This window comes from Neolamprologus multifasciatus, chromosome 20 (assembly GCF_963576455.1).
Source record: "Neolamprologus multifasciatus chromosome 20, fNeoMul1.2, whole genome shotgun sequence".
In the NCBI taxonomy this organism is placed as follows: Eukaryota; Metazoa; Chordata; class Actinopteri; order Cichliformes; family Cichlidae; genus Neolamprologus; species Neolamprologus multifasciatus.
The window spans coordinates 33,858,114-34,351,584 of record NC_140458.1 but is presented as its reverse complement, the minus strand read 5'-3'; the positions used below and the strand labels follow the sequence as shown (position 1 = coordinate 34,351,584).

Sequence of the window (493,471 nt, the reverse complement as noted above, 5' to 3'; positions counted from 1 at the left end):
AATGACACTGCCATCATAACCTACAAATTAATCTTTTGAGGTGGAGACAAATTAACATTTCCACCTAAAGCTAAGCCTACGTGAATTCTTTTTCATCTATCTATGAAATAGTATCTTAACAGTTTCATTATGATGCAAATTCTTGGATATATTTAAGAGTTTCCAATCAGCTGCAGGCTGAACCAATGTTATAATGAAGTTAAAATCACTGGTAATTCAACTGAAAACCACACGTACACGATGACAAACCAAAAACCCAAATAGATGTGCGCAATATAGTGAGGAGCGCATGGAGACTTTTAGCGCCTTTAAGTATACTGTTTATGGACGAACCAATTGGACCCAAACTGGATTGTGATACATAAACATGACAGGAAACTGAGGCTCATATTAACTTGAAAGCATCGTGTAAGTCGATCGTTACTTCTTGAGTCGCAACATGTACTTCCATGCTTGCATTAATCTTTGTTCGTGCAACATTTTCATCTGAAAAATACAGCACTCCTCCTCCTCCTAGGAATCACTTGTGTTGTGCGCATGTGTGTGTGAAGGTGGACTATCGTTCTGGAAGCAGGACAATGCTTTCCTGTCATGAAAGCATTCCTACAAAACTAAAACAGCATCTCAATCTGGTGTTTTCCTTCCCGAGCTGCATTTAATTTACGATCAGAAGAGTTCGTAAGCATAGGAGCCATCATCACTGACTTTCTATGCCAACTATCAGGGCATAGGGCAGCGTGTGATTTTTGTCAAGGTCTGAAATATATAACTAGGCGGTGCAGTGGTTAGAAATGTTAATTTAAACGCAATGCGTAAATAGATCAGGGTACAGCTTTTAGTTTGCTAGAACCTAGGTCAACAAATTAGCCTGGTTGTTGCATTTTCTGTATCTTGCCGCATAGGGATGAGCAGCTGATACTAGCAGCCGAACCTGGATAAGGCATTTGTGACCCCAATCTAATGTAAACTACGTGGCAGTCGCCTATACGTTTTCAGGAAATAGATCTACTGCAAAATCGTAGTTTAGGTTCAGTGGTAGGAAGACATGTTTGCCAGGCAAACTTAAATTACATTTAGTATTCGTGAAACACACACAGTGAACAGAAGACACAAGTGTATTGAGTTTACAGTGCAGGGAGTGTCCCAGCCCTTTAGATTCAAACCACTAATACTTTCTTAAATAGACTCTTAGCAACTTAAGGTTAAAGATGTAAACTACTGCAAAGCCAAGTAACAAAATATGGCGGACGTTTGAAAATTAGTATGTTTCGCTTGAAGTTGGTCATCTTTAGGATAATCACCGTCAGGTTTGGCCATTTTACGCGTCAGGGATAGCACAGTGTAGAGAGTGGCTGTATGTCATGACTCTTTCAAACACGCTGCATGAAAAGGACTGCATACACGTACATATAAATTAGGCGTGATTTACTTCAGATTTGACTCTTTTAATTTCACCCAAAGCAGGTAGGCTATGAGAGGATGGCCGTGGACTAACCGCAAAATAAAGGAGGCCAAGCAGAGCCGCGCCCACAGAACAGAGGGTATGGCTGGCAGACCACCGCTCCAGCTAGGCCAGATGGATTTACAAAATACAACGCAGGCTTTACAACCCTTTTTTTTAAAAGTGTACTTATCATATTCTTATTACATTGTCCATTGTTCATCATTCGTTCACTGCACTGAACTGATAGCAGGGTCTTTTACAAAATTCGAGAATAAGAAATTGTGCAGGTCATCAAGTTGCAATGCAAAGTGTATTTCGGAAACGCAATAAATTCGTCAGGAATACAGCACTGGTTTAATGGGGAGCATGTAAGCCGCAAACGTTTGTAGAATTTCGCACAATTCAGATGACAAGCTACACCAGCATCACCACAAAAACAGACGGATAAATAGATCTGATAAGGTGGTTGGTGTAGTTACACAACAATGTATGATTTTAGACACATATCTTGCTGTATATTAGGCTTCCTGACGTGGATAAAGGCAGTTTAGCGTAACCTTGCGCAATTATCTCTTAAACTCATCACAGAATGAGTATACTCACTCATTCTGCCACTATAGACTTCAGGTTTTTATTTTAACTTCTGCAATGCATTATTTGATTTGATATTTACTTTTATAACGACACATGACACCAACACGTTACTAAGTCTATTCTCGTCCAACACTGCAGGCCCAAAGTTTTGCCTTTATGTGCGCCGTTGTTAATAAAATATTCTTTTGTATGTGCCAAATCTTTGATTTACCACTGTTTAAGTGGTAAATCAAGTTTTGCAAGAGTCACTGCTTAGTGTTCCTGCTGCAGTCTAGAGGGTGGACCGGTGAGAAAGCTGACAAAATAAATCCACAGTTTGACGCGTCTCGTCGGAAGTCCAAGTTCAAGTTAAGAGAGGCCGTCGCTCCATCTGCCCAGACAGCAAAACAAAAGACACACACGTTCATCATTAATCACCTCACTCCTTCTCTCAAAGACTAAAGCCCTTAAAACTTTTTTCTGCACATTTCAGACTGTCACTACACAAGCTGCCCCTTAAATGAGTTCTACCCACGCCAGAAGTTTGTTTAATATGTTTGAAGCTTCCCAATTGTTGCCGAAAAAGATCTTTGAGAAGCTATTTTTCTGATGAAGAGCCATTCTCCTTAATAGCAGGTCTGAAAAAAGAACAACACAGTCATCGGAGGTTAAGCACATTTATTTCGAAAGTGATTATCGCGACGAAACTGATCCAAAATATGTTTGGCCATTTACGGTATGGAAATCTGTATTCAAATAATCTTCAAGGGTATCTTGCGGTTTTTCTTGTAGCCTAGTTTCTGCGCCACCAGCGTTCATTACAGTTTCTAACACTATGCAGTCTTCAAAGAGTTCTTATATAGAAAATGTGTCAGCATGCAAACAGAGTTCCGAGGACACGCGCTCGGAATATTTTTGAGCTTAAGACGCCACTATGTCAACTACTGAGAGGGCTGCGAGTTGAATTAAAATCTGTTTCTAAACAAAGTTTATACAGAAAAGCCGACTAAAAAAATCGCTTTCTGATCAGTAACTAGTGAGGAAACGTGCACGAAGAACAGAACACTGCAGATGCAACTCTGCGTGAAGTGTTTCTTTATAAGTATGTAGCTAAAATAACATATTTTACTTTTTGCTCCACTTAAAGTCCAAGTATCCAGACTAAGATGCAAATATTTAATTTGAAGTCCTAAATACACCCACACGTTCCTTATCATTTTCACTGTGAAATCCATGCAACGTGTCAAATGCACTATATACTGTAGTGCATGTTTCGCCTATTTTCAAAAGGCGAAACATGCAGATTGCATTTTGAGGTACAAAATGTAAGCAGTGGACTCGGTTGTAACATGCACACGGCTTGTTTGGATAACCCACCCTGTGAAGCTCACTTTACTCTAGCACACCAAATAAAAATGCGGGAAATTTACTGGAAGAGATTTTTAGAATAACTTCCTCACCTAGTCTGCAGCAGTTCAACGGTGACTGTATCAAAAGCTTAAAATCAAATAGGCTGCTGGTTTGGAGGAGCTGCGGACTGGAAAATGATGTCAGCACCTGCATGATGTTGTGATGAAGAAAATCTTGAAGTAAAACGGTGCACTTGAAACCAAACGGAATCATATGTGTAAACCAAAAAATATGTATGTAGGGAACTACTATATAGATTTAGTTTAATTATGAGTTCTTATGAAAGAAGTGAATCATAATCTAATGCACCAGAAGCGCGCGCCTGTGTGTTTTTGATGCCGAGGTAACATATTAGATATGCAGAGCTGGTTGTTTTTGCCCAAGTTTGTCATCTGAATTTGAGAAACTGACATTAAACTACTAAAATTACTGTAAAATCAGTCATTTATCTTTGATTATACAAAGTAAAGTTTTTCAGTTTCACTGAAGAGGGTAGCTTAGTAGAGTTTATATGGGGTAAAGTGCTTTTTATTTGCGGTTAAACCAATAGCTAATTTGTGAATTTTGAAAAATTGAACAGTCCTTTTTAACAAAAAAAAAAAACAATTGTACAATTGAACAACTGCCGCAGTTTCGATGGGCTATACCTGAAATATCAGTGCTTAAAATAACTCCAAAAAAGATTTTGTGTGGAGTGCGATCTCTTTCATCGCTTCTACCTGCAACCTACCCCCTGTCTTTACATCAACAGGATTACTTTGCTGACACATTGGCGAAAACAGCTCGGAAATCTAAATAGTGAACATGTAATGAGCACAGACATTTTTTTAATTATGACGGAAATCTTTTACACAGCTCCCTCTTTATGATAAACAGTTGAATATGTCACAAGTGTGACTATTTGAATTCTGCTCAAAGTCAAATGATCTTTTCTGCAGAACTACCGCTGACCCTCCTTCTATACATACTGGTCCATTTGACCGTTTAAGAGATAAACATAAGTGTCCTTGAGAATGGTTGTTCGTGCAAAACTAACATTAGGCCACACCTGGAGCATAACAGAGAAGAAATTATAAGGCAAACCATAGATAACCAAAGAGTGATTGATGGAGTTACACATTGACTATGTGGTTCACTGTCTAGGTGCGTTTTTCGGCTTCAAGTACATCGCCTGGATGGGCGGTGGAAAAGGATAAAGGAGAGAGGCAGATCAATTCATGGACCAAAATCAGTTCTGGCTCATTTGTTCCGGTGTATTGCGCACATAAAGATGAGCAAGGCGAAGTTCAAGTTCAAAGTCCCCTTGCTCAGACAGAGCTGTGTGTGCTCAGGAGAGGACACTCCACCTCTCTCATAAACCAAAACAGTAGCCGTGTGCATAAACAGGGTCCAAATTCGAGAAAGAAATGTCTCTCATATAACTCGTGAGTCAAAAAAAGAATGAAATAAAAATAAAATATAAAAAAGGAAACGAAACTGCAAACAATCTTATCAACCCTGTCATAAGGGGTTAATCTATTTTTGATCTGTCCTTGACTCGCTTTTATCTTATCTGTAGTGATATTTTAAAGCTGTTGGCTGTAGAGAGAATGTCTTCTTATCAGCTCGGTGCTCGGGCATCTTATCGACTCGGGTTTTCGTTTTAAGTCTCAATGATATTACGAATTCTGGCTGAATTGGGCCACCCCTTTCACCCAACTACTTAAAATTAATAATAATAATAATAATAACACGCCGGTTATCAAACTTAAATCTGCAAATTTGATCACCTGTCCAATCACAAGTCCTCATCTAATATTTCAAAAGTCAAAGCACATACTTTGTCAGGCATCATATCTCAGCAGATGAGGATGCCAAACCTTCTGAACCTTGTGGGGTCAATATTAATTCTGGAATTCATTCATTATCCCCGTTTGAACCCATTAAATAGTCGTGCATAAAAATAAAATGTATCAAATATGTCGATATCGAGATATTTGTGGAATGTAACCCACGTAAATAAACGAAAAGAAAATACAAATAAAGTAAAAGGAGCTCTATTTTCATAAAAACAAAAATTATTTTAAAAAAATATAATAATTACACTTTGCAACCAGATCTCTTTGGCGCTGATTTCTTGCCATTTTCTTTTATAATGTTTGTCTTAAAAACGCGTGCCTCCTTTAAGACACGAATTACTTCATACAAATCACGAAATATAAACCAAACTTAAGAGTTTATAACACTTTTATTAACATATTCGAGGACTAATATAAGGGATACATGACCACATTCTCACACTTTTCTTCGCGTGGGATTTTTATGAAGAAACCAGCAAATTCCAAAATTTCGGACCTTGAACTGCACCTCTGTATCACCAGAGGACTTCATCGGCTTAAGGGCTTTAATTAATTTTTAATTTAATTGCACAATTAATGACTGGAGAAGCTGTAAAATAATCCGCATCGCTAAGATATTAAATGCGTGAGAGCGTTTTACATGTTGTTATGGTGATTATTTTGAGAGTCGGATACAGCGTACAAATTAATATAAATATCAGGCCGGCTGACTGACTGCGAACAGTTGACTAATAATGTACAACGCAAACAACAAAAACACGTTTCGGCAACATTTAGTTCTGATATGATCTCTAACTAAGAGGAAAACATGGCATACGAAGAAAAATGTTAAAAGTCTGTTTCTAGTGGTATAAATGCAGTCAAAATAGTAAATACAAATAAACAATTGAAAATCAACGTATTCAAAACAATGGGACCGTGGGTGGGGGGTCATATTCATTTAAGAAATTGGAATTATGTATCTCTGTTGCACCTGCTATCGATGCTGTTTGTTTGTTGATGGAACTTTTTGACTTTTTGAAGGGTTTTTTTTCCAGCTTTTTTTCCCTTCATTGTTCTACAATTACAGCTTTCATATTAAGCAGCTCTTTATTATACAGCACCCCAGAAGAGAAACTGACTGTATCAGCACACCAACCTATAGTTTCATATAATAACATTTAATTGCAATATCTAAGCATCTATGGAACTTTTTAGTCAGGATTCCTAAAGACAACAAATGTAATTTCACAATAACTAGGAGTTTAACCCCAGTTTTGGAAAACATGTTTTCAAAAATCTTTTTTTTTTCTCAGTAAAACCAGGTGAAAACACCTCACTGAATCACCTCCCTTGCACATTCCCGTGTGTAAATGGTTCTCCCAAGCCTACGTTGACTGTTGTGGAATCCTGGAAATGACCCAAGATAGAAACATTTGGTCACAGCCTTGCTCAAGGTCAGAACAAACACAAAAAGACCATTTAGTTTGGCTGAATTTGGGCCAGTGTGCAGAGAAGTCTATCCCAAGAACCAGCAAAGATGTACAACACATCAGAGGCAATTCAGTGTTTATTTATCCAACCTTTCCATAGGAACTGCAATTAATTGGCATTCCTAAAACAGCTAACTGACTGCATGCGCTAGCCCTTAAAGCTAAGAAATTGGTCCAGGCTTCAGTTTTAAGCTGGAGCCAGATGTGCCCTGGAGGCAGCTAAACGAGCCTCACTGTTTTAATTCTGTGACTTGCCCTGTCCTCATATGATGCAGTTTTTTGTTCATATCATTCCTTTAGCTGTTCCTCCTGTTTAAATTACAACAGGAATAACTAGAAACTGTATACACAGGGCTAGTGCACCATTTTTCTTTTTTATGTTATTTAGTCTTTGAGTAACATACTGTTAGTATGATGATTATACAATAACAAACAATATAATAAGAGCCATAAGCAACAGCATTTCATCTTTATTACTATCTAAGATTTTGAGGTGAAATGTGATAAAATGAAGAAAATTATGGCATTTCTGAATAAACTAATAATTCTCCTATTTTGCCCTTGGAAAAACTGCCTCATTAATGCCACGCATCCAGTAATGAGGAAAGCAACATCATAAACTACTAGTAGTTTTTGTCCTCTGACATTACTTACATAGCAGAAGAATGTTTCAGATCTTCCATCAGTATTTTGTTTATGCATTAAAATGGACAATCAATAAATAACAGTGACACATTTTAGACAGCGCTGAAAACATTGTTTCAGACACATGTCTGAAAAACTGAAATGCCTATTTTCAGTGTGACAAACTAAATAAATAAAAAATAATGCATACAGTAAATTGTGGAATTTACAACAGTTACCAAATATTACAAAGAGTGAAAAGTCTGTTGGTGTAGTATTTGTCAAATTTGTACTGTTTTCAGTTTTGTCTGCTGTAAAAAGCTGTATTCGTTATATAAGTATGTTCTGTTGAAAAAGAAAAGATTTGCAAATACAGATAAACTTTTCAAATAAAGGTCTGGATTGTTTTTAGAAAAAAAGGTGGGGGGGTTGTGCTTTTTTAACTAACAAATTAAAATTCCACATTCCATCCTTACTCGTGTTGCTAAAATAAAAAACTATTACAAAAATAATGACAGATATTTCAGAGTAGGCTGGGGAAGCAACTTGGTGGGATAAAACAAAATGACATGACATTTGGCACGTACCCTTTTGATGAATGGATGTTTTGATTTGCAGCACAACACTAAAGAAAGCAAATTATATATTTTTAAAAACAGTAATTTTCGAGACCACAATGGAGATCCACACAGTTCTTACAGCCACGGTATTGCTGCGTGTGAACGCCCTGAGATGACAAAGGACCGTGATGGCTACTATGCATGTACGTTTCTGAAAATCAGCTCAGAAAAGGAAAATGCCGTGCTCTCATTCTACATGAGGGTGCATGTTTAATATTCAGGAGAAAAATAAGTCCCACAGTTTTTCAACATGTGGCAAGAAAAAGAAACAGCTGATGTAACACTTTTAATAAAAAGTTCAAAAGTCGCAGTTTTGTTTCGTGTAGCACAATTTTGCCATTGTCTGCCTCTATCCCCGTCAAGCATTCTGTATAGGATGTTCTTTCACATTAATACCAAAACACAAGTAACTAAAAGAATAAACAGAAGTCTTTGCCAGCTATAACTTCTGTTTTCTTTTTGTATGTGTTAAGAAGATTAAAACAAAGATGTATTTCACATCTTTTAACATCCTGTATTTCACTTCTCAAAATATTTAATATAGTGATACAGTTTTTATGTGTACAATTTTGTTATGCAAACCTATACAAGTATTTAATGCATGTACAGGAACCCTGCAAACCCAAATAAAATCCCTTCATATTAGCCGATTTACTGCACGCTACATTAAGTGCCATAACAAAAGAAAAACGTTTAAGCTTTAAAAAAATCTACATAATTTTAAAAATGTTATCATATTTTGATTCTAGTTCAACTAGAATCAACCTTTTTTTCCAGTGTGTCTTATATCTCTCTTACATTTCAGGATTTTTAACATGAATTGCTTTCCAAACAATAAACCTTATCTTTCCTATTAGATTTTTCTCATCATCATTTAGCATATTCTAAAGAAAATATTAATGATAATTTCTACTCTGTGAAACTGATACTTAACTAAACAATTTACATCAGAGCTTTAGTACTCAAAGTCCAGCTGAGTCAGTTTCGCTGACAACGCCTTCCAAGTGGCTACAGCAGGTTTTACATCCGTTTTATGGTCCAAAGACAAATAAATCCTGACTGGGTTTTTCTCCCCCTTCTTTACGTTACCTTGCAGTCTTCTATGCTTTTGTTTCTTCTCCCTGTTAGGTGCAGACGTCAAAACAAGTCTAGTGGTCTGCCTTCTTTGTCACTGATATCCTGGGCTGTGAGTTTGAGCGGGTTCACTTTATGAGTAGCGGATTTATAAAAAGTGCACGCCAAAGCCTCCAAAACTGCAGTTCTAGCAATAAAGCATTTGTGAAAAGAAAGCCTAGTATGCTAGTATGTATAAAAGATCTTTTCCAGTGCGCTGGTCAGTGTTTGAAGTCCGTCTCTTAGTACCTTTAACTTGAGGGAAGCAAATTGAGATTGTGATGGTGAGGTGTGGACACAAATGCTCAGACTGAAAAAAACAAAACAACAAAAGCTAAGCCCTTTTATTCTTATACTCTTATATCAGTTTCCAAAATAAGCAAACTATAAACTCTGAAACCAACAGAACAAAACACAGGAGCTCACTGATACTTGCAGGATATAGGGAAGCAACGACAGCAGACTCTTTGACTACAGATACAGGGAAGAAAGGGCTATATACAGACAGACCAATTACTAATAAAAAACCAGGAAGGAGAGGAACACACATGAACACAATTAACAACAGGTGAAACTAATCTGGGAATCCGGGGAACACAGACAGGAAATAAAACTGACACAGGCCACAAAATAAAATAAACCTTCAAAGTAAAACAGGAAAAGTCAAGGGAGACGTGAACACTAACACTAAACAGGTAAAGACAAGGAAACAAAAGAGACCAAGGTACAAACAGCATATGAAACAAATGGATGTGTAACAGAAACACCAAAGAGGCAACTTCTAATGAACACACACACACACACACTAACAAAAATGCAAGAAACCTCTCTGGAATTGATATAAAGTAAACATAATAAGCAAAGACTGAAATGGAAGAAGATCCAGACAATAGTAGGATAATAAGAAATCAGAAAAAAATCACCAAATGTAAAATCAGACTCTCAAACACTAAAACAAAAAACATCAAACATAAATGAAGATATATCCTAAGAATCAAAAACAAAGAATCAAGAATTTAAAAGGGAAGGAAAAATACATCCAGGGACCATGACAATAATAATAAATAAATAAAACAATAATGCTATTTTAGCTTTAGAAGATAAATAAAGTAAGATAAAAGATTGTGTAAATAACAACTCAGAACCATTAAAAAAATGTATTCTTTGAGCCGGTCTGGGGCAGTTCAAAGCTGAAATGTCTCAGCTGAACATTTTTGTCTCAGGCCTTCAGCAACAACAGGAGCAGCAGCTTAAAAACTTTATCAAACATTTAGACAGAATATACTGATTTACTGGACATTTTTTTTAAAGTGAAGCAAACCGTGAGGACATGGGACATATACATGCTACTGAAATGAACTGAGATCACAAACATCATTTTAACCATGGAAAAGGGCGAAAACAGAACGAGCAAAGAAGAATGGGAATGGAAAACACAACTGGAGCACGATGGTCATGTTGTATTTACAATTCTTTAAGCATATTATAGTACACTACAAATTACTAGCATACAAGTTCATACAATTAATTACAGAAGAGTCATCGCTTTATGTTTAAAAAAGTGCAGCATTATGCACTATTAACTTGCAAACTATAAGTTAAAACTATGGGCTTGTATCTGTGCTATTCCACAGTCATATGCATTTCAGCTGTTCCCTAGCAGTAGGAGGTAACAATGGTTTTCCAACATAATTACAAAGGGAGACAGCATAGAAAATGTCTCTGGATGCAACCAGGCTGTTCTGTCACCAGAAATGTACTGATTCAGTGTACACGTTTTAATGAGAAAAACTGTTAATTTGTTGAAATCTTGCTACATTTGGTTGTCAGAACATTTGTATTTTCTAATTCTGCAAATTAAGTGGAGTTTTGTTTTTCCCACTCTATTAGATGTTGTATTGCATTTAATATTTTTGTACAGAAAATAGTGACTTTAGTGATACTTTCCCTATAGCCACCAGCAAGTTAACATGATTGGATTTTAGAGAAATGTCACCACAGATATTGCATAGACTGGCATTATATTTAAAGCTATCCATTGCACCAAGTGGAAATACCATTGCAATTCTTATATGTGCATGCCAATTGCTCTCTGATTATCTTATGAGTTTGCCCTTAAATGTTTTCAGAACCTTCGACCTTCAGCATTTATTGCTGTTTTAAACTGAATAGTTTCAGACTGTTCACTATGGGCTGGCAAGGACACTCATCAAAGTTGATCCTGTTCATCTGGACATAACGTTTTTAGCAGAAGAAAAGTTTCGTGACTCATCCAAGTGACTTCTTCAGTCTCAGCTGACTGCAGGTTTCCCCACCCTTAAAAACTGTATAATGCATAATGAATTATATAATTTGCATAATGAATGAAACTAGCACCACTGTTGAGCAATGTGAGGCTGTGAGGTTGGTTTCTTGATCATTAATATGCAAACTGTCATCACCATTGATCAACAACCGCTGATCAAAGACTATTGATCAATGGCCATGAGTACCATTCACAGAGATTTGGGGAATGTCTGCAATGACAGCATTGTAAAATGCTGAAAGATGTACCTTTAGGCCCCCTCCTCTATTCAGAGATGGTCTTTCCTTTTTTACGTATATTGCCTACTTGACTCCACACTCAAACCAGAGTTCCTCATCATTGAATGGGTGGCCACTGGGCTGTAGGTGTAAATAGACTGCAAGTCTGGCCTGATAAGTTAGCTCTTCTGTGTTGTGCCATCCACTTAGCCTGAGGTTGTTTGGTTTCCCTGATATAAATCATGGCAATCCTCCTGGCTTCCAACAATGTACACTATATTACTCTGTGCCGGGGGACCGGATCCTTGGGGTGGACCACTTTTTGGTGCAATGAGTTTTAGGGTTTGAAAGCCACAGAGATGCAGTGTTTAGAGAAAACGTGTCTCAGTTGTTCTGATAGTCCTGAAACATACGGGATCTCTAAGTGTTTTTGCATAGGCACCAGTTGTCCTCCTCACCTGGATCACCTGGAGCATTCTTTAGTTGCTTTCCCAGCTTTGATATATGTTCAGCTGGGATAACCACATTTACTCAGGGCCTTCTTGACATGATGTTCTTCTGCTTCACTGGCCTTACCTGGCCAGGATGATAAAACACAAAGAGAACAACAAAACTGAAGAAGCTTCTCGGATGAGAGGTGAAACATCTTCAAGCAACTTAAAGAAGTCCAGACGCTTTTCTTTCCAAGCTCCTTAGACAAAGAGAACAACATCCTCACCGACCTTGCTTTCACCAATATAAATCTGTTTTTGACTAAAAAAGAAAATGTTGCAGATCACCATTGCAAGTGGAAGTCAAAATCTCAACAAGTCCTTAGATAGCTTCAACGAAAGCAAATTTTCACAACTAGAGTGTTTGAAATGATCAAAGCAAACAACCTTTTGTATCTGTTTCTACAGGAAAGCAGCGGGCTCTGCTGTTGAAGTAATACTTTGTAATGGTATTAGGAGAGCTATAAAAGTGTCAGAGACCTGTAAACAGGCAATCAGAGAATGAGCCATGGTCTGTTGCTTTCACGGGCATCAATCACTAAGTAATGAATGTGAAGTCTGAAAAACAGGCATTTGACGTAATGGAATAGGTCTACACTGTAAAAAAAAAAAATATATATATATATATATTGGTATTTTAACTGAATGTTTTCTATTAATTTTAGAGAATTTTGCTGTTTTCTTTCAATACATGAAAAATCAATAAAATTATAAAAATAGACAAGTAATCTACTGTTTTTAAATTATTTTAAAAACCTATCATTTTGAAAAATGTACTGTACTTTTACAAATATGCAGTTAAACAGAAAATTAAATAATTAATACTGTAAATATATATGCAAATTTTTTATTCACTGAGACAAAATTAAAAACAAAACAAGTTATTTAAAGTAAAAGCAGAAAAGAAGAAAAACAACAATAATAGAAATGGGTCTTCTACATAGATTTATATTTAAGGTTAAGAGTTTGAAGAATAAAATGTTAAATGTCCGTAAAATTAAGTTCCTATAAGTAAAAATACAATTAATAGCATCTTTTCAGATACTTCCATTCATTTTCTCTGCTTATCCAATTCCTTGTCGTGGGGGTCTTTTAGCTTATGTCGTAGCTTATGTGCTGATTAAATTCCCCCCCAAAAAATTACCTCAGTAAAATTTATTTATATAGAATTTTTCACAGACAATTCACAAAATACTTTACAGAGCAAACTAACAAGTAAGTCAAGTATGTAGTGGATTCTACATTTAATTACTGATGGCTGATTGTGTTCTTGCATTGAGTTTAACATATGAAAAGATGTACTCCAATCAAAAGAGAAGAACATTTCAAGAAAGAGGATTGTACCACACTCATGCAAGCCACTATTTTCCTAATTTTAAAAAAAAAAAGGCAGAGACCCACTGAGCTGTACATCGTATCGACCAATATCACTCCTCCCGTAGACGTTAAAATTCTCGCAAAAATTCTAGCCCGGCGATTAGAATCGATCATGCCCTCAAATATTTCAGAGGATCAGATTATAAAGGGAAGACGTTTACAACATAAGAAGACAATGGTGTCATTATTTCTCCATCATCTTCTAATGTTCCAGAAGCCATAATATCTCTTGACACCGAGAAGGCTTTCAATAGAGTGGAGTGGGCCTATCTCTTCTTCTCTCTAAGACAGTTTGGTTTTAATAATAATTATGTCTCATGGGTCAAACTTCTCTTCTCCTCTCCCTGTGCCTCTGTTTGTACAAATAATCAATGCTCCACCCCTTTCCCACTTTTTCAGGGAACAAGACAGGGGTGCCCATTATCCCCGTTACTATTTGCATTAGCGATTGAACCAGTATTTCAGTAGCTTTAAAAATGGTGGAAGGATTCGGAGGGATTGATAGATGGAGTATAAAACATCAGATGTCGCTTTATGCAGATGACTTGCTTCTTTATGTGAATGATCCTTTATTAAATATCCCACACATTTTGTCAGTATTAAACTCCTTCGGATACCCATCGGGATATAAGCTTAACATTTCCAAAAGCGAATACTTTCCAGTTAACCAAATGGCTGCAGACATACCTACATCAACTATATCCTTGGCTAAGTCAGGGTTCAAATATCTCGGCATTGCAATTACACGATCTCTGCGATTAATGCGAGAACAGAATTTTACCTTACTTACAATGAAAGCTAAGTCTGATCTATAAAGATGGAACTACCTACCGCTGTCTTTAGCTGGTAGGATTCAAATTATAAAAATGAACGTATTACCTTGATATCTATATGTTTGTCAAAGTTTGCCCATTTATCTTCCTAAATCATTTTTTAGGACTATAAATGACACTATTTCATTGTTCATTTGGGCCGGTAAACATCCAAGTGCTAGTCGTTCGCTTCTCTATAGGGATAGATCAGCTGGAGGATTAGGACTGCCTTATCTAATTGGGTATTATTGGGCATCCAGCATGTATAAAATATTATCGTGGTGTACGTCTCCCCATACTAATTGGTGTCAGAGTGAAGCGGCCTCCTGTTCCTCGTCATCACGTGCTTTAGCATGCGATACCTTACAATCATCCTTATTAAGCCTACCTTCCAACCCAGTTGTAGCTGGAACATTAAAAATTTGGTCACAAATAAGACGCCACTTTGGATGGCTCACCCTCCCTCCAGCAACCCCGATTTGCAAAATCATTTATTCGTTCCAGCAAAGATAAAGATAAAGGACTTTGTAGTCTAGGTCATTTATACGTAAATTATGTTTTTTGCAAGTTTCAATGAATTATTTACTTGGTTTAATTTCAATAAATCCGATTTTTTTTCCCAGTATTTCCAGTTGCAACATTTTGCAAAGAAATGTTCAACTTTATTCCCACAAATCCGAACTCCCAGAGGAATAGACTGGGTTCTTAGAGCTAATACTTTGTCAAAGGGCCATATTTCCTACCTTTACAAACTAGTTTCTCCACCTAGTGAATCTCTTTTACGTAGGACCAAGATGGGAGTCAGAACTCCACATGAGTTTTTCTGAGTCTTTCTGGGAGGGAGCTGTAAGGGCCGTTAATGCGTCTTCTAGTTGTGCCAGACTTTCATTAATACAATTTAAAGTTTTCCACAGACTACACTACAGTAAAGAAAAAAAGTCAAAATTATATCCAGATAAATTTGATGATAAATGTAATAGATGCTCACCTTGCAACCTTACTCATATGTTTGGGCGTGCCCCAGGCTGTCTGAATTTTGGCATCAATCCTTCAAAACAATTTCAGATATATTAGGTATAAATCTAACTCCGACTCAAAGGAGCTTGCAAAGAAAAGCGTCTGGACTTCTTTAAGTTAACTTAAAGAAGTCCAGACGCTTTTCTTTGCAAGCTCCTTTGACTACGATGACCTGGATGACTGAGAACCTTCACAGACTAACTCCGACTCCACATATTGCTATTTTTGGCAAACCACCAAATAACCTTAGTATCACAGCTATCCAAAATAACCTTATTGTCTTTGCTTCTCTTATTGCCCGAAAATGAATTTTGTTGTTGTGGAAATCATCTCAGCCACCATTAATCAAAGTCTGGTTACATGACATCCTAGGACTTCTAAATTTGGAGAAGATAAAATTCTCCCTCAGAGAATTGATTTATTGTTGTTGTTTGTTTTGTTTTTGTTTTTTCTCTCCTTGTTCTTTTTTTTTCTTCTAAAAAAAAGAGAGTTGGGGGTCTTTCGGTGCTAACAAAAACTGTGCAAACCTGCTCTCCACGGTGGTGGGCTATTGGCACAGGTCTCACTAAGAGAAGTTGGGCTCTCGTGGAGTCGGTTTCTGACAGTTTTGTCAGAAACATGCACGAGTAGCCTCCTCACACAAAGGAGGAGATACTGATCCTGCTGCTGGTATGATGCATTTCTACAGCCCTGTCCTCCTTTCTGCGTGTAGCAGTCTGTGTGCTGGTCTCTCTACCACACTCTTTACTGGGAGACACGGCAAGACCACATATGAATAGGCTATTCTAGAGGACCTGGATTAGGTCAGTAATCTGAATGGGCTGCAGCTACTGTTTCGTGATGCTAGTCATAACAAGGACACTAACAAAATGTAAAATAAATAGAAGGAAAAAAAATAGAAGGGATAAGAAGTGAGCAATGATGTTTGGCCACCTTTCCTCAAGGATGTCAAACTGTTTTATCTGTTTTAGAAAATCCTGATTTTCAATGCTCAGGATTTTCTATGAGTCTGTTGTGGTCAGTGCTGTCCTCTATGCTGTTGCATGCTGGGGCAGCAGGTTGAGGGTTGCTGATGACAATAGACTCAATAAACTGATCCGTAAGGCCAGTAATGTTGTGGGTATGGAGCTGGACTCTCTTAAAGTGGTGCCGGAGAGGCGAATGTTGTCCAAGATAAGGACAATGCTGGATGCCTCCCACACAGTCCATGACTAGCCACATGGCTAGCCACATGGCTAGCCACAGGAGCACGTTCAGTGAGAGACTGAGATTACCAAAAATCACCACTGAAGGACACAGGAAATCATTCTGCCTCTGGCCATCTCCACTTGGTAATGTTGCTGTCTATTTTCTTGATATTCATTTATAATCACATCTGTCAACCCTGAATATTTATTATTTGGTGATTTGTTTATAGTGTATATATTGTACTATTCCTTATATCTTGACATATTGTATTGCTAATAGTCTAGTCCAGTGGTTCTCAAACTTTTCACAATGAGTACCACCTCATAAAACATATGGCTCTTGAAGTACCATCCTTATGACCGACATTAAAGTACAGTAGTATCAGCCTATTTAACACAATTTTATTTCTTATATAAATGTTATTTATTTTTAATATCATAAACAGGATGTGACAAATGATAATAATAACAACTGTACTGCATTAAAACATTCACAACAGGTGGAATATCCAATCTTTAAGTGATGACCTGATGAAACCTGCTACTCTGCATTTATTAATGCTTTTATTTGGTTCTATTTAATCTGAACAAGCCCCCATAAAGGTCAGTGATCACTGTTGGCCTCTCTCGGTTTTTATCATCACTATTCATTTTAAAGCTCCGTTTTTAAAACCTTACGATGTAGCTACAGCCCAGCCCATGCAGCACTAAATTAATGACTAACCTTACATTGCAGTTGTTCTCCAGACTGAAGTTTGGTCCGTTAACAGCATCCTGCCATGCAGTTACATTTGTTCCTAACCATCGAGAACCCTCACTGAGTGGAAAAAAGTTAGCGTTCATCCTCCAGCTTCACTTCTCTTCTGCTCGGCGCTACTCCCTCTCTGACGCAGAGCGGCCAAGAAACTCCTCTCTCTCTCGGGCCTGGGCGATGGTACCGCACTCAAGCTCATGGACAGCACACTGTCCTTGCTAGGAACGGATGATGGCAGACTCCTCTTCGCTCACGTCTTCCTCCGACAGTTGCCGGTGCGAGCTGGCCTCGACAACTCCCCGCTGCTGGCCACAAAGGATTACCACTCACTTGCAGAAGAAGCGGATCGCATTCTCCTGGCTACTAGGGGCTTCGGCACCCAGGCGATAATTCCCGACTCACTGACGGCCCCATCGATTCTCCCGGGGGCCTCCAACTCATCAATGGTGGCTGTGATCGCAACATGGTGGCTGTGTTTTAACCATCAGCGTGACTGCGCTGTGGCACCTTTGCGGTTAAATGAACCCGCCAGTGCTCCGTAGTGGCCACGACCCCTTCTGATAAGGAAAGGCTACTCTTTATAGAGAACTCAAGCTCGGGGACACGTTTTGTGGTTGACTCCGGCTCCCAGAAGAGCCTCGGGAACTCTCGTGTCGTCTTTGCATACCTCCACAATGGTATATTATTTAATCTTAAAGAAATTTGGAGTTTTCCCGCATACCACTAGTGTTACGTGTACCACACTTTGAGACAGACTGGTCTAGTCTGTTTTTGTTGTTTTTGTTTCTGTTTTTCTTAATGTTAGTGTACTGGCGCAACCATAACCCACATAATTTCCCTAGATATTAATAAAGTATTCTGATTCTAATTTATTCACTTTACTTGTGAACCTTCGCTGTAAGCTGTACCTGGGGTGAAGCACTACTTTTTAGTCTATAAGTAGCCAGAATTCTTCAGAATAGGCAGCACAGGGAAACTTGTCATATTCAATGTGATTCAAAGTTTAGCGTTCCAGCTAAAGCAGGTTTCCCCAATCTGTTCCCCAACCTGTTTATAAGGTTGGGGAAACCTGCAGTCAGCTGAGACTGAAGAAGTCACTTGGATGAGTGACGAAACGTTTCTCCCAGAAAACGCTACGTCCAGATGAACAGAATCAACTTTTGGAGATTTATTTTCCTGGATGATTGAGAATGCATCAAGAAGTAAAAATAAAGATGAAGACAAAGTGATGAATCTACCAGATCCCATTTCTTCAAGACTGCTCAAGGAAGTCCTACCATTAATTACTGCTTCAGCCTTAAATGATCGATCTCTCTCTATTAATGGGATATGCACCACAGGTCTTTAAGATTTCAGTAAGTAAACCATTACTTAAAAAGCTATCATCTGACCCCGCTATCTTGGCCAATTATAATCCAATAGCCAATCTTTCTTTTACTTAAAAGATTTTTTGAAAGAGTACTTGTAAAGAGTGAGCAAATACTGTTGACCAAAGTATTTTATTACAGCGATTAGAGTATTCCATAGAAATAAAAGGTACTCCACTGCAGTGGTTTGAATAATAGCTACCAAATAGATTTCAACTTGTTAATGTAAATGTGGAGTCCTTTTCATACACAAAGGTTAATTCTGTGTACATTATACATGCTGACCTTTGGGACTATAACTCAAAGGCATAGCATACATTTTCGTTGCTATGCAGATGATACCCAGGTTTATCTGTCATCGAAGTCGGATGACGAACACCAATTAGCAAAACTGCAGGAATGTCTTAAAGACAAAGACCAGGATGACCTCTTAATTTCCTCAGATAAAACTGAGGTAATTGTACTCTGCTCTAAAAATCTTAAAAACATTGTGTTTATAACCAGGAGAAGTCCTTGACTGCTTTCTTGTGTAGTATTTTTAATTTAGAAACATCTAGTTTCAGAGTGATGCTGAAAAACTAGTTGATGCATTTTTTTTTACTTCTAGGCTGGACTATTGTAATTCATTATTATCGGAGCTGTAATAAAACCTCATTGAAAAGCCTTCAATTGATCCAAAATGTTGCAGCGAGACTGAGAGGGACTAGAAAGCAAGAGGCTATGTCTCCCATACTGGCTTCTCTTCATTGGCTCTCTGATAAATTCAGAATCTAATCTAGAATCCTTCTCCACAAATACAAAGTCTCAAATAATCAGGCCCCTTTTTATTTTAAATACCTTATAATACCATCTTGTCCAAATGGGGTACTTTGCTTTGAGACTGCTGCTTTACATACTTTTCCTAGTGTTTAAAAGTAGAATGCACAGCCTTCAGCTCTCAGGCCCTTCTTCAGTAGAACCAGCTCCCAGTTTGGACTCAGAAGACAGACACTCTCACTACTTTCCAGATTAGGATTAAAATGTTCCTTTTTGATAAAACATAAAACACATCAAGTGATCCCAAATCCTCCTTTAGTTATGATGCAATAAGCTTAGGCTGCTGGGGTCATCCCATCATACGATGAGTATTTCTTCTTTACTCATCTGTTTCTCTCACTATGTGTTTAGAAACCACTCTGAATTCAGTCATTATTATTAATCTCTATCTCTCCACAGTCTGTTCTGTCCTGTCTCCCTCCCCTCCAACTCATCACAACAGATCACTCCCCCACCCTAAACCTGCTACTTCCAGAGATTTCTTCATGTTAAAAGGCAGTTTTTCCTTCCCACTGTTGCCACTGTGCTTGCTCAAAGGGCGTTGTTTGTTGGAATTTTCTCTATTATTGTAGGGTTTTTCCTGACAGTATGAAGTGTCTTAAGGTGACTGTTGCTGTCATTTGGTGCTATATAAAAAATGTCATTGAACTGAAGCCGTCTTACAGTAGCAGTCTAAGGAGCTTGGAAAGAAAGGCATCTGGACTTCTTTAAGTTGCTTCAAGCAACTTAAAGAAGTCCAGGCGCCATTGTAAAATATCACTTTACCTGACATTAGCTTAATTACATTGCATACAATGCTACTACTGCACATTCACCTAATGTATATAATATATAATGTTCTTCCTCTCTCCCCCCTTTTGCACAAGTCGAGGAGCGTGTCAGGTTACATTTCACTGCGTGTTATACTTGTATAACTATGCATGTGATGAATAAAGAATCTTGAATTATCGATCAAGTACAAAATAAAGTTGCACTTTATATTATCTGTAATTAAGAGTACATTGTAATTGCAATAACATGTTCTCTTACATATATTCATGACTATATAGTAATATAAACTACATATTATAATTATTAAATCATTAATGGAATCTATAACATTAACAGCCATGAAATTAAATATGGATCAAATGTAAAAATATTCAAATAAAATTAAATACAAAACACAAATTATAACAGTGTTTTTTTCTGTGATATTAAGCCTGATTATTTGTATTACAAAAGTATTTGATTTTTTTTAATATAAAGATATTTAAACACCTTTTTTAAAATATATTATCTGCTAAACTCACAAGAACTTGCGTAATTTAAAACTCTTAAACTGTATTTTACAGTTTTGTGGGTAAATGTCTGTTACTGTACAGCATTTATATGGCATCCCGGCTGCAGAAATATTACATCTTTTAAGATTTTTTTCCTACTGTGTACACTTTTTGGTTATACTGAAGAGTAATGTTTATTTCTCTTTACTTTGCCACAAATGTCTGTGTAAGAGTAGTGATTCAGACAAAAAGACAAACATAAAAATGACATTATGAAATTTGAAAGGAAATTTTACAACTGCTGAGCATTGTTGTGTTTTGCCGTCCTTCCTTTAATGCAACGCCATAATTATGGAGAGTAACTGGCTGTTTCATATTTTACTTGTCAACACACTGTTTCTCCTTTTACTTCCAACAGTTTGGATATAAAAATCACAAATGTAATTATAGAGGAAAACACATGCTCCACTCCATCTTAGGAGTGGTGGTCAGAATTTTCACCAAGAAGACTGGAGTTCATGTATGACCATTGGTTTTAGACTGATGTTTTGTTTCCACTCACCCTTTGTTTTTGTGGTTTGTTCTTTATTGCACTTGGTACCATTTGGTGTGGTTTAGGAAAGGATTGTGATTTCTGCTTAATATATGCAAGCATAAAACACCCACGGGTTGCTAGTTTATCACAGAGCTAACACAAAGAGAGAAAAATAACATTAACACTCACATCCACATCTTTGGCCCCTTTAGAATCATCAGTTAACCTCACAGCGTGTCTCTGCACCCTGAAATCAAATCATAGCACAATTACAGTCTCAATAATGTCTTTTTATCAGTGAAACTTTGATCCTGACTAAAAATTCTCAATGAGTGTTACATGGTACATATTACACGTGTTAAGATCTTCACAGATCATAAGCCTCTGGTGTTCCTGTCTAGGATATATAATCAATCATAACCAATGACTTTTGCCCAAGTCCCTGGTTATTCAAAGCTATGTCCCCATATCCCAGACATCCATTACAAAAAAGGTTCACAGAATATTGTAGCAGACGCTCTCTCTTGTGTCTAAAAGATTGTACCCAACCCTGGGTTTGGTTTTTAATGTTACATGCAAGGATAGGTGGCACGGTTGTTTTTCTGTCTCTCTTTTCTCTTCCAGGTGCAAAGCTTCCACCTACTGGCCTATTCAAACTTTATTAGCACATGCCTATTGGCTGATCTGGGCACAGGAGACCAATCACTCACCAGGGATCATCACAAAGGGGGCAGCTCCTTGACCAGCTGGGCAGCTGTTAACGCTGCCTGAGTAGTGTTCTGTATTTTCTGTGCATGGGTAATGTGTTTGTGGTGGGAGGCTGGCTATACATACGCAACACATAGACACACGTTAGAGATACTAGGTTATGCGGTTGATGCCACTTCTGTATGGGCTTTGGCTAACCTTTTAGTAGACCAGCTAGATAGGCCTTTTTATTATGAGTTTGTTTGACTTAGACCTTAGAGAGGCTGTAGGCTGCTTGTATTTTATTAATTTCTTTTACTTGGTGCAACCACATGGTCCTCCCCCCTCACCCATTTTTATCCAGTTGAGTATTGTGCTAGCATGCTGTAAATAAACACTGCATGTCTTTTACACTTGCCCTCAACCTTCTCTTTCATTAATTTTAGGTCGTCACGTGCTACTGTGTCCTTCCTTAGCCCACAGGGAAGGGGCCATAAAACCAGTATTAAATAATTACCAGAAATGGTACCTAGCAAACAAACTGCAATCACCACATCATAAAAATGTGTTTCTATGAGCTTCAGTTGTACTTTGTATTTTCTGTCTAAACTAAAACAGTGTACATTTTACCCAGTAAACACAAGTGTGTTAAAATTGCCGTTGTGCTCAGTACAAATACAGAATAATTAGCACAGCTTTAAACACAATGCTAATCTTTTCAAAGAATATGTAAGAATGTGTGTGATAACACTTTTCTAGTCTTACTGACCACTCGAAGCAATTTAGACAACAGATGGCACGATACCACTTTTTTATGTCCGATACCGATATCATAAATTTGGATATCTGCCGATACCGATATGAATCCGATATAGTGTGTTTTTTAATCAATAAAACAGTTTTTTTAATATCTTGCTGCTTTTTGTTTAGGTTCATACTAAAACAAACACTAAAGCTATTCTGTTATACCTGTATGCAAAAAATACACTGCACTCAAAATATTTCATAGTTCAGCAACACTGATCAATCTAATAAACTTAAACCTGCTCCATCCTCCCTATTCTGGTATTTTAAAGAGTAAGCAACCTAACTAATAGGGTTCTAAAACTCCCAGCAAAAAAACCCAAATAAATAAGGAACCACCCTCCACCTCATGATGCTTAATTGAGGTAATCAACTTCATTTGATGCAGTGTGAAAAAAATGCACAGAAATAAATTATTTTCCAAGAATAATTAAATAGATTCAACATCTTTCTTCAACAGAACTGCACAGATGGTAACTTCCCAAAGGAAAAAGTACTATAGCTTACTAGGGTATATTAGACTTAACAATTACTATATACAGTAATGGACTTCTATACATTTTACATCAGATTAAAACTTTGGGTGTAAGATTCAGATAATTATTTATTAAAAGCTAGACATTTTAAATGAGAATAAGAAAGAAAAGTATGTCTTTGTGCCCCCTTTTCCCTGTTCATGCCCTATCGGCCCCCCTGGCTAAACTTTGCTAGATCCGCCCCTGCACAGTTACCAGCTGTCAGCTGCGTAGAAAAAGATCCTGGTGTAGAAAGTAATATTAAATAAATTCTAACAACAGATTATCAAGCTTAAACGTGCTGCTGTTGTTCAGCCGCTGGTTTCCTCTTTCTGGTGCAAAGTGAGCGATAAACAAACAAGAGAGACTCGCTACAGAAAAGCGGATCAGCTGATCATTGATCAGTTTAATGATTGAAGTAGCAGCAGGAGAGGGAGAGAGAGAGGCAGCCGCTCCATAGGTTGTGAAGCTTAACGCTGGAATGCTTTACAAACATTCAGAGATGAACTTACACATTTGCTTCACTTCTCTCTGGGAAAACTTCCTCGGAGATGAAATGCCGGATTGCTAGCGAGGCTACAAATACACACAGCCGCTCTATCACGTGATGCATACTGCTCTGACGTGCTACGGTTATGAGGCGAGTTACGTCATGTCGCAAGTTTTGTGAGGTGCTTTTTTGATATTTAATGGATCATTACGTTTTTTTTATTTTTCTCCGATATCCGATCCAGTAATTTACGTCAGTATCTGGCCTATACCGATATGTAATATCGGATCGGTCCATCTCTAATTTAGACTAGTTAAATTTTAACTCTACATTCACAGAGCACGTATTGTATGCACTTCGAGTACTTTATCTACCTCACATCCACGGAAAAATCTCCATTAAACCTACCATGCATATGGTGTGGAAGGAAGCAGGAGTACCCACACAGGCATATAGGGAGAACATGCAAACTCCACAGAGAAAGGCCCAACTGGCATTCGAATCAGGAAGCTTCTTGCTGTGAGGCCACAATGCTAACCACTCCACCATCATACTGTCTGTAAAATCAAATAGACAGCAAGAACTTTGCTTATGTATACACAAGAAAAATTACTTCAAAATCTTCTTTGGAAAATGGGTGTTACAGAGTGTTCATAGTGGACCCAAATATAGAAAAAAAGAATCATTGTCTCCAGGCGCCCCTGATAGCCACCATCAAAGTCTTTTGGTGCTCTTGAAAATATATGCCACATTAAATTGGAACCTTCAACTTACTTGTGATGTTAAATGGAGTTGCCAAAGTTGACCATGAATTTCTCTTCCAAAATGTAGCAACAATCTTTCAAATAGATGAGATTTTTTTAGTCTGGACTGAAAAGGTAAATAAAAGAAAAGTATACTGACTAATGGACAGAATGAAATTGTAATCTTTGTAAATAATTTACTCTGACTTAGCTGTGTACACAGTTCTAATGCAGAAATCCAGTTAAAATTCATCAGTTATGTACTTTTGATTAAATGTGCATACATAATATACATGATATTTATTATCTATCTATTTAAAATAAAAACCAAAGAGAATTTAGAGGAATATGTAGAGATTTGAGACATATTTCTTCCTTGTTTCTTAGAGAAAAAGGGTTAAAGACAGGGTATTTTTAATATATTTGGACAAACAAAGATGTAATCTTCTTTACAGCAGTCAGGATTAATAACACAATCCCCACTAGCTTTCAATTCCATACAAGATTTCAGATTACAAGCTTGTAATTACAACCTCTTTATGCAGTGGAACCCATCTTATTTAAACCTCAAATTTACCAACAAGTAATAAGAAATCACCTAATTGTTGAATAGATTTTGAACAATGACTGCTGACTGGTGTTGCCTGGCTTCTCCAATTCAGCCCCAGAACGTAGCTTTAGATGCACAGAGAAGTCAGGTTTTTCATTTCAAGATCTGCAGATAATTCTCACATTTGTTCATGTCCCCATGAATACTTGTACAATCAGTAAGAGCAAATACACAAAAGGGTACAGTGTGTTTTTTTAATTGAAATGATCATTTCAACCTTTAAACTTTGCCTTTATCAATACTTCGTTTATAGCAGCCTTTCAGTCCCCATGCCTCAACATCTGAAGATCCCCAAACATTTACTTAAAGCTCACCATGAGTCCCATTTTAAGATTTTAAGATGTCCTACTTTAGAGCAAAAAGAAAAAGCCCAACCCCCAAAAAACAGGTTTAGTTTTTATAGCACATTTTCCCCTTCATTACAGTTGTATGGGGTGCATTTTTATTTGTTTGGGTGTTAACACATGAGCCTATAGCCACCAGCTGATGGCTAGATGACACAGCAGCTAATTTCACTGACTTTGGGAATTTTGAATTTATATTTCCTGCAGTTTTCTAACATGATCCTTACCACCTGGTTAACCACTTAACCATAAAATATCTATCACATCACCATGAACTAGAATAGTAAATACTGAAACATAATTTTTTGAGGTTCAGATCAAATCTTTCAAAAGAGTCTATACGCTTGTAGAGTCAGTCGACCACAACAACATGTATCAGAACACTGCAGTTCAGCTCAGATCTTCCTAAGCTGTCTGTAGAGCAGCCAGGAACAGCCATTTGTAATCTGTGCTTCACATCCTGTCTTCCTACGGCATCCTTATAAACACAACTGTACCAAAGGACCATCACAGTAAGAGCCACATATGCCATTCTATCAAAAGGATCTATCCATCCAAGCACAGCTAAATTATATCGAAGCCAATGAAGATGTGACAGCTTTCACAACAAAGCCAGGATATAGAAACCACACATCCAGCCAACACACACACAAAGCAAGAAGCCTATAAATGCACATAAGAGAGCTAAAGCCAGCTGCAGAGAAGCATAAATCAACAAGACTGATTTCTATGGTTTTTATTGGTTTACAGTACAGATAAACAGACATACAGAGATAGAGAGGGAGATAAATAGATACAGATACTTGAACTGCTTTAACTGCGCAAGTCTAACAAGTTAGTTCGCATTGGCTTCTTTTGCTATTTCCACACAGAATGTATGAAAATTGAAGGGATCGCTTAGGGTTTTTGACGAGGCCATTAATATTATTTATAGTTATTATTTTTAATTTAGTTTATGTCTAAAATGTTTTTAGTTTATTCTCTATATTCAGTGTAAATTCCAATATATAAAAAAAAAGAATGCATAAAGAAACAAATTGGGTTGGAAGTTCATAACCGTATTTATTGGACATCAAATGTGAATACAGTGTTTAAGAAAGAGAGAAAATGGTTACTTAAAAACACATACTTGTGAGATACATACACAGTTCTTAATATTTTACACCTGGACACTTTGCACTTAAGTAAAGAAGCTAAGCATGCCTTTATCTGTATATCATTATTCCTACTGCAGAAATTAGTGATGGATCTGCTCCTGAAAAAGTCTTTGACCAGCATTAAATGTTTCACTGATAATATGGAATATGTGCTATAGTTTGTGTCTCCATTTAAAATTAAGTGCAACAAAATTTATTACATTTTTGTCAACATTCGGAGTATTTATAGATACTTCATGAGACATAGCTTTCAGTTTTTTCATCACATCGTAACTTAAAACTAAAGCTCTATTTTTTTTTTTACTAGACCTTTAACAGTCAGTAAAGTGTTTTGTTTTTTTTTAATCTTGTTTAACAGTCACTTACTGTCAGTTATTGTATAAAGAACTCGGGCTATAAATTTAGGAATGAAATTTACTTTCAATCCCTTGTTTTAACTTTTGGTGGGAGGTTGTCTGTTTATTTATGAGAGGATTTGGCACAGATCCTTGAAGTCATCAAAAACTGTAGAAGCTGTGAATCAAAATCACTTTTTGCCACTGCTTTACCTCTTAAGTGCAACCACTAACGGACATTTGACATGGTCTTTAATTCTCTTCATCTAAGCAGCTTTTTCTTGACTTCAGTGAGTTTTCCATGTGTGCATGAGCACACACCCCTGTCTGGTGCCTTAATGTGTCCCTGTGAATAATTACGCGAGTATATGCATATACCATTGTCATAAAATTCTTGCAGAAGGACAACAGTATTATTTTTAACCAGACCACAAAAGCCTTGGCTTTGTAGTAAAGAAAGGTGAAGTACAGCATGGCTTTTTGGACATCTTCGGTCATGTAGGTGGAGTCCAAACTCCACGACAGAAAAGGATGTAGTATTTCTTTGCCACTTCTGATCAAATGGAGGAAATAATACACAACATGTCTCCTCCAAAACCTTTCCTGCCACGATCTTCAATGATTTTTCCATCGATATCATTCACAAATGTTTCCCGTCTTTCACTGAGACATCTAAATCTCCAATTATATGACGGTAAATACAGATAGTATGTAATTAGACTTCATGTGTTTCCATTTACGTATGCTGATTTCACTCTCTTTTACTACTGCTTTCCAACACTTTCCAACCATGACGACTAACCACTGCAGAGCAACATGGAAGCGATTAGGTGGTCTCTAATTAAATAGCCAAAATGCTTCTGTCGCTATTCATTTTCTTGCTATAGACTGCATGGGTTACATGTCAATGTATAAATTTTGCCAACTGTCACTCCCAAGTTCCCACCTAATCTGTAAGTATTAATTAGTCCTTAATTTCCCACGAACATACTCATAATTTAGAGCTACTGTCTGAAAATGTATCGCCTGCTCCGTCTCTTCAGTTGGATTAAACTGATACAAAACTTCAAGCTAATATTTATCTCTCAGTAGCTTTTATAGTTGTGTGTGTGTGTTGGAGATTCTGCTTGTCTTAATCATTTTTCCTTATGTCAGGCTTTGCTTAGGTACTGACATCTGGGCATTTATAGTGCTGGCAAGAAATTACTGCTGGCTGCAGTTTAGCATACTTCAAGCCATACCTTAGAGGGCTAGGCAGGGGTTTGTTCAAATGAGCAGATATTCCAGCTCTAATTTAAGTGAAATCCTGAGACAAGGCAAAAGTTTCCCAGTTTGGATTGGCAGAGGTAGCAACAATATCCTCATACACAGACTTATTTAAGCCTATACTAGCACAAATGTCCAGAAATTGCTGATCATAAGATTGTTTTGTAACCTATTTGACATATAAGGAATTGTATATTGAAATATACAATGAAATGTATATAATATGTTAGTAAAATACAAAAAATAAAAATGCTTTTTTTGACATGGTGAAGATGATCGTACCAAAGGTGTAGTTCATGTTGTGAAAAGTCACACACAGACTTTTAACTCTTATTTTTCACTGTGGATTCAATCGCTGAACCATATCTACTAGAGTATTTTATAAAAATACATATAGGCATGGTAAGGCATAGCATTTGACAGCAAATATGTCTTGGTCAAAAAATGTAAACGGTAATGAAATGTAAGTGAATTATTTCTCTGTGTATTGATGAGATAAGCAGGAAGCAATTGACATAAAGAAGGAGGGAAGCATGAGATCATCTTTAGTTCTAGGTTACCTTGCAATGTCTCATCTATGCACTCTACACAAAAAAGATTAAGCAATGTAACAGAACAAACAATATGGACCTATAATTACACTATACTGTTCAGCACTTTATGCAGCAGCAATCAATAGATAACTAACATTAATTAAATATAGTGTTTGAAATAAACCCTAAAAGCTACCTCACGAAGAACATTTTCTCCTTGCATTTAATCACCAGCATTGACAGAGAGACTGCTGTGATTATGAAATCCACAGCAGCAACCAAACCTGCCAGAGAATGCAGCAGCAAAGGCGTAGCATACAGGTTTCATTTATATGGATACTCCTACAGCATTATGATTTCTATCAAATAAAGATAACATAATCAAATAAATTCATTATAGGAATTCAACTTTGAGACTTCGGTTGATTATTAAGTTGTCCTTGGCTCTAAGAAACAAAAGACCTAAGGGTCAGCAATAAATCAATGCAGACCTTGTTTCCCCAAGGCTATTGAGCCACTTGGGGTGTAAAACACTCAAAGGCAATGAGCACTTGAAAGTCTGGAGCTACGGACACATTCTGCTCACCAATTATCCTGTCTGCGTGCCTTCTAAACACTGCATACCAGATATGTTTGGGCCTCTTCGGCCAGTTATGGAGACACAGATGCTAATGACACCATATTTTCTGAACTGCATAGACAGAGGGCCTCTGGCCATCACTTCTAAAACACATGCCACACAGCCTGCACCACCCACACCACACAGACGTGTTATTGATGACCACTGACAGCTCTCCTCTTCACTCGACTCAGGGTGGCTGCCATAGGCAACAAAGCAGTAAATACAACTTGTCAAGGTAACATAACTTACTGATAACTGCTTATCACTTGCTTACACTTGTTAGTGAGGATGAAAACCATATTAAGATCTGTTCATTTAACTGATGCAATTTCTCTAGCACTGGCAACTTTGCAACGTTTAAAACTTTTTAGGGTGCTGACCAGTGAGGCGTTGACTGACAACCACCTGTCACATGGATTGATGTGCCCAGCTGGTGAGCAAGAGGCAGGATAAGAGACAGGGCAGAAGGAGCATTGCTTACAAAGTCTCATTGTCAAGATAAGAGGGATGTGGCTGAGACTTGAGCAGAAGGTTCGAAGGTGATAGAAAGATGAGGTAAGATAGACGGTGGAAGGGAGGGCGGATTGGAGGGATGAAGGAAAAGGTGACAGGAAGTGATAGTACCTTAGATATCTTCAAGGTGACTCAGCATGACAGATCATTCCTAAGGGTTTACTACTGCAAAGAGAAATAGACAGACAGAGACAGAGAGAAAGAAAGATTGAGAGAGGGAGAAAAGGAGAAAAGGAGAGAGAGAATTTCAAGGTGCAAGAGCTCTTTGCAGATGTCCAAATACACAGTAAATCACTCCGAGGACCTGAGGGTACTCAAATGCTTTTTGACTGAATCTGTCTCCCAGCCCAGCGGCACCAGAATGACTAAAACATTAACAGAAGTCTTCATGGTGGCGGCAGTAGCTCGCCCATCCCCCACTTGCAACTGCACAATCCCAGGACTGTGCAAACATAAAGCCAAACCAAAATGGCCTCCGTTCAGATGTCGTCCAAATGCATGTTTTGTTTGAAACCAGGAGAATATTCAACCTGGAAGACGAGCTTGTACACAAACTATCTATTTAGCTGTGTGTCCCCATTCCCATGAGTCACGGCCCTGGCATTTTAGTAGAGGGGTCTGTGTGTCGAGTTACAGGTGTTCTTTTTAACACGGCTACTCAAAAAAGAAAAAAGAAGAAGAAGAAAAAAAGGTTTATGGCTTTTTTTTTTCCTATAAAGGCCTAAGGAAACAGCAGCGACATTGGGCTTAAAAGCCAAGTTTAGACCTAGGATGTAATCACATTTATAGCACAATAACAAATAAGGTTAAACGGGCTACTATGAAGTCACAGCGAACACTTCCTGACATTTCATAACAGCAGAAATGCTGATGAGTAGACAAATTAATTCTGAATGAAAACATGAAAGCAATAGCAATGTTTTATTTTAATATGTGCTATAGTAAACATACAATGAGGAATTACAATAAATATAAATAATAAGAAAAAAGGAAAAGTACTTCCAAACTAAATTATAAGTGGTCTGGAATCATAACTTGATTTTACTTTTTTGGTTAAAAATAAAGGGACAACACTGAATGCTCAAGAAGAGGTTTAGTGCTAAACCATTATTCAGAAATGCAGTAACATTAATGTATCTATTCTTATTGCTCATAAATGGCTGAGTAGGAAAATGAGTGGTAGTGAAAGGAATAAAATTCTTTCAACAGTTTTATTGGTACAAAATTACAGCTCTCCAACTTAACTTCATTGAACTGTAGCTGGCAAACTTACTTATGAGCATGAATATGTTCCTGTTATGTATGCTGTTTAAACTTGTTGAACGTTTGAACATAAATTTGTTGTAATGCACATGTAATATCATCACTACACCACTGCATCACCATATTGTCTCCTCTGACCTTCAAATAGAGAAAATGACATATATAATTAATGCTAATAAAGCGAACATGAATAGGTAATATAAACCACAGTGTCTATAATTAAATAGGCTTTACACAATTATATCCATAATTCAAGTCAAATACATATAACAGCAATAATATGAAGAAGTTTGCATATTTATTTAAATACCTTCAGACTCAGAAACAGAAACAGCAATATTACCACAAAAGAGGGAGTGAAGCTCTGCAAAGGCAGGGCTGCATGTGGCTCTCTGCTGCCTTGATGTGTGTGCTTGTCTGCCCCCTGGCAGATACAGCTGTCACTGCAGTAACATGTCAGCAGGAAGAAAAACCACTCCCTAAAACTGGATTCCACAAAAAGGTACTGCGCTCACCCATACCCACCCGGCAATTCATGCCATCAACATTATTTGGGGGTCCATGTCAGGACTAATCATCGAATGATTCAGGAGTGATAGAAAGAAACATACCGTCTGAAACTTGGAGAAGTTTTTCTTTATGAGGAATGGGACTGTGAATAAAAAATATATGACGCATAATGGAATTCAGAGCACTGCAGAAATGGAAAAATCTTAAGTGGAGACCAGATCTTGTCAATTTACGTTTCACAAGTTTTACATTAGGACTCACTCTAGCCTAGATACGCGTAAATTAAACCAATACATTCCTAGTCTCTGACTTTGTGTATTAATACATGGAAGAAATCTACTGCCATCCAGCTGAGATTAGTCTTTTGTGTTCAAAGTAGCATGTCTGGAAATGTCTAAATGTCAAAACCTATAACTGCTAGTGCTGATGCAAAAACTACACATGAAGAGAAAAAGGTTCAAATCTGTCGTGGGGATCGGTGTTTTAACGACGCATGGAAAAAGGCAGGCTCACAGCTTCAGCAGCAGCACCGTGACATATCTGAATGCACACTCTTAAGTTTTTTTTAAAAAAACAATAAAATGCCTAGCTAACACAAGGCAATACTTGAGACACACATGATGCAAGACAACACTGCTCACAAAGTTAGTTGTTTTCAAATCACACTCACAGCATGGAACAACTTAAACATTCATTCTATGTGACAGCCTGCATGTTCACAGGTACACTCGCTGTAATGCAGTAGGGTTAGATGTGTTGTTAAACTACCCTCTGTCACAAAAAGATGCTGTGTGACTAAACTGCAGAATAGCCCACGTAGAGAGATGATGTGGAAATGGGTACTGCATTACAGTACCTCAGGCTAACTAAAGGTGGCAGCACAGCACCTGACACAAGAGTTGGATAACCGCTCACCATCAGTACATCTTTAATGTCTGAGCATAAACCCACCAGAACCACAAAGATCCACTGTGGATGATCAGCGACTTTGGTGAAGAAGTCTTCTCTGAAAACATAAGAAATTTTCTAAACGCATCCAGACAACAACAATAAGCTCTTTACACATAATATGTAGAGTCTGTACAGTAGTTCCTCCTCATAATTATTACAAAGTGAAAAATAAAATTACAACTTCCACTTCTTAGGTAGTGGTTCATGCACAGCAACACCTTCCTGTGATATATGGTTACCGGGCAGGACATACTGAAGGGGCCACTGCAGATGAACATGCTTCACTGCATTCATTTCACAATGCTTAAAGTCAGCTCAGTACAGAATGACATCACTCATCCAAGACCACTGGAGCAGAACCAAAGCCTGTAGGGCTATTCAAATTAATTAACAAATGACCTTAGATTACAGGGGGAGTCACAGATCACACAATGGAGGCATTTATCAATTCAATAGGCATGGATACTCTCACAGGATGCCTTTATGTTATTTCTACGCACTAAAGGCACATACTCCTTCATACTGGTGCAAATAAGACACATTCTTTATTATATATAGTTTAAATAAAGAAGCTATGGGATATTGCATAATTTGCTTTTGGATTTCGACCGTTTCAATAAAGACATGACTTGTAGTAGAATGCCTCAGCATATAAAAGCATCACTGGTTGTTTTTCTATTTGGAAAAAATCCCCAATAAAGAAGCAACCAGGAATCCCGTCACAGTGCTGTCTGATAAAATGTGAAATAAGCTGCAGACAAGATGGCATTTTCTTTTATTTCAAGAACAGACTATATCGGAACCATCTCAGAGAGACAGGTCAATTTCGGGGTTTACTAATACAGTCCCACGGACAGGAGATAAATCCCTGCTAGGCAACAAAAAGCAGATCAATAAAGAAAGCATGTAAACAAACCACAGTGTAAATGAAGCTGAGACAGATAGAGAATGGGGCAGTGAGAGTAACCAACAGTGCTTCGAATAAAGAACATCGCCAGGGACTGAAAGAAGAATAAAGGGCGGAAAGCCAGGGGGACCGTCAGGGTGGGAGTGCAAATGAGGAGAAGAAGATGCACAGCCTTGAAGTACAGAAAGAAACAGAGAACGAGGCAGAGCACAAGTGTGGGGATGGGGGAAGTGAGAAATTGAGGGAGAGGGAAAAAAACGGTAGTGTAGAAGTGATTTATGGTAGTTGTATAATTTTCTACAATGCTGCCCCCACACCAATGCACCCCCTCCCCCCCTTGCTACGGCTCTTCTTGCCTCCTCCATATCCCACCCTCCCACTAGGGTGTGCTCCTCCTCACTGTCACAGCGAGGAACAGTCCCTGACCACACCAGCCAGTGATTAAGATTCTGCAGTGATGCGACTGCAGCACTTCGCAAATGGAAGACTGGACATAATTTCCCTAAAATGCTGTTTTTTATCACCTATTTCCCCTTCATCAGCTTGCCGCACACGATTGATAGCTGATGGCACCTCTGACAACTTAACGTTTTTATGGCTAGATTTATGGGCTATCTGCTCCTCTCCTTTTACAGCTCAAACTCTGTAAAAATGCTTATTTCTCAGATAAGGAGAGGGAGGGTGTGTGTCTATGTGTATGGAATGGTATCACACCCAGCTAAATGTATGTATGAGAGAGAAGGGCCCCTCTCACTGCATTGCAGTCGAGATCTGTGCTAGGCTTCCAGCACTTTATGGCTACTCTGAGACTGAAATTACCTCTGCATAGCACCGTGGATTAAATAATGTCTCACTTCTTAGACACAACTAGAACTCTGATCACCTCATTAGCAGCAAACATTTGCTGTCATCCTCCTTCAAGGAAATAATAAACACTTGAGCACAAATAGAAACTCTTCTTGAGTCCAACGATATGCTTATTCATACACAGACAATTTGCCCACAGATACAGGCCTATAATCATGTCATTTATTGTTTTAACAGGAGGCAAAATTGACAGTATTGCAAAATATTAACAATAACAAACACAGACAGTAAGATGTTAATCCTCTCAAGCTTTATATAAAGAGACAGAATGTCTGCATCAAAATACCTGGTGCACAAAAAGAGTCTAAAATCCCATTCCTTGGTCAGGTTGCAACAGGATTGAGTTCGGTTAACTTTGAACAGTAGGAGAACAAACCCTTGTTGAGTACTTGTGTGCATGCATTTGCTCATGCAGACGGATTGTAAGTGTCTTAAGTGTACTGGGGGCTGGGGGGAGGAGAGGTTGCTGCTGGACTTACTGGGCTGCAGTGGACGTGTGGCCGCTGCAAGTTCTCCACCCTCTCTGGATTTACAGCCAGTAAGGGCTCCCAGTTAGCCTTCTCCTCTCCTCACTGATGAGCCTGGCAGATCCCAGACAGACGCCCCAGGGGACCGGACGGTGACAAGCAATGGGGGAGGGAAGCACACAGGGCGATCTGGAGGGAAGGATAGAGAAAGAAAGGAAGAGAGAGAGAAACCCAGTTTGATGAGATCGGTGATTCATAGACACCCAAGAGGACATACCGTGGAATGGGGTAATACCACACATGTTTTAACTGGGCTGGCCCATAATTCATTAGGGTTACCAAGGCTACAAGGAGCACCTTAGGAGATAGGCCTCAGAAATAATCTCTGCATGTTGCTGGATGCAGCCCATATAGAGTGAAGATTAACATTCACAGCTCACCATTACTGGAGAGGACCAATCGTGATGCTTTCTGCATATTTCCACATCAAGTCACAGGTTGCTCTGCAGCTCAGGGTGTCAGTGGAATTTTTATGACATGAAATATGTAACTGGAAAAAGCACAGTTTTAGGGAGCTTAAATTCTTCTTCCCCTGCTATAATTCCAGTATGCCCTAACCTCTTCCAGAAAAAAGAAATATGCAAGTTTGCAAATACCACTGTGCTTTGTGCTTCATTAAGCACAGTGCTCAAAACAAGGGTTAACCTTTGATTTTAGTGTGATTTTGAGTATGCATGTAAAGATTTTCACCATGAATATTTCATTCAGATGTCCAACTTAATTTGGACCTTAATTTTATGAGCAGTACAATAATAACTGAACACTAGGAGTAACAAGCTGGACCAGCAAAACGAAAACAATAACCTCACACACTATAGTCTCTGTTGATTAAGGTCTTCTAAGAAAGCTGCCACTTTTATATAGACCCTATGCAGCCTATGTCTTAATCATTTCATCTAAAATACAAAAGTATTGGCTTGGATCTCAGCACAGCACAGAATACTGCAAACAATATAAAACAATATGCTCTAAAAAAAATTAAATTGAACCTACAAAGAATTTACAGGATTTGCTTAACATATTACTATCATTTTTAAACTACTCAATATTTGGAAAAAAAAATGTAATTGTTGTCTTTTATTGTGCTTTTCTCTGCTGTATCCATTTTATTCTTGCTTAAAAAAAATCCTCAGTCTCAAACTATTTACACAAAGGTTATTTAGATATGTATAGATAAACGTTTGTAACACATTATAGTGAATCTGTATATGTACCAAAAGTAAACATTACAATTTCTCACCTGAGTATCAGTGCAAGACACTGATCTCTGCCAGCAGCCACTAAAACCATCGTTTTTAATGTAGCTCAAAACAGTCTTGAGTCCTCACTGAAAAGTTTAAATGCTTTAATTACTCCCAATAATTGCTATCACTGCCTCTATTTTGACTTTTATAAGGTTTCAGTGGACAGGTGAGGTTGGATTGTGACCAATTCTGTTTAAATTCAACCATTTCTGTATTTAAATGATTCTGGTTCCTCATTTCCAGGGGATGGTGGTCCTGAACAAGTCATTGTGCTTTTACTCAGCACCTGGGAGGTCCCGCGTGACTGTATTGCATTGTGGTTTATGATAACCCGATTTCTTAACATGGCCCGAGCCTATTGACATCATACTATAAATTCTGCACTAATATTAAGACAAATGCTGGACTACCAGGTAAAAGAACTATGACCTCAGCGCAGTAAGAACTGTTTATCATTTTTAAAAAATTTATTAGAGGCCTATTAATCAGATAATGCAAAACATTGGTCTCTTCTAAAAGGCCACAAACTGTGTTATTCATTGAAAAATGGTCTCTTTCTGATTAAGCAATCATAATGCAAGCCCTGGATGCCCAGATTTCATAAATCACTTCAAACATATGTGGCATTTAATTAGAGCCCATTAGCAATGAGCAACAGTATGTGTATGACGTGCATGTCGGGAGGCACATGCATATGTCTCTTCTCACATTTTCCATGGTCTGCTCTTTAGGATGTTCCTCATTAGTGTGAATATTAATGCAACCAGAAAGAGGGGAAGAGGCAAAGAAAAATGTAAAAGGAATTTGGAAGAGCTTTTTAAAGGGGCCATTTCATCAGAATCGTTATTTTTTTGCGGTTCTCTGAAGGCTCGTAACTGGCGATCTATGAAGAGAGACGTGCCGCAGTGGGGCTTAATTTAAAACCAGAAAGGTCACTGCACCAGGAAAGGTCCTCAGCTCAGCCAAAAATATAAAATGAAGAGGAGAAAAAGAAAGCAGTGGGGGAGGAAGAGTGGGCCAAGAAAAAGAGCAAAATGAAAGGAGATTAGAGAATGCCAACAGGGAAGGGGGGAACCCGAGCAGGAGGAAACACGTTCAAATAATTTGGAACGAGTGTTATGGAAGGAAGGACAAAAACTCCAAAGTACTGAGGACGGAGAAAACAGAGAGGATAATGAACCGAGCTGCAATTGAACTGGAACAAGTTTTTGTTTACTTTAATGGTGTTTTTGCAAGTGATTTGTTATAATTGTGCACAATTTGAGGGGAAAGTACTGCATCAACACACAGTGAAGGACTGCCAATCTGTCCAACAATCTGTGTTGGCAGAAACAACCCTCCCCAAGCCTTTGCTGAATTACGCTCTCCGTGCTTTGGACTTGACCAGAGTACTAATGGTCAGATGGGAAATTAGCTTTGCCATATGCAACTCAGCAAAAAAAAATAAAAAATAGGTGCAACTCTGAAAACCGTGTCTCCAGTTCAGTCTGTCTACGTGAGATGTTGTGTCTTGTTAACAATAATAAACCACTAAAGTGTCCCTCCCCCCAACACACGGGGCATTCCACAAACTAAGATTCTGGTCTTCAATCACTTCTTTATCTATCAGCTCACTTTAATTGTCCACTGGGTTTTTGACTGCACCACATTACATAAAAGCACAGTGGGGCCTCATGGCAGTAGCGCGACAGCCTATGATGTAAAGCCTCGCGGTTTGCACAGATAAGACGAGTTCAATTTTAATGTTGCTAGCACACCGAGACGCACCAGGCTCACTTGTAAAACAGAATGCCCCCTTCGCTTGTAAACGCAGCAGCCCAAGAGGAGGAAAGAGATGGGGGTTGGGAACGCTGAGGTGGGGCTGAATTAAAACGACGAGAGGTATTCCACTTGTCCAACTCCAGCAATCCATCCAATGGATCAATTTTTTTTCTCTCTCAAATTCCCAATCCACTCACCATCTCTTTTAAAAACTAATACCCAATTCCAATCACAGCTGCAGTAAAGCATATCTTGTAAAAGGTCATAGTGTGACCTCCGAGTTCTCTAAATTGGATGCTGGTTGTCCCACTTTTCTTTGAAATACCGCACAGCCTAATATAAAAGTGCCCTGTGCACATTCACATTACCAGTGGGACCTGCATCCAGCACATCAGTAGGTGTTCACATTGATGTGAAGTGTCACAGCACAGAGAATTTTACAAGATATTGGATGTTTTTGTTGAGGGGAACGCGAACCAGAACCTAAACATAAACTACAACATGGGGGCCCAGGAATTACTCTGGGATAGGTGTATCTGTGTGTGCATGTGTGCTTGCCATAGGCAACATACCGGCATATAGTGGAGCATCTCTCAGCAGCCAGCCAAGGGAACTGATCAGATGGACGATCAAACACTAATCATTCCCTCACGGCCCATACCGAGTAAAGCTGTCATTAATTTTGCGGAATTACATCAAATCTGAGACATTCTTTATGTGGCCCACGGCCTGCAGACAGTTATACGACAGGGACTGCTGCGCTAAGCAGATGGGGCAGCTTGGCCGTGCATACTAAATACCACCGTCCCCCATTTCTCTATCTCCACCCTCCCAACACTCTACCCTCCTTCTAGGCACTCTGCTTCTGCTCTTCTTTCTTTGTTTTCTACCTTGTAATGCCTTTCTTTGACTATATCTTAAAACAAGAAAACATTACTTCAAAACACAGTAACTACCATTATTAAAGTCAAAACTGCCCGTATAGTTTTAATTAATACCCAGCCAGAAACAAAAATACCGCCAATTTATATTCTCAGTTTTATTTCCACGCAAGACACGCTACCCATTAACTTAGTATGATGAGAAAATAAATTGTTTACTGACATAAATCTTTAATGTTTGTCTCTTGGATCTTGACAACTCTAACAATTTGCTTGGCTATACACAACAGAAGGTCATAATCCCATTTGAGGTTTCCTTGGCAACTGATTACTGCTGAAGGCTAGTTGCAATTTATGACTAGTGACACATACCTGCCATTCCCTTTGAATGAGACATGTGGTAAGCTATATTCAGACAAACCACCTCAGGTAATAAAACTGCAGTAGCACTCAGGGGCTATACCATTTTCTAGCATTGAGAGAAATTCCAAGCCAAGCTGCTAGAAATCAGCAGATGACAGGGATTAAATTTGTGTGGAGTACTTCCACGACAGATAAATAAACAACATGTTGAACGTTTTGTGCCAGAACACTATTTTTCCCCCCAACCTAACGCCTCAAAGTGTGAATGTTAGCCATCTCCTCCCAAAAAACAAAAAAGAGCTGTAAATTCACACGGTCAGCATAACTGCATGTGTGCGCAAGTTTGCAGGGTAGAGGTGGGATGTTATGATAGGCAGAGGAGCCATAACAGCAGGCAGCCAGGTCAAGATCAAGCAGTTTCATGGACAATCCACTTTAAGTCTAGCCTCTATTATGGTGAAGCCTTCACACTCGTACTGCACAGCCATCTTCTAACTTTACACAACAATGACACTTCAAAGTCAAGGCTATGTGAAATCAGACACAACACTATCATAAATTAAATTAAATTAAATTAAATTAAATTAAATTAAATTAAATTAAATTAAATTAAATTAAATTAAATTAAATTAAATTAAATTAAATTAATAGGGTGGCACAAAACCAGCAGAAATAAGCATATAGAATTAATTCATAAACAATACTTATGCTAGTATTTTTGGCATATCTGATTTTTCTGTGTTCCAGTGAACTCGTAAGACATCCACACTGAATTATGTTGAAGAATTCAACTGAAGAAATCTTTTTCTTTAATAATACCTAAGGCTAAACACGCATGTAAACAGTGGCTACTGAATAAGCCAGTCATCACAGTAGAACCTATTTAATTATCCCACTGTGAGAGCGAGCCACTATTTCCATCACCACTTTGCTCACACAGGCTCAGCACACTATTAATCCACTTAAACACAATTTATAGGGTCTCAGCATTGACTGTCCGTCGGCATAAAATTACATGAAGCATCCTTATAGTGTCGTCAACAGACTAAATTAGCCAAACTGGACTTACTAATTGAGGAGGAGTAAAGTATTGTGTGACTGGAGTGTCTCATCAATGAGCAGAGATAAATAGGCTGGCTATGGGCAATGAGGTAACATCAATAACTATAATAATACAGGCTGAGCATTATTTAACTTGTGCTTGTGGAGGACTAATAACCTTTAATAGAGAACGCTAACTTTTAATTTCCATTTCTGTTAAATAGGTTTTTGTTATTGATGGCTTTTTGCAGTTAAAGACTTATTTGCCATTTTAACTCTAATTTAAATTTAAACCATTTAATATAATCAGTTCAACTAAAACCAGTATTTTAATGTTGTTGTTTTTTAGTTAAAAATCTCAAAATAACACATTGTGAACCCAGATAGACAATACTACTACTGTAGCCTTGAGACCTATCTGCACAGCCATATTTGCATTTGTCTTCTGATATATCTGCAAAATCAAAACTATGAATTAAGGCAAAGCTAGAGATGGTGAACCCAGGCTTTGTTTTTAAAATTTGCAGCATAGAGAGACAGTGTACCCCCCCCCCCCTTTTTTTTTATCTTGTATCTAATAGTGAAAGGACAAAAAGGCTGTGATATATTTTCATTGTGGGCTTAAAAGACCGCACTGTGTGTTTAGACTTGCATGTGTAATTTTGGTTTTCAAGATGGTATACTGCCATCTGCTGCCCGGCACTGCAACCTCGTCACGCGCTCTATTTGTCCTCATGTTTGAAGACGTTGTGGGACATCAAGCTTATCCTAAAGAAACTGCCAAATTGGGGCGCTTCCAAAATGCACGATCACTGGATCATTTTGGAAAATGTTTTTGGCTAAAATCCGAATTCCCCTCCATCAAATCTGGAACGTGAGCTGACGTCAGAGGATCTGCTGTGGTTCCTGATTTTCCTCATCAAAGTACAGATAATACGTGAAGTGGAAAAGGCTCCCGTGGGACACTGATTTAAACTAAAATAAATAGGCAAAAACTATACAACCTGTAATACTTTACCATCAAATTAAATAACCGTCATAGTGCGAAGTCTGCATGGAAAATAATGCGCAGATTTGTTTACAGCGCAATGTAGCAAATATTTAGCATATAGTAGCAATCACTGCAAATAAAAACATCCGTTTTCATTATTACATCCGCTAAGAGTGTCTTCCTCTCATCGCAAATAACACACACTCTTTCCATTGGTGAACGAGCAGGACAGCCGCGGTTTGGCAGAAATCCGATGCGAAAAACAACGGCGGCCGATGAGACGCGTCAGATTACATTCAGCGGATCTGTTAGTCTACAGTGAGCCTGGGGGTTGTAGTTTAAAAAGGAGTATCTCGGCATAGTCTCAGCTACATCGTGAACAACAGCTCCCATAATTCCGCGGTGCAGAAGAAGCTGTGGTGCTTGTGTTTTGCTTTGGCTTTTTTGTTGTTATTTCGCGTTGTTGGTCCAGCTGAGCTCCGTGAGGAAAGCGAGTTTGCATCGGCCGTGTTTTTTCGTGGGTTTCTTGAGGACTGTCAGTCCGGTACCTCGCACGTAGAGGGCTCCTTTAGACCGTCTGCAGAGGGCTGAGGACCGTAAAGGTAACAAAGACATCAGAAACGGGTCGAGATAATGTGCGCAGATCTCTTTTGGTAGTTAACAAAGCCCCGCATTGTCTCTTATTATTTGCATTTCCATCAAATTAACAAATATAACTAACGCGCACGGATTCAGGTCTGTCCGTAGTGCCCGTGTTTGTTTGTCATCTTAAAGCTTTCATCGACGGGCATGACACTGTTTTCTTAACATGTGCTACTGTTGGGCCTTAAGCCTCGTGCCGTGTAAAACGAGTCCACGGAAAGCTATTTTGATCACTGCTGTATTGTTTTACGCACCGTCTGTATTTTATCTTGTCCGGACGGATGTTTGTTTGCAAACATCCGTTTGTTTGCAAACCAAAAATAGAAAACTTTTATCATCTGTGATTATTGACTCTACCACAGGGAATAAATGTAAAGTACAGAAGAGTCAAAGTTAATCCAAGTTTAAAGAACATGCTCGCTGTAAATCCTCATTGGGTTTATAGTGCGCTTGTTTTATTTTTGTTCCTTTTGGAAATCTCATCATGCTTGTCTCTGCTGCTCTATTAAAATGTATATTTAGCATGTGTATCACCCTGTTTGTGTAACAGTGTACCATCACATCAGAAATGTTGCCTATACCATAGTTATTACGCCACACACAAAAATAATGCTTTCTGTAGGCAAGAAGTGTGGTTAACTGCAGGGACACCACGAACTCGTGGGAAGTAACCTCTAGTGGAATCTGAGCCCATATCCTGCATGCTTACACGTGATGCTGTATAATAGCAAATGATTTTGAAGATGACTGAAATAGCCCCTGGTGACAACCTGTGTAAGGTGTCATGTTGCCTTAAGACCACGCTGCCACTGAGGATTAGTTGTGCATCGGTGCTGTTTCCTTAAGTGTGCACTCAGTCTAGATCTTACACTGAACAAAAATATTCACACACTTGGGGCCTCTTGTTTGTTCAGCAGGGACCACGTCTTACCTATATTCCAGAAATAGCTGTGTAATGTTACTGTGCGTGTTGGTTTCTAGGTTGATTTGGGGTTTGTTTGTTTTTTACCTTCTTTCTTTCTTGTAGGTGCAATAGAGCATTTGTTTTGCGTTGCCATGGACAAGGACTGGCAGGTGGAGTTTAGAAACGTGGGCTGCGGCTACTTTCCTGAGAGCAGAGTCGACTGCCACTACACGCTGAGCTCACGGCACATATGGGCCAGTAATGATTGGATAGGGCTCTTCAAGGTATTGCTATTCTGACGAATTTCTGGAAAAGCAACTAAATAAATCATATCCCACTGGAAGTTAACACTGTGCACACATTTTCTTCTTCAGGAGGGATGGACATCAGTGAAGGAATACCACACCTTTGTATGGGCGCTAGCCCCGGCTGACTACCAAGAGGGCACAGATGTCAACTGCTGTGTTCAGTTTCAGGGTATTCATACCTTTGTTTTCTAACTGTGTTTACTTCCCATAGTCACACAGGATCTGTACTAGATCAGCACATAAAACCTTCAGCAGGAGATTGATGCCTCTGTAAAATGAATTGCTCTGTTGTTTACACAATGCTAGCGAATCACATACTGAGTGGAAGCAAATGTTTATTTCTATCTTAAAATAATTCTTCAGCAGAAAAAAGGGGGAAAAATCCTGTGCACAAGAGAAACATCTAACTTGGTTTCTAACAGAGACACTCTCTGTCATGGTTTGAATTCATTTCTTTAGTAAGCAGGAGGTTGAGTAATGAGGATGACAAAGACAATGGCCCAAAGGCTGCACTGCTGACTGCTGCTGCTCACTGGAGAATACAGTGTTCACTTTGTCCTGTGTGTCAGGGGCAGCTGATAAGCCTGATTGAGGGTGAGGGGCACGTGTGCAGCAGGTGTGGCATTGACCCCTGGTAAAGTGATTTATCGCTAACTTAAACACACTGTCAATGTCATTCTTCAGTACAGAGAAAGGAAACTAAAGAAAGTACAGATGGTTCCTTATCAGCAGCAATGCTGTGATTTAAAAAGAAGGTCGCCTCTTCTGTGACCTTAGCCGGTGCTCGAAGTTGAAATACAGCTCATAAACTTTACCGTGTGTCATTCCCTCTGTCTGTTTTCTATCTTGGCCCTTTGCTGTAGCCGCATTGTGAAACGGTAATTCTAAGTAAATCACTCCAAACATGAAGCTATGGTCTGTGTGAGATAATGATATTAGATCAGCTTACTTTATAGGCTGGAAGGAGTCACAGAATAAGGCTGACTGCTTTGTGGTTAGTGTGGGAGGCAGGAGGTGTATCATCATCAGTATGCTTGGTTAAAGGTGCATGAAAAGGAAACAGATTCAGGTGATAGTGAAAGTCTTAACGTTATGCAAGTAGCACAGCTGGTCTGAAAAGCAGTTATTTTGCTCTTTGTAAGCCTTCAACTTTATGAGCGACAGTCTTATGCGAAACAGTGATTGCTGATGTGTTTTTATGACTGATAGCTTTGCTTATATTGGTAGATAGGCTGCAGTCAACAAGATTTATGAAGTGGTTACGTACAAAATAAAGAAATGACCTGTTCTGCAAGTGTCTTTTAACTCAGCATTATCATACCCACTTTGTGCTCTACATTTTAATCAATCCAGTCCTGTTGGGCCACTTAAAATATCTTTATAGAACTGTTATCTTATATTTGTTGCAATTTCTCCTGCCCTCTTGGCCAGCTCGCTTTTGAAGAAGACGTTTTTATTGTCAACGATAGTTTTTACATCGATTCATAAAGGATATATAAAAGTCACTTTGCCAAAAACTGATTGTAGCTTCTACTTTGTGACGGGAATTTTCTTTCTGGCACATAATGACTCGATATCTTTCACGAGAGATACGCAAGTCATTTACAGCGGGTTAAATAGCAGGAAAACAGTTTTTGGCAGGACAGCTGAAAGCGTGGAGCGCGTCATTAACAGGATGTTTGTTGAACTGATACTAGATTAATTTCTGTGGTTTCAACAGGACATAGCAGCAGAGCACAAACAGTCGAGGCGACTGAGAAGCTATTTTATAATGTGTTATACAAACACGTGTTGTTTAATGAGCGTTTAGCTTGCTGGAGCTAGCTGTTTTTGACACTACAGGACAAAAGCAGAAGATACAAAGTTGTTTAACTGCTTCTGTTACGCCGAAGATGTATAAAAAACATAAATAAATGGCGCAGAGAAGCTCAACTCGCAAAGCGCTTCAAGTTTTACATGGAAAAAAGCACCAAACTGCCCCGAGAGTCACTTAAAACACCTGTTTAAGACCAGCTTAGCTAACCAGAGCAGTGTTGCCAACTCCTCAGTAAGGAAAATCGCTATTGGTTGTCCTAAAAGTCGCTAGAAGTCGCTAAATGACGTCATCACCTAATTTGCATAATTGGTCACGCTAATGTAATTGTAACCTACGCTGCTGGAGAGAGAAATAACATCGTGGACGAGACATAAAGTGAGCAAAAAACGTCCTAAATGCATTTAGAATTTATTTAGAACTACAAATTAAATTTCTTTTAGCAATTATTGTTTTTTGTAATGTCACAATTCCAACCCTGCTCCTTTACCCGGGCTTGGACCGGCAAAAGTGACCCGAAATAGGCACTCTGGTAGAGTTACTGTGTGTGTTTATAAGTAGTTTTAAACCTGATCCACAAAACAGCATAAGAGTAAAAGAAGAACTGACTGCGTTACAGCACCCGCTGCTTGTTGAGAGTAAAAGCGATATGCGCTTTCACGTCTTTTTTTAGACGTGAAAGCGGGGGATAGGGGGTCTGAAAACTCGCTAAATATAGCGACAAAGTCGCTAAGTTGGCAACATTGAACCAGAGACGCTCTGCTATTTCAGGTTTTTCACAAATGATACAACAAGAACTCGCTCAAGAATGAATAGACGCTTACAGACCTCCGCCCATGGGACACAAGTTACATACAAGTCGTTTTGTTTTGTCGCTCACCTGCGGTGAATGGCCGCACTGCTGCCACTAGTGGCCAGAAGCTGTATTGCAACACGTGAACCTGGTGTTACTGAATTGCAGTATTATCAGACAGTTTCTAAGACTAAATAAGAAGATAGCTTTATTTAATAAATGTTTTAGTTTAGCAGTGGGCTTAATCCAAGTTTGCAAAGCTAGGCCATTTTAGACTGCAGTAAGACAGATGACGAATTAAAGGCCATTAAGTTTACAGCGAGTAGTTTTTACTTGAATTTGTCACCCGTGTATTTTTAGTTGTCACAGTAGGGGAGGTGCAGGTCAAAGTAATGTTTTCCTAGTTCCATTAAGTTTCCTATTTCATGGCAATAAAACAGAATGTGCAAAAGGGGGACCTCCCCTAAGAATTCAGCCATTATTCATACACTTTCCCTACTTTGACAAGTCAAAATGTTTGCTGTAAAAAGGGTCTGTGAAATGGATTTTTGATGGCAAACACATCATCTTAACCAGCAGTACAATACAAATAAATGTATTAGACTCATAGTTCATATTTACCAGAACATTAATTTAAATTGTGATTAGATGTTCCAAAATTATAGGTGTGTAATTTAGACTGACTAAAAGTATAATGGGAAGTAGGGTCTAAATTAAAGCATGGCTACTTTGAAAAACAATTATTCTTCTCTGCAGATTGTAATATAACCTTTTGCCTTTTTTTGCTTTTTTTTTAAATCACTATTTTAGCTTCCTACCTACCCAAGCCCAGCTCCCAGGAGTATGAGTTCGTATATATTGATGCTAAAGGGAAGGTGTGCTCTCGCAGCTCTAAATTCACTTTTTGTGCACCGAAGCCACTTGAGGATCTGGTGACTCTTGAGGAAGACTCCCATGGAGAGGAGGCAGGCACAGATATGCTGCTGGTAGTCCCCAGGGCTGAGCTGCTGCAGGTGAGTGGATAAGATACTGCAGGGGAGAGTGTGTTTTCAGTTTTGCAAAACTAACGAGTGCTTATAAAACACATCTGCTGGGGGTGGGGGGGGGAATCAATACTCTTGTTTACTGCAGTTACACAAAGACGAGCACACAATCATGCTGCTTGCTTCCTCTGTTCTCTGTCTTGTTAGAATCGACTGCAGGAATGTCTGCGAGAGCGCGCTGAGCTTTTGCAGGTGCAGGAGGCGGTTAAAGAGCAAAGAGAGAAAGAGAATGAGGAGTACAAGCGAGCGAGAGAGGCCTGGGACAGAAGACGCAAAGAGCTGGAGGGTGATATCGCCAGGCTTCAGAAAGTGCTGAACCAAACTCTAGAGAAGCTCGATGAGCTGGAGAAGAAGCAGAAGGTGATGTATGAAGCTTATGCAAATGGTGGGCACAGTCATTTGATTAGAACCGATGTGCCTGCTTCCATTTCCCTACAGCAGTGCCCTCATTCTCACATAAAGCATTTCTGCTTAAATTATGTCCCTGTGTGTTAAGGGTAAAAAATGTAAGCAGGAGACATTTAAGAAATTGCCTGAGTTATTATATTAACACAAAAATTAAACGCGCCTCTGGTCTGTTAGGAGGGAAAGGCTTTAGGAGAATCACTAGCCCAGGAGAAAACTGCTTTAATGGATGCCAGGGAGGCAAGCAAAGCGCGAATCCGAGAGCTAGAGGACGACATCAAAACCCTGGCACAGAGAGCGGTGGAAAAAGAGACCGAGTTAGAGAGGTTTGACATGGTTTTCTCATTTGTCCTTCTTTTACTTTTATGTGGGTCCTGTGAATAGTTTTGATTGTCTATAACAAAATGTGTATGTGCAGAATTAAGGAAAGAGCCAGGAGGGCAGGAGCTCTGAGAAAAGAAGAGGAGAGTGAGAGAAGGAGCCTGCAGGTGCACAGTTCAAAACATGCTGTGTAACATAGTAAAACATGGTGCTTTCCCCCCCCAACATCTCAGTTTTCACATCTCTTGCCTTTTTTTCCTTAGACTAAGCTGGAACAAACAGAAAGTGAGCTCAAAATCCTGTCAAAGGAGTTCCAGGGCCTGAGGAACTCCCTTGCCCAAAGAGACACCAGCGTCCTGCAGCTTCAAAACACCATCACCACCCTCACCCAGAAACTCACCACAGCCCACAGGAAAGAGGTCAGATCATTTTTGGAAACCAAAGGACTCATTAATGAATGATTTAGTGGTTGAAACTCGACCAGGATGCTCACTCAGAGGATGTAAAAATAGGATTTTTGTTTGTTTGTTTTCAACTCGACTCTTGTTAAATGTGTTACAAGTATTTGGACATAAAATCAGAATAGATTTTTTGGGGGAAAGTGATCACTGCTACTTTATTTGGAACATGTTTTTTTGTATTTTAACTAAGCAACAACTAAAAACAACAATGACCATTTCAAATTCACTCTTAGATATTTTTGGGTCTGGCAATATACAGAAAATCACCTAAAGTATGAGATGAGTAAGCAACATGGTTTCTTGGTCCTTTATGTGCAGGCGGAAAATGAGGCATCTCTGAAAGAAATGCGTAGCCTGCGCGAGCGGCTGCACATGAGCGAACGAGCCGCTGAGGGCTTGAAGAGTGACCTCAGCTCTATGGTTGCCCAGAGGGATCAGGGGCAAGCCGAGCTGCATCAGGCTCGCCTTCAGGCTGCTCAGCTCACCCTTCAGCTTGCAGATTCCAGTCTGGCCCTGAGAGAGGGACGAGCCCACTGGGCCCAGGAGAGGCAGAGCATGCAGCGCTCGGCTGAGGTACTGCATCGCTGTAGGGCACGAAATCTGGAAAATGTAGAATGTCACTAATAAATGCCACGAGGTTTCAACGTGAAATACTCCCATGGCATTAATAACAATCACATGCAACATAATAAAAGAAGAAAAAACTGTCAGTTTTTAAATGCTTAAAGAGAAGAAAAGGGAGATTTATAGCAATATTAGCAGGTGCGACATTATGTTGATATGAAGGTGCAAGGATATTTTTTAAATATTGCTATTATACATCTGAACAGTTTGTTTTATTTTTAAAAATGGGTTAAGTATGTCACACCCAGTAGACCTGATTTTATTTTTACAAATCTTCGTTTTGATTCAAAGTTGTTGCGTTGTTTTTCTCTCTCATCTCTTTTAGTATGTGTGTATTTGTAATATTTGGTATATGTAACATTCGATGTATGAGGTGGATATTAATAATAATGAGAAAAAGAACAAAATGTTCTATAGTTCTCAAAATGGGCCTTTATGGCTGGCTCTACTAAAAGTACTGATCACACCTCTGACTCTTTGAATTCAGGTGTGTTCAGTCCTATTGGCTGATGTGTATTACATGAAGTACCTATTCTGCAGAGCTTAAATTGAGCGTGGTACTGTAATATGATTGCAATGAGTCAGTTTGGGAAATTTCTTCCCTCCTAGATATTCCTCAATCAGCTGTAAGTGGTATTATTGGAAAGTGGAAGCATTTAGGAACTACAGCAACTCAGCCATGAAGTGGCAGAGCATGTAAAGCTACAGAGAGCAGCTGTTCTGACCCAATAACTCCAGAGTTTCAAACTCCCTTAATATCAGCATGGAAACTGCACCAGGAGCTTCATGATGTGGCTTTGCATGGCTGAGCAGGTGTAATGTGTAGGTGGTATGACATCGAGTCAATATTTTAGTCCATAACCTAAAGAGCGAATGGCAGAGGCAAATACATTAAAGTAAATACAGTAACAGTAGTGTCTGTGTGTCACCCTCGTAGAAAGACCATGAGCGTTTGGAGAAACTCAGCCAAGAGATGCAGGCGATGGAGGAGAGGCTGCAAGAGGAAAGGATGGAGAGAGTGAAGCTAGAGGTTGAGCTTGGAAGAGAAAAAGATTGCAACCGGGTGAGAGAAGCTGCTTCATATACATTATAGCCTCCTCTGTATCTGTGTGAACAAATAGTTTTGTTCGAACTGGCAAAAACAAGGTCAAACTCAGTATGAGCATCATTTAGATGTTGGCTGTTCACTTCTAGAACATCACACCAAAGTCTAAGTGTCTTTCAAGTGGTTCTAATATACCTCACCCTGCTCGTAGGTTCAGCTGAGCGAAACCCGTAGGGAGCTTCAGGAGCTGAAGGCCAGCCTGAGGGTTGCCCAAAAAGAGAAGGAGCAGCTGCTTGCAGAGAAACAGGTTAGAAACATTGTCTGCCACGGTGCACGATTTGAATCAGTACTGACAGAAACTGTTTTTAAAAAGCAGCGAACGATAAACTCTGGGTGGGTAGTGTACTTATTTAACACTGTGCATGTGGGTGTCACAGACTTTGTGCCATTATCAGTTGCTGAGGTCTCACGGTTTAGTTTTTACATGTAAATCTAGTTTAGTGTGTGACTATAAAGCCTGGGCACACCCCTGCAATGTTTTCTAAAATCTTTGTATTAATAATGAACGCATATCCTTACTGATATAACAACAGTAATACTCTTATTGTGAATGACCCTGCTGTTGGGAATCATCTCCCTGTGGTTGTGCTCTTGTTATTGTGCAATATAATTTGTTTACAGTGCAATATAAGTCGGTGGATTTCAGGGCAGTCGGTGCTGTTGTTGTTAAAGTGCCTGCAGAGTTTTGTTGGCTAAGGCAGAAGTAAATATTCAATTCTTTTTCTAAATTACTGTCCAGCCTAATTATAACTCCAGCCATATCTAAGCACAACAGCCAATGTGTGGCACATGAGAAACCAAGGTAGGACTTAAATGTTGATTGTACTGTGGTAACATTTATATAATGGCAAATGTTTCCGTTGTGTTTTAACAGTGCAATAATGTTATGTAGTGCTGGTTTGAAGAGGTCAGACAGTTTGAGGGTTATAAGGGTGACGACTGCGTTTTTCACCGCAGGAGTTGATGGAGTACATCTGTCAGCTGGAACAGAAGATGGGAACAGTGGCAAGCGCCAAGTGGAACTCAGCCCCAGTTGCCTCTACAGGTGAATTGAGCTACACATCAATCTACTGTATGCCCTGCAGATGTGAACAATAAAAGTGTTAACTATCATTCAAGAGCCACACTAAATATTGTTCAGATTGGCTCGTGTTGTGGGCGACGAGAGCAGCGCTCTGAGGAAAAGCGACCGCTATTTCTTAACTAATGTTTCTGCCTGGCAGGCCGTCCTGACAGTGTGTTATCTGACTCGGAGGATGAGAACCCGGAGGCTTTGCAGATCCTCCACCCACCGACCCCCCTGGCACACTACGGCCTATGTGAGCAGGGGCAGCCTGACTCGTTGCTCCTTGCCACCCCTCCTCTCTCCCCCAGGGAGGTAAGCAGGAGGGAAGTGGTCATCAACCAGCCGGCACCGCTCTCCCTTCCGCACCAGGCCACCGCCGACACTCTGGCACACAGCTCTGATTCGGTGAGACGTGCGCCATAATTATATGTGATATTGAAACTGAGCTATGCCTTCGTGCTGATAGCCATGCACACCAGTTAAACACGGGCAGTGGGTCGTTTGATATAGACATTATCTCCTAGTACCAATTAGGCTGCTAGTGTGCAAGTTATTGGATGGTAATAGCTGCTGGATAGATATGTGTTAAGTGTCATCCTGTGCGTGTGTGTGTGTGTTTTACTGTGTTAAGGAGGAGGAATGCGATCCACGTGAGTGTAGAAGGAACAGCTCCGGAGAGGAAACGGCTCTTTTGTTGCCTGACCCCATGGATACTTTTCTCAGGTACAGCTTTCCACTACAAACCCTTATATGTTTATCCATGTAACATTTACTCTTTATACCCATTACTGTAAAGTATTAATGGAGTAATAGCTGCTTTTTTTTAACCAATATTAAAGTATAAACTTTATGTATTTACAGAAAATTAAGTTAAAATGTTAAAAGCCAAAGTTATCCCTTTGATTTTGATCAGCGTTAGGATGGGGTACGATAGTATAGATCAGCGGTCCCCAACCCCCGGGCCTCGGACCGGTACCGGTCCGTGAATCGTTTGGTACCGGGCCGCGAGAGTTGAGGCTCAGATGTGAAATGTATAGTTTTCAGGGTTTTTATCGGTTTTCAGCGTTATTTTGTTATCGTTTTTATCCTTAACTCGGTTTTCCTGGGTCTTTTCACGTGTGTTATGAATAAATCTTCTTTTTTTCGGTACCAGTGGCGCAAAAAAGGTTGGAGACCGCTGGTTTAGATCATAGAATACATTGCATTGTTAAAAAGTCACCAATATTTTTTACCAGTGAAAGAGAGACAGAGTGTACAATATATAAAGAAGCAAAGATTTGTGATTATTTTTCTTCTTCACTTCTTCTTTTAAACACTTGGCTGAAAATACCTTAATTCACAAACAATACCTCCATATTAACATGCACCATGCTATTTTCAGATTATTGCATTAGTAGTAACAATCTATTAATATCATATCTAATAATATATCAGTGATGAGGGCCATGCTACTGCAGACATATTACTTATATTTTGCTAATATGTGCAGTACGGGACAGTTTCTACTCAAGCATATTTGTTCTTCAACCGCTTCCTTTTACTATTACAAGGAAGTATTTAATGTCGCAGATGATATAACAGTTTCATAAACTGCTAGTGTTATAGCCTCTAAAAGTCAGAAATAACTTCTTGTCGGCACTCAAAGTACACTGAAAGATATTCTCAATAAAAGGTGTAGGAATGCTAAACACGTGAGGGATCGCAACAAATTGTGCACAGGTGAAGATTTAAGGTTCAAAAAAGATTTGCATTGCTGACTGCATATGGAAATGAAAATTTCTCTGAGGCAAAACAAGCCACCAGATATCACCCCGTCATGCTGGCTGGTTTTAAACTCCAGCGTCGTCTTTATATTTTATGAGCTCGTGACTTGATTTGTGTGTACAGTCTTAGTCGGCAAAGTAATTAAAGAACAAAGCCGCTATAAAACTGCAGTGGGGTAAAAAGTATCGTATTTCTCTCTGGAACATAGAAAAGTATCTCAAAACTGGTGAATTAATGTGTGTATGCCTGAGTAAATGTACTCCGTTACTTTCCTTCACTGGCTTCTCGCTCAAATGGTTTGATGCGTGCACAATGAATTCAAAGGTATCTAATGCACACAGACATGTGCAACTAGTTATTTATGGTGGCACGGTGAATATGACTCGAAGATGGAAGTTTTGAATACGTGGTCGTAAAAGAAGTTGAGTCAGGGTGAAGCGAGGGAGGCTGTTTGAGACACATTCGGGGCATGGGAGGGGCGAGATGGGAGGACAAGGGGACAGACAAGTTGACAGCAAGCTGTAGCAATGATTTACCTGAGGGGTGTACCGCAGTCACGGGCCAATTTTCAGCATCATTAAGGCTCTCGCTCTCCCACTCACCCACTCCTTTCGTCTCGCCTGCTCTTTCAACCAGAATGTGTGTTTCTTTCCATTTTTAACACACACACACATCCTTTCTCTCTCCTTTGTTTCTTCCTCCAGTGGTTCAGCTGACACCTCGCTCTGGTAACCAGTGGACACCTACCCACAGCAAGTGATCAAAAAGGGAAAGAGGGACCTTGTTGTTTCCGCATTACTTCCTATAACAAGCACAAATACAGCTTATGGTCTATACACAGACAGAATTTTAATATGCAATTATGTTGTATCTGCCATAAACCTTGTTTTTTGTCCTTCTAGATTGCTGTGTTTTTACCCTGACTGTTTTTGCCAGCGGTGGCAGGTCAGCACGATATTTATGACTGACATAAGAGTGGTGCAGAGTTTGAAGCAGCAGGCTTTTAGACATGGGCTCTGGCATTTGAGAGTTTGCAGGCTGTAGCAGAATGATTTCTGTTGAATCATTGCTATGTCGAGAGCTTTACGATGGATGTTATGTCGTTTTTATGGCATTTGTGATCAGGAGTCATGACAGCCACTGTAATTATGATGTTTTGTGCAGGCCCAGCTCCGCTGGAAATCATAGCAAAACTCTCTTCCAGCATTAAATTCTCCACAGCAGCTTCGAACACTTTTCATGGCGGCATAAAGTAATGATACAGCATCATGCTAAATTATATTGCAGTAATGTAGGTCTATGACATCATATTTCTCCTCCATTTACTCCAAACTAAGATTTGATTTGAACTTTCTTGTATGCATTAGCAGGTGATTGTTGTCATGCAGACGCAGTTAAGGTGATTTAGGGATGCTGACGCTTAGGACGAGCTTTTGAAATAGAAAGCTTATTCAACAGATTGTGCTTCAGGTCTATTTAAATAGGGACGACATGCAACTTTCTACTTGAGTAACTTCACATAATCGTTATTATGAAATTAACGTTCATTAGCTTTACACTGCAAAGCTGCAATTTTTATTTATTAATGAACCTGGGTTTATTGAAATTCTCTCGCTGCTCATTTGGGATATTTAGCATCAGCCTTTATTACAGCTAGATTGCACAGAAATCATTGTGATGCAGTTCTAAATTTGTGCCTAAAATAATGAAGTAGAATCATCTTTATAGATCCCGACATCAGAATCGTGGTGTTGATACTTTCCCCCAGCCCTGTGGTAATATACTGCCTAATAAAAGAAATGCTGCCTACGTTTTAATCAATATTATATGCATTTTTCATGATTTTCTATTTATAATTAATTTGAGTTATGCTGCAATTAAACTATATTCAGGTTTCGTTTGGAACAGGTGTACAGTTTTCACAGTTTGTGCAATGTGTAACAAAATTTTCCATGCTTGGCTAAGAGAATTTACTAGATACCTTGATGCTTGATTTTATCTGCTGTATTTGCACCCTATTTTTACTAGAGAAGAGTTTTTAGATGAAAAGTTGATATTGATACTCACCAATATGCCATCTGTGTCCTTCATCGTTGTTATCATAACCATTACCCACGTGTGTTGTGTTTACTCACTTATCTCTTTTCTATTTTTACTTTATGTTTTCAAATACTTTAAAGGTTATGTTGTTGCAAGGTATTGGTGCTAATGGAAGGGAGTGATGCCAATATCGTATGGTAAAGGTAGATGTAAAAAAAAAATACATATGGAAGGGATTGATCCTTATGTTTAAGTTTATAAAATTAGGAGTGAAAGAAGTAGACGTCTTCCCGACGCCTCGTCTACCTTGTGTTACACTACATATGTGGATGGTCGAAAGGTTTTAAGGAGCCCTGTGTTCTTTCCCAGAAGATGGCACACTAAACGTATTCTCAGTAGTCCTTGTTTGTAGTTGTAATCTGACTTTATGTCTCAAGGAAGTTATCTTTTTGTTGTTCCACTGAGATCTCCAGTACGAGTGCTCCTCATCAGGACACCGTCTCACGCCGCAATAAAACTCCAGTGGTTACGGTTTGTTTTGAACTTCTGTATGTGAAGGTTATCCCACATGTACACTGTGTATTTTCTTACCAGTCATGTCAGGGGGTTTGGGTGGGGTTCTGCATAATAAAAACGTTTATGTATCCATTATTGGGTCTAATGTGTCTTTTTCTGGCCAATGATTATAGCAATATTTTGATCCTCACATGACATTTCACTGGTAATTAACTATGCCATTTCTTTTCACACGGCCGTATAGCCGATATTCCCTTTTGGCTCATTGCCTGTTTCATATACATTCCCATTCTCGGTTTTTTCTCTCTCCTCACCTTTGACTCTCCTGCAGTCCCCCCTCAGGGCTGACTTCCTCATCATCTTCATCCTCCTCACTCCACCAGCAGAGTCGCGCTCGTCGTGCCCCTCTACCACACTCCCTCCATCTTAAGTCTGGGGTGACGATAGCTAATTATAAAATCAATGATGCCGGGCTGCCTAGTTTACAGCCCCCTCTAAAACCTTAACTGGGAAATCACTGTGGGATTGATGACTCCCTCACTCTTTATCTCTTTTAATTAGAAATGTAAAAGATATGAAGACCCAGAGGCCAGAACACATCTCCTAGTTTTTATGACCCCGACGCCTGCCCGCCCGCCCGCCTTCCCAGTGCTCGCTCCTCATTCCCAAATCGCCCCCACCTCTACCTGGCCTTGTTTATTTCCTCTGGCTCCCTTCTGGCACGCCCTCCATTCTCACTCTTGTCACAGATACCTTTACCCGTTTCTTCATCACTTTCTCCATTACCCTTTCGGTAAGATGGCCCGTCTGCCTTCTCGCTCGTACAGGGGAAGGTGTTAAATTTATGGTCTTTGCACATGAAAATGTTTCTCACCTTCTCCTCACCTCTCTCTTTCTCTCCCTCCTTGCCTGTGATTCCCAACCCTCGGTGGATTCGCCGCATATGTAACAAATGGCAAACGTGTCCTTTTTGTCTGTTGTGACCCAACCAGGAGGCACACAGTAAATGATGTGGTATTTCACATTATGACCCTGCACCCAGCTCCATGCTTCCAGCACATGACATATGCACCTCTCTGTCTTGTATATAGCTTCAGGTGCACACAGAAAGGCCCTGCAGTTTTTTTATCACATCAAACCTGGGTCACATGCACCAACACTCTCTGCCTTTATCACACCCCGAGCCCGGCACCTTCCTCGCTAACTGCTGCCAGAAGCATTTGGGTTCACTGAGCTTTATCCTGCAGATCACTCTCTGAAGCCCTGCAGCTGCTGCTGGTCCATTATCTCTCCTGTGTGTTGACCGAGTTGTAGCTACAGCTCAGACGTGCAGCGGGATATCAGCGTGGGTTTAAATATTCAAATGATATTCGTTGGTATGCACACTCACGGCCCGCTTTTATGGATTCTTTACTATTTTTAATAATTGATGTCCTTTGGTTGTAAGAATATTACAAGGGTGATTTTTTTCTCACACTTTATTAAATCATTGTGAAGTTGTACCTCTAGGTGTCACATTTCCATTCTTTAATTTCAAATGAATAAGCCTGCCCATCTCGAGTCATTATTTAATCAAGCGTCACTAATGTGTGAGGATGAGCATATAGGAAACTAAACCGGCTCCTTTAAATTCCCCCAAGCATGCCCAAACCCTCGCATGGGTTCCCATGGCAACACCTTCCAGGGTTCAGTATATGAGGCAATTTGATTGTTCCTTGTAAAATAGTGTATAATGTATGGGCCTTATTTTAATTCCAGTCTGGTGTTATTGATCTGTCTTTAATGATAATTAAAGCAATCATATAATTGATAGAATCTCATCTGTGTTTATCACCCTGCTCTGATTCTCTCTTTCTATTAATGAAATAAAGGTGTGGCATTAGCATCAACTCGGCCGGCTTTTAAAAAGAAAAGGTTTACTGTCAGAAGCCCTTTATAAAGAGGATTCTTGTGAGAGTGAGTGATCATATCAGCAGCAGCGATACAGTAAAGATAGGCAGTATAACCTTGACGCAGGGCTGATTTTTGGTCCTCTTAAAAAAACTCTTCTTAACAAGGCCTTTCCTTGTTTTATTTATTTGCTTGGTTTAAAGTTTGCACGGCGTACTCTGACAAAGCTTTTGACTTGAGTTCAGTGACTGAGTGTCCTTTCACAGGCCATTAGCGAGAGCTGGGTCACTTCTGCAAGTTCAAATTTCACACAGTTTCAGTAGAATTTGAGCGCACTGGCTTGAGCAGCTTGACTGTAAAAGAATCGCTTTCATTTCCTCCAGCAGACATGAGCCACATTAACAGCTATGCAGGAGCTAAAAGATATTTTCATTATGAATGGATTTTATGATTAATACTTGGGCGTGTTTTTTAAAACATGCTTACCACAAATTTGCACGGCCAAATGTAATTTTATCTTATTTCGTTTGAGCCAAAGCTTAATGGCACCAAATAATAATTGATATATCACGTAATGCATCTAAAAACTGAGATAATTTATTGTGCTGTTGCAGCCTTCTCATACAGCTTTCATTAAAGAATTCATGGCCAGATATACTTGAACTTTCTGATCACAGTGAGATGAAAGCAGAGGAAAAGAGTCGTTCTCTGATGATTTTTATGCTGCCACCTGCACTCCTTTAACTGCAGAGTGAACAAATCTTAGGAACAGACCTTTATCTGATGTCCTTGTTCAGCAGGAGGCTGTGATTTATTAGCCTCTGCACCCACAGCTCTCCATGACCCAACAGACCCTGCCCTTATCCTCCAAGCAGTAAACGCAGCTGCATGCAGCACTCCCTACAGTCACAGTGCAAGAGCTCCCTCTACTGCTGCACCCCGGTAATGCATGATTATGTTCATTCAAAAGTGCAGTTTACAGTGTTTCATAAGTTTGACGCTGGTATAAGCGAACTTACACATCACATCATTTTTAGCACAAATAAAGAAAAAGTCCAGGAATCTCTCAAAAGTAGTTTATTGTGCCTCTCACTGTTTATATGGCTTTTCTTTGTATGACAAGAGTTGATATAAACAGAGGAAGAACAACACCTTGGCCATGTTGAAAAAACAAACAATAACATAACACATAACATAATCTCAAAGTTTGCCTGCGTTACCGTCACTATCACCGTGACGGCGTCGCAGAGAGAGAAAGGATGAGGTCACACAAGAGTTTGTGTGTGACAGCACCACGCCAAGGACATCCACCCATGACTGAAAACTTTCTAAAGCATTCACACTCACGTGCACACCCGCGCACACACACACACAATGAGGAGACCTGCCCATATTTAGAGGATGGGACCTCTCGCTGCTACAGAAACTATGTTCGTATTGCTTCAAAGAGGGAGAGAAAAAACCTCTGTACTGTATATCAGCCGTGCTTTCCAAGCTGATCGCCCGCTGTGACGTTTTGGCAATAAAGAAATGATACATGAGAACACATAATCCTCCACTGTTCTTCTTCTTCTTCAAAAAAAAGTGAGAATATACACAAGAAGACAAGATGATATAATGGCTTTTTGGGATGAGAGGGCAGTTTCCTGCATGGATACCAGTGTGAACGCAGGTGGGACGGTGATTGTGATGAGGATGACGACGATGGCGGTCCCTCCTCGCTCTGTGGAGAGTCAGACTGGTATCCATGCTGTTTTTCAGACTTGTCATCTTCTATTTACACAAAGTGGGGTTGAGAATCGCATAGTCAAGAATGCACGCATAAATATTGCCTGTTTCTAGCATGCTGGGAAGCAGCTAGGGTTTGGTCCTTACTGAAAAGCCCTGAGTCTGATTCCAAAATGTCTTCCATAAAGATTCCTGCTTTGCATATGCCTTTAATGGTTGTGTACTAGCACATGACGCTAGTATGTTTGGATGTTTTTATCTGTGTTGAATGAGTGTGCTAATCTACCGATATCATCAGGGAGTGCTCTAAGATCCGTCGTATTTAATATGTTGATGTTACCATGGGTTTTGACATGCTAACTGGGATATATGCTCACAGACAGCTGCTCTATGCTTAATGGAAGAGATGCGCCTTGCTTAAACAGATGATCACAAAAGTGCTACATATATACGGTCAAGTCTAAATCTCCGATCCCGGCACTTTGTGCCAGGTTGGCACATCTGCTACCACTCGGCATAGAGCGAAAGGAGTGTGTATGTTTGTGGATTCACTGTCCAAGATAATTCGAGTGTTTTTAGTGCATATGTGAGTGAGCATTCTGCCATGAGGACCGCTGGATTGTATCTGGAGTCCCTGCAGCAGTTAAACTCATGCTCCACAGATGACTGTTCCTAACTTTGGCACAAAGATACTTCCTGCACTGACAGCGCATGCTGGCCGCAACAACAGCATAAAAGAATAATGCCAATTACCTGATAGCAGAAACTGGTTAAGTCACTGCAACAAAAAAGAAAGTCCTGGGTTGATTATCATCCACAGTGAGCCAAAGTGCTCCAAGAAGCTAAGCATATGCAGCTGATAAGGAAGACCCAGCCAGTTCCGATCACCCTTCTTTCCCTCTGAATATCTTCTCAGGAAAGCTCTTCAAAGATAAAAACTTGTCTAAAGGATTCATATATAAAACCAGAATAACAAATAAAAAACAAAATATAATGGTATATAGATATGTAAGGACTTATTCATAAACTGAAAAAAGGAAAAAAAGAATGAAAACAATATTTCAAAATAACAACAAAAGAGTTGCATACTCAATTTGGCTTTGCCCTGTACTCTTGCTCTAAATGTGCTTGTTGTAATCAATCAAAGTCAACTGCTTAGTTCTGGTGTCTAGTTTGGAGGCTCCCCTGTTTAGATATAAACAACAATAGTAAGGGGGGGTAGGGGGGGGGGAGAAAACAACAAACATTTAGCTTTCTCAAAGAGGTTATGTTCTTTTTGTCACGTTAACTTCTCTCTTGGCCGTGCCAGGAGTTCATCTGGTTTACCGTCATCTCTCCCTTGACCTCTCATTATTTCTGCATTTCACTTGTCATGGACCGTGTGGCCTGAGTTAGAAATGTCTGTACGCTTAAGGCTCTGCTGTGCTCAGTGGAGGAGGACACAGTGATGTGCAGTCAGGGGAGAGAGAGGGAGAAGGGAAGGCCAGCATTTTCTCGAGGTGGAAGAGTGATTGAGGTGTATGTGTGTGTCTATATATGTGTATGTTTACTTATATGCTTGTATGCATGTGTGTGTGTGTGATGAATCTGTGTCTATGAATGAAATGCTCTTTTCACTGCGCCCTCCGAGCAAGGCCTTTCCTCAAAGTTAAAACACCCAGGGCTCCCCGTCACTGTCCGAGCCCCTGTCTCGATCTTCATCTCCCACGTCGTCGTCGTCGTCTTCGTCCTCCTCTTCCGGTGATGGCTCGCTGCCGTTTTCGGTGGCCCAGCTGTCGTCCTCATCCTCAGCCTCCTGCTTTAGAACCAGGGCTGGAGGCGCGGGCGGTGGTGGTGGGGGCGGTGGTGGAGGCGGCGGGCTCTCGTTGCTCTCCGTTTGGTCATCGAAGGCCTCCGGATTCTCGAGCATTTCCCTGATCAAAGGAGGCATCGGCCCTGGGATCTCCATCTTCAGAGTGATAGCTCTCTCTGCACCTGAAAGTAGAAAGCAAGGCGTTTGTGGATAATTTATATAATTACCTCTCAGAATACATGGACACATCATAAAGAATAAAGCTGAACTAGTAGAGCGTCCTGTAAAAGATGTATTCTTCTGGCAAGGACCTGAGGAAAGTGTACAGAGTTCAATCTTAGAAAGCGCTCTCTCCATTCTTACCCTTCGTACTGATGCCCCTGAGGTCAGTGATCTTCATCAGCATGCGTGGGAACATGTGGGGTTTGTTGGGGCGGCGACGACGGGCATAGATCTTCAAAGCCTCAAGCAGAGGCTCCTGTAGCTTATCCACTTTCTGGGGCTCTTCTAAATCCATGCGGTCTAGAAAAAAGCAGCAAACATATGTTCTCATTCTCTCTTTTTTAAGTTTTAAATAATCTCTTACATACAAAAATCAATTATGTTTAACTTTTATTTTGTTAAAGTCCTTTCCTCTTTGTAACAGACCAATCAAGAGTAGGTACATGCTGCAGTACCTCCACAGATGAGGCAGATGGCGCTGAGGAGACCGGTTTCTGTATCATCCATCTCCAGGGGTAGAAGTTGGCCTGCGAAGGCAAAAACCAGGTCTGTAAGCGGTCCAAAGCCCGCATTGTGCATCTGAGTCCGGTTCAGAGTCAGGCCATCTGAGAACGTCATAGTGTCCTGTTCTGGAGTGTAGCGTGTGCAGATTCTCAGCATCTGAAAAGCAAAACAAGGTGTGAAACTTTTTGAACATTAAAAAATGCAAATAAAATGTAAAGTAGTGTAATATGACTTCTTACAACACTAAAAATATCTGCAGTAGCTAAAAATGGTAGCCAAACTACTATTTATATGATAGATTTTGCATTATCTGGGCAAACTTGAATGCACTGCCACTTCTCACCACCGGGTGGAAGCATACCCATATTTCAGCATAAGCTTTGACAGAATCATTTATTTACTAAAAGTGAGTGAAGAGAGCAGAAAACAAAAGCTCCTCACCAGTATGTCCAGGCAGGCGGACTTAAGCAGAGTGATTTGGTCAGCGATGGTGAGGCTGGTGAAACCTGGCAGCCGCTTGGCAAATTCTACTATCTTGATGATGCATTTGGTGGAAAGCTCACTAAACTTGTCCCATAGCCCTAGATCGAGCTGGACTCGATGGTCCGAGCTGGAGTTCTGAACAAACAAAAACACCCACAGTTCAGCACGTCACACGAGAAGAGGTGTGCAACCACGTTTGTATCAAAGGCAAGATTCGCCGAGCCTCACATTTACATTTTACATCAGTCAAGTGTGGGGAAAGAATTCCATTTACATGTTGCATCAATCATTCCGAGGCCACACAGATGGCTTAATGGGGAACTGCATTAGTTAAGCCACCACTATGTTGGGAAAGTTACTGCGAATTTTCATAAGCATGCAATCTGGGAGCATTCGCTGCTGACGTAGCTGAGAGAAAGTTTCCAAATGCAGCAGTGAAAGACGGCGTTTATGTGCACGACTTACGGTGGTGTATTTGCCCAGTTGGCAAAGTGATGGGAAAGTTTCTTGGTGAGCTTTGCTGACTTTATTGACTAGTTCCTCTAGCTCTCCGCTTAGCTCATAGCTCTCCGGAAGAACAACCTCCTCCTTCACATCTTTCTTCTTCTTGTTTCTGTCATTGCGCACCGCTGCGTAAAGGGGAGAAAACAAAATTAGTTCCACATACAATGTTAAAGCTCATACAGAAAGTTAATTGAATTTATCTGTAATGACATTTGAAAACAAACTCAGCATTCATGTTCAGTGTCTTTCACTGCTGCCAAGGAGATGTTACACGCCAGTGGAAACCAGAACCTTTCTGCTCTTAACAGCATTAACATATTTCCTTGAGGCCCGGCACGGACGCTGGCTATCTCCTTCTTATCACCCGCTGGCTTCCTTGTCCATCTCTCTATCCACTTGACCGGTGCACATAAGCCAGTACGCTCTCTCTGCCTCTTCTCCCACCACCTCCTCCTCCTCCCATACTTTCCTTCCTCTCAGGATATCCAGTAATAGCAGAGGCACAATGTGATCCCGGTCTTAACACACATCCCACACAAACATTACACCCACATACATGTCCCCCGGGCTTCGTGAAGGGCAAGAAACTGCCACTTACACGCAGCTGGCTACACAAAAGGTTGAAATAATAACCCCTCCCCAAAAAGCTGGTGTTTCTGATTGCACAAATGGCGTGAATCCTGTTCTCAATCCGTTGGTCAAAACTCCCAAATCTTGTTTTCTCCCGTGTTGTCTTTATGAATGAAAGCAGTGTCTGTGTGCTGGCCAGAGGGGCGAGGTTTTGTGGTGAAACAGGAAGTCAGATTCATTTTGTAAAGGGATTAGTCATATGATTGGTACAGTGCCCAGCCTCACCCTGATCACCACCCCTGGTGGGCTCATCATCTGCTTCTGTCTTTGCTGCCTAGTTTCTCAGACTCTATGTGCGAGTGAGAGAGTGACCCTGTTTTCCAAACTATATCTTCAACGCTGGGGGACTCACCTTCCTTGGACATGCCGACCTCGAAGCACTTCTGCAGCCTGCAGTACTGACAGCGGTTGCGTGTGACCTTGTTGATCTGACAGTTTTTGTCTCGGTGGCAAGTGTACACCATGTTCTTCTGGATACTGCGACGGAAGAAACCCTGGAACACCAGGAAGCAAGACACAAAAGGGAAGAGGGCAAGGGAGAAAGTGCAGTACAGTTATCATTATAAAGGCTGTGACATGTCGCTGTATCTCCTCCAGCCTGCCCTTTGTCCATCCCTCTTTTATCATGTGAATGCAAAATAGAGAATCAAATTGTTTTATTTCAGAAAACCCAGTGTTCAAAAGATTGGTTCTTCTCACCTTGCAGCCTTCACATGAGCTGACCCCGTAGTGGTACCCGGAGGACTTGTCCTGGCACACAAAGCAGGGCTTGTAGACTCGAGGTGGGGGAGGTGGAGACGGAGAACTGGGTACCATCTCCTCTGAGCTGTTGCTCTGGGTCTCCACCGCTGTGAACATGGAAAGAAAAGACAGTGGAGCACATGATCAGTTACTAGTCATTATCGTACAGCTATTACTAACTCTGCAAATGCCACATGTGGAGCTGTGAATACAAGCAGCAGATGTGGATAGATAACCACACTAAGATGACAAACATTTTGTCTGGACGTGGAGTGAGACGCATTTAAGTCTCAAAAGATAAATAAGATATGAACTATTAAGGAAGTGTTCCTATTTCCTGGTACCAATTATCACTAAGGAGCCAAACTCAAGGGCCCTTTGGGGATATCGCATAGAACATATTGTCATATTGTCTTCGCATATAACTCTTGTCTATGTAAAGACAATAAATAAGAGGAGAAGGGCTGTTTGACAGCTGTGAGAAAACGGCTTTTTACATCACTAAGACGTAACTGACAGCGTCTGACAGCTTCTTTGATAAGGACAGGTAACAGAGCGAGCTAATGAGTTGAGAAAAGTCAAAGCTGGCTTTTCCTCATTCCACACATCGACAACATCTCATGTGAACATCTTGCACGCACAGCACAGGCACATGACAAATGCACGCACACGCAAAGCCGGTGCAGAGCCCTGACTCTACGTCTCAAAAACTGGTGCACAGCTGTGACATCAGCGCTTACTCGAGTCACATACTCGATATGGTCCATTACACTTCATTATATTCCAAAGTGGACCCCATATAGGCTCTTTTGGAAGGTTCAAGTGTGCAGGGTATGGATTCCATACTCCCCCTGAGAAATATAAGATGCTAACCACACATGCCACAAAACCACAAACGCACACTTGCACACACACAGTTTCACCCTTGGTCACCCTCTAACTTCAACCCCCTACTCTGCATCCCCTGACACACAAACCCTATTTTTCTCTTGTTTCCTGGCCCTAAATTCCTCAGTGCAGCCCTGCCAGGTTTTAACAGAGGACTAGGCTCGTAAGTTGGCTTATAAAGGCAGTCCCATGGCTGGACTGGAGGCCCCAGCCCGGCTGGCCTGCACTTTATTGGGACTCGGTCACCTTGGGCAGCTATTCACACCACCAGCTGTAGCTCACAGCCCGTAAAAAGAGAGCGAGAGAGAAAAAAAGCCAATCATAAAATAAAAAACAGGCAGGCTCTAAAATTCTAACTTTTACTGCCCCCACCTCTCCCCAGCACCTTCAATGGAAAGCACAGAGGACTTGCCTAAACTTAACCTACAACCCCCCCACCCGACTTACTCCCCCCTCTCACACCCGAAGCAGAATCAAAAACCACCAGCCTGGCTTCTTTTACTAGAGAGAGGAGACTTCAAAAAGGAGAGAAAAAAAGAGGGCGTAAAAAGAGGAATTTGATATAAAACAGAGAAAGGGGAAGAGGAGGGGGGGGGGGAGAGGGGGAGGACAAAGTTGCTGAGGGCAAGTCTTGTTCAAGACCAAGTTGACGATTACTACGACTTCTGCTGTAGCTGCTCTGACCGGCCTGCAACTACCTCATTAATGATAGTAACAGAAATACATCAGACATTTTTTATTTGTTGCCTGCTGCCTAAACATCTGTTTTTCATCTGCATTTTTATATGCGACTCTTCAGAAATCCACAGTCCTCCTTTGAAAACCTCATTTTGCTAAAGTCAAAGATGTTTCCCATTAGTTTTTAGACCAATCCCAAAGCCAAACGCACAAATCAATCTAAAATCCGAAGTTTACGCCCCCTGAATGTTTCTGCAGCGAGTCTCATATCTCCTCGGCCAGAATGTAACAAAACGGCAGGGTCAGTGGGAGAACAGAAACCCCCCGAACGCGCCATGAACCACTGTTTATGCAATAATAACAGCAGCAAATGAGGCTCCAGACCGAGCGCTGACAACCCCTCAGAAAAGGACAAACCATATGTGGCGTCAAGTAACGAACACTGACTGACACCGTCGAAACGGATAAAGAAAGCGGGCCGAACACAGAAAGTCCATCTTGGAGAAAACCCGGGCAGCGGTGACAGACAAAATACATCAGGCTCTGTCAACACGTCGAACCTGGTTCCTGCCAGAGAACATGACTCCTGAATCCACCTCCAAGACTTCGCCCCATTCAGCCTACTCCATTCAAATCCCCTGTACCACTTACCCCAGGGCGCCACAGTCAGAGGGCCCATTCAGACAGCTACCCCGAGCCCCTTTTCTCAGTCTCTTCAACTCAGCTCATCACTGTTTAGAAAACAAAGCCCAGTGAAATGAGAGGCCCTCCTTATCAGCGCTTTGAGGCTTGGGGCACCATTTGCATGACAATCCGCTGTCTAAGGCCTGTGAGCTGATGACAGACAGATGAGAAGAGGAGTGGGGTAGGTGGTGTGGGTGCTGCTGTTGGGGGAGGAGAAGAAGAAAAAGAAAGGCAAGAAGAAGAGTTAAGTTATCAACAGTCACTGTTAGCTTCCTGCTAAGTATCAGTTTATTCTCTGATCCCGTGTTGCATTGCTGTGCACGAGTGGCGCCCAGTTGGTCCCATATACACACTCAGTGGCTACAAACTACAAACACACAGCAACGTTACACTAAAATACTGTGCAGCATTCAGCACAGCCTCGTTAGATGTGAAATATAACTGCACGCGACAGAAATAGCTGTGTAGCTGAAGGTGAATTCAACTAGGTCAATTACAGTGAATTCTAGGTCAAGTTAACCGAGCCAATCAAACTCCCTTTAGTATCAGGAGATCCAACAGAAGAGGAAAGAAAGCCAAAAATCTGAAGACTTCCTGGCAACGCCGAGGCTGCCTGCTGTTCACTCAGCTGGAAAAAGGAGTGTTTCTAATGTATGTGAGCAAACGCATGACTACGCAGCTCCTGTTTTGTGTCGCAACACACTCCTCTTAACTGAGCAGCATATGACAATCTGGCACTGTAACAAGTATTCTTTCACAATAAGCTTGCAGATTTTGTGTACGTGACCTGTTGGAGTGATGGAGGGAGCCTTGTCATGCGAGAGCAAACGCTCAGACGTATTCTTTCTGCGCTCACGGTGCATCTGTAGGATATGTGTAGCCGTTTATTTCTGTGCTTGTCCAGCATTCACGTGCAACTCCAGCCAGCGGCTCTGCTCTGTCTCTGTAGTGTATATTTCACTTGCAAATGCCCGGACGGTTTGTAACAGTGCACCACTGAATTCCAGTGTTCCCCATTAAAAACACCCCCTCCTCTATGTGTGCGACTCACTCTGTTGATGTTTTGCCTGTTAGTGCTAAACTGCAAGCACGGGCATGCGTGGCCTTTGTCTCCGCCTCTATTTTCACTAAAGATCCTGTAAAGTTGCGCCTCATGTCGAGACTTTGAGGCAGAGGGGGAGAGAGGGGCACGCAGTAGGGGACTGGGCAGAGAGTAGTGGCAGAAGGACGGCAGATTGGGAGAGGATGGTGAACAGTGGGCTGGGAGAATTGCTGGCACACTAGGTGGGGCTTTCAAGGGTGCCTTTGGCCCTCTACACCACGGCAGAGGCTACAGCGCCATAGGGTACGACTGACTGACCATCAGCACACGAATGAATCTGTAAAGAAAGAGGAAAAGAAAGTAGACCACACCCTTGCCAGTGGTGCCAGCGCATAATACTCTCCTTCTCTGTTTTGTTTTGCCCACGTCTTCCTGCTATCACTCTTGAGGCTTCTGCTACAAGGTCCCACACAACAGACCTGCTTCCTTCCTCTTTTCAGTACCAGCGTTTCCGGAGGATCTTCGTCACCAGCTTTTGTAGCCACTTCTCAGTATCCCTGACTGCTACACCTCCATACATGCGCTCTCATTTCCCATTGCTATTCTGTTCCACCTATATATAACCCATATATATATACACAAGCACTCAAAATGGCACCGGGCCATAACCGAGAGAAAGAAAGAAAGAAGTGGAGGAAAAAAACCGCTGAGAAAAATGGGAGGAATTCCTGACTGTGTTGACAGGGGAGGGGGGCACTTTCATTAAATGTGATGAGCAGTAGCAACGCCTTTCAACAGCTGTCAGAAAGCTCATCACCTGGTCTCCCACAGACTGACACACTAACACGCCTGTAACGAGGCATCGCTATATAGGAAAAGACGACGGCCAATCAGGAGACGGCGAGATTTGAAAGTAGATATTAAGAAACGCATTCCTGAAGGGAATTAAACCCATTCTCTGGGAACCAGAAGAAAGCAACGAGACAAACGTCGATGAACGTTTGTGACGCATGCCTGCGATCTGACGCCAGACCAGTATGTTGAGCAAAAGCATTTTCCCGTTTCCTCATGGCTTCTGTCAGTGCTAATGACAAAACTGTGGACTTTTGAAGAATGACACAATGTGACATGACACACAAGCTGCTGCCAAGGCACATTTTAATCTTTTTTTTACCCCTTTTTCCTTTAAAAATGAAAAAAGGCAGCAGGTGGGACAAGAATGTATCCTCGGGGCATGTTTTAAAAAGTGGAATTACCCTTGGAGTCTGGTGGTGTTCTCAAAACACCTGGTCTTCTTTACAGCACCTCATAAAGGGCCTTTTGATATTTTCTTGATGGAGTCAGCAAGCAAACATTTGGCAGCGTGCACCCCCCCCTTTTCCTGCACCACACAGCCCCGTCAACAAACACACAAGCTGCTTTCAAACAGTCTGCTGCGCCGCCTGTCCCCAATGAACCCAGCAAATAAAGTTCCCTTCAAATGTCCCAAACCAGTGCAAGAAGGTGTTAAGGAAAGGAAAAAATGAAGAAAATATAACGTCAATAAAAATATTTCAGTGGCCTTTTATGACCAGCGCTGGAAAAACTAGACAGTCAAGTGCAGATCTGTGGAAAAAATGCACCTCCTCATCCCTGCTGTGAGCTCCAGCTGACTCTTCATCTGCCCACCACAGAGGAGCACAGCTCACCTCCAGTGACTGAGGAGTGAACCCAAACCTGGCAACCCGGCACAGCGCTGGGCCATTGATCATGTCAAGAAGACGGGACAGTTCACAGGCAGGCGAGGGAGCAGAAACAGGCGCGCAGGCGAGGTGAAGAGAGAGGAGAGGAGAAAACAGTCATCGAGGGAAACCCTGAGTCTTTGATCCTCGGGTTGTTTCTCGTCCTCCCAGACTTCCTCTCACCATCTGTAGCCCTGGCTCTCACCTGCCTGTCTTTGGCAAGGCCACTAGCGCTCGTTCAATTGCTATTGCTTCCTCCCCACAACAATAGAAACCTACAAAAGTAGAAGTAGCCCGGCCGTGGCTGCAGCCTCGCTCTGTCAGAGGAAGTGAGTGGAAAGGCGGATAATGTAAACAACAACAGTAGTATTCACTCCGGCACATTGGGGAAGCACCACACACCAAAGCATGCAAACGCAAACCTCCTATTGGAAGGAACAACACGCCCACAGTTCATTTCCACTCAACATGTAAATGTCCACGCCACGCTACACAAAGCGGTTTCTCTCCCTTTTTACTTGGCGTTACTTAGGATGCAGATCACTGTTAAAAAAAATGTTAAAAATCATGCACCCAGCTTTTTAACTGATTTCTGATCTCTGCCAAATATCTTTATTTCTATATCAGTTCTTTATCTGTTTTTAAGTCACTCTTGAAAACCCACCTCTTTACCCTGACCTTTGACACCATGTGAGATGTTGGTTTTTATTTTTATTTCTTATTTTAGTTGTTTTTTGGTGATTCGATACTGTTTCATCTTGTTTTTGTTTTAATATAGGGCTGTTTTAATTTTATGTTTTATGTGTTTTATTTATTTATTTTGCTGTTTTCTGTTATTCTATTGTTTTAACTTATTTTCTGTACAGCACTTTGTTCCTGTGCTGGGTATTTTAAAGTGCTTTATAAATAAAATTGGATTGGATTGGAAATACACATTTATCGCAGCATTTTCCTCCAGACAGTCACTTGGAAGAAGTTCAGAAGGAAGAACTCAGAGAGACTAAGATCAAAACTGGCAGAGCGGTGACACAATGACTGTGGCTTCCTGACTTCTGAGTGAACAATCCATGCATAAGTAGTAACTTCTGAAGAATCTGCAGTCCCCTTCAACTGGCATAAAACCACAGAGTCCTGTAAGCTATTAAAGCCACTCTGAGAAACTTCTGCTTTGAGTGTCTCAGTGAAGCAGTGATGCATATCAGAGTTTTTCACTTTTGCTTGGCAGCAAACCGCCAACGGGTTGCCCAACTCTGTTTGGGTGGAGGCGCTCAGATCACTGATGCGACAGCCAGATTTTGAGCCACACAGTGATTCATTTCCTTCCATTACGGTCACAACAAAGTTCCACATAAGACTAATACGTGAAGTATTAAAGGTACATTTTGACATTTTGGCAATTACCACTGAACGAACACATCACTGGGAACGTAAGCAACACCCAGCCAGTCAGTTCCCTTAACAGCAGCTAACCTGAGTCGAGCGAGCATTCCTAAACCGGCGATAAATCATCCCAAACAGCCACTAATTCATTTGCTGGATTGTTTCCTGTCAAACCGGCTGTCCGTCTGTCTGTTTGGTTTTGTCTCTAGTGTTTTATGGCAAATGGGAGATGTTCTTACCGTGAGGCACAAGTTTATAAATCCAGGCGTGATAACAGGCAACTGCAAGTACCCATTCACTCACAGGTCAAGCTACGGTGGAGACATGGACATATTATCTGCTCCTGTGCAGCCACTGAAGAGCATGTGCTGCTTTTTTTGTGCTTAAGAGTGTCTCTCACGTGTCTAGGTGAGAATGCACTTCTTGTGTCAGATTTAGAGCAAAACATTGACTCTAGGGGCTCAGAGAAACAGTAAGTGTGCTAACATTACTTTAGTAACCTGGTAGTAGGTCTTTTTCTGGAGTAACCTGATTTTGAAGGAAACCTTATTTTGCAGACACTAGTTTACACTTAAATGGATTAACAGGATTAACAGGGATATTACAAGTGTGCGTGCCAAAGAGGGAACGGGGAAGCAGGAAACGCAGCACTGGAAAGGCAATACGGTGGGATGAAAGAAAAGAGGAATGCTGAAACTGTTCTTTTATCCAAAGTATAAATATCCTAAATCTGCCTAAAAACAAAGCTACAATGAATAAGTCAGAGCAGCTAACAGGCAGATTATTCCTAATACTGAGAGACAAGAGGAGAGACTGTATAATGTGACGGTATTAGTTAAAAAACACAACAGAGCAGAGAAATCTGATTACTGACCAGCTGTATGTAAAGTTCTGATGATGTGAACACATTCTGCTGTTTCCTGGTTTAACCTGATTTCTTCCAGTAACCTGGTTTCACGTGCGCTCGTAAACGCACACACACAGACATCTGTTCATTTCTCCACTGGCATTCATCATCTTCTTTCTGTAAAAAGTCCCAAACTGTCAGCTAGGCTCACAATTACAGGCATGCCAGCTTCCACGCACACACACCTGTTCCTCCTTAGAGCAAAACACACCCACAAGGAACACAAACAATACAAGCTAATGCAAGTGTACACAAACGAACTCGTGCGTTTCCAGAAGGACGGTCATGTCAGTTGCACATATGCGCACTGGCAGAATTTGACTAATGTCAAAGGGAAAAACAACACCAATTTGCCTCCCTCCCCTCGGTCCTCCCCTCCTTCCACCCACTCCAGGCCAAGTCCTCATCCATCTCTCTCCACCCCTGAGCCCAGATAATAGCTGTACTACACCAGCCGCTCACCACTCCCTGCCAAACGCAGTCGGCTGCGTAAACACAACCCATTCACACATACACAGGAGGAGGACAGTTGGACTCGTCTGGGTTTCTAGACCCGACTTGGCTATACGAGGGCTCCGCTTCTTCTAACGCCGAGCCCGTAGCAACGCTCGAGCCAAGCCGTCAGTCAATAACACGCTGGTAACAGAACTGCTCGTTCCACAGCCAGCTCACACACAGCTCTGAGCTTACATGCGCACTCTTCTATGCTATAAACAAACATGCTTGTGCAGTGGTACGTCACATGCTCACCAGTGAAATAAACTCTTTCAGGTGCGTGCACTAATACAGCGCACGCACACGCACGTAAGCATGCACAGTTTGCCAAATGTCCACGCCTGGCAGGCGAAGAGCTGTTCTCAGTAAACAGCTACAATAGCAGCAGCCAGACACGGGTGTTAGGGTGGGCAGCCACAATGCCTCTGGGACCAGCAAACTATTGTGAAAGAACTCACAAAAGTCCAGATTTTAAAGTGATCCGGAGCTCAAGCAAACTGCTAGCCCAGTTGCCTCATAACAGTCACGTTTATCATGCTGCTCATCAGCTCATCACGAGTCTGCGTAACATTTCAGAGCACTCGCTCTTGTGAAATACTGTTTAAACACGACGGGCAGGAAAACAAAAACAGCCCTTTCAAGGACTCGCATTGGGTTGACGAGTTTTATTTACAGCGGTGCGACTGACGCTGCTGAGGGGCTATAAACTGCTGTTAGAGCGCCGCCAGATTCCAGCACAGGCCTGAGGAATCCAGCTTGGCACACTGTCCGTCTCTGCTTTTGACACAGCAGTCTGGGTGCCCAACAGCAGCCAAGTGGACGCGTAAACCTGAACTGTACATACATTGATGAGAGGCACCACACACACGCACAGGTCAACACTCTCTGATTTATGCATAAGTCAAACCACGCACAGGAGGGGCTCTGTGGAAAAAACTTGAAGCAACTGCTAGGATTGAATCTGTTTATTTATAGACAGCCTGCCTATTAATGGGCTCGGCTATTACTGCAGGGCTGACGGAGATCTGTGAACAAGGTGGTGTGATACTGCAGCACCAAAAATGGCTTCACCCTATTAAAATGATTTCCACAGCGTAACATAAACTATTGTAAGGTTCGAATGAACCAACAGGCCTGCGATTTTATTTAATAACTATCTCGGCTCTGATGCTATGCATTATTTATTACAAAACAAGGAATACTGCAGCTGCCTGAGCTACTGTATTATATCACACAGCACACTGTATTCGTCTACACATTAATAAATAATTTAGAGCCTATTACACTGTAGTGCAGGCCTGGATATAATGACAGTTTAGAGTGCACTTTAAATTAGATACTTTTTATAATTAAAAACCAAAAACAGACTTTTCTTTGACGCCAGTTTTTTCACATTTCTAGTTTAATGTTTTTTTTGTTTAAAAGTTAATTTCGTTGCAACCTGCTTAACGTTTTTTCCCTCCTTCATATCAATTACAACTCCTTGACCCTGGACTGGTTTATTCCTTTAAAGTTGAGCACATTGTTTTGACATCATCTTGAGAGAATCAGCGCTACAAACACATGACGTTAGTGACAGTGATTACAAGTGTAAGTATGGGTTCTTTTTACTCTCCCTCTTTCTCTCCAACACACAAACACACACGTCACCCACTAACCAACATACCACCATCTATTTCCAGCCCTGCCCCCTCAGGCATTCTAATCTTTTAATTGAATCTTTTGTAATTATAATGAAATAACTGCAGACTTCTATCAGGGAGAAAATGATCGGGCCAGAATGTGCCAGCGGTCACAGGAAGCTCTTATTTCTCTACCGCCGCTGCCGAGATCTATACCCCCCATTTCAATTAGCCCCTCAATTCACATTTGAACAGCACATTAAGGGAAAACAAAGAGGCGTGTGTGCCCGTGTGTGTGCGTGAAGGCACACATAGTGACAAATTGCTCAAGCAATCTGTTACTGTCGTGTCCAGCTCTTATATATACCGTTTGTTAGCCTTACAATCCAAAGTGTGCTCAAAAACATCGAGCTAAGAGTGTACTTTGGTGAGAGAAAAACACTTTCCCTTCTTTTGACCCTGGAGAACTGCTAAACGTAATTGCCTCATTCTTCTAAGCAAATGAACATTGACAGAGAGGGGATTTGTCGGCGTAGGCTGTCTCAAATGGCTTCCCTGGCAGTTGACTAATTCAGTTCTCATTGACGTACGACTAAATCAGTGTCCATTATCCTTATGTGTAGGCCAGCTCAGATGTAGTACCAGCTCTGTGGCATAAGGCACTTAAGAGCATTACACAAGCCAAGCTGGTTGAAAGAGTCTCCTTTTCAGCGAGCTGACAAGCTTACCACACATGCAGTAGATGTGACATTGGCCAGGCTGTAGCCTCTGCCTAACCTCTGACATTAAGGTCTCCCACTCCTGAACAAAACAAGAAAACTGACCACACACTTTTAAGGCTAATGGCCAACAGCAGTGACACTTATCACCGCTGAAGATTTACTGCAAAGAGAGGAGGTTGTGCTCATTTTGTGAAAGATTTAGAGCAGACAAACGTTTTCTCTTCACCTTCTCCACACAGAGAAAAACTGCTTTTGCATTTCTGGTAAACCTTGTTTGTTTTATCCTCAAATTGTAGAGAGCATTGCTAAAGAGTTGAATTCTTTTTACAAATGGTGACAACAGTGTATTATTGTATTAATCCAGGGCCAGGTGACTTGCTTTACAAACACAGTGGCTATTTTGGTGTGCGGCGTGCGTGCTTGTGCGACTGTGGCATTAAGAGCCAGACAGGTCCCTCTGTTGTGCAGCTGGGCCGGCTTAATGAGATATCAGACTCAAACATCAATTCATCAGCTTCATTGATGAGGACAATGAGAGGCAACTGCTTCAGTAAAGAGGGGCATTATGGCTCCTTGTGCAGGGATAGGACAGCTTTGTTTACAAAGGTTATTGGGCACGCTGGGTTTGAAACAGTACACCACACCAGCCACTTTGCTCTGCTCTGCTAACTTAGATCTCTCACCCTCAGGGCAGCGTCCCTTTTTTCTCCCCCTTTCCTTTTTTTTAACTTTGATTGTGTGGAACAAAGACCTGAAAGAAAAATATACTTCTGGAATCTGAGGCCGAACTTTTAAATGTGTGCATGTGTGTGAATGGGTTAAAAGGAAAGGACCATAGAGGCCTGATTGATTAAATAAACAAATCTCATCTTGTTATCATCAGGGCTCCCCCAGCTAAGCAGAGCAGGCTGGCGTGGCTGGAGTCCCCTCTGGCCTCAGCCTGCACTGACAGGGCATCTGTCTTCATTAAAGCTCAGCCAGTGTGCATGACGGCCACTGAAATGCTGGTGTCTTCACGATTAATGAAGACAGATGACCCCCCCACCCACCCCCCCGAGGAAGTAAAAAGGCACAAAAAAGAAGGGAGGACGAGCAAACGGAAAAGCATGACAAAAAAATCGAAAACACTTTCAAGCAGCTCTGAAAAATCGAGAGCAAAGTTAAGCTGCTTATCTGATCGCTGCGGCTCCTCTTATATTCTTGATTGTTTTTCCACTGTCACATCTGGCTTGGCTCCCTCCACACTTCTCCCACCATACCATGCATGCACACCCCACACCCCCCACTCCTTTCCACTCTCACACACTCTCTCACAGCAGTAGCAGCCCCCTGGAAGTAGATGAAAATGGACCCCAGTTGTTGTTAGAGTCGGAGCCTTTCTGAAGTCAACGGCAGAAGAAGGGAGAGGAGGGGGGAAATGAAGTGGATAGATGCAACGAGCAAAAGAGAGAAGAGAACGTTGGCCAGAATATATCTCTGCTTTCTTGAGATTTGTATGTATTATTATTTATTCATACATTTATCTGCTAAATAATTAATCCGCTTACTAATTCATGGCTGTTTGGCTCTGGAGGAATATCATAATCCATCTAGTATCCAGCAGCATAAACAAACCTCTGACCTATGAAGACTGCAGCAGGCCCAGCAAACTTATTATTAACTAACTGTATTATTAAAAACAGGAAACATTTGTCATTAACTTTTCATGTGAATTCATCAGACACCTCGCTTCTAGTGTTAAACTCACGCTGCGAATAGACAATAAAGCAGACAGAGTACATCTGACACGTCACTGTCGTCTCTTCCTGTCACTCACCAAAACCTTTTCCTTCTCTAGTATGCAGCACCTGGCAAGGTCAAACCCCAGGTGGCAAAGATTGTTACTGAAACTTGACTCTGTGGGCTCAAACTCACAAACGTCACCACACAGATGAATACACACAAGCATGTTTTTTAAAAGCCAACACACAGTGCATATAATATCATAGCAGAGAATTTTTTTCAGATGGCTGAGCAGCTCAAACTGGCTGTGGGCTAGGAGAGGAGAGGAGAGGAGAGGAGAGGAGAGGAGAGGAGAGGAGAGGAGAGGAGAGGAGAGGAGAGGATTGTCTCTGCCTTTTCCTGTGTTGCTCTGTAGCCCCTGACAGCAGCCCCCTTGGCCGAGCCCTGAGGGGTAAACAAGCCAGCAATGAGAAAATGAAGGAAGGAGTGACCGAAAGAAAAGGAGAGGGAGAAGAGAGGGGGAAGCGTGATTGTGTCGTAGAAGAATCCAAACAGGATGCCACTTACATTGAACACTGGCAGTGCTCGTCCAAGCAAAGGGGTCCAACCCGGCAAAAAAGGGGTTCGCTTTCCGCAGCATGCATGCACCACGGCTGGTGACATCATAGAGCTGACGGGGGCCCATTCCCAGAGCCTCCATACAGTCGAACATGGTACCCCCCCACCCTCTGCAAAAATCAGTGAGAGCCCTGAGTCCTGCCTGTGTCCTACCACTGCTCACGTCACTCACTGTAGCAGTGACAAGCGCACACAGCAGCAACAGCTATCTCGATCCACTACCTTCCTTTCCCTCCCTTCACTTATCTCGCGCTGTCACTCTCTCTCTGCTGTCTTTTCCTTCCGATGCCGGACTTTTCCTTTTTCCCTCTCAGCTGGAATGCAGATATGGTTCCTGACTGGCTGAGCTGAGCGTGACTCTCTCCTCTCCCCCCTGCCCCTGGGTGAGCTGCTCCCAGTCTGCTGTAACAGACCTAAATAACAGCCTCTCACAGCTCTCGCTGAGCCCCAGACACGGCGGAGTGAACCAACTGCTTTGGCGTGACGCTGCAAGAGGGGGTGGAGAGAAAGACGGAGAATGCCGGAGAGGGAGGGACAGAGAGAGAGAGGAACCCGGGAGGAGGAGGGGAGGTGTAAGGGGCCGTCCAGCAGAGTCTGCACTGGAGTAAGAACTGATCTGGCTGGAGGACAAAACTTTATTCCTCATTCTTCTTGTGCTTTTTTTTCTTTGTTTGTTTTTTTGAACACACGATTTTTTTGTTTTTCATATTTCAGCCCTAAATGCAAAGCGTGCCCCCACCTACCCCAACCCCACCGCCTTCCATTCAGATCTGGCTTTCTTTACATTGCACCTCCCCCAGTTCCCTGCAGTAAATAAGACCCCCTTTCCCCCTCCCTCCCTTCACTGAGCCCCCGTCTCTAATCATAACCATATTAAAGTCCAGCCACTGGCCCGGGTGTGTATGTGTGTGTCAAAAAGAGAGAGAAAGAACATTGTGCTGTGGCTGAAGCCAGAAACCAGATGCCAGGGTAAATCCCTCCCTCTTCTCTGTCTGTTTGAGGGAACAGAGGATGGGCAGTTCCCTCTGGAAGTGCTTTAACAGTGATGAATGAGGGCTGCCTTGCTCAATCCCCGCAGTGCATTTACACAGACAAATATCTCCAATATACAAACACACCATGCGCTGGACACACTTCTCACAGGTTTACTTGACCTTGTTTGTGATTTATATCGCGACGTAGAAACAGCAAAAGACGTCCAAGGAAGCAGCGTCGATCAAGTTGTTCAAGCAATGATTTTAATGCGGTAAAAAAGCCTCGTGGCAGCTGGATATTTTAGTGGTTTTAGTGTACCCTACACATTTAACCTTCATTATAACGATGGTTTTTCTGTGCACTGATTAAAAAAAACAATTCAGCTTAAAAAAAATCGCAGTGCCCTCAGAGTGGCAGTAAATCAAAGGAAATCAATGGGCAGCGTGAGGTCAATAAAAAAGCCTGACACTGGTCCTAACTGTTGCTCAGCAGAGGGATGGACTCTGGCTGGGCTAAAGCAAACAGCGTGATACAATGGGAGATATATGATAATAGAATAGCTTCAGTCTGTGAGCTCCTCACATTCATCTCCCCCTGTCAAAGCAGCACAAGTGGTACAGCCCAGCAGGCAAAAAAGACACCATTTCCTGTCAATCTGTGCTGCTGGCTACGCTCGCCATAAACACACAGCGTCCTCCCTCCGCCCTCCCTCCCTCCTCTGTCTAACACTTCACTCTTTTTCCTGTCTCATGAAAGAAACCATGCTTTCACATTTCTGGCTGTTTTGAATGATTTTCATTACTATGTTTATTGGTTTAAAAGTGATTCCTCCAATGGAGACTTCAGGTTTATTTTCTTAAGCTGGCACACACACACACACACAGACACACCTGTGAGTTGAGATTCACACACTCAATCTCGCAAACTGACGCACGTTTAGTAATAATAATAATTTAATAATAAACAACATCAGTAGTTTTATTCATACAGCTGTCAGGTCATACAGTGAAAGCTTTATGATGCAAGAATACAACAAAAGATAAACTAGTATCTATCAGAGATGCCAACGCTGAAGTTTGTTGTTAAAAAAGGGAGGGGGCACTTTTCATTTCTCTAGCTCTCCACCCGTTTTCACAATAATTCAAAAAATGTCTTGGTCTGGATACATTTCAGATTAAATCATCACAGCCTAGAGTCACATTTTTATGATCCACAAGCATTCTTCTCACACTCGTCTTTCGTCTCCTTCCTGTTTTCTTTTCCTCGCTGCTAGTTTCATGCAGCATCCTGGAAACTAAGAACGGGCTAATCCCCCAGTGCTCAAATGTTCTATGTAACATCAGCGCGCTTTGCCAGGCCTGCTCTCTGACAAGCTGCAAAAAAAAATCTATTTCAAATATCATGTGTTCACACTCTTTTGTTTTTAGAGATTTACGAAGCCTATCGGGTTCCACCGGTTCTGACGTTTCTTTTCACTGTGTTTGAGGCTATAATTCAGACCACTAACTCCAGGTTCTCCACTTATTGGCAGACTACACTGTGAGCTGTGAGCCTTCCAGGGCTTCAGAGGGTTTGCTGAGTGAGTTTAGACATCTAATCTACACATACTCCATACTGCTGCTGACCCAGGCTGGTCCCTGCCTCCCCTTCTCTCCCCTCCCTCCTTCCCTTCCTTCCCCAGCCAGAGAGGCTGAACTCTGGAAGAAACCCCCACTGGGCCACTAACTTTCCCCCAAACTTATCCTGCCCTCCCTTCTTCTCTCCCTCACTCACTGGCTCACAAGTCTCTCCATCTCTCTCCATAATACTCCTCCCCCCCTTCTCCAAATACTCTCCCCATTTCATCAAGTTCCCTATGGCCACTTTTTCCTGACTGCGTGATTTGTTTTAGTTGACAAAGTTTCTGCTTTTGTTTCTGCTTTTGGAAATGGTTCATTTTCAGTGGCTGCCAACTCACTGGCCACTCCGTGTTGACGTCTGCTTTCAATCACGTTTCATTTGAGCGATTAGAACAAATCTGAGCACACGTTTAAAATGTTGAAATAGGTTTTGTTTTTTAATCACGATTTTATGTGTGTCTCGCGATTTTATCCAGTCAGCTGGATCTGGTCTGCTTGCTGCTCCACATGTGCTGGAACCCAGTCAGGCTTTACTACTGTCTGACACTCTGATGCCAATTACAGATAAGACGTATACAACACATTGTTGCCACTTCCTCTGTATACAGTCATTCAGGTTCTAGCCCAGCAGTCAACAACGCAATTGTGTGTGAGGTAATAAAGATGGAGGCCTTTGCACTAAACGCAACAGAGTCATTTTGAAAGGAATGTAAAGCTTTTCCATTTCTGATGTGGGCATGTGTGCAGCGTGCGGACATGCTGAAACAGATTGCTGGTGATGATGGAGACACTGAACACCAGCCCAGGAAGCCGTCCCACCACAGCCAGATTCAGGTTACGCAGAACACGCACACTTAAAAGTGCACACATCCCATTAAAGCTTGTTCAGTAAGCAGAGCAGAGTTTCTTTTCTAAACTAAAAAAGTAACTTCTTATTTATGCGATGCTGTGTTTTTGTTCAGTCAAAGCTCTGACACATGCTAACGTCTTACACTCTTGGCCATCTTTCTGCAAAGTCTTTGTCACATTTTCTCCCTCCTTCTTTCTCTCGCTCCTTCTGCACTGTCATGATGTTTTCTTGTGAGAAAAAATGAGATTCGGCCAAAAATGCAAACCCCCGTCTTGTTTTCGTGGGCACGTCCTGGACCTGTGTGCCCTCCCACGTCTTCAGAGAAGCCAGCCTTCCTCTCTCGCCATTGCGCAATTTTCATCCTGCACGTGCTCACAAACACTGTTTGAAAACAGCACCCTCCCACTTTTGATAGTAGCATGTTTATCTTCATCTGTCATCATGTTAGAGCTGTAGTACTTTGTGGTCCCTCAGTTATTGGCAACCTTTGCTGACTTTTCAGATACACACACACACACACACACACACACATTTAAGTCATGCAAAGTTGCAGAAAGTTTCCAGCACTTAGGGCAATCTGGCTCCCACTTGCAGTGTGGGATAATGAGAGGAAATCCAAGGTAAAGGCAGAGGAGAAAAGAGGGAACCGAGCGAGAGAACTCTGAAGTGCATAAGCCAGCGGGGTTTAGGTGGAGATCATCATGGAGCAGCAGATATTCTACTTACTATCATTTTCTACAGTGTTGTTGCAGACCTATGCTCCACCAGCAGTCTACAGAATCAGGGCTAGCGTTAGTGAAAAAATAATAAGTGCAACTGATTGCCAAAAAGGAGTGGAGCACCTTAGAGAGCTGTCATTTGAGGCCTGTGATCGCCTAGAGAGATAAAAGCAGGGATGTCAGACAATGCAGAGTTGTTTATTACAGCCAAGTAGACTCCAGTCTCACTGACAGATGAAGGACAAAGCCAAACATGCTGTCATCGCACACAAGTATAGTCCAAAATGGTCCAGTGCTTGCATCGCTAATTTGCTATGAAGATCATGGTCACAGGAGCAGAGATGCCAGCGAGCAAACAGCTATATGAGAGCTTTGTTTGTTTAGGCGTTGACACTCACGGCATTGAGTAGCAGAGTCGGAAATAAGAAGAGCTAATAATGACTTAGTGTGATGATCAAGCACAAGAGAAATTATTTTTGTTATTATTAGTAGTAGAAGCAGAAATTTAGTATTATTAGTTTTTCCTTTCCACTGTTGCAAAGTACTTACTCGTACGGGGTCATCTGATTGTTCAGATTTTCACTCTATTACTAACAATATAAAGTTCATCTTTCACAATTCAGAAGCTGCAGCCAAACTAAGATTATTGTCTTTGGCAAATGAGTGTCTACATCCATCCACCTGCTCGCTTTCAATGACCTAAATGATCTGGTATGTATTTCTTGCATGGTTTTCATTTGGTCTTTTTGAAGAAACACAATTTATGGGAATTTGTCTGGATCCACTCAAAGGAAAGATCACGGCAAATGAATACAAACTTGAGTTTTTATCCTACGAAGAAACATGTCAATGCCGATGAGAATGGATTCTTCCAGAGCGACAATGGTCAAGCACAGGGGGTGGGCGTGGGGAGCCGCAGAATGGTTTCATGTGGATGAAAATGATGTGAATCATATGCTGTAGTCTTCAACCCAATATAACATCTAACTTGTGACCAAGCTGATAAAACACCACGATCTAATCATGTGTGTATGTTTAAGAGAGGTGCATCATCCTTCCTGTCGAATACAAGCAAAATCAATGCAAAGCTGCACTGAAGCCGTTATGGTGATATGTCGTGGCCTAAGCTGTTGAGCCTTACTAATGAGGAGATTTTGTGTTGTGTTTTTCCCTTTAAACCGACACCCAACATAGCAAAAAATGTAATTTATTTATAGCTGTTCAAACAATGAGAAACACAGATGAGTGTTTGGTTTTCCTGTGTGTGTAGGGAAATATGTACCTACAAGGAAGTATTGGGTTGCAGGGCTGCAATCATCATTTTCATATCCATACATAGATCACTTCATGTTTTTTCTCTGCCCGTTGCTTTTATCAGATATGTAGTATGCCCACATTAGCATGCGCATGTGCACAGAGGCAAATCCTACTAATCCTCCTCTACACCACCAAGGCTAGGCTTAAACCCAGCACTTCAACCTTGTGAAAATAAATAGAGATTCAATGTGCCGTTTGTGCTCTGCTTCACCTCCAGTGGAGAAAGCTTCCCTCCGCTAGCTGACATCGTTCCCTTGTCCCTCGCCTCCATTTAAAGCTTTGCTTTGACGTTCCCTGCCGCACCACATTTCCCACCAAAATGGCTCCTTTACGCAACTCCCTTAGCTCCCTAAGCCAACATGACCTCCTTATGTTGTTTCTGTGTGTGTGTGTGTGTGTAAGTATGCAAAGAGTGTTTTTAATTATGTCACTCTGCGTGTTTTTTTTTTCTTTTTTGTTTTGCTGGAATATTTTGGCCTTTTTCACAACCTGCCTAACTAGATGTTTTGTGTTGAACTGCATATGTGTGCGTGTGTGCAACCGCAGATCCATGCATATGTTCTACACTGCTTGTATGCTAATGCTGGTGCACGAGTCCATCATGTCTGACAGACACTTTAAACGAACTGCTATTGCCCTTCTCTCCACCAGAGGCACAAAAGAGCAAAGTGAGGCAGCTTTTACACAGGTTTCAACACGCTATTCATTCCATTCTATTATTACAGTGCTTTTGATTTCATCCCACTGTGATGCAGCTCACAGCTGGGCCTTTCGTGGCTTTTCTGTATTCATCACTCAGCATAACCCTACAAATTATGGTATGAATGGAAAGTTTGAGCCCAGCAAAGGACTTTAGATTTTTCGGCCAGGCCATGTGGGCTGAAGGAAATGACCTACTAGCTTTTCAAAACATCCCCACGGCTGAGTTTGAGGCCAGCGCTCTGGCCCTGATTGGAGAAAGCTTAGCGAGGTGTTTCAGGGCTCAGTGACGATGTTATCACATAATAAGTGGCCTTAATGGGCTTCCAACTGTTTGTTTGAAAGGCTCCCGTAATGACAGGGATCAACTGATAACAGCCTCAGCAACACGCTGCAGAGAGCCATCAGACCTTCTCACAGATGAACAAACGCCATCGCACGCTTATTCAGATATGAGCAGCTACAGTGGGAGTCTGCAGCACACCCAGGTTGAAGAGAGGCGCTGAGGTTTTCTGGATAAATCTGGATCTGGATTTATGCATTAAGCAAAAAGAAAAGCTTACCATGCGGACATGTGCAAACACAGTCGGCCCACCCCTTCCCATCCCTCTTCTGTCTCTTCCCACCTCCTTGCAAAACAGGTATTTCCAAGAACTCTGGTGCCAAGACAGAGCACCGCCACGGGAGGTGCTCTGGCAGGTCAGCACAGCGTGCACATCGAAACAAAAGGTAGGTGTCACCCAGGGTACCTTTCTTACAACAATTACGCAAAAAACTCTGAAGTTGTGCAAGCATGACACACACACACAAAGATAGACGGTGAAATTTCCACAGTGCTACTCCCTTTATGTGAAAGGTATTTTCTCAGTCTGGCCTACAGACAAGCCTGACAACAATGAGCAGGACTGTTAAGTCAACTCCTGAAGAAGGAGAAGGAGAAGAAAAACAGGGCCTGGGGAATGTCCAAACCGAGGCCCTTTGTCTTCCCCACTAACATTTAAGAGAGCGGGGAATGAGACTGCTGTCAGCAAAATGACTTGTAACATTCCTTGTCAAGGGATACACCAATAGGATGTTTTAAAAGCAGATAAAAAAAGAAACAACAGAGAGTTTTCCACTGAGCTGCCAGCATTTAAACTGAACTAAGATGTATTTTTGTACAGTGAGACGCAGAATTAGTCCAGCAGGCAATTATTTTATTATTCAACTGACAGGCATTTATTTGACATTCGAGCAAAAGCTGCAGCTCGTAATGTAAACATAATGAAATAGTCAATTGTGACAGTAAACACCATTCGACCAATATAGAGACACTTAAAAAAACACGTCAGTCTCGACAAATTGAAGCTAACTGTCTCTGTGATCCTGACTTGATCTTTGTCCCCAGCTTTTCTCGCACTCTGACCCGAAGCTTCAACCAAATAACTGCAGGCCTTAACCCCTGCGAACGATACTGCTGCCAGCGTGGATGTGTCAGCACAAGCAGTCGTGTATGAAGCCCCGGTGCATGTGGTTGCCTGCGTCTGTTTGTGCTTTGATACTTGTTTTTGTTTTAAGTCATGCCAGCATAAAAACCATGAAGAATCCATCTGTCAGCGTGGTGGGATTTCATTCTGCGTCAGGGGTATGTTTCTAGTTTTTAGATGAAAGAACTGCTGTGTGTGTGTGTGTGTGTGTGTGTGTGTGTGTGTGTGTGTGTGTGTGTGGCTTCATGAGACAGAACCAGACAGAGAGCAAGAGAAACTGAGAGGGAAGAGTGTTTGCCTGTGTGTATATATATGTGTGTGTTTTTTTGCTGGGTGTGTTCTTGGATTCCACCTCACCAGGACATTACCCCCAGGTGCTCTCTCTCTCTCTCTCTCTGGTTCTGTGAAAATACCTCGAGGATTAGGTGGGCAGCGGCAGCGAGAAGCAAGAGAGGGGGTGAGGTAGTGATTGACGGCTGAAAGGCTGGAGAGGTGCTCAGGCATGCTGCGGTGGTGCTGGGGGGGAGTAGGGGGCTGCACACACAGGCAGGCTCCGCGCTCAGCTGTTGCCACCCACACCCATTATTACTCCTCTACTACCACACCACCACCACCACCTGCCGCCCCTTTAACACTGCACCCAGATCAGATTTCAAATAACTCCTGCTTACCTTTACCTCATGGCTTAACCTCAACAAAAGTGCTCATTCTTTTCTCTCTCGCTCTCCTCTGGCATTATTATCATCAGTGAATTACACCGCAGTGGTTCCACACAAGGATCCTCCCTGACCTAGAATCCTGTTGCTGATTAGTGGTTTTGAGACGAGCAGGTGTTTTGAACAACGAGAAATGTACGTCAGCGCCGTGCGTTTCATCTTGTTAGTTTTTGCACAACAGAAAAAGACTCTTGCCAACAATCTCCTCTTTGTGCTCTGTTCTCTATACATCGTCCCCGTCTCAGCGCTTCAGAGTGTAACAGTGCCCCCTATGGTCAAGCGTAGAAGTGCACAGTTGACAGGGAAACGCTGCTGTGCATCAAGTCCAGTGTCTCGCTCACCTTTCATTTTAATTATACGATCAGTCACCCCTGTCCAAGTCAAATGTTTGAACTGTATTAGTTCTCATTTTTTAACCATTTTGATGCTCAGCACTCATCACTTAATACATAATTCAATGTGTTTTGTCTATAATTACAGACTTGTGCATTATCTGCCTCACAAAAGCTCTGTGAGAGGTCCAAGCACGCGCACGGATACACGCACGCATCGTGAAGCCAGAGCCAGAGCTTGCGGTCATAACCACACCAGCTACAAGCATAAAGCATATAAGGAAACCACAGGAGCAAAGTAATCATTGTACTGATGAAAGTAGACTTTTTCCTCATGGTCTCTTTGGGGGATTTTTTTCGACCGCTGCTCCTATATCGCAAACAGACGCTAAAGTTTTCCATTTCCACAAAATTACACATAATGTAGTGCAATTTAAATTAAGCCATATTTCCCCTTTTCCAGGAGATGGTGTTTAATGCGACCTGACTAAAACTAAAGCAATGGCCGTGTGCATACTTGGAACTGAGATGGCAAATGAGAGGAAAGGCAAGTCAAGCACAAACACACAGAGTAATGAAAATGACTTACAGAGAGCAGCCATCTCTTTGGGCAGGTCGGCCCCAAATCTCCCAAACAGGCTGCTGTTGGCCAGCAGGTCGAAGGGGGAGTGGCTTCTCATGGAGTTGAAGGGAAAGGGGTACACAGCAGGTGGGAAGCCGGTCATGTGACCCACCTGCTGTTCCCTGTTTGTAGCCATGGCGACGGATCACCCAGGGTCCACAGCAGGCGGCTGGCTGGAGGTAACGGCTCTTTCGACACCTGGCTGAGATGTGCGTCCGTCGAAGAGTCTTAAGACGTGGAGGACGTACGGGCGACAGGCGGCCTCGGAGGTACTGAAGGATAGGTGGACTCCACTTTAGAAGAGTCCTGCTGTCTCTTGTCTGCAGATGAGAGGATAACAGTAAATTATTTCCTATTAATTGAATCCCACATAAAATATAAGAATAAGTGCTTTTGATTGCCACGAACACGATGATACGATTAGTGTTTCGTTTGATGCTGAGATCTGCTCTAGATTCAACAAACAGGATTCACCTCACATCAACTCTGATTCCATCTGGGTCGGATAACGGTTCATCCACAGTTTTAATACGAGAAGGATGTGTAAACTTCATACCAACAGGTATGAGCGAATGGGAAGGAAAGAGGAAGTGAGGAAGGACGAGATGGCGAGAACCATAACAGATAGAGCCGGGAGAGAAAAAGAACGAGCAGGCTCGGAGAGGGAAAAGCCAGAAAGAGAAGGAAAAAACTGGGACTGGGTGAGGGGAAAAGAAAATAAGAAAGAAGTTTGGAAAAAGTTATAACAGTGAAGAGTGGGAAGGAAGGAGGGAGGAGGAAAGGAGAGGGGGAGAGAGAGAGGGAGCTCTTGTACAGTTTTGAAGAGCTTCCAGACTTCTGCAGTGATTCCAGGCTATACCATATGATTTAAATCACCAGAACTCTATTATAAAGAGCTCCTCTGTTCCTGCTGCCAGCCTAGCACAGCAGCCTGCCTCTTTGCCTCTTTCCCCCAGGACCAGGGGCCCAGACACGGGGTCCAGAGCATGAAGAAGGGAGGAGGGGGGGTCGATGAGTAGGGAAAATGAGATCCACTGATTGCTAACTGCTGCTGTCACTTCCAACTATCTTCTCTTGAGGTCAGGCTCCCATCCCACAGAGTCGTTTTGGCTGTAGCCTCCTGCAGCCTTCTCGTCACTTTGACACCCCACAGTGGGCATAGACAAGTCAGGCTCAAGTGCAGACAAGGCTGCAGTTATGCCCCTCTGTCGACTCTCAATACAAAAAAAAAGGGGGGGGGGGGAATATAAAAGAGGCCTCCCATTTTCTTTTTCATGTTTTCCTTTTGCTTGTGCTTCCTTAGTGTGATTTCATGAGTGGGTGGTGTGATCAGCTCGTTTTTTATATGTGGCTTTGAAAAAGAGCAGAGCCAAGGAATTTGGAACTGCTGTGGCTTGTGAATCTGGGAGAAAAGACAGGGAAAAAATCCTGGTAATGAATTCGGCATAAACAAAGAAATGGAGGGGTGGGGTGGTGGTGGGGGTGGAAAGATCTAAGGCTAAACCAGTGAACTGCTGAACTGAGCGAAAAAGCTCAGTGGAACAGTGACAGGGTCTGGGCACACGGGGGCACTAAGAGGTGGCGCCATGCCCGGGAAAGAAGAAGGGAGAGCTTTCCAAGAAGCACACATATGCGCCGCACACGCAATCAAGCACTCGAAAACTCCACACATCACATGTGTGAGAGCATCCCCTAACGCACGCACACATATGAACGCACACACACCTCTCACCCCGTGCCTTTTTCCAGCGCTCTGGCTCCCTCCCTGCCTCGCTTTCTGGCTCTTTCTCTTTCAACAGAGCCAGTTAATTACACCCTACTGCTGCAGGCAGCTTCAAACCACCACTAATTTAGAGTTCCATTACAGTAAACTGTTCCACATGTGCATCCAGGGCCCAGGCAGGCTCGGGTGGCCACGTTTCAGGAAGGAGCAGCCACGGATAGGCACCCACCCCCATCCTGCCAACACAGCCATACTGCCATCTTTCTTCTTCTTTCTCTCTGTTTTACGTCTTTACTTTTTCCAGTATATTTCTCCTCCAACCTACCTTGGACTCCACCCCACCCCTTCCACTTCTGACCCGCCCTACACCTCTTCTACATAATCATATCCTTATACCCAGTCTTATCCTCTGTGCCCCATCCCTCCATCCTTCCACTGCTTATACAACTTGTACCATGACCCTGCGTAGCGATTCCACTGTGCAGCCAAGGCGCAAAAACATTACTGGAGACATCACACGATTTCACACTGGGCCTAATGAGAGAAGAGGTACAGACTGCAAAAACAAGACTGCCAGCAACGCGTAGCCTCATAATGTGCATGTGTGTGCGGGTTATGAGTATGTACTTGGCTAGCGTTCGGGCCATTTGGAGATCTGCTTCAAGAACTCAAACCAGACCAGGCCCCATGGAGGCAGCACAATGTGTCTGCAAGAGCTGGAAGAGAGAGGAGGATAAAAGAAAAGGGTGACTGTGTGAGAAAAAGAAGACTGACAGCGGCGTTTACAAATCAGTGCGTGTGAATTATGCATTCTGACAGGAGGAAACCGTGGCATATTAATTCAGAAATTAAGTAAAAATGGGTCTGAGAGATGGTCCAGAGGCTGAATCCTACCAGAATAAACCACAGCTCCACATTCAAATATGTGTTGCAAAACAAAGGCATTAAAAAAAGAAAGAAAAAGAACTGAAGCACAGAGACGCAGCCTTTAAAATAGACCCGGTAACTTTACGCTCCCTAAACACAATAATGAATTAATAAAAGAGTTGGCGCCAGAGTTTTTTAATGAGTCACATCAGCCCAGCAGCTTTTTACAGAGCCATTTATGTTTTATGTCGGGTCCTGTGGTAGGCTCACTTCGCCAGCCCGTCTGGGGCTATAAGGGGATAAGGGGAATTTGGAGTGACCTCATCCCCTGTTAGCCAGGGCCAAATGGGCATGGAGGGCCTCCCCACTTCCCCTGAGCCTGGGGGGCACACAGGAGGCAGCAGGCAGCCAGGCAAGCAACCAGGGCCAGCTATGGGTGGGTTTACGGCTGCTGCTGGGACTTTCCGTCATTGCCTCAGAGAGGTGCACTGTAGCAGTTTAAATTTGCTTTGGTTTGTTTCTGTAAATAGTGAAGTGTCAGAGCTCGCTGCAGTCCATCACGTTAGACTAAAGTCAGCGGTTACACTTGAGATAATCCAATGATTTTCATGTAGCAAATGAAGTGGGATCAATCAACCTGGCAATATGGAGACAATGCAACAAGATCAGGCATGCTGGCAGAGAAGGAGATTTTCTTGTTTGCTGAGGAGTTTTGCGGAGGAGACGGAGCAAAATGAAAAATCAAGGAAGAGTTAAAAAGACAGAGAGAGAGAGAGAGAGAGAGAGAGACAACAGTTCCCACAGATTGAATGTCTGTCAGACAAAGGGTATCAAATCCTCTGTGAGCACAACAACAATTGTGCCTTAACTGTTGTGACAGAGCCCCTCAGGCAATAAGAACTGCAGTCAAACATAACAAATAAATCACGGCATCGCAGGAAGCGCTGCACCACACTACCGAGCGAGGCAGCTGTTTTTTTAAACCCTGCAAAAGAAACCACAGGTGATTACTCGGCATACGCGAGCAGAGCTCTGGATGCCGTGACTTTCCTGGTTTGTTTACCGGTTGAGGTTCTTATTCCAGTCAGTGAGAACACAGACGAATATTCATGTAAGAATTTTATATTCGTACGGCTATAAAGGCACTTTTTTCCCCCACTCTTACCACACTGACACAGAGACCTCTCTTTGTTTCATTTCTCCAGAAACTGAGCGAGTTCGCAGGTTTTTTGTCGAGCTTTTGAGCAGAGGGTCAACATATACATGTTTCTGTGAGGTAAAATCCTATCCTGTGCAGAGCAGAAACCCAGCGCCTTTACCAGAAGTTCTGAATTGTACATTTACAGCCTCAAGATAAATGAGCTGTGCCATCTATCCTGGCAGGGGAAAACATCCTCTCACTCTTTTTCCACTTCTGACTTGCCCACTCCTGTCAGTTTTTTGACAGAAAACTGTGCATGCCTTCCAGGCACTGTCTTTAAACTGCTGACATCACAAAGTGAGTTATGTTCATTAACTCTATAAAGGAAACGATGTGTTGCAGAGAGTTATATTTTAAGTCGTTTGTACACCAAGCGGTTAAAGAATAATTTCAAAGTCCAGATGTCCAAACTGCACCAACGGACAAGTGTTTAAACAGCTCGGAGCTAAAAACACGTTTACTGTAATTTACTGCTTGATATGCCCACATCCAGCCTTCAAAAGCTGGTAATGGATTCAGAGCTGCACAGGCAAATTTAAACGCTCGTACTGAAACAGGTTCACAGGTGATCTTGTTGCAAACGTCAGCAGTACTTTACCTGAGAAAACAATAGCCGTGACGCTTTTATCTGATGCAAAGCTGACAGCTTCCACTCTTTCAACAAGTAGCTGGTTAATGGCTCCAAAATGACAGACGCTCCAAACACAGTCGCATTCCATCACCTGGAACTTGTTTGACATCTGCCTGTTCTTGGCATCACACAAATACCATTTCCTTGAAGCAACAATGCAAAGAAGCAGCTCTGTGTAATCGTTTGTCACTTAAAAAATGGATTGTCTTTTCCTCTTTTTTTAAAAAAAAGCGCCATGACTGTCGCTGTCACCGAGTCACTAATTTAAAATATTTTTTCTGCTCTCACTCTGTCTCACTTAATCATAATGTCACATGACGATCTGAGTTGACATGTTGTGAGAAGAGCTATGGATAGAGTGAGAACACACAGTGAGACATAAAACACTTTGCGACATGATGAAGTCATCCTGACTGCTCGCCGTTTCCATGATGCGCCTCTCTCTGCGGTACACAACACAGAGACTTTTAGCAGTTGGTCAAGCAAAACAAGAAAACATGCAATGATGAGGAAAAGGGCAAGTGGCGGTGAGAAAAGTGACAAATATAGAGAGAGGAAAGAAAAAAAAGGTGAGGGAAGAAACTTTAAAATAGCAGCAGTGTGAAAGTCAAAGTCTGTGCTGCTAATATGTCTGTGTAGGAAGACGTGGTAAAGATCCACAGAGGCAACAATGGAGGTGTTTCCCTTCCTAAACACACACTGAAAACAATCCTCCCTGTATAGAGTAATGGATGGGTTTCACCACTGCTGCCTTTAGCCGCAGGACTCAAAGCAGCAGTCAGACACATGCAGGCCCAAACACACACACACACACACACACACAGCATTCAAAAGGCCGCACTTTCACACAACTTTTTTTGCCATTGGCACAAGGTCTTTTAACGAGAACTTGGGTGGAGGCTTAGATGTAAATCCTCACATCAGAATGGCACACCTGCAAAAACAGACATAGGAAATGGCGTGCAGATAGCTTCCTGGTTAATTATAGTGCGGCAGCAGAGAGCCCCTCGATTTTCCTAAACCACCTGTCTAACCCCTCCCCACCACTTCGCCTTAATTGCTAAAGAAATTCCAGAAGAAGACAGGTATCAACAACTCCCTGATTTACCACTCAAAGTCGCGTCACAAAGAAGGATTGTTAGCGGATTTTGCAACGCAGACGATTTCATGGCTCAACTGCTGCTTCAGTAATTCCACCAAAACCAAGGATTTATCAACACACAGAAACACACACAAAGACGCACACACACAGCTTCGGCATTACTAAACTTTGACGGATTTATAGGAGATAAAATATTCTTTTATTGCTGTAAACCATACTTAGAACTAAAGAAATCACCACAAGCTGTACAGGATAATAAAATGTATTATCTGCTGTGTATTAGCTTTAAAGTTATTGCTTTAATTGAAGCAGCATATTGCACCAGCATGTGCTGCTAATCAGTAATGACAGATGATACAGCAGGTGAGCAATATTGATATTGAGAGGATGTTTTCAAGGCCAGTGATGCAACGCTGCACACAGGTATACTGCGCTAAGGCACACACACTTATCTGGTGTGCAAAACAGCAAACACATTAATAATTGATTCCAAACTGTCATGGAAGACAAGCAATTTGCCGTGGCTGCGCACCATGAAGGTAAAGCTGCTTCTGTATGGCTACCCTGTCCTTGAATAAGGCCCAGGAGCGCTTTGCTGAAGGCGAAAAGTGCTGTGACATTTTTCTGCCACAGAAATGAGCTCGGCTTCTTCCACTCCAGATGACACGACTTGTCACGCTGATAGACCAAAGCGGAGGGGAAACATAGAAACCGCTGGCCTTCGAGCGGGCATCCCTCACTGGGCCAAGTGGCTGTTTATTTCCAATTCACTTTAATTAGCCTGTTCCTCACGCGAAATACATCCAGTTCACCGCCGAGTGTCAGCAGGTGGAAAGCCAAGGGATTCAAGGAAGGCAGTTTACCGCGGCTTTGTTGCTCGCCAGTGGAGCGACAAAGCCAAACACTGTGGAGGACACTCTGAACTCTATCTGATATCCAGATCACACAGCGTTAAACGCACTGTGTTACACATGGCTGTAACAAGCTGAACCTGTTAACCTAGCGCAGATGCCAGCATCAATAAATAATCTTCTCTGACATCATAGCTAAATGACTGTGGGAGCACAATTAATAAACATCCCGCAAAACTAAAAGCGGGGTTACGGGCACACCTCACTCCACAGGAATCAGTCTCCGTTGTTTAAAATATGGAAAACAACGCTCGTATTTTCCAAGTGTTCATATGGAGGTTATAAAAAAATGGAGAAAAAATCAGGTCAAGGACTGGTGACTCCTCTAGTGAATACACATCAAACACATGCAATTGTGTACACACTGACACACACATACACACGCTCACATATGCTAATAATAAAGAGCTCCACAGGCACTGGGTAACACTCGAAACACTCGCTAATAAGCACATGTGTGCACATGCAGGCGTACACACATGGGCGAGTATGTTTTCACATAAACTCTGTGTCGCTCTCGTGTTTACGAAGCACAAAGAAGCAAACGCACTGAAACAGGCGCATCCAAACAAACACGTGTGGGGACGTTTCAGTGTTTACACGTGAAAATCTGCTCGGACTTTGTAACACGATGATTAATCGTCTCAAAGTCTCTCGAGTGTCTTGCACATTCGGTCTCTGTCTTCAATTAAAAGCGCTGAGCCAGTCTCAGAAGAGAATGCACTCTCTCACTCTCACACACACACTCTCTGTTAGCAGTAAAAGAGAGAGAAAAATAAAAAGCAAGCATCCACGAAAGTTGGCGACTCTAAACTTTTAAAGTTCAAATTACTTACGTGATGTCGAGCTGATGATGCAGACGGGGAGATAAAGCGCTCGACAAAAGGGTCCGATGACCGGAGCGAGCCAATGAGAAGGAGAAAAGATGTGTGCACATTCAACAGAGTCCTTCTAACAGCAAAGACAGAGCAGCAGTGAGTCTCTCTCTCCCTCCCTGTCTCTGCCACCCTCCTCCTCCTCCTCCTTTTCCAGTCTCTACCTTTTAAAAAATCAGTCTTTCACTCTCCAAATACAGGCACACACTCTCTCACTCACTTCGAAATAATTATACTCTGATTCATAAAGCCTTCCTTTGTCACGTGACCCCGACGCTTCAAATATACAGCACATTTTTTCACAAGCCACAAAATGCCTGGAGGGAAGAAAAGGGCCCAGAGAGCTTAAGTTTCTGTTTTTAATTCTCTCTCTCTCCCTTCTTTGTCTCTCGGGTGAATTATTTTCTCCCCCCACCTCGTAACTTCTTGGCTGAAGAGTCAGTTTACCTACAAATTGTTTGTGCATGCTGAACCGCATGTCGTGATCTTAGATCATTTGTGTTTCATCAATAAGTTAAGTAGGTTTATTAGCAGAGGATGTTTTAGTATCCCGAAGAACGCAGATCATCCACTTTATATTGTTTTGATTTGACACAGACACTGTTTTAATAGCGAGCCAATCTGTTTATCCCTCTAAGAATTTCTGTGATGTTTCACTGTGTAATTTATCCCTGGTGTGATCAATTTATGGAACAATCTTAATGGACTGTCTGCTCGGCACAGGCCCACACTGAAGGTGCTCCTTTTGTGTGACTCATATTTGCATTGGCCTGCGTTTTACTGCTTACAATGTTTCTGTGCCAATCTTCCCACAGTTGAGACAGTAACTTACTACTATTATTGCTATTGCTAATGCTACTACAACAACAGCACTTAGCATTAAAACAGCAAGCGTGAGGAGCCCTTTGAAACCCATTAAGCCAGTACTGGACACCAAATAATTGATACAATAACATTTGGCACTGGGATTAAATAAAAAACAGAACTTTGGGAGGGGGGGGGGGGTACATGACATTTGCCTAATTACTGACAAACTTTATAAGGAATAGTTTTTTGTCTTTTAAGGCGGAAAATGTGTTTTTAAAAAAGCAGAGCCATCTCTCTAAATATATCGCTTTGGTTCCTGAATCGAAACTAGCATTGGCACACAAGCTGCAAGGAAGTCACGAGTGAGATGGCAGGGCTGTGCAGCGACAGCAGCAGAGCTGGGTGTGCCCCTGAACGTGCCCCTCTCTCCATATGAGATCATATGTTTCAGATCTGTGTTTATGTGTTTGTGGTTCTGGGCGTGTGCCCTGTTTTTTTCTGAATGTCATGTTTCTCAAGTTGTTTTGGTGATGAGGAGCACCTCAAACCTCAAAACTGGGAGGGGAAGGCACACCTCAACTGGCACCTAAACAGGCACCTCTTCATATCGACTATGGGTTCTCAGATTACCCCCCCCACACACACACACACACAGACACACCCAAAAAATAGAGGAAAAAAAGGAAGAAGAACAAACCACATACGGTCAGTGTAATACATGCCTACTCATTCAAACAACAGATAGGAACACCTAGTCTAAACAAATTAAGTACAACACTAAAACAAAATTAAATCAGAACCTATACGTGTAATATTTACTCTGGAACTTCATCTAAAGACTTCCAGGCCTGTTAGCCATGCATCACGGCACAATCTCCTAAATAAGATAAAAATATCCTTTATTGTTCTTCATTGGGGAATTTCATGAATCTCATAAAGCTCATAAATCTCATGGTCTGAACTGGAACTAGCAAACGTTGCAGCATGTGGATTTTTCTGTTTGTCTCCAAAGCTACCTGCACATCCACGGCCGTGCGCCTATTCTGTTTGTAAACCTCAGCAACTGGCCTGATGCAGAGATAGATCTTATCCTCCAACACGTTGACCCCAATATGTATCCGGGATAAAGTCAAGCCATCCTAATGAGAAAAAAAACCCTTTCGGCTTTACTCTCGTTATTCCTGTGAGCTTTCGATCTTTACGAACACATGTGGTCCACAGTAGCCCACCAAACTGCTCCTCCAGACATTTCTGATGCCAGTACAACATCAGGGTGAATGAATGGATAAGTGGCGAGAGGCACTGTTGCCTTTTTGCAGAAACCTTATGTTCAGGAAGCACAGCTCTAAGCCACGCTGCAAAAAAAAAAACTTTGGCTGATCTTTATCTTGTTTATATTTGATTTATGTGCTGCTTATGAGGCTGCTAAGGCTGATAGAAATCCCTTGACTGTTTATGAAGCACTACTACATCAGCAGTTGTGTAATATAAAACAAGAAAGTAAATATAGCCAAAGGATGCTTAAAAAAATCACCAATTCTAATATGAGCTTTCCAAGTATGTGTGCAGCCATCGGCCCGACTTAGACCGTGCATCTGTGTCAGAATGTGTAGTCAAGTGCATGAAGAGTATTGTGTGTGGCGGTGCACGGAGCATGCTGTGGCCCTCATTAAATTATGACAGTGAGCTTGAGGGGGGGGCATTTGAGCACCGTGCGTGCACAGCCTCGCAACGCACGCATGTCGTGCAGTTGCAGTAAGTGTGTGGGCACCCGTGTCTGCGTGCATGGATGAGTGTGTGTAGGCAGTAGCAGTGAGAAGGTCAGAGGTTACTAGTGTTTGTGTTTCAGTGTCAGTGAAGTGTGCTCCAGGCTGAGATTTATGATCATTGTGTCTGGGAGGCTGCAGAGTGGGGGGATAATGAAGACAGATCAGGGTGCTATCTCTCTCTCCGGGCACCACTGGAAACATGGCCTATGGCCCTTGCCATTCTCGTATCATTAACTTCAGCCCGTGACATCATAACACACTGCCCCTGACATCAATCCTAACACAGTGTGCTCTCACAAGAAGTCAAACACAGAGAGGCAATTCCTCACAGGAAGTCATCCGGCAAACACGGGCATTGTTGAGCGCATAGCTTTGCAGTTTCTCCGGGTGTGTTTATGAAGATATGAAATATTCATGGAAACATCATACTCGGGCGTGTGTTTCCACTTTAGATTCCACGTATTTGCATTTGCGGAGCAGAGGAGTAGAGGCCTGGGGCTCGCCGGCAGAGGGAAGGGAGTAAGGGCAGAAAGGAAAGAGGAAAGGGGGGATGATGCAGGGTGCAAGAGAGGGAGGAAGTGAGGTTAGAGGGGTTAAAGTGAGATATGGGGGGGTAGTAGTACAGGGAATGTGAGAGAGAGAGGTGTGGAATAAAAAGAAAAATGGAGGGCCGGTTTGAGACACAGATGGATGTGGTGGAGTGGGGTAGGTTGAGGGGAGCATTGGTGGTGGGGAGGTGAGAAGGGGGGCAGGGAGCCGGTGTCAGTGGCGGCGGGTTTCAATCAGTAACAAGATGCCTATAATGAGATCACTATTTCCCCACATTCAGATTGATGTCATGAGAAGTTTGGTGCCGCGCTGAGACGGGCGAGGGACGCAGGGGCAACGGCACACGGCGGCTCATTTGCACAAACACATTTATGCACACGCAGACGTACGCACGCCCGCTCGTTCTCGGTTAGAGTCTTATACACACATCCTGTGAAATGAAGGAGCTCATTCATCCCACCTGGCAAAGTGCGCTCATTTAGAGTCCAGCAGCCTTGAAGTAAAAACATACACGGAGGAATACTACTCACAGGAAAATGAGTTACTCATGAGCAAAGGAGAAATGTATGTGCGAGGGACCGGAGGGCATATACCAGTATGAACTCCTCTAACACAAACAAATGAACAAAAAGCTTTGAGACGAGAGGGAGCCAAAAAACTGTTTTACTACTACAGAAGAAATAAGAGGGGGGGGGGGGGGTAAAAGTGTGTGTGTGTCGGCACTTTTTGCGCAGAACTTCGGGTGCATCCAGAGTTTGTCGACACAGCTACCAGCGTGTGTGCCAGCACATGAGCGCTCTGCCTGATCCCCAACATGTGTGGCCAATGAAAGGTGAACGCTTCTCCTGTCTATACTTTCCTCGAAAAAATAAAAAATACAAAATCAGCCATGATGTCACCATGAACCCATCTTGAACCCACCTCTGTCAAAAAGCATTACTCCAGCCCTCCCTCTCCCTGCCTCATTTTCTGTTCCACCTCTCCCTCCTTCACACTCCTGCCTCTCAAATTCTTCACTGAGCTCCTTTTCTTTTTCATATTTCCGTATTTTTCAACATTTCCCCTCTCTGGTCCATGTCTCTTCTTTTTTTTTTCTCCCCCCCCCCCCCCCTCCCTTCTCTTCTCATACTAAAGAACACAAGCTCTTTTTATTCTGGCAAGCATCGTCTAATTGAATCACCAAAATGCACAACTGTTTGCCAAAAATGCCAGGATGTTCTGATTATCATAAACTTTGTTTAAGCTGTGGTTTTTCGGGGAGAAAAAAGAAAATGCTCCGAGTGTGCGAAGAAAAGCCAAAAATAAAATAAAAAAATAAAAGCAGGGGGAAAAAAGAGCGATTGGGGAGAATGCAAATGAAAGAGGGGAGAGGGAAAGAGAGAGCAGTGGGGAAGAGAAGGGTGGTGGGGGCAGCCAGAAGGCAGCCAGAGAGCCACATATGGAAGTGATTCTGTAATTACTGCAAATCTGTGAGCTCAAAAGGAAAGGTCTTCTTTTCCATGCCTCCTTCCCTGCATATAAAACTGCCCTTGTGAGAAACGTGGGCACTAAATACTGCACAGGGAGAGCGAACAAAAAAAGTACAAGTTCTCCTTTTCTTGAGCACTTAGGCATATGTTTAGTATGCTGAAGTCAGACAAAGGTTTAGTTTTGTGTGTTTCTGTACAGAAGGGGGAAACAGAACAAAACTAATCATGAGGCTAATTCCTCACATTCTGCTACTGGAACATTTCTGAGCTCAATCAACCATCCTGGACGTCAATCTAAGACTTTGGTGGTTCATTCTGGAATAAACTTCTCATCTACCGCACACCCGGCGTCATTCACATAACACGCAACAAGATGTGTGTGTGCGCGCCCGTGTGTGTGTGTGTGTGAGGCAGGGAGGGAGTGGGCGGTGGGGAGCCGGGTGACAGGCGAGGTACGCACAGGCAGAAAGACTGAAAAGTGATGAAGACTGTGTTTGAAGCCCCGGGCAGAGCAGAGCTCTCTGCAGGTGTGTATGTTGGCAGACTTCTCTCTCGCTCAGTCCCCGAACACTTTTAGCAGCCTGTAATTATCCCGTGCCCTGCCGTAACGTGTCCTAATGACGAGTGCGTGAGTCTCCGCATACATACAGTAAACACACGCCCGAGTTGGCGCAGTTTGAGCGCCGTTTACTCTTAGACACATGCAATTAATCACGGCGGTAGATGATTTATGTAAAGTACACAGTCTTACCTTCTTCTTCTTCTTGGCCTTGAGAAGTTTATGCTTCGGCTTCCAACGCGAGCTTATTTATTCCACAGAAACTAAGGAGACCGAGGTTTTCTATGAAGGAGACAAAGCAAAGTCAGTTACAGTCGTTAAACGTGTCCTCTTTGGGGTTTGCTCTGCTTCACGGATCTTTCAGTCATTTGTCAGATCACGATCCTTTGCCAGTCGGTCACTGTCGCGGCAGCAGCTTCAGGGGCGTCGATGGGAACCACTGTGCGGACAGATTTATGACACTACTACGCCACCTAGTGTGCGAGGGGAGGAGTGCAGCAACACTTCCGCTCAGTGCGATGGAAACCGCAACAAAGGTGAGCAACAAAAAAGTAGACGTGTCAAAATAAAATAAAGAACACTTCAATGTGAACTTACAGAAGCTAATACATACTCAACCTTTCCTCGATGCCTAAAATGATATCTCATTTGAAGGAATGCAAACTTGCTACTAGCCTACTACTATACTACTATTACATTCGTGCAATGTTATAATAAACATAAAAGGCTATTTAATACAGTTTTCCGACGTTAACATTCTTCTTATTGGGCTAATAGAGTCATTCAGTCTAATAGGGCCATTAAAACAATTAACTCAGTAGATTGGCTGCTGAGAAAGACTAAAGGTTTTTTTTTAGGTTAGCAAAATGGTCATTACATGTTAAAGCAAGACACTTCTTCCTATAATAAAATCCATGATAAATCCGTTTATTATTATTATTATTATTATTATTGTTGTTGTTGTTGTTGTTGTTGTTGTTGTTGTTGTTGTTATTGTTATTAAGAATAAATTAGAAATAAAGTAAATGTTTGTTTGACTTGATGGCTTGTTTGTTTTTATTAAAATTAGCCTATGTCTTGGGTTACTTTAGATATTTAAGCAAATAATAAAAACGTGTTTGCGGCATTTTCTAAAGTAGAACGGCTGGTTTTCCACACAGTGGAATCACCGGGAGTCACGTGCATTTGTGCTTGTGATCTGAAACACTTGTTAAACGTTGATGCTTTGAATTGCCACCGAGGGGCGCTTTCCACAAGTTACCTCCATATGCGCCTGTTTGTTCAAAGCTAATGTTCAAAGACTGCACTATCGACAATTTGTTGTCCCCAACCAATTTAGAAACTTATTTTAACTATTAATAATAACAATAATAAGGCATTGATGCAATAATTCACCCTCGCATGCAAGCCACGTGCAAAAAAACCGCGAATATAGCCTATCACAAGGATCCACATTTTGCTGAAATTCCAATTTTGACAAATGCTTTGTGTTTGCACGTGGTCTCCTCAATGAGCATGTTGTTCATAAGTCCACTCGCGCGTCTACATTTTCCCCTGGCACATGCGCTTTGGACTTGGCATTTGCATGATGTTTGGCATGTCTCGGTGTTTACCATCCGTTTGCGGCGCTGCTTGTCAGAGCAGTCACGGTGAGCCACGCCTCTTGTCCATGTGCTCCATCCTCCAATCTCTCCATCCCTCCTCACCGCACGCTCTGTATTTTGCATAAAATGTGTATCAGTAGGGCAGCGCTCTCTCCGGCACATGCACCGCGCACATGTAGCGTGGCTTTACTGAACACACACCACACTCGAATAAGCGCATCAAACTCCCCTCAGCCCCGGATCCCCGCCAATGAAAACGCACAAGAGCGTGAAGGAGAGAGAGGGAGAGACGGGACTCCGCTACATACAAAGAGTGAGCCAAATCCTACACAAACAGCCACAACACAAGTTGGGGAGAACGGAAAAGGCGGTCACATTTCCTACTCACCTGCAACGTGATTGATGTGGGTGTTTGTATCAGTGGGTGTGCAGCTTGTGTCAAGTCCGACAGTGTGTTCAAGGATATGCTGACTCCACTTTCCTGGAATTCGTGAGAATAGTTTAATCTTCGCTCGTGCAACATCACGCGCGCTAGAGCTAGAGGTGCAGTACTCAGAGAGCAGAAGGTATCCAGGTATCATTGGTGGAGACCAGTGTGACTAATTCAGATCTAACAGAAAAGAGGTGCCATCTACTGAATTACCTACAGATTACAGAAGAAGAAAAAGCAACAACTTCACCAGCACTGGACTCTTTCCAATCAGTGCTTCCTATTTTTGCGCTCTATGGAGCAGGTGTTTTGCGCAAAACTCTTTTTTGACTTTCTCGCCCGCCTTTAAAAGACTTTTGCTCCAGTCTAGTGACGTGACATTCACGGAGGTCTGCTATCAAGTTTATCCAGAGATTTAATCATCCACAAGAGAGACATGGATAACAGCCCCGGCGGTGGTAAGAATCTATTTTATGTTTGGCGTGCTGCAAATGTCTAGCGATGGTGATTATGACCAAAGTTAGAACTGAATGACTGATCGATGTTTCATTAATGCAGCGATCAATAAACGATAGCAATTCAGCTCGATCTGACCATAATGTGTTATTAAGAGTAAAACAGCTGATTTTGATTGAAATGAAGCAGAGCTTAAATGAATACATCACAGAAATGCGACATTTCACTGATTTAATAATTGTGCAAACCACTGATTTATTTATTCATTCATTCATTTTTACTTGTGGCGATTTTTTATGATTACATGCAGCAACAAGTGGGTGAACTATCATTTTGAGGGTTTTGTATTTTACTCATTTCTGAGCTGAGTAGTTTTAATTAAGACTGTGAATTTAAAGGTCAAGTAAAACTTCACGCAAAGCTACCAGGACGTTGCTGTGCTGCGTTCAAATGTCCGAGCGCAACAACGCCTGGGAAGGTGAGCCGCTCGGGACTGAAGGGAGGTTGGCCACTTCCTGTTTCTCCCCACGAAAACAAACTCACGTGGAGTTACAGTATGTTGGCCGGCACTAATCATAATCTGTCATGCCAGAATTTAAACTGCAGCCCTGTCATATCATGCAGAAAAACACTGTTTGGCGTAGGGGGCGTGCCTGTTTTCCTTTATCAAAGCCATTGCTGGAGTGCCTACAATATAAAGGCTGATAATGGAAGGACCTTTATCCGTTAAGTGGTATTAAGTAGCGTTTTCTCGAGATCAGTCAAGGGTGCACATGCTCTCTGCTCCCCTCTCCTAATTGACGGTGAATCATTTACAACAGCCACGGTCACGTTCTGGCACAGGTGATGGGCGCACCCTGTGCAATAGATCTGGAAACGAACCCACTAACTGTGTTATGACTTTGAGATTTCACTGATAAAGTGGGCCAGAGTAAATAGATGAATAATCATATATTAGCTGTAGTATTACTCAGCCTGGGGTGCTGGGTTTTGTTGTTTGTCTGTCCAAGAGGCAGAAGCAGTGAAGCAGAAGGTTTTTCCAAAAGTTTTTATATCTTTATTTAACTGTTTATTTATATTTTTCTTATTTATTTGTTCAATTAATAAAATTAATTGTCTTTAATGACATCCCACTTTTATCCTCATTTTGTAGCCCTTATGACTTCAAATGGTGACCACATTGGCTTAACCTTTAATATTTCAATAATATTATTGGGACCAAACATAATTCGATTTATGAGTTCAGTCATCTAAACAAAGCTATAAACATTATTATAACCACATGCCTCCAATTGCCAAGGCTGTTGAAGAATGAGTTACAGACTGAGTGAGTGAGTTGTTGCATGTGAAGGAGGCATTCACCCAAAGGTTAATGCAATCATTTATTCATACATAAAAGATCTTATAACTCAAATAATAGACCCAAATACAAGATATATAGCTTAGCAGGCTTGGTATGTAATACCAGTAAACATAATGTAGGGGAGTAGGCTACAGTCAGCTGGAACAGGTTACACAGGGCCAATATAAATCAGTAAAAATTAATATTTGAAGCATATAATAACATACAAATGGTTGGGAACGCATTGGAAAGTATTTATCAGCATTAGTATTCACATCAGCTTGTACTGCATATCATTTTTTCAAAAAGGCAGTTGGACCAGGGTGTGGAAGTCAGAAAACGTTTTATGACACCTGCAATGACAGTTCTGTAGCACTATAATAGTACATAGCTGTAATGTTTGCTCGCATTTAGCCGTCAAATGATAACCAGGTGGTGTTAGCAAAATTGGAGAAAAAGAAGAAGTTCTATGCCCTTCACTGCTTAACTTCACGGACTTCTCTAAATCGTCCTCTGGCACGCCCCTGCTGGAGATCTTCTGCAATATTTTCAGCATCATTAAAGTATTCAAACCATTTTTCGCCATTGGCTGTAAAAGAGTGCGTTGGTGCTAAGGCTGACTAACTGGCACAAACATTCAGACAAAAAGCCCCGTTTTTGTCAACATTGTGTCCTCAGTGCTTAAACATTTGCTAGATAGTAATCCAACCCCATTGTTTTTGAAGTATGGGGGGGAAATAGGCCATATAAATAGGCTAGAAGACGTTTCAAAAAATGTGTATCCCAAAGTAAGACACCTGTGTCCTCAAAAGTATGAGTAGCCCGATCACAATATAGGCCAATTTCTTGTCAGCAGCCTGTATGCTGCACCACTCAGAATGGAAGATGCTGAGTGGTGCAGCTGACCTGAGTTACAAGTGAATCAGTCCTCTGATTGGTTATAAATGAAGACTCAGCCAAATAAAAGCAAACAATTACATTTAACATGCCAGGGCCTGACTAATCACAAACAGATGGGTTTTGAATTAAACGTGTTTCTATCTTCACGCGAATTTTCTCCCCATACTTTGGTCTGGTCACACACTGACACACAGTTTTCGCCCTGCTGTTTTAAACTTAGTTGCACCGCCCGGCTGTGCTGCTGCCGCTGGTGCGCGGTCAGACCACCCTGCCGCATAACATGCTGCTCTATTTAATTTGGCTCTTTAATTATAAGCCTCTGGCGGACTGTAGAAGCTCTGGCTCCCGACTGGAGCGCACGCTTCACATCTTCCCGGTGAAAGCCCTGTCAAAAAGCCCTCCTCACGTGGCTTCCCTTGCAGAGCCGCGTGCGACGCGTGAGATATCCGGGCCCTCCTCCTGCCGCTACCCCGCTCTCACGGACGCTTCTGTGTTGACGATGCCGCCTGCGGTGGTGGTGAGGCAGAGCTTGGTCAGTGGGTCAGCAATTCCACACGTTAACTCTTTTCTCTCTGGTCACGTTTCCCCGCCTCATGCACCACTCGCTTCTACTGAACACCGCCCCCTCCCCCCTCCTTTCATTTAAATCAGTGCGAGCTTGCAGTGTGGTACAAAGCTGAGTCGATTTGGATTCTGCAACATCTGTCCCCGACGCATCGGTTCAGGGCACTCGTGCATTCAGCGCGCGTTTGGAGTGGAACGTGACTGTTAAAATGCTGAAAGCTTGCATAGCAATGAAACCGACGCTTTATCGAGACCACAGAACAGACAGAAACAAGACAGGATGTTACACGACGAATCATATTCTTGGGGTCTCTAAAATAGGCCATAGCCACCCACTGTGATACTCTAATACAGCTCGCCCTCTTAATTGCATGAGCCAGAGCTGCTGTGTGATGCGGCACCAGTTTCGAGAGAGATGCTAGAGGCACATAGACACAATTCTATCAAGTTCCTGCGATATTGACCTACTTTCACGAGCCCGAGGTAACAAAGTCTTCTGCAAACAACCCAAGTAGAAACTGTGTTCAGCTCATTTCAACTCATTTCATTGGCCGCAGAGACCTACATATTTTCTGTTATAGAATCATACTAATAAAAAAAATAATATTTTCCCAGAAAGTCAGGATCTATATTTATAAACTTTTCCCCCAGGGGAAAATAATGACTGTAGTCACTTTAACTGTGGCTTCAATCCACTTCAGCCAGTGAAAGTAAGAGATAAAGAGGGAAACAGAAGGGAGAGAGAGCGCGCCTGTGGAGGATCCAGTGCTCACGTTTCTCTGCCTGCTTTCTGGTCCCAGGCAGATTAGCGTTTGCACGGGTACACTAAACTTAAGATGGGCAGTGACCGCGTCCTCAATTAATGCTGTCTGCGTTGACCTGAATTGTGGGAGTCTTGTGCACGTTGTAGGAAGGTGCATGGAAATCCTCTGAGTACGTGGGAAATCCTGTGCAAGGCACGGGATCAGACAAAACTGGAGTTTGGTTCAGGTGTTTTAATGTGGCATGTAGCCTTGCAGGAGTTGCATTATCTGTGTTTGCAATCAGTAGATCAATACATTCCTGTATGTATTACAAATCTTTAATAACCCTCCTAATGGACTATTTTCATAAGATGAAAGATAGATTTTTATCTTTTAAACGAAACTATGTGTAGAACAGAAATGAATTACAGCAGCACTTGGATACTTCCTGCACCACTATTCAAAAGCAGAAACGGATTATTCATTAACAGCGTTCACAGTACAGTGGCTCAGGAGGGGGTCATTCATAAACACAAGGCTACTGTACATGTGAGTCTTCAGGTGGACGTGCAATGTGTTTGGGTGGAGTGAGTCGGCGTGGGCTGGGCATTCATTGTGTGCGTGTAGGCTCACACGGAGGTGAGGCTCGGGTCTGGTCTGCTGGATCTGTCTATGACTCTGGCATGAGTCAACAAATCCTCCAACACGTGCTGGTGGAAGGATTATCAAAACATTTGCGCTAAACAAATGCTGTTCGCAGCAAAGGGATCGGTCTCCGGGCGCATTCAGCGAAACCAGCGCGCCACTCTCAGCTGCATGTGCAAGTTTGAAAAAAAAAAAGAGTTTTAAGTTGGAAACATATTTTTTTAGACTGATTTTAATACTGAAATAAGTGCGTACAGAGCCTAATTTGTAATCTTGAATGTGTCTCTAGTCGACTCTGCTGCACACTGCCTTGTTATTACGGCAGTCCAAACCACAAAATCGAGGTTTTACCTTTGCACAAAAAAACAAAACAGAAAACAAAAACGTGACTCACATTCTTCTACTGTGACAGTAGCAGAGGCTCGCTGCTACCTCACGCTCAGTGAGTGAGGGTGGCGGCGGCTGAGGGCTGTCCCGTTCAGCGTGTGTTTATAAACACACATCTGACTTCAAATTGTGTTAGATTTCAACACGAGACTGCGGATTTGGTTCGGCCAGTAACCGTGTCAGGAGTCCACGCATGTGAGGCGGCGGTCAGGTGTCGTGCTGTTAGCTGGCGCTGGGCACGGTGCCAGGGGAGCGAGGCTATTATTGGAGCGGAGGAGGCAGCAGACCCCGCAGACACGTGAGGTCGTGTCTCCGCTCATCCACAACGCCTGACTAGAAGTGAGAGAGCGAGAGAGAGAGAGAAAGTTTGAAAACAGCCACAGTTGAATGACAAAAAAAGAATCCGCTAATATTTACAGGTGCTTTAAGACTGCATGACGCAAGAATTATTTTTTTAAGTGATTCTTCTAGTGCACGTCTCTCTGATTCGTTGCTGTGCCATCGGCAGCATTTTTAGCGCCCACTTTATCCATTGCGCCTATTACACTCAGCATGCAGCAACGTCGCTGCAGATACTCGCTGTCCACAGATTGTGCAACATTACATCACAACACATCCACAGCTATAAAGTAGCCCTGCAGGTTTTCTAAGCAATTATGGGCAGCCAGATTATTATTTTTTAATTTATAAATAATCTAATCCAGCCAAATTTAAACAAGGCTATATTTCTTTTTATGTGAACATCTCCATTCTTTCTCTTCAGGAGGAGTAATCCTGTATGCTGGCTCCTCTGGCAGTTCCAGTCCCAGCCCCGGCAGCCCTTCCAGTGGATACCAGACACAATCACCTTCTTCACACTCCCAGCCTTCATCTCCAGAGGAGGTTACCTTCACGGAGATCGGGGCATTGAAACAAAGGGCAGCTGGGTGCAACACTCCATCCTCCAAACTGGTGTTCCAATTCCCAGAGGTCTATAGTGGCCCCTCAACACCAGCAGCTACTCCACAGCATTCCTATGCACACCCCATTGCGGGGAAAAGGCCATGCGGATTCGCGGGAACTTTCACCAGTAAGTTTTCCTAACTGTCGATATGCATAAATATTTATTCCTTCATATACATGTGTGTGTGTGTGTTTTTGCAGCTTATCTCACAGTTCACTTTCCTTGCTCAGAGACAGGTGGAATGGTCTTGCTTTGCAAAGTCTGTGGCGACATTGCATCTGGTTTCCACTATGGAGTGCATGCATGCGAGGGATGCAAGGTAAGGCAATAATCAGAAAGAAATGTAAAAAAACTGGAATATTTCATATGTGTGTTGATTTTTTTTGTGCCCTGGTTTCACATGGTATATATGTAAACATGTCTGTTTGTGTCAGGGGTTTTTCCGACGCAGCATCCAGCAGAACATCAACTACAAGATGTGCGTGAAGAATGAGAACTGTCTGATCATGCGCATGAACCGGAACCGGTGCCAGCACTGCCGTTTCAAGAAATGCCTCTCTGTTGGCATGTCAAGAGATGGTGAGACATCCTGACATATTTTTATTTTATTTTACTGAAATCTCTCCTCTCGCTCTTCTGCCAGAATCCCACAGTGCTCTGATTAGCCAAAGCAGCAGGGAAATGGGCACACAGAAAGTGGTGCAGTACTGATATGTAGGTCTGAGTGAAAAATGTAATGCGGGAAGACTTTTGAGGTCATCATGCCAGTAGCTCAGTCACTCAGTTTGTAGGAAGACTTGCACCTTTCTTGCCCTCCTACTTTGTCACTGCACTGCCTCTAAGTACCATCTGGCTTTCACTCTTTTTAAGTTTCTAAGTGTCTTTCTGCTGCCCTTTGCAGCATCCACCAACACCTACCTCTATGCTCGTGTTCAGTGCAGCCCCTCCCCCTGATATGTACCCACTATGTTCCCTCAGCTCCCCTTACATCTCTCCCTCAGACAGTGATTTATGAGTAGAGGAACCTTGAAGTCCCTAAAGCTATCTATCATCGGGAAAACTGCAGCAAACACAGGAATTATTTTAGGAAATTGGAACAGGGTCAACGTGATTACCTTGTGTATGCCCATAGAACATCTTACTGCAATTAATAAGGGACAGGGCAACAATTAAGCAAGGGATGCAGAAACCATCGTTATGACAGGATTTTTCAGGCGTAACACTCCTTTCACCTCATTCTGGCTCTGATAGCTGAACAGTGATTGATCACCTATCACCACAAATTAAGAAAACAGTTGGGCTGACCTAGAAAAACAATACAGAATCAGCCCTATAGTGTACTCATACATCATGACCTACTTGGTGTAGTTTGCCTGTTTTCTTCCTCTCAGTATGGTTTCTGCTTATCTCCACCCTCCAGTACTCTGCATTGCCTAATCTAGTAAAGAGGTTAGTGTTATTTCTGCATGTGCTTGACACTTTTGGTGCACAGCAAAGAAAGAAAGAAAGAAAAAAAGACGGTGGCAAAATGAACATTCAGGTTGACCCTCTTACGGGAGATTTTTGAATGCGTTAAGGACCACAACCTAGAAACCCCTTTTTGCTCAGTTTCAAGCATTACGAAAACAGGAAAACCGCAGGCAACTGACTGCAGCCCACAATAAATAGTACACCCTGATTTCACACCAGGCAGCTGTGTGACTCTGGCGCTGCAATATCGGCAAATATTGCAGTCCGTTGGCATGGTGGCACACTTTTCTTCCCGTAATCAGACAGAATACAGGAAAGTTTCTATCTGGTTAGATTTTAAAATGCCTTTCAACATAATTTGCATACGCAGCTCAGGAGTGTGCATTTGCTTCTTTTTAAACCATGATGACAGGGATTAAGCTCGTGTTACGTTATTGGCCACATCCTCATCAAGTTACTCTGCAGATTACAAAAGCTTCTTTAGTATATCCTGCAAACTACTACTACAACTACTCTTCATCGCTCAGTTTTGCACAGTTATTGTCATTCTGCTTTTTATTCTAAATTGTGGTTGTATGCAGTATGCAACTGAAATAGATATAAATACATATACGTATACACCACTATACCACTTATATGCTTTATAAAAGAAATCGCGTGTGCTCTACTTTCAAGTCTTTGAAGATGTACCATTTTTATCGAACACACACCTCGTCACTTGCATTCGCTTCCTATTGACGTGCACTACCCAGAATAGAGAATACAAGAACCACAACTTGCTCGGTTCAGACCTTAATCCTCCCTTCACCTTAGTCAAATCTGGACCTTATAATTATATGATTTACACGATGAGTATTTTTGTCCCCAAAAGGGAGGCAAGTCCTCACAGTTTGACAGTATGACTGCACAACAGGAGCGCCACGCACACACGGTCGTTTTCCAGCATCGCCATCCCTCGTGTCAGTCTTCTTCATGCTCTCACTTCTGTCTCCTCAACTCTTCAAGCCCACCACTCTCATACTTCTCCTTCTCACGATCTCAGTGCCAGTGACATCATGCCGATGTTGCCCCACTGCCCTACTTACAAATGGAGGGAGGGAGCAGTAGAGGAAGACGATAGTGGTGGATAGAGGAGAGGATGAGGCAGATGGCAGCAGGGGGTCTATAAATAGCCTCTCCAGCTGATGGTTACTGTGAGAAGGGGGATGGGGGGGGGTATGGATGAAGAAAATGAAATTTTCCTCTCCCCACTTGTGTGATTCACCTTGAAATCACTATAAACAGTTTAAGCATGTTAAGCTGCGAGTTATACATCTCTTGATAAAAATGAATAAATCTATAAATTCATTTGTAACTTTTGTTGTTGTTGAGCTGGTGATTTGGATTATTGTATTTGATCTTTGTTTCAATTTTGCTATTTCACACAAAAAAATCTATCAAACAAAATAAGAAACAGGATGACCGTTTATTTAGAAAAAGACAAGAACGGAGAAATGAAAAGCAGGGCACCAAACAAACATTTACTGTGATTGCTTGTGTGTCGCTGACAGGAACCTAACCTTTTCTCTTCTGCTTGGATCTTCCTTAGCGGTGCGTTTTGGCCGTATCCCTAAGAGAGAGAAGCAGCGACTTCTGGATGAGATGCAGAGCTACATGAACAGCCTAAATGAGTCGGCTGCCATGGACATGGACTCCCCTTCAGTGAGGGAAAATCCCACCAGCACAGACGACGGTACCTCAAAAGAGGCCATTGGAGCCATTTCCAGAGCCTATCGTAACATCTTCACCAGCAACAGCAGCAACCAGGAGCGAGCATCCAAGTCAGGCAACATCATCTCCAACAACAACAACAACAACACATCTCCCTTTTCTCAGGATGGCAATTTTCCTCAAGTCTCATCTCACCCCTCCTCAGCTCAGAGTTATCAGTCTTGCCCAGTTACCCCCGCCAGTGTATGCCCAGTCTCCTCTAATCACAACCAACCTGCATTTAACAATATGGACAGCAATCGGTATACTTATGTAGTGTCATCAAATCAGAATCACAACAAGTCAAATGCTACAATACCTCAAAGGGGAAGCTCTGCCAATCATAACAGTTTCCGCACTGCAGGCAGTACCCACAATCAGCCCTCCTGCCCGTGGAAGTTAGCTTCAGGAGCTAAAGTGCTGGTAAGTACAAGACGCTCGCTGAATTAGGATAGCTGTGTGATTCATTATTCGACAAGCTATTTATGACTTGATGTTTTTCGTCTTTTCAAAGGCCTGTCCTCTCAACGCGTGCCCTGTGTCAGGGGCAGAACGCACAAGTCAGGAGATATGGGAGTCTTTCTCTCAGTGTTTCACCCCTGCTGTCAAGGAGGTTGTAGAATTTGCTAAAGGCATCCCAGGATTTCAAGAGCTTAGCCAACAAGACCAGGTCATGCTGCTAAAATCAGGCACCTTCCAGGTAATGACATACACTTTCAGTTATACATTTTGTTAATAATAAATGCATCATAATGGGTCCTTGGCTAAAGCATTTGTCTCACGTTTATCTTTTTCTTCTCGTCTTTTTTCACCATTTCTTGCGTGTTAAGGTTCTGATGGTGAGGTTCTGCACCTTGTTCAATGCTGGGGAGCATACAGTGACATTCCTGAATGGCCAAACTTACCCGCTGCCCACTTTGCGCGTCTTGGGCATGGGCTCTCTGCTGGACGCAATGTTTGAATTCAGTGAGAAGTTGAGTTCTCTGGGACTAGAACCCGATGAAATGGCTCTCTTCATGGCCGTGGTGCTGGTCTCTGCAGGTTAGAGAGCAACAGTTACAAACGCTGCACGGCAGCGACAGTTTGATGATGAATGCACAATGTGCTAACTGTTTCAAATCACTCACACCGGTATCCTCTGTGTTCCTCAGACCGTTCCGGCATTTCGGACACGAGGGCCGTGGAGCAGCTACAGGAGGGCCTTATCCGCGCCCTGCGCTCGCTGATCACTCGCCGTCGTCCAGATGACACCACCCTCTTCTCCAAGCTGCTCCTGCGCCTTCCAGACCTCCGCACCCTCAACAACCTGCACTCCGACAAACTGTTGGCCTTTCGCATTGATCCTTAAGAAGTCCCCTCTTTCACAGAGTGCACAGGAAAAAAACTGTTTCACACAGAAAAATACACAGTACATACACACATACAGATATTATCTTCTAAGGGCAGGACTTCCTTCAATATTGAGGAACAAGGAATTGTGCAATCTGATGAGTGTTGTTTTGAAAAGGATAAATGAGGGCTACATACATATTTTGAATTGCTGTTGATCGTCATGCAATGTTTTGAGAGGAAAAAATACAATACAATAAAAACAAACTCATGTACACGCATAAACCTCCACACCTCTTTAGAGACATTGTTCAGTTAAAAAGATTAAATCATTGTGTAGAGTTACTAGCACCGTTTTGGAAAAAGAAAAAATCATTTGTGCACTTGCTCATTATATCCTGTATACTTAAGAATAAAAGCCAGTTCACTTCTGTTTATTCCGCAGGTCATACAGTATTAACAGACCATCACTAAGCAGCCGCTAAATGATGGATGTTGTATATGAACATTTTTTACTTAGGGACCACTGGTGATGACTGACCATGTGTCAGTTTGTGTTTAAGAAAAAGGGAATCTGTATATAATACATAGTGATACCTGAAATGTTAAGGCACTTGTGTGTCACTGTTTTACAAACATCTGCATTAGTACTGGAATGGGATCCCTGCTTTAACCTGCACATGACAGGATGCAGTCTTGACTAACCTTCCAGAAAACATTTGGCTCACCTTGAATTTAAATGTGTCATCGTGATAAGACAGCACGATTATAATATTATTTCACAAAAACATAATGTCTGTCACTGTACCGTATCACATCTACACTGATGGAGTGCACATGGGGTTTTGTAGTTCCTGTGTTTATTTTTTGTTGCTGTAAATATTACGTTACCCAATGTTGATGTATCGATTATTGAACTGATTTGATGGATCAGACATATGAGTTTGGTGTAATGAAGAAGAATGTAATGACCTTCCTGTATTTGGTGGGGATCTGGCTATGCCAAGGGAGCTAATGTGTAGTAGGGATTCTCAAACAGCTTAGACACTCCTCCTGCTATATTAGATGATGTAACGAACCAGCATAATCCCTGAAATCACCAGCATTCACTCCACATGCACCCTTCCTCTGGCCCCAATGTTTGTCATACAAACACAAGAAATATTTTTTTTTGGGTGAGAGATCTAATTTGATTGGTCATCTCACTGTTTGCTTGTTTGATTATGGCTGATTGAGCACATCTTGTACATTTTGTACATTTTTTCTTCCTAAATAGAAATGATACAATGATATAAAGTTGGAATTATGTATTATTCTGCCTCTGTGTCCTTTTTGTAAACATTTGTAGGGGAAATATCAGTTTAGAAAATAAACATAGGCTATGTTGAGTAATTAGGCCCGTAGTTGTGCAACACTGTACACTGGCAGTATGCTGTCAGTGTGTTAACCTAGTTTATACATTGTGTTTATACAATTATGTGAACGTTAGATAATTTATTGCTAGCAGACTGCATTAATAAATTAGGCTATTATTACAATATGCTGTAAGCAGCTTTATAGTACCTATGTAGACTGTCAATTGCAATGGAAAAGATAGATTATAAATGTGCAATACAAGATGTCTAGAAGCACAAACAACCTTCTCCCCAACAAAGTGAAGTAAGGGCGCCACCTACTGGTAAAATAATGTACAGCGGATCCCGGAAGCGGATGGTGTGCTAGCGAGTGCTCACTTCCACGTATCATTTGCTGTCACTTAATCGCTTCACATGCCATCATCGTTTTACGCCTCAGTAATAATAATATGGGACCACAGTTAAACGTTACGGTAAGCTCTGTCACATAAAAATGATGGAATAGAGCAAACGGGGGGAAAGCCCGCACGAGCGGGAGCTGTTGATATTAGTAGCAGGTTAGCTCACAGGCTAGCCTTAGCTAAATAATAATAGCATGCAGGTACATCTGTTTGCTGATAATTATCTGCTTGTTTTGAGCGACTTAATTGTCGTAAGTTAGCGGTTTAATCATTGACGTTGAAGTTACGGTGCCATATCTACCTGGAGCTGTTGTTGTTGTTGAGTTGTCAAAATGTTTTGGGGGGTTTTCCAAGTTAAGCAAGAATGAAGATGCCGAGTTCCTGACTCATGAACACTCGTCTGTAATAATTTGGCCACTTTGTCTGTCCGCAGGCGCTGAGAAACAGGAAGAAAAGTGCTGCAAATCCCCCGAGACCTCAGCTTTGACCTCCAGTGGGAGCTTTTCATGACAGCATGTTGGTGACAGCGTATCTTGCCATAGTTTTCCTGCTTGCTCTGTGCGTTGGCCTCGAGCTTACGGCACGCCGCGTCACCCCACCTCAGTCCACCCCTACAGCTGTAGCCAACCCAGCTTTCCGTGGCTTCCAGACAATATTCCTCAGGGCATACCTTCTGGCTTTGTGGGCAGACTGGCTCCAGGGTCCTTATCTCTACAAACTTTACCTCCACTACAGCTTCCTGGAATCCCAAATAGCCATTTTGTATGTATGTGGTCTGGCCTCTTGTGTTCTCTTTGCTCCTTTTGCAGGCTGGCTCCCTCAGGCTTTGGGCCGCAGGCAGACCTGTCTTCTGTTCTGCTTGTCATACTCTGCTTGCTGTCTCACCAAGCTTTCCAGAGACTACTTTGTTTTGATTGTGGGCCGCATCTTGGGGGGACTGTCCACATCCCTGCTAGCAACCGCATTTGAAGCCTGGTACGTGCACCGACATGTTGATGTCCATGATTTTCCCAAGGAGTGGATCCCCAGCACCTTCACCAAAGCTGCTACCTGGAACCACGGACTCGCAGTGGGTGCAGGGCTGGTGGCTAACTTACTGGCTGAGTGGCTCCACCTTGGGCCAGTAGCCCCCTTTCTCCTGGCAGTCCCCTGTCTGGCTTGCTGTGGCTGGGTAGTCCTGACTGACTGGGGCAAAGAAGAGGCTCAAGGGGTTCCTGAAGTAGACAAACAGACTTTGCTCACTGGCACTCCAAATGGAGGCGTGACCCATTTGTCTGCAAAAGCACGGTTCTCACGCAGCTGCCACGAGGGGCTGCGCTGCCTACTGTCAGACAGGAGAGTCATGCTCCTGGGGGGAGTCCAGGCTCTGTTTGAAAGTGTCCTCTACATTTTTGTTTTTCTGTGGACCCCAGTACTGGACCCTCATGGGCCTCCTTTAGGAATAGTCTTCTCTTGCCTGATGGCTGCCAGCATGGTTGGGTCCTCGCTATACCGCCTAGCCACCTCAACCCAATACCGTCTACAGCCGGGGCACGTACTCTGCCTTGCTGTGCTGATGGCCTTCTTCTCTTTTTTTATGCTAACCTTTTCCACTGCCCCAGGACAACCTAGACCTCATGAATCCTTTCTGGCCTTCCTGCTTCTGGAGCTGGCCTGTGGTCTCTATTTCCCTGCTGTCAGCTTTCTTCAGGGCAGGGTGATCCCAGAGGAGAAGCGGGCCGGTGTGCTGGCCTGGTTCCGGTTGCCTCTGCACCTGCTGGCCTGCTTAGGGCTGCTGGCCCTCCACGGGGAGGTATCGGGAACAGGTGGAGGGGAGGGTGGTGGGGGCACCAGACACATGTTTGGAGGCTGTGCCGTCATGATGCTGGCAGCTCTGATGGCTGTGGTCAGTCTTTTCACCCTGGGTAGAAATGACACAGATCTGAGACTGGAGGGAAACAGAGCAGAATGGGAAATGTAAGTCGATGAGCCACATGTCCTCTCCTGCTTGTCTGGTTTAAAATGTATAATCTCAGTTTTGTCTAACTGAACCTAGAGACATCATATTCGACCAGACTACTTTTAGGTGCACATTTTGCCAAAAGCAGAGTTGAATGAAATTGTCGAGTGTTTTGGTAAAAATGTTTAACATTTTATGTCATGTTAATTCCTTATTCCAGACTTTTGTTAATGTCTTTGGGAACATTTGTCAATTAAACTGTTGAAAACTTGGCTGATACTTTTTGTATCAGTCCACTAATTATTCCAGATGAAGTGTTTCTGTCTGTAAGGATTTCACCTGACAGAATCCCAAGAAGATTTGGTGATGTTGAGCCTTCACCTAACGCTTAAAGAAAAATCTGAAAAGATTTTACTGAAGAGACCTGAATGGATATTTGAAATGAGGTGATGGCTAGTAGTAAATGAATGTTAGTGTCTACTATATTTCTTTTATTTCTTCCGCAGTGCATTGGCTCCTGTATGTTGAGCAGGATCTGTTTTGTTTTTGTTTGTTTGTTTGTTTGTTTGTTTGTTTTGGGGGGGGGGGGGGTCCTTTAAACCAGGCAAGCAGCAGCTTTACTTTGAATGTCTTTCCTGTGTCATCTGCAAAATGCTCTGTTTTGATGTTCTTTATATGGCTCTTTGTGTTACACTTTTAAATAAAAGTGTTTGTAATATGTTAAATTATTTTGGGAGGGAGTTCTATTTTGTGGCATATGGTTGTTTTTATAACATTTATTCAACAGGGGTTTACAAATCATTATTACAAATTATATAACATGTCTATTTTGATGTTTTTGAGAAAGCGCTTTGATTTGAGTTTTCTTCATTAAAAAAAATCTCAGAATCGTTTTAACTAACTGTTAATACTGATGGTGTGATTTGAATGTCATTGTCAGATGTTGACTAAAAGCATGTTTGACAGCATTCAGATGCAAGAAGAAGAAAGAAAATCTTAACTGAAAATCTCAAATGTCACTGTACCCTGCAAACCCCCCGCTGTCCTGGTTCTGCTGCAGACCATATTTCCAGATTCGTCTGGACTTCTGTCCTCATAACGCATCATGCAGAGATCCGTACTCCCTATTTTTCCCGGTGCTGTGGTACAGCCCCAGCGTTTCTCTATGGTGCAACTTCATCTGGATGCTGCTAGAACATCCCTGGGTGGGTGAGGGAGGGGGGTGTCTGCTCGAGTCTGAGCGTTGTTTTTGGATTACATCACTGTATCGTCAGAGGTTGGGTATTCAGTCTAAAGAGGCGAGAAGACCACATCAGTCAGTCCTTTCTCACAGCTGTCAGTCTTAGTCTTGCCAGACTCCGAGAAATATCACAGTAAAGAAGAGCCCGCCGCGCTATTGTGTGTTTGGAATACGCACCGGGACTACCTACTGCTGGACAACACACAGGCATCATGACGCAGGGCAAGGTATGAGCTTTAATGTCGCTATTCAGTTAGGACTTAATTAAGACGTCAAAATCAATATTTTTTAATGTATTTACTGTGAATATTTTCCTAACAGTTAATGTGAGTGCTACCCAATTTAGTCCCATTATTATCAGGTGCGTAATGGCAATGCGGACAGATGAAACTCGTCATTTTCAGTAATCATAGAATTACTTGAATAACTAAATTTGCACCGTCACATTTTCTGCAGGACTCGAGCGCGTGGGGTTTCTCATTAGTGAGAAGTTAATTTACTTAATTTATTATTTTCTTTTCATATTCAAAGTATTTTTCACATTTTGTGCGACGCGTAAGTGATGCTTTAGCAAATGCGTCACATCACCATGACAACCTTTATTTGTGTAGACCTGGCTGCATGGTTACATCAGTCATTGAGGATTCTGGATTATTATTGTTTTAAGCTTAACTGTGCATCTTTTTTTCTTTAACATCGCCTGTCTGTTATGTTTTCCAGACTAACGATATCGATACGAATGATCCCCGTGGGTGTTTCTTATCTTTAAAAAGATCTCGACAGCTGAAGGCTTCATGCGCGTAAATCTGTCGATCAAAACCTTTTGTAATTCGTTATAATTACAATTATTAAAACAAAAAATGGGTTAAAACTTGACGTACCCCACTGAAATTGTGACAAGGCAGCCTGACGTGCCCGGTGAAGTGTTAATTATTAAGAGCAGCTGCTATTTAAGCTGAGGGTTAGATCATCGGTACTATGAGCTGAGCTTTCATTTAAATTTAAAGCACCAAATTAAACTTTAATGGGAAAGTGAACAATTTTATACTTATATAAGCTGTTGATAATAGCTGTTTACTATTTTATAAACAATATTTATTTATGTTTTTGTTATTATTATATATTTCTTTAGTCATTACTCCAAATCTTTGGCACAGTTCATCCTGGTATAGTACAACAAAGTCCTCACTTTCATATCAATATATGTATTTTGTTGACATTAAAAACTGCAAATTAAAATCCCTTTACCGCAGTCATGTGATTCCAGATATGGAACCATTTGCACTCAAGATTTAATATTAAATAAAGAGGCCAAACATAGGGGATAGTCAGAAAAAAATGGTTTGCTATTCGTTGAAATCAAAGCGTTAAGTTGAAGATAACAAAGTGTTCATCTTGTATCCAACCAGCTGGCACTTGCAAACAAGACCGCCAACGGCTCTTCCAGTGGAGAGGCCTTGGTGGCGCCTGCACCTCCGAGCTATGAGGAAGCTACTGCAGGTATGGCTGCTTTTTATCCCTCAAATCATCTTAAAGAGTCTTCATCTTACATTTTAAAATATTTGCCAGGTGCTGAATTCATGTGGTAGTAATGGGATTACATAAGCAAATATTGTCTAAAACATGTGTTGTGATGATCCCTTTAGGTGTCAGTGCTCCTTGCTACAATGATGTTGAGATGCTCACAGAATTCAACTGGGATGATCGCAACATCAGGAGGGTCTTCATCCGAAAGGTATGAAAAAGCTTAATTACCCAAAATGCTTACTGATGATAACACTGTGACTGAATGCAGCGCATCACTGATAATGTGTTGATCAAGTGCTTTCTTTTTTAAGGTGTACAGCATCTTGATGATCCAGCTCTTGGTTACTCTCGCGATCGTGGCTCTGTTCACATTCTGGTGAGCGTCTGGTGAAACCAGTATCCTCTCATTGTATAAGCCTTGGATGGTAGCACACTTACCTGAGCCACTCTCTTACAGTGACCCTGTGAAGGACTACATTCAGACTAATCCTGGGTGGTACTGGGCCTCTTAGTAAGTAACACCATCCCCCAGCAGTGTACACTTATTTTGTGTCTTTTCTGTCTAAAGACATATCAAACAATATTCTTGTTGTTTTGCAGCGCTGTTTTTTTTGTCACTTATCTGACCTTGTCTTGCTGCTCTGCACCAAGGTGAGGCAGAAGTTATCAAAAAGGAAATGCACATCATATGGAAACAGTTAAATCCCATCAAATATTGAAACACTGGTCTTTGTTTATCCCTACAGGAGACAGTTTCCATGGAACCTGATTCTGCTTGTCATCTTCGTAAGTATATGGCTGATATGTGTTATCTTTTTAATAAATATGACCTTGCTTCCACATGGATGGGATTCTCTGAACTTTTTATAGCAGTAAGATATAACTCATTATTTTGTGCATTTAAAAGCTGACTTGCAAGTTAATTCTGGAAATCTAACAATAAATATATAGAGATTTTTTTAAGGTGATGTTATTTGTTATGCTGTTATTCGCATATAATGTCTATATTTTCCGACTGTCCTATGTTACAGACTCTCTCGCTCTCCTACATGACAGGGATGTTGTCCAGGTATATTTTGCATGCCTTCTTTAGATCGTCTTCTTGTCTTCTTAATGGATTTTATATTCAAATAATTATAGCCAGCAGTGTATTTTCTTTACATCATGTCAGTTTAAAGTTAGCATACTTTATTTATTTTAGCAGAATAATCCGATGTGTGCCTTTTTAGGTATCCTGAACCCCCTACCCTGTGGTAACGATTGCATAACATTTTACACGTTTGCTGTTTTAACAGCTTTTATAACACCAAGTCAGTGGTGATGTGTCTGGGCATTACAGCAGCAGTCTGTCTCCTGGTCACAGTCTTTAGCTTTCAAACCAAGGTGAGAAAACCAAAATGTTCTTCTTTCTGTGCACTTGTGAATATAACTTCCCTGAATCACCTTTTCCTACATGTTGACTTACATATGTCTGATTTGATGTGCTTTCTTCTTTGCAGTTTGATGTGACCTCATACCAAGGTGTGCTTTTTGTCTTCTGCATGGTGATGTTCATCTCTGGCCTGGTGCTGGCCCTTGTCCTCCCTTTCCAATATGTAAGTGTGATCAAATTAATCCAATAATCGCATCATTTTTCTGTCAGGTAAACACAAGTTAGCTGATTGTACCAGAACAGCCGGGATTTAAGACACCAGACACAAATTTGGACACAACTTCTCATTTAAGGTTTTTTCAGTTGTTATTATTTTCTGTCATGTAGAACAGTAATCTACTGAAGAGATTACAAACAAGTGGAATTTGGTGGTTAATAAAGAAAAAATAGTTTCACATTCTAGATTCTTTAAAGCAGTGGTCCCCAACCTTTTTTGCGCCACGGGCCGGTTTATGCCCGACAATATTTTCATGGACCGGCCTTTAAGGTGTCGCGGATAAATACAACAAAATAAAACTAGTACCGGTACCGAAAAAAAAGAAGATTTATTCATAACACACGTGAAAAGACCCAGGAAAACCGAGTAAACGATAAAAACGATAACAAAATAACGCTGAAAACTGATAAAAACCCTGAAAACTATACATTTCACACCTGAACCTCAACTCTCGTGGCCTGGTACCAAACGACTCACGGACCGGTACCAGTCCGAGACCCGGGGGTTGGGGACCGCTGCTTTAAAGCACCTTTTGCTTTGACAGGAGTTTTGCACACTGTTAAAAGTTTCCTCACCCTTCTGCATGAGGTAGATACCTGCTATTTTCAGCAGTATAGCTAACTCTCCGACATCCTTTGAGTCTGTAAAAAAAATCTTCTCGACATATTTTTAGACTGCCTAACCATTGTGTCTTAAAAAACAATAAATAACTAATAATTAGCAGTTTAATACAGTAGTCAAATGGGTCTGGTTGTTGTTTTGGTTTTGCTTAAATCTACAGTATTTAAAATAGTAAAAATGAATAAATGAGTACATGTTTTCAAACTAATACAGACTCAACTCCAAATTGAGAACATATAATAAAATATAATAGTATTTCAGCTGATTGCTTGTTGTAAATTAGTAAATGGAATCACAACTAATAAATGAGTATGTGTCATTCAGGTACCCTGGCTGGATGGTGTCTATGCTGTCTTGGGAGCTATACTGTTTACCATGGTGAGCATATAAATACAGAGGAGCTATTACTAATAGGCGCAGTCACATTTAATAGAACACATGCAGTAGGTGCCTACAAACAATATAAAAGTTATTTGTTTTTGCTTTTTTAAAATTATTATTAATATGTGTTGCAGTTTTTGGCATTCGATACCCAACTGCTTATGGGGAACAAGCGGTACACCATGAGTCCAGAAGAATACGTCTTCGCCACTCTCAACATCTACCTGGATATCATCTATATCTTCTCCTTTTTCCTCCAGATCTTTGGAACAAAGCGAGACTAAACCTGTGGACAAGAGCTGCACCAGTTACAGAAATGTAGTCAAACATAAAAAGAGTCTTTTAAGCTGTTGTTGATGGTGGTGATGAGGCTCCCAGTTAACAGCTTTATTTATTTATTTTGCCTTATACAGATGAGGTTGTCAATACTTTGTACAAGTAAACACCAATTTTGGGCTATGTGAGTATTCACACGTAAAATGTCGATAACCTTTCCATCGTCTCTAGCATGTTTGTGAACCCATGAGCCAAACGGTGGCCTATCACCCAGAAACACTCAATAATCAGTGATTATCTTCATTTCGTGTAGCGTTATCAGACTGTGAGTGTTCATATGAAACTATATGGGTCTCTTATTGTCATGCTTGCATAGGTATAATAAATTTCCTGCAAATAATAGATGTTGATAGTCATTAGGAGATACATTATGGATGACCCTAAAAAAGTCTAACTATGCCAAAATCAGTCATTATATCATGGGACTTTCATGTGGATGACTGGAAGCACAAATGAAACTTTAAAAAGGCTTAAAAGACTTGAATAATTTGCCTGTTTTCAGTCGTATCTATTCTTGTCTTACTACTGTGAATTACAAGAAACCCAAGTTTGAGGGTAGGAAACACGTTCTCTGGATTTTGAATGACAATATAAAAAAATGATTTATTCAACGTGGGATTTTGGTGTTGATTTCTGCCTTGACTTGTTGATTTATGTTAATGTTATACACTGTTTGGTCAGTAAGATATTACACTATATTCACCTTGTTGTGGTGTTTATGGTATGTCATTGCATTTGAATCTGAACTCTTTTAAATCATGGTTTTTCATGAATAGTACTTAGTTTGAGGAAGCCTTCATTTTCAGCATTATAGTTTTTTGGGGGGGTCTGTATGTACACGTCTGTAGTTGGTTTGAAGTGGTGAGAAATGGTAAAATATAAACATAACAGTGCCATATGTGCATGGATTGACTTTTATTTTTGATAAGGCCTGTACTTGGAGAGGGATTTGAACGCTATATTTCATAAGATTTGAAGTTTATTTTTTTAAGACAGAAAGATGTATTTTAGAAAGTGTATGAGATCAAATGTGTAACGAGCTAAATGCTTAAAATAAATATATAAGTCTTCTAAAGTGGCCTTGGATAACCTTTATTTGATTCCATTGATGCAGTTTCACGTTTTATCAGGGCCCTGCATTTCACGCTAGATGTTAATGTTATATCGGGAATGTGTATGACTGTCATCATGGTTCTCTCTGATTAAATAAATTGTGCTAAAAGTGTCTTGTTGTTTCATCTGTATCAGTAAAGTCTTTGGGATTCATGGGTTTGGTAGTTTGGGGCATCCCCTATACTGAGCCTAAAATTATGTGAGCCTGGCGGCTGGGAATGGGTTAAGTAGCAAATGCTAAAAGAAGTTTTACATTGATTTACCAATATATTAGGTACACCTGTTCAATTCCTTGTTAATGTATATATCCAATCAGTCAAGCACATGACAGCAACACTGTGCACTTAGGCATGTATAGATCGCCAAGATGACCTGCTGAAGTTGTAAATGACCATCATAATGAAGAAAGAAAGGTCATTTAGGCATTTCAGAAACTACTGATCTACTGGGATTTTCCTAGACAACCATCTCTAGGGTTTACCAAGGATGGTCCAGAAAAGTGAAAATATCCAGTGAGCAGTGTGTTGATAGGAGTTATGTGGGTTAGTTCAGCTTCACCACTAGGGGGCAGTCTAACCAAATTGTGATATATACTGTGTCGTAGAAGCAGCGGCAGGTTATGTTTTACATGCATGGATGTGAGCCACGTTAAAATAAAGAAGCTTGCTCACTACTACTGATGTTTTATTAAAAACACGACAAGCAGCAGTTCTGTGAGGAACTGCCTTGCTGATGTCATGAAATGACAGACTGCTTTAAGCTAATATGAAGTTAAAAGTAACTCACATAACCACTTTTACAACCAAGTAACGCAGAAGAGCATCTTTCAATGCCCAGCATGTTTAACCTTGAAGCAGACAAGCTACAGCAGCAGAAAACCAGGCTGCTCTTCACATTGGATCACATAAATTGGATAACAAAAGACTGGAAAAAGATGCCTGGTCTGATGTGTCTCAATTCTTAATGCAACATCTGGATGAATATTTGCTGACCATGTCCATCCCTTTATGAAGCAGCCATCAGAGACGGCTGCTTCTACTGGGTCACAAAGCTCAAATAATCTCAAACCAGTTTCTTGGTTTCAGTCACCAGATCTTGATTCAATCAAGTGACTTTGTGATATGGTAGTATGGGAGATTGAATCAACTGTGTCATCCTATCATGTCAAAATAGGCCAAATTGTCTGAGGAATTGTTCCAGCAATTTGTTGAAAAATGAAGTCAGTTCTGAAAGCCAAAGGGGGTCAACTGCATACTAGCAAAGTGTCCAGTGAGTGTATGGGTTGATAAAGACTCATATTTATCATTTGTATTGTACAACCCCAAAGTCATCCAGAAATAGACAATCCACTTTTACAGTTCACTTGTGATTTGCTGCAGAAACACATACATTTTAAGGAAATATCCTTACTGGTGTATCTCTCATGGAACAAATCGGTTTATTGTGTGTTGCAGAATTTTCAAAAATAGCATCTGGCAACACTTTAATTTAAGATAATAAAAAAAAAAAGAAAGAAACGTGTGAAATTATGGCATTTCATCCACTTGGGATAAGAACAGTTCCGTAAGTGCATTTTTCTTTCTATGAGAATAGAACAGAATAGCCCTTTATTATCTTTGTACATGTACAACGAAATTATGGATAACGAAATAACTCTCATTCACCATTGTCCTTGACCTCATTGCTTTTTCCATCGAGGTCAAAGGCTATTGATCAGTAAAATACATACACAGGATTTAGTGCGCTTTGATTGTATCCACAAGTCGAGTCCTACGGCTGTGACGTAGGACTAAACGTCAGAGACCCTCCGTTAAACCAGAGCCCTAAGGCGTCCCACCATTCTGCAATCGACCAGTTAGCCTTAGGTACACTGATATTTACAACCTCCAATCACCCAATCACAATGTACGATGGTCAGACGCTCGGTTCAGCCATGTTGTGGTTTTGAATGAGGAAGAAGCGGGAGATGTTATTCTTCAACGAGTTTATTTACAATTTACTGTCACGTTAAGGATATATAAATGAGTTAGGGTGTAACCCAACATGATTTTCGTTTTCCTGAACGCGTCGGTTGCGACTTATCGCATTCCCGTTGTAATTTAAACATACTTTCATAAATTAGCCGTGTAGCTAACAACGTTAGCTAGCAGGGTAGTTAGCCTAGTTTGCTAGTTAGGTAGCTAGCTGATTGTAAGCTAAATATCAGGCGGTTTTGCGAGTGTTCGTGTGGTGATAAAATGGCATTTGTTAGGAGTGTTGGTGTTTGAAGCAGTCTCGGCTAACTTTCCCCGGTCGAAAAAAGCACATTAGCTTAATTGGGTTTGACTACATTGACACTAAGGCTGACTCAAATCAGTGACAGCGATTTGTCTTGAAACTAGCGCCGTTATTTCCAAAACTTTTGAGCCATGTTGAATAAAATCTGCGAATGGATAGAAACGAGCGTTGCCAGTCTTCGCAATGGTGTACCAGCTGCCGAACACCCACATGCTCAACGCACACCAAGAGATGGTCAGATGAGGAGGAAAAGACCCTTTGAATGGTACGAGCAGATATATCCGAACTCCCTTGGTAATCAATGCCAAGAAGCTTAAACCCAGACAGAACTATGAGTACAGTGTTTGTGTGACCGCAGTGTTTTAGCTCGGTGTCCATTTAGCCGTTATCTTAAGTTTGACAAAAACGAGGTAGCGTGTTAACAGGATACCGTCTGTTTTTCTTTGAGTTTGGAAGATGGCCATAACATCGACCAAGATGGCTTGGTGATAAAGAAATCACGAATGGGTAAGTAGAAACTCACTCACTTTGTTACGTATGTTGTGCATGTAATTGTGGAGAGTATAGGCACAAATTATTTTCTGTGTGTTTGAAATTTCTACAGGGGATCTTATCGACACAGTCAAGAATGCAGCTGAAGGGGTTAAGAATCACAGCTCCAACGTGGCTGCATGGATGAAGAACAATGTAAGTCCTGCCTTGAGGAATATGCTGACTACCTCCCCTGGTTTGCCACCTGGAGAACCTCATCCACGCCCCTCAACATCATCAGCAATTTGGACAGGGAGGCCGGTATGGTGCAGATTTATGGGTAAAGACTGTTGGCACACATGAATTTTATTTAACTTGTATTGTATTGATTTAGATCCTTGACAGGAATTCTCAGAATGAGACATTTGCTGCTCCCTCAACAACTTTGGAGTGGAAAACGTCAAAATCTGGTAAGCTTAACATTTTAAACTTTTCAAAAGTTGTTGTATTAACAAAACTGAGCTGAACAGAGATGGGCATATGCAGCATTTCCAAAATTCCACCCTCTGGGAATGCCTGTCCACTCCCAGTAACTATGATTAAAACTAAAAGGTTTTAAAACATTCACTGGGTTTTGGATGTTGTGGCACCAGTTGAATTACAGTGTTTTCCAGGACAGTGCTGTTGTAAGAGCTTTCAGCTTCCAAGTATGTCTTTTAAATTGTCTGACAACCTTTATATTTTGTTGTTTGTAATTCTTCTTACTCTACAGTCTTTAATTGGAAATATTTTAGCAAATGTACTGTATCAGACTGTTTGGGCTTTGTGATTTTCATACCCCAGTTCTGCTCTTGTACTACTTAATTGCATAAACACTAATTTGTCATCAATCTCAGGTATGTTAGGTCCAGAGTAGTTGGACGGTGACACAGTGACATTAGTTTCAGCAGCATTGCGAATAATTTTTTGATAGCAACAATACAACAGGCCTTGTTACATAATAAAATATAGAAGTATTAGTATTAGAATGTAATGCAGTATTAAGGGCTGATTTAGGCTTCGATGGTGATGAATAGGCCAGTCACAATAATTGCGGGCTACATTGACCCGACATGTAGTTGGGTTTCTTGGAAGATGCACATCAGGTTACTTAATAGGTTATGGAGTAGATTTTGCACTGAAGCATATACCAGGTGTAAGTCATGATGATATATGATCTGCATTTAAGGTTTCAAAAACCTGTCTGGGCTGTAACTCTTACTGTACTTTCTCCCTGTATTCCAGAGTGGTTGCGTAATGAGAAGTCAAATATGGGATCAAAAGTTTGTAGGCGACAAGTGTGCATGAGTCCTGTGCATCGTGAGGTGCCAAAAACAAACGGGCATTCTGTTAATTTGCCTCCCTCCATCACCCCTAAATGGCAGCCTTCTCCAAGGCTAGGCAGGCCTTTAAGTCTCCGAACGCATGGAACTCAAAGGTATTCTTGTATTCCTTACATCTTTTGTGTGTCTGTCTGACAGAAAATTCTTTTTCAGCAGTTGCTGCTTGTTAAATTATTTATTATTGTGACATGTAAGCAATATTCAATCATTATTCTAATCTTTTTTTTTGTAAATCCAAAATTTTGTCTGCAGTTCGTTTAGTGGAGTCGGTGCAACAAGCAGCTCTTGCACCAGCATGTATGAGAAGACCTTTCCCATCAAAGTGGTGCAGAGCCCAACACACAGTACCTCATCAGGCTGCTTACCCAAGACCAGGCCCCGCTGCACAGCACAGGAGGTTATTTATGAAAGCAGTAATGAACTGTGGGATTCCTTCATATCTATTTGTTGCATGTCTGTGTGTTCATACTGGGGTTTTTCTTTGTTTAACAGTCTGTTCGAGAGGAGGAGAAGGAGGTCTACAGGCAGCTTCTTACTATGGTCTCTGGTGGTCAGTCGTCTTATCTTCACAATGGCAGCTCACACACTATTGTGAGGTCTCACAGAGATTTGTACGTATTGAATCAATGCCATGTTCCTGTTACAAAAAATGTGTAATGAGATATAATTTTCCCCTTTTTTTGGGAAAGAAGCATGAAAGGTCGTTTTCATATCTTCTTATTTTGCGTAGCATGGGATGACATGGCTTTCATGTGCATTGAGCCAGAGACTTCAAAGGGGATCTTCTTCTTTTTTTCCTGGTGTGCACATTATCATTACTATGTGGGGAACAGAACAGCCTACCCCACTTTATCATGTTGTTGTAATCATGTTGTTTCCAGACCAGTCACTTACTGTACCATTCTACTTGTCATTGTCCCATTAGCACCAGCTTCCTGACCACCAGCCGCAGACTGCTGCAGTTCTCTTCTCCAACTGGGTCAGCAGCAGGAGGAACTTCAGAGGGGCCCAGCAGTCCCGCCAGCCCCAGGGGAGTCTCTAGCCAGTGCTCCAGCAACCTTCCCAGTCCACTGGGGGGCCCCAGCAAGCCAGGGATCCAGACATGGTCCCTGGACAGGGACCTCAGTTCCAGCAGAGGAGCTACTCTCATATCAACTCCTTCTCCATCAGCTCTGCAGGATAACTCTTCTCAGGACACACAGTCATCAGGTAATCATGCTGAGTACTTGATGGAAATGGGGAGAGCGTGGAACATATTATTGTAAGTGAATTAAACGTTACTTGGTGGTTGTTCATGAGTCTTATTCTTGCCTTTTCTTACAGCTCATGATGGCGACTCTGTAATTATTGTAGATGAGCAAAAAAGTAAAAAACAAGACAGCTCGAGGTTAGTATTTCTTTTGGTCAGGCTTGCTATTTGAAGGGTAACTTGGTTAAACATAATACAAACAGATGCATATATATCCAAACATTTCAAGTTGTTTTCTTATGTTGTTTATAAATGTGTATTAAGTGTTTAGGTAGATTTCAGCACAACCAAGGTTTATACATATCTCATCACGATACATTTCTGTCTTAACAGTGTGCCATGTTTCCAAGCGGAGTTATGGATCAAAGAATTGTAAGTGTACTAAATTATTTATTTAATTTACACGACATTTGAATAGTGCAAAAAGACCTTTTTTCCTTTTTTAAATTCTTCCTGTAGGACAAGTATGTATGACTCCCGGGCGAGGGAAAGACGGAGACAGATAGAGGAGCAAGAAGCTCTGGCTGCTCAGTTGCTGCAGCAGGTGAGTGGTCAACTCACAAAACCTTAAGATTTGACTTGTTCATTATTTTTCCTTTTGCGTTAATTTGCTTTGTAATTTCTGGTTCTCAGCGCCTGTCTGACGAGGAGCAGCGTAGCCCAGATGTCGAAGTCTGTGTTCGAGTTCCTTTGGAGAAGGAGCTTCCTTTGAGTCCTGTCATAAAAGAAGAGACGTCTTTGGAAGAGAAACCAGAATTCCCTGAACTTACAGAGGTGTGGGAATTGTACCCTAATGTACTTGCATAGCTCATTATATATTTATTGAAATGAGTGACCACAACAGACTGTCGCAGGAAAGTTTGTTTTCTAACTAGTATTTATCTTTTAAAAAGTAAAACTGCAACTGCATTTTGATGATAGATGTGCAGAGATTTCTTCTACAATCTTTTGAAGATTAATTGCTCTCTGTTGGTTTTGTTAAGGTTCCTCATTTAATCTCATTTATCAGTAATATTCTGATTAAGAATATGAAGGGACTTTAACTTTTAATTACTGTCCTTGCAGATTGTCAGACTAATTTTTTATCATCTAAACTGCGTTCAGATCCGTATAAAATGTAAGTACTATTTCATGGTTTTATACTGTCTCATTCTTCCTCTTAAGGAAATGGAGGCTGAGGTGAACAGGGTGCTGAGAGGGGGCAATCCTCATGAAGTGTTAAGTGAAGGTTTTGGTCTCAGCCTTACACGTAAAGACCTGCAAACCCTGAGCAACCTCAACTGGCTCAACGATGAGGTGCGTAAATGTTGTATTAGAAATGAAGAGAAAAAATAGATCTTATTGACACAATTAAGAATCACAGCCCCAATGTGACTACATGGATGAAGAACAGTGTAAGTCCTGCCTTGATGAATATAGCGCCTACCTCCCCTGGTTTGCCAGGGGAGAACCTCAGAAGATGTACAGAAAAAGAAATTATCTGTTTCTCTACATCTTCTATTTAAAACAAGAAACAGTACATGATTAGATTCATGATCCACAACTAAACGAGTGCACATGATCTAAACTGTCTCTCTTTAATTTCCCAGGTGATCAACTTCTACATGAACCTGCTGGTTGAGCGCAGCAAGGATTCCAACATGCCAACGGTCAATACGTTCAATACTTTTTTCTATCCCAAGCTGCGCAGCAGTGGCTATTCTGCTGTCCGCCGCTGGACCAAAAAGATGGACATCTTTTCTAAAGACATCTTGTTGGTTCCCGTCCACTTGGGGGTGCACTGGTGCCTTTCTGTAAGTCCCAATGGCTGTTGTAGAAAGTAATCTAAAGGTTTAAGGACGAGCATAAACAGGCCTGCTTTGTCAGTGTTATACATGCGTTATGTCAGTGTTATATGATGATTATAAGCTTTGACAGCACAGGGAACCATGTTTAAACATGGCTGTAGTTCCTCAATGGTGTTTTGGTTTTTCTGAATTATCTAAAGCTGAAAGTCTTCACTTTGAGCCAACGTTTTACAAATAAATACACCTTGATTATTGGACCCAACTGTGTAATAATACACAGTATAAAAATGTACATAGGCTCAAACGTGAAGCCAATATGGAAGACGCACCTTTTCAGAAAAGACATTTGGTACAGATTTTTTGCCTGATTGTTTGAAAATTTTTGGGCATAATGGATGTGATGTGATGTCGTGAAGGGAAAAATCTTTATTACCTGAGTGGGTTGGTGAGTGAATTCTGGAAGCTGTGAGAGATGCTAAATGAGTGGTGGTCACAAGATGGCCAAGCCAACTAAAGCACTTTAAAATAGTAACCACTGACCAAACTGCTAGACATGGCAACAAAAATAGAAATTAAATAGATAAATATATTGAAAAAATGAATAAAATTAAAATGACAACAGAAGAGGTGGTCTTAAGAGCAGATCTAGAAATTGGGAGGAGGCTTGTCTAATGTGAAACGGCAACAAATTCCATAATTTGGGAGCCACTATGGCAAAAGCCCTATCCCATCTGAGCCCCCTTCTATTCAGCCAAATCCCCAGTAGAAGTCTAGGGGAGAACAACTCTTGGCCCTGCCCTCAATAAATCACTTTATGGGCTAAGTCAATCATTCTAGGTCACACCGAATACTTGTGATTATTATAGTATAGTATTATTTAATATAGTATAGTATTTTTGCATACAATTCCTTTGTAAACCAAAAACCAATAGTCGATTTATGCTATCTTTAGTCAGTAATTTAGGCACAGTAACAGAAATGCATCTGCGCATCTGTAACCGGAAGGTCGCCAGTTCGATCCCCGGGCTCTCTGTCCTGGTCGTTGTGTCCTTGGGCAAGACACTTTACCCTACTGCCTACTGTTGGCCAGAGGGGCCGATGGCGCGATATGGCAGCCTCGCTTTTGTCAGTCTGCCCCAGGGCAGCTGTGGCTACAACCGTAGCTGCCTCCACCAGTGTGTGAATGTGAGAGTGAATGAATAGTGGCATTGTAAAGCGCTATATAAATCCAATCCGTTATTATTATTATTATTATTATTAATAATAATAATAATAATAATAATAGTAATAATAATAATAATAATAGTAATAATATTTATTATTATTATTATTATTATTAATAATAATTAATAATAATAATATTATTATCTTCTGTTAGTATCTCAGCATGTACATTGAAATTACAAGTGCCTCTCAAATCATGTTTGAGTCACACATCGGGGAAAAAACCATTTTGGAAGCACTCATGGAGACTTTCAGCTTTATTTCCATTATTTTACAATAAAGCAAATAATGAAACTTCATAATGTTGGACTTAAACTGGAAACAGTAGGATCAGTGTGATTACACATGCATTCTTAATAATACTGTTCTGTCGTGTAATAAAATGATTGAATTTGTTGTTTTAAGGGTCAGTTAAAATTGTGGACATAAATATTTTGGGATTTATTCAGCATTTTGTTTTTTTCAGGTGGTGGATTTCCGCAAGAAGTCCATCATGTACTTTGATTCTATGGGAGGAAACAACGACAAAGCATGTGAAATATTGTTGTAAGTTTCTGTAGCAGATGTGCAATATCTGTTTAAATGGTGTGTTTTGAGAGGTAAATATAACTCACTGAGATCTCACTTTTGCACTTCAATTTTGTTTTCCAGTGAATACCTGCAACAGGAAAGTAAGGACAAAAAAGGCAAAGAACTGGATACCTCAGGCTGGATTCTGCACAGCAAAACACGCAATGTAAGTTCTACAGACAAGTGTTCAAATCACATGGTTTCAGGAATTTTAGATGGGATTTCATTATCTGCCTCACAGTTTTATTTATTTGGCATTTTACTTGTTTCTCTTCTATCAGACACTGTTCTACAGTTGAATCTGATAGCTGTAGATCTATAATGTTCTTTTGGTTTTTTTGCAAAGCCCTCACTAGGTTTCTGGTAACAAATGGTTTCAAAACAGTGACAAACATGTTAGTAGTCCAGTCTGAGACTTTAAGTATACAATGTTTTGCTGCTTTTGTAAGACTCCGCAAGATACGAAAGCCATGTTACTGGAGCGTGGATGATTTGAAATGTTTAAAGATCCAGTTTCTTATGTTTGTGACTTTTGTTTTCTGAATTTTCAAATTAGTTTCTCAGCAGCTTTTACTGTCAAGACATTTTATAGATAATTTGTCAAAGGCTACGTTCACACTGCAGGTCTTAAAGCTCAATTCTGATTTTTTGATCAAATCCGATTTTTTTTGTCTGCTCGTTCACACTACAAATAAAATGTGACAGCAAACGCGCTCTAGTGTGAACGCTCAAAGCAGCCGCATGCACAAAAGAAGACGTCACACACAACGCGCTCTGTTTAGACCCAGAGCAACAGTATTGTTTGACTGATGGCCTTAATATAAAGACTTCGGACTTTACGTTTCCCAATTTTTGCTTTAAGTTATTTTGTTATTTACATAATAATGTAAATAACCTAATAATGATCCTTATTGCTGTTTTAGAGGAGCGCTGCTTCAAAGGATAGTTGCAGATTTCTGTCAGAATCTGCAGATTATACAGTACAAATAAAATGTTCACGTTGTCTTCCCAACATCTACACTGGATGGCCAGGAAGTGTTCGCGATGTCTTCTCCGGCGCTGATAATCGGCGTCTGTCTTGTGTCGGTGATGTAAAAGACTGATTTAATGCGACATGACCATCAAACAGCAGCTTTCTAAAACATCAGATATGTATCGGATTCAGTACCACATACGAAAGTGACCCAGATCGGATTTGAAAATATCGGATGTGTGCCGTTCACACTGTCACACCATGATCGGATATGGGTCGCAGAGGGTCAAAAAATCGGATTTGATGCGCTTTCGCCTGCAGTGTGAACGTAGCCTAAGTGTCACATGTCATTTTGCCCTGTAGGTTAATCAAGGTTTGATTTGCACATTCAAACTTGTCGTCTTTCTTTTCCTGTTCTTAGGAGATCCCTCAGCAAATGAATGGTAGCGACTGTGGAATGTTCACATGCAAATATGCAGATTACATTACCAAAGACAAGCCAATCACTTTCACGCAGGTAACTTCAAACAGCATCAATGAGAGTATCTTTTCAGTAAGTAGTCATAATGAAGGCTTAAAAATGTCCTCTTTTGTTTTTGACAGAAACATATGCCATATTTCAGAAAAAGGATCGTTTGGGAGATTGTAAACCACAAGCTGTTGTGATGTGAGGATGACAATTGTGAAGTTGTACAGTTGCCTCACATCTTGATGATGGTTGAGTTTTACTCCCCAGGAAAGGACTCACAGATGGGAGACTTGAATTCTGGGAACAACTTTCACACCAGCTCATCTGATCAGGAACCAGCTCAGCGATTTCCATCCTCGGCTAAAAGTAGCTGAAAGGATGTTGCTGGAGCAACGAATCACTGCCTCCAACTTCTTCTACAGTTTTTTTGTGTATGTGTCAGACAGCAGCTCAAACGCTTCGATTTGTACGGTCCAGTCAGAACTGTTTTTGAAATTACACTTGTGCAAATCATACTCTGAGGTGGAATGTGCATTACATGTTTTTGTGCCACAATCAGTTGTCATTGATCACTCATTGATTATCAGTAAAAGTGAAAAAAAAGTGTTTTAAAAGCAGATTACATTCCCAAATGCCAAAGTCTCTTTTTCCCCCCTGATCTTCACACATGAGAACTCCACACAATGGTGGGACAATCTGGTGGCACACACGAGATTACACACATCGTGTTGCTATTAAAAGTGCTCAGTTTGTTTCAGGCAGGCCTGCCTGGGTTAAGCATGTAGGATATTTGACACCCATTGGTTTGCTACACATTCTCCAGTTACCTGCTGATACACTGGTTTTCTGTCAGGGATCTGGAGCTTAAAGACATTTGGAGGTCTGACTTGGACTTTTGTGTTACTGTATACAGCTTTGCTGTAATGTCTACAAAGTTCAGGGTTGCAGCTTATGTGTGACAACAGCTGTGTGGATTTTACTTTAATAGTCTGTGTTTGAGAGAGTTTTGATGTTATAAGGTGAAGTTAATATTAAAATAGGTAATTACCTCATTGTTGCAGGTAAATTGATAGACTGTCACTCAGTTCTTTGACATTTCAGTAAAGCTGAGAAATTAATGTGACATAACCTCAGAGTATGATTTAGAGTGAAAACATTGTTTCTCCTTGATGCTGGTTTGCAAGTGTAACCAAACAATTACACCGTAAGAGTACGGTAAAAGTTTTGTCATTTGTTTATCCAGTTTTCTTGATGGTGTAAAATAAGGTTAAAGGTCTATTTTATGTATTTCGGTGTTCTTTTGTTCAACAACCTTTTGGTATATTCAGTATATTTTGAACTTTGTATATACTTAAAACATATACAGCAAACAATGTAAAATACTTTTTTTAAGAACGTATTTCTTATCTATTTTATCTAGACTCAAGTCTGTTTTAGAAATAAATTCTCATGTATTGTGGCTTTTTTCTCCAAATACTTTCACATAAACTCAAACTAATTTGTGGTTTCAAAGACTCGAGTTAAAGCATGAACTCGTCTTTGGTGTTGAGCCACCAGATTTCTTTATATTTTACTTCTAAGGAGAGGGATGTTTTCAAAGTGCTCTTGAGCAGTAGTTCTATCATTCTGAAGGTCTTTCAAAGTTTTTTTGGTGGGGGGGCATTGGCTCCTCTGACCATTTCAAAGGAATGTTTGTTTAAGCCACTTACATTGACTATGAATAATTCAAGCATAAAAAAGCCTCTCAGCCCAAAGTATGAACCACTGGCACGTCTACGTATAACATCAAAGAACCCATTTTAAACTGCTACTAGCAGCCTGTTGCTAAAATACATTTGTTCACATTTCTTTAGCTGAATCTTGAAAACTTAAACATAAGTTTAAAAAAAAAAAAGCAAAATTATTTATACCTGCTAAAGCGCGATTAGATGAAAACATGGCATATCTCATAATATCATCTTGATGCACGCTCAGTCGTCCAGGTAAGTAAATCCCAAAGTTTCTGGATGTAGCATTTTCAGTGGGAGAAACATTTCATCACTCATCCAGGTGACTTCTTCAGTCTAAGCTGACTGCAGGCTTCCCCAGCCTTATAAACAGTACATTTGCACAATGACAAACTAGCCTACTGAATGAACAATAGGCTGTGAGGTCAGTTCCTTGATCATTAATATGCAAATTTCCATGACCACTGATCAACAAATACTAATAACAGGCCATTGACAACTGATCAAAGATCAGTGGTTGTTGGTTGGGTTTCAGCCACATGGCATTTAAGATGCCTGGATTATGTGTAGGTTTTTCCTCAGCATGCTGTAAAGTTTTTGTCATGGTCAGCACATCCCATGTTGTCTTCAGCCTGCTAAAGGGACTTTAGGTAACAAACAAACAAAAGCACTGTCACAGTGAAAAAAAATTTATTTAAAAAAAATGGCAAGTTCAAAAATCAAACCAGGATGAAAGTTTAAAAACTGAAGGGATTTCTTCTCTATGAAGGAAACAAACAAAAAGCCCTGCATCATGGCACAAACACTTACGGAGAGGTCGATGCACACAAACAGACAAATTCATGGACATGGTTACAAAACTGACCCCATTTTTGACGTGATATATTAAACGACCTTCAGATGAAATAATTTAAAAATTAGCAGCAATAAGCCACAATTCATTTTTTTTGTCTTCAATATATTTGGATTAAAATCGTGGAATGGTAAACACACAATAGTGAATCAGCATTTAAACATTTCTTTGCTTCATAGATCTAGTATCTCAAGGAGTTTAAAAAAAAAGAAAAACTTCAACAGTTTGCAGTGCATGAAAACAATTCCAGTCAGAGATAAAGCCCAACACAGCTGAGTAGCACTTCACACTCCCTTCCAGTGAAATCTAAGGCATTTCTGTGAGGTTTATTTGTCACCTGGAAATAAAAGGTTTTGTAGTTAAAGAGGAAAACAAGTAACAGCTAAGAAAGAACGAGATAGGACGATATTTATCCAAACCGTAAAAGTCGAAAATGAGCGGAATGATGAAAACAATGCTATGGCGCCTGTGTTTAAACTAAACTAAACAAAAAGTGGCAATGTGCCTTCAAAACGTATGGAGAGAAAAAAAAAAAACTGCCATATTTATTTATTAATTTTAGAAGTTCTTACTTTTCCTACAGTCATATTAAAACAACCGCGTTTTGGTATGAAAAAGTTCCCTTTTGATGTTGCAATCCTGCTTACAATTAATGAACCGTAGACAAATGTGTCACAAAAACCAAACAAAAACGATTTAAAATGAAAAGAGAAAAGCCACGTCAGCCAGAAAATAAAGTCACTGCGAGGTGATCCACTGTCGCAACACGAGGTGTCTCTTGGATATTCGTAGTATTGCATTTGTAAAGACAATAAATTAATTGCATAGATCAACAGACCTTGGGGCATGTTTTCCAAACATTGGACGGAAGAGTTAAAGGATGTGGACACAGTACCAGCTGTGATCAGCCATGAGACCTACTGTAGTTGGTTATTGCCTGTGAACATCGAACACAAACTGAATCTACATCGCTCCGGCAGGATGAGGTAAGTAAAGGTTTTCAACATAAATTGCTCTTTACACCGATCCCAACTGCATGCGGTGCAACTCTGTAACAATGCATCTGAACCTAGCATACACGTTTCATCCATCATGAGAAGTTATGTCGAAAAGTGCCAACACTGGTGACACTGACAGAACTGAAATATTAAAGCCTCTTTGACATCAACACTGAAACCACAACAAAGCAAGTACGCAAAACACAAAGCAAAAAAGTGAAAACCTCTATTTCTCACTATGAAGCACACAACACACTATCAAAAATAAAAATCAAAGCTTCTTTGAAAAATAAGATCAATCTTAAAAGTTTTGAAACTGAATTTTTTAAAAAAATGAAACCTTTAAATAATGTTTAAGAACAAAAACAAAACATGACGTTAAAAACCAGAAATGCAGAAGAAGATTGCAAACACACAGCAATGACCAGTTTCAAAGCATCCATAGCCTGGCCGTTATGAATCATCTAAGTAGTGTTTTCTGCAGATATAACAGGACAGATTCATGCGTCACCACTTAATCTCCATGTCTGTGTAATTACATCTTTATACTTTAATAACAACATTTCATTCCCGCTTCAGAAAATCTGATTTTTGGGGATTCAGGGAAGAATCTGCATCCTTGTTTACTTAAACACCAAAAAAAAGGGGGGGGGGGGGCACAGCAACACATGCATTGTTTTATATGCCATGTTCTAATGTTGTTATTAAAATAACTGACACATTACATCACATGTATCAAGGAAGTCAAGCGAAAGCGTGAATACATTTCAATCTATTTACAGGCAGCTCTGAGTGAGATGTGATCCCTGTTAAACTTTGGATTTCATCACGTGAAGCAGCTCAAAGTGAACCAATATTTAAAACTCTCGGATCACAACAACTGGAATGCTTTAAATCTCTTCATCTCTTTTAAAGTAGTCCGCTCTGAAATATTTCGGCAACGAACATCAGCTTAAAATGTTCTCTTCTGTGTAATCTTCTGATTGTCTGCAGCTTTGTTGAGATTGTTGGAACTAAACTTTTTTTCCTTTTAAATATATTTAAGTGCCAAAAAAAATTAGGTGAGACTGCTTCAGGTGAGGTTTCATACCTGACAAACTTGCTGCCTTTGTGAGAGAAAGAAGCTAATCGATGTCAGCACCATATCAGTCTTACAATATCAGCTTTTTCTACAAGGACTTCAGTTTTTCTGCTTCCGAATATTTGCACCAATCAATCAATTGGACGAGGCTAGAAACACACAAAAAAATAACCAAACTATTTACAAAAAGGCAGGTTCAAGTCTGAAAGCATCAGTCAAAAAGGAGAAAAATGTAAAAAAACAAAAACTGCATATCTTACAAAAGCAGAACATGACCTAAAACATGGTGCTGAAATGTTCTTTTCCTGGTTTCAGCCTTGCTCCCCGGAGTAGTGTTTTGAAGAGAGAGAAAAAAGAATATGATCAATGGTCATACACGACACATTTAACAGCTTTTTGAACTTTTCTTGACCGTTATCAAAATAGATGCTCATTGTTCCATTCTTCCATTTCCCCACCGTCTGCTGTCCTCCAGCTTTGCTTGTCTGAAGTAAAAGAGTTTGTTTTAAAATCAGAGTTCATAGAAAATATCTTTGTTTTTGTCCTTTGTGTGGAACAGTTTGTGTTCCTGGAGTGTCTAGTTCTTCACACAGGGAATCTCAGCTCGTGGGACCCCTCAAGAGTCAGTCGGGCCCCAGATGAAGATCTAACGCAGGGTGACAAGATCAGCCAATTAGGATGCATGCACACACAGTCACTTGGGGGAATCAGTCAAAACCCACCTCTTTACTTGTTATGCTGGTAAGAGTAGGTTGCATGTTCTGTTGGTGTCTCTATGGCAACAGGTTGTTGGACGGCACTTTCCTGAGAACGAAGCGCCAAATGTTTAATTAATCTGCAGTTATGTAAAAGTTTGAGTGGTAAATGTTTCCAAAGGGGAGGGGAGAGGTGGAGGGCAGTACCTCAACTGAGATGTTGGTGGCAGGCACTTGGGTGTACTGGGGTATGTAGGTCCCCTGCATAGATGTGTTTGCAGGCATATACTGGAAGAGAATGGAAATGATAAGTTCATCAGCTGTGTGAATCTGCACCCGGAGACGAATTCAATTACAAAAAAGAAGCTGAAACTCAAAAGGCACAAACCACACGATTCTTACCCTGGCCTTTCTCATAGCCAAATACTGTGCACTGTACTTACTGTACCACTGCTGCCCATAGAGAGGTGGCTGAGCTGCTGTGTTAGAGGCCCCATCATTGATGCTGGCTGGATGGACATGGTGTGGTCCATCCCAGGTGTCAGGACAGCTCCCTGTGGGGGGAAACAAAAAACACTCTTTATACAAACATCAAGAATCAAACCTAAATTAAAAGGGTCTTGAGAGAAACAAAAACAAATCAAGTGCCAGATACTCACTGTGGGTGGCATTATGTATGACTGGTGATGTAGCCAGGACGGGTTGTGTACCTGCGAGAAAATCAAAGACGTGTCAGTTAATATAAAAAACACACGTGCAAAAATTAGGGATGCACCGATACCCGATACTGGTATCGGGGTTGATACTGTAAAATGTGTGTGTACTCATACTCGTAAAAGTTCACCGATACCATGAACCGATACCAACTTATTTCATTAATCAGAGGGTGGCTTGTCATTTCTGTTGTAGTTTTTTAGATCGGCCACTAGGGGGACATCCCGCGCTAAACAGGCACAGGGTTAGACGAGTGAGACTGGCGGCTCCAGATAAAAAAGAGAAACTGGAGGCTGCTGTAGCTAGGCTAAACAAAATGTCAGCAGTGTGGAACAGCCAACTTTAACTCAGGTTTTGGAAAAGCGAAGAAAAATGTCAAGAGAAAATCCACGGGCAGTTTAAATAACAGAGGCTCTGACTCATTTTATCGCTCTGGATGACCAGCCAATGCCGGTCGTGGAAAACATAGGATTGTCTTCTCAGCATACTCGAGCTGCGATATGAAATATAATAAATGAACAGAAGTGTTTATTTATTATTCTGAAAGCTCGAGACAGTGCCAATAGTTCAGTGATATTTTGTTAAATTACAATGTGGAGACTCTGCAATAATTTAACAGAAGTGCTTATTTTTCACTTGAAATTTTTTTGTGGTCATTTTTATTAAGATTTAATTTTTTATCGGCAGAGAATAAAATAAAACCTGTCTTCCAATTCATTGCATTTGTGTGTGTGTGTGTGTGTGTGGTAGAAGTATCGGTTTTTGTACTCTGTATCGGCAAGTACTCAGATCCAAGTATCGGTATCGTATCGGTTTGAAAAAAATTGGTATCGTTGCATCCCTAGCAAAAACATTACAAAATAGTTGCAGAAAATAAAGAAGAAAATATGGCTGAAATATTAAAAACTAATTTTTAAACCAAAAGCGATAAAATTGAAAACACACAACAACCCCAGTACCTGATAGGTGGACACAGGTGGATGCATATATGGGGAAAGGGAGGTTGGTCCAATCATCCGATTGGGGGTAATGCTATAGGGGGAGGAGTAAAACCTGCAGAAAGAGGCACAGATTTCTTAGTGACCACAGCTTAGACCACCACTCCTTGGGGCTATACAAGAGATTAGCATGAGCCAGCATACTGACCCATTCTGTAAGGCTGTGGTTGGGTCATAGGTGAGGGTCATCCCTCCCTGGAGGAAGAAAACAAAAGAGCAATGTCATTATGAGGGAGAAACATGAGGTGTTTGGATTTTTCACCCCCTACAGGCATAAAAAAAATAAAATATAAAAAATAAAGCTCACAGTCTCGCCATCTCTTGTCCAGGGCCGACCGTTCTGCAGATATTTCCCCTGGCTCTGGCGCTTCTTCTGGCCTCCATCAGCAAATTTACACAGCAAGGGTTCTGACGGTGCTGAACCAGAGGTTTTCCAAACAGGAGATAACACTCAGTTTTCTAAAACCGTTTTAATAAGACTTGTCTTGATGCTGAAATATGCTGAATAAATAAAGACAGTCTACTCAGCCACAAATTTAAAAACAACAACAAAAACTCCAGAAAACTCACCTTGAACTCCAGGTGGAGTCTTGATATATTTCCCATTGAAATGCTGGATGATGGCCTCACATTTTTCTGTCGACTCCATCCTAAGGGACAGATTCTGTGCTTAATATCCATCACTTCTTTGAATGACAGTTTCTGCTTGAAAGGTTTCTACCTACAATGACCACCAGAGGGCGCACTCACCCAACACTATACTAAAAAAGTTGCTTTGAACTTTAGTACTCCCATTAGACTTGAGATTGTCTTAAATACACACAAGGTTACAGCACAACTAGTCAACTTCAGCCAGCTGTCCTAAAACAGCGTGTACCTGGCAAAGCCCACTCCTCGACTGGTTCCATTGGCGTCACGGAGGATGCGTGTGGAAATGGCCTGACTGAAGGGCTTCAGCATGTTCTCCAGCTCCTGCTCGTCCATTGACAGCGGCAAGTTAGAGATGTACAGGTTGGTGGGGTCTTGTTCCTGTTGCTAACCACAGAGAAGCCAGGGGGAGATGAATGATTTTGGGGCTCTTGGTTTCCTTGTGACAGAACAACAGCTGAGGCATGACCATAGGAGCGTTCCAAGAAAATACAGCAGCCAGCAAACATTTGGGAAATTTACATAACCTTTGAACAGGAAGTGTGTGAGATGACTGATATTTGGAAAGATGTAAGGCAGAGGACAGGGAAAAAAAGAAGAAGCAAGAAAAGGCAGAAGGTCTGAAGCTGAAGTCAGATTTCATTTTGGACCCGTGAGACGCCTGGAATGAGGTCTGGAGAGAAAAGAGACGGTGAAGAAAGTTCTGGCTGGATTTCAGCTCAACTCTTTTCAGTTCTATTTCTATAGCTCACTGTCACAAATTTAATCTGCACAGATCTTCATTACACTCTTCTCTTATTTACCATCACTTACATTTTATTTCCAAAGAGTTAAAAAGGGCGTCATTGTTCAGAGCCAGGACCTTAAGAGGATGAAAGCAGGCGATTCAGCCACTGTGATATCAAAGCATAATTACATTTCATATGGCTCGCCATCCCCGGATGATCTAAAGCGATTACGTGCTCTCCCTTTCTCTCGCTTGGTGGAGAGAGAGAGAGAGAGAGAGAGAGAGAGCAGTGACATTTTGGACAAAGACCTTCGGGAACAATCTGGAGAACATCTCAAGCATTGTGCTCGCAAAAACGTGGTCGTTCCGTGTCCTCGATCATGTTACTAATGCACTGCTTGCATTCAGGCGGCTATATTCATGTGGTAATCCTGACCTTGAATGCAGGCACAGATGCTGGCTCTGTCGGCTTTTATAAACCAGAGAAAATATGCAGCGCTTCCAAATCGGAATTTAAAATGATTAGAAAACACGCTGAAAGAAAGTTTTGCTCTAAGCAACTTGAACTGTTTTGTAGGCTCCTCTCCTTCCAATTTCCTTTGTGCCCTGCTTAAAACAAATTTAATGTGACCGACGGTATCTTGTGAGATGCTCAGTCTGTATCGCCCTCTAACCATTATGCATATTCATTATCTCAGAGTGCAGATGTGATTAAAAGCCTGTAAATGCAGCGCGAGTTCATTTCCATGCCATGAATAATGCATGTGTAATCGCCGCGACCTGCGATGAAGGTGATTTCTCCTTCACCTTCCTCCCTCCCCGCAGCGTACACCAGCAATGAGGCTTGAACCCATGAGAGCGAGCAGCAGAGGAGCCCCAGTTGTGGATTTCATCTGTGAGTGAGTCAGAGCGAGTCAGAGAGATTTCTGACGCAAACACACGAGTCTTGTTGTAAACCCGGGCTGAAAGGGTGACTGAAATCAAGTTATTTTGCGAGCAAGAAGCCGTATGAATGTCAGTGATCCAGCTTAACGAGAGATCAGCTTTCCCAGGGCGCCGGTGGTGTGCGAGTCCGCGAGAGCGTGTCATAATCCGGTCGAGGCAAGGCTGCTGAAGTGCGTGTGCGATTGTCAAGTGGGCTCTGTGTGTCTGTGGGCGTGCGTGTGACAGGGCGGCTGGCTGGGCACGGTGCCCTGCTGACTGGGGAACTGCTCAGACACTGAGTCAGATGCCACTAGGGAGAACAGACAGGTCCTTTGTGCAGGGAGCTCAAAGAGCAGCTCTGGGACGTGCTCCCCAAACACCATCACCACTATAAACACATACGTACATGTAAGCATCCGTGCACAGAAATAGTCTTATAGTGCACTATTATTGTGACAGCGCCGCAGTGTGCTGGCTGCACCTCTGAACAGCACGCTGCTTACTTTTCTGCAGAAGTTGTAACAACTGCTGATGTCATGAAAGCGTTTAGACATAAATCACCTACATGGTCACGTTTTCAAATGCCGCCTTTTAATCATATGAGCAATGTTGCATTGAAGCTGTGCAACATGTTGAACTGAAAAAGCCTGAGGTAAGAACATCTTCACTAAAACACATGATTTTGTTTTCTCTCCCTGTTTAGTAATTGGTGTTTGGATGATTCTCTGGTTTAAAAATCCCTGCAACCCTTTCATTCTCTCTGTTACAGAAACTAGTAACGAAAATCTGACACTAACTAAGTTACTTGATATACAGTCAAATGTCAAGCACATGACATATGTTCCAGCATTACCAGAGGGCCTGTCGGGATGAAGCTGCAAGGAAAATTAACATAAAAATGACCGTTTCTGAACAACACAATGCAGATTGATGAAGCCAGCAGTTTTATGTATGAGAAAAGCAGATTTAAGCATAAAGGAATATCTGATAGATTTTTTTAAAGAATGGAGCGCTAGAAACAGCGAGAGAGATCTGTTATTTCTTAAGAGGCAGAAAAATCGAGGAGCAACCTTTTCCCTCTATGATTAATGACTCAACATTTAATGTGAAATTAATGAATCAAATCATTATTCAACATTTTTGCTGACACACTGACAAAGTGCTCTTTCAGGCTAAATTAAACTTACACCAAGCCGTTATAAATTAACCCACCGAATTTTGATACCTCGAGCTGAGTTCTCACCTTGGCCATCTGAGCCTGCACTCCACCAGCCTTCAGTGCCGTCACTGCCTTCTGAGCAGAGGCCGGACTATCAAAGTCAACAAAGCCATAGCCTGCAGGGAACAAAAGATATGACAGTGAGATGTGCATACTGCAGGAGAGGTGCACGGTTTAAACTCGTGAGGTACTCGTGGTAACAGTGTATGAATCTGAAGAGACAGCTGGCTAGGACTGGAATGTGCGTCCCTCTGGGGGACAGATGGAGGACGCTGCCCATATTAAAAAAAAAGAAATCACACAACAAACACCTACTCAGTAGGTACAGTGTGAAGCTGACCGCTTCATGCACTTGTCAAACAGCTTTACTGACTTTATCAGCAGTATGCTGTAACCTTGCACATTACAGACACCAGCCATAGATTTCACATCGCACCAACATCTTTTTTTTTGGCTTCCCATGAAGTAAAGGAGTGATTTCTATAAACTATCAGACCCCACATGTTCTTGCTCTTTTATAGATTTCTGAACTTTGGCATCTCGGATCATCTGATCACGGCCTCTTATTTATACGCAAACCTATTCGCCCAGTCCAAGGTTGACGGTGCTTTCAAGATTAGGCTTCAAACTTTCCTTTTTGCTAAAGCATATAGTTAGGGCTGAACCAGGTGACCCTGAATCCTCCCTTAGTTATGCTGCAATAGACGTAGGCTGCCGGGGGATTCCCATGATGCATTGAGTTTTTCCTTTCCAGTCACCTTTCTCACTCACTATGTATTAACAGACCTCTCTGCATTGAATCATATCTGTTATTAACCTCTGTCTCTCTTCCACAGCATGTCTTTATCCTGTCTTCCTTCTTTCACCCCAACCAATCACAGCAGATGGCCCCGCCCCTCCCTGAGCCTGGTTCTGCCGGAGGTTTCTTCCTGTTAAAAGGGAGTTTTTCCTTCCCACTGTCACCAAAGTGCTGCTCATGGGGGGTCATATGATTGTTGGGTTTTTCTCTGTATCTATGAAGCGCCTTGAGGCGACTTTTGTTGTGATTTGGCGCTATATAAATAAAATTGAATTGAATTGAATTGAATTGTGCTGTGGGCTCAGAGTAGTCCTCTCCTTCTCTGCTGGATCTGCTGACGTTACAATCATTTCTCAAAAACTGTTTTTTTACAGAAACTCTATTCCCTCTAATATGTTCATATTGGTTATTTTTTTTAGCGATGTGTAACTATGAGCATTTTCACACATGCGTGCAAGCCTGGACCATGTTTTTAAAAAAACAACAGAAGCAAAACTGTGACGCAAGGCAGGATGCAAATGTGTGATGCAGTCAGATCTGACAGTGAGTCTACAGACACCAAAGAGGGACCAGTTGTGCTGCCTCCCCCACATTCTATCAAGAAAGTATCTTGCCAAAATAAAATGAGGTATTTCTCCTCCTCCCACACATTTCAGTAAAAACCACGATGAGAAACTAGTTTCATATTTGTGGTGTAATTTTACAATTTGATATGCTACACAATGATCAGCTGATGTGGGATTTTAATATTACCTTATGCCATGTTAGACCCCTAATTAAAGATTGTGAATTATTATGTAGTTTTAGTTTGCATTATTCTCCTGAATTAGAAGGTGATAACTATTACATTTGTTAAACTGATTTGCATTACATTAGACTGCTGATTTATTGTGAATGAATGATATTGTTTTATAATGCATTATACCCACGCGTGTACATTAAAATCATCGTTTGACTCAACCCGGCTGGACCAGTGTTGTTATTGTGGTTTTTCCTTTTGTATCCATCCCCAATATTTTGAATCCGTAACACTGACTAGAAGAGGTGTTAGTGAACTGAAAGGCCACATTTCAACAAATATTATGGATGAATATTATGGAACAGCTGTGTTTTTTTCATTTAATTAAAACAACAACAACAACAAAACCCTCACCTTTGCATTTGTTGGTAGTCTTGTCCAAGATGGCCTTCGTGGACACAATTTTCCCATACCTGAAAAACAGTGAGGTTTGCACTCAGAGGTCGTCCTTCCACTGTGTATACATGTAATACTCTTGATAACTAAATTGTAAATCATCTAAAGATTTCAATGAAGTTACACAGTCAGCTCATCTGATAATAAATTCAAGGCAGGACAAATACAGTCCCGTGGGCTTCTGCATCCTAGGAGGACTATAGATTTACCATATCTTATTCATTCTAGCTCACACACAAATGTCAATAGGGATCATGTCTCCAGGGAAATCCAACATGCTGTGGCAAACTGGTAGATATGAATCCCCCCATCAATTTTTTCAGCAATGTCATCATAATTCACCATAAATATGAAAATTCTACATTTACTACCCACACCCCTCGCCCCACCTAGCCGTAGATACTGCAAATACATAGGATAGTGTTCGACTTGGGCGAATGGTTCTGTGCAGCAGGGTCTATCAATTCCCATCTCTCCAGGCATGTGCATGCAGTGTAATCTGATATGCTTCTCCTTGGCTGTCCTGTCCAATACTGGCTCCCAGCCACACTCTCATTCGACTAACCAGCTTCTCTCTAGACAGCCTTTAACCCTCCACTGGGTCTTAGTGCCCCCTGAAATCTAATTCAGCTTTCATCTAGTGGCACAGCACCACTGCCTCCCTCTGAGAAATCAATTTCATAAATAATTTGACTTTTGTAAGTGAGGATTAGCTGTAATGTGACAGTCTAACATATTCTTTTTTATTATTATTAGAATTTTTTTTTACATTTAAAACAAAACAAAACAAAACAAAAACACAAGCCTGGAAGCATTTCCCCCACTTTTTTTAATGGCTTAAGGTCATCTGTGTAGGATGTAGGACAAGAAGATCAAACAGTCATATAAATTCACATTACAGGACTTCATCTGATTATTCTGTTTGATTGTGCCAAACTCTGAGGACTGTAAGGGGGGAAAAAACAAACACTTTTCCACCTTACAAGCAAATCCCAACCTGAATGCTGATGTGGGCTTGTTCTTTGGGTTGTCCTTATCCTTATAACATGCACGAGAGCATGTTGGGCTGTGTTGACAATCACACATTTTTGATATTTTATCTACTATAACAGAGATATTTAATGTTACAGTCATTCATTTGGTTCTGCAATCCCATCCAGTGTGTATAAGCTGGAGGACCATTTGCCCTCATATGCAAAACTGCAATTTCACAATGCATTTCTGACTCCAAGTGACAAAATGCCACTCACTTGACTGGGTGGATATGCCAGCATTGCGTTCCTACATTTGCATATATGGCAGTGCCATCAGCCTGCTTATTCTCACAACAACTAGCATTTAAGTTATGAGCTCTTCATGCTGCACACTTGCTGCATAACCAGAGCGGCAGCAAGGCACCCGGAGACACAAACGCAGGGCCCGGTGGCCAATGGAGAGCCAACCCCCAATCCCATCCCCGTCTCTCATCCCTCACTTGGTACACAGTACATCACAGAGCTCGCATGCAACAACTCTCAGTGTGGGGGAGGGGAGCTCTGGAAGCGCTGCGTCCTCGAACTATACGCAGATTTACGCTTCCAACTAGAGCAAAGTAAGTCAGAGTCCCTACACGAGTCGTCTTCCTGCTGCTTTACATCCTCATCTACAAGCCGTTACCTTTTAACTATTATTGGACACAATATCCTCTTTCATTCTAGTTTAACTGAAAATTACATCAGCCTTAATGTGCTCTGCTAAAAGGCACATTTCATGCGGTGATTTTTATCTGCTCCGTAAAAGCAGAAATATGAGAACTACCCCCACAGAACACCACCTGACACACAAACCCTGAACTCCACTCACTCCTCCCCCTCTGACCCCCCCACTGCCATTGCCCTTGTTTGTCTTTCCCTTTCCCCTGGGCTTGCCGTTTCCTGTAGGGTTGGGCTGCCTCATGTGAGCCATAGCTTCCAGACAGCTGTAAAATAGCAGGCCTCACCCTCCCTCGTTCAATCTCTCTAGCCCTCTTTTCCCTCCTTTTCTCCCACTACTCTGGTTCTCATCAGCAGGCTCCATAATTCAATTAACTAAGAGCAGATCATTCATCTCAGCCCTGCATGTTTTGATGTCTTCCACTGAAGGCCTAACAAACATATCAGAGGGATTGGATGATGCTGCTGTTTGATGTCTGACTACACGCTGTCCACAACAAAGTTCTCGAAGACTCACAGCCACACTGATGAGCAACATGGCGTGATATTTATAGTGCAGAAGTGACGCTGTGTTTGGATGACAGGGCTCACTGTCATACTGTATCATGACTAAAACATAAGAGCGAAAAAAAATAATCATAGATTAAAAGTGTATGAATGAGCACGAAGAGACAGAATGAATTAGCATGAGCGAGTGAGACTAAACATTCTGTACCTAGTTGTTGGAAAGTCTGTGCTCAGCTATGTCAGGCTGAAAGGTCTTAGTTTGCAGCTCCAGTGATGGTTAGTTTTTCCAAAAAGCCGCTACATGTGTTTAAAAAAAATGCCCTCTTGTACATTACATAAATACCAAATATGGTATGGTTTAGTGTTCCTGTGCACTTAAGTTGTGTGGAAACTCTACATCTTCTTTATTTGCCAAAAGTAGAGATGCAAGCCTTTCATCCTTGCAGCCGACCAGCCATCACCCATTATAATCTAGTCTGCTCTAGCCGGGTTCATGCTTCCTCAGACAGCCAGAGAAATTTATTGGGTGTAAGTGCACGCTGAAGTAAATGTGTTTTAGGTGACTTACGGCTGACAGAGTTTGACCAGATCCTGGTCTGTGGTTCCTGGGTGGAGGCCACGGATATAAAGGTTGGTTTTGCTCAGCTGCTCTCCCCCGCTGCTGCTGTTGCTGCTGCCATTGCTAATTGTGGTGGTGTTGCTGTTGGGGCTTGGGGGAGCCATCTGATGATTGGACGGGGACACATATGTCTGCTGTGGAGGAAACAGAGGGCTCTTTTTAGGTATATGATTGGACGTACGCATGGTTGCAGTCATTAACTGGAAATAAAAAACCAACCAGGTGAGGCTAGAGAGACACAGACAAGATATCAGCATCAATTTAATGCTTAATCTGGTTTGACAGGTCAGGCCAGTCAGATAAATATTATAACAGGTCATTGTGAGGGAAAAACAAATACAAGTAAGACATAACAAGTATTACGATTACGCAATTTATACTATTTATATGAAGCAAAATATGAGAAGAAATAGTTTGTACCATTGTAGTATTTGCAAAAAACAGAAATACTAAATAATAAAAGTCAGATTGCATTCATATACAAAGATTCATTCAATCAGCCACATTTACTAGGGTATGCAAAATTAATACGGAGACATCTTAAAATGCCTGTTTTTATTTGTACGTTGCATATTTTCATGTACGTTTTGGTGAACTGACTTTTTAACCTCATCTAAAGCTAGTTGACGAGTTCTAAAAGCTCGCCAGTGCCTCCTCTCAGCACACTGTGCTGTGGCTGCCATAGAACAACAGAATGGACAGGTTGGCATGAGTATGTCTTTGTGCAGATCCAACTCTACAGGCATCTCTTCAAACCATCAATGCAAGAGCGCAGGATTCACAGATGGCACACAACTCATGTTGGGAAGATTGCTAAAAACAGATGGAAAAGAGGACTTTCTCCAGCGAACGGTGGAAAAATCCACAGTTAGCCAATCAGACTGACTGGCTTAACTTTGTGTACATTAATTCTTTAATTGCTATTCCTGCGTACTTTTTACAGAAGCACCTTTCATTTAGCAGAAGACTGCTGCTAGACAGGTGCATTGGAGAACAATGACGGCTAAAAAAGTGAGTTTACATGCACAACATCCATCATCAAAATCCTTGAGGACCTACAGAGGCCTCTCCAAAACTACAGAACTTGGTTTAAAAATTAAACTATATACAGAAGCGAAGCTGAAAAGCTTAAAAATATTAATTTAGCCCAGTTTTTAATTAAATTAAAAACATTTTTTGCTGTTTTGATGAAGCAAACTTTGTTCACTCAGAATGATACCATTACAGACTCTTTTAGGAAGTTTTATAAATCATTCCTTTTAGGTGGATATTGACAAAAACCTGCTAAAACTAAAGCTTTCTATTAAGCAGAAATGGGTGATTGCAGCCATTTCTGAAAACATACTTAAGCTTCCCATCAGCAGCAAAGTGATTTAAAACAAACAAACAAACAAACATTACACAAGCAACTTCTAAGACCACAACGGCTCATTTAACTGACACGTGACTTTTTTGAATGCCCAGAGTGTTGTCGGTGGCCAGATAGCAAACAAACAATGACAGCTGTATACAGTGCTACTCCAGCTGATCCCATCTTGTGCCAACCAAATGAAATTAGCAGGGAAGTGAAGTAAAATGTATGCAAAACGCCAGCTACGCTTGGCCTTGGTGTTGCCTCCCCTCTTACTGCTGGAGGAGGAGGAACCGTTTGATTAACTGAGGTCAGAAGGTCAAGCCACAGAGAACAATGGGGTGGCTTGTAGCGGTGGGTGAGTCACAAAATATAGTTTTAATCCATTACCAAGCAACAACACACAAGCCATGTGTATTAACCCTTGCCTAACAGCAGGCATGTTTAAATATCAGAAGGTTCTGTCATCCGACAGCAGCAGAGATCCCAATCCTGCAATAAGAAGGAATGTGATGGATGTGTTGGATCGATTAAGCCTTGTATCCAACTCAACGTAAGACTTTAGCTATACGCGGCATCTTTACCATAAAGGGATTGATCTTCCTGCACTAATGGCTTGTTGGACCTCACAAGGTCATCCTCAGGCCAACGGCTGATTAACAGAAAGGAAGAAAGACAGCTGGAATCAGCCTAATTATGACCCATGTCTTCTTCCCTTCCTTCTTAAATATCAAGGGTAACGTTCAACAACCAACTAATATCTCTCCAAAGCTTTTAACAGTGGTTTAAAAAAATGAATGAATGCACATCTATTGAAGATGTAAGTGAAAAATATTTTAATGTACACCCATGATGCACTTCGAATTTAGCCATTACCTGAACGATCTTGAATCCGTACAGACAAACATGCTTAGCTAACCACCACGCTCAACATTACCATACAGGAAGACAACACTGCGGTATGCAGATCTCGGTTTCATAACTGTTAGATCCCTACATTTGTAGGAGCTCAAAATTTAGCTTTGAGTAAATTGTACCAGCCCAGAAATACTGAAACAGTCTCACACACATGATCAAGAAGAGCAGAAAAACAAACAATCAATGGCTGCTTCAACAAACCACAGTGACAGGACTAATAGGGGAGCACTACGTTTAGGACTGGTCACATGCCAGCCAGCACAGAAATATTGCTGTTTAAAGCAGGAAACAAGGAACAGGAAGCAAGATGGCGATATCAAAATTTAGTTTGCTGCCATTTCTGTATTTCAGCAATTTTCAGCAACCAAAGGGTTTCCAAGCTGTGAAAGAAAGGCTGGAGGGCCTCTGTTGTGTTGTGTTTACACTGTAATGACACACTATTAAGGATCAGAGACACATTATGTAAGTGGCTAATGGTACAGCATTGTACATGAACTTGATTATATAGAGTTTGAATTTTTACAGCATTAGAGACTTAAAGATGTTTCCTGTCTGTGGAGCCTTTATTTAAACTACATTTACAGCAACCTCTGAACAAACTAGATGAATATCAAAACCAAATCTTTAGTCAAGCTAACAACAGGCTACAGGCATATAAAATAAATGAAAGGATATGAAGTTTCTCCTAGTACAAACCTTGCTTTATATAGTGATTTATGTGCAAACTTTTATGCTTCCCCACTACTCAGCTGCCTTATGATTTCCAAACCGATATGGAGTCATCCTTCCGAACTTGAAAGCTATCTTTTTATTCGAGCTGAGAAAACCACAGACCTCATTCATCTTATCCTGCTTCTCTAATCCCCCTCTCTTCTTTTGCATCAGTACACTGTTTTTCCACAATCACAGTCTTTTCTGGTGCTTTCCCTCGCCTTCATGATAAGCAGCCTGCACAGGCTGTCAGGAGGGATGCACTTGCAAAGGCTTGGGGAGACAGGATCCGACGGGAGACCAAGTCCGGGCCCGATTCTGGCAAGCGAAGCCTTACTAATTGGGATCTGAGCTTGTTAGCGGAAAGTGCTAATCCCTCTCATGTGCTCGCCAGTCAGAAGGTAGTGTCTCATTAAGAGCGCTCTGCTAGGCTCCATCTGAAAAGAGGATGGCAGTGAGTCAGCTCCACACCTACTCCCCATCTGCCCCAGTCCCGCTCCAGGTGTTTTGCCACCCATGTAAGGTAATTTCCAATGTAATGGTGCGAACACGTGAAAATATGCATGCAAAGGGTAGCCTGTGACAAATACCTTTAATTCAAACAATTAGGAATTAAACATCTCATTTTACAGGCTACATTTCTTCTCAGTTAATCATTGCACAAAACCTGACTTCCTTGCATACCACTGATTTCCCAGCTGCAAGCATGTTATTTGTCAATCCACAACCGCTGACATACAGTATCTGTTTACTCTGCTCCTGATATCCATAACAGTGTCAGCATTCTTTACATTCCTCTGCAGCACATCAATACAAGGAGTAATGAGGACCATGGGTTCAAGATTAAAGTTCTTTAAACTGAACTACATTCCCAGAGACGCCACCGATCGGTGGAATTCAAGTATAATATATATATATATTCTGATTCATACACATTGAATGAAAAATACATGAGGATGTTATTTATTTATTTTCACTATATATTAACTAATTAATGCTATCTGCCTATGAACAACTGATGCTCCGTTGCTTCCCTATGCAGTCCCCACTTCCCAGTTACTATACGATTATCTCTTTACAGCCTCAGAAAGATAAATCAGCTCTGTGTGTTGTCACCACAGCTGTGCAAGCAGCATAACTACTAAAAAAAGGAGGGGGGGGGGCTACACCATGTTGCAGAGAGCAGCTAAAGACCGATGAGGTGATTACAGTTGGAGGGAGCACAGGTGATTCCTGCAGGGAGAGCAGGTGACTCAAGGACTTTTTCACCCAAGCAAGAACAATGAGTGCTAACTGAGGCAGAACGCATGCTTTTAACTGTATGAGTCTCACTGTAAGACGCTTTAATGCTAAATCTGTTGATACAGAGCATGTTGAAACAAAATGCAACATCGGTCGGACACCACATTTAGTTCTTTTGTTTGATTTAAGTTCATATTAATCACAAGATAAGAACACAGTAGCCTATAAAATCCCAGATGAATTAAACTGTACAAGCAAAAATTCATTTTGCTTATCATTAAACGCATATTTCTATTACCATACAGTAGCCTTCGAACTACAAACTACTAGCATCACAAAGTCGACCATGTTTGCACTAGGCAACAACAGCATCTTTTATAAATTTATGATATATTGTATCACAGAAAGACAGATCCATCCTACCTCCTAGGTTAAAGAAACCTTAGGTGAAGTGGAAACGATTTTAGTATTACAATCTTTTTATATTACATTTCTGTTGCTTCAAGCGAGAAAAAAAAAAAGACGGTGAGAAAAACAGCAAGGTGGAAAGAACCACATAAGAAAACCCCTGATGTCCTGCGGCTCGAAGGTGAGACCTATTTGCTCTTCTCTTCCTGACTAAAACCTGGGTTCATCTCAACACTTAGACAGCCTGTAAGGCTAAAAGAGAGAAAGTTAAAAAAAAAAAAAGATCAGGGAGTTAATCAAAAGCAGAGGAAGAGGGGGGTGGGTGGGGTGTCTCTTAATCCCTCTCTTTTCTCCGCCCTGTTTCTTGTAGTAAATGACACAGACCAGGGGCTGCCACTTGACACTGGATTTACAAGTCCCTTTCTTTGTGAAGGTGTGTGTGTAGGGGTGAAAAAAAACTGTGTGTGCATGTCTTCTTTCAGCAAAAAAAAAAAAAGGGGGGTTTCAGTTTGCAAAGCACCTCTAGAAGTGAGCACAATGTCTGAATCCAGGATTCCAGGAATTCCAGATCATTAATCTGAGCAATCTGAATTCTTTCCAGTCTTCTTGAGGCAGGAGAGAGAATGACGAGGAAAAAAAGGGAAAGACGGGAAGCGTTTCAGTTGTTTCACACGTTATTCTGAAAAAAATGCCGTTATATATATATATATATATATATATATATATAAAATACCTATAATACCAACATTATAAATCCAATAATCGGGGTTAAATATTAGTTTAAAAATAATTCTGCCACTATCACGAGCAAAAACAAACAACTAAAACTTCAAATCGTTGACTTAAGTAACATTTCCACGTGGCTGCAAACGTTATATATAATCTTTACACATGTGCGAGTTCCAGAATTTTAATTAAGAAAAATCCATACAGCCTGCACAGAAAAGTGGTTGGACGTCACCTCATCAATTACGTATCTCAGTATGCAAAATAATCAACATTTATCTTAAAAACTATTTGTCATTTTACTGAAAAAGAGACAAAAATCAATTACACTAGACTTCTTTCGTGGGCTCAGTAACTTTCCTTATAGTGCCATCAGTAATCATTTGTAAGACAGAAGGGGTGGGGCATGCTGGTGCGCGTGAAAGAGGGAAAAAAACTTTGCTAACTTGTGGTTAATTCAATGAGAAGAGAACTTAGCCGAATATATATGAAATTAAAACCCGGCGAATCCACATTAAAGTCAAATATGCTTCGTCTTTATTAGCTTATCCTGAGCCTAGCGTGCCTCCACGACACATTTATAAGCTGTACTGTGTGCAGGCTCGGTATAGGAAGCGAGCAGACGCCGTATCAGAACAAACGAAAGCAAACTGTAGCCTGCTACTATTTCACGAACAACAACGTAACGGCCCCGTTTTCATGTGTAACAGTTTAAAGAAGAACAAGCAAAAAGCCGGAAACGAACACCGCGATGGCAAGTATGCGAGTTTAAACGTCGCCTGTGATCCACTTTCAAGGACACTGCAGCTTAAAAAGCCGAGCAGCTTTTAACTGGAGAGCCAGAGCTCGAGCAACACCGCATCGAGAGGGGGAAATGACTTACTTTGAAAAAGACGCGATAGAAGTGGCCGGTGGTGTCGTTATTTACCTTCTTGGTGTTTTTGCCGTTGTAGCTGTTGTAAGGGTTGATTCCTGTCCTTGGCGGCACAGAGAGCAGCATTTTTACTCGGCGCTGTGTCCGGAGGAGCGGAGAGTGGAGAGAGCCAAGGCAGTCAGCTGACGTCAGCCAGGGAAATTGAGCCAGGAACAGCGGTAGTGATTGGAGCCGCGTTTCCCAGCACTCTCATGTACTCCGCTCAAAGCGCTGGGCTATATGCTTATTTACACTGACTTCATCTTCCAGTTGTGCCTTCTCGCCAACTAATAACACCTTTTAGGCAGGGAGATAAATAACCTACCTGGCAGACTTTTTTTTTGCTTTAACTTCCAGTATGGTGCTCATTTAAGTCATCCCTCTAACCCAGTATGATTAGGAAGAAGAAATGCAGAGCTGCCTGTGCTTAAAGTGCACTTTGAAGAATGGGAATGGTGATTTAGATAAGGTGATCTCCCTAACAGTAGACACTTTTTATTGGCTTTTTTCTTGCTCAAGCCATACACAAGCCCTGGGTCAAGAACCTCTAGTGCATATGAAATGAGGAGGACCAGATCACTGCTACTATTTCCTGAGTTGGAAGTAGACATTGAAATACAGCAGCTTACTGAGATTTTTTTTAAAAAGGGGGGAAAACTGGGACGTGTTGAGATAATGTTTTGCCTAAGGCCAACGTAGATGGAAAGAGAAGCATTAATTAGTATTCCCCTTAATTATATAATTAAAGTTAGATTGACTCTCTAATAACGTTTTCAGCCATCCCTTCTTTTCTCTATACTTTTGCCAAGTGCATTTCCAAACCTTTCAGAGCACCAGGACAAATTCACTAACAGAAGTTGACCCTTGTCATCTGAGGAAAATGAAGCCCACACATCAAATATGTTGTCTTACACAATCACTTGTCCCATCCTTGCCTTATTATCTGGCCCTTTTTCTATTAGATTTTAACTTCAACACCACACCAAGATGTACAGGTGCAGTAAACAAACAGCCAGCAGCTCTTTAAGGCTAACTATTACCGGATATCGGATTTACATTGTAAAATGTAAATCCGAACAGGTTGCAGGAATTTGCAAAACCTTTAAACACTTTGTTTAACTGACAATAGTAGAAAAACAAGATGGTACAGCTGATGGTGTTTACTTCTGTGTAATCTTTTTCCTTTTCTGCTTGAAATAAATTGCTAAACACTTCAGGGAAGTCCATCAGAAATGTCACTTCTTACTGTGTCAGATCTTTTCAGTGGGTCTGAACTGTAAGGTTACTATAAAACACCCAGGTTACTGCACGGTGGAGACATGCTGTTGGAACAGAAGCACGGTTAAGCATTGTCTTGCTGAAATAAGCCAGGCTTTCCCTGAGAAAAACAACATGCTCCAAAACCTCAGTTTAATGTTTGGTATTCATGCTACCTTCACTGATGTGTAAGGTACTCATACTATGTACATTATAATCCATACTCACTATTATATGCCAGTATAGGATCCTGGCTTTTGAACTGTGAACTGATAAAATGTGGGATTGGACTCTTTTTTTTTTTTGCCAATCTTAATTTTTTTTAAACATGAGGCTGACATCTAAAGTGTTGATGTTGTTCTTGAAATAATAAATATCAGCAGTATTGTAATATTTTGTCTTAATACTTTTTTTTATTATTAAATATGGTGGTTAAATGATTTTCACATCATTGCATCATTCTGTCTATATGTAGATTTTTACAGTCTTTCAACCATGTTCAAACTGGTTACTATTGGTTGCAATTGGTTAAAATTTTAAATAATTTTTTCATTAAATCAAATCTTATTTAAATTTAAAAAAAATAGGTGAAATAGGCAAGATGATGTCTAAATTATTTGCAAAATTTAGAGGAGAGGAGGGCTAATATTGATTATTGAGATTAGAAAATGTTGCTATGCCAACCTTTGTGTCAAAAGGGGAAATGTAGTCATTAAATAGTGTGTGTGTGTGTGTGTGTGTGTGTGTGTGTGTTTAACGGGAATGATCTAATGATAGGTTATTGTCATTAAAAACTTGTTGGACAGCTGGAAACTACTAATTGTTTCCATACTTCTGTATTAAAAAAAAATAGAAAATGACGTCAAGATTTTCTAAGTAAAATGAAAATGAGCTCCCACCCTTCTGTTAATGTATTTTCACAATGCACGATAACTGTTTTTATTAACACGAGCTGCTTGCCATATAAATCGTTTTACCCCCGAGCCTTTTCTTGTGTACTCTGATTCATCCTCATGTTTGCAGAAAACATAAACAACATCAGCTATGTTGTTTCTTACCTAACTGTCGTATGTGAATATTACATCTCTGACTGTAAAATTCAGACCGAGCCCGTAAACTTAGGTTGATCTACATGCACAAGGGATTTCATCCATCATGATGAAATCTGGATGAAATCCCTTGTGCATGTAGATCAACCTAAGTTTACGGTCAGACAGACGGGAGAGGCTCAGCTGAATTCATAATCTCTGTGTCTCTCTCCACCCTCTATCGCTGTCTCCTAAGTATGTGCATGCGTGCAATGTGAAAACTTGATGCATTGGTTGACAAAATAACATTATTCTATGTATGGCAACATTCTCTCCAGCCAGATATTGACTCTTTTTCGACTGGACCAGTTTCAGACCACAACTGGGTCACCCATAGTCATTTACTTCCCCTGCTTAAATCTATGCAATGTTTTGATGTGTGTGTGTATCTGTGCAAGTACTCAGCCAGATGGGCTGTGAGTTCCACAGAGCTCAAGGACAGTTTGGGGGGTGACTCAGTCAGCAGTGTGCCCGAGCTAGCCAACACACACTGCAAATTCACCAGTAACGGGAATAAAAGGGCCTGTTGGGAAAGAGGAGGGTTTTTTTGGATAGGATTTTCCTCCACACTAAGAGAAAAAAATCATAATTTCATTGATTTTTTTAATGAAGAAGTTTAATCTGCAGTAACCTCGTGTTGATTCATATTTCCTGGTAGAATCACGTCAGTGCTGCGTAGAACAATATGCATCTACGATCCCTGTGAAAGTAGTTGCTAGTTGGCTGCAATGGGGGAGGGTCACAGATGGGGGAGCAGCGAGGTGTGGTGAGTGGGGAGAGGTTGGTGGGTGGTTAGAAGAACACAGCCCAGTGCTGCATGCTTTGCATTCCTCAGGTGTTGTCAGCATTGCTTGCTCAGTAATTACCTTTTAGCAACAAAAAAAGAAGACAAAGAAGAAGAAAAGCACAGCGCCACATTCTACCAGTAAACCAAAGGGCAGAAAACAAGAAAAACCTTGAGGGGAGCTTAATAGGAAGTGGGATGCGTGTGTGTTTAAAAAAAATATGTACATCGGGGGAAAAATGTGTGGATAATCACATGCATCTGCAGCCATAAGGCATGCATACATTAAAAAAACGTAGACTGTGGCTAAGTAAGAGTCAGCAGCTTTGTCTATGCAGCAATCCATCTTCTCTCAAGGATACAAGTAATGACTGCAGTCAAGCAGACCTTGGCATGTAAACTAACGGTGTGATACACATGTGCAGATTTGCAATGATGGTGAAGAGTCCTCAGTCACAAAACTTTACTTCTTTTTCAAACTGAGTACATTTTTGTCTGTCTGTATTTTAAATTTCATCGTTTCTCTCTCGCTCTCTCTGTCTTTTTTGTTTTATTTTGTTTGTTTCATTAAGTCAGATGTCATCACTTTCATCACTGACACCATGGTACTTTTCACATAACAGATAGGTTCTCCCTGTCTGGGAACGCTTTTCTCTCTCCCTTCGCCTTTCCCTCCTTTGCCCCGCTCTGTCTCCTTGGCTCACTCGCTGAGAGCTGAGGGATTGTGTGCAGATGTGCCTGGAGAGAAGCCAGCCCTTCTGCCCTGGGAGAACATGTGGTCTGGGAGTGTTTATGCTGGCACTCTTTCAACCTGTCTCCCACACAACATGCTGGCGTCTGTCTTTTTTTAAATGACAATGCACAAGCCTCCTTTCACAATAGGTGGAGGTGACACAAGGGTTTGTGGTAATTGAGTGCACTGACACACAGGATGTACAGCAAGTTTTTAAAAGAAAAGCAGACAAATTTGCTGGCAGTAAATATGTTTTCCAGAAAAGCTTCAAGGGAGCATTACTGAAATGCATGCAATGCGTGGCTGCAAAACCGTTAAGTTACCACTACAGCATTTCCTTGCAAACTTTCTTTGTATTTATATTCAAGTTTCATGCTTGAATTGAAATTAAATATCCTTGCTTTAAACTTTAAACAGATATCCAGAATTTTCAAGCATGTTTTTCACAGATTCTCTGCATGCTTGACATTCTCTCTCAATTCGGGCTTCGGGTAAACATCTGTAAGGTGAACATCCCTGAAAAGAAATTCCTATTCTTAACACTGGTGGCAGCAATGACCATCAGTTTGGGCAGCGAAATGCACAGCTGTTGTTTTTAGTACCCATGACTGACTGAGTGGGAGACATCCACTGCTTTACCCACCATACACTTAGAGAAAGAGTCATTTATGAGCATTTCTTTGCATTCAGAGGCTTTTTATTCTCTTTTTAAACAAGCGGTTCTTTGATCGGACATTTCTCAGATGTTCTATCTTGTAAAATTTACCAACCATTGCAATAAACTGCTGGACTCTATTTTGCTTTGTTAGTGAACTGAGTTAGTCTCCGTGCCTCTCTCGAAATCTAAGTTTCCAGTGCCCCCTGTAGGTTTGGATGGTTAATGAACCCATCCGGCCTTTTCACAAACTGAAAGAATTAAAAAGAAAAAAAAAGCTCTGTTTAAAAACAGACAAACAACCCAAAGAACAAAAACAACAAAAAACAGTCTGTATGATTTTGGTTGCGACTAAATGCGTTTAGTCTCATTGCTCATTGAGTAAAATGGTGATTGAGATATATACATATATATAATTTTATTTTTTTTAAGTTTTAAAGTTTTTAAATGCAATTTAATTATTAACTTTGGTAAAACATATCACATACACACATAGATACTGCCCCCCCCCCCCCCCACCACGTATTTCATAACAATCGCATCGAGTTGTCATTTTTACAGCCACCAGGGGGCATGATTTAGTAACGAAACCAGAGGTTGACGTCTCCCCCACCCCCTCAGGCTACACGATTTATTGCACTCAGACTTCACGCCTTTGACGTGTAACCTAAATAAAAATGTGATACTGGGATAATGACGAGAAAACCGCGTTTACATTTAAAGGCAAGGGTTTATTTCACTTTTAATTATTTCTTCTACCTGTATAAAGTTAATTACCTTTAACTTATTTGGGGAGGGGGTATACTTTAACCCAGTTTTAAAACAGCTTGCTGTTTTTCTAAAAAACCAAAACAGAACTTAACTTTTTGGAGAAAGAAAATTGAGCCAACATGGCTTTATCAGGGGGACAGTTGCAGCTCCACCTCTCTATCCCACCTCCACGGTTGATGAAAAAGCCCATGAAACAGGAGGAGGAAAAAAAAGGGTCGTGTTGGGGCATGCGCAGATGGGTCGTTTCCCTCTTAGTTATCCTTTTTTTTTTTTTTTTTTAGAGGAGTCGGTCGTTACGTCACGGACTCATCCACAGTGCTGGGGCTTGAGAGGCTGACCATCCACTCATGCTGCCACAAGCACAGGGAGACGTTGGCGCTCAGTCGGGAAAAAAAGATTTTCACCATTTCATTTTTCTTTTTTTTTCTTTTCTTTTTTTTAACTTTAGCACGGAATGAGCTGAACGGAGTCGGCGGCTGCAGAGCTTATTCTATACCAGCGGACGGTTCTGGTGGCATGGTGTGGTGAAACAGAGACCCCAGCAAGCACAGGGAGACAGAGGGTACACTGTGCATCATGTTTGAATGCCGATAATCAATTAGAAATATACATGACTGTGCTGCAGCATTGCCTATAGCCTCATCGGGCTGTAGCAAGTCTCCCTTTATTGCAGAAGCCCGTCTCGAAGCGGCCAGCGTGCCGGACAATCTCACCCGGACCACTGAGAGGGTTCGGATGAGGTGGCTGCTTGGTTTTAGAAATCCGGCCAACTTTTTCATCTATTCCTTTCTAACCAGCAGTGCCATCGGGCAGTTCATCAGGAGATGGCGATGAGGTTGTTTTACTTGGGATTTATACTCTGCTTGGAGATCGCATCTCCTAACGGTGCGACCGTAGGTAAGAAAGCCTGTTGTGTTAATCTTGCATTGTGATACTCGAGAAAAGCATGAGCACTTTTTTTCCTCCCGTCTGCAAAGCATCTGCGCACAGGCCTGCGTTCACCAGAGTTGGAGCGAACACCATGAATAGGTTGCCGTGATAATAACACAGTGTGGCTCCTCGGAGGAGGAGGTCGTGTTTTGGGAAGCCTTTAAACGAGAGAAAGTAGCGCACGGATAAAGCGGTGCTGTGGTTGTTTTTGGCCTAAAATCTGGCTGCGTGTTTTTAAGCAGAGCCCCTGTCTGAGCAGACAGAACGGGCCTCCCTGTAAGGATAGGACAGTCAGGTTAGTCATGCTAGAATATGAAGCAGGTAAAAGGCTATCACAACACTGGCACGAGCGACCTATTTTCTCACTGAAGACGGGATTTCTCACTGGCTGTGTCAGAACACCTAAATCCACCTTACATTTAATAAAAAAGAGAAATAAAAGATATATTACATCTTACGGTTTTCCATTCAAACCAAATCGGCTGGTTTTTTCTTCTATTCACGAGATCGCTACAGCACGACTTCAATATCAAACCTGTGGGGAGGCGTCGTTTAGGTCAGTTTACATGTTTGTTTTCAGGTACTTGCCACAAATGCAAACAACAGTTGTGTCTGCTTGCTTAATGGCGCGGCTTGCCCCGACGTGTAGCGTTTGGAGATGCCTGGAAATCACAGTGTTTGTGACAGCCAGGTCCTGAGTGATAGTGAAACGAACAAAACGTGCATTTATCCTGTTAAGTCTCAGCTCCACTACTACTCCCCACATTTTCCCCTGATGGCAATAACGAGCTATCAAATGCGCCAATGCTCCTGTGAGAATGCATTGCAGACCTGTTGAGTTGACAGCTTTCCCTTTTTTTCTTAAGTATTTTCCGATTTCTTCTTTCTTTTCATATTATATATTGAAACTACACTCATATAATATAAAAGTCATTCACAGGTGGTGCCATCATCCGCCTCTGGCCTGTTTATTTCTCTAGCGTAAGCTTACTTGAGTGCCCGAGAGTGAAGTAAGGCATTAACATCTGTTAATGCTACAGAGGTCAGCTCATTGTTTGGAGATCTTATATAAGTTTCATCAGATTTTTTTTGATGGAGGCTGTCCAGAGGGAAAGGCATAGCTGAGGTTACAGGAGGGGGCAAGCTCCTCTTCCCCCTCCTCCATCACTATGTAACATCTGGACACAGGGAGGAGACCATTAATCCAACTTAAATGTGACTAAAAAGGAGGGGAGGAGGAGGGGTGTTGTTGCTGAAGGGCTGGGAGGGTGTAGCAAAAAAAAAGGGAAAAAGAAAAAACTTCACCAAGAGTCACATAACAATGAAAAATGTGATAGTCTGAAGTTAGCACAAAAGTTACATCACAGGGAATCAGGGATGGAAACCATGGAGCTATATGTGTCTTATGTCATTATTAGCAGTTGATTTAGCTGAGGAACTGTGTTGGGCCAAGGGGGGGAGGAGCCCTAAGGCAAAGTTTTCGATCCTTTTTCTTTTAGTGAGTGAGGAAAAATGAACAATTAATCATCTGGACAGATCCCTTTGTTACTGATCTTCTAATGAATCCATGAGTTTGTTGGAGAGTATGAGGAGATACAGGCTTGAATTGATGCGTGCTCCAACTGTGTGATCGCTATGCCTGTAACAAATGGATATTTTCATTAGTGATCTGGCATTAAAAAAAAGAAGAAGAAGAAGTCACTTACACAATTTATAGAGCCCAAACTGTCTCATTCAAATGGCTTGTTTAGTCCATGTCTCAGGCCTAAACCCCACTGCTGTTCCAGTCAGAGCAAAGAAACAAAAAAAGCAGCAAATTCTAACATTTGAGAAGATGGAACGTCGTACGCTTTGTGTTTCGTGTAAAAGAAAGTAATCAGCTGTGTGTGAGAAGAAGAAGAAAATTGAAGCTCTGGGTTTTTAATTGATGGTTTATCAGTGTGGTTTTTAAAAAATCTAAAATAAGCCAGCTAAAGTTGCCAAATCGTGTTAAGAATCTTTAACAATCTTCTGACCTTTTAATAGAAAAGTGATGAATCAGGAATATATGTGGCAAACCTAACTGATTAATTGGTAGAGAATTGGCTAATCATGTCAGCTGTAATTGACATTACAGTAATTGTAGTTTAGGATTAAACAGGTTATTACTTCATTATCTGATTTCTTTTTTTAAGGGTTTTTATGTTTCAAAATAACAGATTTCATCATGCTAAATGATACAATGTTAAACAAAACCTTAGATATTTTGAACCAATTATAGAGTATCCTTACAGCAAGACTCCTGTGAGGCCAAAGATATTGAGAAATGTTTAAATGTGGGTCAGAGGCGGAAGGGGTTGAATTCCTGAGGAGTCTAGAGTGAGTTTGCCTGACCCTCGTAACGAGACCTTTTCCTCTGAGCTGTCACTGGAAACATCTGCTGGAAAAATTTGGCATCCTTCGTACAAATTCAACAGATAATAGAACTTGGATTGCTCTCTTCAGCTCCTTCGAGTGGAGGTCACTGGGGAGTGGGTTTTTTAACTGTGTACACCTGAGAATGACTGTTGACTGCAAACCCATCTGCTATAGATATCCCTCAGAAAGATTTCCTGCCATTCAGAGTCTTGTCAAAGAGAATTAAAAAAAGAAAAGTAAAAAGTCGGAGTAAAATAAAGCCAGATGTCCAGACTGTATACATTCTTTGATTTCTATGTGAAATTTAATTGAAAGCTTATGTGCAGGAGGTTTTGCATTCTTGTTCTTCTGGTTTGAGCAACAAATATTTGCGAAACGATGATAGCTGGAAGCGGTGGCTGATTGTAGTCGGTGTGAAGATCCACTTTTATCCTCCCACTTCCTGCGCTGCATCGCAATCAACTGTGACTGGAAGGTAAAGCGAGATTAACACAACTGTCTTCACTGTTATTGGCCACATATCGAAGGAGTCAGACCACAGTGTTTGTTGACTATGAATAGCAGGGGTGTGCTGTAATTGGTGTTTTCTACAAGTTACATCACTGTTTATTCTGTTCGGCTTCTAAGACCACAAAAAGAACCGGATTGGCTTCTTTAGCCAAATAGGAAGTGTGGGTTTGTGGTAATTAAGATCTGTAAGATATACTGTTTTATTTTTTTTTTGCTTTGTTTTGGGTTTTTTGCAACAATTGACTCAGGCAACATGTTTTAATTTGCTTTCGCTTCCCGTCCGGTGTTACTATGATAACTCTTAGAAATGTCATATTTTTTAATCTGCAGAACATGAACAAAACTGCAAAAGATTAAAACTTTTGTTTTACATCTGGCACAGCTGTGAGACTACTGATCCTACAAGATGAACACCAAGCTTGTCAGCTTTTGTTTTTGTTTTTTTTAGAGACTTCCGATTTGTGTGTCAGTATTGTTGGCATGCACGCTCAGACGTTGGCAGCGTTACTGTCTTTGCGCTTGACTAGAGATCCGATCGATCGCAGAGACACTCGGCTGCTTTCACACCTGGGAAGAGGAGCGGATCTTCATACATGAAGATAGCGTCCCAATTTCATGGCTTGCTGCAATTTATTAAACTTGTTTACTTTAGTCTCAGTGGTTTTTTCCACTGGACGGTGACAGTACATGCAGAAAACTTTCATGGCATTCGTGTGTTGAGATGGCAAAGGCACATCTACTGCTAGTTCCATAGTATGGTGTTTTACACATTGATCTTACAAGAGTTCCCGGTTCAATGCCAAAAAGAGTCACAAATCCCTTTAGGATTGCATCAGGAAGGGCAAAAAACATATGGAGGTACCTGCTGTGGCAACGCCTTGAGAATAAGTGAGCAGCAGAAAGTCGATTTTATGCAGTTGTTGAAGTTAGTTCGATATTTGGGAAATCTCATTGTTTGCTGTCATATGCTTGAACAGCTGCAAAGCACAAGCACTTCTCATGATGTTGCAGGGAAAAATAATTAGCGTTGGTCTTGCTGAACTCTTGTGTAACTCTTTTAACCTGTTGCAGTTTATTCAGAGAATACTTCGACGACTGAACGCTAAGTGTAGTGTTTGACTTGAACTGTTTTTGCAGCGATCCGTAGCTTTTTATGACAAGTTAAAACGTTTAAAAAGCCGTGTCCTGTTATTCTGAAGGTCATTTATAATTGAAACTTTTATTTACAAGAGACAACTGTTCATTAGCTTTAACGAATCGATGTTGGTGCTGAGGTACCAGCTGTGTTTTAACATCTTGAGAACATTTTGTGAAAACACACAAAAAAAAGTTGGGATTTCACAGCCCGGATTGATGATTTCACGACTAACAAAGAGGTCATCTGTTGAGATGTGAAGTGGATGACAACTCATTTGTGTATTGTTTGTGACTCATTCCAGGCATTTATTGAGCCAGTAACATCCCCCCTCCTGCCTCCTTTAGTCTAATGAGGGATTCATAGCAATCCAGTCACATTAAATCAAAGAAACAATCATCTTCCAGCTCATGTCAGCCTTCTCGTTTGTGGTGAATTGGTTCCTTATTCCTACCTTTCAGGATTTGCAAGCATCTGACTTGCAGTGAATGCCTCGATTTATGTGGTCCAGCATTAATTTCTAGCTCGCAGATTCTGTTTTCATAACTGCTGAATCTGGGTTGACTTTTCCTCTGTGGCTTCACGGAGCCGTGTTCTGCAGAGACTACAGAGCTTTCGTTCGGCAGACTCTGAGCCTATTTACATTTTCTTTTATATCCATCAATCAAATTAAGTCAGTGCATGTCTTCTACTGCGTTGCATTTTACTGCGCAGGCTTTTGAAAACCTGCAGAGCCTCATCGGGTTACATGTGAGGTCAAAGCTGTAGACTTTTGTTGTGCAGTGGCACAACAACAAGCCTCTTAGGCGCTAGAGAGAGGCTAACTCTGACTCGGGCTTCTGCTGTTCGTGCGTGTTTAGCCTCAATGAAACGCCTGGTGTGGTTTAGATTTTGAATAGCCAGTGGATACAAATTCACTGTGAGCTCGTTTAAGTGCTTCAGCACAAAGCCAAGTCGTTGCTGCTTCAGTGGCCTGTGAAGGGCCTTAGGTTAGATTGTGTTTATCACCATTGTGTTGTTCTGTTCTTTACATGTGAGGCTGTACTTTATTTTCCACCCTCTTCTCACTGAAAGTGCACTGATTTTGGTTAGAAAATGCTCTCTTCCATCTGAATAATTAATGGAAAACAAAAACATTGGCTACTTGATTTTCATTTTTTACACATAAAGCAGAGATTCTTGCTTTGACTTTCTGCTAAACAGCACAGAAAACTCAAGGCTCTAATTACAGCCTGTAGTTGGGTTGTGTGTGTTTTGGAAGTTTTTGTTGTTGTGTGTTTTTTCTCTCTGAGCTGCTCTGAAAGGTTTGTGCGCCACATAGAAGGAGCAGGAAGAGCAGAAGTGATGGGTGATGAGAAACAGCCCACTTTCTCACGTCACTGTCATCACACCTAGTAGCCCAACTGAGACCCTGAGTCCCATTTATTTTTTCACAATAAAATCCATGCTCTATTGCTCAGCTTCAAAATATTCCACAAGGGCATTGATCGGGTTGAACTCTGGGATGTGCTCAGTTTTAGATGCATGCACAAAAATGCCTTTTAATATATCAAGCTGTTTGTTTTTTGTGCCTGTATAGGACAGTCTGTATAGCGGTGATATACTGTTTTAACTATGCCGAGCTTCTGGTACACAGCAGTCAAAATGAACTTTTTTAACCCTTTGCTAACAGGCTAGCAAAGAGAAACAACCAGTTTTTCTCTGGAATTCAGAATGAAAACTGTAAGGCTCCTTTAAAGAGTAGCTGTTCATCTGTAACTGATTGTCTTTTTGAGGCAAAGCTATACATATGAAACCAATTAGAAGGTGCTGGAATGTGCTACATGGATCTGGAGTTGATCTGTACAGCACGGATGGCCATATTGAGTCAGACAGATTGGGAGGGACGAAATTGGGTCAGTGTGGTGCCCCAGCTGGTGATAGTGTCTGGAGGCCTCCATCACTTGGCAGCTGAATTGGTGCCACAGCACCATTTACTCACCACCACATCCTGTTCCACCCAGCGAACTTTCTCTCAGCCTTAAAGTTTTTGGATTGCATAAAAACAAAGCAACACGCATATTTCATCTTTATAAAAAGCAAAACAAAAAAGGAGTGAAAACACTATATTCTTGTAAGGCACTCGGGAGGGATGTTTCTAGAAGAGCCAGGCTCTGTATGCATTCAGGTATTTGCTCATTCGCTCGTATTTAATGCTTTTTCCGATGTACGGTGCTTGGGGGCAAGTCGGTGTGTCATGTTTAGACAGTGCAGAGCTTTAGCTGCTCAGCATAAGGAAGTACAGTGTGGGCTCCATACAAGTGATGCTATGCTAAGTCAAAGCCAGTCAGCCAAATGGAGCCTGAGCATCCACATGGGAGGAAGTAGCTCAGAGATTTAGAGCATTTTGTGGGTGTCAACACAGCATTTGTTCAAAAACCTTTAGTGACAACAGTGTGGAGGATTTTGTGTCATGCTTAGTCCTTTGGTCTTTCCTCACAGCACCAAGAAGGAAGGTGCAGTTAAATTATATCAATGAAGTAAAATGAAATTTGTGGTATTTGCTCAGTCGTACAGTTAGTTTTCATTGACTATTAACCAGAAGAAAACCTTGAATGTTGTTGTTTGTTTGTTTTTTATTGGTAAGTAAAATTGCATAGCACACAACATCACATATATCAAGGTAGAATTGGTGTCTAATTTCTAATATTTCAACCAAGATCTTCATTTAGTGTCCGTACGGTTCTCCTTCACCCCCTAAGAGGTTTAAATTATTGATTTTTTTTTCACTTCTAGTCTTATGTTCACATGGAAAGCTTTTAATATCTTTCTCTCTACGAAGATTTCTTCAGTGAAATACGTCGTCAGTGCAACAGAACTGAACTATAATAAAATAATAGACTTTAGTTTATGTGGAAGCTTTTTTCTTCTTCTTTTTTTTAAAAAATGCTTTAAATAACAGCCGATAAATATTTTTGCACACTGTGTAATTTGTCTGCAGAAGCTTGTTTTCCTGTAGAGTTTCCAGAGTTGCAAAAACTGAGCAATGGTATGAAGTTCTAAACTCTTGAGGATTTCACGTTAGGCTCTGAAGGTTATTTCTCTCTAATTAGACGAGTTTTTGCTTTAGCAGATACCCACAGGATGTTTTTTTTTTTCCTCAAATTATCTTTAGCGTGGAAGGATGTGGTCGTCATACCTGATCTTTTTAAAAGTTGTGAAAAACAGAAGGAGTTGTTGTTGTTGTTTCTTTCTAAAATGTGATCTTCCTCTTGTTTTGTGGTTGCAATATATTCGATGCTGTTGAATTTTCTAGTATTTAGTCACAGAGGTTTTATGAAGTTGCTGTTAAGCTCTGCCAGGAAAAGCTTTAGTTGGAATGTCATTATCGGGAGGGAGCTCTGTTGAACACTAGCCTTGTACAAGCTCATGAAAGTAGAGTATATTCATTGATTCAGGAGGCTAAATAAAAGGTGTACACATGACTTTTTTTCATATGAGTAGTACTTTAACAGCCCAGTTTAATTTGGACCCCCACCTACCCACCCATCCCCAAAACTGGCATTAGCTGTGGAAAAAAACAATGACTTTGAAGCCTGAATTAACAATTCACATCTCTGTTTGAGATATTTCAGTGGGCTTTGAAAAAGCACTGCTGAAGGGGAGGGTGGCCAGTCTTCCTCTCCTTCTCCAACCCCTCCTCAGCCACAACCTCCAATTAGACTCGGAGGTTCTCCCCTCTGCGGTCATTTCATGCTGGTGTGTAAAGGGATGATAAAATTAGATCCCACAGAATTTTATTTCCATTTTCACGTCAACTCACAGGCAATAACTGGATCAGCTTAGCTGCTTCACACAGCGTCTAAAGTAATACCTCAACATAGAGGAGGTTTCAATACTTCAATTCAGCTCAGCTCAACCAGTGACGCTATTTTTGGTGTGTTGGCTCTCTAGATAGAGTAAATGAAGACATATGAGCACAGGCTAATGTGTGTTTTTCGCCATCCAGAATGCACCAGGGCATCAGTAGGCTGAAAGAAAGCAGAAGTAACAGGCTGGCCTCAGGCCATGGCTAGCTTCCATCTCTCATGGTCTCTGTCCATTCTCATACTGCTCCCTTTCTCACTCTTATCTCAGATTTAGCCTCCTATCGGAGCCTTGTGACATTTAATAGTATGATGTCTTAAAGCTACATTTAAGTCTTGTTCTTCTGCACCGCTTGAAACTGTTTTTAAGCTTTTTTTAAGAAGAGAGAGGAGAAAAAAACTCAAGGCTGTAGCTCTGCATTTTAAAATCTCGCACGCTCTCTTTATCTCCTTGAGTATCAAGGTGTTGCTGTATAATGGGAGCGCTGCAATTTGATCCCTGCAGCCCTTTAGATTCTTATTGTAGCACAAAAACACGACACTCAGAAGTCTTATTGCTTTACTTAAACACACATTGTCCGATGGAGAGAAAGAAAAGTCCAGCTCCAAAGCCTTTAGTCTGACAGTCAAAAGAGACGTGATTGCAATGATACATTAGCTCCGCGCTCTCTTGTGATTTCAGTCACATCCCGGCCCGCTCGCGGTACACCCCTCCACCACTCACCCCAAACACCTTCCTGCCTGCCAAGTACATAGGGAGGCAAGTCATCCAGGGTGAGCGAGGGCTCAGTCACTGCAGAGAATCACAATGAGACTGTTGGTGCTGTCCTTCCCAGAGCATTGCTGCACAACAGTACAGTAACAACAGCCTTCTCCCTGAGATGGCCATTGTCTCTCTCTTATTTTGACCACTCACATAAAAGAAAGCAATTCCTTTGTGCTTTTCTGGCTGCCCATTTTCACTCTTCTGTATGCTGAGAGGAAATGTTTGCACACTTTCAGCTTTCTCAAGGTTAAATAATATATTGAAGAATAATGATGAAAATATAAGCGTAAATGAGCTAAATTACAAAAACTAAACCCTGGTGGCGACTTGTGCTGTTACTAGTAGCAGGGGTGTCTGAAATTAGGAAGCCTTAGGTGCCCCCACCCCCTTCTGTCTGCCTTTGGTTAGGTTACCTATGCTGTACTGTTCAAAAGATCCTGGAAATATCACTACCAGGTGAAGAGAATCCCACTGATAGTGTGTGATATATTTAACCTAAATGTTTTCCTTTCCCGCACTCCGAGCAAAGTTATTATTTTTCTCTTTTAAGTTGGGGAAGAGCGAGGACCAAATATAATATCAAAATTGTTGAAAATTCCTGTTTTCAAGCAGCTTGCTGTAGGTAGAGCTCTGTTTGACATGGGTTTTTGTAAATTCAAACATGTCAGCACTGTCAGACTGCTGATGTGTCAGGAGCATTGCTGTGGTGTGGCTAGCCTGTGTGGCTAGCCTCAGCAATATCTGCTGACTTGCTGCCCAGGACTACCGTGTTCTGCAGTTTCCCGTGGGTCAGGCAGCGACCCATGGGACCCATGTGTCGTGGCCCAGTTGTGCTTGAGCCACGACACATGAAGGAGCCTGTAGAGTGAGAAAACAAAACAAAACACCGCTTCAATAGTAATTTAAAAATAGTAGCATGCTGTTTCCTCTGTTGCGGAAGAAGAGGGAGAAACAGCAAACAAACGTAGCAACACTGTTGGTCGTGGAGCTTTTTTTCTGAATGTCTTTTCTTTTCTTTTTTCTTTTAAACTTTGAACACAAAAAGCACAGTTGTAACTTTTTCCTGTTGCTTTGCTCGGCTGAGTTAGGATCTATGTGGTTTGAATTTGGAAATTAGAGTCTGTATGGAGGAGTGGTTTTTTTTCTTAGTTAGTCTGAGGTTACCAGTATTAGAATTTCATTCCTTTTTAAAATTTTATAATTCTATGACCATCATCTTTCTTTCCTGCTTTTCTTTTTCAGCTCCCAGCTCCAAAGCAGACGAGCAGCCCAAGACTTGCAGCTCTAAACAGTTTGTATGTAAGGACCAGGTGACCTGTATCTCCAAAGGCTGGCGCTGTGATGGGGAGAAGGACTGTCCAGATGGCTCCGATGAATCTCCAGATATCTGTAAATATTCTACACGAACCTGTGTGTCACCTGCAGTAAGGTTGGGCGATTGGACAAATATATTGACTATCGACGATGGGCTGAGGCTATCGATCGTTTTTACAAGGGCGATTTATTTATTTGCCCACGAGTAAGTTTGCTTATAATGTTGGTTGAAGCTAACAGAAGCAGCCAACAGAAATAAATAATAGCGCTGTTTTAACGGCGCTCTCCTTCAGCTGCGAGCAAATGCACCCTCCTGAGAGTGCAGCAGCGATTCATTTACTCAAACTCATAACAGAAAGAACGACAGTAGCCTGTTTTCAGAAAAAAAACAACAACATTTTATTTAAATTTTAAAAAAACACAACGATGGGGAAGAAAACAAATAGAAACTTGCTTATTGTTTCCAGTATAACCGTGTTTACAGGCTGTTCCAGTATTTGTCTGTCTGACACACTCAACCAAACAACAAATAAGTTAAAAATCAAAATGTCAAACATTTCCGTGCCATGTGTGACATCAATGGGAAACGTTTTTCATGCATTTTCCACCAAGCCAAGGTTGTCCATGTTTGGACTTCTTTTGTGTTCTAAGCACGCAAATCAGTCCGTGCATGATTACTTTGCTACGCCCATCAAAAAGCCTGTGCATGCGTAAATATATCGCCTATCATCAGTTTATTGGACTGACGATTGTTGGTTGGAAAATTCTTACGTATCACCCAACCTTACCCTGCAGCCATATTACTGGTACTTTCCTGCTTTGGCTCTGGAGCCGGTGTACTGTAATCAAAACGAGGAGCCTTTTGGAGAAAAAAGTGACCTTTTTTATAGCCCACGCCATCACGGTGTATTTTCTGCATATGATGTAAGACATCAAAATGACTACCCTTAAATGGCTTTGAAGACACAGCAGTGCAATGTTCAGACAGTTTAATTTAGGACTGAATAAGGAGGCAGGTTTGTCTCTTTCTGCAAAGAATGCTGCTCGGCTGAATTATGGCTCTTCTAATGTGGCCTTGTTTAGTCTGAATCTTCAGGGATGTGTCTGCTCTTGTCTGGACTCTTGCGGGATCTGTCCCAAAGACTTGTCCCAACCACTCACATCTAACAGCTTCTCCATCCATAAACTCTCTCTGGTCAAAGCCTTCCTGTTGTTTATATGGAGACGCTAATGATAATATTATTGTGCCACACCTTACATCTCTCATAGGATTCTCACCGGATACTGGCATGCAAAGGCAAGGCAGTGACTCACAGCGTTAACGGTCAAAGCTATTGTGGATGTAATATAGGGCTGCCACAAACGATTATTTTGATAGTCGACTAATCAGATCATGCATCCATCTGCTCTTATATAACTATCATTAGCTTACAGCTTTAAGTGTTTAAGGTATGTGCTAACTAAAAATAAAGACAAGATGATAATTTGTTAATTTTTAATGAAATTTGCAGATTGTTTCGGTGAAGTTTAATAAACTCCTTGCTATCTAAAATATAAGAGTATACCAGAGTATATTCTCCAGCATCTCACACTTCTGATAATCAGCTGTCTGCTTGATGTTTATTCAGCTGTGTAAAAACTATAACTTTAATCTCAGCCAAACCGATTTACTCAGGAACAAATAAAATACTAAAAAAGGCCAAACAATAACATTTTTAAGTTATCTAAGTGACTTATATATCATGTTTAACCTGAGTAGCGAAAGACGGCGGTGGGTTTGAAAACGATTTGCGGGAGTCCGGTGTTCTCACGGCTCTAGGGAGCCTAGCCCCCGGCTAGCTATCGAGCTAGTGGGTAGCAGACGTCTCCGAAAACGTCGGAGCGCTTTTGAAAATATGTGGCGTCTTGATAAACTGAGCAGATATTTGAGGTTTACACAGTTACATTCTCGCCTGAAAATATGTTAAACGTTTATTTTGTGACCCAGAAAGAATAATAAGAGTAATATTAAAACTAACTAGCTGCCGCCATTGTTGGAGACTGAGCTGGGCTGCGCAATGAATTATGGGACAGAGCTACTTCTTCTTCTTCGCGGTCTAACGGCAGCTGGCATCCTTGTACATGCAGTGCTGCCATCTTCTGTTTCAGTCCGTTATTACACTCTTAAATCCTACTACTTATTCCTGCGTCTTTTGTGATCTTGCAAAGCTTCAAACGACGCGTCGACTATTAAATCAGTCGTCGACGATTTTGATAGTCGACTAATCGTGACTAGTTGACTAATCGTGGCAGCCCTAATGTAATATAGCCGAGCAGTTACGCACCACTACTCTTAGGATGCTGTGATCTCCTATATGTAAAAGTGCTGAAATGGAGAAAGTCAAAATTAGCTGGTCGTCTCATTTTCCTTTCCTATAAAGTAGAAAGAAAGAAGAGATGATCTATGTCTCATTCAAACTAAAAAGAAAGGATTCTCTCATCTACTTCATCTGTCACGACCCCATATTTAAAGAGTCATGCACATTTTACTGTGATAATTTACTGCTAACAGCCAAACTCTTTCTTTATTCGTTTAGCTAAGGACTTTATTTTTTTCTTTTTAAAGGTGTTTTGCAAAAACAAAACTTGTGTGGTCCTCCTAATTCATTCTAGCAAGATGCAGTTATTCAATTTCTGCACTTTTCTACCATGCAATTGAACGGAGTGAGGTCTGCAAAGCTCTTATGTAATTTTGGTGACACAAACAATGGTGTGATTCATCTTCTGCAGGGAGAGATGGAGAGCAGGGTTTCACCAGAACATCAAGATATGTTCTGCTCAATTACCCGCTTCCCGTGGGCTCTACGCTGCCTCTCCTTTTACCTTTTAGTTAAGGCGCTTCTTTACTCGCATTTGTTTGTTTTTAAAGCATCCTTAATAAACATGTTACTGCAGTAAATGCACGTTCTCGCTGTGCCGCTCTATGTGTTTGCAGTCTAATAAGTAAATTAAAGGCCGGGCGCCGTTTAAGTATCGCAAAGAAAGGCAGCCAGACTCTGATTTTATCCAAACTCTTTTAGTTGAGCCATCCATTAAATTTGAGTAGTGTTTAGAATGGAGGGCTGCAGATAAAGCTACAGAGCGAATGGGCCTGAGCCAGCAGAGATGGAGTCAGAGACTCTGAAAGAGTATGGCTCTAAAGGTTATTTAAAATCCTCCTCTGACTCAGAGGAATGGAAAAGTCTTTTTCCCTTTATCCTGGCTTTTCCATTCACGGGGTGAAACAGTTTGCAGGTCATCGGTCTGGTTACTCCCCTACTGGAAAGCATCATAGGATGATCTGTGCAGCTGGCTGTAAACAAGGCTGCTCACAACTGAGCTGTTATGGAAATGGTAGATAAAAAGGAAGGCAACGATCCATGTGAAAAGGCTGAAATCGGGATTAACTGCAGAGGCTTTGTTTAGGTGCACTGTTTTTATGTCGAAAAGTTCACTGCATCCTGTGTTTATCCACCGCTTTATTTTATCAGCTTCAAAGTTTACAAAAGCAGTCCAACTTTTACTTTCAAACTTATGTTGATGACAGAGAATTAGGAGAAGTTCCCCTCTCTCTGGACTTGCGTTTCGACATGCCTCCAAACCACAGTCTAATTTTGTGTGTTAATGTTGACGCGAAATAGAGCGGTGCACGCTACTATAATTACGACATTATCTACCGTTTAAGTTAATTACCATCTGCACACTTGGTCTGCAGAGAACACTTACAGGGATATCGGCTTAGAAAAAAAATCATTTCCTCCCAATCTTCCCCTCTTCCTTTGCTTTCTAATCATCTGCTCCTTGGCTGTGCTTCTATCCCGCTGAGGGATTGCCCCACAGTCTGTCCATCCTGTAAATCAAACAGTGACACTGCAGGCAGTGCACGCAGCCACATATGAAGCTTTTCAAAAGTTCAAGTAAGAATCTGCTTGGCTTCTTCTGCTCATCTTCATTGTTTCTTTTAATGAAATTGACGCCGGTCCAGCTAATTGCACTGATGCATGTGTCGTTTCTGCTGAAAATGACACCGGCTTTGCTTACAGTGATCATGCATTCACTTGCTATCAGAGTGTGTGAGAGGGGAAGTCGTAAATGTGTGTATTTGTCTGGATCTTTCATCTACACCTCAAGTATCCTTTCTGGAAGTAAGGGTGCTCCTCGGTATCATACTGTCTGGAGGCCTAATTGCCCGTCATTTCCAAGCCACTCATCTAGGCTGTAATTATGTTGAGAAGCTAAAGACGAGCTTCACCCGCAGCAGCAGGGTAGTAACACTGCATGAGGCGCTAGCTGTGACTGGGGTGCTAGCTTGATCCAGGTGGGGGTGTCAGTACTATGTGTTAGCGTCATTAGTCTGAGGGCTTATTTATCGCAGTGGCATTGAAGCGGAGTGGTGACGCGGTCCGTGTATGAACATGTGGTTGTGGGAGGGGGTTGCACATGGAATTACGCAGGCTTTCGGTGTATGGGCCAGTGTACACCTCCCTCTCAAACATCCATCATGAGGTCGCCTGTACAGACTCCTGTCTGTCAGGGTGACCCTGTTAGCCACTCCCAAGGACTGCACTGGTTCCCCCTCACTGCGTGGCTTCAGTTCAGTCCAGACAGGCCATTTCACCTCAATTACATACAGGCTTAGGTCTCAGGAAGTCCCTGACATGTGGCTTCGGGCAGGAGTTTTACTCTGTGTGTCTCGGCGACGGTGTTCTGTTTAGGACTGCTGCCCTTTAAATGTTACTATAGGTAGTTGTAGTACGTTGCAGAATTGGCCCCATCTGGCAGATATAAAGTGGTCAGGGACGGGTGTTTGGGCTGTTATATCAATGCAGGCCCTTAAGTGCATAGAACTGATGCAGTGTGGGTTAAAGAGATGTGGATAAAAGCTTATGAACCATCCAATTTACCTTTATGCTTGTGCACACACTTCCACATGAGCGGTATTTCTTAGAATACAAAGGTTATATAACTAGTTAGTACCACAAAGAAAAGTAAATCCTTGGAGACATTGTTACTCGCGCTGTCACTGACATTCATTAGTATTCCTGCTAACGTTCAACAGCAACAGCAGCTTTTTTTGGCACTTTTCTTTTTTAGTTTTAGAGGGACGGGGAAAGCATTTCACCGAGGTCTTGAGATTTTACAGCAATAACTGACTGACTAATCTTTTTTTATACATGACAATTATAGCTTTCATTTCAAGCAGTCCTGGTTAGGGCTTATAGAGGATGCTGCTGGTGAAATCAAAAGTGCTGTGTAGCTGCTTCGCTTCCTTGTCACAAGCACTTGCTCTAAAAAGAAGGGAAAAAAAGACTCCTCCTCTCTGTATGTCAAGTCTGTATGCAATTATGATTCTTGCATGACCCACATTCAGTGTGGTTGAGCCAGAGAGTGGGAACAGATGTTTAAAGAAGTCTAGCATGTGAGCACTTTCTCAATCACGAGAAGCACTTTCCGTGCAGGAATCCCTTTAACATCGGATTCAACGATTGTCTGCCTCTAATTTGCTAGTTTGGTTTTTTTAAGTCTTCTGATTTAACATGAAAATGTTCACAGGATGACTATAAAGAAGCAGTTGAATAGCTTTTCTTTCCTCGTAGGGTGTCATCAAGTCCCATTCAGGGGGGAGAAAATGACCTTTTAATTGAAAGTAGTTAGCTCTTGTAAATATTAAGATACTCCCTGTACTCACACTATCAGTTTCCCCATTGGCTGATTGATGTGGCGAGCATGTTGTGTAGATGCAGCCAGACACACACGTTGATTTGTTTTCCTTGTTGATGCCGGAAAGTAATTTTGAGGGGATATGCACTGGAATGCACTTTCATAATGAAACTGAGGGGCCCTTGTGCAAAGAGGCTAAAGATATTTAATGAAACTACGACCAAATCTGGACCACAAAACACACATTTCATTTCTATGAAGTGTTTATTTCAGTTTATTATCATATTATTTCATCTTGGGTGTTTGCACCTTTACAGTTTGCTGTAACGAACATGTTGGAAACTCCTTCAGAGACTTTGATGCAATGGTGTAGTTGCACAGTGCTGTACAACGCAGAGTACCTCACAGCATATCGTTGCCTCCTAGCTCAAACACTGTGCTCCGTGTCAGTGCATGCTGTGGCCTGGGGCCGAGCTAATGAGGAGGTCTGATGGGGAGATTGAGCTATCATCTCCACGCAGCTGCCCGAGGCGGCTGCAGGCCACACAACAAGGTTATCTGTCCATCTCTTGCCCTTGCGCCCCCTCTGGACGCCGGCCAGCCTGCTCCCTTGCCTGTCATGCATCAGCAGCCTCTCCAGGACAACCATGTCTTGGCGGCCGCTGTCATGGTGGGACGGGATGCAGGCGTGGAGTCATGGGAAGAAGGAGCTATTCCTACAGAAAAAGCCTTTGTATAGGAGAAAATGAGCAGATTAGCATTTAGGCTGAGGAGGAAAATGGAAATGTCTTTTTAAGGCTCTGATCCTCTTTCTGTTGAAACAGCCTTTTACAGTAACGTTCGGGGGGTTGGGAGGGCGTCCTTTCATGGCCTATAATCAGTCATGTAGCTGTAGTCACAGGGGGCACTAGGCAGGGGCAAGAGGGTCTGTAGTGGCAGTGGCTGACACGCTGCTTCCACAGAGGAAGGAGAAAAGCCCTGTAAATCCCTCTGGTCTACAGCCCTGAGCCCTCCTCAGCTTCACCAGCCTATCAAAAGACCACGATCGCAGGGCTTTCACACACCGCGCAGACACCACTTCCCTTTCTCTGCTGTCTCCGACACACCCTGTCTCCTTCCCAACATCTTTCTCTTTGTCCCGTCTGTCCGTCTTCCTCCCTGTCCGGTGGCTTAAGTAGATTCATCTCCTGCTCTTTATGGTTCCTATGCAGACTCTTTTTGTCATTTTTATTGTAAATATTTTTTTGCAACAGCTTTTATACAGTAATGGTTTGAGTGAAACAACCTATCAGTTATGCCAGCACATTTGGGTAAACAAGGAGGTGAATAGATGCGATGTGCTGCTTCGCTCGAAGAATTCAGCCTGCAGAAATAATCCACACAAGCTTGGAGGGCTGCTAAATTTTTTTAAATCTGTGGATTAGTTGTTTGATTATTATTATTTTATTTAGGACATTCATAGGGCTAAAGTGTCCATAGCAGGAATAACAAAATCTAAACTTCAACCATTTTCCAAACTACTAGTTTGACCGTGATTTTCTTCTGTCTGCAGGTAAATCCTGTGCTTGGTCTGTGTTTAACTTGAAATGGATAAATTTACTTTTCCCAACAAAATAGTGAAACTGAAGCAAAGTGTGTTTTCATTTTAACGCTCATTAGAGCTTTTGGAAGAGAAGTGCTATTTTTTCCAAATATGTTTTGCTATTTAATGAGTTTACCGTTGCTGAACCCTTTTCCAGTCATGTCTGTGTGCATGATGCTCAAACATGAATTTTGGGTCATTTGCACACGATCCTTGTCAGTATCTTGATTGTACCATGCAGAGAAAGACAAAACCTACTTGTGGCATTGTATTTATTGTACTGTTTCATTACAATTGGGTAAAAACTAGCACACACGTCATGTCATGTGCTCATTTTGTGTGCCGCTGCAAAGTGTGTGACTCCAGAGTGGGGAGAGTCCATCAGTGGGCAGGCCTGGCTGTCACCCTGCGTGACATATTAATTCGAGCTGACAGCAGACTGTATGGGAGTCAGTCAGGGGCTGCTATGGAACCCAAAGAGCAGGAAGAAACGCGGGCTTTTATGAGCAGAACAAAAGATCGACAGGGGATCTAAATTTAAGGTAATTGCATAACTACTGAGGATGGGGGATGGTTGGATCTGAAGCCTGAGGTGTAGGAGGGAAGCGCACATTAGGAAAGACCGTCTTTCACTGGTGTCCATCAGTAAAACCTTAATGGAACCCACGACATACAATACAAGGGGTAGCTGTGCTTATTTTTGAAGGTGATGCATTATCTAAAGTGTGCACTGTGCTCTTGGTACAGACTGCACGCTGCAATAGAAATGCCGTGGAAGTTAAACGAGTTTGGCATTGAACTCATAGTTTGTTTTACGATGAATCTCAGATAATTTATTTTCACATGTGATACGTAGAGAATGAGAGAAGTAAGTCACAGAGGACAGTTAACAATAAAGATCCCGGAGGCCGCTGCGAGGTTATGATCCTGATGTTTAGTGCAGCGATGTGATGATCCTCATTCTGCTTGCTAATAGGTGTGGGAGTTTTCCCCTTGTTTTTCTGTCTCAGTAAAGAATCTCTGCAATCAGAGTGAGGTGGCTTCATAACGATAATGCTAAAGAGTAAAAATGTCAGTAAATTAAATGACAGCTGCAGTGCGATAGAACTGATAGAACTGAGGGAGGTATTTCTTTCTGTACGTTGACAGCTAAGATGGGTTTTTTTGGCGGGGGGGGGGGGGGGTTATGGGATAACAAAAGCATGAGGGACTTAATCCAGCCAAATAAATTGTCGGTTAATATTCTTTTTTTAAAAGAAAAAGTCGGGCTTGACCTCACCAACAAGCAAACAGAACAATCAACAGCCCCTTGCTGTGAGCTGTGTTGTGATTGAAACTGATGGAAAGTTGGCAGCCATCAGACACAGTGATGTGCACAACCGTGAAAATAGCTGCTGTGGAGAGCAGTAAATAAATTATGCTGTGAGAATGTGAATAAAGTGGAATATAAACTGCAGGATCAGATGCAAGGTAAGGCCGGAGATACGGTGAAGTTGTTTTGTTATGTGCGAACCTCCAGGCAGTCAATGAATAAATTAACTAAGACCTGAGGCTCAACGTAGACGTTTCTCTGTGTTCCTGTTTTGTTTTCACAATCGCTGCCGGGAAGCTTTTCATGAAACTCCTCGCCTTCTTATATGTGAACGCTTGAAATGACGAATCAGGTGAGGACATTGTTACGACAAGTTATGTTACTCCGTCTCAGTGCGTCAGCGGCATTCTCGCTGCTGGAAACGCTTCAGAGACGTGTTGCATGTGTAAAAATTGAGCAGGGCAAAGGAAATACCCGACCACTGCAGACTTTAACACCGGTTATTGTAAGAGTAATAAACCATAAAGAAGAAATGAGCCCAACTTTTTACATACTAACAACATGGATTTAGTGATCTTATAACACAGAAACGGCACTTCTGACTTGTTTACATCTTTAATTCAATTCAATTCAATTTTATTTATATAGCGCCAAATCACAACAAAAGTCGCCTCAAGGCGCTTCATAGATACAGAGAAAAACCCAACAATCATATGACCCCCTATGAGCAGCACTTTGGCGACAGTGGGAAGGAAAAACTCCCTTTTAACAGGAAGAAACCTCCGGCAGAACCAGGCTCAGGGAGGGGCGGGGCCATCTGCTGCGACCGGTTGGGGTGAGAGAAGGAAGACAGGATAAAGACATGCTGTGGAAGAGAGACAGAGGTTAATAACAGATATGATTCAATACAGAGAGGTCTGTTAATACATAGTGAGTGAGAAAGGTGACTGGAAAGGAAAAACTCAATGCATCATGGGAATCCCCGGCAGCCTACATCTATTGCAGCATAACTAAGGGAGGATTCAGGGTCACCTGGTCCAGCCCTAACTATATGCTTTAGCAAAAAGGAAAGTTTGAAGCCTAATCTTAAAAGTAGAGATAGTGTCTGTCTCCTGAATCCAAACTGGAAGCTGGTTCCACAGAAGAGGGGCCTGAAAACTGAAGGCTCTGCCTCCCATTCTACTTTTAAATACTCTAGGAACAACAAGTAGGCCTGCAGAGCGGGAGCGAAGTGCTCTAATAGGGTGATATGGTACTTTACATCAGTGACACCACATAAGTCTGTAAAAGCTGGGTGCAAATGAAAGGTCATCTTGTTTGACATCATTTCAGTTCTGGGCGCGAGCAGTGAAGACGTCTCCTGTGTTTGGTTTTCTCCTGTCATGGAGCTCTTATTTTTTAATCTGTTACAAATTGCATTTCATTTTCATCGTTATTATTGTCACAGGATTTTTAAAGACAATGCAGAGTCAAAACCATCTGTGAGAACCAGGCAGCGTAATCGGCTTCGAAAGGTCACTAACAATTAGTCATGCCTGGGAAACCAGATTTGAGATTAGAAACCATTCAAACTGAACAGTAGATAGAATTAGTCACTGAAAGCACCGTGTAGGCCGTGTAATACTTTGAAGCACTTCAAGCCAGAATGGGATCGATCCAAATACCCCTTTTGTTCATATAATTTATATTTTGTCATTGTACAGTTTAAGCACGATAGATTATTTGATACAAGAAAAAGAAGTTCAGCTGTTACAAACTGGGGAAAGCAAACAGCTAAGAAACGCCACCTGCTGTTCTTACTTCAAGGATTCAGCAGCTACAGAAAACCTATCCAGATAATGTTAAAGCAGCCACTGATGAGATGTTTTACCTGCTACCTGGTTTACCTGGTCTAAGCAGAAAATGCTCACATGCACACCAAAAGCTGCAGAGCTGCATTAAAACTTTGCAAAGTAATAGAAAACCGCTGCTTCCAGTAAAATACACTGGAAACAATTTCCCAAACTGGAGCAGCCGGTACAGGGTTCATATCTATTGTCCCCCATAAGTTATTTAATCCTCCACATTGTCTTTTCTATTTAGCTTTCTGCTGCCGGTCGTTATTCAGCTCCTTCCAGTGTATTACTCTGCTGTGAAACACAAACAATTGAGTCTTTTTGATTGTTGGCAGTTGTTTGTGTGTTTTCCAAAAAGTTCTGCTGCTTGCTGCCCTGTCAGCAGAAGTCGAGGTGTGTAGAAGAAGAGGCTGTTGTGGGTGTGATGGAAAGCAGAGATCAATCTTTTTAGTCTCTCGGTGGCCGTAGAGCACAGAAATCCGATTCCTGGTTTACTTTGATTAGCGAGTATGTGAGTTTACCTGTCTGCTCAGTCGTCTGCAGATCACATTTCAAGAAAAAAGCTCCCTCGACACGCAGTTGCAAAGACGCATGTTTCTGCTGTTGGTATAATTCAGATGTCTTGCACTCCGACTCTTTTTAAACTCCCCCGAGAACTGACGACAAATGCTAAATCCTTGGCAGGGTTTTCTTTTCCAGTGTACATGGCAGATTATTCCTGGTACTGTCGTTTATGTAAAAATCCCCACATTGGCAGTGTGTTGAATGTAAATCAGGCTGGCTTAGAGGCCAAGGCTGTAGGAGGGCTGCTAATATGCTAGCATCCCCCATACGGAGAGCTACTCTCCTCCCTAAGCCAGATGTTTGAGAAGCTAATTTTAATGTGAATGTGGCACATTTTCCACGCAGGCTGCTGATGTGGGATCGTTATGGAAGCTCGTGTCACTTTAAGGCACTTGTTTTAACAGAGTTAAATGGGATGTTCAGTGTGTGGTTACTAATCTCTCTTGGATGGATCAGGGAGCCTCGGAAGGAATGCTAGCGGTTTTCATTAGGGAATGCCGACATGCAGGCAAATATTCTTTCTCCCACATGTATGTTATGGCTCGTCTTGGGCATTAAGAGACGTGTAACTTTCTTTTAAGACTCAAACGATGTGCATTATACAAAGATATAACACAGCAAGCTTGTTTGCATTTGCTTTGCTGGGTTTACAATCAGGAAAGCTGCAACTAGTGTCAGATAAACTGCAGTTTGGCTGCATCAGCTGGTTAATATTCAGAAAACTGAGAATTTGTGTATGTGAACATCTGAAGCAGGTTTGCTGCTCGGGCTGTGTGCATATTCAGATACCGTCCTCTGAAAACGTATCCCAGCACGACATGTATTCTGCAGAACTCTGCAGATCGTTTCCTGTGAAGGAGGTGAACTTTATTTTTTCTGCTTCAAGTGTTTTTCTAAAATGGGTCAGCAGATGTTAGAAAGAAAGAAAGAGAGAGAGAGGGAGAGAGGTGGAGGAAGAAGAAAAACAGCCAAGGCAAACTGTTTGCTCTGCAGTGTGGGCCGAGAGGAAAGCTAGAGAGAGAAGAAGAGTGGGAGAGATCGAGGGAAGAGACGCTGCCTCCTCTGTATGTTTTGGTCTTTTTTTTTTTTAACTCAGCATTTTCTAGGCCAGAGGACGTTATGGCCTCTGGCCTCTGCACTCCTTAAGATTCAGTATTTATCAGTGTTTTCGTTTAAAAATTTCCTTCAGTGTCTGCCAAGTGATCTTATGCTGCAAACTCTCTTTTAACATGTGGGCGCATTAAAGGTAACCGCATGTTTGCATGTGCTGTGTATCACCTGTGCTGTAACACATGCAGGAAGCTTTAGTGTCAAATTTGCACCTAAGAAGAAAAAAAAACCACACACACTGTGCACCAATCGTGCAACTTGTTGCCTACAGCAGCAAATCTAAAAGCAAAACGAAGTCATTATGGGCTGTAAATACAGGCAGCAAATTAACTTTAGGCCCTTTTTATAAAGCTAAATGTTTAGTTCTCTGATAATAGAAGTGACCTAAACCAACTGGAACTCAGAGTCAACCATAGTAAGTAATGTGAGCCATTTAGAGTAACAGATAAAGCATTTTTATCTGCAAATGTTTATTGATGTGAGCTTTATCTCTTTAATTTTAGCCCTTCTATGTAGCCAGACTGCTACAAAACTCTATTATTAGTATATAAAGCCCAGAATAGTTTTAATACATGTTGTTGTTTTATGATGGCTCTATAGGGCAGCGGTTCACACATTTGCCTGACAAGCAAAAATATTGCTGGTTGTGTCCCAACAGGAGACACAAATAGGGATTGGAACTGAAAACCGGTGCCAAATTTTCAAAGTGTTGGAGCTTATCAATTCCTTTATCAGTGTCCGCAGGTGCTGGCAATGCACACTGATTGCAAATCAACAGTATTGCTACATGCACGTCTGGTGTTATCAGAAAAAGGGGGTCACGGCAGAGAGGATGAAGCGATCCAAAGCATTGCTTCATGCAGAAACGTGATAACGACTTTAACATCTTTATTGAGGTGGGAACGACAGAAACATGCTGAAACATCTCCTGCAACACAGGATTCACTTGCTCAAGTGTCGTGCATTTGATGCGATAAGGATGAGCACCGCAACCAACCGAGCAGCTCGTCTGTGCAGATGCTTAACGTGATTTTAGTTGACTTCAAATAAAGCTTTCAATAAATGACATTCTGTCATTTCTTCATCTAGCGTTGAGCGATAGTCTGTTTGGGATTAAATGATAAATAAATAAATGATAAAGTAGTCGTACTGCATTGGAAATCTGCAGGCATACCTCTCATATAAAACTGGGTCAAGAATCAATAAGGGAATTGGATCGATTAGCAAATTCAATAATGGAATTGGTATCAATGAAACCTCATCAATCCCAATCCCTAGACACAATTCCCTTTGGGGAATCTTTCACCTGTGAGGATCTTAGAGGTCGTGGATTTAACTATAAGGGTTTTGTCCAGATAATACTAGGAAACAATAAACCAGCACCTCACCAGAGTCGTATGCAAAGCTAATGGACAACAGAGGAAAATGCACAGTTTGATCTGATCTCTGTACAGTTTGTCTTTGCACATGACGGCCTCCTCAATAAATGTTATAAAATTAAGCAACATTAGAAAAGTTCTTTAATGAGTCACAAAGAAATGAAATTCTTTTGATGCCAGGAATTCACTTTTAAGTATGTAAAATGCGTTTAATAGTTTTATGAAGCCTCATTTAGCTCAGTTGTGAATTTATGATGTGTTTTTGTTTTTGTTGTTGTTGTTTTTGTTATTTTTTTTGGGGGGGGGGGTGTTAGATGCATGCATTATTCTGCTTAATCTTTGAGTTTTACTGCTTTAAAATATTGCCTTATACATCTGCTTTTACTTAAAAAATCTTTTGCATGTTTTCCAGGCACACACAACAAAGTGAACCAGTGTCCTGTCAACAAATATCCATGCCTGGATGTGGAAGTGTGTCTCCATGCAAGCAGATTCTGTAATGGAGTCCCCGATTGCACTGACGGCTGGGATGAGGGGCCTCACTGCAGAGGTAGGAAACAAACTGACACACACACACCTTCTCCTCTGTCATACTGACACTTTTGCCCTTTGTTGTGGGTCAAAATTAACCAGACAGCTTCTGTTATAAAGAAAACGTTCTTGTCTTTCCATCCCAAACCATCATTTTTATCGAGTCACCCCCTCTGTTGGGCGATTTAATGAGCTGGCCTGTTCTAGCTCGTGCAATTACTATGGAATTTCTCTTTCAAGGGAAAAAAAAGTCATTAATTTATCAATCAGCTTTGCTGTGAGGCTGTTTCCCCCAATCCTAGCAGGAATAATAAGCGTTCAGACCAGATGTAGCTGAGAAAAATCACATCCTCCCCTATTAATTAGAGACAACAGAAGAATGAGTGATGGAGCATATTGAGTCCATAGTGTATTTCTTTGTTGCAGCTGACAAAAGAGCGAACACTGGCTGCCTTTTGAGAGCTGACTCAGTATTCTGCAAGGTAGTGCTCAGATATCCTGTAACTGTCTGAAGTTTGGCTTTGTCACATCTGCCAAGAAGGATAGGGTTTGTTTGTTTGTTTGTTTTTTGGTTGGGGGGGGGGGGGGTTGTTTGTGTGTTAGCCAAATTATTTGGAGACTAAGAAACTTGGTAGTGAATCAGAGCGATAATAACGGATCTGGATCAAGGGTGTGGATCCCAGCCTGTCAACAGACATGCCAATTCAATTAAGCTTTATTGATATAGCGCCAAATCACAAGGTGCTTTATATTGTAAGGTAAAGACCCTGCAATAATACAGGCAGACAAACTTTAACCTCTCCTCTTTAAACTACCTATGCACCATTTGCAATGACATTGCAGTAGAAAAGCTCCCGAAGGGGCCCCACAGGGGGGTGTGCAAGGCACAGCAGCTGTTTGGAGAGAGTGGGGCAGACTTCTAATATGCATTACTATGAGCTGATATTTGATGTAAACTCTTAGTTCAAGTACTCTCTTTGCAGAAGTGCAGAAGAGTATTGGCCTTGACAGAGCTCTGACTCAACGCTGGGACATGTGCGTTCGTCATTTTGTGCCTCTCCTTTTCCATCATGCTGTTCTTTTCCCTAAATCTAAATCAGATATTTACCATCAACAGTAAAGTTTCAGAGTATCACAGACCTGGATCAAGGGCGAGTCTGCTGAGCTCTCAAACTTTGGCTAAGCTTTTGCCATTTAAAAAAACATATTAACCAAAGCGTCTGATGTCTGTTCCACTATCAGCAGCACAGAGATCTGATCTCTTTATCATTTATTGGCTTTATCCTTGTATCAGTTTACAGCTTTAGGCATTTGATGCAAGCTTCTATCTCTATTTTCAGTTTGCTTCCTTCCGTGTGCTCAAAGAGTAATCGTGAGCTCTGTATAAATATTAATCCGTACGTCCTCCACACTGAGTTGAGTCATTACAAAAAAAAAGTTTGTGTGATTAGTTGAGACCAGAAGAAAACGAGATGTGTTGGACCACAGTGTGGGTGAAAGTGTTAGTAACCCACACAGCGGTCATCACTGCTACACAAGCCTTTTATGCAATGCGGTGATGATGTCATCCCGTTACAACATGCACTGCCTGTCCCTGAGGACACAGCTCCAGCTGTTTTCAGTCAGGCAGCGCTCTACGCACATAAGTGCTTAAACACACCGGCGTGTTGTGTGCCTGTAATGCATACATGCATGCCCTCACATGTGCACACAAATATACACTCACAAAGTCACATTCTTACTCGTGCAACCAAACACACGAGCTGTGTGTCCAGAACGTTTGGCATTTGTGAGACCACCTCATGTCAGGGAAAAGGCTTTCACAAGCTTCGTAGTGTTTGCTCGTGCAAACTGCCAGGTTGTGCAAGTAAACCTGGCCACTGATATTTGAAAGCACACTTTGTGATTCAGCCTTTCTGAGTAATTCTGTCAAAGTTTTTGACAAGCGGTTAGAAAGGGGAATGCTGCACGGTATTTCAAGCTTTCTAAAATATGTTTTTTCACAGTATGCGGAAAGCCTTGGGGTTAAGCAGCTTGCTTTATGTACTGTATAAAAGGGAATCAACATTAGTGCTTTGATGGGATGTGAATCTGACAGTTAATTTGACACCTGACTGTATGCAAACATTTATAATTATCAGTGAAATTATAACACAAATGCATGAATATACTCTAATAGGGATGCAACGATACCAATTTTTTCAAACCGATACGATACAGATACTTGGATCTGAGTACTTGCCGATACAGAGTACAAAAAACGATACTTCTACCACACACACACACAAATACAATGAATTGGAAGACAGGTTTTATTATATTCTCTGCCGATAAAAAATAAAATCTTAATAAAAATGACCACAAAAAAATTTCGAGTGAAAAATAAGCACTTCTGTTAAATTATTGCAGAGTCTCCACATTGTAATTTTACAAAATATCACTGAACTGTTGGCACTGTCTCGAGCTTTCAGAATAATAAATAAACACTTCTGTTTGGAATCAAATAAATACAAATTAGGTTTGAGAATAAAATAAACTTTTAAATTATTGCAGAGTGTCCATATTGTAAACAAACAAACAAAATAATTATTATTTTATAAATAATAAAATGTAAAAAATTATAAAATAAATAATAAATAAAATAATAATTGGCCCCCTAGTGGCCAATCTTAAAAACTACAACAGAAATGACAAGCCACCCTCTGATTAATGAAATAAGTTGGTATCGGTTCATGGTATCGGTTAACTTTTACGCGTATGAGTAGACATACATTTTACAGTATCGGCCCCGATACCAGTATCGGTATCGGTGCATCCCTATACTCTAATGTTGGTCACCTTTAAATCTAATCTTGCGTGATTATACTAGATGGAGCAAATTAGAAAAAGATGATATCATCCACCTTTATATTCTGGTCATCCCATATTAAATCTAGGAACAAAAGTAGGTTGTCAAAGAGGAAGGTCGCTGTTAAATTGATATTATTAAACTGCATTAATGTCTAATAAGATAATAAAGTAATGGTGATCATATCGTCTGATAAAGTCTGTGGCCGGAGCCTTCACTACACGGGTACACAGGTCTATAGATTTGGACAAGGACACACAATTTGAAAACTGCTCTTTGAAGTAAAGCAGTCAAGCCATGTCAACTTTAATTCAGGATGTTTAACAGAATATTGTTCAGAAAATGTTGGACTTACTCATCCAAGCTCAAAAGGAACCAAAGCATTGAATAATAAGTATGTTCATGGCCAGTTGTATCCAGTGTCCTCGCTGTTTCATATATTAAAGACATAAAAGATCTGGAGTTGGTTCCAAGTGTTTCTAGCTGTTCATTGGACCTCTTAATGTGCAGGTATTTAATGCAAACGAGGCCATCCAAATATTTGAGTGGTCAGAAAATAACTGCAACTTCCAAAAGTTAATTATGACATAATTTTGTCAAACCTCTTGAAGACTACACTTCAGTCATTATACTGTTCACTTCATTTTGAATCTGCTGTGTTGGTCTACAGAAGCAAAAATATGAACACGGTGTCATTGTGACATGAATGTATACAATGAGTCTGCAAAGACATGGATGCAAACTGAAGCTTCACTAGCGAACTGAAGCATACAACCTCGAGATAGTAGTTGTAGTTTATTGTTAATATTGCAGATAAATGCGATGTATATTATTTTTTTGTGCCTTGCTCAGGACAAGAGCATTTGAAAAGTACATTTTACCATGTGGCTTTGCGAGAGTTCAAACCAAGTAAATGAAACCTGTTTAATCAAATAGACAGTTGGCAGTTATGAAGTCCTTCTGTCGTGTAGGTGGTTGATTTGCAGGCCTGCGTTTGTCTTTTCTTTGAGGGTGAGGAAGCCTCTCTTTCAAGACGCAGCTTTAGACCTGCCTCGTAGATGTCAATGATTGACAAGGAAAGAAAAAATGGGGTCATGGCAGTGTTATTGAGACTCCCCCCCCCCCCCCCTCTCTCTTTCAAGGCACCCCACTGGAACCCTGATTATTGTTGTGACCTATCGCTGTTGTTTATGCAGAGCTTTAATTGTCCTTCACGTTCCATTGTGTAACTGTGCAATGACAATCGGTCATCGGACTTCAATCGGACTTGAAGCTGCCTGTGGAAATACTACATTATGAGCTTCATTCATGAGTGGGTCTTGACCTAAATTGGTTTATGGGCTGCAGTTAAAAGTGAAGGCAGTACTGTAATCTAATCATAAATGATCATTGGCTGAAGATAAAAGAAAATGGATGCATTAAATTTATTTAGCAAGTTGTGCTGCTGCCATGCACGGGAATGTTTTGTGCTACAGCAGGTGTACTTTGTGAGTCGTTGTACGTTTGTGCAAGTTTAAATTTAGACATGTGGGCAGCGTACTGCCACTGTTTGGGAATAAGCTAGCTACTGTTTGCTCATTACTCAAGCTGCACTATGTGTGTTTGCAAACGGTTACTTTGCCCTATTTGATTATCGAGCCTGCAAATAACTGGCAGTAGATACATTGTATGCTCACTGACATATAGCTTTATAGTAATGTTAGCTTTTGCCATCAGCTGCTACAATATAAAGTGTGTGATGGAATCCACAATTGTAATGCTCACAGTCACAAAGTAGCTTAAGGGATTGAAGCGTCTCAACTCGAGATACAATAACATCATATTTAATGTGAACTGCTAAAACATGTAAGCTGCACATATGGACCATTTTTAAAAAGAAATCTTCAGATTGCCAGAACTTTTTTATTTATTTTTTTTTACAAAACATGGGGCCAAAAAACGTGAACGTGACATCATTTAATGACACGACGGAGGATAATGTGAGGCTTCCGTCTGTGGCATGTTGAAGGCAAAAGCCTGTGTAAACTTGTCTGCAGACAGTGAGAGCACAAAGAATGTGAAACGCCTTCCTTTAAAATGTCACACGCTGAAATCGCCTCTTTATACAGTTATGATATCATGTATAGAAATAAAGGCTTTTTATAAAATAAAGCTGATTCATTTTCAAGCCACTTGCTGGATAGATTATGATAAATTGTCTTTTGTTGACATTTATTAAGTCACTCATTTGTTTTTTAACTGCATGAACTCAACACTCTCATTCAGCCTGTGTCACTGCTGCAGCCAGTCTGTCAGCATCATGATCGGGTTTTAGAGGAAAATGCCAACTTTCATAAATGTCCTCATGGGCTGAGCAAATTAGTCCAAGGACAGTTCTTCCCTTCTTTCCATCTCTGCCCTCTCTCCTATTATTATTCATCATATTCATGCTATTGTGTTGTGCTAATCACACCATTTACTCGTGTGTGTGTGTGTGTTAATTGAAGGCCCTAATTTAGCACAAATAGTCAGAATACACACATATTGGTGGGATTTTGCTGAAACCTCAGAGTTCGAGTACCAACCTTTTCTGTCATTACTATACATGAATCATATTTTCTTGAGTGTTTACATGAATTTAAAGACTAAAATTGTTGTTTAAAAACTCTTCAGCCTACTCGTCCTCACATCAGATGTCTCCCTTCTTCCACATCGAGGTCTATAGTGAAATTGAGGGTTGCCATCCTTGCAGTAACAGGATCAATGACTCTGGCGTGCTGGTTTAAGACTGAAGGTCTCCAGTGTGTCACTGTGTGATTTGTTTGCTTCATTAGCTCTGGTCAATCGTCTGACACACAGCTGTTGTTTGTTTGCTTTGGGCTGGAACGTTCTAACCTCATCCTCGAGTCCCGTATGCGCTCTTTACACCTCCAGCCTTCTCTCCCTTCACTTCCTTGTTTTTCTTTTCTTTTTTTAATTGTTCCTTCATTTCTTTCTCCATAAATCTGTTCTCCTCTGAGGTTGGATCAAGTACGTTTTTCATATTCACATCCCACAATCTTTTTTTTTAACTGTGACTAAGGTAAAATATTACATTTGTTCAGCGATACATTAGCCTTAATTTTAACATGAATTCGCTCTCCATTTAAATCCAGAACCTACTTTGACCAAACTCTGTCAAACGTATGAAAACCAAATCATCCTTTTTAATTCATAGGACCGTTATTATAACGGATCATTACAGATTTCACTTAATAATTTTTCATTTGTTGGATTTTTATGAACAGTATTTATGGTATATAATAGAATAGTCCCTTAATATTAGAATATTCCTTAATATAATATATAATATTTAAGTTTAATGTCACTTTGTATCACCCAGCCTTTGCTAAATGGGATCCATGAACCTGGGCTGGGGTAAACATGCTGGGTATTTTAGCTCTCTGCTTGCCTGTGGTCTCTCACAGCGTGAGCCTTGCTGAATGGATTCGATATGGGCCACAATGTTTGCTGGGAGACTTTTCCTTTCAACGGGGCCACAACAAAAGAGTCATTATTGCCTAAAGTGCCACAGGCTTTATATAATAAGGGTCCTTCAATAGGTCCAGTCTCCACTCTTCACAGCTGTGCCACGACTAGCTGCAGTACACATAGTGTATGAACAATTACATTTTTTTTGTTGGAGGTTGGGCTAAATGTCTTTGTGCTGCTCGAAGCCTCCTTTTTTACTTATCTTTTCTATTTTTTGGGGGGAAATTTGCTTTAACCTTAAGGTTTTTTTTCTATGCTTTCTCTCCTCGGTCCTGTTGTTCATATTGATATGAGGTTAGAAGATTCTGAATTCTTATCTAGCTAATAATCAGTCCTAAAACCAATTTTAAAAAAGAATTGACTTGTTAATCTGGTAATTGAGCAGCCAGTCTTTAAATATAAGCAAAATAAGTAATGACTTAAAGTGGTTGGAAGTTCCTTTTACAAAAATGTTTGTTTTAATGCAAATAGTTGTATGGTGAACACTGATGCATCTGTGTACTTTACTTTGGAATATGAAACGATTTATATGCGTCTCTGCTGAGGGGGCTTTGGAAATCCTCACTGAATGAGGAAAAAGTCACCTTAAAGCACCATGACAAACAGTACATTAGGGCTGCCACGATTAGTCGACTAGTCACGATTACGTCGACTATCAAAATCGTCGACGACTGATAAAATAGTCGATGTGTCGTTTGAAGCTTTGTAAGATCCCAAAAGACGCAGGAATAAGTAGTAGGATTTAAGAGTGTAATAACGGACTGAAACAGAAGATGGCAGCACTGCATGTACAAGGATGCCAGCTGCCGTTAAATTCCGAAGAAGAAGAAGCTGTGTCCCATAATTCATAGCGCGGCCCTGCTCAGTTTCCAACAATGGCGGCAGCTAGTTAGTTTTAATATTACTCTTATTATTCTTTCTGGGTCACAAAATAAACGTTTAACATATTTTCATGCGAGAATGTAGCTGTGTAAACCTCAAATATCTGCTCAGTTTATCAAGACACCGCATATTTTCAAAAGTGCTCCGACGTTTTCGGAGACGTCTATTAGCCACTAGCTCGATGGCTAGCCGGGGGCTAGGCTCACTAGAGCCGTGAGAGCACATACCTTAAACACTTAAAGCTGTAAGCTAATGATAGTTATATAAGAGCAGGTGCTGCTGGTGCAATAAGCTGTACGTTTTACCTCCAATGGATGCATGATCTGATTAGTCGACTAATCGCAAAAATAATCGGTGACTAGTCGACTATCAAAATAATCGTTTGTGGCAGCCCTACAGTACATACTGTTTTAATGTATTTAGTACTGGACTCATGAACAGTGTCATGTGACAAGAATCTATCACAACCACACAACCCTATTCATGCTCTTGCCCCGACACACACCTCTGCATGCTCATGCACAACCTACAGAGGCCATGATGAGAGGATGTGCGGATTCCCCTCTTTCATTTCATGCCAAAAGGATGTGACCGTGAGTTCCCTCTGAGGCTGGAAAAGAAGAAGCTCTCAAATCACGGTGTCTGTCACATGCACAGATGAATACACACGCTTATCCACAGTCCTTTGGTCTCTCATACACACATTCACATGCACTCGCAGTCTTGCAGTCCTGTAAGACAGGATGGGATTGGACACGATAACATGCATTGCCCTGGGATCATCCGTGCTATCCTTAATAGTATTCATGTTTCAGCAGTATTTAACACGCTCTATGTTGCTCTGTTTTCCCTGGTTTAGCAAACGCACCAGACTGTGCCTCCCATGGGTGCGAGATTGGCTGTGCAGTGACTCATGATGGGCCTCGTTGCTACTGTGGAGATGGTTACGAGGTTGCTGCAGATGGAAAGAAATGTAAAGGTGGGTGGTGATTTGGCAAATTCGTTTTAGTTTGGCCTAAGACAAACAGAAAGTAACCATCTGTTTGCTGAGTGCAGGGGACAGCATGTAGAGGTGATTCAACCAGCCTTTGGAAGAGAAGAGAGTACTATCTTAAAGTTTCATCATTTACTGTGTGTGTTAATGCGCTTTTGTGTTTCTTTGTGTAGATTTCAATGAGTGTGGTGTGTATGGAACATGCAGTCAGACATGCACAAACACTGAAGGCAGCTACACCTGCAGCTGTGTGGAGGGCTATCTCCTGCAGCCAGACAACCGCTCCTGCAAAGCCAAAAATGGTGAGGGGGTGGACAGGACTCGACAGAGCCCAATGATTATAGTTCATGCTGAACCAGGAAATGGATGGCCAAAACATTATGCAGGAGATCATATTCCTTCCTAATATTTTCTCTCCTCTACTTAAAAAATTGTTAACCTCACCCAGAGCCTGTGGACCGTCTGCCTGTTCTGCTGATCGCCAACCTTAACAACATCCGATGCACCTCCCTGAGTGGCTCCGCGACCCGGGTTCCTTCCATCGCCACCAAACAGACCATGGCTATGGACTTCATCTATGCGGAGGAGACTGTTTGCTGGATAGATGTGGGCGATACGCCCACTGCCACCCAGCTTAAGTGTGCCAGCATCCAAGACCTGAAGTCTGTCAGTAACAACCGCACCATCAACATCTCTCTCAGCTTGCACCGTGAGTAGCAGTTTACAAACAGTTGTTGACATAGTTCATATTTTCCTGTTTTCTTTAAAAGTGGTCAGCTGTGGGTTTGCTAGCTCAAACTCTACTGTAAGCTCGTCTCCCAAAAGCAGCTCAAACCAACTTGAAAGTGCCAGGAAGAAATGCTGAGGCCAACTTTATTTTTCAAAAGATTTTTTCTCCTCTAAAGAACAGGGGCACTCTGACACACCACTAAACTATCCCATAGAAGCAACGTGTGTGTAGCAGACTTAGTTATATAATACATACAAGGCTGCCAGCAAGCCTTTAGCTATTCATTTGCATACTTCTTGACAGGTAAAAGCAAACTGCTGGGAAGTTTGATTCATGTACTGACTGTGCGGAGCTTTTCAGAAGCCTGGAAAAGTATTTTTCCGCTGCTTTTGTTTGACCCATGCTAGTATGATCAGACACTGGTCTCTTACGTGATGGTATTTGGCACTAGGGTTTGCCAGACAAGTCTTTCCCAGGACTGTACATTTTGTCCTCTGAGATGTGGTGGATAGGCAGCACATCTGTTTTGTGACGGTAGCATTGTCATTGTGCATTGTCTGAACTCACAGGCTCCGAGTAACAACCAGATGCACACAAATGGATGTGCACAGTATATGATTACTTCCTACTGAGAGAGTCATATAATGCTGAAATGAATTATCTGCGATTGCAAGCCTGCCAAGGTCTGTTTTTATTCGCCTGGCTGACAGAGTCGTTACTCTCTAAGAATGGGGGCAGAATTTGCAGACAAAACACAAAAAGCAAGGGCGTGGTTTGCATGCTCGTAAACACACACGTGCACGTGAGAAGCTTTCCCTTGAGAACCTGGCCCCAGGCGAAGAACAGCAGACAGGAAGAAAACAAGTGGAGAATCTGGGGTGTGTAGACCCTGAAGTGTGGGACACAAAACCTGTGTCATGATTGAAAGTGCCTTGGCTCATATCCACTTCAAATGAAGCTTGTGTAATAGTCGTCACTGTTGACAGCTGGGGCAGAGGCTAGGAGCTTTAGAAACTCTGGGGTTTTTCCAGTCTATTGATTCAGTCATGAGTCCGTCATATCCCGTCTCCCTTATTGTGTCGGCTTTTTGGTCCAGTGCTCTTTTGAACCCCGTCTTCTTGAAAGCACAGCACAGTTATATCGGGGAAAAACATTTCATCAACCTGAAGAAGCACTGCTGATTAATGTATTCGGCGAGTGTCAGATATCAGATGTCATACTGAAAATACCTTTGACATACTCACTGCAGCTCTCGCATAAATTTAGGAATCTGTGATCTGATTTGATATAGAAAATGTCCACAGTCACACAGAATGTTATTATCATTTTAATAAAAGAGTCAAAACTCACAACTGGTCGTGGCAGATGGCTCCTTATTCCTGATCCTGGTTGTCCGGGTTTCTTCCTGTTAAAGGGAGTTTTTCCTTCCCACTGTCGCCAACTGCTTGCTCATGTGGGATCATCTGGTTTGGGGTTTTCTCTCTGTTAGGGTCTTTACCTTACAATTAGGGATGCACCGATACCGATACTGGTATCGGGTATCGGGGCCGATACTGTAAAATGTGTGTGTACTCATACTCGTAAAAGTTAACCGATACCAACTTATTTCATTAATCAGGTGGCTTGTCATTTCTGTTGTAGTTTTTTAGATTGGCCACTAGGGGGCCAATTATTATTTTTTTTATTATTTATTTTATAATAATTATTTTGTTTGTTTGTTTACAGTATGGACACTCTGCAATAATTTAAAAGTTTAATTTATTCGCAAACCTAATTTGTATTTATTTTATTCCAAACAGAAGTGTTTATTTATTATTCTGAAAGCTTGAGACAGTGCCAATAGTTCAGTGATATTTTGTAAAATTACAATGTGGAGACTCTGCAATAATTTAACAGAAGTGCTTATTTTTCACTTGAAATTTTTTTGTGGTCATTTTTATTAAGATTTTATTTTTTATCGGCAGGGAATATAATAAAACCTGTCTTCCAATTAAATGCATTTGTGTGTGTGTGGTAGAAGTATCGTTTTTTGGACTCTGTATCGGCAAGTACTCAGATCCAAGTATCGGTATCGTATCGGTTTGGAAAAAATTGGTATCGTTGCATCCCTACTTACAATATAAAATGCATTGAGGTGACTGTGGTTATGATTTGGCAATATATAATTTAATTTAATCGAATCACAGATTTTTCTGTTTCTGGTATGCAAACCCGAGTCTGCGTTCCCTGATAGTGAGCTCTTTTAATTATTGTGAGGTGTGGAAGCGGGAGAAACACCAAATGAAATTTAAAGGGAAGGATGAAATTGAGAATGAGAAACCGAAGGTAGTTATATGATACACCTTGAAGCAATATGTATATGTGAGGGGTCATATCAATGGTATTCACATTCCTCTGTTGGTTTCTGCCTGAACACCCTTTACATTCCTCGAGCCGTCTCAAGTCATGTCCAGTCAGGTCACTTCAGCACGCGCACGAACCCAAATACCTTTGAGTCGTTCAGCCATTACTTAGTAACATTATGTTACATGAAGTGAGATTTGACACTTTCATCTGTTCTTTTGTTGGATTTTTTCATTATATATTGTTTTCCTCTGTATCCTTGTTACTGTGACACTTAAAAAATAAAGCATTTTGAGATAAGAGCGCACCCGTACAACCTCCTTCAACTCAAAATCGGCTCATAAAACTGGTCCAAACCTGTTCGCTATAGAGGTTTTAACATATTCGCTTCTGCCCTGAACTTTTCCAGATGCTACCCAGAGGAATTTCTTGTGACAATTAAAATAGGCGAATGTGTCGGACCAGGCTTTAAACTAATTTTGTCATTCCAGGTCCCTTAGTGCGGCGTCTGTGTAATGTACTTTAGGCTTAATAAAGGAGGTGATTGTCCAGAGAACAGACAGTAAGGACGTGAGCGTGCTGCTTTGTGTCACATCCTGTGAAACCTGGCAGCAACCGTCGCCTAAACCAAACATAGTATTTCAGGTAGTAAGTATCTCTCTGACATGGTAATCTCCTGCTGTCCGCTACATGTGTGAAAAGGAAGCTGCAGACAATGTCTGGACCTGATTCACTGGACATTCATGTGTATAAACTGCTTATGTCTGTTCTGTTTAATAGAAGCAGGGATCAGGTGCTCTAATAGCACGCTGGGCAGACTTGGGGATGGGTGTAGGGTTGATGCAGGGTTCACATGAACTGGTTGATTTATAGCTTTTGGGAGCCTGAAAGAGAAGCGCAGATAAGTGTACAAAGGTTCCAGATGTGGCCAGCTCTGTCTGCATGTTTAATTCTCCTACTGTGAAGATAAAAGGAGAGCAGAGCTGACCCGTCCCATCCTCTCCACCCTCTAAGCGGAACTCCACAGCAGGGACCAGCACATCTCACCACGTCTGTCTTTCTGATGTTTCCTGTCTCCTTCTAACTTCTCCTTTTTGGGCATCTTTTTCAGAAGGTTTCATGTAAGGCTTTTGTCTTTCATCAGATCTTCCTATCTAGGTAATTACATCTCCTTTTTACTTGTTCCAGGGGGAGATTTGCCATAGTATAACTGCCTCTTAAATAGAGGTCAAATGTCACGTCCCTGTAGACGAGCATAATCGCAGAACTCCTAAAACTCTGCTCTTTAGGGGTCAGTGACGTTTTTGTGCAGATTAATGGGATCTTCTTGGCACAAAGAGGATTATGGAAGCTGAAAAATCACCATCTTTCCTGCTTTGTACTGACATGTAAATATAAGAATACATTTGTCTAGTTTGAAGAACTGCTAAGGCTGCGTCCTTGTATGCTTTCCTCCAAGTGCTTTAAGCTGTAGGTGTAACAGGCAGGAAGAGAAAAAGGGGGTTGTGAGGGTAGAGTGGTTAGATGAGAAGAAAGAAGTGGGTTCATTCAGTTTCCCAGCAAACTTTCCACTTACCAGAAGCTGCATCAGTGGAGACGTCAACAGACTGCCTGGCTCTCTGGAGTAAGGGGCTCCGTAGGTTGTTACACAACGCAGCAGTCACTGGGTTGCACAACTGTGTCTGTACTCTGTATATGAGTCTAATCAATGCCTTGTGCAGGCGTGCTTCCAGCTGGATTTTTGTAGAGTTGGGTTTTAGAAGAGATACCAATGGGAATATCACTATCCCTTTTAACTTCATGAGAAACTTTTTCTTTTGTCAGAATTCTGGTGTTTTTGAAACACGCAGGACTGCTGAACATTTGCTACTTGCTTGTATATATATATATATATACGTTTGGCCATGTTGTTTTTTAGTTTAGTTAATGTATAGTCGGTTTTGATGTGAGATGGTCAGAGTTATCAATCTTCTTTGTTATTTATGGCCTTTCATCAAGCAAACTTCAAATCTCATGTAGTTCTTGCATTTTGAAGTTCTGTGTAGCTTTGATCGAAGCGTTGCTGCAGCGTTCCAGTGCAGTTATTTCTTTAAATGCTCAAAGCTTGGGGAGAGGTTACTGGCTCACTTTCAGATGTGTTAATGCATGCAGCCCAAATTAAAGTTGGCGCTTTCTGATTTTGGTCATGATGTGGTCTCCATCCAAAAACAGTTTTTGGTGTCTAAGATGATTAAATGGGGACACGTTGGCGATTACAAACAATTAACTGTGATAGATTGGCAAAAACTACAGATTGACTCAAACTGATTGCAACATTCTGGCAAACTGTCTGCATTTACAAACTGGACGACAGTTATTTACAAACCTGCCAATCTGTCTGAGAGCGATGGCAGTCAGTCTGAGACAAAATGTAATTGTTTGGAGACAGGTTGCCTCGACCACTGTATGATTGTGAGTGGTTGAATGTGTTGCTCAAGAGTGTTGCACGATGCACGCGGTGACCAGCAACGCTCCAACTGGACAACCAGTTGATCACCACAGTACCTGCAGTCTGATTGCAAGTAGCTGTGGTGATTGTGGAAAAGATTCAGTGCCATCAGCAGGTAGCCGCCTATTTATTTATTTATTTAACTCTACCTAACGAGGATATTGCCACCCTACTTTCAGTCTAGTGTAAGAGAGCCATTAGATTTGATCTGTTTACATCCTTTAAAAAAACTTCTTATCACAGTTTATATTATAATCTAAATGCATATAATGAAGAGTTGGGAATTTTAGCAGAGGTTTGGAAAGTTATCTCAGGTTAACACACTTGAAATGGTTAATGGGAGCATATGTAAACAAGAGCAAGTGTGGTCACTTTGATAGTGTGTGTGGTTGTGTGTGTGTGTGTGTAGTGATCTGGTTTGCTTTCAAAGAATATGAAGTGGAATCTGTTAAAACATGCATCCATCTGCAAAGTTCCTTCCTTAAACTGACTTAAAACAGATACAAAGTTTTGACATCCTTGGTGTCGCAAGAGTTTCGGGTCAGTTTGACTCATATTAGCAATCATGTAGACCCTTGTGCGCTGCACACATGCAATTAATGCGTCAGTGTCAGCTTAACACTTAATAATCTTACACAAGAGCATGTCTGCAGACTTGAGGTCTGCGAGGGAATTCTGTCTTACTCCCTGATAAGAGTTCACAAAGTTTAGAAAGTGCTGGACTTCACCTCTAACTCTTAACACACCTTTTTCTTTTCCTTTCCTTCCCCACACTCTACATGCCTTAATCAAACACAAGTGGAATGTTTGTAATGGACAACCTGCAAGATTACACAATAAATAACATTAATTCATTGCTGCTATTTTTTATTTTTTGTATCAAGATAGCAGGTGTTCTTGGAACGGTTCCTGATATCATAAAATTAAGAGTATTTGGATTTATTGTGGTTTATGACTAAGAGTTATATGACTGTACTCCCACAACCCTGTTTTTTCTTTCTTTTTTTATCCTGTTGTTTCATCCTCTCCCTTTCTCTCCTCTGCGTCCATCAGATGTGGAGCAGATGGCTATAGACTGGCTGACTGGCAACTTCTACTTTGTGGATGACGTGGACGACCGGGTGTTTGTCTGCAACAAGAACGGCAAAACTTGCGTGACCCTGCTGGACCAAGAGCTGTACAACCCTAAAGGCATCGCCCTGGACCCAGTGATGGGGTCTGTATTTGCCTCCAGGCTCCTTGACTTAAGGTTGCCCTCATCCTGTTTTAGCACTGCTCAACAGGAAAATGCTGTCTTATGATCCGGCGACATGCTGACCAAGCAGCCAGGCGAAAATCAGAGCGCTTTCTCAAGACGCAGACCTAGACGGGATCCTTCTTTCTGACATAAATACTTCCATGTTGGTTGTTTCAGGTTCCTGATACTGACAATCTGTTATCTGGTGTAGTTCCTTTTAAAAGGATCATTTCTCTTTTTTCGATTGTCTTTAAATCATTTCACTTAATTCCGATGTCTAATACAGTCCTAGTTGTGTCAACTAAATTTATCTAGTCCATTTCCTTTTCTGTGAAACCTTCTGTAATTTAAATCTATCCTCTTCCCCCTGCTGCAGAAAAGTGTTCTTCACAGACTATGGGTCTACGCCGAGGGTGGAGCGTTGTGACATGGACGGGCAAAACCGCACTAAGCTGGTCGACAGTAAGATCGTCTTCCCCCACGGTATCACTTTAGACCTGGTGAACAGGTTGGTGTACTGGGCGGACGCTTACCTGGATTACATCGAAGTGGTGGACTATGAGGGCAAGAATCGGCACACCATCATCCAGGGTCTGATGGTGAGGATTTGAGGATCGGTGTAACCATAAGAAATACACAAACGCACTCAAGAATAAAAGCTTCTACATGCATCTTATCAACCCAGCTTAGCACTCACAAAACATCTGTTTTCCATATCTCTGATTTAATCGTGTGTTTGGAGAAAAAGCTCTTTTCCCGTCGTCTCCTGTGCGTCCAGGCGAAGAGTGCATGCCTCTCCTGGGGATAAGTCCTTTTTATTGCCTTGATTGATATTACTTAAAGAGTGTGTGATTTTCCTGGCTAGTGCCTCGCTAAACATAGTCTGGCCCTTGTGGAGCTTGGCTCAAACTTATAGGGAAGTAATGATCTTAATGAAATCAGGACTGTGGTGTGTTTGTGTGAGAGGTGGAGGGAGGTAATATGATCTCAGCCCATACATCTTTCTGACAGTAGAGGAGAGCTGCACAGAATAGACCCTTATAAAAGTAAGACCCCTCTCTCCTTTACAGCAGATGGGGGGTGAAGCGTTTGTGCTGCTCTGTGCCAAGTTTACTCAGACGCTCGCTCTTTATCCGTCTGTCTGTCTGTCTCTAGTTTTCTCTGTCTTGCAGAGATGATTCACATTCTTAAATTTAAACTGATCAATTACTCAATAGACAAGTTGAATTAAGATGGATTTGCAGGACAGTGTTGAAGATAAAATGATGTACACAAACGATATTGCCCAAACTATTAGTCAGCCAGCTTGAGCAAACCCTTTTGCTAAGAATGCAGAGATATTGGTCGTGTCCAAATTCATGGGCTGCATCCTCCTGAGGACCCGGCCTTCGCGGTCTACGTGGGCCGGGTCCTCAGAAGGTTGGGTAGGCCAGAATTAAACTGCTATGGAATTGGACGGTCTAGCCTTCTCGATCTACTCCCGCCCTTAATTCAGAGTATTTCCGGTTGTCAGCGCCACGGCACGAAAATCGAAAATGCACCCCGAAATCTTTCTCCGTTTTTTGTGTTCATTTTTAATTATCAACGAGCTAACCCACATTCTCGCCTGGAAATATGTTTAAAGTTTATTTTGTGGCCCAGAAAGATTAATAAGAGTAATTTTAAAACTTAGTAGCGGCTGCCATTGTCGGAAACTGGAGCTTGGCTGGGCCGCGCTATGAATTCTGGGATATGGTAGGCCAAGAAGGACACACCCGACCCATCCTTCAAATTCGGGGAAAAGGAGGACGCATTTGTCGGCTGCATTTGGAGGAGTCTACGAATTTGGACAGCCTTCGGCGCGTCGCTGTGACGTAATCGGTCTACAAATGCGGCCTCAGGAGGAAGCAGCCCGTGAATTTGGACACGACCATTCTGTCTAACATGCAACATCCCTTTTTTCCCCTCAATGTTTTTCTCCTCTATCTTATTTCAGATCGAGCATCTGTATGGGCTGACTGTATTTGAGAACTATCTCTATGCAACAAACTCGAACGAAGGCAACCTCAACTCCAAAACGACCGTGATTCGAGTAAACCGCTTCAACAGCTCCGACTTCCAGGTGGTGACCCGGTTAGATCGGGGAGCCGCGCTGCACGTGTACCATCAGAGACGTCAACCTCAAGGTGCGCAGTGAGACTTTTAGAAACAGTTACTGCCAGGCAAATGTGGTTTTTCAAAGCGAATCGTTACATAACTGTTGCGCGCTTGTTTCCCCGCTCAGTGCGTAGTCACGCGTGTGCTTTGGATCAGTTCGGAAAAGCTGGAGGCTGCTCCGACATATGTCTGCTGAGCAACAGCCACAAGACCCGAACCTGCCGCTGCCGCTCGGGCTTCAGCCTCGGCAGCGACGGCAAATCCTGCAAGAGTGAGTGAAGAAATCGATTCGACAAAGATGAAAAGCTTTTGACTTGATGATGGGAGATGAGAATAAAGTAGCAGTGGTTTAAAAATCTCTGACAGATGCTTTATGATGCTTCTCTGCAGAACCGGACCACGAGCTGTTCTTGGTGTATGGCAAGGGTCGACCTGGAGTCATCAGGGGCATGGACATGAACGCTAAAGTGCCCGATGAGTACATGATCCCGATCGAGAACCTAATGAACCCCCGAGCATTGGATTTCCACGCCACCAATGAATTCATATACTTTGCTGATGCCACGAGCTACATCATCGGGCGGCAGAAGATAGACGGCACCGATAGAGACGTCATACTGAAGGATGGTAAAGACTGAAAATTCAGGCTACTAGAAAGAATTTGTGGATTAAAAAAAAATAATGAAGTCAGCTTATTTCAGATTCGTATTTATTCTTTTGGATTGGACAGCCAGTAGCTTTTTCACACTGACTACTTCTGCTTATCTCAGGTATCCACACGGTAGAGGGAATAGCAGTAGACTGGATGGGAAATAATCTTTACTGGACAGACGATGGACCAAAGAAGACTATCAGTGTTGCCAGGCTGGAGAAGGCTTCACGAACCCGCAAGATTCTCATTGAGGGCAAGATGAGCCACCCTAGAGCCATTGTTGTGGACCCCCAGCACGGGTGAGACTTGAGGGAGGGGGCTGTTAACTTAATGAATGTTCTTTCCATCAGCATTCAGTTGAGATGAAGTATGTTTTGAGTGCCTTGCAGTTGTGTGGGCTGCTTACACGGCAGGTTTTTGTTTGACTCGCTGCTCACATTTATGTGTAGGAGCTGGCAATACTCCCTCATTTGTTTTGTTGTGGGATGTTGCATCACAGCGTAAAGCTATATTTAAGAGGTTCTGCAGGTCAGATCCAGAAATGTCTCACCTTTCGAATGTGGTAATACCTCGCCTTGTCTCCCAGATGGATGTACTGGACTGACTGGGAGGAGGATCCCACAGAGAGCAACAGAGGCAAGATCAAGAAAGCTTGGATGGATGGTTCGCATCACCAAGTGTTCCTCACTAGCAAAACAGTCCTGTGGCCCAATGGGTTGAGTCTGGACATTCCCCAGGGAATCCTGTACTGGGTGGATGCTTACTACGACCGCATTGAGATGGTTTATCTAAACACCACCGAGCGAAAGGTTGGTGAAACTCTGGGACTGTCGTATTGTGTCTGATTACAATTTTATCCTACTAGAATTTGAGATGCATTCTCGATTTAACAGGTGGTGTATGAGGGGCAGGAGCTTAACCATGCCTTTGGTTTATGCCACTACAAACAATTTCTGTTTTGGAACGAGTACCGCGGTGGCAGCATCTACAAACTGGACCAAGTCACTAAAACAGTCACTCTACTCCGCAATGAGAGGCCGCCCATATTTGAGATCAGAGTGTACGATGCACACCAGCAGCAAGGTGCGTATCCTGCTACTTATTGTTTCCCTTTTCCCATTAAATATAAGATGATGTGACACTGTTTTGACTTCGTGTAGGAACCAACGCGTGTCGAGTTAACAATGGCGGCTGCAGCAGTCTGTGCCTCGCCATTCCTAATGGCAGATCCTGCGCCTGTGCTGATGATCAGATCCTTGATGGCAATAACGTTACTTGCAGAGGTACTTAGCTGTCTTACCAGTAGAAGATGATATTGCCTGGCAGTACAAGAGATGAGTTAAAAACAAAATCCACACTTTGCATTTAATTTGCAAGATATTGTAAATGTTAGTGTTTCCAAACGTGTGCAGAAATTCTGACTAAGCTCCGTCAATATTTTTACAACTTTAAGAGCTGACTAACAAAAGCCGACTTGGTCACTAAAAGCTTTTGTTCACATGCTCGCTCCTTGTCTCAATGGCTCATCTGTTCCTGCTCCTGCCCCTGATCTCCTCTCTAGCCAACCCCGCCTACGTTCCCCCGCCCCAGTGCCAGCCCGGGGAGTTTGCTTGCAAGAACAACCGCTGCATCCAAGAGCGCTGGAAGTGTGACGGGGACAACGATTGTCTGGACAACAGCGATGAAGCCCCTGAGCTCTGCTGTAAGTGTGCCGTGTCATTGTCATGGTTACACAGCAACACGAAGATAAACAAAAGGGTGTTTAAAGGTTTAGCTAACGCAACCCGACAGAGCGCAAACGAAAGTTTCCAACATCTGTCTCTTTCCATGCGGCGTTTACGTGGCTGCTAACTCTGACATCACGAGTCGATACCGAAAAGCAAAGGGTCACATTTGACTCGAACGTTCTTCATTTGCTTCTTTGACAAACTTTGAATCGTTTTCTAAGATTTTGTTCTTTCCTGTTTCTTCCCCCAGACCAGCACACCTGCTCAGCCGAGCGATTTAAGTGCCAAAACAATCGTTGCATCCCCCTGCGATGGCTGTGTGATGGTGACAATGACTGTGGGAACGATGAGGATGAATCCAACACCACCTGCTCTGGTATCTACAAGCTGAGTTGCATCTAGTTCGGAGAGCATACAGAGAGGGAGAAAGAGTAAATTCCAGACCGTACAGCTGTGCTCATATCGGAAAAGAGTAACGCAGTCATCAGAGGATGACTCCGCTTTAAAACAGTTTTAATCGGAGGAAGCATGTAAGAGTAAAGCGATCCAAAGTGATCTGTTCGTTTTCATTTAGTCATGCAGCAGATGCCAGCAACAATCTACAAAGAGTTCAGGAAGATGTATAAATCTTTAGCACCATTAGTTAAAGCTCTCTGAGTGTGTCAGATGGATTGAAAGCGACTGTAAGTACTTTTTGAGGCGATTTCACATGGTTCTGCTCTGTAACAGCGCACGCCCTAAAAAATAAGGAGAGAACAAATGTATAATTTCCCCTTTCAGCTCGCACATGTCCACCCAACCAATACCCCTGTGCCAGTGGGCGCTGCATCCCCATCTCCTGGACATGCGACCTTGATGATGACTGTGGAGATCGCTCAGATGAACCCGATTCCTGTGGTGAGTCTTTATTGCTCTTTCATGTTGAATATCACATTTTTCTCTATAAATATTTTTTAAACACACTCCTCTTTTGCTCCCGCAGCGTATCCAACCTGTTTCCCTCTCACCCAGTTCACCTGCGCCAATGGCCGCTGCATCAATATAAATTGGCGCTGTGACAATGGTGAGTATCATCCCCCACTTCCTCGTCTGTCTCGCTGTACTGTAGAGTCCAATCTAAGTAGTAAATGTAAAAATCTGATGTACAGACAATGACTGCGGAGACAGCAGCGACGAAGCCGGCTGCAGCCACTCTTGTTCCAGCGTCCAGTTCAAATGTAACAGCGGCCGCTGCATCCCAGAATACTGGACCTGCGACGGCGACAACGACTGCGGAGACTACAGTGACGAGACTCATGCCAACTGTACCAACCAAGGTAATTTAGCTCAAACTGAAATAGCCCTGCTCGAACATGTTTCTGTTATGGCAGCGTCTGCTCTCTTGTCTTGTAGCTGAGTCAGCTTCTCGTTGTCATTTAGCAAAGATGCTATCATTATATTTACAGGTTGCTATTTGCACTCATAAAGGGGTTGTCACGACGTCTTCTCCCTATCCCACTTCCTGTTCTCTACATGCCCCTACATGCTCTCCAGCTTCCTCTGATTCATTTCTGTTGCTATGTTTTGTGGTTAGACAACAAATCTCAAAACGCTTTCATGGTGTCGTGCAACTCGCACAGATGTTTTGACTGTGCTGTAGCGATATGAACATGTTTGGAGTGGGGTGTGCTGCTTTTTCATATGAACGACATCACGTCTCAGTGTTGCACGATTACCTTTAGCCTTGCTCTGCCGAGAAGCTCCTGTGAACTGTGAGTGTCCGATGTTGTGTGTACCGTTTGATCCACGCCGAAATGCTGTTAAGTCCCAGCATGCAAAATCCGGGCCCAGCGTGACCTGCTGGTCTAATGAGCAATCTGTGCTCTGTTGTGTGTGCCCGGCTGCGTGTGTTTGTGAGTTCTCTTGGCTGCCATCTGGAAGTTATTAAGTGAAATAAAATAAAACGGTTTCATCACTTTCCCCTGTTTTATATTGTGGTCCTGTGCCGCGAGGAGTCCGGTTTTCTTTAGCTGTGCCGAACGCTGTCATGAGGAGATGTCACTGTGCCGTTTCTGCAGCGATGCGTTTAATCTCTCTGCTACACCAGTCATGAGCCATGTGTGTTATTGTTATTTGGGTTGGCTCAGAGTCAGGTTGTCACCCAGCATCCCAGGATACCTACACAATAACTAATGACTGTAACGGCCTTTTCTTTCTCATCCCAGTTTTTTTGCTTTTGTTTTTTGGGCATCTGTTTGTGCGGTCTTTGTAGCTGTGAGCTGTGATTTCTGTTTTGTTCCTGTTTGATTGCTTCTCTGCACACACCATCACTTTTGCTGGCTAACTATGACATTTTGTCTCTCTAGCAACCCGACCTCCAGGTGGCTGCCACGGAGACGAGTTCCAGTGTCGCATGGACGGCCTGTGCATTCCCAAGCGTTGGCGTTGCGATGGCGACACAGACTGTATGGACCTGAGCGATGAGAGCAACTGCGAGGGCTTCACTCAGACTTGTGACCCTGCAGTCAAGTTCAGCTGCAGGGACTCTGGTGAGGAATTTGCCAGATGCTAGTTAAGGGTGAACTTTTTGAACAGTATGAATAAAAGATGTAATTGTTTGTTGTGCAAGAAAGCAAACAAATGCTTTATCACAGGAGGAAGAGAAAGTGGAAGATTTACTGACTGTCATGGATAATGTTTGACTGTTGCCACTGGTTTCCAGTTTGTCATCAGGATCACATAAAAACTGGAACTTGGAAATCACAGTTTTTTGTGCTTGTGTCAATATAAATGCTGATGTGACTGCAGTTAACTGTAAACTGTATTTAATAGAGATTGCATCCAGACATATGCATTTTATATTCTTAAAATTTATTATAAACTTAATTTATTAACTGTTTTAAATTTCAAAACTGCTACATAGAAGATTTGTCCTAAATATCTAAAAGACTTCTCTTTACTTTGTGGACAAGTTGCAAGTTAGACCACGATTCGCTGTCAAAGCAGCTGCGATGTCACAAATACAGCTTCCAGATGTTTAGTGTGCTCAAACAAAATGTTTAAAAGAAGATCATCATTCTGTCCACTCAGTGCTGAAGCAGCAGTGACCATAATGTATCTTTGAACGGTGCGCTAACTAAATGACACGAGCTTAAAAATGAGTATTTTGTGGTGTTTTCCAGCTCGCTGCATCAGCAAAGCCTGGGTGTGTGACGGTGACAGTGACTGTGAGGACAACTCGGATGAGGACAACTGCGAGGCATTGGTGTGCAAGTTGTCTCACCACGTGTGCGCTACCAATGACTCCATCTGTCTGCCTCCCGAGAAGCTGTGTGACGGCACAGACGACTGTCCGGATGGTTCCGATGAGAAACTTTGCGGTAAGAACATTCTGGAAAAACTTTGAAGTCAGAAAGCACAACATCTGCTCAATGTTATGTTGTGATTTAACTTTCAAAACACCTTTCTGGATAAACTCCAACCCTTTCATTTTATTTCTTGCCTGCAGACTTGTGTTCGCTGGGCAATGGGGGCTGTAGTCACAACTGCAGCATTATTCCCGGGGAAGGCTTCATGTGTTCTTGTCCGCTGGGCATGGAGCTGGGAGCTGACAACAAGACCTGCCACATCCAGAGCTTTTGCGCCAAACATCTCAAGTGTAGCCAGAAGTGTGAACAGGAGAAATCTAGTGTCAAGTGCTCCTGCTACGAGGGCTGGGAGCTGGAGGCTGACATGGAGAGCTGCAAAAGCACCGGTAAGGCCCCCCCCCAAAAAAACAGGGACTTTTGTCATGCAGAGATTTTTGTCTCACTTTGCTTTACACTATTAGAGGATTTACTCCACTAATAATGTTTCTTCAGAAGGCATTTTGACATATTTATAACTAGAAATGTTATATGGAGCAAACGTGTGAGACGTGACAGGATTTGATCCATGACCAACGTGGGGTTTGCGTGAATTTGGTTTTTCCGTACACTTTGCTGAGTGAGATTTCTTTTCTCCTTCAGATCCCTTCAAGCCTTTCATCATCTTCTCCAATCGCCATGAGATCAGAAGGATTGACCTTCATAAAGGAGAGTTCAGTGTGCTCGTACCGGGCCTTAGAAACACCATTGCTTTAGACTTCCATCTCAACCAGAGCACCCTGTACTGGACGGATGTTGTGGAGGACAAGATCTATCGTGGGAAACTGTCTGATAATGGAGGTGAGTTAGCTTGTTATGTCCTCTTTTTTTTTTTTTTTGCTCTGATTTTGTATCTTATAATCTTTTTGTTAAAGTAAAACAAAACTCTTGCGAGGTGACGATTACATAAGCAAATCGTGATTTTTAACCGAGCATTTCGTGGAAGTTAACTTCCGCTGAACAAATACGCTCTAATTTCTCAGAGCCAATTGTTTTTCAAAGAGGCCGTGGTCAGCAGTGGTGGTCCGTGACCCTGAATAAATCCCGCAGGTCGTGGTCAGCCTTTCGTGCTCCAAAAACCCAGGTCTGCTCGCCAATCAAGTTGTGTTCTCAGCACAGCACTAAGGGGGCACACGGAAGGCTTTGTCTCTTCCTATTTGTCTCAGTACTTGCTGTGCCTGACTGCAGCCAAAACACTGATGTAGCGTAGGAGGCACAACACGCTGCTGTTCCAGTTCCCAGCCCTCCAAGTTTAACATTAAAACAAGGCTCCTGAGCAGGAACATTGTGACCAGCTCATAGATCACCTCCTGCTGCTTGTTAAGTAGGTCATTTCAGCAGCTCCAAAGTAGTGGGCATAAACCGGGTAGTGCCAGCGCCTTAATAAAGGAACCCTGGCCCGCACAAAGACGCATGAAGGCAGATATCGCTCCACTGTTCTTTCAAGCAAACTGCAAAGACATACCCGTCTCGCTCTAATTACTACTGGAAGGCATTTGGGAGAAATGTGTGCTTTAACGCTGAGCCAAAGATTGATCACAAGTTGTGGTTTTGCACTTAGTTTGCACTAAAGCCAAATGTTTGAGGTCTTGTGTGTTTTCTTAGATGTTGGTTTGATTTGTCTTCAGGGGTTTTTGTGATAAATGAACCATCTTGAGATTTTCTCTCTTTTAGTTTAGTAACACAAACCATGCTTTTTTCCCCTCATTCTTAAAACTTTACTAGCATTAAAATTTCACATGCTATAAAATTGTCATGTTTGATGTGTAGCTTTAAAATAAAAAGAAGCATTTTTTTTTAATTTTCCGTGCGGATTTTCTCGTCTCCGGTCAGCCCTGACCAGTTTTGAGGTGGTGATCCAGTATGGGCTGGCTACTCCAGAAGGCCTAGCTGTGGACTGGATAGCAGGAAACATTTACTGGGTGGAGAGCAATCTGGACCAGATTGAGGTGGCCAAACTGGACGGGACCATGAGAACGACCCTGCTAGCCGGCGAAGTGGAGCATCCCCGGGCCATCGCCCTAGATCCTCGAGATGGGTAAGAACCATATATCCAAACATGGATATATATCTGATGGATATATTCATCCTGCTGTTTCTTTCATTAACCAGTTCTCATGCGATGATGCTGCACACATCTGTAAAATCCCTCCTCACATTGATCATTTTCTGTCGCCAGTATCCTGTTTTGGACCGACTGGGATGCAAGTCTGCCCAGAATTGAGGCAGCATCCATGAGCGGTGAAGGTAGACGCACCATCCACAGGGAGACCGGCAGTGGTGGGTGGCCCAACGGACTCACTGTGGACTACATGGAAAGACGCATCGTCTGGATTGATGCCAGGTAGCGTCTGCCACTAGATTCTAAATATACGGCTCAGGTTGCACCGCATCTACCCACTCGCTCAGTTTTCTTCATCTCTGGCTGCTACACCAGTGTTTTGTTCTTTGCTCACAACAAACTACATTTAAAGAGCAAATAAATAACCTGATATGTCTCTGCTCTTACATACTACACATCTCTCTGTTGTTTCTCAAGGTCGGATGCTATCTACTCAGCGATGTACGACGGCTCGGGGCTGATTGAAGTGTTGCGGGGTCATGAGTATTTGTCCCACCCCTTTGCTGTCACTATGTACGGAGGCGAGGTCTACTGGACTGACTGGAGGACTAACACTCTGGCCAAAGCCAATAAATGGACAGGACACAACGTTACTGTGGTGCAGCGCACCAACACGCAGCCCTTTGACTTGCAGGTCTATCACCCATCCAGGCAACCCCAGGGTACGTAGCATACCAGACAAAGACGCACAGACATTCGCAGAGAAACACATGCTTGCATAGGGAGAGCGACCGTGTCACACATGTACCCCTGCTTGTCAGCATGGCTGAATGTTTTTGGGCTGTAACTCTAAGGAGAAGGGTGGCGAGCTCACAGTTCATTGCTCACCATGTTATTCATGGCTCCTGTTCCCCCAAGACAGCTGACCTTTTAGACCTGCGAGACTTCTTGTCTCCTCACACTGTGAGCATTTTGGACACCTCCTGCTTTTGCCTTGTTGATCAAAAAGTCACCTCACTGTTTGACATTTCCCACGGCCCGGGTAGGAAATAAAATCCTCCCCCTGCAACTTAAATGTCATATGTTGATCTGATCTCACAGACACACGATTGACAAGATTACAAAAGGGTCGTCGGATTTATTTTTGAGCGTTTTGCCAGGTCGCACTGTCACCTTGTTTAGTAGCCAGTGGTTAGGGGATCCCAAGGGTATGTGGGCAGTGGAGAGGCACTGGGTGTGTAAATGGTGACGGGGAAAGAGGGATCTCACAAAACTGTTGATTGACAGTTGCAACCAATAACGATGACAGTGACGAAGCAGCAAGCTGGGTGACAGATCTGGGAGACAAAGTAAATGGAAATGGGGCCACCTTTACCCTTTCACACACATTTATTCTCCGCTCTCGGCCCTTGGAGGGTTGGGGGTATTTCTATTGTCTTAAACTATGTCTGTTTCGGCTGTCCTAAATAATAGCCAGTGTAAAATAACTGATGATATTGTGTCATACCACTGGTCACAGTTTGAAATTTGCAATAGTTTTATGACGAATGATAGCCTGAGCCCAGAATTGACCATCTCACACTATGACTGTTGCTGCTACCTATGTGAATGAAATGACTGCAGCCAATCTGACCATATCTATGGTGCTATTGTGGGGGGAAAAAAGCTCAACTAAAATAAACATGGAAAACAAAATATTTGGAATTCCAACGCAGAAGAATGTGTAGCTGAGTTGTAGCAGAAGAAGCCTTGTTTGTACAATGAGTTCTCCAGCTGTTATCATAATCCCGTCAAGAGGAAGTAAACAGTGGAGGAGCTGCAGCTGTGCAACCCACGATCTCACTCTTACACTGCACAGTCTCCGTGCATCTAACTTCAAGTCCTGCACAAGTCGAATGATGCACATTGTAATGAATTTGTTATAGTCACACAGTCTGTGGTCTCCTTAAGGCACAAATCGTTTTTTTCCCACTTAATTGCCTTAAAGGCCAATAAAAAAGGAGAAAAAGGTTAATTTAATTCCTCTGACACAAGCAGGCTCCAGCATGTCTCAGAGTAATACCACAGTGCAGAGTTATTAGTATTATATTCACTGAAATCTTCAAAGCTCACTGAGCCTCCTCTTCCTGTGTTTCTCACAAAACACGTCTCATCTGCATTTTTGTCTCTGTTGCTTTCTTGAAACATCCTAATTAATGTTTTTCCTTTCCTTCCTTTCAGCCCCCAACCCGTGTGCCCCCGCTGACGGTAAACCCCTTTGCTCCCACTTGTGTCTCATCAACTTTAACCAGACCTTCTCCTGCGCCTGTCCTCACCTCATGAAGCTGCAGCCCGACAAGTACACCTGCAAAGGTAAGGATAGACCCGTTGTTTCATCACACACATTCTTTTTTCCCCTTACCTCTTCAAATCCGCTGTGATGGAGGATATACCGACAGCGCTGTCACATATAATCCATTTCATCAAGGAGGAAGAGAGGGGCTTTGTGTTTGCTGGAATCTTTTCATGCAATTGTTTTGACTGCTACGGTGAGCCGTGTTGCTGAACAGGATATCTTTTCTGATGGAAGATCTGATTACGTCGCCTCCGTTTGCTCCATATTCCCTTCTTAGCTTTCAGTTCCGTGTAATTTCATATAAAATCCTGTCACTGAAGATGAAGGGAAGTCTTCATTCGCTGCAGTTTGATTGCACGAGTGGGTTTCATGAAGGGTAGCTGTGGGGAATTTTTGTACATGTGTGCAGACGCTTTCTTTTTCATCACCTCATATTTTAGCATTTCTGCAAAAATGATCCAAACATGAAACATTTAGATGAAAAATAATTGGATTCACATTAAAACGAGAACTTTAATTAAGCACTTATATTTCACTCTGAACCAAATAAAATAAGTTTGGACCAAACTTTCTAATTCAGCGCTTAAAATCATTTGTTGTTTATGCTGATTATGCAAATTTTCAGTTTAGCAGGTGATATTTTATCTCTCTTAAGTATAAGAAGTAAAAACCTAATTCCTTATTTAGAATGTATGTAGCTGAAAAAGGGGTGTTTTTGCCTATTATGAAATTTCACTGGAACGGTTCGCAGCTGAGTGTGAAGCAGCGGGAATGAGGATCAGCACCTCCAAATCTGAGGCCATGGTTCTCAGCAGGAAAAGGGTGGAGTTCCCACTCCGGGTCGGGGATGAGTTCCTGCCCCAAGTGGAGGAGTTCAAGTATCTCGGGGTCTTGTTCGCGAGTGATGGGAGAAGGGAGCCGGAGATCGACAGACGTATTGGGGCTGCAGCTGCAGTAATGCGGACGCTGCATCGGTCCGTCGTGGTGAAGAGGGAGCTGAGTGTAAAAGCGAAGCTCTTAATTTACCGGTCGATCTACGTCCCTACCCTCACCTATGGCCACGAGCTGTGGGGAGTGACCGAAAGAACGAGATCGCGGATACAAGCGGCGGAAATGAGCTTCCTCTGAAGGGTGGCTGGCCTCTCCCTTAGAGATAGGGTGAGAAGTTCGGCCATCCGGGAGGGGCTCAGAGTAGAGCCGCTGCTGCTCCACATCAAAAGGAGCCAGCTGAGGTGGTTCGGGCATCTGACAAGGATGCCTCCTGGGCGCCTCCTGGGTGAGGTGTTCCGGGCATGTCCCACCGGGAGGAGGCCCCGGGGCAGACCCAGGACACGCTGGAGAGATTATATCTCTTGGCTGGCCTGGGATTGCCTTGGTGTTTCCCCGAATAAGCTGGAGGAAGTGGCTGGGGAGAGGGAGGTCTGGGCCTCTCTGCTTAGGCTGCTGCCCCCGCGACCCGGCCTCGGATAAAGCGGATGAAGATGGATGGATGAAATTTCAACTTCAAGTCATTCTAAATCTTTCCTGATGTCTTTATTTCCAACATTGGAAAAACTAACATGTCTAATTTTACATGTTAAAAAAACAGCCTGAAATATGCATTTTATTCCTCTTTCTAGTTTTGTATTCCTGCTAGAATAACGTGCTTTAGTAGATCTCATCTCATCCAGTGTTTGCTTCTCTTTTCCAGAGTCTCGCAAGTTCCTTCTTTACGCTCGTCAGATCGAGATCCGAGGTGTTGACATTGACAACCCCTACTACAACTACATAATCTCCTTCACCGTGCCGGATGTAGACAACGCGACGGTGGTGGATTATGATGCTGTGGAGCATCGGATCTACTGGTCAGATGTGCGAACACAGACCATCAAGAGAGCTTTCATCAATGGCACAGGGGTGGAGACTGTGGTCTCTGCTGGTAAGAACAGTCTCAGGAATATAAGTCAATCTGTGATTTATTTACTTCTTTGTTTTTCTTCGTTTTTTTAAAATAAGGCTCATAATTTAATATTCGCTGTAAAGTATAATAAGAGGGTTTGGGAAGATAAATAAAAACAGTTTTTGTTAGCACGCTGCATGTTCTAAAAATCTGCAAAGCTTCATTTTGCTTCTGAAATTTGGCAGACCTTCCTAATGCCCATGGCCTGGCAGTAGACTGGGTGTCCAGGAACCTCTTCTGGACCAGCTACGACGCCAATAAGAAGCAGATCAACGTGGCCAGACTGGATGGATCTTTCAAGAATGCCGTCATCCAGGGACTGGACAAGCCCCACTGTCTAGTGGTCCACCCTCTGCTTGGGTGAGTGTTCTTAATATGTCTGCATTCAGTTTAATATGTCAGTTATTTCTCCTAATATTAATATTACTCACAAGGTTTTTCTTTTGTTGTTTACTTCTTAGTTATTTTTTTATTCCCTTCAAGTTTAGTCTTAATCTTTGATCTACTTTATCCTTCTTTAGTACTCTACTCTTCTTGCCTCTCTCCATATTTCATAATATTCACACTCCCATCACAGGAAGCTTTACTGGACTGACGGTGACAGTATAAGCATGGCTAACATGGATGGCAGCAACCGCACCACACTTTTCACCAACCAGAAAGGACCAGTAGGTGAGCAGATGTACCGCTATCAGTAAATAATACAGATTCTCTACAGAGTAAAAGCCCAGAACAAACATATTAGTGTAGCACATCTACTATACATAAATAACAGCATGATTTTTATTTGCTTTCAGGCCTCTCTATTGACTATGAAAAGGAGCAGCTGTACTGGATCAGCTCAGGAAACAGCACCATTAACCGCTGTCAGCTGGACGGCTCTAAACTCGAGATCCTTGAAGGTGTTAAAGGCAAATTGACCAAAGCGACTGCGCTGGCTATTATGGGTAAGAAGAAAAGTGTAATGCTTTAAGTTTATCCTCCTTGTCCTCTGTATATTTATCATTTTTCTGTTGGCTTATATTCTGGTTATATCGATTATGTAGGAGACAAGCTGTGGTGGGCCGATCAGGGAACTGACCAGATAGGAACATGTGACAAGAAGGATGGAGGAAACTGGAAAGTTTTGCGAAACAACACCTCCCCAATGATGCACATGAGGATCTATGATGAGGATGTGCAGAAAGGTAACAGAAAAAGAGTTGCATGTTCTGAATGGATGTAAAGTCTCCTGCATTTAATGCAAATACTAGTAAAGAAAATGTTTGTCTTTGTTCCTCTGATCTTTTCTTTAGCCGGTGTCAACCTGTGCAGTAACAACAATGGTGACTGCTCACAGCTGTGTTTGCCCACCTCTCCGACAACCAGGGCCTGCATGTGCACTGCCGGATACAGCCTCAAGACGGGCCAGCAGTCCTGTGAAGGTAAGACACGGCTACAGTAACCAGAGTAGGAAAACTGGGAGAAGTGCGTCGTGAGGCGAGAAATCAATAACCTAATCTCTCTGAGCAGGCATGGGCTCTTTCCTGCTTTATTCTGTTCATGAGGGAATCAGAGGAATTCCTCTCGACCCAGCGGACAAATCGGATGCCTTGGTGCCGGTTTCTGGAACCTCTCTGGCTGTTGGCATCGACTTCCACGCTGGTGAGTGACTCCGAGGGACGTCGAATAGATAACCCAGCTTGAGTGATATTTTTAAACCCGTTTTTGTGTGGTCTTCAGAGAATGACACAATCTACTGGGTGGACATGGGTCTGAGTACCATCAGCAGAGCCAAGAGGGATCAGACGTGGAGGGAAGATGTGGTAACCAACGGTATTGGCAGGGTGGAGGGCATCACTGTTGACTGGATAGCAGGTGTGGTCATGCAAAATGACAATCACAATGAAACTGCTTGATAAAAGATGCAGACTGACTGATGGACGTGTTCTTTTACAGGAAATATTTACTGGACCGACCAGGGATTTGATGTGATCGAGGTGGCCAGACTGAACGGCTCCTTCCGCTATGTTGTCATTTCCCAGGGCCTGGACAAACCCAGAGCCATAGCTGTCCACCCAGTGAAAGGGTAAGGCTCCTCGCCAGAAGATTCATTTTGCTTTCTGTAATAATGCTGCTTTAAGTTACTTGGCGTGTATTCCCAAGCGTACTTCTTAAATTTCAAATACTCCCCTGCTTGTTTGGCTGCAGGTATTTGTTCTGGACTGAGTGGGGTCAGTATCCTCGTATCGAACGCTCACGACTGGATGGCTCCCAGAGGCTGGTCTTGGTCAATGCGAGCATAAGCTGGCCAAATGGAATCTCCATTGATTATGAGGTGTGAACAACAACTGACCGCACCTAAAATCCTTCGAAACACACTTGGCTTTATTAATAGAGGCTGTTTCCAACATCTAGTGTGCTAATTTATACTGTGATAGATGCTTCCAGAGCCTGGACTGTTGATCAGCTGATCTTTAAATGGATGAACTGTCTTATGCCAAAAAGGTCTTTGTTTATTTTGAATATTAAAGTGGTAAAAATTGAAATACAGTGAGACAACATTCTCATTTGATCATTTCTAATCCAAATCCAAAACATTTTTTAGATTTTGAAAGGACTTGCTCTTGGATTCAATTTTTTAAATAAAGTTTAAAAAGGATCTTGTGGTGGGGCGTGGTCTGCGGCATCCTTAATCACACCCGCCTAGTTAAAAACACGGGGACTCAGAGTTTGTGTGTGTGGTGTGATGTGAAATCAATAAAATGGCTCTAGATTATGATCTTTGGTCCCGCCGTGCCTTATTCACACCACAGATCTTTAAACCTTTTTTATTCTTTGGAGCGTCTTATCCAGTCTGGGAGTTTTATTAAAAGCCTAAAAGCTGTTAGATATTTAAAATTATAATTTAAACATTTCTTAATGTAAATGTAATAATATTTTTAAAATAATGAGAATTTATTTTTAAATCGTACTCACCTAAATTCACTTGATATTCACTAAAAGATTACATTTATCAGCTAACTGGTCTCCCAAATACAGGTTCAATTTAACTCAAATCTTAGGATTTTGGTCTTTCCTGTATAATCCCAGTTCTTGTTTTTTTACTTCCTGTGCTCAGGAGGGTCTGCTTTACTGGTGCGACGCCAGGACAGACAAGATCGAGCGCATCAACCTGGAGACTGGAAAAAACAGAGAGCTGGTTCTGGGCAACAACAACATGGACATGTTTGCTGTATCTGTGTTTGAGGAATACATCTACTGGAGTGACAGGTCAGTCTTTATGTTGTTTTGAACAATACTTTATATTGTAAGAGTTCGTTTACTGACTGTTTTATTCTTGTTCTGGTTGTTTTTAGGACTCATGCTAATGGCTCCATTAAGAGAGGCAGCAAAGACAACGCTACAGATGCTGTGCAGCTCAGGACAGGCATCGGTGTACAGCTCAAAGATATTAAAGTTTTCAATAGAGCCAGACAAACAGGTAAAAACAAACACATATTATCATAAGCTTAAAAAAGTTGCTTTAGCATTTAACCATGTTCATGTTCGTGTAACAGCAATGCTAATAAACTGTGTGACTCTCCACAGGCTCGAACGTCTGCAAAAACAACGGCGGCTGTGAACAGCTGTGCCTTTTCCGTGGGAATGGCGAGCGCACCTGCGCCTGTGCTCACGGCATGCTGGCAGAGGACAACCAAAGTTGCCGTGACTACGACGGCTACCTGCTGTACTCCGAGCGCACCATCCTGAAAAGCATCCACCTGTCCGACGAGACGAACCTCAACGCGCCCATTAAGCCGTTCGAGGATCCCGACCACATGAAGAATGTCATCGCTCTCAGCTTCGACTACCATGGCGGGGGAGGGAGGGGAGCCAACCGCGTCTTCTTCAGCGACATTCACTTTGGTAACATCCAGCAGATCAACGACGACGGCACAGACCGCAAGATCGTGGTGGAAAGTAAGTGCGGGGTCATCAGATGCTTTTCGCTTTTCTGTCAAAGCGTCGGGAAAACCGTACATTTTGCTGCTCTTAAGACTTCCCCGCCTCTGTTGACAAATATTTCTGCTGCGTTGCTCTTTGCTGCCATATTTTTTTTTAAAATTCTCTCCATTAATAATTGAATGTTGTCCCCTCTACGGTGTCAGCAGACATAATTGACTATGTGCACGTTAGCATATGCTACTTCCGGTAAGGAAACTCCTGTGGGGAGCTTTGTTTCCGGTGTCCTATTCGCGCCTGGTTTAGGTCCAAAACAAATTAAGCAAATGAATGAATCAAGCGGCGATTTACATTTCTATAGATGTCTTGGGCATTTACCCAATATATCTGTAAATGATGTTCATCGACTTGTCGATATTTTTGTCGATATTTTTGATATTCTTGTCGAAGCATCCGGGAGGATCCGGTGTAATGAACACGCAGCTGTAACTTCTCAACCAGTAGAGATTGACATCACTTCAGAGCTGCTACTCAGAGAATACACGCTTGCGCCAGTGTTGCCAACTCCTCAGTAAGGAAAATCGCTATTGGCTGTCCTAAAAGTCGCTAGAAGTCGCTAAATGACATCATCACCTAATTTGCATAATTTGTCATGCTAATGTAATTGTAATCTATGTTGTTGGAGAGAGAAATAACATCGTGGAAGAGACATAAAGTGAGTAAAAAACGTCCTAAATGCATTTAGAATTTATTTAGAACTACAAATTAAATTTATTTTAGCAATTATTGTTTTTTTAATGTCACAATTCCAACCCTGCTCCTTAATCCGGGCTTGGACCGGCAAAAGTGACCCGAAATAGGAACTCTGGTGGAGTTACTTTGTGTGTGTGTGTGTGTGTTTATAAGTAGTTTTAAACCTTGTGATCCACAAAACAGCATAAGAGTAAAAGAGTAAAAGAAGATCTGACTGCGTTACAGCACCCGCTGCTTGTTGAGAGTAAAAGCGCTTTCACGTCTTTTTCTAGCGACTTTTTTTTTTAGCAAAAAAGTCGCTAGGGGGTCTGAAAACTCGCTAAATATAGCGACAAAGTCGCTAAGTTGGCAACACTGGCTTGCGCACACCAACACCCTCGCCCTGGTTTTTGCTTGTTTCACCACTGAAGAGCCTTTTAAATCCCGCTCTCTTTAAATAATTCAAGTATGATATTTAAAAGCCCTGGACCAGAGCTGTTCACATCTAACAAGATTCAAAAAATGAATTATTTTGTTAAGTGCAGCAGGAGAACAAAGAAGGTGCACAGGGTTTGTGTTTTTACTCATTTTGCATTGAGAACAAGGGTTTGAAGCAGTTTTAAGAATGACGTCTTACATCGTGTTCTGAATGTAGAACTTATTGAGCTCCAAATAAGCTGCAGCTGAGGTTAGAGGAGTGTATTTTATTAACTTTTGACATGATTACATAATCACATTCTGTCATGTTTTAGAGACGTCTGTTGTCCAAGTTATTGACTTTTAAAAACGCACTGTTAATGAACCCTCCAAGACTAGTCCTGTTTCCATGTGCTAATGGAATAAAGTCAGTCATTGCTGGATGAAAAACGAATGTGGAAAAACATCAAGAAACTGATCACTTTGGCAGTCTGCAGTAAATCTCTTACATCTGGAATTAATTTGATCATATTTAACGTCACTGAGAGTTTCTTATGTAATATTTCAGCCTGTTTGGAGGTATTAACTAGTCTTAACTCCAGATCTCCTTCTCTAAAGTCAGTTTTGGCCTCTCCCTGAGGTACTGTCCTCCTCAAAAGGCCGTACCATGTCTCTGCTCATTGCGTAAGGGCAGCCACTCACACAGTTCCTGCACCGTGCCCAATGCCTTCTTCCAAGCTCTAGTAAGTCTCGCCTAAACTTCTGAGACACAAAGCTGTAGAGCACAGGGTTTACCACACCCACTGAGGTTGCCAGCAGCCTGGCCACGATGGCAAATACTTTGTTGCCAGATAAGTCTTTTAAATGTCCTCCAATTAAGGAAAACATGAGGACATAGGAGGGCAGCCACAGGATGGTGAAGACAGCGACCAATAGGGCTGAAGTGTGCGTGACTTGTCTCTGGTAGCGTTCTAGCTGAGGGGCATTCCCCACCTGGCGTGCATATCGAAGAAAACAATAAATCTTTGCGTACATCAATATAATGATGCCTAGTGGCAGAGCGAAGCCAAACAGGAAAAGGGCGATGGTGTAGACCAGCTGGCTGAAGTCAGACAGGAAGGCGAAGCACTGCACAACACTGGACACGGTGACTGTGCGAAATGCAAACTGTGGTGCTGCCAGAGCTGAGGCGGGGACCCAGAGCAGAGCTACTGTCAGTTTAATGCGCCGGTGCATTCGCAAGCGGAAGGCCCAGGTGGGGTGTACCACCGTAAGGTAGCGAGTCACAGCCAAAGCCGCCATGGTAAATACGGAGGCAACCGAGCAGGTCACGCCCAGGAAACTGATCGCTTTGCACAGGAAGCCGCCGAACGGCCAGAAGCCCAGGGTGATAGCGGAGGTGTGGAAGGGCAGGCAGAGTAACAGCAGCAGGTCAGCAGCGCTCAGGACCAGAAGTAGGATGTCTGTGCTGTGTGGGGGCCGGTTCTGTTTCCTCCTCCTCCGAGTAAGGATGATGATGACCACAGTTTGCCCTATGAGCCCAGTCAACAGGATCAGCCCATCCAAGATGGGGACTAAACATTGAATCAAAACCTCATCTGTTCCATTCATTTTGCCCAGATCGCTTCTGTTCATCTGCCGCCCCAAACTCTCCATGCAGTCCCCGCCGTAAGTCTGCTAAGTAATTAATCTAATATCTTGTTAATGTTAAGCAGCAGAACAGCTTGTTCGTGTAGTCTCTGGGTGTTACAGCTGTTGGCTCCAGTTCACGTCTTTAAAAAAAACTCGACTCCGCCGAGGCAGTTAGTGGTTTCATGATGATAGTAATTAGTTAAGCACATAAGATCACACTGGTCAGCTGGCTTTCTCACCGACTCACAGGAAAAGGGAAACAAACTGTGACTCTTATAGTTTCCGAGCTGCTTGAAGAAATGTAAATCACTCAACGATGGTTGGGTATGGTATTCCTCATTTCTGGGAAAATGGATCAGAAAAATGCACGGTTGTTATCAAGCTTTTCTTTTCCAGAAAACGTGAAAGGATGACCTTAAAGGGCAGTCTTTGCAGAATTGCATTTCCTCAGCTGCATCAGCTCGTCCTTTATAATGTAGTTACTCTGTGGCTGTATTGATTCTTGAAACCAAGCAACAGTGGACGAATCCATCCCAGTAGCTGCTCGTTGGCATTCCTCTCTAAAGCCAGTCAATGCTACTTGACTTAAGTATTCCCCTCAACCGGAGACTCATTGTGAAAGCTCTTCAACCTGTAGACTCCGCCGGAAGAAGAGTTGCTCTGCATCTAATGCGGCGCTGAATCCGTTAAGAAAAAAAAAAGCGTGATGAAAATGAAGGGTAACTAACGCTTAATTCTCAGGCGTCACTCGCCCTGCTTTTGTTCTCCCTCGTGAGTGTTAGAAAGACTCTGTTCTGAGAGGTAATCATCTTCCTGTCAGGTTTTCTCTGTTGTTTGCACAGTCAGGGGGCTGAGCTGAATTACCCAGTGGGAGGGGGGGGGGGCCCTGGTGTTCCTTATTACGTAATCCTGGCTTGAATCAACTTCACTCTTACTTGTTTGTGTGACTGTATTTGGCCCCAAGCTGCTCTTTTGGATTTATTTAAGTCTGCTAACAATGTGTTCAGCCTCAGAATCGTCCTGCATTACTGCTGATTATGCCACTTCGACATTTGTCTATTAAAAGGCAATTAAAGGCTTTCAGCTGAGAGCAGTTATGTAGAGTATCCCTTTTTTTATTGTCGGCTGTAAGAGGTCATAAATGTGGTTGCTAATGTAACTAAGCAGAGATGAATGCACACCGTGGAGCCTGCGAGGCTGCAGCACGGTATTCTTTTCCATGATGATGTGTGTCGCGTGGGTGCAGAGAGGGGGGAAAAATCGATGCAGGGGGAAGCTGCTTTGTCTTTACCCTGGCCTTTATCCCTAAAGTGACTCAATCTGTCCCAGTTGCAATTTTCTTCCCAGAACAAGAGTTCAGAGCTTGAACGAGAGTATCCACATGAAGCTGTGTTTGTATGTGCAGGCGGCTCGCCATAAAATGACACGATGACACAGACTCTTTAAAGTCTGTCCAAGAACAACAGCTGTGACGCACACTCGGTTCTGTATGGCATCACTTCCATTTTACTGTTTCCTGTTTCGCTGGCCGCTGCTTCCCCTCTATCTCAATCTGCGTCCGTGTTTCACAGTTTATTAGATAATGCATGTGCACGGGGAAACCTTAAAAGCTCCACTTCCTCTTTAGTCTCATAGGTGCTCCGTGGTAACACCCTGACAGTGATTTATGATGTGTTGAATTCTCTGTAAAACTCCCACTGATGCCTCTAAGAGGTGATATTTTTTTAGTGTAATCTAAAGCCTTTTACTTAAAGTGTTGGCCCGAAAAAATCTGAAAAATCATATATTATGTTCCCCATCACAGATGTTGGGTCAGTTGAGGGCCTGGCGTACCATCGTGGCTGGGACACACTCTACTGGACCAGTTATACGACGTCCACCATCACTCGCCACACCGTGGACCAGAGCCGTTCTGTGGCCTACAACCGCAACACCGTAGTCACCATGTCTGGGGAAGACCACCCTCGAGCCTTTGTGTTGGACGAGTGTCAAGAGTGAGTCGTTAATATTGAAATGTGCTGCTCTGCACTAAATCAGGGCCCAGATCCAATACAATTATTCTTTTCCTCTTAAGCACTGGATTTATTTTTGGCTCAGTCAAGTGTAACTTTCTTTCGGGAGCTCTCACTGCTCTTAACTCTTGTTTCCTGTTTGTTCCCACTGTAGTCTCATGTTCTGGACGAACTGGAACGAGCTGTCTCCGAGCATTATGAGGGCCTCTTTGAACGGAGCCAACGTGATCGTGATCATCGGCAGCGACATTAAAACTCCCAACGGCCTGGCCATAGATCACCGCGCCGAGAAGCTCTACTTCTCTGACGCCACGCTGGACAAGATCGAACGCTGTGAATACGATGGAAGCAACCGTTACGTAAGGCGGCGCTTTCCTTTTTGTTTGTTTGTTGTTGCGCCTCGTGTTTGTGGAATTACACCTGCTGATTTTTATGCCTCAGGTGCTGCTGAAAAACGAGCCGGTCCATCCGTTCGGTCTCGCTGTGTACGGAGATTACATCTTCTGGACTGACTGGGTGAGGAGGGCTGTGCTCAGAGCCGACAAGTACACGGGAGGAGACATGAAAGTGCTGCGTGCTGACATCCCTCAGCAACCAATGGGCATCGTAGCTGTAGCTAATGACACCAACAGCTGTGAGTATCACCGGTGCTGCGATTTGGCCCCTAACCCGGCATTGCCATCAGGTCAACATTTTAATTTGCCCAGTAATTTGATTTATGTTTATATAACTGCAAAACGAATGAAATTCAGCTGTAGTTTGTTTAGTGTATGACTGTGGCAGGTGTCATGTTTACTGTCTGCATTACACCTGCATGTGCACACGTTGCCAGGCTGCTAACACTTAGCTGTAAGTGGAGGTATACAGAGCTATAATAAAAACCCAACTTCCACAGGCTTTTAAATATTGCCAAGCCAGAGAGTTCATGCAAATGTTCATAACTAGGGATGCAGCGATACCAATTTTTCCAAAACCGATACGATACGATACTTGGATCTGAGTACTTGCCGATACCGAGTACAAAAAAACGATACTTCTTCCACACACACACACACACACACACACACACACACACACACACACACACACACAAATACAATGAACTGGAAGACAGGTTTTATTATATTCCCTGTCGATAAAAAATAAAATCTTAATAAAAATGACCACAAAAAAATTTCAAGTGAAAAATCAGCACTTCTGTTAAATTATTGCAGAGTCTCCACATTGTAATTTTACAAAATATCACTGAACTATTGGCACTGTCTCGAGCTTTCAGAATAATAAATAAACACTTCTGTTTGGAATAAAATAAATACAAATTAGGTTTGCGAATAAAATAAACTTTTAAATTATTGCAGAGTGTCCATATTGTAAACAAACAAACAAAATAATTATTATTAAATAAATAATAAATAAAATAATAATTGGCCCCCTAGTGGCCAATCTAAAAAACTACAACAGAAATGACAAGCCACCCTCTGATTAATGAAATAAGTTGGTATCTGTTAACTTTTACGAGTATGAGTACACGCACATTTTACAGTATCGGCCCCGATACCCGATACCAGTATCGGTATCGGTGCATCCCTATTCATAACTGCAAGAAATTTAATGTCAGCCTGCTTGTCAGTCATTCGACGTGCAGTTTAAAGAGCTTCTCAAAAAATTCCTCAGGTGAATTTTCTCCTTGCCGAACAAACAACGGAGGTTGCCAGGACCTGTGTCTGCCTACGTCCGACGGCCGGGTCAACTGCAGCTGCCGCGGAGACCGGCAACTCCTCGAAGACAACACCTGTTCTCGTAAGAAAGAGGAAGAATTAAAGTTCATAACGTCGCCGTCTTCGTCAGAATGGATACATGTTTCTGAATGCAAACGTTTCTCCCTCACCAGCCCTGAACGTATCGTGCGGAAGTGTCGATGGCTTTGAGTGCGGGAATGGTGATTGCATCAACTACAGTCTGACCTGTGACGGCATGGCCCACTGCAAGGACAAGTCTGATGAGAAGCAGTCCTATTGTGGTGAGTTTTTACAGAGAAGTTAGGTGGTGAATTTCATTTAATGAATAATTCGCTGCAAGAGATGTTTTAAAAAAAAAACCTCTGTGCCTGAGCTAAATCAGCTGGTCCTCCTTCACAGCCAATCGACTCTGTAAGAAAGGCTACAGGCGCTGCATGAACGGCCGCTGCATTGGTCACCACTTCTGGTGCGATGGCACAGATGACTGTGGTGATCATTCAGATGAACTGCCCTGCAACAGTAAGTGGTTTGTTTCCAAAGTAGCAGCTGCACAAAGGATAACAGTCTGAACATTCTCATAGTTTGAATAGTGTCGACATTTTTCACGACACCTCTGTTCTGCCTGCATGTTTAAGGAAATTATAAAATGTGCTTAACGGAGAGTTTGCGTGTGGTTTTGAGGATGTGTTTTCTCTCCATTTGTCATTTGTGAAACTGCTGCATGTGCTCGCAGTGACACTTTGCAAAGCCGGAGAGTTCCAGTGCAAAGATGGAAGCTGCATCTCCAACTACAGCCGCTGCGACCAGGTGGTCAACTGCGAGGATGCAAGCGATGAAATGAACTGCCGTATGTAACTGCTGCGATTTTCAACAATATTTCTTCTTCTTTTTCACAAGTGCACTTCTTAATCAGTATATTAATATAGACTTGACACTTCAGTGCAATTCGTGTGAAACGGTCTAAGATTTATTTTGCAGAATTTAAAGGGCAGCTCCTGAAACTTGTTCTTGTTTTTTCTCAGAACCCACCGATTGCTCCCGTTTTTTCCGGCTCGGAGTTAAAGGAGCCTCTTTCCAAAGCTGTGAGAAAACCACTCTGTGTTATCTGCCCTCGTGGGTGTGCGACGGCAACAATGACTGCGGTGACTTTTCTGATGAAAGAAACTGTCCAGGTAAGCGTTATCTTTCACTACCAAAAGACATTCAGCTTTCCTGAACCTACCAGAGCTTCTTGATTATGTTTTGTTTTCTTTTTTTCTCTGTTGTGTTGCAGATAAGAGGAAGCTTAAATGTCCAGTCAACTTCTTTGCTTGCCCCAGCGGTCGCTGCATTCCTATGAGTTGGACCTGCGATAAAGAGAATGACTGTGAGAACGGGGCTGATGAGACACACTGTGGTCAGTCTTCTGCGAAGTTGTCCTCTAATACCCTTATCTTTATCTTAAAAACACACAAATCATACCAAAAAGAAAAGAAAGCCAGACTGTTTTTCTTTGGGCTTCCCACTGCAGATGGAAAAACACAGCTTAACTGTAATAATGACTGTAAAATGCTCCCCACCCTCTCTTGCAGACAAGTTTTGTACATCCACCCAGTTTGAATGCGGGAACCATCGCTGCATTTCCAGCCACTGGGTGTGCGACGGCTCCGACGACTGCGGCGATGGTTCTGATGAGGACCAGAAATGCAGTACGCGACATTTTGCTCGCTACTTCTCTTCTCACATTTAAAGGAGACCTTAAACTCCATGACGTCCTGTCCGCGTATGACTTTTACACGATGTCGTTACAGAATCCAAAACCTGCAGTCCCGAGGCTTTCCAGTGTCCGGGCTCCCATATGTGTGTGCCGCAGCGCTGGAAGTGCGATGGAGACAATGACTGTCCTGATGGAGCGGATGAGAGTGTGAAGGCCGGCTGCAGTGAGTGACACAAGAAAAAGTGCAGAGAAGCGATGCAGTTCCCCGTGCATTAAAAACAAATGTTTCCATCTGCTTCCAGTGTACACCAACAACACGTGTGATCCTGAAAACGAGTTCATGTGCCAGAACAGGCAGTGTATCCCCAAGCACTTTGTGTGCGATCACGACTTTGATTGTGTCGATAAGTCGGACGAATCCCTCGAATGTGGTGAGTTCAATCCTGGAAGCTTATTTAGCCTTTCGCTTGAAAATGAATGTTGTTTTTTGCTAAACCGCCAACTGAAATCGAGATTAATAACGAATGCGTTTTGATGTAGAATATCCGCCGTGCGGTCCCGACGAGTTCCGCTGCGCCAATGGCCGCTGCCTTAACCAGAAGAAGTGGGAGTGCGACGGAGAGTTCGACTGTCAGGATCGTTCCGACGAAGCTCCCAAGAACCCTCGCTGCACAGACTCTGGTATTCATTTCCTCTCTTTCGCTACATCTTTTATTTCTCTGCCAGCATAATAAGGTGTGAATCATATGTTACATTTCCTCCTCGTAAAGACGTAGCCACATCCCGCTTCACGCCCTGATATAAGCTGCTATTTGTCTATGATTTCAGAGAGGACGTGCAATGACTCAGCTTTCATGTGCCACAATAAAAAATGCTTGAATGAGACACTGCTGTGCGACCGCAACGACGACTGTGGCGATGGCTCCGATGAACTCAACTGCTTTATCAACGAGTGTCTCAACAGCAAGCTGAGCGGCTGCACGCAGCTCTGTGATGACCTCAAGATCGGCTTCAAGGTAACTAATTCATTGTTTTATGTCAAAAACAAATATCATGACTAATGAAATTATTGCACAGGCTTCATTGGGCCAAAAAGTTTTACTAAAATTCAAGGAGTCAACACAGGAAAAACAATGTATATGCCAGTAACGATGAGTCAACGAGGAGCTGATTTTAAAAGGTTGGGATCCACTCACTTCAGGCACGCAGTTATGCGAGACGAAAACATGTTTTGCCTCGTCCTTGAAAGTAGGAGGCCAGTCCTGGAACAGGTTGAACTCTGCGTGAACTCCTGTGTCTGAGGTGGCGAGGTTGTGGTCAGAGCTTCATTTGAAAATGATACGATTTTGTTCACGTCAAGAATCCATTTTGCTCTGGTCGGGATTTCAGAAGTATTGCAAACTGACTAATTATGATTGCACAAAACTTAATTGTATATATTGAAACTTTGCCATCAGAGACTTTCACAAATGTGGCTTCCTCTGTGTGTATTCTGGATGGCAGAGCAGAATATGTGTGTGTGTTCTTTCGAAACATAGATGTGTTTATTGGAAGTGACAGTTACAACGATTCCGACTAGTAATGAATACGTGTTCTAGGGCTGCCACGATTAGTCGACTAGTCATGATTACGTTGACTATCAAAATCGTCGACGACTGATTTAATAGTCGACGCGTCGTTTGAAGCTTTGTAAGATCCCAAAAGACGCAGGAATAAGTAGTAGGATTTAAGAGTGTAATAACGGACTGAAACAGAAGATGGCAGCACTGCATGTACAAGGATGCCAGCTGCCGTTAAATGCCGAAGAAGAAGAAGAAACTGTGTCCCAGAATTCATAGCGCAGCCCTGCTCCGTTTTCAACAATGGCGGCAGCTAGTTAGTTTTAAAGTTACTCTTATTATTCTTTCTGGGTCACAAAATAAACGTTTAACATATTTTCAGGCGGGAATGTAGCTGTGTAAACTTTAAACATCTGCTCAGTTTATCAAGACGCCACATATTTTCAAAAGCGCTCAGACGTTTTTGGAGATGTCTGTTACCCACTAGCTGGATAGCTAGCCGGGGGCTAGGCTCACTAGAGCCGTGAGAACACCGGACTCCGGAATCATTTTCGAACCCACCGCTGTCTTTCGCTACTCAGGTTAAACATGATATATAAGTCACTTAGATAACTTAAAAATGTTATTGTTTGGCTTTTTTCAGTATTTTATTTGTTCCTGAGTAAATCGGTTTGACTGAGATTAAAGTTATAGTTTTTACACAACTGAATAAACGTCAAGCAGACAACTGAAACAATCTGCAAACTTCATTAAAATTTAATAAACTATCATCTTGTCTTTATTTTTAGTTAGCACATACCTTAAACACTTAAAGCTGTAAGCTAATGATAGTTATATAAGAGCAGATGCTGCTGGTGCAATAAGCTGTACTTTATGTTCAATGGATGATTATCTGATTAGTCAACTAATCGCAAAAATAATCGGTGACTAGTCAACTATCAAAATAATCGTTTGTGGCAGCCCTAACGTGTTCTAACCGTTCCTTATGCTGCCATGATGTTCATGCCATATTTATTTTAAACGCATATTAGATGTCAGCTTATCCTTTTCCCCCGTACTCTGTTGGAAGACGACTTTGCAAATGAGATTTGCAGCTATCTACGCAGCACTTTTGACAGCAGCAGCTGGATTTCGTTTTCAGAAAGTGAGCAGAAATAAAGCTTTTGGTGAAAGGTAAAGCGCACGTGTCTGTGGCCGATTGAGAGCTGATTGAGACACACTGGCACGCCTTTGTAACCGGTCCAGGCTAAAGGTGAGAAGCGGCCAGATCCGTAGGCTGTGAGATTTTGACACATCTCCTGTGCTTTTGGCACCTCCAGTGCAGGTGTCATCCTGGTTTCCAGCTGAAGCGTGATGGGAAGACATGTGTGGATATAGATGAGTGCACAACCACCTACCCCTGTTCCCAACGCTGCATCAACACACACGGCAGCTTCCACTGTCTCTGCGTCGACGGCTTTGAGCTCAGCCCCAATGACCCCACTGTTTGCAAGTCCACATCGGGTAAGGCACACATACGTGAGTTTCAGTGCGTCTTCACAGCAAATGTACGCCTAAAGCAGTAAAGTATGTTTTCTATGTGATATATGCGTGTAGATGAGGAGCCCTACTTGATCTTTGCCAATCGGTACTACCTAAGAAAACTGAACCTGGATGGCACCAACTACACTCTAATAAAGCAGGTAAGACACACAGATGACAGTTTAAAGAAACATTCAGTGTTTTTCTTCTCTAGATTAATTTTTAATATCGCTCATTCCTTTTTCCCCCTCAGGGTCTTAATAATGCAGTAGCACTGGACTTCCACTATGCAGAGCAGATGATCTACTGGACAGATGTGACCACTCAGGGCAGCATGATTCGACGCATGCATATGAACGGCAGCAGCATGGAGGTGAGCGAGAACATCTGAAATCCTTTCAATTCGATTTAATAGTCGAGCAATGTTTATCGTGGAACGCTGGATTATTGATGCAGCGAACCCGTGAGTCTCTGATTGGGAACTACATCATCATCATCTTACTTATCGATTGATAAACCTGGCAGGTTTTGCACCGAACCTCTCTGAGTAATCCTGATGGCTTGGCGGTAGACTGGGTCGGTGGAAACTTGTACTGGTGCGACAAAGGCCGAGACACCATTGAGGTGTCAAAACTTAACGGGGCTTACCGAACGGTGCTGGTCAACAGTGGCCTGAGGGAACCTCGTGCAGTGGCTTTGGATGTACGCTATGGGTGAGAAGTTACACTGCAGATCATCACCAGCTACACTCACTGTTTATATAACTTAAATGTATAATTATTTTTCATCTTAAGTTGATTTAGATTTGAATGTACAACTGTAATTTCAAGATTGTCTTTCTCCAATCTTAGTTATCTTTACTGGTCTGACTGGGGTGACAGCCCTCACATTGGGAGAATTGGGATGGATGGCACTAACAGAAGTGTCATCATAGAGGATAAGATCACCTGGCCCAATGGATTAACCCTAGACTTCATCAATGACCGTATCTACTGGGCTGATGCCAGGGAGGACTACATTGAGTTTGCCAGCCTGGATGGCAGGAACAGACACACAGGTAAACAGACCAGTAAACACATTCACTTTTTTAAACTGTTTGACTGGTGGTGCCATATCTTCTAAAGTTATGAGATTTCAATTGTTTGTTTTTGATTGTTGTCTGAAGAAACACCGGCTCTGAACCCACTCGTCATTTCTTTGTACTTTGCTTCTTGTAATTTTTCAGAGTTGTCTTGAAAGTAAATATACAAACTCAATTTTTGACTCATGCACTATGTTTCCAGGCGTGTTTGCATGTTTCAATAAATCACAGCACTTATTTCCAGTTTTCCCTCAAAGAAATACGGGTTGTTTCAAGACTTTTGGAAAGTACAGCATGTGAGATTCAAAATACTCTCGTCTTCAGTGACTTTTTTTTGTCAAAGACTAATTATGTAAAACCTCTCAGTAAAAGGCAGCAGCGTGCTATTAAGTGTCAACGTTTCTGTCCATGAATTGATTTAATCTTTTAGATAAATGTGTCAGGGAGCCGAGGAGCTTTAAGTGGTTTATAGATCATAACTCATTTAACAGGATAACATGATAGTTAGGTTTTCCTGTGAGTAAATTTTGCAGGTTCACATGGTGTTGAAATCTGAGTGACTTTCTTCCGTACACACACACACATTTGAGAGACACCAGGCATGAGCAGGCAGGTTGCATGGCTGTCTGCTATTCTGGAGTCCTGCAACTCAAGTCCAGAAGACACAAACTGTGAATAGGACAGATTGTTCTGGTAGGCGAGGCCTCTGAGCGCGTGCGATATCTGCATAGTGCTCAGTTGTTTAGTACATGTACTACAATAGCTGGAATTGTTAAGCGGCTTAGCATGCAGGAATTCTGGAGTGATTGGTCATCTGCATTGATACTTCCCACATTTTATAAGTTGTGCTCAAAACTTATAGAAAGCATAGGGATAGAATCCTTTTTTCTTTGTTTAGGCATATACATTAAATTATGGGATAGTTTACAACTTAGAGAATAGACTTCAGCAGAGTGTCGTGCTTCATGAACATTTTTGATCTATCAAGATGAATTGAAGCTTTTTGGCATTGAGAAGTCATCATAAAATGTCACTGACTTCTTTCAGCTCAGTGCTCTCGATTTAATGCGTCCTATAAATTATTATTCACCCAACCCAGGATACACATATGCCATAAAACACCAGAGTGCCTCTGTGTGTCTTTGTGCAACAAGACTGTTTGAATTGAGATAAGAATGGATCAAAGGGCAATTAATGTTAATCTCACCAATACCTCAGCTCAACTCGATGCTATAAAAACCGCTGTTACATCACAACGTCAGTCGTTTAAGGTGCGTTATTCTTTAAAGTCAGCGCTGAAGCTATGGTCGCTCGCTGTCGAGGTATTTTGAACTTGTGCCACACACACAGCATTTGCAAATTTGTCAGTGTGTGATGCATTGCTATGGTGTGCTTCCATAACACACAAATACTGAGAGTGAGCATAAAACGTATTATACAAGAGCAGGAAAAGTGGTTAATAGTGTAAAACCTAATGAGGTGTAGAGCCTATTATATAACACAGAGATATGGTGCGTGTCCGCGCCCCACCCTGCCTCAGTTTGCCATTAACACTGCAGGATTTTATTAAAGGTTTCTCTTTGCAAAACAGCAACACGGGAGCAGCAAGAGCTTCAAATTCTGAATATGTTGACATATTCACATGTATTTTTATTTGGTGACTGTATTATATGTTGTTTTAAGGCATCTCCTCCAATCAGCCTCCTGAAGGCTGCAGTAGGAAACATCCAGAATGATTTGTCTTCAAATATAGAGTGTGATTTGTTTATTCTCGTGTATCCTCACAGTTCTCAGCCAAGACATCCCTCACATATTTGCCATGACACTGTTTGAAGAATACATCTACTGGACCGACTGGGAAACAAAGTCCATCAACAGAGCTCATAAGACTCTGGGTACCAACAAGACGACCCTGATCAGCACCCTGCACCGACCCATGGACATCCACATTTACCATCCTTACCGCCAACCTCCGGGTAGGAGGAGTAAATGTGGTCTTTTGAACAAGTTTACAGTCTTAGTGCGCAAACTGTTGGTATTTACTGCTGTTAAGCAACATTTCAGTATTGATGTAGTTTCTGTCTGTGGTGTAATAACTTATTTTCAGTATATTCAAATATATTCCCTACATTCAGATCTAAAGCCTAAGGGTTTGGGGTGAACCATGTGGTGAAAACATTTTCCCTCTTTTATCTTTTCCAGTGCTCAACCACCCGTGCCAGATAAACAACGGTGGCTGCAGTAATCTCTGCCTCCTTTCTCCTGGTGGAGGTTATAAGTGTGCCTGTCCCACCAACTTCTATCTGGCAAACGATCAGCGCACTTGCATGTCCAACTGCACAGCCAGCCAGGTGATGATGTAAACATCACTAATGGAAAAATGGCCCATTGATAACTATATCCGAGTTCCCCGCTGTGGCCTATTTGATAAACTCCTCATGCCTGGTCATTGCTTATTGACAGTTGGCTGGCTGCCCGGTGACACAATACCTAGCTTACGCTTTTGTCAACGACAAATGAGCCAGTGAAGCCCTGATATAATGCCCTATCATCACTTTGATTCACTTCTCTTCCTGTTGCAGTTTGTGTGCAAGAATGACAAATGCATTCCTTTCTGGTGGAAATGTGACACAGAAGATGACTGTGGAGATCGTTCAGACGAGCCAGACAACTGCCGTAAGTGTTTGAAGAAGATAATTAGGACGTGATGGAGTAAGACAGGCATCTAGCACGCTTTGTGCATGCTATACCTTTTGATCTTACCTCAGCCCACAATTCAACAGTGAAATGTTTGTCGGTGATCTTGAAACACCGTGTGACTTCTTCTTCTTCTTCCACGACAGCCGAATTCAATTGCAGACCAGGGCAGTTTCAGTGTGGCACAGGCATCTGCACCAACCCTGCATACATCTGTGATGGAGACAACGACTGCCAGGACAATTCAGACGAGGCCAACTGTGGTATGTGCCTGGTTTTTTGTAATACATGTTCATTTATGTACAAAAATTGCTTTATTTGAAGATTTCACAAGAGCCTTCAGAATTTAACAGCAAATAAACTGGAAAAAACTACTTTAATGTTATCTGCTCATCCATTTTTAATCTCTTTCTTATCTCACCGCAGACATTCATGTTTGCCTGCCCAGCCAGTTCAAATGTTCCCACCCCAGCCGCTGCATTCCAGGCATCTTCCGCTGTAACGGCCAGGTCAACTGTGGAGAAGGCGAGGATGAGAAGGACTGCCGTGAGTAAACCTACGTTTTCAGGGTTTTTCCCCTTCTTCTCTCTCTTTTACTCCACACTTACTGCAAACCTGTTATCCCCCCCATCTCCACCCCACAGCTGAAGTCACATGTGCACCCACCCAGTTCCAGTGTGCCATCACCAAACGCTGCATACCTCGTGTCTGGGTGTGCGACCGTGACAACGATTGTGTGGACGGATCAGACGAGCCTGCCAACTGCAGTAGGACTCGCACTTTACTCTGCACGCTGTTTATTCTGAGTCATCCTAATTAGCTTTAAGTGTAACTGCCCCCCATATGTTTCCCTTTGCAGCCCAGATGACCTGTGGTGTGGACGAGTTCCGATGCAAAGACTCTGGCCGCTGCATTCCCGCTCGCTGGAAGTGTGACGGCGAGGATGACTGCGGCGATGCGTCAGATGAACCGAAAGAGGAGTGTGGTAAATATTGTTTTCTTTTTTAAGTAAAAATCTGTTTTTGATTTCATTGGCAATAATAATTTTGCGTGTTGGACAGCTGAGAGGACGTGTGAGCCATACCAGTTCAGATGTAAGAACAACCGCTGTGTGCCGGGCCGCTGGCAGTGCGACTATGACAATGACTGCGGGGACAACTCTGATGAAGACAACTGCAGTAAGTATCGCTCTGAGCTCGGAAACAGTCCCTCCATATGTCATTCGACCTTGTCCACTGTCATTTACACTCATGCCCGTGTCTGTTTCACTAGTAACAGTCACTTTGCACCTTTTAACTCTTAACTGCTACAGCGTTTGTTTGGTGCTAATTCATTGCCCATTTCTCATCTGATTATTTGTTTCATTTCATACTGTCCTGTTGGCATGAGCCAGAGGTAAGTTGCTTCATCTCCATAAGAGAACCACTCCCATTTTGAGCACCTCTCTGTATCTGTTATTAAATAGTGTCTTCATCCACCGTCCCTCTGACCTGTGAGAGTCTGCAAGCTGAGCTCTGCACAGACTTCATCGTCAGTGCTAATTGGCTATCGCAGCAAATATAACCACAGAAAAACAACAGTTATAAAAACCAGTTACATTGTAATAAAACAGCTCCTTTCACTCTCTCACATTAGTGTCTATAGTCATCCTCATGTAATTGTTACGCTCTTTGTCTTGTGCTGAAGGGTAAAACGGCCGTAGCTCGCCACAACTGTGCTCATGTTGTCAGTGACACAAGCCTTGTGTTCCTCTGTAGTGCCTCGACAGTGTTCAGAAAGCGAGTTTGCCTGCACCAACGGCCGTTGCATTGCTGGGAGGTGGAAGTGCGATGGAGACCACGACTGTGCGGACGGATCTGACGAGGTTGGATCTGTTGAAATTGTTTGGAAAAGAAAAAAAATCCTTTTTGCACTTCCTGTTATGTCTGTGTTTACGATGGACTGTGATGTTTCTTTAGCACGGCTGTGATCTGAAGTGTGACCAGGACCAGTTCTCATGTAAGAATGGACACTGTATTCCGATCCGCTGGCGGTGCGATGCTGATCCCGACTGCATGGACGGCAGCGATGAGGAAAACTGTGGCAGTGCTGGTAAGCATATTTCTGTGGGCGTGTCATTTTTAAGAGAAAAGTAGCTCCCAGATGCCTTAAAGCTGACTCCCAACAAACGAGCTTGTATCAGGTTTTACACGAGCACACGCCGGTAGTAAAAATCAGTTACTTCCTGCAGCTGGCCGTCACTGCCCTCTGGATGAGTTCCAGTGTAACAACACGCTGTGCAAGCCCCTCGCCTGGAAGTGTGACGGAGAGGACGACTGTGGGGACAACTCTGATGAGAAACCCGAAGAATGCAGTGAGTTTTGCCGTCTTGCTGATCAAAATCATGTTGAATTCCTATTGCATTCTTTTCCTTCTCACCTATTTGTCTTTCCTCTTCCCTTCTCTTTCCGTTCAACTCTTAGGGAAGTTCCAGTGTCCGCCGACAAGAGCGTTCCGCTGCCAAAACGACCGCGTGTGTCTGCAAGTGTCAAGGAGGTGTGACGGCGTTAATAATTGTGGAGACAACAGCGATGAACTGAACTGCCGTGAGTTAGGAAGTTGTTCTGGTTATAAAATCTCCTCTTTGACTGAGGAGATGCTGACTTATGTCTGCGTTTTTGTCAACAGAGGCTCCATCTGTTCCCACGTGTGAGAAAGACGAGTTCTTGTGCTCCAATGGCAGATGCATCAGCTCCAATATGCGCTGCAACTTCTTTAATGATTGCGAAGACTATGGCTCTGATGAGATCAACTGCAAAACGGGTAGATCTTCACTCACCTGCATAACTGACCATGGACCTAAGGTCTGAAAGTTTTACCCTTTAAATCCACAGGCTTATCTTTCACTTGTGTTTTTGTCCTATAGACACAAAGCTAAACGACTGTCGGAGTAACACAACTCAGTGTGGTGATGGAGATGAGGCGCACTGTGTCACCAATGGCACAGACTCCTTCTGCTCCTGCAAACCAGGCTTCCAAAAGATAGGACACCACACCTGTGGAGGTACGCACGCACAAAGTGCATCATGACAGCTCTTAACCCTCAATGTGGAGGCTAAGAGCGGCGCAATATTTTTACATTTCATGTGACTTTCTTTTTCTTTTGGGTCTCATATTTTTAAGATAAGAACGAGTGTCTGCAGTTTGGAGTCTGTTCCCACATCTGCAATAACACCAAAGGCTCCTACAAATGCAGCTGCCACAAGTACTTCACCAGGATAAACGACACCTGCAAGGCTGACAGTAAATGAGCTGCTTATTTTATAAATTTTTTCCCCTCAAGTCTTGTAATAATTGTTCACTTCAAGGTGAGCGTCACTGCAACGGTTTCTCTCTCTTTCCTTCCAGACATGAACAGCAGTCGGCAGATTCTATACATCGCTGACGACAATGAAATCCGAAGCCTCGACCCCGGCATGCCCAACTGGCGCTATGAGCAGACCTTCCAGGGCGATGCCAGTGTGCGCATTGATGCGATGGACCTGCACGTCAAGACCAACCGCATCTTCTGGACCAACTGGCACACGGGGCGCATCTCCTCCTACGAGCTTCCAGGATCATCCTCATCGTCATCTTCTAGCATCAACAACCTGCAGGTAATGCCGCTCAAATAATGCAAAATCTCTAGAGCACCAATGTGCTATGCACGCCATCATTCAAACACCTCAACTTTGTGCTTTTATCCAGATCAAAGACCTGAAGATGCCCCGTGGTATTGCTGTGGACTGGGTGGCTGGTAACCTGTACTGGACTGACTCCGGCCGAGATGTAATTGAAGTGGCTCAGTTGTCAGGCCAGCATTCCAAGACCCTCGTCTACGGCATGATAGACGAGCCTTACGCCATTGTAGTGAATCCACAGAGAGGGTAACTGGATCATTCTGTTTTTTTCTGTTGTCTTATCTTTTGCACATATGTGTTCTGACCAGTGTTGGTCAAGTTACTTGAAAAAAGTAATCAGTAACTAATTACTGATTACTTTCCAAAAAAAGTAATCCCGTTACTTTACTGATTACTTATTTTCAAAAGTAATTAGTTACTTAGTTACTTAGTTACTTTTTAAAAACACGATTTACAACCTGAATAGGTGATAAAGTGATAGATCTTTTAGCCCAATTCTACTTTTTCTCCATAATCATCATACAAAATGTAATCAAATGGAAAAGTTTCTTTTTAAAACTTGTTTTATTAGTTTTAATCTTTTAACTTTATGCATCAAGCAAAAATTTAATTATCTGCAACATTCTCTGACTGGAAGAAATTAGTTTAATATTTAAACCTATTTTCTGCACATTCCAGCACATAAAATAAAATAGTTTTTGTGTTTACACTCAGTCTTTCAAATAGATGCAAGTAAAACACAGCAGAAAATAAATAAAGTCAAAGACTAGCGGTCCTGTTGCTCTATTTTCACCTGTAAAGCAGGAGTGTGGGGTAGGCGGAGGTTTACCCTGGTGCAGGTGTGCAGCGGTCAGTGGAAGAATCCGCGAGTTTCTCTGTGAGTTTCCCATTACGTCGTAGCTACTCGGTGCTTGCTCGGAAGTTTAGGGTTTTTTTCGCTGTAAAAAGAAGTTTTCTTCCCACGCACAACGGACACTAATGTTTTTGTCACTTTTTATGGAATCAAACTCAAAGTAAGGTCAGTACTTCCACGCTTTAAACGCTGCACGCTCATACTCTCTCTGCACTCGCTATATGATCCATTGTTGATCTGCACACAGCTGTTGTCACGAACGTGGCACTCGCTTACGTCACTGTCATGAGACATTCTTGCAAAAAATCACGGTTTTAGTAACGCAGTAACGCAGCGTTCCTACGGGAAAGTAACGGTAATCTAATTACTGTTTTTGCAATAGTAATCCCTTACTGTAATCCGATTACTTTTTTCAAGTAACGAGTAAAGTAACGCGTTGCTGCCCATCTCTGGTTCTGACTCTGGATTTTTTATTAGTACCATGTACTGGGCAGACTGGGGCAACCACCCTAAAATTGAGACGGCCGCCATGGACGGCACTCTAAGACAAACACTCGTCCAGGAGAACATCCAGTGGCCGACAGGTGCGTACTGCTCCGAGACTGAATTTATTTGAATCCAGATACGCATAATTATTCATCCACATAGTGTAACATCCACATTAAGGCTCTCTAATTGTGCCTCTGCAGGCTTAGCTGTGGACTACTTCAATGAGCGCCTTTACTGGGCAGATGCTAAACTATCAGTCATCGGCAGTGTCCGTCTGGATGGCTCTGACCCTGTCGTTGCTGTCTCCGGGATCAAAAACAGTTGAGTTTATTCTGCAACTTTCCAGACTACATGCAAGTTTGCTAATGTGACATTAACACTTGCCCGCCCGTATGTATTTTGCACTTCTTTCCCCCTCTAGATTTGCTCCATCCATTCAGCATAGATATCTTTGAGGACTACATTTATGGGGTCACATATATTAACAACTTTGTCTTCCGGGTCAACAAGTTTGGTAAAGGCCCTATGGAGAATCTCACTACAGGCATCAACCATGCTACAGACATAGTCCTGTATCACCGTTACAAGCAGCCAGAGAGTGAGTATCAAACATATTGCTTAGGATTTTTCTTCACACATAGTCTGCTGCAGTCTTAATGTAAAACGGACACCACACACCTTGTTCATGGTCATGTTTCTCTCTGCACCAGTGACTAACCCGTGTGACAGAAAGAAGTGTGAGTGGCTGTGTCTCCTCAGCCCCAGTGGGCCGGTGTGCACCTGCCCTAACAACTACGTTGCAGACAACGGCACCTGTACGGAGAGACCAAGCCCCACCCAGTCACCGTTCTGTATGTACACAACATAAACAAGCGGCTTCCCTTCTAGCAAGCTTAACATGTACACACTAAATGTGTCGTGTCCTTTCACAGCCCCGCCCTCAGTTCCGTGCGATATCCAGTGTCAGAACGGTGGGAGCTGCTTCTTCAACGACCGTCAGGTGGCAAAGTGTCGCTGCCAGCCCAGCTACATAGGCGAGAGATGTGAAATCAACCAATGCAGGGACTACTGTAAGAACGGAGGCACCTGCACTGCTTCTCATGCCGGTGAGAGATTCAATTCAAGGTTTATCACACGGCACCAAAGCACAACAATGGTCGCCTCAAGGCATTTTTATACTGTGTGGTAAAGACGCCACAGTCTAAGGCAATGATGGCGCCGGAGATGGTAATGTTGGTCTGTCTGATTTGTGTTATTCAGGACAAAGTATGTCAACAGCTTTTGTTGAGATACTCATACCCAGAGGAGAAACTCTCCTTTGGAAATCCAGAGCTGTTTTTTCTTGGCCAGACTATTGAAGTGTTTGCCATAAAGTTTCTTCTAGACCTTAATAACACAATCCTTTGACATTATCCTTCTTCAGGCTAAAAAAAAAATTTGGCTGACGATCATCAGCCTGAGCTGCACCCTGAGTTTACTGCTGATTAGGAAATGTTACTGCGCTAATCGGGTTGAATTTGACGTGCCAAGGCTTTTGATCACAGGAAAGAAGCTTTTTTTTCGCCCCTATTCCAAGAATTGTTTAAATCATTAAAAAAAATCCACTCTTTTGATGTCTGTGAGAGGATTCTTGAGTACTCATTAGTGATAGCAATTACAGGCTGCAGCAGAAGGCATGAAGCAGGGGAATTCCACATATTTCCAAACCTTTGTCTCACGGGCTCTTCATTGGTTCTATCATGTGTGCAAACCAGTGGAATTTCTAGTTTAAGAAACCTGAGAAGGAACTGAGTCAGCAGTTTTGGTTGTGTGTTTGTCAAATGTTAAATTCAATTCAATTCAATTTTATTTATATAGCGCCAAATCACAACAAAAGTCGCCTCAAGGCGCTTCATAGATACAGAGAAAAACCCAACAATCATATGACCCCCTATGAGCAGCACTTTGGCGACAGTGGGAAGGAAAAACTCCCTTTTAACAGGAAGAAACCTCCGGCAGAACCAGGCTCAGGGAGGGGCGGGGCCATCTGCTGTGATTGGTTGGGGTGAGAGAAGGAAGACAGGATAAAAGACATGCTGTGGAAGAGAGACAGAGATTAATAACAGATATGATTCAATGCAGAGAGGTCTGTTAATACATAGTGAGTGAGAAAGGTGACTGGAAAGGAAAAACTCAATGCATCATGGGAATCCCCCGGCAGCCTACATCTATTGCAGCATAACTAAGGGAGGATTCAGGGTCACCTGGTCCAGCTCTAACTATATGCTTTAGCAAAAAGGAAAGTTTTAAATGAAATGTAATACTTAAAATCTCAGTTTTATTCCACATTTATATCTTTATATATTTTAATTGTGTATTCTAGGGTTGCCAACTTGCAGATGTCCTAAAGGCTTCACAGGGCCGAACTGCAATCGCCACACTTGTCAGGACAACTGCCTGAATGGAGGCACGTGCTTGGTCAGTAGAGGCAACCAGCCAACCTGCAGTTGCCCGCCAGAGTACCTGGGAGACCAGTGTCAGTACAGTAAGTAAAAGCACCTGAGGATGTTTCTGTTTCTTTAATAGATTGCTAAGCAGGGTATTTTGCATCAACAGTATGTGACCCTCTTCTCCGTGTTAAGGTAAATGTGAAGGCTTCTGCGAGAACAGTGGAACCTGCTTACAGACCTCCAACGGCACCAAACTTTGTCTGTGCCCCACCAAGTACGTCGGGCACCAGTGTGAGCTGGACAAATGTCAATTCTGCGGAACGGGCAAATGTTTGACGTCAGCCTCAGGGGAGGTTTCCTGCAGGTGAGTATCGTGTGGGACGTGGTTACTGTGCTACATCGATTCGACTTGGATTTGTAAATATTTGCTGCCAGAATATTCTTCACCCAAGGTCACCCAGCAATCTGTGGATGTTGTGCTTCCTAACAGTGCACAGCATGGAATATATCTGAAATCGTGGGAATCATTATTATTATTATTCTGCTGCATTAGGATCTGCTTTAATATTTTTTTCCTGCATGTTTGAAGCTGTCCAAATGGTCAGATCCAACCCAGCTGCTACACCTGTTCAAACTACTGCGCACATGGACAGTGTTCAGTAGACAATCGCACACTGCTGCCACAGTGCACGTAAGATCCCAGTAGACATTAACAGGCATATATATACTTAATAATATTTTATTGTTTTAATGTCCGCTTAGCACACTTACCCACATATCCACCTCTATACCCAGGTGTGCTGTTGGATGGAGGGGATACAGATGTGATATCACAGCTCCTATAGAGTCTCATACTAGTGGTAGTAAGTCAGCCACTCCCTGACAAAATCAAAGTTTGTTCATAGAACATGCACTTTGGTCCTATTTGCTTATCGTTATTTGTTCACTCACAGGTACTGCGTCAATCATCGTCCCAGTGCTGCTGCTGCTGTTGCTGGCACTGCTGGTGGTTGGTGCCATCTTGTGGTACAAGCAGAGAATGCGTGGGTGAGTACTCGTTCGGGACGCTTTTTCATCTTTAAAAAATTCAAACTCCATTTGTCATCTGGTCCTCACCGTTCTGGTCTTTCTTCCTCTCTTACCTTTTGATAACCATCTATTTCCCTGTCTCCCAGGTCTCTATGCCCGGGCAAATCTCGTTCTCAGTGCTCGCGGTAACTTGATAGGGTTACATAATTCACCTGTTGACCCCCAATTCCTCTCCTTTCCCTAAAATACAGTCAGACTGCCTTTGCTATGCTTTTGTTCGTCCTTTTGTCCATTCTGTGGTTCAGTGCCGAAATCTTTCCATTGTCTTCGCTTGCCATCTTCTGTTTGGCTTCCATGGGGTTTCCCACCCAACAACACAGGGGGCCTACTCGCTCTGGAATAGCTCTGGTGATGCACGAGTAGTTGAACTTTTGACGTCCTCCCATTGTCCTCCATGCCTTTCCCTGTTTACATTTGTAAATATTAGGCTCAGGCAATGTGCTTGCAGAGTAAAATGTATAACTGTGCATCTCTGAAAAATGTTTATATGCTTGCAAACAGCCGAATATTTGCAATCTAATCCAGCATTCTCCGCGATGGACATGCTGCAGTATATTCGATAGGTTTGATCAAATGGCCTTTTGACACAAAAGCTCATTTGAAAACCTTTGATCTATGTTGTCTTGTTCTTGTCAATTGTACATAGAATGAATTTATGATATGGGTTTATGATAAGACACCTTTTAGTCACTCTAGCTTTCTTCTGAGGTTAGCACAACAAGGGTCTGAATCTGCTTCTAAGATCATTGTTGATCTGTTTCTCTGCAGTGCCAAGGGCTTCCAGCACCACCGAATGACCAACGGGGCCATGAATGTTGAGATTGGCAACCCTGCCTATAAGATCTATGAAGGAGATCCTGATGATGATGCTGGGGAACTTCTGGACTCCGACTTTGCTTTAGACCCAGACAAGGTAACAAAACTTAAAAAAGCAGTTTCATTAGAAAATATCTGAAAATGCCTGGTAGTGGCTAACCGTGCAGATATTTCCACATTTATGAGTTTTTTTTAATGAATTGGTTTTGGTTGTGGAGTCATTATAGACAGTAAATAGACCCTTCTTTGTGATCTAAAGAACACTGGATGAAAGTAGCTGGATTTCTCAATATATTCCTGTCCTTTGGACGTCTAGTGAAAAACAGTTTTCTGTCTTGACTGATCTGGAATCAAATTTCTACATTTATATCCAGTTGTTTGCCATCGAGATCGCCACAGTCCAAATGCAAAAGCTTTAAAGCAAGACTAAGGCTACGTTCACTCTGCAGGTCTTAAAGCTCAATTCCGATTTTTTGATCAAATCCGATTTTTTTTGTCTGCTCGTTCACACTACAAATAAAATGCGACAGCAAACGCGCTCCAGTGTGAACGCTCAAAGCGGCCGCATGCGCAAAAGAAGACGTCACACACAACGCGCTCTGTTTAGACCCAGAGCAACAGTATTGTTTGATTGATGGCCCTTAATATAAAGACTTCAGACTTCACGTTTCCCAATTTTTGCTTTAAGTTATTTTGTTATTTACATAATAATGTAAATAACCTAATAATGATCCTTATTGCTGTTTTAGAGGAGCGCTGCTTCAAAGGATAGTTGCAGATTTCTGTCAGAATCTGCAGATTATACAGTACAAACAAAATGTTCACGTTTCTCCAACGTTGTCTTCCCAACAGTTTCACTAACATTTACACTGGATGTCCAGGAAGTGTTCACAATGTCTTCTCCGGCGCTGATAATCGGCGTCTGTCTTGTGTCAGTGACGTAAAAGACGGATTTAATGCGACATGACCATCAAACAGCAGCTTTCTAAAACATCAGACATGTATCGGATTCAGAACCACATACGAAAGTGACCCAGATCGGATTTGAAAATATCAGATTTGTGCCGTTCACACTGTCACACCATGATCAGATAGATGGGTCGCATAGGGTCAAAAAAGTCGGATTTGATGCGCTTTCGCCTGCAGTGTGAACGTAGCCAAAGGAAACCAGTGGGTGTCGTTATGATATTTACTTCTGGCATCTGTAATGAATTTAGGAATGAATATTGTTAGAATTATGTGAATCGTATACTTTAGTTGTGATGAGTGGCTCCAGAGTCTCATGGTTTACACGTTGTGGCTCGAGCGGCTCGATGCTCGGGCAACATACTGAACCCTGAGTTACCTCTGTGTGTGTGTGAATGTACTCAGCAGATAAAAGCACAGTATGAAGGCACTATATAAATACTATTTCTTTTACATTCACCTAAGAAGTGAAAAAATCTCCAGTTTAATCCCAGCTGGAGACAAAAATCCCTTGGGGAGTGTCAGGAACGGCACTGTGAATAAGGGGAGCAGCTGAATAAAGCTTTCGTGTTGGAGCCCTCATGGTCACTATATTCAAACACTTTTCACCACAATCATAAAACATCAAATGAGGAATTGTCCATAAAGTCCTGAGTGCTTAAAAAGAAGTTCTTCACTGGAAATACACCTACTGGTTTGTCAGAAACAAATAACCAAACATAACAAACCACAACTGTCTGCCAGCGTTTCAGCACCGAGCTGGGAAACCTCGTTATTTATGCGAGCTGAGCCTATTTGAATAAGCAAAAATACTGCTTCTTTCACAATATACCAAATCGTTTCATTTCTTTTGCCTGAGTCACCGAGTCATTTTCTTCACTCCGCAGCCCACCAACTTCACGAACCCAGTGTATGCCACCCTGTACATGGGTGCCCACAACAGCCGCAATTCTCTGGCAAGCACTGATGAAAAGAAGGAGCTCCTCTCCCAGGTCGACGAGGACATGAGCGACCCCCTGGCATAGACCTCGGCACGGACTGAACTCAACATTGCCCTGCCTCGCCCGACCCAGAGCCAGCGAGCTCTCTCATTTTATGCCTTTACCAACTGAAAAGAAAAGCAACAAAAAACAAACATAAAAACGAGAACACTGTATAAAATGTATAAAATGAAGAACTACTTTTTTTAAGTGATTGCAGTATTATATTTTGTTCTTTGACAAAAAGGAAAACAAATCCTCTGGTGACGGAAAAGAAACCATTTTATAGACATTTTATTCAGTTCTTTTTCATTTTGCTCACTTCCTCACAACTTTCTCACACACACACACACACACACCTTTCTCACGCATATAGCCACTACCTCTGTGCAAATGTAAAAGATACAAATGGCAGTGGAACAATTTTAATTTTTTTATTTTTGTATAAATTGTGTAGGGGAAAAGAGAAAAAAAACACTTTTGTTCCATCCTAGAAAATGTTGCCAAGTCTTCGTTGTTCATGAAAGAGAGGAGATGCGTCAGTGCTCACCGCGAATGCTTCCTGGATGCTGGTTCACATTTTGTGTATATGTATGTTCGCTACTGGAGGTCTTAGAGGGAAAGGCGAGGTGACGTTAAACTGCACGTGTATGCACAAGAGACTCGGCATCTGATCTGTTGTTGCAAAGAGCTACATTCAAGTGATTGTCTTTTACCTCCTTGCACAGACTAAAGTTATATATATATATATATTATAAATATATATATTTCCATATATATGAACCTATTAACAAAGTGTCTTGAAAATATACCCAGGAATACAAACATCAGTAACAAATAGCAGTCTGTACTTTTTAATGTTTTTCTTTTGTTTTTTTAAGTCATTGTATAATTGACATGCTTTGTGTCACCGATGAATGAGTCATGGCGGTGTGTTAGTGTGCGCTGGATGAAGATGATTGTAATTAAGTCCACATTCTGGGATGAAAAAGCCTGGGATGATATCCGTGGCCTTGGCTTAGCCTACTGCAGGACACCCTGGACAGGAGCTGGGGCTTTGTTCTGAAACTCTTCCGGAGTAGAGACGAGCTTCTGTGAATTTCCGGTCATCCTCTAAAGAAAGAAGCTGCGACCCGTAATTAGCCGAGAACGGTTGCGTTCGACTTTTGTTCCTCGTCTTTTGATTGTAAACATACTTTCAGGAAAGGCCAGGGAGACCGTCTGATGGTACGTACTTCTGTGGGAGGTTTTTTTTCTTTCCTTCACTGTATGTAATTACATGGACATGTAATTTAGGTTAATGCTCATTGTTAAGTGCATTCTCAGGAAGGAGACTGATCGGCTTCCTGATAAGCATTCCTTTCTCCATTCCTTTGCTTTGCTGCTAACCATCCGTTCGTCAGCCTGGATTTTTAGTCTGGGAAGTGCGGCTCTACGTCTCACTGCTCACCGTATTGCTTTTAATCACCTCAGCTTGTCAGCCGTACCTACCATATCACTGCATGGTGCTCACACACACACAGACACACTTAACCAAGAGGAAACTCTGGCTTTAGTCCTCAAATGTTAACAGTATTCATCACATGTTTTGTTTATTTGCTTTTAACATCCTGCTCTGTTAAATCGCCGTGTAAGTTGGAACAATCATATTTCATTTGGAGAATTTCTTTAACTGGCAAAAACCCACGTTTGTGGTTCTGATTGTTTTGTTATAATTCGATTTCTTTTTGATATAAGGAATTAAATGGATTTTTATAGTAGAAATGTACGATGGCCGTGTCTGTCATTTGGAAAGATGGAGAGGAAAAGCAGTCTACTTCATACTTCAGCACATTAGAAAATAGCCTCACTTCTCATTAAAGAATGAAGAAATAAAACACAAACGTGTAGAAAGCGCTTGTTTGGATGTCGCTTAATCTGGAAAGGCTTCTGAATTGTAATGAAAGTCTTTGGTCTTGTTACATAAATCATCATATTTATTAAACAGGAAGTGTTGTCTTTCAGTCAACAGACAATCCCAAGAATAGCTTTTTCTTAAAAAAAAAAAGTATGTTTCTTTTGATTTCAATACACACAAGAATAGTGTTTTATACAATCTTGAGCCAAATTTACGTAGTGTTACGATGTATTGCTCCCTTTGTGCCAATGTCATGCAAGTCTCTAAAGCTGTTAGGAGGAATAATCTGTATTAAAACGGATAAGAAAAAGAAGCTTTAAATGCACTTCATCCTTCATCTGTTAATACATGTAGAGCAGGCTAACCAAACAGCAAGTGTGCCTTTTAAACAGTAGTCCACCTGGAGTCTCCTTCATGCGTCTGTCACCTCCTAACTGTCACGCACGCTGTGACAGGAAGTGTTGTCAAGGCACGTAATATTCTGTTTTTAACCACTTGGTCGAGGCCCAAAACTCTTGTGTCAGCTGTTCTGATGTACTAGAGGTAAAAAGGAACTAACCTACCTTTAAGCTTTTCTTGTGCCTTCAACTTGCATATTGTTGTCAGGATTATAAGGCTAATGTTATATTACAAGGCGGTAAAAAATACAATCTTTACCAAATGAAAGACGTAAAATAAACAAATTATGGCTGACTGATGAGAAATAACACTGTTTACACAAAAAGGCACTTCTTAAGCAGAACGTCAAACTTTGGTAATTTGGTTTGTCTAGCTTGACAAGAAGAACCAGTACAGTGATGGTCTTTGCTCCCAGATACAATCAAAATAAACAATATGAAGTCTGATTGAAAGCGTTTCGAAGGCTGCGAAACAGTCCACGAATGTCTGTTATGACATCGCACCTCCTCTGTTATTTGGAGGCTTTTGCAGGCGTCTTAAAGGCAGACGTCCCAGCAGCAGCAGAAGAGTTGGCGATTTATCCTGGCTGCCTCCCAGTTTAAATCCTGCTATGACTGCGTAATCTTCAGATATTAATGGGTTTTAGGAATGTCCACATTAAGATCCACATGCTAGCAGGCACTTGTTAGTGACAGCACAATTCCTCCTCCAGTCCTCAGATGGCCTCACCTGTCCTCATCCTCCCAAAGGAGCAGGGAAAGCCTTCTGCTCGCGGTGACAAAGGAGCAGCAGCGCGTTGTGCTTCTGTAATCATGCCTGCTCATTTAAAGTGGTTGTAAAAGGGCATCCATAAATAAATAAATTACCGGGCTAAAACAAGGGCTTTGTCCTGTCCTCGCTTTTCAGTCTTTGTGATCTGCAGCCTCAGGGTTGAGATGCGCCACTGGGACAAAGGGAAGGGTTACAATAGGGAGGGGACTATAAGTGACGAATAAGTGGTTTAGGGTCTCTTCCAACCGCTCCGGATCAACGCGTCCGCTCGCAGGAAAGGCTGGTTTCGGAGATCTGTGAGTAGGCATGGAGAGGGGGGTGAGAGACAGGGGGACACACATGTTAGACGACCGAGAGGTCAATCTGGACATTTGCTTCTGTTTACATCTCAATTTCTTAAAAGAGTTTTTAAGCAAGAAGAGCAGAGGATGTACACTCAGTTCTCACTTTATTAGGTACACCTAATTTATATCATTGTTCCACTCATTTCTGTAAATGAGGTTAAGCTAAAAAAAAATAAAATAAAATAGGAACACCTTACTGTATAATGCAGCACATGAAAACAGCACCACAAACCACATTTCCTCTTTTTTACAATGAAGATGAAACTATGAAAAGTTGCCTTTATTGCAGGACTGTTGTTAGTCTGCATTAGTTTGAGCTCCCTAATAAACTGACAACTGAGTGTTTATTGTTATAATTTTCAAATCCAGACAATCTGGAAACACTTGTGCAGTTAAAACTTTGGGTTAAAGCTGAAATTGTCCATTAGAGCTACAAAATTAGCAAATGTGCTACATTCCCATAGCCTTGTATTTCAACTGCTAGAAGTTGTGCTTCAAAACGGAGAAATTCAAGGCTTTGAGACGTGATTTTGGCGAATCAGTAACACTGAACAATGAGGACGTTACAAAGTAACCACTGGGGTTACGATACAGTGGTCAACAAGCTCTTGAGTTTGCAGATTACCAAACAGGATGGCTGTCACAGAGGAAACAGAGTGAATACAGACTGTGTTCGTGTAAGTTTGATTCTGTTTTCTTCTAGAGCCTGTTGACCAAATAGCTGTTGAGCACACTGCAGATGACGTTTAGCACAGACAAACATGGCGGACGCTGCCGACAGGTGAGAGGTAAATAAACAATGGACGACATGCAACACGTAACAGGAAGGGGTGAGGATGGTACTCGTTTCTAAGGAAAACATTTGACATTAATACTAAAAGAAAAATGCCGCTGGTGTTGCTTCTGAGGTGGACTTTGTAGACACTTAAACACCTGAGTTCATATTTTAATGGCTGTTTTAAAAGCAGGTAAGTTGTTTCTTTTTAATACTATGCTGACTTCTTCTTTTTACAAGTTCAACTTCGTGTTGTTTGCTAGCAAATTTTATTGTGTTTTAAAAGGATGATCTGATATCGTGTTGGTGTTGTTCCCAGATCATCATGAAAATGTTGTTCCAGGTTCAACATTGCAAGTGACCAATCACATTATTGTGACGTTATTCTTTTGCGCACCAACCCATTCGTGCATTTATGAAATTCCAATGTTGCAAGGACAATATCAATTCTGCTTAGCGTTTATTAAAGGGTTAGGGTCCGTTGATCGGCGGACAAAGGCGGTTTCTCGCAGCTTAAGTACAGTTTTTTGTTTTACGCCGGTTTTTCCCGAAGTCGCAAAAGTATGACATCACAACATTCTGATTGGTCACTTGCAATGTTGATCCTGGAACAACCTTTAGTATGATGATCTGTGAACAACACCAACACGAGGATATCAGATGGTGCGTTTTAAAACGTGTGTGTGTGTGTGTGTGTGTTTCTTTGCTTGCAACTGAAGCACTAGCTGAAGCAGCTGACATCACTGTAGCAGCACACAGGAGCTGGAGGGCCAAGCAGGCCGGCTTTCAGCCAGGCTACCTTTCTTACCCTCTCCTAGGAGTGGGAAATACTGTCATTAATCTTCTTTTCAGCTGGAGGGGGGCAGAATAAACAGTGGTGGTTGAGGAAAGAAGAAGTCACATGTTAGCCGGAAAAACCAACACCAAACAAGTTAGTCTCATGGACCAAGGCAGTGCTGATAAAATAAAACAGTGCTAGCCAAACCTCTTTAGATTCAGTTCGCTGGTATCGGATAATTTGAAAGAAATATGGCAAAATAACGCAAAAGCCTACTGTGTCATGCATGATGTCCTACACATGATCAGTCAGGACTGTACTGCAAGCGTGTCAACATATTTTACACACAAAAACATATTGACACTCAATGCAACTTTCTCAGCTCCAGGCAAAGAGGTTTGGCTGACTCCTATCACCAGACACCTGATAGGAGTCTTCTCGACACAAACAACCAGTGACGGCCCGAGTTAGTCATCAGTAGTCATAGTTGAGGGTGGGATGACAGAAATCATGCTGCATGCACATGGAGGTAGTGGTAGTGGGTTGCAGGGGAGGGTGGGGGGTTCAAAATGCGTATGAGAGAAACCTGGTCAACCTTGGCATTAAAGGGGAAGGGCTAGCAGTTGGCGTCGTCACAGAGGTTGGCTTCACAGAAGAAACGTGAGCCGCGTTTAGCAGTGCGGGCCGTGAAGGGCACGCTCTTCAGTACTGGGGGGAGGAGGCGGAGGAAGAGAAAACATGTCACACCTGAAACACTGCCCTAAGGGGGAGGGGCAAACCTCGTGAAAGCCTAACGCTCTTAATAAGGTTAAGGACGTGTCCTGAAAGCCGTCCGCTGGATAAAACACAGAGCTCTGATAGTAGTGACACAATTATTCCTGTTATTAACACTAAAGTATAATGAAGCAACATTCATATTATTTACACTTTAGACAGTTATTAATGATCATCACAAAAACATCCGTTAGTTTATGTGCTACGCTGAGGCTGTAGATGCAGGTTTTTCTCCCAATAAAGGCTTAAAATACGTCGGTGTGTTGCAAGATGATTTAACTTTGGCATCTCCAAAAATTAAATGTAGGAAATTCCACACTGCCCAATCACTTTCCGCTCTTTGCAAACAGATTATTCTGCTGTTCTGCTCGTGTGCAGTTTATATCCATGTCTGTCCAGACTGGTATAGTACGAGCAGTGAAGGCAGGCACCTACCTACCTCCCAATCTCCACTTCTGTCTTACGACATTCAAACAGTGGGCAGAAAAGTATGTTTGCCCAACATTATAATGTTGCTCTATCACAGCTAAGTTAACCTTTGATCTTTTGGATACAACGTGTCATCATTTTATCATTTTTCCCCAATTTTGTCATAGTTAGACTTTAGTTTTGAGCAAAAATTCCGTTATGTCTTTGAAATCATAGTACAAGTGACTTTTTTGTGCCAGATTAGAAGAAATTAAAGAGGTATGGAGGTATAGAAAGCCAAAAACATGATCCCTCCAGGAACAGCTGCTTGAGGCTGTCGTGGATCCTAATTATTAGGACCTCAATTTTCTTCTTGAGACCCGGCCTTTCTGAAAACACACACTTTGATACGCAGCAGCATTTCCCCTAACAGACTCGACAGCATGGGACAACGCTTGCTATTTGCTGTGCTCCAGATGTGCTGGTGTCTGAAGCACGTAGCACAAGGTGCACTTCAAAGGAGCCGAGCAGTCGATGACCACAGTCATCCTCAGCCTGGGAACACCGGGGCTGCTGGCACGCACGTGGGTTCGTTTAACAATCCTGTCTGGCCCACCTGTGATAATGTCTTCAATAGTGCCGTCCTTGCCCTCGTACACAGGCCGGTGGTCTTTGGCTTGCCGCCTGCGCAGCTCTGCGATCAGCTCCTGCTGCTGGTGCCTCTTCTTCTGGGCCTGAACCTGAAGCAGTGGAAAGGATATTTGTTCGTTTTCACTGTGATTCTTGGCCTACGAAAAAGCTTTATTTAGCACCGAGTAAATACGTGATCGAGTTCATCCAGAGGGGCTGCACCTTAGGGTCATGCTGCTTCGCCTCCTGAGCCAGTAACTTTTCTCTCATTGCTTCCTCTTGCTTTTTCCTCTGTTCATTTTCTTCCACTGCATCCTGTTGAGAAGAGAAATACACGACACGTGTGTGACAAGAAACTTCAGTGGAAATAAATCCAACAACGTGCTTTTGTGTGGCCGTGTGAAGCAAAGAAAAAACAGTTGAAAAACTGGGCGTAAACAGGAAAGCCACGCTTTACTAAACATGACCAGGACCACGCACACGCATGAACAGTTTGACATACAGAGAAAGATAAACAAAGGGATCAATAAGCAGTGTTGGGGAGTAACGGAATACATGTACCGCCGTTACGTATTTAAAATACAAAATATGAGTAACTGTATTCCGTTACAGTTACCGTTTAAAAAGGTGGTATTTAGAATACAGTTACTTTGTTGAAATAAATGGATTACACGGCGGTACTTCCCTGTTTCATATTGTGGCGGGTCAGGACTGTTTGGGTTTTGTTTGACAGCTACGTTCTGTTGTTCCAGGCGGCAGCGTTACGGTTGCCATGGTTACAGGGTGCCGCTCTCTCTCTGCGTGTTTCCTGGTGAGAGAGCGCTTTTTTGTTGTTGTTGTTGTTGTGCTAAGCTAACAGGCAGAATGCTACAGGTATAGCTCTAAAGAATGTAGCATCATGGGCAGTGTAGTCCGTGCTGCAGGGAGAATGGACTGCTGTACCCGTTATGTGTCTGTGAGCGCGAGGAGGGAGAAAAAGGAAAAGTACGAGCTGTCATCGAGCAAAAACGGGAGCTGGAAGCATGTAAATATAATAATAACCACTGCAGCCAAGAAGAGAGCCTGACGAGCCCAGTTGTAAGTAAGCTATTAAGACTCGACTGTACACCGTGTTCGTGTTTTCCTCCAAAAACAATAAGTTCCGTTGGAGCAGCCTTTCAACGCCTCTCTGGCAAGCAGAGTTGACCCAGGCAACAAAGTAAAGCTAGTTTTCGGCTACGAGCCCGACACAGAACCGTACTAGTCAGAGGTCCTTTACTACGGTTCGGAGCCGCGGACCTTCAGTAACAGTAATAAATCACAACAATAGTACATTCATGTAGTTGTAAACAGCATGATAATATATTAAGTAATCCAAAGTATTCAGAATACGTTACTCTCATTGAGTAACGTAACGGAATACATTACAGAATACATTTTAGGGCATGTATTCTGTATTCTGTAATGGAATACATGTTAAAAGTAACCTTCCCAACACTGTCAATAAGTATGGTGAATATGACACTTTAGATAATTATAAATCAGCCAAGCTGGGCAGAAATATTAAAAACAAGGCAACAGCTTCCCTGACTTGAATCAAAATGAACAAAATCTGACAACGTGTTTCGTTTTGTTTTTTTAAACCAGATAATCTGAGCTGATCTGCTGTGGATGACAGAAACAATAGTGGCTTCAACTCTCTCCAAGAACACAAAGAATCTCAGTGATAAGTTGTTCCAAGGCCACTAAGAAAAAGCAGTTTCACAGTTAGCAACAAATTATTTAAAGATACTCTTTCTTCTTTAACAGCTTTAACTGACTGACAGTCAGCTCCACGGGACACAGAACATTTTCAGCTCGTTTTCTTCCAGTTTTTCTCGTGTTAATTTGAAGTTTGGGCTTGAAATTGTAACCTTCTCTTTCTCGTTAGCTTGTTTAGTATTGTGGCTTTACGGCAACTCCTGGCTGTTCTGTTTATTTTGGCTCTCACTTAAGTTAAATTAAAGCTTCTACGTCTGACAATAAGAGGCCGTAAAAACTGTAGAAAACGATACTCTATTACTCGAGGCAACAAGTGTTTGTCAAACAGTTCCTTTAGAGCACATGCGCACACTCAAACAGACGCATGAAATCCTTGTGTTGCACATTTCCTTGAGCAGATCCCATAAATCTAGATGGAGAACAATCTCAGGAAGCGTGCTGTGTTGGGGCAGGGCGAGGCAGTCCGGAGGTAAAGGGGGGGACGAGTCTAAACACCACAGCTGCAGCTTCTAAAGTCAGACCCAGCTGGCCTTTCCTGTTATTTGGCCTGGGAGTATACGCCACGTCCTGTGCCACAAAAGCAGCCAAAGCTCTGGCCCGCTCTGCTCTCAGCAAACCAGGGAACTTCCCAAATGAGCAGCTGAGGAAGTGAGGAAAGCTACAGAGATGTAGCTTCTGCTCGGCGTCCTCACCTTGTACGCCTTGATGAAGCGCACGAACACAGGGAAGAACACGGAGGGTGGAGCCGTCTTGGCACTTTCTCCAAAGTAGCTCACCACACTGTTGAAGGCTTCCTGGAATTGGGAAAGAGAATGTTTGTAAACACTGTCGAGTTAGCGGCTGCGCATCAGACGTCAGAAAGGTTTCATTTTCATTTGTTCCAGTGGATAATTTGAGGTTTCGGAGGCGAAGACGTTGTCGGATACCTCTGCCATCTTGGCGTCCTTCTGTAGCTTGTCCAGCTGTGAGTCGCTGGCCTGGACGAAACCTTTCAGGACCGAGTGGTCGTGGAGACTGCACTCTCTCCGGATGAGGTCCATGCCTTTCCCCAGCTCTCGAACATCCAGCAGGACGTTTTCCAGAGACACTTTGCACGCAGACATCAGAGCACATTTTAAGTATATTACGTAGCGTTTTATCCAGATGTTAACACCTGACCTTTCTGTGAACGTTCTGCGTCTCCACACGGTTGCTGACAGAGTTTAATATTCGGTGCACGCTCACCTGCTGCAGCTTTGTCCACAAAGTGCAATTCATTGTAGAAGTTGGCCAGTTCAGGGTACTTCTCTTTCACAATAAGAGCGATGTAGTGGAGCAATGTCATCTTTCTGTCTGTAGACTTAGTGTCCAGAAGCTGTGTAAAAAAACATTGTTAGGAAAAGCAATTTAATAACTCTGCAGCACACTTTTGTGCTGACTGGAGTTCACTACTGATTACTCACCAGATCAAGGCTTTGTAATTTGAACCCATAAACGCAGCCTCGTTTGCTGCTGTTCATGTAGTTTCCCAGGGCTAAGATGATCTACGAGCGAACCAAAAGCACCGAGTGAATATATGCATTAAAAAAATACAAACGCTGCTGCTGTGAAAGTCAACAAACACGTCTCACTTCAAGCATCCTCTTGAGCTTTGGTGCCGACTTGATCGAGCCCGAAGCAGCGATGATGGCGTTGAGCTGCGGCGTGAGCATGCTCACGTTGTCGGCAAAGTTTCCGACGAAGGTGATAATGTTCATTCTCTGCGTCAGCCTCTCGATCTTGCTGAACAATAACATGAAGCGATCCTCCTCTGCTAACTGATCCAGCGGACGCCGCTCGCGCTCGTACTGACGCAGCACCTTCACTTCTGCGTCGGTGGGCAGGAAACGCATCAGGCACTCCACGAAGTCGACAGGTAAGGCTTTGAGGTCAAACCTGAGTGAAGATAACGCGTTACCTGTAACTTGTTCCACAGAAAATTCTGTAAGTGTGTAAAAAAGACAGGTGCATACTTCTCTATCGCTCTGCAGATCTCTTCTGTTGACTTATTAGCCTTTCGCAGTGTGATGGCTAAGTTCTTGGAGCGATTGGCGTCCAGAAGTGTGACTTTGTTTGCCACCTTATTGGCTACTTTGCTCTTTGGGCAGGAAAGATCCACAACTGGACCCTGGGCTCTCGTCTTGAATAGCTCCTCAAACCTCTCCAGATCCAGCTCCTGCATGTGAATAACAACTCAACTTTTACTTGCTCTAAATTTCTGTTAAAAGTCCTGAACACAGGAGTGTTATGGTGTTGGTATGAAGCTGGTTATTTCGCGACACAATCCTCTTATGATTTAAGTTTAGTTTTGCTTTACTTTTTCCCCTTATTAAGGTTTGAACTCAACTGGAAGAGACTAGAGCAGTGGTTCTTAACCTTGTTGGAGGTACCGAACCCCACCAGTTTCATATGCGAATTCATTGAACCCCTCTTTAGTGAAAAATAAAATAGGATTTTTTTCAAATTCAAGATGTAGATATGTTTTTTTACTGGTGCACAATATGAGCCGTGCATGTCACGGCGGAGGCTCTGCCCAAACCCCTGAGACCGACTCACCGAACCCCTAGGGTTCGATCGAACCCAGGTTAAGAACCACTGGACTAGAGAAACCTGAGCTTTTGACTATGGAAACGTTTTCCTGAGATTAATACAAATTTACCATAAATTCAAATTTGACACATATTAACCAAGACCTAAATCGTAACACGAAAGAGGTTTTATCTTCTTGATTTACCTCTAGCACACGTTCATCATCGATCTCGTTGAAGACTGTGCCGTTGATCTGATTGGGCTTCAAGGCCGTCCAGTTAAACACAGGCAAGCGGAACTTGGTCTTTATAGGCTTCTTGATCCTGATAGCTGTGGTGAAGGAAGTGTTCGTTGAATACAGAATGAACGGTACTTATATATCACTTTTCAACTCAAAGCTTTATTCAGCCGCTCGCACACATTCATACAACCATCTTTTTCTATGGCTAAGTGATTTTCGCCCATCGTTCACACACTTGTACTCCGACGGATGCATCTTAGAGTTCTGGACACTTCAGCACAACCTACCGACAATCCACTCTACCTCCTGCCACCCACAATCCTCTGATCGAGTCAACCTTGAACATCAAAATCGAAGGCAAGTTGAATTTTGTGTGCATGCTCACCTGACAGACCTACGCTCAAGATGACAGAGGGGGAAGCTTCTGGCAGAGGAGGAGCAAGGGGAGGAGGAGGTGGTGGTGGTGGGACTGGCACAGTGTGTCCTGTAATTAATGCAGAAGAGTATTTTTATTGCATGTTTAGCAACAGCTTTGTGTCCTACGTGAGGCTGCCACCTCGGCCTGACAATCGCTGAAAACAGATTTTTAAAGTTAGCGAAACCTGATAAAGTCTAGTTTGGATAAAAGGCTGGAAAGTGCTCCGACAGTCAGCGCGGCCTTTCCGGAGACAAAGGAAACCAGCCTTGTGTTTCCCTTTCCTGTCTGGCTTAGAAGAACGCTCCTGTGACCCATCACTCGGTTTGGCATGAATGAACAAATATAAGGAACTGAAAATAGATCTGCTCTGAGGGTCCACAGATGAGAAACTTTCACATACATATACATGAATCACCAGACTGCGAGTCACAGTGTTGTCATCACCTGAAGCAGATGGCAGGGGAGGGGGAGGGGGAGGAGGCGGTGGAGGCGGAGGTGCTTCGCTGGCTGGTGGTAAACTTGTGTCGGGTCCTCCCAGTTCTGTCAACCCTGCCGTCGAACCCAAAGACAGCTTTCCGATGTTTCCCAAGGGTATCCCGGCACTGCCGACGCCCAGCGGCTCGATGGCGATGTCTCCATCGGGTTTCTTGTGCAAGCGGATGGTGCCCTGCTGTTCGAGCTCCAGCAGACGCTTCTCGATGTTGAAGTGCCTCTGAAACGCAGCATCCTTCTCCTTGATCATCCTCCTCAGGGTGTTAACCTGAGTGCTGGTTGACTCGTATGTCTCCTGAGCAGTCACCAGGGGGCGATAAAGAGCATAATGCACAGTGACTCCACAAGCTAAACAAACATCCTGTCTCTTTGTGACCTAATTTGCTAATACAGCAATTTAGCCACAAGCATATGAAGCTGATCTCTGCTAACACGCGTGGAATCTGAAGCCTTTACGATGCGAGGAGAGCAAGAAAAATCACGTCAGTAGGACTGTGGCTTACCCGTATTACGTGCAGCTCCTTATCTTTCTGAATGAGCAGCTTCTCCAGATCGGCTACTTTCATCATTGTTTCATTCTCAACCTCCAGAAGCTTCTCGGTCACCTAGAAGAGAAGATGGAGCAACACTGAGATGAGCGAAGGAAAGAATTGATCCACACAGTGGGCATCTTTCCCAGCTCCCCATCTCTCCTCCCCAAACACTGCATCATCACTAAGAAATAAGATACAGCGATGATGCAGCAATAACATGACCCAGCTCTCAGTTTTGATTTTACATTACATATCTTTGCTAAGGAATTCAGAGAGAATCTTCACCCTCTTCCTCCCCCATCATTTCTGACCTCTGAGAGCAGAGTTTGTTTTCAAATTCCAAGAATGATGTCAGGGGCTGCCCACGACCTTTCCATGTGAAGAAGGTCTTTGCAAAGCAGCGTGGGATACAAAGGCAATAGCCCAGCAAGACCGAGCCAACAGGAGAACAATAATAAGATTGTTTCATGCACTCCGTTTTCCAGCATTCCCCACCCAATTATTATCCTGAACCACTTGTGAAGTGCAAACACCGAGTAGATTTCTAATTGCCATGTAGAAACAGCCGACTTAAGTACATAGCTGGGGAACCACAACAATCTCATAAATGTGTGTAGAGAGCAGTGTTGGTGGTCCAGACTGGGTGGTGCACTTACGTGGGACAGGTGCTCCTCCAGTTCCTCCACCTTCTCCAGCGCTGCATTCTTGGTTTCGGCATCTTCTAGCAGGCCACCCACATCAAATACGTTGTCAAGGTAAGCCTGGATCTGAACCGACAGCTTGTCACTCTCCGTGTGTTTAGATTTCTAGAGAGAATAAATTCAACATTAGCGACGCTCCGCAAGTAGTCTCCACGTAGACGGTGAGAACGATCGGCCCAGTTTAAGCACGACATTATTTCTTTACCTCCAGGAAGTCATCTAGTCCCAGTTTGGTGAATTCATACTGCAGATGCACTCGGAAGTTCATGTCTTCAACTGAGTGGACCACAATGTTGATGAACTGCATGCAAGCAACCTGGAGAACAAATGCAAACAGACACCAGCTCATTAATATTCTTTATATACGTGATACGTATGATCTGTATCAGGATATTTTATCTTAAAACTGATATATAGTCCACTGGATTTTGCATTTGCACCTTTTATAAAAGTGTGTTTTCCTTCATGCAGACAATAATAAAAAATACCTTTGGCATTTGAGCCAGACATTTTTATTTGTATTGATGGATGTACTCTCACACAAAAAAGACACATCTGTATGTAACTAAACGCTTGTCTTACCATGAAGTCAATGTTTCCCTCTTCACTGCGGAAGTAATCCATCAGTCTCTCGAAGCGATGCTTCTCTTTGCAAACCTGAAACACAGCAGGTGAAGCAAAACAACGATTTTTTTCCTCTGGTTTAAAAAGTAGAACAAAAACTTTGTCCGATGTAGACAAACAAGAGACCCGAGAAAGGATGTTTTAATTGGATGTCAAAGTGGTACCTTAGGGAAATATTACCTATATTTATCAACTAAAATCAACCACACTACATGTTTTTTTGTCCGTGGCACTTTACAAATTATTTATTTATTAATTACGAAAAAAAATCATGCCTTTGCAGCAAACCACAATGCTGAGGTGTTCATGAAGTATGCAGCAAAAATCAATGAAGCCTTTGGCTTCATAATGTTGTGCTGTGGACATAACAAATATCTGATAAACTGCTGGTTTCACTGATGTGTTACAACTCTATCAACAAAAGCATAATCAGGATAAATCAACAAGTTCTTTTATTCTGTTTTTCTACTTGCAACATAATCTCAGTGTTTGACTTACGTTGTTTCTTAAGTTGATGAAATAAAAATCTTTTTCAGTGGATCTAAAATTTGACGACCAGTACAGCTGCTATGATTTGCGGTCCTCCAGTTGGTTACTCGGGATTTTCTCTGAGCTTTATAGAACAACATTCTCTTATTTAGCGCCTCGGTCATAGAATAACAGTCAGAGCACATTACAGCTGAATGCTTTTGTTTCCTTGGGAGAGTTCAGAGCTCTCGATATGGTGGGCCTTGTATTATTTTGACTCTAACTTTAAGTGTTATGATCTTATATATGATTTTTAACTTGTAACATTGTAACGGTGTGCCTTCTTGGCCAGGTCCACCTTGACAAAGAGATGTTAATCTCAAGAGAATTCCTGGTTAAATAAAGGTTGAATAAATGAAATGAATAAAAACATCGAATGAATAGCAAACGTGACCTTCTCCCTGTGAGATCTCAGACACCTGTCACTTTGTGTTAATGCATCATTTTGGAAAAACAGCAGTACTATGTTGTTTTCCACTAGAGAGTTGATTAGCTCTTGCGTCTCGCTGAGGCTTTCGACTGTGAGGCGTTTTGTCTGGTTCCGGAGTTTAGGTGACTGTATGAGCTGGTTGACTGGCTCCCACTGGGGAAGTGATCCTCTGATTATTGTTCGAGGTTACTTAACATCTGATGTCTTAATGAGTCCAATAATCTCAGACACGCCACCATAGAGCTTTGCTTGCAACCTCAGATAAAATCTCTCAGAGCTTCTCGGTTTTCGGCCCGCTACACTTGACCTTTATGCCTTTATGCACCCCAGTGATGTGGGAAATTAGGGCAATTATATTGATGTTGCTTAAATTTGGATTAGTATATTCAGACAGCGATATGTTACAACTTAATCCTGAACATAACAACTTGAGAGCTTGTTAAAAATTCATTAAAAAGTTGCAGTAGGCACCTCTTTGAAGTTGTCAAATGCTGAAAGGATGATCTCATGACCTCCTCGGACGAGACAAACAGCAGCCAGCAGCTCAAGGACCAAAGCTTTTGTCCTGAAAATGCACCAAACTTTCATCAATACGACTCTCTCACTTATTATTGGAAAAAATACATTTTTAAAAAAAGTACAGTTTTATATGTTCTATCACAAAATTCAAGCATCCTCAAAATTGGTGTAGATATCAACATACGGGGCTCAAAAGTCATAATCTGCATTAATGTCTGAAGCTTTGGTGGGTGTTTCCATGGTTTTTACTGTTTACCCTCATAGACTTTATTATGAAGTAATCAGTCTCAGTGGTTTACCACAAATCTCCCTTTAGAAAACATTCCCTTAACGACCCGTGTGTACACCTCTGATCCTCGCCTTCAGAGAGAAGCAGAGGCCCACGGAGAAGCATATCATATGAATTGGCTGCAGGGTTTCCCCTTTTGTTTGGCCCGGCCCTGCTTTTATGGAGGTGGGGTCTTGAGATCTTACCGTGGGTTCTTATTGTTCAAGCTGAGAGCAATTTCATTGACTGCATGTGCATGAGACATGACCATATTGAAACCGTACTGCATGGAGAGAGACAGAGAGACAGAGAGGATGTGGTCAGAAAACCTGCATAAAGGTTCAGCGCTTGACTGCACAGGAAACAAATCATGCTCCAAGTTTATGAGACATATCTGATCGTGGGTCGTAGGTGGTTCCTGGTACCTGGTAGTTCATGATTGCTCTCAGGCACATGATGCACACATGCACATCATCCTTTTGACTCACGAGGCGGGAGTTCTTGATGGTTTTGCTATTCGCGACTGAGCCGTAACTGCAACAGATTCAGCACATTAAAGCAAATTCAGCAATGAAAGTCACGTTCTGGCTTCTAGTCTGTTAGTCAAACGGAGCTCTGAAGTGTATCTACTATTTTCTATGATTTTTGTTTTAAGTGTGTCGCAGCGAGAGACAGAAAGAGAAAATTACAGAGAATGAGGTCTGACAGAAAAAAACTTAGATGGCTTTTGAGGTTACAGATGCATTATGGGAAATGCCTGGTTTCCTTGTTGCTGTTAACAGACCGAATTCTGTTCACAGACTGCTGTTATGTAACTATATTGCACAGTCATTTCATGGTAACTGTTCTGGTAAGGTTTATAATCGGGATAACCTTACATCAAGAACACGTTTTTTTTGTGCACCCTTACATAATATCTGTTTTTCCGATCAGACTTTACACCCTATCTGTCTTTAAGTCATGTCTCTACAGTGGTGAAGACGAGAATCACAACTGTCCAACATATGTTGCTGCTCACAGCTGGATTTCATCTGTGGACCGTGCAGATGCACATCTGGGCAGATGAAGGAGAACCGTTAGCAAAGAGAGACAGATAGCACTAAAGGTCAGAGACTTTTTAACACAGCAGTACTGAGACAATGGGCTTGCATGCAAATATAGCATTCAAGGTTAGCGGAGCAAGGCAGTAACAGAGGAAGCTAATAGCGGGGAAGCTTGCTTAGCAATACGTACCGAAGAACAGACTGGCGGGCAGAGCGCACCAGAGTGTTGCAGAAGGGTTGGGCGTTCGTATGGTGCAGATCCTCTATGGACCTGCTCCAAGATTTAGACTTGTCCAAGAAGCTATCCTCCCCATTTTCCAGCCCCTCAAAATCCAACCTGGGCCATAGACAAACAGAGAGGCCAACACAGAGGCACAGGGGTGTAGATGAGAGGCATGGGGGAGGTTAGGTTTGCAAGGCAGCTTAGTAGAGAGCCAGGCATTATCACAAGAACTGTCATCAAGCTGCACGATAAAGCTCAGCACACAGATTCTGTCCCAAAGTATAGCTCAGCACTCAACCAGGGAGCATCCGTCCAGAAATGCATTCACGTTACAAAGTATGCAACAAGACACAGGAAATACATCCAATGAATGCAACGTACTAATATCACAGGCTCTAAAAGACACAATGTGTTAACTCAGCAGCTGGATTCACAGCCCAACCCAGTTCCTAAGGAAAGGTTTGGTCAAGAGGTGTGTGTGATTTGTGTGTGTGTGTGTGTACTTACATGACTGCACACTGAGCAAAGGAGAGGTATTCAACAAGGACATCAAGACCTCTGTTTTCATCATTGAGGAACTCCCTGACCCACCTGTGACGCATGAAAGCAGAGAGAGGTTAGCGGGGCGCCAGATCCAGAACACACCCTTATCCTTTAGGACAGCCCGTTAGCGACTAACAGAGAGAGAAACATAAAGAAAACTGGGATTCTTCTTATTCTGAAGCCTTCTCATAAATCCTTTTGTACTTAAAGAACTGCTTTATAACAACTCAGGTCTAGTTTTGGCTTTTCTGCTGATCAATTGTGATACCAGTTATTTGTCCTTTTGGGTTTGCTTTGTTTTGCTTTGCTTTTTTAATTTATAAAAAGAACAAATAATAAGTGAAATAAGCACAGCTAGCAGAGCACATGACAGAAGAATGAACATTTATCACTGTACTATGTGACGTGGAATCATAATAACAACTGATAAACAAATGTACAGATGTATATAAGGAAAGGCTGTGTGATAATAGATGTAGAGCCCCAGTATTTCTCTCAACCGCAACGAATATCAATGAGTTTTTAAGCAATTGTTCTAATAAATTAGTAAATTACATAAGTGAAAGGAAGATTCTTTATATTGTCTTTCTTTTTCCTATTTATTCTTTAGTGGATCTCTTTATTGTAGCTTTAAAGCCTTCTCTCTTCGAAGGCTGCGGCTCGCCTTCTTACTGGAACTAGAACATTTGACCCTATTACTCCGGCTGTGGTTGATCTACACTGGTTACCAATCGAATATCGCATTGAGTTTAAAATCTTGCTACTCACTTTTAAAATCCTGAATAACATTGCGCCCAGCTACCTCACTGACCTCCTCAATTTGTACACTCCTTGTCGTGCATTAAGATCATCAGGTCAGTTACTCCTGGCCCGACCTAAGTTCAGACTGAAGACCAGAGGCGACCCTTTGCTCCAGCTGCACCCGACCTTTGGAAGCCTCCCAGCTTCTATTCGAGCCTCGGACTCTATCCAGTCCTTTAAATCAAGATTAAAAGCATATCTATTTGACCAGTTAATACCCTTTTAAATCTTTTAATTTTTAAACTTTTAAATCTCTTATTAGATTTTATTAAATTTATTATTTGTTTTATAAATTTTACTGCTGTTTTTGTCGTCTTAGCATATTTTGTATTTATCTAACTCTCCTGGTCTGTTAGTGCCTCTATCCTGTCTGTGCTTGTGCCCGATTTGTTATTGACTTATGTTGACTCTCCATATTACTGTGAAGCACTTTTCGGGTTTTTAAATGTGCTATATAAATAAAATTGTATTGTATTGTATTTAAATGTAATTGTAAATCATGGATGGACTAGCAGGCAGGTTTAAACAAACTATTCATACACTGGTCCAACTTTGGCTGAACTTTTCATAGTTGTTATTTAAGTAATGCTGGAAGTTTTTAGAGGCGTTTAAGCTTTCATATCCCGCTTCATTCACATCCAGCTGAATTTTCTGACTTTTGTTTCCGACACATCGTGCTTTGTAGTTATACAGATCTACCATATATCCAGGTAATGATACTTTGGTAACTACTATAGGCAACATAATTACAAAAAATGAGACGAAAGTTGTAATAAATGAGAATTATTTGGGACGACGGCTCTTCAATAGCTCTAAAAGAAAGTGGAAAAAATTCCATGGAAAGTAAAGCAGAGCAAGGCTTCAGTTTTCCTCACTCCAGTTTTCTCCAAACAAAGGAATTCCCATTGCAACTAGAGAAAGAATGTGGAGGGCATCTGGCTAAAAGAGCCGGGCTCAGGAAGAACCCCTGACACTCAACAGTATTTAGTCTGCCTCCCCCACAGACCCCTTTACCTCCTCCCCATTTTTTGAGGGAACTCCAGGGGGAGATGGATTGGGGTAAAAGGTTCTTAAAATAGTCTTGAAATGATGGCTGTGATGACAGATTGCTGGTCAGCCAATGGCAAGTTAGGCAGGAAACCAATCAGGACCCTGAAAGCGGAGGGAAGGAGGAAGAGGGAAAAGGAAGAGAGGTGAGCAGAGGAGCAGAGGAAAGCGAACAAAGCAACTAGACCGGGTCCAGGAGGGAGGAGGGGGGACGAGGAGGTGGGCTCGATCATCAGCTTCCTGCCCCCCCTCCCTCGTTGCTGTGACCCCTCACTCTTTCCTCCCTGTACTTCTCTCCAACCAGTTGCTATTTCAGATTTTCTTGGCAATCTCAGGAATAACACACCAGACAGGGCCGAGGATTCAGACACACAATAAACCGGCATCTGTTACACTTAATCCCACCCACAAAAGTCTTCTGAAAATAGAGCTGCTTTTCCTCTGCCCGTGAGCCTTTCTGGAAACTGCATTGAAAAAGAAAAAGTCCTTTATTGATGAAGGCAAACTGTAGAAGAGTTATTCACGTGGCTCAATGAAGTCCATAAAAATGAAGGCGTGTTTGACTTGTTCCACTTTGGTTCACGGATTAAGTGGCAAGTCACTGCAGCACCTCCATGACTACAGATTAGAAGATCATGTCTGTGACACTGAAGGCTACGAATCGATAAAATAGCATCCACGTGTGTGATGGATGAGGAGGAAAATGCACTGCTTTTGATTCTGCAATGCAAAAATGTGGTCTGCGAGACTTCTGTAAACATACATGTATCCTTGTGTTTGTTCTTGTGCTTTTCACTGGGTTCAGCAATGGTCAGCCGGGCTTCCTGTCCCTCTGGCATACAACAAAGCTTCCTGCTGCCTTCTATGGGGGAGTGGACAAGGCCACACAATGGCTACCATCTGGGCATTATGAGCACCAGCTCTATGAAGTGGAGCTGCAGAGCTTGGCAGTTGGAACAATAGGAGGGGGGAATCTGGGCACCGGAAAAAGCTCTGGGTCCCTGCAGCAGCAGCGGCAGCGGCAGGGACACACAATAGAATATTCTTTACCGGGCAAAACAATAATGTGGTTTCCTTGAGCTTTAGATGAATAGACCTGCGTAATGCACCAGAAAAATAGAAGATGAGACATGATTACCCAATGTGATTTGTCCTCAGTGAAATCTCCAGTTCCCTCAGGACTTTTGTAGATTCCTGCACACGCCTGCGAAACTTCTGTAAGACACGACGAATGCTGGTTATTGAAGCTGCACATTCTAGGCAGTTTTCATGAGAACTTTTCAGTTCCTTAAAAACAACAATAATCCTACTCAGCAGATTTAGTGTTACCCTCATCTTCAGGCTGAACTGTAAAATAGAGGATGAATAAAGGAGAACCGGAGAAGTCAAACATCCTGCAACCTGACCAATGAACTTCTGATACTTTCAGCTGGTAACAGCTGATAATGCCTCAAGCAGAGATAAGGAGAAGGTGCATCAGAGCTGTCACAGAAGTTAATATAATTTTTGTACGGTCCCACCTTTCGTGTTACTCCAGGATCTAAGTACCCGCGAAGCTTCTGGATGTAGGTGTGAGGAGGATTCTTCACCTGAAACCTCTCCTGAAGATACACAAAAGAGCGGCGTGATGTAAGTTGCTGCAGTCAGCCACACCAAAATGTGGACAGGTGTGTGTAGTCTTACAGCAGGTTTACTAATTAATGATACAAAGTTCACAAATTCACCTGGTCGCAGATCAGGTCCCACTTCTTCTCATTGTCATACTGTCTGAGGAGCCGGGCTTTGTCTGGAGGCAGGTTCATAGAGTTCTGGAAAACAGAACAAAACAAATAATGTAAGCATTCGTTTCATTCATACCACACTGTTTCCCCTTTTTTTCAGGTTGACTATTAATAGTGGCTTTGACTAAGTCTGTGTCTTTATGAGTCTCTGGCGCCATCAGCAAACTGATGACAAAGTTTTCAAGACTTATACCGTGACCTCACTTCCTGTGTTGACATTTGGCATCCTGTTGAAGGAGACGACGTGCATCTCCTTCTCACTCTTTGGTCTCAGTATTGTTCAGGCAGCACATCTCTTCATAACACAACATGCTGCTATCAGGGTACTGGCCTATTACCGGACCTGTCATCAGACTTGTTATTTAAACCAGCAACACTTGAATGCCACACGAGACGACCAGATGCAGCCGTTTTTCTGGGCTCAATTTAAACCCCATATTATGTAATCTGTATTTAGAAACTAAGCACAAATTTAGGATCTCATGTCCTCGTGACCAGTGTTGGTCAAGTTACTTGAAAAAAGTAATCTGTAACTAATTACTGATTACTTCCCCCAAAAAGTAATCCTGTTACTTTACTGATTACTTATTTTCAAAAGTAATTAATTACTTAGTTACTTAGTTACTTTTTAAAAACACGATTTACACCCTGAATAGGTGATAAAGTGATAGATCTTTCAGCCCAATTCTACTTTTTCTGCATAATCATCATACAAAATGTAATCAAATGGAAAAGTCTCTTTTTAAAACTTGTTTTATTAGTTTTAATCTTTTAACTTTATGCATCAAGCAAAAATTTAATTATATGCAACATTCTCTGACTGGAAGAAATTAGTTTAACATTTAAACCTATTTTCTGCACATTCGAGCACATAAAATATTTTTTTGTGTGTTTACACTCAGTCTTTCAAATAGATGCAAGTAAAACACAGCAGAAAATAAATAAAGTCAAAGACTAGCGGTCCTGTTGCTCTATTTTCACCTGTAAAGCAGGAGTGGGGTAGGCGGAGGGTTACCCTGGTGCAGGTGTGCAGCGGTCAGTGGAAGAATCCGCGAGTTTCTCTGTGAGTTTCCCATTACGTCGTAGCTACTCGGTGCTTGCTCGGAAGTTTAGGGGATTTTTTCGCTGTAAAAAGAAGTTTTCTTCCCACGCACATCGGACACTAATGTTTTTGTCACTTTTTATGGAATCAAACTCAAAGTAAGGTCAGTACTTCCACGCTTTAAACGCTGCACGCTCATACTCTCTCTGCACTCGATATATGATCCATTGTTGATCTGCACACAGCTGTTGTCACGAACGTCGCACTCGCTTACGTCACTGTCATGAGACATTCTCGCAAAAAAATCACGGTTTTAGTAACGCAGTAACGCAGCAACGCAGTAATCTAATTACCGTTTTTCCGATAGTAATCCCTTACTTTACTCGTTACTTGACAAAAGTAATCGGATTACGCGTTACTGCCCATCTCTGCTCATGACCGCTATAAAAAAATAACGCAAGCTGAATGACACTAGTGTTTGACTAATTACTTCCTCCAATGACACAAATGCTTCTAAACAGAGGTTGACATGGAAATCTTAGATAGGAGGAAGTGCAACTGCCTCACTGATTCTCTTTGAAGAAATGTGGGATTGTTTTTGCACTCAGACCCTCATTTCCAACAGTGTCAACAGTATCCCAAAGCTCAGCCACAAATGGCCCGTCAGCTTGACTTTTAACCTGCAGCTATGACTCAGACTGCTGTCTAAAATGCAACAGCTTTTAACCCATCCCACCATGCCAGATGTGATGTTCACGCTGGCATGTTCCAGCGTGGAAAACAACACATACTTGTTTCTATGGTAGCAACTCAGTCACCAGACGTGGTGGAAATATCACACGAGAATATATTAAAATGACTTTTCCGAATCATTGCTCACTCCATCACAGCATCATGAATCATTTTGTCCTTGCAAGCGCCAAATATGGAGGCAAACAAATCGTCCTGCCAGGACCATAAAGAGCTAATAATTTCTATACGTGTTCACAGCTTCGCAGCACACATTCAAAAATAAGCGAAACAACTTTGAGCTGGCAGTGGATGCCCGAGAATAACTATAAACAAGGTGAACTAAGAAAATGCAGGGCAGAGCTATAACAGGCTATCACCAGAGTGGAAAGCAGTGTGAAGATTTCACATATGGCTTATTTTGACGAACCCAAAATACCCACGCTGGAGAGAAAAAAGAAGTAACATGGGTACCAGATGTTCAGAATTACAGGAGGAATGTGTCCTGTTTATAGTAGTAAATTTCTCTCATGTCTGACCCCCGAGCTGCTCTCTCCTCCTTTGGCTCTCCTGGGACAAGATTTACCTACAAGACCATCTTTAGGAAGGTCGTAGATCTTCCACATGTCTTTAATAAATGGTTTGTCTGAACTTTCTGGGTTTTTCCAGTGATTTGACATGAACTCTAAAAACAGATCAATAATTTGTAATTTTTAATAAGACGGTTGTTCCAAACTGCCTCCTATCACTGCTCACTGATTTAAAACTGTTGTATATTTTTGAATAATAATCTACAGCTGGTCATCATAGAGCAAGAGAAATATATATATGTATATATTTATATTTGCTGGTCAGAGGATGAATTGAAATTTATTTTGATAATCGTAGAGATGACAAACATTAGCTTCTTATTTTGGAACGTTTTTGTGATTTTCTTAGACAAATAAAAACATATGATTGACAGGATAGCTATCAAATTAATAACTGACGAACACGATCATAAGCAGCAGCCCTTATTTCCTTTGTCGTACACTCTTCTATGAAGGTAAGGTAAAGAGTTACACGCTTCGGGTTGTATCCCGGCCCCAAAGCCACCTTTGGTTTGTCAGTCAGTGCACATGAAAGTAGAGGCAGGCTAAGAGCAGGGTCTCCTTTTTGTACTAATTTAATTCTGATTTACTGGAAAACACGCAGACCAGATGTATGCACAGATACTCCTTTTAGTAATGAAAAAATAAAAATAGGAACATAATTGATTATAGTTAAGAAAATGACCAGAATCCCTCAACTCACCGAAAAGCTATTCTGAGCAATGAGGACACATCACATACTGCTGTTTAATGATGTTCAACTGTCAGCTGAAGCCTATAAATAAATAGCGGTGAAACTCTGCAGATGTCTGTTGAGCTGCAAGTGTCAAAATTGACTATAAAATGTTAGTGTGAGCGACAGAGGGGCAAAAGGCGGAGGGAAAGTTTCCTTTCTGACCAGATTTGGGTAATTTGAGCCAAGTAACCCAATTTAGCTAATTTCATTTCACTTTCTCCCACAGTGATGTTATCGCTCGCTTCCTGTGTTTAGAAGAAGCTAAAAGAAGCTAAAGGAAAGGGGGGCAGGAGCCTTTTATAATTTCGAAATCACTGGAATGCTTTAAAGGGAAAATACTACAGCTATGCCAAAAATGTTTTGGCGCTCGTTGCCCACATATTCTCTCCTCCAGCGTGGCCTTTCTTGTTTGACCTGAGACTGGCATGACAAAGGATTCAGTGTGGAGCTTTGTTTTGATTCGGTGCTGTGCCATTCCCATCCTTTGACATTTGAGCCAACTTTTTTCCTCTCACAGAAAACCGCTAACAATGGCTGGTGGGCAGGGTCAGTGTATGCCCTCTGGTGCTGTGTAAAGCAAAATCCAGCTGAACACAACACCGATACACTTCACAACCAGATGAACTAGTTCTATTGTCACTATCTGACAACTCGTTAGGTCACAAATGTGAGCAAAGGGTGGAGATTGCAAACGCAGCCATTTTGATCTCAGTGCATTAAAATGTTAATTTACTGAGGTTAAATCAGTTAAATGGTAAAAAAAATGCAGACACCATAACATAGATGTGCAAAAGTTCTGTCTTTAAAACATTTCTTTTGGTTTTCTTTAGTGTACGTGACTGTAAAGTGAACAAATAAAGACGGAAAACTCGATGGTGCATAGCAGAGGTCAGCCGTGAGGGGATAAATTCAGGAACAGGCAATTCCGTCATTAACAAAGGATGACAGAGGTTTTAAAGCGTCAACAGTTAAAGTAGTTCATGGGGTCATGTTTCTGGTTAAGGAGAGTCCAGGAAGTCCTAAGCAGAGCGCTCAGGTCACACACAGACCCCCATAAGTGAGGGGATGTTGTGAAGAGCCTTTGAGAAATTAGAGTCACCAGGGCAACTCCATCCTGCCCTACGCTGGACAGCTTCCTAATCCAAATGATTTACAATCGGCTCGATGTTACGTTATTGACCTGCAAGTCCCACCAGAAGTCCCCAGAGATACCAGTCTGAAAGCACGACAAGATGTTTCCTCCACGGCTTCTCTCACACTTCCAGTTGGGATAGCGCGTCACACCAGTGTGCACAAAACCAAATGATTTTTAATTGGAGAGCTCTGCTTGTGGAATTTCCTCAGCTTGTTTGTTCTTGCAGAGGACAACATGCTGCCTCATAAGTCCCAGGTACGCCACAGACACTTACTCTGTAAGTCACTGGTGCTAAAAACATGATGCAGGATAAACTGCTCTTTTTTTATATTTGTTTTTGAGTTGTCTGATAATATGGATTTAAATTAGCAACCCTGCAGTTTGAGAGCAAGACTGCCAGCTCTCAGGCTTACTTGTGGTTCCTAGAGTTTCTAAAAGTAGAATGGGAGGCCAAGCCTTCAGCTATCAGGCCTCGGTCCCGTGGAACCAGCTCTTCAGGATTCAGGAGACAGACACCCTCTCTAGTTTTGAGATTAGTCCCAAAAATGTCCTCATTTTTAATAAAGGTTATAGTTAAGGCTGGACCAGGTGGCCCTGAACCATCCTTTAGTTACACTGCTATAGGTTCAGACTGCTGCAAGACTTGATGTGATGGACTGAACACTTCTTCTCCACTCCCCACATGTTTATATATCATGGCAGCATGTCATTAAATTTTTGTCATCTGTTTCCCTTAGTCTGTGTTTTGTCCTTTTTCGCTTCTCTTCTGTCTCTTCTCTTTCCCTTCACCCCCCAGCCAGTCGTGGCAGATGGTTGCACCTCCCTGACTGTGGTTCTGCTGGAGGTTTCTCCCTGTTAAAAGACAGTTTTACCTTTCTGTCTGTACTGTAGGGTCTTTATCTTATGGTGTAAAACACCCTGAGATGACTGTTGTTGTGATTTGGCGCTTTATACTTTTTTAACTGAAATAAGTGACTTACTAAGAAGATGCATTCAGTGTGATTCTTTCTTTTGTGGTCTATCGGTGGGATGGAAATGCAGAGTCTGTGTCTTTTATCTGCTTTGATAGGTTTACACAGAGCAGACAGTTATCATCATCGCACAGGAAAATGAGTGGGTGGCTAAAGAGCTTACTGTCGTAGTTCAAACATGGAGGCCCAGACGGCCCTCGTTCCCCCCAACCTGTCTGTCTGGTCATCAGGGTGGGGTTCAGGAAAACGGGATCTGTGGCTTAACTCAGTTGCTACCATAATCCGGGCCGACGACACACTGACCCTATTGCAGGACAAAGCAAAATATGTCTATGCATAACAGTTGTTTCACAGTCAGTGACCTTCAACAGATTCTACTAAAACTAATCAGCTACTTACTCTCACTGTTCATGAAGCCATCGATCATTAAATCATGCACTTTACTTCATATGTGCACTCTTTTTGTCTTATTCTCCTGTGCAAACTCTTGCTCCCAAACAACACAGCTGCATATGAACAAGAGACATCCTTCAATAATCCAGTAACACAAGGAAGATAATGAAACAGCCAATAAGGGTAAGATAAGACCTGGTCCTCATTATTAAAAGGTGCTGTGTGAGGAGGGGGGTAACAGGCGAACTACTGACTGTTACATCCAGCAAGGGGGCAAAGAAAGCACAATGAATAAAGAACCTGGCACAAGTGTGTTTCCCTTAAGCTTATTAAATGCATAGCTTAGATTTAAAGTGATACTAGAATATGTTGAACACAGTTCAAAATAAATGTCTCCTTCAGGAAAAAGAGAGGTTTAAAAAAACCTGACTACATCCGAAGTGAACGCGAACGTACAGAACCAAATGGATAATTGCCTAACATATTATACTTGTCATATACATGAAATAGAGTTCTACAAGCCAGAATTGTTTATAAGACGTGGTAAAAACAAGCATGAATCAGACTGGCTGTTTGTGACACAGCCTGTAGCTTTTTATTAATGAATGTCGCTGTCTGGGCTATTGTTGAAGTCCTCCCTTTTTCTTGGTAGGGAAGCACAATAAGAGGAGACAGGATGAGTGGCTCAGCTGCTGTCGTCACTGGGCTGCGGACACTTCCTCAACTCTTCAGGAAATCAAAAACTGCCCTGAGTATTTTTAAATTTGTTGTGTAGCTGTGTAATTGGAGCCTGACCAGTATGTAATGTTTGGAGCAAGTAGCAATATTTGGGGAAGTAAAACCAATTCCACGATCAATATAATGTTTGTTTGTTTTTTAAAAGTATATGTTCTATTGAAAAGAGATCATGAAGGGAAATCGTTTAATTACTTTCCAGCAATCTGTTTAAAAAACTACTTTGTGACTTAGGCTATGTCCACACGTACACGGGTATTTTTGAAAACGGAGATTTTCCGTTTTCGTTTTAAAAAATAATCCCGTCCACACGTAAAGGCAGAAATGAAGGAAAACGCTGCTAGGAACACACCAAAGCAGCAGGTGGCGCTATATTCCTATCCGTGCAGAAATGTTGGCCAATCAGAAGTCTAGAAGCCTCGGTGGGAAAAAGTAAACAAAGCTGAGGCATAGAAGCGGAACCGAGTGGTATGTGTGGAGGGACAGTAACTGTGTGTGTATATGTAAGCATTTAAACACTGCAGAGAGAACAATTAACAGTAACAGTATTGTAGAAATTCATTTCACCGAAACAATAACGTGGCGCACAGTGTGACGTCAAAAAGGCGCACATCTTTGACGCTGCGTTTTCTTCGTTTTTCTCGTCCACACGTAAATGCAAAAACGGAGTTTTCAAAAATATCCACCCTGGCCAGAGTTTTTAAAAATCTCCATTTTCAGTGACCAAAAACGCCATTTACGTGTGGACGAAAGGTGCAAACGCATAGAAAAATCTGCATTTTCAAAAATACCCGAGTACGTGTGGACGTAGGCTTAATGTGAAGATGCCGCTTGACTGCACCACTGTCAGCTTACTCTTCTACATAAGCTGGAGTCAGATTAGCGCTGCTGAAACACTCTTAAATTTACATTAAGTATTTTTTCTGCATTGTATTCTGCAAAAAAAAAAGTTTTTTAAAAAAGTAACCTTTTGGTTTCAGCATCTTTCAGCAGAACATATCACAAATACCGATATTTCTGATTGGTACTAGCCTTCATCCGATATATCGGTCAGTCTTGGTCTACATGTTAAATAAACATTTGTCTTCTATTGCATATTCACTCAAACAATGTATTTACGTATGCAGGTAAAGCTTAACTGATTTGACAGGAAGAGGAGCAGAGTGTGAGAAAACACTGCCCCCCTTTGTCTACGAGATATCTGATCACCTGTCGCTCCTTTTGCAAGGTAACCCAAACCGGGCAAGTGCAACAATGCGTAGGTCCTGCACAAAGATCCTGAAAGACAGAGGGGCCAACAAACCAGCTGCTACCAGTTCTACCAAACACACACTGAAAAGAGGAGGGACAAAGAGTGGAGAAGGGGAGATGCATTTTCTTGAAGGCAGGGCAGCAAAAGTTTTCTTGGGGTCAGTGCCCCTCCCTGCTCGCCACTCATGATGGTGGTTTGTGTTTACAAAGCAAATATGAGCAGGCACAGTCACATGCTTCTTATTAAAACATTAATGTAACAGGTAGGCCAAAGCACCTCATTTATGTGGAAACACGGTCTCGACAGGCAAACCACATTCTCACTATGCAAAACCTAGAGCGTGTATTTTAAGTCAAGACACAAATACGGAAATCACCTGCAACTGCTTTCGATTTTCCAACACTTAATCAATACAGTTAGAAACTTCTCTTCTTAATTCCCCTTTATATATAACTAGTTCGACAAGATTAAAGCCTAATCTCAAAACCCATTCATCTATAACGCCACAAAACCGAGAAAAGCAGCTGATTCTCATTTATGTGTTAGGCTGGAAATAGACGTAGACGCCATTTCAATTTGATAAATGACAAAAAACAATTAAATTATTATCAGATTGATTCTTGATTTCTCTATTTCTACACACATAAGGCGCGTAAGAGCAGACAGATTCACTGGCTGAAAAGCATTGTGTTAAATCCCCATTAGATCAAGACTTAAAGGCAACAGTTTGCAGCTGTGGTGTAATATTTTCAGCCTCTTTCGCACTTATCTGTCCTCATTCTAGTCACCGGCCTTCCCATCTTTAGCCCGAACGCTCTCCAAACCCTCCCTTCTTCGTCATTGACCTCTGGCTCAGTCTGCTGAGAGATATAACTTTCCCTCCAATCTGCTTTTCACAACACTCAACAAAATAACAGGAAATTGGAGAAATGCCATTTCCAGTTCACAAACCCGGAGCTACCTCCCAGAACCCCTTTGTTAACCTGATTATTTAAGCAGTGGTGCAGCAGTGATCGACAGCAGTGATAGCTGGGTTGAAATGAGAGGCCTTTATCATCACAGACTTCTTTGAAGGCTGATTCACAGTCAGAGCCTGAGATAACAGCAAAAATGTCCTGAGCTCAAGGTCTTCTCATGTGTAACGCAAACTTGTTTACAGGTCTCCAGGAAGTTGTTGTGTTCCAAAACAACAGTGATGTAAAATGACTGCAGCAGCACCGATATTGTACAGTTTATTTACCGTATCTAGGAAATGCGACCACAAAGATATGAGTGATGTATGAAGACACGAAAAAATACAGCAATTAGCCATTAATCGGAAGCAGGAGATTATTGCTGTGGAGAAAATATCCTGTTAGTTCATCCCTGTGAGTTCATGCAAGAGCCGTGAGCACACCAGCCAACAGGGGATATACACAGTGAATGCCAGGAATGCAGGTGCATGAAGGCTTCAATAACTCATGCCAGTGTGGCCTTTAAACACAATGCCCAGCCCAAATCTGAGCCTGAGCTATGGAGAAACATTTCAAAGTTTTCTGAATCAGACTTGGAGGAATTGCTTCCTCAGAAGGTTATGTTTTAAGAAGAAGTGGTGCAAATAAAATAAAGCAGAAGCAAAACCAATACAAAATCAAGACTCCCATCAATAACCGTAACTATTAAGAAAGTTTCCCATTGTTTCTCAATATGACTTCATTAAGTTCAGACGTAACATAAAAACAGAACTGTTATCGTAAGAAATGAGCACATTAAGGAAGATTACTAAATGACACTGAGGATGAGCATGAGACATTATTCTTCATGTTACTAAGGTAGCATGATGAATAATACTATACCAGAGACAGCATCAAGCTGTACTTCTTAGCATCAGTTTAAAAGAAAGTATAGCTGCAAGGTCAAGGTTCACTGTACTGAAAAGGAAACCACTTCTTCAACCTACAGCCCTGGTGCAGCTGCGTTAGCGGCACATGCAACCCCCCCCCCCCCCTCCCCCCAAAAAACCCCATTTAAATAAAAAAAATTAATAAGAAAACTACTTGTACAGAATAGTATAGTATTTTGGGGCAATATACTTATTTGAACTATCAGTAAGTTAGCTAAATGTGAAGCTAAAGCGAGCAGAGGGTTAGCTTGACGTAACCAAATAGCTAACGTGGTTCTGTCACACAACACTTCATTTTTATTGGTGTAACACATTAATAAGAAAACTACTTGTACAGAATAGTATAGTATTTTGGGGCAATATACTTATTTGAACTACCAGTAAGTTAGCTAAATGTGAAGCTAAAGCGAGCAGAGGGTTAGCTTGACGTGACCAAATAGCTAACGTGGTTCTGTCACACACCACAACACAACACTTCCTTTTTATTGGTGTAACACATTAATAAGAAAACTACTTGTACAGAATAGTATAGTATTTTGGGGGCAATATACTTATTTGAACTATCAGTAAGTTAGCTAAATGTGAAGCTAAAGCAAGCAGAGGGTTAGCTTGACGTAACCAAATAGCTAACGTGGTTCTGTCACACACCACACCACAACACTTCATTTTTATTGGTGTAACACATTAATAAGAAAACTTCAAGGCCTTTTAACTTTATAGAGACTTACAGTACTGTGCAAAAGTCTTGAGCCACCCCTCATGTCTGTATATTTTGTTTCTAGGGAGCCAGACCTTTTTTTCTAATTACGTAAGCTAGTTAGCAGCCTTTTTCACAGTACTGTACATGCTTTAAAACAAAGTAGCCTCTTAGACTTGATCCTTTTTATGATATTTATGCTAACAACCCTTATCTGTGGGGTCAGTATTCACATATAGCTCTAAGCAAGCATTGAGCCAAGTGACCAAAATGCCAATTTTTTCTTAAAAAATCTGATCTGATCTATATGTACATATTATATCACCCAGCTGTAACTTAACCCTTGCTTTCCAAGATAACTACAAGGAGAGAATAAGTGAAGCAGTAAAGAACCAGACTGGATAATTGTAGCCTCAGGGTCCAGAGAGCCAGGTGGATAGCCTTGTGCTGATCCCCCCCACCCCACCTGCTTGGCTGCACTAGGACTAAGTTATTAGTGTGCACTCAATTCCCATAATCCCTTTCTTTCTGAGACAGAGCGGTGGGTGGCTGAGCCAGATGTATATAATTAATGCAGCTTTTCCCTCTGAGAAAAGAAGCAATGTGGATTTGGGATATCAGGCAAATAAAAAAACTCAAATTATCATCAAACACATTAAAATGATTTAGGTTTTATGTCAAACACATCAATCAGCTTGAATCTATTAGTTCCTCTTAAGTGGAATCCAGCAGACACTACGGCTTCCCTTAGATCTTCCCCATCAAGAAACAGTGATGTAAGACATGGCGCTGGAGTTACATTGTCAGCATTTCACTACATCTGACAAATGACACAGATCTAACCTTCTCTTTAGTTTTCCCAACATTTGCCGCTGCTTAATCTCAAAACCTCTTTCATGAGCAATCAAAAGACGAAAGAAAAACTGCAACAGCACATCGACGCATGACGCAACTTGATGTCAGCGTTTAATAGACACGGCGAGCTGAGTGGAGCAAGATGAATGGTTTAGGGCGGTTTCCAGCGCAATCAAGAAGTGAAAATAATCCTACACTGCTCCTGTAACAGCTCTTAAAGATGTGTGCGGCGTTTAAAGATGTTGGTAAAGCCATTATAACCAAGAACAGTGGCAGGCCGCCAGTTCAAAGGGAATTTTCCTCCTTTTGAGGTCTCCTGTGGCCTCAGCCTAGACCAGGCCACAGGAATCCAGCAGTGGATTGGTGCACAAACCTGGAACCTTAAAAGATCCCAGGCTTTGAAATGCCACTCACTCATCTCACATTATTTTTATAAAGACAGAGTCATATGGAGAAAGTTACTGTGCAGGGCAAAGCCACACTGAGAGTGAGTTCGGGGAACGGGAAGGTAGGAAACACTGACTGGGTGAGTGAATGAGAGGCTCCATATCCATCTGGAATTGCACAAAACCAAGGATAAGTGAGAGTTACCAAGGACAAAGAGGGGGTAAAAGAAGCCAAAACTATTAAAAGAATTCTACCAATGACCAAGATATAATTTTACAAATATGGCTTTGATGCATTTACACTTGTCTGTCTGTGGGGTCGACAAAGATCTGTATCGCAAGCTTAACTTAATGGCAACGTTATGCACCAGTAGCAGCGTGGAGGGAACACAGTTCTCATTGTAAGGCAAACCAACCACAACTACCACTGGCTACAATGCAATTTCCCCTGTAAAATACAGGAAGAAAATACCAGGCAGCTGTTTCCAGCCGCACAAAACTGGGCTGAAACTGTTTCTGAAGATGCTCGACAAAAGAGAGGAGATGGAATGAGAAGATGCTTTTAGCACATGCAGCCGGTTAAACCTGACCCCGGCATTTTATTAGCAGACGGCATGAACTAGTCGAAGCCAACTCAGGGGTCTCGCCCCTCCTCCACCGCCTTCAACAATCTACAGTAGAGAAATTCTGTTAAAGTCATTAGCCCACGCATATTACTACGCTTGCAAAGGCTGCTGAGCCCATGACATCATTATGGGCTGCTGTCATTCCAGTGGGATGTCTGTGTGCTCTGTCTGAGAGAGAGTTGGGCAGTCCCAACCATTTGCACCAGCATGCCACCGTGAAGCATAGAAAACACAGTGGTCCAGAGGAGGGGAAATTACCCATTTCAAAATATCCATTTATGGAGCGCTGAAGCTGAAGCGAAGCCAGTTATGTCTCTGCAAACAAATACTGAAGAAAGAAATCAGCTCAGTTTAGAAAGAGTGATGTGAAGTGTCTCAGATGCTTGGCACATGCGGTATGATACTATGGGAAGTGCACCTCGGGATCCAGCCACAGACAGCCAAGCCATGAGGTTGCCTTCCAGAAGAACTGCAAAATCAGGAGCCTTTGATGTAGCGCTATCTCCCAACAAACAGCTAGCAGGGCCGAGAGAAAAGCAGTGTCTGATAAGGACTTGAATATATAGAAGAACGTTGCACTTTCCCACAAAGTAAAGGAAATGTGGAGCTATTATGGGCCAGAGTGAGGTGGAGGTTGAAAACTTTTCCCACTCGAAAACACAACTGAAATGTTGAGTCTACTGCTCCATGCATAGAAATCATCTGCTCTGCACGGCTGAACATAATAACAGGGACCGATTTGTGCTGCAGTACTTTCAAACAGCTACACTTTTCCTAGGCAGGATGTGTTGATAAAAAAAAATATCCAAAAAGTGTTTTTATGTGTGAAATACGAGTGAAGTTCTTTTTATTCTGACTTTTTTTTTTTTTTTTTTTTTACAGCCACTCACTTCATAAAGAAGTTATCTGCATCAAAGGGACATGCCGTGGGCTGTTGTAGTAGAGCTTGTAGCATAGCACAGTGTGTAATTGTCGTAATAGCTGAGATATAGCACAGCATTCAAAATCAGAGGCTAAATGGCTTCTTGCTGCGTTAGCCTCCTCATACGAGAGCTTCGCTCCGTGGCTGCTGATTGCTCTGGCAAGCAAATAATGGCTTCATTCCAGAAACGTGGAAGGTCCAAGAAAGAGAGCGTCTGAGTGATGCTGCGAGGATCCGCTCACATCTTCGGTGCTTGATGCTGTAATTAGGGCCTTAGACAGCTGAAAGTCAGAGCTGGGTGTGGTAATGTTGAAAATGTGGAGTGAGGAGCATAAAATAAGCACCCATGGGAAATTAGGATGCTACTGTTTGACAAGGAAAATAAATAGAAACAGAAAAAAAGTCTAAATTTTAGATCTTGGATTACTCAGATTTCAGCTGAATGCTGTTATGTGTCAGTGTGATAGGCAAAGAGCCAGGCGGAGGTGGAAAAGTATTCAAACAAGCAGTTTAAAGAAGTCCTGTGAGTAATACACTGTGACTAAAACAGTTAGGAAGGAAACATGTCCTGGTGATCGTTCCAGATCTCAGATACAGGGCTGTGCAGAAGTCTTGAGCCACCCCTTACTTCTTTAGAAATGACGAGGAACATAGGAAACGGACATAAATGAGAATGCAGTATATAAAAAAAAGATTTTGTGCAATTCTAAAGAGTTTGAAAGTCAATATTGGTAAGTTGTCGTCATGAATATTTATCCAGGCGTCTTCCTGGTTGTTTCAAAGCTCTTCTTTGCTTGTTGGCTGCTTTTTGTTTTTATTCCATGACAGAAGTCTCCAGTGTGTTAACAGACACCCGCTGTATAGACCTGTTGCAGCTGATTTTCAGTCCACTTCTTGTGTAATTCAGCTCAGCTGAAAGCCCAGGTGCATCTCTCAGGTCACGACTCAAACACATGACTTCCACATGTTTCAGAGAGTTTTTAGGCCTGTAACTTTTTCCTCTACTTGTTTCCACCAGTTTTCTCAATTTTTCTAAGATCACGTTGCACATTATGGTGAATGTTTTCAGCTACTAGCTCTTTTGGGATCACCTTAATGATGTAAAAATACTGTTTTATGCCTGTGAAACTGTTATGTTTGGCATTTTTTATAGATTCAACCAATGAGCCAACCTGGAGAAATATTGTCCAAGACCACTTTAAAAAAATGGCAACAACGTCAGGTTACTTGGAAGCAAAATATACAAAAATTAGAGATGGTTCGAGACTTTTACTGTATTACTATGACAAAAGTGGACTCCATGTTGACATGAATTGCGACCAGCACACCCGGGCTGTCCCATCTAAACTCAAAGTTTCCTGGCACACGCTTACTGGCTTCCTTGTTAAGATGAGAGGGCTGTCACCACTCATGCACGACAATGTTTGAGTCTGACATGGTTGAACAGCAATCTCACAAGATGTGTGCAGGAAATGAAAGTTTCAGACCAAGTTTTGCACATTAACCCTGATAAAAACTTGTTGCCACTACTCTTTGAGTTTGTTCAACTGAATTAAAACGTTAAGTAAATGCCGTGAAAGAGATTAAAGGGGATTCTCTGACAATTTGGAAAACTTTTAAGAGTAAGAGGCTTTACATAAAGAGAAAAGTGAATAAAAAAAAAGATGGACGGATGGAAACACATGTTTTCTTATTTTTTCATCAGAACAATACGAAACTTTTTGTGGAATCCCCAAATTAAAACTGTATAGTCAAAGTCGAGCTGCTGATTACATTCCGCCCACCTAAGTGGAAAAAAGCCCCAAACAAAACCCAAATTTTCATTACAGCATCTCCTCTTCGCTTCAGCGCATGAATAATGAAGAATCTAGACACGCGATCGTGCTTGAAAGAGAAAGTAGCCGTAAAGTCCCGCTTTGTGACGTGCTGAACGCTGAAATGCCCCCTCTGACGCATAAACGACACCCTGTCATCCTTGTTCGACTCCGCTGATCGACAGGGAGGTGGGTGTCGACGGTGTGCTCGCTATTACAAAGCGTCTAAACGCCTAAACTCAGGCCTGATGTGGAGGGTGTAGGGAGGTAGGAAAGGGGAGGGGAGGATACTTCGGGTGTGGGAGTTTTGGGGGAATTCAGAAAATGTTGTTTTTTAGATGAGTCGCCTGCAGCGAGAGGGGCTAAACTAAATAAACGCAGACGCAGAATGCTGTGATGTTCTCCGTCAAGGATATGCAGGAAAATGTCCTCCATCCTGTAGAGGAGAGGGGGAAAATCCCGTTTACCTCTCCCCCTACCAAACACCACCACCTCCACCACTCTCGCCATGCCGCGCTCAGTTTGTGCCACTTCAGCCAAACGCTGAGTTGTCTGACTTTTGGAGAGACAAAAGAACCGCAGGAGCGGGGAGAGAATGAGGGGCGGGACGGAACGGCACAGGTCGGTTCATTTAATACATCAGCAGCTCATAATGGTCCATAATAGTCCAAATAAATAAACAAATAAATAAACAAATAAACAAAAAAGAGCAAGAAACAAACTTTTTTTCATATATAGAAAGAACAAGTCCACTATATGGGTTGTTTATAACTGTGATCCAGTGTTTTAAGTGAAAATAAACCCACCACCGACAAGTTTAAAAGCTCAACAAGTTTAAAAGCTCAACAAGTTTAAAAGCAAAACACAAACAGCTACTACTCGATTATTCGACCGCACCGTGGCAAAAGTGCGCTCATTAGCCCGTTTACTTACCAAAACAATGGCAAATTTCTCCTCCAGCTCGGTGGGGTCAGGCATGGGCACCTTCAGAGGCATGATGTGCTGCTTCATCTCCGACTGGCCGTCCACACTCTCTATATTACCCATTTTTAATGCCTTATCCTGCCGTCGACTTGAAACTTGCCTCAGCTTCAAGAATAATCCAAGTAAAAGAAGCAAAAAGAAAGAAATCTCCAAAGTATTCCGAGAGTCTCATCCGCGATTTAATCCGAATAATCCACTTCTCTCCAAAAACAGATTATTGAAGAAGAAAGGAAGAAAAAAGCTGACACTGCAGTAGTCCCTAAATGCCATTTACCCCTAATCACGCGTTGAAGTTGACAGTGTTTGACTCGAGTCTCTTTTTTAAAAGTAAGAGCGCAGCTGCTTCATCTTCCAGAAAGTAGCCTCTGTCTTGCCTGGCCGATCCATTACTTACTGCGAATTTTCCCCAATGACAGATAACTTTCAAAACCCGACCGACAGTTACTTTTAGGTGCTGCTCAACTTTCTTGGCTCCGACGTGTTTCCATTCATTACTGTTGTGTGATCCTGATTAAGGTCTTTGCTGTTGCCTCCACTCAGAGCTCAGGGTTTTCTTCTAGAGTCCTGCCCGCATTGGGGGTGGCATGCCTCCCGTTGGTCTGACTGCACGTCAGTCATCGCAATCTGTCTCCGTCCCTCCCGCCCCTCACATCTGTAAGCAGTGAGCCTGCATGCAGCTGGACGGAAAAGCCAATTGTCAGCACTTTATCGCGACCTGCTGGCAAGAAATTGCCATGACAAGAAAGATCATAGAAATAAATAGATGACAAAGCTGGCTGGATTCACAGGAGTGCAAAGTTTAATCAGCAGCTTTAGCAGATGCATGATGATATGTTGAAAGTATCAAAGCGCAGCAGTTTTCCTTTTTACTTCTGACACTCTGTTTTTTCCACCCTTTACCACAAATCAGTGTCTAAGTGTCTGCAGTGAGGTGAGACATGATGGGACATGGAAGCTGTCCCGGAACATGTATACAATAATCTGCTTCTCATGAGGTCAAAAAGGGTTTTGCGTGTAAAAATAAAGCATAAACATGACTGTAAGCCATCAGCCTTTTGCATTTAGGACTACAAACACGTAAAAACACAAAGGAGCTCTGGACAAAACATCTACAAAGTTTTCTCTTGGTAAAAGCACAGTGATTAAGACTGCGTACGGTATCGTACCGCTGTTCTCAGTGGAAAGTTGACAGTGAAGGCTTGTAACACTTTGATTTAAAAAATGAACATTCAGAAAGTTCTGGTTAAAACATATAAAACTTCATCTGGAACATATTTCTTAAACACTGACGAACTGTGCACAGTTTTGAAATACTTATGGCAGTAATATAAACTCACATAAGCAAAACCATAACAGGAACTGTTTGGAGACAGTAAAAAATAAAATTCAAATAAATGTTTTTCCGTTTTGTTGGATCCATAAAATGTTGTCGTACCTTTGGAAACTGGACAAATATATAAGCCCTTTTAAAGCTAAAATGCAAGAGGACTTTTTTGCATGCTTTAAACACACATAACCTTGGTTTGTCGAGCAACATAGTTGCGTTATTATCAAATATTTATTCAGCTTAAATATCTGCCTGAGACAGAATGGATTCAGCACAGTTATCACGTCACGAATATTTAGCGACAAGTAAAGTTTTGCTCATAAATACTGATGGACTGTGTTTTTCTGGAGCAGATATGTCATCATTTTTTTTCTCCATTGATGGTGGAAATTTCCATTTAAGCTGAATATACACACACGCACAAATCACAGATCACAGAAGCAATGCTTATGTTTGAAAGTAGAAGCCTGAGGATCAGGCATCGATTCTTTTAGTTGGTCTCTGCTGCCAAGTCGTACCTGAAAATAAAAAGAAAGAAAAGACAATGGATTGTTTTTGTGATGCTTAAAGAAGAATAAAAACACTTCACTGTGATTCTTATAATTGATGCATGAAAGGGTTAAATAGTTACCACTGTGTGACACCCGTCTTGAGGTCAATTTGGTCCAAGTCCAGCTGCAACTGAAAGCAGCGAGAGAGAGAAGAAGAGTCTTGAGATTAAAGCCAAGAATTTTACACGACCTTGGGCAAAGACGAGCTGAATTTCAGACGTGACCGATTACCTTGCCGATAAGCTCCCTCTCTCGGCTGATGAAAGAGACACTGTTCTTCACAGACAGGTCCAGTCTTCTCTGAGAGGATTCCTCCACTGATAAGTCAAAGTCAAACCTACAGAAACAAGCAAGATTAATGTGGGAGAGGTCAGCCTCTCATCCTCAGACTTCTTCTATAATCACAACCTATTTGTTTGTCTTGCCTCTCATTAAATTCTGGGCTGAGGTCTTTCTTCTTGGTCGCAGTTTTCCTCTTGGTGGTAGCCTTCTTGTCAGGCAACAGGATGAAGGAAACATACGGGTCTGCGCCATCCTTGGAACGCGCTACCAATGCTCTGTCAGTATAAAGAGATCACATCCACAACGTATGATGTTTTTTTTGCTTAAAGTGTGATGATGATGATGGGATGGGTAACGTATGGCTTATAGAAACCTGCAGGAGTGAACAGTGATGAAAAGCCGGTTTTCCTCCATGGAGTAACCGATGGTAAGCTTCACCTGTCCTGCTGAGTTTGGGTTGTCATTCACCCTAAAGACACAGATGAGAAATTATATTTATTTACATTTGGGTGTCGTTTGGACAGTCACTTAAGTATATTACTGTGCTTACAGTGCAGGTATGCACCACACAGCAGGACTACTATACCCCTATGTGCAGTGTTGGGGAGTAACGGAATACATGTACCGCCGTTACGTATTTAAAATACAAAATATGAGTAACTGTATTCCGTTACAGTTACCGTTTAAAAAGGTGGTATTTAGAATACAGTTACTTTGTCGAAATAAATGGATTACACGGCGGTACTTCCCTGTTTCATATTGTGGCGGGTCAGGACTGTTTGGGTTTTGTTTGACAGCTACGTTCTGTTGTTCCAGGCGGCAGCGTTACGGTTGCCATGGTTACAGGGTGACGCTCTCTCTCTGCGTGTTTCCTGGGTGAGAGAGCGCCTTGTTGTTGTTGTTGTGCTAAGCTAACAGGCAGAATGCTACAGGTATAGCTCTAAAGAATGTAGCATCATGGGCAGTGTAGTCCGTGCTGCAGGGAGAATGGACTGCCATACACGTTATGTGTCTGTGAGCGAGGGAGGGAGAAAAAGGAAAAGTACGAGCTGTCATCGAGCAGAAACGGGAGCTGGAAGCATGTAAATATAATAATAACCACTGCAGCCAAGAAGAGAGCCTGACGAACCCAGTTGTAAGTAAGCTGTTAAGACTCGACTGTACACCGTGTTCGTGTTTTCCTCCGAAAACAATAAGTTCTGTTGGAGCAGCCTTTCAACGCCTCTCTTTGTCTCTCGCTAGCAAACTTGACCCAGACAACAAAGTAAAGCTAGTTTTTGGCTACGAGCCCGACACAGAACCCACCATATTAGCCAGAGGTCCCTTTACTACGGTTCGGAGCCGCGGACCTTCAGTAACAGTAATAAATCACAGCAATAGTACATTCATGTAGTTGTAAACAGCATGATAATATATTAAGTAATCCAAAGTATTCAGAATACGTTACTCTCATTGAGTAACGTAACGGAATACGTTACAGAATACATTTTGGGACATGTATTCTGTAATCTGTAATGGAATACATTTTAAAAGTAACCTTCCCAACACTGCCTATGTGTGACTCACATGGGGAATCCAGGTCTGTGTCTGAGGTCCAGATGAGAAGGATCCCATTTAGGGATGACGTCATCGACACCTCCCTCCCCTACAGCCCCACGACACACTGCCAGCTGAGTGTCCAGGATCTGCAAGGTATATTAAAAATAATCACTGAATAAACATCATGACTCAATAATTATGACTTAATAAACATCATGGAGTAGTTTAGATAGTGGCAGACAGTCAGTAAGCACTTAGTATAGCATTGCTCCAAAAGCTACTACAGCACAGTGGAAATAAGCAGCCGGTCTGCAGAACCTTCAGTATGACCATCAACAGTATCTGGCTCTCTGGCAGCGCTCCATCCAGATTGAGCCAGCGGTCCAGAACCAAGTCTGTCTCAGCCAGCACCTCCCTCAGAGGAAGTGTCAAAGAGCCGAGAGCCTGGCCCCAGCTGTGGGAAAGCTACAAGGAAACAAAGACATAAATAAACGCACACATCTTCTACTTTTATTGGTGTAAAATGTTTTAGTTTTGACACGACCTAACAAACGGTGTGAATCAAATGCATCTACTTTGCATCCTCATGATTCAGATAAATATAGATAACGACTCGCACCTTGACTGTGAGTATTTCACTTCTGGGGTCACTAATCAAAAAGTGAAAGCCTTCATCCCATCGAGGGGACGTGGAGCGCTCAGAGACCTTAAAAACAAACAAGAAATGTGACTTTTGTGAAACACCATTTTTTCCCTTTATTTTCAGTGAACATCTTTAGTGAGTTAAGAGCCTACCTTGGTTTTGTATGAAACATTTTTAAGGATAATCTCAGCTCCAACTTTTGGCTCCTTTCCATTCTTCTTCAGCTGAAATAACAAATGATTACACTGCACTACAGGAACTGGAAGCAACAGCATCGGCGTGGAAATATGAGACAGAAACAGTTTGTAGTCTGTCTAACCAGCTTGAAAGTCAATATTTGATGTGACACAGCTTGAACACTCTTAGGCTTTCTTGTCATGTCTTTAAGTAGACTGCAGGAAAGGTTCTCCAGGCTTCTTAAAGGACGTTCAAAGCTCTTCTTTGGATGTTGGCTGCCTTTTGTTCTGTTCTCTGTTGGTACATTTCTGCATTTATAAATCCACCACTGTGTTTTAAAGACAACTGTAGACACTCACTGTTGCACCGCTCTGCTGAGCAACACTGTGCATGATTTTGGCATGCCACTTCCTCTTTTGTCCTCCACTTGTCCAGTTTCCTCAGATATTTTTAAGGCGATGTCGTGCCACCATGTGAAGCTAATAGCTCTTTGGGAATGACTTATAACCGTCTTTCTTAGAGTAAAATAAATGGGCTGCGAGTCAAATAGTTCCCACAGATACAATTTAAAATCGGTTCTGTTAAAGCAAATTGTTATCTGTTATAGTACGTGTAGACACAACTGCAGGGCTGTAGCTCAGGAGTTCGAGCAGGTCACCTACCAGTTGGTACGTTGGTGCCAACTGCTTGCCAAATATTCTTGGCCAAGATACTAACCCCAGTTTCCTCTATGAATGTGTGTGACAGAGAGAAAGCACTTGGTTTTGAAAAAGCTTGTGAATGGGTGTCACTGAGACTAGTTGTATATGAGTGCACAGGCAGAGTAGAAAAGAGCTATAAAAGCAGCAGTCAGTTTACCATTTAAACTACTGGTTCATCCTTGAAATAGGTACTTTTTTATGCTTAATATAGACAAGTGTTTGTGGCTAAACAAACACAAAAAGGCATTCTTCTGAAATGACCAGGCACAGCAAACAAAAAACAGCCAATGTCCAAAGAACTTTTTAAGACCTTCAGAAAGTCTCTAGAACGATTGCTCATTGGAAAGTTTGGCTCATTGGAAGCAAAATGTTAAAAAAAATGACCATAAACACTCATCGATGTGGTCTCACCGAAAGGCCGTGGGCACGCTCCACGTACACAAACACCAGAGCAGTTGAGGGCACCACCTTGTTTTGGAAAGACTGCAGGGACTGGTACTGCAGGATCTGTAGGAAAGAGGGGCAAAGACAGGAGAGAGCGTTTCAGGAAGACACTTGAAATAAGAAACTAGCGGTTCATGTTTCATGCAGCACCAGCTTTAAGTTTAGGACACAAATCTTTTGTGTATTTTATTTAACCGTAAGTGTATTTAGCTAGGCGCGTCCAAGTCATTAGACAATGGGAAATAGAAATACTGAACCTGCTCCAGTCTGGAGAGGTCGGAGACCCTCGGCAGCCACTCCAGCATTAGGTGAACTCGACCAGACTTCACATCATTTAGAGTGTACCACTAAAACAAAAGTATTACAAAAAAATTTAAGTTATGATAAGAATGCAAATGTAAATATTTGCTGTATTATATGGTCACGTCTTTTGAATAATGGCACACACCGTATCGGTGTATCGTGCGCTGATGATGTCTCGTAGGCTAAGTTTGAACCTGTAAAAAAAGGCACAAAATTTTATCCTTCATTTTTCAGCAGGTTTAAAAACAAACTAGTCAGAAATGTTCACGTCAGGACTCACCTTCCCAGGAAGTCATCCTGATCAATGTCCTTATCAAACAACTCAAACTGGATTTCCTGACCTGGAAGTTGGGTCAAAATAACCTAAACAGGGAAAAAGAAATCAAGTATTTGTAATCGAATGATCGGATCAGATGGATAGAATATCTAAGTGAAACTTTTAAAAGTGACAGCACCTCGTAGAGTTCGTTCCAGACAGGGTTGAGGTTCTCTTTGATGGTGTGGCTGCGGAAGGTTATACCCCCGACACGAATCTTCACGTAGGGGTCGCTCTTCCCCTTCACCATGCCACCCATAAAGTTGTCCTTGGCAATCAGGTTTTGGGCCTCCACCAGATGGATTCGCAACACTCCCTGCAGGCAGACAGTGGGTGTGGGTGTTTTTGGAGGATGTGTATTAAAGTGCTGTCTGCAGCTTTTTCACTTTATTACCTCAGTTCCAAACTCTGGATCGGGGGTGGTGTGCTGTGGTCGTGTTGGCTGAGGTTTAGTCGACCCACCGGGTCCTGAAGGGTTCTGGTTCGATGTAGTTCCCCCCTGAGCTGATGTAGACCCAAGGTCTGTGGGGCGAGGAGAAGGAGTTGTAGGACTGGCATCATCACTTAGCCACAAAACCTAGCAGGAAACAAGAGATATGAGCAACAGTGAGAACCAAACAGTGATGTTTTATTCCCTGTGATAATCAAAAAAGAGGTTCACAGCTTTATATAGAATTTCTGCAACTGAAAAAACATTTTTCTGCTTCCATAAGTCAAAGATTTGGCTTATTATATCAACATTTCATGTTGTTTTCTCAATTTCAAGTTATTTTCTCATAAAAAACAGATAAGAATTTCAACATTTTTCGATAATAACCCAAAATTCTGACTTATTAGAGGTGGGAATCACCATACATCCCACGATACGATATTATCACAATACTTACCGCACGATACGATATTATTGCAATTTTTTTAAATATTTTGCGATATTCAGATTCTGTACATAAAGGTAAACTTTATCAATATTCATTTTCTCTAATATCAAAGTCTCACACTCAGTCTTTCTCTCATTTCAGTTTTATTGTTGACAAACTGAACGGTTTGTATCACAGTCTAGTCCAACTTAACTGAATCAACCATCTGGTACAATTATAGCTATTCTGAACTATGCAGTTTATGAAAACTATGCAGCCCCTTCAGCAACTGAAGAATTTGAAAGTAAATTAAAACAAAATATAATTTTACATTAAATAAAAAAGTTTTAAACTTAATTAAAATAAAACATGTCTTAAATTAAAATAAGTAAACTGTCATGTTTATTAAACACATTTGGACAGTGAAGGAATGTCAGGATTCTTGCTCAGAAAAAGGATCAACATGCTCTGAAGTCAGAGCACAAAAACCTTTTTTGTAACAAAATATCGATTTCTGCTGTCCCTGTATCGATACTTTATTAGCAAACAAAATATCACGATGCTACACAGTATCCATTTTTTACCCCACCCCTATGACTTATGGTGGGAATTTGCTTTGGACATTTGATATGAACACTGGAGTTCATATCTCACTGCTTAAGGCATCTTCAGGTATTAATTTATTAAAGCAAGCTGCCCATTAAAGTCTGTGCACAAAATAAGTGCTTAAGTATTTGTTTATGTGAAATACCAACCCTCAGCACGATTTTGATGAAGATGCGGCTGGCTGAACCCGAATTCTCCAACTGGAACCACTGATCCATGGTGAGCTCGGGCACCCCGACAAGACGGGCCAGAGGGATTTTTAGACTGCCCAAGGACAGAGCTCGGTCGTCATCTTTTACCTGATTGAAACACAACAAAAAAGGTCGAGTTAGGGTTATAAGAAAGGCAAAGTAAGGAGGAGAGTGCAGTTTATAGAAAATACATCAAGTCTGAATTTAAACAGATGGAAAGGTAAGCTATAGGGAGGTTTTTAGGTATTAGGTATACAGCTATACCTCAACTCTCAGCAGCTAGCTTAATGAGTGAGTTCGGTTGCTACTGACGATGACTCACCTGAATGTCGATGTTTTGTTTGTGAGGATCCTTAATGAAGAAGGTAAAAGCATCTTCCCACACTGGGCTGGTTGTACCGTAGCAAGTCTGCAAATGCAAGAAGAAATCATTAATAATGTCCAGAGGCCGGAGGGAGGTATTCATCACTCTTCATCTCATCACTCTTACCTTGCTCTCTTTAGTTTTATCCTGAACAGAAATCTGTACCATCGGGCTTGGGTCCTTATTACCTTTTCTCATCTATGACATTTGAAACAGATCAGTTTGGGTAACAGAACAAAACTGAATCCCACATAAATCAAACTGTGATGCTCTTACAGGCAGCTGATAAGCCTGATCGAGATAGACAGCTAGGATGGCAGCAGACGGAGGTTCAGCCACCTTACTGGTCAAATTCTGGTTCTTCGCAATCACCTGGTAGAAGAATAAAAGAAAAACATGTGAGCAGAATTATGTACAAGTCCAGTGTCCTACCAGTAGTTATTTTTTAAAACATATTTCCTGTTATTATATGGGTGAAAAATAGCAGTTTGATGTGTACAAGTTAAACTTTTCATTTTGTGATCTGTGATGGTTAATCAATAAATAACTGGATGGATTCTTGTAGTTGTAGTAAACGTGCAGTTTAAGACAGCAGACGACTCATCTGCGCTCGTCTCTAGTGGCTCCTTTGACAAATTTAAAAAATAATAATAAAGGGAAATCATTTTATCTATGATTGTGGTTCTTTCCATTCTCCATTTGTTTTTTCAAACATGATTCTATTATTCAATTTTTAGTATTTTGAATTTGACAGTAGAAACAACAAGAAGGTGCATTCAGCATCGCTAGGTGACACGTATAGAGTGAATAATAAAAAAAAATCTTAAAAAAAAATGATATTAAGAAAAGAATTCAGGTCTTCCTGCCACTGACCTACTTCAGTCTTCTTCTTCAGAAAATTACAGATGAAATGTTTTCTAGCTTGTTTTTTTGTGCGGTTTTGTGCAATCACTTCAGTTATTTCCTTAAGCAAGTGTGAAATTACACAAGTTGTTTGTTTGTTTCATGGGAAAACTATACACAATGTGGCAAGTAAAGTCCTGGCATCACAAACTCTCTGCACAAATATTCAATAAGTTCAAATTAGGTTTAAGAGCCGTCTCTTCACATATATGTATGTGACGTCTCTTTCCACATACAACAGAACAGAGAACCCTGCTAGCAGTTACATTTAATATAAGCATTGGGATATAAGTCAGAGCAATGTGATGACCAGTTATTCATTTATACTGCAGTCATTCACAATGTGTGTTCACAGTTTGGGATTGAACTAAAGAACAAGCTCTTCCATTGGTCAGTTATCGTTCACATCTGTTCTCCATGCATGCAGTAGATCCTGCCATGACTCTTTGCACTCACTAACAGCTTATCCCAGATGTCATTGGTTGAGAGGCAGCGTACACACACACACAATGGACAACCGTACCCTCAAACACACAATAATAACATGGACTGAACCACCACTCACAACCACTAGCACTTTATACAGCCTCTTAACTGCACTACTGTATAGCTCTGTGTAAATAATCATTCTGTACATACAATAATTTTTAATCCTACAACTGTTTATAACTTGCATAGTTCACATTTCTGTATAACTGTATATCTCAGATTCTGTATAGTTTTTTATTTCATATTTATATCCTGTACATAGCCTGTACATACTTATAGTTATAGAATATTCACAACATACTTCATACCGTGTACATTATAACATACCATAATAGACCCATTTCTGTAATATACTTACATATCTATATTATTGCTAATATATATCTACATCATGGCTAAAGCACTTCTGGATGGATGCAAACTGCATTTCGTTGCCCTGTACCTGTGCATGTGCAATGACAATAAAGTTGAATTCTATTCTATTCTATTCTATTCTATTCTATTCTACATCCTAGACATGTCACCAGTCTGTTGCATGGCTCACACATAGAAACAGACACACACATGCATGCCTATGGCTAACGTTTGTGTTTTGTGGCTACAGTCAAACTGCTCAAAAATTGATCTTTTGATAGTAGAGGCCGCTGGTCCTGTTTAACCTGAGAGTTCTCAGGCTGATCGTCCTTTCCGGTCTGTATTTCCAGTTTATTATCATATTATGAAATAAAACCAAAGATTACATGGCAAGAATATAAGAAGATGGAAAAAACAATGATCACTGTCACTGCACTGAGGAAACGAGCGTTTGACTCTGCTGTAGCCTCACCTCACTCAGTCTGTCAGCAGAGGACAGCAGAGAGAGCCACTCAAGCCGGAGGTGAACACTGCCAGATGCGACGTCCCTCAGATCGAACCACTGTGTAAAAACACAGAGGGCTCATTACACAAACATTTTTTTTAATCTGGCTGAATTCTTGAGCCTGAGCAGGATGGCAGAACTGAAGGTGGCGTAACAAGAGCAGATCACGAGGAGCCACGTGGGTGTCTCCTGGGTCACATGCTAACCGTTATGCTGCACTGTTTCATCCCATTTTTCAGGTCAAAACAATTTCACAATTTGTTTACTGAGACAGAGAAAAAAATGCAACTTTTAAGTCAAAAACCTCCCAAGCGTCGCTACTCACATCATCCACAACTCTGGCCTTCTTTACAATATCAAGATCAATTTTGACCCTGCAAGAGAAACAGATAGAAACAGAAGAAAATTGATCAATCCCAGAATAAATGAGACCAAGCTGTTCAAATTTCAGCAGAATCGTGGCCCGATATTGCAAAAGCAGTTATGGAAATGGCACGAGGAGCACATAGAGACAGAGTAAATGAATGAAAACGAATAAGCTACCTCCCCAGGAAGTCATCCTGGTCTGGGTCTTTGTCAAATACTTCCACTTCCAACTCCTGACCAGGTACTTCATGGACAATCACCTGACACACACACACACATAAATGGACAAATACACAACACACACAACAGATACACAAATATATACACCAATCAGCCACAACATTAAAACCACAAGCAAGCGAAGTGCGTAACAGCGACAAGGTTCTACTGGGAAACCTTGTGTTACTTTAATATGTGCTACCCTCTTAAATGGGCCCCACCCTCCAGCCAGTGCCAATGGTAGTCTCCAGCAGTGGTGGTATTCCTGAGCAGGATAATGATTACTGCCACACCACAAAAGGGTTGCCGGGGGATTCCCATGATGCATTGAGTTTTTCCTTTCCAGTCACCTTTCTCACTCACTATGTATTAACAGACCTCTCTGCATTGAATCATATCTGTTATTAACCTCTGTCTCTCTTCCACAGCATGTCTTTATCCTGTCTTCCTTCTCTCACCCCAACCAATCACAGCAGATGGCCCCGCCCCTCCCTGAGCCTTGTTCTGCCGGAGGTTTCTTCCTGTTAAAAGGGAGTTTTTCCTTCCCACTGTCGCCAAAGTGCTGCTCATAGGGGGTCATATGATTGTTGGGTTTTTCTCTGTATCTATGAAGCGCCTTGAGGCGACATTTGTTGTGATTTGGCGCTATATAAATAAAATTGAATTGAATTGAATTGAATTGAAAAGCTGCTCAAAAATGGTCAAAAATCAAGAAAAATTAGGGCCTAAACTCCCCGTATCCCACTCCGATCAAATCCAGCCCCCACCTTTAAACCCATATTCCAAAGGATCTGCAGCCAATGTCCCAGTGCCACCTACAAAGGTCTAGTGCCCAATGTCCTAGTTAGAGCTCTTTATGCAGCACATGGGGAAAGTGCACAATATTAAGCTGGTAGTTCTGATCTTGTACAAGAATGGCGTGGATAAAACCACACATGGCATACAAAAGAGCATGCAAACAACACAATGGCAAGAACTCTTCACTACTGTGGTAGGCAAATATATGTATATAATTTCATATCTATTTAGTTCATGGCTTGAATTGAAAAGATAAACATGTTCTGAGCAAGCAGTTTTCACAATTCTTGCTTATCTGTGACACAGCAGCTTCCTGCAGAACTCGATAAAATCTCCACAAAGCTGTTTATCTTAGAAGCACCAGTGACATACTTACTATCAAGGACTTACTGCAATCCCTACGAAGCAAGGACACCAACATGAACCTATAGCTTTTGGCACATAAATTGGTTGGAGGAGCTGTACTGCAATGTCAAGGCAAAGCCATAAATCTCCTGTTTCTTTACACAGGGTATATATTCCACACGCGCAGCCCTCTCACCTCATACATCTCCCTCCACTGCGGGTTCAGGTTGCTGTCGACGTGATGAGAGGTGAAAATCTGGGTTCCAACACGCAGCACAGCGTACGGGTCTGACTTCCCATCGATTAAGCCCTTGATGACCGTGTCCTTGGCGGTCAGGTCCTCAGCCTCCAGCAGGTGAATACGCACGACTCCCTAGCGTGTGCGTAAACATGCAAAAAAACAAAACAAAACAGGGATACAAAAATAAAATCAAAAGGTTTGTCGACTGGCATCGCCACAAAATTCGATTGCATGCGTTATATTTACTGTACGGCCTTAAGTCTATGTGTTTGCAGCTAATATGACGATCACACACATCTGCATCGGTCTAGTTTGAAAAGGTCATTCATCACTGAGACAGTTACCCTTGGGAGAGGGGAGCGGAGCTGCGCAACGTGCAGGTCGGCCACCAAGGGGATAGTGAGACGATTGGGGAGCACCAGGTGGGAGGCAATTGCATCCATTATCATAGTGTCCGACATGGCACTGCAAATGAATGCAAGGATGATGTTGGGCACACACAGGGAGGCACATACAGACACACACACAGGTTATGTGCATCTGTCCATGCATAAAAAGAAAGCATGAAAACCAGCGACAGAACAAAACAGAAACACCCGCTGCTTAAAGACGAGGAGATTTCTTAGAGTTATGCAGACTGAAGGATTAAAAGCATTGCCAAAGGGAATACTGATGCTGTATCAGAAATACATTTACGCCTCTGACAATGCTTTAATTCTATGTTTACTTTTATTGTTTGGTTTTTCTGCAAAAGTACACTTTACTGTTTATTCCACACAGAGCAGAATAAACCAGCAAACACATAAGCACACTGAATATGAACTGACAATCTATCCCACTGGTGAGACGATGCCTTCTATATAAAACTACACACAGTACATTGTGATTAAAGTCTAGAAACATAAATAATGAGGTTGTTATTGTCCACATTTTTGTCCGATTGTTGCTGAAGAATTCCCAGAACAAGACTTGAAATCCCCCAAATATAAATGAAGGCACTAGTAGTTGAAAATCTTTATTGATGTATTGTGTAGTTTGTTAATGAAGAAGTACTTTTTAATGCTGCACCAGGAACGTCTTAGAAGGAATTACTTATAATAAGATGCACTGTTTGTTTTAGAGGAGTAACATGTCAACCCAAGAACTACACACACTGTTTTTTTAAGAGTTTTTTGTAGCAATGGATATGCATAGAAACAGATGAATAAGCTACAGTGGATAATTTACTCTTTTTTTCTTGTAATTTCACAGAGTTTGCTGACAAGAGTAAAAACGGAAGCTGTTACCAACATTATCCTTTAAGGACGCGACCACACAGAGCTGCCAGGGAACAGATAGGCTCTTCAGCTCTGATCTGTTTGTTTTGGAGTTCAGTTTAATTCCAAGAAAAGCTTCTGTACTACCAGCGGCTAAATAAACAATAACCTCTCTGAAACGTGTAAATAAGATCCATAACGTGCAACTCGAGTGAGCATAAAGATCAACTCCATCATATAGACTCACTTCAATCCAGGGATATCTAAGAGGTTGGTAAGTCCAGTCCAGTTGATGTCCAGTTTCTACACAGACAAATAGACATGCATAAGTAAAGGGCCTTGCATTACGGCAAAGTGCAAAGTCATTAAACAAAAAAAACCACTCACAGGCCTGCGAATGAAGAACATTGTGACAGCTCCAACCAGCGGTATGTTTCCAATCAGAGGCTCGAGGATCACACGCAGCATCCCGTGAAGCTGCAAAGAGAAAATTAGATTCTGAAAATGTGTTTTCGGGCCACGTAATTACAGCAGCAATGTGAGAGTATCCCAGTGATTCTTCTCGTACCTGGACTCCTTTTACTCCAGCTTTGCAAAAGTACTTTTTGATTTCAACATTGATCTCAACATCACCGGCATAGCTGTAACAGAAGGGAAGTGACAGATCTGAAGACAAGTGTTTAAACAAAGGAAGCAGCTTGTGCGAGTTGTGACGGAGCTGTTTTCTTATTCTGTATTAAGTAAACACTGTTCTGTTGTTCAAGCCAAGCAAGAAGCTTTAGAACACTTCAAGAACATTTTAGCATTTGACTTGACCGACCTATTTAGGCAGGCAGACAGAGGGATAACACATGAAACTAATCGCAGATGTGTTGGATTACCTTAAGTACAAATCCAACATAACTTGTCTCTTATCGTTTTCCGTATGAGCCTTTACGCCAGCCACCTTCAGCGCCTGTGAACACAGCAGCTGCTATTAAACAAAGCAAACAAGACTGACAGAGACTTGATGACACAGCATTAGCAGAAAAAGTCAACTGTAACAAACTGAAATTGCTGTGTGTGGGTGTGTGTGACAGGCCGCTCAGATACCTTGTCGCCTATGTTAACCTTGGTGAAGCTCAGAGTCTGCAGATGAATGCTGGAAGTACGGATGGCAGGAGCAATGCTTTCCACAAGTAACTTCTCCAGATACTGGCCGATAAAGGGCCAAGCCTGCTGCAGGATCTGCAGAACACAACACATGGCCACTGGGAAGGTTTGTATGTATTAATAAGGAAAAGAAAACCTACCTCGAAAAAAGCAGCATGAGATTGCATACCTACACTGAGGAAAACAAAGCTCCCTTCACACCACGAAACCAAGGATTGCATACATTGAAGGATTAAGATTATTTTATATTTTCCCAACAAGACATCAAACAATGTTTCCTATTTTTCATTTCTTCACATTTCTGTCTGATATGCATTTATGTAGATATTAGGCAAAATGTCCAATAGTGCCCATCCTTGCAATTATGAAAACACAATTCTAGATCGAGCCCCACCTCTGCTAACAAATAGACAAACCACACCAATTGCACAACTTCCTTGTTAATCAGATTAGAATGCAATCCATATCAATGTAACAAGTTCAAGTGAGGATGTGGGTTGCATTCTAATTTTATTAACTCTGTCAGGGAGGTGATGTAATAGGTTTGGTTTGTCTGTTCATAAAATAATTTCAAAGAAAATTGATGGGAGTAAAATGAGTATTTCAGCTGTGATGGGACAAGAGGTTGACTAGAGAGCGAACTCGTGCAGACACGGGGAGAACATGCAAACTCCAGGTATTTACATCCAGGACTTTCTTATTGAGAGCCACCCAAGTCTAAGAAAAGAATTCATAAATTGTTGGTCTGTAGAGTAAAACATTAGTGCAGTAAATTTAATTTAATATATTCACAGGGAGTCCGTGTGATGCCTTACTTTCCCCAGTCTTATCAGTCCACAGAGCATCACACTGGTGTTATCTTCAGCATGACAGTGAGAGAAGTGCAGCAGTGGTGCCAAATCCTTTTAGTTTACCAATCTGACCTCTACACTGTGACTACACTGTCACTAGTCATTACTAACATTTTGCAGCTCACCTGTGCATTATTTATGTTACACTCATGGAGATGCTTATAACAGTGCAACTCTGTACATTGTTTTTCATATGCACATGCACGCGCTACTTTTTAAAATTCACACATGCAACAAAAGGTGAGAACATTTTGAGGCTGCCTCGGCTTCTTTACAGCTGGAAGTGAGGTGCTGGGTCATGTGTCAGGAAAGCTGCAGGCGAGAGACGTGGGCCGGGTGACAGATGAGTCCAGCAAATTGCTGTCCCACAGTCTGGGCTTCTGTCATCGACTTCATTGTATTTTTCCTCCTCCAAATGGGTGTTTTGTATTATTAGTATTCACATCCACGCTTTCTCTGTGCCTACGTGACGCTGCTGCACTGACAGAGACAAAGAAGCTGTGATATGATCCCGGCCACTCTCACTGCCTCTTAATCACACCAGCGGATTATCTGCACTGATGGAGAGCATGCAACTGGAGCCGGGTCCCTCAAAGTCCACACAAGCGCTCTTTATCTTCATATTAAATTGGAGACACTGAAGCTAATGTACGAGTCAATCAAGCGAATCGTGAATGCCTTATCTTCAGTTTGGTTTTGCAGCTTCCTTTGCTTTGCTGAGACATCAAATGAAGAAATCATGCAAAGAGTTGCTGAACCAGATATTTAAAAAAATATGAATTTCTCATAGAAATCAACACATGCAAAGTTATGCAGGAGATTAAAAAAAACATACCTTATTAACCCACTCAACTTTTTCCACATCTGGAAAGTTGACCTGTGAACAATAGTGTAAATAAAATATTATTGTTTTTGTTTACTTTTTTATTTGAACAGAAATTGATACAAAGACTTTAATTTCAATGCACTTTTTCTTTGTTACATCATCTTATTTCTACTAAGAGTGTGTCCATATATGTTAAAGCTAAAAAAAGAGGAAAAACAACAAGTAACACTAATATTGTCACTAAAAATATTTCAGGAAACCATAAACCGCATGATGCACATTTAACATCACAAGGACACACACACGCACACCCTCCAGCTCTCTTTCCAGATATGGTGGTCTTTGCTTCTGCTGTGAATGTTGTTTATGACTCATCAGGTTTTTTAGGAGCCAGATAAGGTCAACAGTAGCGAAACGGGAAGAGGAAAGCCCACGGAGAATTTCTCATACCACTGGATGAAATGATTTTTTCACTAGAATCACAGATTGCTGTTGCTGTTTCACAAGTTCCTCTAAAGTCATCATCGTGACATATTAGTTCACACTCTGTGAGAAGGCAGCAGTTCAGACTACTTCCCCAGGCAGTTCAGGAATATCTAAATATAGGGAAATTAATCAGAAGGATTCTCCTGCGCATATCAACATCATTAACTATCGCTTCTATTCGTGAGAGTGCCATGAAGTAGAAGTCGACCTGACCTCGTGTTTTCACTTGAAGAACTATAAAAATGAATAATATTGCCAGAAGTATCAGCCTGACATTTGTGGCAGATGTGGCGCGTGATGCACTCTGCAGAGAATGACCCTAACAGAGGGGGTGTCAGTACTCACCCAGGGAGGCAAATCTCTTTTGGCTCTGAAAACCGTTTGAGTGGTGAATTCCCTCTCGTTGTCCAGGAGGTACATAGCAGACTTGAGCCTCATCACTTTCTCTTGTCGCCCGTGTTTCCATCCCATGTAGATCACCAGACCGAAGAGAACAATGCTGACGCTGAGGCCGTAATATCCGGCCAGGTACACTGGTAGCAGAGCACCCAGGCATTTCCCAAACGACCACAGCACACTCACTGCGCGTTCACCCTGGGGTTGGTTCTCTGAGACCGGGGCTAGAGGCTCCGTGCCGATGCCCGGCTCTGCATCCGCGGTTGGCATGGCAAGATCCGACTTCACTGGCTCGTTCTGGTCTTCAGCTTTTCGGCTTCTGCGTCTTCTTCTTGAGTGGCAAGGGATGGGGAACACTCACTACCGTTTCACCGCGATAACCATGGACAGGTTGGCGATAATCGGCGAGCGTCGGGCTGTCACTTCATGGTCACTTTTCTTCGACGTGCACCGCGCAGTTCCGCAGGGCACTGAGGGTTATTCCGTCTTGCATTTACGTGTAAAGCTCTTGAGAAGGCAGTGCAAGCACGAACTACGTCTCGAGAGGGCGGGCTTGGCTTCAAGCCCTCCTTCACATCCAGTAGAAACCCAGACCCTAGAATTTACTTGTAGCGTCATGCACTGCTCAGGCGGAGCGTATTACCGATACGCAAAGCGAACGAATGATTATCGTGTAGGAAGACACCACGGGACACTTTTGATTCAGAGTAGCAGTTAATCCAAACGACACACCACTACCAGAGCACAGTAGTCTAATGCACAGGCTGCTCACCCCGTTATCTTTCTTTGCATGACCGGAATAAATCCTCCTGCTCGCGCAAGCGCTCATCCCCACTGCAGTATGCAGCAGCAGCTTTAACAGATGATCATGAAGGCACCAACAACTGATAAACATGTGCTCAGTTTCTTTATCGACAGGTCTGTATCAGCTGCAGGAAGTGCTGTTGTTGTTGTTTTTTTATTTTTTGTTTGTTTTTTCCAGACTGGGTCCAGGAGGCACAGTCGTGACACCTCAGGGATCTGCGCCATCTGACTCTGGCGTAATAATTACGCACCTGTTTAAAAAAACAAAACAATAAGAATAAGAAGAATTAATAATAAAATGTTCATGTCATGTGTTTTTCAACTCCCACTCCCTTTTCTCTTAATAGCTTCATTTATGGTTAGAAAAACAGGGCAGGTTTTAAATAGCCCCCTTGTTGCCTTGGATACAGCCAGCTATCAGTATTTGCTTGGAGGGATTTTACGGGTTTGACGATCCTTTGTGTACATAGACAGGAAGAACACGCTGTCAATAAACAACCAAGTCCTATAAAGCAACAAAATTTCACTGTGAGAGTCCACGAAATGTGGAGCTCATGTTTTATGAAGCTTGTTATTCTCAGAGTTTGCAGAGTTTTATTAGAGCCACAATTTCTGTTCTTATAACCACAAACCCATCATCGCTTCCATTTCGATTTTGACATGTTATAGCTTGATATTTAGACCCTGTTTGCTTCTCCCCTCCAAAGATTTTTATTTTCCTAAATACAAAGCACAAATTCAGACTGTCAAAGTTCAAAATAGCTTCAGACTTTTTTTATTGCTCAACTCCAGTGTTGAAAGCAGCTTGCATTGCATACTCTGGAATCATAGAGCAATGTTCAGCGCACACATACAACATTCTTTTCTGCATGTGTATTTAGGAGTGTTTATTTCATGTTTGTAGGCCTGTGTATTTACTTATTATATACGGCGTAATGTACCGCTAAGTGAAATGTATACGTGAATTTGAAAAGTAATCAATCGCAAAGTGAAACAGCCAATAACAGTATATTTGAGCCATCCGTGAACTATGTTATTTGTTTCAAACAGTGTTTCTTATGTTCACAGCTGAATGTAAAAATCATCAAAATGTCCTCAAGTCGTCCAAACACATTAAAGAAAACAAATTATGTTTGCATCTCGGTAACGTAAGAGAAAAACCAAAAAGTGCTCTCTCTACAGCAGAAGCAGAAATAGTGGTCACAGGGTGCTGAGTGATCTGTGAGGAAATAATGTGGGCAGAGAAATGCAAGAAGTGTCAAAGTTAAAGCCAGCACACATGTGATCTGATCGTCTATTTGGCTTTGCCAAGAACAGGCATGTTGCATGTTGTTGTTCAAGTAATATTCGAGCTTGTGTAATCAATATTTTCCCCTATACAGGAAATTTCCTAATTACAGAAGATGCCATTTATTTTTAAGGTCATTATCTTTAATAATAATTTGTAGATTTGTAAAGAAGGGTTTTAGGAATCTTTAATGAGGATACTGCACATACATGTCTTATCTTCTTAATTTAGTTGTTAAAAGAAGGAAAACTGCCTGTTCGCTTCCCACAACCTCACTAAACATGTTCATTTCCTTCCTCCTCCTGGGGGCAGACCTTGTTTCTCTACTGTGAGCTGAGTGGTTTCTGTCATATTTCAGATCTGTTACAAACAAAATGACAGAGTGTGCATCAAGAGTGGGAGTGCTTATACAGCTACCAGGGCTACCCTTGGAAAAACTCAGAACAAAGCTCATCAATATGGTTGTCAAATCTCATCTTTATTGGGGGAAAGAGCTTTACCTCCCTACAATTTTGTGATCAGGACTGTAAGCAGTGAGTGCTTCTCCAATTACATTTACTCCATACTGTTGTTATTTGCGTTCTCCAGCAATGGCCTCATTATACTTCACCTTGTAGCCAAGGAAAGACTGAATTAATGGACCGGCTTCAAGGGTAAAGACATTACAGACATATTTTACAAGTTTGTCCTTTGAGTCAGCTTTGTCCAAAGGTTAAAACATTCACACACCCACTTAAATCATGGTTTATGGACAGCATCTAAAATGATTTACTTTCTATTTTAATTATCTGTAGCTTTGCATTACAGGCCTGTCTGTAAGCACGTCAGGTCCCTAGATATGCACCTGCAACATGATCTGAACTGCAAAACTGAGAAGAAAGTCATTCTAGAAGCACGGCCTGCTCATCTTGAAACATCCCCAGGCACTTATTTCAGTGGCCACTGGGTAAAACGTGCATGTACAGAGTCACGTGTCACATCTTTTAAAAAGCCTTTCAGAGTCGTTTAAAATCTATTTTGCTTCAATAAGGTTTTAAAAAAATTCCTGAGTTGTACTTCTATCCCTGTCTTTGCTGTTGCAAAATCGTCCATACATTTCCATTCAGCATTCTGAGCGCCACCTCTCTTATGTCATAGCTTTAGAACCACTAAGTGAGGATATTAATATCTAACTGCAAGTAACTTATTTCTCTTTGTCAGTCTTACTTATGAAAATATTAGAATTAGAGGAGATAAAATTCAAATATCTTTGTCAGTTGTCTTCTTATTCATAAAGTACATATATACAAGATCCTCAGGTTTTAAAGAGTGATGACAGACATATTTACACAACTTCACAAACAAATTTAAATTTTTAATAAATTTGCCCAAGCACTAGAAAAATCCCACCACTTTCTATATATAACCTCTTTTTACCTACATCATCTTAACCCCTACCATTCGCATATGGTTAAGTTCAGGCTGGATTTTAGCTGCAGGCTTTTTTTTTTTTTTTTAAAGAAACTGTTCTCACAGTTTGAAGGTTTCTATTTGGCAAAATCTAATAAGGAAAATGTCTATATAAAAAGGGGGGTAGATGTGAACCTAGCACACTTCGTTCCCACCCTTAAGCCGGTCCCAAACCTTAAAATGCACAAGCAATGCTCCAAAGTATGAAACATTAGTAAGGAGGTCATCTTGTATAGAAAGAACATTATTCAAGTCTTCTTTTTTAACCAAAACCTTTAATCACAGTATAAACAAAAACATATGACAAAAGCTGAGGAGTTGAGAACAAAGAGTTCAGAATGTCCCAGAGGAAAAGCTGTCGTCCAGCAGATGTTCAGTCACAGCTCTGAGCGTGAGCCAGCAGCTGCTGCCTCTGGTAGAAGTGGATGCTCCAGGTCTCAGACTTGACTTGGGAGGGTCCTGGGTCTCCAGCTGTGCTCACCGGTCCCGTTGTTGTTGTCGGCATGTGACGTCACAGCCATGGCGGAGAGCACGGTTCACTTGGACCTCTGCCTCATCTTTCTCCTTTTGCGCTTCAGCCTGTACAGAAGTCGTCACAAAGTTCAGTCACACTTCCGGTGCTATAAAAAAGTAAATATATAAGCGGGTGTGAATGCAAAAGCGATAACTCTTACCTGCGCATGCGCTTCTTTCGCCACTACGGAAAAAAAACACAATGTTCAATTAACTATAACATAGAAATTGGCCAAAATATTTCATAATGGGCTGCAGCTGCCAACATCTGTTTAAGCATGACTTTAAATTCTGACGGCTATGCTAACCCGTCAACCTGCACAAGCTTGCTGACTAGCTAGCAAATGTAGCCCCGCTGGGAAGTGTATTTATCCCATCACAGAGACACAAAACACCAACCTTAGCTCTCATGTCGACGAGGAAAAGCTGCAAACAGAAAGAAAATGTTACGGATACTTTCGATTGATTTAATATTAAGACGATTAACTTGGATTCTTACACCAACTATTCCCACTCACCGATCGCTACGGAATCGTCTCCACGAAGGACGTCATAACGTTGAGACGTTCGATTTATATGGCCTGCTACGTCATTCTCAATGGACGCCAGCGAAACGTGGGAAATTGAGTTTTCAAGACGGCAACGCTCTTCAAATGATTATATTATTGGACCATTTATTTTTTAATAATAATTACACACCGCGCATGTGCGAGAGATCGCATCAAATCTTACTTATAATAGACTCACTTCCACCACCACCACGATATTCCTACATTTAAACTCTCTGCCACTGAACGTACGTCCCCTTTTTCTCCTCCGTCTTTCAGTAGCATATTTTCCTCCTACAACCTGCTGCTTTATTGCGCTGGTGGGCATCATTGGAAAACCTTGCCTTGGTTGATCCAGTATGGAGATTTCATTCTTGAGGATTTACAGATTTTTATGTGCTGTCACAGGAAGGTTTGTTCTTTCTCCTGTAGATCGATCAAATGGATCGTATCTGCTCCTTTGTACATGGAGGAACAGGTGTACTGCCAGATCTCTTCAAAATGACCTCCAGTGGGCTACTTACACCGGTCAAAAGTTTTAGAACACCCCAATCTTTCCATTTTTTAATTGAAAATTATGGAGTTTAATGTCTCATTGCACTCTGAAATGAAAGTATAGCACAAATAAGCAACTGGACTGAAAAACGATATCATGGAATAAATTTAACCAAAGTGTAATCTAAACTTTTGACTCATCAAAGTAGCCACCTTTGGCAGATATAACAGCTGAAGCTCCCATAAACGTGTTCAGTTCATCCCAAATCAGCTCATCCCAAATCAGCTCGATAACATGCCTGTCACGGAAGCTGTTAACTCTCAGAAACTTGTCCTCTGATTCATTTGTGGTTTTGGGTTTGCCAGACCTCTTCCTCTGTCAGTTTGCCCCAGTTTCTGAGTGACTTTTGATGGTAAAGGAAACTGTACTCATTGACACGTTGACTTTCTTTGCAATTTCTCTGCAGGAAAGACCTACATTTACAAGTGTTATGATGGTCTGTCTCTCTTCCATTGTTAATTGCCTTTTTCTCGCCAGTTCTGTAGCAACACACTCATTTCTGCAGTACAATACTGTTCAACTGATGCTCACGAGGTACTGCAGTGTGTTTCACACAGTTTTATGCAGACAGAGGGGGTGTGTAAGTAATCCAGAAAATGTGGAACCCCTGCAGGAATTTGTAGCACCAGCCTTCAAGCCTTTATCAAACTCCATTGCTGCAGAACAGCTTTACATTGTTATCCCATTTTGTGTTACCTGAAAAAGTTTTTTTGTATAATTCTGAAATGTACATTTTCAATTTTGGGTAACATTACCTTTTTTTAACCTCTGGCAGTTCACCACTTACCTTTGTACCATTTTAAGCTATCAGTGGACTTGAACGACTTGAATTGCAATAAATAATTGGAGGGTGGGGTGTTCTAGAAGATTGTGTAGACTCCATGAAGAGGCATAGGGCTTCTGTGCCCGGACCCCAGCACTATGGAGTCACCAGAACTGCCCGTTCACTTCACATATGAAACACTGAGCATGTGTGACAGGTAGGGCTGCCACAAACTATTATTTTCATAGTTGACTAGTCACCGATTATTTTTGCGATTATTCTACTAATCAGATCATCAGCCATTGAACATAAAACGTACAGCTTATTGCACCAGCAGCATCTGCTCTTATATAACTATCATTAGCTTACAGCTTTAAGTGTTTAAGGTATGTGCTAACTAAAAATAAAGACAAGATGATAGTTTATTAAATTTAAATGAAATTTGCAGATTGTTTTGGTGAAGTTTAATAAACTCCTTGCTATGTAAAATATAACAGGACACCGGAGTATATTCTAGAGCATCCCACACTTCTGATAATCAGCTGTCTCCTTGAGGTTTATTCATCTGTGTAAAAACTATAACTTTAATCTCAGCCAAACCGATTTACTCAGGAACAAATAAAATACTAGAAAAAAGCCAAACAATAACATTTTTAAGTTATCTAAGTGACTTATATTTGTTTAACCTGAGTAGCGAAAGACAGCGGTGGGTTTGAAAACGATTTGAGTCGGGTGTTCTCACGGCTCTAGTGAGCCTTGCCCCCGGCTAGCTTTCGAGCTAGTGGGTAACAGACGTCTCCGAAAACGTCGGAGCGCTTTTGAAAATATGTGGTATCTTGATAAACTGAGCAGATATTTGAGGTTTACACAGCTACATTCTCGCCTGAAAATATGTTAAATGTTTATTTTGTGACCCAGAAAGAATAATAAGAGCAATATTAAAACTAACTAGCTGCCGCCATTGTTGGAAACTGAGCTGGGCTGCGCTATGAATTCTGGGACACAGCTTCTTCTTCTTCGGGGTTTAACGGCAGCTGGCATCCTTGTACATGCAGTGCTGCCATCTTGTGTTTCAGTCCGTTATTACACTCTTAAATCCTACTACTTATTCCTGCGTCTTTTGTGATCTTACAAAGCTTCAAACGATGCGTCGACTATTAAATCAGTCGTCGACGATTTTGATAGTCGACGTAATCGTGACTAGTCGACTAATCGTGGCAGCCCTAGTGACAGGCATGAAAGAGTCTGCCTGCAACATCATCAAGCATGACCAGTTTGGTAGAGGGTCAGAGGGTGATAGTGTGAAAAGGCATCCTTGGAAGGCTGCACAAACGTCCACATGCTAATCTGTACCAAACTCAGTCGCAGTAATCCTCCTGGCATAGTGTAAGACCCAGCCTCACAGTTCTTGGATGACGAAGTCACAGGAAGTTCACATATTCAGATCCAAGTCTAGAACATAAGGCCCAGGACACCATCTGCTGTCTCAAGAGGAGCATATCTAGGTGTTAACATAGCGCGCACAGGCACATGGGGCCACACAGTACTGAGCATCATTATGATACAGCAGTGACTTTGAATCCAGCCCTCAAAGACTTGGAGATTCTCTCGACAAATTACACAATATATACCAGTAAAGATATTCAGCTTGTATATTTGATCCATCAAAATTAAATGTGATTAAATTGTTCCCTCAACTTTTTTATGCAACACAAGATCTCTCAAACACGTGGGCGTAATTTAATCCCGATCCTCCAGCACGGCCAGCGGCTCGTGTCCTCGATAAATAAGATGGAATAATGAGCAGAACTACTCCGGTTGTCCATTAACCTTCTTAAAATGCAAAAACAATCTTTTATTCATGAATACACCAAAACAGAACGCACACAAATGATGTCAGGTGGTTTTTTAATGTTTCCAAAAATAGTCTCTAAAAGTGGGATTTGTTTTACAAAAGCATCCATATATTTAACAACTATGGACTTCTTATGTAAACACAGACTGTCAGACTCAGTGGTGAACCCTTGGCAGGAGTTAAGACCATCCACAACCGAGGAAAAGAAATCAATTTGTTTTTACTGGTTAGATGTGGGAGGTCCTAAATGTTGACTTTAGAAACTGTTGGGAGTAACTTATAGCAGAGGCTTACGAGCGTACACAGTGGAGCACAAACCAAGCAAGAGCGGTATAAATGCTGCAATTAAACTGAACGATGGGGGATGATGTGATGAATCGGGACAGACGCCCACATTTATGCCCACGACAAGTTAAACTCGTGACAGAGGCGTGGCTTCACTTCAAAGACCTCGAGAAATGTATCTTAATGTCACACAATTACACTGACGCAGTGCTGTGCAGTCGCCATCCTTGGCTGCTCGGTCGAACTCTTTTTATTTTCCACATCTTTCACTACAGTTGGAGAATGAATGGAAGGCTCAAGGTCAGTCAAATGGTGGCGTTTTCCAGTGAGAATATGCCCTTGACCAAAATATCCTCTCTGGTAGCAGACCCCTGTTAGGAGAATAAGGATGTCTCAAAGGCAGTAAAATTTACTAGAGATATAAGTGTGTGTTTCGTAAGAGAGAGTGTGTTCTAGTGGGAGTGACAGATTTAAGGAGCAGCATCATCCCAAACTGACATCAGTTAGACTCAGAGGTATTTGCAGCAGTTTGCCCACAAGTGCCTCACACAGCTGGGACAGAAGGATTCGTGACGTCTGTTCTTTGGATCATCAGATGTCTGTCACAATTTATTGGAGCATCGATTTATTCTGCGGCCTCGGTCTCCATCGGCTGTCCTGTTGCATTCTCCACCGTCTTTGAAGCCTTTTTTTAAAGAAAGGATCGACGTTAGAGCAGACACTCGTCAACAGCATTAAAGTGAGATACAGAATCACAGCGTCCTGGATCTCACCTTCTTTTTCTTCTTCTTCTGAGTCTTACGGCTGGCTGAGCTTTGAAGTAAAGCCTTTAGTGGGAGAGGGAGGAGTAGACAAATATGACTTTCACAACCCGATGAGCTACAGCATTAAATACATCAACACGTAATGGTTTTGCAAGTGCGAAGTCAGCTAACGGGCGAGACGCAGCAGTCCCATTAGTCTAATGTATAAAAACCACGTATTACCTTCAGCTCTGGGTCCTCCACCTCATGCTCAGACTTGTAGAGTTCTGGCTCAAAGAGGCTGTTGGTGATCCGCAGAGGTCCGTTGGCCATGAGCAGCACGGTGAACTTAAACTGGGCAACGAACTCGCCTGAACACAGAGGGCTCACAGTTATGTGACAACAGAAGAGTGAAAGGGAAGGCTTAGAGGATGATAGTGAGACCGATATGGTTTGGAGACAAAAAGACAGGAGGCTGAACTGGAGGTGGATGCTGAGATTTTCACTGGACGTGATCGAGACGGGCAGGATTAGATGTGATTAGATCAGCTGAGGTCGAGCAATTTGGAGGCAAAGTGAGAGAAGCAAGGCTGACATGGTTGGGACGTGCAGAGGAGCGAAGATCACAAATATTCATAGATGTAGTGAGGGAGGAGGGCTGGCGTGACAGGATGAGGTGGAGGTGGGAGAACTATTACGGAGACGGGCAAAATTGGTCAACAAGATCTATGCAGAGAAACTGAAAAGTCATAACAAGGCTTCCTTTACCTAACACACTAAAAGACTGTTAAACTATGGCCTGTCGTCCCTATACTGCAGAGAGTCTGTCACTCGGAGCTGACCAGCCAGTTTGCAGCCACCTGGACCTCAGTTTCTCCCGCTGCACTCAGACATGTAACGGTGAAGGCCGTGAAGTGGCGGGCCCGACTGCTGCAAGAAGGGCTGCAGTCAGCACTCATGCTCGTCTATGCCTGACTCCAAAGCAGGTCCTTCCACTTTTTGTCTCTTTTTAAAAATGTTATCATTTACTTTAACTGCAACAGCAAGTTTTTATTACTTGTTGGATTAGAGACGTATTGCTAGTGCTAAGTTTGCAAGAAAAACGTCGCACACCCCTTTGGAATACCAGAAATTCTGACTGGATTATTATAATACTGGGTCAGACCACTTATAGTGCACGCTCACGCCTAAATACACAGTGGTGCTCACCCTCTTTCTCTTGCAGTACAGTGAAGGGCTGCACCAGCTCATGTTTGGCACACTCCACCACCCCCAACCTGGCCTTTGCTTCATCCTCGAACGCTCTGAAGACAATGGAAAGAAAAATAAGTGGATGAAGGTGCAAACCAATTTCGGTAATAATAAAATCTCTAAACTGGGTAAAAGATGCTACCTCAGAGTGAAAGGCATGGTATCGAAGCGTCTCTCCATCTCGCTGAAGAATGTCCGAGACGTCTTCATCTTCAAGCCGTACACCTTGTTGGGGTCTCGTTTGTAAACTGTGGTCCTTTGACCTCCATCCTTTGCCTTATTTAAATTAATTAATTAACAAATTCTTCATACTGAGCAGAAAAACAAAAACTAAACAGTTGACCACACACTTCAATCCTTCTCACCTTTCCCTCTCCGGTGCTGACGAGCACATCCACTGCGTATACTTCATGCACCTCAAACTCGGCCTTCTCGTGGTCCTTTCTGCAAATACCACACGACGAGGTGAGCTACTGGTCAAAGACGACACATCGACCGCTATACGCACCAGCTGACAGAACTCACTTTTGCTGGTCCGATGGATTCTGGATGATCGTTTTCTCCCCGTCGATTACGTGCTGTTTGAGCTGATGAGAGAGCATTCCTGCGGACGTTCAAAAACTAAATGAGTCAAGTGGCCCAAAATCACATCTAGAAACCGAAACCAAAGTGTTCACACACACTCACCCTCAATGGGGGAGCACTTGAATGACTTTGCAATCTTGTTCCAGGCTTCCGTGACCTGCGTGTTCTGATGAAAAACAAACAGCGGCGATTATGAGAAGACGTCTAAACGGCTATCCGGTCACACAGATCTGGTCAGTGGGAGAGCTTTACCTGGTTTCCTGGCTTGACGAGGCGGAGAGCGGCTTCAGCACAGAGGTGAGCTGCCTTAATGACGTCCGCCTTACGTCCTGTCAGTGGGTTGTCCTGCAGAGACACGAGAGGTAAGTTAAAGACCTATTGGAGGAAATCAAGCATTTGATTGCTACAGGGCGGGTGTATTCCTCATACCTTGGTCACGCCGACAATGAAGCTGTGAGCCACGTTTGAGATGAAGCCGTCGACATGCACACCGAGATCACTGCACGCAAACAGGAGGTGGTTAAATTTCGGCTTAGTTTATGTTTTCAGTGCTTTTTTTCCCACCTTGCCGTAGGACGGGGAGCAGAAAATCAGAAGCTTACATTTTGACAAGATCGCCATCCTTCAGTATGACTTCAGGATCACTCTTCAGAGGGGAGAAATGGCACACGCAGTTGTTAACAGAAATGCATGTAGGAAAAGCGATACCTGGGAAGGAGAGAGAGTGAATGAGTGACTAATGAAAAGCCCAAAAGAAAGAAAGAGCAAGAGAAAGAAAAAATACCTTTCTTCATTTCCTTTTCCCTCTTGAAGATCTTTCCAGTTTCTGCCACAATGAAGGCATCTCCCTTTTCGCACAGGCTGAGCACGGAGACGCCAGTTTTAGCTGCCTCTACTACAGCCTTCAGGGCTTCTGCAGGGCAAGAGATAAGATGGTTAATATGGTGTTTAAATAACAGACGGCAGACAAGTGCCTGAAATACTGTTTTCATCACAACTTTACTTGCTGATTAATCCCGGGTCAATCAGCTGTTTAGTCCCAGGAAAGATTTAGAATTAGCAGGAAGGACAGTGTTCCTGTTGTCATCAGAGGGCACAGATAAACCCATTTCACATTTGCTATGAGATTAACGTTTGACAGACTGCCTGACAGCTGCGGGTCTGCCCAAATCTGCGCATTGACGAGAGTGAATTAGGTGTCTTAAATCAAGATCAGCTTATCATACATAATTCATAATAAGGACATGCTGCCACTGATGTAAAGGACCAGCATACCATGTGATCTCGTGCATCATACAGAGAAGGGCTGGGGATGAAAAACAACCAGTCTCTATATTAAAAAAAGGATCGTGAACAGATGCTTTTTTCTTCTTCTTTTTTTCCAACATCAGGTATGTTTATAAATGTTAATGTCTGATAGGCAGCCTAGGATTAAAGCACAATTAATAGTGCCACAGAGAAAGTCGGTTTAAACGGTCTCAGCTTACGCCAATTATTACCTTTAATTACATTGTATAAGTCAATCAGGTCACCAGCAAAGTTAAATTAAACTTAATTTGTACGGGCCTGAATTCACTGCACACATGCGTTTAAATGTGAGCTGCCTTATTTTGAACCGTTGCATGTCATTTGTACTTGCCATTGTTATCTGTTAACGTTAGCAGTTACAGCTAGCTAACGCCTGATAGCCAGCTAGCCCAGCCACATAGCTTCCTAGCTTACCGGTGTGCTGCTGTGACAGCTACATGGCGCTAAACGTGTGCGGATAGCTTTGAAAAGAAATCTAGGCGTAAATGATCATAAAATCCGTATTTTATTTGTTTATTTAAAAAAAGCCCCCGCTTCCTAATGTGATCTTCCTGTTATCGATGCACTGCTGCGGCACATGGCTGCTGCCTGCATATGACTAGCTGACACTGCTAGCTAACATCAGGCACGGCTCTGGTACTTGTAAGAGATCAAAACGCCTCGTTAGCGATGTATTTACTTACGGTTTGCAATCTCTGCGCCCATCTTGTACTTGGTAACCACCAAGTCATCGGCGATGGTTTGCTCCTGCGTCTCATCATCTCCAGACATGTTGGCAGTGTGTCCGCGAACTCGAGAGTAACTTTTTCCCCCGCGGGTCTCAGTCAGGCTCAGGACGGACCACGCTGCTCTGCACACCGGCCCGCCCGACTCCGGCCGACAGCGCACGATCAGCAGATCCCGCCTGCTGCCAAAGACACACTGCAGTCAAGATAGTTCACTTCCAGCTCGGTGCATTGGCCGATGGTTGACGGTTTTGCCAAATTTACTAGCTTGTTCGTTAGCTTTATGTTTAGGTTTTTGGGGGGCTTTTTTTGTTCATATTTTATTCGTTTTTTTTAACATAATATTTGTTCAATTTTACTTTATTGCACCCTAATAACATTATAATAACATGATAATTAGCTCATAAGAGGGATTTAAATTGGGAGATATAACTACTGTGATATATACAGGTTTAATTGGTACATGCACAATACTTTATATTTTTTTCACATTTTGCTAAGAAAATGGGAAGTAGGTGAAGCAATTTATTGAAACGTGCGCACATACATTTAAGGCAAAACTTTGAAACTTGAAAGTAAACATTTGGTATGACCACTGTTATTCTTCAACACAGCTTGAACTCTCTTCATATAATTTATTTAAATAGTCTTCAGAAATAATTTTTCAGGGTTCTTGAAGGATATTCAAAGCTCTTCTTTGGATGTTGGCTGTCTTTAAGCTATCTATCTATCTATCTATCTATCTATCTATCTATCTATCTACACACACACAAATACACATTAAGAAAAAAGTTTATTTGGGGAATAAAGTTAAGATTTACATTTTTTGTTTCAAGAAAAGCACGCTCTGAAAAATACGGTGGAAATGAAATATGCCCATTAGTTTCACGGTTTCTCTCGCTACTTGAACAAAAGCGGAAAAATGTGACCGTTGACTCTCACTTCCGTCATCTCTGTTCTGCATCTGAAAAAAAAGTAGCGCGAGCGCGTCACCAGTGCCGTCTCTTGCCTTTTACGTTTTCTTACGTGTCCCCGGCAAATCTATAGAGTACAGTCTCTTTAACTCTGTCATTTTATTGAATGACTGAGCAATAAAATAAAAAAAAGAAAAAAAGAAAAAACCCACAAAAACAACGTTTTATTGTTTTATTATAAAAATGTCAACATAATGTAAAAAAGGCTTCTGTTCACATATAGATGACAAATGGTAGGATAGCTGCAAACTAGTCACTTGAATTTATATAATAATTCATGTTACTATAAGAAGTACTGTAGGGAATCATCTCATGTTACTGCATTCACTGTGATACGAAGGTCACTTAATACATGCTTGAGGACAACCTCCAGTTTGTTGGCTTTGTACCATCTCACAGTTGGTTTTCATGAATTATTATTCACCGAATAAAGAAGTAAGAATCAAAAATATTTTAAATATTCTTCTTCCTCCTGAAACTTTGTGGCTGAAAAGAACCCATAAAAAATTGAACATGAATATGAAACAGTCCACATTTATGACAGCAACTGCAGCAGTTTCTGTGACTCTGTCCCTGGCCGCATTATTAGGTGCGCACAGCATCTGGTTTGAGGAACAGCCTGCTGTGCCAGTAGTCTGGGTTGTCGAATGATGTGTTGCTTGCAGGTTCCCCCACACCAGCGCACACCTTGATGTATTCCCCAATCTCTGCACACCTACCACTGCCCATCTCCTCACAAATAACCCTCCCCTTTACTGGGAGGTTCTGGTATTCTGTTTCCTTACATCTGCTGGGCACCACCCCAAATCTGTTCATCTCCTCATACTCCTCCACCTTTTCTCCTCCACCTTTCAGCACATCTGGCCTGGGCATGGCCGTACTGCTTAGAGTGGCTTTGTTGTTTGTGTTCTGGGTTTCCTCCTCTTCCTCTTTGTGCTCCTTTTTCAACACCTCCACTGTTTGGTGTATTTCCTGTTCTTCTGCTGCACTCTTTGCAGATGTTTGACTCCCACGTCTCTCTTGTGATGATTCATCTCGTTCTGTAGAGTCAGAGTGCCTGATGTCCATGTATTCATACCTGCCATTCCCTTGGGCTGGCTCTCCTGGGTCATCCACAGCTCTGATGTCACTAGTGAAGTCACTAGTGAGCGGCTGTTTCTCTGCAGAGTTTATTCGCTCTTCTGCAGTTCCTTCACAAGCCTCATGAAGTGGATTCCTCCTTACAGCTGAGTCTGGTGGCAGAGTTTCTTCATGTGCTATGTCCTCTATGGGTAACACAGCCATGAATGTTGGGGAGGGTAAGGGTGGGGTTTTGCAGCAAATCCCCACAGTGGGGTCGTCTTCCTGTCTTGAAACGCTGCTGGCCAAGCGAGGAGGAGCGCTCTCCTCTGTGTTCATGATTTCATATTCCTGGGTGGGATTTATCACCATGAAAAGAGGCCTTGAGTTTCTTTGGCCAGAATGAGAAATTCTGGAGATTTGAACTGTGATAGGGTGTAAAGAAGGAAGAAGATTAGGAAAGACGCTTTGGTTAAATACATGATTTAACTATTTGAACCAAAATGTAACAAAACAACAAGGCACTGTTCCTATTTTACTGCTCATAATTTACCTCTTTCTGGTGTACTAGGTGAGCCAGGTAGGACATAGCCATAGCTGTCCACCTCCTCCTCTTCCTCTGCCGTCCACACCTTGTACGAGGGTGGACTGGAGGCTGTTGAAAGTTTTCTCTGTTGGCTGATCGGTACGCGACGATTACTCCTCTCTGAGCCAATCCTGGCCCTGTGAAGACTCGCCGTCCGTAAGCCTTCCTCATGCACCTCTGCCTCTCTGCCACTCCCCCTGACCTCTAACCTCTCAGGCAGAGTCCGGACTGAGCTCAGACGAGACCTGTGAAACCACAGCTGGGACATTAAAGCAAAGAGTGATGGATAGTTTGTTACTTCCTGTGGAGGGAGAGAGGTATGAAGGTATGTGGGAGCGCAGGTAGGTATATGTTGTTGACCTGCTGGCCGTGACACCAGTAACACTTATTCAAAGTGAAATTCTTTGGAAATGAAGCTAATCATATCAACTTTGAGCAAATCAGAAATCAGGAATGTGTCTTTGCATTTATTTGTGTGAAAGTTTGTTTTTGTAAAAACCTGGCGGAAGCTGTCTGCTGGGCTCGTGGTCATTGGCAGGTATCCTATATTTCCAGGCTGATATGAGCCACTCTGCAAAAAATAAAATAAATAAATTGGTGTGCTGATTCTGCAATTATCCTGTAACAACAGTGCAAAAAATCCACGATGTCCTTCTTTACCCTGCATGAATTAATCCGAGAACGAGAAACACTCCACGACGGTGAATTCTGAAGAGGAGGTGTAGCCAAACCTTCCTCCAGCCCCTCCTCATCTTGGTCTTCTAAACCTGGATCCAGAAGTCCTCGCTCTGACTCCCTTCGATGGGTTGCATCTGGGACAGGTTCGTCTCCTTCCAGCTGCAGGGTAATCAGGAATAACAGGCATTAAGATTCAGAGGTGTGGACTCGAGTCACATGACTTGGACTCGAGTCAGGCTCGAGTCATTAATTTTATGACTTTAAACTTGACTTGAAAAAATGTTCTAAGACTTGTGACTTGACTTGGACTTTTACACCAATGACCTGGGACTTGAATTGGACTTGAACCGGTTTACTTGAAAAGACTTGATATTTCACCCCAAATATAAAATTTAACACGCATATTATATAGAAAGTGTGCATCATTTATTCCAACCACACTCAGTACGTATGTGTGCGTGAGCTGTAGCACAGCCAATCAAATTAACCAGATTTTTTTTAAAAAGAAAAAAAAAAAAACGCTCAAAAATTCTGCAAAGAGTTATTTTTTTGAGGTACATAAACTATGAAGTAGTCAACAAAAAACCGAAATGCAATATGCAAAACATGCAAGAAGAGAATTACAGACAGATGGAACAACTTCCAACTTTCTACGACAGTTGAAGTTGCATAAAGAACGGTAGGTGGTGCTTCTCTTTTGCTACGATGAGATAGCTGACTTTATCTAACTAGCAAATCTTGTCCAGGCTACGTTGGTGATAGTTTTTTTTTATGTGTATGATATTTTTGTCATGTGATTTTAAAGCCGGTCCTACAAGCACATCCAAGAATAACATGCAGCTTATCTCAGAACTGTCGGTGAAAATTATTCTTGGAGCTAAGTTTAATTGAGCTGCATTTTATAAAGGTGCAATTTCACAATTTGTGTATATTTTCTAAGTTCACTATTTTGTCATGTGTTGAGAAAAACACAGATTTAAAAATTACATGGTCTAATATTTACATTTAGCATAACTGCAACATGCTTTTTTCATTATTTTTAAAGACTCGAAAGGACTTGAAATTCAAAGTTTTAGACTTGTGACTTTACTCAGACTTTTACACCAGTGACTTGAGACTCGACTCTGACTTGCCTGACATTACTTGAGACTTGACTTGTGACTTAAGGATAGACTTGAGACTTGCAAAACAATGACTTAGTCCCATCTCTGTTAAGATTAAAAACTATATTTCAGAACTAAAAGTTGTAAAAGGAGTAGCCATCATAGTCTCACCTTGATGACAAGGTATCTTGGTGGGTCCCTCGCCATGCGAGTGAAGTCACTGGCCAGTTCTTTGAAGGTGGGCCTTATATTTTCATCAATCATCCAGCCTAAACATCACAAGAAAAACACCAATTTTTATCATGTATCAGTATTTGTGAATAATACCTGAATAAATGGTAAATATAGTGCTCGTCTACTTTAATCACTTAACTTGATTATTCAAAACACTTTTTACTACAAGCCAATCACACACATTCATACAAGCACTCTTTTTATTTTATTTATATCTAAGCACCCTGTTTAACATCACTGCACACTCTTACACTTCAGTTGCATCACGGGCAATTCAGGGTTCATTATCCTGCGCTGGGATACTTCGACATGGAGACTGAAATAGTCTGCTCTACTTCCTGAGATATATGTGTGTGTGAGAGAGAGACTAATGTGTTGACTAACATTTCACCATGACCATGTACACGTCTATAGTGCAGATGTGGGGCTGTGACAGACGTTCACCCTTCTCCAGCAGACCCGGCACTTCCTGAGGCGACACGGATGCATATGGCTCCGCCCCAAATGACATCATCTCCCACACTGTCACCCCTGTCCAGGAAAAGAGGACAATATAAATGCTCCACGCCAAAATTCACAGACAGTGACGTTTCAAGAGGAAGGTTAATTTATTAGTGCATACACCACACACACACACACACACACACACACACACGCACACACACACTGACATCTGTCTTACCATAACTCCAGACATCACTCTGATGAGTATATCTTCGAAACAAGATGCTTTCGAGTGCCATCCATTTTATTGGCGTCTGAACAAACACAAAAAAATGCAGACACTCAAACTGGTTTGTGTTTGATTGCATTACTGGAAGAGACAATAAAAGCTGTTTAACAATTCAGTGTGTATCGCAAGCTCAATGACTCACAACAACCTTTGTGTCTGTGTAGACGTATTTCTTGTCATCGGGGTAAAGGAGGTCTGCTACGCCGTAGTCGGAGATCTGGACCTGATAGTCATTTTTCAGTAAGATGTTGCGTGCAGCCAGATTCCTGTGGACCATGCAGTGCTCTTCCAGATAGTACATGCCCTGAGAAACAGATGTGTAGTCCTTGTAGTCACAGATTATTAATATGTTTGCATGGAAAAGCAAATTAAAAAACTGTCCTCACCTTTGCAATCTGCACACACCAGTTGAGCAGGAGCTGGGGATCCAGGCTGTTCTTCTTTTGCCTGATGTGCTCCAGCAGCGAACCCTGTGAACTGAGCTGGGTCACCAGCTGCAGACTGGCACCTGGGCAGATGCCCAGCAGCCTAACGATGTAAGGGTGGTCCAAGCCGCCCATGGAGAGCATATGCTACACAACAAACAATGCAATGATAATGTGATTATTGGGCATCTTTTGGCACATGATAAAAGACAGGCATTCAATCTTTACATTAACTTCTGTGTGTGATGTTAAACCTTATTTCAGAGGAGACTCACATCAGTAATCTCAGTGAAAGTCTGTCGGCCTGAGCTATCCTGGATTGTCTTAATGGCCACGGGTATTTTTACCGTCTCTCCTTCTGGAGTCCAAAAGCCCTTAAAAACAAATTAAATATAGAGCTGCACACAAATCTGTGGATAATCAGTGAAAGTCTAACAAATCCAGGCCAATTAGTACCTTGTGCACAGTGCCAAAAACACCCACGCCAAGGGCTTTGACTTTTTTCAGCTCTGAGGGCCTCAGAAGGCGGGCATGAACCTTGGTGCCTTTCTCTCCAGGATCCAGCGGCTCAAAGCTCTGCTACAAACAGACCAGTTATTCCACGGGGATTTTCATCATCACAACAAATGCAGTTAAATCAGTCCAGAAGATATAGTTGGGTCTCACCTCTCCGCTCTCCAGGTACCTCCTCATAGCCCTCTTGCGACGGATGGCAAGTCCTCTGTGGTAAAGCATGCCCAGGAAAAACAACACCAGGCAGAAAATTAAGCCAGCTGGGACACCCAAGGCGATGCCTGTGATCTGACCACTGCAGACAGAGAAATAACAGATCGAGCACATCAGCTAAAAAGAAAAGATTTTATGTCATGATAACCCAGCTTACTTTTGGGGAAACTGAAAATTACCCTTTTAGAAATAAAGTTTTCGAGTTCAAATATTTTTTTTGTTATAACAGTGGAATGATTTGTGATTTAGATTTGCAGTACACAGTGTACTGTTTTATGTTCACCAGCAGGAGGAAACACTAACCTACTAACTGCCAGTCTGGCTGTCTCTAAACAGTCCATTAATCCCGGGCCAATGCATCTGAAAAATGAAAGACAAAGTTTTCTTTATTATGCAGCGATTCAATAACCTAATTGGGACACTTCACTTTGGGGAAACATGTGGGCATATATACTTTTTTAAGTCCAGTCTCACCCCTGTGTGCAGTTGTGGTGACACGGTTGACAATGACCCTTCCTGTCGGGGTATTTGAAAATGAGTCCCTTCTGTCCATCATTTATCCCAGTGGGACAAGAGGACATGCAGAAAGGACCATCTTGAAAACTGGCACAAGCCGCGCAATCATCTGAACCCTACCAATGAGAGAGAGAAAGGAGGATCATAAATGGAGACTATGTGAGATAAACTCTGCTACAGTGACAATGAACCAGAAATGAACCACAACAGTGATGACACCAATATACGAGGTATCACAAAGCCCTACAAGGATACAATGTATACAAAAAAGAAGGAAAAAAATACAATAATCACATGTTTGTTTAGAAGTATGCAGAAGAGCATTCCTGAATGAGCTACAGCAGCAGAAGACCGCACCAGGTGCCACTCCTGTCAGCTGAGAACAGGAAACTGAGGCTGCAATTGTCATCAAAATTGGACAATAGAAGATTCAAAAGAAGATTGCTTGGTCTAATGAGTGCTGATCTCTGCTACGACATTCAGATGGTGGGATTAGTTTGGTATAAACCAACCAACCTGACACTGGTAATGTGAACCTAATGAAGTAAAGTGGAAGTAGAGAGTTTCTAAGTACCTTTCTTGTTTCATCTTGATTTTAACAAATTTACTGCTTATCTATTTTATGTAAATAATCATAAATATAAACTACAGTGTCACTGGATTATCAAAGCTAGTGATTACCGGTCCAGTGCAGGTGACTTTCCCACTCTGAGTCTTGCATTCTGGATGACAGGCGGTACACTCGCCATCAGGACCTGCAAATTCCCTTGGTGCCCTGCAGGAATATTATCCAAGAAGCAAAACAAAATATTACCTATACGTTCAACATGCACACATGAATCACGAGAATGTAAACTCACAACCACTGACCCGTTGTAAAAGTTACAGCTGTGCACACATGTGCCGTCTCGACTGTAGTTCCTACAGGAAAGACACTGTTCAGGCCCGGGGCCCCAGCATCCTGCATCTGAACATAGCGGGTCACACACGTGGCCTTCTGCAACTACATCACAAAACTGTGTAAGAACAGCACTGATTACTTGCTTACAACATACAACACAATAGTGAATTCTGAGTTTAATATGCTCGAAATATAACATTTAGAATATAGTGGAGGTTATCTGTTAGTCCATCAGCTCACCACACTCTGCCAATGGCTTGTTGTTGCTGAGGTTGTTGCCTCGAACTCGGCGGCCTCTGAACAGCTTCGTCCAGTTTACAGTGTGGTGGTAGCAGAGATTGCTGTTCAGACTGATGTACATGCTGCCGTCACTGATTTCTTTCAGAGAGCGCAGACCCAGTGAGGTAAGAGTGGGGACGCGCATGACCGTCAGAGAAAAATGGCTTTCGTTGGAGGGTTGGAGGATGAAGAGGGGAGAAAAGGATGGAAAAACATCAGATTGTCTGTAACAGATTATGTTGTAGTTCCAAGCCTGTTAGGTAATGCATTCAGTCTCACAATAAACTGTTGGAGGTTTCTTCCCCTTAAAAAGGAGTTTTTCCTTCCCACTGTTGCCAAGTGCTTACTCACAGGGGCCATCTGATAGCTGAGGCTTTCTTTGTATTATTGTAGTCTTAACCTTACAATATAAAGTGCCTTGAGGCAACTGTTGCTGTGGTCTGAAGCCTTAAATAAAATAAATGGGTAATTCAACAGACAGTCCTATAGTCTGAGTTAGACGAATGCCTCCATGGTTTAAGAGTAATATATTTCCCTTACACACAAACATAGTTAGTCCCTCATTTTGGGTCATATTTAATAAAAAGTCAATTTTATAATTCTTAGTCAAACTCTGTTTTAGAAAGCTAAGACTATCCGGGGCACAACATAACAGGCAACCTGACAAAGAATGAATGACAGCAGAACACAGGTGAAGCAAAACTAAACACACTGAACATGGTAACAAGACTTTCAAAATAAAACAGGAAACATGGAGACGTTAACTGGAACACCCAAGATTGACACCAGACAGCGAGAGAGAGGAAACTAGACGTCACTGGCTGCAGAAACATACACGGATACACATGACAGACAGGGGAGACATGAAGCAGAACATGGGGAGGAGACGTAAACAGGAAAGGGACACATGCACATTAACACAGACACACAGAGAGGGACACAAGGAGGGTATACATGACAAAGACATCAATGAAACATATAAAGGGTGAGGGAGACTTAAACACTGAAGACAGAACCTAGACAGAGGAGAACTAGATAGGGAATTAGAACTCAGTATCAACAGAACTGACTAAAGCTTAAATTTTACAAACAGGAACATCATAATACAAAAGGGCATAAAATGACCCAGCCCATAACACCAAATCACACATTTGAATCCATCAGCTGTTAAAAGCATCCTGCTCTGGCCTCTCACTGACACGTGCACGGTATAATCTGCAGTCTTACTTGTAGAGCGTCCTCCCTTGAATGGTAGTGAGGCTCGAAAAAACAGACAGATCATTCAGCTCTTTGGGCCAGGACTGGATGTTTAAAAAATCTGAGAATAAAACAGTGAATATATTAAGGACAATAGAAAATGACACTGTGCATAACACATTGCAGATCATTTGGATATTTGTTTTCCCCCAAAGGAGAGCAGATATCATTTGATGGATACAACCTTTGTGTGCATTATCAAGGGATAGAAGCAGAGATGGGCAGTAACGCGTTACTTGTAAAAAAGTAATCAGATTACAGTAACGCGTTACTTGTAATTAGATTACCGTTACTTTCCCGTAGGAACGCTGCGTTACTGCGTTACTAAAACCGTGATTTTTTGCAAGAATGTCTCATGACAGTGACGTAAGCGAGTGCCACGTTCGTGACAACAGCTGTGTGCAGATCAACAATGGATCATATATCGAGTGCAGAGAGAGTATGAGCGTGCAGCGTTTAAAGCGTGGAAGTACTGACCTTACTTTGAGTTTGATTCCATAAAAAGTGACAAAAACATTAGTGTCCGTTGTGCGTGGGAAGAAAACTTCTTTTTACAGCGAAAAAACCCCTAAACTTCCGAGCAAGCACCGAGTAGCTACGACGTAATGGGAAACTCACAGAGAAACTCGCGGATTCTTTCACTGACCGCTGCGGCACACCTGCACCAGGGTAAACCTCCGCCTACCCCACTCCTGCTTTACAGGTGAAAATAGAGCAACAGGACCGCTAGTCTTTGACTTTATTTATTTTCTGCTGTGTTTTACTTGCATCTATTTGAAAGACTGAGTGTAAACACAAAAAATATTTTATTTTATGTGCTGGAATGTGCAGAAATGTGTTGCATATAATTAAATTTTTGCTTGATGCATAAAGTTAAAAGATTAAAACGAATAAAACAAGTTTTAAAAAGAGACTTTTCCATTTGATTACATTTTGTATGATGGATTATGTAGAAAAAGTAGAATTGGGCTGAAAGATCTATCACTTTATCACCTATTCAGGTTGTAAATCGTGTTTTTAAAAAGTAACTAAGTAATTAATTAAGTAATTAAGTAATTAATTACTTTTGAAAATAAGTAATCAGTAAAGTAACAGGATTACTTTTTGGGGAAAGTAATCAGTAATTAGTTACTGATTACTTTTTTCAAGTAACTTGACCAACACTGGATAGAAGACGGCCTCATATGTGACAAGAAAACCAAGCAGTTTAATGTTAATTGTGACTGTCACCTCACAGAAGTTTAAATGGATCGTTTACCCCAAATCAAACATGATTATGCTTTGATAATCGAGAGAAAGGAGACATCTTTGCAACCAGTATTTCCAAAGGCAGCTCACACCAAACATGGATGAATAGCACTACAGGTCCAGGCAGGAAACATGCATGCTTGATTGGGAAATTTAATATAAGAAGCGACTGTTACACACATAAGCACACCTGTTATTTCCCTGACTGTGCGGAACACTTCCAACTTTTTGGCATCCAGTGGTGGGATGTTTTTAAAATCATCTCTGTGAAGAAAAAAGACAAAAAAAATTACTATAAACATACCAAGTGTACGGCACTATACCCTGAGATGCTTTAACTCATACATACTGACCCCATAATCCCCGTGACCAGGAAGTGAAGGCTGCCCTGAATCTTGGTGCAGTTGATGAAGCTGTTGATGTTGCTCGAGTCCACAGTCTGCCTGTCCTCAGCACCAGTGCCTTCACACACTAAAGGGATGACCGGAAACAATCACGTCTGACTGCTGAGATATAATCTTGGTGGAAGAAGTGAAAAATCGCATTTGTATTCATTTCAACCTTTTGGGCAAAGTCCGCTGCAGAGCTCACACTTCCTCTGGCCTTCTTTCTCCACCTCCATCTTGTCTGACGGACAGGCGCTCACGCAGGAGCTGCCATCCACCACGAAATGAGCTGTGAGGAGGAGGAAGAAAAGAACAACACAGGGAATATGTTTTATTATACACATGCAGAGGAGCAAATAAAACGATTCACGATACGACTCTAACATTACCAAATTTCCCCTTGTGGGACAATTAAAGGATTATTCTATTCTATGCTATTCATTCTTAAAGCCTACCACCAGCTTTTACCAGCTAGGCTCTATTCCCCATGTCTCCTATCCACCCTAGACTCCTTCCTGACTATATGGGACACACACGAACACACCAGATCCAACACAACACCTGAAAACTTCTGTTTCCTGCTTAGAGTTGCTGTGCCTGTCCCATGTTGTGTTTAGTTTTTGGCTTTGCTACATTTTCTGTCTTACAGTTTAACATGGGGACTAGCATTATGTTAGACCTGATACTATATATCAGTGCTGACTGCAGCTTCGTGAACAGGCTCAGTGTGTAGTATATGAAAAGGTCGCCAAACTCCCAGGGAGATTGGCGACTGAGCTGAAAGTTTTCCACTTGTGAATAATCTTTCTCGTCGTAGAATGATTGACTTGTTTGGAAGTGGCCTTGTTTTCATAAATGTGGTCATGCTTGCTAATGACTAATTAATGGCAGCTAATTAATTAATCCTTCATTAATCTTTTTCTCTTTATCCTTCTGGAAACAGAAAGAGTGTACTTTATTGTTCACATGCTGCTTGTGCATTTTGGCACACTGTAATATGTCATGTGTTGTTGCTAATGTGAGGTTGTTGTTAGCTTGCCATGGACCAGATGATTTTTATCATTACAACCTGATGCTTCAAACCTTAGAACTGAAAGAGTAGAAATGGGAGGCAGAGCCTTCAGTTTTCAGGCCCCTCTTCTGTGGAACCAGCTTCCAGTTTAGATTCGGGAGACAGACACTATCTCTACTTTTAAGATTAGGCTTAAAACTTTCCTGTTTGCTAAAGCATATAGTTAGAGCTGGACCAGGTGACCCTGAATCCTCCCTTAGTTATGCTGCAATAGACGTAGGCTGCCGGGGATTCCCATGATGCATTGAGTTTTTCCTTTCCAGTCACCTTTCTCACTCACTATGTGTTAACAGACCTCTCTGCATTGAATCATATCTGTTATTAACCTCTGTCTCTCTTCCACAGCATGTCTTTATCCTGTCTTCCTTCTCTCACCCCAACCAATCACAGCAGATGGCCCCGCCCCTCTCTGAGCCTGGTTCTGCCGGAGGTTTCTTCCTGTTAAAAGGGAGTTTTTCCTTCCCACTGTCGCCAAAGTGCTGCTCATAGGGCGTCATATGATTGTTGGGCTTTTCTCTGTATCTATGAAGCGCCTTGAGGCGACTTTTGTTGTGATTTGGCGCTATATAAATAAAATTGAATTGAATTGAATACTGTTGTTTTTTTTCACATGGCTGAAAAAGTAACAACAAAACTTTTCGACTTGTAAACACATGCCAGCCACTCACTGGGGCACTGAGAGACACAGATGGATCCGTACTGGTATTTGGCATTAGGGTTGGTTTCCATTTGAAACGTCTGCTTGTTATAGATCAGAGCCCGGGGACACTGGGGCACACAGGCTCCGGAGTCATTGAAATGACGACATGCCTTTACAGGAAGAAGAGAATCAGAATGAAATACTAAAAGGCCAAAGGTGAAGCTGCTGAAGTACATCACAATTCAAAAGATATTCATGGCCCGCAGAGGCTGAATCATACAGATTTTGGTTATAAATGACTTTTCTTCTAATGACACCAAGAGGTCAAGAATTTTGTTTTTGAATAGTGTGGATAGTTTTTTTTGGCATGCTGTTATATTATGTGCAACTATGCACTTCCAAGTTAAACTTGATGTTAAACCTAATTTCATCAAAGCAAGGTTGTGCGAGCCACAAGCATGAATATAAACTCCAGTACAAGAATGTGCTTGCATGAACTATTGTATTTACAAGCTACATCACATGGCAACAATTAAAGGCAGACTGACCATCCATACCACAGAAGAACAAAGGAAACAAAGGATTAGTTTCCCATAAACTCTGGAAAACCTCAAGATTTAGAATTGGGTCCAGAAAGTAAGGAAATATTCCCAGCATGAGGAATTTAGACTTAAATCCTCCATGCAATTAAAAATTTTTTTTCTTGTTTCATCAGCAAACTTCTCCAAAGACAAAAAGATAATTCACTTACAAAACAGTCCACATCTTGGGGGCCTTTACATCCTGCTGCACACTCTATGTGACAGCAGTCCCTCGGGCTTGTGCCAAAGCAGCGGCTGTTGCACTGTGGAGCGCACACCGTCTTAGTCACTAAAACACACAGGAGAGACGAGTTCATCAGAAGTCACATAAATGTGTATGCGTGTTGAATCTTTGTGTGCGTGTCTGTCTCTGGGTATTTCTGTGTAGCTTTGAAGAGATATAATGAGGTGAAGTGAAGAGGAGGCGAAGGAAAAACAAAACGTGGGTGCTCACAGATCTGGCATTGCTTTTCGTTTGGTCCCCAGCAATAATCTCCGCAAGATTTATGGCATGGGCCTGAAAAAGAGAGACATAGAAAGATCAGTGTTTCTTATAAAAAGAGATGATTTAGAGATGAATTACGTATAGCAGACCAGTAGTGACCTTTCTTTCCATTGTATTTGATATCAATAGGAGCGCTGTTGTCCCGGACAATATCCTGCCAGAAGATCCAGGGACCATAACTCAGGTATTTGTTATTGATAATCTGCACCCCTCCCTCCAGAATCTCTGTGAAAACATTAGTGAAACATAACGGCAGATATATCAGGATCAGAGGTGAATCAAAATATACACTTTAAAAAACAGAATGAGGATAATTTTTTTCATGATGTTTTTTGAGCCTCCAAGAAAATAATAATAAAGTTTGAAAGAATTAGACAATAAAACCAATAAAAGATGCAGAATTTGGAACAAGGTAAAAGAAATGATCTCTCAGGTCATTTCATTTCAGTTTTATTTATGTAGCTCCAGTTCACAATTGTAACGTAAAAATCAATATTACAGTTTAACAGATGTGGGGAGAAGTTCATCTCTACTCATCATGAGCCTGAATGTCATAGTCATTTTGATTTTTTTAAACTGTTTTTTTCCAGGGTGAAATGATTTTGCAGCATACATCTTTACTGTCTTTAAATAAACAAGAATTAGGTGCGTAAGTTTGATTTTGGGGGGATTTTCTCTAAAATACACGCACGCCCTTTATATTTGGTTAAATGTGCTTTAGTAAGTTGTACCTTGTCGAGATACTTTTGGTAACCATTCAAAAAGCTTCTGGGATAATTCTAGTTGGACCACTCTTTTCATCAGGTCTGGTAGAGATCATTGAAACTGTCACTGCTTTGGCACCAAGGTCTAGAAGATTACTCAAACTGTCACTTCAATTCTGCCAAGAAGAATTATGCCAAAAGCATCCTGATGAAATGATTGATAGACAATGTGCTGAAGGACCATCGATCCATCCATCCATCCATCCATCCATCCATTCATCCATCCATCCATCTATTCATCCATCCATCCATCCATCCATCCATCCATCTATTCATCCATCCATCTATTCATCCATCTATTCATCCATCCATCCATCCATCCATCCATCCATCTATTCATCCATCCATCTATTCATCCATCCATCCATCCATCCATCCATCCATCTATTCATCCATCCATCCATCCATCCATCCATCCATCCATCCATCCATCTATTCATCCATCCATCCATCCATCCATCCATCCATCCATCCATCCATCTCTTCCACGTATCTAATTCAGAGGGGGGCTGGAGTGCATCCCAGCTGCCACAGGGCAGACACAGCGTACACTCTGGACAAGCTGCCAATCTGACTCTGGGCTAACACAGAGACACAAACAAGCATTCAAACTCACACCAATCAACCAAACCCCACTAACTGCATGTCTTTGGACTGCGGGAGAAAGCCGGAGAACCATGGAAATACAGCAAGAACATACAAATTCCACACAGAAAGGTCAATTCAAAGGAATCATTTAAAGCCCAGACTTCCCATGACATTCATGCCTATCTTGAGTGGATGTAAACTTCTGACCACAGTTGTATGTGATGGAAGGGACTTCCAGTAGGACCAGGCTTGATCTGAGATGTTGAGTTTAATTGTTCCATTTTATGTAACGCACCTCTCCCCACTGTTACAAACGCCTTGGGTTTCAGAAAGCATTTTCTTTTACAGAACAAACATTGAACGTTTTCTTTCTCTAATATCTGTTTTTCTGTTGTTCTTCTAACCCGTCAGGTTTGCGAGTCCCAGCTGCTGTAGGCCGTTGGAGCCGTCCTTGGGGTAGTTGAGGAAGATCGATAGAGCAAAACGTCTTTCATACAGGCTGTTTCCTCTGATGACGCGCAGCTGGCCCAGAGGAATCTCTTGAAAGTGGTTCATAGCAATAAGGACATAGCCAGTCACCTCACGGATTCTCTAGAGTGAAGAAGACCATTAATATAAGAGGCGACTTCTCCAATATACTCTCCACTTTTTAACGCTTTTTCCAAATGTAACGACTGGAGGACTGGAGAGTAAGGAAACATGACATTTACCTTGAGGAAGGAGAAGTCCCAGTTACTCTCAATCTGTGTGATCTCCAGGTTTCCCATTACAATCTCACAGCCATAATACCGGTTTCTAATCAGATTGTACTGGTTCTCCTGAGAGCCTGTGGAACTGAGTCCATTCTGCGTCCCTGGACACACTTCTAACACAGATAGGGAATAAAGATGAAAATGAACGTAAATAAGTGAGTACAGTGGGCTGTGTTGTGTCTGTGGTATTTATAGGGTTGGTGACTCTCCCTGATGCTGTGTTCATGCCTGTGCTGGCTACAGATTTTGATGTGAAGCAGAAAGAAACAGGCAGGCTGTTACCCGCTTACATGGAGCAGTCCAGGCCTGGGGCTGATGAAGAGGAGGCCAGAGGGGTCAGAAGAGAGAGTGACTTTTTTTTTTTTTTAATTTTCCCTCAGACAAAGTGCTTCATTGTTGTAAAGCTATAAATGTGGACAGTGTGTCTCAGTGAGTGATGAGCGCTGCAGGGACAGACAGTGCTTCTGTGTATGCGTGTGCATGTGCGTCTGCAAGCCGCGCATTGCTGAGATCATACCAAAAGACAATGGGCCGTGTGTGAACGGGACTCTCTGGCAGAGGGAAGGGAAATATCGTGAACGGAAGGTGACATACACACCATCTCTGAGTGCCCAGCGAAAAAACGGAGGAACTGGTCCTTTAATGTGCAGACGTTCGCCACCTGGAGCACTCACTCAACACAAGTCATATCTCTTGTCTTCGTTATGAACACATAACACACAGCTATAGGACCCTGAAGACTGCTGCATAATGCACACTTATATTCATACGTGGCAATTTTAAGCAAACACTGGCCCTGAAATATTCAGCTAATCTGGGAGGACTCAATAATATTTAACTCATACTTATGATAACTCAAAAACAGGCATGAGTACTTAAATTATTTGTTAATATTTTGTATTTATATGAAGCATAACACATTCATGAAAGGGCTCAGTGATGGGAAATTAGTAAGTAAACAAAAGCTCCTGACAGGAAAGAAAAACAGTGTGATTGTCTGACAGCTATCGCAAAGGGAGATCTGAATGTTGGCAAAGATTGCACATTAATGTCGTTGTAACTGCAGAAAACCACATTAAATTTTATTAGAAAAAGTTTACTGACAGCGTGACAATCAGTTAATGGTAAATAGAAGTTCTTAAAGTGAATATTTGCTGTTCTCTGCAGATTTTTAAAGTGCACTGCAAGAGCCTGGATCATAACAATAAAAAAGCTTTTAAGGAAGAGTGGTCTGCTGTGAACCAAACAAAGGGAGGCTGAGATTTATCAGTTCATACTACGACATCTTTAAGTGCATACAGTTAATTCTGGTAATTTCGGTATTGTCTAAATTTCACGAGATCCAAACTAAGAAAGGATTTCAGATATAGAATCACGTTTGTCCTCACCTTCATGCGTTTGAGATGATGTTCGAAGCCTCCAAGACAAAATCACTCCCAGTAAAATGACTCGCCACTGCTCCATGCTGATGTCCAGCCTGTTCACGGAGATCTCTGCATATCAAAGCGGTTTAGGTAGTCCTCCGAAGAGCCAATATGTATTTCAGGGGGAAAAAAATCGACTAAAGAATATACAGTAATGTAAGTTTTTAAAAAAAGTGTCTATGAAAGGGAAAATCAGATCAAGTCAAAGTGAAGGACAAGTGCAACTCCTTCAAAACACCCAATAAGAGCGCAAACATCCCTCAGACTACTTACTACTAACTGAAAACAGTGAACAAGTTGTAGTTTATTGTGATGAGGGAATTTCCCTCCCAGATGGGGACGTGTGATTGGCCAGCATCCCGACCAATCAGCGGTTTGTCCGTCATTTCGAGCTGAAGCCTCGGTTGTTACACTAAAGCAAAGAATTCTGCTAAATGTATGAAGCCCTCGAGAAACGTCTGACTCTTAAAAATCTTAAAACATTACAAACAGCCCCACCTAAAACATTATAATAACAAAAAAGCTGAATGACATACGAGCCAGTGAGACAGACAAGTACAGGTCGTTCAGTGCAGCAAATAGCTGCTTTTGGATGTGAATATTTGTCGTGTGCAGCAGTTTGAACACCAGTTATTTTTGTTTCATGCTGTCAGCAGTAGAAGCAGCGTTTCGGTCCCCCCACCCAGTAAGAGCCCAGCGCTCTGAGTGGCCGCACTGTTTCCCCCGTAAAGAGCAGTATTGTCCCCGCAGCCCAGTCAACTGGTTAATCACCTCTTTGATGCGTGTGGAGCAGCCTGCCACAATGGCCACATTGTCAGACAGTCAAGTGACTTCTGAACCCAAAACAAGAACATGCTTAATTTGAGAAAATGGCCTCGGAGCAGACAAGATTCATGAACACGGAGCTGCGGGTGAAAACGGGCCACTAATGGATGGAAATCAACCGCTTCTGACTGATGTACTGTTAATCTTATTTTTGAATGCGGCAGGGAGGAGAGAGCCGAACAATCCACAGTTTGTTTGCAAGCATCATGTGCAGGAAATGGGAAGAATGGCGAGATTGAGATGAACTTGGATTTTAATGTTCGTCTCAACAACCTGATGGTAAAAGACGCCAAGAAATAACACCACAGCTCGGTTTATGTGTCCAGTAATTAATGTCTCTGTTGTTCATCTGCCTGGACTTTTACGCGTGAGTCTCAAACGCCCTACTCCAGCCTCCTTTTCTGTCCAGCAGGAGGAGCCAGAGTCTGACACTTGGGCATCCGAACTCACAGCTGCTACAGGGCCCTGTGATGGATAGACTCGTTTGCACATGGATAGCTATTTTTATACACTGTTTATTGGACTTTTGATCCAATCTCTAATTTCTTCTAATAAAATAATGCGCCTTTAATCCAGTCAGTCACTGAATAATGGAAAACTTTAGGGGGAAAAAACTCCACTGCCCAAAAACTGTTGGAAGAAATCTTGAAGACTGAGTCAATTGTTTTGTTTCATAAACAGCAATGTGAAACTTTCCTGTTGCCGAGTAAAACGGCGTAAAGTGTAAGATTGTCACCAGATGCACTTTTTTTGTGTGTGTTCATTTTTCACATGAGAGTTTCTCTGTTTGCCCCGTCAAGAAAAAATAGCTGCCTATAGTATTTACAGAGCTTGGCACTTTCACAACGCCACCATGGTGTCAGTCTCTGTGTCAGCCCTGGTGGCCCTGTCCCTTCCAAGGGGAACTGTGAGGGGTGCCTGCTGTGGCCTTTTGCAGTTGCCACTCCCTTCAGAGATTGATGAATTGATTGTGGGGCTGCTGCCAGTGTGTCTGTGCCCTGGGCGAAGGTGTCCCGGTTACGAGTGGGAATCCCAGCTATGGCATCCGCCCTGGGGCCACTATTGTAGCGGTCCTGCAGGGGGCCAAGGGGGCTGGTGGCCCCGGGAGCAGCTCCGACTCACATACTGCTGTCACACCCTTGGAGACACAGCAGCACTCTCCCCTACATGGACCTCTGATTGGCTCCGACAAAATGACTCTCTGTGAAGTGCAGCAATTCCACAGGCAAACTACCTGATTGTGCCAAACTTCTCCTGATAATAGCAGTTAATAAAGGACAAAAGAAAGGCTGTGTAGAGCCAGATCCCACAGTTGTGTAATATGTGCTGTTAGTCTGATTTTAGTCTTAGCTGATGACCGGTACGGTAAACAGTTTACTGAGTTAAAACTATTCTCGATCAGCTCCCACTTCATATAAAAAAACATGAGTCTAACTCACATTTAGATTTTTGAGCTTCATTGTGCAGCGTGATACATGCATCGTCAAAGCTGTTTCCCATTAATCTGCTGAAAATGAGGCTCACCTTAAATCAAAGTTCAACATGTGTAGGCATAAGAGGATATTCTGACATCACAACCAGTTTGGAGGCCAGATGTGCAACTTAAAACCTCCGGTGCACACATGAAATCGATTGACTTTCCATTGAACATATATGTGTTGAGGCAACAGTTAGAGTTTTAAAATATTTCACTGTTTATTATGGATTCATCAATGAAGGAGACGTACAGTTAGGTCAATAATGTGTTGTGCAAAGAGTTTTTGTAGTGTTGCCTCTGTACACCGCCAGCAGATTTTAAATCAAACAGTCAAGATGTGACTGACGTGCACACACGCCTGCACACACGCCTGCACACACGCCTGCACACACGCCTGCTCCTGTAGTGTGGTCTTGATCTGGTTAGATGCTGTGAGCTGTTTTTCTTAACCATAGAAATAATTCTGTCATCATGCACTCCAGTTGTCCTCTCTGGTTTTTCCGGCCTGTTGGGAGCTGCTGACTTGATCACTGCATTTATACTTCACCACCGAGTGACACTTTATTTTATAAACTTCACAACAGGTTTCATGTTGTGACCTGTGGAGGTAAAAAGACACAAAATCTGTTTTACAGCTTTTGAGCTGCAGGCAGGATTTAAACACATCTTAGTTGTCAAACAGCAACATTTGTCTCCTCCCCTCACGTCACTCAAATGCGACAAACCAGGAAACAGGAAGTTGTTCGTCCACAGTGAAGCGAGACGCACAAACGATCAGACTGAGCTCAAACCAAACTAGCAGCTTCCTCTGAGTGAGTCCAGCTACAGGAGAGCTGTAGTGGAAAACTCCAACACTGCTGCTTCAAGCTGCTGACGCTCCACAAACTGAATGTGAGTTTGAGCAAAAACACGACTCAAAGGAAGTTTCAGTGAAGGTCATAGAGGAGGGAGGGGAGCCAGGACTGACTGTACTTCCTGTCTGCTGTTTTCAGCTTCACTCACAGACTCAATGGCTTCCAGATCAGAGGAGGAGCTCTGCTGTCCGGTCTGTCGGGAGGTCTTCAGAGATCCTGTTATTCTGTCATGTAGCCACAGCTTCTGTAAAGACTGTCTGAAGAAAAGTTGGAGAGAGAGACCAACACGCGAATGTCCAGTTTGTAAGGAAATATCAGTTTATGATCCACCTTTAAACCGAGCTTTAAAGAACCTGTGTGAGTCGTTCTTACAGGAGAGAGATCAGAGAGCTTCAGAGGCTCTCTGCAGTCTGCACTCTGAGAAACTCAAACTCTTCTGTCTGGACCATCAGCAGCCAGTGTGTGTCGTCTGCAGAGACTCAGAAAAACACACCAATCACAGATTCAGACCCATCGATGAAGCTGCACAACAACACAAGAAGGAACTTAAGGAAACTCTGGAGCCCGTAAAGAAGAAGTTAAAGGTTTGTGAAGAAGTTCAAGTGAAGTTTGATCAAACAGCAAAACACATTAAGGACACACCGACACACAGAGAGGCAGATTAAGGAGCAGTTTGAGAAGCTTCACCAGTTTCTAGCAGAGGAAGAGGAGGCCAGGCTGGCTGCACTGAGGGAGGAAGAGGAGCAGAAGAGTGGGATGATGAAGGAGAAGATGGAGGCTCTGAGCAGAGAGATAGCAGCTCTTTCAGACACAGTCAGAGCCACAAAGGAGGAGCTGAGAGCTGAAGACGTCTCATTCCTGCACAACTACAAGGCTGCAGTGGAAAGAGTCCAGCGCTGCTCCCTGCTGGATGATCCACAGCTGCCCTCAGGAGCTCTGATAGACCAGGCCAAACACCTGGGAAACCTGACCTTCAACATCTGGAACAACATGAAGGACATGGTCTCCTACACTCCTCTCATTCTGGACCTAAACACTGCTGATCCGGAACTCATCCTGTCTGAAGATCTGACCAGCGTGAGATATGGAGGAAGGAGGCAGCAGCTTCCTGATAATCCAGAGAGGATTGATCGTTACTGGTCTGTCCTGGGCTCTGAGGGCTTTAACTCAGGGACTCACAGCTGGGATGTTGATGTTGGAGACGGTACAGGGTGGAAAATGGGTGTGTTAGCAGAGTCTGTGCAGAGGAAGGGAGGCATACAGTCTGGATTATGGAGAATATGGTTTAATGGAAGTAAATACTCAGCATGGTCACCATCAGCTAAAACTGCTCTCTCAGTAGAGAAGACGTTCCAGAGGATCAGAGTGAATCTGGACTGGAACAGAGGAAAGCTGTCATTCTCTGATCCTGATACTAACACACACATACACACCTTCACACACACTTTCACTCACAGGATGTTTCCAATCATTGGCACTGTGGCTGGTAAACTGAAGGTGTGTCCGTTGAAGGTGTCAGTGTCAGTGCAGCAGATGAGTTGAGGATGATGATATTTCTAATGTTGTTTCCTGTCAGTGAATTGAAGCTGTTAAACTGCAGCTGTCCTCCTGCTGCCTCGTTGTTCCAAAGCTCTTTGTTTCTCTTTTAGTTCTCACTGTTTCTTTCTGTTTCTGCTGTCCACCTTTTCACATGGAAAATCATTTCACTGTTTCTCACTGAATGACTCCCCAAACTAGATTTAAAATTCTATCAAGTTTCTAATCATTACAAGTGATTCATGTTTCTATTTGATGTGTAAATGGAGATGATTTAGTTTGCTGGGATATGGACTGACATGTGTTGAATGGGAGGAGCAGTTTGTTGTTGTCTTCTTGTCTGTTTATGACAACAATAAATACGTTGTTGAAACAATGATTCATGTTTAACTCCATATATGAAATGTTTCTGATCTTTGAATTCTGTTTGAGTAATTGGAGACAAATTAGCGGGACCACACCGCCAAACACACCACTTCTTATGAATATGTGACCCCCCAGTTCTACAAGCTGTTCATTCTTGTTTTCGTGCAAACACCTTCTGAGAAGGTCCTTAACACTGCTTATCTTACAAGAGTAACATCATTTTACTCATCCTTCCATTTGGTTACAATTGCCCCCTAACCCTAACTCTTACAATCGCCCTGTTGTCCATAAGCACATTACAGCTCTGCTTGTATGGCCTTCCCCAAACTGCAGCTCAATTCATGTTTAAGCCATTCACTTTTGTCTGTTAAAATACACTGTCAAACCTAAAATGAATGTTGTTTCGGCCATTCCTAATTATTTTAATATCGCTCTTATTTATTTGGGTTTTTCAACCTAACATGGTCTCCCTAACTTGCAATGACATCTCTTATGAGCCTCATGTTTTAAAAATAACAATAAAAGCTATAAAATAAAAAATTCTACACTTATGAATCAACCTCAGACATTATGTTTAATTTGTCCTTTGACTTAAAAATGACTGTACAGAAGCAGAACTACAAAAACAGTGTCTCTGTCCAACAAATTGAGGATCAAACTGTTTCAAGAAAGCTAGCAGGGCTCTTAAAAGGACACATCACCTCCAAATCAAATCTACCGCATTGCACTCACCACCCACATCAAACGTAGAGTCTGGCTGCTTTGAGCACCAGAAGTATACTCTGTAGCTTCCTTTTATTCAAGCAGACAAACATCTTCAAAACTGGGCAACTTATCCAAGAACAATGATTGATAAATACGGACTCGCACATTTGATTCTGGGGCGAACTGTCAACTTGAAATTGAGTTTGAGCCACAGACGAGAAGATAAAAGCAGCACGCTCGTAACCGTGATACGGTTTTCGAACCGTGACCGACATGTGCGACAATAAACAACAGCAAGGAAAAAATTAGCAAGGCAAAGCAAATGTATACTCTGGTATCTTTATTGATTGATGTAGTGTCAGGAATAATTCAATCATTCAACACTTTTGCACCTGCTTGGCTTTTTCTGTCTTAAATTCCCTCCTCTTCATATTATACTCGTTTTTTTTCTCAGAGCAAATCGCCAGCTGGAATGTCGTGCAGCCTCATTTAATATTTTTCTTTATTTGAAAGTTAAAATCAGAAAATAGTCGCTGAAAGAGGGAGGGATGTTTAGCCACATCAGAACTGCTAGTGCATCGGTGTCACAGATCAAAGGTGAGATACTTGAATGCTGGATATTTCTTACATATAAACCTGTTATCAAAGAGAAAGGAAACCACTGGCTAAATAAGGCCACGAAAACAATTTTCACACCAAACCGAACGGAATATAATGCACGTCACACACGCACACGCAAGCTGCTGTCGGTTATCTGCCAACACGCTGACCCCGTTATCTACAGGTGTATCAACAGCGCTTTTGGTTTCACCTCGAAAACCACGGTTCCACTTTCCCGGTTACATCAACATATATACAGTTGCGCCAACATAGAAAAGCATGCTTTTGCATATTAGAAGGTTGTTCGGTAAACTTTACACTAAATCCATAACATTTATTAGTACAGCATTGTTCCAACCAGCAGCAGTGATTAAGACTAACAAATATAGTCTGAGGAAACAGGCTATTATAATTCGCTTTTATTACAGATCTTGTACAGTATTAACATGCCTTACGATGCAGTATTACTATCATCCTCTCTCCTTATTTGATTTTTTTGTGTGTGAAAAAACTCCCCGAAATAAACCCAAAACAAAAAAATGCAACAGTCTGATCTAATTAGCTAATTAAGGAAAAAATAACCTAACAAAATAAAGAAACACTCCATTAAAAAAAACAGACGACACCTTCTATACAATAACAGTGAGTCTAGAGTAATTTTGTGCAACATGAAAAAGTGAGACGCGCTGATGTCGTGCCGATTGACGGTGGATAAATCGGCGTGAGAAGCGATGCTGCACAAACGGATCGAAAAAACATAAAATAAACATTCAAAACTATGTAAGCTCTCTTAATATTGCCAGTCGCATGCTGTGTTGCATCACTCTCCACAGGGCAGGCCAATAGCAGCATTTTGTTTCTGAGCCACAGAGCTGGTACAGAGTGCCTGTTTGTCATCTGTATCACTTTAGATATCGCACCTCGCCGATGCCAGACAAGCTGTTTTAACCCCGTCTGTGCCAGGCGACTCAACGAGAACAAATCTTTATTTACAGCAGCGGCCTGTTACAAGCCCGCGAGCCAGTACTGGGATATCTCCATGCAGATTGGGAAGCAGTAATGTACAATGATACTGGGGTTTCTTTTCTTTTTCTCTTTTTAACTAGCTGCCTTTAGCAGTAAATGCACATTAGAATAAAAAGAAACTATATGACGCAAAAAAATCAATAAATATCGATATTAAATATGTTGTTTCAGACTGTCCGGAAAGTTGACACGTTTTGTTTAATTCAACATAAATAAACTAAATCATAGCTAAAAGTTTTGATCTATGAAGAGCATAATTTGGTTGCAGTATGGACAGTTATATTACATTTATCTGTACGAGTATAATAGTAATAGTACTCCCACTATAATATTATGACATTCTTTATAATTTACACCAGGTCTGTAGTTTCTGAGGGAAGGCTGCTCTGCCGTCGTGATTTGAGATCCATCACAATTGCTGAGCTAATTAAATGTTGGTGGAGGTCTGCAAAGTAGAGCAAATTCATATACCTTTACAGTAATATCATACAGTACATGTTTATTTGTTTATAGATTGTAAATAACTTAGATAAAGTTTGCTTGTAAATGATTAAAAATGCTCACCACAGATTCAAACAAATCAAATTAATCAAAGAACGGAAAAAAAATAAAGAAGTATTTCGAGGGTGGATGGTGGGGGGGAGATGGGGGGAGAAAGCCACTGAGAGTCACCCCCTGGGAGCTTTTCAGCATTTTTCTTCTCTATGTAAACACAATGGAACCCCTATAACCACAACCTGGAGCTGGCACCCAGGCTCTTCCCCACGTCACTGACCCAGCCCTTCACTTTTTGTTCTTCAGCTGATTGGCCAGCCAGTCCAGACCCTCGTACAGGCCGTCCCCACTGGTGGCACAGGTGGCTTGAATGTACCAGTTGCGGTGACGTAAGGAGTGCAGGCCCAGCTTGTCTGTGATCTCTGCGGCGTTCATGGCGTTGGGCAGGTCCTGAACAAAATCACAGAGGACAAAGTGTCCGTCAGGAAGTTGGCGAGGCGAGAGGCGTAAAAGCAGGGGGGAACGTAATGTGGCGGATACCTGTTTGTTGGCAAAGACTAGAAGAACAGCATCCCTCAGCTCGTCTTCAGCCAGCATCCGCATCAGCTCCTCTCGAGCTTCGTTGACCCGCTCGCGGTCGTTGCTGTCCACCACGAAGATCAAACCTGCAGGAAAAAGTTTAAACCGAACAAAAACAATCAGGTCACATCACGTTGTTAGGAAAGCATATTGTCAAAGCGTGTTTAATGGTTGTCCGGGATTTGAACATGACTAAGACGATGATCATTTGAAACATCTGGAGCCTGTATGCAAATTACATCATCTGAAGGATTAGTCAGATTTTGTCCTCAGGTGCTGGGGGCGAGCGTGCGCTCCAGGATCGGCAGCGGGACTGGAGAGGCCTTTTTTAAGAAACAAAACAAAACTCTAACCATGCCGGCTGGTCTTTCACCTAAGATGCTTTTGATGCACCTCACCCTGGGTGTTCTGGAAGTAGTGTCTCCAAAGAGGACGGATCTTGTCCTGGCCACCCACGTCCCACACAGTGAAGCTGATGTTCTTGTATTCCACTGTCTCCACATTGAAACCTGGAGTGGATGAGACAACAAGCAAATAGAAAACGGGTCACATAATCTGGACAATCTCTAAGACACATGTTTGTTTTTATTTATTTAGAGGCAGACAGTCACACACCAATTGTGGGGATGGTAGTGACGATCTCCCCCAGCTTCAACTTGTACAGGATGGTGGTTTTCCCTGCAGCGTCCAGCCCCACCATGAGAATCCTCATCTCCTTCTTGCCTATCAGGCTCTTCAACAGGTTCCCAAAGATGTTTCCCATGATGACTCGGGAGGAGAGGAGGTGGGGGCACAACTGCAACAAAACTGTTACACGGGCTGCTTTGTTGCTATACATAGCAACAAGCAGACAAAACAAACCGTGAACCACGTTTAGAGTCGAAACCACACATGCACACACACACACACACACACACACACACACACACAAAGAAACGTGGTGTGACAGTAGCTGCTCAAAAACACATCTCAGCATTGGCACCTCCCTTACAGTGCCCCCTCAGAGCAAAGCCAGGAAACGTATACTTCACACCCCGGCAGGCAGCTGACCTGACTCGAAAGCTGCTCCTTTACAGTGACAGCTCACTGGGAAAGGAGGCAGCCATGCTGGATCTCTGTTATGTGGCTCAGCTTTCATGTGGTGCTGAGTAACCACCTTTTTATGCTCTTTTTAGGCAACTGAAGATATGCCAGGGTAACACTCATTTCATATTACGTTATTATGACACATAACCTAAGGCTGTCTATGGTTGCACACAGTCAGGCTCACAGAGCTGAGGGAGGAGGGTGGCCCTTCAGTGGTAATGGGCCCTTTACAGGCCAACCTTGCCTGTTAACTTGTGCTAACACACACTACACGGGTCGCATTGGTTTTTAGAGGGTTATTTTAAACTAGCAGTCTTCTGTGGGGCAGTGAAGTATCCCTCTTGTGTGTTTTAATGACTGGCCGCTTTACCTCTGACTAGCTAGGTTTCCATTCATTTCTATGAAACGCACGGACAGCAGGTGCTAGCGTAGCCCGTCGCAGCTGCAGTGGCCGCACATCCACACACATCTGTCATAATGCGAGGCGAAGACGGCGGATGCTGCAGTCGAAGCAGGCGATGAATTCTGAACCCAAATCACGTTTCTTTCGGCTCGATAACATTCACTTTTCGAACATAATCTGCTTGCTATCCCATGAGCTAATATCGTCGGTGTTTAATTGAAAACATAAATAAAATCTCCGGGTCAATTTGTGTGCTATAATCCCCCCTCTTACAGTCACGACAAGCGCGCCAGTCGGCCTCATGTCGTACATTAAGGGTCGTTCATTTCCCCCCTCGCAGCATTTAAAAGGCAACTCAAGCGGTGATAAATGAAACCACCTTTTTAGCGCTCGTATACGTCTTTCAGCAATTTCACCATTTGCATCTCGTTCACACTTACCCGTCAACGGCAGGAAGGGTACCAGCTGGATTCAGGCGAAGGACTGGATGATAGTCTCGCGATGAGCTGCAGCTGTGACACTGCGCGTTCTCGCGGTAGTTGGATTGCCAATCTCTCATCGCCCGGCGACTTGTTAAAAGCCAGGAGCTGCTGTCTCCAGCTCTGAAAAGTTACTGTACGCACCATCACCTTACAGCTTATTTGAGGCTTATCTTGTTTTCTTGAGGAACATCAAAGAATAATAAATAGTTTGATAGCGCTATTCCCACTATCTCACATATGACGTTTTAGAGGGCCCAAACCAGTTTTAAACGAGAGCCTGCAGGCAAGCACGCGTGAATAATTAAAACGGGAATCATCTTAATGAATAAGTAAATGGCTGACTGTAACAGGATGCCAAGTGATACTTCCTGGCAGTGTTTCACAGATAATGAGGTGACAGGAGGGGACAAAAGCATAGACTGAATCGATGTTGCAGTTGGTTTACCTTTGAGCATTATTTTATTTATTAAAAATGTCAAATATTTCTATGGCTTTTTGGCACCTATGCTATTTAATGAGATTGCTTCATGCATGTGAGTCCAAACCACTGCAGACTCACTTCCCTCATAGTTATAAGATGTTTTTCTTCTTTTCTGTAGCCATCTCTTTAAAATAAAAAAAGGTTCTGAATGAAGTTAAATAAAACCAAACCTGGGGTCGATGCCTTCTCTCTTTCTTGTTTTATGTCATGCACTTTTGCATTGTACACTTGCAAACTCACTGCACTTTGAAATTAAAGGACATTTAAAAAAAAGAAAGAAGTCGCCTAAAGAAGAAGCCAATGTGAACAAACGACACTCCTTCAAACCGGCTCTGCAGCCATAGGTGAGCCCAACATTTGCCTCATTCCTCCTCCGTGCTGTGTGCCAGTCAGTGGTCCAGTAATAGATGTGTTTATCAATTCAGCGGTGGAGGCAGCGAGGAATAAAGAGGGGAGCAGATGTTTGCAGCTGCAGACCAGATTACGGGGTGGAGTGGATGGTGGGGTGAGCATGCAGGAGTTTGTGTGCGCGGGGAGTTTGGAGAGGGTTACAGGGGGGTTAAAGCGGGCCCGGGTGGTGGCAGGAGAGGTAGGGTGGGGAGTTATGACTTAAGGGAGCCTTTCCTCTGAAGTGTCTGCCAGCGTGCACCCCAGCAAACACAATCACAAGTCTCGTTGGTTCTGCTAGCTGAACTAATGAGGGCCTGCACGTTGAGGGCAGGGGCTTTGATGTTCTGGGTAGCTGGCTCCTTGTGTTTTCTCTCCCGCTCTCCTCTGCCTGTCCCACATCAAAAATGAAAGGGGAGTTGAGAAGCAGATGTTTCGAGGCATATATTTATACAGAGTACACTTTATTCACCCCGTTCGCCACACTCGATTTGTCCTTTGCTTGTGCATCTCTGCCGTATGTGCAGCAAAGATCTATCTCGCTATCTTCATATCCAACTAAACACGCTAAATCGCCTTATTTATACATATAATCATGCTGTCAGTCAAAGTGGGTAACTTTTATCTCTCCTTACTTCCTCTCTCTCTGCCTGCCTCTCTTTAATTTCAGCCCAGTCTGGATGTCATTACTGCAGGGGGGGTGGGGGCAGTCAATGTGTTGCTATGTATGTGTCTCTGTCTGCAATGATGAAGGGGCGAAGTAAGTAAGAGAAACAGAGCGAGAGAGAGAAAGCAATCCCAGGCTGTCCACCAACCTCTGTCTCACACATGGTTAGAAACAGTGACAGGAAATTCCCTTTCGCAGCAGCTCCAGGGTGAAATGATAAAGGAATGAAGAAATCCAAACCAGAAATCCAGGCCCTTATCATTCCATGGCTCTTCGCTGTCTCCTTTTTTTTTCTTTTACTCCTTCTCTAAATACCAAAAAAGATCAAGTGCTCAATTCAGCCACTGGCGCTGTCATTCCTTCGGAGTTCAGGGATATTTACCAAAGTCCATGCAAACAGGACTTAATTGGCATTAAATCCTATGTGGCAAAAAAAGCTTTTCCCAGCAGGCCAAGCATGGAGACGGTTTGGATTATCTAAGATATCGAGGAATGCTGCTATCATAAATCGAGTCAAGTGGCGACAGGAGCGTTTTGCTAAATCTACAGTTCATTTGTGCACAACAACGTGCATGTTTTTGATTGAGCGTCGGGTGCCAGCGTTCCTACATGTCTTGCTACGTAAACCAACCCATGCAAGCATTTATGTGCATGTGTTTATATTTGTGTAGTCTGTCTCCCAGGTAACAGGGATACAGCGTCCCCAAATCACGTGGTTCAACAAGTCCCTTCCTTGGCTATGAACTCTGGACAGATGATCCCCTTAGATGCTCGCACAGCAAAGACTGGTATAATCACCCCCATTCTCTGCTCTCTTGATGCTTCTCTCCAGTAATAAAAGTCATACTTTAAGGAAACAATATCCTGCAGCCATAAAAAGTCCTTCTCTCAGCATGAAGTGGCCATAAAAAAGGCTCTCACCTCCCAAATCTGTAGTGCACAGAGCCTACCCCCCATTTACACAGCAACAGACGCACACGCATTTAAACGCACGCACACCCTTCAGCGTCATTTCAGGACTAAAGTAGGTCCATCTCTCACTTTGACATGTAGTACATGTGGGAAGAATCTAAGGAGTGCTCAGACTGATGAAACGGACAAAAGCAAGCACGAAATATTAAGAGCCACAATTTCATAGGAAAGTGACACAAATCACAGTACAGTCATACCCAAGAGAGAGCATTTTTGCTGCCACAATAATGATACAGAGTCATAAAAAACATGACCACTAGCAACCATTCTCATGAAGTGGTTACTATTGTTACCATTATATAAATATATCAATCTGAATCATTAGTCGTACAATCTGAGATGCACGATCTGATATCCTCGTGTTGGTGTTGTTCCCAGATCATCATACTAAAGGTTGTTCCAGGATCAACATTGCAAGTGACCAATCAGAATGTTGTGATGTCATACTTTTGCGACTTCAGGAAAAACCGGCGTAAAACAAAAAACTGTACTTAAGCTGCGAGAAACCGCCTTTGTCTGCCGATCAACGAACCCTAACCCTGACCCTTTAATAAACGCTAAGCAGAATTGATATTGTCCTTGCAACATTGGAATTTCATAAATGCACGAATGGGTTGGTGCGCAAAAGAATAACGTCACAATAATGTGATTGGTCACTTGCAATGTTGAACCTGGAACAACATTTTCATGATGATCTGGGAACAACACCAACACGACGATATCAGATCATCCTCTAGAGATTTGAGGGATCTTCCAAATCGGATGTTGCTTCCAGTTTCCCATCTTGAGTTTTACAAGTGTACAAATGAGCATCTGAAAGTCCTGCATGTGAGAAAGCGCTGTGTCAAATTCATTCCAAAAAAAAATTGTCTTCTTTGATCAGTAAAGAGAGATTGTGAGACAAATTAGTACTTTTCAGAGTCACACATGAGGATTATTTTGGTGCAAATGGAGAAAGAAAACGAGACTGTTCTGTCTGCACACTGCTTCACCATGCTGACCACATGGCCACCATCAATCTGTCATTCACTGAAAAAAGACAGGCTCTAGTACAATATTAATATGAATAATAATACATTTACAATTATAGACATACACATTCAAATAAACTGTTACTGTACAATAAGATGAGTCAGCTTGTAGACACTGAAGCTCCTCTGCTGTTGCTGTTCTTTCTTTTTCTTTGTGGGTCTCAAACGATGAAGTATGGGCCATTTTCATGGCTGAAAGGCCAGCGTCTAAACAGACCATGGGAAGACAAATGACATGAGTCACCTCTTCAATCTCTGACTTGGCATTTCGAGAATAACAGCGTCTACAAAAAGAAAATAGATCCCAGATGATGGACTTAAAAAAAGAGGGTGGGTGGGGGGGTAAACAGGATCTCTGGGAGAGTTGCACAAGGAGCAAAAACAAAAGCTCGAACAACATGAGTGGGCGAAGGGACGGGCTCGCCGTCTTGAGTCCTGGATGAGTAAAAGCCGCTCGAACTACGGGGGGAACAGACTGACGTCTACTTGCACACGTTGACCCACTCTGTGTGACGACACTCCTCGCACAGCACGTAACAACACCAGTGAAATCTGCAATTGCAGCGCTCGCTGCGTGTCTGTTTCAGGATGTTGTGTCCACGGCCGCAGCACAGCGAGCCGCAGCTGTCTGTGCTGTAGCTCGTTTTGTTGCAGATGCGTCCGTGCGTTCCCGGAGAGTCTATGGACGCGTCGTGCTCGCAAAAGTCAGGAGACTTCTCAAAGTACACCAGCTCTCTGGACATGATTCGACGACGTGCTCCGCCGAGACCCCCTTGGGTTCCGCTGGCGCCGTTTTCTGTCCGAGGGTTGAAAACCCCATTGTTCTTGTTCTGAGAGTTGACAAAAATGGCTGTCAGGAACTTCTCTTTGAGTATGGAGCCCACAAGACGGAACTCTGGAGATACGTGCCAGCAGGTCTTAAACTGGCAGCTCCCTGATGTGCCGTGACATTTGCATTTCCTTGTCATGTTGTCAGTCACTATCTGTGTAAAGAATAACACTGTAAGCAAACTCCAACAACAACCAAAATGATCATGAGTGAGTGCTGAAGGTCGGAGGGACAACAGCTGAAAAGCCCAATATTCACCTGTCGTCCCACACGGTTGTTATGTATCCTCATGCGGGCGTGGATATCTCTTGGAGACCCCCGGGAGTCGAGCCAGTCCCTGGAGAAGCGATCCCCGAAACGGATGTCATGACTGCACCCCCCCCACTCCCAGGTGTCTTGCATAGAGCTCAGCTCATCCGGTAGGGGCTTGAGAAGGGCTGAGGGGTGGGCTGAGTGCAGGTTAGTGGGCAGGCCGCCATGATGACCATTCAGCTCTGAGGGTAATGACCGTGTTAAGTCGACGCCCGCCCCACCCTTCTGAAGCGTCTGCAGCTGCAGCTGTGTGAGTTTCAGCCGGATCTTGTCATCGTCCTGGCGACGCTTGGCCTCGCAGCCACACCCCCGCAACTTGCCCATGCTGCAAGCCGAGGCCACAGAGTGAGCCACGCCCGCCGCCAGCAGGGCCAGAGAGAAGGCGCTCTCCCGAAAACCTAGGAGCAAGAGGAACACACTCAGAGAGGTTGAAAGCATAAAGGCTGCAGCTCTAAAAACGTCATTTACCTGTGTGCAGCACAATCTGTATTCTCATACCTGCACTTTTCTACCATAAAGCCCAGGATCACATACTGACTATCATTAGCCTGCCTCAGACTCTCACCCCTGTTGAGGATGGAGTTGTGGTGCGGCAGCTTGCCAAAGCCCTCCAGCGAGGAGCAGTTCCAGCGCTGGTCCCGGAGTTGGTGCTGGCATTCATGGATGGCCACTTGGATCCCCTGCAGAGCAGATGCTGTCACATCAGGGTTCCTCACACACATCCGCATCTGACGTTTACTGAGGCCTGCCAGCCTGAGGCACACAGAGTTAGGGGTTAGCACTGGATCTCCTGCCACCTTCAGGCTGAGGATATCATTACACAGCACCCTGCAGGGAGAGTGGGAGAAAGAGTGGGGGAGTGAGATGGTGTGTGTGTGTGTGTGTGTGGGGGGGGGGGGGGGGTCGTTGGAGATGGTCAACAGTTCATTAGTCAAGCCCAGAGGAATATGAGGCAATGGGAGGGGGTGCAGTACACTTAAGAAAAATACAAACCCAATAAATAATTAAGAGAGATATGATATGATTGATTCTTTATGGGAAATACACCTACCAATAAAATGCGTCCAAAAGTATTTGCTGCACTGTTTCTGCTCCAGTGTCAGTTCGTTAAAGGAGGGAAAATATAATTCTAAACAGATTATCCCGCTGAGAAATATCAAAAACAGATTTAATGGCCAAATGCATCTTATAAAGAAATAACGAGACTGAAAGTGAAATCACTTTGGAATTATTTTGACTCGTTTAAAGCTAAAGCACTCAATTAACACTTGCACTTTTTTTTAATTTAACTTTACACGAAACCAGACTTCGACATACAATGACTAATAATTCGTTTTTAATGTTTTTTTTTTTTTTTAATAGCTAAATTATTCATTTGAATAGTAACCTATGCAAAGAACTTCCCGCAACTCTGCCGAATCTCGTGCAGCCACCGTCTGCAATTCTCCTGGCGCTCTCAAGTGCACTTACGTGATTGCAGGTGACATAAGTGCTGCTGCCAAAATCAGGAGTTGGTCCCAACGGAGTTTGTTTGATAGCTCCATTTTGTTGTGCGTCTTTCGCGACGTGACATTAAAACACTGGTAGTGATGGTCCGCGTCGAATAAGAAAATCGAAAGGACGATGTCTGCAGTATTATCGATGCACCGCCAAACGACCGAGGAGTGAAGACGGAGAACAGAGGAGGTCGGAGGAGAGAATAAAGTGGAGGAGGAGGGGGGAGGAGGGGGGTGAAAGAAAGAGGGGAGGGGAGTAGATGCCTCTACAGGCGGCTGTTTGCAAAATATTGGCCAGGATGAGAACTGGATCACCAGTTGATACTTTAATTATTCGATAACGGGATCATTCACCCGAGCGTAAAATGACGTCTCCAACATTTTACGCACAAGCACTTTGCAAGCATTGCGGGACAGGGATTTCGAATTAAGCAGGTATTTAGAAATACTGGATCCAATGATCATATTTATAAGGATAAAAAAACAAAACATATTTATATATGCATGTACTTGTTCCTACTCTCTGTTGCTGTGATGGGAGGAATAAGGTAATTTGGTCCTACATTTCGGGGGAGAACACAGAAATCCTCGATGAGAGGAAATATGGAAACTCAAGGAAGATTTTGTTCATAAAGCGCTGAGTTATTTTAAATAATGAAGGGGGAGGGGAGAGCTGCTGGTTCCACTGTACGACAGGGAGGCAGCAGCAGGCAGGCGGCTCCGCTAACAGACCCTCCAACAATACTGTTTTTAAGTCTTGTGCTCCCCCTTCCTCCCACCTCCATCAGAGCGGCTGTGCCTCATTGTTGTGCTTGAAACAACTTCACATTGTCAATCTAAAGTCTTTATTTCAAAGCAACGAAAGAAAAAAAATGGCTAGAGTAACAGACTGTTATTTACAACGTTGTGCAATTACGACCTCCGACAAAACTCTAATGACAAATGATTTTTAGGGATTCAAAAGAACTGACAGACTAAAACACCTTATTGGAGACAACATATCTATTAAAATTATTTTCTATGGTCACTGTTGAGTAAGCTTATGTAGCAAGTTGCCCGGGCCTTCAGTGTGAACGCGAATCAATCGCTATATCGATCCAGGTTATCCAAAATGAAACATAACATTGCTGCTGGGAGCGAAAGGTGCTTGTGTGCTACTTTCATAAAATTAAGTTAAAACCCCCCTCGAACACGGTTCGCTTAGTGACACCAATTCATCTAATCTCCTTCCATTCCCTAAGCTGCAGCAATGAAAAGTGCATTAGCATTCTGCCTTGGTGTGTATATCTAAGTGGCTTAAAAAGTGATTTGAAGTTGATTTGTATATAAAAGGCCCCCTTTATCCGGATTGAAGCTCTAATCTGCTCGGTGTCGCATGACTGCTCCAGGAAACCCGTTTGAGCAAATTCATATAAGGCTCGGGTAAAAACGTAGGGTGGCTGTCATTAAAGCCTTTTTCTCTCTTTTTTCTTTAAAGCCTACTTCCTTTTACTGTCATCTGAGGGAGAGACAGAGAGGTGCAGAGGAAGGGAGAGAGATTACTCAACCTACAACCTCTGCAATGACTAATGTGGAATATGCAAATTAGCAGATAAATGTCACAAAATGAACCAATATGGAGAAGTTTGGGGACATTTAAGCTTGCTCCTAGTCTGGGGTTTGATGGAGATGCCGCAAAGTGGCTCAAGCTGTGATTACACTGGGTTACATTGCGTCGAGGGAGGTCTGCAAGCCAGATGTTTGGACTGGTTTTTATCCTTAGTCGTCCCCCTCTTTTCCTGGTTCATCATACATCAAACTTCTGATTGGAGGCCATATTTCATGTCTTCCGTGTTTGAAAAATATTTAAGTAGCCCAGCAGGCAGTGTGAGTTATAGGACAATTACGAGCTTATTATTGCTTCTGCAAGCATTCACGTTTCGCCGTGCGTGTGCGCGTTCGCTCTTAGATGATAAAGACGGCTGATAACACGTTTTATTGAGAAGAAAGTAACCTTAAGGGATAACAGTCACTTTTAAAAATACATATATATTATTTACATGTAATAATGAATCAACTCGATCTGTAGGAGTTTAAGTGTGAAAAAAAGAACATGTGCAGAAATGGCCTTAGTCACTGCACATTTTGAGAGCGCATTTGGAGAGAGGAGGAGATGCGGTTAGGGAGTAGGCTAATCCAACCACCGGGTAAAAAGGGCAGTTTCAGATGGCTCATATTGCGCTGTAACTATACTGTACCGTGACACCAGCTTTGAGCAGCGGCGAAGCACCAAAGCGGGCGCACCCACAGCATCTGTACCAACTCATCACTGCTCCAGGGCTCCGGGGGAACTTCTCTCAGCAAGACTGGATGCGGAGGCTAGCTGCGCGGTCACTGAAAGGGGAAGAAAATACTTTCAGCCGTACACGTTTACAGGGAATCGATTCTGTGATGACCGTGAGATTCCACAATATGCGTAACACCGTGGACTGCCCTGCTTTTCTCTCCCTCTCTCTCCCTTCCTTTCTTTTTTCTGCTCAGTTGTTTCCTTATTCATTGTGCGCCCTATGAAGAGCATTAACTATCCCTCCCTCCAATCCTATTGAAAAGGCTCCGAAAAAAAAAACAGGGAGATGAGAGCAGCAAATCCCTTTTTTATTCCCCTCGTAGCGCTCAATAAGAGAAGAATGTGTTGCCTATCAGTCACCGAGGGGATCAAGTCTTCGGAACTGTCCCACGCGTTCAATGCGCCGTGCAAAGCATCACTGAGAGAGACAGAGTGAAGAGGACTGCAGCAGCAGCAGCAGCAGTAGCATCCTGCCCGGACACCTCACAGCAACCTGTCTCCACTCAAGAGCCATTTAAGTTAATTAGGACTTCCCGGCGTCTCTCACCTTTCAAGTCCTCTCCTCGGATTGTGGCGTGGTGAGTATATCCAACCTGCTCATTTTCAAAACTCAGAACTCAAAACTCAAGTTGATCATTAAGATAAAAGTGACACAGTATGTTTGCATGTTTGGAACAAGAAACAAAAGGTGTTGTATTTTCTTGTTTTTTCTTGTTTCTTGTTTTTTCATATATATATATATATATATATATATATATATATATATATATATATCACCAAATAATGACATTCTCCTCCTCATTTTTGAACCGAAGTCACGATGAGGAGTCTGGCGCTGCTGTTAGGGGTGAAAGCCGCTTGCATCCTCTTGGTGTCTTCGCTCTCGGGCACGGGGGCAGTCAACAACAGCGGCCGGTGGTGGTGAGTTGAGCAGATACTGATGATGCACTAATCGCGTTATGCCACTAGAAAACCTCATCCGCAAAGTTAAGTGCCAGCTTATAGGAGCCCTCTGGAAAAAAAGGGCGTTTTATTGAGTTGCCACATTTCGTGCAGCTTGATCGAAATAATGTGTTAGTTTTGGAGCCGCTCGCAGCTTCTGTTTGAAAAAAAGAAAAAGAAAAAAAGAGCAACCATATAGGATTGATGCTTAATGCTTCCAGGTTGCTCTACGTGAGCGAAACAGCCCCAAAAAACATTTAGGGTGTTTTTTTCCCCAGTCTTTAATTTATTGTGCCTCCAGTGAAATTAACCACAGCACACAGTTTAACAATAAAATAATTACATAATAATTACAGCGTTTTTATTTGCGGTTGATTTAATTCCCTCTCTCTCGCTTTCTCTCTGGCTCCTTTTTTGGACACTGCGGTTTGAACACGAGACAAGATTTTTCAGTCCAGTGTGGAATAAATTGAATATAGATTTAGACGGTTCTTTTTATTTGTTTTTTGTTTGTTTCTTGTTTCTTGTTTTCCCGGGACACGTTGATCTAATACTGGATATAGTTAAGCGATCATAAACTTTGCGGCAACGGGACAGAATTTTGATTTTTAAAACCAAAATAAAACCGGATCCGTATAGCTTCGCACATTTTCTTGTTTTTAACAAAGAACTGTGGGTTAGGGTTTGTTGAGGTAACGATTCAACAAACGGTTTTTGCGGTTTTATTAGATGGATAAGGTTTTCGCACAGTGGCAGTGCGCTTTCAAGCATTTGAAATCTCAGCTGGCATCCAAAAGACGCCTAGAAAGCACACACACACACACACACACACACACACACACACACACACACACACACACACACACACACACACACACATCGCTGACTTTGTGAATTAAGAAAATATTCAGAAGATGAGATTATCATTTAAGTTCCCAGGCCTCTCACCGCACCACTGTCTGGGTCAAACCTCTAACAGGCCCGCAGGCTCGCCCGCTTTTCCGGATGATAATGCTGAACAGCAAAACGCCGCCAATACACGACACATGAATGAAAAATGTTGACACATAAACCACAGAAAATACCAAATAAAGTGGAAAATTACACAGCCTGTGTGCTGAAACGCTAAAAGTGTTCTAAAACCAGCAAAATGGGTGCATTTAAACCCCGTTCAGTGATCCAAGATTTGGATAAAGCTGAAGACGCACAGGTGCCACGTTTGGGCACAAATATGGACACGACACTTAAAAAAAGAAAGAAAAAAAAGCAACATCTCTCTCTCTCTATGCTATAGTAATAAATAATTACAGTTATTTGTTTCTATATGCTGTGGATGACAGCATTTTTATAGCTTTTTAAATATTTGGCACACAGGGGTGTTTAAAGGCCTAAGTCTTAACGACATTTTGACAGAATGGACATATTTTTAGCTGAAGTTGCACCTTAAATCACATTTGGAGGAACCTTGTATGCTTATATGTGATTTAACATATATGTAGGGAATCTTAACTGTCAAGCTAATAACATTAATTTGATACTACACAGATAAGAAATCTGTCAATTATTGTAATCCTTTATTATTATTATTATTATTATTATTATTATTATTATTATTATTATTATTATTATTATTATTATTATAACATAATGGATCCTGAGTATTTAGCAGACTAATGTGCTTACATATTCTAATTGTGAAACTGACAAGTAATCGCAGCCGGTCCAAGTTTTTATGAAGACATAAAAATAGCTTCATGTTATCTGCCAAGAGTGAAATATACACTGTTAGTCAGAGACAAAGTGTCTTCTCATGATCTTGGAACTGAATGTGAGACTCTGTTTATTACTTTAGCACATAATGAAAACTGTAATTTCAAAGGAGCAACACTCATTGGATGCCAAGAGCCATCAGTTAATGAGTTTAGAGGGTCACCTATAGAGCTTCATGCATGAACTGCCAGCTACTTGACTCTGAATTCCCTTGTCCTTATGTTGCGCCAGGGGTATTGTCAATGTGGCTTCCTCGTCCAACCTCCTCACCAATTCCAAGAACGTGCAGTTGGTCTTGGACCCGAGCCTGGCCCTTCTGAGCCGTCGCCAGCGCCGGCTGATTCGGCAGAATCCTGGCATCTTGCATGCCATCGCCGCTGGACTGCACACTGCCATAAAGGAGTGCAAGTGGCAGTTCCGCAACCGCCGCTGGAACTGCCCGACCACCCACAGTCCAGCAGTTTTTGGCAAAATTGTCAATCGTGGTGAGCCCCTCTTGTCTTTCTCACCAGGAAACATTTGGACAATTTTGGACAGGATGTAACAGAATCGCTTGTACGCGTTTGAAAGGCTTTGTCTGTAAATGATTTCCAATTTTGAGCAAAAAATTTAAAAAAAAAGGCAAATATGAAGTCCAAAACGCTGGACATGGTTCTGATGGGAAGTTTTTATGTTGTTTCTTCAGGTTGCCGAGAGACCGCATTTGTATTTGCCATTACCAGCGCAGGAGTGACCCACGCTGTGGCTCGTTCCTGCTCAGAGGGGGCCATTGAGACGTGCACATGTGATTACCGCCGCCGAGGTCCTGGAGGACCAGACTGGCACTGGGGGGGCTGCAGTGACAATGTGGATTTTGGCCGGATGTTCAGCCGTGAGTTTGTGGACTCCAGTGAGAGGGGCAGAGATCTGCGCTACCTCACAAACCTGCACAATAACGAAGCCGGCAGGATGGTAAGACTTGCTTTACTCGTCTACTAAGACTGTTTGTCCGAGTTCTACTTGAAATGAATGTATTAATGAGTGAGATATCCTGAGTAATCTTTGGTCTTCCTTTCTCAGACTGTGTCGTCAGAGATGCGTCAGGAATGCAAGTGCCATGGCATGTCTGGCTCCTGCACAGTGCGCACCTGTTGGATGCGCCTGCCCAGCTTCCGCACAGTGGGAGACTTTCTCAAGGACCGGTTTGACGGCGCATCCAGAGTTGTTTATGCCAACAAGGGCAGCAACCGCGCCTCTCACCGAGCCGATCCACGCCATCTAGAGCCCGAAAACCCAGCTCACAAACCCCCTTCGTCTATGGATCTTGTCTATTATGAGAAATCACCCAACTTCTGCTCCTACAATGGCAAAACAGGCACTCTGGGAACATCGGGGAGAACGTGCAACAGCTCTTCTCCGGGCCTGGATGGCTGTGAGCTGCTATGCTGCGGACGTGGGTTTAAGTCCCGGACTGAGAGCGTGACCGAACGCTGCCACTGCACATTCCACTGGTGCTGTCACGTCAGTTGTCTGAACTGCACCAGTACAAGGACGTTACATCAGTGTCTATGATCAAACATGGGCACCGGGGCACTCGTGTGCTTTAAGATGTTAGGCTGAAGCTGGAAAAGGTTCAAGGCGGGTAAACTAATACAGGGAAATTCTGGCACAAAAATTCAATCAGTGTTTTTAAACTTAGGAGAAAGGGAAAAGCACAAGTATGTGAACAGGGTATAGAAGGAGTGTGTGTCTTACTCTTTAATACTTAACCTTAAGTAAATTAACACTTCAACGATACTTGTAGAATGCGAATTGTCCCTCAAGTGTTTACATGCTAGATAAATAGGAGCAAATGGACAAAAGGATGTGGTGGAGAATTGATCGTTGTAACCAGGTACCACTAGGGCCTTGTTTCTCCCCAACAAAGGGCAGAAACTGGACACAATGTTTCACAGATGTTTCTGTGGCCACAGAGCCACAAACATATGCTCTCATAAACTGGCGAGGACCTCTAACAAGAGGAAGCTTATTTTAAAAAAAAGAAAAAAAGAAATCTGTGTTTTGTTTTCTCTTGCTGAAGTTTGGCGTCCCTCCCATGAAACCGGCTGAAGTTTATCTCCCTGGATGGGATATCTGTTCCACGCTTGTGTACTTAGGAATTGTATGCAACCCAACCACTTCTAGTTTCCCTGCCACATTTGCCCATTTTGTTTAGATTTCTCCAGATCTGAATTCACCTCAGCCACATGTACCACTCCAGCTTGCAACAGGATGGTCCTTATTGTACATGAGTAGGAGCAGGGAGCACAGAAACCAAGTGAGTGAATCTTACTGAGGCAATGTAATCTGAATGTATTATCAATACACTGAATATCACGACGCGATTTAAGCAAATCTGAGGGATCAATACGGAAAATATCATAAAACAATGAATAGAAATGTGACCAATATACAAATTTCCCACAAATGCATGCAGGAAGGATTAAAATATTGCAGGTTAAAGTAGGCAAATGGTGCGTTGTTGTTTTTTTTTCTCAAGGTAGGTTGAATGAAAATATTTTAAAGAATACAGACTAAAAAACAAACTGTGTATCAGCTAAGAGGACCAAAATCTGTAAATATTAAAATATCTGATTATATTTATAAAGATGTCACTTGTATGTTTTCTAAATGATTTATGTGCCTGTCAGTGGCTGGAGAATATGCTATCATTAGAGTCAGGTCAGAGGATGTTTTCATCGTTTGCCTCTTTCTATGTAGGTGTAATGTAGCGGATTCTTGATAGAAAAAGACTGTTATCACTTCTTTGCTTATTTTCTGTAAAAAAACACTCATGTTTGGTCATGCACTGAATATTTCCCTTTTTTTTACTAGTGTAAATATATAAAATATTTATTTCTGAGGATTTTTATACTGTTCTAGAGAGTAAGAGAATACTTTTCTTTTAGATTTTAATCAGAAGACTTAGGTTCCAGTTGGTTTTGTACTGTACGATAGAAGAATAAAGTCTATATTTTCAATTAAGCTGCCCTTGTGAATGTGTCAACATTACAACCGTTATGTGTGTTGTGTTTGCTGTATTCGAGAGAGTTTCGACTATGGACCGAGCCAACATATAAGCCTGTCCCTGGGTGTCCTTTGCTTAATCCTATTACCACCACCAAAGCAGCCTCTTTCTCCAGCTCCACAAAACATCCCTGCATCTGTGCGACCAACCACAGAGACCGACTGTTTATCTGCCCACATACCTTATTTTATACAGTATATGAGTTGCTTCATTTGCTTAAGGCCTGAAAGAAATATGAAAAACTTCAACACCTGGCAATGTAGCTAACCGCAGGAGTTTGGAAAGCGTCGCACTTCTCAGTTCACCACAGAGAAGGAGCAATCAGGGTCATCCGGGAAGGGCAGAGTGGAGGAAAAGCAGTAACATGCAGGGATGAGAGTGCTTCTGAATTAGCATCGTATTACAGTGTAGATTTAACAGGGGTTTGTGGGCTTGTGGCATAAAATTAGAGAAAACATTATAAAAAAGAAGAAGAGAATGGCTACAATATTACTTATGTGGAAGAACAGATCAGAGTGAACTGAAGTAAAATACTGCAGATTCAGAAGTAAAGTGAGGAAATGTCTATAAATACAAAAAAACAACAAAAAACTAAGTGATTAGAAAAAATGTTGTTGACCTGTACATAAGTAAAGCTCTGTCTTCTATCACTGCAAAACAGGGGTTAACACACCAGAACATGATATGGTTTACTGTGTAATAACTGACAAACTGAGAGAAAAGTCAGGAGCTGACGGAGTGAAAACACACACGAAACGAGGCAAATCTGGCTGGAAAGAGAAATAATCAGCAATCATGGGCAGACAGAAACAATAGAAAGTAAAAGTGGTTGATTTTTCTTTTTTTTTCAGAGTTCAAATCCCAGGCATGAGAGTGAGGTGGGAGAGTTGGTGGAGAGTGAAGTGGAGGGGGCGCTGCCTGTGGGAGTGCTAAGGAGTCAGTGATAATTAGCTCAATTAGTGACAAAGGCAGTGTAATAAATACCGACTTAGTGTCTGGGTCCCTGCTGGCCTCTCCCTGCGCAGCCTGCGATGTGGCTCTAGCCTGACGGACAATTCATTAAACTGACAAAATACCCCACCGTCCAGGCGTGACGCAGCGAGTTAGCCCCCTACAGGCCCAGCTCATTGTTCTAATTGTCTGGCCTGGAGTCACTTTGTGGCCGCCTCCTCTTTCACCCACCCCGCCTTCACACTCTGCCTTCAGAAAACCCATGGAGTTAATGCCACTACCTTACTCTGCAAGTAGGTGATCGGCAGGTTGGAAAAAAAACAGTAAGAGTTCCTTGGGGTGGGGCTGCTGGGAGGGGGGTAGGCAGTGGGATTAGCGAATGGAGGTTGCCTGGGAGTGCTGGGAGCAGCACTGATCGGAATGTAGGAGAGATGAGTCCAGAAGCTCGGATGTGGGACAAAGCGAGAGTTAATAAGGAAAGATTGAAGGGGCTGGCGACAATGGGCTGCCACCCGAGTCGAGATGAAATTGCTTCCGAGGATTATTGGGAGAGGGTGTGAGCGTTGTAGGGTTTTTGTGTGAGTATGAGTTTAGTTGGGTATTTGTGTGTTTGTGCTGCAGTGTGTGTGCAGGGGTAGGGGGAGCGCTGGATTGATGGCTGCCCCTCTGGTTGGGGAGCAGGGGACCAAGGAAGGCTAACCGGCTGTTCCCACAGTCTGTTCTGCTGTAGCCACCTTTGACACACGGAGCTGTCAGGCGGCAAGCAGGCAGCTATGGGGTATGGTATGGTGAGAGGGGCACAAACAAAAACAACAGCTCCGCTACACAAAAGTCACTCGCTTTATGGAAGGCCGGTGGAGAAGCGCAGACTTGGAGGAGGGAAGGAGGACAGGAATGTGTGACAGGGAGGATTAAAAAAGGAAAAAAAGAAATAGAGATGGTACAAAATCGTACGCTTGAGTCCCATTTTGGTTTTGGTTCCTGCCAGCTACTGTTTTGCCAATATATGGAGATAATAATAATGCGCTGACATCCAGTCGCAGCCTGCTCATAAGTGAGATACGTGACGCATCGAAACGTTAGTTCCTTTACACTTTGTGCCCGTGGCTTGCTCATGGTTACTTTTTCCGTCGCTGTAAATTCGCTTTCTATTTTTATAAAACAAAAAAGTATCTCTGGGTAGTATCATAACAGGCCGCAGCAGGCTAAAGGGTGAAGGTCAATGGGGCAATTTTGCTAATTATGTAACTCGACAACGAGAATTAAAACTGCAACTGACCTGACAGCCACGAGAACACGTGCACAAATCCAGCAAGCATGCAAGAAACATGGCACACTGAAGGCACAGCAGCTTCATATTAAAATTCCTGCTACAGCTAGGAAAAATGTTTGGCCTGTTGGGTGGAGTTGGCTGTTAATTCGAAGGCAGCATGATAAATAATTTATAATTGGGGTGGGCCACGGCACTGAATGAAAGGCTGTTTACAGTGCTCGTGATTGACAGTGCGGTGTGGCATGAGTCTGGCACGCAGTAGCGATTTGATTTCTGTGCTCGCTCCATCTCATTGTAATCCCAGCATTCAATTATGGGTCAATTTTAAATTAATTCGGGGCATTGTTATTATAGGGACACCCATATCAAGCTTGTGTAATAATCAGAAGAATTGAGTTTGGTGCCATTAGGCGACCACAGGGGTATTATGTAACAAATGTGCAATTACAGCTTCGTCACTCGGATATTAAATAAAGAATTCAGACTTGCAGAAAACTACCAAGTGGATTAATAGCGGTCAGTGTAGTGGGTCAAATTTACTCAGATTCAATTCAGGATTCTAGGAAGTGCTAAAATATAAGAGTGTGTGTGCGCATGTGTTAAGTTTGTGCACACAGTCGAGCCAGTGTGTGCGCGTGTGTGGGTGTGTGGATGGCAGCTGGGAGGCAGACACGGTCCAGGAGAAGAATCATCCCCTAGCAACTGACCTTTTCGCCAGATGGCAGCTCCGGAGTAACAGCCACCCAGCATCACAATGGCTGTGGCCTCCTAACATCTCCATCACTTCATCATCTTCTGGCCTTCCACAACCTGTCACACAGGAGAGGAGGGAAGGTTAGATTCACCCCAGCAAAAATACAAGCTCGAGCGTCCTGTTTGTGCGCTTCGGTTCCAAAACATCGCTTTGAGCCTGCGTTCGCTTGTTCCCATGTTTCTGGGGTGTGCGGTGGGCCAGTGGAAGGCATGAGAAGAGGACTGATTTAGGAGAGACACGGCGAACGCTCGCTGCTGTCCGCAAACTTTGAGACACTCTCAAACCACTGTTTTCCGTTGTTGGGTTTTGTGCACATAGTGAATCAGGGTGGGAATGTGGACAGACCACTCGACCATGGTGAGCAATCAGTATGATGTCTGTGGTCAGGCTCAGTGCCCCTATGGACTGAGCTGGAGAACTAGCCCTTCAGTTAAGGTGGGAGGGATATAACTGTGCAGCATGTATATATATATATATTTATACACACACACATATATGTGTGTGTGTATAAAAGTGTATTGGGGTCTGTGTGTGTTTAATAGGCCAGCGCTCTTCACACGTGTATAAAAATGTTTTCAATTGCAGCCTCCTGCATGTGAACACACATGAATGAATGTGCTTGGGGTGATAATATATTTTGAGCTATCAACACGCTCACACGCATACGCACACTGCAGGGCCTCTGGATTGTCTTGGCTTGATGGCTTTTTCTCTGCTGGCCCATTTTTTGTTGATATTAAATTCTTTGCAAAACCTCAAAACTCCTGAGACGAAAACCTCAACACCGTGGAACATCACCTCTAACTAAACACCAAAAAAGTGTCCCTAAGTTCATCTAAACCACTGACGTCCAGCTTTAGGTACCATTTGAAATGATTCTGAGACCCATTATGGAACAAGAAAAAGTAAAACTCTCTCGTTACACATCTGTGAATGGTTAACCTGGCAAAGCCAGATATGTGACAACAAACAGATAAAGCGCCATGTCAGACTGCGTCCCGCTGAAATTAAGCGTTTCAGATGGAAAACTGTGCGTCAGAGTGCGACTTTAAACCGCGCCGTACTCCAGGGGAGACAATATGCTAGCAAACACTGTAAGAGCTCCCGTAAACAGAGGCGTAATGATAGGGAAAGACTTTGGGAAAGGACAACCAACAGTCGAATTTGTTTACAGACATCTGACAATGTACGGGTACAGCGCAGCAACATTTCAGCTCCGAGATCCACATGAAACATGAGCACAAACTGTGGTGGAATCCATGTGACACAACATGAGCCTGCGCATAATTTCACCTGTCAGCGTGGATGAAGCACACATTGGGTTAAATCAAACAGACAAGCCAGTGATCAACTGTCCGCTGCTGGATTTCTTTGACTTGCCTAAGTGCGAGATCTGATCGAGCACGGATGGAGTAATTTACTGCTCTTCACTTAACCAGATGAGTCAGCTCGTTTTATTGTCTGCAGGCCATTGTCTGAGGCCCAGCATGGCCTCATTCGAAACAATAAACAACACTGAGACATTTTTGACGGCATGTGCTAATTATCTCTGTTCTAGTAATACTCTCGGGGACAAAAAGAAGAAGGGCCCTGCTTTTGGTTTTAATTCCGAGCTGTGTTTTACAGCGACAGTGGGCGAGCGCTCCGGCACTGACACAGCAGCAGAGGAATGTTTATTTGCTGCAGTTTAGGAGCTGGGTGGCTTGCAGGAACTATGACACATTCCTGTGTCACCGGCTATCCCGCTCACAGACACACGTTGACATTCACACATTGGCGCCCCATGTGTTCATTCACAGCTACATACAGAGACATAAACACACACAGCTATTCCTTGCCATTGTGTTTTACCCACGTCAACAAAACGTGGCACCTCTGGGTTCGGAAAGCGTGCCCAATCTGCATGCTCATTCACTTACTACTTGGTATGACATGCCTTACTAGGCCTAACACTTCCCCCGTGTGTAACAGAATGCATGTGTGGCAGTCGTACAGTGACTTGAAGATGAATTATTCACAGCTTACTTCAGCGCTACAGGGGACCGCTGCCCACAAAGTCTGCTAGCGTGCACGTGTTTGTGTTACGTGTATGCGTGCACTTTTGGTGTTTGTGTGGCTGGCTGAGCGCACCTCTCCATCTTTCCCTCTGCAGTCCTATCCATTATCCCCAGCATCTGGCAGCCAAAGCCTGTAAAGAAGACATTTCTCTTGGCAAGTGTTTTTTAAAGGCAGTGACACAGGGGACAGCCAACCACAGGAGCCACACATCTTCCAATCTACATTCATACTGAAAACTGCTTGCATAAGAGAACCGCCCCAGTCTCCTTCTCTTGCTCACTCGAAACAAACACACACATTCTCTCATCGTGTCACACTTAAAACACACACAAGATACTACTCCCACCCGCTTCTGTCTCTCTGCAATATATTCACCCAACCTTTGAGGCCTAATCACTTCCAGAGCCACAGCTATCCTACAAAATGTGCCAGCAACCTTTCAATACTTTTTACACTCTGAAAAGGTCCTCGGGGGCTTTTAAATGCATGTCATTTTATTGCTGATTGTAACGTGTTGGTTTAGAGACATCTTCGTGACATGCAATACCCAAGGTGCAAATTTAAATGAAGATAATTGAGCTTTAAATGTCATCGTTTGGCATGAAAAGGCCCTGAACCAACAACGCCGTCTTGAATATCGAAAGAATAATTACACCCTGAGAACACCTGAATGTGACCTTGCTCGACACTCATCTGCTCCATAAACACATTCTTAGCATAAGTGAAATGGCACAATAAGAGCATTAATTAATACCACATGTATCGTGTCGCTTGTTGAGGGTACAGCTGCAGTGAGGAGCTTCTCTAAACAGCAAGCATGTGGGAAGACACTTTTGCTTTACTTGGCGCTAGTCGCAATGTTTTCTGGCGTCTGGATCTTTTCGAACACAAATGGGTGTGTTAGCTTGATGGAATAATGATTCTGATTTTGATGGGCTACCAGCTACCCATCTTTCTTGCAAACAGATGATTCTGATCATAAATCTTCTGGGAGAGAAACAGCTTTGTTTGACAGCAGCTTGATTCACTTTTTAGAAGATGGATGACTTGTGAAAACCTGCAAGTCAGGTGAATTGCTGTTTTCCCTACACACTAGCCTATGTTTAAATCTGTGGAAGTGTACTTCCATGGAGACCTTGGAAAATAAATGTTAAAGGCACATAAAGGAAGATAAACATATCCGCCTGAAGAAACTGAACCAGTACTCTTGACCTATCGTGTCTCTGAGGTGGTTCTGTGGATTGGACGCTCTCTGATTGTGACGAAATAAAAGAAAACAAACTTGATGGTTTTCCTATGATTTGTTCAGCGTGAATGCACAGATGTCAAATGTGACGGCTGAGCACATCCTGGGTTAGAATACATGTCTGAACTAGTCTTTGAAACGAACCTCTGCACTGAGGCACAACGTGAGAAAGCTAAGAATAACATGTCTTTTTTTTAGTGCTGTGTATACATAGGTCATCTGTTATGACGAATGCTTTAAGACAGTAAGTACCCTTAAGGAACAAAAGCCATTCTAATCATGTAAGCATCAATGAGCTGTGCTGACCTGGAAATTGATAAACGCTGCCATCTAGTGACGACATTTCCAAATTACAAGCTTTAATTTGGTTTGTTCAATTAACTTGATAATATTCTGATAATATAATTCGCCTGACACTTAAACTTGCTGGTACCAGGTTGGACCCCCGTTAACCTTTAGAACTACCTTAGATTTTCACAGCATAGATTCAACAGTGGATAACTAAAGGCATTTTTGCCCATGTTGACTTGATAGCATCATGTCAATGAAGCTGTCGTTGACATGATGACAGAGATTTCCTGCACATCCATGTTGGCGATCTCCTGTTCCATCACATCCCAAAATTGCGCTATTGAACGTAGATCTGGTGACTCTAAAGCGTATTTGAGTGCAGTGAGATGATTTGAACTTTAACATCTTATCCTACTTGAAGCAGCAATTAGAAGGTGGGTACAGTGTGGCCATAAAGGGATGGACGTAGTCAGCACCAACAAGGCTCATCAAGATTTTTCTAATCTTCTACCGTCCAATTTTGGCGGGTCCGTGTGAATTGTAGTCTCAGTTTCCTGTTCTTAGCTGACATGAGAGGCACATAGTGTGGTCTTCTGCTGCTGTAGCCCATCTACTTTTGCATTGAGATGCTCTTCTGCATAGATAGATAGAAAGATATTTAATTTATCCTAAAATTAATTTTAGTATAAATTGGATAGTCTACAATAAAAATAAGACTACAGTGTGAGGTAGCTCAGAATTTTATATACAACAGTGATCAATTTAGCAATGAATGCTTGGATTTGTAGTGCAAATGGTCATCATAAATAATATGTACTTTATACATCCCAGAAAGAGAACCAGGAAGGTTTGATACAGAAAGGTGTGTTCACCTGTCGCAACCTGTTGTACAGCTTCACAGAGAACAGGTGGTTCTCTGAAGAATTCTTAATGGCAGCCAGCAAACATAAATCTGAGAGAGAGTAAGCTGCTGCCTCAGTAATGTGGAATGGAGTGGGTGTGGTGTGATGGAGAGCAGTTTGTTCAGTGACCTCCTGTCTCTCGCTGACTCAAACACCCCCAGATTCTGATTCCAGTCTTGTTGATTAGTTTTTTCATCTGCTGGCATCTCTGGCACTGATGCTGCGCCCACAGCAGACAGCAGTGAAATACTCACTACCACAGACTGGTGGAAGATCTCCAGTATCTTGTTTCACGCATTGAGCCTCCCCAGAAAATAGAGTCTGGTCATCCTCTTCTTGTACACAGCATCACGGCTGGTCCTCCAGTCCACGTTGTCATTCAGTGAACTCCCAAACACCTGTAGCTGTCCACTGTTTCCACCTCACCAGCCATGTTTTTAATGGGCTTATTCACAGTTTTCCTCCAGGGAGTCAACCACCATCTCCTTCATCTTACAGACATTCAGAAGGAGGTGATTTCATTCAGGAGACAGGACTGTCTCTATAGTGCTAACCAACTTAACCACAATGAAGTTAGCTATTAGTTAACAGAACAGTATCCAAAATGTCTTGATGACTGTGAAAAGAGCAGGCTAAAACAGGCAATTGAAAACGTAAATAAATCAGTAGGATGACTTATTTAGCTGTAAAACATTCATATCTATTAAAAGAGGGGTTGTTAATTTATTGCCCGAAGCTCCTTCTCCTTGGAGAACTGCTACAGTCTGCACTAGCCGGCTATGCTAAGGTAAGCTAGTAACCTTCCTGGAAGCAGCTTTAAAAGACAAAATGTCCCAAGTAGATCACGTTTTTTGCAGATAGTTAACACAAACTGTCTGCAAGGTATCTCCAAAATGAGCTCACTCTGAGATCAGCTCAGTTTTATAAAGCAGAGATGTTTAGCTAGATAATAATTCATATTCAGCTGCACTGTCAAACAATAACAATAAAAATAACAAAAATAAAGGTTAGACTAATTAATAGTCACATTTATATTAATTAATTAATTAATTAGTCATCGTAATGTTAACACAGATTAATTATGTGTCTGAATTATATATATTATATAAATAATGAAAATAGACAGCTGTGGTGATTTACTGGAAGTGTGTAAGGTGGGTAAAAACGTGATAAATAACCATAATAGAGAATCAAATGACAGTGCTGACTGAAAACTTCCTGTTGAAGACAGGTGGCATTTCTTTGTAAATTCACTATAAGGCAGAGTACTCGCTCAAGTATTGTAAGCAGACTGTTTTCTCAGAATTGTGCTGCACACCACAGATATATGATGTTTTTCAGGTAATTTTCCATAAAGAGCTTGTGCACTGATGCACGGAAGCATTTTTGATGAAATCAAAACCATTTTTAAAGCATTCAAAATACTGCGCTTGGTTAGTGGACATGATGATGTAGTATTTGTCTTTTCCATTTAAAAGCTGAAGATTACAAAACTAATGAGAGGAGAACTAAGAAGTGGTTTTGAAGGGTTAAAGTGACAAAAACTCCAATAATGACACTCTGCACTCTTCTTCAACATAACAACTGCCTTCATCAGAGAGTTTATGGGTGCAATGACATTTGCCTTTTTTTGTTGTTCTGCTTTTATAGCAATATCCCTCAGTATATAGAGAGCTTCGCAGTTTTTATATAAAATAATAACTTATATTAACTCATATAACTTAATCAGTACACATCAGAGCATAATCTATTTAAGTTAAAAGATAACTTACCAACAATAAGTTCAAATCTTGTTTATTACTTTTAACATTAGTTTACAGAAAAACATCTATACAAAACATTAACTACGGGATTATTTAATCCTTTGCACTTAAACATTTTTAACACACATACTGATTGTTTGTGTCATGTTATTATTTGTATAGTTATAGTGTCGACTTTGGCTTTTATTTAAGTAAAAATACTGTTTCAGTTGCACCTGGAATTTGTATGTGCAAGCAGCCAAAAGAGATTTTCCTTCTGCAAAGGACAGAAAAGGTTAAAACTAACCTGAAACAGGAAAAGCAAAGAGCTGTGATATGGGCGCAAAGGTCACATGAGGAGAGAGCAGTGATGTTTAAGGTTATCCCTACTTAAACCTGCTGCAGGTGTGCTTTAAACAAAAAATACACTGCTTACCCTATGAAGGCAGAAAAAAAAGTGAAAAAAGTGCCATGTGTTGGATTTTAAATCTAAAATATTCAACTTTTTGTGTCATGTAGTAATATTAAAAACACGTGTTTGAGTAATGTACAATATAATGCACCTCCTGTGCTGCTAAACTAATAAAACATTACAATTATAATTATATAAATAAATTACTGTTCTTTCTATCCACATGTTTTTGTAACACCACAAGTGATGCTCGTGTTTGATGCTGATTAAAATTGATGGTTCTTTACAATCCGAACAGACTGATTTGTCCTTTTTCCCAAATTTTGAATGTTAACACTCTTCATCAGAGCTCGTGGCTTCTTGCAAGATGTCATATTGTATATTCTGTCATTTTCATCAGTCATTTGGTCAAGCTAAATGATCAGATTCCCTGCCAATAGTAGACCAATAAAATATTACCATTAGGCTAATACGTCTAAAAATGCCTAAAATTTAAAAACTTGCTGAGTATATTAAAATACGAAAAGGCAGGTATGACACATATTTCAGTATAATTGTTAAATGAATAATTCTACAGTTTCTCTTGATCAGTGTGTCTGAATTGTCGTCTGAGGCCACGGCACCTGACCTTCAGAGCAACGACGTTCACCAAAAATGAGACTTTTTTTAAAAGTCAGCTTAAGATGTGTCTGTTTACTCGAGTACAATGTACTTGTAACCCGTTTGTACCAGTTCTGCTTAATGCATATTACATTTCTGCCTTTTCATTCCCATATTTGTTGTAAATCCACTGTTATTTATAATGCATATCTTTTTTTTTGCTTTAAATTAGAGCAGTTTGTTTATTTATTCCATGTTCTTTTGTTTTTTCTTTCATCTCCCATCATCTTCTTTTTATTTGATTATTTCTCTGAAAAACACTCTGTGGCTGTCTATGAGCGTTATAGAAATAATTATTGCATCCTTGGATAAATCTATAAAGCCATATCCTGTCAGTCACTGATAAAAATGTTTTTTTTGTTTTGTGTTGCATACTTCAGCTGCTCAGTTCTAGTCTCCTAGCTTTTGCTCAAACGTGACACCACGAAACACTTCAAAAGCTGGCTTTTAATTTATTTATTTAGAAGCATGTGATAAAATTTAGTGCGATGTGAGAAATGCGTTTAAACAACCCAAACTCGCTGTCTCAACATAGCCCATTATAGGGCATCTAGTTTTCAGCCCAGGTAGAGCAGACACCATATTTAACCTCTGGATCTGTTAAGCGATTGGAAATATTTAAGATCTACAACATCCAAACTCAGACATTGGAATGTCTTTGAAGAATGAAGGCATTTAGATAAAGCTCAGAAGTTTTGCAAAACAACATTGACGTAGTTAAATTAGTTAAATTAGCCTCCCACACAAACACCTGTTAGAAATAATGATTTAAAGAATTCACATTACAATCTAATTGCATCAAACAATTCTGGAAAGCAACATTTCACCATTGCGATTCACTCAAATGATGAAAATACGCCTCAGATTAACATTTAAACTGGTTAATACAAACATATGTAAATCATGTCGAGTTAAATTGTATTAAAACTACACTGTACATATTCGTTAAATGTATCGTATATGTCTGATCTGAATTTGATTTGTATCGAAAAGAACACGGCTGTCATAGATAAAATATTAAACTCGCCACTAGAAAGGATAACGTGTATCTTTGTCATTTGGTAGTTCAAACCTGTATTGTAACATTATTGTTCAAGATTAAAAGAAGATATTCATGAGAGGAAAAAAGAATGTAAAAATCCCATTTACAATAAATGTAACTTTATTGACAGTAAAAAGTTTTTTAGAATATCGAGGGGCGCGCATTTGTAACTGCAAGAACATCTTTGAAAGCAACATGACTTTTTTTTTTTTTTAAATAATGAGGCAGTTGTACATCTTGAACTTTGAGGTAAAGTGTTTTGTCATGTTACATCATTCACAAAATATTGTATAACATTGAGTCCACACAAGGAGACAAAAACCCATGCCTCACTTCCACTTCTTGAAATTACTTCACATTTCAAAAATAATTCACAATTTAGATAAAAGCAGAAAATGACAAGCACACATGCTATATTCCATTCACACGCACACACACGTTTCTCTACTTATCAAACCAAGTGCATTTTTAGATTTACTTTTTTTTCTCAAACAGTTTCAAGTACATTTTGCTTGCTATTAAAGGAAATCAAGTTAAAACTATGAAGCAGCAAACCCACAATAACAAGTAAGAATACTGAGTTTGGTCTCATTCATGTTCCCAATATTAACATTGTCAGATAACTCACCATACTGTAGCAATAAGGTATTTGGGTGCTATAAAGAAGCAGGAGGTAACATTTCATGGACTTGAGGAATATGCTGGAGAAGTTTTGGAATATAGCTGATTAAATACACCAAGGCTGAAACAAACAACACTAAATAGATAAGCACAAGTGACAACTGAACATATCCAAAGTGATTCGTTGTTAATTATTTTTTAAATAATTTATTAACTCACTTATATTATGGAAACTGTCTAAAATCTCAGCTTTAAACCACAAAAGGATGGTTTTAGTTGAACTGATATTTAATTATCAGTCACACAATGCAGCAAACTTGAGTGCAGACCGCTGTAGGACTCTGTAGAAGGCCGGCTTCGTTAGAAATATACTGGCGTTGCAAATTAGAGGACCAGTTGTTGTGAGTAATATGCGATTCATCAGTGCAGTCGAACAATCAAGAAAAAAAAATTGTAAAAGCCATCAAGTGCTTCAGCAAAGATGTTCATATATAAGCAGGGAACCTAAAAGTGCAATCCTGTATAGGTACAGCACCCTGGGCTATCTCAGTCGGGCTCTTAATGTACACTGCATGGCTCATGGTCTGATCTGCACCAGTCTTCTAAGGCTCACTTTAAAATCCAAAGCCAACTACTTTTTAGCTATAATTCAGCCCTGAACTCCCATTTTTGAGTTCATTTCGTCTTCGATTTTCCTTTGAGTCGACTCCACAAACTGTTAAAACCATGCTGTAAACAATATGTATTCCTACAGCAGCGCACCGCTGTAGGAGTTAAGGCAATCCCTTTCTGTGCTTTGTCTGTGACCAAAGCTCCTCCTGAACATAGAGGCACAAAGCTCTCAGTGCATATTAAGCGTACCTGACACAATTCACAAAATACCCTCCGCAGCAACAAAAATGAAGCTCTTAGTGCACGCTAAGCAATATATTTCTTAAAATGTACATGCCGTGTTTTTCTTAACCACATCTCCTAAAAGTGCTAACTACTTAAAATCACTTAGGAAAAGATGGCTAGTCAAGATTTTTGAGCACCAGACCCCCCCTAATTTTTTTTTTCACTTAAGAGGAAATCCCCAAAGAAGGCACTTTTAAAGCAAAACCAGGGGTTTTGCAGTATGATTTGATATGGGAGTGCAATCAATCGTAATTTGTCTCTGCTAAACTTTGACTGGTGCAGTACTAAGTTTCTTCACTCGCGTCTGCCTTGGTACAATAAATTCTCTTACAATAAAATCACACAGGATTTAAAGCAACTGATCTGGTGCAGAACAAACGTGAGCCAACAACTTTATAGAGCAGCAGTCACCTCTCCTCATCCTGCCAGCGTCCCCTCTCCTCAGCCCACCTGGTGCTCTCCGCGGCTGATGTGAGATGAGAACTCGTAGCGGTCCTGGCTGCGGTGGCCACAGATGTTGCACTCGAATGGCTGGCGGAAGCCGTGGCAGCCCATGTGGATGGTAAACATGACATGGTCCAGAAAGAGGATGCGGCAATGCCGACAGTGGAAGGAGCGCACCTGCCTGCCATCCCGGTCTAACACCTGCACAGTGTCCCTGGAAGAAATGGGTGAGGCAGGGCTCCTCTTTACTATGGTGGGGGGCACAGGACACGCTCTCTCCCACTCTGGGTCCAAGTCTTTGGCCTGGCTGGGGCTGGAAGTGGGATGGCTGCGGGGCAGTGCTGAGGTTTGGTAGTGGAGGTGGTGGTTGTTGGAGGTACTTGTCGGGGCAGCGGCCCTTGTGCTCTGCTCTTCTGCTGTGCTCTCTGTGTCTGTGGAGTCGGGGCAGCCGTTGGGTGAGGTGGTGTGGCTGTGTGCTGTCGGCTGGTCGTCGCGGCCTTCGCCTGCCTCCCGCACAGCCAGGCCGAGAGACATTGGTGCCAGCCCACCTCCGCCATGGGCCCGAGGGCCATGAGGGGTCACGTTGCTGCCGATGGAACCCATGACTGTGCGGAGCTCAGACAGGAAGGTGGGATGGAGCCGAGACAGAGCAGGCGACTCGTGGTTCTCACCTTTAGCCCTGGCACAGTGTAGCTGTGAACCGGCCAGCACAGTTGAGTCGCCAACAGACTGTGAAGTCATGAGGTCGCCCTCTTTTTCAGAGCCAGACGACAATTCGTAAGGTGCTTCGGGTGGGTCAAGGTGCATGTGCTTTTCGCCTATGAAAAGAAGAAATATCGGTTGAAGCAAAGCGTCCCCCAAATTGTTAAAAAAAATATTTGACCAGCTGTCTTGGCACAACTGAATCCCAGTGTCTCCATTTGGCACAAGGATGTAAAACTGCTTAGCTCTTATGAAGCTAAAAATACATGTCACTTGTACTGTAGAAACATAACAAAGATATCCAACAGAATAAGAAAAGGCTTACTAATATATTTCTACTTCACTCAAAAAAAACTCACCCAAAAACTTCTGTGGCGTTGACCTCTTACGTTTCGTGATGCTTATAGCCAGTCGATCCACAAACTGGATTTTGTCATTGGTTGGCTGGAGTGAAGGTTTAATAGCTGTCCCCATATTTACTGACTCTTCACCTACAAGCAGAAAACATCAGTCAAACATTAATTTATTGCCAAATTATGTGTAAGCTGGCATTTACAATATGCATGAAGCCAGAAATGAGTTCGTTTTATGTAACAATAGTGAGTTTTATGTTATATGCCATAATTACCCTGTGCTGTCTGCGTGTTGACAGCCGCCTTTTGGTCCAGACTCTTTTGATAAGTATGGCAGCGCTCCAGATGTTCCTCCAGTGTGCTTTGTTGCTTGTAGCTGCGGCTACAGTAGCTGCACTTGAAAGGTTTTCCCACCGTCGGAGAAGGAACTGTAATTCAAAGAAAAAAACATTATATTGATTTCATCTAGAATAGCTAATAAGTTGCCATAGCTGGTGGAACTTGTTGAATAAATATAGGACTAATTGTTGTTTATTTATTTATAGTTGGGGGAATTTTTTTGAATGAAAAAAAGGTTTGGATTTCCCCCCTGACTAGCAATTCCTGACACTGACCTATGTTACTTGACAGAAAAAAACGCCTAAACCTTTACCGCAAGGTTCCACCCTAGTAAGCTGTCGGAAAGACTGACGTCAATTCACTGAAATCCAGTTTGTAATCATCTTTTCTTTGAAAATGAACCTTTTGAGACCTGAGGAGAGCGACCAAGACCTACTGTAACAAGACTGTACTTGAACACCTGTGAATATCTGTTCAAGAGCACCAGCAGGATTTCCTGTTTTGATACTGTTAAATGTCATATTCTGTCATGTGTTTTACAGAAAACTCTCATAAAGACCTATTTCCTCTGAGATAGAAAGAAGGGGGAAATGGACCTTTCTAATAGAGCTCCACTTTTACTGCTTACCTCGGTGTCTCACATTGCACGTGTTCACGCTATGGAATCGTATTACTTTGCAGCAACAATAACTAAACAAGCACATTTGTGAAAAAATCTCCCCATGGACTGTATATGATGTGTTAGGTGCTGTTGTATGGCTATAAAAGCCCAGAGTTCTCAGCTGATTCTGGCTGTTCTCCATACTATCCACCAGAGTTGTCTGGCCAGATTATGTATGTAGATTCCAAACTGTCCATATGTGATGTGAGTGTAGCACTTGACAATCTTGCTGTCTGGGAGGTCACTCATTTACCTGCATGTGTGCGCAGATGTCCAGCCAGTGCATCTCTCCGACGGCAAGCGTAATTGCAAACGGGACATTTGAAAGGCTTCTCTCCTGAATGCAATTTAATGTGGCGCAACAGGTTTCCCTTCTGGGTGAAGGAAGCTCCACACTGGTTACACTGGAATGGTCGCTCCCCTGTGAACACATGGATGGAAAGAGGATGTGAGAGGCAAATCCCACTAGGCATTGCACTCAACTGATACTTGTCTTTCATTTATTTAAAAACTGCCTGCCTGGAGGAGGGGGGTCTTCTTTTTTTTCTTACCTGTGTGGCTACGCTTGTGCACCATCAGCACGTTAGGTCCAATGCAGATCATCCCGCACACCTCACACTGGAGCTTCCCATTGGGCAACCTGATAGGTCCTGGTGAAGCTGAATTTGGACTGGCCATCTCACTGTATATGCTTGCTAGGTCTCTTCCAGCCCCAGCGAACTCTGCAGTGGCTTCTTCCATGGGGTCTCCCCGGTCATTGTTCCCGCCGTCGATCCTCACAGCCTCTTTCTTCTCTGGCTGTGGAGCGCCCGATGACTCGTCATCACTGCACAATTCAACCTTGATGGAGTTTGCTTTGTAAAGAGAGAAGGAGAGGAAGAGATATATATTTACTTACTTATGTAATATGAAAAAGGTATTCTATACAACCGTATGGCTGCAATGTAACAAAAGAATGATAACTAACCACTAAGGGAGCGGTGTGGTGAGGACTGCTGACTGTTTGGAGATCTCGCAGAAGGGCCCTGCAGCCCGCCATAAAAGTCCTGTTCTGTTGATGATTCTCCTCCATTACCTGAAATACAAATATGCCCACGTTATTAAAGTAAACATGAAAGTCTGTAGACAGCACACACCAGCGTACAGTAGTTTTTCCTTTATATATACAATTACCTTGTGTGTATGAGCGTCCATTGCAGTCATCAGCATTCATTCTCTCACCAGATGCCTACAGAAATACAGTTTAAAAGCAGACTGTAAATACTATGGTTTGCCATTCATAGTTATAATTTCTGAATCAAACAGACTGAAATTAAAAATGCTGTATCACACCTTGGATAATTATATAAAATGTACTTTTACACAACAGCCTGTTGCTTCAAGAATATGGTTCAAAAATAAATAAATAAATGTATGCTTTCTCTAATAAGTTCACTTAAAAAAATGACAAAGTATTATAGTAAACTTCAGGTCTCCCCTACGATGTCTGTATCCTTTCGATTCTTCTCCGCCAAGCAAATGACTATGAGAGGCTCCACATTTATGGCCAAGAGAGCTGAAGGAGGAGTTAGAGCTTGCAGAAGTAGAGAGGATAGCTGCCGCGGCTTTAACTATGAGGTATTCCAGTGTGCAACCACAACAAACTATGTGCCTGATTTGATACTAACAGTGCACTGTATGTATATTATATTACATTACAATGTTGAAGTTATATTGCATTATGCTGTATTACATTACATTATGTATGAGATACAGCATAGTTACAATATTATTGTTTTATTGATGGATCAAGTTGCACTTATTATTTTTATTATGATGATGATGATGATGATGATGCAGTAGGCTGAATCTATGCCAGGCCTCCATAAAACGATTGTTACACAGCAAATAAAGTGAGGTATGCAGACTACACCAAGACCAGACTACACAGGCGTTGCTGAGTTACAGCGTCTTCAGACATACAGTAGCCTGTGCTCACTGTCATTGAGCAGAATAGGCGATGCTTTAACGATGAACACAATTCCAAAGACGAGATAAGCAAAAGCACAAGACGTTCAAGGCTGCACCTTTTGCTCAAATGGATGACAGCAGTGGACAGAGGAGACTTTGGAGTGATCGTGGAGGGAGGGGGGCGGAGACAACACATCACAGGAAAAAAAAAATTAATATCCTGTCATTGGCATGGGGAGCAACAGGCGCTGATGCAGCCGGGAGACGCGCCAGTCACACCAGGGCACGGCGATTAAAAAAATAAAAAATAAATAAAAGAAAAAGAATAACAGAAAAAAATAAGGGACGCGCACCATCGCCGCCCCTTGCTTGACAAACCTTCCTGCCCCAACCCGAGCGACTATGTGCAATAAAACATATTCCTGCATTTACAAATAACTGCCATGGCTCTCCACACGCAGGGTAGCTACTTGTTTTAGCTGCTCGCTGGATTTGCTTAGTTCTGACAACAATCGGCTCGCGGACGGTCGAGACAACAACGAGACACAACGGCAATTTGTTGCAAGAGTTGCGATTGTCCACATCCTCCGCATGAACGCGGCTGTCATCCAACACTGAGCACGTCAAAACTGGCCTGGGCTATACAATGTTTCTCATGAGCCGTTGCTATGGCACCCGACCACACGACAAATGGCATTCACCCTACCAACTACTAAAAAACATGCCGTACCTCCAAATTAACACCGACGGATGGTCTTACCAAGAGCCGCAGCGGAGTCCACGAGCCTCTTCCTTACCTGGCGACCGATCGGTGTTTTCCTTTTAATTGTCTGAATAGCTGTTTGTTTTCCCAGGCGGCGACAGCATCTCCGGGATTTTTTTCTTTTTTTTTCTTTCTTTTTTTTTTTTTTTTTTTTTTTTTTTTTACCTGGGAATCGGAATCCCAAACAACTTCCGGGCCCATGCTGGGATACAGACCAAATAATTGTACAACAGAGCTCCTGAGTCGGTGATTGCCGAATTCATCGATGCATGTCTTCTTTGCGGAGTTGTGGTCATAATGAGGGTGAAATGTGTGCTTTTAGATACCCAAGATGTGTGCAATTTTAGCAAATTGCTGCTGCGCATGAATATATTTTGTGAAATACTTGATGCAATACGCCGAGTGATCCTCAAATGTTTAATAAAAAACAAAAAAATGACATATGTAAATATACAGTGTATAAACACTACATGTACACGCGTCTTACAGAAAGCAAGCAGATATTAAAATAAAAGCAGGTGAAAATTGTTATTATCAGGTGGTTTACAATTACACTTCATCTTTAGCCCCAGGAGGTGGCAGCAAACTGCTGCTTGGTCCAGATTGAATAATGGACTGGGCAGCTGTGAAACACACAGTCGATAAGTGTTATAAACCACAAAGTACAAGTGTCTGTGCGTGCCCTTGATTTATTTTTTCATGAACGATAAAAAATAATGACAAAGCAAACAAGCCCTTAATAAACAAAAGGCAACTAATTGAATCGATTGGGCCTGTGCCAACGCAGAAGGACCTCATAAGCCTCCTGGAGCTTCACAAATATTTCCTCAGCATCCTTGCTGGGGTTGTGGTCTGGATGCCACTTCTTGGCCAGCTCCCTATAACTTCGGGATATCTCCTCAAGAGAGGCCTCTGCTCCCAGAGACAATATCTGCAACATAAACACAATAAATCCAGATGAAACGGGCTAAATGGCAAGCAGAAAATGTAGACCTATTTACAGCATGCATTTCTTACCTTCAGTGCCTCTTTTTCTCTCTCAGTGTATTCTTTGAGCAGTATTTCTAGCACCTTCCTCCAGGCATCTTCATAGTACCCTCCTCCAGTAAGCGCACACAATATCCGATATGGCATTAAAAGAAGGTACTCCAACACACTTCTGAGCCAAGGCAGGAACCAGAAAATATCCAGCAGTGCTGCTATAGAGTCAGACAGATAGTACAGGGTGGCTGTGGTGTTGTGGAAAATACAGTAAGCCAGCGGGGCAGAGAAGGCCAGCCAACCTAGACCGATCCTATAAAGCCGTGGACCTGAGGTTGGAACAAAAAATATTTAACTTCAGGAAGCCACTTAAAACTGAATCAGAATGATTATTATCGACGTGCATAGTGAAATCGTCCAATCATCTCAGATCGGTGAAACCAGCCCACCTAATTTCTGTTTGCTCCCAGGTGTCCGTGGAGGTTTGAACGTGCGGTGCTTTACAGCAGTGACACTGGCAGCCAAGCTTATAGGAAGAGGAGATAACGTGCTGCCATAGAATAGCAGGGAGGTTGCGAGACAAGAAGTCAAAGTCTTTTGGAGATCGGATGTCTGCTGGCCAACATTGGACACCAGATGCACCCCTGCACCCACACATAAAGGCAACACAATCAAGTAGAAGAAACTGAGGGAGTTCAGTCCTATCATGGCCACAGTGCCAAAGTAGACTCCAACACACACCTGTCCTGCAAATCTGACAGGACTCACAGGAGGAGGGTTTGAGGTGGGAGGCCTTTTTCTCTCTTTATTTCCTTCTTGATTGGCCTCACTAACATAAGCAGGGATGCGTATAAATTCCCTGACCCACCCAAATCCAAATCCTCCTAGTGTTATCATCCATAGCAGAGCATGGGTGTCTCTACCTAAGTACAAATGGTGAAGGCCCAAAGGCCCACCTACTGCCCACAGGGTGTAGGCAACAATGATACTTTTTACCATGAGGCCTCAGTAGATTACCTCCTGTACAGGTGAATATTAGTCATCCTTGATACATACCTGCAATAGAGTAACAAAAAGTGTTAGTTATACCTCCAAACCTCCATCAGTGTTTTATAATTATATTATACTTTAATCAAATAATTAAAATGGAAATGTTCAGCTTATAATTTATTGGCTTTGATCTTTAATCCCATGCGCTTACATCGCCTGCTAACATTTTATTTATTTATTTCGTTTCATAACTATACTGTGTTACACCCTCCTCTGTGATCTGTCTGTTGGTCTTTGCCAGGACACTCAGATTTTTAATCTCTGCTATCCACTTCCCCGGTTAAATAATATATTATATAAGAGGATTTATCTTAGCTCATGCTGTGTATTGTTAGTTTTACTCAACTCGTTATGTGATCCAAAACATGCCATTTTTGACAAAGAGTGCAACTATCTTTTCTGATCGATCGAAGATATTTGCTGTTCTTATACATCCAAATTGTATTTTAAAAAAAGAGTTGGTTACTTACTGAGCCCATAATTTCAAATCCTTATCCAGAGAAATCCTTTTCCAGTGCTTTCCGTAGTTGAAGTTGCTGCATGTTGTTGCAATAGTTGGACTTTGGATCATGACAATGGGATTGCGCAGCGGCCTGAGTGCATAAGGCACATCAACATGAGCCTGTAATCATTTAAACTGATAAGACGAGTAAAAAGGCTAAAAGCGACATTTATGAAGAAAAAAGGACACTGTTGACAATGCTTCAAAGAGGGCTTAAGTTTATTTTGTAAGGAAAATAAGGACATAGCCTTAGGCCTGTATGCTAAACTTCAGCATAGGATAAGAGTATAATCCTGCTCCCCACTGAAGCCTAAAACAACTTCACTACAAGGTTTTTCTGTACAATTTTACTTAAAGGTGTATAATATAAGCTTAAAGTATAAAACTTAAGTTATATCATATTTCTAAATCAAAGCAAAGCACTTTTATTTTGTAAAGTGATATTCATTATCATATAAGCTAAAATATGAGATAAATATTATTAATACATCAGTAATACTTAGCATTATGCCTGATTATGAGGCTAACTGTATGTGATATAAGTAGTATCCTTGTGTGCTGGAATATATCTGTTAATAATAATAATTTAGTCCAGACAGAAATAAAGGTTTAAAACTTATTAAACTTTTGCCTATGATGGTATTGTTTAGCCTTCCATCAAAGAATTGTCACCAGAACTATAATAGGGGAACAACTTGCTTGATGTTCAATTTCCTCAAGAATAAAAACATTTTGTTTCGGAAAATGGCCAAAAATATAAAAAACAAAATACACATACTTCAGTGATGTAACCTAACAAATGCTCCTTACCTTAACTATATACTGACCAGGGGTATTTATGTGTGCAGAACCCCAGTGACCACTTATGAGCCAAGAAAAACCCCAATTGACCCTGATATTAATACCCCAATAGTCAGAAAATGTTTGACAATTTATTAGGCACACCAATCTAAAACAACTGAAATAAACCTAGTTTTCATTAAGGTCATATTCCGTGTCGTTAAAGGTGTCTAGGAGAGATGATTCTCATTCTGTGCACCTCATTTATATCAGTGAGGGTAAGTTAATGCCACCAGCATCTCTCTAAATTAGTTTTAGCCAAGTGTAGCTACCTGTTCAGTCAGTGGGTGTGGACCACACGCATACCTGGAAAGTAGGCTGGGTCCACATTAATATTTCAAATCGCTGCCAACACAATAAGCTCCCGTGGCCCCGCCCCCTGCGACCCCTCCTTTGCTGGGCTTTCGTCGGAGCTGAGCAGCCTTGCAGCAGCAGGTTAGCTCTTTAAAACCGAGCGAGCTCTGCTAGCTACACATCAACAGCATATCCAGAGAAGATGCGAAGTCGCTTAACTTTTTAACTGTTCCACCCGCCTCCAGCGCTTTTAAGCCTGAGGACACTGTTATGGTTTCGGAGAATGGAAACGGACGACGTGTCGGTTAGAGAGCAACTTTTCCACAACCGTGTCCGGGAGACTATAGTAAGTAACGCCGAACCAACCCAACCGTCAGTTACTATGCTTACGAGCCCCCCGCAAACAATGTAAGTCGCATCACTGTAAGAAAGTCGCCTCAGTTAACGCTGTTTATTTCACTTTACCTAGCGGTAGCACGACTTTTGTTTCTCAGCTGTAGACTGCACGTCTTACTTTCTCAAGCGATAACAAGTTTGAAGTCACTTAAAAAAGTGATGATAACGATAGAAATTTGCTCGCTCCCTGGGCTAGCTTAACCTGTTCAAACTTTAGCTGTTGCACGGATACAGCTGGTAAGCAGGCAGCAGAGAGGCACAGCATTTTGTTACTGTTGATGCTCGTTTTTTCCTCTGCTGTTTTATCGCAGTTTTGTATAATAGCAACAGCAACTATGTGAACCTTAGACTCGGTTCAGTTACAGCAAAGCACACGGCTTCTGACCTTTAACCCTCACATCACATCAGACTGGGGCCCGACTACTGAGATTGGAGATCGCTGAACCAGCCTATCATAAAAGCATCGTCAGGCAACACTATCACCTTCATATCTTAGCATCAGGAGTCGATTCATCAACTTGTTTTGCTTTGCTCAGCTCGAAGTAGTTCGTTCTGGTTTGCAGAAGATCATGAGGTGAAAAAAATGTGAGGTTTTAAGGAACAACGTGTGTGTGTGTGTGTGTGTGTGTGTGTGTGTGTTTATAGATGAGTTGTATAATATGAAAATAGTGATTCTGTGGGAGACTGAGTCACTGCAGCAGCAAAGAAATCAGAACAGGGCTTACTGAATCCAAAAGAGCATACATTAAGATTGTGATCAGTTAGACTGCTTTTATTTGTATGATGAGTCAAATTCTTGCTTTTAACTGTAAAACCTCTAAAGAATGTAGTTTTTTTTCCCCAACAGACTAGGAAACCAACCCCCTTTTTTTTGTTAGGCTGAGATATTTGCACATTAGGGCTGTTGGTGGCTTTTTTGTCTGCCCACATTAGGTATCAGAAGCAAGATTACATCCTCTGGAAAACATCACTTAAAATAGCATTCTACATTTGGTAGGCGGTATATATTTTCAGTGATAGATAGGATGCAGTTATTAATAAACCAAAACCAAATGAACAGCAAATAAAGTGCTTGGATTTCTTCTAATGCCCTTGTTTTGTCATTGTCCCTTTCAAATACCTAATGCTATTAGCAAGTGGCAAGTCTCAAGTCTCCAGCTTACCTCCTCATCACAGTACTTCCTCTCAGGCTTGTCAGCTGCCCCAGCACCTCTGGTTATTAATGGCTTTAGGCCAAGCCTATCTTTAATCAGCTTATTTTAAAGTCATAAACCTGTGGCAGAAGTGCATGTATGCTAGACCGAGAATAATATTTTGCCCTAACAAAAAAGGCTGGATGAGACATTTTTTCAGTAGAAGAGCAACTCTTTGATATCCAAAAATAATTAAATAAAAATAATTCCATCCATCCATTTTTCCACTTATCCAAGTCAGGGTTTCAGTTCAGCTGAAGCCCATCCCAGCTGTCATATGGTGAGAGCTGGGATGGTGGCCAGTTTACAGTCACCGTTCAGCCTAACAGGTATGTCTCTGGACTGTGGAGGGAAACGCACACAGGTAGAACAGAGTCCACAGCCAATGGATTCGAACCCAGCCCCATGTTGCTTTGAGATGATGATGCCAACCATCGCACCACCATGCTGCCATTTTACTGCATTGTATTTGTTTTAGTTATCAGTTAATCTGGTGATTATTTTTTTTACAGTTGTTTAGCCTATAATGAAATATTCCAAAAGGTCTTTGAGAAGCTAAACTGACTCATATTTGCTTTAAAATAACTGAAATGGTTATCAGAACAGCTGCTGACTGAGTTTCTGTGGATAAACTAATGGTTTACTTGGGTAATTATTGTAACTCTTATTCATAAATAATATAATAATAGATATGCGTCAATTGTGAGATGCCAAAAACGAAACAAAAGAAAACTATTTTAAATTCTTTCAGTCTTTTACAGGTCTGTATTTGAAGCTAGTGTAAAACTGATGTTCGACTACAGACTACAAACAGCAGCCACTGATATTTCTAAATGTCTGTTTATTTACCAATAGGCCAGAGGCAGTCAACGAGGCGTGTATCATCCAATAGAGATGTTTTTATACCAACATGTCCTTAGCCGATGCATATAAATGCTGGTTTAGCTACTGAGAATGCTCTTGTATTAGATATCCAAAACATGCAAGCAGCTGTATCATTAGTGCTTCTTTTTTGATTCTGAGAAATGTGATGGAAAAATAATGCACTTATCAATGCACAGGGTAGATTCATTTTTCCATAGGTGCATGACAAAGATATGCTATAAAGGCAACAAACATGCTTGCAGCTGTTTGCCTGTCATGAGAACAGATGAGATTAGTTTAATAATAATGATCAGTTAGATATCTTGTTGGAGTGAAGACAAGTAGTAAAGTTCTGTGCTTGACTAAAAGGGGGGGAAGATGGTATTTATATGAAGTATGACACTTTCTGGCTTCTGGTCAGAAGCCTCCCAGTTGGTCCAGTTGGTACCGGATTCCTAAAAGTCGACAGTAATTCCAAACAAATTCTAATTTGATGAAATGTACTATACCTGTTTGGCCAAAGGCATAATAAACAGTTAATAATCAGTGGGAAAGTGCGATTACAGCCAAGTGCATGTCTTCACTTGAGCTGATTGTGTTCTTGTAAATCATCTTGGGTATCAGCAGATAGTAGAAAATTGAAGCGTAGAGAGCGTTGCTCGGCTGTGGGGGTAAACAGCCGAGCTAGGAGTACTCAGCCTGAGCCTGGTCGGATCAAGAAGGATCAGTGTCTAGCACGATAAAAGGTCATGATGATAAAATCTTGCAGTAGAGAACTGGAACAGCCAGCATCAGCACACTGATATCTATTCCCTGCTTAGAAAAGAGCTTTGTAATATTTGTATAATACCTGAGTCTGAGGCGCTCTGACTGAAAACTATAACAGCTCAGAACTGATGGGTTTGAGTCTTAGGAGGAACTTTCTGCAGTACTTTTGAGAGAAGGAAAACAGTGGGCAATGTGATGGATCATACCCCTCCCCCCCTTAATTTTTTATTTATTTATTTTTTTAGTTTATTTGTTATTGAGAGACTCGATATTGAAACACTTAAGTATTAATTAATAATTATTGTAGACCATTAAATTGTGCGTAAGGTCCAGTTTTGGACTGTTTGGACTGTTCTTCTGCTCCTTTGTAAATTTTTACACGAACTACACGGCTGGGCAACATGAGAACATTTGCACTTCAGCTGTTCTTTGTTTTCGTTTTCTTTGGCAGAACAATTTTTTAATTACTCTGTGGATTGTGAAATAGTCTGCGTTGACACTTTGTGTCACGCTAGAGCCTGAAATTCTCTAAACTCTCCCCTCAGCAGCCCTCTGTGGCCCGCCAGCTCTCAATATGGCCAATTTAGCACATGTCCCCCCCACCACACTCTACCTGTTTCTCACCCAACCTTTGTTTCCTACTTTTCTTGTTGTTGGATTAACCATAACAAGGTCCTTTCCAAATCACACTGCATTATTCAACAATTTACGCAGACTGAGCTGATTAGTTGTTGCGCACAGTCGTTTGTTTTTTCCATGGTGCAGCTTTTGTGCTGCCACTGATCATTTCCTCTCGCACAGACTCTCAACTGTTTTTTTTATCTCACACAACAAGTGCAAGATTAAACTAAAATAACAAACTTTTGTGTAAACTCAATTTAGCAACAGGTTTTATACGACGTTGTATTTCTGCAGAGAGCCTCTCCCTCTGTGTTTGTTGCTGTTGTTACCTTAGGGACAAACGTCTTCATTGTGCTGTGCATACAGGGCTCCCCAGAGGCTCCGAAACAGGAATGTTTTCATTGACACTTGTGGTTTGGCAACATCAGTTCATTCATGACTCACAGCAACACTTTGTTGCACGGATAAAAATGTATTGACGTGAAATTAATGCCACACAGTTTAGCTGTCAGATAAATCGGGATTGAGCATTAAACAGTCACATCTTCTGCACGGTCAGCAGCTTAGCTTACATTGCTGAGCTTGTCCAAGTTGCTCAGGTATGTTTTATACTTGGGTGCGTTTCTGAGCAGGAGCTACCATTGGTGCTTGCTTATTGTCTTATCTGTGGCAGGCAGCGGTTTGATCCATTGTTGTATTAATGTAAAGAGATTTAATTAGAGTTGGCATGTTGAGGGCTTTCCCAGACAACAGATTGCTGGTGGAAGACTGGTTTAACCTAAATTTGTTGCTTTAATGTAATGTAAGCAGTGTGGGGGGGATCGCTCACCCACTGGCATTAACCCTTCTCTCTTTTACTCTCTCATAATGCTTCTCAGTTTATCACAGTGACCTTTTTTTTGGACCAAACGGGTAATCTTCAGACGTAATCTGTCTCTCTTGGCGTAGGCAAACTTGCACAGCCAAAGTGGAAAGCATTTGGCTGTGTGAGGAGCACATTCTGTAATTTCTCTGCTTTCTCCCAACTTACACTAAACCAGACATGTCAGCAGTTTAAAATAAATCTATTGCTCATTGACTCATTGATTAACCTAGCATCACAGGTGGTTTACATAGCTAATCTTATTTATGTAAAACACCAGTCCCTTTTAACGCCTGTCCTCAAACCTTTAAATGCAAAAATAACACCAGAATTTCCTTTGTTTCTTCTGCAGATCTGCGTTCTCCTGTTTACTTGCCTTTACATGCTGTCCTACCTCATCCTTAACCAATTCAGGAAGACAGCAGAGTTTGTCACAGGTGAGTTTTCTGCAACACACGAATACTGCTGTGTGAGAACGTTTTCTATCAAAAGCTTCTAAAGAATTGCCTGCAGCAGAATCAGTGATGATGTTGACAAGCACACTGTCTACATTGGTGAGTGGGTGGAAGCAGGCAATACTTTTCAACCAAGCACAGGTGTTGTTCAGAAATTACCCTTTCTATTTTGAGCAGTCTTTGTTTTCTAGTTTGTGTGCAGGCTGCTGCAGGATTTTTCTTTTGAGCTTTATTTGAAGATTCTTCAGAAACCTGAATAACGCTCAGGCAAGCAGTAAAATCAATATTGTTTGCATACGTGAATGTACCACATATGCACCCTAGCAGGAAGGCAGCTGTGAGCTTAGGGTTAGAGTAACTTAATGTATTCATTAGGCTGAATGCATGTGAACCATACACATTTGTTTTCTGACTTTTCGCTGTCTGGAAAAGTGTAGTAAGATATGTTTTGGTGAACACAGACATTATAAAAATAGCTAATAAGCAACCTTCATGTAGTTACAGTTACGTAATAACTGTTGGTGTACATGCCCATGTCGTAACACTGCCTCCACCATCTTTATGGTGTCCTAAAAGTTTTCACCTTTTGGTGAACCCTCAGTATTTTCATGAAGGTAAATCTGTATTGTAGACACTGACAGTAACACTCTTACCTCTTGAATTGTTTAGATGTTATGAAGGTTTTTTTGTTAACCATCAAAGTAATTCTGTATTCATGGACTTTATTTGTCTTCCCGTCATCGTTCAGGCCTTTTGTTGGTGCTGAGCTGGGCAGTAAACGTATTCTTTTACAACAGCTGAAAATCTACAATTAATTCACAACTGGATTGATTTAAAATCCATTGTGTCAATGTACATAAGCAACATTATAAATAATGTTATTGTAAAAAAATGTTCTTAATGTTTAACACAAATGTTGAAAGTTCTGAAGTGTGACTGCAGAACTTTCAACAGTTACATAATAAATCCAATAACTTCCCACAATTGGAAGCAGATGTGAGATGTCCAACTAGTCAGGTCTCTGTGCTCCACTGTGATTGGGTGGGAGTCTGGGAGATGGCCAGATGCTTTTTTATTTTTTCTAAAAAAAAAGGGAGCGAGGAAAACCTGCTGTATATTAGCTCACTGCTGAAAAAGTCTGTGCATCAACAACAATGGAACAGTTGTGCCCTGCAGCTAAATGACAATTGTGCAACAGCACTGCACAAAGTTGTTTTTGACTTTAAAGATTCAAGAACTGGTTTTTGCTCCTTAGGCTTATCTTCATATTTCTCCTCTGTGCCAATATTGACACAGTAAGGAAAATACAGTACTGAGCTACAGAAATTCAAATAGTGAATTTAGACATTAAGTTTAAACATTTATTCATTTTTTTAAAGCTTAAAGAGGAAATGGAGACATTTATAGAAGTGTTTGTTTGGTATTCTTAATTCCCCGCTCTTTCTGCATCCTGCCTATAGGTACTTCAGTTTTATTAGAGTCTGCGTTTTGCTTGAACAGAATGTTCCAAACATACTCGTCCCCCGCTTACTCCCCTTTCTGAAGCCGTTGCTTTTTGCTGCACTTCTACACACGCCCAAACACACACACACTGTATGTGCTTAGGCTTTCCTACAATGTAAAAGTCAGATAGTGACATGTGAAAACAAATGGAGGTCTGTCAGTTATGTAATGAGTGTTGCTCTGTTCTCTTGTAGATGATGTCGAAGATGCCACTGTCAACAAAATTGCGTAAGTGAAAAACACAACTGATTAACTAGCTGGTATCAGTCTGTTCTCACTCACGTGTAGTGCCGCTCCATATGATTGAGCAGATACCAAGTCAGTGTGACATGTGTAGTGACCCAATACCATTTGGCTTTGGATTTATTGCCCTGCCTTGTGTGTGTGTGTCTGCCCTTTGTCCTTACACGCTGGCACTATATTACCTTATTCACGGCCACTGTAGCCTTTCATCTACACTGTGGTGTTTGAGGCTAAACATAAAGAAATGCACAACACTCACAAATGGTCTTTCTTCTTTTTCCAGGCTGTGGCTGTGCACATTCACCCTGTCTGTCGCAGTCTGTGCTGTGCTCCTTCTCCCCATTTCCATTCTGTCCAATGAGGTGCTGCTCACCTTCCCACAGAGCTACTACATGCAGTGGCTCAACGGATCTCTTATTCATGGTACATCTGTCTGGGTTTTTAAAGCAGGGATGACACCAAACCAAACATCAAATAGAGATCTGTTTTAAAACTGGAACAGGATGAACAGTAGTGATGCCCTCTAGATCAATATTAAACAGGCCTGTGTCCAAACTGATAATTATTACTGACAGAGACCTCACTGTTCAATTCAGTCAAGTTTTCCAATCTCAGTGGAATGCCAGTGTCTCATTGTGAAGAATTGTAGTGCTGATTAATGTGAAAGTAACCTTTGCTTTAATGTTTTTAGCTTATTTTGTTCTGTAATTATCGCACATTGCAATGTATGTATACAGTCTTGTCAGTATTGGGAAGGCTGAGCCTCACGGTGGCCGATCTGGGTACTGCTAACCAGTGTTGGTCAAGTTACTTGAAAAAAGTAATCAGTAACTAATTACCGATTACTTCCCCAAAAAAGTAATCCCGTTACTTTACTGATTACTTATTTTCAAAAGTAATTAATTACTTAGTTACTTACTTACTTACTTTTTTAAAACACGCTTTACACCCTGAATAGGTGATAAAGTGATAGATCTTTCAGCCCAATTCTACTTTTTCTGCATAATCCATCATACAAAATGTAATCAAATGGAAAAGTCTCTTTTTAAAACTTGTTTTGTTAGTTTTAATCTTTTAACTTTATGCATCAAGCAAAAATTTAATTATATGCAACATTCTCTGACTGGAAGAAATTTGTTTAACATTTAAACTTATTTTCTGCACATTCCAGCACATAAAATAAAATATTTTTTTATGCTACACTCACTCTTTCAAATAGATGCAAGTAAAACACAGCAGAAAATAAATAAAGTCAAAGACTAGCGGTCCTGTTGCTCTATTTTCACCTGTAAAGCAGGAGTGGGGTAGGCGGAGGGTTACCCTGGTGCAGGTGTGCAGCGGTCAGTGGAAGGATACGGCAGCTTCTCTGTGAATTTCCCATTATGTTGTTGTGCACTCGGTGCTAGCTTGGAAGTTTAGGGTTTTTCGCTGTAAAAATAAGTTTTCTTCCCACGCACAACGGACACTAATGTTTTTGTCACTTTTTCTGGAATCAAACTCAAAGTAAGGTCAGTACTTCCACGCTTTAAACGCTGCACGCTCATACTCTCTCTGCACTCGATATATGATCCATTGTTGATCTGCACACAGCTGTTGTCACGAACGTCGCACTCGCTTACGTCACTGTCATGAGACATTCTGCAAAAAATCACGGTTTTAGTAACGCGGTAACGCAGCGTTCCTATGGGAAAGTAACGGTAATCTAATTACCGTTTTTGCAATAGTAATCCCTTACTTTACTCGTTACATGAAAAAAGTAATCAGATTACAGTAACTCGTTACAAGTAACGCGTTACTGCCCATCTCTGCTGCTAACACTAATGCTAATGAGCGTTTGCCCCAAAAATAACAAATGAAAATTCTGTCTCGACAGGTTTGTGGAACCTAGTTTTCCTTTTCTCCAACCTGTCCCTGGTCTTCCTCATGCCTTTTGCGTATTTCTTCACTGAGTCCGAGGGATTTGCAGGATCCAGAAAGGTAGCGTTTTTAGCACAAGCTCACATTGGAGACTCCAAATGATTTATAGATGCGAGTCCACGGTGCCTGTTTTCGCACCCATCTGCTCACACATCATCTGCTTTGGTTGTGTAGGGTGTAATGGCACGAGTTTATGAAGCAGTTGTGCTGCTGTTGCTGCTGGCCCTGCTTGTGCTGGGCATCGTGTGGGTGGCATCAGCCCTCCTACATGACAACATAGCCCGGAAGAGCCTCTACGGTGAGTCAGCCACAGATTCCTCAATGACAGGTAGTTTTTATAGCCACTTATGATGCTCTCTCTCTCTCTGGATTTCAGACCTGTGGGAGTATTACCTTCCCTACCTGTACTCGGGGATCTCTCTCTTTGGAGTGCTGCTGCTTTTATGTTAGTATATCTCATTCACAGTTGGTGGAGGAGCTATAAACCTGCTTCTATGGCTTTTGCATATCATCATCTCTGTGCTTCTCTCCTCAGTGTGCACTCCCTTAGGGTTGTCACGAATGTTCAGTGTAACGGGCAGCCTGCTAGTCAAACCACGGGTGAGTCACAGGCTCAGTGTCTTGAATTTAAACAAGTCTAGTTGTCTAAAGCTATGCTAGCAACCCACTGAGTCAGTACAACTTTTCTTTTAACACAACTTATTCCATCTTCAAAATCCACACTTCCTGCTGGTTCCAATCACGTTGTTAATTTGTAGTGTTTATTACATGAGATGCAACTAAACCTTTTAATGCCTCTGAGGTTTAATTAATAGTTTTCCAACGTCTATTAAAATGCAGAGCACCATGACTTAGAATAAATGTACATAATTTGTTTATACTAGTCTCTTTAAAGAACAGTATGTACTACTGTTTGGTCGTGGCTTTACTTTAACATGTTGAACTTTCCCAAATAGCAGTGAAAAACTGCTATGAATGGCCTAAATGTCTGTGCTATATTTCACTGCAGTGGTGTCAGAACACCTGAACGTGACCATTTCAACTTGTGCCTGTGAACTCATTAAAAATCGAATTGACTGACTGGTCCTGTCCTCTCTAGCTGCTGGAAGATGTTGAAGATACTCTGAGCTGCACCACATTTGAGGAAGACTCTCTCTCCAGGAAAATCAACTGTAAGTAGGTGATCGTGTTTCCTCTGGTTACTTCTCCCTGTTAGGTTAATTGGTTATTCAAAATTGGCCGTGGATGTGAGGTGTTTGAAGACTATAGGAAAAAGTACTTTATCAGTGTGTGGTTAAAATGTGTAGTCTGGAGTGGTCATTAAGTGTAGAAAGGTGCTATATAAATACATTTAAATGGTTAAATGACCATTTTCTCCAACTAAACTCTGATAAAACAGAAACTCTAATTATTGCAGCATATCAGCTTCTTAGACCCTTCTGTAAAATCAAGCCTTAGAAACCTCGGTGTCATATTTGACAGCTCGATGTCGCTCGAGCAGCTGGTCCGAAACTGTTTTTATCATTTACGGAATATTTCTAAACTCAGACTAATGGCATCAAATCTTGGACTTGAGATGATTATTCATGCTTTTATTTCTTCTCGTTTAGACTACTGTAATGGCCTTTTTATTTGTTTTAACAAATCAGCCTTAAATCGTCTTCAGACTGTGCAGAATGCTGCAGCACGTCTCTTAACAGGCACCAAGAGAAGATCGCATATCACTCCAGTCTTGGCCTCCCTTCACTGGTTGCCTGTAAATTTTAGGTTTCATTTTAAAATTTTACTTCTAACCTTTAGGGCCCTACATGCTCAAGCTCAATACTTATCTGACCTGCTGAAACCACATTCATCTTCTCGGGCTTTAAGGTCATTAGACCAGAGACTGCTGGTGGTACCGTGCACTCGTTTTAAAACTCGTGGTGATCGGGCCTTTCAGACGGTGGCACCGCGGTTGTGTCTGTCTCTTCGCTGCACGGACTCCATTGATTCTTTTAAGAAACAGCTGAAGACATTTTTATTTAGAAAAGCATTTGATTAATTTCTTCTTATGCTGTTTTTATAGTTTTATTGTTTTACGCTGTTTTATTTACTGTTATATTGTTTTTATATTCCCATTTCCTGTGTTGTAAAGCACTTTGTGATTTTTATCTGTGAAAAGCGCTATATAAATAAATTTTACTTACTTACTTACATTTATTTGTTTTTTATATTCAACCTTAAATTAACTGGTTGACATATTTTTCTTCTTCTTCCCACCATCATGCGTGTGATTGTAGGTGGCAGTACATCCTGCTGGGTCAAGCTGAACATGGAGGCTCTGAAGGAAGAGTACCAAGCCGTCCAGAGTAAGCGCGTCGCCCTGGGTAAGACTGGCTGAACAGGCTGTCTCTCTGCTGGAGTTGTCGCACAGTCATTACAGAGTGTAGTCATTTGTTGTTGTCGCTTTTCTGTCTTTCTTGTTTTCCACACAGAGATGCGGAGGAAAGCGTCCCCATGGCAGCGGAACCTGGGCTACCCGCTTGCAATGCTTGTGCTTCTCGCACTGACGGTACTTGCACGACTATCAATATAAGCATCAATTCTACTTTATGTTTTTTAAAGTGTTATTTTGTAATTGTCTCTCGTGTCTGTAGGTGATGTGTGTACTGATGGTCTGTTTCAACGTGCTGGAGTTGCTACTGGATGAAACAGCCATGCCCAGAGGAATGGAGGTGGAGTTTCTGCCAAAACAGAATTAATAAACGCGTCTTTTAAAGGTTTATGTGCTGCAGCTGGTCGTGATGATATATTGAGGATTGTTATTTTTGTGTGTTGTAGGACCCTCACCTTGGGATGGCCTCCTTTTCGATGTTTGGCTCACTGGGTGCTGCTGTTCAAGTAGTTCTCATTCTGTATCCTTTTATCCTCCCAGCTTACAAGTGGGCACACATAGAGTTAATTAGTTGTCTACATTTGGCACCAGGATGCCCTTGATATTTCACCAGGGCGTGGGTGATGTTGACTCATTCTGTCACATTCACACATTGGAAGCACCTTTTATTTGTAGCCTTCTTCTTGGGTGCTCTTTACCACTCTGCCTTCCACTGTTATCCTTAAAATTATTTTCAGTTATCTGATGGTGTCCTCAGTGGTGGGCTTCTATAGTTCCCCTCTCTTCACTGGCCTCCTGCCTCGTGCACAAGACACCAACCTCACACAGGTACCCAGTGGTCAGCAGGTTCACATGTTTCATCCAGAAACTGTTGTTTTCACTAAAGATGGTAACCTCTAATTTTTTTTTCCAGATAATCGCCAACTGTGTTTCACTGCTTATCCTGAGCTCTGCACTGCCGGTGTTTTCACGCACTCTTGGTAAGCATGAAGCACAAATGAGAAGTGGGGCATTAACATTTCAAAGTTGATAGCCTTGTCCACAGTTTACTCCTCTGTAATTCTGTGTGTGTAATGTGTGACTGAGCATATAGTCGATGCACCTTGTTCAGTATTTGAATGTCTTGTGTTTATGTACATTACACAATCCTAACAATCCACTGTGTACATGAAATACTAATAAGTTAGTTAGACTGTAATGCAAAACAACAACATTGTCTTTGACGTTACATGAAATAAAAAGTTTACCCTGACTCTGCTTTGACAGCATCTATAAAAGCATTTGTGTAGTTTTAATGATGTCCACAGGAGGGCGTGTGTATGCCATGAATATTGTGCTGCAGGTGAATTGGGGCTTTGGCACATTTTTCACAAGTTTTGCTTCTGTTATTTCGTGTTAGGGATCACCCGTTTCGACCTACTGGGAGACTTTGGTCGATATAACTGGCTTGGGAACTTCTACGTTGTATTTCTATACAACATGCTGTTTGCTGGCCTCACCTCTGCCTCCCTGATAAAGACGGTCACCTGGGCAGTACAAAGAGAGCTCATCCGTGCCTTTGGTCAGTCTACGTTCATTTTGAATTTATGAAGCAAAGTGAAAAACGTTTGTAAGCATATACTTTTTTTTTCTGTCAGTGAGACTGAGCTGTGCTTAAATTCATTGCACTTGGATATCTCTTTCATAACTTTCCCCACCTTTGGCCCCATTTCCCTATGGGCTGGTCTCTCTTCCTCAGATAGAAAGAATACAATTCTTTCAGGAAATTGTAAAGGGACAGGAGGAGAGTCAGGTCTCCTTGGGGACCTTCAGGCACACCGCCCTAGACCCCTCACAGCACACACACACACCCTCCAAACCTCCACCCAACACAAACAACCACTCGGAGCATGGGCACGCCAAACTCACACATGCATACACACAATCGCCTTCCTCACACTCCAGATAGCATCTCTGCGCTGTGGCAGCTCTGCTGCACTTTCCCATTGCCTCCCAGCATACTTTTGTTCTGTGGTTAATAGACTTTCAATTCACCTAAATCACAATTTTTCCTAGCTTTGCAAATGTAATGCTCCACCTTTTGATTGTGTGATATTAAAGTCCTTTTTCTCTCTCTGTACAGGTCTCCACAGACTACCTTTAACTGTGTCACGCTCCACCGTCCCCTTCAGGCTCCTCCTGGCCAGTGGATTGTCTAAAATCCAGTGACTTTTTTTGTTTTTTCTTCTCACGACTGCCTTTCCTAAACTTTAAAAACTGAGCCATTTCAGAGGTGTACCCGGTGGATTAAAGGCATTCACAGTTCAGTCTCTTTGCCAGCTGGTACATGGATCAGGTCACCACGTGTGAAGAGACTGAAGAATGTGAGTCTGTTTGCACTGTCCAGTGGGAGCACCGCTTGATGCTGTGTTCAGTGACCAATATATCAGGGTCCAAGTTTATACTGCTTTTTGACTGCAAAGGCAAATACTGGTACAAGTGGTTACCGAGTCACAGGTGTGACTGGATCAAGGGGAAAAGGGATTAAAGCCATATTAGCAACGATAACAGAGCAATACCCCCTGCAAAGTCACGCCTTGTAAAAAGAGGATCCTTTAGCAGCCGTTTGTCTGACACATGTGAAAGTCAGCAGAGTTATTTTGAAATATTGCATTGTAGCTGTGACATAATTTCCTCTTCCTCCTTCAGGTCGACTGAGTGCTCTCTCTTTCTTTGCGGCTTCCCCACGCCTTCCTCTTTAAGTACCACCACTATTTTAAGATTGGAAGATCTTCTACTTCCATGTGTTTGGATGTTCCAGTCTGCACCAGTGTTATGTTGGTTAATAAAAGGAAGTCGTTAGTGGGGAGCCGATGGGACAGAGAGCAGTTCAGTTGTCTGTGGATCTGCGGGTTACACACAGGGAATGTGAGGCTGACGTGATGGTCTCAGTGTGTTTTTGTCTTTTACACACTGAGGTTACCTGTAGGATTAAGAGCATTTTGTACGACGGCTTGACTTTAAAAGCAAAAACAAAAAACTGAAAGCTTTACACTTTGTCTTATAAAATGTATTTGAATGCCATGTGACACTCACTAGTGGGAACTCGCTGCCTTAAAGAAACAATCAAACTGTGAATCATTAAGCATTTGTGTGGGGAAAGTGCAATATTGTATATGTAAAAGCACATTTTTTAACTTTAGCAAAAGTTATGTTTTCAGTTAATTTCCTGTGATGTTTATTTTGCTTCATCTCATTCCTCTGTCGGAAACTGGAGTGAACGCATCAGATAATGTCAGAATATTTTGGAACAGCTATGTGGCCGTCAGGCTTTTTTTTAGAGGTTAGATCATCTACTGTCAGCATTATCTCATCATCTGATATGTGTTGGCGATCCTGTGTCACAGGTTACTTTTGCTGCTGTATCAGCAGGTTATTTGCTGTTGGTTTGACCAGCAGGGGACACTATCTCTTAAGTCCAATGGCAATATAACCCCTAACTCTGTCTGGTTAGTTATTGTGTGCATTATATGTGGACAACTCTGAGGTTTACTCATTTCACTTGTTCTGAAAAAGTTCTTATGGATTTTTCGGGCATTGTGTGTTGTTTTTATTATTTATGGTTGTTTGGGAATCCATACTTTACATTTTGATTTATTGCTACTCACTTTTCAAACAGTTAAAGAAAATGTTTAGTTGTTCTGAAAGATTTCGAAAAGAAAACTTGAAATGTTGTTTCAGATTTTCCTACATACTACTTTTTTAAACTATTATGTGAATGTTTTTGAACAATAATCAATAAAAATGTGTTTTTGACTTCTTTGTATGCGTTTTGTTTTGTCTTTGAACACATCAAGGTTATTATTATTTATTCATTTCTTTGGTGCAGTTACATCTTCTAACATGTGGCCTGTAGTGGGTGTGTTACAGTAAGAGACATCTGTCCTCCGTGTCCCTCCACCCTTTAGTGCACTACTTTAATCAGCAGCAGAAGAAAGCTGTATTTGGGCCTGTCTGTCAGCGGCGTCCGCCCGCGACGCCACTGCAGCCGTTGCCCATGCTTTCCCCACTTTGATGCAAATGCCAGATAACCTTCCAAATCAGGAGAAGCGGCGTTCACTTACGATCACTCCTTCACATCCCCACCACCCACCTCCTTTGTTTCATTCCTTTTCCCTCGCCTATTGTTCATTTCCTATTTTTCTTTCTTTTTTATCTAAAGTCTGTTCAAGAAAAGCCCAGCTGATTAATTTCTCCCTGTTGATTTTTTTTTCTTGCATCTCTTGTTTTGCTTCTTTGGATGTTTTAATTAAGATTATTTTGTTTAGGTTTTGTTTTTGAACTTCATTTCCTTTGCTAACAGGAAATGAACTCAGATGTCGCCGTAACATTACTCGGACATCTGCAGGCCGGTGACACTATAGGCAGTTAAAAGGTGCATACGAAAGAACTGTTGGTGTGATTTCAGAAACAGGGTGATTTTATATTTGAACAAACCCAGACTGATGCATTTAATGATGGGGCTAAAAGTTGGTGATTTTGAATTTACACCCATTATTCTCTATTTTCTTTGGATGTGACTAGAAAATTGCACTTTGGACTTCTGGTGATTGATGCTAAACATGTTTTTTAATTTATTTATGAGGGTTTTTGTCCTCTCTGTGCTCCTGAAAGTCCTTCTTGACACAAACAGTTTTGCACCTTGGAGAAATGGTGCAGTTTGTGCTTGAATCTTTTCTTTTCTTTAGCCTTAAGAGCTTACCAGCTACAGCCCAACTGGATTGAATGATTTGTCTTACTGGAGCACTGTGTGCGCACATTTGCATCGTAAAACAACCCCAACTATCACTGTCAGCCTTGAAAGTGGTTGGTGTAACACTAAGATATCACAATTCCCCTGTAGCAGAAAGTAAAGCTTGATAGCGACGCAATCAAAGTGTCTCAGCGGTCCTTTCGGTAACACGCTATAGTAATGCATGTCGGGACTGCCAGGGAAAAGGCGGGAAACAGCCAGCTTGTTATGGGATGAGATAGGCTATCTTTATTGTCAAAACATAAGAATGAAGTGGGGGGAAAAAGACACAGAGTAGCTTTCCTGACAGTCGGTCATTTGAAGTTTGTGCCAAAGTGCATTAAGGGTTGTTATTCCCTCTTTTCTACACTTGCAAATACAGAATCAGTCCGGAAAAGGCGAGACTTGCTCGCTAATCAGCTGATAATGGGCCACACTGTCCACTCGCTATAGCTGCCCGCCATCCTGTGTGCACACTCACGGCACACTTGCTTCACACAGTCGACTGCCACAGGCCTTTTGTTTCATCGGGTGAAGGATGCAGTGTTTGTGTGAGTGGTTCAAAAACCTTATCATCACAATTTACTCTGAGAAATCCAAGTGAACAGTATTTAATGCACACATTAGTGTGGGGAAGTCTTGAGACACCCTCAATTCTTTATATTTTGTGGGAAATGGGAAAATAGGTGCAGGGATTTATTGAAACATGTGCAAAACAAATGCAAATGTTGTGCAAAAACCTCGATTTTTACAAATCTAATGGACATGAAGTCTATGATGCAACTACTTTTATTTTTCGACACAGTCCAAACTCAAGCTTTTTTATTATTTCTTGAAGTATTCTTCAGAAATAGTTCTCTGCTTCTTGTTTAATTTGGCATACCTCCGATTTTTCTCCCTATTTCCCTTCCTTAACACCCTCACAGCCACCGTCCACTGAGACAGCTTCTGATGAGGGTTCGGTGAACGGTGGATGTATCTCTCAGGTCCCGTGTTAGGCCTTGCTGGATTTTCTTTTTCCTGTTTTTTTGTGGCTTTCAGATGCTGTTCATCTGCTTCATCTACTTTAGGCTTCCCACTACTTCCAGTTTCCTATTTTTTTTATTTTTTTTTAGGAAACTGCACACCATACAGAGATATACAGCGATAAGTTTTTGGTTAATAGGTCTTTGTGAATCACCTTGATGGTGAAAATACTATTCTGTGTCTGTCAAACTGTTATCATTGGCATTTTTGTAAATTCAGATAAAGAAATGGGAACAGATTACGTGTTTCTGTGACACGCTTCTGGTAACAACGTGCTGAAAGACTAACGGCTCTGTGCTAAGTTGTTAGCTGAATAAACACAATTCTGTTTCATCCCTTGTGTTAAGTGCTTTTTTATGCTTGCTTAAACCAATATTAAGAGGATTAACAAACAAACAAACAAAGAAGACAGAACCATTCCTCCGGTTAGGTAAGAGGACTGGACTGAAATCGAGACAAGAAAATCTGGTTCCTTGGGAGGAAGATATATAGAGATGAGGGGTGACTCAAGTCTGCCGCACACTACTGCACAATGTAAATGAATTTTGGGGATGGAATTAGCAGAAGGTATAGCATCATGTTTGACCTTTGACCTGCTTGTCAGCAGCCAGGAAGTTCCACCCTTCGCAGTCTATTGTCCACTTTCGTGCAGCATCGCCTCGACTTCACTGGTACTCTGTTTATTTTTATTTTGTATTTTTTATGACCTGCATCCCAGCTTAATCTTAGCCATAACATGCTAAGGTAGACGTCTCACATCCCGATATATGGCACACCTGAATTAAACATGAAAACATGACACAAACTGATGTATTAAATACAAAACCAGAGCTACAATACAGTGTGTGCAGCTGCACTAGAATGCACCACCCTGCGCTTCCTGCACTGATAACACAGTGACAGACAGTGGTGGGCAGTGAAAACGGGGGTGTGAGAGCGGGGGGAGACGGTTAGGTGTCAGTTCCTTGACTTTCCTTGCCCTCACCCCCCTCGGAAACCCTTCTAATGGCCTCCATCTGAGGAAGTGGATCCTGCAGAATGTCTAATCAGCTCTATGAGACAAGACTAACACTTGAAAAGTCAAAGCTGGAATTGTTTAAAAAATGCTACTTCTGTTTTACTGAATCCTAATTTCAAACCCTCGCTGCATTCTGAGATATCGGCTACTCGTCGAGTATGATCCAAATTCACAGCGCACCTGTAAGTGCAAAGGCACTCAGCTCAGGTGCAAGCACAGCCGTCTGTTTGGAAGAAACAAAGCAGGGTAGCCTAACCCAAGCAGGAAAGATCTCGTTTTCTGTGCTGTGGCTTTGCAGGAAACTGAACCATTCACCCAGTCATGTACTCCCATCCTGAAATGGGGGAGTAAAATGCTAAGAGCCAGAAGGAGGCAGGGGGAGGCTGGAGGATGGGGGGCACCAAAATAAAAACTAATAATAATGACCTTTTTTTTTTCTCTTCCATCTCCAGCCCACAGATGTTTGCTTCCTTCCTTTCCCTTTCATGTCAGATGGAAATCTTTTTTTCTTGTATAGCTTTGAAGAGAAACACTGATGTGAGTAATTGTAGATATGAAAGTGTTTGTTACTTTTTTTGATTGAGTTATTCCCTGCATTTGTTACAAAGGCCGATATCTCTCATCTGTGTTGCCTAAGCCAGACTTGAACCTTTCTCCATGTTTATCATAAGGACAGGAACATGCAGCTTCGCCTTACCACCCCTCCCTACAACATCCTGGGATCATCTAGAAACTTCCCCCAGCGAGAGTGCATTTCCATGGTCAGTGTGGAGCTCAGGTCACTGAGCTCCACACTGACCATGGAAATGCACTCTCGCTGGGGGAGAGTTGTGCAAGAGTTGTGCAAAATGAAATGTTTAGGGTACAATAAGTCACTTTATAAATAAGTCTTTTTTTCTTCTTCTTCTTTTTTAAAAATTATTATCTTCAGTTACAACAAACATCAAGACATATACTATTTGAAACATCCAGTAAGGACAGGCCACCGCTGCTCTGTTTCCCTGAAACAGCCACAGCGCAGAAACAGGCCTGATGTATTAGGTCCAGGAAGCCAGAGATAGGACAGTGACATGCACTTTGACCTTTAATCTGCCATTAATTTAAGCTTCCCTCTGCGATTACAGATGTCCCACCCTTGAGATACGGTGATTACTTTCTTTTCTGCTCCCACTTTGGGCATTATCAGACACATTTTTATAATTCTCGCCGCTATTGTTCTAGGGTGGATAAAAATAATAAATTGATGATAGGGCCAGCGGGTGTTTCCACCAAAGAGGTCTTGGGTGCGCTTAGTTCAGGAGGGTCAGGCTAGTTCCCCAAACACAGGAAGGCAGCACTGTAAGTCATAGTCTGTGGGTGTCAAGGCTGGACACTTGTGCTCCATCTTTAGGTCCTCACCTTCAACTCTTGTCTATTTATAACAGAAGCATGAGTGTGCAGTGGGAGGGATGAGCAAACAGAGGCAAGGACGTGTTAGCTCAAAGCAACTCAACTGACAAGAAACTTTGGAAATTTAAGCTACTGTAAAAGCTTCATATGAATCCTAAATTTTGTGTTTTTAAAGCGTATTTATAATGAACATTTTGTCTCAACCAAAACAAACAAACAAACAAAATACTGAAATAGATTTGTGTATTATCTTTGTTGCAACTTTTCAGTTTTTTATGCCTAAACTTTACAGTATTTTGATAAGGGGGTGGGGTTCACGGTGTTAACATAAGTGGCCAAATGATGTGTTCTTTATATGGATGGTTGGATGGAGGCGTGTGCTGTCGCGGTGGGAGCGCGCAGAGGAAGGGAGGGCAATCTTGTCCGGACTCTAATAAGAACCAATGGCTGGCGCAAGGTGGCCAGGAGCGCTGAAACGCGACAAAAGACAGTGGACGAAGGAGAGAAGGAAGAAAAAAAAAGTGTCGGTAGAGGCATTACTGGATGGACAGCAGGGATGAGAGATTCATTGGAGCGTCCAGAAAAATCCCAGAGTCAGGCGGCTATCGGGCTTTAGGTGTGCGTCAGTTTGTGCGTCCAGTCCAGGAGACGGTGTGGGGGAGAGACAGAGAGACAGAGAGGGAGAGAGAGAAGCGGTAAGTGAGCAGAAATCCACCAAAACACCTGCGTCAAGACAGGATATCTGAAGATGACTCTCAGATCACAGGAGACGCACTGAAGTCTTCAAAGAGCCTTTGTATTTCCACATTTTCAGTGACCTAACGCATGCCAGACTTCAGCCAATCAGATCGCGCCGTCACCAAAACAGTGAAGCACTTGCTTGGTATTTTAAAACTTTTTTATTTTTTTAAATTAAAGCGAAACACCGGGATATGAAGTAACCTACGTGCCCCGGAACTTTATCAGTCTCTGGGCTAATAAATAAATAAATAAAAATAAATAAATATCACCTCTAATGATCAATGATTTGGAATGGACCAAGATCTGACTCTCATTCACTTGCTGTCACACACCTGGAGCTATCACACCTGGGCTATCGCCGCACACATTGCGAGCCACTGACTCCTGGGAGACCCGACCCTCCTCAATGAAGCAGTTGTGGTGGGCCCACCTGGCACAGCTCACCCTGGTTGCTGTGTGGACTTTTATATGGCTGGTCCAGGGATGCGGACCGGGCCCGCGGTACGGCACCCGTCCGAGGCCCAGAAAGCTCACAGCCATGCGCCTCAAGCAGTTTTTCCCCAACTTATCCGAGAACAACCTGGGGGCCAGTGGGAGAGCAGAGGGCAAGATCGCACGCAATTCTGAGCGTTTCAACGAGCTTGTGTCCAATTACAACCCAGACATTGTCTTCAAGGACGAAGAGAACACAGGCGCTGACCGCTTCACGACTAAGGTGAGACTGGTGTCGAGCTGGGTTAGAATAGATTTGTTTTATATGAATGTGATACAGTGATAACAGTGTTTCCATTGCTTCCCATGATCGCTTGTGACTGTTGTGTAGTAAGTCCAATAAATGCGCAAAGATGCAGCACCAGACTGACTCAGTGAGGTGATGCTCAGACTGACTTCCCTTTTCAAGATAGTTTCGTTGTTGGATGGTTGATCAGCTACATTTCCCTAAATGGACAAACTGCTGTTTGCACCTTCAGAACAAATCATATAATCCCAGTCATTATCTACCTGCACTTGCCAGTCTGTTAATAGATAAAAATGCTCAGCGCGGCCTGTGTAAGCTTTAACCAAACCCTACCTCACTGTTTTTTAAAGATAAGAGATAAGGATGTAATTCAACACTACCCTTAAGTGGCTGAGTTTCTCTACAGGAACATTTCCTTTTAATCTTTAACCAAAGTCTTTGTTATTTGAAATAAAACACTTCCCATGACAGGTTCTCAGTGTGCCCAGCAGAAGAAAAATCCAGGCAGGGCACTTAAATTCTTGATTGATTACTAAGGATAGGTAGCCAAATTTACAGTGTCTTGAGAAGGCAGTCAACGTCTTCACAGATTTAAGATCTGGGCGGCATTAAAGAACTTCCAAACTACCCATTTGGAATGCCACACTTCTGAATGTGAACACAAGCTCCATTCACACCCAGTCCACGGTTTTGGATACTATGGTCTTGTGTGATTGTTTAGGATATTAATCCGTGTCCCTTCTCCTCCCGTAGTGATTGTATGTGAGGGAAATCTGTGGTTGTATACGTGTGCCCTCCTGATACCAGTTTGAATGTGTGTGTATGTGTGCATGTGCCCCCTTTTTTTGCCCAGATGTGAAAGACGTTCTTTGTGCGTCATTTGGAGACTCGGAGGGGTCGCCTATACAAAATTCCCTCCTACTGAAGTAATGGCACCGTCGGAAAAGCGACTATTGTAGTTGTGACAATGAAATGCCTCTCTTCAATGGCATTGCGAGATAAATGTACCCAGTTTGTTTTCTGTCCCTCTCTCTTTTTCTCACTCTTGCTGTCACATTCCCAAGTCCGTGCCCATACATTCTTCCCCTCTGCCCTCTCTTTTTAGTCCCAACCTCAGGCCTTTGCTACGCCGCTTTCTTCTTTCCCAACTTTAGCTCCCATGGTTTTCTGTCACTTCCTCCTTCGCTGTTGATCCGTTGTGTATTCGAAATGAGCTTTACTGCCATAATTATAGGTTTTAAAACCTGCCACAGCACAAGTCACAAGCCGGCGCCGCTCAGTAGCTGCATGAGCGTATCACCTCGGATGCTGACGTCATCATTTTTCAGCCTGCTATTTTGCGACAATGCTGACACAGTCTGTAACATTATGGCCCACGGGGGTGTTAGGAGTCACTGTGCACATATTTGATCACATGTCTCAGGGGTGAAACTGAGAAACTCAAGTCTGGAACAATCTGGAAAGGCAGAGAATGGCCTTGATTATTCTGTCACCCTGTTGAAAAGGCCAAGGAATGTGCCAAACTGGCTACAGTAGGGTTTGTTCTTGTACTCTGATTGTTTGAGCAAGGTTGAAATGGCCTTTAGCAGAGTAGAGGAGGAACTGTGTGATGATGCCAACTGACAAACAATCAGAACCTGGGAGCTGGAGGCAGAGCTGAAATACTGGAATCGCTTTCTGCTGAGGCGCACTGAAATCAGTCTACGCACTTAGGTGTAAAAACCACATTTTTCTTTTTCTGCGTATTGTTAGAGAGTGATAATATTCACAAGTGTCTGTCTCTTGAACATCTCGTTTGCTGATGAGACTGAGTGACTTGGAAAATTAGGAACTCTTTAGATTCTACAGTTTCTACTTCTGAAAACAAACAAATCATCATCTGTTAGTTTGGGCTTCAGAGGAAAAATCACTGAGTCAAGTCAAGGTTTTTCTTCTGTGTTGCAATTTTTTGTTGTAGGTAGGCTGAGATGGGTGCTCATGCTGATATATTTGTGAATATATTTACAAGTTTACTGAAGTGCTCCAAAATGAATATCTGCCCTCTTTCTTATTCTGCCCCGTAGCGATGTAAGGAGTGCTTGAACAGGCTGGCTATTGCAGTGATGAACCAGTGGCCAGGGATACGCTTGCGTGTGACAGAGGCCTGGGATGAAGATGGTAACCATCCTCCTGGCTCTCTGCACTACGAAGGCCGGGCTGTGGATATAACAACGTCTGATAGAAGTCCTGAAAAGTACGGTCTCCTGGCCCAGCTGGCTGTGGAAGCAGGCTTCGACTGGGTCCACTATGAGTCCAAACATCGTGTCCACTGCTCAGTAAAAGCTGGTAAGTTTAAGAAGGTAGCTGCCATTAAAAGCCATGCTTGTATCGTTGAATTACTTTACTTCAGTGTGAAATGTATCAGGATATTTAAGTTTATAAAAAAAAAGGGAACACAATTTGTGTTTACTCATCTTGGCTTTGTCTGCTGATCCTTCTGCAGATCATTCTCTTGCTGTGGAAAAAGGGGGCTGTTTCCCAGGCTGGGCCCGGGTAACTGTGGCTGGAGGGATGCAGAAGAGCCTGTCGTCACTCACTCCTGGGGACAGAGTCATGGCCCTATCTGGGACAGGCCAAGTCGTGTATAGCCAAGTCCTCTTGTTTCTCCATCGGGATCAACAAAGCTGGTCTGCTTTTCTGTCTCTGGAGACAGAACATGGACATAGATTGGCCCTCACTCCGAATCACTTGGTCTTTTTAGACCCGCACTGCAGACAAGAAAACAGTAAGTACCAGCCTCAGTTTGCAAGCAGGGTCAGACAAGGAGACTGTGTTCTCATACATAAAGCAGAGCAGCAAGTGCATGCATCCCAAATCATCTCAGTTTCACTAACGGAAAGCGTGGGAGTGTACGCACCCTTGACAGACGCTGGAACTTTGTTTGTTGATGGCGTGCTGGCATCCAGCTATGCGCTGGTGGAGGACCACAGGCTCGCGCACTGGGCTTTCGGACCCCTGCGACTTCTCTTCTCATTCAAGCAGCTACTTTGGGGAGAAACCGCAGAAGAGCAGCAGGATACTGACATTCAAAAAAGTTGTACTAAGACTCCAATGCATGTTAGCACTTTGCCTGCAAAGGACAAAGCAGGTGTGTATGTGAACAAAGAAGTCAACGTGAGTGATGCCCTGAGGATAGAAAGTAGAGAGAAGCACTCCTTGCAGACGGAGACATCCGAGGTGCACTGGTATGCTAGACTACTCTACAGTTTTGGGTGCATTGTTTTAGACTCCGAGTCATTTCATCCTTAAGAACCAAAATCTATGCACACTTAATAAGTGCCATAGCCTACTGCTACGTTTATACAATATGTTAACACTTCCCATTTATTCCTTAAAGGATTGAAAAACACTGGAAATGCTTGCTAGCTTTTCCCCCTATTTTTGTAAAATAATCTGCCATAATGTTATTCATGCTAACAAATGTTTAAGAAACTGAACATAATGAGACTTTGAGCAAGTTAATATAAAAATGGTAATACCAAAGACTATCATATTTTTTTTATTTTTTTTTTGTATGTATTTTATGTCAGTTATATATGTTAAAAAAATAAAAATGAAATATATATTCTAATGAGACAAGAATGAAATCCCTGAAGAATAGAATCTTTATTTTTGTACTTTCTGAATCATAATATATATATAAATTTTCCATTTTATTATAATATCTACTACATGTGCTGTATGCTCTTGCTTGTTTTCATGTCATAAATCAAATTAAAATTGTACTTTTATGAAACAGCAGGCTACCTTTCTTTTCAGCTGTGGTGTAGATTGGTTTTGCATGTTAGGTTAATTGATATTTTTACTTACTAAACAAAAATTAGTTGCTCAGTGTGGAGGGGGGAGGGGGGGGATATGACAAGGAAATGATAGATTCCAGCACTTACAGTCGAGTTAATGTATGTTGTGTAACCCTGTGTGGAAACCCAGGTTAATGAAAAGCCCAGAGTACTTAATATTCACACAGTCTGCAAACACTCTGACTTTATCTCCGTCACAGATCTCTGCTTTTTTGGGAGCCCACTTTAGGGTTTTGTTTTTTATCATCAGGTTTTGTTTGTTTTTTTTTAATCGTATTGGCATTGCATCATTTTGCGCCACCCTTATCTGCTAACTGTTGCACATTACAATGCCACTTTCTATTCTGTTACATCCCGCTTGCGCATCCCACCCAAAAAATCTAGTCTGGCCTATAAAGTACAATGTGACTTCCTACAAAGACTATAAACATTACAACTAAACATCTCATTTTTTTACTAGTTTCAAGTAAACAAATGTTTTAAAGGTTCATAATAAAGTGTAGGGTTCTGTTCAGCACTAGTCTGAGGTTATACACCCCCCTTGTGGAGGAACTGATATCACCCCACTGAGTTATATTTGGTACCATCTAAATGAATAAATAGCAAACACTCCTGATGCTCTCTTTAATTTAGCAGGCCTTAATTTGATTCAGAACATTTATAATAGAGTATTATGAGTTAAAATGTTCATCGTAACCTATCAAATAGGAGGACTTTATGCTGTTTTTCCAGCAGACAATATGACAAGGAGAGAGCTCCATACCAGAGTAACAGGAATCTGAAATCAAAACCAGCTCAATATTAATAAGTCAAACCACAAAACAGGTGAAACTCTATGCGATAAAAGTAACTCGAGCTGTTTATTTTAACCGTCATCATTACTGTTATATCAGAATATATTCTTGTCTTCCAGTTCTGTTGTAAACATCTGTGAAGGTATTCCAGGGGATTATCCTTGAGATACAGGAGGCAGATGGGGGAGAGCATCCGCTTCACCTACCGTCCAATAGGAGAGTCCTGGTGCCCTAATACCACCCTCCCTCTGCATCTATCAGCCAATCAGCAACTATCTTCCAGCCAGTCTCAGCCGACCCAAAATCTAATCCAATCTTACTAAAGCTGAATGGGGAGTTAACTAATCCTGTCAGGGGGACCAGTAATAACCTATTTTCAAAATGGAAACATGCACTCTCCACAGTCGTGCACTGAAAGAGTCAAACAGAAGTTGAATAAATATTACCATTTGTAACAGAAACAAGTGTCAGTGAGGACTTTTCATGGCTACAAAATCTAGCAAAGGACATTTTTGCCAACATTCCTTCCATTTTTTTAAAAATTATCAAATAGATTTAAGTATTTTTATTTTTGTCAATGCAAATACCTCCTGACAACCATGGTAAAAATGGCTTTATTATAGCATACCACACCACAATTAATAAATTGTAATGTTTTTACAAAGAAACAACCCCCCCCCCCCCCCCAAACTCTTATTGGAATAAAAGGTCACACTCAGAAGACCATTCCTTATTTCTATGTGTTCACTCATCTTAAAATAATTTCAGCGGCTTAATCTAAACCCCGAGGTGTATATATGCCTCTCCACATATGAAATTAATGCATAAGTGTACCAGTGCAGGGTCAGCTGTGGATCCACCCCCTGCAGCAGGTGCATAATGCAATATGTATGATTGTCTTTATTTGTAGGTAAGGACCATTAAGAACTCAGATCACTCACATTAATTTCACAATTGTGATATTCAGCCGGACTTTTTTATTCCTTTAAAAAAAAAGTTACTTTCAGCTGCTTCCTTATTCACAAGAGGTCACCAAAGCACACATGTGTGATGTGGTAGAGTTTTTACTCCAAATGCCCTGCAGGAAGTTTTGTCCTCGGCTACTTAAAAATGTAGAGGTACAAGCAAGGTTCCTACTGTACCTGTAACAGTTGGGCGTTCTGCTCTAAGGCAGAATAAGAGTTAAACAGTAGATGATTAAACCTATGACCTTCTAGTAATCGGACCCACTGCTACCCAACCTAATTTCCTGTAGGTTCGTTGGATCATCTCAATGACTCTCGACCTTTACTTTGTGTTTATACAGCCTCAGGCCCCTGGTGTTTCAGCATGGGCTCAAGAAGGTGTGACACAAATAGGTCAATGTCTTGATTTAATTGGAGCTACACATATATAATCTTTACAGTTAAAAAATCCCCCAGAATGACAACTTTTTCACAACTTTATAAATAAAAGCTTCCTGTAAACAACTCTTTATTGTCATGCAAAGTTTATTAGATTGTCTTGTAACTTGCTGTCAGTGTCACAGCAGTTCTCAGGACAGCTTTCTTGAACCTATATTGTCCTGTGTTATCTATACCACTGTAGTTTTCTCACAGTGATAAGGCAAAAATAAAGAAAGAAAACCTCTTTGCCCACTAACAGGAACTGGGGTTTGGTCACCTTCCCTGACATTACCACTGCACTTTAACCTTATCTGCAAATCAAATTTGAAGTTGTATTACAATGATAAATATTTTAATGGAAAGGTCATACACTCAATGTGAATGATCAGATAAGCGATTTAAAATGTTTGCTTAAAGGCTGGGCATTTTAACACAAAGGATTATTGTTATTCGTCCTGTTTTGTTTGTTTGTTTGTTTTTACTTCTTCTTCTTCTTTTGATTCATTCTTCCTTGAAAGACATTTATCTTGCAGGCATATTGCAAAACAAAACAATGGTGTAACAAATTGCACGATTACACGATTTCAAAACGCGCAACATTACATGACCCGCTAAAAATGTATTTATTTATTTTTTAGATAATCGATTACGACCCATCGGCAATGGTCATCAGAAAAACAGAGGCGGAAAAAATTAATCGTTAAACATAATTAACACGTTTGTTAAATCAATTACAAAAATAAATTTGCACCACGACAAATTTAACATAATTGAACCCACGCAGATCGTGGCCCATCATTTAAACAAGCAAACCATTCATCAGCAGACATGTGCACAGCAGCTGTATTTCTTACAATCATAACAGTCTAATGAAAAATGGCCTCCCTAGATCCGAAAATCAAAATGACCTAATATCTAATATCCACCATATTTCACTGGTCAGCGCTCACCAGATTGAAATCTTATGTGGTAAAAACTATTAGCCTCGCACACGGTTTACTCGAGGTTTAAAAAGTGTAGTAGAAACTAGTATCAAATATAATTTCTGCCCCTTGGTTTGCATGAATTATTATTTTTGACGTAGTTGTTATTAGCTGTCACGGCTAGCAGCAGTTAGCCACTTGGCAGAACAGCCGTTTGAGGACGCGAAGTGAAGAAGAGATGCTAGTGACCCACACAAGGGTACCCATGCAAAGTTGACTCGCAAATTTAGGTAGATGAAAAGTCTGCGGTCGACTGACACCAGACGCCAAAAAATATACTTTTGGTGACTTGTCAACAAAGTTCAGCGCTGTCATTTTCGCACACACTGTTGTGGTGCAAACTTGCAATAGCTTATCACGACCTCGCGAACGAGATTCCAGAGCAGAGCAAAAGCTAGCTGATGTTAGCCATTCCAGCTAAAACCCTGAAGCAAGGAAAAGTAGTTAGTTTCGATTCGCTGTATGAAGCCGGGGAATCTTTACTAGACTTGTGTCTGTGGCTAACAGTTCCCCGGTAGCGTACGACCACACTCGACACAAAAGCTCAAGTTGCCTGTTAGCTAATGGCATTATCCATCTAGCTAGCAGCATCGCTCAGCCTGCCTTCCGCCGACGTGCACTTCCCCCCACTCTGACTCCAGCCGGCTAGCCGTAGCGTTAGTCCGGTACATAAAATGAAGCGACCATCAGCATTTTGGGACGCTGCGTGGCTCTGTGGATTTTGCTGATACATGAGGAGACGATATTGTTTTTGTGAGGTGAGCTGCTTTGATTATGGCTCCTTTAAACCTGTTACCTAAAGACACGCCAACCCTGACCTTAGACCGGGTGTTAGCTCTACAGTCGGTAGTGTTTAGCTGTTAGCTTCGAGTGGATGGGGGCTGTGTAATTGCTGGAAAACTAGCAATGTTACCTGGGAGCTAACTTTAGGTTGATATATGTTGCACATCGACTGTTTCCGCGCCATTATACGCAGTGTAGCAGGTTAACATTTTTAAAGGTATGTCCATGTTTGTGGGATTTTGTGTATTTTATGTAGTTTTTTCTCTTTCCAAGACTTTGCAGCTACGTCACTGTTGGTAGTTTTTAGCTTTTCCGTTTCAGCCTGCCGCCAGTGACATGGACATGGCAATTTTCTGGACAGAACCAACCCTTTGAAGTCGATGTTTACATTGAGAAATAGTGCTTAGCGCTGCAGTTGTTCAATTGTAAAATATCAGTAGCTTTTCTGTTATTATTTACAGTGACTGCAACAAATCGTTGTCGCTATTTGTAAAGAGTATAAACTAAAAGCAAACACCTCTACCCTTAAAGTTAATTTGTAACGTTAACACTTTTAACGTCAACTTCGCTAGCCAGGATGTTAAGACGTTAAAGCACTCGTCGTGTTATTACTTTTGCTTTACGTGTTAGTAACTGTATTATTGAGATAAAACATATATGTTATCCACATGAACTGAGATATGAGTCGAGTTAGATTTGGAAGATCTAGTTTGTTGTCAAGAAGAAAGCGCGTTTCTGGTTCCATCGAGTGTGTTTAATACGGACATGCAACGTTAACGTTTCATTTCGTGCAGTAGCTCAGTTGCTTTCTCCAGCTAGCAACGTCTGTGCAATCTGCTAATGATGCGCACCACCAGGCAATATGATAGTACTTTTAATCGCGTTGAGTTGAAATTGTTTGGGAGTTTTTTGTTTTGTGTTCCCACTAATGGGAAAGAGGTGCAAAACAACCCCGGGTAATTTTGACAAGGATTGAAATACTTTTGATACTTTGTGCTGTATTAAATGCGTTAAATTCGGCTTGTAATAACTGATGCTTCTGTGCATGAACCACCAGAAAAGCCCAATCGTCCTCGGGCTGGGATCCGCTTCCACCTGCCCCAGTGAAAATGAAAAGAAATCATTACCAAATGGGTATGATAGCGTTAACCCGCAGGAAGGCTTTTTCCTCAAGTATGATGGCACAATTTAGATTTTGTAACTCCTGAAAAAACGCTCTTCTGTGTTTGATTTGTACTTTGAAGCCATCGTCACGTTATTTGCCAGCATCGCACTGATGTCGATTGTGCGGGTGTCTATTTCGGTTTTGCGATCATACTTATAAATCCTAGCGAAGCTGTAATATAGCAAAAACATATGGGCTACTACGCGAATTGAAGTTGTCCGACCTCGTTTAAAATGCCTGTTAAGAGCTTTAAACGTTACACGCATGTGAATGGGTCCTTTGATTAGCTATGTGGGTAAAATATGGTGAGGCCCTCGTTGTTTGTTTTACAGTATTTTTGTTAATGGCGTGAACCTCGCAGCGGAACTATGATGCTAGCGACGAGGTTCTGCACGAAAGGAGCCCCGCTGCAACAGGAAGCTCCACACACGGAAGTTGTATGTTCTTTGTGTATCCCGATTTATGGTTGTTTTATTTAGCAAAACACCATTTTAGTTTTAACATTTCGCGCTTTTCCACCAAAACTGCTTGACCGATTTGGATTATGAATTGCTGGGTAAATAACTTGGGTTGTTAAAACGTTGTCGGATTGATCGTGCTCTTATAACCTTAACGCTGTTTTTACGAGTTTGCGAAAAAAGCTCGATTGTACAGGGATAAATACAAGGAAATTATCTTAAAAAAAGAGGGGGAGAGGGGGGGGGAAGAAACAGCAGGCAGTATTTATTAGTTGTTTTGTTGGCTTTTATGTAAAAGTGGGTTTGGATGCGTAGAGTGTGCATTTTGTGATTTAAGATGGCTTTTTATGTTTAATATGTTGGATTATAAACATTGGAGTTTTCTGTCTCAGCAAGTGAGAAACTGGAGATCACTTAACTGTTCAGTTTTATATAGGAGAAAATAAGGAAAATCTTTCGGGTTTTTTGTGTTTCATTTTCTTTTTCTTTTCTCCACATTATGTGATGATGATGATGACATTAGCATTTTAAAATGGTATGCCCAGTTTTTTTTTAAATTTATTTTTTATTTACAGTATTGTGGAATTACCATAATAATTACTATGACAATGATTTGCAAACTGGTGCTAGTTTACATTTTTAAATTGCAGATCTCTGTCAGGGAGGTCAAAATCAGTACGGGGGATGGACGAGCAGAAATCAAACTGCGAAGAGAATGACTCTGAACCAACAGGTAATGTTTTCTTTGCTTTCTGGACTCTCTTCTGCACCTTTATGAAGATAATGGTGTGCTTTTTTACCTTTAAGCTGTGGCTACCATTGTGAATAAGGGAGCTATTTGTGTGTTTCATGCAATTATTCTTAAGATTTATTTAAAAAAAATTTGCCTTAAACATTTTTTCCTTTTGTCTAGCTGATGACAATGCCACTGCAAAGCAGCTTGTCTCTTCTGACGGGGAGTCTAAGGCCATTCCTGCTGTGGAGTCGTCGAGTGCTAATGCAGCCTCTTCTAGCACATCTGTGTAAGCCCTTTATTATATAATAAAACCTGCTGTGCTTCTTGCTTTATCCAAAGAAGGTGCTTTCAACAATTTCTCACCTGTGTACAGAGAGAGCGTTCGAGCCTGTGCGCTTTGTAACTGTGTGGAGCGGAGTCTGCATGGACAGCGGGAACTGAGGCACTTTGGACCATTTTCTGAGCGGCCAACCCTCAAGCCATCAGCTTCCCCACTGCCACAGCCTGGAAATGATGACCTGTCTTCCATTGGATTTCCTGATTCGCCTTGTCTGACAGCACTCCTTGATGACTCAGGTTAAAGTCTAAACAAATAAATACACACACACACACGTATATATATTTATTGGGGCTGGGCAATATGGTCTAAAATCCATACCACGGTATAATTTGAAGCATGTGTGGTAACGATATATATCGCACACACTTAAAATCCTTTAATTTTCTCAAAAATCGACGGTGTGCCTTATGTATGAATTCTGGTTGTGCTTACTGACCTCGAAGTGATTTTACACGGCACACAGAAATCTGTCAAAAATGTTTTAGTACAACTTTGGTAAGCTATGAAGGCGCACCGCTTGATGGATTGCCAGAGCATTAGTCAGGAGCCTTGCGGAGTGATTTGGGTCCAAAACTCCGTCTTCTTCAGGTCCCAAAGTCAAACGAACACTACGGCATCACTGAGAGTTAAAAACTGTCTAAATACTTTCATCTTTAATAAAATTATCAGTGTTGCGACTTTACCAGGTGTAACAATTAAGTTTAACATCCAGGTATCCATGAAAACAGAATTTATTAAATTCAACGGAGTTAGAACTTAGCAGGAACTTAGCTCGCTAGTTTCCACCTAAACATGATATACCATGTTCTGACTGAGAGATTTCTGAAAAAATGAAAACGTACAGCACTGCTATCACTTCCGACATAAATGAAGATAGAAAACTAAACAGCAGTTACTTTTGTAGGGTTACTGAAGTTGGACTAGCTGGTATATAACGATGTCCTATGTGATCGCTAGCAAAACAGCTACATTAGCATAACATTAGCACAGTGAAATTATCGCGGTAGAGTGGTATAGTCAAAATCTCTAGTGTTGGCCAAATTTATATTGTTTATACTGCCCCAAATAAATTAAAAAAAAAAAAAATTATATATATATATATATATATATATATATATATATATATATATATATTTAAATACTATATTTAATTTGTGTTACAATTATTTGAAACATGTTAGGTTCTATCTACTAGAGCACACTGATGTAGAACAGAGGTTTGGTTAGATATTTTACTAATGTTGGGCTTTATTATAAACAGGGGGATGTTGGGTTCACCACTGGTGTGCAGTGTGGTCAGAGGGAGTAAAGCAGACAGAGGATGAAGAGTTGGAGAATGTGGATAAAGCTGTTATCTCAGGGACACAGCGGGTAAGTGTAGTTTGATTAACCTGGATTAGATGTACTCGATGAAAATATAAAGACAAACCAAACTTGATACCCTTGGCTTGCTCCAGATTTGCGAATACTGCAAAAGGCTGGGTGCAACCATTCGATGCCATGCTGAGGGCTGTTTGCGGTTCTACCACTTTCCCTGCTCAGCAGCCAGTGGATCCTTCCAGTCTATGAAACAGCTGGTCCTCCTCTGTCCAGAGCACATAGATAAGGCAGAGGAGTTGGGTAAGTGAAACAGAAGCCTTTGTCAGAATTGTGATGACTTTCTTATACAGTGTCAGACTAGGACTTTACACACATATGATGTCCTGCTGCCAATCAAACAGCAAAAAAGTAGAAAAGCAGCATATTGTTTGGCTTGGATATTTGTTATGCTCCATGTATATCTGGCTCATCATCTGTGGACTAGCAGTTTAACAAGACTTAAAGACGTCTTTATTGTTTAAAATGTCAGCTATCTGTGTAACTTAATTTCTTTTGTCTACTTTTAACTTGTCTTTCTTAAAAACTGAAAACTTACTAAAATGTAAACAAAACATGAGAGTTAAGTGCTAGCTTCATACCTTGTTGAGTCTCATGATAATTTAAGGTGAACTGAGAATATTTTTATGAAACTTATTCATATGGGTTTTTTTTTTTGTTTCTTTGTTTTATGCAGCTGGTGAAGAGTCTTGGTGTGCAGTATGTGACTCAGCAGGCGAGCTCACTGATTTGCTCTTCTGCACGGGTTGTGGTCTCCACTACCATGCAGCCTGTCTGGAGATTGGAGCCACACCTATCCAGAGGGCAGGATGGCAGTGTCCAGAGTGTAAAGTGTGCCAGACTTGCAGGTGAGTCTAACAGTCTAGCATCGTTCCTTTTTTCTCAGATGTGTGTCCTGTTTTACTTTGTTTTTATTTTAACTGATTATTTTATTTGAATTGATTAAATCTCCCTTTTCCACTTATTGTTACTTTTTCTTAGACAACCAGGGGAAGACTCCAAAATGTTGGTATGTGATGCTTGTGATAAGGGATACCACACCTTCTGTCTCCAGCCAGCCATGGATTCTCTTCCCTCTGACCCATGGAAATGCAGAGTAAATCCTTTTTTCTTTTTCTTTTTTTAACCCTCTATCTAAAAAGATTTCCGTATATTGAAACTGGACATTCACTTATTTAATAAAACACAATCTTACCTTATTTTATCCAAATTGTTTCTGTTTAAAAAGACATTGGTAAAAGTTTTTTTTGTTGTTTTTGTTATTTTTTTTTTTCCCCTGTCTGCTTTTTTTGGGGTAATTTTGCTCTATAATCTTTATTCTATTAGAGGTGTCGTGTATGTATGGTGTGCGGAGTCCGTGGACTAGTGCTGCCAGGCTCAGCCCAGTGGTTTGATAACTACGCCGTGTGTGAGGGATGCCAGCATCACCGCAGTTCTATATGTTGTGTGTGCAGCAAAGCTGCCAACCCGTCTGTTGCTTTGCAGTGTTGCAGCATGTGCCACAGGTTAGTTTAAAATATAACACAGCTTGCCATGATGTGTGACCATGTCAGTGTTACGATCATTAAAAAAAAATAAAAATCTTAATAATCTTTTGTCTCAGATGGGTTCACAGTGAGTGTAGTTCAGCGGGGGAACCCCCAAAAGCTGAGATCATTTGCCTGCTTTGTAAGGAGGGTCAGCGGCAGCCAGTTGCTGAACCGTACACAGCAGACACTCAGACCACAACGTCCCTTAAGGAAACTGAAGGAGACATTAAATTGGTGGAAATGCCAGTCCAAATGGATACAGACTTATCAGAAGTGACACCAGGACAGAAACACACATTAGAAATGGGACAGGCTAAAGATGAGGCTGATAAAGAGACACCTATGGACTTTGGTAAGTCGTTACTGTACATTGGATCAAACTTAAAAGAAATGCCTGTGATTTGCATATGGCTGTTAGAGCATTTTGTGTGTGTGTGTGTGTCAGCAATGTTTTTATTTAGTTTAATTATTTTTCATTTTAGGGATGGAGTTTGCAGCTGTTCAGGCAACAAACACTGTGGAGAGAACAATGAAGGGAGAGCCACCCTTACCAACAGAAGCTTTTGGTTCTGAGGGACCAGCTCCTCTGCTCGAGTCTACAGGTAAACCTGTCGCACGATAGATGTACTATATATGAACATAAACACCAAGCAGAACTTGATTTTTTCCGCCAATGTGCTTTGTTTCTAATAATGGATGTAAAAATGACAGTGGTGATAATCACACATTCCTTCATTTCAAATAGGCTGTGCAACAACAGAGCAGAGGGGCTCTTGTCCTCCCGCTGCTGAAGACGGAGCCAAAGAGGCACAGAGTCAAGTGGCAGCTTCCCAGGATCCCACAGCAGAGACACAGTCTAACAACAGCTGTGAAGTAGAACCAACACCAGTGTCACAGCAAGGCCCTGAAAGCATGGAGGTGGATGAGGAGAAGCAAGATGCTCCTCCCTCAGTTAAACAAGAACTATCACAAGAGTTATTGAAGAGTGCATCTGGTGACATCTGTATAGGACGGTTCTGTAACGATCCCCAGAAGTTACCAGCTTCCACAGTCTCTGTGATTAAAACGGAGCCTTTGGATGAAAAGCAGGAACGAAGTCCATGCCATGACTTCCAGTTGCTTTCTAATCGTTCTTTATCAATAGACACACAAGAGTCCCTCTCTGCAGCTGACATAGAGGGGAGGTTATTACCTCACTCTGAGGAGGAGGAGGAAGAGGAGGATGAGGATGATGACCAAATGAAAGGACACAGTGAGGACATCAAGAGAAAACTACAAGAGGTTAAGCCGGAGTTGTTGCTGGATGAAATGTCAAATATGAGCCATGGTGATGAGAGCAGCAGTGGCTTTCTAGGCTCTCCAGGAGAACCCGACCCTCAGCTTTCCATGGAGCTTGGCCTTGTACCTTCCAGCCGCTCGCACGCTGACATCTTGCTCACTGAGACCGACGACTCGCTTCCCTTTGAACCTCTCAGAAGTGACAGAGAAAAGGCCAAACGCAGAGGGTCCCCAGGCCGCTCAAGGGTCAAACAGGTGAGGTCACCATGTACTAGTTGATATATATATTTTTTTGATAGCTGGCACTAATTTAAGTCTTTGTTTTTAATGTGTCATTGTTATAACGTGACTTGACATTGAAAAGGCTGTTTCTGTGAATTGCAGGGACGAAGCAGTAGTTTCCCTGGAAAGCGTAGACCTCGAGGTGGTGGTGGTGGCGGTGGAGGGAGAGGGCGTGGTGGGAGGTCACGCCTTAAAGCTATGGCCTCCTGCATCGACGCCTTTTTGGTGAGCTGCACTTTTTGAGCAAGTGTTTTTGTTTTTTGTTGTTTTTCATGTTATTTAACTTTTAAAATATTTTAGTAATATGCAGTTCTCATAATTTTCATAAATTAGCTTGAAATAAAACACTTCTGCAAAATTACTACACTGTTACAGCTAAGCATGACCTCAGACACTGGACTGAGTAAGGAGGAAGACGAAGAAGAAGATGACACCATGCAGAACACAGTTGTTCTTTTTTCAAACACCGATAAATTTGTTCTGCTACAGGTAAAGCTGCTCTGACGTTTTCACTTACCCTGTGTGGATTTGCTGTGTTGACATTTCTGTATAACTGCAAATTGACTTATTGTTCTTAATTTTTCTCTCTTGTATTTTTAGGACATGTGTGTCGTCTGTGGCAGTTTTGGAAAGGGTGTAGAGGGGCAGTTGCTGGCTTGCGCTCAGTGTGCCCAGTGCTACCATCCTTATTGTGTTAACAGCAAAGTAAGAACAATGCTAAACTTATGATGGATTACGTTTTCATTGTTTTGTTTTGAAAATCCAGATTAAATTCGATGTCTTCTGCAGATCACCAAGACGATGCTTCGTAAGGGCTGGCGTTGTTTGGAATGTATTGTGTGCGAAGTGTGCGGGAAGGCTTCAGACCCGTCTCGTCTGCTGCTGTGTGACGACTGTGATGTCAGCTATCACACCTACTGCTTGGACCCTCCCCTGCACACTGTACCCAAGGGTGGTTGGAAGTGCAAATGGTAAAAAGAGAGAGAAAAAAAACAAGAAACTTAAGTGCACAAAGCTTTGTTCATCATGTAGCTTTGAATTGGGTCAAATGGAAATGAATATATCCAAATTTGCATATTATGTAAAACACTGGTGGCTCAGCCTTCATTTGCAATTCAGAGGCCCATCCCTCCGGCTCTTGCTTCTGTAGCAACAGAAAATTTGTTACACCAATCACATTGGTATCAGTAGTTTTATTTTTTTTTAATCTTGCATATTAACTGGAAAAATGTTAAAAGCACTACACTACATCTCTATCTCTGTCCAGGTGTGTGTGCTGTGTGCAGTGTGGATCCAACTCACCAGGTTTCCACTGCGAGTGGCAGAACAACTACACGCACTGCGGGCCTTGCGCCAGCCTCGTCACCTGCCCGGTATGCCGGGAGAATTTCATGGAGGAGGAGCTCTTGCTGCAGTGTCAGTACTGCGATCGGTGGGTGCTGATTATCGGAACTACACACAAACGCACAAAATAACCAGAAAATGAGAGCGAGTGAAGCATTACTTATGTATTTTTGATGTCATAAATTATTCCATATCATCTTTGATTTGTTGAAAAGTGCGCATAGCTAGGTTTTTATGTGTGCCTATGCAGATGGGTCCATGCCGTCTGTGAGAGTCTGTACACAGAGGATGAGGTGGAACAGGCTTCTGATGAGGGCTTTGCTTGCACATCTTGCACCCCATATGTTCCAAAACCTGTGGGTAAGTCTCAGATTGACAGTGTCTAGGTCTTCAGAAATATAATTAAGATATTGTGGGGTGGTTTTTTTTTTGTTTTGTTTTTTGACTGGTTGTTTTATTGGTGACACAATTTTCTTTTTCTCCCTACTTTTTGCCCTTTGGTCACAGTAGTAGAGTCAGCCATTATGGCTTCAATAAAGATAAAAGAGCCAGGTAAGAAGATGTAGCTCCTTATGTTAGTTAATTATTCCAAGTACATTTTCTGAGTTTGTGCCCTTTATTTTTACTTAAATTTGTGATTGTCACTTTTTAGAGCCCCAGTTCTACCGTTTGGAGGGCGTTTGGCTTACAGAGTCAGGCATGTCCCTGCTTCGTAGCATCTCCATGTCTCCTCTGCACAAGAGAAGGCAACGTCGCTCCCGTCTTGGCACTATGTGCTCTGAAGGAGGTCCTGATGGAATGGATCTAAGAGAGGTTGAAGGAGAAGGGGATGAGGGAAAAGGTTTGGACAATTTCCACTCATTCATTTGTCTCTAAAGAGTTTTCAGGATTACTTTGTGCCTTTTACAATAAATAAATAAATGTTCCTCTATATAACCAGGTTGTGGGGATCCCATGGACTGTGAATCAAAGATGGACCAACCTGGGAGCCCTGAGAGAGACGGTGGTACTGAGCGGGATGCAGGTGCAGAGGGAGGTGCTGACGGTGACTGTGAGGGTCTTAAAGGGGGAGCAGAGGAGACGGATGACAGCAAGAAAAGAAAGCGAAAACCTTACAGGCCTGGTATGCAATCATGAATGTGCCTGTATAAAGGCATTTACAGTATCTACATAGATGTATCATCATATCCAAAATAATTAAAACGTATGTTTCCTTTAATTATGTTAGGAATTGGAGGTTTTATGGTGCGACAAAGGAAGTGTCACACACGGATGAAGAAAGAATTTTTTGCCCAGTTGGCTGGAGAGACCATGTTGGATGGACAGCCAATAGAGCGAACTATTGAAGAAGGTTTGTGACAACAATAGAGTGCTGAACTTGTTCATCCAGTGCAACGGATATATATATATATATATATATATATATATATATATATATATATATAAATAAAAATTAGTTTTTAGGTCAGTGGTAGTGACTTAATTGATATAACTGTTCAATGGTATGTCAGGTCAGAAAGCTTGCTAGGGAACATAGTAGCTTGTTCACCTTCTTTGTGATCTAAGGCTGTATTTACACTGATATAAACCACTGATATCAAACCAAGCCCTTGTTTATTTAATTAAAGCCACAATGCTGAAGTGAACAAGGTGGTAAAGTAGAGGAATCAAGCAAAAAAATAATCAGGGTGATTCAATAGAACATCATGATCAGGACTTAATTTGTGACAAAATGCTTTAAAATCCGACATGATGCAGACACTACATGCCCCCACCTTCACACACTTAGACATTTTTAATGTTCAGCTCCCTTGGAACGTCCTCATCTCTGCTTAACTTGTAGAGTTGTGATTCAATGTATTTCATGCAAATAACTTAAACCTAAGAAAACTGAATTTTATTATTACATTTTTAGGGCCCCACCCTGACACAGACAACATTATGGATCCTAAACCAGTGGAGGGAGAGGAACAGGCCAAGAAACGTCGGGGTCGGAAGAGGAGCAAACTCGAGGATATGTTTCCAGCTTATCTCCAGGTTTCTTGTCTCTCTATGTGCCATGTTTTAAAAGTGAAAATAAAGATTTGATGTATATATTGTAAACATTTGTAATTCCCGGCAGGAGGCATTCTTTGGAAAGACACTGATAGACTTGAGTAAGAAGGCAGTGATGATACCTCCAGGGCAGAGGCCAGGTTCATGCCCCATCAGACCTACTTTACCAGCACCAACCAAGAGTACTACCCCAGACAGTAAGAACATTAACTTGAATTTGGGATGCTGGTTAAGAAAAAAAGTCAGTGCAGGATATGTAAATTTTTGTTTCTTTCACTAGCTGATGCCGGGGATCGTGTGGTGGACATAAATTGTCCTCTCAAGCAAGAGGGGGGTGAAGCCCCCCAGGCTCAGGGAGACGGTGCAGGTAAGTATCTATATGGCAGGTGAAGTTAATAGACCTTTAAAACAACCTGGAACTGCATGTTAAAAAGTTTTACACCTTTTAGGGATTCCTACACCATCCTCATCGCAGACAAACCAGGTGTCAACTGATCCTCATGATTCTGATGCAGAAAAAAATGAAGGTAATTTCCTGAGGAGGGCACTGTGCTATATAGTACGGAAGCGTAGAGCTGCCACCCAGGCAAAAGAAAAATACAAGTGTATCACGTTATAACGTGAAAAGTTTATTGTTCTAACAAGATACTTTTCCTGTTTGTACAATATACTATCACGTTTGTACAATATACTTTTCACGTTTGAACAACATAATATCACGTTATTACAATATACATAATTATCACGTTCGTACAATATATTTATATTGTACGAACGTGATATTTATATTGTACGAACGTGATATTTATATTGTACGAACGTGATATTTATATTGTACGAACGTGATAATTATTTATATTGTACGAACGTGATATTTATATTGTACGAACGTGATAATTATATTGTACGAACGTGATATTTATATTGTACGAACGTGATAATTATTTATATTGTACGAACGTGATAATTATTTATATTGTACGAACGTGATATTTATATTGTACGAACGTGATATTTATATTGTACGAACGTGATAATTATGTATATTGTAATAACGTGATATTATGTTGTTCAAACGTGAAAAGTATATTGTACAAACGTGATAGTATATTGTACAAACAGGAAAAGTATCTTGTTAGAACAATAAACGTTTCACGTTATAACGTGATACACTTGTATTTTTCTTTTGCCTGGGTGGCAGCTCTACGCTTCCGTAATATAGCATTTAAGAATGACTTGTAATATAATTTATTCCTTTCTACCATGCTGTTGTGCTTGTGTGATAGGTCTTCCACAGGGGGTGGAGAGTCAGGACTCTGAGCAGTTCTTCAGGAAGGTTCTGGGAGTGTCGGATGGTTCCTCCTTGGGAGGTATGAAGCCCATCTTGGAGGGCAATAAGGGAGAACTCGGTCGTAGTGCTTTGCCACAGAGAGCTCTCCCCTCAGGTGAGAACAAGGGTTTCCTACAGATGTTCGTATAATTAAAACCGCAGCTATTATTACCTGTTGTATGATTCCTGAATTATTAAAAGCATGATTGAAAAACTGTTGTATTTTAATTCAATTACCGGAATTGCAGGGTCCCTGCCCTCAGCTGGAATGATGGATGCCTTTCCTGGAATTTCTCAGTCACCGTTCTTCGACATGCGGTAGGCTCATTAGTGCATTTTATTTCACAGCATCTCAGTCATGTAGTTACAACTCGTATAAAAGCAGAAGCTTAATTCCCAATTATTTATATGTTTCCCTGCATGTGGCCTTTTTATTTGACCAAAAAACAAACCCTCTAACTTATGATATGGTGTACAGGGACAGAGGAGGGCTGTTCAGTCCAGACGGCGGTGAGGAGAGCCCTTGGGCAACTCCCTCTACCCCAGCAACTCCTTCCTCCCCACCAACCCCCACAGAGGCAGAGGGTGATGGTCTGTCCTATAACCAGCGTAGTCTGCAGCGCTGGGAGAAGGATGAGGAGCTTGGAGAGCTCTCAACTATTTCCCCTGTTCTTTATGCCAATACAAACTTCCCAACTCTCAAACAGGACTACCCAGGTTAGTGAAGAAGAAACATATTGTACAATGTATTTTATCAAAGTCATGATTTTTAAGTTTATGTCACAGTTATAACGTAAGTGTTAAATATTTCTCTCATCACAGATTGGGCTAGTCGCTGCAAGCAGATCATGAAAATCTGGAGGAAGGTCCCAGCTGCTGACAAGGTTCCATATCTGGTAGGTTTTCTGTTTTTGTTTTGTTTAATACATTATTCTTTCATATTATCATTTGTTTGCTGTAATTCTCTTTTTAACACATTTCTAAATTTGCAGTTGGTCATATACTAGGTTCTCCTTTTTTATTTATTTTTTATTTATTTATTTATTTATCCGTTGTGTGTTTTTTAGCCTTGTTTTTCTAAGAGTTCGTGCTTGGACTTGTGTGCCTGTACATACGTGCAGAAGCCGACTCTCTCTCTCTCTCTCTCTCTCTCTCTCTCTCTCGCTCTCTCTCTTTTTGTAGCAAAAGGCCAAAGATAACCGAGCAGCTCAGAGGATAAACAAGGCACAGAAGGTGAGTTAAAAGTAGATTTCTTTTTTTATTAAGTTTAGCAAATGACTTCATTAGGTTTACGGTGTGTGTGTGGTTAATATTCCTTTGGTGCTCTTTTTACCTTTTCACAGCAGGCAGAGAGTCAAGTGTGCAGGCCAGTAAAAACAGAGCAACCACGTGCAAAGGGAGAACGGCCAAGTTTACACCTCCAGATCCCGCCACCTTCAGGCTCAACATCAATCTCTTCTCAACCCAGCTCTGCAGACAGCCCGTTTCCCTTGCCTCCCGATTCAGGATCGTCTTCTGTCTTTTTCTCAGATGGACCTGTCAAAACTCCATTATCAGCTGAAATCCGGACAGATCCTTTGGCTAAGCTTCCGCCTCAGTCACCCCATTCTTACTCACACCCAACCACACCTTTCTCTAATGCCGGGGCCAGCCCCGTACAGGCCCCTTCCTCAGGTTATTCTGCTTCCGGCCCGCAGGGCCCTCCTCAGGGACGGCCAGCCAGTCTTGGCCCTTTTGACATGCAACCAGGAACTCCTGGAACCCCCAGACGGGCTCAGCAGGTTGACCCCTACTTCAGATCACAGCTGCAGCAGCAACAGGGTCTTCTTCCACAATCCCAGCAAGGCTCTCAGGAGTCCCTAGGGCCTCCAGAAAGTCCTCATTCAAGAGGTCCTGGGCTCGGGGAGTCGACCATTTTTTCACCATCCCACAATACCCACTATGGAGATCCCTTCAGAACCCAGCAAGGAATGGGAAGGCCAGAATATGGTTCATCACCGTCACCATCTGCATTGGCTTCATCTCCTGCAAGCACAGGGCAGTACAGGACTGATATGAGTGCACCCTCTCCACGTTCCTCTGCAGTTGGCAGACATGAGCTGTCCACCGGCTCCCCTGCTGGAATGCTTGAGTCTGGAGATGGTTTGTTCAAGGCACCTTTAACGCCACGAATGCACCAAGGGGAGAGTGGGGCACTTCATCCCGGAGCTTCACCTAGCCATGTTGCTGAAGGCTTCAGGCAGTCTCCCTCTCACTCTGATCCCCATATTCATCCTCCACTAACTACCAGACCGCAGTCAGGTGATAATTGTTCTCTTGGACCCCAGAGACACGCTGTAGCTCAACAGGAGCAATGTCCTAGAGTACCCTCCAGCCCACAGTCCCAGGGCAGCTGCCAGTCTCCCCACACTCCTGGTGGCATGTCCAATGATGGTTACTCTGTCCAGTCTCCTGCTACTCCTCGTTTCCAATCTCCAGACCCTTGTTCTCGGCCACCTTCAAGGCCACAATCTAGAGACCCTTTTGCAGCAGTCCATAAGCCACCTCGCACTTCCTCTATTGGCCCAGAGGGAACTGGAAGTTATAAAACATCCCCTCATCCTAACCAGCCATCTCCAGCCCATTCTACTAATACATCTATAGGGGATCCCCTCTCTGGAAAGCCATCAGCTCCCCCTACTTTCAGCCGCAGCCCGAGCACGGGAGGCTTTCAAATCACTCAACAGCAGACTCAGATGGTGCAGCAACCACAGCCACAAACTCAGCCGGCTTTGTCAGCAGACAGCCTTACCTCGCGAGTGCCACCTTCCTCTGGATCTCAAGAAATACCAGCTGTCCACACTTCAGACATGTCAAGTCAGCCATCTTTGCCAGTAACTCAAGAAATTCCTGATATTTCAGCAGTACAGGACCCTTCAGTAGTAGGACTCAGCCCTGCTGATCTGGAAAAGCACAGACCGGTATCAAAATATTTGCCTTTGAGCAGGCATTGAGTGCACTTCTGCATGCTTTTGTTTTTTCTTTGCTAATCGAAGTTTCTCGTGTTTTATAGCGCCAAAGACTGAGGGAATTTGTGATCAGACAACAAATGCACAGACAAGAGAAGGAGGCAGCTGCTGCTGCTGGCAGTGCATCCCCTGGATGGTCTGGGGGAGGGATGGGAGCCTTTCAGCAGGATAAAACTCACAGAGCACCACCACCTTATCCACAGGTAGGGATCCTGTGATTGAATAACATTACATTATCAATGTGAAATCTTGCAGGCATTGTTACATGCAATCTGGAAGTTTCTGATTTTCATGCAGACATTATGAAAAAAGTTATTTTTGATTTATTTTTCATTTATTAATAACTAAAGAGTCAAGGGACAATGGTACAATTTTTACTTCCTTTAGGAACGTATTGCTGCTGCCGCTTCAAGTGCTCAGGCTTCCGTGTCGGGGAAGATGCCCACAGATGATAAGCTCATTCGCCCACCACATACAGGAAACCCTGCCGTTGTTGATCCAGTTAGGTAAGCATTTAAATAATGAGGTACTTGGATTGAATAAACCAAATACAGGCATAAATATTTTGGCCCTGAAGATACAATTGGCGTCTTAACCCTCTGGGGTCGCCGGACGCGCCGGCGCGTCAAAATCACATGACCAATTTAAGACAATACAGCTACAAGATGCAGTAAGTCAGAGTCTCCATTTCAACTTGGGTCGAAAGTGCAGACTTCAAACTATACACCAGTTTTTGAATTGTGTCGATGGCCACGTAAAACCAGAGTTATGATAAAAAATACACGCAATGTAAACAAACAGTGGTGTTTACAGCGGGAAGGACGGTAAAAACTGCGTTTGCTACAGACAGCGCTAGCAAACACTCTCCGCTTGCGAGTGAAAAAAGAAAAAGAAAAAACACCCCTTCCCTATTGGTGTTAGTTTACCATGAGTTTACCATGTCAGCCAATCAAAAAAAAATGATATGGCAACATGTGACATTTGGTTGTTTAGGGAGAAGGGGAAGTTTTTAGGAGTGACACCCGCGAGCGAAAGACAGAGAGAGAGCGAGTTTTCATATGTGAGACATTAGTGACGTTTAGCGTGTTTGGAGGCTGTAGTTAGTTTGTTGTGTAGTTATTGTTTTGTATTGTGTGTCAGTTATACTGCTGAATTTCACATTTTCTCCAAAAAAAGCCGTCAAAGGCAGATTCCAGTGTAAACGCTGTTCCCGCATGGAAAACTGGACTGATGCACTTCCTGCTGTCAGACCTGCAGGGTTTAGGCCTTTGGTGTTCTCCTCTGTCTTACACTGAACACAAACTACATTTTTTGGACTGGCACAAATAATTTGTGTGCCTTCTTATTTAATGCAGCACACCTGATTGTTCTGTAAATAGATTTAAATTGTTATATAAAAAATGTCTTGAGGCCTTGGCTGCATTTTTAGGTAAATAGTACCATATAACTTTGTTGTTTGCAAAACTTGTGCATAATTTTTAGAAATGTACAATTTCTATTTGCATTTCAAGTTATGAAAATGATTCGTTAAACATGTTTGTGGGTTTTACAGTAAAAAATATAACTTTTTTTTACTCTGGTTTTGAATTTTTTGTCTGAATTTAGATCAACTGTGCTAATATAGTATACCAAAATGAAAAAAATAACGCAAATTTCAGATATTTGAGGTTGTGCTGAAAATAATGATACCAAACAAGGCAAGAAAAACATATTTTAAAGGTGAAATATAGAGGTAAAATCAAAAGTAGTCAAAAACGGCCAATTATACCCTGGACCCCAGAGGGTTAAATTAGTCCAACTCCCTTTCGTTGTTTTTGGGGAAAAAAAATAAAATATTTGTCTTTCTTCAGGCTACCAGGATCTTCCAGACCGCAGGGTATGTTTCCCCGTCCACCATTCCCTCCTCAGTGGCAGGGCCAGGCTCCAAGGAGGTTCCCTCAGCCTGGCATGGAAGCTGTGGGCATAAGGCACAATCTTAACCCTGCTGTCAATATCCAAGGTATGGAAGGCATGGGTAATACTCATGCCATGATGCCAGGGCACGGAGGTGAATCCATGCAGCCAATGAGTCAAGGTCCGCCACCACAGTTCATTGAGTTGAGACATAATTCACAAAGGCCACCCCTGCGACACCAATTTATACCCCGTGGACCCCAGCCCAGGCCTCGTCTCTTTGTCCCAGAGCAAGAGATGTCAACACCTTATGTTCAGCAACTTCCTATAGCTCAAGTTGGTGGGATTCAGACAGAGGGGTTACAACAAGGCGGACTGTCAGTTTTACTGCCTCAGCAGTCCCACATGCAACCTCAAAATGCTACTTCGGCCCAAAACACTCCCAGTACTGAGCAGCATCGACTTTCACAACCAGGTATAGTCACAGAGCCTCAGCCTGCAGCTGTAGAAAATGCAGAAGAACTGCCAGAACCTGATCTTGATGGGCTAGGCGATGCTCCAGGAGATGGAGGAGTAGAAGATGAGGATGATTTGGCTCTTGACCTGGACCCTGACAAAGGAGATGATGACTTGGGCAACCTGGACAACCTCGAAACCAATGATCCACATCTTGATGACTTACTCAACAGTGATGAGTTTGACCTGCTGGCTTACACTGATCCTGAACTGAACCAAGGAGACCCTAAAGATGTCTTCTCAGACCAGCTGCGGCTGGTAGAAGCTGAAAGTGAGGGTCCTTCAGCGTCGTCTGGTTCTGCACATGTTAAAGTGGAAGGCAAAGCCAAGGTGGAGCCAGGGCAGAAGGCTCTGACAAAAGTCCCTTCTACTGCACTAGAGTCTGCTGCTCAGCTAACACGCTCTTCACAAACCGCTGATGCCTCTAAAGTTAAAGTAGAGAACAGAGGTTTGACGCCTCAGCTGCAAATGGGACAGACTGTGGTGAAAGCTGAAATGGGAGAAGCGGTATCCATGCCTCTTGGTGTGACCGCACCAACAACAAAGACTCCACAAAGTGAGAGCCAGTCTGCCTCACTCAGTTCTGTTCGATTAGGGGGACTTCCATATCCCTTGCCAGGCCAAGGTAATCCATTGCCTTTTCCTCCAGCTCCTCCACATGGAGATATGGGTGATGATCCCTTAGGACTACCTGACGTAGGGGAGCAGCACTCTCCTGCTGTAGATCTGGCAAAGGTAGAGAGCTCATTAGATGGTGAACTGCCTCTTCTAATACAAGATCTCCTGGAGCATGAAAAGAAAGAACAACAGAAACAGCAACAGCTCAGTTCTCTTCAACAAGGAGGCATACCACAACAGTTTTCAGGCATTCCAAATCCACATCCGAATCAACATTCATCTGGGCAAATAATGTTACCGCACCACCATCGTCCACCACCCCAAGGTATGATGAATCAGCCAGGGATGGTACCACGTGCTTCACACATGTTGCAGCAGCAAAGGCTTATGGGACCTAGTATGGTATCGCCAACTCACATGATGGCCCAGCAGCAAACCATGATGAGGACGGGGCAGCCTGGGATGCAGCCAGGGATGCAGCCAGGGATGCAGCCAGGGATGCAGCCTGGGATGCAGCCTGGGATGCAGCCAGGGATGCAGCCTGGGATGCAGCCTGGAATGCAACCAGGGATGCAGCCTGGGATGCAGCCTGGGATGCAACCTGGGATGCAACCTGGGATGCAGCCTGGGATGCAACCTGGGATGCAACCTGGGATGCAGCCTGGGATCCAGCCAGTGATCCAGCCAGGACTTGGCCATCAATCACAACAGCAGCCAGCAGTAAAACAGTCAACTCTGACCAACAGCTTCTTCCCAGATAAAGGTAAGCTTCATGTCTCGTCACGGCCACAACTTCTTCTTTTTTCTTTTGTTTTTCCATACTTCCACTAATTTCGCCTATTATTGCAGATTTGGACAAATTTGCTACAGATAACATTATGGATCCCATTGCCAAGGCGAAGATGGTTGCCCTTCAGGGTATTAAGAGAGTGTTGGCACAGGATCCAATGGTTGTTCCCACTGGCATTAACAGGTATTTCTAATAATGTGTTTGGTTTTTTTAATAAATGACATGGATATGTTTTTGCCATTGTTAAACTGCTGCTAGAAAGCAGAGCATGTGTTGATTGTGATTATCTTCAGATCTAGTTTTTGTTGTTGGTTCCAGCTCTTGTAAGCTGTTCAACATAAAAGTAGCATCCCTAACACCACTGTTCACAAGGTTAACTGCTCAGCAACCACTTATTTGCAGTAGCTATGTGTCAGAGACATGCCTGCAATGGTGACGTCAGTGTTAAAGACTGCGATTAGACGATCAACTGTACCGTTAGCACAGCTGTTTGCTGAGGCCCATGTTAAATATTTTTAAGTGGATGTCACTCAGCACTGTTTTGCTTTCCCTTCAGGCAACAAGTTTCTCTGCTTGCTCAGAGGCTGGCTTCTGCTCCAGCCACAGATCCAAATCAACTTGCATCTGGACCTGCAAAGGTATGTTGGTTTATTTTTAAAAAGTGATCGATGATTTAATTTGTAAAACTGATGATAGCTGAGTCATTTAAATGCCACGTTTTTCTGTTTAGGAGGGAGAGACAAGTGATCCACCCCAGTCAAGGCCTAACCCTCCTCAGTTTGTGCAAGGAATAATCAGTATGTTTGACCAATACTGCCTTTTGAGCTGAATTGAGTCATTTTTTTTAAAGATTTTTTTTTTTTTATTGCAGTCTCCATACATTTGTGGATAGCTAAGGGTGGTTTGTGATTTCTTTTCTATAGATGATGCTGAACAGCACCAATACGAAGAATGGCTTCTTCATACCCAGCAGTTACTCCAAATGCAACTGAAATTTTTGGAAGAACAGATAGGAGTTCATCGCAAATCACGCAAAGCACTGTGTGCGAAGCAACGCACTGCTAAGAAGGCTGGCAGGGAGTTTGCTGAGGCAGATGCAGAGAAACTTAAGTTGGTCACAGAAGAGCAGAGTAAAATTCAGAAGCAGCTTGACCAGGTGTGTAGATGTTCAATGTTCTGAAAACAATTTTTGCATTGCACAAAAAAGGCTTCTGGCACATTTGATATACAAATATACATGATATACAGATGTCCTCATAAATATTCTGTTTTAGGTGCGCAAGCAACAGAAGGAGCACACAAATCTAATTGCAGAGTACAGAAGCAAGCAGCAGCAGCATCAACAGCAACAGCAGCAGCATCAACAACAACAACAGCAACAGCAGCAGCAGCAGCAGCAACAACAGCAGCAGCAAGGCTCTGGTATTATAACCCAAGGTCATTCTGCACAGGGGGGGCCCTCTCACATGTTTCCCAAAATGCCTGGTCAGATGATGATGGGCCAGCAGGGGGCACCAGTAATGGGGCAACATCCTGGCATGGTACCCCAAGGTGGAATGCCTGTCAGAATGCCCCAAGGTCAGCCCTTTATTGGAGGAGCCCAGCCACAGCTTTCTGGGGCTCTTGGAGCCAGTGGTGCCAGGGTCCCAGGTCCTCCTGGGCCTTCAGGAGGATTTTTCCCTCAGGGGCCTGGGGTGCAAGGTGCAGACCCTAGGCTTCTTCAAGAAAGACAACTTCAGCATAGGATGCAGATGGCAAAGTTCCAGCAACAGCAGCTGATGGGCCAACAACCAGTGTCACTCCCAAATCAACAGTCTAGTTTAATCAATCAGTCGCAGGCTGGTATGATGGGGCATCAACTTATGGCACAACAACAGGTGAACACTCAGCAGGGTATGCTAGCTAATCAGGCTAATCAGCAGAACATGGTCCAGGTTGCACAAGGAATGGTTGGAGGCCAGACTGTGGCTCCGTCACAGAATCTTGTGGGCGGCCAGCCTATTAACCATTCTCAAGGCATGGTATCAACTCAGGCAGGAATAATTGGTAACCAACAAGTTGCATTGTCACAGCAGCAGAGGCCTCAGCTGATGATGGGACAGCAGGGTATGGTTGGCGCTCAAGGTCACCCTGGCCTGAGGGGGCCCCATGCCCAGTTGACTCCTCAACAACAGAACATTCTGGCCCAACGCATGCTTGCATCTCAGCAAAATATTACAAAGAATTTAGCCCACCTTCAGCAGCAGCAAATGACACAACAAAGACAACCAGCACAGTTGATCAACCAGTCTGGCCAAGAGCAAGGTCTTTCCCAACCCTCTACCCCACAAATGGGTTCCTCTCCTTCGGCAGGAAGTAACACACCCCAGCCCCAGGGATCTACAGAGAGCCAAAACTCAGGACCCAAAGAAGGTGGTATCCTCAGCCCTGATGCAAGAACCCCACCACAGCAGAGCGGACCCTCTACTCCCAACCAGATCCAACTCGGCTCTGCAAATGATCATCAAACTGACCTGGGACGACAGCAGCTACAGCAGCAGCACCAGAATCAGGTTTATGTAGGCCAGCAGCAACAATCAAATCCCCAGTCTGTACATGAGAAACAGTCGGGTTTGGTCGGGAACCAGCAAACTGGTATGCAGCAACTGCAGCAACAACTTCCAGTCACTGTCCAGAGGCAAGGTTCCCTCACCACTGACAAGCCCAGTTTGATGACTATTAAAGAGGAAGGAAAAACATCTGATTTCTTACATCATCAACAGCAAACTCTTCAAAATGCCACACAGCAGCCACAGGACCCCACCATGCCGCAACAGATCACAGGACACAACCATCCAGGGCAGCAACAACCTGCTATGATGGGTCTTAGTTCACAACAGCAGGCCATCATGGCCCAACAGCAGAAACAGCAGGTTTTAATGGGTATGATGAGAGCTCAGCAGCAAGGAATGATGGGACAGAGACCTGGTGTTCCTCCTGGACAGATCCGCGCCCCTATCAACATCCAGGCCATTATTGCTCAGAATCCTCAGCTCCGCAATCTCCCCCCCAACCAACAAATCCAGCACATCCAAGCCATGATTGCACAAAGACAACAAGGACAAATGCTGCGGATGCCAATAGGTCAGGGCCAACAACATCAGTTGAGGCCTCAGCTCCCACAGATGGGACAGCAAATGATGGGGATGGAAGGCCATCAAATGTCACATGGAGTCATGGGGAATCCAGGAGCAGTGGGGAATCAACACCAGCCAGGTATGCCAGGCCAACAACCTGGTGTTGCTCCTCAGGTACAGCAAGGAATGATGGTTTCTGGGCAGCAGCTCCAAGTGGGAGAGATGATGCAGCAACATATGAGAGGACAGGTGCCACATTCCCCAATGGACCAGGGCCCAATGGTGAGGCCAGCATCTCCACGTCAGCCATTACCCAACTCCCCTGGGGATTCTCAACGGCACACTTTTAATCAAGCTATGGGGATTCGTCCACCCACTCCCACTCAGAACCAACAGCAAGCACTAATGGCAGGCCGTGTGCAGGGCTCTCCATCGCATGCATATTCTCCAAGAACTCCCTTTGGCATGAGCCCCGTCCACCCAGTCTCACCCCATTCATCTCATGTCTCCTCACCTTCTATAGCTGACAGCAGGGCTGGGAGGGGCAGTCCCTACAGCCAAGTCAAGGCTTCTCCACTCAGGTCACCCGGGGCTAAGAGTCCACTTGATTGTCCAGGACCTAAAGCAGACACTCAGTCACCAGGCAGTGGTCTGGCTGCTTCAGTGACTTCCAATGGGCCACAGAGAGGTACAAATGCTCAGCGTCAGTTGCAGCAGGGTACAGAAGACAAACAAGAGGAGCTATGCAAAATGACAATACAGAATATTAAACAGGAACCAAGGGAGGTCCAGTGTGACAGTGCGGCCGAAGCTCCTACTGGGACTATAAAGCATGAAGCAACCGGGGAGATGGTTAACGCTGGGAACAACACTACCTTTATTAATGCTGGAAGTGCTGCTGTGACTCAAAGCCCCAGATCTGAGACTGGACAGCAGTTGCTGCAGAAACTCCTAAGAACTAAGAATATTCAGCTTGGTGCTCAGAGGCCTTGTGAAGGCATCCACAGTGAGATCAATGGTCACATTAACAGCAAACTGGCAATGCTTGAGCAAAAGCTTCAAGGGACTCCACGAAACATGGAGGTATGTTTTCCTAAAGTGTATTCATTCTCTTTAGCCTGATCCCAAAAGGTTGATTCTGTTTATCTGGACGTAGCGTTTTCAATGGGAGAAATGTTTCGTCACTCAACCTTTTGGGATTTACTTACCTGGATGATTGAGCATGCATTAAGACTCTTTACCCTGATGTTATATTTGGGAAAAATCTCAGTTTTATTTTCTTGACCTTTTACAGGATCTGCAATCGATAACAAAAAGACCTCCTGTGCAAAAGCCAAAGCGCACTAATAAGGCAGCTGGAGATCGAGGGCCTAATGCACGGAAGAAAAACAAGAAGGAAGAAGTTGGAAAAAGCGCTGAAGCCTTGTTAAAACAACTCAAACAGGTACAATAATGTCAAAATACATTTCCCCCCTAATGATATTTTGCCACTGATGATCTGAAGATTGATTCTTGTTCCTTTTCTTGGCTAATGGATTTTTACTCTGTAGGGCCTCTCTCTGCTGCCCTTGATGGAGCCGTCAATCACTGCCAGCGTGGATCTTTTTGCACCTTTCGGAAGCAGTCCAGCCAATGGAAAAGCCCAGCTGAAAGGCTCATTTGGAAATGCAGTGTTAGACAATATCCCAGACTACTACTCTCAGTTACTCACTAAGGTAAAACTAAGCTGCCAGTGCACCACCAACGTTTTGATTAAGACATAATGGTAATTTCAGAGCAAAGTCTTCAAGAACATATTGTTTGTGCATTCACAGAGCAACCTCAGCAACCCCCCAACACCCCCATCTTCCTTGCCACCTACTCCTCCACCATCAGTACAACACAAACTGCTGAATGGAGTAACAGCTGGGGAGGATCTGGCTGAGAGACAGAAGAACAGAAAGCCTGCTGAAGAGCCGATGGGTACATTTATTGTTAATTATTAATCCACAGTTATGCAGTAATTACATTCTAAATGCAAATGCAATTATGTATTACAATGCTGCATTTTTTTCCTTCTTCAGATTCTGTGAAAGAGGAGGTAAAGAGTGTAGATATTCTAGCAGCTCTCCCCACACCACCACATAACCAGAATGAGGATATCAGGTACACAACTGTGCATAGTTATCAGTCCATAGCATAGATCTTTTCATAAAGAGGCTATAAATGTGTGAAATATCTTTTAACAGGATGGAAAGTGACGATGAGGATGCTCCAGAAAGCATAATTCCAGCATCATCCCCTGAGAGTAATGTGGGAGATGAAACTCCACGTTTTCCTCATCTGCGGGAGCCTAAAGAGGAGGAGACAGACAGGGCAATATCCCCTATCATACCCCTCATACCTCGCACTGCCATCCCAGGTATTCTACTCAGCATGTCACATCCTACGGTCTGCTGAGGTAGCAATGCTGCTGCTCTGTATGGGGAATTAAATTCTAAGTTAGTTTTATATGGTTGCATGGATACATAGGTCATGGGGAAACCTGCTTGGAATTTATACGATTGTCTAATTTTTTTATTTATTTGTTTGTTTGCATCTTGAAATGCAGACAAATGTTGAATTTACACATTTGCTTACAGCATTCACAGAAAATAAACAATTCGAAGCTCCTGACAGCAAGGTAGATTCAACATCCAACCACTGGGATAAGAGCAAAAGCAACGAGGTGTCTGTAACGTTCACGTTGTCATCTGCTGCAGCCAAGGTACTAAGCCGTCATAATCTTATATCGTCTTTAAAAGCTTTTATGTCCGAAACTATCGATGCAATCTAAACTTCTACTAATATTTTCCAGAAACTAAATCACGTGATGATGGCCATGGCCCAGCTTCTTAACATTAGAATGCCAGGTACTTATGAGGTCACTATCCCTCCCCAAAACCCTGAAATGTCAGGAGGAGACGGGCCTGCGAAAGGACCTGGCCAATCAGGTACAAAATAAAATAAATAAATTGACGGTTTAGCTTTTTTAGATTTCTGCTGATGTCTTTTTTTTATTATTTTCTTTTTTTTTGTGGAGTGAGTTCCTATTTAGCTAAAAGCAAAAGGGTGCGAGTCTGTCAAGACATTCAAAATTCTGCCTCAAAGTGACTCGTCATATTATTTGCTAATGTAAACATTTAGTCTTTCATTAATCCCATCTTATGATTGTAGGTTAAGCACGTTAGTTGAGCAAATTTGGTGTTTAAATGTTTTTGGGCTTTTTGTTTTTAAAACAAATTGTGGCAGAGTGACTACACCATCTATCCATGTTATGTTTTACAGGGGTTCTGTGTACAAAGGATGGTGCTTCGCCTAGTCAGGATGAGTGGCTAAGGCAATTTGATGTGTCTCTACCTGGCTGTACACTGAAGAAACAAGTTGACATTCTGGCACTTATTAAACAGGTTGGTCCCAAAGGTCTCCTATTGCCTCATTTAATCTTTTTATTACACGTGTTGAAAGCGTTACATCTCCTGCGTGCATTTTGCTCTCAGGAGTTTGCAGAGACTGAAGAAAAACCGGTTCAGCACTGCTATACAACCAATGTAAATGATTTGGATGTGCGCCACCTTCCTATTATACCAGTGGAGGAGTCTCCGCCCCCATCACCGTCTCCTCCTCATCCTCCTCCATCTCTGCCAGTTACAACTAGTGAAGCTGAACCTTCCAAAAAATCAACTTCCTCATCACCGTCTCCCTCCAGTCCGGCCAATGTCCAAACAACAGCTGAGCCTGAACAGCATGTTAATCCTCCTCCTGATGCTGCTCAATCAACTGAAGTCACAGAGCCTGAAGTTGCTGCTCCAGAGTCTTGCGCAGACGCAGCAGCTACCTCTGCAGTTTCTGATCCTGCTGCTCCTCCTGAAGATCATCTGAGCGCTGTTGTCAAGGAGGAGGAGGTAGAGGATTTGGTCACTGATCCAGCTCAACCTCCTAAAGATTCTCCCACCCCCATGGAGTCTTCCCCTAAAGCCGTCAAGCAACGCAGGCCTCTCTCACCTGACGAGGAGGTGGTGCATCCAAAACTGAAGAAATGGAAGGGGATTCGCTGGAAGCGTCTTCAGATTGTTATCTCGATTCGGAAAGGTGGCTCTAAGAAAGAAAGCAGCCGTGAGGTGTCTGAACTGATGGAACGGCTGCGCATTACTCTTCGACCGGAAAGGCTGCCTCGGGATAAACGCAAGTGCTGCTTCTGCCACGAGGAAGGCGACGGCGCCACAGATGGGCCCGCTCGTTTGCTTAATATTGACGTGGACCTATGGGTGCACTTAAATTGCGCTCTGTGGTCCACAGAGGTGTATGAGACACAGGGGGGCGCCCTAATCAACGTGGAGGTAGCCCTGCGTCGCGGATTGCGGACTCTTTGTGCGTACTGCCAGAAAACTGGCGCCACAAACAGCTGCAACAGACTGCGCTGCCCGAATGTCTACCACTTTGCCTGTGCCATCCGGGCACGCTGCATGTTCTTTAAGGATAAGACCATGTTGTGCACCCAGCATAAACTGAAGGGGCCCAGTGACGACGAACTCAGCACATTTGCGGTCCTACGCCGCGTCTACATCGAGCGTGACGAGGTGAAACAGATAGCCAGCATCTTGCAGCGAGGAGACCGCATCCACCTGTTCCGTGTCGGAAGTCTCATCTTTCACGCTATTGGCCAGTTGCTGCCCTCCCAGATGGCCAACTTCCACTCAGCTACTGCAATCTTCCCCGTCGGCTACGAGGCCACACGCATCTACTGGAGCACACGCGTACCCAACAAGCGATGCCGCTACCGCTGCCGCATCAGTGAAGACGATGGCCGCCCCCTGTTTGAAGTGCGTGTTCTGGAGCACGGGATGGAGGATTTACAGTACCGTGACCCTACTCCAGAAGGTAAAACAAAAGTGCTTTCTGATTTTTGTGCTGTTATGTTTCTTAACCTTAAAGAACAGAGTTGAATTTGCTGTTTTTGTCTTTAGGGATCTGGGACCGGGTTGTTGAGCAGGTGGCTAAACTTCGTGAGGAATCATCCATGTTGAAACTGTTCACTGAACACATCAAAGGGGAGGAGATGTATGGCCTTACAATTCACGCCGTCATGAGAATCACTGAGTCGGTAAGAATCCCGAGCACTTTCTGTCCCTTTTTATTTTGTCTTTATCTCCCATGTTCACTGATTTAATCTGTGGTTGGATAACTGTTTCAGACTGTAATAAAAACATTACAGACTTCACAAAACATCTGCTATATCTCGTATTAACTGAACTCAATGTGACCAGAAATGATACACTTTGTAGCCATTATAAGTCCATTATGATGATCATTGACTGTTGACTTGTTGTGTTTTAGTTGCCCGGAGTGGAGAACTGCCAGAATTACCAATTTAGATACGGCCGGCACCCTCTGATGGAGCTCCCACTCATGATTAATCCCACTGGCTGTGCTCGCTCAGAGCCCAAGGTCCCCACACACTGCAAGAGGTAAAGCATTATTTTTAGCGAGAAGCTGCACACTCAACACGCTCTGACATATCTGTTAATCTGTACAGCCACGCGAATCACGTTGAAGAGGCTTGTCGACTAAATGTTAACATTTTTGTGGCGTTAGCCAAAATTGGCAAATTCCAGACAGAATATGTTGACTGGTGAGGTAATATACATTAAAAAATGAAACACTTTTAACATCTATGTAATAGAGGTGGGAATCACCATACATCCCACGATACGATATTATCATAATACTTAACGCACGATACGATATTATTGCAATTTTTTAAAATATTTTGCGATATTCAGATTCTGTACATAAAGGTAAACTTTATCAATATTCATTTTCTCTAATATCAAAGTCTCACACTCAGTCTTTCTCTCATTTCAGTTTTATTGTTGACAAACTGAACGGTTTGTATTACAGTCTAGTCCAACTTAACTGAATCAACCATCTGGTACAATTATAGCTATTCTGAACTATGCAGTTTATGAAAACTATGCAGCCCCTTCAGCAACTGAAGAATTTGAAAGTAAATTAAAACAAAATATAATTTTACATTAAATAAAAAAGTTTTAAACTTAATAAAAATAAAACATGTCTTAAATTAAAATAAGTAAACTGTCATGTTTATTAAACACATTTGGACAGTGAAGGAATGTCAGGATTCTTGCTCAGAAAAAGGATCAACATGCTCTGAAGTCAGAGCACAAAAACCTTTTTGTAACAAAATATTGATTTCTGCTGTCCCTGTATCGATACATTATTAGCAAACAAAATATCACAATATCATATTTTTTCCCCCACCCCTACTATGTAATACAAGAAACTTGCTTCAAAACAACTTCAAACCTGTAAAATTCAAAGCATTCAGACTTTCATTTTGCTTTCTTTTTAGGCCTCACACTCTTAACAGCACCAGTGTGTCCAAGGCCTACCAGAGTACCTTCACTGGAGAGCTCAACACACCATACAGCAAGCAGTTTGTCCACTCCAAATCCTCCCAGTATCGGCGCTTGAAGACTGAGTGGAAGAACAACGTGTACTTGGCACGTTCCCGCATTCAGGGCCTGGGGCTGTACGCCGCGAAGGATTTGGAGAAGCATACGATGGTTATTGAGTACATCGGTACCGTCATACGCAACGAGGTGGCCAATCGCCGGGAGAAGATCTATGAATCGCAGGTACTGAAACTTAAACAGTTGATGGAGGATGGGTGGTACAGAAAGTTTGTTTGCTGTGCCGCTCAACTTTCTACAGCTGTAGGACACGTCTGACCTTTTTTTTCCTCTTGCTCTTTTGCCGTAGAACCGAGGGATCTACATGTTCCGTATCAACAACGAGCAAGTGATCGATGCAACTTTAACAGGTGGCCCAGCCCGGTAAGTACTTGTTTGTGTATGGCTGCCTTGTTTTAAACCAGACCTTCCCAAAGTGTGGGGCCCGCCCCCTAGGGGGGGCGCAGAGCCATTGCAGGGGGGGCGCGGAATGAAAAGGGGGAGAACAAAACAAAAGGCTTGGACACTGCTAGCACGGGGCGGCCACAGAAACGCAAAACAGGAGATGAAGCTGAATAGGTTTCCAAAACAACTTCATTCTAAGCCAAAGACTAGAAAATATGGTGAAGCACATCTTCCCTTTGGTTTCACCTGCACAAGTGCCGAGGTAGGTCTCCCTGCAGGATTGGTTTTCCCTGGGTCAGGAGCAGCGCTGGGCTGTTTAAATCACAGACAAACAGGATCCCACATTCTTGATTTTTAGTTCAAACACTTGTTGTAATGACTAACTACTCCTGACATTTTGGAGATGTTTGCTCTTTATACAGTAAAGTTACAGCGGGATACAAATAATATCACGCTGATCCTGCCACGATTTGTTCCCCCTGTCTAAATCACGGACAAACAGGATCCCACAGTTGTTTATGTTTTTAAACCCATTTTGCACAGAGGCATTTTTTGAAAATGCATTGATAGGAATGTTGAATGTTATTACAGAGGAAAAAACCAACTACACGTAAAATAATTACACCGTGACGCCTCTGCCTTTGTAAATGGAGGGACAGTAACTGCTTGTGTATATGTAAGCGTGTAAAACCTGCAGACAGTCAGATTAACAGTATTTCGTCTCTATCTGCCATTCTGCAATTCATCTCATGTAAACAATAACGTGGCGCACAGCGTGACGTGAAAAAGGCACATACCTTTGACGTTGTGTGACGAACTCTGTATTCCTCGTCCACATGTAAACGCAAAAAAGGAGTTTTAAAAAAATCTCTGTTTTTGGTGATTCGAAACGCCGTTTCCGTGTGGACGAAACAGCTGCGTTTTCAAAAATACTCGTGTAGGTGTGGACGTAGCGTAAAAGAGTTAGTAGTTTATTTTATTACTACCTGTAATTTATTGCAGATTACTTGTATTTGTTTAATTGTTTACTAAATGTTTGAGGTGTGAAAGAAACCGCAATGGAGCAAAATAAGGGTGTGTGTGATTGGAGGATGTGTGTGTGCGTGTGCGCCTGCGCTGGAGGGGGGTGCGAACATTTTTCTTGTAAAACAAAGGGGGGCCCAGCAAAAAAAGTTTGGGAACCACTGTTTTAAACCCTTATTTTATGTTTTTTTTCGTCCCCCAAATTGATTTGATTTTCCCCCATTTCCCTTCTCCTCACCAGCTATGTCAACCATTCCTGTGCGCCCAACTGTGTCGCTGAGGTTGTAACGTTTGACAAAGAAGACAAGATTATCATCATCTCCAGCCGAAGGATTCCTAAAGGAGAGGAGGTGCAGTGCGATAAATAAACAGCCTTCATTGTACTTCTACTATATCTGCAGCCTTTAACTGTCTCTCTGTTAATTCCAGCTGACGTACGACTACCAGTTTGATTTTGAGGACGATCAGCACAAGATCCCTTGCCACTGCGGAGCCTGGAATTGCCGAAAATGGATGAACTAACCAGAAAGCGGAAAGATGGAAAATTCCCTCTCGCTGGTACCAGAACACTCCTGCGCCAAAGCCTATGAAAATCCTACATCGCCAGTGCATAAGCTGTTCATAAAGATATGGAGGAAGGCTGGCCTCCGCTATTAAAAGACTAAAGTGTTACCTGTAGCCAAAGGTTTGAAGAGCATTAATCAATAAAAGCAGCCGACCACCATTCATCAGAAGAAGCTCGATGGTGGGACTAACTTTCGTGTTTGGAGTAGTCGAATCACCCTTTCCTCAGCCAAATCCCTCCTCCTCCCCATCCCCCACTTCAAACCCTCCCAACTATTCTGGTCTCAATAAGCTGGAAAATGATCCTCACCATGTACCAGAACATCCTGACCCTCTGATATCAGCACTCGTAGTACAGAGCTCATCTGGAGCTTCGACAAAAAAAGCCATTAAAAATGTTAAGAATGAACTAAGGACACTTTTTTTTTAATCTTTTAAGTCGGACCTATTTCCTGTCCCGTCTGACCGCACCTCCCCCCCCTTACCTCCCAGACAAGGCACTTTCCCATCAATGACTCATAACGACAACATGGATATTGGCTAGCTAGACAATCTTGATGTGGCTCTGTGTGAGAACTACATGTGATCGACGGAGAGAGGAAAAAGAAAAGAGGAGAAAAAAGTAAGTTAATATAAAAAATGTAAGATACTATTGATCTGTGGCTTCAGTCGCACCAGATGTTCTGACTGTGTGGAGTCCCACGGTGGGTTAGTTGGACCCAGTCTACCTCACTGATTTAGCGAGAAGTGACTGCTTTGTATAAAAACTGTTAACTGCTACTGTGGAAATACTCCGGGGGGGTCGGGGAGGGGGCGCGATGGTGATTTTTGGGGGTGGGAGGGTTGTTTTTATGGGCTTAGCCTTCTCGGACAAGCAGGGAATCTTAAGCAGCAGGTTTGCTCTATCTACTCTATGCTGATGATGATTTACAATAATGAGCCAACATAATTATTATTCATGAATTATTTATACAGATGAACTATATGACAGTTTTGATAAGATATTGCATTAAAGTCACAATCAGAAGCTTAGTGGGTGTTCTGTATGCCACCAAATCATCCTGGATATTGATGTAGCTTTTTGCTTTTGTGTTCTTATTTATGCATCTAAAAACAAAATCCTGCTATTAGCTGTGTGAAAGCACAATAACATCCACATTTATTTTTTCTGAGTTGCTTAAGACAGTAAGAGTTTGAGTGAATGGCTCAAGGATCACGCAGGTCCAGAATTAACCAAGTACCCATTAGCTGGTTGCTTCACACCTGGAAGTTCCACTTGTTTGGGAAAAGAAGGAGCCAGCAGATGCATGACTACTGTCCCCATTCAGTGCTTTTTTTTTTGTTTGTTTTTTACTCCCCAACAAGTCAACCTTAAACTTTAATCATGCCTCTTCCTCTCTCTGTATTATTTAATGGACTGTTGTTAAACTTTTACTGTAGTAAGTCTTCCTCCGCCTGAGTACAGCCTGCAGTGTTTCTACTTCCCCTGTAGTGTGCTTTTTCTAGTGCTGGTACTGTCTCCTCGAGGCTGAACTGATGGCAGGGAAAGACTTATTGGAAAAAAGGGCATTTGTTTTCATTTCTGTGTAAGAATAATGAGAAAAAAAGTCTTTAAAGGGAGCTTTACTAAAACTCCACCTTCCCATACTACTTTGGTTCCTCCTTCCCTTAACCTAAGACCTCACATGATTTTAAAAATGCAAAGTTGTAAAAACTGTAAATATACTATATGCATTGAGGGAGGGGGGGACAACAGCTCTTTATCCAGCCCCTTTGTAATCAAAGTCAAAAGTGTAGAAAAATAAAATTGGGAAAAAAAAAAAAATCAACCACTGGATATCATTTTAACAAAGATAAAGCTGTACATAAATATAAATATATGTAAAATGGCAAACTAATATCTTTATGTATATGAACCAGAGTGTTTTGCATTTACTTGTTTTTTCTATTAGTGTTTTTTGCTATAAGCTTTCAGGTGAGTTTGTTAAAAATAGATGTGAGGAAAATGTCCGGGGTTCTCTATTCGGACACGACGAGAAGTCGACGTGATAACGAGGCTGTTTGGCTTCAGCAGAGAGTCGTTAATTAGACATGGAAAAATCACTTCTTGCATAAAGCAGTACAATGGTGCATAGCATTTGTATTTATGTAATATTGTTCATGTTTATTTTTTTTTTCTTTTTATTTATGCTACTGCTTGTTGATTTACCAAAACCTCCCCTTTAATCGGTCAGAATTGGATTCATATAGTCTTGAATGGACAAATCTTGAATTCCCTAGAATATTGTTAGTGTTTTGCTTTTTCTTTTCTTTTCCTTTAATATCTTCCCTATAGAAGTGAATGTGTTGGTTAACATTGTGAAATGGTTACTTGGCCTGATGTATGTTATGATGTAATAATCAAAGTTAATCCCATACTTAACCTGGTAATGAATTGCACTCTCGTAGTATAACAGAAACTTTCTCTGAAGTGGTAGATATTGATCAAGTATCCGAAGCAGTGATATATATATATATACATATATATCTATATTTTTTGGTATGTTTCTATTCCAAGGGAAGAACACGAGACATTATGCCGCTCACTGGATTTCCGCCTGAATAATTTTTAACTTCTCTGAAACTTAATTTAAGTTCTCTGCATATCTTATAATTTAATAAAGGTTGCTCATAATTTGATTTTTTTTTTCTTTTTAACCTCACGTACTTTAAAATACAAAAAAAAGATGTTGCATCTGTACAGCAGAGATACTTTTAGGGAATATGAATAAATATAATGATCATTTTTATTGTATGTGGCATGTTTTATATGGATATTATTTTGAATTGTACATATTTTTTTCAGGACGCCAGAGGTTGCATCTCTTTATATACTGGTTTTCCACTTCCTTTCCCCTTCATCTTATTTCTTTGTCTGCTTTTGTTTCTTGTAAAGGAAAAATAAAATGCATTTTAAATATGTGCTCATTTTCTATTGTCAGCACATGACCACAAAGCTTGATACTTAGTCAACCAATGGTTATATGAACCGTTTTTACTCGTGGTGGTCCTACTGGTCAGTAAAGGGATGCCTTACTATTCTATACATGAACCAAGAAAATCCACTAAATTATTCTGGGAAAACAGAGCTTTCACATGGCACTCGTGCAAACCATAGGACGATGCCAAAAAGCAGAGTAAGAGCACTCCCATCATGGTTATAATTCTTAAATTGGTCATTTGTAGAGTAGTGTGATTTTAGATTTGTTCCAAACAAAAACCTCTAAAATATGTTTTATTGCTTAAAAATCTCAATTATATTGGCATACAGGCCAACAGAAAGTAAACAAGTTGTGCCATTGTCCTTGTCAGCGGATAAGGTCTGTGAGCTGTGTGCTTTTAGCTGGTAGGATTGAAAGAGTGAATTAAATAACCGGGTTCCTGGAACCAGTATATGCAGAAGAGCATCTCTGAAAGCACAGCAGAGGGGCTACAGCAGCAGAAGACCACACTGGGTGTCGCTCCTGTCAGCTAAGGAAAGGAAACCAAAGCTAGAATCAGCAAAACTGGAAAATCATTGCAGTCTGATAATTCTGCAACATTAAGGATTGAAGGGTCAGAATTTGGTAAAACACCTGCCATGTATGGATGTATGTCACAAAGTCTTAATGAACTAGCAAATGTAGATATGTCGTTTTTGGTAATGCTGTATGACTGAGGGTGTAGTGGTATTAAATTATATTTACATGCACATACTTAACAGCTAGGTACACTACAATAAAGGGGGTAGCAAGTCAAGTATAATTATTTCTTTGTAAAAACCTAAGAGTAAAAAAATAATAACAGAAAATCCAACGTGCACATCAACATAATGACTGAGATAAAAACAGTGGCAGCGGCACCCCTCAGCCCCCTGCTAGGTAGACCTATATCTATGGTACCATTTAAAAAAAATAAATCCTGCGTCGCATTATTCACAAGTTATCACAGTCACAAGCTTTTCAAAAAAAGTTGACCTCTGACCCTTGATCTTGAGATCAAGGTCAATGACATTTGAACTTGAACTCTGAGATTTTTAATAGGTCCACCTGTGGTGTCAATTTCAAAATCGTAGGTGACTTCCTACTCAAGCTGTCGCATTCACAAGATTTTCAGAGAACTTGACCTCTGACCCCGAGGTCAAAGTCACCGATGTTCAAACCAGATTTTCAGTAGAGAAACTGATGATATAGACGTGAAACTGCTGTCGCTTCGTTCGGGAGTTTTAGCATTCACGGGTGTCCACTCCACCTGCCCGTCTGGCTGTGGGGGGAAAATGCAAGTCACTCCATAATATGCCCCCCCGCCCCCAAACAATATAACACATTTATAATGTAAGATGGGCAAATATTGCTTTTCTGTAAAACTACCAGGTAATTAAAATACTACTTACAATTATTTACTCCATGCAGTACTTATTACTTAAGCACTACTTAAATGTACGTCCACTGTAATTGTTTCCTATAAGAACCTGAGATGTCACCAGTCATTGTAGTGCACCTAACTAACTATTTGTATGTAAATATAGTTATATTGTAATTTATAATTCCTCATCAGTGTTTTTTGTCTTTAGTCACCAGCCATGTTTTAAAATATTATCTTCTTTATGAAGAAACAAAAACAAGAGAAAACCGAACATCTTAAATGAGCACCGGCCAGAGTCACAGATAAGAAAAAGAGGATTTTATTGTATATCGTCTATGTACACCTTTGAACTAATTCTGAAAAGATCTGCACAATATTATTTTTTATTACCTATGAACAGGATGTCTGATGATCATATACCCATGGCAACAAACCAAACATGGACAGGAGTGTTTTGACAATTTTGGTTCAACTGACAGCCGTCGCCCACTTCCCCTCCCTTCTCTTTTATTCACTTCCCTCTGCCCGCTGAACTTCTACCCATGTTAACAGTAGCAGCAACATTTCTGGGGTACACAACCAACGACACAAACAGAAAAAAAACAAAACAAAATAAAAAAACAACAACAAAAAGCACACAGGAAATGGTGGGGAAAAAAACAAACAAACATCTCTTAAGTTTATCTACCTCAATGCAGAGGACCCAGTGTTTGAGACAGCATGCAAAAAAATGGATACCAACATGGATTCTGGATCAAGTGATGGCGTAACTAACGTTAACTAATCGTAACAGTGCAGAGCCCGATGGTGACAAATGTCAGTGTAATACTTTCATAGTCTCGTCTGGAGACAGACTCACAAAGTCAGACGTAGAATGAAAACATGCAGTTTCTCTTTACAGCATGTCAGCCTTTGACAGTAAAACTCCCAACTACAGTTTACATCTAACCACATGTTCCCCGTGCGCGAACTGTCAGCAATCGTCTGCATTTCTGAATAAACAGCCAGTGGCAGTATCAGAATAGTAAGGTTTACAAGAAGCTCCAAAGTATTCCAGTGTCATTGAGAAAGACGTATGTAGAAGCAGATCTGCATTTCAGGGCTCTTGAAAGAACTCAACAAGCAATCGCAATAGTTGTGTTTATATAGATTTAAAAATAATAAAAAAAATAAGGAAGTTGCAGCAAAATGGCCTGGGATCAGTAGTACCAGCAAATTACCATGAGAGGAGCAAGTGAAATACAAATTCCAGCAGATATCCTTTCCTCGGACAGTCAGAAACCACAGATGGATCAAACAGACGCGTGAAAGTACCATCAGATTAAAATCACTGTTCGATGTCACACTGGAGCTTGTGGCATAAAAGGAAAAAAACCAAAATGCATGTTGTATATACAAATCATATGTACCCATCATCAGTAGTGTCTAATGTTAAAGCCAGAAGAAAAAACATCCATCATGATCTTTTACACAAAATATATATATTTAAAAAAGAAAAGATTGTTTTCATTGCCTTTTCATACGCCTCTTATTTGCACCGTGTGTACTACGTCTTCACCTGTCACCGCCAGAGGGTTATGGCTGCATTCATTTTTCAAACAGCATCTTTACTTTAAAAAAGAAAAGAAAAGAAAAAGAAGAAGAAATTAAATTTAAAAAATAAATGAATGCAATAACCCACGACTCTGAAGACTTTGACTGAACTACGACATTTAATTTTGTGGTTTGTCACATCTCATCTCACAGTGTTCATCATTATGTAGTAAAAACTATGAACAAATAAATAAAACCATCCCAAGAAAAAAAAAAAAATCTGAATAAATTCAACATTATCCCTGCCACATTTCAAACTAAACGCCAGGACTGGACCGCATCTGCGATGTGACACCTGTCCGGTCTCACATGTGATGAGGAAGCTACAGTTGAGTGCAACTAATTTGTGTTTGAAGAAAATTCAAGTGAGGGAATAAAACGAGGGAAAAAAGCACAATCCAGCTGTTCATGCTTAATTACCACATGTCCAATAACTGATCTTCTCTAATGAACTACAGCCTACACCAGTAGACATTGTAGTGTCTTGGGAACATGCTAGTAGTCCAGACACCTTTTACTCTCACACACACACACACACACACACACACACACACCTATAAAAAAAAAAACAGTGCTTCAGCCTCTTTCCCCTCCTTACAGCGACAGACTATGATGTTGTATGGCCAACACAATGGAAAGTTACGTGTAATCGTTCCTAAACTTGAAGCCCACGACACGCCCGACTCTCCTGGACGACTTTAGTCCATGTTGGACAATTTCCGAGAGGTTAAAAGGAAAAACAAGAAAACAGATGATCGAAAACAGAAGCTTCTTTTCACTGTACAAGAGTTCTACTTCCTGCCATGGGAGATGAAAAAAGAAAGGTTGAGTGTGATGATATTAACAGTGGTAGTGCTGTAGTGTTGTGGCCCATGGAGAAGGGAGGCAGAGGGAAGGAGGAAGAGACGTGAGGAGCTAAAGGGAGGCAGGGGAAGGGAGAGAAAAGTCAGGAGGAGGAGGAGAAGGGTTGATTCTCAGTAGTTTTGGCTAAAAAGGTGAGGTAGGCCTTGTCACAACTTGGAGTGTGGCTTTAAAACTGGCAGGGTTTTCATTTGCAGTCTGTCTTTAGTGTTTCTTTCCTATGGGAGTGTTGTCTGGTTGTGCGTCTCCAGAGTGTCTTTCTGCCGCCTGTACGCTCACATCTTCACATCCTCCTCCACGCTGAGCTGAGACAAAGTCTTCTTGATGCGCAGAGCTGTCAGTCTGGCTGCTCCGTTGGCATACCAGCACTCCCTCATGATCTTCCCCATCACGCGCAGTGACTGTGCAGCAAAAGGACAAAAGTGTTACAACGTGACTTATAGCCACAGACATTTGAATGAGTCACGATCTGTGCTTTTCAAACCGGCCTCTGTGTGTGAGAAAAAGGTCAGACAGACCCGTGCACCTACATCGGGGACATTAAATGTTGATTACTGAGTCTTGCACTGAGGCAATAACAACTGGCTCAATTATTTTGGATATTGAGGGCACCACTGCTAAGAATAGGAGTGCACTTTATGTAAAAAGCTGCTTTTCTGTTTTGTTTTTTTAAGTGAAAATAAATCCAAAAATGAACTGATTTATCCGAGTCCGAGCCAGCTCAGGGACATCATGAACCCCAAATTTTAATAATGGACGACTGAGCAGATAAAACTATTTTAATCCTCCCCCACAACACTGACTCAGAAGTTGGCAGTCTACCTTTGTACTTGTAGACCAGAACATCTTGTGCTGCCAAACTAATACAGCCCAACTGGTTCCATATACTGCCATCGGACATATTTTTAGAAACCACTAGTGCAGCTGTTCATATACATAGTGTGAAATACCTCATAGCTCTGCCACCAATTGGGCACATTGGGCCTCAGTTTCTGGTCACACACCACCTTCCTCATCTCTTCTATGGACGGGTCAGAGGGCACAAGGTCATAGTAGGGTAGCTGGTACTCCTCATGGATACCTGTAGCACATCACAGGGAAGCATTTTCAGTCTCAGATTTCATGTTTCTGTTTATTTGACCAACTGTATCATATTTATATTGTGCTCTTACCTCCTGTGTTGCAGCGACGCGCAATCTCCCAATACACCAGGCCCAGCGCGTAAATGTCAGCGCACTTGAAGGAGTCGAAGTGTTTCATGTTTATGGATTCGTCCAGGACTTCTGGAGCCATATACCTGAGGGTGGACACACGCAGCATGAACAACAACTTTAGCACCACTAATAGAAACTGAAGTAAGTCTCAAACTTTCATTCTTTGTAATGCCCACTAGGGGGCGATAGCTATGGCTGCAAAAAAAGATTTCTGGTCCTCAGCATGTGAGAAAACCAGCCCTCGCGCAACACTTTCCTGATCACCTTCTGCCCTCGGTGACTCGTTTCTGGTCATGTTGAACTTTTGCATTATGCCAAGTTGTTGGCCAATGAGCATGCAGTATCACAGTCAGCTCTCCTCCTCCTCAATAATTGAGGATGCAGTTTAAGATCACCAAGACAGCCACTGAGAAAACTCACATCTTAAGGCTTTAAAACAAGACTTGACAAACCACTGTGTGGTCATTGTAGCTACTGCCATCTTTATACTCTACATGAGCGGTCTCCAACCCCCGGGCCTCAGACCGGTACCGGTCCGTGAGTCGTTTGGTACCGGGCCACGAGAGTTGAGGCTCAGTGAAATGTATAGTTTTCAGGGTTTTTATCGTTAACTCTGTTTTCCTGGGTCTTTTCAGTGTGTTATGAATAAATCTTCTTTTTTCGGTACCGGTACTAGTTTTATTTTGTTGTATTTATCCGCGACACCTTAAAGGCCGGTCCATGAAAATATTGTCGGGCATAAACCGGTCCGTGGTGCAAAAAAGGTTGGAGACCGCTGCTCTACATCACAGTACATCTATCTCACTCAAAGTTCTACCAAGGCCCATTTCTGTGGTGCAGAGAATAACAGGGTATCACATCCAAGAGTGACTAGAATTATGAAAAAGTCAGAAAACTAAAATCCAGCTTTTCAAAGTTTTTACTTCCTGATATTCAAAGTATTAAAAGAAAAAGAAAGAAAGTTGTCAGATGTATTCTTTAAGGCCTCAGGGAAGACTTATAAAATCCCCTGTGCGCTTTATCTACTTGAGTGCTGATAAGTATGGAAACATTTACCTCTTAGTGCCCACGCGCTGATTCGGTGCAATATCGATCGTGTCTGTGATAGACTCATGGCGGACAGCCAGACCAAGGTCAGCTATAGCGCATGTGCCGTTCTTCTTAACCAGAATATTTTTGGACTTGAGGTCACGGTGAGCAATGCCAGGTTTACCTGCACGAGAACCAACACAACAGCATTACACGTGCATCAAGAACATGCTTTACATATAACATATCCACTCTGCAAACGTGAAAGTCCCACCCTGAGTGCCGAGGATCTCCATGTGTAGGTGTGCCAAGCCACTGGCAGCTGATAGCGCCAATTTGATCATCCCCTCGATGGTGACAGAGTAGCGATTCAGGTAGTCAAAAAGTGAGCCGTGCTCGTGATAGTCTGACACCAGCCAGAGTTGAGTCCAAGTGCCGTTGTCTGAAAGGGAACAAATGAATATTGTCAATCAAACAATCCACTTAAACAGCAGCGAGCTTGTAAAACATTTTATTTTGAAAAGGCCGAAACTTTTACTGTCGAGGGTTGTTTAAAGCAGTCTTCTTGTATTGTTCGTTTTATTTTAACAAAATAATGTGGACGATTCCAGTCTTCATATAGCCAACAGCTTCCCTCACCTTTGTTGTCTGCTGCGATAAATCCCAGGATATTTTCATGCCGTAACATGATTGTCTGGTAGATTTCAGCCTCTCTGAACCAGGAGCGCTCCTCTCTGGATGAGAAGATTTTCACTGCCACGTCGCCTCCCCTCCACTTCCCGCGCCACACCTCCCCAAAGCGACCTTTTCCTATTATTTCCTGCAGCACAATAGTCCTGGCCACAGTCCGCTGCACAAACAGAGGCAAACCTGCAGAGGGGGCAACAGACAGGCAACAAATCAACAAGAGTTCCCTCACACTGTTATGGTGAATGTCACTCATTTGGAAGCTACTGCTCTTGCATACTGACCAGAGCCTGATCCAGAGGTGGACATGTCATAGATTAGGTCCTGGAGCGTCTTATCCTTGGCCAAGTATAGATGGTCACAGGAGGGATCTTCTACCTCCAGCCGCTGTCTGTGGCTGTAGGCCCTCTGGTGATACTGGAACAGGAACACCCCGACCATCAGCAACACACAGAGCAGGAACACGGGCCCTGCAATCACTGCCACCAGCTCCACTGGCCCCCAGTTGCTCACTTGGGTTGACCATTCCCCCCCTTTGGTTGGGACTAAGAAGACAAAACAAAACAAATGGGTTAAAAAAACATAAATAAAATAAATAAACAGTCACAATTGAACTGAAACAGCTCTAAAGTATTGAATGAGGTCTCACCTGGGACTTTCAGGTCAATACTGTTGCAGTAATCCACATAGCAGCAGTGAGTATTGAAGAAACCTTCGGCACTCAAACAGTAGAACGGTTGCCCGGGGGGGACCAGGCTGTCCTGGTTGATGCAGACACGCACGTGTTCCTCCTTCCCATTGACATAATAAGTTGAAGCCATGCAGGCGCCGTCTGTCTCGCACTCGTAGCCCGTCTTCTCACAGTTTGTGCAGTTGCAACGTAAAGCTGAGAGAGTGAGAAAAAGAAAAGAAGTTTATCACCATGAGGTCACAGAGTCCTCAAGTTCACTTCCTTATTGTGCCCAGCAGGGGGCAAGCATACGCCACTGTTTCAATACAAAATGTAACGAGTGTCCCTTTAAATTGTGGGCATATTATGACGTGCAGACACAGATCCTTAGTGTTCAGCAGAAGCAGCCAGACGGCCCTGAAATCAGATCCTTCACTGCAGATGAACCCAGACACGCAGGGTGGAGACAGTCCTGCCCATCGGGACAGACAAAGTGAAACTCAACAAGGGGAGAGGGCTCCTGCCAAATCCCCGATGCAGCATTCTGCTCCGTCTTTTTCACATCGACACCGAGAGCCGCCACCGTTTCAGCTAATGAGACCAGAGTTTTACTAAACACAGCACACTTCTGCGCAGGAACCTATTAAAAGGTGACACACTGGAACTCCATAATAAAACTATGGTGGTCCATATACACGCAAACAAATGAGGTCAGTGCCCGCCACGTCTAAAACAGAACCAGTACTGGTTGAGCAATCCAGAGAGCGAGAAACTGAAAACTGATTAGATTTGGAGTGAAATGTAATTTCGAGTCATACCACACATGCTTCTCATTTAGAGCGAGGCCAGCACGTTAAGTTTCTTCTAAGGTTTACTCCTACCACAGCGCACAGCAGGGCATGGCTGGTTAGTTGGTTGTAGGAATGTGGAGCCGTTTTATTTTTGGTTGTTCGTTTTACACAGGAAACCCCAAAATGAAAAAATGTACTGTCAACACTACCGTGGGTGAGGCCGGACAAAGGCTGGACCACTTGAGACTAATCACTGTGGAATTAACAAAGACAAGACCACTACACCCTAAAACAACACAGGAGGAGACACAAAGAGAAGAGGAATTTCAATCCCTATTCTTCTCCAAAAAGAGGCTCAACATTGGTCGGACAGCTGACAATGCCGAGGCTAGAGGAAAGAAAGATCCCACTAATCCTCTGCGTCTTATACTGAAGGGCTTCTTTGACCAGATGAGCTCAGTGATCTTCTCTTTTTGAACCAACGAAGAGGTCGGCCAAAAGGTGTCAGCAGATTCCAGCAAATTAACCAACGACCAGAGTAATTGGTTAATATGGTTTGGATGAATAAAAAAAGAAAAATTCAATGAGTGATATACTTATTGCAACATCTGCATGTAACATCCAAGTGGCCTAAACCACAAACCGTGGTGTCATAGGAGTTTTTCCTGAACTCTTGAAGGTTTATTTCTGCGTGGGAGCGTTTTTTGCATGTATCGTGCACGCTGATGTGTCTATGCTTGTTCACCGAGTAGTAACTGGAAATGTGGAACACTTGAAGCAGAGTTTCAGTAATATTTCACATCTGGTTAGTGTGTGTGTGCGTGCATGTCTTGTTCTTGAGGAGGTGAGTGGGGAAAGTGACAGGAACTCAATGCTGAGTGTGTCCAAATTTCACTCAAGTTCGCATGCAGATGGAATTTCCTGCAGATTACACAGAGGTAAAGCAGGCTGGGCCTGATAAAAAGAGAAAAACAAGCCCTGTGCCACATCAGGCTAATGCGTGGCAAATAGTTTAACAAATTAAAACCGATGCCAGGAGTCATGGCTGTAGGTTTAAACGCAGGATGACACATTACTTCCATCAACATTCAGACAACCTGAAACACCTCTTTCCACCGGGACCATCTCTTCTTCACGTCTGCCGTTTATGACTTTTCAGTAAAGCATATCAACTTTTTACCAAGTGAATCCAGACAAGAGCCATTTTCATCAATACGTTCTCAAAAGCAAGAGCAGCATTTAAAAGGAAATACACACACAGCACATTTTAAGACAAAGCACCTCCTCACCACACTTAGGATTGTAAACCAAACCGAATCGCCTCACAAAACTCAAATTGAAGGCTATAAAAGTTTTTCTCATGACAAACATATTGCACCAATACACGATAATGAGCTAACAGGAGTGATCTGACAAGAACACGGTGATCTGAAATGAAAAGGCACATTCATCACTGGAGAGTCTGTGTGTGGTAAGACAGATGGCACACAGACACAGACAGAAGCTCAGGAAGGAAACCAAACATGGCTGAAAACACACACGTTTGCTTCTCAACTCTACCATGGATGGTTTGCGGCCTACCAAGAGTTTGGTTTGTGGGAAGTCCTCCCTTTCATTTAGGGCTACCTCATGACTATACCATGTGTAGCCCGCTTCCACGCTGAGAAGCAAAAACATTATGTGTGTTCAGCACAGCAAAAACACGAGAGGATATTTATTATTAACTTGATGGCGATTGATTCACAAGTTTAGATAAAATGATCTGATGTTTCATTACAGACTAATGCTTTTATCCAAATGAAAACATCCTGGAAGTTGAACGCCCTGTGACTACAATGTATAACATTTATGCAATCAGCAAACAGGCTTAGGCGATATAAAAATCTGTCAACCATCCGTAAGCGGTTCTACTGGTGACTGTGTAATATTTATCGATATGTGCATGATGAAAAAAACCCAAATAAAAGTCATAAGCAGAAAGCCCGAGATGAAGCAATTAGGCGGAGGACGTTTCTCTCACATCCTGTTAATAATGAACAAGCTGCAGGGAAAACGTCACTAAACCATACGGGCACACGTACAGTTATTGATTTAGTTTTCAAATATAATTTACACCAACTGGACAGCAAACATTAAAAACACACTCAAATGTCACCTCTGCTTTCTGAAAAACTGAAAGAGGGACACAAATGTGCAAAATATGGGCCGACTCAACTCATTAGCACAAGCTTTGAAACCTGCTTTACAGGTTCTTTATCTGCCAAGTTAGATCCTCATGGAGGCAGACCACGAAAATAGAATAGTAAAAAAAAATGGCCTTCAAATTCACTCCAAAAGAACAAACTGCTCAAGAATTCAGCCAACACTCACCCGCCAATATATTCATCTAACTGCTAAATCACAGCCCCAAACAAAACTTTGCAAAAGATGGCACAAGGTAGTGGTTAAAAAAAACAAAACAAACAACAACAACAAAACCATCCAAAAAAACCGAGATGAACATCAGGCAATATGGAGTTCTGCTACTTAACTAATTCAAACTAAAAACATTTATCCAAACGCTGTGTTGTTTACACGGCGCTCTGCATATCTCAATAGATTCAGAGCCAAAGTGTTACAAAGCCAGACTTGCAGGAATATTACGGAGCCTAAATACACTTGGATCTGAGGAAAAGGCCGTGTGTGTGAAGTTTGAGTGAACTCTGCTCTTGTATCCACATAATTGGTGGTCTTTACACTGGTCCTTTGTGTGGAGATTAAGGCGACATGAGGAGGGATTTTACTGGCCCTACATGAACAAAGACTGGAGTGGGGGGGGGTGTGCACTTTTGCGTGGGGGGATGGGCGGCATACAGGGGACAGCAGAGTGGGGTTACCAGTAACAACCCCGATGTTTGGGGGAGCTGCTCTGGGCCAGACAGGATGGGGGTTGGTCCCCATTTGGGAAGGACAATACAGAGGGGGAGGTGGCGAACAGGGCCCCCCAGCTGCGATTGAGGTCTGCCCAAGTGACCAGCTGCGACTGTCATTAAAACCCAGTCTAGACTTTAACTTATGGGAGGGAGCAGAAAAGGGAACACATGACAAAAACAGGGAGAGCAGAGCCTAAACGCAATCCCTTTGAGCCGTCAGCACGGAGTTCCAATCATTCCGTTCGTGTTGAGACAGGAAATGGAGAACACAGTCAGGAAAACATTATTAAAACATTGTTGCCATAAACAGCGTTGCCTTAATTTGGCGGTCCTATGAACCTAACGAAATACAACACAGAACAGCCCCATTCCACAGAACGATGACAGCGTTCAGCAGATGCATGCGCCGTTCAGACCGACTTGGTGGAAACAACGCTCTCAAAACACGAGTGAAGTTCTGTGTACGACAACATAAAGAAAATACTGTAAATGTGCTTGGCGCAGGGCGGCAGGTTACACAAACACTGTGGGTTTCTGGGGGCTCAGACAGACAATCAGCACGTGTGCGTGTGTGGGGAGGGGAGAAGCATTACCAAAATGCACTGGCTGAAATTAGATCCATACAGATACCAGACTGAGAGCTGATCAAGACAAGCAGACGCCACCAGACAGTGTGAGTGCAACACACATACACAGGCTAACATACACATGCACGCACCGCAACTGTGTCCTAATCAATGCTAGGGGAAGGAGGAAAGTCATTACCTTTGTCTGCATCTCAGGGTCAGATTACTGATCTGATTCTAAAGTGAAGTCTCTGGGGCCGAGGCTGCTTCTACCATGTCTACCAACCACCAGCCTGAGGCTACATCCCTTCCTGTCTTGTCTGTTGTTCTGGTCGGGTTCAAAAGCACACGAGTGTGAGCACAGGTTCACTTTGGATTTGTTGCAGACACTTGTGCTCAGATTGTCAAACTGATTTCTAAAATATACCATGGTAATATGAGTCAGTGCCATTTGAAGCTGCTTGAAACATCCTGGATGTTTGCAGAAGTGTTGTTTTTTTTCTCTTCGGTTACAATTATTTGTTAAAACACAAACACTGTTGTCTTACAGACCAACAACTCTGAAAACTGGCACCAAATACACTGCAGACACTTACACACTTATTTTTAGTTTGCTTGTGTTTAGCCTTGATGTCAAGTTCTTCCTGTTAAAGGGGAGTTTTGTCCTGTCCCACGTGTCTGATCATAAAGGGCAGTTTCATTGTCTAAGCTTTTTTTTTCCCCATGGGGGATTTTTGTAGGGTTTCACCTTAAAATATTAAGCACCTTGAGGTAAACTCTTGTTGCGATCTAGTGTTACATAAATAAAACTGAAGTGACGCCCTGAAAACTAAAGCTAATTTATTTAAAACTCCTTGATTCTGCTGTCATTTGTATTTTCATTGCATAAATAACTGAGAATGATCAGAATAACAATATATACATAGCACAACATATATATAGAAATTTCACATATGACAAGAACCATCAAAAAAAATATTATTTTAGTTATGTCATGTTATGTTATGTCTTTTCATTGTGAAAAAAGACAGATTAAGTTATTTTGCAGATAATCCTTAAGCTAATAATATTGTGAAACCAAAATAAAAACAGACAAAATGCAACGTTGATCCGAGAACACCACAAGGATTTGGCATAAATCCAGCAGTTACCTTTAAAGCTCAAAAAAAGCAACTACTTTGCATATTCACACACTTACTCATAACACATTTTGGCTCTGTTTAAGCTACCGACACTATCTGAGCCCAGGAAAGAAAACAGGTTAAATGGTATTTGAAGAGCTAGTTAGATAAGGCACTCTCACTGGATTCCAAAAGCAAAAGTTTTACCCTGGATCACACCAATCAAAGTAAATCATTGTCACGGAAGCATTAGAGAAAACTTGACAAGTAGACTGCATACCTTCCAGCAGAAAATTACAAGGCAGTGCGGGTCTGATCTAAATTCCAACAGCAGCCAGAAAAAACAAAAAAGAAAAACAAATCAAACGCGTCTACAAAGAGAAATGCAATGGAGGAAGCTGTCGAGTTTAGCTCTATAGACATAAATTAATGTAACAATCAAGTCTGTGGAAGCACGGTGACAAATCACAGATCTTATGTCTGTGTATGCTTAAGATACGCCACACAAACAAATGCAGGTTCATGAACAATATGCAAAAACTCTTTAAACAAAGACGAGTACTTTAGAGTAAATTGAAGAGAAGAGCAGAGAAGCTGGCTGGCTCTAAAGTGATAGTAATTTCTTGCGGTCTAGCATCAGTAATGGAGGAGCCGGGTCAGTCCGGGGCTATGCCGTCTGCTGTAGCAATTAGGGCTCTCTGCCTCCGGGCCAACGGAGGTCATTAACAACACTGGTCATTATGGTAGGAAAACTAGACCACCCCGGACCTGACCTGACCCCGACTGGCTCAGTGCCACATTATGGAAATTGTTAGTAAACACAAATTGCAAAGGAGGTGGTGTCTGAGCCAGGAAGCAACCAGAAATTTTATACGGAGGATGTGATGCAACTTCATTTGATCACGACATAGCTGCAGGGATCTGGCAGACAACACAACTATCTAGAACAGGTTTAAACAACTGCTACACACTGAAGGAGAAGGAACCCCCACCCCTTTAAAACACCCCAAAAACACCTTCTACTTTTCAAACTCAGTCTTGCTTGAAATCCAAATGTCCATCTCCCCTGTCCACACAGTCTTCTCTTCACGGGCTTACACCTGGAAACCCAGAAAGTTTCAACCTCTCTGTACATCCTCCCTGCTCTAATCTAATGGGCAGGTACACGCATGTTCCAGACTAGCTCACACAGCCACCACCTGAACTCTTTCACATCAAATGTGACATCACACAAGCACCTGCACCGTTTACCCCTGTACAAACTGAAAGGAAGGCATGTTTTAGTTTCAAGCCACAACCACACGCCACAGACACGCAACATTATCCATTAATCTGAGTGCACCTGAACAGGTCTACCTTACATCTTAATGAGCACTACGGCCTTTTTCCGTAAAAGCAGCACAGACAACACTCTATCTAATTCTGAAACCTATATACTTGCATAAATGTATAGGCATGCGTGCAATTACAATGTGTTGATGTAAGCTACTGTGAATCATGCCGTTGCCTGCTGTGCATCTCAGTTGCTCATAATAAGAAGGGGGGGGGGGGGGGGATCCTTCTGAATACACTCATGTTCGGTCACTGTGTTGCAGTCAGAAAACTCTGATCTAATGCATTCTGTTATTCACATATAGGCCACTAATGTTCATTTATTTATTTAACACATTCAATGTGTTAAATAAATGATGGAAAGAACAATTTGCCTCCTATTGGATATCATACATCAGATGGTATACCTCACTGGATGCATGATATCCAAATCTCACACGTATTGCAAATAGATAACGTGGTTCTATCCATCAACGTTGTATGTGTAAAATAAATGAAGAAACATTAATAAGCCATGTCTGAATGACAGAAGGCGGTCATTTTACCAGAAAGACAGCAGGGTTACGCATCCATGACTAAAGAGTGGAAAAGAGGAAGGGAACGACAATAGTCTGGCAGGCCTGGTGATCGTATGTTGAAGAGCTTCCAAAGGTGAGTTCAGAGGTCAAGAGATAGCAGGAGCTCATCTATCCAATGGCCTTCCTCTAACCTAGAGATAAAAAATTAAACCCAACCCAAACTAAAGCCGTCTTCACCACCCTGTTAGAAGTAAGTGAATGAAAGCAGAAACGGGACCACAGACAACAAAGTACAGATTAAATTCTGACAAAGCAGCAGGCTTTTATATAAGCGAGATGGAGAATGTAGAGAGAAGGGGAGGGACGCGCCCTACCTAGCGGCACTGTGGTTGACAGTGCCCATATCACATTGCTACTTTGTTCAATTCACCCAGTCTGACTGCGTCACGTAGACATGTAATGCCCATAACACCAGTGACTCCTAATCCTCGTGAAGTCAACAACACGTGACAGATTCAAACCTCTGAGTAAAGCATATTCTCACAAAAACATACTCGCGCAGACATGGAATCTGCTCCAGCGAAGCAGCTTTCAGGTTTGTCTGGTTTCAGCCATGGTGTAATCCATTACACAGGGAGAAAGCAGCTCATGATAGACTCGTGGCCCCCCCTTGCATGACAAACCCTGCCAGATGGACAGACCCATTATCACTGTGTGTGTCTGCACCGGTCACAGACCCACCCCCAACTCTCCCCCTCACACATCTCTGTTAATGTTGGTGTAACCCAGGCAAACAAACTGGCCACTCAGGTGTGACAATTTTCCCAGCATGCCTTGTTGAACTGATCAACCTTAGTGGTACTGCGCCCTTATCTAAACTTGTGGGGGAGGAACAGTTTTTATGATTCTCGGAAGGATGACTCAATTGTTTAGCCAAGTACACTTTAATTTTTTTCCCCCTGGCACACAGATCATTTTAATAATGAGTGTATCCAGTGAGTGGCAAGTTGAAACAAAGGTGCAAAACTCAAAGGAAGAGAACAGAGTTTTTCATAAAACAAGACATGCTTGTGTCTAACCCACTGAAGCATAAAAGTGAAGGGACGTTTGGAGCAAACTTAAAGGTCAGTAGATGCGCTGAGGGGCCAAACGCTCTGTGCTTTGGCTGAATATTTGGTGATATACCATGTGTGCTGTTACATATAGTGATATATTGTGATGTGGTGCTGTTGTGTGAAGCTGGGCATCAGCTGCTCCAGCAGATGGGGAGGAATCGGACTGAAGAAGGACCATAACTGGCGCCTCAAAAGACCCCACTTGCCACATTTCCATCACAATGAACCCAGACTTCAACTCTGACTTCTGTCTGGGATGGCTGAATGTACGGCTGCTGTCGCCCTATGCCAGCATTCACTTTCTGCTGTGCAGGAAGGAAAAGGGGGGGGTGGGGGTCCACTAAGCACCCTTTTCACTCTTTACAAATGGAAAGCGATGGCAGAGCTGCCAGTGTTTACCCTCAGAAAACACATTTCATGCACAAAGTAGGTTAGGCCTTCATTCAGAGGCTCCTTTCTCCTCCTTCCAGCGTGGAAACCAGTCCTCACAACATGTGACGAAACTGTAACTGACCACATTACGCAAATTCAACCAGCCAGCTATCATTATACGATGTCCCCAAGCAAAACAGCGATAAGCAGTCACAAGCCAAAAAGACACTATTTTGTAAATAAGTTAGCATAACAGCCACACAAGAGATTAACCTCAGCATCAACAGCACCATGTAGACTACTATTCCTTGCTTAGGGTGTTCAAATAGAATAATAAAATCATATTTATATCAGTTTTGTATCCATTTAATAACACAGATTTATCAACATTATTTAACTTTAGCTAGCAGACGTTAGCTGGCGCTTCGGAACAGACAGCCCCACCATGTTGTTGTTGTGGTTGTTGTTGGTTTCGCTACTCGTGTTCAACAACAGCTCAATTGAATTTGTCAGCGGATAAAAGCCAAAAATATCGATAAATCATCAAACACGGCACGGCAGCCGGTTCGACCAAACAGCAGCCGTGGTTTTGAGGTCGACGCTAGCAAGACACGGCTAGCCAAATCCGCGATAGAGAGCGCCATGACGATTAGCGACAACAGGCGATGCCCAGTCCAGGAAAACACATCGAGACAAAAGCCGGAGAGGTGCTCGGATGAAACTTACCATTACCGACGGCCACCAGCCCGAGCAGGGCCAGCAGCGTTGGGGCAATTTGTTTTAGAGCCATTTCTTCATAACTCCCATCTCTCCCGCGATGAAATGCGTCGTAAGTGTGTCGTTATCAACACGACCAGACCTGAAACACAACCACAGTCCAACCGCACACCACCACCGCCAGATACTAGCCAGCCTGCCAGCCAGCCGAGTGACGTGTTTAAAGGGGTGTGTACGTGCGAGTTTAAAGGGGAGGGCTGAGGGCTGCACGTCCCCTTCTGCCCCCGAGGTCAAGGCTGTGTGGTAAATAAAGCGGTGGGCGAATTGCCTTCTTCCAGTTTCACATCATCTAAAGAGCAGTGATCACTGTGTGTGTTATTTATGATAAATTAAAAGTGCTTTCGGAAATTAGATGCCTGGATAATATTCTAATGATTGATGTTAAAATAATCTGGGATATATTAAGTCAAATCTTCACTATCCAGTAATGGCTGATTGCAGTGTGTTTTTCATGATTATATATAAGACCAAAAAGAGCCTTGTGAGCTCAGTTCATAGCTAACATTGTGCATTTGATGGTTTATCTACTAAAAATGTATGACCACGCTCAGGTGCTGCTTTCACTGAAATCAATGTGTTTTCTTTCTGTGAATTTTTATGTCTCAGTTCACTTTTTCCAAATATATTTATTTTCAAGCAAGTTTCTTTTTTTATTGAGCTCTGTGTATTATGTAACATGAAAGAAAACAACAAGTGAACAAACTGAGTGTGACTGGCAATGAAAATGAAAAATAATGTTTGTGTGTCTGTGAAATGTGACTAAATGTGTCGCCACAACTGGCTTTAATGTGTGTAAACAAAGTGCATCTAGGGCTCTATAATTTATTTATTTCTTTTTATGCATGTGTTTCAGCTGCAGGATGAATTAATCTTCAGCAAATATGCTGTGCCGATTGGGTTTATTACTCATAGCTGTACTTTTGGTGAACAAAAATCTATTTAAGGATCTAACTGGGTCAAACTGCTTTTCGTTAGAATTATTGCTCAACACTTAAATTCATCAGGTAAAACAAACACGAAACAAAATAACACCTTTTTCATGTTGATCGTTTAAAAACACTTAAAATTTTGACATAAAGTCACAACTGTTAACACAATGTTCTGTCAAAATTTCATGCTGTGAAGTCACCAAGCTTCTTCATAGGAACGGTGATCTAATGGAAACGGACCAGGAAAGCAGTGTGAGTGACAAAACCTTTATCTTATCATGGATTGTGATTTGGATGCAGAACTTGAAATCGCAGGCCCCATGAGAGGAGACGATTCTAGGCCTCCCTGCATTTGACTGGAATTAGATTAGTAATGCTCTGCTGCACTCAGATGTTTATCCACCCCTATTCAGTGATTGATTCATTATCAGACAAATCCCTCACTGATATTACAGCCATGGGGAACAACATCTGACAAATGTATACTCGTTTGCTGTTCCCTGATCAAAGCGCAAGAGGTAAATCTGGTTCAAATCTGCATAACAGACCATTTTATTGCTTTATTTATATATTTTTCTAATTGATCTCAAATCACATCTAAGCCACTGAATCAGATTTTGAGAGACAGTTACATCCGTTTGCAATTTTTAGTCCGAAAGTGTAAAATAATCGTGCATCCAAAGATAGCACAAGGTGTTTTGGTCCAGCTCTATTCAGGATTGTTGTCTCTCCTCAGGGACCAAACCTGTCTATACTAATACATTCATCTGCCTCCAGCTGAGAATGTAGCTCAGGAAGAGGTGAGTCAGGCTGCAACCAGGTGCATTAGGGACTTTATCTGTGCCTGCTTTTATCACCTGTCCTCTTACTAGCACTCTCGCCGATCTATCCTTGAGCCTAACTGTGTCTGCACAGCCTCCTCTGTGGCTTTATATCTGTCCATTATCGGCCCTGTCCAATTTGTCTGCACATTTCTTCAGCGGGCATTGTCTGCTGAACAAATCTCTCCTGTCTCTACAGAGCCGCTGGGAATGATCCCACTGTGAAAAGGAATACACAGAGGAGGAAAACACAGGGAGATGTGAGATGGGCTTCTGCACTCACAGACACACAGCTTGGCCTCTCTGATACTTCAACAACCCCCTGCAGTGTTAAAAATAACCAGCTCTTCATCTGACTGACCAGACAGACTGGGACTTCAAGGGAGTATTATCTCACTGGCATTTGTTCAACAACTAGGAAGACAGACAACACACGGACGCACACACACACACACCGACATTCACACAGACATAAACAGATAAAGAGCAAGCACGACAGATACAGAAAGAAAACACTGGAATGCTAATATTACACAAAGGGGATGAAGCCAAAACTCTTATTTTCACCAGTGACCAGGCAACATTTTAAAACTGTTGCACAGTTTTAATTTCTTATTCTTTTTCACATTCTGTTCCAGTGTTTAACTTTCAACATATTTTCTATGTGTAGGTTTTTTTTAAAGAGAAATGAGAAAGATTTGACACAGTTTGATCAGTCACTGTCTTGCAGGGTAACACTAAAACCTGTTAGTTGCTGTCATCTTAAGATTGAACTAACGTAATTGTTTTGATTTGCAAAAAGGAAGCACTTATTTTTTTAAATTTTTTAAATATGTATGTTCCTCCTTTTGTAACAGGATCTAAAAATTAATTTGAAATAGAAGTCCTCACATTCAATATTTCCATAAAGGAAATCCAAAGCAGAGAGAATATTGAGGCAATTATTACGCAATTAAATCATTTGACCCAGAGAAAATGTATTCAAACAATACACTGAAGGTCACATGAGGGCTTTTTAAATGATTAAATGTAGCTCCTACAAATTGTAGAGAGACTCTCTAATTACCTGATGAAGAATTTTTTTCATCTTAATTTTAAGATACACTGCAGATAAAATAAAATAAACAAACAAAACACTACACAAATCTCCATGTAAGGAGTATGGATTCTTGTTTGTCTGATGACCTCTTCTGGTCAATGTGAGAACTGCAGTAATAGGTGCTTAAAAAAACGTAAAGCAGAAATATTTCCAAAATATAATTCTTTATTTAAGGTATCCATTATTACATGTGTGGGAATTCCTTTACTGGTCATAGTGGTTGTGATGGTACATTTTAGCCCTACAAAAATATATGAAATTTTTTTTTTGTTTGTTTTTTTAAAAGCAACATTAACACAGTCTCAGTTCTGAATAGTAGAAAACAATATATCTCCTGAAACATATTTACAATATGGTTGCAAAAGAAGACATCAAATTTAATTCTGTTACATAAAAATGTATTTACATCTAAATATCTCACTGCTTTTATGTGCAGATAATAAATGCTTAGTTTAGTTAAGTTAAACATACTTACAGGACAGCTAATGTACTTTCATTTGAGTGTATAAATACTTACATATTTCCTGTCTTATCTGTGGTTTTAAGGATCATTGGTCATTTTGGGAAAATCCACATTACACCTAAGAGGATGATTTTTCTGTCACAACAATGAGAGAGTTAGACAAGGAGTACAAAACTATGTTAACTGTTTTGTGATAATTAAAAATAACTGGCCTAAACCTGAAGTAACTGACATGTAGCCCCCTCATTTATAGAGGTATGAAGTATCATGGTGGATGCAAAAAATATAACATTTGGTACAAGAGGCTCTAGATGCTTCTACACAAAGTCATATGGTTTTAATATGATACAGACACCGAGTGAGCGATTAGATCAAAATACGGTAATGATATGCACTTCATTTGTTGGAATGTGGTGCAAAATCCCTTCTGGTGTTTTCAATCCAGTTTCCTCGTTTCAGTCTAGAAATCCTGCTTCAGTTTTTCAATGCTGAAGTCGTCGTGATCCAGTTTGGAGAGCGTCTTCCTTATTCGCAAGGCTGTAAGGCGGGCTGTTGGGTTCTGGTACCAGCACTCCTTCATGACCTTCACGATGGCTGACAATATCTTAAAAAGGCAGAAAAAATATAAAACACCACATTTCCAAAATGTAATTGTACTTTTGCGTTCATTTCTATGTCTACTTGTGTGTGTCTGTTTATGCCAAATAGCCTACTGGGTGAGAATGGAGCCTGTTGTGCAGACTGGGCCTCTGCTGGTCCACACACACCACCTTTTTCATCTCCTCAAAGCTGGGATCCGAGGGCACCAGGTCAAAGAAGGGTGGACGGTAATCTTCCACAATGCCTAAAAAAAACCCCAAAGTTAAACAGTGGATCACTTGTTCCTCTCTTGTCGTTCAGTGGGGCGATCGAGCAAAATAAGATGTCAGAATTATCAAATTAAAAGCCCAGTGAGGTGTCTTGTTGTGTCTTTTCATATGAAGCCTGAAAGAGCACGCTCAGAGACTCAGACAGGCTGCGGTGGGAGTTTTGTAAAGCATGTCTCGCTAAACAAGAGAACAGGGAGAGATACGAACTCCCTGGTGACTACATTGGGATGGAAATCTGGAAGTCATGCACACACACATGAACGCACACACACACACACACACACACACACACACACAGTCATTGGTGCATGGCTGTGTGCTTGCATATAAAAATTGCATGCACGGGCATCTGGACTATGTACAAGTGAGTGCTGACACCAGATAAGACTGTTTATAATTACTGCAGTGCTAATCATGAGAGAGGATAGCAGAGGCAGACACAGACTAGAAAAACACTGGCCTGCTGAGAGACATGGCACTGGCTGCTTGTTCTATATCCTCTACAAAAACAGACAGACGTGTGACAAAGAACTTGTTTTTAACACGCTCGCTTGTGCGATGCATTAGCTTCATAACAAATTTGTGGAGATATACCTACATTTGATTCCTGAGGTTTAATCTAAGGCCAGATTTTTCTGCTAATGGATGGAAACAGATCACTGTTAACCTACCGTTGACAACAGTCCTGCGGGTAATTTCCCAAAAGACCAGCCCGAGAGCCCAGATGTCAGTTTGTTTATAGGACTCAAAAACATCCACACGGATAGTTTCATCCAGCACCTCAGGGGCCATGTAGCGCTTGGTCCCCACGCGAGGGTTATTGCCCATATCGAGGTAGTCATGGGACTGAGAGTGTATCACTGCTAAACCTGAGGAACGAATGAACACAGAAAAAGCTTTTAATTTACAGTACAATACAAAAAGAGCTCTTTCTCTAATCACATTGCTATAAACTGTTAGCAGATTTTGTGAATATCCTTGCAAACCTTACCGAGATCAGCGATGCAGCACTGTCCGTTGCGCTTTACCAGAATATTTCGGCTTTTCAGGTCTCGGTGGGCAATAGCTGGTTTTTCCTGGGAGCTAACAATCTCAGTGTGGAGGTGGACCAGGCCACAGGCCACAGACAGACACATCCTCAAGCAGCTCTCTGGGTCCAAGCTGCTGTACTGCAAGAAATCGTAGAGAGACCCGAGCTCATGATAGTGGGTGACGAGCCACAGCTGGGTGCTGGAATTCTTGGATGTCATGTCGGAGGCTATGAAACCTTAAAAAGCAAACAGAGAAAATGTTGCTGTTTGAATGTTTTTTCTTTAAGGTGCAATTTCTTTTCTTTGGAGGCGAAGGACTGGTGTCACACCGAGTATGTTGTCGTGTCGCAGCTGTACAGTGTTGTAGATCTCTGTCTCTCTAAACCAGGAGTGCTCATCTCTAGAGGAGAAAATCTTGACGGCGACACTTTCCCCCATCCACGTTCCCCTCCAAACCTCTCCATACCTGCCTTTGCCTACGAACAAAGTGACACCATTAATTGCAAATAAATAGAATAGAATAAAATAGAACAGAGTTTATTTGAACGTGCAAATATAATTAAAATTAAAAGAAAGAATTTCCAGAATATAATTTTACTTGTGCGTTCAAAAAAAGGAAGAGAAATGAGACTGACCGACACACTCGACAAGTGAGATTTGCCTGGCCATAGTTCTCTGGACAAGATACGGAAGCCCTGTCCCACTCCCTGATGTACAAAACTCATCATAGATATTCTGGTGAGAGAAAAGAAGACAGGCAGGCGTTTAAAATCCACACGTAACAACTAAAAGATAGGAAAGTTTTCCTGTATTCTGTCTGACGTCAGCCATGAAACGTCTCTCACGCCATATGTGGGGTCATCTCCACTGGGGACTTTGAGTATTTTGACATCATGGCCTTCAGCATCTTGTAGTCTGCGGGCTGCACGTCGGAAGCGCAGGAGTAGTATCAGGCCGAAGACACAGGCAGTAACAAATAAGAACAGCAGGAACAGGGAGATCCACAGCGCTAGGTGACCAGCTCCTGGGGGTGTCGGTGTCGAGTCCCCTTCTGGAAACAGAGAAGAAGTCAGGAACAAACACACATATAGACACAAAGAAACTGAAAAGATTAAACTCATGAGATAAAATTCAAGTGGCATGACATTGATATGCTCTTACTGACCACAAGGGGGAGCCAGCTGCTATCTAAAGGGAAGCTACAGTGCAAAACAGTGCTAGATGTTAACTGAACTGTGGAGATGAGCCAGAGGCCCAACTGAAATAAGACAAAAGCATGATTTACAGGGGCACACTAGCTCTTGGTTTCTTGGATAATGTGATGTTCCAGTATTGAAAAGGAAAGGCTTTAGGTACTGACTTATGTTTGGAGGCACTGTGATGTTGGAGTTGCAGTTGTCCTCTCTGCAGCACTGCATAAAGTAGTTGGGCAAGGTGGAGTAGCACTGCACTTTGGTGTCCTCACTGAAACAGCCCAACTCCTCATATCCGTCTTTCACCCAGTTATAAAAACAATAATGTCCCCTGCACATTTCATTTTTACATGTGCCTTTGTCGTTTTTGCAGGCACACAGCAGATCCCCATCATCTGTGGTGTCTGGAAAATACATGAAATCAGCACTGAAACAAGTTGGAAGACGGGGAGTCATGCAATAACACAAATTACATCCAGTAAAACAAAGCCAAAAACACATGAAATTCAAGTATTCCATCTTTGTTTTGAAAGAAAATGTAAAAATTTTAAACTCTACTTCCTCAAATATAATTAAGTAAATAGTTGTTATAGAAAAAAAACGTTTTTAGACAGGTTTAAATAAACATCGTTATATTTTTGAACTATGATACTAAAAAGGACTCAGTGGATGGACAGGTTAACATATAACTTTAAATGTTAAAGTATAGCATGTGTGCACGAAAAGCCACAAAACACCTTTTGCTATAAATGTGTTATAAAAAACCCAAAACAAGCAGAACTCTGCAGAAACCACAAATAGTTTACGGTGCTGCAAACATTTTTGGAAGCTAAGCGGAAGACAGGCTGTGATATAGCTCAACCAGCCCTGCAGTTGGCATTTGACTACCTTCACCAGGCATCGTTTATTCTGCCATTTCACGTCTGACAGGTATTGCACAGCCTTCTTGTCTCAACCTGCTTTCTGGAAACAACTGCTTATGTTTATGACAACCAGCAGACTGAACCATCCAGTCTATGTGCAGGCTGCAGATGCAAAACAATACCTATGAGGTGCATTCTCAGTGGGTTCTGCAGTGCAATCAGACCCTTCACATTAGCCTAATCTGATTTAGTGTCAGAACCAAACATACTCTGTAATGCACCTTTAATTGAATGAAACAAAGGGAATGTCCTCACAGTAGTGAAAATTATTTTCTACATCCGACCGACAACTCACCTCCATGGATGGCAGACGTCCACAAAATAACTCCAGCTATCAACCCTGTGAGCACAGCAGAGCTTCCCATCTCTGAAAAAGCAGGGAAACCAAAATATTACCAAAAATATTACCAGGTAACTTAATTACATAATAAAAAAACCAATTGGTGATGTTTAATTAAGTCAGTTGGGTAATTAATATTATGAATTCTGCTTAAATTTGCATACAGTTACTGAACAGCGGCTGAACAGCGGCTGAAGCTCAGACTCTGAGGAGGAAGCAATGAGGTAAAACAAACAGTCAAAGGGCCCAGCCTGTCTGCCTGTGTTGTAATTGCATTGGGTGGGAAAAGGGGTCTTAGGGGAAGCAGGCTGTTCAGAGTGTTTGTGTATGCGTGCTCAGATTATGTGTTGCGCTGTGCTAACCAGGCTCCGAGCCCGCCGACTCCAGGACTGCCCTGTCGCAGAGTAAATGTTGATGGCTATGCTTCCTGCTATTGAGTGGCCCCACCCGGCTGTCCGGCGAGACTCAGGTCTGCTCATTGTTTAGAGCTGCACTGCTGAGAGTCACGCAATAAGAAGGCATCACATAAAAGTCCGCCTCTCTAGCTCCTCGGACCTCTAACGTTGACAGCAAGGATGAACTTAAACCTGTTAGATTAAACTATTAAAAGTTGCAAAATATGAAATAAATGAAATGTGAATTTTAATTTAGAAGTCTAGAAACACATTGGGAAATGTTGGAGCAGTGGCGTGTTTAGCTCTATGTCGTATCACCTCCTCTTTTAACAACATGATGTAAGTGTTTTGTTACCGAGGAAACCAATTTTCAGCAAATCCGCAGTTTGAGGTCTTATTTCATAATGTGCTAAACGTTTTCAGTGGGTGACAGAATTGAAGTGCAGTTCATTACCTGGACTCTTTTACTGGAGTGCCATGCTTCAGCTTGTCATAGTATATTTATCCAAAATTGGTATGTTGTATATTAAGGTTACAGATGTTCACAGATGTTCAGGTATGTATATTAATAGACAGCATACCATCATGGATGCTAAGGTTTGAACTTTCATATCAGCCAGTCACATGGCAGCAAATTTTCAATTCAATTCAATTCAATTTTATTCATATAGCGCCAAATCACAACAAAAGTCGCCTCAAGGCGCTTCATAGATACAGAGAAAAACCCAACAATCATATGACCCCCTATGAACAAGCACTTTGGCGACAGTGGGAAGGAAAAACTCCCTTTTAACAGGAAGAAACCTCCGGCAGAACCAGGCTCAGGGAGGGGCGGCCATCTGCTGCGACCGGTTGGGGTGAGAAATCAGTGCATTTAGGCACATAGTCAAGACGGTCAAGATGACCCGCTAGAATTCTAGTCAAGCATCAGAATGGATGGGGAAGAAAGGTGATTTAAGTGGCTTGAGCGTGACACGGTTGCTGGTGCCTGACTGGCTGGTCTAAGCATTTCAGAAACTGCTGATCTACCAAGATTTTCCCACACATCCATTTCTAGTGTTTACAGAGACTGGTCCAAGAAAAGAGAGAATATGGACCCAGTATCTGGGCAAAAATGTCTTCTTGATGCCAGAGGTCAGACAAAAAAAGACAGACTGTTTGAAGCCGACAAGACGCAACAACTGTAACTCAAATAACCACTCGCTGGAATCAGTTATGCACAAGAGCATCTCTGAATGGACAACACATTGGTTTGAAGCAGATGGACAACCGCAGCAGAAGACCACACCAGGTAAAAAATGGACAACAGAAAATGAGAAAAATGCTGTTTGGTCTAATGAGTCTTGATTTCTGCCGCAGCATTCAGATGGTAGGGTCAGTTACAGAAAGCATATTTGTTGATCATGTCAACACCGTTCATGACCACAGTGAACCCACAGGATAACGTGCCATGTCACAAAGCTCAGATCATCTCACAGTTACCAGATCTCAGTCAAGGGGATTCCCTCTTGGATGTTGTGATTTGCATCTTGGACATGCAGCAAACAATTCCCCAGCAACTGTGTGATGCAAATGTGTCAATATGGGCCAGAATCTGTGAGCAGTGCTTCCAGAACCTTGTTGAATCGTTGCTACAAAACGCTTAAAGCAGTTCAGAAGGCAAAAGGCAGTCCAATTTGATACTAACAACCAGTAACTTGTTAGTACGGGTGGTGAGTGTATTTTTTTTTAAATAAACATAAGATTTAAAAGGTTTCTAACCCAACTGAGATGCAGCAGATAACAGCAGTCACTCATTCAGTGTTGTTTGCACGAATAATTCTAATAATCAGGCTGTTTTCTGTTTCCCTTCTCTTTAATTAATTAAGCATTTACCACTGACTGCTTTCACGTGAGATGTTTATGTAACACGATAAACTGTAGCTACACTAGGAATCATCAAAAGTCAATGTTCAAACTGTGGCACACTGTGCTGTGAGAATTATAAAAGAAAAGCTCTCAGATTGAAGTCTCAAAGATAAAGCAAGTGTGATTTTGCAGCAGCCACATCACTCAGCATTAGTTCAAGGCTCACTTCAAGTCTTTGGTGTTTAATAGCAGGCGCACAGCTCTCCTTTTTTCAACTTTAAGCCTTCACAGCATCTCCAAATTGTAGCTGCAGAAAAGTCTAAGTTGCACACACTTGCACATGCTGGCACACTATAAATTACACAGAAGTTATGCTTTAAAAAAGGGGGTTACAGAAAAGCCTTCTTCGTTTAATATTTAGTATCCTTGTAAAAATATCTATCCAACTGCACATGTCTCATAGCAGTTAACCGTTGAACTTTGGATGCGTGGCAGCAGAACGTTCACATGTCTGCTAAAAACCACGGATATCCCCTTTTAAATTTGGCACATCAAGCCACATATTTTACAGGATGTAGTCACTTTGGTGATTCCATCAAATCGTGTCACTGATGAGAAACCAGATGGGTAAAAAATAAAGATGAATATTTGTATATGCTTGGCATTTAAGTGCATCTTTCCTTCAAATCTACGGAAGATGTTCTATAAAGTTTCCTATACTTATCAAAGTGTCAAATCAAACATGAAACGTATGCTAAGTTAAGATATTTCTGTTTCCTATCGGTTAAAAATATCACACTAAAATGATCTTTATACATTCTTTGCATCTAGGGTTCAAGCACAGTGCACAACAGCCCTCTGCACACAGCTCTGGCACACTAAAACCACAAGCTATATTCTACCAAACAGCAAAGCGCACTTCCTGAATCACTCAGACTGAATGTAAACTGTGTTAAATCTGTGGAAGAATAGGATAAACACAACTACTCCTACACAATGTTCTTATTCTCAGTGGACAACTGTTTCTCATTTCTCTGGATATCATTTTACCATGCACTGGGTCCTAATATGAGAGTGCAGTAATCACAACCTCAATCGTGGGCAGCCTAACTTTATACTCCAGCAAACTTCCTCTCTGAGCTCTCTCCTGTTTGTCTCCATTCTGTCCTAAAACTACACAGGGGAAAAGATCCACTGACATCTCTTCCTGTCATCTACAGAGAGGCAGATCTCTCATTCCATCGCGATGACTGTGTAGTTAAGAGCTGGATTGGGAGGAACAGCAAAGGAGTCTCAAACTTCCTTTCTGTTGGGCCTTGTTTCACCCCCCCCCCAAAAAAAAACCACCACCCAAAAAAATGGAGGAAAGTAACTTTAAGCAGAGTTACTGTAAAATCTTTTATTCTCAGCTTAAACATCACATTCAGTCATTTTAACGTTTAACCTTTGCGTGTAATCCAGTGATTGTCATCAACTGCCAGTAACCGTGACAGCACTGTGCCTTCTTTTCAAGACAAGCTTGGAAGGATTTATGGCTTACTCAATGCTCCTAACATGCATACCTACAATAGAAGTTGGTCAGAGAATGGAAAAGACAAATGAAATACTATTGCAGCTCACACATACGGTGCACAGAGAGTGGCCTTTGCTTCTCAAGAAGAAGATTAAGGGGAAAAAAATGCATGAAGATCTTGGTATGAGTGATGCACCCTGAAGAGATCAGCAACAGCACCCACTTGGAAAGAACCTGTGTCACTTTTACAATGAGCTGCAGCCAAAAGACACTTCCTGTGTGTGGATGTGTGTAAATCTTTGTAAGCAAATGTCTCATTCTGCACACTTCAAAATGAATGGACTTTTCACCTTAAAAGATTTGTTAGAAAAAAAGGTCACAAGGCATACGCCAGTGGTTCAGGAAGTACCCACATCCTTATTTGGGTAAAAATAGCCACGCGTGAACGAATAAACCCTGTTTATGAAAGAAAATCTGTGTTTTTAGTAAGTGTGCAAAGATACTACCAGTAAAGCACTCTTTCGTTTTAAGTTTAGGAAGTGGACCAATGTTTTCTATCAATGTTACATTAAAATAAAATTGCAATACAGTGATACAATTAAATGACGTAGGTGGTCAGTGAATGCTGTTTAACTACTTCTACGAATGAGATGTTTCTCATATTTATAAGATGATGATATAAAACATAGGATATGTTAAATCCTTATGAAACAACTACAGAGTGACCACTACTTGAGTTTTAGGAGGATAATAAAATACCACAACAAGCCACATTTGACACGTAACACACGCAGGGCAGGGAAAAGTAAGCACCTCTAAAATCAAGTCTATTAGACCACAATTTTTGCTGTGGGCTATTTAAATTGGGCGTAGTGCTCAGTTACACAGAAATAGATGAAGGTAGTTCACCGTGTCCACAATATAACAGATTAGCTATGATAACAAAAACACGGCGAGTAATAAGAAACAAATACCGCAGTTAAAATCTGTAAATGCTGTTAATTCTGACTTAAAGATCAGGCCATTTGACACCTGTTCACATCTGGAAACACGTGGATTGATGTAAGCCGCTGTCAAAAGGTAACTTTTACAGTGTTACAGTGTTACAAGCTTCATAATAATAATTCAGTGAACAGAATAAAAAGAAAACATACCCACAACCATTACCTGTTTTCTGCTCGTGTTGTTTTTGTTTTTTAACTTGACAGATGTAAACGCCTCACGTCTCCCATATCAAAGACGGCTCCAAGCGCTTCTCATTGGTCCAAGTTTCGTCAACGATAGGTAGAAGAAAGCTTTAAAATGCCAACAGCTTCATTTCCCTCCGTCTACACGGCCCTAATGTAGATGTTTCCCCTCACAACTCTCATCCTTCGCCGCTTCGATGACGACTAAACGACGTTTTTGAGAAAAGTACGTCCTTTTTTTCCTTCACCCCTTCACGGCCCCCGAATTAAAGTTAAAAATCGTAAATACGCACACTTCTTAAAAGAAAAAAAGGAAGAAGGGTGGCAGCGTGGCAGAAGTGAAAATGAAAAGGCAGCTGGTTGAGTCCTGACAGGGGGACAAGCTGTAACTATCTCATCTCGGTCCAAATCTGCGCTGATAAACCGAGAACACAAACCGCCGTCTTTTTGGAACCACACTCCTTCCGCTTTCTGACTGTTCCCCGCCGAGTCCTCTACTCACCAAGTAAGAACACTTTGGGTCTTGTCTGCGTTCCTGATTTAAACCCAAGATTGCAGATTTTTAAATCGTATACAGTTCTGTCCCACCCCTTATTGTCCCGCCGCACAGGGTCTGCTCGGCCTGGAATGTGTTCTCATAGCGGTTTTCCTGTTGCTTGCTAAACCTCTCATTTTCCTTTTCCCCTGTGTCTGCGCCGCACCGAAAGGAATGCGCTTCAAAGACCCCTCTATGATACAATAACATTATTGCAAGTGAAGCCAAGAAGAAGCTAGCGCTTATTTATCTATTTTATCAGCTGTTAAAAATCAAAATTCTGCTTTTGTAAGAGTTCAGAAGCCACTGCAGGGTTGATCCTAAACCTGAGATCAGACTGTTCTCAATATGTAACAGATGTCTGGTGTGTTTGTTTTCTTGCAACAACCAATTCAAAAAACCTTGTCAAAAATGTAAATATCAGGTCCAGCACTTCTTCTGTTGAGCAGTCTGTGAATACTCAATATTTAATGCATGACTTCCTGTCCACCTGGTGGCAGCACAAACAGGCTGTCACTACAACAGCCACATATTAGAAAGTTTTCAAGCTATGCTACTGTCCTGCAACTAGTGTATACATCCATCTTTGAAATATGTAACTTTAATTAAATGTCAGTTTCATTTATATAGCATCAAAGCTACGGTCACCCTAAGCTTTATATTGTAAGGTAAAGGCCACACAACAGTTAGCAATAGCGCCCTATGAGCAAGCACCTGGCGAAAGTGGGAAGGCAAAGCTGCTTTTTAACAGGAACCAGGATCAGGAAGGGGCGGCCGAGAAGAAATAGAGGGAGATGGGACAAAAGAGACACAAGAAACCCAGCAGGCCTATTGCAGTATAACTAAGGGAGGCTTCAGGGTCATGGCGATCCGGCCTGGTTAAAAATTTAAGTTTTAAGCCTAATGTTAAAAGTAGAAATGGTGTCTGTCTCGAGACCGCCCTAGCCCTACCGTAGTTAGGGCTGAAAACAAAGAGCTCTATTGGGACAATATGATGCTATGATAAAATGCATCACTCTGTTTTGGTCTCTGCTGATTTCTGACAGAAATATGTGACTCTTTAGCTGCTAAAACATGGTTTGTTATGTACTGTCACCTCACAGCATGGAACGCACCATCTGATATCCTCGTGTTGGTGTTGTTCCCAGATCATCATACTAAAGGTTGTTCCAGGATCAACATTGCAAGTGACCAATCAGAATGTTGTGATGTCATACTTTTGCGACTTCGGGAAAAACCGGCGTAAAACAAAAAACTGTACTTAAGCTGCGAGAAACCGCCTTTGTCCGCCGATCAACAGACCCTAACCCTGACCCTTTAATAAACGCTAAGCAGAATTGATATTGTCCTTGCAACATTGGAATTTCATAAATGCACGAATGGGTTGGTGCGCAAAAGAATAACGTCACAATAATGTGATTGGTCACTTGCAATGTTGAACCTGGAACAACATTTTCATGATGATCTGAGAACAACACCAACACGAGGATATCAGATCATCCGCATGGAACAATCCGCTGGCTGAGGCCTCTCTGTGTCACCTCTGCATGTTCTCCTTGTGCCTGCATGAATTACCCCTGATTCCTACTACAGTCCAAAGACAGGTTCATTTTAAACTCATCAGTGATGAGTAAATGCTTTCTTGCATGGTTTCTCTGTGTTAGCTCTGTGTTACACTGTTGGCTCGTCCAGGGTGGCCCTGACCCCAACATGGATAAACAGTTTAAAAAAGCAAGGCTTTATGAAACTGGTTGTTTTGGCAAAAAAAAGAATGCAAAGTGAAAATATGAACATGCTTGATTTTATCATCATTTTTCACTTCTAATTACCACATTGTAATGTTTTTCAGAGAACAATGGCTAGCAAACCTATCTCGAGATTCAGAGATATGGTGAAAAACACGATTTGACAATGAACAACTAGAGCAGACTGTGGACGAACTCAGTGCTTTCAGGGTTGCTTGGACAATGGGGGACCTTGATCGCTTGAGTGTTCAGAGTTAACAGACACGTTGAACTCTGCATATGCATCTTTATGCGTCATGCAAGTCAAACTTTAAGTAGCAATGAGCAAAACAAATTGTTAATGGAAGGTGACCTTAAGACATATGTTTCCTTTAAGAAATATATCTTAAATATTTATATATAATAATGTATGTGGTGGGAAATGTGTGGGTTACATGTCCACTCAAGCTGGGTATAGCATATTTGTGGTCAGCAGTCATTGTGTGTCTTAAGTGGCAAATACATTGCTGCCAGAGAGGCTGCGCTGTGTGACATTACTTCCTTCAACAGCGCCTGAGAGAGATGTCTTCATGTCTATAATATGAATTCCCCTCCTGGTTCCCAGGCGTCATAATCTCTCCTTTTTGGCTTACGGCAGCAGACACAGCTGGAAGCTCTCACATCAGCTGTCATGTAGAAGAGAGCAAATTGTTCTTTTAAAATTCAGCAGTTATATTTTCTCTCCCACTAATCCCAGAGGTTTGAAGAGCTTGTTTCCTCTGGGATTTTCTTAAAGAGTCTCTGTTTTTTGAATAATCTAGAGTACAGGAAGTGTTAGTTGATTTAAAAAAAAAAAAGAAGCAAATTGTTGATAAAGAAATGACCTTTTTTTTGACTTGCTCATTTATATCTTTGAACAGCCAATAACAGCATGGTGCACACAACACATAAGCTAAAATGCTGCGTTAACTTTGGTCATAGTTGCCTTCACAGCGTGCTACTGCGTTCTGAGAGTTTTACTGCTGAACAATCCAAACACCCTGATCCAGTTTATGTGTATAAAGATGTGTGTTTACTGCTTGAGTCTGCAGAGACACGGCAAGAGTCTTGTTCTTTCAGTGAACTCTAGAGAGGTACTTATTTTAAGCCTGACCTCAAGTTCCCCTCTGAGGTGAGGAAGTTAGCCACAAACATGACAATGTTCCTATTTTGTTTTTCTGTTTAGCTGCTAGTTCATTGCTGCTCAATAATCTTCAAAATGAGTCATATAAAACACAATCAGTTTGTTAGGCATAAGATAAGATTGATTTTATGTCATCACCCATGAAAGCTAATTGTTGTGTAACGATATTGCACAGCGGATTAAAAGATTACAGGTCAGAGTTCAAAAGTCACGCGGTGCCACTGCAGCGAGTGCATCGTGGGCTTGCTTAAGAAAATCTATTTATCTTCATTGTGAAAGAGTGATCAAGGTTACGACACGAGGCTCGTCAGTCACATGCAGATCAGGCAGGAAAATGTTGCCCTGCCAGTGAGTCCCTTTTATATTTTTCATGAAACAAAACTGCAAGAAGGGGAACGTACCCGTATAAAAGAACTGTTACGAAGGTAACCTTGAATTCTTTTCCTGTTCAAGTACGATGCATCACCAAATCACCACTATTCCCAGAATTAAATCCCAGTTTGCTTATGGTTCTGGTTTGGAACAAGCTGGCTGCTGACCTGAGGTCAGCTCTAAGTCCGCCTACAGTCAAAAACAAACTTAAACCCTTTTTATTCTCACAGGATTGTATTTGATTTCTATTTTATTAAGGCATCAGGGTAGATCAGGGTAGTTTAAAAATGTTTTACGTTAAACATATTGAGTCTCTATGTTTTTAATAATCAACATTACAGCAACTGTGATATGATTTTAACACAGACCTTTTTCACAGTTTTTAAAAGCAAATTGATAATAAAAAGGACATTTTTGACTTGCTCATTAATACTGTTGAATAGCAGACACAATAAGCCTTTATGTGCTTATCCTTTACGTAAAACACATGTAGTTAAAGTGCAATCAAATCACTGTATAAATTAAATTGCCAAATGGTCACTATGTGATGACACCAAACACTAATATTTTGTCAGTAATAAAGACAAACACACAAACCTTTGCAAAGGTCAGTCAGTTTATTCCAAACTTACACACACACAGACACACACACACACACACACACACACACACACACACATAGACACACACACAGACATGCAGACACAGTTTCAGTTTTACAGACTTTACAAAGATGTTGAAGACCTCAGCTTTTTGCATCTCTTGTTTTTTAAATGACCCCAGAAATGTGTCTAAATTTTCACCACAATGTATCTAATTATATATAGTTTTGAGAGAACACAATTAAACATATTTAGCTGTATTTGGGATATTTATTGCAGTTAACTGCATGATTTAGTTAGTTTATCTATAAAGAGAATAATTTTAAAAAATCCCAAAATTAAGCTATAGTCCACAACAGGTTTCTGTTCTTGAATATGCAGTTTGTTATTCTGATGATAATATGCTTATTGTATATTTCCCTGAATAGCAACAGTACTCGTTTTCAAATAATAATCGATGAAACAAACAATACGAAGCAGCAGGCTGAAGATTTCTATTTGCATCCCACTGAGCATTGTTTCCCAGTATGAAAGAAGATGCTTCAGAGATGGCTCTGTTCCTTTTATAGTATCACACTCACATCATTTGCATGACACAGCAAAACACAAAAAAGAGCAAAAGAATCACAGAAAAGATGACAAGTTAAAGGAAAAGCTGAACCCTTAGTCCTTGCAGTTACATTTTGCAGGCATGGTTTGGGGTTACTCGTCTCTGTACGCATTTGATACTTTTGGAATCTGCAAGGTTGCAGCGACTGCTTATTTATTATCAGGGAGATGATTGCAGATGTTCACATATGCCTCCTGTAGACCTTTTTCAGAGACGTTAATAGTGTATTAAACCTCCACTCAGGGGGTGCTGGGTCCTTGTCATGGCTCACTGAGACGCTTAATGGGACTGAACCATAGATAACAACTTGTGCTTTCCATACGGCACAAACTAAAAAAACATCTGTTGGTTTGTTGTTATACTGCTACTGCACAAACTGTGCATTCTTCCTTCAAGCAGAAGAGAAAGTATAATAATAAGAGCAGCTACTTGTTCATGGTTTCTGCAGCTGCCATGCACAAGTCTGTAAGGGAGTATATTTCAGGTCTAAGAGGCAAGGTGGGATAGAAATCAATACAAAGTGTTCTGAGTCATCATAATTATTCCATGATGGAACATTTCTCACTGATTTCTTCCTTTAATTTGTAGCTTAAATTGTTTTTTTGGGGGTTTATTTGCCTTTCACGGTCTTTGATTAAATGTGACTTTGATACATTCCCTGAAGGCATCTGATCACATACAGTTTATGTACACTGTTGGCTACGGGCTATTTGGTTATATTGCGGTTAAATACCACAATGGCACGCTACTGAGAAGTTGTTCATGAAATGAAGATGGGTAAAATCCCTTTATAGAGAAAAATAACACCATCGCAGGTGTGTGCAGTCAGTGTAATTGCATCCTCCAAAAAACAATTCACCCTTTCAGACAGGAACCAGTAAACCAGTAAACCACAGTCTCTGGAAAACCAGATTCTATTTGGTTTGCATAATTTTTCAGCTTGTACAAAGATGCTGAAAAATACATGACAAGTAAAAAAAGCCAGCCAGTGCATGTTCAAGATCAAGGTTCACCCATGTGTTTCCCTTGTCATCTGCTAGAAACAAAAAATGTTCACTTCATGAACGTTTGGACCCCTTCGATTTTTTCTGCTCCTCTTTTTCCTTTCCTTGCTGTTTCTTCTCTTTCTTTTTTTCCTCCTTGGCTTCCTTGTACTTCCAGACAGGAGGTTCCAGGTAACCCTTTTGCCTTTTGTTCTTTTTCTCCTTCTTTGGAGTGCGCTCCCCAGATTTTGTAACTTCAATTTTGGGAATGCAGCCTGAGGGGAAGATGCTGTTTCTGTGTGCCATGCTGCGGGGCATGAAGCTTTTCACGCCACCTGTTGGCGAGCTTTGCCTGCGCTCTGAGTCTTGGCAGCAGGAGGTCAGTGACACAGAGGCAGAGGTGGCTGACACAGGTGAAGCTGAAGTGATGGAGCCATTACTGTGAGACACCGTGCTCTCCTCCAGTTCCTTGCTGCTGTGCTTGTCAAGCAGTTCCGGTACAGCAAATCGTCGCTTGCCAATCTCTGGGGGGCTGGTGGGACAGAGTGGACGGCAACCAGTAGCTATCAAGGGGCTGTGGATGCTTGTAGTCATCCGCACCATGTGGTCCATGACCCCATTGTCTTGGGGGTCATGTGGGAAGCTGAAACTAAGACTGTCTCTTAAGCGCTGCCTCAGCTTCTGACCTGCAGTTTTGGCTGCAGTGGCCTTTGCCACCAGTAGCTTTAGCTCAGGCCACTCAGGAATGTAGCTGTCACAGAACTGTTCTGCAATAGGACGAGTTTGCAGGCGACGCAGTCTGTTCAGAGTCTCAAACCTTCCTGTCTTAAGGGCCCAGTCCTTTAGACCTTTCCCCTGGACGAGATCGACCGCATTGACATCTGCACCTGCACACCGACAAGGAGAGAAAACAACTGGGTCAACTCAGCGTAACAGCACCACCATGTGGTGACTTTTGGAGCACAGGTTATTAGGTAGATGGCAAGAATCAGTGTGGTGAGATGGGACAAAAATAGCTGGGAATACATTTTTTTAAGTGCATTATTTTTTATTTTTAAGTTTTACACCTTTTCATATTATATTACAGTAATTAAGTAATAGAAAAACAATGAAATAACAAAAACCTGGTGTTTTTCTGCTATTTACACATTTATTTTTTACAATATAAACCCAAAGAGTCATGCTGAGAGATTTCTTTATCTACTACAGCAACATTTCTTTATGTTGCTAAACTTCTTCACACTGACAGAGGGTATACTATAAAAGTAAACCATAAATAAAACTGAAGTAACTGAAGTGATCTGGCCCACCTGAGATCAAACTGGCTGTATGTGGCCCACAGTGTAAGATGAGTTTGACATCCCAGATTTAACCAATTTCTGGCTGAAGACGCTCAGTCGTGTCTACTCAGGAGACTTTGGAAGTCTACTTGGCAAATAATCAAGGCTTTAACTGACCAAATATACACACAGATATTTTTGTTGCACACTATGAACACGGATGGATTATAGATTAATGTCTGACATCATTAAACTTTAAATAGAACGTGGACTGAATTATTACAGAGCTTTCTTCGATGTGTCCCTGCACAGTTCATACAGGACTAATCTCTGTAGTCCAGAAAAAAAACAGATTAGTTGACAGATCGGATGTCCGGCTTTGCCCTCTATATTACATATATAGGACATTAATAGATTTGTTATACCTATAAGAGTTTAATTGCAATCACATCAAACCAAATCCTCTACATCTGAGGTGTACATCCTGACTCTCCATGTGGGCTTGACGTTCGGTCACAGGTGAGGGACATTGTTAGAAAATTTGATGTAGAAAGACGTACCATGCATTAGCAATGCGGAGACACACTCTTCTCTGCCTTGTAGGCCTGCCTTGATGAGAGCTGTGAACCCACGGGGGTCCCTGATCTCAGTGTCCACACAAGGGTAGTAGTTAAGGATATAGTTCAGGATGGTGATGAAGCCTGGATTGAAAAGATTATGTTACGTTAATATTCTATGATCAGCTTAGGAATTGATGTTGAAGTCATCTGATGTCTTCAGATGTACCTGCTTGGGCTGCAATCATGACAGCAGTGTTGCCATCATTGTCTTGGTGGTTGATGTCTATTAATGGGCATGTGTGAAGCAAGGTGACGATGTCCACAAAACCCTTGGACACAGCCAGCATCAGCCCATTCTGAGGGGAAGAAGATATAAATAAACAGGCCTGTTATAGATGCTGAGGTTACCTTTCTTGATTAAAAAAAAGTCATTGTCATAGTACCTGTGTGGAAAAAATGAGAAGTGACATTTATCTCACCCTGCCATTGATGTCTAGCTCCATGACTTCATCTTTTGTGACTCCTCTCTCCATGATGCTGCGCAGGGATGCAGTGTTGTTCTTGGCACAGGCCTCGTACACTGTTTTTGCCGGCTCTGTTGATTTTCCGTCCCTTTCATAGGTGGGAAGCACCGAGTCGTCTGAAAGCACGCTGCCCGAGTCAGAGTCATCCAGGAGGATCTCTGAGTCCTCAGACGGGCCACTGCCCAGGTGCGGGTCGTCATTTGCAGTAGCCATTGGAACCCCCGCCGACTCCGGTCACACCTGGGTGTCAGGCCTGCAGCAGAGATCCCTTATCTTAAACAGAAAAATGTAAATGTTGTTATCATACACACGAAATGAACACAGTTCACACTATTATTTTCCGTAGCCACATATACAGGTTCAGATCGAGCAGACAGGTGGTTGTTGTTGTAGTTAAAGGGGGATAACGATACATAATCTACGAGCAGCTTACAGTTCATTTGCAGTAACGTTACCTTCGACAGATGAAAGCGCTTTTCCGGGTGTCCACGCATTATGCATGCACACAAAACTGCGTGCACATAGTTTGAAATGTGCCGATGTCTATAATTCTTCTTTCCTTTGCAAAAGCCAAATCATAACAAGTGCTGCTGTCTCATTCCAGTCTCGTTTTGGAAGGCGTAAGACCTCCTCCCCTCCTTAGACCAGTTCACGTGTGATTGTGAGACGAGCAACACAAACTGTTTTAAAGTTAGCATTTTAAATAGATCTGGTGACCTGAAAAGGCTTTGTTTAAAAGGCATGAGGCCTAAAGAGGATGAAGAGCTTTACCTCAGCCCTCCTGTCAAAGTAAGCCTCTGATTTACAACGTAGGTAACCTCCCTGTGTAACGTGCTTTGTTGCCAGTTGATTTTTCACTGGCACCACACAACAGAGAAAGACAGTAAATACTTATCACCTTGAAAGCAGTCTCATAATTTAAATATATTTAAGACGACTGAAACGTAAATAATGTGAAGGTACAAATCTACACATAAATAAATAACAGCAACTATAAAACAAGAAATCCTGCAGAGCCGAGGTCGCTCAGTCTGCACAGTGAAGTGAAAGAAGGCATAGGGACACTCAACTGGGATGAGAAAGGCCATATGGTACTGGAAGCAATGGGAGGCCAGTCTAGTGACAGCATGTGTCATGGTGTCTTAACACTGTTATACTGCTCTTCCATACGTCAGCACACTGGGATATCCTGTAAAGTTTGTATCTAGTGTGTAAATATACTTTCAAGCCACTGAAGACACTATTTCTCAAGACTCAGAAATCTGATAGTGTCAGCTGGTTCTAATTCTCTATATTTTAAAGACGGGAAATGACAGAAGAGCTGGCTGTGCTCCTGCACGCACCACAAAACTCAGCAAATTAGTTTTGCACCTACTGTCAGTCACAGTAATTAGAAGTTATTCAAATTAGTTATCTTTTTAATAAGCTCTTGTTAACGTCCATAAATCCCTTAATCCCACGAGCAAATGCTTGTATTTCAGCACTCTGTCATGCACAGTTCCCAAGTCTTTTCTCTCTCTTCCTCATTCTGCACGAACATAAAATGCCCGACTTTAGTGTTGACGTGTAGGCCACCGTGGCCTCCACTTCCTGTTGAGCAACACCTTGCAATCTGGCCAGACATCTTACTCTGAATCCTAAATGTCAGCTGTCTTTTTTTGCCTTTTAACGGTGGAATAAAGATGATTAAAAAGGGAAACGAAAGCAAAAACAACACACGTCAGAACAAATATTACTAAAAATAATAACACAGCTCTCACCTGAAAGCAGTTCAGCCATGAGTTAGTCCTCTTCTTTTTTTCTCTCCTCTGGTTTCTTACTTCCTCTTGACAGTTAAACCATCCTGGACTTCCACGCTTCTCGCTGGCGCTTAGTAGAACCTGGTTAAGGCTAAGTTTCCCAAAACTGACTGCAGCTCCAGATTTCCCCTCCCTCCATTCCTACTAGTGCCCAGTAAGGTTGCCTCATCAGCCAGGTCCCAACATAGACTCTGCTGTCCTAAGTCAGCCAACGTGCTCTCTTCCTCTCATCCTGATTACAGAAGATTTAAGGATTAAGAGAAGGAAACAGACAGCGGCCAAACTTGCTCCCCTTACAGTCTTTTGAGTTGGTCTGCTTTCTCTTTCTTCTCTCTTTTACTTCTCTCTGATCTCTCAGAATCTGCCCATCTGCAGCTTTCTGCTGCCCGTCTGTTGTGTCAGGGCAAACCCCTCAAACTGTCCAAAAAAAAGTCCTGTGACTGAATCATAGAAGCTGTTGCTCCCAAATCTGCTCTCTGCTGCTGAGGACCCCCTGCCTGAATAATTCCAGCGAGTCTGCCTAATGCAAGGCAGAGTCGTGGGTCTGTTTTGGATGGAAATCCATCTGCTGGGACAGCAAACTAACATTTATGGGGCACAAACAATGCACACAAGATGAAGTTATTGTGCATTGGCACAGATGCTGTGGGAGTGAGTGTAAGCACCTGGTTTGAAAATGCTCCGTCCTTAATTATGAGGCAAGTTATATTTCATTATCCACAAACTTCATCTGTAGGTATTTAATTATCATTCACACCAGTGTGTGAATGTGAGAGTGAATGAATAGTGGCATTGTAAAGTGCTTTGGGTGCCTTGAAAAGCGCTATATAAATCTAATCCATTATTATTATTATTATTATCATATTAACACGATTATTTAAGCAAGTCTGATATTGAATCCAACATTATAACGGAAATAAATTAGGTGAACTTTTTAGCATCGTTGGTTTAGTAATGTCCCGTTTGAACCGTGACCACAGCCTTTCTGCTCACAGTGTCGACTCTCATATGTGGACGGGGATATCCTGTTAGCAGGTGTATTCGCAGCATCAGTGTTACAGTTACGTGGCTCCAAATGTGCATGTAAACAGATTAACCCTTATATTAAATTAGAGCAGGGCCAAGCCTTCACTTCAAGCATATGATTGTTGGCCTGTGTTATGTAACCGCACCTCTTGTTTAGAGGGGTTGCTGACTGCCCTCTTCTGATGAAACTTGGAAATGGACAGCCTGGGCATGAGTACAGTTTATGTGGTGGCATTCAGCGAGATAAAAAATAACATGATTCCTCACTGCAGGCCTTAGCTACTGCACTTCCAAATAAAATCTACAAACTTTTAACAAGGCATGCAGACAATTTAGGCTTAGTTTAAACAGATTATAATCACTAAATGCTCCTGCATTATTAAAGATCAACATTATTTCAAGTAGCAGATATCATTGCAGAGCCCAGTCATAACTGAGTAAAGCTGTTATAATAAAGGAAATTCATTCAAAAGCTGCTTGATCCTGAGAATTATAGATGGTTATCTGCTTTCAAGAGTTAACAAACAGAGGCATGAAGCTGACACACCTCCAACATCATAATCCCGAGAAATCCCCACAGACAAGCCCTTATCTGAAGACACCTCTTTGGCTTTAAAGCATCAGATGGGACCTGTAGTGTCACAGTAACCTTAACCGTCACTGAAAAGGTTCTATGTTTAGACACAAGACCCCGAGGTAGGTCTGATATGAAACACAGGAAGAGTAGAAAAGGGCATGCCTGTGGGGGGAAGATTATAGCTTCTGGGAGCAAAGCAGAAATAAAATTGACAGGAAATAATACAGAGGAAAAGGAAGTCTGTTTGGCATGACAGGGTGGGGTAGTGATTGAGTGTGTACTTTGGATGTTTTCCATTATCCTTTAAGATCTACAAAAAAAGGCCAATCTAGTTTACCAGATGAGGGCAGCATAGCACATGTAGCAACCTTTTCTAAGTCATTTTCTCAAAGAAAATCAGTTGTGAATGTGATTTATGAGTTGCCAATTGTGAATGAGATTTAGAAGTTTAAGTACATTTTGTTCTGATTCCCACCTCTTGATAGTACTCAGACTTTCCTTTTAGGGTCAGGGTTATTTTCTTTCTATTCTGCAAATTCCTGACAGAGTCATTTACTCATCACTGTGAAAGGCAGCCCAACTTCTCCCCAGACACCACGTTACCCAGCACAAATCAGCGGTGGAGCAAAAGAAAGAGGCTTGGGACAAAGTGGACTAAGTTTAGCCAGCTTAGTGACTGATTCTAACAACAGCAATGTGCTTAGCTAATATTAGACTGTTGGCAGTCTGTGCAGGACCGTGCATCTGCTATATTAATTCCATTTATGTGCTAAAGACAGAAGCACCTCTAATGCTATTTGCCTTAAAGCACGTAAAATCCTCCAGCATCCAGGAAATAGTTAAACATATTTTAAACATATATTTAGATCATGTTATTACAAATGGGAAGATAAGGTGTGGTGGAGTTGCTTTAATTTGAGAGTAAGTAAATCAATTTTGCATTGAAAGAGAAGAGAGGATTTGTTCAGGGATGCGGGATTCAGACAAGAAATGAAGCTTCATATGGACAGCATCATGGTTGGGAAAAATTAAAGAAATAGAGAAAAATAAAAATTTCTCTATTTAATATATTTTCAAAATAAAATTATGAAAATATTTTATTTTGAAAATATTCCCCCTCCCCTGTCGTATGTATATATATATATATATATATATATATATATATACTTATTTAATGAAATATATATATATATATTTAATGAAATATATATATATATATATATATATATATATATATATATATATATATATATATATATATATATATATTTAATGAAATATATATATATATATATATATATATATATATATATATATATATATATATATATATATTTAATGAAATATATATATATATATATATATATATATATATATATATATATATATATATATATATATATATATATATATAGAAAAAGATCTTTTAATGAAATAAAAAGAACAAATATATGTTTGATGACACATCTGGGTGTGTAGTGTAATATGCTTGTTATTTAGATGCCTTTAGGTGTGATGGTATAATTTCTTACTTACGTGATAGAAAAGTATCACATCCATGTGATAGGGCGATACGTGGGGTACACTCTGGACAGTTGAGAAGTCAGTTGCGAGACTAACTCTGAGAGACAGACCGCCATTTACACTCATATTCACTATAGAATACCAGTTTATGAAAATGCTAAAAAATGGTTATATGTATCAGTTTTCAATATTAGAGTCTGTTATTAAATAAAAAGTCATTGCCAGGCAACTGTGGCTTAGCCCTAAGCAGTTGCTGCTGTGTTCATAGTCGGTGAGGGAAGGGAAAACTTTGAGAGATGTTTTTTTTATGTGTTCTTTACACAGCCTGTCAGTTTCCTTGAGTTTCTCACACACATTCCTAAGATTTACTCACCTAAGCCCCAGTGGTGATGATGTACTCGTGCAATAAAAAATACCAGCATGGCACATAAACCACACCAGAATGTCAATGACATAATAGCTCATCCATCTCACGATCCATCACGATTCATGGCTAATTCCCTGTGAAACAACAAATATGACCTTGACCTTGAGCACAGTTTGAGTGAACAGCCATTAGGTGATCCTTTTGCGTTGTGTAAGTTTGACCACCTTTAGGAGGAGTAGTGATTCTTGTGAATTATGGGCAAGTTTACAGATGAACAGATGCTGGATGCCTGGCTATGGCCTAAGTTTTTCAGTTCTCTGGCCAGATGAACTAAAAATTAGGGGAAAAAATGCAAGAATGCCATAAATTTAATAAAAACGAATAAAAGTTTAAGGTCTCTAGTGTGAAAAATCCTGGTTATGTGCCATTTTATATTTCACTGGCATTAACGCAACCATTCCTCTGTAAGTCACTTTAATATATATATACTCATCAAACCTGTTTTCACACACACACACACACACACACACACACACACACACACACACACACACACACACACACACACACACAAATACTAAGTCCACTTAACAATGCTAAATATTTAGGTGCCAAATGCATCCTTGATGTCACAAATTTATGAAATAACAAGTTAAGCAAACGTATGACCCTTAAGAATAAATGAACATTAAAACAAAACCTAAAAATAATATTATGACACATTGCTGCCTAGGCACGTTTTAACATCTCACAGCTGTCCACAGAAAACTTTAGACAGACGGTTTGTGTTTAGATGTTGTTCTATTATATTGTTTACATCTACAAATATAATAGAAAAAAACTTTTCTGGTAACTTTCAGTTTAAAAACAGACACAATGTTTTTTTTTCTATTTTAATAAAGTTCACAACCAGGTTAGGTATGAGCCATGTATCAGCAAACAGTTGTCCAACCTGTTGTTGGTGTAACATTACCAATGTTTCAACTCTAACCAAAGAGCAGGGTAAGCTATGGCTGTGAGACTCAGCCAACATGTAACACACCAGGGATCTGAGACGAAAGGAGGTAAACAAGCATTGGTGTTTGCTAGCTCATTCTGCTGGGACATATTCTTAGTGTATTTTTATTGTGTAATTTTGCGTATTACAGAATGCAATAAGAACATACTGCAGGGATTAATTGGTTTCTCTAACTTTAATCTGAATTATACATTCAAAATAGAGGAATTCATTAAACATTAAAAAAGCTACACTAAAATGAGGGGCAGACAATAGAGATGTCTTCCCCTCATGAAACATTTATGCTGCGAAGACCTTTAAAGCTGTCTGTCATGGTGGAACCATGGTCACCTTTGGCCTTGACTAGATATGACAAAAACAGGAACACAAGCAGCACTCTGGCTTAGGAAAGGTTAAAAACTCTGAGACATGGATGTTACTTGATATAAAAGCTGAGACAGGTGTATAAAAAAGAGTCTGTGCCTGGGTGGGTTTCCAGGTGATTAAAAGGTACCTATCTGTTCCATCAGATTAAACTGACACCTAAACCAAGAATTATTCTTTAGACGAGTAGCTGCTATTTTCAGGTTTGGTTATACAACCTTTGAGAAAAAAGTGGAAAAAAGACAAGAACATTAAGAATATAATGCTTTTTATCCAGGCAAGCTGTCTTTAGGACTTTTTTATTTTTTAGATAATTTTCAGTCTGTCTGCATTTAGTTGCATAAAATCAAGATCCAGTTTCAAATAGTTGTTTCATTGACCAAGCTGTTCTTTAAACAGAGGTGTACAAGTCAGCATTACATTACTGTTTGCTCCTTGACCTGCTAAATGAGTCAATCAAACAAAGTCATCTTCCTGCAGTCCCAGCTGTAAAAGGCTGGTGTCAATGCCCGTCCACATAGCTGAACAGATACCCTTCTATGCTATCAGTGCTATCTTAGGGAGAATCCACACAGACACATTAGGCATTGTTCTTTCCTCTCATTCCCTTTGAATGAGGTTACATCATCTGTTGATGAACTAAATTATGGATGCATTGCTTTGCTTGTTCTGTTTGCACTAAAATGTTGAGACACCACCCAATCAAAATGTGCCAAAACATCTATATGAAAAAGGTTTAGCTTAGCTCATGCTAACTAATCAAAACTGTGTTAGCTTGCCTTGTGATTAGTTATTGTTGCTATAACAAACTGGACAAGATACTCCCCAAACTGTTCAGCACTGAAGCAAAACATGTGTATCCTCCCAGCTGCCAGTTGCTGCACATCTGTGAGCCGCTTTGCAACCCACTTCCACCCTAGCTCCTCTTTGTCGTACTCTGTTTGATTTATTCAGTCTGATAGAAATATCAATATCAGTCACGCCCATTGTTAGTAACACTTGCTCTTTCCTGTATCAGTCCTTTCTCCCTGTCAAACCACCATAAATAAAGTATTTCATTTGGAAATATTATTCCTGTTTTGACTGAAATGATTGTTTATGAACTCTAAATAACACTAGCTTGCATGCTAGCACACTAAACTTGATATTCGTTGTTGCAGTAATGTAAGTCAGGTTCCAAAAATTAAATATAGATCGCTAGAAGCACAGGGAGTACAATACGTGTGTTTTTCTTGGAGGAACACGACGACTGCTGCAGTGAAAATCTAAGACTGATAGACACTAAAGATAGAATCGCATGACATTTGAACCTGAAAGTTTGATTAAGTAGTGTTCTCCAATAAAAGTTAAGAATTTGAAAGACAGACACACTTCTTTATGACAATGTCAACATGTAAATAATGTTGCAAGTTTTCTGATTTGAATAGCTTAAATAATGAGCATCTAAGCAGTTGGATAAATAAAGTAAGATAAATGTGGAAATGGCGACAGTGTCTCAAATAGTTGAGCTTCGTGGACTGTGTTTTCATACCTTATTTGGGGCTGCCCCACCGCTCAAGGGTTCGCACAGTCTATGTGTCACTGCCTTGGGCAAAAATCAGGAGAGTGTGGAGTTTTACAGGAGTTCAAAGAAAGATCAGATTGAAATGCTTTGAGCTTGAGAAAAACGACAGGTGCTAATCAAGGAAACAAGGAAAGACAGAAGAGAAACAATGATGGAAGGGGTGAGGTTTGGGGGAGGGGGAGGTGATATTGTATAGCCAATGAAGAACAAGAAAGGAGGATTTCAGGGAGGGTGGTGTGCTCAGCCACTGCGCTCCATTTCAGCATTCAGAAAACATAGAAGAAGGCCAACGTCATGATTTAGAAGAACCACAAAGAAGAAGACTTTGGACAAAAACCTCAGAAGGCTGAAGAAGAAGAAAAATCTGTTTTTCAGGTTCCTGACAAAACAGTGCAGACTACCAGAGAAGTAAGCTGCACAGACACTTGCAGCCAGCTCACCTGTGCGTCCTGGACGTGCTGAGGCTCCTGACCGAGTGCACGCTCCCACACAGACACGAGCCCTCCTCCTGCTCCTCCTTGATCTATTCTTGCGCATGAGGTTTCCTGTGTGTCATGGTAGAAAGAGGTGGGCTCAGCTCCAAACTGCAGCACAGTGCACAGTGAAGGGGCAGAAAACAAGAGCACAGGACAGACACGGGACACGAGGAGGCAAAGATTGCATCAGAATCAGAGACCAAGCTTGTAGAGTTTTTGTGTGGTGTTCAGGAGAATGAAAGCTCTGCAGAAAAATCAGGGACGCACTGACCAGATGTTAGGAGCCATGGCTGATGTGCTGACTTCCGTGGCCATGCCCAATCAACAGTGGGTGAGTTGTGACTGCTGCCCAGCTGGCTCACTTGAAATCTGTTTGGATATATACTGTCTGTTTATATGAAAGAATAATGCCTTAAATTCAAACTGAACGCAACAGGCACACATGGAGGTGTTTTTCAGGGTTCGTAGAGCGCAACATATCCACAAATCCACATTGTACATGCCAAGTTTTTGTGGTTGTGTTTTTTGTTGCTTTCGTTGCTTCGTTGTTCATCGCTATAACCTTTTCATCAACCTAAAATGATCAAGATATCGTGGATAAGGAGAGGAGAGTGAGGGGTATGGAAAGGTTGCAAGTCTCCGTTCAGTGCTTTGGAGGAATCTTGGATGTTTCAGTGGAACAGGAAGCTCAGTAGTGTTGATTAAAACATCGAACCATAAACAAAGTCATGCAGGTCTAATGCCTCATTGCAGCCTTCAAATGTATTCTCCTTCCCCCTTTCTCTTTTTTCTCTGCCTGTCCTCTCTTCTGTAGGACAAATTCTGATTTGACAGAAAGAAAAAAGAAAACAGAAGTTGGAGGGTACCACAGTGACCCGTGAATTCCTTTTTGAAGTTCTGTTTCTCTTAAAAAAATGTTTATCTTGACAGATTATTTCCTTTCCGGCAAGATATAGGACATAGCCATAACAGCGAATCTAATCTCCCTCCATCCCTGGACTTAAAGACAGTTTCAAACCTATTTCTGAGAAACGGTTCTCATCCGAGCTCTGTGGCAAAACCAGGGCCTCATTTCCATCACATTCTTGTTCAGTGTGTAATGGAGAAAAGGATGAAAAAGATGCAGGAAACTGGAAAAAAAATCAGCCACTGGGATAATGTTCTGTGGTTATGTGACCATAAGTACTCTATACAATCTCGCAGTCACTTCCTCCTTGAGTGCAGGGCTCCACTGCTGACAAATGCATCTCTCTGTGTATAGCTCTCAGAAGGAGGTGAGGTAGACCTCCCATCATGCGAGGAGGAAAAGGGGCCTGTCCAGGGCCAGTGGGAGCCCGAGGGGCTGGACTGGGAGCAGCAGGCCTCTACTACAGAAAACTCAGACCAGAGAGAAAGAACAGGTAAGACCTGAAAGTGCTGCACCGAGTCACCGTAGACCTGCAGGTCTCACCAAACCAGTCAGAGCTTAGAGGCTCACCGAAACGCAAACTTCCAGCTATGAAACGTCTCATATTTCTGCGAAGTAACGTTTAAGAAACCTTCCTCGTGCACTCCTCAGTCTTTTTTTTTTCTTTTTATGATAAGGTTCATGTGAGCCGCTAGCTACTGCATGTGTTTTCGCTCTCAGTTCACCCTGTTCTTGAATGTTAGCCACGTGCGAATCAAAACAGGCCTGGGTCCCATCTGCCATATCTGATGGTGGTGATTAGGCAGTAATAAGTTCAGGAAAGGTATCAAATTGGAGTCACCTGAATGTTGGTGGTTTGCTCTTATTAAACTCCACCCTCTATATCCTCCATTAGCGCTGATAACCTTAAATTGCTTTGCTGTAATGTACCATATATGAGTTCGTGAGACAGAAAGAGACTTCTTGTGTGCATGCATATACACAAGCAATACTTTCCAGATGGGGCAAGAAAACATGCTCCACTGCCCGCCCTCCCCTTCTGCCCCATCACTGTTGGTTGAACTTATTTTGATTTTTCTGTGAAAGGCTTGCGTGCGTTGCTATTTTACTTGAGTGGAATGGAACAAAAGGAGCTTTGTTGCTGCATCTGGGTTTGGGTTAGAGGGAGTGTGTGTGTATATATTGGAGGTTTGGTGGTGTGTACCATGTGGCCAGACCACTAACTGTTGTGCAGAGCAGTATATGGCTTACAGAAGGGGTGCGAGTGAGGCCAGAGGAAGCTGTCAGCGATGCTTATCTGTAACGGTCTTACTCGGACAGGGAATGCTATTGAAGTCGATGCAGCCAGAAATTATTTTTGGTCGGGGCTCAGAAAAAAAAAAAAAAGTAAAGAAATGCAATTATTCAGGGCCATGTAGAATGATGATGACCGAAAAGGAGATTGTTTATTTCAGCTCCAGACAAGCTCGATTGTTTTTGCGCAGCCCATTTTCCTCTAGATGGAAAATTGGATGGAAAATCAATGAAACACAACTGAACCAAAACGCCAGACAGACTTTGTCTTAGCCCAGAGAAGGTTTGGCAATACACGTCGTCACTTATTTGAAACATTACGTTTACGTGAATATAATTATACTCGGCTGTAACATGTAAATGAACAAATGATTTTTGATATCGCACTGAATGCTGCTTTATTTTATTTCATTAAGTTGGGGCAGCTTTAGGACCTTGTTATTTTGAGGTCTTACCGCAGTATCTTTCCACTTACCTAATATTTATTTTTGTGTCAGTTATTTTTTGCTTAGAGCTGGCAGTACAGAGCCCATGAAACCACAAAGCCTTTTTATGGCCTTGACACAAAGCCACATTCATTACTAATAATTTCCTTAAAATGCAATTTAGCAAACTTGGTAACCTAGAAGATAAATATTAATTTTACTTAAGATTTTTTGTATTATCGTTAAAAACATCAGAAATGTTCAATCTTTATTTATCAGTTGAGAAAAACGAATCAGGTAATTCATCAACGTTATCACTTTGAAAGGGTGCTACATAATTTTTATCCTCCTGATTTTCCATAATTTCTGACCTTCTAAATGTAGGACAGAGGAAAGACGATAGGCCCTTGCTTTCTTCAAAGACATGGTTCGTTGGCCCATGAGGGCCATCTGTTATGTGTTAGAAACGAGATGCCTGCTAGTGGCTTCCCAGGAATCACAGGCCAGTGCCAGCATCCACAAATTCAGATTCCCCCTTTTTTTTATACAATTCTTAAACATTCCTGTTTTTCTCATTTCCGTGACTTTAGTGACTTTCTTTTTCCCCTCATTTCGCCTCGTCGTGTTTGTTTTTTCACCAATTTAAAGCTATATTTGAGTTTGAATTACATTTTTTAAATTTTGTTTTGAAACAAGGCCGTGTCCACAGCATTGTTATTTTAACCCTGACCTCTCCTTCAGAGCTAGATGTTAGGATTTTGACCTGTACATCTGTCCGTCTGATGAAAAGGGGGCTTCTATAAAGTCAGCTTTACTGTGATATCAAAGCATTCTGTTAAAAATACTTTTTTCCCTTTATTTAGCACCATAACTCTGAAACAGAAGGGACGATTGCTTTTTATTTCACACTCAAAGATCAAACCATGTAAAGCAGTCGTGATGTTAATGATTCAAAGTGCAACTTGGCTGATTAACTATAATCAGATTTTCCTTTCACAGATGTATAATTCACATCTTTACTTTTGCCAAATAATACAAAGATTTCCTTTATTTAAAACACTGATTTCTGATGGAGAGCTGTGAGTGTGTCCATGCACTCTGGCTTTTATAGTTTTGTCCTTTTTTGAGGTAAGATCAAATCTTCACTGCACCAGTAAAACAAAGTGCTACATTTGACCTATAAATGTCTACGAGAAAAGCTCACGTGTACACAACACACTTTGTGTGTCATCATATGTGTCATCAGCAGTGTTGGTCAAGTTACTTGAAAAAAGTAATCAGTAATTAATTACTGATTACTTCCCCAAAAAAGTAATCCCGTTACTTTACTGATTACTTATTTTCAAAAGTAATTAATTACTTAGTTACTTAGTTACTTTTTAAAAACATGATTTACAACCTGAATAGGTGATAAAGCGATAGATCTTTCAGCCCAATTCTACTTTTTCTACATAATCCATCATACAAAATGTAATCAAATGGAAAAGTCTCTTTTTAAAACTTGTTTTGTTAGTTTTAATCTATATATAATCTATATAATCTTAAAAAATATATATCTGTGTTTACACTCACTCTTTCAGATGCAAGTAAAACACAGCAGAAAATAAATAAAGTCAAAGACTAGCGGTCCTGTTGCTCTATTTTCACCTGTAAAGCAGGAGTGGGGTAGGCGGAGGATTACCCTGGTGCAGTTGTGCAGCGGTCAGTGGAAGAATCCGCGAGTTTCTCTGTGAGTTTCCCATTATGTCGGTGCTACTCGGTGCTTGCTTGGAAGTTTAGGGGTTTTTTTCGCTGTAAAAAGAAGTTTTCTTCCCACGCACAACGGACACTAATGTTTTTGACACTTTTTACGGAATCAAACTCAAAGTAAGGTCAGTACTTCCACGCTTTAAACGCTGCACGCTCATACTCTCTCCGCACTCGATATATTATCCATTGTTGATCTGCACACAGCTGTTGTCACCAACGTCGCACTCGCTTACGTCACTGTCATGAGACATTCTCGCAAGAAAATCACGGTTTTAGTAACGCAGTAACGCAGCGTTCCTACGGGAAAGTAACGGTAATCTAATTACCGTTTTTGCAATAGTAATCCCTTACTTTACTCGTTACTTGGAAAAAGTAATCTGATTACAGTAACGCGTTACTTCTCTGGTCATCAGTTTTGAGGAAGAGCAAGATTTTCTACTACTACATCTACTGAAAAAGTAAAACCATGAAACACATAAGAATCCCTAATGTGTAAAACCAGAAACCAAAACAAAAGAATGGAGAGAAATTCTTTTTTTAGTCATCTTAGTTTAGCACAGTGCACCTCGCTGCTTCTCAAATTAAACCATTCATATTTTTCCATAAGTTATTATGAGGAGAAATGTGCGGGAAATCCATGGTTTTGTCCATATCTGGTTTTGAGAGAGGCTGGGAGAGTGTGCCATTCAAGGAGTGCTGATCCCCAAGGACCTTGGAACTGAACTGTGTGCGAATGACCTTAAATGGGCAGAGATCAACCTGAAGCTGCATCATATTGTATAGAGCCCAGAGATCGGAGAGATTAGCATTACTTCACATAAGTCAATGACATAATTATTCCTGTTTATTTATAACAAGTCCAGAGTTTTGCCCAGAAGAGATGCATAAATACTGTAGTATAATTTCAATGTATCTCTCATTAATAGAATAAAAATAAGTTTAATTGACAAACTAAAGATATCACCAACAAAATTAGTTATACATCTTATGTATACAACCTTCATGTGCAATCTAGAATAGCTTTTGTTATACACTGTATCAGAAATACTATAAATTCTATGTAATGATTAAACGTTACCGTGATTTGTTTTTGCACCTGATCCTCTGGTATTTGTTTCAGTTCTTGTAGGGATGACGTTACCTGAACTGTCTTCCTGTGAAATAGTGGTGACTGACAGGTATATTATGGAGACGTCTATTTCTTGAATTCACAACATCCATCAGCTCACTAAGCTCGCTGTTGCTGAACTAAATATGTTTTGGCCACTTGGGGGCAGTGGAAAAAAATGTGAACACAGCAGTGACATACAGTAAGTTTTTTTTTCAACAGTATTTTGGTGATTTTTAAGTGACCCCGAACTGAATAAGTGCATAAGGTGGATATATTTAAAAATTTATATTTTAATATTAGGATATAGAAGTATTTCATTCAACTCATACTGTAGCAGGGGCACCTTTTGATGTTTTTTCCCAGCAGATAATCCCTTGGGTTTGCATTTGTTTAATTAACTTTTTATCCTTTGGGGGGCGTTTTAGATCATACTTAAGCCCCAAACTCAGTCACCAGCAGTCTCAGTGGTAGCAAGGTTTACACTTCAGCTCCAAGGAGATAAAGGCAGAGAGCGATGCTGTGGGTCAGGTGAAGCTGGAAAACTCCAGCTGAAAACTGGATAGATTTCTGGAAAAATAAGAGCTGGATGGGAAAGGGAGTATATGTTTGTGTAAAGGCAGATCTTTTTCTGTATGTGTGTGAATATCGTGAGACATGGACCTCCCGTCTGTGCAGCCTAGTGCAGAACTGCTGCCTGAGAGCAGCTCTGCTCAATGAGGTACGACAATGGGAGGTACTGAGTGGTACTAGTGGTGAAGTGCACACACACACACACACATGCATGTACAGACAGAGAGAGGCACACCCGTCTGCCTCCCTGGTGTATGCTAGCAGCGTGGAGTTTAGTCTAATTGGCCAAAAACAGCATCTCTCTGCAGGGCAGATGAGTTACTTCACAACTTCTGCTCCATGACATCAGCCAAAACAGCCCCAAACCTCCCCCTCATAGTGGCTTAGTCCTCGTAGTCCAAAATGCCAGTTTCCCTTAATTGGCACTCAGCTTAGGAATAGGGAGGAAAAAATAGAGAGGAAGTAAAGGAGAAAAGGGGAAGGAAAAAGTGGCATAAAAGTGAAATGCAGTGAGCACATTTTGGCAGGATTTTAGCAGAGTGATGGGGTGAAGAAAGACTAATGTCAGTGGGGGGTTGGGGGACACACTGTGAATAAGCAACTGCATATCTTGCTGTATCTATTAGCATGCATGTTTATATCACGCGAATTTTCTGTATTTTGCTGTTATTTCTGTATTTTATTGCCACACATGATGAATGTTTTTACCTCAGCAGGGCGTACAGTGTCTGCAACATATGCATCCCAAGAGTGGCACATGAAACGAGCAGGAAATGTTGTGTATGAGCTGATTTACAACACATTCATAAATCACACTTGATATTCCACTTTGAACACACACTCTGAAATGCGGCTCACTCTCTCTTTCAGTGGAAACATAATACTCTCATCCCTGCTTGGCTCTACATAAAAACGTCATACCCATCTATTCGCTAGCGTGCTTATCTGCAAACGAGTCCAGTCCAGCGTGAATGTAAATGTATAGATTTCATTCATTCTTACAGGTCTCTGAATCTGAACAAGCATACGTGTGCAGAGGAGTCTGCTGTGTGTGTTTGTGTGTCTGTGTGTGGGGAGTAGGAGAAAGAAGTGAGTGAGCAGAGAGGAGAGATAAAAGGAGAGAGATGAATGTGTGTTAATGCATGCCTCACCTCACATCCCCCCTCTACTCCCTTCAAGCCGAGGGAGGAACATTTTTTCCATATTTCTGCTAACGTTCAAAGCTTTGTGCATTGTCTGCTGGTCCAGTTTTAGTACTCATTTATTACACTCCATTATTGCACGAAGGACACTGCCAGTGTTAAATGTCAGGGCTGATGCACAGAAATAGATGTTAGTAAAAGACCAAAACGAAACACAGCACTCAGTATGTCAAGTACATGTCAGATCTGGTCATTGAGCGTCTAATAATAGTCCAAAGATTTGTTCTAATACTGTAAATGAAAACATTTTTTCCTATTTGTCGTGCTTTGAAAAGAACGCCTGCAATCAACCTTACGCAACAAGTACAAAAGCACCCCCCTCCCCCCCCGCTGTGGGACTTGTAGGATCATAATCTGGCAGCTTCTAGCTTAAGAGCATATTAAAAGATTCTCTCATATTCATTAATTTTGAATGTGTCTCCAGAGCGGTGCGTTTCTTCTTTGCTCTATAGCTGTTTTTTTGTTAATTGGTAGCGCACGCAGTATTTGTTCAGTTTGTAACACAGTTTGCTGTCGTCTTTCTTTTCTCTGTTTTATCTTGTTTCTCTTAAGCCGTCAGTTCTGCTGTCAAATCAACTGTTTCTCAACCCATTTCGAGTTGTGCTCCTTCGCTCGCACGGCGTTTGGCAGCCGTATCAGCATCAGACAAACGGAGACGTTCAGCAGTGCCTTTCAAGAATCCTCTGGTGAATTGCCCTTTCAATCACAGCTGCTTAAAACATCCATTATAAGCAAAGAAACCGAGAGAGGGATGGAGGCTGTGATGGGGAGAGAGACAGGAAAGCTGTGACCTGTCTGTATCTTTACAGATATGTGGTGAACCACTGTGCTGCCTGAGCCTGGGAATTGATAATGCATAAGTCTGTCTCCAGTCCAGAATTGTATTTTCTATCTGCTTTAGATCCCTCTTCATGCACAGAGTGCTGAAATGCTGCATAGTCAATGCACTGGTTTGTAGGACTGTTTGTATGGCTAATGGGTGAGGCAGCAGGCTTCTCTGTTTACTCTGACAGAAACATCCTGACAGGAGTGTGCCACCACCCTGCCACTGGAGAGAAAGATGATGGAGACACAGTTCTGCCAGCTGCTGAAGTGGCTGACGGTGCACCTCAGCGATGCGTGCGCTTGTGTGTGCCTGCACGGTGGTTCAGTACCAGCTGATACTCAGCCTTCTCTTGTTTCCATTGATGCCCCGTAGAGGAACCTGAGTGGGTGCTGTGATGCTGCCTGTCTTTGTTGCAGTAATCAGGTGGTGATTTCCACACAGTTGGACTGCAGCCTGTGAAAGGATGTGCCCAGGAAAACTGAGATGGGCAGCTTCAGGCCTGAGAAAGGCTGTTTGTTGATCAAATAGTAATTGTGCCTCAAGATATGCGGCACGTCTTGAAACAAGTTTTATTTTCTTTCCTGAGTTGGATGCATTTGCTTTACTTACAGCCTCTGCTTTCACATGCATGGAGAATGAGCCACAATCCAGATGTTAATTGACTTTAATGTGCTTTGATGTAAAGTACACATCTAAATATTGCATGCTTTGCGTACAGCGCTTTGTTAAGAATTGCCCTGTGTAGCTTTCAGGTTGATCAGATTGACTTAGAAAGAAAGGGAAACAATTCTACAGTGTTCCTCTTTTGAATATGCACACTCACAGCTAATGCTACACACAAATGCCCAGATGTGCTCCGTGCTCGATGCGATTTAGTCACAGACACATTTACCCAAAGACACATTTGCTCGCAAAAAGATGTTGGTCAAAGATTGCAGCTGCTGCTGAAGATTTTTGGGTAAAAGCACCTCTGAGTTAAACTAAAAAGGTTTTGTAAATGCATGTGTCGGTGTATTCGTTTGATCTGTGTACTTTAATGAGCATATTTTATAGGGATGCAACGATACCAATTTTTTCAAACCGATACGATACCGATACTTGAATCTGAGTACTTGCCGATACAGAGTACAAAAAACAATACTTCTACCACACACACACACACACACACACACACACACACACACACACACACACACACACACACAAATACAATTAATTGGAAGACAGGTTTTATTATATTCCCTGCCGATAAAAAATAAAATCTTAATAAAAATGACCACAAAAAAATTTCAAGTGAAAAATAAGCACTTCTGTTAAATTATTGCAGAGTCTCCACATTGTAATTTAACAAAATATCACTGAACTATTGGCACTGTCTCGAGCTTTCAGAATAATAAATAAACACTTCTGTTTGGAATAAAATAAATACAAATTAGGTTTGCGAATAAAATAAATGTTTAAATTATTGCAGAGTGTCCATATTGTAAACAAACAAACAAAATAATTATTATTAAATAAATAATAAAATATAAAAAAATATAAAATAAATAATAAATAAAATAATAATTGGCCCCCTAGTGGCCAATCTTAAAAACTGCAACAGAAATGACAAGCCACTCTCTGATTAATGAAATAAGTTGGTATCGGTTCATGGTATCGGTTAACTTTTACCCGATACCCGATACCAGTATCGGGGACGAAACTGTAAAATGTGTGTGTACTCATATGTGTGTATACCCGATACCAGTATCGGGTACCAGTATCGGTATCGGTGCATCCCTAATATTTTATTATCCTAGTTGATCGCTTTGGTGATTATGTCTAAATATACTCATTTGCCACTTTATTAGGTCTAAGTTGTAGGTCTCGTACTATTGGACTCACTTTTTTTCTTCAAAATTGCCTTAATTCTTCATACCATAGATTCAAAAAGGTGCTGAAAACATGTTAGCATTCTTCTGATTTGTCAGTTGCACATAATGTAAAACACTGTATCCATCCAGAAACCAGTTTGAGATGATCTGAGCTTTGTGACACGCTATCCTGCTAGATGCAGCCATGGTCATGGTCATGATCATCAGCAATATTCATGTAGGCTGTGGCTTCTAAATAATGCTCAGTTGGTACTCAGGGGAACAAAGTATGACAAAAACCCCACCCCCACAGCATAACACCACTCGCAGCAGCCTGAACCATTGATACAAAGCAGTATCCAGAGCAATGCTTTCATGTTGTGCATGCCAGATTTTGTCTCCTACCATCTGAATGTTGCAGGAAAATTTGAGGCCAGATACCAGTTTTCCAATCTCCTGTTGTGCAATTTTGGCAAGCCAGTGTGAATTGTAGCCTCAGTTTTGTGCTCTTGGCTGTCAGGACTGGCCCTCTGTGTGGTCCTCTGCTGCTCTTCTGTATTTACTGTTGCCTTTCTATTAGCTTGAAGCAGTCTGGCCGTTCTCCTCTAACCTCTGGCTTCAAAACAGCATTATGACCCAGAGAGCTGCTGCTCACTGCGTATTCTTTCTTTTTTGGGCGATTCTCTTTAAACACTCGAGATGGTTTTAAACAAACATCCCAGCAGAAATACTCAGACCAGGCTGTCTAAGTATTTCTGATGCTAAGTTTGAACCTCGGGATGTTATCTTGATCACGTCTACATGCCTAAATACACTGAGCTGCTGCCATTTGATTGGCTGATTAGATATTTGAGGTGGGTGTGTATCACAAGATGAAGTTACACTATATGGTGATAACATGGTGTAACTATATTACAGTGCAAAGCCCAATTCTCTTACGGGGGCATGCGGTATAGTACAACTTTGTCACTGATACAAAACTGCTTTATTCCCTGAGCTCCTTTGGTTAGACTGTCCCACTGTGTACTTCAGAACAGGAAATTATCAGCCCAAATGATTGATGGTACACACACACCAAGAATGCCAACACTGTGAAATATGAGACCGCCTGTTCCCTCCGTGGAAACACACTTTGCGAGCTCTGTGATCATAAATGAGCGCAGAAGTCAATATTGGAGCTGTCCCAGCCAGAAAAGCCCACTCGAAGCCACAAGCCCACAAAGAAACATTCCTAAACTGTCAGAAAGAGTCAGATAC

The 493,471-nt window shown here is 41.9% G+C and overlaps 25 protein-coding genes and 1 pseudogene across 66 annotated transcripts in view; 12 read left to right on the top strand and 14 right to left on the bottom strand.

Moving 5' to 3' along the window:
* Window positions 1–41,534: 41,534 nt before the first annotated feature.
* Window positions 41,535–55,100, top strand: calcoco1a (calcium binding and coiled-coil domain 1a). The gene is made up of 15 exons (XM_085144693.1): window positions 41,535–41,762; window positions 42,830–42,990; window positions 43,081–43,183; window positions 46,431–46,633; window positions 46,811–47,023; window positions 47,246–47,394; window positions 47,487–47,556; window positions 47,653–47,808; window positions 48,169–48,423; window positions 49,412–49,537; window positions 49,731–49,826; window positions 50,537–50,624; window positions 50,803–51,050; window positions 51,277–51,368; window positions 53,114–55,100. Exons 2-15 carry the CDS (start codon window positions 42,859–42,861, stop codon window positions 53,139–53,141), a joined length of 1,959 nt encoding a protein of 652 aa, XP_085000819.1. The 5' UTR covers window positions 41,535–41,762; window positions 42,830–42,858; the 3' UTR covers window positions 53,142–55,100.
* Window positions 55,101–57,917: 2,817 nt separating this feature from the next.
* Window positions 57,918–98,171, bottom strand: rarga (retinoic acid receptor gamma a). Of its 4 annotated transcripts, none has more exons than XM_085144697.1 (9): window positions 97,901–98,171; window positions 85,221–85,568; window positions 63,418–63,566; window positions 63,071–63,212; window positions 62,050–62,213; window positions 61,543–61,719; window positions 61,053–61,257; window positions 60,739–60,897; window positions 57,918–60,557 (listed from the first exon to the last, which is right to left on the bottom strand). In XM_085144697.1, exons 2-9 carry the CDS (start codon window positions 85,387–85,389, stop codon window positions 60,232–60,234), a joined length of 1,491 nt encoding a protein of 496 aa, XP_085000823.1. In that variant the 5' UTR covers window positions 85,390–85,568; window positions 97,901–98,171; the 3' UTR covers window positions 57,918–60,231. The 4 variants fall into 4 exon arrangements, with proteins under 4 accessions (XP_085000823.1, XP_085000824.1, XP_085000822.1 ...); XM_085144698.1 differs by having other exon boundaries at window positions 85,221–85,573; window positions 97,909–98,171; XM_085144696.1 differs by lacking the exon at window positions 97,901–98,171 and adding an exon at window positions 92,525–93,474 and having other exon boundaries at window positions 85,221–85,573.
* A 1,203-nt stretch (window positions 98,172–99,374) lies between these two features.
* Window positions 99,375–110,602, top strand: nr1d4a (nuclear receptor subfamily 1, group D, member 4a). The gene is made up of 8 exons (XM_085144694.1): window positions 99,375–100,208; window positions 105,551–105,856; window positions 105,961–106,049; window positions 106,165–106,309; window positions 108,789–109,372; window positions 109,464–109,649; window positions 109,780–109,990; window positions 110,101–110,602. The coding sequence occupies exons 1-8, from the start codon at window positions 100,187–100,189 to the stop codon at window positions 110,295–110,297; spliced, it is 1,740 nt and encodes a 579-aa protein (XP_085000820.1). The 5' UTR covers window positions 99,375–100,186; the 3' UTR covers window positions 110,298–110,602.
* A 1,286-nt stretch (window positions 110,603–111,888) lies between these two features.
* On the top strand, window positions 111,889–114,809 carry slc61a1 (solute carrier family 61 member 1). 2 transcript variants are annotated; one of them, XM_085144700.1, is made up of 2 exons: window positions 111,889–112,106; window positions 112,468–114,806. In XM_085144700.1, exon 2 carries the CDS (start codon window positions 112,549–112,551, stop codon window positions 113,992–113,994), a length of 1,446 nt encoding a protein of 481 aa, XP_085000826.1. In that variant the 5' UTR covers window positions 111,889–112,106; window positions 112,468–112,548; the 3' UTR covers window positions 113,995–114,806. The 2 variants fall into 2 exon arrangements, with proteins under 2 accessions (XP_085000826.1, XP_085000827.1); XM_085144701.1 differs by lacking the exon at window positions 111,889–112,106 and adding an exon at window positions 112,135–112,285 and having other exon boundaries at window positions 112,468–114,809.
* Window positions 114,810–115,242: 433 nt separating this feature from the next.
* On the top strand, window positions 115,243–189,883 carry LOC146495419 (protein lifeguard 2-like). 2 transcript variants are annotated; one of them, XM_085144709.1, is made up of 12 exons: window positions 115,243–115,440; window positions 116,623–116,713; window positions 116,860–116,948; window positions 117,052–117,116; window positions 117,198–117,251; window positions 117,341–117,391; window positions 117,487–117,526; window positions 117,772–117,809; window positions 118,036–118,123; window positions 118,240–118,335; window positions 119,335–119,388; window positions 184,385–189,883. In XM_085144709.1, exons 1-12 carry the CDS (start codon window positions 115,426–115,428, stop codon window positions 184,388–184,390), a joined length of 687 nt encoding a protein of 228 aa, XP_085000835.1. In that variant the 5' UTR covers window positions 115,243–115,425; the 3' UTR covers window positions 184,391–189,883. The 2 variants fall into 2 exon arrangements, with proteins under 2 accessions (XP_085000835.1, XP_085000834.1); XM_085144708.1 differs by lacking the exon at window positions 184,385–189,883 and adding an exon at window positions 119,526–120,952 and having other exon boundaries at window positions 115,247–115,440.
* On the top strand, window positions 122,781–132,761 carry senp1 (SUMO specific peptidase 1). The gene is made up of 18 exons (XM_085144692.1): window positions 122,781–123,382; window positions 123,566–123,624; window positions 123,722–123,909; window positions 123,983–124,058; window positions 124,873–125,065; window positions 125,223–125,367; window positions 125,463–125,581; window positions 125,896–126,179; window positions 126,294–126,357; window positions 126,553–126,591; window positions 126,679–126,763; window positions 126,853–126,993; window positions 127,384–127,515; window positions 127,809–128,012; window positions 129,697–129,776; window positions 129,882–129,966; window positions 131,195–131,290; window positions 131,377–132,761. Exons 1-18 carry the CDS (start codon window positions 123,249–123,251, stop codon window positions 131,437–131,439), a joined length of 2,187 nt encoding a protein of 728 aa, XP_085000818.1. The 5' UTR covers window positions 122,781–123,248; the 3' UTR covers window positions 131,440–132,761.
* Window positions 129,395–153,340, bottom strand: LOC146495420 (RNA-binding motif, single-stranded-interacting protein 2-like). Of its 4 annotated transcripts, none has more exons than XM_085144703.1 (14): window positions 152,877–153,340; window positions 146,587–146,768; window positions 143,779–143,837; window positions 141,851–141,942; window positions 139,186–139,343; window positions 138,879–138,958; window positions 138,616–138,725; window positions 138,457–138,503; window positions 138,270–138,363; window positions 137,256–137,306; window positions 137,040–137,150; window positions 136,804–136,884; window positions 136,624–136,705; window positions 129,395–136,547 (listed from the first exon to the last, which is right to left on the bottom strand). In XM_085144703.1, exons 1-13 carry the CDS (start codon window positions 152,991–152,993, stop codon window positions 136,628–136,630), a joined length of 1,260 nt encoding a protein of 419 aa, XP_085000829.1. In that variant the 5' UTR covers window positions 152,994–153,340; the 3' UTR covers window positions 129,395–136,547; window positions 136,624–136,627. The 4 variants fall into 4 exon arrangements, with proteins under 4 accessions (XP_085000829.1, XP_085000828.1, XP_085000832.1 ...); XM_085144702.1 differs by having other exon boundaries at window positions 146,587–146,771; window positions 152,877–153,338; XM_085144706.1 differs by having other exon boundaries at window positions 152,922–153,327.
* Window positions 158,499–244,404, top strand: LOC146495417 (low-density lipoprotein receptor-related protein 1-like). Of its 2 annotated transcripts, XM_085144677.1 has the most exons (90): window positions 158,499–159,091; window positions 169,020–169,166; window positions 182,965–183,102; window positions 191,183–191,302; window positions 191,491–191,619; window positions 191,766–192,026; window positions 197,932–198,094; window positions 198,492–198,714; window positions 200,091–200,280; window positions 200,379–200,522; window positions 200,642–200,878; window positions 201,022–201,202; window positions 201,490–201,712; window positions 201,797–201,986; window positions 202,064–202,186; window positions 202,465–202,605; window positions 202,881–203,006; window positions 203,411–203,527; window positions 203,613–203,693; window positions 203,779–203,946; window positions 204,976–205,158; window positions 205,792–205,989; window positions 206,118–206,363; window positions 206,617–206,814; window positions 207,847–208,051; window positions 208,193–208,357; window positions 208,553–208,797; window positions 210,296–210,427; window positions 212,101–212,328; window positions 212,535–212,709; window positions 212,927–213,021; window positions 213,147–213,296; window positions 213,396–213,536; window positions 213,645–213,773; window positions 213,862–213,993; window positions 214,072–214,206; window positions 214,288–214,417; window positions 214,540–214,666; window positions 215,450–215,601; window positions 215,688–215,812; window positions 215,920–216,291; window positions 220,859–221,048; window positions 221,221–221,425; window positions 221,508–221,700; window positions 222,741–222,866; window positions 222,958–223,086; window positions 223,205–223,324; window positions 223,539–223,652; window positions 223,828–223,977; window positions 224,079–224,201; window positions 224,377–224,493; window positions 224,596–224,724; window positions 224,804–224,932; window positions 225,042–225,182; window positions 225,330–225,517; window positions 227,380–227,563; window positions 227,657–227,742; window positions 227,835–227,954; window positions 228,107–228,294; window positions 228,433–228,638; window positions 230,450–230,638; window positions 230,865–231,013; window positions 231,245–231,338; window positions 231,506–231,622; window positions 231,786–231,905; window positions 232,004–232,126; window positions 232,219–232,344; window positions 232,421–232,537; window positions 233,117–233,223; window positions 233,318–233,450; window positions 233,590–233,712; window positions 233,822–233,944; window positions 234,027–234,161; window positions 234,265–234,402; window positions 234,522–234,641; window positions 234,747–234,994; window positions 235,086–235,264; window positions 236,349–236,455; window positions 236,561–236,680; window positions 236,782–236,958; window positions 237,071–237,211; window positions 237,293–237,466; window positions 238,723–238,884; window positions 238,982–239,153; window positions 239,379–239,480; window positions 239,585–239,652; window positions 239,743–239,836; window positions 239,965–240,003; window positions 240,647–240,791; window positions 242,548–244,404. In XM_085144677.1, the coding sequence occupies exons 1-90, from the start codon at window positions 159,019–159,021 to the stop codon at window positions 242,683–242,685; spliced, it is 13,656 nt and encodes a 4,551-aa protein (XP_085000803.1). In that variant the 5' UTR covers window positions 158,499–159,018; the 3' UTR covers window positions 242,686–244,404. The 2 variants fall into 2 exon arrangements, with proteins under 2 accessions (XP_085000803.1, XP_085000804.1); XM_085144678.1 differs by lacking the exon at window positions 239,965–240,003.
* On the bottom strand, window positions 206,828–220,755 carry LOC146495418 (galanin receptor type 1). The gene has a single exon (XM_085144707.1). It carries the CDS (start codon window positions 219,076–219,078, stop codon window positions 218,041–218,043), a length of 1,038 nt encoding a protein of 345 aa, XP_085000833.1. The 5' UTR covers window positions 219,079–220,755; the 3' UTR covers window positions 206,828–218,040.
* fmnl3 (formin-like 3) lies at window positions 244,229–280,310 on the bottom strand. 7 transcript variants are annotated; one of them, XM_085144687.1, is made up of 26 exons: window positions 279,594–280,310; window positions 263,839–263,922; window positions 263,635–263,715; window positions 263,253–263,329; window positions 260,231–260,314; window positions 259,691–259,837; window positions 258,883–258,991; window positions 258,664–258,740; window positions 258,142–258,235; window positions 256,671–256,745; window positions 256,294–256,404; window positions 256,044–256,193; window positions 255,358–255,459; window positions 254,807–255,149; window positions 254,330–254,428; window positions 253,909–254,033; window positions 253,148–253,350; window positions 252,767–253,070; window positions 252,599–252,679; window positions 252,381–252,510; window positions 252,083–252,243; window positions 251,849–251,950; window positions 249,639–249,731; window positions 249,403–249,526; window positions 248,191–248,312; window positions 244,229–246,001 (listed from the first exon to the last, which is right to left on the bottom strand). In XM_085144687.1, exons 1-25 carry the CDS (start codon window positions 279,705–279,707, stop codon window positions 248,221–248,223), a joined length of 3,162 nt encoding a protein of 1,053 aa, XP_085000813.1. In that variant the 5' UTR covers window positions 279,708–280,310; the 3' UTR covers window positions 244,229–246,001; window positions 248,191–248,220. The 7 variants fall into 7 exon arrangements, with proteins under 7 accessions (XP_085000813.1, XP_085000812.1, XP_085000816.1 ...); XM_085144686.1 differs by having other exon boundaries at window positions 248,200–248,312; XM_085144690.1 differs by lacking the exon at window positions 248,191–248,312 and adding an exon at window positions 247,626–247,678.
* Window positions 280,311–280,421: 111 nt separating this feature from the next.
* Window positions 280,422–298,155, bottom strand: esyt1a (extended synaptotagmin-like protein 1a). The gene is made up of 31 exons (XM_085144684.1): window positions 297,082–298,155; window positions 296,260–296,301; window positions 294,514–294,648; window positions 294,303–294,376; window positions 293,990–294,062; window positions 293,809–293,898; window positions 293,669–293,724; window positions 292,510–292,630; window positions 292,121–292,297; window positions 290,740–290,822; window positions 290,522–290,570; window positions 290,164–290,253; window positions 288,222–288,317; window positions 288,072–288,143; window positions 287,904–287,990; window positions 287,540–287,689; window positions 286,322–286,504; window positions 286,067–286,243; window positions 285,892–285,974; window positions 285,757–285,805; window positions 285,566–285,655; window positions 285,276–285,371; window positions 284,139–284,210; window positions 283,963–284,049; window positions 283,662–283,808; window positions 283,371–283,489; window positions 282,178–282,273; window positions 281,948–282,079; window positions 281,754–281,859; window positions 281,603–281,652; window positions 280,422–281,489 (listed from the first exon to the last, which is right to left on the bottom strand). Exons 1-31 carry the CDS (start codon window positions 297,400–297,402, stop codon window positions 281,462–281,464), a joined length of 3,231 nt encoding a protein of 1,076 aa, XP_085000810.1. The 5' UTR covers window positions 297,403–298,155; the 3' UTR covers window positions 280,422–281,461.
* A 2,773-nt stretch (window positions 298,156–300,928) lies between these two features.
* pa2g4b (proliferation-associated 2G4, b) lies at window positions 300,929–309,974 on the bottom strand. The gene is made up of 16 exons (XM_085144710.1): window positions 309,764–309,974; window positions 308,557–308,685; window positions 308,375–308,480; window positions 308,202–308,271; window positions 308,025–308,117; window positions 307,875–307,938; window positions 307,713–307,791; window positions 307,553–307,631; window positions 307,330–307,463; window positions 307,146–307,240; window positions 306,180–306,307; window positions 305,967–306,020; window positions 301,705–305,878; window positions 301,586–301,612; window positions 301,348–301,370; window positions 300,929–301,252 (listed from the first exon to the last, which is right to left on the bottom strand). Exons 1-13 carry the CDS (start codon window positions 309,849–309,851, stop codon window positions 305,819–305,821), a joined length of 1,179 nt encoding a protein of 392 aa, XP_085000836.1. The 5' UTR covers window positions 309,852–309,974; the 3' UTR covers window positions 300,929–301,252; window positions 301,348–301,370; window positions 301,586–301,612; window positions 301,705–305,818.
* A 963-nt stretch (window positions 309,975–310,937) lies between these two features.
* Window positions 310,938–328,038, bottom strand: erbb3b (erb-b2 receptor tyrosine kinase 3b). Of its 4 annotated transcripts, none has more exons than XM_085144679.1 (28): window positions 327,201–328,038; window positions 325,771–325,925; window positions 325,465–325,651; window positions 323,808–323,933; window positions 323,658–323,720; window positions 323,374–323,492; window positions 322,651–322,792; window positions 321,086–321,199; window positions 320,878–320,995; window positions 320,715–320,788; window positions 319,247–319,337; window positions 317,981–318,183; window positions 317,710–317,842; window positions 317,521–317,614; window positions 316,798–316,955; window positions 316,627–316,683; window positions 316,264–316,405; window positions 316,054–316,176; window positions 315,873–315,971; window positions 315,559–315,744; window positions 315,315–315,476; window positions 315,122–315,197; window positions 314,824–314,970; window positions 314,377–314,474; window positions 313,085–313,261; window positions 312,924–312,995; window positions 312,392–312,683; window positions 310,938–312,263 (listed from the first exon to the last, which is right to left on the bottom strand). In XM_085144679.1, exons 1-28 carry the CDS (start codon window positions 327,274–327,276, stop codon window positions 311,365–311,367), a joined length of 4,383 nt encoding a protein of 1,460 aa, XP_085000805.1. In that variant the 5' UTR covers window positions 327,277–328,038; the 3' UTR covers window positions 310,938–311,364. The 4 variants fall into 4 exon arrangements, with proteins under 4 accessions (XP_085000805.1, XP_085000806.1, XP_085000807.1 ...); XM_085144680.1 differs by having other exon boundaries at window positions 316,054–316,173; XM_085144681.1 differs by having other exon boundaries at window positions 315,321–315,476; window positions 327,201–328,037.
* Window positions 328,039–330,411: 2,373 nt separating this feature from the next.
* LOC146495412 (nuclear factor 7, ovary-like) lies at window positions 330,412–332,316 on the top strand (annotated as a pseudogene).
* Window positions 332,317–333,324: 1,008 nt separating this feature from the next.
* arf3a (ADP-ribosylation factor 3a) lies at window positions 333,325–337,739 on the bottom strand. 3 transcript variants are annotated; one of them, XM_085145661.1, is made up of 5 exons: window positions 337,629–337,739; window positions 336,315–336,529; window positions 336,098–336,208; window positions 335,661–335,785; window positions 333,325–335,570 (listed from the first exon to the last, which is right to left on the bottom strand). In XM_085145661.1, the coding sequence occupies exons 2-5, from the start codon at window positions 336,460–336,462 to the stop codon at window positions 335,409–335,411; spliced, it is 546 nt and encodes a 181-aa protein (XP_085001787.1). In that variant the 5' UTR covers window positions 336,463–336,529; window positions 337,629–337,739; the 3' UTR covers window positions 333,325–335,408. The 3 variants fall into 3 exon arrangements, with proteins under 3 accessions (XP_085001787.1, XP_085001788.1, XP_085001786.1); XM_085145662.1 differs by having other exon boundaries at window positions 336,315–336,506; window positions 337,629–337,715; XM_085145660.1 differs by lacking the exon at window positions 337,629–337,739 and having other exon boundaries at window positions 336,315–337,622.
* Window positions 337,740–340,514: 2,775 nt separating this feature from the next.
* wnt10b (wingless-type MMTV integration site family, member 10b) lies at window positions 340,515–365,297 on the bottom strand. Of its 4 annotated transcripts, XM_085145656.1 has the most exons (5): window positions 365,190–365,297; window positions 354,861–354,963; window positions 342,915–343,177; window positions 342,296–342,747; window positions 340,515–342,191 (listed from the first exon to the last, which is right to left on the bottom strand). In XM_085145656.1, exons 1-5 carry the CDS (start codon window positions 365,197–365,199, stop codon window positions 341,691–341,693), a joined length of 1,329 nt encoding a protein of 442 aa, XP_085001782.1. In that variant the 5' UTR covers window positions 365,200–365,297; the 3' UTR covers window positions 340,515–341,690. The 4 variants fall into 4 exon arrangements, with proteins under 4 accessions (XP_085001782.1, XP_085001781.1, XP_085001779.1 ...); XM_085145655.1 differs by lacking the exons at window positions 354,861–354,963; window positions 365,190–365,297 and adding an exon at window positions 346,083–346,188 and having other exon boundaries at window positions 342,915–343,102; XM_085145653.1 differs by lacking the exons at window positions 354,861–354,963; window positions 365,190–365,297 and adding an exon at window positions 343,820–345,292.
* On the top strand, window positions 346,618–351,639 carry wnt1 (wingless-type MMTV integration site family, member 1). The gene is made up of 5 exons (XM_085145657.1): window positions 346,618–346,749; window positions 346,987–347,092; window positions 349,115–349,368; window positions 349,569–349,834; window positions 349,943–351,639. Exons 2-5 carry the CDS (start codon window positions 346,992–346,994, stop codon window positions 350,432–350,434), a joined length of 1,113 nt encoding a protein of 370 aa, XP_085001783.1. The 5' UTR covers window positions 346,618–346,749; window positions 346,987–346,991; the 3' UTR covers window positions 350,435–351,639.
* ikzf4 (IKAROS family zinc finger 4) lies at window positions 362,370–373,764 on the bottom strand. Of its 6 annotated transcripts, none has more exons than XM_085145645.1 (8): window positions 373,670–373,764; window positions 368,451–368,505; window positions 368,245–368,352; window positions 367,829–368,131; window positions 367,531–367,698; window positions 366,553–366,705; window positions 366,284–366,415; window positions 362,370–366,040 (listed from the first exon to the last, which is right to left on the bottom strand). In XM_085145645.1, the coding sequence occupies exons 1-8, from the start codon at window positions 373,691–373,693 to the stop codon at window positions 365,220–365,222; spliced, it is 1,764 nt and encodes a 587-aa protein (XP_085001771.1). In that variant the 5' UTR covers window positions 373,694–373,764; the 3' UTR covers window positions 362,370–365,219. The 6 variants fall into 6 exon arrangements, with proteins under 6 accessions (XP_085001771.1, XP_085001773.1, XP_085001772.1 ...); XM_085145647.1 differs by lacking the exon at window positions 373,670–373,764 and adding an exon at window positions 369,958–370,138; XM_085145646.1 differs by lacking the exon at window positions 373,670–373,764 and adding an exon at window positions 369,988–370,138.
* On the bottom strand, window positions 370,160–372,835 carry dnajc22 (DnaJ (Hsp40) homolog, subfamily C, member 22). The gene is made up of 4 exons (XM_085145658.1): window positions 372,492–372,835; window positions 371,421–372,027; window positions 371,008–371,300; window positions 370,160–370,921 (listed from the first exon to the last, which is right to left on the bottom strand). Exons 2-4 carry the CDS (start codon window positions 371,968–371,970, stop codon window positions 370,745–370,747), a joined length of 1,020 nt encoding a protein of 339 aa, XP_085001784.1. The 5' UTR covers window positions 371,971–372,027; window positions 372,492–372,835; the 3' UTR covers window positions 370,160–370,744.
* Window positions 373,765–373,884: 120 nt separating the features above from the next.
* Window positions 373,885–388,648, top strand: lmbr1l (limb development membrane protein 1-like). The gene is made up of 17 exons (XM_085145651.1): window positions 373,885–374,003; window positions 378,714–378,798; window positions 380,514–380,547; window positions 380,846–380,985; window positions 382,436–382,539; window positions 382,654–382,777; window positions 382,856–382,924; window positions 383,015–383,079; window positions 383,579–383,651; window positions 384,759–384,845; window positions 384,954–385,030; window positions 385,116–385,193; window positions 385,300–385,373; window positions 385,591–385,681; window positions 385,767–385,833; window positions 386,253–386,414; window positions 386,976–388,648. The coding sequence occupies exons 1-17, from the start codon at window positions 373,941–373,943 to the stop codon at window positions 387,059–387,061; spliced, it is 1,479 nt and encodes a 492-aa protein (XP_085001777.1). The 5' UTR covers window positions 373,885–373,940; the 3' UTR covers window positions 387,062–388,648.
* Window positions 388,649–393,379: 4,731 nt separating this feature from the next.
* Window positions 393,380–398,305, top strand: dhh (desert hedgehog signaling molecule). The gene is made up of 3 exons (XM_085145652.1): window positions 393,380–394,513; window positions 396,601–396,862; window positions 397,020–398,305. Exons 1-3 carry the CDS (start codon window positions 394,205–394,207, stop codon window positions 397,823–397,825), a joined length of 1,377 nt encoding a protein of 458 aa, XP_085001778.1. The 5' UTR covers window positions 393,380–394,204; the 3' UTR covers window positions 397,826–398,305.
* Window positions 398,306–401,613: 3,308 nt separating this feature from the next.
* kmt2d (lysine (K)-specific methyltransferase 2D) lies at window positions 401,614–437,690 on the top strand. Of its 5 annotated transcripts, none has more exons than XM_085145378.1 (55): window positions 401,614–401,768; window positions 404,595–404,677; window positions 404,858–404,966; window positions 405,054–405,256; window positions 406,282–406,391; window positions 406,478–406,640; window positions 407,074–407,245; window positions 407,379–407,493; window positions 407,724–407,902; window positions 408,001–408,278; window positions 408,409–408,528; window positions 408,672–409,459; window positions 409,589–409,711; window positions 409,862–409,975; window positions 410,087–410,191; window positions 410,276–410,457; window positions 410,754–410,918; window positions 411,081–411,190; window positions 411,338–411,382; window positions 411,483–411,671; window positions 411,771–411,953; window positions 412,059–412,181; window positions 412,746–412,867; window positions 412,953–413,082; window positions 413,166–413,252; window positions 413,335–413,412; window positions 414,172–414,330; window positions 414,464–414,533; window positions 414,694–414,932; window positions 415,038–415,111; window positions 415,398–415,448; window positions 415,559–417,175; window positions 417,268–417,426; window positions 417,611–417,729; window positions 419,074–421,013; window positions 421,100–421,223; window positions 421,597–421,678; window positions 421,771–421,837; window positions 421,964–422,196; window positions 422,315–425,239; window positions 425,451–425,600; window positions 425,707–425,871; window positions 425,971–426,118; window positions 426,220–426,301; window positions 426,385–426,557; window positions 426,778–426,902; window positions 426,993–427,128; window positions 427,463–427,584; window positions 427,675–429,055; window positions 429,142–429,278; window positions 429,512–429,642; window positions 430,548–430,833; window positions 430,958–431,031; window positions 432,317–432,425; window positions 432,505–437,690. In XM_085145378.1, exons 2-55 carry the CDS (start codon window positions 404,629–404,631, stop codon window positions 432,595–432,597), a joined length of 15,213 nt encoding a protein of 5,070 aa, XP_085001504.1. In that variant the 5' UTR covers window positions 401,614–401,768; window positions 404,595–404,628; the 3' UTR covers window positions 432,598–437,690. The 5 variants fall into 5 exon arrangements, with proteins under 5 accessions (XP_085001504.1, XP_085001505.1, XP_085001500.1 ...); XM_085145379.1 differs by lacking the exon at window positions 401,614–401,768 and adding an exon at window positions 401,775–402,296 and having other exon boundaries at window positions 411,341–411,382; XM_085145374.1 differs by lacking the exon at window positions 401,614–401,768 and adding an exon at window positions 401,775–402,296.
* Window positions 437,691–439,145: 1,455 nt separating this feature from the next.
* Window positions 439,146–452,742, bottom strand: acvr1ba (activin A receptor type 1Ba). Its single transcript, XM_085145383.1, has 9 exons — window positions 452,530–452,742; window positions 443,056–443,292; window positions 442,691–442,951; window positions 442,359–442,589; window positions 441,994–442,161; window positions 441,747–441,903; window positions 440,649–440,773; window positions 440,427–440,557; window positions 439,146–439,877 (listed from the first exon to the last, which is right to left on the bottom strand). The coding sequence occupies exons 1-9, from the start codon at window positions 452,591–452,593 to the stop codon at window positions 439,752–439,754; spliced, it is 1,500 nt and encodes a 499-aa protein (XP_085001509.1). The 5' UTR covers window positions 452,594–452,742; the 3' UTR covers window positions 439,146–439,751.
* Window positions 452,743–455,574: 2,832 nt separating this feature from the next.
* Window positions 455,575–465,789, bottom strand: acvrl1 (activin A receptor like type 1). Of its 3 annotated transcripts, none has more exons than XM_085145381.1 (10): window positions 465,159–465,789; window positions 460,204–460,275; window positions 459,153–459,389; window positions 458,638–458,840; window positions 458,428–458,527; window positions 458,122–458,268; window positions 457,753–458,028; window positions 457,433–457,630; window positions 456,606–456,736; window positions 455,575–456,496 (listed from the first exon to the last, which is right to left on the bottom strand). In XM_085145381.1, the coding sequence occupies exons 1-10, from the start codon at window positions 465,166–465,168 to the stop codon at window positions 456,353–456,355; spliced, it is 1,518 nt and encodes a 505-aa protein (XP_085001507.1). In that variant the 5' UTR covers window positions 465,169–465,789; the 3' UTR covers window positions 455,575–456,352. The 3 variants fall into 3 exon arrangements, with proteins under 3 accessions (XP_085001507.1, XP_085001506.1, XP_085001508.1); XM_085145380.1 differs by having other exon boundaries at window positions 458,638–458,843; window positions 465,159–465,786; XM_085145382.1 differs by having other exon boundaries at window positions 458,638–458,843; window positions 465,172–465,785.
* Window positions 465,790–469,603: 3,814 nt separating this feature from the next.
* Window positions 469,604–476,066, bottom strand: ankrd33aa (ankyrin repeat domain 33Aa). Of its 2 annotated transcripts, none has more exons than XM_085145384.1 (5): window positions 475,325–476,066; window positions 473,520–473,837; window positions 473,267–473,396; window positions 473,041–473,181; window positions 469,604–472,087 (listed from the first exon to the last, which is right to left on the bottom strand). In XM_085145384.1, exons 2-5 carry the CDS (start codon window positions 473,775–473,777, stop codon window positions 471,276–471,278), a joined length of 1,341 nt encoding a protein of 446 aa, XP_085001510.1. In that variant the 5' UTR covers window positions 473,778–473,837; window positions 475,325–476,066; the 3' UTR covers window positions 469,604–471,275. The 2 variants fall into 2 exon arrangements, with proteins under 2 accessions (XP_085001510.1, XP_085001511.1); XM_085145385.1 differs by lacking the exon at window positions 475,325–476,066 and adding an exon at window positions 474,020–475,315.
* A 5,895-nt stretch (window positions 476,067–481,961) lies between these two features.
* Window positions 481,962–493,471, top strand: part of arhgef25a (Rho guanine nucleotide exchange factor (GEF) 25a) — a 46,575-nt gene continuing 35,065 nt past the window's right edge. For 3 of the 7 annotated variants that reach the window (XM_085145755.1, XM_085145754.1, XM_085145749.1), the window contains exons 1-2: window positions 481,962–482,609; window positions 483,540–483,678. In XM_085145755.1, the coding sequence (XP_085001881.1) occupies window positions 482,514–482,609; window positions 483,540–483,678 (235 nt within the window). In that variant the 5' untranslated portion in view covers window positions 481,962–482,513. Of the gene's footprint in view, window positions 482,610–483,539; window positions 483,679–491,945 lie in introns of those variants that run through there. The other 4 variants (XM_085145750.1, XM_085145751.1, XM_085145752.1 and 1 more) reach the window with 4 other exon arrangements.

Coding starts and splice junctions, on each gene's coding strand:
- LOC146495419 (XM_085144708.1), top strand. Junction 116,949..117,051: donor GGAGGGTCTTCATCCGAAAG/GTATGAAAAAGC, acceptor TTCTTTTTTAAG/GTGTACAGCATCTTGATGAT. Junction 118,336..119,334: donor TTGTCCTCCCTTTCCAATAT/GTAAGTGTGATC, acceptor TGTGTCATTCAG/GTACCCTGGCTGGATGGTGT.
- arf3a (XM_085145660.1), bottom strand. CDS start 336,675: ATGCTGAGATGTGTTTTTGAGCAGCTACTGTCACACCACGTTTCTTTG. Junction 336,209..336,314: donor CACTACCATCCCCACAATTG/GTGTGTGACTGT, acceptor CATCCACTCCAG/GTTTCAATGTGGAGACAGTG. Junction 335,571..335,660: donor TAGTCTTTGCCAACAAACAG/GTATCCGCCACA, acceptor GATTTTGTTCAG/GACCTGCCCAACGCCATGAA.
- erbb3b (XM_085144679.1), bottom strand. CDS start 327,276: ATGGAGCAGTGGCGAGTCATTTTACTGGGAGTGATTTTGTCTTGGAGG. Junction 317,615..317,709: donor AGCTGTAACTTTTACAACGG/GTCAGTGGTTGT, acceptor ATATTCCTGCAG/GGCACCAAGGGAATTTGCAG. Junction 316,177..316,263: donor GGTACCTGGAGAGCGGAGAG/GTGAGACCCAAC, acceptor GTCTGTTTGTAG/CAGAGCTTTGAGCCGCTGGA.
- senp1 (XM_085144692.1), top strand. CDS start 123,249: ATGTTGAATAAAATCTGCGAATGGATAGAAACGAGCGTTGCCAGTCTT. Junction 125,368..125,462: donor CCCGCTGCACAGCACAGGAG/GTTATTTATGAA, acceptor TTTGTTTAACAG/TCTGTTCGAGAGGAGGAGAA. Junction 126,764..126,852: donor CTGCTCAGTTGCTGCAGCAG/GTGAGTGGTCAA, acceptor TCTGGTTCTCAG/CGCCTGTCTGACGAGGAGCA.
- ankrd33aa (XM_085145384.1), bottom strand. CDS start 473,777: ATGGCTACTGCAAATGACGACCCGCACCTGGGCAGTGGCCCGTCTGAG. Junction 473,397..473,519: donor AGCTAGACATCAATGGCAGG/GTGAGATAAATG, acceptor TCTTCCCCTCAG/AATGGGCTGATGCTGGCTGT. Junction 472,088..473,040: donor CTCCGCATTGCTAATGCATG/GTACGTCTTTCT, acceptor GTCGGTGTGCAG/GTGCAGATGTCAATGCGGTC.
- pa2g4b (XM_085144710.1), bottom strand. CDS start 309,851: ATGTCTGGAGATGATGAGACGCAGGAGCAAACCATCGCCGATGACTTG. Junction 307,241..307,329: donor ACCATGCCTTTCACTCTGAG/GTAGCATCTTTT, acceptor CATTGTCTTCAG/AGCGTTCGAGGATGAAGCAA. Junction 305,879..305,966: donor AGAAGAAGAAGAAAAAGAAG/GTGAGATCCAGG, acceptor CTTTAAAAAAAG/GCTTCAAAGACGGTGGAGAA.
- LOC146495418 (XM_085144707.1), bottom strand. CDS start 219,078: ATGGAGAGTTTGGGGCGGCAGATGAACAGAAGCGATCTGGGCAAAATG.
- dnajc22 (XM_085145658.1), bottom strand. CDS start 371,970: ATGGTAAAAAGTATCATTGTTGCCTACACCCTGTGGGCAGTAGGTGGG. Junction 371,301..371,420: donor TGGGAGCAAACAGAAATTAG/GTGGGCTGGTTT, acceptor TTCCAACCTCAG/GTCCACGGCTTTATAGGATC. Junction 370,922..371,007: donor GAGAAAAAGAGGCACTGAAG/GTAAGAAATGCA, acceptor TTTATGTTGCAG/ATATTGTCTCTGGGAGCAGA.
- lmbr1l (XM_085145651.1), top strand. CDS start 373,941: ATGGAAACGGACGACGTGTCGGTTAGAGAGCAACTTTTCCACAACCGT. Junction 382,778..382,855: donor AGCCCGGAAGAGCCTCTACG/GTGAGTCAGCCA, acceptor TCTGGATTTCAG/ACCTGTGGGAGTATTACCTT. Junction 386,415..386,975: donor AGAGCTCATCCGTGCCTTTG/GTCAGTCTACGT, acceptor CTCTCTGTACAG/GTCTCCACAGACTACCTTTA.
- slc61a1 (XM_085144701.1), top strand. CDS start 112,549: ATGTTGGTGACAGCGTATCTTGCCATAGTTTTCCTGCTTGCTCTGTGC.
- nr1d4a (XM_085144694.1), top strand. CDS start 100,187: ATGGATAACAGCCCCGGCGGTG. Junction 100,209..105,550: donor GGATAACAGCCCCGGCGGTG/GTAAGAATCTAT, acceptor CTTTCTCTTCAG/GAGGAGTAATCCTGTATGCT. Junction 109,373..109,463: donor CTTCAGGAGCTAAAGTGCTG/GTAAGTACAAGA, acceptor GTCTTTTCAAAG/GCCTGTCCTCTCAACGCGTG.
- calcoco1a (XM_085144693.1), top strand. CDS start 42,859: ATGGACAAGGACTGGCAGGTGGAGTTTAGAAACGTGGGCTGCGGCTAC. Junction 43,184..46,430: donor CTGCTGTGTTCAGTTTCAGG/GTATTCATACCT, acceptor TCACTATTTTAG/CTTCCTACCTACCCAAGCCC. Junction 46,634..46,810: donor CCAGGGCTGAGCTGCTGCAG/GTGAGTGGATAA, acceptor CTGTCTTGTTAG/AATCGACTGCAGGAATGTCT.
- kmt2d (XM_085145378.1), top strand. CDS start 404,629: ATGGACGAGCAGAAATCAAACTGCGAAGAGAATGACTCTGAACCAACA. Junction 409,976..410,086: donor ATAAATTTGTTCTGCTACAG/GTAAAGCTGCTC, acceptor TTGTATTTTTAG/GACATGTGTGTCGTCTGTGG. Junction 432,426..432,504: donor GGATTCCTAAAGGAGAGGAG/GTGCAGTGCGAT, acceptor TGTTAATTCCAG/CTGACGTACGACTACCAGTT.
- fmnl3 (XM_085144685.1), bottom strand. CDS start 279,707: ATGGGTAATATAGAGAGTGTGGACGGCCAGTCGGAGATGAAGCAGCAC. Junction 263,716..263,838: donor GGGACCTGATCTGCGACCAG/GTGAATTTGTGA, acceptor GTGTATCTTCAG/GAGAGGTTTCAGGTGAAGAA. Junction 252,680..252,766: donor AGCTCAAGAGGATGCTTGAA/GTGAGACGTGTT, acceptor GTTCGCTCGTAG/ATCATCTTAGCCCTGGGAAA.
- LOC146495420 (XM_085144702.1), bottom strand. CDS start 152,993: ATGCTGCTCTCTGTGCCGCCAAGGACAGGAATCAACCCTTACAACAGC. Junction 137,307..138,269: donor CACCTGTGTCCACCTATCAG/GTACTGGGGTTG, acceptor ATTTTCTCGCAG/GTACACAACCCGTCCTGGCT. Junction 136,706..136,803: donor CCACCAACATCTCAGTTGAG/GTACTGCCCTCC, acceptor CTTCGTTCTCAG/GAAAGTGCCGTCCAACAACC.
- esyt1a (XM_085144684.1), bottom strand. CDS start 297,402: ATGCCAACCGCGGATGCAGAGCCGGGCATCGGCACGGAGCCTCTAGCC. Junction 290,823..292,120: donor AGTGGAGGGAGATGTATGAG/GTGAGAGGGCTG, acceptor TGTGTGTGTCAG/GTGATTGTCCATGAAGTACC. Junction 283,809..283,962: donor GTGAAATACTCACAGTCAAG/GTGCGAGTCGTT, acceptor GTTTCCTTGTAG/CTTTCCCACAGCTGGGGCCA.
- dhh (XM_085145652.1), top strand. CDS start 394,205: ATGAAGCAGTTGTGGTGGGCCCACCTGGCACAGCTCACCCTGGTTGCT. Junction 394,514..396,600: donor CTGACCGCTTCACGACTAAG/GTGAGACTGGTG, acceptor TCTGCCCCGTAG/CGATGTAAGGAGTGCTTGAA. Junction 396,863..397,019: donor CCACTGCTCAGTAAAAGCTG/GTAAGTTTAAGA, acceptor ATCCTTCTGCAG/ATCATTCTCTTGCTGTGGAA.
- ikzf4 (XM_085145645.1), bottom strand. CDS start 373,693: ATGTGGACCCAGCCTACTTTCCAG. Junction 368,353..368,450: donor TGGACGCTCATACACACAAG/GTAATTGTATAT, acceptor TTTGTATTTCAG/GTAATGGAGGAGAATCATCA. Junction 368,132..368,244: donor ACCACACCGCTCCCTTAGTG/GTTAGTTATCAT, acceptor CTCTTTACAAAG/CAAACTCCATCAAGGTTGAA.
- LOC146495417 (XM_085144677.1), top strand. CDS start 159,019: ATGGCGATGAGGTTGTTTTACTTGGGATTTATACTCTGCTTGGAGATC. Junction 203,947..204,975: donor TGCCAACTGTACCAACCAAG/GTAATTTAGCTC, acceptor TTGTCTCTCTAG/CAACCCGACCTCCAGGTGGC. Junction 221,049..221,220: donor GTGTTGGACGAGTGTCAAGA/GTGAGTCGTTAA, acceptor TTCCCACTGTAG/TCTCATGTTCTGGACGAACT.
- acvrl1 (XM_085145380.1), bottom strand. Junction 459,390..460,203: donor GACGTCTGCCATCCATGGAG/GTGAGTTGTCGG, acceptor TGTATTTTCCAG/ACACCACAGATGATGGGGAT. Junction 456,497..456,605: donor ACAGGCTCCATTCTCACCCA/GTAGGCTATTTG, acceptor TGCCTTTTTAAG/ATATTGTCAGCCATCGTGAA.
- acvr1ba (XM_085145383.1), bottom strand. CDS start 452,593: ATGGCTCTAAAACAAATTGCCCCAACGCTGCTGGCCCTGCTCGGGCTG. Junction 442,162..442,358: donor TATCGCAGCAGACAACAAAG/GTGAGGGAAGCT, acceptor GTTCCCTTTCAG/ACAACGGCACTTGGACTCAA. Junction 439,878..440,426: donor ATTGGTGGCAGAGCTATGAG/GTATTTCACACT, acceptor TTTGCTGCACAG/TCACTGCGCGTGATGGGGAA.
- rarga (XM_085144697.1), bottom strand. CDS start 85,389: ATGGCTACAAACAGGGAACAGCAGGTGGGTCACATGACCGGCTTCCCA. Junction 62,214..63,070: donor GGTCGGCATGTCCAAGGAAG/GTGAGTCCCCCA, acceptor CCCTTTACGCAG/CGGTGCGCAATGACAGAAAC. Junction 61,258..61,542: donor CCGCCTGCCTGGACATACTG/GTGAGGAGCTTT, acceptor TTTGCTTTTCAG/ATGCTGAGAATCTGCACACG.
- wnt1 (XM_085145657.1), top strand. CDS start 346,992: ATGAGGAGTCTGGCGCTGCTGTTAGGGGTGAAAGCCGCTTGCATCCTC. Junction 349,369..349,568: donor TGGCAAAATTGTCAATCGTG/GTGAGCCCCTCT, acceptor TTGTTTCTTCAG/GTTGCCGAGAGACCGCATTT. Junction 349,835..349,942: donor ATAACGAAGCCGGCAGGATG/GTAAGACTTGCT, acceptor TTCCTTTCTCAG/ACTGTGTCGTCAGAGATGCG.
- wnt10b (XM_085145656.1), bottom strand. Junction 342,748..342,914: donor CAACTCCATCCTCAACAGGG/GTGAGAGTCTGA, acceptor TCTTGCTCCTAG/GTTTTCGGGAGAGCGCCTTC. Junction 342,192..342,295: donor ACAACCGTGTGGGACGACAG/GTGAATATTGGG, acceptor TTCTTTACACAG/ATAGTGACTGACAACATGAC.